At 43.2% G+C, this 576,716-nt stretch overlaps 3 protein-coding genes and 1 long non-coding RNA gene across 13 annotated transcripts; 2 read left to right on the top strand and 2 right to left on the bottom strand.

The window, feature by feature from the left end:
* Window positions 1-101,452: 101,452 nt before the first annotated feature.
* LOC144495022 (uncharacterized) lies at window positions 101,453-166,875 on the bottom strand. 5 transcript variants are annotated; one of them, XR_013498199.1, is made up of 2 exons: window positions 129,658-132,368; window positions 101,453-101,593 (listed from the first exon to the last, which is right to left on the bottom strand). XR_013498199.1 is itself a non-coding variant. In XM_078214817.1 (2 exons), exon 2 carries the CDS (start codon window positions 130,826-130,828, stop codon window positions 129,800-129,802), a length of 1,029 nt encoding a protein of 342 aa, XP_078070943.1. In that variant the 5' UTR covers window positions 130,829-131,966; window positions 166,774-166,875; the 3' UTR covers window positions 129,418-129,799. The 5 variants fall into 5 exon arrangements, 3 of the variants coding, with proteins under 3 accessions (XP_078070943.1, XP_078070942.1, XP_078070941.1); XR_013498200.1 differs by lacking the exon at window positions 101,453-101,593 and adding an exon at window positions 102,994-103,076; XM_078214817.1 differs by lacking the exon at window positions 101,453-101,593 and adding an exon at window positions 166,774-166,875 and having other exon boundaries at window positions 129,418-131,966.
* On the top strand, window positions 132,433-170,553 carry ccnh (cyclin H). Of its 4 annotated transcripts, XM_078214821.1 has the most exons (11): window positions 132,433-132,499; window positions 135,322-135,371; window positions 138,583-138,725; window positions 142,675-142,791; window positions 142,990-143,063; window positions 149,284-149,494; window positions 156,905-157,068; window positions 159,331-159,401; window positions 162,984-163,089; window positions 166,936-166,996; window positions 169,312-169,764. In XM_078214821.1, exons 3-11 carry the CDS (start codon window positions 138,609-138,611, stop codon window positions 169,348-169,350), a joined length of 960 nt encoding a protein of 319 aa, XP_078070947.1. In that variant the 5' UTR covers window positions 132,433-132,499; window positions 135,322-135,371; window positions 138,583-138,608; the 3' UTR covers window positions 169,351-169,764. The 4 variants fall into 4 exon arrangements, with proteins under 4 accessions (XP_078070947.1, XP_078070946.1, XP_078070944.1 ...); XM_078214820.1 differs by lacking the exon at window positions 135,322-135,371 and having other exon boundaries at window positions 169,312-170,553; XM_078214818.1 differs by lacking the exon at window positions 135,322-135,371 and having other exon boundaries at window positions 132,449-132,503; window positions 138,586-138,725.
* Window positions 170,554-173,729: 3,176 nt separating this feature from the next.
* LOC144495025 (ras GTPase-activating protein 1-like) lies at window positions 173,730-369,892 on the bottom strand. The gene is made up of 25 exons (XM_078214823.1): window positions 369,337-369,892; window positions 314,776-314,928; window positions 310,608-310,743; window positions 297,850-297,920; window positions 292,872-292,989; window positions 288,090-288,121; window positions 281,890-281,942; window positions 278,152-278,302; window positions 272,550-272,628; window positions 267,729-267,846; window positions 266,220-266,376; window positions 251,512-251,599; window positions 244,605-244,685; window positions 238,775-238,932; window positions 221,996-222,072; window positions 206,922-207,094; window positions 202,885-203,044; window positions 200,019-200,161; window positions 197,767-197,882; window positions 192,953-193,039; window positions 180,478-180,545; window positions 179,183-179,271; window positions 178,115-178,192; window positions 177,167-177,301; window positions 173,730-174,717 (listed from the first exon to the last, which is right to left on the bottom strand). Exons 1-25 carry the CDS (start codon window positions 369,681-369,683, stop codon window positions 174,640-174,642), a joined length of 2,946 nt encoding a protein of 981 aa, XP_078070949.1. The 5' UTR covers window positions 369,684-369,892; the 3' UTR covers window positions 173,730-174,639.
* Window positions 369,893-370,074: 182 nt separating this feature from the next.
* On the top strand, window positions 370,075-394,818 carry LOC144495026 (uncharacterized). Of its 3 annotated transcripts, XR_013498203.1 has the most exons (5): window positions 370,075-371,297; window positions 371,407-371,619; window positions 381,343-381,421; window positions 383,078-383,283; window positions 394,092-394,818. It is a non-coding gene; the product is annotated as an uncharacterized LOC144495026 (long non-coding RNA). The 3 variants fall into 3 exon arrangements; XR_013498201.1 differs by lacking the exon at window positions 394,092-394,818 and having other exon boundaries at window positions 370,080-371,297; window positions 383,078-391,005; XR_013498202.1 differs by lacking the exons at window positions 381,343-381,421; window positions 394,092-394,818 and having other exon boundaries at window positions 370,091-371,297; window positions 383,078-391,005.
* Window positions 394,819-576,716: the final 181,898 nt, after the last annotated feature.

A 576,716-nucleotide genomic window follows, 5' to 3' on the forward strand; every position in this document is an offset into this window, starting at 1 on the left:
ATTTGTTACTTCATTAAATAATTCAGTTAGTCTAGTCAAATATAATCTTCCTTTTCCAAATTTCTGTTAGCTCTTCTTAATTAACTCAAACCTCTCCATTTATTCCCTGATTATTGATTCTAAAACATGACCACCACGATTGTTAAATTGACTGGCCTATAGTTTTAAAGGAAATGATTCTGCTTTTTCCATTATTGCTCAACTGACCAAAGACAGCATGAGTGCTGTAACTATCAAGACCAGAAAAGTGACAGATATTCTCATCAGTTTTAAAAGAGAGATCAATGTCTATTATTCAACACGTGTATATGTATGCAACCACACCTCACTCACTCACACACACGCACTTAAGAAAAGATTGTGATTACAAAAGGCAGTGTACATTTAGGTCTTAAAGGTTAGAGAGATTTTTGTCACACTTGCTTATCCTCAGAGTGAAGAGGCGAAGCAGGCCTGTGAACTTTTTTTGGTCCACTGAAGAGAAAAGTTTGAAGGTTATGGAAGACAGATTCACTGTTGGTTATTGTTTGCAGTAGCAAGTTACTCTTGTTCCAACCCGTCAAAGTGCAATATTGAAGACCTGAAGTGAACACTCTGGTTGAATCCTCAGGTAGGGAGGTTAAGGTCAACTCAGATATCTATATACAGGTGGTTCTTAGACAGGGCCTTGTTCTTTCACTGGTCTGGATACTTTCTCTCCTCAACTCCAAACATGCCTCATTAAATCTCCTTGGCGGAATTGTCCCATCTGGGACTAAGTCCCATGGCAGGGACAAGGATGAGGGCTGTTTCCCACTGCAGAGGCTGACAGGAAACCACTCCAAATCCTCTGGACCAAACTTTGTAATTATCCACTCAGTGGTTTAACGCATTTTTCCACAGTGAGGTGGGCATGATGATGTCATCCCAGTATCATATCTGTGTGTCATATTTAAAAGGTGCTCAACATCGCTAATGAAGAAAGATGATGGGCCTTCTGGAAAAAGAAAATGGATTTCCTGGACACCTTGAGGCTGGAAGATGGCAATGACATTGAATCTGGAACATCCACCTGTAGATGCTCCCCCATCCCCCCACCCATTGCCATGGAGTTCCGGGCTCCAGGGTTGCTGGCTGTCTCCATCCTGAACTCTGGAGGCAACCCCAGGTAAGTCCCAACCTTTGCATGCAACATTGTTCCAGATGAGTTCTGGACTGATGTGTTTTCCCATTGGCATTGCAGAGATTTGGGTGTGAGTGGAAGATTCCAGTCTTGCGTTCATCCACACTCCTTCAGCAGGGTGCAAATCTGTTTCACACTGGCCTCCAACAGGCTTTCAAATCCATCATAGCAGGCACCAGTGGAAGATCCCATGGGAAATTCATGGACTCCCGTTAATTCTTCCCCCCCACCCCCCCCCCCCCCCCCCCCCCCCGGCCCACCCTCCTGCCATTGAACTCACCAGCGGGGTCATTGGACAATTCTGCTAATTTTGTAATCAAGCGTTCTCCAAGGCGGCCTTCACGACACACGACAGCGCAGAGTCGCTGAGCAGAAACTGATAGCCAAGTTCCGCACACATGAGGACGGCCTTACCCGGGATGTTGGATTTATGTCACATTATCAGTAACCCCCACAGCTTTCCCCCTGATCTTGCAGAATCTTACTAGCTGTTCTGTCTGGAGACAATACACATCTCTTTAACCTGTGTTTAATGTTCCCTCCACCCACATTATCTGTACCTTTAAGACCTGGCTGGCTGTAGAGATTTGCATTCTCATTAGTATTCTGTAACTTGATTTCTGTGTCTCTGTGCACTGTTGGAAAACAGATTTTCACTCCATCTGACGAAGGGGCAGCGCTCCGAAAGCTTATGGTATTTGCCACCAAATAAACCTGTTGGACTTTAACCTGGTGTTGTAAGACTTCTTACTGTAATTTTGTAATGTGACCAGAGCATCTGTTTTCATTGTCCCCACAAATGGTTTCTGATAGCCTGGCCATTGTCAATGAGGCCAGAATATTATCTAATTCACATAGTATTGTGATATAATAAAGACTTTTTCACACCCATTGTCTGGATTTCAACTCAAATAATATAAAAATCTGCAAATTGTATTGTGAATCTGGTTTCTTTACTTATTTGGAGGAGGATAGCCACTAACCACAAGGGGTCTTTTGTATTTTAATTATTCCTCAAAGATATGTCCAGAAGATCATTAACATTTTGACTTTATCAAGTTGACTTTATCAAGACATCCAGAGATGAAGATTAGATCCAGAATTTGTGTAGTTCCATGTGCATAGACAGGAAAGAAATAGATACCTGACCTCTCAACTCCATTTTGTTTTCAAGTTCCTAAGTTGATATTGTATGAGTGTAACATTAATAGGAATGTCCTTATACCCATTTTTGAATAAGGATGTCACATTTGTCACTCTGCGATATTCTGGTATCTTCCCCATATCTGTTTGGAAGATTATGGCAAGCCTTTCTAATTCCATTCCAACTTCCTTGAGCAATATGGTATGTAACCATCTGGCCCAGGCGACCTATCCACTCTAAGCATCATCAGTCTTTCCAGCACATCCTGCCTATCAATTTTCACCATATTCCTTACCTCTGTCATCTCAGCTTCTATTGATATTTTGTCAGCATTCTCTTCCTTAGTAAACATTGGTACAGAGTATACAAAGTATTCTCATTTTGCCCTGTGCCTCTAAGTATATATCATCTTCTTTGTCTTGATCATAGAATCTTACAGTGCAGAAGGAGGCCATTCAGCCCATCGAGTCTACACCGACCACAATCCCACCCAGGCCCTATTCCTATAACCCCACATATTTACCCTGCTAGTCCCCCTGACACTAGGGTCAATTTAGCATGGACAATCAACCTAACCTGCACATCTTTGGACTGTGGGAGGAAACCGGAGCATCAGGAGGAAACATATGCAGACTAGGGGAGAATGTACAAACTCCACACAGACAGTGACCCGAGGCCAGAATTGAATCCGGGTCCCTGGCGCTGTGAGGCAGCAGTGCTAACCGTGTTGCAGGTCTCTAATAGACCTCTTACTATCAGCTTACTATTTACATGCCAGTAGAAGATTTTTGAATTCCCTTTTATGTTAACCTTTCTATTCTCACATTCTTCCTTTGCCAGTCTCAACTTATTAGATTTGGCCTGGTTCTCACTTCAAGAATTCACTTGGCAATGAATGCATCATTGCACCTTCTTTTTCTATATCATCATACTCTCCACCTCCCTTACCAATCAAGAATCATAGGCTTTTGTTCCCCTACCTTTCCTTCTTGTTAGGATGTACCGAACATCTCCTCCTTAAAGATCATACCTTGTTCTGTTACATTTTTTCTTGTCAGTCTTTTACCCTGCATTTTACCCTGGCTAGATCCTTTTCATCGCCTTGAATTTAGCCCTGTTCAATTTAGAAGTTCTCTTTTAGGTTGTTCCTTTCTCTGCTCCATTACTAATTTAAATTTTATGATATGATAATCACTTCTATCCAAGTTTTTCCCAACAGTCCCAGATTCAACAATGCCTTCTTCCTAGTGGTCAAGGAAGTTCTCCTGAACACATTCCATTCCTCCCTCTACTTTCCCTATACTCTAACATTTTCCTGATCAATATTTGGGCAATTAAAGGCTCTCAATATCACCACTTTATAGTTTTTGCACATCTCTGTGATTTTCCCTGCAGATTTTTTCCTTTCTCTTCATATTTGGATGCCTCAAAAATAATCCAAGTAGCATGATTAACCTTTTTTTTTCTCAGCTCTAACCAGATCTAACCAGGGATCCTGCCCTTCTCCCTTCAAGGACATCCCCTCTTTCCAATGCTACACTGTCACCCCACCTCCTTTTTTCCTTCCTATCTTTTATGAACACTTTATATCCTTGAATATTAAACACCCAGTCCTCACAATTTTTAAGCTAAGTTTCTGTATTGCCAACATTCCCACATGGCTGTTTGCAACGTAGCTCATCTACATTATTCACCACACTTTTGGCCTTTACACACATGCATTCTAAAAAGTCTTTGTATTCCTCATAGTCCTCCTTAATCTGCTCCAATTTAACCCCTTGCCCAGTACTGTGTAACACTCTAATTCCTTTATGCACCTCATTCCTCTTTTCTACGTCTTTATTTGCAAGTCTCCATCCACTGTTAATTCAGTTTAAATCCCCCTCAATAATACGAGTGCACCGCCCCATCAAGGACATTGTCCCAAGTCCTGTTAAGGTGCAACCCATTCCTTCTGTATAAGTGCCTCTTCCCTCAGAATTGGTCGTAATGCCCCAAAAACCTGAAGCCCTTTCTTCTGCACCATTTGTCAAGCCACACATTAATTCTTCTTATCTTCTGATTTCAACTCTCTCTCATGGCAATGGGAGTAATCCAGAGGTTACTATCTTTGAGGTCCTTTTTTTTTAACTTCCTTCCTAGTCCCTGAAAACCTGACTGTAGAATCTCAATACCTGCCCTCCTTATTTCATTAGTACTGACATGTACCACAACTTTTGCCTCACTTCCCTCCTCCTGCAGAATATTTTGCACAATCTCCATGTTTTCCTTTACCCTAGCACCATGGGCTGCTCTAGGCTGTCCTCAAACCGACCTTTAAGTTAATTATCCCTTATTTACAAGTTATTTTTTGATCTATTAAAGTAAACAGGCTTTATAACTCTTCAGGGTTCGCTGAATGGGCAGGATTTATCATGAAACCGCCACATGTTTGGGGCGGCACGGTGACACAGTGGTTAGCACTGCTGCCTCACAGTGCCAGGGACCCGGGTTCAATTCCCGACTTGGGTCACTGTCTGTGTGGAGTTTGCGCGTTCTCCCCGTGTCTGCGTGAGTTTCCTCTGGGTGCTCCGGTTTCCTCCCACAGTCTGAAAGACGTGATCGTTAGGTGTATTGACTCAAACAGGTGCTGGAGCGTGGAAACTAGGGGAATTTCACAGTAACTTCATGGCAGTGTTAATGAAAGCCTTACTTGTGACTAATAAATAAACTTTACATGTTTCACAGTGGCAGGAGGTGGCCTGCCATTGTCTGCTGGAAAGATCTATGGCCCTACCATTGTCAATAGGGTTTCTCACTGAATGCATCCCTCACCACCGTGAACCCAGCTGTGGAGTGTGCCATTGGTGAGACCGAAGGATCCCACCAACATGAACGGCCACAAAGTTCCAGGCCAATGTTTTTAAGTTAATTTAGGTCTAACTTCCAAATCAAAAACATCTCTCTGGATTGCACTTCTTTCCAAGCAGTTTGAACATCAATGCTGGAATTTTACTGGCACGCCCACCCCGGAGTCAGGGCGGGGCGGGGCTCGCAGAACAGCATTCTCTGTTGGTCTCGGGCGGGATCTTCCAAGCCTCGGGCGGGCAAGGCAGTAAAATTCCAGCACAAGTCTCCTGTGCTCCAGCAAAGTAAGCCCAACTGTTGTTTTATAGCTCTTTCTCTTCTGTTAACATCTTAAGGCATCTTAGCCATAACCGTTTAAGTGCAATAGGCTTCCAGCTTCCTTTAATTGCATTTATCTAATTTTCTACAATTAAACTTTAATTCTTAAAACCACAAGTTATATTATAACACTAAACATGTATTCAAAAACACATGAACCATGAACTAAGTACTCACAACAATTGGCAATGCGGCCTGCTCTCTGTAAATGATGTTGATTCGGGTCTCTCCTATTGATATCAATGTTTGAAAGACAGTGAGGGCGATTCTCCCAGCCCGCTATGATGCTCTGGCCTCAGCGTGTCTTCAGCTGCCGGATTTCCAGCGTCGTCAGCTCCGCGCCAGAAATTGGCGCAGAGCTGAATAAGTTATCACAATGAGGATTAACATATCATTAGCGGGCCCAGGACTGAAGTCTCCGGGCCCGTTATGCCGGCTGCCTTTCCGAGGCAGCAGGAAGTGTGGACGGAGTCAATGGATGGGAGGCTGGTTTGCTTGATGGACTGGGCTACATTCACAACTCTTTGTAGTTTCTTTCTCTGTCCCTCCATGTGATGAAGCTTCTTCAAGATGGTTCTCTCTGTTGAAGCCAGATTCCTGCCCTTTTCAGTGCTTTTTACAAATAAACCAAGATGACAACCATTATCATGTGACCTGTACAAGAATGCTGAGTCATTTTCCATATTAGTCAAATGGTAATTCCATTACAATTATCTAAAGTCTCCTTACCTGCTGCAGTGATCAAAAGGCCAAGGTTTTCATACCTAACAGTGGCTTATCAGTAACTGTCTTTGGTTAGGATTGTAGATGGAGAAAGAATGACTACAATGATTTAACAACAATAATGGCAATAATGGCTTTGAAATGGCTATTCTAGCTGAGAGTTAAGCATGTTGGGATTTTTCATCATATAATTAAAACCAGATGCAGGTGTAAAGTTACTCAGAGGCAAGGTTCTGGTCTGGGAACTGTGACATGAAGCTTCCTATGTTGACTAAATATGGGAAGTTGTTTACTTTCGAGTAGTCTGAATGGCATCGGGTTTTATTGCCATTATGTGAGGGACATGCCATCTGAACTAAGTATAATGGTGTCGTTTGCAAGTAATTTCATTGGATGTTCGAGCTATGTGATCGGCATCCAGTGACACAATTGAAAACAAAGAACAAAGAAAATTACAGCACAGGAACAGGTCCTTCGGCCCTCCAAGCCTGCACTGACCATGCTGCCCGACTGAACTAAAGCCCCCTACCCTTCCGGGGACCGTATCCCTCTATTCCCATCCTATTCAGGTATTTGTCAAGACGCCCCTTAAAATCCACTATCTGCTTCCACGACCTCCCCCGACAGCGAGTTCCAGGCACCCACCACCCTCTGTGTAAAAAACGTGCCTCGTACATCTCCTTTAAACCTAGCCCCTCGCATCTTAAACCTATGTCCCCTAGTCATTGATTCTTCTACCCTGGGAAAAAGCTTCTGACTATCCACTCTGTCCATGCCCCTCATAATCTTGTAGACTTCTATCAGGTTGCCCCTCAATCTCCGTCGTTCCAGTGAGAACAAACCAAGTTTCTCCAACCTCTCCTCATAACTAATGCCCTCCATGCCAGGCAACATCCTGGTAAATCTTTTCTGTATCCTCTCCAAAGCCTCCGCATCCTACTGATAGTGTGGCGACCAGAATTGAACACTATATTCCAAATGCAGCCTAACTAAGGTTCTATTAATCTGCAACATGACTTGCCAATTTTTAAACTCAATGCCCCGGCCGATGAAGGCAAGCAAGACTCGATTGAGTCTTTTAAGAGACTTTTGGATAGGTTCATGGAGGTTAGTAAGATAGAGGGTTATAGATGAGCCTAGAAGGTAAGGAAATTGTTCAGCGCAACTTGTGGGTCGAAGGGCCTGTTTGTGCTGTAGCTTTTCTATGTTCTATGCCGTATGCCTTCTTGACTACCTTCTCCACCTGCATTGCCACTTTCAGTGATCTGTGTACCTGTACCACACAGATCCCTTTGCCTATCAATACTCTTAAGGGTTCTGCCATTTACTGTATATTTCCTCTCTGTATTCAACCTTCCAAAATGCATTATCTCACATTTGTTCAGATTAAACTCCATCTGCCATCTCTCCGCCCAAGTCTCCAACCGATCTATATCCTGCTGTATCCTCTGATGGTCCTTATCGCTATCCGCAAATTCACCAACCTTTGTGTCATCTGCAAACTTACCAATTAAACCAGTTACATTTTCCTCCAAATCATTTATATATATTACAAACAGCAAAGGTCCCAGCACTGATTCCTGAGGAATGCCACTTGTCACAGCCCTCCATTCAGGGCTGTTGGTTAGATGACAGAGAATCTTCTGGAAGCAAGTGAAGAATTTGTAGATAAAAGACATGTGCAGTCCTTTGTTTGCCAACAACAACTCTACAGAGATCCCCATTGTAAGAAGTGTGCCCTGAAGGATTCTTCTGAGAGAGAGAAGATAGATTTGGCACAGTGGCACAATGGTTAGCACTGCTGCCTCACAGCGCCAGGGACCCGGGTTTCCTCCGGGTGCTGCAGTTTCCTCCCACAGTCCGAAAGATGTGCTGGTTAGATGGATTGACCTTAGTGTAAGGGGATACTAGCTAGGGTAAGTGCATGGAGTTATGGGGATAGGGCCCGGGTGGGATTGTGGTCAGTGCAGACTCAATGAGCTCCTTCTACACTGTAAGGATTCATTCTATTCTTCTATTCTAGATCAGGGGTATTTCTTGGCCAAGATTTTCTTAAACTCGGTAGTATCTATTTTCAGTTAAATAGTTAAAAGTTAATGTTCAGTTAAGAGTTCAAGTTCAGTAAAAAAGTTAGAGAGTTGAGTTGAGAAAGTATGAGTTGGTACCTAAAGTGTTAAATAAAAAGAGACTTGGATTAATTAAGAGTCGACTCCTATTCGTTTTTGTCTCATTAAACTGGAATGTTTAGAGGGTGTTTAAATTAATAATAGGATTGTTCCCTCATCACACTAAGTGCGGGAGCAAGTGTGAAAAAAGACATTCTATCTGCTGGCTGCACTGGCGGGTTTTCGTGCTGTATTGTCTGCTTCCTGAGAACAGAGACCACTCCATCTGACAAAGGAGCATTGCTCCGAAAGCTTATGGTATTTGCTACCAAATAAACCTGTTGGACTTTAACCTGGTGTTGTGAGACTTCTTACTGTGCATTAATTGTGCACAGAGCAGAAACACGTTGGATCATGGGTGTGGAGCCACTGATTCACCCACCCCACTGTGGGTTCACCGTTTCCTCACTGAATACCATATTTAAACAGCACCTGTGCACAGCCTTTTAAGGTCTACAGAATTTCTCCATGGAAGACAAAAACGACTCCGAAATTCTGTGACGCCTCATTGGAGTACCTTTTGGATGCAGTCAAGGCCCACCACGATGCCCTCTGTGATGGTCAGAGAAAGTCCACCAACCTCACTAGTCCAGCTTGGGAGGTGGTGACAATGGTGATCAGTGCCAAAGCACAGAAGGGGTCAGCAACCCAGTGAAGAAAGAGGATGAATGATCTCATCCAAGCCACCAGGGGAAGACAACCATATCATCACTCTCACACATTTGCCAGCCTAATACATATTCACTGGCATCTCAAACAGCCGGCCTATTACAAATTCACTGGCATCTCACACACGCCACTCACTCTCGCATGCATACCTTCACATCTCTATTTGGCCTCATATCCTCTCAAGCTTGTGTCCCATCCTGCCCATGGCTCCACTCATCACCGACGCATGGCAGGGATTTTTATCATCTGCCCAGGCATGTGTCTTTCTCACACTCTCCAATTGTCTTTCAGCAGGACAAGCTTGCACGCAATCGAAGTGAGAGCTCTCAGACTGGGTGTGGAGTGGCTGAAATCAAGGTGCTCTCTCCTTACGAGAATCAAGCCAAGCAGGCAGGACAGAGTATCAGCCATGCCTGCAGCAACAGTGAGGTGGGCAGTGCACACCTACGTGAGGATTCTGCACCAGCTCAACCCTCAGATAGCTATACTGTGAAACCATTGTCCTGTTTTAGAGCCAACTTCCATGCACAAATGATCTCTCCTTTCTATCACAGGTGCCTCTGAAAAGTGCCCAGAGGCATCGACAGGCCACTACCTTAACTCCAGTCCTGACGACACTTTGGGTGAAGAATCCGAGGAGACCAGCATCGGAGACCCTTCACAGTGCTCTCCATTGCCCACAGCATTGCAGAGACACACATTTTGATGGGGATAATTCTAGAGCAACTTTAAGATCACAGTCTGGTGAGCACAGCACACAATCGAGTCCACAACAGGCGAAAGTAGGGACACCCCAGCTTGCTGGCACTCAGAGCCTGTTGGATGCCAGGAACTTGCGAAGCCCAAGTCATGTGATGAGCGTCCAGACTTGGTACTAAACCAGTTGGTTAATTTACTCTGGAAAATTTATTTTCTGGGAAAAGCAAAAAACTAATTATGCGTTAATGTACATATAGCACAGCAACTCTTTTTTTAAAAAGTTGTACATTTAGAATGTATGGGGGGATTTTGTCAAATCTATCGATGTTCCGAGGTCAGCCAGAAATGCACGTCATCAAAATGCAAGAATGGCCAACGGGGCTTCCCATGCAATTTTATAGACATCAGTAAATTAAGTAATTAAGTGCTACTCGGAATAGTGCCCCCTGTTGAGGAAGCAAGGGCCTGTAGCCTACAGCAGGTAGACAGAAGAAAATTTTTAAAAATATATAAAAGTGCTTTGGTTGGAGGGGAAATCTCTAAGGAAATTGATGGGGATGTAGGTGCCACCTTCTGTACTCATCGCATCCTCTTTGGTTTAAAAAATAATCCCCCCCAGCCCCCTGGGCTGCCTCCAATAGACTGCTACCACCCAGAGAGGAGAGTCGGCAAAATACCAATGACTTGTTAACTTGACCCTTGCTTTGCCTTTGCATACTTAAGTTGGCTTCACGTGGGACATGGTCAAGGGACAGATCTGTAACGGCTCCCTGCGATTTTACTGCCCCTTCACCTTGTTCTCGTCTCATGCGGGCCAGTAAAATTCTCCCCTACATAACTCAGGGAGGATCACATAATCAATATTTAACAAAGTCAAATTTCCACTAGAGGAAGGCATCTACACCATTTTCAGTTGGAAAAGGACACTTTTTGCGATGTAGGCATTTGTTTCTTTTATTGTAAACAGCGTTTATTTTGGTCGTTTATGCATTGCATTTTATAATACATAAAAGTGCCACCTTAAATCAACACTTGCACTCAAGGTATTAAAAACTCGGAGCGAAAGCATATGATAATCACAAACAAATCAGACTAATGATGTCAAAATGTAGGCAATAAGCAATTAATTTGCATATTGTGTTTGTTTAGGATAAATATTGCTGAGTATAAATGACTTCTACATTTTTGCTAGGCAGTTTAGTTAAGTAATATTAGAAACACTTTCATGAGTGTGATGAGTTTATGTGTGAAAACCCATCTATTTCAAATAACTATGATATAATTACCAACATAAGTATTTGCTTCTTTCAATTGAGTGCAATTTATTATTACTCAAATATGTATAGCGCACCAACATTTCTATTTGAATGGATGCAAGTACAGAAATATAGTTCATACTTTCAATGTTTTCCATTATTTTATATATGTAATAAATGCTTCCAGTATGAAAACTAAATTTTGCTTGTAAATATGCTGGCTTATTCAGAGAGTTCAGTTGGAAGACTGAAATTCACAATGCCACTATTTGAATAGACTCCGAACAATTAAATGTTAAATAGACTTGTTTAAATGACAGTGAACAGGCAAGTCATTACAAAGGTGAGAATTGGAGCTATTAATCTACTTAAGTGTACATTGCGTGCGTCGACTGCAAAGCTATGGGCTGCAATAAAAATTACCCTTATTATGCAATTAACAGAAAATCCCCCAATAGAAATTAATGAGGGAGCGAATTTTGGTTTTTAATAAAATTGAGATGCTAACATACAAATTCCACATGTACGTCTAGTAAAACCATCTTGTTAAAGTGAACAAAAGAATATTTAACATGAAAGCTTCACATTCGCAGCCTGCAATCACTGGAAAAAAAACAGGTGTTGGCCCAGACCAACTCACTAAACACGAGGGCACTGGAAAATCACTGGTTAACTTCGAACAAGAATCTGGCTCCATCTGTCAGGCTGTGTGCGATGACATCATCAGGTATTCTACACTTGTTTGCAGCTATTCAGGCTGAGCCACCCTCAGTCTGGGCCTAGTGTTCCAGCACTCTATACAGGGTCATTGGGCTGGAAAATTACCACATGCTGTCACAGCTAGCTCAGCCAGGGCTTGTTATCGTTGTTTCCAGGGACCTATTCATTCAGTTACTTTACATACTGGGCAGACGCCCTGTCACTGAGACTTGGTCCAGAGTAACTTAAAGGGCCAAACGTTAATGGCCGGTATTGTTAGGAGAATGGCAGTGCAGTACGTGGGAAAAAATGCCCAGACAGCTCCCTGACACCAGCAAAGAAGAGGAAGACTTAGGGGGTATACTGCAAAGATCTTTTATGTAAACATTCATCGACTGACATTGCTAAACAAAACACATCTTTATTGTCAATATTCATAACCCATAAATTTGAAACGAGCTTCCCTTAGGTGGGAATTAGAAAGAGGGAGAAGGGTCTCCTGTAGTGATTTGAGTAAATGCACTTTGGTGAAATATGATCTTTATCAGTAAATTTAATGCTTCATGTTTTAACTGTTGCAAGGCCATAAAAATCAAACACATAGACAAATCAGAATGTTTAAATATAGTTTCAGCGTGTTCTACGGCAAAGGAAAGACTGATATGACTGAAATATTTAAGAAAATAAATATTTTAGTAACCACAAGTTTTGTAAACGCTAAAAATTTGTTTTATAATTAAAATTTTGATTTGTTTCATCTCCTTTTATGCTCTAACGCTTAATGTTACTGTTTGTTTTTGCATTTCAGATTCCTAATTATTGGCTGTTATCTCCTCTTTATTATTCAGAGTGAATGACTCCTGAGTTTTATTGTAATCCTTTCAAAGCAGTGACATAAGTGGGAATTATTGGAATTTACTGATCCTAAAACTCAGCCAACATTGAGGACTCATTGATTGAGAAAAAGTATGTGTCAATCTAAATCCTAATCTATCCATTTTTACATTTTGGGTAATGCATTTTACTTTGTTTTCTTCACATTAATTAGTCATGGCATTTCATGATTTGTCATATCACCACTCATCCATTTCTCCCATAAGGAGAAACAATCCTACAAAGAGACATAGGCTGGTTAAGAATGGGCAACAAAGTGAAAGATTGTTATAGCATTGGGACGTGTGAGGTTATCTATTTTGGCAGTGGGAACAGAAGGGCAGAATATCTTTTGAAAAGGTTGAAATTTCTAAATGTTGATGTTCAGAGAGACTTGGGTGTACTTGTACAAGACTTGCAGAAAGTCGGCAGGCAGGTACAGCAAGCAATTAAGAAAGTAAATGGCATGTTGGCCTTAATTGCAAGGAGATCGGAATGCAAGACTAAGGAAGTCTTGCTACAATTGTATAGGGCTTTAGTAAGGCCACATCTGGAAAACTGTATGAAGTTTTGGTGTCCATATTTAAGGATGGATATATTTGCATTTGAAGCAATATATAAATTGGTTTCTGGGATGAAGAGGTTGTTCTCTGATGAGAGGCTGAGTAAATTGGGCCCATATTGCCTGGAGTTTAGAAGAATGGGAAGTAATCTTGTTGAAACAACATATTCTAAAAGGATTCAACAGGATATGATATGAAAGTTTGTTTCCCCTGGTTGGGGAATCTAGAGCATGGGGGCACAGTTTCAGGATAAAGGGTCAATCGTTTACAACGAGTCGAAGAGAAATTTCTTCACTTAAATGCTTGTGAATTTTTGAAATTCTCTACCCCAGCGGGTTGTGGATGTTCCACCATTGGATACATTTAAGGCTGAGATACTTGAGGCAGATGTCAGAAAATCAAGGGATATGGGGAGCAGGCAGGAAAATGAAATTAAGACAGTTTACCAGCCATAATTTTATCAAATAACGGAGTCTGTTGATGCTCCTCTTTCTTTTACTTTCCTTATGTTCTTAACATGAGAGTAGAGAGAAGAGAAGGAAGAATCAGAGGGCCTTCTAGGAAGATCGAAAGTATCATGGGGGAAAAACCAAAAAGTCATGGAGGAGACCAAAGTTGGGGAGGAAGATCAGAAGGTTGAAGGGAAGATCCGAAGATTCCTGGGGAAAATCGGAAAGCTCAGTGAGGGGAGGTCAGAAAGGTCAGTGGGGAGAGATTTGAAGGGTCGGGGCAGGAGGTCTGATAGTAAAGCAGGTAAACTAGATCCACTAGTTGAGTGGAATGACACTTATCTCCTGTATCTAGCAGTCCTCGCCTCCCTCTAGCCGCCAAGTTTCTCAAGTGAGGCCATCACATCAGGTGCCCCTTGGTGGCGACCATATGTGATCCTTGCCGGTGAGAACCTCGATCGGCGAGCAGGTAAGTGCAAGTGAGCCTGGATTATAGCATTCGGGACTCACCAATGATTTTTAACTTCAGTTATGAATATTGAAATCGGCTTTGCGCCCTTTATGGGCACGAAGTTGATTTCACCGGCAAACCAGGGCCGGTAACATTGTAAGACGTGAAAAATTGGCCATGAACTCTCCCGATCTTACTGGCTCACCTTGCCGATCAACCAGCAGGATGAGCTGACAGGATTGCACCCGAAATGTTTTCTCCCCCCATCATGGTCAGGAAAGTGGGCACCATATTATCCTCAGCTATTTTGTTTGTCTATGCAAAATAGTCCCCATTTTCATCAAAGGGTCTCATGATGCCGAAAGCTCAGGCCAATTTTCCATTTGAGCAGGTATGCACACTTTGCACTTGTGTATCCAGAAGTGACCTCAATTTTCTGAAGCACAAGGTGCCTAATCGAGCTTTGACCTCTTACTTATCACAGCCAGCTCTATAAGCTGCTTGCATTGCATTATTTACTCACATTCACCTAGCCTGTTAGCCTCTGTAACATGTGTGAAAGTTTTCTTTTTATTCCAACTTTTCCTTGGTTAATTTCTTCTTTCTGGGTGGCTAACAAGTGCACATCATAGTCCTTGTCCCCAATTTTTCTTGTGTATTGCAGACGTGATACACAGGACAGACTTTGGTTAAAAATAGGCGGGAGTTTATGAATGGTGTGTCATCTCTTCCATGGCCACTTCTTTCACTGTTTTCCATGCTAGATGCATACATTGATGCAGCATAGCTCCATTGAGACAATAGGAATAGATACAATTTGATAACAGTCTCCTTGTTTGTTGTTTGACAATGGCAGGAAAAGCAGGCAGTGCAGCCAGCGAGGTACCTGCTGCTTTTCTTGCCTGAGTTGGCGCATAGTCAAAAATTGAGAAAATTCCATCCTGTGTTTTCACGAGAGCTGTCCAATGCTGCAGGAAGTGAGGACGCTGTGCAGGGGTCCCATTTAAATATGGCACCTGGCATCACAGTGGGATGGGCAAATCAGATGCTGCCCACCGGCAAAATGGCACGTTCCCCGTGGATGGATAATTAATGCAGTCTGAAGCTCATGGTACGGTATTAAAACCTACCATTATAGCCAATGGGTGGAACATTCTTTTACGCCCACTAACACAATTACTGCATTTCATGGAAAATCCCACCCTCTGTTACTCTCTCCACAGATGCTGCCAAATCTGGTGAATTTTTCCAGCATCTTCTGTTTTTATTTCAGGTTTTCATCACCTGCAGCATTTTGCTTTTGTTTTATCTGTGATTCTTTTATATGTCATTCACTTTTTAGCCAGTAGCATTTATCTTCAGTCATCCTAATTCACCTTTCATTCAGTAAGACCCGTTAGTTGAAGTTTAATGAGAAAATAAATCCTATGTCACTTGTGCATATGATTGGGGGAATAAAGGGATTAAGGGACATAAAGGGAAAGTGGGATCAGAATATTGAACGTGATGCTCTGCCATGATCATAGTGAATGGTGGAACAGGCTTGAAGGGCCAAATGGTCTATTCCTACTTCTATTTTCTATGTATGTTTCAATGTAAGTGCATGGGGCAAGATGAAATAATCATTATGGCTGGAATTCTTTGGCCGTTCACGCCAGCGGGATTCTTCGGTCCCACCGGCAGCGCACCCCTGCCCGTGGTTTTCCCACCAGTATGGGCTGACATCAATGGGGATTCCCATTGGCAGCGGCGGGACCAGAAAATCCCACCGCTAGCGAACAACACACCGCCTCCTGCCGACGGGAAACACGTGGTTGGGAGGCCAGAGAATCTCATCCTACATTGTTAATTTTAGTGCATGGCCGTTAGTTTGAAAACATGTGGGAACAAAACAAAGAAAATTCCTGTTGGTATAAAAAACTAATTTGCAGCTGAACAATCATAATTTTCAGATATAAAGTTGCTTTAAAAGTAGATATAAAAAGAAAAATATATATATGTAGGAGAGACAGAACTCACTCATCGAAATGGTACCTTTAACTTCAGAGGTTGAAAGCTTGTTTTCAGACTAAATTTAATGGAGTGGGACAAACCAGCCCAAAGATTGAAACCAATATCTCACTTCAACTTTGAACTTCAATTTTTACAATGTCATAAGATATACCTGCCTGTATTTTAATAGGATTGCCTGTAACCTAACAATGGAGAGTACAATTTCATAGCTATAGTCTCAGTTTCACTAATACTAATTTTATCTAAATAGTCAAGGAAAGGAAACACAATTGCAAATATATAGGGGAAGCGATGGCCTGAGTTTGAATCCCACCACGGCAGATGGTGGAAATTGAATTCAGTTTTAAAAATCTGGAATTAAGAATCTACTGACGACCATGAAACCATTGTCGAAAGCCCCTCTGGTTCACTAATGCCCTTTAGGGAAGGAAATCTGCCCTCTTTACCTGGTCTGGCCTACATGTGACTCCAGAGCCACAGCAATGCAGTTGACTCTCAACTGCCCACTGAAAAAAAAAGGCCTAGCAAGCCACTCAGTTCAATGGCAACTAGAATCATAGAAATCATAGAAACCCTACAGTGCAGAAAGAGGCCATTTGGTCCATCGAGTCTGCACCGACCACAATCCCACCCAGGCCCTACCCCCATATCCCTACATATTTACCCGCTAACCCCTCTAACCTACGCATCTCAAGAGACTAAGGGGCAATTTTAGCATGGCCAATCAACCTAACCTGCACATCTTTGGACTGTGGGAGGAAACCGGAGCACCCGGAGGAAACCCATGCAGACACAAGGAGAATGTGCAAACTCCACACAGACAGTGACCCAAACTGGGAATCGAACCCAGGTCCCTGGAGCTGTGAAGCCGCAGTGCTAACCACTGTGCTACCGTGATGGGCAATTAATGCTGGCCAGCCAGCGACACCCATGTCCTACAAATGAATAATAAAAAATGGTCAAGGAGCATAGAATATATGATGGGTTGGATATTACTAGAATTGGGAGTAGTGGGGAGGAGGGGCTTGGTAGTGGGCATACTGCTGCCCCCCATCCCCCCCCCCTCACCCTGTAAGAGAAATTGGTCAGAGACTGATCAACTTTAAAGACGGCCATGCTGCGGCGATAATGTGCTGCAGCTAGCAGGCTGTGTGTTGGGACTATCATCCCTCAGCAGAAGGAACAGTCGCTGCAGAGACACAATTGGCTGGTGTCGCAACAGTGCCAGAACTGAGTAGTGGGCACTGCTGGAGCTGCAAGCAGTCCCACAAAGAACAAGGACCCGTTGCTAAGTCAGCCCAGAGCTTTTTGGGCCGGGGAAGATTGGGCACCCTAGGAAGAGGAGTAAGGGTGCGGGGAAAGATTTGATTGATGAAATCTGCTTTCCAATGTTGTTTATCATGACAAAGCCTAGCAACAAAAAAGAAAAATTGAAACAGTAAGAAACCCTCCAAATGTGCACCATCGCTACTTAGACATATATCACCATTCCTTCGTGTTTGCTGGTTTAAAATCCTGTAACGCCCTACCTATTGGTATTATGTGTGTAAATGCCTTGCTCCACACCACAGGCTATGGGCTATCCTACCTGAGTTAATTATTGTCACACAACTTTTTCTGGCTGTAAACATCACTTAATTTTAAATGATTAATTATTTGTTGAAATATGGTCAAATGGAAGAATACCTTGGCATTATGCTTTCCCAGCAAATTGCAAGTCTCTGAGGTGCTATTAAGGTATGTGTGGAACTAATTACATTGAGGTTTAAATCACCAATTGTGTTGTTCTCCCAATTTTAATACAGGAATAATAATCAACACATAAATATTTCTGGCCGTGCGATTAAATTAATTATAAAATGTTTAATTATATCATTAGCTCCACATAAAGCTGCAGCCAAGCTGTCCTATTAATAAACAATGCCCAAATACAATTTTCTGCATGTTTGTAGGGTTCTCCAGACAAACATTTCAGTTATTTAGTCACTATATCAACTTGACAGGCCTTGCAATTGGCTGCCAAGACTACTAAAGCTAAGACTTTGCATTAGCAGAGTCATAGGTTGGAAAGGGCAACTTGTCATGCCATTTTATTTGTGATAAATTCATGATAATTCATGCTGGAATAGCAACAGAGAGACCTGTCTCTGTAGGTTTCATTTACTATCTCTTTCTTTCTCTCCCCCTCACACACATCTCTCAATAGTGTGCTGTTATTTCACTAATTCGTTACTTTCTCTTCATTGGAGGTCCAATGTTGATTTGCAAATTTGTTTTCCACTTTTCCATTTTTAAATCACTTAGTGACACTCTCCTAAATTGTTAATATTCATGTTCATGCGTTTTAACCATTCGTGTTTTTTAACCTCGCCACTGACTGGAAAATGTGCTTCTGGGCAAATGTTCTTTACATGCAACGTGGTGTTTTATGAAGTTGAACTTCATAAAGCTCCATTTTACAAGAAATTGATTCCTACTGATATGTTTATTTATTTGGAAAAGACGTAATGAAATACAGGATATATTACAGTGTAATATCTGGAAGAAAATGTGACATTCTTAACTGAAGACTTGTAAATTATATTTGCAAAAATGTTAATATTTTTGTTATGTTTCATCTATTAGTGGACACTGTCAAAGGCATGGTGACCTTTTCACTGTGATAGTCGATCGATTCTGAAAAGGTTGTGGCAAGAGATCTGTCACTGGGCTATCAAGTCACGAGCAAAAATTATATGATCAGAAATTCTGACAATTCCAAATCACTATGACAAAGAGAAAGGGCCTTTAAAATGGATCTTGTATGTAATGGAGACCATTGTTTTCCTTCGCAGATTTAAATTAATATGTCCCATATTATCTGACATAGGTAAGGATTTGAAGACCCCGCCGCAATGTGTCTCCCCACCCAGTGGGTGCAGCGAGCCATTTAAATCTCCATTCAGTTCGGCAGGATCACAATACCCCACTGGGCAGGAGGGGCTGTAATGTCCTGACCATAGAACTGAAAAAAAAACATGGAACAGGAATTCTGAAAAAGGTAAATATTAGACAGCATCTGAAAAAGGAAAATAAACTGCTTTGCAATTCAAGTAAAGTTTTGGTGAAGAACCTCACATCAGATTTTCAGATTAGGGGATTTTCACAGTAACTTCATTGCAATGTTAATGTAAGCCTACTTGCGACTAATAAATAAACTTTACAGATATAATATCATTCTGAATTGGTTAACATCTCTGCTCAAATAGCCAATCTCTGCTCAAATGGCATAGCAGGCCATTCAGTTGTCAAGAAGGCAGCTCATCACCACCTTCTCAAGGGCAATTAGGGATGGGCAACAAATGTTGGCCTAGCCAGTGACGCCCATGTCCCACGAATGAATAAAAAAAAGCCAAGAGAGCAATACCCAGAAAATGTGTTCTCATTCATACAACTGTATCCCAAGATGCAATTAGGAAGCTGAATGCATACAGCCCCAAGTCTTTGAACATTACAATTGTATTTTGAAATGAAGGTTTCAGACCTCAAAACCATTGTTGAAACATGGGGATATTTTAATATGGGCGAGCACCTAGATTTGGGCGCAAGCGGGGGATAAAATTTAAGAAAAATGGGAGCACATCAGGAAGCTGGTTCCACCCCATTGGCTTCTGCATTTATATAGTGCCTGTGAGCAACCGCATCGGGTATGTGTTGTTATTTCAATAGGTTGATCACTCAAATACAGTGATGTTAACATTGGCTTTGAAGTTTACTTTTGTCTCCATTGGTTTTCCAGCTTTTTTACAATTCACTAATGAATGCAAGGCAAGAAAACAATAGCTATTGTGGAAAATGAAGTCATAATAGGGAAGTTTGACACTAAACTACTCAGTAGACACACCGATTTTTTAGCTGCTTATGTGAAAAGGTTTGTTCACCGTACTTATGCTGAGAGGTTACTCTACAGGCTGTATAGCTTACAATGCACGCTTTGCAGAGATCATCTACACTCTGGAGGTTGGGAGGTCTGATCTGACATATTAGCTTGGGCACTGTTTACCTGGTGTTACTTTGGAGCTCAGAAGTGCCCCAGCAGCACAGTCACCGGCGCCAGCCTGCTGCTCACAGACCTGCTGCTCCACAAGACAGAGAAGGAACCAGCAACTCAAGGAGGCCATACCTAACACATAGGGTTTACAGGCTGAAACTAAGATTGAAATGTCAGAGTATCGGTGTCTCAGGAGGCTCAAGGTCTTTTGTGAGGTGATGCCAGCCACTTAGAGCCTGCTGGAACAAGACCTGCTGGAACTGATAACCATGCTTTATCAGTGGCTGACAAAGTCCTCAACATGTTTGCCTTTGGATCCTGCCAGGGCTCATCCAGGGACATTAACAGGATCTCGCAGTCGGCAGCCCTCAAATGCACAGGTTTTATTCGTCAGGGTCAGCGATTATGTCAACTTGGCCTGTGATGATGCCAATCAGAATGAGCTGACATTCAGGTGGCTGGCTTCCCGTAGGTGCAGGTGGTCATTGACTGCACACAGGAGGTAAACAAGGCATCCATAGATCTTTCAAGAGAGTTTGCCAACTGGCTCCATTATGTGCATCTGGGATGTAAAAAGCTCTTTATGTAGGTATGCACAGGGTTCTCAGGCAGCTTACATGATGCTTTCATCAAGTGGCAGTCTACATTCCCAATCATCTTTATGCCTGGTAGCAGTGACTGGCTGCTCGGAGACTGGGGATATCCAATTAAAAAGTGTCAGAAGAAGCCCATCAGAAACCCAAGGAAGGAGACACAGGAGCATTGCAATGAAAGCCATATAATCACTAGATGCATCATCAAGCAAGCCATCAGCATAATGAAGATGCACTTCAGGTATCTGGACAAGTGTGGAGGGACACTTCAATGCACACCCACCAGGGTCGGCTGAAAGGCTGTGGTATGCTGTACTCTGCACAACATAATAAAGCAATGCACTTTGGACCTGCAGGAACAATTAAGGTTCAGAAAACATAATTTACTTGGCTGATTTGGAGGAGGTGTTGGATGAGAAGGATGAGCAGGAAGACAAGCTGGAGGAGGGGGTAGAGGTGGTGGGGGGGGGGGGGGGGGGGGTTGCAGGGGGTGGTGGTGTGGAAGATGCTGTGGGCAATGCACCACCAGCACCGAACATTGCTGCCCAGAATGCCCTGATTGTTGCAAGGTCCTACCAATGCACCTATTTAAGATTTGTGTGCCACTTTTGGCCCTCACATGCAAAGTCACTCTCCCCCCGCACCCCCACCTCCCCTGCCATTAGCGCAAAGCAGTGCTGCAAATAAGCAAGCTTCCCTTTCACAGACAAGATCTGAAAGTGTCGCAAAATATTCATATTTATGTGCTCATATCTACAACTAAAACTTAACAATCTAACAATATGTAACTTACCCATTTGGTCATACATTCATGCAGCTCCAAATCTTTACCCTTCCTTTTCCTAGCACTTCATGTGGCTTTTAGCAGAGGTAAAAACAAGCTGCTCAAATCCTTTCACTGCTTTTGGCTGATGTGTTTTAGTTTTTAGAATCCATGAGGACCCTATCAAAGACTGCTCCACCAGTACCTGGACAAGAACAGACTTATCATCAGGCAGCATGTAGGATACTGACTGGGCTGGGGACAAGGGGAATGGGTGAGAAATTAAAATGTTTTGAGCAGAGTCCCCACTTCCATTTCCCATTTCACCATCATCCCTCTCATTGGCCTGCTGGCGATGAGCTGGAGACCACTTTGCCGCAGGTCAGTGAGGTGCTGAATCGCAAATCCTAGAGTATCATTCATCCTGTTTAAGACAGGACGCATCATGTCTAAGCCATCAGTCAAGGTCTGTATGCGCTCATTTGATTGCGACATTCGATGCTGAATGCAAGTGGCCATTCTTTCCATGGAAAAAGACATCATTACGAAGTATTGTGACATCATGTACTCATGTCTGAAGCAGACTCTTCCAATCTCTCTCCAAGGTGCAGAGTATGGCTGGGAAGTTTGCCAGTGCATCGCACATTCTTTGCTGCTACCCACTATTCCAGAAGTAACCTTTCGATCAATGATTCCCAAAGATTTTGTGCATGAATCACAAAAAATTGATTTGCAGGTGCAGCAGGTAATTAAGAAGGCAAATGGAATTTTGTCCTTCATTGCTAGAGGGATGGAGTTTAAAAACGGCGAGGTTATGTTGCAGCTGTATAAGGTGCTGGTGAGGCCACACTTGGAGTACTGTGTACAGTTTTGGTTTCCTTAATGGAGAAAGGATATACTGGCACTGGAGGGGGTGCAGAAGAGATTCACTAGGTTGATTCCGGAGATGGGAGGGTTGGTTACAAGCAAGGACTAAGTAGACTGGGACTATACTCACTGGAATTTAGAAGAATGAGGGGGGGATCTTATAAAACATATAAAATTATGAAGAGAATAGATAAAATAGAAGCAGGGAGGTTGTATCCACTGGTGGATGAAACTAAAACTAGGGGGCATGGCCTCAAAATAAGGGGGAGCAGATTTAGATCTGAGTTGAGGAGGAACTTCTTCACCCAAAGGGTTGTGAATCTGTGGAATTCTCTGCCAAGTGAAGCAGTTGAGGCTGCCTCATTGAATGTTTTTAAGGCAAAGATAGATAGATTTTTGAACAGTAAAGGAATTATAGGTTATGGTGAGTGGACAGATAAGTGGAGCTGAGTCCACAAAAAGATCAGCCACCATCTTATTGAATGGCGGGGCAGGCTTGAGGGGCCTGCTCCTAGTTCTTATGTTCTTATGTTCGAATTTGTTGTGAGGAGAGATGTGATGGAGTAGGTTTGAGAAGGCAGAGTGAATAAATTGTAATGATACACATGTTAGGATGCACCACTGTTTTCAACTTTCCTGCCCTATTTGATTATTAAAGCACTTACTGCATTGTATCCATGAGTGTGACACCACTCTCCTCTGTTAATCTTTTAATTTCTAAACTAAGAAATACAACCCTTCTTAGTATTTCCAGCCAGCTTCTTCCTCCCACCACTAGGAATATTCTCCAGGATCTTCACAATCCCCAGCGAAACAGAGGGCAGCACGGTGGCACAGTGGTTAGCACTGCTGCCTCACAGCGCCAGATACCCGGGTTCGATTCCTGGCTTGGGTCACTGTCTGCATGGAGTCTGCACGTTCTCCCCGTGTCTGTGTGGGTTTCCTCTGGGTGCTCCGGTTTCCTCCCACAGTCCGAAAGATGTGCTGGTTAGGTGCATTGACCATGCTAAATTCTCCCTCAGTATACCCAAACAGGTGCCGGAGTATGGCGACTAGGGGATTTTCACAGTAATTTCATTGCAGTGGTACTGTAAGCCTACTTGTGACACTAATAAATAAATAAACAAATAAATAAACATCCAGGGAGGTATCAATAAACTGGGGCACAACCTTTAAACTTCCGGGCGCCATTGTCCTACTTGACTCCCAGATCCAAACTCTTTCAAATTGTTTTCTTGTATGTCCCTTTAAATACTACGGTTGACATGGTGTCATGTGAGTCATCATCACACTCGTTGATGCAAACCGGTCAAAAACTAGGAAATGAAATTGATTAAAAAGCTACTGACTAATTTTCATACTTCTGGGTTTTCCATGTGCTACCGAACCCCACCTCGCACCCCCTGTTGCAATACTTCGCGATCTTAAAATCGAGTCTAGTATTGATCACAGTAAGTAACTCTAGCAAAACTAATAGTTTAAGTGTTAATGGTAGATCTACAGATAAACAAAATGAAAAAAATAATTGGTACAATCAAAAATCAGTATATATCCTTAAAAGCAAAACTCCCACGTTAGGGAACCATGATGAACCAATGAGACAACACACAGTACCAAGCTACAAGAAAAGCTTTTCCCAAATGCAAGAAAATGCTGCCTGGGTTAGAGGGTATGAGCTATAAGGAGAGGCTGGACAAACTAAGGTTGGTTTCTCTGGAGTGGTGGAGGCTGAGGGGAGACCTGATAGAAGTTTAGAAAAAAATGAGAGGCATAGACCGGGTTGACAGTCAGAATCTTTCTTCCAGAGTTGAAATGCCTAATACTAGTGGGCATACATTTAAGGTGAGAGAGGAAAAGTTCAAAGGAGATGTGAGGAGTAAATTTTTTATGCAGAGAGCGGTAGGTGTCTGGAACGCACTGCCTGGTGTGGTGGTGGAGGCAGATACAATAGGGGCTTTTAGGTAAGCACATGAATATGCAAAGAATAGAGAAATATGGACCAAGGGCAGGCAGAAGGGATTAGTTTAATTTGGCGTCATGTTCGGCACAACATCGTAGGCCGAAGGGCCTGTTCCTGTGCTGTGCTGTTCTATGTTCTAAAATGTGAAGTACAGTGAATTAGAGTGTATAAGAGGAATATAAAGAAAGTAATAAGAGGTGCAAAAAGGAAATATAAAATTTACCTACAAGGGCTATCAAAGTTAAGGGCATTATTTTTATAAATGTATTAAGAGAAAGAAAGAAATAAAGGGGAATGTGGGCCCACTAAAACAGAAGCAGGCAAGACCATAATGGTCAATAAAGAAACGGCAGCTATATTAAATTAATAGCTTGTATCGGTTTTCACTGCAGAGGAAGAGGACAATGTAGCAGTGGTAAAAAGCCAACTAAAAATAAATCAAAGGGACAAATTTATAGGATTTAATATAAGAAAACAAATGGTAAAGGAGAGTGTTAGAATATTTTAAGGTGGCCCAAAGGCTTGAGATATCTCAGCATGGTTTGCATTAACATCTTCGCCAGTGGAGGGAAGCGGAAGTTGAACTCTGTTTCTGTGTTTAAACAAAAGGCAGTTTGGAAACAGGGAAATGCCCAGGTCGGAGGTAGCATTTAGCTAGATAAGCAATTGGTTGTTAAGAGACCCACATATCTAAAGACACAACACTGGAAACTGCTCAGACAGCAGACTTGGTACCATGTGAGACTAGTGGTAAATTCACATTCCAATTAGTGAAGCTTATGTATTCCTAAGAGGCACTTCCTTTTCCTTCAGCCAAGATAAAAGATGAGATCTGGAAACATGTGACAAAATGTGGCATTACCCATCTATGTGTTATGTCTTCAAGTTTAAAGTGAAAACTAGAAGTGGGCAGCAAAGGAGTCTGGGAAGGGTTTTTTAAGCGCGTGAAGTATAAAAGGTAGGCTGCAGTATACAGCGGGCAGCGTCGGGAGCGGGCAGTGCAGTGAGTGGGAAGCAGAGTGAGCTATAAGACTTTGGCTCACAGGGCTTAGGCTGAAAGGGCGAGTAGGGGTGAGTTGAATTCATTTTTGCACTTTCTACCTGGTACTGGCAAGGTATCTAGAGGGGATGGGTGTGCAGGTAGTGCAATGTTCCTCTTGCACTATGTTTGAGGTGAGGGACGACGACAGTGTCCCTACTGATTACACCTGTGGGAAGTGCACCCATCTGCAGCTCCTCCAAAACCGTGTTAGGGAACTGGAGCTGGAGTTGGATGAACTTAGGATCATCAGGGACGCAGAGATGGCCATAGACACAAGCTTTAGGAATACAGTTACTCCGAGGATTGAAAACAGATGGGTGACGGTGAGAGGGGCTGGGAGGAAGCAGTCCGTGCAGGGATCCCCGGTGGTCGTTCCCCTTAGCAACAAGTATTCCGCTTTGGATATGGTTGAGGGGGATGACATACCAGTGGGGAGCCGCAGTGAGAGGATCTCCAGCACTGTGTCCGTCTCTGTGGCTCGGGAGGGAAAGGGGGAGAGCGGGAGGGCGATAGTTATTGGGGACTCGTTAGTTAGAGGGATAGATAGGAGGTTCTGTGGCAGCAAAAGAGACTCACGGATGGTATGTTGCCTACCGGATGCCAAGGTCCGTGATGTCTCAGACCGTGTTTTCCAGATTCTGAAGGGGGAGGGGAAACAGTCACAAGTCGTGGTGCACATTGGTACCAATGACATAGGTAAGAGAAGGGACGGGGATTTAAAGCAGGAATTTCTGGAGCTGGGCTGGAAGCTGAGAGCCAAGACGAAACATGTGGTCATCTCTGGTACGTTGCCGGTACCACGTGATAGCGAGTTGAGGAACAGGGAGAGAGTGCAGTTAAATATGTGGTTGCAGGGATGGTGTAGGAGGGAGGGTTTCAGATACGTGGATAATTGGAACACGTTCTGGGGAAGGTGGGACCTGTACAAACAGGACGGGGTGCACCTGAACCAGAGGGGCACCAATATCCTCGGAGGGAAATTTGTTTCGGCTCTTCAGGGGGGTTTAAACTAATTTGTCAGGGGAGTGGGAAAGGGAGTTGTAGTGCAGAAGTCAGTGAGGGAGGTGAGGTATTGGGGAAGGTATCAGGGTCAAGGGTGGGTACTGGTAGACAGGAAGGTGGGTTGAAGTGTGTCTACTTCAATGCAAGGAGCATCCGGAACAAGGTAGATGAACTTGGGGCGTGGATTGGTACTTGGGACTACGATGTTGTGGCCATTACGGAGACGTGGGTAGAACAAGGACAGGAATGGTTGTTGGACGCTCCGGGGTATAGATGTTTCACTAAGTGTAGGGAAGCTGGTAAAAGAGGTGGAGGAGTGGCATTGTTAATCAAGGATAGTTTAACGGCTGCGGAAAGGCACTTCGTGGGGGATCTGCACACTGAGGTAATATGGGCTGAAGTTAGAAATAGGAAAGGAGCGGTCACGTTGTTAGGAGTTTACTATAGGCCCCCAAATAGTAATAGAGATGTGGAGGAAGAAATTGCTAAGCAGATTATGGATATGTGTGGGGGTCACAGGGTAGTTGTCATGGGGGACTTTAACTTTCCAAATATTGATTGGAACCTTTGTAGGTCAAATAGTTTGGATGGGGCAGTTTTTGTGCAGTGTGTGCGGGAGGGTTTCCTGACACAATATGTGGATGGGCCGACTAGAGGTGAGGCCACATTGGATTTGGTACTGGGAAATGAACCGGGCCAAGTGTTAGATTTGGTTGTGGGAGAGCAATTTGGAGATAGTGACCACAATTCGGTGTCTTTTGTTATTGCAATGGAGAGGGATAGGGCCGTACGGCAGGGCAAGGTTTACAATTGGGGGAGGGGTAATTATGATGCGATTAGGCAAGAATTAGGGGGCATAAGTTGGGAACAGAAACTGTCAGAGAAAGGATCTAATGAAAAGTGGAACTTTTTCAAGGAACAAATACTGGATGTCCTTGATAGGTATGTTCCTGTCAGGCAGGGAGGAAATGGCCGAGTGAGGGAACCATGGTTCACAAAAGAGGTGGAATGTCTTGTGAAAAGGAAGAGGGAAGCTTATGTAGGGATGAGGAAACAAGGTTCAGATGGCTCGATTGAGGGTTACAAGTTAGCAAGGAATGAGCTGAAAAAGGGGCTTAGGAGAGCTAGGAGGGGACATGAGAAGTCCTTGGCGGGTCGGATCAAGGAAAACCCCAAGGCTTTTTACTCTTATGTGAGGAATAAAAGAATGACCAGGGTGAGGTTAGGGCCGGTCAAGGACAGTAGTGGGAACTTGTGTATGGAGTCAGTAGAGATAGGCGAGGTGATGAATGAATACTTTTCTTCAGTGTTCACCAAGGAGAGGGGCCATGTTTTTGAGGAAGAGAAGGTGTTACAGGCTAATAGGCTGGAGGAAATAGATGTTCGGAGGGAGGATGTCTTGGCAGTTTTGAATAAACTGAAGGTCGATAAGTCCCCTGGGCCTGATGAAATGTATCCTAGGATTCTGTGGGAGGCAAGGGATGAGATTGCAGAGCCTTTGGCGTTGATCTTTGGGTCCTCGCTGTCCACGGGGATGGTGCCAGAGGACTGGAGAATGGCGAATGTTGTTCCTCTGTTTAAGAAAGGGAATAGAAATGACCCTGGTAATTATAGACCGGTTAGTCTTACTTCGGTGGTTGGTAAATTGATGGAAAGGGTCCTTAGGGATGGGATTTACGACCATTTAGAAAGATGCGGATTAATCCGAGATAGTCAGCACGGATTCGTGAAGGGCAAGTCGTGCCTCACAAATTTGATAGAATTTTTTGAGGAGGTAACTAAGTGTTTTGATGAAGGTAGGGCAGTTGATGTCATATACATGGATTTTAGTAAGGCGTTTGATAAGGTCCCCCATGGTCGGCTTATGATGAAAGTGAGGAGGTGTGGGATAGAGGGAAAGTTGGCCGATTGGATAGGTAACTGGCTGTCTGACCGAAGACAGAGGGTGGTGGTCGATGGAAAATTTTCGGATTGGAGGCAGGTTGCTAGCGGTGTGCCGCAGGGATCAGTGCTTGGTCCTCTGCTCTTTGTGATTTTTATTAATGACTTAGAGGAGGGGGCTGAAGGGTGGATCAGTAAATTTGCTGATGACACCAAGATTGGTGGAGTAGTGGATGAGGTGGAGGGCTGTTGTAGGCTGCAAAGAGACATAGATAGGATGCAAAGCTGGGCTGAAAAATGGCAAATGGAGTTTAACCCTGATAAATGTGAGGTGATTCATTTTGGTAGGACAAATTTAAATGTGGATTACAGGGTCAAAGGTAGGGTTCTGAAGACTGTGGAGGAACAGAGAGATCTTGGGGTCCATATCCACAGATCTCTAAAGGTTGCCAGCCAAGTGGATAGAGCTGTGAAGAAGGCCTATAGTGTGTTAGCTTTTATTAACAGGGGGTTGGAGTTTAAGAGCCGTGGGGTTATGCTGCAACTGTACAGGACCTTGGTGAGACCACATTTGGAATATTGTGTGCAGTTCTGGTCACCTCACTATAAGAAGGATGTGGAAGCGCTGGAAAGAGTGCAGAGGAGATTTACCAGGATGCTGCCTGGTTTGGAGGGTAGGTCATATGAGGAAAGGTTGAGGGAGCTAGGGCTGTTCTCTCTGGAGCGGAGGAGGCTGAGGGGAGACTTAATAGAGGTGTATAAAATGATGAAGGGGATAGATAGAGTGAACGTTCAAAGACTATTTCCTCGGGTGGATGGAGCTATTACAAGGGGGCATAACTATAGGGTTCGTGGTGGGAGATACAGGACGGATATCAGAGGTAGGTTCTTTACGCAGAGAGTGGTTGGGGTGTGGAATGGACTGCCTGCAGTGATAGTGGAGTCAGACACTTTAGAAACATTTAAGCGGTTATTGGATAGGCACATGGAGCACACCAGGATGATAGGGAGTGGGATAGCTTGATCTTGGTTTCAGATAAAGCTCGGCACAACATCGTGGGCCGAAGGGCCTGTTCTGTGCTGTACTGTTCTATGTTCTATGTTTGTCTTCTGGTTCCCATTAGTTAGAAATAACCACACTTTAGAATCAACATGCTGGAGCTTCATAAAGTGTATTTCTTGCTGCTCTCCATGTGACTGTTAGGCTGACACACTGATACATTGTTACTCAGCACATGACTGCAGTGCGACATGAAATCCAGAGATTTATATTCGCTTAATTGGTTCCTAGTTCTTTGCAAATAACCTAACAATTTAAAATCCTTCTTTCTTTAAAAAAATGTCTCTACATCAATATTAACTATTTTTCTAGACAAATGATTAACAATCAACTGTTATAAATAAACAGAACACTTTAACAGACTTTTATATCTTGTTTTCTTTTCTCAAACAAAGTTAATAGAACCCCAACAGTGCAGAAGGAAGCCATTCAGCCCATCGAGTCTGCACTGATTCTCCGAAAGAACATCTTACCTAGGCCCACCCCACCACCCTATCCCCGTAACCTCACACATTTAACATGGCTAATCTACCTAACCTACACAATTGTGGACTATGGGAAGAAACTGGAGCATCCAGAGGAAACCCTCACAAGCACGGAGAGAACATGCAAACTCCATAATGTTCATCAACTCCCTTAAATTCTCTGGGTTCCATTGTCTCATATTATTCTTTCAGGAATACCTTGCTTAATGAACAGAACTCATAAAGCTGAGATGCATGTTGTAGCCTTCAAATCTTTTACCTTTCAGATATGAAGGAACTTTGAGTAGCAGTCTACATCGAAGAGATACCATTCCTGATTGTATGTGACTAAATGAGCTCCCACAATATACCACATAGTCTAAGTGATATTTCAATAGCGATCATCTTTTTCTGCTGTGTGTTTCTGTACTTCTGACATACATTGCATGCAGACACTATTCTTTCAATGTTTTTGTAGATGCCTATCCATTACACAGCTGATCTGCCCCTGAGCTTACACTTCTCCATTTCCATGTGGCCTTCATGTATCTTCTGAAGAAGTTCTTCCTGCATCGTTTTGAGTATGGTTATCTGAATCCATCAGCAGAACACCATCTTCTCCGGAGATGTTATCTCTGATTGATCAATACTGCTATATTGCTGGCTATGTTTGCTGAATTTTATCAGGCCATTGCTGGATCACTTGCTAAGAAAACATCTGTAACTCTTCATTTTTGCTGGTCTCTTTAATTTGAGTCAATTTCAGTGGCATTACATTCACTAGTTGATGGATCTGTGTCCTGATCTTTTATCTTATGTTTCTTTTGTGGTGACAACAGAAATAGAGGGGTCGATCTTATAAGAATTTGGCAAAGTGTCAGGGTCTGACTGAAAGCTATTCTCACCTTTATGCTCCTGGGGGGATCCCATGACAGGTTCATGTCTGAATGGACTTGTTTTAAACCTTGCTGATGTGTTGTCACATCGACGAGGTACAAAAATACAGCGAGGGACCAATGGATGGCTGGGAGGAGGTGGTGTTTAACTAAATGCAAATATTAAAATGTAGTGAAATTAATTCACTCCCATTATGGGCATGAACCTGATTATGTCACCGGTGAGAGGCGGCAAATTTCGGAAATCACGAACTCACCATGAGATTTATGGTGTGGGGGGTGGTGGGGAGTTTCCTGTGCCACGCGCCACGGAAATCATAGCGGGCGGGGGGCAGACCATGCAAAGGACCTCGGGCAGGAGCCCCACCACCATTCCCGCAGACAGCGAGAGTGGGCTCAAGATCCTACCCAGGCTATCTGACAGTACCATTTCTCTTCTTGGCTTGTATTTCAAAGTGAAATTGTAACTCTGAAGTCTGAAGAGTAACTTCTGCAGTCTTGATGGTGCCTTACACAGATTTTTCTTGCAGATCTGCTTCAGTGGACAATCTGATCTTAGAGCTTTGGGTGCAAATGCTATCAGTTTTCCTTCTTGTACCGGGGTTACATCCGGTCATTTTGCAGAAGCAACTGCCTGCAGAGTGACAAGTGTCTTTCTGTTGTAGTATGACAGACCTGTCTCCTTACATGCTACCTTTTTGAGTTTGGTCAAGCTCTTCTCATGTGATGCTGACCACTTATACTAACCATCATCCCTCGTCTGCTCCTGTAGGTTTGCTGTATGCTCTGACCTGTGAGTTATGAAAGAACTCATGCGCTTGACCAAGTCAAGGAAACTTCTCAATGCTTTCTTTCCTGTTGGAGCTCCTATCTCCGAGATGGCTGTGATCTTTTCAGAACTCAGCTTGACTCTGTCAGGTGTGTACACCTTTCCAAAGAACTAGCTTCTGCCACCTTCACAATGCATTTGGTTCCTGACACCATCACAATGCAGTTGGCTGAATTTAGCTTGATCCCAGCTTTCCTGGTTCTCTCCATAGCTTCAAATGAATAGTGGTTTCATTTACAGCACATATCTAAATATCATGAGCTCTGCTCATTTTTCCTTTATGTTCTGGTCTATCTTGTCTACTCTCTATTGGATCATAAACGGCTCACTATCAGACCAAAAGGTAGATGCAGGAGTTTGTACTAGCAAATGAACGTTGTCACCAGTAAAGATTCTTCACCAAGCTTCACATTGCAGTAACCATTTCTGGCATCAAGTTTGCTGAAAAGAAAATTCCCCTACCAGTGCTGGTGTGATCTCTCCCAGTGCTTGAATAGGGTAGAGATTTCTCTCTACTGCTTGGTTAAGATCTTTAGGATCCAGGCAAATTCTTAGATGTCCATTTGGTTTATCTCTCACCACAACGGAATTTACCCAATCTGTAGGGTTTGTGACTCTGGCATTCTGTCATTCAAATGATAAACTTCATCTGTTTTTTCTAGGATTCCTAGCAATATGCCAATATTACCACTCAATAAGGATGTACTTTGATGGTGAAGAATATGAAAGAAGCAATGATCTGTCATGTCTTGTAGCTAAGAGAGCAATAATTCTGCCTCTAATTTGAAGGTCAGTGCTTCCTGGACCTTGTAACTTGATTTTTTTTATTCATTCAAGGGACATGGTCGTCCCTGGCTAGCATTTATTGCCCATCCCTTTTTGCCCAAGGGCAGTTGAAAGTCAACCACATTGCTGTGGGTCTGGAGTCACATGTAGGCCAGACCAGGTAAAGACAGCAAATTTCCGTCCCTAAAGGACATCAGTGAACCAGATGGGTTTTTCCAACAATCGACAATGGTTTCATGGTCATCAGCAGATTCTTAATTCCAGATTTTTTTAATTGAATTCAAATTCCACCGGCTACCATGGTGCGATTTGAACCCGGGTTCCCAGAACATATCCTGTAAAGTAACCAATCCACCTCAGATTACCCTGGAAGGGCAAAGTATTTCAAAAATTTGAGCAACAGATAAAGCTAGTTGTTTCATGCTGCTACTATGCAGTAGCAACACGATTGGTGTTCGCCACTAACAACCAAAAAGACATTCTACCTATTGCACAAATGTGTAAGTTGGTATATGAATTTCAGTGCCAGTGTGATACTAGGTGGGTAGGCCGTGCATCTCAAAAACTGATGGATCATATCAAACAGCGTGTTCCAGACACTGTTCGTAATGGGCAAGGTACAGAGCATAGCAAACCAGCCTATGCATGCAAAACTCAAAACACACTGTCCAACATTAGATGTAATTCCATGATCGGACAACACTTGCTGAGGAATCCTCATTGCACTATGAATTACATTGACAACCAATTTAAGATTGTCAGTCAAGCTCACAGTGTGGCACATTTTTGTGTACTGGAAGCTGCACATATTAATACACAGGGCGCTGTTCTTTGCAAACAGAAAGGACAGGTACACACCTTGTGCTTGTTTCAGCTAAACAAAATAAGTGACTCATTCCTCAGGGCAGTGCCTTGACTAATCAGGCTCAAACTGCCTGGCTTAAATTTCAAACAATGCTTTGCAGTTATTTGTCAGTCACTTGGTGCATTCTTCACGGCAATGCCTCTACCAGAGTCTACTTGCCAACCAATGAGCACTTTCTTCTCATACAGTATAAATTGTTGTCTCCCCTTATTCTTGCAAAGTGTCCTGGTGACTGCAAAATGAAAAGCTTCAACATGTCTCTTTTTTTAGCAATAACTTGATATCTGATTGGCTGAAGCTAGTCGAGGACATTTGCTAATATGTTAACAGCTGCTTCAATATCAAGTTTAAAAGAATTATTGAAGCCTTGAACTGAAACCGTAACTGACCAATCGTCTGGAGTAAGACTATCTACTTCCTCTCGGAACTCTGTAGGATTTACATTTTCTGGACTTTCCATTTCTTAAAAAGAATGTGTTTCATAAATATTCATTGGTCTATGACTTTGATTAAAATTGCTGGATTTGCAGAAATGCTTGAAATATCCAGTGTTGCCACATGGAAGCATTTCGCATCCCTGCTCGGCAGTCTTGGCATCCATACTGGATTTTCGTGCCACAACATAAGCATCCAAATGTCTGCCCAGTATGGAGTTTGCCATCCTTTCAGTTTGTTTGCAGAGCTTTCACATGGGTGGGGCCATTGCCCATGGGCCTACGCATCTGTGGAGTCTTGTGAAGCCTCAGTGTTCCCATGGATTATAACCCAATTAAATGCTCTAAGCTCGGCCTGTCACTCATTCTGGATCACTTGATCCAATGTAAGATCATCTTTGGTCTGCAGAAAGCCAGAGAGTTTTTCATCCCAGACATCCATGACTATGCAATCATGGATTAGCTTCTCCTTCAGCACCTTATATTCCCAAGAACTAGCTTGGTGATATAGATCAGTTAGGAATAATTCAATCAACTCCCCTAGCTAGTTGCAATCCCTGGTTAAAACGTGCTTATTCACTTAATAAATTGTGCTTTGACTAAAATATGTGTTAAAGGCTTTAATAATGGAACCAAAATCAGTGATGGAGTTCTGCAAACCCTGCTTAAGGAGAATGCAGACTGCATAAAGAAAGGAACTAACTTGGAGCTTTGGCTCGTTTTCGTGAAGACCTGACCCTGTTCAGTAATGGAGAAGAAGCTAGGGGATGAGGGGGGGGTGGAATTTTCCAGCCGCGTGTGCCCCAAGACCGGAAATTCCCATTCGGGGTCAATGGATTTTTACATGTTCTGCTGAATTTTCTGTCCCACCAGCGACGATTCCCGCAACGGGCAAGACAGGAAAATTCCAGCTGCTGTTTCCATAACTCTCACTGCTGGCCTCCCTGTGAGGCCCTTGAGGCAGTCAAATGGGCAGAGCAACTTCTCACTAACTACAGTCACTATTATCCCTCTCCAGTGTGCCTCCTTCTGCTGCTGAAATTTCGGAGCAGCTTTCAAAAGTTTCTTCACTTTATGGTTCCTTCGATAACAGCGATGTGTCTTTTACATCAATGTCTCCATCACTTCCAGCATGTTCTGAGATTGGGTCCTCCTGCTTTGGACACTAGTTTCAGATTCCAGATTCCACAGTAATTTGCTTTCAACTAGGCATGGGACTTGATTCTTAGCCAGACTATTGACATACACTGGTATCTGCTTATTTCTAAACAGATTACATGGTTGACACATAGCTTTTAGGCATTATTCCAACTTCTCTCTTGGGAGTCTAACACATGATTGCTTGATGTCAGTAGTACATCATCCACTTTATACATTAGTGTATCTCATCTGTTAACCCTTTATGCTACATATAGTTCTTTGTAATTGCTCAATCCCTAGATAACAAGATAATCTGTTTCAGTAACATAGAGAACATACAGCTAACAGCTTTTCCTTCATGTGTCCCTCTGATTTGGGTTGTTCCTGGCTGTTTAAGCTCTGTTCTCTCATATGCCATTAGCATGATGTTGCTTGGTTTCAAAGAATCTATCCATTTTCTTTAAAATTTTCAGAAAAATTCATCTGGTATAGTCTGAGTGGATGAGCTTTGGCTTTATGACTGTGGGCTTGTTTCTCATCCTCTACTTGATCTGAATAGTTTTGTGAGTTTCTTTTCTCTGGGGACTGTCGCATCCAGCCATTTCATTAAATTGCCTGGCTCCTATATGTCTGCTGTGTCCTCAAATCCATCATCATATTCCAGGGTACGGGTGTTTTGGTTCTTTTTACTTCTCGATCACCCTGTTGCTCTGTCTCTAATAACTCATTTAGCATCTTCTGTCTATGTTCTGCTCATCTTTTCCCAGTGACTTGGCTTTTCACAAGCTTTGCAATTTAGTCGATATGTGGAGTGTTACCTTTTGTCTGAGAACTCACGTAGTTTTCGCAGCTTTTGCACATCTTTCTATCTGTCTGGTGTACATTCTTTTGTTGCTGTTTCCTTTGCCTACTCATGGCTTCATGTGCTCTGGCAGTCTGTGATATTGTGAGCCTGTCCTTTCCAAATAAATCCTTTTGTACTTCAGGGTGTGCAGAGACCCAAATCATAGAATCATAGAATTCCTACTGTGCAGAAGAGGCCATTTGGCCCATTGCGTCTGCACTGACTCTGAGAGAGTATCTTACCCAGGCCCTCCCCCCTGAACTATCCCTGTAACCCCATACATTTACCATGGCTAATCCATCTAACCTAGACATCTTGGTACATTAAGGGGCATTTTTGCATGGCCAATCCACCTAACCTGCACATCCTTGCACTGTGGGAGGAAACCGGAGCACCCAGAGGAAACCCATGCAGACTCAGGGAGAATGTGCAAACTCCACATGGACAGTCACCCAAGGCCGGAATTGAACCCAGGCCCCTGGCGCTATGAGGCAGCAGTGTTAACCACTGTGCTGCCCCAGATGAGCTGATCGCACTGCCTTTTATTGGTGTCCTTGAATTTACATTACTTGGCTGCAATTTTCACTCTTGTTAGGAAATTATCAGCAGGTTCATCTGATTCCTGCCTCAGGCCTTAAAACTTCATATAGTAGATCTGATGATTTGACTTTTTTTGGAGATGTGTGCTACTAATAGAATTGAACCCTTTCTTTCCTGCCCACAAAAGGATGTTGCTGACTCTTTCCTCTTTGCTAGTGACTTTTTGAAATTTATTGAATGTCATTCCGCACTTTTGTTTAAACATCTCAAATGCTTTTAAGACATCATCAGCCTCCCAATTCATCCTAGACTGGGGCTGTGTGTTTATTACTGCAGCAGCCATTTTGTTTTCACTCAGTTTTCTTTTGCTTTCTTTCTGGGCATTGATTTTTCAAGCTAATTCAGCATTAAATTCATTTAAAATATTTGGGTTTTTATGCACAGCCAACCACTGCCAGGGTGGCACTGTCAGGGTGCCAGAGTACTGCCCAGGCATGTCCCTCTGCCTCCAGAGGCTACACTTAACTTTGAGTCCCAGCCGGCTCCCCTTGGCTGCTTCATGCTTTTAAATATCTGTTGTTTAGGGGGAACAAATAGCGGAGAAGACCTTTAAATGTATTAAAATGTATATAAATGAGGTTTCTCCCTTTTTTGGGTAGGAACTTTGTTACGTCACTGGCATGGAGCAGGGAAAATTGGAAAACGAGATCTTGCCAGCACGAATCTTGTTTTCTGATTCTCACGGGAGTTTGCACCCAAGTTGTCATTTTCACTCACAATGAACGCAGTTGCTAAATCTCTTTTTTCCTGTGCTGTGGTGAAGGCTGGCAGTGGAGAAACCCAGCTGAAGGTGAGTGAAGTACTAGTTGGGTGCAGTGTTTTGCAACAAGTTGGCAAACACCTGTCAAGCAATGAAAGCACTCTCTGAGAGCAGAAGTACTTTGAAGAGCAATGAGCAAGGCTGAAGCTCTTTAGTTTCACTGATCAAAGTCTTTCTCGCTTGTCAATTTCACTGAAGAAGCTCTTCCTGTCTTGGTGACCCTGACATGTTCCTGAGAGGTCAGGAAATAGGTCTCCTGCCTGGCAAATCCAGAAATGAAAGTGAAAACAGATCTTAAATGGCATTTTAATTATGCCAGTTGCTCACTTGACAGATCCAGTGAGGTTCTCCACTCTCTTTCTAGCATGCCCTGCGAACCCAGAAGATTTTAATTTCAGAGAATTTAACTTTCTGCAGGCACGCAATCCATCTCCCCTTGCCGAGGAAAACTCCTCCCATTAACTCTCCATTCTTGCTGCCAGATCTTCTGAGAATTTCCAGCATTTTCTGTTTCTTTTTTAGGTTTTCAACATCCACAGTATTTTGCTTTTGTGAAATCAATAAGCATTTTTCATGCAAAGGGTGGTAGAATTTCGAATCTATCCTCAAAAGACCATGTTTTTGGATCAACTGAAATTTGAAAGACAGAGAGGACAATTGATGCCTTATCATAGGATAGAGAGCAAAGTTGATGAGATGCTAATCAACCATGATCTAATAGATTGGTAGAACATGCTCAAGGGGCTGAATGGCCTACTCCTGTTCCTGTGTACATCTGAAAATTCCTATGTACATGTGTAAATTTATGTTTTTCAAATGTTAAAATGAAAGGGTGGCTCTTTTAAAGTAAGAACTGATTTTGAAACTATACTATGTGTGTCTATTGCCACATGAATGTTTAATGCATTAAATTACATTTTAACTGGGAGTTTAATCTATTTACTCTAAATCTTATTTTAGCTGGTCAGCACTTCCATTAGAATAGCAGAAAGAAATGTCAAACAAGCACATTAAATGTTCATATGTTAATATTCACACAATGCAATTGTGCGATAATTGTTTCTTTTATTTCTCTATACACAGACTAATGAGCAATATTACGTTGAATATCAGAGAACCAGAACAAATATTTGTTTATTCCCTTAAATTACGTAGAGTTGAAATGAATCTGTTATCTCTGCGGAGACTTCTATGTACCTATGGGAAGCACTTCAATCTCAGCAAAGATAAACCGCGTGTTACAGTAAACAATCTTTCAAAATTGTCCTTGGATTTTTAATTGAATATGTTAGTGCCAAATTTGATTCATGATATTAACACTTACATTGCGATTTTTCAATAACAAGTTCAGCATTAAGATTTAATCAAAATGAAAATGCCACATATTAATTGGTCTCTAAAAGCATACCATTATTACACTTTATGTTTTTGTACATAACAATCTTTGATCCTCTTGTATTAGTCTATTAGCATGGATTGATAACTCTATACAAATCACCTCAGTGCACCACGCATTTATTGGGGTGGATATTCATCCTGGGCAATTGCACAAAACAGATGATAGCCAATCAGCGGTTTATTTCAGGTGAAGTGTAAAATGGGTTACTAATTCATTCTTGCTTGTTCGGCCGTACAACATCAAAGTGAGTTTCTCCTCTGCGAGATATAAGGACATTCAATCATATTTTCAATATTATTGTAAATAATTATTCTGCTAAAATTTTAAGTGTTGAATAATATAAAATGCATAGCTGGAATTGTATGAGTCATGCCATGAATGTCACAAATTCACAAGTTTCCTTTGTCTAGGGGCGGCATGTGGTACAGTGGTTAGCACTTCTGCCTCACAGTGCCAGGAACCTGGGTTCAATTTCGGCCTTGGGTGACTGTCTGTATGGAGTTTGCAGATTCTCCCCGGTCTCTGTGTGGGTGTGCTCCGGTTTCCTCCCACAGTCCAAAGATGTGCAAGTTAGGTGGATTAGCTATGCTAAATTACCCTTTAGTGTCCTAGGCTGTGTAGGTTAGGGGGATTAGTGGGGTAAATAGGTGGGGCTACGGGGATAGGACAAGGGGATGGGCCTGAGGGGATATCGCTGCTGTCTTGATGGGCCAAATGGCCTCCTTCTCCACCGTAGGTACTCTATGATTCTATACTGAAGTTCACTATACTTTATTTATAATTTATCATGTAATACCACATACCAGTCCACTAACTAGCCTTCTCCACTTCATTTAAAATAAGTGATTTTTTTACCAATGATGACATTGTAAAAGAATAAGAGAAATTAAGATAGTTAATCAATATTTCTAATATATTACCTATCCCATATCAACATATGCAACAACTGTTTTAACCGTTGCCCTTTAAAATAGATTACCTATAGTTTATCTCATTCTTTAGCCATGTAAGTCCCTGGACATAAATAACCACAAGGTTAAGGTTAAATATCAGAAGATTTGGAATCTTCGTTGAAAAAAAAACAGAATGAAAGAACTTGTTAACTTGCATTAAATTATCATAATTCCACTAGTTGATATTTCTTTATTTATTAGTGGCACAAATAGGTTCACATTAACACTTCAATGAAGGTACTATGAAAATTCCCTAGTCGCCACACTCCGGCACCTGTTTCGGTATAATGAGGGAGAATTTAGCTTGGCCAATGCACTTAACCAGCACTTCTTTCAGACTGTGGGAGGAAACCGGAGCACCCAGAAGAAACCCACGCAGAAACGTGGAGAATGTGCAGACTCCGCACAGACACTAACCCAAGCCAGGAAATTGAACCCAGGTCCCTAGCGCTGTGAGGCGCAGTGCTAACCACTGTGCCAGCGTGCCACTCATCGTGGCTTGCCTTGCATTTTAGGCTTGGCAATAAGTGAACTATTCACTTCCTTGTGGTATTAATACATGTAGTGGTTGAAAATTATTTGCAGTTCATAGTTTTAGAATTGAAAGTTAAAGGAATGTGCAATCTAAAATAAAAGTTTTGTGATTCAGTCGAGTTCATTATAGAATATACATAAACAGCAAAATGAGCTCCGCAGGGAGATGTCACATGTTGAAATATGTGGACCACAAAATCATTTGAGTTTTACAGTGTAGATTGGGAAGCAATATGTAAAATTTGAAAGGCCTCTGATTGTCCTGTTTTCATTTAGCAATTTGCCTATTCGTAAACCAGTAAATTAGCTTCAAGGTTTATAATTGTAATAATATTCACAAATTTATTGGTCTCACATAAACCAAAATTTCCACTCTGTTTTCATGCCAGCCACCAACACATGTGTAGGTGACATCACTACAAGATGGAAGATTTTAAAATCTGAAAAATATGTTACTTGTTTGTCAGATTTTACAATATTATTAAATATACTTTTAAAATGCAACAGCGCACCCTTGTGAATATTATTCTTTTGTAGATACAATTAATACTTTGTCTGGTTCTGCCTTCCATTGTGACGTTACCCATGGTGTGTAGTGAAACCGGCCACGCCATGAATATGGTGAAGTATAAAGATGTGTATAAAGCTCTTACATAATTTAAAGACAATACCAGAATAGGCAACATCTGAGAACTTTAAAACTATGATATAAAGACTTAAACGCACTTTCAGTGAAAGGCTTCTTTAAATGAATTGAATCTTCCCAGAATATGATGATGCACAACAACCCTGTGCCTGTTCAATGCAGAGCAGGCAAATCGTTATTACGATTGCTGAGGACAGCCAGTGCTCACTGCACAGCCCATTGCCTGCACGCTTTCACAGAGAGCCCAAGATTGTTACATGTGACTATTACTAGCCTACGTAGCTCAAAGCTATGCTGCACTTCTTAAAGGGAATGTGCATTTTAGCAGCTGGAAGTGCTGATGCTTTCCAGAAAGAACAATGGCCAACCATGGCAAAGAGCATGCACCAACATTAATGCAGCAAGCTTGTCCAAAGTCCATTGACTTCAGTGGGATCAGAAAATTCTGCCAGCGGGATGGACCCCATAATTCAAATGTGCTCCCAAAAGGACATCTACACATTTGGCACTCAGGTACTGGTTAGCTGTAATTTTCATGACGCATCTCTACACACCCACTTCCACGGAAAGTGTGGAATGCACTGGCTAGCAGCAGACAAACTAGCATTGCAGGATGATTCAGGGACTAAGATTTCAAAGGCAGCATTGGAGGTCGTGATAGAGCACTCTACCCCTGGTCTTTTCCAAAATGTTACATCCTCATCTCTCAGAGGTGCTGAGACTGCACTTATGCAGAATTGCACTGAGGAGTGTGACATTTGATTTATATCATCTGTGGCAGCCTGGAAGATCCCTGTAGCATAAGCAATATGTGACGGTGACCTTGTAGACCATAAGACATAGGAGCAGAATTAGGCCACTTGGCCCATTGTGTCTGCTCTGCCATTCAATCATGGCTGATATTTTTCTCATCCCCATTCTCCTGCCTTTTCCCCATAACCCCTGATCCCCTTATTAATCAAGAACCTATCTATCTCTGCCACAAACAGGGCAGTGCTGGCTATGTTGCTATTTCCCAGTCTTCCATGAGGCCCCATATTTCTATGACAATCTCCATGGCAAAGCACAGGTGCCTCATGCATTGGTCTTGCCACATGGACGTAGGAATAGTTTTCATTGAATATCCTGGGTTGATCAATCCCCCTGCTATGAACTCTCCTTGCTCTCTCTTCCTCCTGTCACTTTCTCCAGCAATTGCTGATCTGCCTCCTCCCATTCCTAATTCAAAGCAATGAGGAATGTGTGGCCAAATTCTACTCCAACTCCATTTTCAAGTTTGCTGATGACATCATCGTAGTGGGTCGGATCTCAAACAATGATGAGACGGAACACAGGAAAGAAATAGAGAATCTGGTGAAATGGTGCAAAGACAATAATCTCTTCCTCAATGTCAGTAAAACTAAGGAGATAGACTTCAGGAAGCGTAGTCAACAGAGATGAAGTGGAAATGGTCAAGAGTTTCAAGTTTCTGGGTGTTCAGATCACCAACAACCTGTCCTGGTCCCTCCATGCTGACGCTATAATTAAGAAAACCCACCAACGCCTCTACTTTCTCAGGAGGCTAAGGAAATTTGGCATGTCTGCTACGACTCTCACCAACTTTTACAGATGCAATTGAAAGCATTCTTTCCGGTTGTATCACAGCTTGGTATGGCTCATGCTCTGTCTAAGACCGCAGAAAACTACAAAGATTTGTGAACGTAGCCCAGTCCATCACACAAACCAGCTTCCCATCCATTGACTCCGTCCACATTTCCCACTGCCTCAGAAAAGTAGCCAGCATACTCAAGTACCCCACGCACCCGGACACACTCTCTTCCATCTTCTTCTGTCAGGAAAAAGATACAAAAGACTGAGATCACATGCCAACCGACTCAAAAACAGTTTCTTCCCTGCTGCCATCAGACTTTTGGATGGACCTACCAATTATAGAGCTGATCTTTCTCTACACCCTAGCTGTGACTGTAACATGACATTCTGCACCCTCCCCTTTCCTTCTCCCCTGTATATTTTGTCTGCAGAGCGTGCAAGAAACAATGCTTTTCACTGTATCCCAATACATGTGACAATAACAAATCAAATCAAATCAAATAAATGTTCAAGATCCTTTTTCCAGGTGATTTCTATAAGGTATCCTGAAAGGTAGAGTAGTACAATGCTCTCTTTATTCAGGTGAAGTTCTAGAAAGAGTGTTGAGAGAGTGTTGATGAAGTATTCCAGAAAGACACATGATGTGTCTCAAAAGTTCTGTTCAAACAATTCAGTTAAATCTCTGGCAGCAAGTGAGCACTGAACGCTTAACATGGGTTTAAGTATCATGCGAAAACCTTACGATGACTTTGTTTACTCCTGTTCAGTTGGTTGCAGTTAGGAGAAATAACTATCTTAGAATCTTAGAAATCCTACAGTACAGAAAGAGGCCATTCGGCCCATCGGGTCTGCACCGACCACAATCCCACCCAGGCCCTACCCCGATATCCCTACATATTTTACCCGCTAATCCCTCTAATCTATGCATCCCAGGACACTAAGGGGCAATTTTAGCATGGCCAATCAACCTAACCCGCACATCTTTGGATTGTGGAAGGAAACCGGAGCACCCGGAGGAAACCCACGCAGACATGAGGAGAATGTGCAAACTCCACACAGACAGTGACCCAAGCCGGGAATCGAACCCAGGTCCCTGGAGCTGTGAAGCAGCAGTGCTAACCACTGTGCTACCGTTCTACTAATAGAAGCATTCACCCCCAAAATGGTGCTCAACTCCTTTAATGAGCACTGGTCGGCAATTTACTTGCCAATGGCTCCTTAATAATCCTCCAGGTAGCCATTCGTGGTATGTACTTTAACTCCTTTACCAAGTGTTGCACTAAAAGCAGACCTAAACTGGCTTGACAGCTTTTGACCCCACCTTAGCCATGGCAGAAGCCTTTATCACCTAAGATATCCAGAGCAAATCATCTCCTTTTTTCAGTGAAAAAGTTCAACCTCTATAAAACACTGTTCAAATAAATGCTTTATTTACACTTTTTGTATTTTACCATGTTCCTCTTCTGGTTTGAACTGTAGAATTCATGTAATGAGCTAGCTTAAATTTGACAATTTTCATTAAAATGGTGAAGTGAGTTTTTTCTACCTACATGCCTTTGTAGGTTTGGATTAGTGTCAAGGTAAATAAGGCTGTAATGGAATTAAATGAGATCTACCATTCTGTTTGAAAGTGGAGATAACTGCTTTACTGCCATCTAGGTCACTTCATATTACAGCTGCACGTACCAGCCATTTTTAATCAATGTCCATACTATCCAAAGGAGACAGCCTTAGGGCGAAGGCAAGCAGCCCGCCCACTGGTAGCAGTCTTTGACACTCCCAAATGGGTGAAATGATTAAAAATGATTAGTCGACAATTATATGCTCTGAGGTAATCAATTCACTCAATACACTGCGAGGAGTATGTTGATCCCTTTTAACAAAGACCTCGACTGGTGGGGAAGTACCTTAGAAACTGTCGGCATAGTGTTGTATTCACGGTTGTGTGGAATTGGCCAGCGCCATATGGTGCTGCTATGAACTGATTAGCTAGTGGATTAAAAGATCCATGTATTTGGGATACTGAGTTTCCCGCTGAGGGAGTGATTGACAGACTAACTCCTGTACTAGACTTTAGCCATGCTTTTCTATTTAATAAAGAGAAGAACGATAGACAATCTACCCCTTGCAAATACTAATCTCACCAGGTTCCCCATTTGCCAATCAATAAAAGTAATATACTTAAGGCTTGGGATTTTCAAACCTACACACAACACATCAAACACACCATAATTATTAACTTCTTTTGAAGCCTTTTTTTTACTGATTAAGGGCCTCATTATGCATACAATGTCAGCCACTCCTGCTTAGAACAATGCAATAAATTAAGAAAAACATCTAATTTAGTCACAACTCATGCTAAAGTGTCCTATATAATTTTTCTTTTTTTCTTTTCATTACCCAACTCTGAGAAAAATGTTTATAAATTTAAAACAACAGCTGTTCCATGTCTTTCTCTTTTCATATATTTTTATGATTGGAGGATTGTGGATTTGGCGATTTTCAAATACAAACCATTTTGGATTAAAACTATGAATGACAAAAGTTAAATGGTGTATATGTTGCTTATTAAGGCAACCTTGTAGCTGTAACAACGGATCATAATTAAGAATTCCTATTGCTTTAGGTTAACAGCTCAAATACATCTAATAGTCGCAGCAGATTATTGTTTATTTTGTCACTAGAAATAATAATGATAGATTTCACTTACTGCCGAAGAGGATATACTTATCTCTGGATCTGTGACCGAAGTGCTGTTAGAGAAAAAAATAATTGACATATCTCCCCTAGAAGCCCTAGGATCTCATAACACCTTTATTTTCTGTTGATGTAGGGTTCTGTGGTGAATTATTTTACTATTATTTAACTACAGCCCAACTCCATAAATTAAGCTGCTTTGATCTGTTCACTTTCTATGTCATAATAACCACACTTTGACAGGCATTCCATTTGTAAAATCTCTCCTTTCTAGCCATCCAGAGCCAAATATGTTTGTATTAACTGACCAAGTACCTGAGAAGCAGCTGTGAGACAAGCTTTACTTCATAAATACACTTCCTCATGGAAAGAAAAACTCTTCAGTTTAAAAGCTCCCATGTGCCCAATAAAACAAATTGGTCTGACAACAGGGCTTCTCACTGCCTGTACTTTATATATGACTAACATGGTCCACTACATAAAAGCAGACAGTAAAAGAGATTCTAATCCTTAACCCAATGTCTTCAATGGTGTTGAAATGCAAATTAAAGGCCAGTTATATGGACTTCTTGTTTTCACTGAGCTTCAGGTTTGTGGCAAGTTAATAATGCAACCAGTGAGAATAAATAGAAAGCTGCTGAACTAAAATTAAAAAGAAATTTGGAATTGTTAATGAAGATTCAGTTTTGTGATGCATCACTTTGGAATAAATCAAGCATTTCTTATTGAACTGAATTATACGCAACCAACTAATTAAAATTTTTATTTATCACAACTTCACCTCACAAAGAACATAAGAAAATTAAAAATAGGAATAGGAGTAGGCTATTTGGGCCCTTGAACCTGCTCTGCCATTTAATAAGATCATGGCTGAACTCATTGTGTCCTTAAGTTCACTTTCCTGCCTGCGCACCCCCCCCCCCCCCCCACCCCCCATGATCCTGGACTCTGTTGTAGACGAAGGGCATAATTTTCCAGCCGCACTCGCCCCAAGGCTGGAAAATCCCACTCAAGGTCAACAGACATTTGCATGGTCCATGTCTCGCCGGCTACAATTCCCATGGCAGGCATGATGGGAAAATTCTGCCCCATAAGCCTGTCCAACACAGCCTTGAATATACTCAATGTCGCAGCCTTCACTGCTCTCTGGGCAGCGAATTCCAGAGATTAATGACACTTTGAACAAAGAAATTCCTCCTTATTTTCGTCCTAAATGGGAGATGCCTTACTTTGAAACTTAAAAATATTCAGATTTATCAAGTATATTGACAGGCATGTATATATTCATGGCCTGGTTATGTAAATGTTTGTGAAATGGCAGGTAGGTTTTAATGTATAGTGATGATTTGGTAAAATTGTGCAAAATGTCAAAGAATCCTATTTTAAGTAGGCCAATGAAAACTGTGGGATTGGGCTAAAACTGAATCCTTTTTTACAGACTTGGCCTCCCAACAAGATTGCAGAAAGTTATGACTAATCTCTATGAAATAAAGGAAAAAACAAAAATAACAACATTGTATTAAAATTGTACAACAGGAAAGGATTTAGATTTATGGCTCTAGTCCCAGATTTTGGAAAGGAAAAGGATTTGATCATAATTATTAAAAGCATGTGGGCTACATGGAGCAGTAAACAATAATGCATATTGGGTACTGGATTGTATCTGGAAGCCACTCGGCTCCAAGCCTGAAAAAGCTTTATTGACATTTGATGGTCCAATGACCAGAGGCGTTCTGAAATATGTCACACACTTTCAGTTAGCCTACCTGGAAAAAAGGTGCATTAGAAAGGATTCAGAAAAAATCAAACATTTTATTCATGTCTTTAGGGGAGCAGCAGGGACAATCACCCGAGACTGGAATTGAACCCAGGCTCCGGGTGCTACGAGGCAGTAGTGCTGACCACTGTGCCACCGTGCTGCCCGGGACTAAAAGGCTTAAATGACTAAACTTATTTCTGCCAGAAAGAAGAGTGAGGAAGCAGGGTAGAATCTTTAAAATAAGGATGGGTACAGATAAGATTGAAATAGGCAACTTGTTTAATTTGCAAAATGTCCATAAGCCCAAAGAACACAAGTTCATAAGCCTCACTGAAAATTCAGGTTGTAAAAGTATTTTCCAGAGAAACAACTGATTCAGAGTTTTATTTAACCATTTTAAAAGGGAATTGGATGAACATCTATTGAAAAAGATTTGAATGCGATAGAGAATAAATAACGGCTTGATTTGTTCACACCACCTTCTCAAACAAAACTAGGGATTGGCAACAAATGCCATCTTCGTTAGAATCACCCACACCCCAAAGAATAATTTCCAAAATTGTTTTTAAGAAAACCTTCAGTCATTGTACAAAAGCTACAAAAGCTCTAATCATTTTCTTTATTTCACAAAAGGTTAAGAAAATATCTTGCTTTAAAATACCAGCGTAAAATAGTATCATTCATAGTGCAAACTTACGATCTGTGCCCACATTACACACTAATGTATACATAATGATGGGAATAATGATGTTTGATGTGCCAAAGGTCAATTTTAGGCTCTTAGAGGGATTAACAATTACTTTATGATCTGCTCCAAACATCCTTCCACAACACACCAGGAGCCACTGCAGCTGCCACCCCTCACACCCCCCCCCCCCCCCCCCCCCAAAACCCAAAACTGGACCCTGAAACCACATGACCCTTCCCCTCCCCCTTACCCCCTATCAGCTGACTCCCCTGCACCCTCTGTCAGCCCCCCCCCACCCCACCGCCGACCACAAAAAAGCAACCAACCGGTTAATGGACCTGGACTGGCACTGGTAGCGAGGCTTTGGTGAAGGCTGGAGGATGATGATGATTTGCTTAAGGCACACTGGGATCCTGCCCTGGTGCCACTCAAGTCTGACTCGTACCTGTTCTCCGAATGCACACTGCCACCTGGGCCCATGTAGCAGTAAGGTTTGGGAAACCAAGCGTGTGGGGCAATGGGTCAGGGGTGCCAGTGGTTGGGGGGAGGGGGGGTAGTATGACAGGGGCTCGTGTTTGACTGGTGGATGGTTAGGAAAGTAGGGCAGGCGATCTATATGTTTTGTGTGAGGGGCTGGTATTGTGCATCACAGCAGTCTGCACCTCAAATCATGGGATTGTGGAACATTCAGCTCTATGGGGGGGGAATCAGAGACAGATTACTCAAAGCTGTGAGGTCAAAATAACATTTTATTGTGCTCTAAACATTTCCCAAAACTTAATCCTGACTACTGGTGACCTCTGGGGAGTTGGTTAGCTCAGTTGGCTAAATGCCTGGTGTGTGATGCAATATGATACTAACAGCATGGGTTCAACTCCCATGCCAGCAGAGGTTATTCATGAAGGCCTGCTTTCTCAACCTTGCCTGAGGTGTGGGGATCCTCAGGTTAAATCAGCACCAGTCAGCTCTCCTCCTCAAAGGAGAGAGCAGCCTATGGCCATCTGGGACTATGGTGACTTTTTTTCCCTGGAGAGGGAGAATACAGTGTCCGAGGGCACTGTTGAGGCTTTCCATGCTTGTTGGGCACCACAGGGGCTGGTGTGTATTATTGACCACTTTAACCACATTTTGGTTTAGTGTTTTAAGTTTCCTTTCTGATTTGTTTTTAGTTTTGGGTGGTCCCCTTCCTTTTGGGGGCTGCAGCTTTTAATTTGTCCCTCAGTTAATTTGATTTAGTTTATTTGGTTAGTCAAAAAGATTGATTACTGGTGACCTTCACCTGTGCCCTCTTCGTGAACCTACAACTTTCTAATCTTGTGTGACCTATTGCTTTGTCTAGGTGCTGCCCCAGGATGCACATTGGAGGTGGGGGGGTCCAGCTGTGATCCATGCCCCGTTGTCTGTGATGTCTTTGGCAGTCGTCCTCTGGAGGGTCCCGGCCAACTTGTGGATGACACTGATGTTTCTGTGCCATCCTGTTCATCCAGCTTGCCTTGAATGCTGCAGCGCGAGGAAGGAGGCAATCGGAAGGTCTTGGGATGTCCGGAGTCTCCTGAATGGAAGGCCCCGGCATGGGCTCAAGTGCTTCCTCTTCCCTCAGTGTACCCAGAGGCCCCGAGAACACTCCATGGGATGCCAAGGTAACTGGACTGAGCTCCAGAAGCTCTGGCATCACCTGGCACTGCCAGTCCTGGAGGCCCTGATGCGTCTGCCCCATGAGATGCGATCCCTCAGCCCTGGCCCTCTGAGACTTGGCCAAGCTCCGGAGCCCCTCTGCTACAGCATTCTGTGAGTGAGCCAGGTTCTGGAGCCCCTCAGCATTAGCCCTCTGAGACTGGGCTAAGTTGTCGAGGCTCACAGACATGCCCTGCTGTGTCTCCTGAATGCCAGTGAGAGTCCCAGCCTTGGCCACCAGTGTCTCCAACGTGCTCCCAACACCCATGGCCATGGACTGATGTGTCTCCTGCGACACCCTCAGCCGTAGCCCGCTGTGTATCTGCCATGGCCCACTGTGTCTCTAGGATGGCCTGGAACCTGTCACCATGAGGCCAGATTCCTGTGCCAGACTTTCCATTGCAGATGCCACCCTTGTAGTGCTGGCTTGGTTCACACACTATGTCGGCTCCACCTCCTGCGACAGCACTCTGTTTGACTCCTGTAAACAGCCTTGCATCTATTTCTAGGGAACCTGCTCTTGATGATGCAGACATAGATGACAAAATTAATCATCCTCTCCCATTTGCAGTCATGATGGGTCAAATGGCCTCCTTCTGCACCGTAACGATTCTGTGATTCTGCCATGTGCCAGCTCAGCCTTCAGCCAACTGAGGAAAATATCATTTGAGATCTCACACTAAGGTGGTGGTTTACTGGGCAGCAGTGATCCCTGCACTCCTATATGCTTCAGAGACTTGGACAACCTACAACCAGTTCCTCAAAGCATTGGTATACCAGCAATGATAACTTCCCAAGATTTTCCATTTCTGTTGGCAAGAAAGGTGGTCGAATAGTAGTGCTCTCTCTCAAACCAATATCTCCAGCATCAAGGTGCTAATCACATGTTCTTCTGTCAGGAAAAAGATACAAAAGTCTGAGAAAACATACCAACTGACTCAAGAACAGCTTCTTCCCTTTTGCTGTCTTTTGGATGGACCTATCATATATTAAGCTGATCTTTCTCTACACCTTATCTGTAATTGCAACAATATATTCTGCACCTTCTCCTTTCCTTCCCTCCCTATGTAATCTATAAACGGTATGTTTTGTCTGTATAGCATGCAAGAAGCAACGCTTTTCACTATTTCCCAATACATGTGACAATAATAAATCAAATCAAATCAAAACTCAAAACCAGCTCCACTGAGTAGAGCATGTCCTTCATGTGCCTGACACCAGAGTCCTGAAGAAACTGTGCTACTTGGAAGTCAGTTGAGGTAAGACACCCCTAGGAGGACAATGGAATTGATTTAGGGATGTCCTCAAAGCATCCCCAAACAGGTCAAACATCCCCGACAACTCAAGGTGATCACTGGCTTGTGACCAACCAAAGCATTGTGTGACTTCTTTGGGAACTCAGAGATAAAGTTTTTTTTATTCATTCATGGAATGTGGGTGTCACTGATTGGGCCAGCATTTATTGTCCATTCCTAATTGCCCTCAAACTTAATTTCAGAGTCAACCACATGATCTGGAGTCACATGTAAGCCAGACCAGGTAAGGATGACAGATTTCCTTCTCTAAGTGGCATTAGTGAACCACATGGTTTTTTACAACAATCGACAATGGTTTCATGTTCATCATTAAACTTTTAGTTCCAGATTTTTACTGAATTTAAACTTCACCACCTGCCTTGGGGGATTCAAATCCGGGACCCCAGAGCATTACACTGGGTCTCTGGATTACTAGTCAAGCCATTGAAGAGAGCATGTAAACAACTACACTCAACTCTGGAACACCTAGATAACAAAGACACCAATGTCAGACTCCTATTTATTGTCTACAGCTCAGCCTTCAACACCATTATTCCTACGAAACACATCTCCAAATGCCATGGCCTTGGAGTTGGCCTTTGTGACTGGATCCTAGACTTCCTAACACACAGACCACAATCAGTAAGGATAGGCAACAACACAATCATCCTCAACACTGGTGTCCCACAAGGCTGTGTGCTCAGCCCCTTACTATACTCCTTATACTCCTATGACTGTGTGGCAAAATCCCTCTCCAATTCGATTTTCAAGTTTGTTGATGACACCACCGTAGTGGGTCAGATCTCAAACAACGACGAGATGGAGTACAGGAAAGAGATAGACGGCCCGATTCTCCCATCACAACGTGCTAGTATTTTGGTGCGCGGGTTGGGGGATGCGGGTGTCGGCCATTTCACGGGATTTGCGCATCTCCCACCACCGGAGAGCAGGCGCAGTCGAGACCACGCTAGAAACCAGCAGGAAGACCAGGTAAGTGATTTTAATCTGTTTTTAATGTAATTTAAAGATCATTATTGGGCCTGGGATTGAATTCTCTGGGCTCGATAGCATCTCTCACCCTGCCAAGAATATTTCACTGCAGCGGGGTTTAGAGTTGCTCCCCACATTCAGGGAACTAACATGAGAACCTGCTGGAGTGAAGGGGGGGCAATTGGGGCCCCCGAGGGGCTGGGCAGCAGGGGGATGGTGCCCCCTGGGCATGGGCACCCTGGCAATGCCAGCCTGTGCCCACAGAACTTCCCAAGGGACAAAGTGCCCATGCCCAGAGGGCATCTTGGCACTGCCCACGGGGCATGGGGCAGTGCCAAGGGGACGGGGCCTATTGTGGGCAGTGCGTCCGGCTGCCACACTGAATTGGGATTTGTTCGGGGCTGGAGGGAGGCCAGCGATCAGGGCAGGCTGGGGGATGGTCCGCCGGGGGGGGGGAGTCTGCCTCCTGTGGGGGGGGCGGTCTGCCAAGGTGGGGGGTTTTGCCGGGATGGGAGGGTGAGTGGGGGAGAGATCGTCACTGCTCGGGGATGGGGGCTGGAGATCAGGGTGCACGGGGATGGGAGGGAGGTCGGGGTTGGTCTGGGAATGGTTATGGGGCCACAATTGGGCCGTGGGAAGGTTGGAGGGGGGCAGCACTGTGGGGGTCCTGGGCTGGCCAGTGATTGAGCTGACCAGCAAATGGGAGGCTACAGATGCGCAGAGGCCCAGAACTGTCAGACTAAAGTGTGAATAGGCCCGGCCCCCGAGCTTTTAATGATATTCACAATTGTGACCTCTGCAGTGCACAGAGTGTGGGAGATTCGAGTCTGAACTCCCACTGAAAAAACAATCGTGATTTACACCATTTTTCCTGCGAATTCAACACTTAGAACTTTTTTTTGGGAGAATTGGGCCCAGAGAACTGGTGAACTGGCGCAACAACAATAATCTCTCCCTTAATGTCAACAAAATGAAGGAGATAGTCATCGACTTCAGGAAGCATAGTGGAGGACATGCCCCTGTCTTCATCAATGGGGACGAAGTAGAAATGGTCGAGAGCTTCAATTTTTAGGTGTCCAGATCAGCAACAATCTGTCCTGATCGCTCCATGCCAACACTACAGTTATGAAAGGCTACCAACACCTCTACTTTCTCAGGAGACTAAGAAAATTTGGCATGTCCGCTACGACACGCACCAAGCTTTATAGATGCATCATAGAAAGCATCCTTTCTGGTTGTATCACAGCTTGGTATGGCTCCTACTCTGTTCAAGACTGCAATAAACTACAAAACATCATGAACGAAGCCCAGTCCATCACTCAAACCAGCCTCCCATCAATTGACACTGTCTCCACTTCCCGCTGCCTCGGAAAAGCAGCCAGCATAATCAAGGACCCCACGCACCTTGGACATACTCTCTTCCACCTTCTTCCGTCGGAAAAAGTTGCAAAAATCTGAGGACATGTACCAACCAACTTAAGAACAGCTCCTTCCCTGCTGCCATCAGACTTCTGAATGGACCTACCTCGTATTAGTTTGATCTTCTCTACACCCTAGCTATAATTGTTACATTACATTTTGCACTCCTTTCTTTCTCTAAGTACAGTATGCTTTGTCTGTATAGAGCACAAGAAGCAATATTTTCACTGTATACTGATACATGTGATAATAATAAATCAAATCAAATCAAATGAAACTGATCTACCCAAATCCTCCAAGCAGCACCTGCCCCTCACACGGCAATGTTTGCTACTCATATAATGGACCTACCTGCCATTTCAGAACCCATTGGACAGGAATGGAAGTAGGTTCATTTCCAAGGGACTGCCTAAGAAGAAGGAGAAAAAGGGAAATATATAGATCAAAACTAAGGCATGAAGGCTGTGGCATTACATGGTCCTACAATTTTGAAACAATTACTACTGAAAAAAGTTTGAATGAGGAAGTTGGAGGATTGAGGTAATTCTCGGTAAAGCAGTATAATGAGCAAAAAATCAGGAAAACTGATCATTGGAACAATACAAAATATCTTTACAGATATAGGAAGTGAAAGAAGAGGAGAATTTATGGGGATCAGGTAGGTTACTTCTTTAACCATATAAAACTGGTCCAGTGGTACACATAGCAAGCAAAGCAGAATGTTTGTCAGAGTGAGATAAAGGAAGCAATGGAGCAATCCAATAGAATTTTATATATGTTTAATACAAATGCCATTTATTCACTTAAAGACTTTAAATAAAGAAATGCAGAAAGAAAAATTAGGTCACCATGGGTTAATTTGATTGACAAGTATATACTAAGATGTCAGCATTGGTTCAGTGGTAGCAGCTATGCCTCTGGGTTAGAGAGTCGTGGGTTCAATCCCCACTCCAGAGACTAGAGCACATAATCCAGGCTGACATTTCAGTTCAGCACTGAAGGCAAGTTGCACTGTTGGAGGTACTAGCTTTCAGAATAGACATTAAACTATGGCCCCATCTGCCCTCTGCTGTAAACATTAAATATCCCATGGCAGTAAGAACAGAAGAATTCCCTGAGTGTCGTAGCCAATATTTATTTCTCAATCAATAGCACAAACATCAAAGGGGTGGATGGATCTCACCCATGTCTGACAATAACAACCGCTGTGCTAAGAGGACCAAGAGGACCATGCGCAAGAGGATCAAGCAAAATCAGTCTGAATCATCAGAATGCAACTGGTGAGTTGTAGGCACCAGTACTGCCAGGTTGAACAGCTTTCCCTCCAGCACGAGGCCTCGGATGTGTTTAATGGGGCAGGATGGAATGGGGGGATCACACAGGGGGGGTGAGTGATGGCCAGCGGTGACCTGAATTGTGGAAGCAGAAAGGGACATTCCTGCTGCATCTGAATCGATATTCTGGTAAGCCATTTAATATATATATATATATATATATATATATATCTATTTGTGACAACCTCTAGAATTTCCTTTAAGGACAATTGGTTTGGCTGTTTTAGACTGGAGACAACTAATCCCACACTGCTTGAAGTTAGATCAAATTGACTGCTGTTGCAAAAACTTTGAGTTAAATTGGAAATAGACCTAACAGTGGTATCAGATATGTGTACCGGATGCCTTCTGAAGTGCCCAAATCAATTCTGTATACAGTGAGCTCCAAGCAGTGAGTGAGCACAAGTAAGCCAAGAGCTATATTGGATCTGAGAAGAGGATCCTGTGTGATGCTGGGTGGAATTTTATGGTGCCCCCACCACACAAGGAGCAGACTGGCAGGCAGGGGGTGACCATAGAATTGGGCACAATGGCAGAACCACTGTGCCTGTTGCCTACCCACTTACACTGATATTTTACCAATGGTGGGGTTGGTGCAGATCAGCTTGGCCACCCTTAGATCATTTGGGGCCCTTAAGTGACCAATTAATGACCACTTAAAAGCCTTTTCCTGCCTCCAACTGGTATCTATCAATGGGAGGCGCCCATGTCACCTAGCAGCCATTTTGTAGGCTGAGGGTGTTCCCTTTTGTCAACAGCCTGTGTCCCATGGAGGTTGTCAAAATTGCGCAATGGTAATGGAATTCATGAGAGGGTTAAATCAAACGGCAGATCCAATATCCCACCAATATCACCAGAAGTTAAGATTACCCCAAAGAATGATCAACATTTTTAGAAGAAATTTGCTGCACTATGGACAAAGAGCATGAAAGTAGGACTCATTGGATAGTTCAAGCAAAGTGCTGGCATGATGAGCTAAATGGCCCATTCTATGCTGCATGATTCTATAAACACATGGAATGGATTCTCAGACTAGTGAAAATAAAATTGGATGAAGCAATGATGGTTCATTTTGGTTATAGGACTAAGCAGGTCTTCATCATCGATAGTTATTTTGTGATCTTGTGAAATGACATCAAACAATTGGAAAAAATATCAGAGCTAATATTCAAATTTCAGCTATTCAAATTGAAAGCTTATACCAAGACTGCAGCTTGCATTGATAAATCTTCAAATGGAGTTCTTCAAATGGTGGAGTTTTCAAAAAGCAAGACATATCCAACCTGCCATCAGTCTACTGTCAATCATTAGCAAAGTGATGGAAAGAGACATCAACAGTGCTATCAAGCGGCACGTACTCAGCAATAACCTGCTCACTGATGCTCAGTTTGAGTTCCACCAGGGTCACTCAGTTCCTGACCACATAACAATTTCAGTCCAAATGTGGACAGAAGGGCTAAACTCCAGAGGTGAGGAGAGAGTGACTGTCCTTTACATCAAGGCAGCATTTGACCGAGTGTGACATAATCTCAGTCCCAGGACACAGTTGCTGGGGTTCCTCAGGATAGTGTCCTAGGCCCAGCCATGTTCAGTTGTTTCATCAATTACTTTCCCTCCATCATAAATCAGAAGGGGGGGGGGAATGTTCGTTGATGATTGCACAATGTTCAGCACTATTTATGACCCCTCAGATACTGAAGCAACCCACGTCCAAATGCAGCAAGACCTGGATAATATCTCGGCTAGGGCTGACTAACAGCAAGTAATCTTCACACTGCATAAGTACCAAGCAATGATTGTCTCCAGCGAGGAAGAATCTAACCATCTCCCCTTGACATTCAATATTGTTTGAATCCCCCATTATCAATATCCTGGGGGTTGCCATTAAACAGAAACTGAACTGGACGAGCCATACTGTGATTGTAAGAGCAGGTCAGATGCTAGGAATTCTGTGGCAAGTAACTCATCTCCTGATTCCCCATAGCCTGTCGATCATATGATGGAAGTCAGGAGTGTGATAAGTGCAGCTCTAATATTACACAAGTAAATCAATATTAGAGGGTGTTGGATACCATTCAGTAGGTCTTAATGAAGTCTTTGCAGAGTTAAATAGATTAACTGTATATGTATCTTAATTACAAGAACTATGAGCATATATATAGTAAAAGGTTGAAGCTAGGAGTTGTTTCCATGGTTGTTGAGCACACAGCTATGTCCAACACGAGACTGATCCTGCCCCCCCGCCCCGCCACTTCAAGTCTCTGAGCTAATAGATTCAGGTGGTCTGGAGGCCTTATAACCCTTCCATATTTCATTTGCGCTACTGTCAGAGGAGTGAAAGGCTCTGTCATTGCAGGTAAACTCTGTTGATTTGGAGGTTTTTCTGGCATATGGGTACTTTTTATCCCCTTTTTTTCCATTCCTTGCTATCGAACCGCTCCTTGTTGATTTTGCAGCTGTGGTGATAGCTGGTTGTTGTTCCATTCCATTTCTTGCAGGGTGGTGTGCTTGTTTCCCTGTCGATTTTGCCTCTACATCTTTTGTCGTGTGGGTCATCGCAATGTCCTCTGTGATAGAAAATGGTCATCCCTGTTATGTGGATGTAGTTTTTCAGTAAGTTCGCCTTTGCATTTGGCTATGTGGTGTGCTGTTGGCAATGAACAGCTGTTACTTGGTTCCAGCATCGTCTGTGGCACTGTCATGCTGGCTGGGAGTTGCAGTGTTAACCTTATCAACAGTCATTGGAGCCAATGTTAAGGTTCTTCTGGTTGTTGGTTGCTCTCTCATCTGTCCTCCATTGGAGACGTCATGGTAACCATCTGAATAGTCGGCTGGTCTGATCAATGAGTGTTTTCTGACACCATAATGAAAACTGACAAACCAGTTCTGCGAAGAGAGAATACAGTTCAGAGCTGAGGGCCCAATCAGGATATTCTTTCTTGTTTAAGCTCTTGGGAACTTGCAGTACTGTATAGTTTACAACAGTGGTTGTCTTGACATCATCTGCCAATTTGAGGAGATTCAGGCCTGCACAGGCAAGAGAGAAAAAGGCTGGTTATGAATGATGTACATCAGCTTGGAGCTTTGTTTGCCACCACACCTTAATGATACCAGAATGATGTATGTGACTGGAAATTTGATTCCTCCGGTCCCATGTTGTTCGAAACCAAAGGTCTCTCAGTCACCATTCTTTGTCTGACAGGACCGTAAAACTGGTTTCTGTGCTCAATTTGAAATTTGTGAGATGGCTGTTAATCAAAATGTAGGCATTCCAATATGGAAATCTAGGATATTTGACCTCACCTGGGAAGCATGGCTTTGGTCTTCTTAGTGTGCAGTTTCAACCTCATGAATCTTGATTTTTTTAAAAATTTGATTTGATTTGATTTATTATTGTCACATGTATTAACATACAGTGAAAAGTATTGTTTCTTGCACGCTATACAGACAAAGCATACCATTCATAGAGAAGGAAACGAGAGAGTACAGAATGTAGTGTTACAGTCATAGCTAGGGTGTAGAGAAAGATCAACTTAATGCAAGGTATGTCCATTCAAAAGTCTGACAGCAGCAGGGAAGAAGCTGTTCTTGGGTCGGTTGGTACGTGACCTCAGACTTTTGTATCTTTTTCCCGAAGGAAGAAGGTGGAAGAGAGAATGTCCGGGGTGCGTGGGGTCCTTAATTATGCTGGCTGCTTTGCCAAGGCAGCAGGAAGTGTAGGTTTTGGGTCTTCCGTGTGTTTAGATGTTTTGGCCTTGCACAGTTTGCCAAAGTGTCCAATCCTGTTACACTGAAAGCATTGGGCTGAAATTGCAGGACATTGATCTTGCCTGTTGAGGGTGCTTTTCTCCACAATGCTGGCACGGTTGCTCTACTGGTTGGTACCATCAGGGTATTGGTTCCCTTGATCTGGATTGTCTCTGTTTCTATGGTGTTTAACTAACTGAACTGTGGGGCCTCCTTTGTACCATGGTTTACCTTCTCGTTTTAAAATGGGCCAGCTCCACACAAATGTTCAGCCTGCCTAACAATCTGGATAGCTTTCCCAAGGGTTAGATCTTCCTTTGCTTGCAGCATGTCTGAGAGCGAGTCATCTCCTACTCCTACAATTATTTGATACTTGATAAGTTCAAAGTTTAGGTCTCCGTGATCGTAGCTTTCAGCCTTCCTGTACACATCATTGATGAATGAGTTGACAGGTTCTCCCGGCCGCTGGACACATTTGTTAAATTTAGTCCTTTGAGAATTTAACTGCTTCTTATGTTACAATAAACATTGAACGATTTTAGTATTTCTTCAAATTTTGCAGACAATTTGTTGATTTCTTGTCCAGCAATAATGTTGTCTGCTATCTGGTCTACCAAGTGAGATAGTGTGTTGAATTGTTGAACTTCTGTCTTTTTATCCAGATTTGAACCAATCATGTATCTAAGGAATCTCTTTCTCCAAAGTCCCAATTATATTAATGATCTGGGCCTTGGATAAGTCCAAATTAATCTGGAAGAGTGGAATTCTGACCCATGCTTAAAAAAATTTAAAGCGTGTTGGAGAAATGTTTAGGAAATCAGAAACACAAAGGGACTTGGGAGTCCTTGTTCAAGATTCTCTTAAGGTTAATGTGCAGGTTCAGTCGGTAGTTAGGAAGACAAATGCAACGTTAGCATTCATGTCGAGAGGACTAGAATACAAGGGCAGGGATGTACGTCTGAGGCTGTATAAGGCTCTGGTCAGACCCCATTTGGGGTATTGTGAGCAGTTTTGGGCTCTGTACCTGAGGAAGGATGTGCTGGCCTTGGAAAGGATCCAGAGGAGGTTCACAAGAATGATCCCTGGAATGAAGAGCTTGTTGTATGAGGAATGGTTGAGGTCTCTGGGTCTGTACTCATTGGAGTTAAGGATGAGGGGGGATCTTATTGAAATTTACAGGATACTGCAAGGCCTGGATTGAGTGGACGTGGAGAGGATGTTTCCACTTATAGGAAAAACTAGGACCAGAGGACACAACCTCAGGCTAAAGGGACGATCCTTTAAAACAGAGATGCGGGGGAATTTCTTCAGCCAGAGAGTGGTGTAAATGTGGAACTCTTTGCCGCCGAAGGCTGTGGAGGCCAGGTCATTGAATGTTTTTAAGACAGAGATAGATAGGTTCTTGATTAACAAGGGGATCAGGAGTTATGGAGAAAAAGCAGGAGAATGGGGATGAGAAAAATATCAGCCATGATTGAATGGCGGAGCAGACTCGATGGGCCGAGTGGTCTTATGTATTTAAAAGGATGAGTCATGTGACCCAGGGCGTGGGGTGATCTGCCCGGGAAACCACCCCTACAGCGAATGGAGGGCTAGAGTGTGAAGAGAATAGTTCATCAATAACCCTTATTATTCCTGCTTTCCGTGTGAGTTCTTAGTCTCAGACTTAACATGTATGTTCAGCTTTAAGAAGTTGCTGAAATTCTAGATGGTGCTGCCATTTTAAGACAATGGCCATTCTCATTAGCTGGATCTTCCGATCCCGTCAACGGCAAACCCCCACCACAGGTGGTCCGGCAGCAGGGGAGGGGTGGGGGGGGTGGGGGGGGCGCATCAGACAGGAAACCCTGTTGGCAGCAGCAGAATCAGAAAATCCTGCCACCACCCAATGTTGGGCTACCTCCACCACCACGAATCACACAGCAGGGGGTGCGCAAAATCTTGCCCAAAGAGTTTACCCATGCTTGCCGGTTTTGGCGGGCTCTTGCTGTAATGGCGCTCTCTCTCAGCCTTGAAAAAAAATTAAACAATAGCTGCTTGGATCGACTAGCTGCAGACTTCTCCATTTCAGCATTATGATTTAGTATAAGTATAACAAATCCTGGCCTTTGTTGGTCTTTAAAGCTGATGCTTTTGTTGCAATTCTTTCAAATTAATTAATTATCTCTTCTTCCCGGAGAGAGCTCAGATGCGATATGTTCAGGTGCCAACTTATAAATCTGGATTTTCCAACCAAGTTTTTGAACAATGATTTCCGACCACTGAACTAATTTAAAGTTTCTCAGGACTTGTTGTATCCTGGAATTTTAAGGTTTTAGCTCATCCCTGTTAGATTTGCTGAATGTGCACTCTGGGAATTAATGCTGCACTTCCTGAGAAGTCTTCTGCTGCCGTGAGGAATTTTAAATTTCTGTCTTCAGCGTCCAAGCTTTAAACAGGGAGGTTTCCCCTGGCGATTTTTCCTCTGTGCATTTGCTTCTTAACCTTTCTTCAGGCCAGGATGCTTCTCCGATTTTTTCTTTAGTCTTGCAGAATTTAGCTTTTCTCCACATTTTTAAAGAGGTTTTGGGTTTTCCCATTCAATGGCATCATATTGTAGTGTGTTGGAGACCGTTCAGTAGATCTTAATGAAGTCTTAATCGTCTTAGGTAAGTTAATTGTAAGTATTTGTTCACTACACAAATAATATACATATATACAGTAAAGGGTTCAAGCTAGGAACTGTCTCCATACTTGTATGTGCACATGGCTCTGTTCTACACTAGACTGACCCCCAAGTGCGGGTCCCTTACATCACTGTGTGGGTGGTACTGATCCTAGTCCCACGTTAATCCTGTATGTGCCAGACCCTTGTACCATACTCGAAACCATCCAACACAAAGCAGCCTGCTTGACTGACACCCCATTTACTATCTTAAACATTCACTCCCTCCACCAATGATGCACAGTGATACTAGTATGCACCATCTACAGGATGCACTGCATCAACTTGCCTCGGCTCCAAACTCACCCTCCAAAACCATTAACTCTGCCACCTGGAATGATAAGATCAGCAGTTGCATGGGAACAGCACCACCTGCAGGTTCACTTCCAAGCCACACACCATCCTGACTTGGAATCATGGCTGGAATTCTCCAGTCTTGTACATCCCGCCAACATTGCCAGCAAGAATGGAGAATTTGGCACTCGGTGAATCCAGGCCATGGGCAGCGTCAGAGAATTCTGGCCCATATCATCGTTCCATTACTGTTGCTGGCTCAAAATTCTGGAACTCCGTCCTTAACAGCACTGTGGGTGTACCTACACCACACATTCTGCAGCGATCCAAAAAGGCAGCACACCACCACTTTCTCAAGAGTAATTAGGGATGGGCAATAAATACTGGCTTAGTCAGCGATGCCCAGACCCCGGGAATGAATAATGTTTAAAAATAATTAGCTTGTAGGCCTCTCGACAGCCATTTTATATTGTGCTCAAAGATTCAACAGCTGCACTGCAAAGATACACTGAGATATCAAAGTAGGGCTAGTTTACATTCATTTGTAATGTGTAAAGAGACCAACACCTAAAGTATGGCCTCCAAATTTTCACAAACATTTATTCGCACAGAATCACTTCCTCTTCAGTCTAAGGACCACTGCTGGTGAGGAGTCACTATGCAAACTATGGATTCAGCCCAAGTATTCTTTTGATGGTTGCGTAACAGATATTAGAGCCTTGATCCTCTTGATGCCTGTCTATGAATCATGCAAACAGAGAGGCACCTCAACAATGGTAGTATTGGAACTTCTGTCACAGTCCTTAGATTGAATGGATCAAAGAAGACCCACCAATAACCAGAGTGGACAGCGGCAACTGAAAAGCCTTGAGGCGGGTAGCCAGAAATTATCCTATCGGCTTCCCAGGGCAAGGCCCTATAAAGGGAGCAGGCCTACCCCATTTTCATACACAGCCCAATGCTGATGGCTGGAAAAAAAGTCAGACAATTGTACATCCAACATCAGCCTGGTGCCTTGTGCAGAGTGAAGAGGAAATCAACCGAAAGATTATTGGATCAATAACGTGATCCATGCAGCAAAGAGAACTGAGTAATTAACAGATTTTATAAGCTAATTAGAAAATACTGTTAATACGAGTATTGTTAACTGCTTTGCATTACTGCTTATATTTTTCCAGCCTTATTAGCATTCATTGATGGCAACACTAAATGGTTTGTTGGATCCCACATTGGAATCTATTACTGATGAAGTACCTTGAAAATCCTGGGCACTGGATAGAAAACATGCATATGGTGAATGATTGACCTTTTATCCAATCTTTTATATCAGCGCTTCTCAGGCTGTGGTCTGCGAAATGATGTGAAATTGCTGACCACGCAGGTTAGAGGATATGGTTGGCAACCCCTGGTGTTGTGGTCAAATGAGCAGCAGCTAGGGCTGAGTTTGGTGTCAGCCTTGAGACACATAGGTAGTAGTGCAGCAAACACCAGAGCAAGGTTCAACAGCCTCTGCAGTGAAAAGCAGGCACACTCATTTCACTGATAACTGGAAGAAAATACTTACTTTCTTACAAACCATTATTAAAACACTCTTTATATGCAGCACTTTCATATTACAAGTATTATATAGCCCTATAATTTAGATGGGGAGCTGTGATTATTAAGCCATTTGAAAAAGGGTCCTTCAACCAGGAATGTTTAAGCAGCACTGCTTTATATAATTCTGTGGATTATTTAATATTAATGAAACGTACATTTTTTCTGAAAGATTTCTTGTGCTTCTTGCCAATTACACTGTATAGAATGGAAGCAATATGCTACCGACACTACATCGTGCAAATAATAATCATGTCGTTCTCTCGACTTTTGCACCTATTTGCTGAAAGATTCTGAACCAAATTAGTAAAGCTTAACATAGGTCAGGTGCATTTGCTGTGTCCATATATTTAAGACCAGGGTCCATGACCTATGCTGTGTTTATTGGTTTTAGCGTGGCTCTCATCCAACCTAGAATCTCCTTGGTATAACATAATTTTTAAATGAGGTGTTACTGGCAGTGACATTTGTCATATGGCTGCATTTAGGTGTCACTGCTGGGAATCCCTGGACTCTTTCAATTTCAATGGTGAGCAAAATGAACAAGTTATATTGGGATAAGAGTTCTACAGTTCAACCCACGAATACCCACTTGGATCACTGTCTGTGTGGAGTTTGCACATTCTTCCCGTGTCTGTGTGGGTTTCCTCCCACAGTCCAAAGATGTGCAGGGTAGGTGGATTGACCATGGTAAATTGACCATTAGTGTCAGAAGGATTAGCAGGGTAAATACATGGGGGTTATGGGATGGGGTCTGGATGGGATTATTGCTGGTACAGGCTTGATGGGCTGAATGGTCTCCTCCTGCACTGTAGGGATTCAATGATTCAACCACATTTCACGTAACAGCTATTCGTCAATCTTCTCTGCTTCTTCCTGGCTTGCAGTCTCTGCAGAAATAAGAATTTAGGCCGGGGGTTTTCCAACCTGCCGTGACAGGATCTGCCGCGGGAGATTTGGCAACACAGCCAAAGGTCCATTGACTTTCAGCAGGACTGGGTGATCCCGGCAGTGGGCGGAGCTAGAAAATCCCGCCCCTAGTGTTAATTTTTGTGAGGTTGAACAGCTCTACATCGAAAGATAACTGGATCTTTTATGGGGAAAGTGGTGAAGTGATTGAAGAATACATGAAAAGGCTTGGAGGGCCGAAGGGCCTGTCCCTGTGCTGTAATTTTCTTTGTTCTTTTAGAACAATCCCGTTCACCCCAACGCTGCTGCCAGCGAAAATGGAGAATTTGGCGCTCAGCCAAAACTCCATTCCGTGCAACGGGTCTGGACAATCCCAGCTGTGGGTGAGGTTGAGGAATTCCAGCCTAAATATCAACAAGGTATAAAAGGATTATCATATCAGATCAGTCATGATTTCATTGAATGACAGGGCAGACTCAATGAGCCGAATGGCCCACATCTGCTCCTACATCACATGTTCTTATGGCCTTATACAATCTCAAAAACCCACTGAAGGCACAGAGATTCCCATCTCTTCATCCTGAACTGCCAGACCAGATTGAAGCCACATTATTTTCCTCCTTATGTGCTGTTTAATGCTAAATGTTGGGGTGTCCTCTTCCAGTGGCCTGGTGTTTCCCGAAATTGTGAGCTTCTTTCTCATCGTCTTTCTCATCAAAGACAATTAATTGGTCTTTGCTGTCTCCATTTCCACCAAGATTCAGAGAATATATTATAGTGATGTACAATGATAGTAAGAGTGCAAGGACCTAGGATGTAAAGCTTCAATGTTCTAGAATTGACCACAGGATGTGAGACACTTGATACAAGTGACTTTGCTTCTGGTAGAAGAAACGTAATGAGTTGCGAAACATTGACCCCTGTTCTAGAAAATTCCCACAAGTTTTTACGTGATTCAGTATTTGCCTAGTTATTCATTTGAAAATATTTGTTTATTTGCTAATCTATTGAAGTCAGCAACATTGCAAGGACACCCTTAAAGCTTATAAGGATCCTGCTTGTAACCATATTCTTCCACATGGCCAATGCTGCTTCATGTGATGACTTCTTCCCTAGTACACTGACTATTACATTTTACTTTCTCTAATTAGGGCCAGTATCACTTCAGCATCAGCCTCAGAAGCGTTAGAGGATGATCAAAAATATAAACTGACATTGAGCCACGTAAAGGGAAATTAGGACAGTTAACAAACAGCTTGGTCGGAGTGATAGGTTTGAAGGAGAGCTCTACAGGCCGACAGAGGTAGAGGAACAGAGGTTGAGGGAGGTGGGTTTGGAGCTTATAGGGCCTCAGTGGTTGAAGACATGGCCACCAATAGCTGAGCAAAGAAAATCAGGGCTACACAAGAGGCAATGGATCACCGATGATCGCAGGGCTGGAGGAAGTTATGGAGTTAAGGAGATATGGGAAAATTTAGCTGTAAAAGTCTGCCTCAAAATAAAAAAAGTTTGTTTTTCTACTTACTTCCGTGCCTTAAGATGTGGAGGCATTTGTTAATATGCTCATTCAAATTTTCAATGACTGTTGATCATTAGAGAAGGAATCCAGCTATCATAATAAAAAATTGCATTTACATGGAACACGTAAGCCACCCCCAAATGCTTCACAATTTATGAAATTTATTTCTGAATGTAGTGACTATTATGTAAGTAAAGGTAAGTGAATTGCACTGTTGGAAAGAGTAAGGGCAGTCATGGCAGCAAGAGATCATCAGGTGAATGATAACCATAATATAAAGACTCTCACTTAGCTCCTTCATGATTGATCCTGTCTCCCTCCTTCCCTGATCATTGCCTTCCCTATCTCCTGATTGACCACTGCCCGCTTCCTGACTGTTCCCCCACACTGATCACCTCCTCTGCCTTCCTAAGACCCACAAAGACTGCTACTGGAGGGACAGCCGATCCAAATTCAGCTTCATGGAACGTTTCTATGATGTGGCACCAAGCCAAACTGTTACCTCAAACTGGCTGCATGCTGTGCAGTCAACCATTCACATGACATAGAAGAAGTGCAACTAAGGTTCACTGAATTAATTCCTGGGAAGGAGTGATTGTCCACAAGGAAAGATTAAACCAACGGGACCTTTTCTCTTTGAAGTTTAGAAGAATGAGAGATGATCTCATTCAAATACACAAAGTTCTTACAGGGCAGGATAAGGTCAATGCAGGAAGGATGTTTCCCTTCACTGAATGGTTCTGGAACCGGGACACAATCTTGGAACAAGGTGCAGGCCATTTAGGGCTGAGGTGAGGAGGAATTTCTTCATTCAGTGGTTGTGAATCTTTGAAATTCTTTGCCCCAGAGGGCTGTGGAGTTCAAGTTTTGAGTATGTTCTGAACTGAGATTGATAGATTTCTACATACTAAAAACATCAAGGGATATAGAGATGGTGTTAAAGTAAAAGGTCAACCATGATCTTATTGAATGATGGAATGGGTTTGAAGGGCTGAATGGACTACGCCTGTCCTATTTTTAACATTCTTATAACATTCGTATGTAAATTGGATTGTAATATGTTTGACAAATAATGAAAGCATGTCTGTTTTTAAAGAGGAATGCTGCATACACCTGGACAAATGGAAACTGGACTGGTAGCAGGTCAATAGCTGAATTGTTAACTGCCAAAAAAAGAACCACCTTAGAACTCACGAGAAATGAGGTGATAGCAGGGTGCTACTCAGGGAGAACCTCGATTAATGGAAGCGAACATACCAAATGCTCTCTTTCACTTCACCTTGCTTTCCCATCAAACTCACTCATACAAACACACACAGGCACATCTAGCCAGCAGCAGCAGTAGGTTACCACACTATGCTTTCATATCTGGAGCCTGAGTTTCATCTACCTTAAACGGCTTGCTGTAAGGGTTCTGTATAAAATATATTTGGATAATCTTAACCCTTAATGGGCAAGCATGGGCTTGATTTGCAATTAAATTACTATCCCACTCAAACGGATAACAGGGTGACTGATATTCAAATTGCAAGTGTTACACTGGGGAGCTTTTCTGATGTTGGGAATAAGACACATTGTTGAAAAGGGAGGGAGAGAATTTTACAATGCAACACTTCCTAAACTGAGAGCATGATGCAGGTGACAATGCATACCTAAAATGGAAAAGTGTTCGTTCCACCTCCCCGGGTAAAATTCCAAACATAAAGTACCACCAACCAATGTAGTTGATCAGAGATCACCCACCAAATTCAACTATGACAAAGCTATAAACATTATCATTTTGCTATAGCCTCACTGACAGGCAGGTGTCAGATGTTTCAGTCGCATAAGGCAAATTGGCACCTGAGAGCATCCATATAGCATGGGTGCCTACTGGCCATATGTAAATTATGTGTCCTTGCTCTAAAACCACAAAGTGCCAGCAGGGTCAGGGCTGGGGACTAGCAATAGGTACAATCATGGCATCACTGCCAAGCTCATGGCCCAGGGAGTTACAAAGCCATTTTATTTAGTCTATCGTAACTTCTGGCAGAACATTAACACTTTAAAAGAATCAGAACACTGCAGTCCATGTGGTAGTTCAGTGTGTATTTTACATGTGAAACAGAACTTTGATTTTCCACACATCAACAATATTGCTGATGGCAGCAAAGTTACGGTTAAAGATTCTACATCATAACATTTATTTTTGTCATATTAGTGGTAATGCCAATTCACTGAAATAGTCAAAAGGGGCCCACGATAATTTTCTTAAAAAGATTTAAATATGCATATTGAAAAGCAGTGAATGTGGACTGGGAACCTTTCTGTAAATCCATGTGTATTTAAATCTGTTTGAATTGTCTTAATATCCTGTGAAATTTTCAATGGTGAACAGGGTGATTCAGTGTTACTTCTTGCAACAAGTCTTTGCAGGGCATCTGTGCTCAGTCAAAGTCTGAATTGATCTGTCCTGGGTTCATTCATGAGAAAAGGAAATCTGAATAGATCCAAACTAACAATTCAGATCAATTGGGATTTATGACTCCACAGCTCACAATTTACCATGGCCTCTCAAAATGTGGGGAAGCAGTCCATATCAGTTAACTTCAATGAGTTAATTTATTTTTATCTACACAGCCGGTAGGCTGGTAGGGTGTCAAATGACACCAGCGGTCTGCAGTTCAATAAGAATAGAGAAATTTTTTAAAGTTGTGAAAGAATCTACACTGTGCAGTGTTTCACTGCCATCTAGTGGCCTGAGTAAGAGTGCAAGTCCCAGAATTGCACCAACAATTCCTGATTCAGCGAGTGAACAAAGAGAGTTCCAGGTAGTAGCATTACATGGGCGAGAGGTCCACAGCAGGAGAAGTTATGTATAAAGGTTTGCACCCTGTGTGCTGTTAGAGCTTTTGGAATTGATACACAAGGCCCCAGTAACTTTGGCACTTTATACAATAGCAACTACTGCCTCAGTCATAATGTTACAGAATACTGATAGCCAGTTCACATGTTGCTGATGCTATAAGGGTGGATTTGCTCATTTATTGGGCTACCTTCCTCAAGAAACATGGCTTTGGATTAATCTGAGCCCAGGAACAGGAGACAGGTTCTCGACTCAACCTGCCAAGTACGTGTATAATATTTTATCACTAAATGTAGATAGAATTTGTAGGACATTGAGGGTGCCTTGACGACTCCAACTCTTAAAGAGGAGGGCAGTGAATTGAATGCACAAATGTATCAATAAGCATGCAAAATGTCAGCAATGAACTACGGGAATTAAAAGCGCTAACTATCAGAACCAGCCGAGGAATTAAATGAAATAACAATGTAATTTTCATAAAATAATTCAGAATACTTTAAAATAATGTAAGAACATTGAGCTGCATCTGAATCAAGTAGTGATAATGAAACCTGTGGGTAGCATATCTTCATTGAAGCTGGGCAGGCGGAGAAGGGGGTTGGATAGAGACATAATCCCAGTAAAAACCCCATGTTGAGTGCAGAATTTAATCCGGGTGATGCCTCCTTTGGGGAAGGCCCACCATATTAATTTTTAAGTTTCCTGGATGAGCACTTGGCATGTCATAATATTCAAGGCTATGGGCCAAGTTGCTGATAAATGGGATTCGGTGGGAATTCAGGTGTTTCACCTGTGTTGGTGCAGACTTGATGGGCCAAAGGGCCTCTTTTGCACTGTATGATTCTATGATTCTAGGTGACCAGCGTCAAGAACTCAGGGGTGGAAATCGCGCCACCTAGAGCTGATCATGGAATCATAGAATCCCCTACAGCACAGAACGAGGCAATTTGGTCCATCAAGTCTGCACCAACCATAATCCCACCCAGGCCCTATTCCCGTAACACCACAGATTTACCCTGCTAATCCCGGGACACTAGGGTCAATTTAGCATGGCCAGTCAATCTAACCTGCACATCTTTGGACTCTGGCAGGAAACCGGAGCACCCGGAGGAAACCCATGCAGACACAGGGACAACGTGCAAACTCTACATAGACAGTTACCCGAGGCCAGAATTGAACCCAGAGGGGAGCAGTGAGACAGCTAACCACTGTGCCACCTGACTGTTGACCAGTCAGAACCCAGCACTGCCATCAGCTCCCAGGAGGGAGCAGTGAAAGATCAGCAAAGCACCCACCCGAGGCCCAGGATCAGCGAGGGATCCAGGTCACAGGTGAGTGAGGATGGGATGGGGTTTGCAGAGAGGGGTTGCTGGCTTGTGGGGTGGGGGGGGGGGGGGGGGAGTTGCACAGCAGAGTGAATCAGAGGATGAGGGGAATGGCTTTCAGCAGGTCCTCCCTTCCCAACGCCAGGTCCCTCTATCAGGCACTGACTGCCTGACAATGAGGGATCCCCCCTGGGAGCCCACAAGCAAATTCAAGAGGGATTGCTTTTTGGTTTTCTCGCATGGCAACTGGCTGAATACCAGTGGTGGCGGGATGAGGCTCTCAAGTGGGCATTCATTTCCCACATAGAAGTCTCATTTGGCATTGGGCAAGGTGGTCATACACAAGCCTTCCTACCCCGTACTTAATCAGGGCAGAGGCGGGAGGATCTTCACACCTGATTAAGTGCGTCCGAGCTTTACTCAGGGGAGGGCATTAAATTCCACCCAGGGGTAAAAAAGGTGCTCAGCGGGTGAGTATAAACACAGCTTTGGAGGCACTTCAAGTGGAAAGAAATTCCTACCCTCTTTCATTCTGTTCCAGAGTTCTTTACTAACAGGCAGATCTGGCTCTAATCACATCATTGTGGCCCAGCTGCAGTTTTTATGAGGCTAGTTAGAGCAAGGAAGTACTGATCGCTTCTCCACCAGGACAAAACCGTCCGGATCAAGCCAAAGCCGAGATCAGCTAAAATGAGTTTCTCTTTAAGATGGAGTGCTCCTGTGGGCCCCACAAGGAAATGTTGTGCCTCCCCTCTGACAGGTTGTCTGCAATGCACTGCCTGAAAAGGTGGTGGAAGCAGATTCAGTGATCATTTTCAAAAGGGAATTCGATAAATACTTGAAGGAGAAGACCTTGCAGGATTATGGAGAAAGCGCCAGGGAAATGGGCTCATTTAAAGTTTTTTTAAAAGGCAATATTTTATGTTTCTCCCTTAACAGATTTGGAGGCGGCAGTTATACTTGATCAGGCACAAGGATGGGGAGCCCAGCATCCTCCTGCCTGCACCCTGATTAATCTCGAGGTGAGGACAGTGGATGGCCTTCCAGCCCCGCCACCAGTTGAGGCTCTTTAATGGGCAATTAATGCTCAGTTAAGGGTCTCCTCCCACCTCTGCTGTTATTAAGCCTGTTGCCATGCAGGGAACAAAATAAGCAAACCTGTGTGGGGTTTGTATGTTTGTATGTTCTCCCACGCAATCTCTCCATGGCTTTCCTCTGAATGCTCCAGTTTCCACCCACATTCTGAAGATGTGCAGGTTAGGTGGATTGGTCTTGCTAAATTGCCCCTTACTGTCCCAAGATATTTAGGTTAGAAGGATTAGCAGAGTAAATAGGTGGGGTTGCGGGGAGAGGGCCTGTGTAAGATGCTCCATCAGAGAGTTGGTGCAGACCAATGGGCCGAATGGCCTCCTTCTGCACTGTAGGGATTTTATTCTATTCAATTCCATTCTATTCTATTCTATTTTAACTGCTTATGGCCTCTTGGATTGGGGGGGTTGGGAGGCGGGGAGAGGGTCCATTGTTTCAAGGCACTCAATGTCTGATTGACGCACCCAGCCTCAGAAAAGGGATGGGGGTTGAGAACCACCCTCCTGCCCTTGCTACTGACCCCACTACACTCCCCTCCCCTCGGTCCCCACCCCATAAAACTCCTCCCACTATCACTTACCTGAGTCCACGGATCAAATATCCAGGCCGCAGGTGGATGTCTTTCCTGCAGCAGCCTCCCCAGTGGTGCTGTTGAGCAAGAGAGCTGACGGCCTCTGATGGGATGACAGCTCTGTGTGGAAAGAGTCCTGAACCTGTGGAAGGCCCATTGATCACCTTTCATCTGCCTGATTGGACATATGCTGTCTCCTCCTGGGTCTTCCCAGGAGGCAGTGTAGGTCTCTCGCCAGCTCTCCAGCCAGCAGCTGAGACCCAAGTCACTTCCAAGGTGGGCAGAGTGACCTCCCTCGGTGCTCTTCACATAGTGTTGAATTCACTGCCACTCCTCTTCCAGGGTTAGCCACCTTGAGGATGCTCTGTTCTCTCCAACAGGATTTCCATTTGTCTCCTTTGTTTGTCCACCTTCATTGCTCCTTACCTCCCCCTATCCTTGCTTAAACACTGCCGCATCGCTTACATTTTCCAGTTCTAATGAAAGGTCATTGACCTGAAATGTTAACTCTGTTTTTCTCTGCACAGATGCAGCCCGACCTGCTGAGTATCTGCAGCACTTTCTGCTTTTATTTCAAATTTCCAGTATTCACGGTACGATGCACTGTTTCGGTCGGGAACTACAAAGTAGAAAGAAAATCGGAAACTCAGCTGCTAACTCCAGAGCGTGAGAATTAATATGACATTCAGGGATATAAAGTGCTGGGAGAAAACAGAATGGACAGAAGGTGATATAGGACTTATGTGAGGTAAATGAAGGAGTTCCTTTGGGAGATAGAAAGTGACACTGAATTACTCAAATTTGACACATCCTGCCACAAAAAAGGCAGCTAACATTTGGGGTGTTCTTTAGCTTTCCTGGTGAGGAGAAGAAGCTGGTCTGCTCCATGAAGTGGCGGTGCCGGCGTTGCACCTGATGAAGGAGCAGCGCTCTGAAAGCTTGTCATACCAAATAAACCTGTTGAACTTTAACCTGGTGTTGTGAGACTTCCTACTGTAAACAAAGGATATGCAAGAACACAAAAGTTATTTTAGTGGGAAACTCCAATCAAACTAATGAAACCTTCTGCGTTCTTCGCAGTTTTGGGTATTGCTGGCTTAGCCAGCATTTATTTTCCACCCCTAATTTCCATTGAGAAGGTGGTAGTGAGCTGCCTTCTTGAACCACTGCAATCCATCTGGTGTAGGTGCACCCACAGTGCTGATAGGAAGGCAATTCCAGAATTTTGATAAAACGACAATGAAGGAACAATGATATCATTCCAATTGAGTGTTGGAAAGCAAGTGGCACAAAGTCAGAGCTGGAAATGTAGTATGTGACTTCTTTATGGCACAGTGCAAGGAGAAAGCAAAAGATTTAGTGCTCTGATATTTGTAAATGTCCCACAAAATGTACAGGAAATGGATGTTGTATGATCTGTGACAAGGAGTGACCGCAAAATGATTAACCTATAAATTAATGGAGTCGCACATCTCGCAAAAAAAGCGCAGTAAATTAAACTATGCTTCTCACCTTTCAAGTCATACTGTCTGTGTGCCACAAATGTTGGAAATGTGAATTGACTAATATTTGGCATTTACAGAAACAATCTTGTATAAATGTTGAAATAGCTGAGCAACTTCAACGATGGAAGTCTTCAGGGCAACCTGAGTGCAAGTACCGAGCAGAAAGTGTTGTGCTTTCAGATCAGACCATGCTACATTGTGCTTTATTGTAGTTAAGGCTGAATGCAGTCCAATACTTGCCCATCTGGGATGGAACTTGCTGTAGGGTGCAATCTGGCAATTACATCTGAAATTACATGTGCCAATTTTGATACACCTAAATAATCTCTTTGTAAAGGCATAAAAGATCAAGGAAATGTATGGTAGAGTAATACATTTACGCCTAAGTTGCCTTGATCTCTGACATTGGGTATTTGCTTTCCCTCCTCCCTCTCCCTACAAAACCCATTTTGAATTGTTACACTCATGCTTTCTCAATCACATTTGACCCCAAGATGAGCTTATGACATCATATTCATGCCACTATTAAGACTGCCTATTTCCACCTTTGTAACATTGTCTGATTTTGCCCATCTCAGCTCATTTGCTTCTGAGACCCTCCTCCTTGCTTTCACTACCTCTAGGTTTGATTATTCCAATGCATTTCTGGCTGGTCACCCAAATTCCACCCTCCCTGAACTTGAGGTCATCCAAAGCTCTTCTGCCGAGGGCTGAACTCATAACAAGTCCCATTCTTCTACCTATTTGCTGGCCTATATTTGCTTCTGGTCAAGCAGTATTTTGACTTTAAAAGGATCACCCTTGGCATGGATTTTCACCACAACAGAAAGCCTCTCCATTGAGGCAAAAATCTTGGAAATGGCTGAAAGGTCTAAGACCTGCCTTCAAACCCAGCATTTCCTTTTTTGTGAGGGTGGGACTGGAATCAAGCTCAGATCTTCAACTGCGCCATTTCGGGAGGCTGCTGGCCATTTAACTCACAAGCCATCTCCACTGAAGTGGGACTTGGGAAGAATAGCAGTGAAATCAGGAGTGTGTGGAATAGAACAGGTAAGAGGAGGTCCGAACTCGGAGATATGTTTGGATAATCAGGGTACCCTTTTGGAGAGTTAACGTGCCCCATTGGGTAGCGCCCCAGAACACCTTTGGGAGACCAAGGCATTTTTTGGGAGAGGTAAGGTACCCTTTGGGATTGTTAAAGGTAAACATGATTATGCATTTTTTATGCACAAAACTATTGGAAATGTCAAGCTGTCAAAGAGCCATCCAGCTGTTAAAGAACTGCTAAAGAGCTGTCTGGTTGTCAAAGAACTGTTAAAGAGTTATCTGGCTGTTAAGGAACTGTTAAAGAGCTGTATAGATGTCAAGAAACTGTCCAGGAGACAAGGAATTAATACAGAGCCTTTTAGCTATCAGAGCTGTCAAGGAAAAGTCAAAGGAATACTAAGTGAGTTGGCATGGTGGGGGTAAGGGCAAAGGAAAGTGGATGGGGGTACATGGGTTGCCATAAGTTGGTACTAAGTTGACATTGAAGGTATGGGGACCATGGGTTGGCTGAAGTTGGCATGGATGAGGCAAGTGTGTGGGAGGTTGATGGGGTGAGGGCTGGAGAAATTATTTTTGCCTTCGTCTTATTTTTTATTTAAGTACAACCCCCCCCCCCCCCCTCCACATCCAGACATCTGTGCATTTGTTCCAGAATTGTCCATCCCGATGCCTGGATGAGCCCGCTCCCCCGACCGAAAATACGACCAGTGGGTGAACATTTTTAAAGGTTGGGTTCACCCAACCGGATGAACCCATCCCAATGACGAAAATTTGGTCCATTGTTTTCAAATCACTCCATGGTCTCACCTCTGCCAATCTCTAAAATCTCCTCTAGCCCCACAACCCTCCAAGATACATGTACTCCTCTTTGCTAGTCTTTTAAGTATCTGCAATATTAATTGTTTTACTTTTGGTAGCCATGCCTTCAGTTGCCTGGGCTGCAAGCTCTGGAGTACCTTCCCTACTCTTCTCTGAATCTCTCCCTTGCTTTTCTCTTTTAATGTGCTCCTTAATACCTACCGTATAATATCGCCTTATATGGCATGCTGTAATATTTTGCTTTATAATGCTCCAGTGAAGCACCTTGGGACATTTTATTACATTAGGTTAATTACATTGGCTGGACTCCGCCAGTCTTGTACGCCCTCCTGCCGCTGCCAGTGAAAATGAAGAATTTGGCGCTCAAACTAATCGCCACTCACTGCAGCGAGACCGGAGAATCCTAGCTGTTGGCAAGGTCGGAGAATTCTGGCCATTGTTGTTGTTGTTTAGTACTGCTTTGAGACACTCATATTTTCAAGGATTTTGTCATGTCATGTATTTCAAATCACTCTTTTTTTCCACTCAGATGCAGTAAATCATTCTCCTTCCTTGAAACTCTGGTCTTTGTTGGCTGTTTCTCTCCTGAATTGCAACATTCTGTGCCACACAAGCGTGTTCATTCGCAGTCAAATGCAGAATAATTGCTAACATTGTCCTGTCTGAAAATAGCTTTCACAACTTATATATGCAAAACGCTCAAGAAAACTGGGATTTTTTTAAACCTTGATAGATTATTTTAATAAAGCTGAGGTGTAAAGAATAACTGAAAACTATGCCATCATTGCCTTGAGGTGACATTATGAATTTCAGCCTTGTCACTCAGATTCAGCAATAACCACCCATGTCATAAAATGCTTTCTCTCACCTCTGATAAGGACAGTTCTAACAATGCGAATGGAACATGCTCAAGTAATACATTACTCAACCAGTTGTATACATACATCTATTTTCTGTAACAGGTCTCACAATTCATATAGGTACAAACATGGCACCATGATAAAAAGGGTCATTTAAAAGACTTCACAGATGCTGTGTACTGTGAAGGATTGAATTTTCAGTTGAATGCTTACACTTTCACATTTTTCTGTCTACAGGAATTTACTTTTCAATGGCACATGGTAATAGGTGTTTCTTCCCTTGCTGATCAGCAACATATTTGTTATCATACCATGCGTCAGACTCATTCCGGCGTAAGAATCATCAACATTTGTCATTATGTTGATTGCTTTAATAGGTATCTACTTCTTAAAAAAGAAAGTGGGACTCCATGCCACAACATGATTGACATTGTTAATAGATTAAAAAATAAAGAAATAGTTGACAGTGCAGCATTTTTTGCCGAAAAGTGTACAGACTTTTTAAAACCAGCCTCCCATCCATTGACTCTGTCTACACTTCCCGCTGCCTCGGCAAAGCAGCCAGCATAATTAAGGACACCACTCACCCCGGACATTCTCTCTTCCACCTTCTTCCATCAGGAAAAAAATACAAAAGTCTGAGGTCACGTACCAACAGACTCAGGAACAGCTTCTTCCCTGCTGCTGTCAGACTTTTGAATGGACTTACCTTGCATCAAGTTGATCTTTCTCTACACCCTAGCTATAACTGTAACACCACATTCTGCACTCTCTCATTTCCTTCTTGATGAACGGTATGCTTTGTCTGTATAGAGCGCAAGAAACAATACTTTTCACTGTGTGCTAATACACGTGACAATAATAAATCAAATCAAATCAAATAAAACTTCTATTACCTTTATCCCCAGTCGCCGTGCCCAGCAATATGGTCAAACAAGTGGCTGTTTACCCATTACCGCTGAACAGCAAACTCCATCTGATTGACATGTCCATTCAATATTAAGCTTCTGGCCAAATGCGGCAGTTCATTATCTGTGATGATACTCAAGTACAAATACGTGAGATATTTCCACCAGAATTCTGTAGCATCAAGCTTCGAACAGCTGTATTTTTTGACTATAGGCATACAAATTAAAGGTAATAATCCATCTAAATGCATATGTCTCTATAATTGATCAGTTAAAATCCTTGGTTAATTATTTTTGATAATTATTTGACAAAACAAAAAAGGTTTGCGAGGAACATTATGAATATGTCATCAGGAGAGGAATTTAATGTTCAACAAAGAGCTCACATACTTCATCCAGAAATCTGGTGGGGACACCATGTCAAAAGTTCACGGGGCCCAGTGCAAATGTTTTGAGAATCAGGCATTTACCTGAACTATATTAGGCTATATATTGAATTAGTCACAGAGCAGGGTGGAATTCTGCCCCCAAAGGTTGCTGACAATCAGGGGGTGACAGTTCTCCAGTACCAGAAGCACTCGAGTTTTCAGGGAACACTGATGAATCCCTGAAGAATAGAATAGAATAGAATAGAATAGAACATTACAGTGCAGTACAGGCCCTTCGGCCCTCGATGTTGCGCCGACCTGTAATACCAATCTAAAGCCCATCCAACCTACACTATTCCAATATCATCCATATGTTTATCGAATGACCATTTAAATGCCCTTAATGTTGGCGAGTCCACTACTGTTGCAGGCAGGGCATTCCACGCCCTTACTACTCTCTGAGTAAAGAACTTACCTCTGACATCTGTCCTATATCTTTCACCCCTCATTTTAAAGCTATGTCCCCTCATGCTAGCCATCACCATCCGAGGAAAAAGGCTCTCACTGTCCACCCTATCTAATCCTCTGATCATCTTGTATGCCTCTATTAAGTCACCTCTTAACCTTCTTCTCTCCAACGAAAACAGCCTCAAGTTCCTCAGCTTTTCCTCATAAGACCTTCCCACCATACCAGGCAACATCCTGGTAAATCTCCTCTGCACCCTTTCCAATGCTTCCACATCCTTCCTATAATGCGGCGACCAGAACTGTACGCAATACTCCAAGTGCGGCCGCACTAGAGTTTTGTACAGCTGCAACATGACCTCATGGCTCCGAAACTCAATCCCTCTACCAATAAAAGCTAACACACCGTACGCCTTCTTAACAACCCTATCAACATGGGTGCCAACTTTCAGGGATCTATGCACATGGACACCGAGATCTCTCTGCTCATCCACACTACCAAGTATCTTACCATTAGCCCAGTACTCTGTAATCCTGTTACTCCTTCCAAAGTGAATCACCTCACACTTTTCCGCATTAAACTCCATTTTCCACCTCTCAGCCCAGCTCTGCAGCTTATCTATGTCCCTCTGTAACCTGCAACATCCTTCCGCACTGTCCACAACTCCACTGACTTTAGTGTCATCCGCAAATTTACTAACCCATCCTTCCACGCCCTCATCCAGGTCATTTATAAAAATGACAAACAGCAGTGGCCCCAAAACAGATCCTTGCGGTACACCACTAGTAACTGAACTCCAGGATGAACATTTCACATCAACCACCATCCTCTGTCTTCTTATAGCTAGCCAATTTCTGATCCAAACCGCTAAATCACCCTCAATCCCATGCCTCCGTATTTTCTGCAATAGCTTACCGTGGGGAACCTTATCAAATGCTTTACTGAAATCCATATACACCACACCAACTGCTTTACCCTTATCCACCTCTTTGGTCACCTTCTCAAAGAACTCAATAAGGTTTGTGAGGCATGACCTACCCTTCACAAAACCGTGTTGACTATCCCTAATCAAATTATTCCTTTCGAGATTATTATAAATCCTATTCCTTTTAATCCTTTCCAAAACTTTGCCCACAACAGAAGTAAGGCTGGTCTATAATTACCAGGGTTGTCTCTACTCCCCTTCTTGAACAAGGGGACAACATTTGCTATCCCCCAGTTTTCTGGCACTATTCCTGTAGACAATGACGACATAAAGATCAAAGCCAAAGGCTCTGAAATCTCCTCCCTGGCCTCCCAGAGAATCCTAGGATAAATCCCATCCGGCCCAGGGGACTTATCTATTTTCACACTTTCCAGAATTGCTAACACCTCCTCCTTATGAACCTCAATCCCGTCTCATCTAATAGCCTGTATCTCAGTATTCTCCTCGACAACATTGTCTTTTTCCTGTGTGAATACTGACGAAAAATATTCATTTAGTGCCTCTCCTATCTCTTCGGACTCCACGCACAACTTCCCACTACTGTCCTTGACTGGCCCTAATCTTACCCTAGTCATTGTTTTATTGCTGACATACCTATAGGAAGCTTTAGGGTTTTCCTTGATCCTACCTGCCAAAGACTTCTCATGTCCCCTCCTGGCTCTTCTCAGCTCTCTCTTTAGATCCTTCCTGGCTAACTTGTAACTTTCAAGCGCCCTAACTGAGCCTTCACGTCTCATCTTTACAAAGGTCTCCTTCCTCTTCACAAGAATTTCAACTTCTTTAGTAAACCACGGTTCCCTCGCTCGACAACTTCCTCCCTGCCTGACAGGTACATACTTATCAAGGACACACAGTAGCTGTTCCTTGAACAAGCTCCACATTTCAATTGTGCCCATCCCCTGCAGTTTCCTTCCACATCCTATGCATCTTAAATCTCGACTAATCGCATCACAATTTCCTTTCACCAGGCTATAATTCTTGCCCATCGCTAAAGTAAACGTATCCGAATTGTGGTCACTATCATCAAAGTGCTCACCTGCCTCCAACACCTGGCCTGGTTCATTACCCAGTATCAAATCCAATGTGGCCTTGCGTCTTGTTGGCCTATCTACATACTGTGTCAGGAAACCCTCCTGCACACATTGGACAAAAACTGACCCATCTAAAGTACTCGAACTATAGCGTTTCCAGTCGATATTTGTAAAGTTAAAAGTCCCCCATAACAACTACCCTGTTACTTTCGCTCCTATCCAGAATCATCTTTGCAATCCTTTCCTCTACATCTCTGGAACTTTTCGGAGGCCTATAGAAAACCCCCAACAGGGTGACCTCTCCTTTCCTGTTTCTAACCTCAGCCCATACTACCTCAGTAGACAAGTCCTCATCAAACGTCCTTTCTGCCACTGTAATACTGTCCTTGACTAACAATGCCACACCTCCCCCTCTTTTACCACCTTCCCTGATCTGACTGAAACATCTAAACCCCGGAACCTGCAACAACCATTCCTGTCCCTGCTCTATCCATGTCTCCGAAAGAGCTCTGAAGAGCGTTAAGTGGGGTGGGATGTGGGTACCAGGGAAGTTGGGGGGGAAGCACCAGCAAGATAGAGAAGAAGGCCAGTGGGATGTCTTCCTGTGGGCCCCACCGCACACTTCCCAATGATGGGTCCATCAATCAGGGTCAGAATGCATGAGAATGAGGAATATCCTCCGGTAGGTTTACGATAAGATCCTTTTACTTAAAATTCCCAAGTTCCAAATTCTTAATTTCTAACATTGGTGTTCTCAGTTTGCCTGACTTAACAAGGTACACCGTGGGGGGCATGGTGGCATAGTGGTTAGCACTGCTGCCTCACGTGCCAGGGACTCGGGTTCAATTCCAGCTTTGGGTTACTGTGTGGAGTTTGCACATTCTCCCCATGTCTGCATGGGTTTCCTCCAGGTGCTCCGGTTTCCTTCCACAGTCCAAAGATGTGCAGGTTATGTTGACTGGCCATGCTAAATTGATCCTAGTGTCAGGGGGATTAGCAGGGTAAATATGTGGGGTTACAGGAATAGGGCCTGGGTGGGATTGTGGTCAGTGCAGACTCGATGGGCCGAAAGGCCTCCTTCTGTACTGTAGGGATTCTATGATAGATGACTAGTATCTATGAATCAAGTAGAATTTATTAAGCAAGATGTTACATTAAGTTAACAAAAAAAGCACTGAAGACAGCATGAAGATACTTATATCTCTAGTCCCTAGGATTCTTTGAGTGCTGCCAGCAATGCTTTTCTTCTTATGTCTTTGAAGTGACATTACATTGAACTGTGTCCCAGAAGAATCATACCACTGAAGACATGGTAGAACTACAACAACCAAGACTTTGATTTTCCAACTTTTATCCCTACTTCTGATTGTTCCTTATCCCTTATTTGGAAATAATCCAAATTGCCGTCTTACATTGCCTTAGGGTGAGAATCATCTGGCATCAGCCCACCTCCGTAATTAGCCTCATGGACAGAAGGCAAATGACCATCCCTCATTCCCTGGGCCCCAGAGGTACATTCCATTGGGAACAGATGACACATTCTTGTGGATATTGATCAGTTCTACAAACAAGCGTTGCATCCTCTTATCAGTGATATAATCTATCATAAACAGGTACATCTAAATATTTTAACCTATTCTTACTGATACTAAAGCCATTAAGAACAAATGTTAATAACACTTCATAATGTCAGAAAAAGAATGTTCCTCTCTAATACAGATTACTAATCAAACCTAATAATATGTGATTTTTTAAAAGGCATCATAGCCTTCAAGCTGCGGAGTCAAATCTTTTGTTTATTTCTTCAAAGCTGACAAAGAAGCCCTGCACGGTGTAATTAAAACAAATACAATTCCTTGCATCAAGACTTTACAGTACCTTGACAGTAATTAAGTCATCAAACCAGTTCCTCACAAACAGCTACCTTAACTGTTAATTGTTCCACTAGCAGAAATTCAAACTGATTTATTTTAAAAGTGGTCAAGATAAAATTCATACATACTACTTCACACTAATATAAAACTCTAAAAGTTAGTCGTATTATCAACACCTTAAACCGCACAGAGGCAAAAGGTAAACCTGAGAGGTTTTCCTGGGTAGTTGTCAGCATGGAGATTTCCCTGCATGCTGTTTGCAGAATTCCAGCAACAGGATAGGGCTGTTAAGTGCTAAATTCCTTAATTAACCTCTAGGCTTCCCAGAGTTTGACTGGGATCAGGTGGGAAGGTAGCAGTGTTTCCAGTCCACACTCTCCCGTCTGAAAGTATCAGAGTTAGGGCCTAAATTCAAAGGCAAGAGCTTGAGGGATTTCTGACCAAGTGAGATGAAAACTGGCAGAGAGCAAAAAGATCAGGAGAATTCCACACATGGTCAAAGGGCTGGTGTGGGAAAGAAAGTTCCTTTTCATGGGACACAAGTACTCGTTCTGGAATAGGAAGGAACTCTACCAATGAGATGGACTTCCTCTCAACCACGATGGAACCTGTGTCCAGACAGAAAGGGTAAAAAGGAGCTAATATTTTTTGGACAATGGGATTTCCTGTCCTGCCATTCGAAGAGTTGACAGGAAACACATCCTTGCCAACACTGCCTTTCCCACAGTCTGATGAGAATTAATTGGCTGCAGGTGGTGCATTTTGGCAGGAAGAACATGGAGAGACAATATAAAATAAGGGGTAAAATTCTAAAAGGTGTTCAGGAGCAGAGGGACCTGGGTGTATATGTGCATAGCTCATTGAAGGTGGCAGGACAGGTGGAGAGAGCAGCTAATAAAGCATATAGTATTCTAGGCTTTATTAAGGATAAAGAATAAAGTACAAAGAAAAGTACAGCACAGGAACAGACCCTTTGGCCTTCCAAGCCTATGTCGATCATGATGCCCGAACTAAAATAAAACTTCTGCCCTTACTCGGTCCATATCCCTCTTTTCCCTCCCTATTCATGTACCCATCTAGATCCCTCTTAAATGTTGCTCATGTGCCTGCTTCCATCACATCCTCTGGCAGAAATTTCCAGACACCCACCACTCTCTGCATGAAAAACTTCCCCTGCACATCTCCCTTAAACTTTCCCCCTCTCATCTTGAACCTGTGCCCCTTTGTAATTGACACTTCCACCTTGGAAAAAGCCTCTGACTATCCACCCTACCTATGCCTCCCATAATTTTGTAGATCTCTACCAGGTCTCCCTCAGCCTCCGTCTTTCCAGTGAAAACATTCCTGGTTTATTCAAACTCTCCTCACAGCCAACTCCCTCGGGACCAGACAACATCCTGGTGAACCTTCTTTGCACTCTCTCCAAAGTTTCTGATAATGTGGTGATCAGAACTGCACGCAATACTCCAAATGCGGCCTAACCAAGGTTTTATACAGCTGCAACATGATTTCCCAAGTCCTGTATTCAGTGCCCCGGCTAATGAAGGCAAGCATGCCATATGCCTTCTTAATCACCATGGCCACCTGTGTTGCCACTTTTAGGGAACTGTGGACCTGCATGGCCAGATCCCTCTGTATGTTAATGTTCCTAAGAGTTCTGCCATTTACAGTATAATTCACACCTAAATTTGATCCTCCAAAATACATCACCTTGCATTTGTCCAAATTAAACTCCATCTGCCATATTTTGTGCCCAAGTCTCCAATCTAACTATGTCCTGTTGTATCCTCTGACAATCCTCGGCACTATCAGCAACTCCACCAATCTTCATGTCATCCGCAAACTTACTACTCAGACCACCCATATTTTCCTCCAGATCATTTATATATACTACAAACAACAGAGGCCCCAGCACTGATCCTGCGGAACACCACTAGCTACAGATCTCCATACTGAAAAACATCCTTCCACCACTACTCTCTTCTATAACTAAGCCAGTTCTGTATCCATCTAACCAGCCCACCCCAAATCCCATGTGATTTTAGTTTTTGTACCAGTCTGCCATGTGGGACCTTATCAAACACCTTACTAAATTCCATATAAACTGCATCCATAGCCCTTCCCTCATCAAATATCTTTGTCACTTCTTCAAAAACTCAATCAAGTTGGTGCGATATGACCTTCCCATACAAAACCATGCTACTCATCACTAACTAGTCCATTTTCCCCCAAATGTGCATATACCCTGTCCCTCAGTATCTTCTCCAAAAGCTCCCCCATCACTGATGTCAGGCTCACCAGCCTATGATTTGCTGGATTATCCCTGCTTCCTTTCTTAAACAATGGAACAATATTGGCTATTCTCCAGTGGGTCTGATGTTTCACTTACTACCCTCTTGCTCCTAATATATGCATACAAAGCCTTGGGATTCTCCTTGACCCTGTTTGCTAAAGACATTTCATGACCCAGCATATCCTCCTTGCCCTTGTATTCTAGGAGCATAAAGTACAAGGGCAAGGAGGTTATGCTGAATTTATGCTAGACACTAGTTAGACTTCAGTTGGAATATTGTACACTGTTCTGGACCCCGCACAATAGGAAGGATGTGAACGCATTGGAGAGTGTGCAGAAGAGGTTCACAAGAATGGTCCCAGGAATGAGAACCTTCAGTTATGAGAATAGATTGGAGAGGTTGGGACTATTTTCTGTGGAGAGAAGAAGGCTGAGAGGAGATTTGATAGAGATGTTCAAAATCATGAGGGGGCTGGACAGATGGGATAGGGAAAAACTGTTCCTGTTCATAAAAGGATCAAGAATGATAGGGCACAGATTTTAAGTGATCTGCAAAAGAAGCAAATGTGATGTGAGAAAAATATTTTTCATATAACTGGTTCGGGTCTGGAATGCTGTGCCTGGAAGTGTGGTGGAAGCAGGTTTAACAGAGGCATTCAAGAGGGCATTAGATGATTAGACATAGACATAGACATAGAGTAGGCCATTCGGCCCTTCGAGCCTGCTCCACCATTCATTTTGATCATGGCTGATCATCAAATTCAATATCCTGATCCCCCCTTACTCCCATATCCCTTGATCCCTTTAGCCCCAAGAGCTATATCTAATTTCTTCCTGAAATCAGACAATGTTTTGGCCTCAACTACATTCTGTGGTAGCGAATTCCGCACATTCACCACCTTCTGGGTGAAGAAATTTCTCCTCACCTTAGTTCTAAAAAGTTTACCCTTTATCCTTGATGCGCGATAAATCACACGGGAGGCAGGATGTACCCGGGAAATTAAGGCTTTTATTGCCAACAATAACGGAGCTACTATATACAATCCCAGACTAAAGGGTCACCAGGCAGAGCAGTGACCTTGATACCTCTCCCAGGAGGCGGAGCCAACTGGGGTGTACCATAGGACTATATTAACAGGTAGAACAGCCCAACCCTAACCCCAACAGTAACATATCTACAGACTCATAGTACTGGCCAAACCATGGCTCAGCACTCCTTGTGGTAACCAACAATGGTTCACCACATTCACCCCTCCTTTTAAAACAAAGGCCGGTGGGGCACAAAAAAAAACAGAACAACTGTTCATCTGTCTATAAGTTCAAACGGTTTGGGGGACCGCACCGTCGCTGCGACCTCCTCAACACCGGCGATGACGCCGGTTCAGGCAATCGCGGTGACCTTCTCTCCAAGGCGGTGTCCAGTGACTCCTCCAGTTCCTCACGGGCCGGTAGACCACGAGGTGGTGACAATCCGCTGGACTCGAGCACGCCTCGAGGTGGCGACAATCTCCTGGACTCAGGCAAGCTGTACACGGGAGTAAGAGGGTTAAGTGGTGGTCCCGATACTGCCCGCGCCGTGTCAGGAGGAGAGATAATGGTCGGGGGGTCCCTAACTGGGGGTGTGGGAGCGACTGGGGTTTCCAAGCCCCCTGCTCGCGCCAGATCTCGAATCGAGACCGTGTCCTCTCGCCCGTCAGGATATGCCACATAGGCATGCTGAGGGTTGGCGTGGAGAAGATGGACCTGTTCAACCAAAGGGTCGGACTGGCGGGTCCTAACATGCCGCCGCAGGAGGACAGGTCCTGAGTACGTCAACCAAGACGGTAATGAGGTCCCAAAGGAAGACATCCTAGGGAATGAAAACATTCTCTCATGAGGAGTAGCGTTGGTTGCCATACACAGGAGTGAGCGTATGGAGTGGAGCGCATCAGGGGGTACCTCTTGCCAACGGGAGACTGGAAGACCTTTAGACCTCAACGCCAGTAAGACAGCCTTCCAGACTGTAGCATTCTCTCGTTCAACCTGTCCGTTACCCCTTGGGTTGTAGCTCGTGGTTCTACTAGAGGCAATCCCATATGAGAGCAGGTATTGCCTCAAGTCATCGCTCATGAACGACGAGACCCTATCGCTGTGGATATAACAGGGGTAACTGAACAGGGTGAAAAGATCCCATAATGCCTTGATAACCGTGGCAGTGGTCATATCAGAACAGGGAATGACAAAAGGGAATCGTGAGTACTCATCAATCACATTGAGGAAGTACACGTTCCGATCTGTCGAGGGAAGGGGGCCCTTGAAGTCCACACTCAGTCTTTCGAAAGGACGAGTGGCCTTAATGAGGTGTGCTCTGTCAGGTCGGTAGAAGCGCGGTTTGCATTCCGCGCATACCTGGCAGCTTCTGGTTATGGACCTGACATCCTCCACCGAGTAGGGTAGATTCCGGGCCTTTATGAAGTGGAAGAGCCGAGTGACCCCCGGATGGCAGAGGTCATTGTGGAGAGCCTGTAATTGATTCTCCTGCACACTAGTGCATGTTCCACGCGACAGGGCGTCCGAGGGCTCGTTGAGCTTCCCAGGACGGTACATGATATCATAATTGTAGGTGGAGAGTTCGATTCTCCACCTCAAGATTTTATCATTCTTGATCTTACCCCGTAACGTGTTGTTGAACATGAACGCCACGGACCGCTGGTCCGTGAGCAGAGTGAACCGTTTTCCCGCCAAGTAATGGCGCCAATGCCGAACGGCCTCCACAATGGCCTGGGCCTCCTTTTCCACCACAGAATGCCGAATTTCAGGGCCTTGGAGGGTGCGAGAGAAAAAGGCGACGTGCCTGCCCGCCTGGTTAAGTGTGGCGGCCGGGGCAAAATCAGATGCATCACTCTCCACCTGGAAGGGGATGGACTCATCAATAGCATGCATCGTGGCTTTCGCGATGTTGGCTTTTATTCCTGCAAAGGCTAAGTGAGCCTCTGTTGTTAGGGGAAAGGAGGTAGACTTGATGAGCGGACGGGGTTTGTCCGCGTAATTGGGAACCCACTGTGCATAGTATGAGAAGAAGCCTAAACATCTTCTCAGTGCTTTGATGCTTGTGGGCAGGGGGAGTTCGAGGAGGGGACGCATACGGTCTGGATCAGGGCCAAGGACCCCGTTTTCCACCACGTATCCGAGGATAGCTAGGCGGCGCGTGCGAAATACACACTTCTCCCTGTTGTAGGTCAGATTCAGGCGAGATGCAGTGCGTAAGAATCTAAGAAGGTTGGCATCGTGGTCCTGCTGGTCATGGCCGCAGATGGTGACGTTATCCAGGTACGGGAAGGTAGCCCGCAGCCCGTTCTGGTCCACCATTCGGTCCATAGCACACTGGAAGACCGAGACCCCATTCGTGACACCAAAGGGAACCCTTAAAAAATGGTACAGGCGACCATCCGCCTCAAAGGCCGTGTATTGTCGGTCCTCTGGGCGAATGGGGAGCTGGTGGTAAGCAGATTTTAAGTCGATGGTGGAGAACACCCGGTACTGCGCAATCTGATTGACCATGTCAGATATGCGCGGGAGGGGATACGCATCCAGCTGCGTGTATCTGTTAATGGTCTGACTATAGTCTATGACCATCCGGGGTTTGTTCCCATTCTTAACCACCACGACTTGCGCTCTCCAAGGACTAGCGCTAGGTTGGATGATCCCTTCCTTGAGGAGCCGCTGAACTTCAGATCGAATGAAGATCCGATCCTCAGCACTGTAACGCCTGCTCTTTGTTGCGATGGGCTTGCAGCCTGGCGCGAGATTCTGGAATAGGGAGGGTGTGGTAATCCTGAGCGTCGAGAGACTACATGTGGAGCACGTTGGGCAATTTAGAGGCTGCAGATCTCCCACTGAAAGCGGAGGGAGTGGCCCACCGTACTGCAGGGTTACACTCTTCAAGTGGACCATAAAATCTAGTCCTAGGAGTATCGGCACGCAAAGGTGCGGTAACACAAGGAGCCTGAAGTTCTCGTAAACCGTGCCCTGCACCGTCAGGTTGACCACGCAGCTCCCTAGCACGGTGACAGACCTGGACCTTGACGCCATCGAAATTGTCTGCTTGACAATCTGAATCTGGAGACCGCACCGCTTCACGGTGTCAGGGTGAATGAAGCTCTCCATGCTCCCGCTGTCAAACAAACAATAAATCTGGCGTCCGTTTACCTGTATGTCCATCATGGACTTGTCGAGTCTGTGAGGCTTGGCCTGGTCCAGGATGATTGACGCCACCGTTGGATCGTGGGTGCAACTGCAGGCAGCTGAGATGGTTGATGATGGCCCCTGCTGGTCGTTTGCGGTCGGTGCTGACCAAAATGGCTGCCCCCATAGGTCGCACGTGGTCGATGGCACCAAAACCGGCGGCCCCTGCACGTCGCACGTGTCTTGCGACTCCGTCGTTAGGAATGGCGACGTCCTGGAATCGCACGTGGTGGAAGACCTCAAAGACGCAGAAGACAAGGAGGCCGGCTCCGGGGAGTCACACGCCGCACTGCTGTGTTTGGAGAGTGGTTTGGTCCGGCATACTTTGGAATAATGTCCCTTCTTGCCACAGGCGGAGCACAATACCGCTTTAGTTGGACATCGCTGCCGAGGGTGTTTCAACCCCCCACAGAAGTAACACCGCGGGCCACCTGGAGCTGCTGCCGTCGTCAGGTCCGAGGCTGGAAACGCAATCGCGCAGTTTTTCGATCCCGCTGAATAAAGTGGAGTCTGCGGCTGCACATGCCACAATGTCCCCACGTGGTCGTCGGTGTACATCTCCAGACTTTTGGAGGCCATTTCTAGAGCGTCAGCTAACTCTATGGTTTTAATGAGGTCGCGGTTACCTTGCTCCAGCAGCCGAAGGCAGATGTACGACGAGCCGATTCCCGCCACGAACGCATCTCGAACTAGGTCGCTCATGTACAGGGCTGCCGACACTGGCTTGCAGTTGCAGGCTCTGGATCGCTGCTGAAGTTCACACACGTACTGTTCCGTCGTTTCGCCGGGCTGCCGCCGTCGAGTGGCTAGAAGGTGTCGAGCATGGATCTCATTCGGCGGTTTGTTGTATCGCTTTTTGGGAAGCTCGAGGGCCCCTTTGTAGTCTTGGGCCTCACGGATCGCTAAGTATACGGCGTCGCTTACCCTCGCGTGGAGGACCCGGAGTCTGTCGGCGTCGTTGTTGACCGCTGTGGAGGCGTCGAGGTAATCTTGGAAACACTTCAACCAGTGGTCGAAAGTGTTCGATGCTCCCGCCGCACGTGGATCCAACGTAAGCCGTTCGGGTTTCAGCATTTGCTCCATGGTTGTCTTTTGTTTTTTTTTCAAAAAAAAAAATTTACTTGTTGGCAATAAAATTGATGCGCGATAAATCACACGGGAGGCAGGATGTACCCGGGAAATAAAGGCTTTTATTGCCAACAATAACGGAGCTACTATATACAATCCCAGACTAAAGGGTCACCAGGCAGAGCAGTGACCTTTATACCTCTCCCAGGAGGCGGAGCCAACTGGGGTGTACCATAGGACTATATTAACAGGTAGAACAGCCCAACCCTAACCCCAACAGTAACATATCTACAGACTCATAGTACTGGCCAAACCATGGCTCAGCACTCCTGGTGGTAACCAACAATGGTTCACCACAATCCTCAAACTATGGCCCCTAGTTCTGGACTCCCCCACCATTGGGAGCATTCTTTCTGAATCTACTCTGTCTAACCCTGTTAGAATTTTATAAGTGTTTATGAGATCCCTTCTCACCCTTCTAAACTCCAGTGAATATAATTCTAACCAACTTAGTCTCTCCTCATATGACAGACCTGCCATCCCAGGAATCAACCTGGAAAACCTTCCCTGTACTCCCTCTATAGCATTTGCCTTTTTTACTGCCTGCTGTACCTGCATGCTTACTTTCAGCGACTGATGCACAAGGACTCCAAGGTCTCGTTGAGTATCTATCTCTCTCAATTTACACCCATTCAAGTAATAATCTGTCTTCCTATTAGTGCTACCAAAATGGATAACCTCACATTTATATACATTATACTGAATCTGCCATGCAGATGCCCACACAATCAGCCTGTCCAAATCATACTGAAGCATTTCTGCATCTTCCTCAAAGCTTACTCTCCCACCCAACTTTGTACCATCTGCAAATTTGGAGATAATACATTCAGTTCTCTCTTCCATCTCATTAATATATAATGTGAATAGATGGGGTGCTAGCACAGATCCCTGCAGAACCCTACTAGTCACTGACTGCCAATCAGAAAAAGATCCATTTATGCCAACTCTTTGCTTCCTATCTGCTAACCAGCTTTCTATCCATCTCAAGACATCTGCAATCCCCTGTGCTTTAACGTTATATAGTAGTCTGTTATGTGACACCTTGTCAAAATCCTTCTGAAAGTCTAAATGCTGCAACTGTACAGGACCTTGGTGAGACCACATTTGGAATATTGTGTGCAGTGCTGGTCACCTCGCTATAAGAAGGATGTGGAAGCGCCGGAAAGAGTGCAAAGGAGATTTACCAGGACGCTGCCTGGTTTGGAGGGTAGGTCTTATGATGAAAGGTTGAGGGAGCTAGGGCTGTTCTCTCTGGAGCGGAGGAGGTTGAGGGGAGACTTAATAGAGGTTTATAAAATGATGAAGGGGATAGATAGAGTGAACGTTCAAAGACTATTTCCTCGGGTGGATGGAGCTATTACAAGGGGGCATAACTATAGGGTTCATGTAGGAAGGATGTCCGAGGTAGGTTCTTTACTCAGAGAGTGGTTGGGGTGTGGAATGGACTGCCTGCAGTGATAGTGGAGTCAGACACTTTAGGAACATTTAAGCGGTTATTGGATAGGCACATGGAGCACACCAGGATGATAGGGAGTGGGATAGCTTGATCTTGGTTTCAGATAAAGCTCGGCACAACATCGTGGGCCGAAAGGCCTGTTCTGTGCTGTACTGTTCTATGTTCTATGTCCTAAACCACATCCACTGGTTCTCCTCGGTCAACTCTACTAATTACACCCTCAAAAAATTCCAATAGACTCGTCAGCATGATTTCCCTTTTTTAGATCCATGCTGACTTTATCTGATTATACCACAGCCTTCCAAATGCCAAGTTATGAAATCCTTGATAATAGACTCCAGCAACTCCTCAGTACCGACGTTAGGCTCACTGGTCTATAGTTCCCTGTTTTCTCTCTACCTCCCTTTTTGAATAGCGGGTTTACATTAGACCCTCCAATCTGTAGGAACTATTCCAGAGTCCAAAGAATTTTGGAAAATCACCACCAATGGATCTACTATTTCCAGGGCCACTTCCTTAAGTACTTTGGGTTGAAGATTATCAGGACCTGGAGATTTATCCACCTTCAATCTCATCAATTTCCCCAAAACCGTTTCTCTACTAAGGCTGATTTCCTTCAGCTGCTCTCAGCACTTCTGGTACATTATTCATATCTTCCTTTTGAAGATTGAGGCAAAGTACAAATTTAATTCCTCAGTTATTTCTTTATTCCCCATTATGAATTCTCCTGTTTCTGACCGTAAGGGGCCTACATTCGTTTTTGTCAATCTTTTTCTCTTTACATATCTATAGAAACTTTTACAGTCAGTTTTTATGTTCCCCACTAGATTATTTTGATACTCTATTTTTCCCTTCTTGAATAGAAACAATATGCAGGGGTACGGGGAAAAGGCAGGGGAATGGCACTAAGTGATAATGCTTGTTTGGAGAGCCAATACATACATGATATGACAAATGGCCTCCTTCTGCACCCTAAAAATTCTGTGATTCTTCCCTTGCCTCAGGAGGAAGTCTTACATTAGAGAGTCCCTGCGGCGGCAGAATCTGCAGTGGACAGAAGTGGAACTTCATGCAGTGCCCAGAGCCAAAATCCCAGGATCAAATATGTTTTGGTGTCTCGGCCTGGGGGGTGGCGGGGGGGTGGAGTGGATTGAGGATGGTCATGAAGTGTCATTGAAGAGGCTGATGGGAAGAGGGAAATGCAGTGGCCACTAGACATTAAGGGAAGAAGGGGTGACCCTGTGTTTAAAAAGGGCTGATGGAGGCTCCCCCCACCCACCCCACCCCTCTGACTTCCTGCCAAAGACCTAAACACAATCATTTTCAGGTTCTCCCATATCTAAGAAATCCTCCTGCTTAAAGATAGAGGCAGGCTGAGAAACAGCCCTTAATTGGTCAATAATTGGCCACTTAATGTCCTCAACTGGGAAAAGGGTGGACTGGGGGCGACACGGTAGCACAGTGGTTAGCACTGCTGCTTCACAGCTCCAGGGATCTGGGTTCAATTCCCGGCTTGGGTCACTGTCTGTGTGGAGTTTGCACATTCTCCTTGTGTCTGCGTGGGTTTCCTCCGGGTGCTCCGGTTTCCTCCCAGTCCAAAGATGTGCGAGTTCGGTTGATTGGCCAAGTTAAAATTCCCCTTAGTGTCCTGAGAAGCATAGGTTAGAGGGGTTAGTGGGTAAATATGTAGGGATATGGAGGTAGGGCCTGGGTGGGATTGTGGTCGGTGCAGACTCGATGGGCCGAATGGCCTCTTTCTGTACTGTAGGGTTTCTATGATTATCTATGGCCTGCTGAGGCCTTGCCCGCCCCACCATCAAATTGTTGAGTGGTTGGGGTGGGCAGGAAACAAGAAGAAAGCCCATTCATGCTATTTCACCCTCACTCAACGCCTACAAACCCGCTGGCCGGGGAATGTAAAATCCAGGACAGGTAAGTGGAAAAGGCTTTAAACATGTAAGGGAGGGGAAAGGATCTGTAAAAATGAAAGCAGCCTAAATGTAAACAGAAGAGAACAGAGGAATGAATACAGGGTTTAGTGAGAGGTAAGAACTGAATGAAATCAATATTAGTCAAGAAATTATGTTGGGGAAATGGATGGGATTGAAGGCTGATAAATCCCCAGGGCCTAATAATCTACATCCCAGAGGACATAAGGAAGTGGCCCTAAAAATAATGGATGCATTTTTGGTCTTCTCCCAAGATTCTATAGACTCTAGAACAATTCCTACAGATTAGAAGACAGTTAATGTAACCCCACTATTTAAAAAGAGAGATGGAGTGGAAACATGGAATTATAGACCAGTCAGGCTGACATTGGTCATGGGGAAGATTCTAGAGTCCATTAACAAAGTTTTTATAGCAGTGCACTTGATAAACTGTGGTAGAATTGGACAGAGTCAACATGGATTTATGAAAGAAAAGTTATGTTTGCCAAATCTACTGGAATTCTTCAAGAATGTTATATGGAAGACGTTGATGGCAAGAGAGTACATGGAGTTATAGAACAGGAGTCTAAAAAGATGATTATACAATTGACCAGCCATATAAATACAATGCTACAACATCAGATCAGAGGCTGGGGATTTTGTGGCAAGTAACTTACCTTACTCCTCAAAGCTTGTCCACCATCCACTGGACACAAGTCAGGAGTGTGATGGAATACTTTCCACTTGTTGCAATGAGTACAGCTCCAGCAAGGTAGAGAGGGGAAAAAGAGGAGTGGAGGATCTATACTTACTCAGGATACATTCATGACAATAGAGAAAATGAATGCAGCAGTCAGTGAGACAAAACTAGAATCCTTATGGATAAAGAGAAAGGATAATAAAGGGTGGCACAGTGGTTAGCAATGCTGCCTCATAGCATCAAGGACCCGAGTTCAATTCCAGCCTTAGGTGACTGTCTGTGTGGAATTTGCATTTTCTCCCCATGTCTCCATGGGTTTCCTCTGAGTGCTTGAGTTTCTTCCCACAGTCTAAAGATATGCAGGTTAGGTGGATTGACCATTGCCCCTTAGTGTCCGAAGACGTGTAGGTTACGGGGATTAGCTGGGTAAATAATGGGTTTACCTGAATAGGGTCTCTGTTGGAGAGTCAGTCCAGGCTCGAAGGGCCAAATGGCCTGCTTCAGCACTTTCGGGATTCTATGCTCATAATAAAAGATTCATCAGGCTAACAGGTATAGTCTACAGAGCAGCTGATTGTGGAAGGGAGGTGGAGGAAGAAACATGCAGACAAATTAGGGAATTGAGTAAAAAACATCGGATAATAGTCCTGGGGGATTTCAATTGCCCTGATATTAATTGGACAGAATAGTTAGGAAAGAGTGGTAAGAGAATAGAGGTCCTACAATATGTACAGGACTCCTTTCTAACACAATATTTTAAAAAATCTAACAAAGGGAGATTCACTATGAGATCGAACAATGGCTACTGAACCAAAACAGCACTCTACTAAAGGAAAGAACAAACTGAACACCATTTTTTCATTTATGGTATATGGGCATCACTGACTGTGCCAGAATTTGTTTCCCATCCCTAATTGATCTGATGACTTGTTAGGCCATTTCAGAGGACAACCACATTCCTGTGATCTGGAATCACATGTAGGTCAGACTGAATAAGATCTCCTATTAGTAAACCAGACGGGTGTTTACAACAATTGACAATTTTCATGGTCATCATTAGACTTTTAATTCCAGATATTTCTTGTGTTCAAGTTTCACCATAGTAAGTAGGATAGCCATAGACTGCAAGAGAATATCAGTGAACTGGCCAGGTGGGTAGAACAGTGGCAAAAGGTTGGTTGGGAGAGCAGAAGAATATTTGAGTCAGGAGGTAATGAAAGCATAAATAAATGTTTTAGTAGCAGGTAGAATCATAGAATCACTACAATGCAGAAAGAGGCCATTCAGCCCATTGTGCCTGCACCGATTCTCCAATAAAGCATCCTACCTAAGCCCTATCCCTGTGACTCCACGTATGTACCCCACTAATCTCCCTAACATATACATCCTAGAATGCTAAGGGGCAATTTAGCATGGCTAAACCTAATCCTCACATCTTTAAAGTGTGGGAGGAAACGGGAGCATCTGGAGGAAACCCACACAGACACGGGGAGAATGTGCGGGGGGGGGGGGGGGGGGGGGGGGGGTGGGGGGGGGGGGGTTGGGGGGGGGGAAACAGGCAACATTATAAAAGTGGATGTAAGTGGCCTTTGAACAACAGAGAGTATGGGGTTGGAAACTCAGTTCAGAGTCAAATAGGCTGTTGAGGTTGCAAACAGTCTGATTCAGCCTAATATTAGTGGCCATGGAGATATGGAACTAATGGTGAAAGGAATAGAAAGATTTGTGGCAGAGACCAAAGACAATTGCTAGGGGAGGGAGGGGGAGTAGGCCAATTGACAGTGATCAGAAACATTCTAGAATTCAAAGATGTGCAGGTTAGGTGGATTGGTCATACTAAATTGCCCCTTAGTGTCAGGGGGACTAGCTAGGGTAAATGCATGGGGTTATAGGGATAGGGCCTGGGTGGGAATGTGGTCGGTGCAGACTCGATGGGCCAAATGGCCTCCTGCACTGTAGGGATTCTATGAAAAAATTCTATGAATTGATAGAAGTCAGAACGGGAGCTCATAAACTGATGGTCTCATCCTTTGGGAACACCACATAGACTCAAGAGGACAAATTAAAAACTATTTTTATTCATTGGTTTATGACCATGTGGAACTGAAATCTCCAAAGATATTCCATCATTTATGCACTTCCCTTTGATGTTTCCCCATGTCCTGCACTACTTCTTATCTTAGGTACCAGGGCTTCATCAACAGCTCTCCCTTGTAACTATGAAGGTAAATAAGACACTAGAGTAGAAAATGATTATTTTAAACAGGGAAGCATTCTATTGCTAGATAGCAATCAATGGTAAAAGTTACTCATGACCTACATTCTGTTTTAAGTAGCCTACGCATTAAAATCTTTTTGGATACAGGTTTGTGTTTGCATAAAATACATATGACAATGATGGGGTTTGAAATCTCACAACAAACAGTTCTTGCACAAGCTGCAAGCCATGCAGCTATTTGTGATGAACAATACTGTCAAAATTGTAAGTCAAATCAGTCAGTTGGCCTTCTGCATGACATTAAATTTATTATCATATTCACTCCACTGCAAAAAACAATTAACTGTAAAGTATAATTTTGTGAAAATGTAATTTTGCAGCTACTCCATATGCGGAAAATCTCAGAGCTAAAACAGTGTTGTCACATGGTAAAATGCTGCATCTCTGTAATGAGCTACTATAACATACAGGGCAATTGGGGATGGGCAATAAATGTTGACCTAGCCAGTGACGCCCATGTCCTATAAATGAATCCTTAAAAATACAGACACCCAGAACTTTGCATATTTAAGTCTCACTTATGATGTTCAGGACAAGCCCGTTTGTGTGTATTATGCTCAATGACTGAGATTGTGGGTGAGATTTTCTGGCCGCAATCGCCCAAAAACCAGAAAATCCCACCCAAGGTTAACGGGCCTTTGCATTGTCTGCCCGCCCACCCGCTAATATTCCTGTGGCGGCGGAACGGGGAAATTCCCTCCTGTGTCACCCGAAACTCAAACTTGGGATAGATCTGCTGTCCAATATTCAGAAAGCCAAACTAGTTTTACAAAAACCTACTTTCATTGCTATGAATAGGGTGGTAGCGGCATAAGAATTAAACAGTGGCAGTGAATGTTCATTACAGTTTTCTCAAACTCTATACATTTAAATTAGTTGGGAGCAGTGGGTATCCAATAACCTGAATGTGAAGCAGATCATGAAAATCATTTTGGAAATTGTAAACTTACTTGTGCAAATCACAGGCAATTTAGAAATCTGAGTATTGGTGGCTTAATGATCGACATTGTCCCAGAGACTGAATTTCAGAGTGGTTCTCTTGTAATTCTGGTGGGAGACCTGCAGGACCCAGGTAGTACTGTGTGAAATTCGAAACCGTTGTGTTTTACTATGTAGGTTTTGGCTTTGCGGAGGAAAAATAATAAAAAATGGTACATTTTTCAGAGCGATTCATGGAAGAAAGGGGCAAAGTATACCCTGAACTGACAGATTCTCAATTGGAAATTTGGCCTTTCCAACAGATATATTACTGTATCTGGACAAATTGAATGTGGAATTGCAAAGAAAAATCTGAATTTATGCATAATGAGTTTGCTTAAGTTGTACAGAACTGAACTATAGAGATAAACTGGTGCACTTCCCATCCATGATTCAGATTTGTGAAAATGAAGATAAGGATGAAAACCAACAGGGTTACAAGCAAGTTGAATTTTAAACTGTTTTGTCCTGCGAGAAGTATCCACATTAAAGATTACAATCCTTCATCTCTTTTATTTTTTCGTGACTTGCTGGCGAGGCCAGCATTTTTATTGCGCACACTTAATTGCCCTTGAGAAGGTGGCGGTGAAACACCTTCTTGAACTGCAGAAATCCATGTGGTGTAGGTACACCCACTGTGCTGTTAGGAAAGGAGTTCCAAGATTTTGATCCAGCGATAATGAAGAAAAAGTGATATAATTCCTAATTAGAGTGATATGTGGATTGGAGGGAAACTTACAGGTGGTGGTGTTACCATGAACCTGCTGCCCTTGTCCTTCTGGGTGATAGAGATCGCGGGTTTGGAAGGTGCTGTCTAAAGACCTTTGGTGAGCTGCTAAAGTGCATCTTGTAAATGGTACAAACTGCTGCCAGTTTGTGTCAGTGGTGGAGGGAATGGATATTGACAATGGTGGATGGGGTGCCAATCAAATGAACTGCTTTGTCCTGAGTGGCGTTGAACTTCTTGTGTTGTTGGAGCTGTAATCAACCAGACACAAGTGGAGAGTATTCCATCAGACTCCTGACTTGTGCCTTTTAGATGGCCGAAATGCTTTCGGAAGTCAGGAGGTGAGTTACTCCCGACAGGATTCCTAGCCTCTGATCTGTTATTGTAGCCAATATATGGCTGGTCTAGTTCAGTTCCTGGTCATAGAATCATAGAATACCTGCAGTACAGAAGGAGGCCATTCAGCCCATCAAATCTGTACCGACCACAATCCCACCCAGGCCCTATTCTCATAACCCCACACATTTACCCTCCTAATCCCCCTGACACTTGGGTCAATTTAGCATGGCCAATCAACCTAACCCGCATATTTTTGGACTGTGGGAGGAAATAGGAGCACCCACACAGATGCAAGGAAAATGTGCAAATTCCACACAGTAACCTGAAACCGGAGTTGAACCTGGGTCCCTGGCACTATGAGGCAGCAGCGCTAACAACTGTGCCACCCTGCTGCCCATCAATAGTAGCCTCCAGGATATTGATAATGGGGGGATTCAGTGATGATAGTGCTAATTAATGTCAAGGGAAGATGGTTTAATACTAATTTGTTGGAGATATTTATTGCCTGGCACTTATGTCCCACAAATGTTACTTGTCACTTATCAGCCCAAGCCTGAATTGTGTCTAAGTCTTGCTGGACAGGGGCATGGACTGCTTCAGTACCTGAGGAGTCATGAATGGTGCTGAACAGTGTGCAATCGTCAGTGAACACCCCTGACTTCTGACCTTATGATGGAGAGAAGGTCATTAATGAAACAGCTGAAGATGGTTGGGCCTAGAATGTGACCCTGAGAAATCCCAACAGTGATTTCCTGGAACTAAGATGCTTGAACTCCAACAACCACAACTATCTTCCTTTGTGCTAGGTATGACTCCAACCAGTAGAGGATTTTCCACATGATTCCCATCGATTCCAGGTTTACTAGGACTTCTTGATGCCACACTTGCTCAAATGTTGGCTTAGTATCAAGGACAGTTAACCTCACCTCATCTCTTTTGTCCATGTTTGGACCAAGGCTGGAATGTCAGAGTTGGAAATGATCAAACAATCCATTAGAAAAGATCCAAAGATGTGCGGGTTAGGTTGATTGGCTATGCTAAAATTGCCCCTTAGTGTCCTGAGATGTGTAGGTTAGAGGGATTAGCGGGTAAATGTGTAGGGATATGGGGGTAGGGCCTGGGTGGGATTGTGGTCGGTGCAGACTCGATGGGCCGAATGGCCTGTTTCTGCACTGTAGGGTTTCTATGATTTCTATGATTTCTATGAATACAGCTCTAAGCTGGAGAAGGAAGAAACTTTGAAGAAATCTCTAAAGATTTCTGGGGGTGATTCTCCCATTGCGCCGCGCTAATTTTTTAGTGTGTCCGCTGATTCGTAGGATTCGCGCATGCGTTCCCACCGTGCGCGCATCTCCCAGCGCTGGATATCTGGCACCATCTGAGCCATTTCAGTCCAAAGATGTGCGGGTTAGGTTGATTGGCCATGCTAAAATTGCCCCTTAGTGTCTGAGATGCGTAGGTTAGAGGGATTGGCAGGTAAATATGTAGGGATAAGAGGGTAGGGCCTGGGTGGGATTGTGGTCAGTGCAGACTCGATGGGCCAAATGGCCTCCTTCTGCACTGTAGGGTTTCTATGATTCTTTCTATGAGCTGTGCTAGAAACCGGCAGGAACACCAGGTAAGTGGTTTAAATCTACTTTTAATGTAATTTAAATCTGATTAGTGGGCCTGGGATTGAATTTTCCAGACCCGCTAGCATCTCCCACCCCATTAGGAGTATTCCACTACAGCAGGGTTCAGACTAGCTCCCCAATTTCGGGGAACTAGTGGGATGACCCAACTGGACTGAAGGGAGAGCAATCGGGGCCCCGCAAGGGATCGGGCGGTGAGTGTGGTGGTGTCCCCTCGGCATGGACACCCTAGCATTGCCAGCCTGTGCCACCTGGCACTGCCCAAGAGAAGGTGCCCATACTCAGGGGGCACCTTGGCCCTGCCCATCAGGCACAGGGCAGTGCCAACTGGGCAGGGCCTAGGGGGCAGGGCCTGCTGGGGGCAGGGCCTAGGGGGCAATCAGTGGGGGTGAGGGGTCCCGCTTTCACTCTGCCATTGCGATTGATGGGGCAGGAGGGAGGCCAGCGATCAGTGCGGGCTGGTCAACCAGGGGTCTGCTGGGGGGTTGGGGTCTGCCTCCTGGTGGGGGTCTGCCAGGAGGGGTTCTGCCAGTGGAGTTGGGGGGGGATCATCATTGCTGGGGGGGGGGGGGGGGGGGGGCTGGAGATCGGGCGGTGCAGGATGGAGGGGTGCGAGGCTGGCCCGCGAATGGATTGGGGACCGCGATCGGGCCACGGAGTGGGTGGGGGTGGGGTGTGAGAGCCAGCACTGCGAGGGTCCTGGGCTGGCCAGCGATTGAGCTGGCCAGCAAACTGCAGGCTGACAGATAGGGGCCATTGCGCATGCGCAGAGGCCCAGACTTGTCAGCCTCTGGCATGAATAGACCCTGCTCCCGAGCTTTTAATTATATTCCTGATTGTGACCTCTGCATTGCACAGAGTGTGGGAGATTCTTGTCTGAAGTCGCACTGAAGAAACCAGCATGATTTACACCAGTTTTCCTGCGAAATCGTCACTTTGAATGTTTTTGGGAGAATCGCGACTTCTATTTCTCCATCAAAAGCTCTGTTGGAAAATATAGAAGCAACTGATCAGGAATTATATTAAAACATATTATAAGCACAAATTGACCAACTATCAACTCACAGTGGAGATTTAATAAGAATATCTTAAACGATTAATTAACAAGTGAATTATAAGGACCAGTCAAGAAGGAGCTTGATCAAGGAGGCAGCACCCATATTGCTAAAAATGGTGTAATCCAATTCAGAAAAGTATAAGCGTATTGGTTTCTCTCTTAGAAATCAGAGGTATTGTAGAAGGGTTTCAATGTATTGTGAATCCTTCGATATTCCTTCAGTTGTCCAGGTGTTGGATAAATTAATATCAACAACTTTTTATGTCCAGCTGCCCAGCAACTGAAATACTCAGGGATTTAAGACAAACATTACTTAAATATTTGATGGATAGTATTGTGTTTTAAAGTCCTTTTTCATTGGTTTCTCCATTCGAACTAAGACTTTAAAAAAAACTTACATAGACAGTAATGTTGCGATGTGCATATCGACTTTAATGTTTATTGCAGGTTAAACATTTCCTCAATAAATTTGTAAATAAATTAGCAAAGTATAAAGTCCCTTGTAGTTTTTTCCGTAAGCAGGATTTTCTGGCTGCATTCGCTCCAAGGCCTGAAACCACCACCGCCACCCCCCCTCCCCCCACATTGTAGCACTCCGAAAGCTTATGGTATTTGCTACCAAATAAACCTGTTGGACTTTAACCTGGTGTTGTGAGACTTCTTACAGTGAAACAGAAACCCAGCTCTTGTGTCAAGAGCTTAGTAGAGGATTTTTCTAAATGCATCCGTCATCGCACTAGCATTTGGTCAGTGCTCTGTTCTCGTAGGAGGCATTAATAATAACTGTTCAGTTTTTTGGCATAGTGTCTCTTATTCATGCTATTTCTCTTGATCCTATATTCTTTTATCCCTACATTTCATTCCACCATATGTTATCACAAATGTCAGTTTTCTGCACAATTACGCCAACTAGTTAGCAGTGTCATAATATTCTTAGGGCATGTCCATAGGGTATTCTTTCTTTTCACTCAATCATAGGTGAACCACATATTTGTAATTGTCTATCTAAAAGTATGGCATTCATGTTGTAGCAATGTAATTTCTTTTATATATCAGAAGACAACAAAACTTTAAATAAGATGTATGGACTAATTGAACACACACATATATCATTATAGTCAGATCTGCTTGAAAATATGGAGTGCTGGTGGTAGCAGCTTGTTGGACATCAAATGCCTCTGAAGATTCAGATCATAGAAACCCTACAGTGCAGAAGGAGGCCATTCGGCCCATTGAGTCTGCACCGACCACAATCCCACCCAGGCCCTACCCCCATATCCCTACATATTTACCCACTAATCCCTCTAACCTACACATCTCAGGACACTAAGGGACAATTTTAGCATGGCCAATCAACCTAACCCGCACATCTTTGGACTGTGGGAGGAAACCGGAGCACCCGGAGGAAACCCACACAGACACGAGGAGAATGTGCAAACTCCACACAGACAGTGACCCAAACCAGGAATCGAACCCAGGTCCCTGGAACTGTGAAGCAGCAGTGCTAACCACTGTGCTACCATGCCGCCCAACTGTGCTACCGTGCCGCCCATGTGATCATTGTGTAATTTTCTTCATACACAATTATTTTATCCACCTTACTTGGGTGCTGTTGAAAGTAGATTTCTATTATGTTTTCTTTATATTAGGAATTTATCATTTCTACATCAACATAAAACACACCTAGGTGAGGATAGCAGAACAGGTACAGATCATTGTTCTCTGTATTCAGTATTACCAATGTGACTTACACCTTCAAAAGGCATCTTCCTGCACCAGTGCAAATTTTATATTTCTCACATTAATGATCCATGAGATTGAGCTGAAAGAAGAATGAATTATAAGTTACCACAACTTTTGTGGCTGTACAATTTGATTGAAATAGTCCAACAGAAACATACATTCAGTCCATTTGCCTGTTCCCTCTATAAAATAGTAATCCATTTTGTCTCATAATCTCATTCTTGCCCCACATGCTTTTTTTAATTTTAAAATATTTATTCTCTTCCCTTTTTAAAGCAATTATAATTTTTTCTTCTACCACTGTTTGAGGAATTTCATGTCCTAACAATCCCCTGTATAAAAGTAACTTCTTAAAATTTTTACCTTTCATTTGGGGATAATCATGAATTTATGTTCCCAGTTACCAAATCACCAACCAGTGAAAATAGATTTTTTCCCTTTTATCAACTACTCTTATGACTTTGAATATCCTCTCTGGTAACCTTCATTCCTCAGATGAAAATAACAATTAGCCTTTTCAAGTGCCTAAAATTTCTAATCTGTTGGATTATTTTAGTGAACCTTCATGGACTACAGGGGCTGGATTTCCATCATCGAAGAGGGCAGCAGGAGTCAAGAAAAATCCTGGTTCCAGGCACTCACCTTGGGAAAAAGTGAATGCATGATTTTCATTCCAAGCGGAGGGCTGGAGTTGGGCCTGCCAACCCTGGAAACTCTTCGGAGGCCCAAATGAGTAGGCAGGCTTTTCACGACACAGGCTCCACAGAAAGGACCGCTCTGGATGCCAATCACTGGGAGAGCAAAGAGGTGAAGGATTCGCGAGGCTGTGTGGAAGGTAATTCAGAACACTGACATGTGATAAAAGTTGTAAATGTTAGCCAACTGGTTAATAAAGCTGCAAGAAATGGCCCATCATGGGTCTTGTAAGGAGAAATGAATAGATTTAGTAAAAGTCGGGGTTTGATCTAACATCCCTGCATTAGAGTAAAGAGCATATGCTAGTCAAATGCTACATTTCTCAGGCAGTCCCTTAACAATCTGTACCTCTTCTGCTATTCACATATTCTGATCACTTAATGGACACTTTCAGTACCTTTCTCAGCTGCCTTCATCATCATTTACATTCCCTTTGTCCAAAAACATCCCCCCCACTCCCATTCCCACCCTCATTGTATAAATCTCTTCTGATCTTCTTTGCTCTTAGCTCTGACGAAGGGTCATCCAGACTCGAAACATTGGCTCTATTCTCTCTCCAAAGATGCTGTCTGACCTGCTGAGATTTTCCAGCATTTTCTGTTTTTGTTTCAGATTCCAGCATCCTCAGTATTTTGTTTTTATCTAATATGAGGGATAACCTTGTTACGTGGCACATAGTTATGATCAGGGGTTCGTTCAGATGGCTTCCCACAAGTGCAGGGAGTCATTGATCACACATAGGTCTCCATGGCCATTGGTGTCAAGGTGTCCCATAAGACCATAAGATATAGGAGCAGAAGTAGGCAATTCAGCTCATCGAGTATACTCTGCCATTCAACGAGATCATGACTGATTGATATGATAATCCTCAACTCCACTTTCCTTCCTCATTCCCATAACCCTTGATTCCCTTACTGATTTAAAATCTCAGTCTTGAACATACTTAACGACTCAGCCTCCACAGCTCTCTGTGTTAAAGAATTCCATAGATTCACCACCCTCAGAGAGAACAAAATTCTTCTTTATCTCCATCTTCAATGGGCAACCGACTTTGCCTTTGTAGATTAAGATGCCGAGTGATGACTGAGTTCCAAGGCATGTCAGCTGATGGGCTCAGCAGAGTCCTGGCCTCCAAGTTTCAGATCCCTAGGACATACCTGCATTCATCTACTGCGGGGTGCTCACCAGTTGGCAACCCAGAAGCCGGTCTACTAATAATCCCGCTCCCCCCCCCCCCCCAAGGTATGCGCTTCTGCACTGATGGAGGGTGCGGGTATAGTGCCTCTACTGTGGGAACATCCAAGAATTTGTTGGAGCTGCTGCCCTTACAGCTGTCCAATGCCATACTGCTGGATGGACTGAGCTGCTCCATTGTTCTTCCTGAAAGGGAAGGGGGATGGCATTAGTGTATGGCAGGGGCATAAGGAAAGGAAAGAGAGAGCTCATGTAAGGTTAGTAAGATGGATGATCTTACTGTTTTCTCTTGGGCCCACCTCTCCCTCCCTGGCAAGTTGGAGGGCTCTCCCCTCGAATGATGATAACATTTGTGGTTAGGGCATGCCTCTGCCCACCCGTGCTTTTTCTTTTTAATTGTGAATGAGCCAGCTTATCCTGCAAAGAGACAGATGGGGACAGTGTAAACAGGCTGCATTCCTGGTCAGATGGTAAAGATGCTTGACATGTGTGGTTGGTGGGTGAGAGCTGGAGAGCGATTGTTATATATTTAAGTGGTTGCCTGATTGCTTTAGGAGTCAGTCACATGATGGATGGTGATATCATTGGGATGTTTCACAGGCTCCTGATTTAAGTTTCATTTTCTACCTTGTACAGGCAACAGCTCCTCCAATAAATCTGTTGTTGTTATTTTGAAGCTATGTGTGCAAACCATGTATTTTTGTTTCAGTTTAAACCCACAACCCCTAATATAATTAGGACATTATGGTGATGAAGAGAGGAGCTGCAGTGGAGATGAGGAAACATGTGGGAGGGTGAATTGGCCGTGAGTGAGTTCCCAGTGGATGTGTGATGGGTGTGTGAGTGGTGACAAATGAGAACAGTAACTTAGCCTTGATGCACAGAGGAGGTCATTCATCTTTTTCCTGCACTGACTGCCCATCCTTTTGTGTAGGGAGCTGGCATCTACCAGCGCTGTCACCACCTCCCATGTGGTTGGGTCACTTTGCTGGAGGGTCTTTGCCCCATTTGAGGGTACAGATCTCCAGCTTCTCCTTCACCCCATTCAGCATTCTAGTGAATGCTCCTTAAAAACCGTGGGGGAGCCTTGGCTGGATGTGGAACAAGTGCTGGGGAGGCATTTAAATGGTGCACCCCCCGACTGAAGTGTTCAAGAGATACCAGGGTGGGCAAATCAGAATTAGCTCACCACAGATGCAGGATAAAACTCGTGCAAAAATTAGTTTTTTCAAAGTGCCTAAAATACGGCGTGAAAACTCACCAAGATTGGGAATACTCACTGCTTTTCTCAACCGAAACAACACAACCAAAAAAGGGAAATTTCCATCCATTATTTTGTCACAACAGCAAAACACATACTGTTCACATTTTCTTGTATTTATATCATGTGCTGCTTTCACCATAACAATAACGAGCTAAATTATATTTGTTTGCAATCTGGTGCAATGTTCATGATGTATTATATTTCCATAGCTAATATATTTTTATTGAGTGCGTCAGACTCTATAAATACATTGTGGATATGCACATATTTTGTGAAGCTTAACATTGACACAGATCCAAGTAAAGCACTATAAGCTGAAATCACAGTATCATTAACATTTTGAAGTGCCACTTTTTTTGCTGGTTCAAATAAGAATAGTCAGCACCTCTGCAACATAAGAATGAAAGATCAGACAGGCCATACTACAGAATGACAGCCATCTCCCAGGAATTATGGGCCTTAGGTTTTAAACTTAATCTAACAAAGACTATTTAAGGAATGTTAATTTCAATGAACAAATGCTTTATGACTGGTTTCAGTTACTTAGGGCAACATTCACCAAACATTGCATACTGCCTGTGCTAGTGAAGGTGCTGACTGCTTTTCATCTTTCAACTGCAACAATTCATTCAGAAATAGCTTATTACTTCAGGACACCACTCTGCCAGTTTTGCAACATCCCACGCAAAAGTAAAATAATTCTTCTCATTGTTTCTTCAGCAATGTTTTAGCCGCCATCAATCATTCTCATATAATCATTCAAAACCTTGTGCGTACATTAGTACGTTATATCTGATCAGCTAAGGATGTTGCCTTTGCTTGGAGGCGAAATTGATGACTAATTTTATTGGCAACTGACCATCAGAAAGAAACTCACAAGGTAACAAAATTCTACTCCCTCCCAACCACCAACGCCCACCCCCAGAAAACTCCCCCCCCCCCCCCCCCCCCACTCCCCCCAGTTCCAAGCTGATATCAACAACACTGCTGGTAATATAATAAAGTATCAATATTTGCTTAGTGGTAGCATTCTCGCCTTTGAGCTAGAAGGTTTATTGATTCAAACCCTACTCCGGGAAGCTGAGCATGCAATCTAGCTTGGCAATACTGAAGGAGTGCTATTTTGTCGTGAGTGCCATCTTTCAAATGAGATGTTAAAGCAAGATTCTGTCTGACCTCTTAAGTGGCTAAAACATCCCACAGCATCATTCAAAGAAGAGCAGGGAAAGTCTTCTGGTGTCTTGGCTAACATTTACCTCTCAACCAACATCTTAAAAAAAGATTATCTGGTAATTTATTTAACTGCTGGTTGTGGGGTCTTGCATGCATATCAGCTGCTGCAATTGTTATACTACAACAGGATTACATTTCAAAAAGTATTGTATTAGCTGTGTGCATGCTTTGAGAGGCCTCAAAGCACTACATCAATGAAAGTTATTTAATTCTTTCTTGAGCTGACCTACCAGGATTGATTTCCAATTACTATCTTCCCTCTCTTTCTCTGCTCAAGTACCTTGCCTTGCTTAATAAACAGTTGAAATTAAGAATATAACATTTTAGGAATCCCTCCGTAATGTAATATAAAGGTCGAAAAACACAATGCTGGATGCCAGTACATGCTATTACAAAGGGAATGGTTGGTTTCATCTGTGCTATGATGGAACAAAGAACAAAGAGCAGTACAGCACAGAAACAAGCCCTTCAGCCCACCAATCTGTGCCGACGCAGATGCCTCTCTAATATTTTCTTGCCTCTAAGTGGTCCATATCCCTCTATTCCCTACCTATTCATGTATCTCTCCAGATGTCTCTTGAACGTTGTTGTAGAATCTGCTTCCACCACTTCCTCTGGCAGCACATTCCAGGCATTTACTACACTCTGTGTGAAAAACTTGCCCTTTACATCTCTCTTAAACTTTCCCACTCTCACTTTCATACACAACTCCTTGAATTACAGAGGTCTTGCTATTGAGAGGCACAGTTGGTAATCTAACAAATAAATACCGAGTAAACATACTACTTAAAAATAAGTTCAATTTGCTGCTGATCATTAAAATATTTCTTCATCAGCTTCAAAGTGTATTGGGAAATTGAAAAAAATAATGGAATCCTTATTTAAGTGTTAAATTATACCATTTTTAAAACAGGTTATGAAAAACAAATGGGCAAATTGAACAGTAATTGTCTGGTAGAAATAACTGAGCAGAGTTCTGGGTACCAGCATATAACTCTGCCAATCTCACACCCGACAGGGAAAACATATCCATGGCAACAGTGTGTGATGCTTTAACCAGCAGAGACAATTCTCCCAGATCTTACTTATCAAATATTCTATGCACAGCATGCTAAAAAGGTTTTATTTAATACACGCTTTGATAATGCTACAGCTCGCAACTGTGGATTTATTCAGATAAAAATTATTTTCACTTCAGTAAGCTTTTCTTAAATTCCTTTGGCACCTCGCAACGATATTCACTTTGACTCCTCTCCTGGTGCAGCGCATAATTTTAAAAAAAATTATCATGAATATAATGTCAAGGAGGGAGTCTCCTGAAATTAGCTGTAGTAAGCCCTCTATTTACCATTTGGATCACATAATAACTTATATCTGGGGAACCATATATTCATGAGACACCAATTAAAACAAAAACTGTAATTGATTCTCTTGAGAATATTTCTGGATTTGCTACAATAAATTGTCAGAAAGAGATCTAAGCTAAGAAAAACCTAAATGAAGATCTATATCCATTGTCAGAGTCAAATTAAGCACACGTCTCAACTTCAATCTTTCAAGCAATTGTATATAATCATATACAGTGAAATCTAGACTGTAAGAATAATGCACATTATATTCATTATGTTTACTGACATTAAGAAAACAAATTTCAGTTGAACAATTTGTAATGGTAACATTTCCAAGCGCCAACTTAAATTTACATATATATCATTATAAAATGCATGTTTAAAAGTCTGCTCAACTATAGAAAAATATAAAGCAAATAGAGTTCATTATGGTGCAGAATCAGATGTACAAATTTATATTTTAATCATGCATGGGCAGGCTGTAGAATTGATTAAGAATTAAATGTCTAAGAGGGCCTCAATCAAAATGGCAATCTGCAAGATCTCCTTCAGAACATTTACATCTGTACATATTCTTCCAGTTAAAGATAAAAAGTGTCCTCATAGAAAATTGACATCTTTTTCTATAGTGATATAATTTAGTTAAGTGGCTCAAGACCATTGGGTAAATAAATAATATGCTATTGTGTGCAGCACTGGGGGTATTTTTTTAAAAGTTGCACTGCTTCGTGTCATTGCATGTATACTGTGATTAATATTTGAATGTATGTATAATGACATGAATAATAAATCATCACGTCCATCACACTATTGCATTGCAACTATCATGGGGAAATATTGTGTTAGTTCATGATGTTATGACACATCTTAAAAAAGCATAACTTTCACCATGTGTCTACTGCCCTTGTCCTTCTAGACAGTAGAGGTTGTGAGCTTGGAAGATGTTGTTGAATAAACCTTAGTGAGTTGCTGCAGTGCATCTTGCATACAAACTGTTGTTATTGTGCACTGGTGGTGCTGGATGGGCTGCCAAACAAGCTGGCTGTTTTGTTCTGGATCTTGTTGAGTGTTGTTGGAACCACACTCATCCCCGCAAATGGAGAGTATTTCATCACACTCCTTATTTGTCACTTGTATAATAGGCTCATTTGGAATACTTGCCACAGAATTCCTAGGGCGGGCTTTTGTGGCCACGCTCGCCCCAAGGCCGAAAAATCTCATCCAAGGTCAACAGACCTTTGCATGGTCCGTGTCCCGCCCGCTACAATTCCTGTGGTGGGCGGGATGAGAAAATTCCGGTCCTAGTTTCTGACCTGCTCTTGAAGCCACAGTATTTATACAGCTGATGATGGTGGGAGATTATGAAGTTGTTGGGCATCAAAAGAAGATGGTTAGATTGTCTCTTGTTTCAGATGGTAATTGCCTGATCAGTGGCACAAATATTATTTTACTCTTTATCAGCGCAAGCCCGAATGTTGTCCAGTATGTGCTGCATGTGGGCACAAACAGCTTCAGGAGTGTGTATGGGACAGTGTGTGGTACTATTCACATATTATTGACATCCACACTTCTAACCTTTTGTTGGTCATTGATTAAAATGCTGAAAACAGACAGTGGGAACTCCTGGAGTGATGCCCTGGGCCTGAAATGGTTGGCCTCCAACAATAAAGGTCATCTTCCTTTCTGCTAAGTTTGACTCTAGATAGTGGAGTTTCCCTTGCCCTTCCCATTGATAATTTTGCTTCGACTTCTTGATGCCACACTTGGTCAAAAGCTGCTTTGATATCAAGGACGACATTCTCACTTGTACTTCGAGAGTCATTGTCAGATTGTTCTCTTCAAATGTACAATGAAGCATTGGATTTTTTAAAAAATTAATTCGTGAGACATGGGCATCGCTGCCTGGCCAGCATTTATTACCCATCCCTAGTTCTTTGGGATTTTGGGATGGGATTACCCATCCCTAGTTCTTTGAGAAGGTGACCAAAGAGGTGGATGGGGGTAAAGCGGTTGATGTGGTGTATATGGATTTCAGCAAAGCGTTTGATAAGGTTCCCCTTGGTAAGCTTTTGCAGAAAATACGGACACATGGGATTGAGGGTGATTTAGTGGTTTGGATCAGAAATTGGCTAGCTGGAAGAAAACAAAGGGTGGTGGTTGATGGGAAATATTCATCCTGGAGTTCAGTTACTAGTGGTGTACCGCAAGGATCTGTTTTGGGGCCACTGCTGTTTGTCATTTTTATTAATGAGCTGGATGAGGGCGTGGAAGGATGGATTAGTAAAATTGCGGATGAGACTAGAGTCGGTGGAGTTGTAGACAGTGCGGAGGGAAGTGGCAGGTTACAGAGGGACATAGACAAGCTGCAGAGCTGGGCTGAGAGGTGGCAAATGGAGTTTAATGCGGAAAAGTGTGAGGTGATTCACTTTGGAAGGAGTAACAGGAATGCAGAGTACTGGGCTAATGGTAAGATACTTGGTAGTGTGGATGAACAGAGGGATCTGGGTGTCCATGTGCATAGATCCCTGAAAGTTGGCACCCAGGTTGATAGGGTTGTTAAGAAGGCGTACGGTGTGTTAGCTTTTATTGGTAGAGGGGTTGAGTTTCGGAGCCAGGAGGTCATGCTGCAACTGTACAAAACTCTGGTGCGGCCGCATTTGGAGTATTGCATACAGTTCTGGTCGCCGTATGATAGGAAAGATGTGGAAGTGTTGGAAAGGGTGCAGAGGAGATTTACCAGGATGTTGCCTGGTATGGTGGGAAAATCGTATGAGGAAAGGCTGAGGGGCTTGAGGTTGTTTTCGTTAGAGAGAAGAAGGTTAAGAGGTGACTTAATAGAGTCATACAAGATGATCAGAGGATTAGATAGGGTGGATAGTGACAGCCTTTTTCCTCGGATGGTGTTGGCTAGCACGAGGGGACATACCTTTAAATTGAGGGGTGAGAGATATAGGACAGATGTTAGAGGTAGGTTCTTTACTCAGAGAGTAGTAAGGGCATGGAATGCCCTGCCTGCAGCAGTAGTGGACTCGTCATCATTAAGAGCATTCAAATGGTTATTGGATAAACATATGGATGATATTGGAATAGTGTAGATTAGAGGAGCTTTAGATTGGTTCCACTGGTCAGCGCAACATCGAGGGCCGAAGGGCCTGTACTGCGCTGTAATGTTCTATGTCCTAGTTGCTCAAGGGCAGTTGAGAGTCAACCACATTGCTGTGGTTCTGGAGTCACATATAGACCAGACCGGGTAAGGAGGGCAGATTTCCTTCGTTGAAGGACATTAGTGAACCAGATATATTTTTTCCAACAATTGACAATGGTTTCATGGTCATTAGTGGCTTCTTAATTCCAGATTTTTAAAATTGAATTCAAATTCCACCATCTGCCATGGTGGGATCCGAACACGGGTCCCCAGAACTTTAGCTGTGTTTCTGGATTAATAGTCTGGCGATAATACCACCAGGCCATCTCCTTAAGCGATTGAAGAAAGGCGAGAGTTAGGGAACATAACTGTTGATTATCACCGAAACCATCTAGCAGAAACTAAACTGGAGGCTAGATTAAATGGCCTTTGGGACCTACCTACAATGATCCCACCACCTTCTTATGGGTTCTGATCCTATCTGCTTTTCTGAACTGGAGAGATTGACATCTGCTGATATATGCAGATTGTGCTCTGAATCATCTGGTTAAATTGCATTTTACAGCAGCACTAATGTAGTAAAACAGCTGAGGGTTGAATGATAGAATCCCTACAGTACAGAAAGAGGCCATTCAGCCCATCGCATTTGCACCGACCACAATCCCACCCAGGCCCTACCCCCATATCCCTACATATTTTACCCACTAATCCCTCTAACCTACGCATCTCAGGACACTAAGGGGCAATTTTAGCACGGCCAATCAACCTAACCCGCACATCTTTGGACTGTGGGAGGAAACCAGAGCACCCGGAGGAAACCCACGCAGACACGAGGAGAATGTGCAAACTCCACACAGACAGTGACCCAAGTCGGGAATCGAACCCAGGTCCCTGGAGCTGTGAAGCAGCAGTGCTAACCACTGTGCTAACCACTGTGCTACCGTGCCACACAGGACCATTATCAAATAAACTTTGACACCAAGCCACATAAGGGGATATTAGGAGAGGTGACCAAATGCTTGGCTAAAGAGGGAGGGCAGATGATTTTGGCCCTGCCTGTAGCGGGGGTTGTTGTGGGTGTTAGCAGAAAATCTGGAGTGAGGCTCAAAGTTGGACTTCTGCTGGTGGGAAAACAAGTCGGAACTTTCATGGCAGCATAATGGCAGGCCAACTTTTCCACTGTTTCATGTCATGGACCCCAGGTGCATACATTAATATGAATGCTGATTAAAAACACAACTTGCTAGAATCACATTTTCCCTCCTAATTACATGCCATGCCAGTGAAAAATTAGACCAATCTGTTTTACGACTGGATATAAGGATGCATATTGATGCACTATCAATCAAGCAAAGACTAGTTTGTATGCAAGAACAAATAGGCTTTTATTCGCAAAAGACTTGGAGCATACCCATGCTGATGAACTGGTCCAGAGACTGAGGCAGGGGGGTGGGGAGCAGTCACCTTTATACCTGGACCAGGGGGGGAGCAGTCTCAGGAAGGGCCGGCAGGGGCATGCCCAGGCATGTCACACACACACACAGGCAATAAGCTTAACAGTGGTTTACCATATTCACCCCCTGCTTTTAAAAAAGGGTCCGGCTGGGGTGAGGTGGGTAGAACGATATTTACAGAATTACAAATTTACAAATTCAGTCTCTCTGGGGGCTTGATCTGCCGCTGCGACTGCCGTAGTGCCGGTTGTGGTGTCGGTTCCGGTGGCCGCGGTGTTGGTTCAGGCGCCAGGCCTTAGTCGCTCGAGTCATCTGTAGTCCCTTCCGATTGTCGGGTGCGTGGTGGCGGCTCCTGGAGCTCAGGCGTGCTGAATACAGGGGTTGGGGGTGTGGGGTTGTGGGTCATCGTGGTCCCTGGGGCACCTGCGGTTGCCAGGTCTCGAATGGAGACTGTGTCCTCCCGCCCCTCGGGGTACGCCACATAGGCGTATTGGGGGTTGGCGTGGAGGAGCTGGACCCTTTCAACCAGGGGGTCCGACTTATAGGTCCTCACGTGCTTCCGGAGCAGGACAGGGCCTTGGGACGTCAGCCATGACGGTAGTGAGGACCCCGAGGAGGACTTCCTGGGGAAAACAAACATTCTTTTGTGAGGGGTAGCATTGGTGGCGGCGAGGGCGAAGTCAGACGCATCGCACTCCACCTGGAACGGGATGGATTCGTCTACAGCGTGCATCGTGGCCTTCGCGATGTCTGCTTTGATGCGGTCGAAGGCCAGGCGGGCCTCTGCCGTCAGGGGAAAAGAGATAGATTTGATGAGCGGACGGGCTTTATCCGCATAATTGGGGACTCACTGGGCGTAATACGAGAAGAAGCCCAGGCATCTCCTCAGTGCTTTGAGGTTGGTGGGGAGGGGAAGTTCCAGGAGCGGACGCATGCGGTCGGGATCGGGACCGATGACCCTGTTTTCCACAACACAACCAAGGATGGCGAGGCGGCGTGTGCGGAATACGCACTTCTCCTTATTATAGGTCAGATTTAGGAGTGTGGCAGTGTGGAGGAATTTGTGGAGGTTGGGGTCGTGGTCCTGCTGTTCATGGCCGCAGATGGTGATATTATCCAGGTACGGGAAGGTGGCCCGCAGCCCGTTCTGGTCTACCATTCGGTCCATCTCACGCTGGAAAACCGAGACCCCGTTGGTGACGCCGAAGGGGACCCTAAGGAAGTGATAGAGGTGGCCATCCGCCTCGAAGGCAGTATATTGGCGGTCTTCCGGGTGGATAGGGAGCTGGTGGTATGCAGATTTTAAGTCAATGGTGGAGAACACCCGATATTGCGCAATCTGATTAACCATGTCAGATATGCGGGGAAGGGGGTACGCGTCCAGCTGCGTGTAGCGGTTAATGTTCTGACTGTAGTCAATGACCATGCAATGTTTCTCCCCAGTCTTAACAACTACTACTTGGGCTCTTCAGGGGCTGGTACTGGTCTCGATGATCCCCTCTCCTAGGAGCCGTTGTACTTCGGACCTGATAAAAGCCCTGTCTCCAGCACTGTACCATCTGCTCTTGGTGGCGATGGGCTTGCAGTCGGGGGTGAGATTTTCAAACAGTGAGGGAGGGGCGACTTTAAGGGTCGAGAGGCTGTAGGTGGTGCACGGTGGGCGATCTAAGAACTGGGGATTGCAAACAGAGAGCGGGGGAAAAGGCCCATTGTACTCCATGGTGACACTCTTAAGGTGACACAGGAAATCTAGCCCCAGGAGTACGGCAGCGCAGAGTTGTGGCAGCACGAGTAGCCTGAAGTTTTTGTACATTGTGCCCCGTACAGTCAGGGTCGCCACGCAGTACCCGAGGACATCCATCGAGTGGGACTTTGAAGCCATGGAGATCGTTTGCTTCACTGGCAGTACTGAAAGGGCATTGCGACTCACTGTGTTAGGATGAATAAAGCTCTCCGTACTCCCACAGTCAAATAAACAGTTTGTAGTGCGACCGTTTACCTCGATGTCCATCATGGACCTGGCGAGTTGGTGAGGCCTGGATTGGTCCAGCGTAACCGAAGCCACCGTTGGATTTTGCGACGCGGCTGACGGCATCCAAGATTGCGGCCCGCATGGCTCACACGTGGCTGAAGGCGTCCAAGATGGCGGCCCGCATGGCTCACACGCGGCTACCGGCGCCCAAGATGGCGGCCCCCGCGGGTCGCACTCAGCGCTACTGGGCTTGGAGGTCGACTTCGCCCTGCATACCTTCGCGTAATGGCCCTTCTTTCCACATCCGGAGCAGATCGCATCCTTCGCCGGGCAGCATTGTCGGGGGTGCTTCCCCAGGCCGCAGAAGTAGCACTTCGGACCTCCAGAGACTGTAGCAGCGGTCGGGTCATTGGTGGGACGTGGCATGGCGTAGGCCTGCGGCCCTCCCGAGTACAGAGGTGGCGGCGACTGCAGCATCCATGATGCGCCCCCGTGGTCGGGGGTGTAGGCCTCGAGATTACGGAAGGCCAACTCTAACGAGTCGGCAAGCGCTACAGTCTTTTGTAGATCCAGCTCACCCTGTTCCAGCAGTCGTTGTCGGATATAGTTTGACCTGATACCTGTGACATAGGCATCTCTGATTAAGTCCTCAGTGTTTTGGGCGGCTGTTACGGCCTTGCAGTTGCAGGCCCTGCCAAGAGGACTATCTTCCTGAGGAGTGTCATCCTTTGGCTTGCCATGAGCATATTGGAATAATCGAGTTTAGAGTTGACAAAACCATGGATGAAGATTTTAGGTTTAGGTGAGCTGAGGCAGCGGTGGAGGACAAGGTTACAGAGGTGTCTATAGGCATTTTTGGGGATGGAGATGTTTGGAGTTGGAAGTTTAGCTTAGGGTCAAATAGAATGTCAAGATTACGAACAGTCTGGTTCAACCTCTGACAGTGACCATGGTGATATATGGAGTAGGTATCAAGGCTACAGTGTTATGAGGTATTTAAATATGATGCAGGAACCTTTGAACCTGTCAGCTGAATAGGGGCGGATGAACCCATCAGCTGAGAGCGGGTGGATGAATCGGGCTGCCAGCCTTACAGGAGAATCGGAGGGGAACTCTCCTGTGCATAATTAATGAAGTCCAAAGTGCAGACTGTGCCGTGGGATCCCACCATTCTGGTCAGCAGGACCCAGGCTTCCAACCACCACACTTTGTCTCAAGATCGGAGAATTCCATCCAATAACGTCACTGGACTAGTAATCCAGTTTAAGTTTATTTATTAGTATCACAAGTAGACTTGCATTAACACTGCAAAGAAGTTACTGTGAAAATCCCCTAGTTGCCACACTCCGGCGCTATTCGGGTACACTGAGGGAGAATTTAACAAGGGCAATGCACCTAACCAGCATGTCTCTCGCACTGTGGGAGGAAACCGGAGCACCTGGAGAAAATCCATGCAGACACGGGATGAACATGCAGACACTGCACAGACAGTGACCCAAGCTGGGAATTGAACTTGGGTCCCTGGCGGTGTGAGGTAGCAGGGTCAATCACTGTGCCATCGTGCCACCCTAGGCCAATGCTCTGGGAACACAGATTCAAATCTCTCCAGGCAACTGGTGCAATTTAATTCAGTTTATTAATTCAATTAATAAATCTGGAATTGAAAGAAAGTCTCAGTAATAGTGATGATAAAACTATCATTGATTGTTGCAAAAACTACCTGGTTCACTAATGCCCTTAAGGGAAGGAAATCTACTGTTTTTACCTGGTCTGGCTTCCATGTGATTCCAGGCCCACAGCAAAATGCTCGACTCTTAGCTGCCTGCTTAAATGGTCCCAACAAACTATCCAGTTCAAGGGCAAGTAGGTATGGGCAACAAATTCTGGCCCAGTGACACCCACTTTCCATGAAAGAATAAAAAAAGAAACACTAAGGCAGGCAAAGACACATGAAGACAGGCATGAAGGGAATACTCAATTTGTACCTAAGGGAATGTTCAATATGTATAATTTCATTTCAAAATTTGCTTTGTTTTATTATTTTTGCATTTTTTGGCTTTTATCTTTGCTTCATGGCCTGGATGATGGTGTGATGGTCAATAACAGAGGAAAAGTAAGGAGTATGGGAATTGCTGAAAACATCATCTGAAAACACGTCAAGTTCCACATGTATGCTCACAACATCTATTTTTACTCTACCTCTCTAAATCCCTCCACTGTCTCTAAGTTGTCAGGACCCAGTACTGGCTGAGCAGAAATTCTTCCAACTAGATATTCAGAAGACAAAAGAACAAAGAACAAAGAAAATTACAGCACAGGAACAAGCCCTTTGGCCCTCCAAAGCTGCACCGACCATGCTGCCCGACTGAACTAAAACTCCCTACCCTTCCATGAATCATAACTCTCTATTCCTATCCTATTCATGTATTTGTCCAGATGCCCCTTAGAAGTCACTATCATATCTGCTTCCACTACCTCCCCCAGCAGTGAGTCCAGGCACCCACCATCCTCTGTGTAAAAAACTTGCCTCAGTCACTGCCTTTTGGTTTCTGCCACAAACTTCATTTCCTAGTTACGAAATCCATTCCTCCCCCTTGAGACTCAGGCTAAGTCATACTGTCTGCAACTTTGATGTTGTACCTAACCCTAAGATGAACGTCTGACCATATATCTGCGCCATTATTAAGACCACTCTCTTCAGATCTATAACATTGAATCATAGAATCCCCACAGTGCAGAAGGAGGCCATTCAGCCCATCAAGCCCACACCGACAACAATCCCACCCAGGCCCTATCCCCCCGAACCCCACATATTTACCCTGCTAATCCCCTGACACTAAGGGACAATTTAGCAAGGCCAATCAATCTGACCTGCACATCTTTGGAGTGTGGGAGGAAACCGGAGCACCCGGAGGAAACCCATGCAGACATGGGGAGAATGTGCAAGCTCCGCACAGACAGTGACCCGAGCACCCATTGCTTGGTGCCATTCTTGTCTTAGCTCACCAGCTGCTGAAAACGTCATCCATGCTTTTGTTACCTCTACACTCCATTACTCTAACACCCCCCCGGCCAGCCTCCATAAACCTAAGCTTGTCCAAATCCTGCTACCCACATCCTAATGCACACCAAATTCAGTTCACTTCGCACTCTTTCCTTGCTAACCTACATTGGCTCCCAGTTGAGTAATACCTTTATTTTAAAATTCTCAACTTTGATTCCAAATCCCTCTGTTGCCTCGGCCCTCCCTACCTCTAACCTTCTCAAGCCCTATAAACTTCTAATATATTTGCATGTCTCCAATTCTATTATGCATCTCATTTTAATCCCTTTACCATCGACAGCTGTGCCTTTAGTTATTGAGGCCCTAAATGCTGGGATTTCCACCTTAAACAACTCTGCATTTCTTTCCTCCTTTAAAATGCTCCCTAAAACTGATCGCTCTGACCAAACCTTTGATCAGCCTGCCACACATCACCTTATGTGGTTCGGCATCAAATCTTATTTGATAAGACCTATGAAGAGGTTTGATATGTTTTATTACATTAAAGGCACTAATGTATTTTCTTTCCACGTAAGAAAGCCATTGACAGATGGTAACTTTGTATTGGTTTTGAAGTGAAGCATTTAATTTCAGAAATTCACTATTAACTAATCGTCTTAACTGTTTTCCATCAAATATAATTTATGCAGTGTATTCTAACGTAGAGAATTCCTTCCAGGCTGAATACTGAATTGCAAAACTGCTAATTACCCTATAATGGAACAGAGCCTGATTTAGAAGTGTTTTCATTGTGCCGACGAGCTATTTCTGTTGTCATAAGGTAGTAAAAATTCAAAACCCATAGAACACTAGCTTTTTATGTTAGTTGGATGTGTATGGCACAGACACAATGTAGAAATGTAATAGAACATGTTCTGACTTGAAGGTAACTTGAGTAAATAAGACAGACCTGATTAGGGAGTCTCTAACAAGATTCTGCTTATCTTTCCCAGCATGTTGGTAGCTGCCTTTGTAACTATACCAACTCCCTCTGCATGATATATACATTCTGTCAGAAGTCTTTGACAAAGGTCCTATTGCTGGAGTCTCTCTCTTTCTACCTGTCTATTTGATTCTTTTATCTATTTGTCTGGGATTGCACCTGCCCATCTGCATTCCAAACAAACAGACAGAATTGGGCACTAGTAAAATGTCACAGTGCATAATCCCAGTTTTATTTTCTGTATACTTAAAATGTAGTCACATTATGCAACAAACACCAGTCACATTGTTTTTCCAATTTACTGTTCATTTGGAGTTTAGGAAATGCAAAATATCAATTCCTCTTTTCCTCAAAAGATTTGTTAAAAATATTTTAATGAATAAATATTAGCTTCTGAGTATTTTGAAATCAATATTTGTAGAACAAGAAGTCTGTTTTTCTCTCTGAGAGTATCTATTTCAGCATTACAAATTCCACGAATTTTCTCAGCGTTTCTTTGATTCCACCAGCCTAACTTGGGCTGATATTTGAAGGAAGTCCAGTTTACGCAATTGATAGGGGTGCAATAGAAGAAGCTCAGAGGAAATTTCCAGTGTAAGTCATTTTCTAAGTGTTTTTTTATGGACACAATATATTGATCCCTTGTATACATTTTGGCAATAAATAAATGAAAGCCTCACTGCATTTCAAAAACACGTATGATTTAAAACAGTAAAATGGAAAACTACAGATAATTTACAGGAGTTTCCAAAATTTGCTGAAGGGCAATTCTAACTTCTGCATGCTTGCAGGCATTTTGAAGATGTACTGAACGAGTTATAGTGCTTTTGCTTCCTTTCCTGAAGGGAAGAGTTTAGTTGCATGTGCATAGTCTTACATGTATCAACCTAATTATGTAGAAAATAGGAGCAGGAGGAGGTCATTTGGCCCTTTGAGCTTGCTCTGCCATTCATTATGATCATTCAACCTGATCTCGCCTTCCCCCCATTACCATACTTGATTAGCAGAGAAAGGACAATGCACAAACATCATACAAATGTACAAGCAGTAAGACCTTGCCACGTAACACAAACTATAAGGATCTTCTCTTCCTATACTACAGAAGCAATAATGTTGCACTGCCATCTTCAGTCCCTTTAACCATGAGAGACATCAACATAAGATTAATTGCTTAAAGGCAATCAGGATGCCAAAATTTCTGGGACCTCACTCTGCCATCAGAAATGCACCAAGTCAGAACTTCTGGCTAACAGTCTGCTTTCTCCTTGACCTTAAATCCTGGGGTCAGGTTCAACTCAAGGCTTGCCTTTATTTTTTATTTTGGTGCAGACTTGCAATTTATACAGCACTTTTCACATAAGGGCATCCTAAAGTACTTTGCAGCCACATTAATTACTTTTGAAATGTAATCGCTGTTGTTGTCTGGGAAATGTACTAGCCAGTGTGTGCACAGCAGCTCCCACAAGCAGCAATGTGATCTGTTTTTAGTGATGCTGATTAAGGGATAAATATTGGCCAGAACATTGGGAATAACTCACCTATTCTTCTTCAAAATAGTGTGATAGAATTGTTGACATGATTTTATGAGGGGTAAATCAGGTTTGACTAATTTGCCTTAGTTCTTTGAAGATGTAACAAGCAAGGTGGACAATAGGGCTCCTGCAGATGTAGTATATCTGGGCTTTCAGAAGGCATTTGATAAGGTGCCACACTAAAGGTTAATGAGGTTAGTTCATGGGATTGGAGGTAATTTATTAGCCTGAATAGAAGATTGGCTAACCAAAAGAAAGCAGAGAGTTGGGATAAATGGGTCATTTTTCTGGTTGGAAAGATGTAACCAGTGGGTGCACAGGGTTCGGTCCTTGGGCCCTAACTATTTACAATCTATACTAATGACTTGGATGCAAGGATAGCAGGTACTATAGCCAAATTTATGACACTAAATAGATGGGGTATTAATTTGTGATAATAAAATGAGAAATTTACAAATGGATATGGATAGGTTAAGTGAATTGGACAAAATTTGGCAGATGGAGTTTCACATAAGTGTGAAATTATCCATTTTGGTAGGAAAAATACAGAGGCAAATGATCTAAATGGAGAGAAACTTCGGATTGCTTTGGTGCAGAGGGATCTTGGTATCCTCGTGCATAAATCACAGAAAACTAGGGTACAGAAGGTGATAAGGAAGGCAAATGGAATCTTGGCAGTTATTGCAAAAGGAATAGAATATAAAAGTAGTGAAGTCTTGCTGTTATTTTACAAAGCACACTTAGAATATTATGTACAGTGTTAGTCCCCTTACTTGAGGAAGGATGTCGATGCGTTGGAGTCGATTGATTCTTGATTTGATTTATCATTATCACATGTATTCTTATACAGTGAAAAGTATTGTTTCTGTGCACTATACACACAAAGCATATCGTACATAGAGGAGAGGGTGCAGAATGTAGTGTTACAGTTATAGCTCGGGTGTAGACAAAGATCAACTTAATATGAGGTAGGTCCATTCAAAAGTCTGATGGCAGCAGGGAAGAAGCTGTTCTTGAGTCAGTTGGTACATGATCTCATACTTTTGTACCTTTTTCCCAATGGAAGCAGGTGGAAGTCAATTTTGATTTGATTTATTATTGTCACGTGTATTAATATACAGTGAAAAGTATTGTTTCTTGCACGCTATACAGACAATGCACACCACACATAGGGAAGGAAAGGAGAGAGTGCAGAATGTATTGAATTAAAGCATTGTTAGAGAGTTTAAAGAGGGTAAAATATAGAATTAGAGGGTATGCTGGGCACAGTTTGCAAGACGTTACCATGCTCTGGTGCCATCTTTGTTTTTCAAGAGAGTATGTCCGGGGTGTGTGGGGTCCTTGATTTTGCTGGCTGCTTTTCTGAGGCAGCAGGAAGTGTAGATAGAGTCGATGAAAGGGGGGCTGGTTTGCATGATGGACTAGGCTTCATTCATGACCCTTTGTTGTTTCTTATGGTGTTGGACAGAGCAGGAGCCATACCAAGCTGTGATACAATCAGAAAGAATGCTTTCTATGGTGCATCTGTAAAAGTTGGTATTAGTTGTAGCAGACATGCCAAATTTCTTTAGCCTCCTGAGAAAGTAGAGGTCTTGGTGGGTTTTCTTAACTATAGCATCAGTATGGAGGGACCAGAATAAGTTGTTGGTGATTTGGACACTGAGAAACTTGAAGCTCTTGACCATTTCCACTACATCCTGTTGATGTAGACAGGGACATGTCCTCCACTATGCTTCCTGAGGTCAATGACTATCTCTTTCATTTTGCTGACATTGAGGGAGAGATTGTCATCACACCAGTTCACCAGATTCTCTATCTTTTTTCTGTACTCCGTTGCATCATTGTTTGAGGTCCGGTCCACTACGATGGTGTCAGTAAACTTGAAAATCGAGTTGGAGTGGAATTTGGCCACACAGTCATAGGTGTATAAGGAGTGTAGTAAGGACACAGCCTTGTGGGGCACCAGTGTTAAGGATGTTCATGGAGGAGGTGTTGTTGCCTATCCTTACGGATTGCGATCTGTGGGTTCGGAAGTCTAGGATCCAGTCACAGAGGGAGAAGTCGAGCCCTAGGCCATATGAGTTTGGAGATGAGTTTTGTAGGAACAATGATGTTGAAAGCTGAGCTGTATTCAATAAATAGGAGTCTAACATAGGTGTCTTTGTTATCTAGGTTTTCCAGGGTTGAGTGTGGGGCCAGGGAGATGTCGTCTGCTGTGGACCTGTTGCAGTGATAGGTGAACTGTAGTGGATCCAAGCAATCTGGGAGGCTGGAATTGATTTGTGCCATTACTAACCTTTCGAACCACTTCATACTGATGGGTGTCAGAGTCACTGGACGACACTCATTAAGGCATGCTGCCTGGCCTTTCTTTGGTACAGGGTTGATCAGTGTCTTCTCGAAGCAGATAGGGATCTTGGATTGGTGTAGAGAGGTTAAATATGTCTGCGGATACCACCAGCTGGTCCGTGCAGGATCTGAGTGCTTGTCCAGGTACCCCATCCAGGCCAAATCGCTTTCCGTGGATTCACTTTCGAGAAGTCTGATGTGACGTCTGTGATGGTGACCTCGGATATGGGTTCACCTGAAGCTTCAGGGGTGGAAGGCATGCTCTCGCTGACCTCTTGCTCAAAACAGGCATAGAATGCATTGAGTTCATGGGGGAGGATGCGTTGGTGCCGACGATTCTACATGCTTTCATCATGAAGCCTGTTATGTCTTGCAGACCTTGACATAGTCAGTGGGAGTCGTGTGGCTAGCCTAGGACTCTAGCTTGGTTCAGTACTGTCTTTTGGATCTTTGATGGTCATATACTATTCATAACTAATATTACAGTAACATCAAAAACCCATTTAAGATGCATCAATGGCTGTACTGAAAATAGTCCTGTCAAATTCTATATTTAATAGGTAGTAAAGTCAACATTAAATGAAAATGTAAAGATCCTCTAAGATCTGCAACATAAGAAGTGGCTGTTGTCACTGATAGAATATTTCACATTTGTTAGAAACAAATTCCTAACCAGCTGATTCAAAGTTAACACCTCCGACAAAGCATTAGTGGCAGAATTGCAATTTTGCGAGAGAATTCTACAAACTTGTTTTTTTATATAGTGTTATGATACCTGGCCAGATCTTTCATCGTGGAAGGGTGAGATGGTTATGGACCAATAATGTTTTGTTTCTGGTAGATAAAGCTTGAGATTCAAGATGCTTATCAAGTGAATAAAGTCACAAGATTCCATGGGTTTTGAATAAAAATATACTTTACTATACAGGTTCAGTAAGATAAAACTATTATAAACATTTATCTTACATAAGGTGTCGGGATTCAGATGTTTCAGGAAGGACAGGGAGGGAGGCAAGAGAAGGGGTGGAGTGACACTGCTGATCAGGAATAGTGTCACAGCTGTAGAGAAGGTGTATGGTGTGGAGGGATTGTCCACAGAGTCTCTGTGGGTGGAAGTTCGGAGTGGGAAGGGGTCGATCACTTTGCTGGGAGTTCTCTATAGGCCGCCCAATAGTGACAGGGAGGTGGAGGAGCAGATAGGGAAACAGATCCTGGAGAGTTGCAATAATAGCAGAGTTGTTGTGATGGGAGACTTTAATTTAGAAACATAGAAAACTACAGCACAAAACAGAGAGCCCCACAAGTTGTGCCGAACATATCCCTACCTTATAGGCCTACCTATAACCCTCCATCCTATTAGGTCCCATGTACTCATCCAGGAGTCCCTATTGAGTTTGCCTCCACCACCACTGACGGCAGCTGATTCCATTTGCCATCACCCTCTGTGTGAAAAACTTCCCTCTAACATTTCCCCTGTACCTACACCTCAGCACCTTAAACCTGTGTCCTCTCATAGCAGCCATTTCCACCCTGGGAAAAAGCCTCTGAGAGTCCACCCGATCTATGCCTCTCAACATCTTATATACCTCTATTAGGTCTCCTCTCATCATACGTCTCTCCAAGAAGAAAAGACCGAGCTCCCTCAGCCTATCCTCATAAGGCATACCACTCAATCCAGGCAACATCCTTGTAAATCGCCTCTGCACCCTTTCAATCTTTTCCACATCCTTCCTGTAATGAGGCGACCAGAACTGAGCACAGTACTCCAAGTGGGGTCTGACGAGGGTCTTATATAGCTGCATCATTATCCCCGGACTCCTAAACTCAATCCCTCGATTGATAAAGGCCAGCACACCATACGCCTTCTTAACCACCTCCTCCACCTGCGGGGCCGATTTTAGAGTCCTATGGACCCGGACCCCAAGGTCCTTCTGATCCTCTACAGTACTAAGAGTCTTTCCCTTTATATTGTACTCCTTCATCCCATTTGACCTGCCAAAATGGACCACTATGCATTTATCTGGGTTGAAGTCCATCTGCCACTTCTCTGCCCAGTCTTGCATCCTATCTATGTCCCTCTGTAACTTCTGACATCCCTCCAGACTATCCACAACCCCACCAACCTTCGTGTCATCAGCAAACTTACCAACCCATCCCTCCACTTCCTCATCCAGGTCATTTATGAAAATGACAAACAGCAAGGGTTCCAGAACAGATCCCTGGGGCACACCACTGGTGACCGACCTCCATTTAGAAAAAGACCCATCTATACACACTCTCTGCCTCCTTTGGGCAAGCCAGTTCTGGATCCACAGGGCAGCAGCCCCTTGGATCCCATGCCCTCTTACTTTTTCTAGAAGCCTTGCATGGGGGACCTTATCGAACACCTTGCTAAAATCCATATGAACCACATCTACTGCTTTCCCTTCGTCAATGTGTTTAGTCACATTTTCGAAGAACTCCACCAGGCTCGTAAGGCACGATCTGCCTTTGACAAAGCCATGCTGAGTATTCTTGAGCATACTAAACCTCTATAAGTGCTCATAAATCTTGTCCCTCAGGATATTCTCCATCAGCTTACCAACCACTGAGGTTAGACTCACCAGTCGGTAATTTCCTGGGCTATCCCTATTCCCCTTCTTGAAAATAGGAACCACATCCGCAATCCTCCAATCCTCCGGCACCTCTCCCGTCTCCATCGACGACGCAAAGATCATCGCCAGAGGCTCTGCAATCTCTTCCCTCAATCTCCCACAGCAACCTGGGCTACATTCCATCCGGACCCGGTGACTTATCTATCTTGATGCCATTCAAAGGTTCCAGCACAACCTCTTTGTTAAAGTCCACATACTCAATCTTTTCAGTCCACCGCAAGCCCACAGAACATCCACCCATGACCTTCTCCTCTGTGAAAACCAAGACAAAATACTCATTAAGCACCTCTGCCATTTCTACTGGTTCCGTACTGATTTTCCCGCCTTCACCTTGTATAGGCCCTATTCCTTCACGTCGCATCCTTTTACTCTTCACATATTTATAGAACGCCTTAGGGTTTTCCCTAATTCTACTTGCCAAGGCCTTCTCGTGACCCCTTCTGGCTTTCCTAATTTCCTTCTTTAGTCCCTTCCGACAAGCCGTATACTCATCTAGATCCCTATCTTCGCCAAGCTCTCTGAACCTTTTGTATGCTTTCCTTTTCTTCCCGACTAGGTCCTGCACAGCTTTCGTGCACCACGGTTCCTTTCACCTACCAACTTGAGGGTGAGAGGATGAGAGGAGGCCTAATAGAGGTATATAAGATGTTGAGAGGCATAGATCGGGTGGACTCTCAGAGGCTTTTTCCCAGGGTGGAAATGGCTGCTACGAGAGGACACAGGTTTAAGGTGCTGGGGTGTAGGGACAGGGGAAATGTCAGGGGGAAGTTTTTCACACAGAGGGTGATGGCGAGTGGAATCGGCTGCTGTCAGTGGTGGTGGAGGCAAACTCAATAGGGACTCCTGGATGAGTACATGGGACTTAATAGGATGGAGGGTTATAGGTAGGCCTAAAAGGTAGGGATATGTTCGGCACAACTTGTGGGGCCAAAGGGCCTGTTTTGTGCCGTAGTTTTCTATGTTTCTATAATCTAACATTCAGGCTAAGTATGAGGTACATATGAATTAACAAACTGACTGTGGTCAAAGACACCACACTATACAATAAATGACAGGTGCAACTAAATTTAATTCCACTGATTTCTCAACAACCCACTCAGACATTTGTCATATTGTGAGCCAACCAATCTCATTGAACTTCATCCTTCTCACAAGGGTCTCCGAACTCCACGTTTGAAGATGCTATCTTGGAATTCTCTCCAAAGGTCGCTCCCACTCAGGTGGCTTTAATAATGGCCCACCTTGCAGGGTTTTAATCTCACCGTCCAAGAGTTCCTGGATTCTTAAGTTCGTTCAAACACTAGTTTACAAGCATACTTTCAGATCAATGGCCTTGCAAACTTGAACACCACTGTTCCAAAGGGGCATCTTTGCCCCCAACAGCCTTGTATATCTAAAATCTGCTTCCCGCAGCTCTTTCTTCAAGTTGGGGTCTGTTTCTGCTCCTTTCTTGTAACTTAACTAGGATCTGTCCATTGTCTTTGTGACATTTGTTGGTTGGCAGACTGCCTCAAGACGCAATGTTCACTGATCATTGAACTGATCTGGTGACCTAAAACACTCCCAGAGGGTTCCACCCTTGACGCTAGGCAGGAACCAATGTAACAAACATGGAAACATCCTGCATCTTAAATGTTAAAATCTCCACAGACTGCTAATTTAGTACCCAGGGACAGAGGATGAATTGGATTGATGATAATAGCACTCAAAAAGACGCTATTGTAAGTTCTATTTCTCCCGTGGATGGAGCGTTGTGTGTGAAAATCAAACCCGAGAGCATGTGACAAAACTGAGAGAAGATCCACATGTGCAAATGGGCTGTTCCTTCAAACCATGAACAAAAAGATTCAAATGTATTTTGAAGCTACTTTTTATGATGCATGGAACACAATGCCCAATAGTGGCAACTGTACTGATGCATTTCAAATTCCATGAATAATCTTGCTGAGATTCACATCAGGTCCTCCCTCAGCCTTCTCTGCTCTAAGGAAAAAAATCCAGCCTAGCCAGCCTTTCTTCATAGCTGAAACATTCCAACCCAGGCTACATCTGCACGGTGACTCAGTGGTAAGCACTACTTTCCTCACAGCACCAGGGACCTGGGTTTGGTTCCCGGTTTGGGTGACTGCGCGGAGTTTGCATGTTTTCCCAGCATCTGAGTGGGTTTCCTCCCACCCGGATAAGTGTGTAGTGATCCATTTTGGCAGATCCAATGGGATGAAGCAGCAGTATAATATGAAGGGTACCATTCTTAGCAGTGTAGAGGATCAGAAGGACCTTGGGGTCCGGGTCCATAGGACTCTTAAATCGGCCTCGCAGGTGGAGGATGCGGTCAAGAAGGCGTACGGCGTACTGGCCTTCATTAATCGAGGGATTGAGTTTAGGAGTCGGGAGATAATGCTGCAGCTTTATAGGACCCTGGTTAGACCCCACTTGGAGTACTGCGTGCAGTTCTGGTCACCTCATTACAGGAAAGATGTTGAAGCCATTGAAAGGGTGCAGAGGAGATTTACAAGGATGTTGCCTGGATTGGGGGGCATGCCTTATGAGGATAGGTTGAGGGAGCTTGGTCTCTTCTCCCTGGAGAGACGAAGGATGAGAGGTGACCTGATAGAGGTTTACAAGATGTTGAGAGGTCTGGATAGGGTAGACTCTCAGAGGCTATTTCCAAGGGCTGAAATGGTTGCTACGAGAGGACACAGGTTTAAGGTGCTGGGGGGTAGGTACAGAGGAGATGTCAGGGGTAAGTTTTTCACTCAGAGGGTGGTGGGTGAGTGGAATCGGCTGACGTCGGTGGTGGTGGAGGCAAACTCGTTGGGGTCTTTTAAGAGACTTCTGGATGAGTACATGGGATTTAATGGGATTGAGGGCTATAGATAGGACTAGAGGTGGGGATGTGATCGGCGCAACTTGTGGGCCGAAGGGCCTGTTTGTGCTGTGGCTTTCTATGTTCTATGCTCTGGTTTCCTCCCACAGTCTGAAAGATGTGGTTAGGTGTACTAGCCCTGTTAAATTCTTCCTCAGTATACCCAAACAGGTGCTGAAGTGTGGCGACTCGGGGATTTTCACAGTAACTTCATTGCAGTGTTAATGTAAGCCTACTTCTGAAACTATAAAATAAAAACATCCTGGTGCAAAGACATTAATCTTCTAGCTCTGACACCTAGTTTCAGTCATGTTCATTGTCCTTTTCTTTTCTAGTAGTCTGTAATTTATTTGTATGTTTTGATATTTAGAAATGTAGAATGATACAGGATCACCAAAAAAAACCTTTGTCCATTTGACCAGGTCCAGTTTTGAGTTGCAAATTATTTTTCTGCTGTATAAAGTTAATATCTTTTCATGTGGTATTTTACTGTTAATTTCTTGATTTTTGCATCTGTAAATTGAAGGTAAGAATTGAGAGGTTTTTGTAACTGCCAGAGAGACTTTGACCTGTGGGAATCGGAATACTTCAGTACAGCAACATGCAATTTGGCCTGCCCACTGTTATAGTTTTTTTAATATAAAATTGGCCCTCCAATATGCAGTTCAAAACAAAATTAAATATAGGTGTTTGTTTGGAAAATAATCCCTCAAGCGATACTAGGAAGTTATTAATAGAAAGCATAAATTGATTCCACGGCTTTGAGCTGCAATTTACTTACACCACAATGAGCTTCCTCTCACCTTATTTCACCTGACACTTTCAACATATCCTTCATTTTTGCATTATGAATTATGATTGTGATCTGGAATGCTTAAAGATAGAATGCATTGCCTGAAAGGGTGGTGGAAGCTGAATCAATAGTAATCTTCAAAAAGGAAATGGATAACACTTGGAAGGAGGAACAATCTGCAGAGAAAGAGCAGGGAAGTGCGACTAATTTGATAGCTTTTCCAAGAATTTGCATTAGATTTGTGCCACATTATTCTACTCATAGAATTCCTACAGTGCAGAAGGAGGCCATTCAGCCCATCGAGTCTGCACTGACCACAATCCCATCCAGGCCCTCTTCCCATAACCCTTCATATTTACCCTGCTAATCCTCCTGACATTAGGGTTAATTTAACATGGCCCATCAACCTAACCCACACATCCTCGGACTGTGGGGGTAAACCGGAGCACCCGGAGGAAACCCACGCAGACACGGGGAGAATGCGCAAACTCCACACAGACAGTGACCCTCAGGCAGGAGTGTGGATTCTTCATTAAAGCATGTGGAGACAACAAGCAGAATTTTTAAAGGTTTTGGTCAAAACATTTTTGGATGCAATGCTATTAAATTTGGTACAGAGCTCTGACCTGAAAAAGGTTTAATAAGCCCTAATAAGATGTATAAACCAACGTTGAATCTATATTAGTTTAGGTTTTTTTTAAAAAAACCAATCCATGATTTTGTAGCATCGGCTGCATCAGACAGGGACCAACTATGGGGGAATTGGGAGCTGTGTGGGGTTCCTTACCAGACCAGAGAGAATGCAGGGGAGGGGTTGGGGGGTTCTTACCAGACCAAAGAGATTGGGGATGATGGAGTTTTTTACCAGGATGTGGAGATGCCGGCGTTGGACTGGGGTAAACACAGTAAGAAGCCTCACAACACCAGGTTAAAGTCCAACAGGTTTATTTGGTAGCAAAAGCCACTAGCTTTTGAAGCACTGCTCCTTCATCAGGTGAGTGGGGTTTCAGTTCACAAACAGGGCATATAAAAGACACAAACTCAATTTACAAAATAATGGTTGAAATGCGAGTCTTTACAGGTAATCAAGTCTTAAAGGTACAGACAATGTGAGTGGAGAGAGGGTTAAGCACAGGTTAAAGAGATGTGTATTGTCTCCAGCCAGGACAGTTAGTGAGATTTCTCACTAACTGTCTGAGACTTGATTACCTGTAAAGACTCGCATTCCACCGATTATTTTGTAAATTGAGTTTGTGTCTTTATATGCCCTATTTGCGAACTGAAATCCCGCTCACCTGATGAAGGAACAGTGCTCCGAAAGCTAGTGGCTTTTGCTACCAAATAAACCTGTTGGACTTTAACCTGGTGCTGTGAGACTTCTTACTGTGTTTCTTACCAGACCAGAGAAACGATCAGCCTGGGCTCTCCCCTTCAGACCTTTTGAATCCAAATCCGCAACCAGGCCAGCCAGACACCCCCTCCATCAAAACTACCAGTCAACCCCCACCCCCAAAACCAGGCATGCTAGGACCACTGCTCAACAAGGAATAAGGAATGCCAAGAATACATCCCACAGTAGCACAGTGGTTAGCACTGCTGCTTTACAGCTCCAGGGACCTGGGTTCGATTCCCGGCTTGGGTCACTGCCTGTGTGGAGTTTGCACATTCTCCTTGTGTCTGCGTGGGTTTCCTCCGGGTGCTCCGGTTTCCTCCCACAGTCCAAAGATGTGCGGGTTAGGTTGATTGGCCATGCTAAAATTGCCCTTAGTGTCCTGAGATGTGTAGGTTAGAGGGATTAGTGGGCGGGTAGGGCCTGGGTGGGATTGTGGTCGGTGCAGACTCGATGGGCCGAATGGCCTCTTTCTGTGCTGTAGGGTTTCTATGATTTCTATGATCAGGTATGTTGGAACTGCCGCCCCCGCTGCCAGAATTCTCTGCCCTCGTCCACCAAAACTGCCAAGCCACCCCCAAGGCATGTTGGATCACAACCCCCACTCCCCCTGAGCATGCCAAACCCCTAGGGTGGCCATTTCCAAATTTCCAAAAAGGAGGACATTGCATACGTGGTCATAGGTTACCATATATATAGTGCATTTCAAAAAAAATTATTTTTTAAATAAAATTTAAACCGTATTGCAAAAACAAATGCAAACATATGATCACTTTAGTTATTTTATTAAATAAAAATTCTAACATGATACTTTTTTTTGCCTATATAAATCCAGCAAAAACCTAGCTATTTCATCATTAATCAGTGATTTTCTGCCAGAGCCCTTTTTCCTTTCAATGATTCATCATTCTGCATATTACATACATGCATTCATACAGTATAAAGAACTGAAAGAAATGAATATTCATTTTTACTCCTGCTGAAGCAGATATGCTAACCAAATTAACTTACTTCACAAACGAAAGGAAGTAGCCTACTTAGGCTACCATGGACTGCCAGGTATGGCTGTCTATTTTTTGTATTTCTGCCCTTTACTTGCCATCTCCAGGAACTTTCTGTTGGCCAGGAAGTTGGGCACTCTTCTGAGACGTTGTTACATATTTTGAGCTCTGCTTTGACTGAGTCCACTTGCAGACAGTTTCTCTTGTTTCTCCAAGCTGAAGTCATCATTGAAAAAGCTCGTTGTGTGAGCATTGCTGCATGGAATAGAGAAGATATAAGCACTCACCTTTTTCACGTTTGTAAAAGAGACCTCAGATTTACTGAACAGCTTGAGATAACGTTCTTCACTATGGCTATCTACCATCTCAGGAGTATTGATAATTGCCTCCACCATCCCATACTCTTCATATAATTCATCCATATCAATATCTTGAAAGTTACAGGCCTTGACTGCATCACAGAATTCTCCAAAAGGTATGGCACTTGTTAGGCTCAATTTTGACACTTTATGAAAGCTGTTTTCAGAGAAGTCATATCTGTCACTTAAGTACTTTATGACTCTTTCATAGAAAACAATGAAGTCTGCTTCACATTTCTTAGACACATCAGGGGTAAGCTGGCTAAGCTTGGTGTTCACTGCAAAGCCAAAAAAACAGTCCTTTATTCTTCTCTCAAGTTTGCTTTTCAGTTCAGCCATTAGCTTAAATACTGAAATTATGCTGAATGACTTGGCTTCTAGTGCTTCAATAGTGTCTGAGAACAATTTAAGAGTGTGACTGAGGAAGAAGAAATAGATCTCTAACAATTCACAGGCATTTCCTTCATCTCCAAAGCACTTCCACAGTACCTGAGGGCACTCCTCCTCAGCTAGACTCTGAAAATAACTTTTTAGGACTTCCCAGCACTTAAGTATTCTGTCAATAGATGGCAAAACAGAGAGCCATCTAGTCACAACATGCCGTAACAGATTACAATTATCAACATCCACAAATTCACAGAATTCCTTTAACTGTGCTGTTCTTTTAGCTGAGATGCTGAAATGGTTGTACACTTTGAGCACAGTATTTTCAACATCAAGTTCCAGTTTTCCTGTAGCAAATCTTGTTGCATTGTACAAAATATGGGCCAGACAATTTGCAGCAATAATGTTCTTTTTGATAAACACTGTTGTGTTTTCCATAGTTTACACTTGCATTGTCAGCAGTGTATGCAGACACTTTATTCAGATCCAGACCTGACGTCTCTAGTTTAACCAGTAGCTGATTTGTTATGTCCTCTGATGATTCATTCTTATCGCTGTAAAAGTCAAGTAACACACTCGGTCTTTTAGTTAAGATCAAGTGTAGTGTCAACATGCTGTGCTTGGTTGAAGTCATTAGGTTACATTTTAGCTTAATTTGAAGCAATTTTTAAAAGCGGCATCTCGGCCTTTTGGCTAAGATGCAAATGAGATCAAGCCTTGGAGGAGGAGCTATTCCTACTCCAATCAGCTTGGATCATGTAGATCAAGCCCAAGACAGGAGCTGAGAACCCACTCTTGTCAGCTTGGATCGGGAATGCCTCAACTTGTTGAGACTCTGAATTGGACTTGATCTGATTGAATTGGAATAAAAACACATGTTGCACTCCCTTCTCAAAATGAAAGTATCTCAGAAGTATTGGGAAACACTTTGTTGCACCTTTGTTTGAAGCATCAGTTGCTACTGAAAAGGGCAAGCTATGTTCTTTGACATACTCCACATGCTTTTGTACAGAATACAGTGCTAGAATATTTTCACAGAGCTTTTGCTTTAGTTTTCCCACATGTTACAGCTTTCACTATCAATGGGTCACTGTATATTTCTTTGTCAACTTTTACTCCACAATCAACACTTCTGTATGACTGATGATGTTTCACAGCATGATACACTTTATACAGTTCTGCAGCCAAGATTTTGTCATCTTGAGTTGATCGAGTTGGGGAGAAAAATGATAACAATGGGGACGTAACAGCAGTACGAGTGTTAACTTTATGTTTATCTGTGGTAGCGTGTCGTTCAACTGCACTTTTTCCCTTACTGGTACTGCCAATCTCCACATCACAACGGCATAGTGTACAAAAAACATGAAAGTCATCTTTTCTGCTTTTAGCAATAAATCCAAATTCTTTGGCCCATTCATGGTTAAACATAGTCTTTCTTTTCGGCATTTCTTCAGGGGCTTGAAACAAGAACAAAAAAGTCAACCACTCTCCACTGCGGCCTTGGGAAGACTGACCCTCTCAGACGTGTTGACGTGACTCGTACACTGCCGCTCATCAGCAATGTTGACAACGGCAACTACATAAAATAAAAATACGTTAACGGTTGTTATAGCTTTCAGTTCCCACTGTTTTAAGTACATTTGAGGTAATTTATATAAGTTTTTTTAGTCAGACCCAAAAAAAAGAACAAATTAACGTCCGGCTCGCAGTGGCGCCGGACGAAGGACAGAGTGCTCAAAAGCCGGACTATCCGACCTCAAGCCGCATGTCCCTCCAGATCCCTCAATTATACACGCAAGGCTGGTCACCCTAATAGGGCTAGTTTAGCTTTGTCCCAATCACACAGGGTAATCTAATGCACTCAGTACATCCCCGTCGCTGTGTTTGCCGAGCCCAGCCGCTCCGCGCGGCAGCTTTCCGACCGTTAGATTCAAAACGTGCCGACATTCCAAAACCGTTAGTAATCCCAGCAACTCCTTCACTCTCGCGAGATCGCTGGCGGTTTCCCCATTGGATAAACGTCTGACGTCACAAGGAGGCGGGGCCAGTCGGTGAGGGGTCTGATTGACGGGGAGGGCGGCGGAGAGCGGAAGCTTCTGGAGGAGCCAGGTGGGTCTTAGGGCCACTGAGCTGCTGCCTTTTAATAACTGAGCGCTTCCCACAGCGGGTAACTAGAGGCTGTGTGCAGCAGCAGCGAGCTCTCTCCCGGCCCCGCGGGTGTGTGTGTGTGTGTGACCGTGCCCCGAGACATCCAACTTCCCCCTCCTCGTGTTTATACACGTTTGCGGGCGGGTGGCTCGAGCTGTCAGCTCCCCTTCACCTTGAATCAAAGTTCTCACAGAGATGTCCTGCAGACAGATTCAGGCTGCCTGATGTTCGAGCTGCTCTCCATGCAATACTGAGCCTGGGGCTCAGTTTATCCCATTCTGGCTGAGAGTTCAAGTCCCACTGCTGGACTACAAGACTGACTCTCTAGTGAGGGACTATTGGCGATGCGGTCTTTTGGATGAGATATTAAACCACATTTAGTTAAATGCAAAAGATCCCATACCGCTATTTTGGTACAGGAGCTCTACATCCAATCTGTAACAGTACATTTCCTTCTCCTCTATGTTTTGCCTGTATTGTGTGCAAGAAACGATACTTTTCACTGTATCCCAATACGTGTGACAATAATAAATCAAATCAAATGGAGTTATCTGCAGTGCCCTAGCCAATCCCTCCGTCAAAGTCACAGAAACAGATTATCTGGTCTCTCAGATTGCTGTTCATGAGAATTTGTGTGTATTAACTGGCTGGTGTGTTTCTTAGATTACAGCAATACTAGGTTCACTAGATTGATTGCAGGGATGAAAGACTTGTCTTATGAAGAGAGATCAAGCAGTTTAGGCCTATACTTGCTGGAGTTTAGAGTGAGAGGAGATTTAGTTGAGGCATATAAGATACGAATGGAGATTGAGAGGGATGTGCTGCTAATTAAATAGGTTATTTTGTCCTGAATTGTTTTGAGTTTTGGGTATTATTAGAGCTGCACCGACCCTTTAGTCACTTTCTGCGGGATTCTCAGCCTCCGACCTGCTCTTGTATCCTCCGCATTTGTATGGCTGGTCCAGTTAAATTTGTGGGCGATGTTAATTCCACCCCCCTCAAGATGTTGCTGTTTTGTATTTAGAAATAGTAATATTGTTGATGTCAAGGGAGAGATGGTAGAATTTTTTCTGTTGGTTATGGTCATTGCCTAACACTTTTACACTCATCTTACTTGCCAATTATCTGCCCAGGCCTGAAAGTTGTCTAAGTCTTGCTGCATATGGACACACAGTGCTTCAATATCTTTGGAGTCACATATACCACTGAACACTACAATCATCAGTGAACATCCCCAATTTTAATTTTACGATGGAGGGAAGATAGTTAATGAAATAGCTGAACAATGTTTCTTCAAATTAAGACTGGACATGGGACACGACCCTGGAGAACTCCTGCAACAATGTCTTTGAGTTGAGATGATTGCCACAATCATCTTCCTTGGTGTTGGGTATGAATCCAACCAATGGGGAGTTTTCCTGTTGATTTCTATTGACTTCAGTTTTGCTAGTGCTCCTTATTGCCATAAGTAAACTGTTGCCTTGATGTCAAGTGTAATCACTCTCGCCTCTCCTCTTGAATTCAGCATTTTTGTCCATGTTTGGGTCAAGGCTGTAATAAGGTCAAGAGCTGAATGGCATGGTGGAACCCAAACTTGGCATTGATGTGCTTTGGTGTTGCTTAATGTGATGCCCTTGGACTCTGGTCAACTAACACTGTGGACAAAGGCACTCAAACTCTTGAATTATTGTGCAACAAATCTCCTTTGTTATACTGTACCAAGTTATCACAAAACTATACCAGGCATCAAACTTCATTATACACAAAGTATCTTACTGTTGACTTATTCCGTTATACACACAAGGATATTCTTTGTACACACAAGGATTTAAAAACTTCACAAAATATCAAAACTCATGAATTGAACTTAGAGATACTACCCATGGCAAGGCGAACTGATCAGATTCTCTGCTAATGGGCTTTGTTCAGATGTCTCCAAGTCCCAGTCCCAGGGTCTTTCTTCTAATGCTGTTGACCCCGGGTAACTGCTGCCAATGTCTCTTTATCTCTGCTTAAAGATATCCAGCTGGTACTGCTCATGCTTCCAGTCACGTACTCCAAGGACCGGCACTAATCAATCTGCATCTTTTTGGTCACGAATACAGAGAGATGTGCCTTGTCAGAGTTCATAATTCTTCTCAAGAACATGGCACACAGGCATCTGTGTTCAGTCACTGTCAGTTCAAGCATAGCAGCAGCCACTATCCAATCAATTGGACTGTTCCATTGCTGCACATCCTGTCTTTCATGTTCCCACAATCTTTAGCCTGATACAGAGTTGGCCCTTTCAACCATCAGGGTTTGCTGACGTCTTCATGAATACCTATCAGGCTACAGTCCCCCCTTTGATCCAATGAGCATTGGCGAATTGGGTTATAACTATATCTACTTCATGTGGATGCATATCCAAGTCCAAGCTGTGTTACAATTTAATTTACGGCCTAACTTTCGCTGCCTTTTCCTTGTAAACAATTCTACCTCTAGCTTACTTTCCATTTCTTTAATCCAATGCTTAAACCTGATTAAAGTATACTTTTGACAAATCAGGATCAAAATCATTACAATGATTATGATATGAGAGATCATTCTTATCCAAGGGTATGTCTGAACATTTGTGCCCCACCAGCTAGTTTCTTTCATGGCCTCAATCTCTTTCCTGGTGTCCTTAGCTCATCGAATAACTTTTACATGTATCTGGTGGGCCTTAGCTAGTTGTTTTTAAAGTTTGTTAGGTCCCTAGGAGAAATCTAATATTGATTTTATATTTCAAAATATTTCTCTAGGTCTTATTCGAGTTCCTCAGTAACGATGATGGTGATTTCTTCCTGTTTGTGTATGTCCACCAGCTCGATCTTACCTATTCTAGCTAGGATTTGGGACTTTAGGCAGAAGGGGGTAATATTAATTGGGATTCCTATGCTCTCCCAGTACTGGCCTCATCTGTTTCTAAACCGTAATTGAATAACTATTCCAATACAATATTTATTATTTTCTTTCAGAAATCAAACATTCCATACAAACCTAGTCTTTAACATATTTTGTTTGTTGATTTAATCCCTTTATTACAGCTATCATTGTAAATCTAAATTCCCAATAGTCACAGTTCAAAATGTTGTCTCCCATTAGCATATACATGCTATGTTCCTTCAAAGCTCAATTAACCCAATGTGGGTAAATAATAGCTCCAATGATTTTTAGGTCTGCTTACCAAATTGCAGATGAAACGTCTCTATTATCTCTTTGTTGTTCTTGACCATTCTTTCCTAGTTCATGAATAGCGTGATCTGCGCAATTGGTGTATTTTATTCCTCTTCTAAGGTTTTAACTTCTATTCCATAACTAATAGAACTAAATTATGGAAAATCCTATCATCTATTGCAACTTCATTGGCACTCCCCAGTTTTAACACAATCTCCCCAACGACAGATCACCTTACTCAAGAACACTCCAGAGCACATATCCTTTCAAAGAAGGTCACTAATTCACAACCCATTAACAGTTAGGTACATGGAATGAAAGCAACAAATGTTACATATGCACGTATGCTTTACTTGAGTTAACATTTACTCAGTATGGATAATGCACACAAAGCAAATAATGCTTTCACAAAAACTATCCCCAAATTGACCTTTATAAGTTGAGAATATATTTTATTTAAACATAAAATGTTTCTTTTAAACTAAAAACCCATATAGACTATCTTTCCATTCGACATTGTTTATCAGTTTAGCTCAGTTGGCTGGACAGCTGGTTAGTGATGCAGGGCAATGCCAACAGTGTGGTTTCAGTTCCTGTACTGGCTGAGGTTGCCACAAAGCCTAATGGGGTAAGAGGCAAATTGAGACAAACCACATTCTTTAGAACAATGAAACTACAGAATGTGTAAGTTCTTCTCTACAGCAGTTACTAGCAGTAAGGTCTTCTCAGCCCCTTCATGAATAGGGTAGTTCATATTGTACAGATAAAGCAAGTCTTCTCAGCCCTGTTATGAATAGTGTAATTCATATTGACCAGATAAGGCAGGTCTTCCTTATGAGTAGAAATGTTCATGTTGTCCAGATAAGGTAGGTCTTTTCAGACATGGGAATGTACACCTAAATGACTTGGCCATTGACGTAAACAAGAGTTGATGGGAACCTTAAATTTGACATTTTTAGTCAAGCATCAGGGGTTGCTGAGCAACAGATGGAGGAAGTATTCGGATTCTACAGACCAATGAAACCTCATGAGGTGAAAGGGTAAAATGCAGTTGGCTAAAGTACATGGCAGGTATTAACTGTGATTGATTTGTATTGAAAATGATTTGTTCATAACTAACAGAAGGAGGGAAATGTAAACTTGAGAAATGTATAATTGATCTGCCCAATGCATTGTAACCTCAGAGTGGTATTGGAATGCTCAAGGCTTTCTCATGTAGAGAGGCATTGGACTGCCCAATGCTCATTCTCCCATCGATTGTTGGTCAATAAAGATACATTTTTAACCAGGGCACTGGCTTCCGTTGAGTCTTTGTATTGGCTGAAAACTTTGGCGATACCTAGCCTCCAGAGAACCCCGCAACACTCCAGTTTATATATTAATTCTTAAGGGAAAATCTGATTGTGGAATCACAGACAGGGTGCCACAAGAATCAATGTTGATGTTTGACGCTGAGGACAGAACTAAAGCTGTCTTAAGTTTATGAATGATGTCAAACTCTGTCAGGGAGGGCAAAGAAGTCATATGCCTCCCTATTTTTTTTAACATGCTGTTTTTATTATCCACATTCTATATGTGTGAATATTTTCAAATTTTCATATGCTTAAGGGACGAGCAAGGTAGCATTTAATGTCCACCCCTTGGTGTTCCGAGGGAGCTAAGAATCTATAGGAACTGACTCACAAAGAGTCCATGCAGGCCAACCCAGTTAGGGATGGCATGTTCATTTTCATGAAGGGTTTTTGTGAATCAGTTGAGTTGAATGACAATTCCATGGTGGGTATTGCCTACAAATTACTAATTTAACTTTAGTTTCATAACTTGTTACACCAGGATTTGAACTCAACTTCTGAGTTGTTAGTCCAAACCATAACCATCCATTTAGTGTGTGTATTTACAAAATAATTACATTGGATGAAATATGTTTCCCAGCTATATAAAAAAAAGGGCATAGAATTGGCAATCCAGCAAAAGAAGTATTAAAATGCAAATTTTTAATATCTTTTTTCAGGAAACCAAGTGAGTCAATTTTATGGTGAGGCTTATTTTGTTTTGTGGCAAAGTGCATTTGTATTCTGCAATAGCAAAATCATAACGTTTCTGAGCTCTGGAGTTATGTCTGAGATGCTACAGCAGTATAGTATAACATTAATGTACAAGGATTTAAAACATTAAACCTCGTAAACATATCACATCGAGTGCTGATTTAGACAAGTTTTGAAAATGCCAGTGGGAATTTGTATGATAGAAACATAGAAGATTTAGACATAAATTATTGCATGAAAGGAGGCCATTTGGCCCATCATGTCTGTGCCAACTGAAAAGAACTAACTAGCTTCTCCCATTTTCCAGCTCTTGGTCCATAGCCCAGTGGGATATGGCATGTTAGGTGCACTTTAAAATATTTTAAAAATACAATGAGGATTTTTGCCCCTCTCACCCCCTTCAGGAAGTGAGTTCCAGATTTCACAAAAATCTGTGGATGAAAATATTTCTCCTCAGCTCCTTTAATCATTCTGCCAATTATCTATAGCCTCAAGTTAACCTATCTGTAAGGGAAATTAGTCCTTGCTATCCACTCCATCTAGGCTCCTTGTAATTGTGTAAATCTTAAATAGATTTTCCCTCCGCATCCGCTGTCCCAAAAAGCAAACCCCAGCTTATTCAATCTTTCCTCGAGACTTAAATTTTCCAGTCTTGGCAACATTCTCAGTCACCTCTGTACCGTCTCTAGTTATGATCACTTTCTTCCTGTAATGGCAAGTTGTTCAGCAGAGATGAAATGATGTGCTTTATATTGTGTGGAACAACCTATAATATTGTCTGTGTTTTATTTTTGATAACAGGAGTGAATACTGAATGATGTTCTAAGATGTTTAACAATAGTACTCAGAAGAGATGCTGGATTTTTCACAGTGAGGAAAAATTGGAAAATATGAGAACTGAAGCCAACAAGAAATTTCAGTCCAAGGTCCTAACATGTGGAAAGGTAAAATATACTTTTGCTGTATCTGTAGAAATAATCAAAATGTAGAATTGAACTTAGTAAGCTAGAAGTTGTGCTGTAATAATAGCAAAACTGCCAGTGCTCACCATCATTTCACTTATGAAACTGGCAACTTCTGGCATCTGAATATGCATAGTTAAACACAGATAACCAGAAGTTGATGTCAGTGCTCTGTCCCAAAGTTGATGTTCACCACTTCTACACAGGGTGCACAATTGAAGACCACACAAGTGGAAATCTTGAAAATCATTTAATGTGAGCTTCCACTTTTTAAACTATTAATTTGGTAGGAAAAACCCCTAAAAACATGCTTAGTTGAATGAGGTGTAAATAAAATGTACTAAGTTGTAATTACTGTTGATCGCTATCTCCCTGACCTGAAAAACCCCTTTTATCTTGTGGAATATCAAATTTCTCCAAATGATAAATTCCATAAATTTTTAATTTTTCAACAATTCTCCCCTGCAACAACCTTCCCTCTCGCTGACCCTCCCAGCCGCTGCCGACTTGCACTCAGACTGACCTTCCTAGTCGCTGCCTACCCTCCCCATGTTGTCTCTCGACATTGGCATTACCATCACTGACTCACTTCACTGTTAACATCCTGGGGGTTACGATTGATCAGAAACTCAACTGGACAAACCACATAAATACTATGGCTATAGAAGCAGGTCAGAGGCTTGGGGCACAATCTTATGAAAAAAATTCTAAGTGCTGGACGAGCGAGAAAATGGCAGAGTTTCAGACTCGTTTTTTGGGAGAGTTTGAAAATGCAATCTTATGGCACTTAGTACAGAAAAGGTGCCAGGTGCAATTCGGCTAGTGTGGTTGGTGGTGGGGGTGGGGGGAGGGTGGGGAATTGGGGATGGGGATGGACACTTTTGACTTGCTTCATTCAAGCATGGTTTAAATCAAGGCAAGAAAGAGTACTTAAGTACAGCCCATATTCAGAAAACCCTGATATCCTTCAAAATCGTACAATTTAGTGATATATTAAAAAAAAGATTTTCGGAACCAAATATTTAAACAATATGATGTTCAAGTTTTATGAAAAACCAGCAGCTAATATCCTAGGAGTTGTTACCTTCCACTATAAACTTGAAAAATAGAAAGATAATTTTTAACAATTAAAAATATAAATTGAACTATAGAAAATTGTGTCAATAAAGCACTTGCAGTTGTCTTGCAAGGTCCTATTCAAGCACATGGTTAAAATTACTTGGAGTTGAAGCTGTCAACATTGCGGGGGGGGGGGGGGGGGGGGGAATTTATTTTTTATTTGTATATTTGTCTTGGGCTATGGGTGCTACTGACAAGGCTGCATTATTGTCTATTCACTTTTTTTGAGGAGGGAGTAGTGAGCCTTCTTGAGTGATAACAATCCTTGTGTTGGGCAGACAATGTTGGAAATGTAGGTCCCTTTTCAGAGTAAACCAGGGCAGGTTACAGAGTGAATTGACAGTTGGTGACACTCATTGTAGTCTGTATTTAAGAGCTTGGTTTTCTCTAAGCATGTGACTTTTGGACAGGGAGAGGACCCAGAAGGGAAAAATGGAAACTGGTTTTTATACTGACTATAGTACAACAACAAAACAGTTGTGAATCACAGAATGTCTTATGCTGTTTGATTTGGTAATGAATATCCATCTGTTAAACAGAGCTACTGGCTTAATAGTGTTGGGTAGCGATTTGTAGAGACTTTCACTGTCGGATAGAACATAGAACAGTACAGCACAGAACAGCCCCTTCGGCCCACGATGTTGTGCCGAGCTTTATCTGAAACCAAGATCAAGCTATCCCACTCCCTATCATCCTGGTGTGCTCCATGTGCCTATCCAATAACCGCTTAAATGTTCCTAAAGTGTCTGACTCCACTATCACTGCAGGCAGTCCATTCCACACCCCGACCACTCTCTGCGTAAAGAACCTACCTCTGATATCCTTCCTATATCTCCCACCACGAACCCTATAGTTATGCCCCCTTGTAATAGCTCCATCCACCCGAGGAAATAGTCTTTGAACGTTCACTCTATCTATCCCCTTCATCATTTTATAAACCTCTATTAAGTCTCCCCTCAGCCTCCTCCACTCCAGAGAGAACAGCTCTAGCTCCCTCAACCTTTCCTCATAAGACCTACCCTCCAAACCAGGCAACATCCTGGTAAATCTCCTCTGCACTCTTTCCAGCGCTTCCACATCCTTCTTATAGTGAGGTGACCAGAACTGCACACAATATTCCAAATGTGGTCTCACCAAGGTCCTGTACAGTTGCAGCATAACCCCACGGCTCTTAAACTCCAACCCCCTGTTAATAAAAGCTAACACACTATAGGCCTTCTTCACAGCTCTATCCACTTGAGTGGCAACCTTCAGAGATCTGTGGATATGGACCCCAAGATCTCTCTGTTCCTCCACAGTCTTCAGAACCCTACCTTTGACCCTGTAATCCACATTTAAATTAGTCCTACCAAAATGAATCACCTCACATTTATCAGGGTTAAACTCCATTTGCCATTTTTCAGCTCAGCTTTGCATCCTATCTATGTCTCTTTGCAGCCTACAACAGCCCTCCACCTCATCCACTACTCCACCAATCTTGGTGTCATCAGCAAATTTACTGATCCACCCTTCAGCCCCCTCCTCTAGGTCATTAATAAAAATCACAAAGAGCAGAGGACCAAGCACCGATCCCTGTGGCACTCCGCTAGCAACCTGCCTCCAATCCAAAAATTTTCCATCCACCACCACCCTCTGTCTTCGATCAGACATGATGTGGAGATGCCGGCGTTGGACTGGGGTAAACACAGTAAGAAGTTTAACAATACCAGGTTAAAGTCCAACAGGTTTATTTGGTAGAAACCTGTTGGACTTTAACCTGGTGTTGTTAAACTTCTTACTTCGATCAGACAGCCAGTTACCTATCCAATCGGCCAACTTTCCCTCTATCCCACACCTCCTCACTTTCATCATAAGCCGACCATGGGGGACCTTATCAAACGCCTTACTAAAATCCATGTATATGTCATCAACTGCCCTACCTTCATCAACACACTTAGTTACCTCCTCAAAAAATTCTATCAAATTTGTGAGGCACGACTTGCCCTTCACGAATCCGTGCTGACTATCCCGGATTAATCCGCCTCTTTCTAAATGGTCGTAAATCCCATCCCTAAGGACCTTTTCCATTAATTTACCAACCACCGAAGTAAGACTAACCGGTCTATAATTACCAGGGTCATTTCTATTCCCTTTCTTAAACAGAGGAACAACATTCGCCATTCTCCAGTCCTCTGGCACCATCCCCGTGGACAGTGAGGACCCAAAGATCAAAGCCAAAGGCTCTGCAATCTCATCCCTTGCCTCCCAAAGAATCCTAGGATATATTTCATCAGGCCCAGGGGACTTATCGACCTTCACTTTATTCAAAACTGCCAGGACATCCTCCCTCCGAACATCTATTTCCTCCAGCCTATTAGCCTGTAACACCTTCTCTTCCTCAAAAACATGGCCCCTCTCCTTGGTGAACACTGAAGAAAAGTATTCATTCATCACCTCGCCTATCTCTACTGACAGGATGGAAGCTTGGTTCATGCTACTTAGTGACAGGAATTGAACACCATGTTTATTTTGTTTGGCCTTTACTATAAGAAAATTCTCCTTTGAAAAATGAGTGCAATAAATAAAAAATAGTGAAATTATAATTTTTAAATGATGCGGTTTTGGAAAGAGCAGAGTAGATTTGCTTCGAGTTCTTTCCCCCTCCACTTCCCTTCCCTCTCCCCTTGCTTGCCCCATGCCCCTTCCTCGGAAATCGTGAAGCTGAACTTAGTTTACAAACTGACATTTTTAGAAGAGGGAAATATAATGCACATAGCTGTTGTACTTTACAACTGTTTGTCCTAATAATAATTACTTTGGTTTTCCTGAACAGCTTTCTCCGGTGGCTTTACTGGAGCCTCATGAAGAGGAGGTACTACGCAAATACTATGAAAAAAGACTCTTAGAATTCTGTTCTGCATTTAAGCCCATCATGCCCAAATCTGTGATGGTGAGAATACCTACCTTACGTTTACATAGACATTGAGAGTTTCGTGATTTACTAACTGACAATACATTTTAATTGATTATGCAACTTTTATGAATATATAGGTAATGTAAGAGATCAAATGTGGCCAATCAAAGCAAAAGCAGTCATATATCTGTTACATGCATGATTGATTCTGAGAACATTGTTTATTTTTTTTAGGGTACTGCAAGCATGTATTTCAAGAGATTTTTTTTGAATAACTCCTTAATGGAATATCATCCAAGGACTATTATGTGAGTTTTTGCTTTATTTGCTTGCTGACCTAATTGCTGTTGCCCCAGTTGAGTTAACTTCTGAGGATAACTGATCATTTTCTAACAACTGATAGGTAATGTTTTATTCCTTTTTCCATTTTATTCCTATATTTCATCTGTGACAAGACAATGTTATCAATCAAAATCTAACATCAAGTTACAGAAATTCTTCCCAGATTACTGGTCATGATCACTGCAGTTGAAGATATAAATATTCATTTTGGGAGAGGAGGAGTGAGTTAATGGAGAGGTTATGAAAATACATTGTAATAAGTATTTGAAAAATAGGAACATAGAAGCACAAGAAATAGGAGTAGGTCATTTGGCCCTTTGAGCCTGCTCCGCTATTCAATAAGATCATGGCTGATCTGGTTATGGTTTCCTGTCTGGCCCCTGTAGTCCTAAACTCCCTTGTTTATCAAAAATCTGTATAACTTAGTCTTGAATAAATTCAGTGACCCAGCCTCCTTTACTTTCTAGGGAAGAGAATTCCACATACTAACAACCCTCTGAGAGAAAAAAAAATCCTTATCTCTGCCTTAAAATGGAGATCTCTTGAATCAGCGACCGCTAGTTCTCACCTGTCCCACAAGAGGAAATACCTCCCAGTATCCACCCTAGCAAGTCCATTGAAGATCTTATATGTTTTAATAAAATTTCCTCTTATTCTTCTAAATTAATAGGTATAGGCCCAAACTCTTCAATCTTTTTGCATAAGATAAGTCTGTCATCCCATTAGTCAAGTGAAACTTTCAGAACTGTTACTAACAATATATTCTTTTAAATATGGAGATCAAAACTGTACACGGTACTCCAGATGTGGTTTTACTAATGTCCTGTACAGCTGTAGTAAAACCTCTCTACTTTTATATTCCACCCCCTTGTAAAAGACATCAATGCTCCATTTGTCATCTTAATTACTTGCTGTCTTGTGCACTAACTTTTGTGATTCATGTACCAGGACATCCAGATCCCTCTGCACCGCCGAGTTCTGCATTCTCTCTCCATTTAAATATTATCTTGCTTTTCTATCCTTCCTGCCAAAGTGAACAAGTTCACATTTTCCCACATTATATTCCACCTGCCAAAATATTTGCCTAATCACTTAACATATCTATATCCTTTTGCAGATTCTCTACTTCTTCTTGAAAACTTATTTTCCTACTTACTTTGGTGTCATCGACAAATTTAGCTACTATACATTCAGTCCCTTCATCCAAGTCATTGATATGGATTGTAAATAGTTGAGGCTGCAGCACTTATCCTTGTGATACTCCACTTGTTACATAGAAACTAGAAACAGGAGTAGGACATTTGGCCCTTTGAGCCTGCTCCGCCATTTATTTTGATTATGGCTGATCATCGAATTCAATATCCTGATCCCCCTTCCCCCCATATTCTGTGATCCCTTTAGCCCCAAGAGCTATATCTAATTTCTTCTTGAAATCACACAATACTTTGGCCTCAACTACATTCTGTGGTAATGAATTCCACACATTCACCACCCTCTGGGTGAAGAAATTTCTCCTCACCTCAGTTCTAAAAGGTTTATCCCTTATCCTTAAACTATGACCCCTAGTTCTGGACTCCCTCACCATTGGGAACATTCTTCCTCAATCTACTCTGTCTAACCCTGTTAGAATTTTATACATTTCTGAGATCCCCTCTCATTCTAAACTCCAGTGAATATAATCCTAACCGACTTAGTCTCTCCTCATATGACAAACCTGCCATCCCAGGAATCAGCCTGGTAAACCTTTGCTGTACTCCCTCTATAGCAAGGACATCCTTCTTCAGATAAGGACAGCAAAACTGCGCACAATACTCCAGGTGTGGCCTCACCAACGTCCTTTACAGTTTCAGCAAAACATCCCTATCCCTATACTCAAATCCTCTTGCTATGAAGGCTAACATACCATTTGCCTTCTTTACTGCCTGCTGCACCTGCGCGCTTACTTTCAGGACTAATGCACAAAGACTCCAAGGATTTGTTGAGTATCCACCTCTCTTCATTTACATCCATTCAAGAAATAATCTGTCTTTCTATTATTGCTACCAAAGTGGACAACCCCACATTTATTCACATTATACTGAATCTGCCATGCACATGCCCACACACTCAGCATGTCCAAATCACACTTGAAGCATCTCTGCATCCTTGTCACAGCTCATCCTCCCACCCATCTTTGTATCATCTGCAAAGTTGGAGATAATACATTCAGTTCCCTCTTCCAAATCATTAATATATAATGTGAACAGTTGGGGTCCTAGCACAGATCCCTGTGGAACCCCACTAGTCACTGACTGCCAATCAGAAAAAGACCCATTTATGGCAACTCTTTGCTTCCTATCTACTAACCAGTTTTCTATCCATCTCAAGACATTACCTGCAATCCCATGTGTTTTAACTTTACGTAGCTACATAGTTATTTGGGGCGGCATAGTAGCACAGTGGTTAGCACTGCTCCTTCACAGCGCGAGGGACCTGCGTTCGATTCCTGGCTTGGGTCACTGTCTGTGTGGAGTTTGCATGTTCTCCCCATGTCTGCGTGGGTCTCCTCCGGCTGCTCTGGTTTCCTCCCACATTCTGAAAGATGCACTGGTTAGGTGCATTGACCCGAACAGGTGCCGGACTGTGGCGACTAGGAGAATTTCACAGTAACTTCATTGCAGTGTTAATGTAAGCCTTACTTGTGACCAATAATTAAAAACTTTAAACTTTAACTTTAAATTTTTTACAGATTGCGAACTCAAAAGACCCAATTATATCTGCTTCCTGTTAATTAACCAATACTTTATCCATGTTAATATGTTACTCCCTATGCCATGTAATATTGTGTAGCCACCTTTGATGTGGCATCTTATCAAATGCCTTTTGGAAATTCAAGTGCACCGCGTCAACAGGTTCATCTTTATCGTCCTTGCTTATTACTTATCCGAAAAACTCCAATAAATTAGCTAAACACTATTTTCCATTCAAAAACCCATGTTGACTTTGCCTGATTTCATTGCGATTTTCTTATTATCCTGCTCTCACCTTTTAATAATGGACTCTAGCAATTTCCCTATGGCAGATGTTAAGTAACTGGCATATAGTTTCCTGCTCTCTATCTCCCTCCTTTCTTGAATATAGATATTACATTTGCCATTTTCTAATCTGCTGGGACCCTGCCAGAATCTAAGGAAGTTTGGAAGTTTATAACCAATGGCTTTGCTATCTCTGCAGCCATTTCTTTTACAACCACAGGTCACTGATCCTGGGGACTTGTCAGCCTGTAGGTCTAATAGTTTTCCCAGCACCATTTTCCTGATGATGATTGTTTTAAGTTCCTCCTTCCCTTTTGCCTCTTGATTTTCAAGTATCTTTGGTAAGTTTTCTTAATCTTCGATAGTGAAGACAGGCACAAAATCAATTGGACACAAATTCAACATCTCCGTCACTTGCTTGTTTTCTGTTATCAATTCCTCAGACTTACTCTCTTGAGGACCAACACCAGCTTTAGTTATTTTCTAATGTAAATATTACAGAAACTCTTAATATCTGACAAAGAGTCATCCTGGCTCGAAACCTTGGCTCTATTCTTTCACCACAGATGCTGTCAAACTTGCTGAGATTTTCCAGCATTTTCTGTTTGTGTGTGCTGTTCCTTCAGCTTCTGTTGATCTTCACTGGAATATTGTAGCATGTCTAGCACACAAATGAACATGAGAAGGCGGCAGTGAATTAACATGGCAGTTAACCAGGTGGCTGGGGTCATGCTTGTAGGCTAAACAGATGTCACACAGTCCACGTTAGGTCCCCTATTTTAGAGGAAACTGCATTGTAAGCCATAATATACTCTCCCATGATGTTGGGGGAGTGTATTAGCATGGCTAGAGGGTTGGCTAACTGATAGAAGACAGAGTTGGGATAAGAGGGGCATTTTCAGGATGGCAACCTGTAAGGAGTGGAGTGCCACAGTAATCAGTCCTGGGGCCACAATCCTTTACAATATATATTAATGACTTGGACAAGGGATGTGAATGTACTATTGCCAAGGTTGCGGATGATACAAACATAGGTGGGAGGGTAAGTGGTGAGGATAAGAGACACAATCTACAGAGAGATATGGACAAGTTAGATAAGTTTCCATGTTGTAAAGCTCTATGACTCTAAATGGGCAAAAGCAAATGGAGTATAATGTAGGAAAATGTTAAATTATACACTTTGGTAGGAAGAATAAAGAAGCTGAATATTATTCAAATGTAAAAAGAATGCAGAAAGCTGCTGCACAGAGGGATTTGGGTGTCCTCATGCATAAATCACAGAAAGCTAGCATGCAAGTTCAGCAAGAATATGGAAGGCAAATGGAATGTTGGCCTTTATTTCAAAGGAAATGAGTATAAAACATATTGCTAAAACTATACAAGGCACTTGTTAGACCACACCTGGAATACTGTGAACAGTATTGATCCCCTTATCTAAGGAAAGATATACTGGTATTGGTAGCAGTCCAGAGAAGGTTCACTTGGTTGATCCTGGGTATGGAGGGATTTTCTTATGAGGCGAGGTTGAGTAGGTTGGGCCTGTACTCATTGGAGTTTAGAAGAATGATTCTCGGGGATGGCCTAACAGGGTAGATGCTGAGAGGTTGATTCCCCTGGTGGGAGAGTCTAATACCAGAAGGCATAAACTCAGAGTAAGGAGTCACCCATTTAAGACAGGTGAGGAGGAACTTCTCAGAGGACAGCGAATCTGCGGAATTCTATACCACAGAGGGCTGTGGAGGCTGGGTCTTTATGTATGTTGAAGGCTGAGATAGATTTTTAATTAGTAAGGGACTCGAGGGTTATGGGGATAAGGCTGGAAAGTGGTTTTGAGGATTATCAGATCAGTCATGATTTCATTGAATGGTGGAAAAGACCTGATGGGCAGACTGGCTTACTTCTGCTCCTATGTCTTATGGTCTTGTAGATATAACTAACACCTACCCTTTTACTTCCTCTCACCTCACCACCCAAAGTCCTAAAGGTGATGTAGTGATTTAAGTACACTTCTTTCAATTTTGTATACTGTATTCCCTGCTCACAATGTGGTACCTTTAGATCAATTAGAAAACCCTCAAAAGGTCGAAATGGATTGTGGACAATAAGATGAAAGTTCTTATTGGGGAGATCAAATGCAGACGGGGTGACTGCTTTAAAGAAGAACTCCACTCAGTCTGGAAGCATGGCTGGACCTTTTGGTTCCTTGCCATTTTAATTCATCATCTTGCTCACATTGCAGTTTTTGGCCTGGTGTGATATTCCAGTGAAGTTCAAGTCTGTATCCTGTTTTCATGCTTTTGCTTTCAGACACAGATGTCAGTTATTCTGCAATTAATACTTGCTCGAGACCAACACTTTGTTTTATTACAACTTTTATTACAGTTATCACTTTTTACCCTTTTGTTCCAAGACATCTTTTATTTAATCTCTTTCACCCTCTAGTCAATCCCAGACCTTTTAGTTTTACCTCAACAAACCAACCCCTTCAACCACGCAAAACATGTCACATTTCTATTTCTTTTGAAACTGAAGGAAGAGTCATATTGGACTCTAACTCTATATCTGTCTCACAGATGCTGCCAGACATGCTGAGTTTTTTTCCAGCACTTTGTTTAATTAAATTAACAAATCACCAAGATCTGATAGAAGCAATAGGAGGCTGCACTGGAGTATTATGTACAGTTTAGACTTTCTTTTGTAAAAGCAAAGGGTAAGTGCATTGGGATATTGCAACCATGAGGGAGTTACAGTTATGATGAAAAAAAATTTGGAAAACTTAGAGATTGTTTTACCGAGCAGGGAAGGTTAAAGGATGAAAGTCTTGAGGTTTATGAAGGTTTATGATGAGGGAAATAATCGATTGGTCAATAAACAATAACAAGAGGGCACATATTGAAGATAATCGTGAAGGTCTATGCACAGAAGGTGATTAGGATGTGGCATTCTGTACCCTAAACTGTTGTTGAAGCAAAATTCATATTGATTTTATTTTCACACAATTGCTTAAAAACGAATATTAGAATATATAAGGAGTGAGCAGGAAGCAAGATTAGACTAAGTGGTTCATGTGCAGAAAACCAAGAACTGATATGTTGAATGGTCTATTGTTGTGCTGTATCTAATTCTAATTTGGAATCTTCTTTTATTAAATCTTATTCTCATTCTGATTTAGGTTGACGAGTGTATACTTAGCATGTAAAGTGGATGAATTTAATGTCTCCAGTTCCCAGTTTGTTGCTAATCTGTGGGAGAGCCCTGCGGGTCAAGAGAAGGCTCTGGAACAGATCCTTGAGTATGAACTGTTGCTTATTCAGCAGCTGAACTTTCATCTTATTGTCCACAATCCATTTCGACCTTTTGAGGGTTTTCTAATTGATCTAAAGGTACCATGCTAACAATGACTGGATTTGTTTTGTAATTCTGAAGTCTTGAGTGTATGGAAAGTTTGAAACACACAGTCTGCTTATCATTGAACATAGAAAAGTCTTAATTAGCACCGTAACAGTATCTGTGCCCAAGCACCCAGTTTATTCCAAAGAACAAAGAAAATTACAGTACAGGAACAGGCCCGTCGGCCCTCCAAGCCTGCACCGACCCTTCCGGGGACCATATCCCTTTATTTCCATCCTATTCATGTATTTGTCCAGATGCCCCTTAAAACTCACTATCGTATCTGCTTCCACTACCTCCCCCGGCAGCGAGTTCCAGGCACCCACCACCCTCTGTGTAAAAAAAAAACTTGCCTCGTACATCTCCTTTAAACCTTGCCCCTCGCACCTTAAACTTATACCCCCTAGTAATTTCTATTTGATATTCAGCTGTGTTCCAGTTTCATCAGTTCTCACTGTGACTGTAGCCTGTAAAGGTTCAAAATACTGCAGTGATAAATAGTACAATTTGGTTTGAGACGTGAGATGATAGATTGTATAAGTGACTTAGATGAAAGGCTGCAGAATGAATAATATTACATTACGATCCCATGGAGATTGATAACTTATAAAGGACGTTTGAATTTCCAGTCACTGACTGGAAGGTTAACATGACAAGATTTCAAGATTTAATACTTTTACTGTAATAAACAAATTAAAAGCAACATTGCCTAAGTGCAATGTAGGCAACTGATACTAAAACTACAGAAAATAATCACCCATGTAACTTTTAAATGACTGAAAATCCCCACCCATTGTTAAAACTTTACCCTGTCCTTTAGGTGGACACTTTGTTCTCCAGGAACCAGTCCAAAGCTATTCTTGGCTCCTGATGACTTGCATCCTATTTCCTTTTCTAGCTAGATAACTTCTAATCCCAAAACTGACTACCTTGCAGATTTCTCACTGTAGCCAAAGCTACGTGAATCATCCAGCTCCATTTAAATCCCCTCACGAATTTGGTCTCTTAAATACATATGTAAGCTTCCACTCAAATTATGCATGGTGAACAACGGACACCGTCTTCCACTCTCTTTTTCTCTCTCCTCCTCTTTCTTCTTTCCTCTTCCATCTCTCTTCATAGAATCATGGAATATTTACAGCCATTCAGCTCTTGAAAGTGTGTTCTACCTAATCCAACTCCCTTGCCTTATCTGTTGTCTTCTCACTCTCAGAATCTTGCAAACTAATTTGTCTGGGACTTTCAGTGATGTTTTGAGAGACCCTTAAGTCACAGAAACAATGGCTTGTTATGGACTGTTCACCCCCTCAAATCTATCCATGGCAACGTGAATCATATGGGCTTTGTATCCAGGTAGAAATGCTAATTATCTATCCTCTGGACCCCCCCCCCCGCCCCCCAAACCATCCATATTATCTTGAAATTAAATAGTTTAAAGTATACATGACATTTAGTTTAAAGTAAAACATGACATTCCTAATACCTGAATCTGTCCTCATCAACACAGGGTAAAATATTTGCTTGGATAGAGGATTGGTTAGCCACCTGAAAACAGAGAGTGGGGATAAATGAATCTTTTCTGGTTGGCAAGCTGTAGCTAGTGGCATGTCACAGGATCCTGGTCCTTGGGCCCCAACTATTTACAATCTATATTAATGACTTGGATGCAGGGATGGACGGTACTCTAGCCAAATTTGCACATGACACTAAGATAGGTGGGAAAGCAAGTTGCAATGAGAAAATAAGAAATTTAAGATATGGATATGGATAGTTTAGGTGAGTGGGCCAAATTCTGGCAGATGGAATTTAACATGGATCAGTGTAAGGTTATGCATGTTGGTTGGCGGAATAAAAAGGTAACTTATCTAAATGGAGAGAAACTTCAAAATGCTTCGATGCAGAGGGATCTGGATGTCCTAATGCACAAATTGCAGAAAGTTAGTATGCAGGTGGAATTTTAGCATTAAATGTTAACTGAATAGAGTATAAAAGTAGGAAGGTGCAGTTGCATCTGTATAGAGCATTGGCAAGACCATATCTGGAGTATTGTACACAGTTTTGGTCCTCTTACTTGAGGAAGGATGTAATTGCATTGGAGCCAATTCAGAGACGGTTCAGTAGATTGATTCCAGGGATGAAGGACTTGTCTTATGAAGAGGGATAGAGCAGTTTAGGCTTATATTTGCTGGAGTTTAGAAGAATGAGAGGAGATCTAATTGAGGTAAACAAGTTGCTAAAGGGGATTGAAAGGATAGACATGGAGTGGATGTTTCCCCCTGTTGGACATTCTAGAACATTTTAGGCTAAGGGGAGGCTAAGATTTAAAACAGAGGAGGAGGAATTACTTCACTTATAGGGTTGTGAATCTGTGGAATTCTTTACCTCACAGTGCAGTGGATGCTAAAACACTAAATACAATGAAGGAGGAGATAGATAGGTTTTTAATTAGTAGAGGAATGAAGGGTTATGGGGAACATGAAGGTGGAGGTGAGGGCGAGATGAGATCAGCCATGATTGTTTTGAATGATGAAGCAGGTTGAGGGCTGAATTGCCTATTCCTGCTCCTCGTTCTTATGATAACTCTACACACATTTTGGCAACTGTAACAAAGTGCATTGCAACAGTTGAGATGATCCACATTATTCTAAAACAATCAACAACATTATAATTAAACCAACTCCTAACATTCATTTTACAAACATTAATTCACCCAATCCCCCAATGTTAGTGGATCATGTTTATAAAATCCAGGATCTGGAAATGCATCTTTCAGTTCTTCCTTGGGCTGTATCTTCCATATGTACAAGTGTCATTGAAATTTGTCCATTAGCTTTTGAAATGTATTGTTTACAGGGGTGAAAACATTACCTCTGTCTAACTTCGGTGGAGAGGTTAAAAAAACATCTACTTTAAGCTGCCAGCATGAAGCTGATTAGCTGAAATTGCTCCACCTGGTGGACACATTGCTGCTCTGCAGAACATTTCACATCAGAGGTTTCACTGATGCATAATGGGTGTGAAACTTGAGTTTTTAAAACTCAAAAAAAACATTGATTAATTTCCAAAATCTATACTTTTTAGGGTTTGCTCACATTTTAATATTGTGAACTGATATTTATTTTCTGTTGTTCTGTTGGCATGTGGTGCCTATTTAAGTTTGGAAGCATGATCACTACCTTTTTCAGTTACTAAGGTGCCACTGAATATTTATTTTTGCTTTATGTGAAGAAACTCTTTCAGTTTCCTTGTGTAAGATGATGATTGGGTGGAATGGAGAGCTTTCTCCTGCCAACCCTAATTCAGCATTAATTAACATTGCCTTAATTATAAACATTGAGGAATTGCAAAGGTCTGACTTCCAAATAAGTCTGAAATATAATTTTAACTAAATAGCTTAGTGACCAGATTTCATTTTTTAAATTTGATTTATTATTGTTACATGTATTAATATACAGTGAAAAGTATTGTTTCTTGCGCTATACAGACAAAGCATTGTGTACACAGAGAAGTAAAGGAGAGAGTGCAGAATGTAATGTTACAGTCATAGCTACGGTGTAGAGAAAGATCAACTTGAAACGAGGTAGGTCCATTCAGACATCTGATGACAGCATCATCAGAAGAAGCAGTTCCTGAATTGGTTGGTACATGACCTCAGATTTTTGTCTTTTCCCGACAGAAAGAGGTGGAAGGGACTACATCCGGGGTGCGTGTTGGCTTCTTGATTATGCTGGCTGCTTTTGTGAGGCAGCGCGAAGTGTAGACAGAGTCAGTGGATGGGAGGCTAGTTAGCGTGATGGACTGGGCTTTGTTCACAATCCTCTGTAGTTTTTTGTGGTCTTGGACAGAGCAGGAGCCATATCATGGCACGATGGCACAGTGGTTAGCACTGCTGCCTCACAGCGCCAGGGACCCGGGGTCAATTCCGGCCTTGGGTCACTCGCTATGTGGAGTTTGCACATTCTCCCCATGTCTGCGTGGGTTTCCTCCAGGTGCTCCGGTTTCCTCCCACAATCCAAAGATGTGCGGGTTAGGTTGATTGGCCATGTTAAATTGACTCAGTGTCAGGGGGTTAGTAGGGTAAATATGTGGGGTTATGGGAATAGGGCTTGAATGGGATTATGGTCAGTGCAGACTCAATGGGCCAAATGGCCTCCTTCTGCACTGTAGGAATTCTATGATTCAAGCTGTGATATAACCAGAAAGAATGCTTTCTATGGTGTGTCTGTAAAAGTTGGTGAGAGTCATAGCAAACATGCCAAATTTCCTTAGCCTCCTGAGAAAGTAGAGGCAATAGTGGGCTTTCTTAACTATAGCATCGGCATGGAGGGACCAGGATAGGTTTTGGTGATCCAGACACCTAGAAACTTGAAGCTCTTGACCATTTCCACTTAGTCCCCATTGATGCAGACAGGGGCATGCCATCCATTACGCTTCCTGAAGTTGATGACTATCTCCTTTGTTTTGTTGACATTGAGGGAGAGATTATTGTTGCCGCACCAGTTCACCAGATTCACTATCTTATTCCTGTACTCTGTCTCATCATTGTTTGAGATCCGACCCACTATGGTGGTGTCATCAACAAAGTTGAAAATCAAGTTGGAGGGGAATTTGGCCGCACAGTCATAGGTGTATAAGGAGTATGGTAAGGGGCTGAGGACACAGGTGGCACTGGTGTTGAGGATGATCATGGAGGAGGTGTTGTTGCCTATCCTTACTGATTGCGGTCTGTGGGCTGGGAAGTCTAGGATCCAGTCACAAAGGGAAGAGCTGAGCCTCAGGCCATGGAGTTCGGAAATGAGTTTTATAGGAATAATGATGTTGAAGGCTGAGCTGTGGTCAATAAATAGGAATTTGACGTAGTTGTCTTTGTTATCTAGGTTTTCCAGGATTGAGTGCAGGGCCAGGGAGATGGCGTCTGCTGTGCACCTGTTGCGGTGATAGGCAAACTGTAGTGGATCCAGACAATCTGGGAGGCTGGAATGGATTTGTGCCATGGCTAACCTTCTGAAGCACTTCATACTGATGGATATCAGAGCCACCAGATGATAGTCATTAAGGCACGCTGCCTGGCTTTCCTTTGGTTCTGGGATGATGGTCATCTTCTTGAAGTAGATAGGGACCTCAGATAGGTGTAAAGAGAGGTTAAAGATGTCTGTGAATACCCCCGCCAACTGATCAGTGCAGGATCTGAATGCTCATCTGGGTACTCCACCTGGGCCAGTTGCTTTTAGTGGGTTCACTTTTGTGAAGGCTGCTCTGACGTCTGCGATGGTGACCTCGGATATGGGTTTGGCCAAGGCTTCTGGGATGGAAGTCATGCTCTCGCTGACCTCTTGCTCAAAATGGCCATAGAATGTGTTGGGCTCTTCGGGGAGGGGTGCATTGGTGCCGGCGATTTTACATGCCTTCATCTTGTAGCCTGTTATGTCTTGTAGACCTTGCCATAGTCAGTGGGAGTCCATGTGGCTTGCCTGGGACTCTAGCTTGGTGCTTAGACGTAGCAACACTGGCACGTTTCTGCTCCCTGGACCTAGAATACCTGACATTAAAATGCCGCCCCTACTACCTTCCGTGGGAGTTCACCTCTGTTATCCTGACAGCAGTTTACATCCCACCTCATGCGGATGTGAAGACCGAGATGGATTCTCCGTAGATTATATATAGATTTCTTGTGTGGGTCAGGGTCGCCTGACCTGAACGCCCAGACCTGGACTTCAGCAAACCCTGGATATTCATGTTCATCCATGGTTTGTGGTTGGGAAACACAAAGATTTGCTTCTTTGGCACACAGTCTTCTACACACTTACTAATGAAGTCAGTTATTGTAGTGCCATACTCATTCAGGTTGGTCGCTGAGTTTTTAAATATTGACCAGTCTACAGACTCGAAGCAGTCCTGTAAGAGATCATCCAATTCCTCAGTGCACGTCTTTTTGCAATGGATTCTCCCATTTCAGATTTTGCTTGTAAGTTGGGAGCAGAAGCACAACCTTGTGGTCTGATTTGCCAAAGTGTGGGTGGGTGATAGGGTCGTAGGCATGTTTAATATTTGTGTAGCAGTGGTCTAGAATGTTTGGGCCTCTAGTGGAACCGGAGATGTGTTGGTGTTATCTTGGTAGGACGCTCTTGAGCTTGGCCTGATTGAAGTCCTCGGCCATGATGAACAAGGCCTCGGGATGTTTCGTCTCAAGGCTACTTGTGGTGGTGTATATTTTGCCCAGCGCGATCTTCACATCCGAATGGGGTGGGATGTAAACTGCTGTCAGGATAACAAGAGGTGAACTCCCACGGAAGGTCGTAGAGGCGGCATTTTAGTGTCAGGTATTCTAGGTGTGGGGAGCAGAAACTCGCCAGTGTTGCTACGTCTCGGCACCAAGAGCTGTTGATTAGAAGGCACACCCCACCTCCCCTAGCCTTGCCTGAGGCCGCTATATGGTCCATTCAGTGGATTGAGAAACTGTCTGGGCCCTCTGAGATTTGCTGCCATTTTTGGTGGATTACTATCTAACGGAATATTGAGGAGTTCTTTTGAGACTCTAAATTCCATAGAACACTGTAATTTCATGGTCATCATATTGCACAGGAAGGAATTCCTGGTCTAAATGTTTCATTTTATATTGTTAGGATCATAGAAATCATAGAAACCCTACAGTGCAGAAAGAGGCCATTTGGCCCATCGAGTCTGCACCGACCACATTCCCACCCAGGCCCTACCCCCTTATCCCTACATATTTACCCGCTAATCCCTCTAACCTACGCATCTCAGGACACTAAGGGGCAATTTTAGCATGGCCAATCAACCTAACCCGCACATCTTTGGACTGTGGGAGGAAACCGGAGCACCCGGAGGAAACCCACGCAGACACGAGGAGAATGTGCAAACTCAACACAGACAGTGACCCAAGCCGGGAATCGAACCCAGGTCCCTGGAGCTGTGAAGCAGCAGTGCTAACCACTGTGCTACCGTGCCACCCCAAACTTGGTAAGAGTGCTATCTTATAGGCAGCTTGATGATTGATTTATTTCAAAGTTATGGCTGACTGCCATAATTTGCTGGAAATATGAAAGTTTACACTGCCTTTTATTAACTTACTGCAGTAAACAATAGTGTGACGACTCACCCTACATAGGACCTGATGTTGTGCATTGGCAACCTATCTTAAAATTTCAGTGATCCACCTATATTTTGTTACGTTAGTAACAGTTTAGAAGTGATAATTGCATTGGAGAAACAGTAATAAATCAAAGAATTTCTCAATGTAGAATGGCTAATTACTACAGGTTCAGATTTGAAAAAGGTTGAAGCTTTTCATTCAAAAAACAATGAATTATTACATTGGCAAGAATTAATAATTGTGGAAGTACATTTTCCGAGACAGTTATTGGTGTTTTCTTCCTGTTTAGGCTCGATACACAGCTGTAGAAAATCCAGAAGTTTTGCGGAAAACAGCAGACGAGTTTCTGAGCCGAGCAACTATGACTGATGCCAGTCTTCTCTTTACACCATCACAGATAGCAATAACAGCTATTCATTTCAGTGCCTCCAGAGCAGGCATTAATATGGATAGGTATGATACCCTTTAATATTTCAACTGTTTTAAGGTTTTATGGAAATAGTTTTTCATCGAGCAACCAAGGCCTTTGACAAGGTACCATATGGTAGTTTGTTGCATAAGGTTAAATCTCGCATGATTCAGGGTGAGGTAGCCAATTGGATACAAAATTGGCTTGACCACAGGAGACAGAGGGTGGTTGTAGAGGGTTTTCTTTCAAACTGGAGGCCTGTGTCCAGCGGTGTGCATCAGGGATCAGTGCTGGGTCCATTGTTATTTGTCATTTATATTAATGATTTGGGATGAGAGGTTAGGAGGCATGGTTAGTAAGTTTGCAGATGACACCAAGATTGGTGGCATAGTGGATAGTGAAAAAAGGTTTTCTAGGATTGCAATGGGATCTTGATCAATTGGGCCAGTGGGCTGACGAATGGCAAATGGAGTTTAATTTAGATAAATGCGAGATGATGCATTTTGGTAGATCAAACCAGGGCAGAATTTACTCAGTTAATGGTAGGGCGTTGGGGAGAGTTATAGAACAAAGAGATCTAGGGGTACATGTTCATAGCTCCTTGAAAGTGGAGTCACAGGTGGACAGAGTGGTGAAGAAGGCATTCGGCATGCTTGGTTTTATTGGTCAGAACATTGAATACAGGAATTGGGACGTCTTGTTGAAGTTGTACAAGACATTGGTAAGACCACACGGGGAATACTGTGTAAAGTTCTGGTCACCCTATTATAGAAAGGATATTAAACTAGAAAGAGTGCAGAAAAGATTTACTAGGATGCTACCGGGACTTGATGGTTTGAGTTATAGGGAGAGGCTGGATCGACTGGGACTTTTCTCCCTGGAGCGTAGGAGGCTTTGGGGTGATCTTATAGAGATCTATAAAATAATTAGGGGTAATGAGGCAAGTCAACATCTTTTCCCAAAAGTAGGAGTCTAAAACTAGAGAGCATAGGTTTAAGATGAGACGGGAGAGATACAAAAGTGTCCAGAGGGGCAATATTTTCACACAGAGGGTGGTGAGTGTCTGGAACGAGCTGCCAGAGGTAGTAGTAGAGGCGGGTACAATTTTGTTTTTTAAGAAGCATTTAGACAGTTACATGGGTAAGATTGGTTTAGAGGGATATGGGCCAAAAGTGGGCACTTAGGATTAGCTTAATGGTGAAAACTGGGCAGCATGGACAAGTTGGGCCAAAGGGCCTGCTGTAAACCTCTGACTCTATGATCATGTTTATGTATTTTTGCAATCTTTTTAATTATCTGTAGAGGGCTCCATATTGCATTATGGGGGTGATTCACTGGGCCACTCATCTCAGCTGGGATTCGTGATATGGCCTGTTCAATTGGGCATGCGCGAAGACCAAAATAGGAATCTCGCTGGGCTTCAAACCTGTTCCGCATCTCCCATCATGGGATACCATCGAGAATACGCCGACTTTGACAGAGCATCTTACCCAGGCCACCTACCCTATCCCTGTAACCTCACACATTTACCTCACTAATCCCCCTAAGCTACACATCTTCGGACACTAAGGGGCAATTTTGTATGTGCAGTCCACCTAACTTGCACATCTTTGGACTCTGAGGAAACCAGAGCACCCTGAGGAAACCTATGCAGACATTGGGAGAACGTGCAAACCACACAAGACTGGAATCAAACCCAGGTCCCTGATGCTGAGAGTCAGAAATGCTAGCTACTGTGCCACCATGCTGCCCTTAATTTTTCCTTGAGAAAGTGGTGCTTAGCTCCCTTTTTGAACTGCTGCAGTTCCTGGAGTGTAGGTACACCCACAGTGCTGTTAGGGAGGGTTTTCCAGGATTTTGACCCTGTGACAGTGAAGGAAAGTCATTATATTTCCTAGTCAGGATGGAGAGTAACTTGGAGAAAAACCTCCAGGTGGTGGTGTTCCCCGGTATCTGCTGCCCTTTTCCTTCTTGATGGTATTGGTGTGGGTTTGGAAGGTGCTGCTTAAGAAGCCTAAAGAAGACAATTGTAATGAAAATTGCCTGAGTGGATTTTATGAGAGGCTGTTGTAACATCTAAGGAGCATGGTAGTTGTAAGATATGATCTATGATCCTTCTTTGGAAGCAATAATTTGAGATTGATCTGCTGAAACTCTTTCAGGTAACTTTTTGTTATCTGTCACTGTTGGAGACATATACCCGCTGAGTTTGATGCCATTGTGTTGACATGCAGGAGTAAAATTATTTCTTTCATAAATTTACTACTGCATTGATCTTGCTTCTAATTTTCTATTTTGTGCTTTAGCTATTTGACAGAATGCCTTATGCTAAAAGACAACAATGAATGCCTGTCAAAGCTGGTTGAAGGAATCCGATGTAAGTAATCTTGTGTAGTTACAATGGAAGATTGAAACTATATTTCCTTTTATTGGTGCAACCAAATCCAGATTAATTATTTGTGGAATGTGACAGCTTTTATTCAATGTTCAAACATTTTCTGACATAATTATAAAAGTTCTCAGTTATAATATTTGGAATGTTGGAATGAAGTCCTTCCTTGGGATGTGGGCGTCACGGGCAAGGCCAGCATTTGTTGCCCATCCCAGAGGCAGTTCAGAGTCAACTACATTGCAGTGGGTCTGGAGGCACATGTAGGCCAAACTGAGAGAGGATGGGAGATTTCCTATTATAAAGGACATGAGTGAACCAGATGGGTTTTTACAACAATTAACGATTGAGGCATAGACAGGGTGGATAATCAGAGGCTTTTTCCAAAGGGGCACAGGTTCAAGATGAGAGGGGGAAAGTTTAAGGGAGATGTGCAGGGGAAATCTTTCACACGGAGAGTTGTGGGTGCCTGAGACGGGCTGCCAGAGGAGTTGCTGGAAGCAGGCATATTAGCAACATTTAAGAGGCATCTAGATGGGTACATGAATAAGGAGGGAATGGAGGGATATGGACAGAGTAAGGGCAGAAGGTTTTTTTTAGTTTAGTAAGGGCATCATGATTTGCACAGGCTTGGAGGGCTGAAGGGCCTGTTCCTGTGCTGTACTTGTCTTTGTTCTTCTTTGACAATGGTTTCATGATCATCATTAGACTAGTAATTCCAGATTTTTATCGAATTCAGATTTCTCCATCTGCCTTGATGGGATTTGAAGCTTAGGGTATTACCCTGGGTCTCTGGAATACTAGTCCATTGACAATATCACTACGTCATTGTCTCTCCCTATTCTATTATCATAGAGTTAGAGTGCTGCGGCACATCGAGTTTGCTTTATCTCGCCTTGCTCTGCATATTTTATTTTCGTGCAAATATCTAATTCTCTTTCTAAAGAATTGTTGGACAATGCTTCAACAGCAGTTTGTGGCAGACAATTGCACGTATTTATCACCTTGTGTGCAAATTTTTTATTCCAACCGCTGTAATTCATTTTTTGCAATTACCTTCAACTTTGTTCCCTAGTTTTATTGTCTTACTGATGATCACTGTTTACTATATCCTAACTTCATAACCTTTAAAACCCTGTACTCCTCTCCCCTCCGGCAAAATTGGCCCTAATTTCTCAAGTTGGAATTCAAAACTACAACTCCTCATCCCTGGTCTGTTTTGTCAATCTACACAGCATCTATTCCAATACATGTTATATATTTCTATAGTGGGCTGCATGCAATAGAATCCTAGGAGGTGGCTATGAAGCCCATGGTGCCTATGTGAACTCTTTGAAAGAGCAGTCCAATTAGGGCCACTCCTCTGCTCTTTCCCCATACCGCAACAAATTTATTTTCCAAACGATGTTTTAAAATGAAGTTCATTGTTATTTGATGAAGTGATAATTTGAGTATAATGTGAATCACGTGTATATGGACTTCTGACATATGTTTAATTAAGGAGCCACAGTAAGTCTGTGAGCAAACTTGAGGTCCATGAGATTAACGAGCACAGGCAGCTTGGATACAAAATGGTCTAAGGAACAGAAATCAGAAGAGTAATGGTGGATGATTGTTTTACGAATAGGATTGAGGTTTACAGTGATGTTCCCCAGTGATTAATATTGAGACTAGTGCTCTTTGTGATGTATATTAATGATCTGGAATGGGTATAAAGGGCATATTTCAAAGATTTCAGATTCTATGAAAGTTGGAAAGTAGTAGACAGTGAAGAGAGTTAAAACAGATTTCAGGAGGGCATTGACTGATGAAATGGGCAAACACATGGCAGATGATGTTTAATGCAGAGATTATGGGATATGGAGTTTTGTAAATAGGGGCATTGTATACAAAACCAAGGATGTCATGCTAAACCTTTGCAAATCTCTGCTTAGGCCTCATCTGGAGTTATTGGTCGAATCTCTACCACCTCGCTCGCCCCAGAATTGGGGTGGGCGAGGTTCCCAGAACGGAAATCTCCATTGGCCTTAGGTGGGATTTTACGACCTCGCCCAAGCGAGGCTGTAAAATCCTGCCCATTGTGTCCAAGTCTAGTCATCATACCTTGGGAAGGAACCTTGGAGAGGGTGTAGATGTTCATCAGAATGATACCAGGGATGTAGGGAGACTATCGATATGCTCCAAATCATGAGGGATTTTCATAAATTAAATAAATATAACTTGTTTCCAGTGGCAAGAGGGTCATTAACCACAGGATACAGATTTAACTTAATTGACAAAAGCACTGTGGCAAGGTGGTACAATGGTTAGCACTGCTGCCTCACAGCGCATGGGACCTGGGTTCGATTCCCGGCTTGGGTCACTGTCTGTGCAGAGTCTGCACGTTCTCCCCGTGTCTACATAGGTTTCCTCCGGGTGCTTCGGTTTCATCCCACAGTCCAAAAGACGTGCTGGTTAGGTGCATTGGTCATGCTAAATTCTCCCTCAGTGTACCTGAACAAGTGCCGGAATGTGGCAACTAGGGGATTTTCACAGTAACTTCATTGCAGTGTTAATGTAAGCCTACTTGTGACTAATAAATAAACTTTAACACCCGAGGGGAGATGAGAACAGTGTGTTACTATGGTCTGAATGTTGTGCATTGGGGGCAGTTTCATTAGCTTCTAGAAGGGCATTGATTGGATTTTTACTTGAAAAGGGAAAAAGAAAAGCAGGGTTATGGAGAAAAGGCAAGATAGTGGGACCAAGAGTTTTTCTCGAGCCGGTAGAGGCATGAAAGGTCAGATAATCTCCTTTTGTAATGTATGTTTCTAGGTGCATATCCAATTCCATTTTGAAAGTTACTATTGAATCTTAATCACCCTTTCAGGCAGTGTATTCCAGATCATCATAACATTAATTGCAGTCATAGTAACAAACAAATTCGATATTAAATCCAAGTGTTTGTATTCTGTGCCTTTCTTTCGAAAGAAAGACCAGTATTCTGTTTGTCATGCCTTGTTAATGTCAGTCTGTTCTACATGGATTTCAAAAATAATAGCAAAACTATGAATTTATATTTTTCTAAACTGCCTTAAAACTGACCAGCTTGCTATATCCTGCAGTTTTTCATAATCCATCTCAATTTGCAATCTCCGTAATTAGGTGGAATCAGAACATCTTGTTTCCCTGTCCCTCCCACTGCCATCAGATTTATATCCAAATTATTTATGCATCCAGTATCTAAGAGGAACTCAGTACAAACTTCCACCTGTGGGAAACAATTCTTTAGTATCTTTTTTACCTTTACAATTTGTTCATGAATTCCAACTAACACTATTCCCTTAATTCCATGTTCCGTTATCCTTGCTGCAATTCTTTACATATAGCACCTATCAATTACTCCCAATAAATCCATGTTAAGAACATGCACTACATTTTGTGATATTTGCTTTGTTATTTTATATGGTAGTTTAACTACATTTTCTAAACCTTCAGTCCTGTAGTTTACTTTGCATTTTAGTGTTTTCTTTAGGAACTTGCAAAATAATTTTAGTCTCAGTGTATGGTATGATGTTCAATGTTGAGCAGGTATAAAGAACCTGGTGAAGAAATATGACGCTCCCAGACCGGAGGAAGTTAATCTTCTGAAACAGAAACTTGAACATTTACACAGCTTGGACCTTGGCATCAATTTGTAAGTATTGACAAAATAAAACAAACAAGTCAAATACATTGTCCATGTTGTCTAGCTTGGAAAATTCCGAGTGAATTTTTCTGTATTGCTTTTCCTATCTCTGCCAGATTACATCACTGTTGGAAGTTGAATGGGAAGTGTTTAGTTATCACACTCCAGCAAGCATGAAATGTGAGCAAGTGTGATGAACTACTGGGTTTTTTCATGCCCATCAATTTTGTATGTTCGCTTTCTGACACTGAAATTACAGTTATAAGCATGTAAAATAATTATTGCATTGCTTCATTCAGACAGTTACAATGAAGTTACATTTTGGCTGGAAATTAGAGAATATTTTTATACTTGTTTTCCACTTAAACCTTACAGTACATAGTGTCAGGGAATGACTCCAGGATAGTAGTCTGCCTCCCTGGTGCCGGGGTACTGGATGTCTCCGAGAGGGTAGGAAGTATATTAAAAAGGGAAGGTAATCAAACATGTAATTGTACACATTGGTGAAAATGACATAGGTAGAAAGAGCAGGGGGGTCATACGAGAGCAATTCAGGGAGATGGCTGCTAGGCTAAAAAATAAGGCCTCTAGGGTAGCAATCTCTGGACTGCTCCCAGTGCCTAGTGCTAGTGAGGCCAGGAACAGGGAGATTCTACAATTGAACACGTGGCTAAAGGACTGGTGCAAGAGGGAGGGTTTCAAATTCATAGCTCATTGGGAAGTCTTCATGAGAGGATGGCACCTGTACGGAAAGGATGGGTTACACCTTAACTGGAAGGGCACAAATATCCGGGCTGGGAGTTTTGCAAGAGTGTTTCGGCAGGGTTTAAACTAGTGTGGCAGGGGGGGTGGTGATCAAAACAGTAGGTCAGTAAGTACTGAGGCTGGGGTCGAGCTGGGGACCAGGGCAAGACTAGCTAAGAAGAAGAGCATTCTGGAGCAGGATGACCTGAGTGGGTCTGGAGTGCATCTGCTTCAATGCGAGGAGCGTAACGGGTAAGACAGACGAACTTAGGGCCTTAATGCTTACGTGGAATTTGGATGTGGTTGCGGCGACGGAGACATGGTTAAAAGGACAGGACTGGCAGCTGAATATTCTGGGGTATAAGTGTTTTAGGCAAGACAGAGGAGAGGCTAAAAAAGGTGGGGGAGTAGCGGTATTAGTTAGGGAGCATATTCCAGCGGTGCAGAGGGTAGACAATTTAGAGGGGTCATGTAGTGAGTCGCTGTGGGTGGAGCTCAGAAACAGGACAGGTGCAATCACTATGCTGGGGGTATACTACAGGCCACCCAACAGCCCACGGGAAGTGGAGGAACGGATATGTCAGGAGATTCTGGATATGTGCAGAAAAAATAGGGTTGTTATAGTGGGAGACTTCAATTTCCCTGGTATAGACTGGAAAGTGCTTGGGGCCGGGGGTCTGGACGAGGAGGAATTTGTAAAATGCATACTGGAAGGTTCTTTGGAACAGTATGTAGATAGCCCAACTAGAGAGGGGGCTATACTGGATCTAGTTCTGGGAAATGAGCCCGGTCAGGTCGTCAAAGTTTCGGATGGGGAACATGCGGCAAGTAGTGACCACAACTCTGTTAACTTTAGGATAGTAATGGACAAGGACGAGTGTTGTCCTAAGGGTAGAGTGCTAAATTGGGGGAAGGCTAACTGTAGCCGGATTAGGCAGGAATTGGTGGCCATTGATTGGGAGAGGCTGTTCGGGGGTAAGTCCACATCTGGCATGTGGGAGTCTTTTCAGGAACAGCTGATAAGGCTGCAGGACAGGCATGTGCCTGTAAAAAGGAAGGCTAGGAAAGGTAGGATTCGAGAGCTGTGGATAACCAGGGAAATTGAGGATCTGATCAAAAAGAAAAGAGAGGCGTACGTTAGGTCCAGGCAACTGAAAACAGATGGAGCTCTGGAGGAATACAGAGAGAGTAGGAAAGAACTCAAACGGGGAGTTAGAAGGGCAAAAAAAGGTCACGAAATGTTCTTGGCAGACAGGATTAAGGAGAATCCTAAGGCATTTTATTCATATGTTCGGAACAAAAGAGTTGTTAGGGAAAAAGTCGGACCTCTCAGGGACAAAGGTGGGGAATTATGCTTAGAACCCAAGGGAATAGGGGAGATCCTAAATGAATACTTTGCATCGGTAGTCACAAAGGAGAGGGACTTGTTGACTGGGAGTGTCTCAGAGGGAGGTGTTGACCCGTTAGAGAGAATCTCCATTACAAGGGAGGAAGTGTTAGGTTTGTTAGGTAACATTAAAACTGACAAATCCCCAGGGCCTGATGGCATCTATCCTAGACTGCTCAGGGAGACAAGAGATGTAATTGCTGGGCCTCTAACGGAAATCTTTGTCTCTTCATTGGACACAGGTGAGGTCCCTGAGGATTGGAGGATAGCGAATGTGGTACCGTTATTTAAGAAGGGTAGCAGGGATAACCCGGATAATTATAGGCCAGTGAGCTTGACGTCCGTGGTAGGGAAGTTGTTGGAGAGGATTCTTAGAGACAGGATGTATGCGCATTTAGAACGGAACAATCTCATTAGTGACAGACAGCATGGTTTTGTAAGAGGGAAGTAATGCCTTACAAATTTGGTGGAGTTTTTTTGAGGAAGTGACAAAAACGGTTGACGAAGGAAGGGCCGTGGATGTCGTCTATATGAATTTCAGTAAGGCATTTGACAAAGTCCCTCATGGCAGGTTGGTTAAGAAGGTTAAGGCTCGTGGGATACAAGGAGAGGTGCCTAGATGGGTAGAAAACTGGCTTGGCCACAGGAGACAGAGGGTAGCAGTCGAAGGGTCTTTTCCGGCTGGAGGTCTGTGACCAGTGGTGTGCCGCAGGGCTCTGTACTGGGACCTCTGCTATTTGTGATATATATAAATGATTTGGAAGAAGGTGTAACTGGTGTTATCAGCAAGTTTGCGGATGAGACGAAGATGGCTGGACTTGTGGATAGCGATGAACATTGTCGGACAATACAGCAGGATATAGATAGGCTGGAAAATTGGATGGAGAAATGGCAGATGGAATTTAATCCAGATAAATGCGAAATGATGCATTTTGGAAGAACTAATGTAAGGGGGAGTTATACAATAAATGGCAGAGTCATCAAGAGTATAGAAACACAGAGGGACCTAGGTGTGCAAGTCCACAAATCCTTGAAGGTGGCAGCACAGGTGGAGAAGGTGGTGAAGAAGGCATATGGTATGCTTGCCTTTATAGGACGGGGTATAGAGTATAAAAGCTGGAGTCTGATGTTGCAGCTGTATAGAACGCTGGTTCGGCCACATTTGGAATACTGCGTCCAGTTCTGGTCGCCGCACTACCAGAAGGACGTGGAGGCTTTAGAGAGAGTGCAGAGAAGGTTTACCAGGGTGTTGCCTGGTATGGAGGGTCTTAGCTATGAGGAGAGATTGGGTAAACTGGGCTTGTTCTCCCTGGAAAGACTGAGAATGAGGGGAGACCTAATCGAGGTGTACAAAATTATGAAGGGTATAGATAGGGTGAACAGTGGGAAGCTTTTTCCCAGGTCGGAGGTGACGATCACGAGGGGTCACGGGCTCAAGGTGAGAGGGGCGAGGTATAACTCAGATATCAGAGGGACGTTTTTTACACAGAGTGGTGGGGGCCTGGAATGCGCTGCCAAGTAGGGTGGTGGAGGCAGACACGCTGTCATCGTTTAAGACTTACCTGGATAGTCACTTGAGCAGTCTGGGAATGGAGGGATACAAACGAATGGTCTAATTGGACCAGTGAGCGGCGCAGGCTTGGGGGGCCGAAGGGCCTGCTTCCTGTGCTGTACTATTCTTTGTTCTTTGTGTTGTCCAACTCTGCTTCTGTGTTCAAAAACAGAAAGAAGAGGAAAGGTTATGAGGAAGATGGAACAATTTCAAAAAAAGCAAAAATTGAAGAGGTCAGTAAGATCCTTTTGTAATATTGGCTTGCACAGCATTTTATGTTAACGAAGGACATTGCGATGTTAAATGATATGCAAGAGTATATGCAATGTCAACAGCTTGATTCCTCAATCTTGAACATTTTGTAATGAATAGTGTTATTTAGGTTAGACAGTCTCAGCTATGTTTCAAGTCAGGCTAGGCTCGTCCTTTGGATTGTCAAAACCACTGTCAGATTGCTTTGTTTGTTTGCCGGATTAAAAGGTGAATGGAAGACAACTATAAGACAGGAGAGGAGGGCAGATCATAAAGAAATGGCACAGTGGTTAGCACAGCTGCCTCACTGTGTCAGAGACCCGGGTTCAATTCAGCCTTGGGAGTCTGCCTGTGTGGAGTTTGCACGTTCTGTGCCTGTGTGGGTTCCCTCTGGGTGCTTTGGTTTCCTCCCACACGCCAAAGATGCGCGGTTAGGTTGATTGGCCATGATAAATTGCCCCTTAGTGTGCCAAGATGTGTTGGGTTAGGGAGATTAGTGGAGTTATGGGGATAGGACCTGGGTGGGATGCTCTGTCGGAGAGTTGGTGCAGACTCGATGGGCCGAGTGGCCTCCTTCTGTACTGTAGTGATTCTATGAAATGTTCTACGGCTTAAGTGATTGGTTTCCACAAGTAAGGAAAGGTCACAACAGCAGTTGTAATGATGCAATTTCTAATTACACTAAGATTGTGCTTTGAAGAATGTTGACTATGGCTGTACATTGGACAAATCTGCTGAGGAGACTTCCCTGAGCTGGACTAGTACAAGTCTACTGAAATCACTCATTATCAATGGTACATCTCTTCAAATTGTCTTGATTTAAGCACTCATTGGACACTGGTCATAGGAAATAAGGGAGGTGATGGCCTCGTGGTATAGACTGTTAATCCAGAAACTCAGCTGATGTTCTGGGGCCTGGGTTCGAATCCCACCACAGTAGATGGTGGCATTTCCATTCCATTAAAAATATCTGGAATTAAAAGTCTAATGATGACCATGAAACCATTGTCGATTGTCAGAAAAACCCATTTGGTTCACTAACGTCCTTTAGGGAAGGAAATCTGCCATCCTTATCTAGTCTGGCCTGCAAGTGACTCAAAGCCACACCAATGAGGTTGACTCTCAACTATCCTCTGAACAAGGGAAACTAGGGATGGGCAATAAATTCTGTAAGAAGTCTCACAATACCAGGTTAAAGTCCAACAGGTTTATTTGGTAGCACAAGCTTTTGGAGCGCCACTCCTTCATCAGGTGAGTGAGGAGCTGTGTTCACAAACAGGGCATATATAGACACAAACTCAATTTACAAGATAATTTACAGCTCCTCACTCACCTGAAAGCTTGTGCTACCAAATAAACTTGTTGGACTTAAACCTGGTGTTGTGAGACTTCATACTGTGCTTATCCCAATCCAATGCCGGCATCTCCACATCAATAAATTCTGGCCAGCCAGTGACGCCCTTGTCCCACGAATGAATAAAAAAAATAATCTGCTCAAAGTGGAGCTCAATAATACCAGGTAAAAGTAGAGGCCAGTGCTTTTGGCGGCTTAGATCAATTAGCGTGCTGAGCCTTTGGGTAACCATCTTCTAACCAAGTAATAGCATGGGAGCAGAGGATGAGTGAGTGCATGCTGATGGGACTTTAAAAAAAACTCACTTGTGCTGGAAATTCACTGATATTCAGTTCCCAATCTAAAAACAAATATTATTTTGGATCTGTTTGGCTGTCAACATTCACTAGATTTGAAGATTCTACTCTCCTACCACCTATGTCAAGTTACTAAAATCCATTTGGAAGCATAAAAATCAACACCTCTCAGGGTAAAACAACACTAATACCTTTAGCTACTAAGAAATTACTGAACGTTTGTGATCAAACAGTGTTCATAGCACTGTTATTGAAATCTTTAAACATGCTGCTTTTTTTCAAACCTTGACATAATTATTTTGTGTTGTCCTTGTTAGCCTCCCATTAACTCCAACAAGTTTGAAACTTGGTTGATTGCATTGCCCATTACCCCTATGCTCATTGACTTTCTGTCCCTCAATGGAGTGAATGTAAAATCCTCATTTGCAAATTCCAATGCCTCAGTGTCTCAGCAATTGTCTTTCCCCTTAGATCCAGCACTTTCAGTCTTGTCTATGCATTATGCTCCCTTAATCCCACTGCCTCTCCACTTCCCTTTGGTCACTATTCTTAAAGAAAAAGATGATCAGAATGAATACTTTTTATCCACATTAAAAAATTGTTTATATTTGGGCATTGTAAAAATTCCTTTTTGTCTTATTTGTAGGAGGAATGGAGTGATGACGATCTAGTTGATGCAATGTAAATTGCTGCTTGACTTACATTTTCAAAGTATTCATGGAGGAGCAGCTGCTGTGGTTTTCTGATTTGGTGTTCATTCTGAGGAGTGACATTCAGACATGAGTTTGAGTAAAACCAGTTGTGCTTCTGGATAGAAATCAGAAGCTTGATTTTAAAAAGCCAACTGAAGCTGCATACCACAGAAACAGGCAGCACTCCTAATGCAAAATATTTTGTTTTGTAAATGACTTTTGATAGTCAATGTTTATTTTTTACTTCAGTCAAAATAAAGGAGGTTCTGAAAATACTGCAACAAATTTTAAATGATTGCATTGCTGAGTTGTTTGATTTGTCAATATCAGTATGTAAATTGTTTTGGATGCATGTTTTAAGTGTCCTATTCTCATGCTCGGTATTTGAAATAAAATTTGTATTGTCTCAACAACTTAAGTTTGGAATATTTTTCAGAACGTCCTTTGTCTTCCATGTTTCAAGAAAAATAAGTTTTGATTTTATTCATTGCTCAGAATAATGTAAAATATATTTTTTCTACTGAATTATTTACTTGGCTACAAATTATTTCCTGCATTTTAAACAATGCTGGAGACAATAATAGAAATAAAACATTGTGAAACAGACCTGTGCTGTTCATTCCATGATATTTATCACAGGACTGAGTAATTGATTACTTAAAATTGTTTGCAATAGATCTTTTATTTACCATTTTATTTTGCTTAGATGTATATTTCTTTATAACATATTAATTCCTATGATTGTAGAGAAAATTTAAGTCCAATACTTTCATATACTTATCATTTACCCATAGCGTAGTTCAAGTGGTGTTGAGATCAAGCCTTAAGGCAGAAGGTTATTAGAGCTATTAGTTGTATCATAAGTTACATGGTAAAAGAAAAGTATATTAGTCAATTTAACAATAACAAATGAATTAGCTTAAGCTTTAACGGTTGAACAATACTTAAAATGAAAGGAAACAATTCTAAGTTCTAACGTATCACTAGATCAGTTTCAGTGAAGCAACATTTCTCTCATAGACTTAAAACACACTTTAACCATAGTTAGAAAAACCCAGGTATACTTGCTTTAACCTTTGTTAATAGTCTTGAAGGTTTGAGAAAACTTCTGGAAAGAGAGACTTTCTTCTTTCTACCAGCTCCAGGCAGTAACTATACTTTATTTTAAAATGAAAATAAAACTTTTTTTTGCCTACAAGCCTAGCTCTTCCCATTTCTAGTATCACACAACTCTGTCCCTGTATGCCTAACTCACCTTATTACTTTAATCAAAAACAAACACCCCATTAAATCTTCTGCTAAATAAATATTTACATAGCTAAAATGAGTAATTATCCTGTTTTTTCAGCATCTTCTGCATTCTTGCCAGACAAACCGACTGCTTCGAACAAAACACTGCCTTTCTAAGCAGTCTCCTGTTAAGCATAAAATATATTAATAGCACAGTATTATCACAAAAGAAATAGAGGGGAGTTATGAAACTTTTCCTCAGGATGGTGGGAGTGTGAATTGTCTTAAAGGGTAGTAGAGGCAAAAATCCTCAGCACATTTAAATGTAGTTGGATATGCACTTGAAGTTCTGTAACCTGCATACTAAGGACGAAAAGTTTTATTAGGCTGGATAGTTATTTCGTGACTGGTACAGACATGTTATGCCGAATGGCTGCCTCCTGTGCCAAAAATTTCTATGATTCTATATTTCACTAGTGCAAGTTAGACATTGGAGATGGGGGAAATAGGACTGTATTTTCAGTAATAGGTCCTGTCACATTTGGTAATAAATTAGGCACATAATTAAAAATAAACCTTAATCAGAAACGGGAACAAAGAAATGGCTGACCAACTGAATACATATTTTGGTTCTGTCTTCACAAAGGAGGACACTAATAACATACATACCCAAAATGTTGGGGAACAAAGGTTTAGTGAGAGGGAGGAACTGAAGGAAATCTGTATTTGTAGAGAAATAGTGTTGGGGAAACTGATGGGATTGAAGGCTGATAAATCTCCAAAGCCTGATAATCTACATCCCAGAGTACTCAAAAAATGGTGGATGTATTGGTGGTCATCTTCCAAGATTTTATAGACTCTGGAACAGTTCCTACAGATTGGAGGATAACTAATGTAACCCCAATTAAATACTTTTGAAGTAGTCACAAATTCATAGAATTTGGGCATCACTGACAAGACCAACATTTTTTCCTGTCTCTAAGTTTCCTCGAGAAGGTGATGAGCTGACTTCTTAAACTGCTGCAGTCCTTCTGGTGTACATATGATACAACAATGCTGGGATTCAGTGACAGTGAAGGAACAATATATTTCCAAGTCACAATGGTCTTTGGCTTGGAAGGGAACTTGCAGATAATGGTGCTCTCATGCACGTTTGTTCTTCTAGGTGGAGGAGGTTGCAGGTTTGGAAGTGCTGTTAAAGAAGTCTTGACAAGTTGCTCTGGTGCATTGATATTATGCACCGGTAGTAGAGCAAATGAATATTTAAGGTGGTGAATGGGGCACCAAACAAATGGGCTGCTTGACCTAATGGTGTTGAGTTTCTTCAGTGTTGCTGTAACTATTCATCAAGGCAAGTGAGGAATAATCCTATAGATGGCATTTAATTTTTTTTTTGCGGGGGGGATGCGGAGAGGGGTCATAGGAATTCTTAGCCTCATGCTCTTGTGCTATTCATGCTGCTGGTCCAGTTAAGTTTCTGCTCAATGGTAACCCCTGGTGAATTCACCAATAGTAATGCATTTAAATGTCCGGGGGAAATGTTCTTTGCACTTATTGGCAAAAATGTCACTTGCATTTATCATTCCAAGCTTGAATGTTGACTAGATTTCACTGTGTTGGCACAGACTGCTACATTATGAGTCAAGAATGGTGCTGAACACTGCAATCACCATCAAATGTTCCCACTTCTGACCTTATATTGGAGGGAATTTCATTGAAGCAACTTAAGATGGCTATGCCTGGGCACTGCCAGAGAATCAATGTCCCAGGCCTCCAACAACCACAACTATCTACCTTTATGCCAGAAAGATTACTCCAGCCAGTGGATTCTTTTCACCAATTCCCACTGACTTAAATTTTACTAGGGTTTCTGGATTTCACTCGGTTCACTTGATGTCAAGAGCAGTCACTCTCACTTCACCTCTGGAATTCAGCTCTTTAGTTGGACCAAGGCTGCAATTGGGTCTGGAGTGAGTGATCCTGTCTGAATCCAAATTGAGCATTGGTGAGTAAGTTCCATTTCATAGTGATGTTCACGACACCTTTCATCATTTTACTGATGATTGAGAGTAGACACATGAGTTTGTTCTGTTTTCAGTGGACAGAGATATCGTGGACATGGTAAATTTTCCACATTGTTGGGGAGATGCTATGTTATAGTTGCACTGGAACAGCTTGACTATGTGGTTCGTTCTGGAACTGTACAGCTGGGAGTTTATCTGGGCCCAGAGAATTTGCTCTATCAAGTAGGTTCAGCTGTTTATTGAATGGATCAGTGTTCCTTGTAAGCTGCACACCATGCAGTAATTGTGGAAGTAGCTCATAAGTACAGGCTGCTCACAAGTTCACCCCTCTAAAGATACTGTGTGCGCACAACTGCAAAAGAACGTAAAGGCATCTTACATTCAAATGAACAGACCAAACACAATGAAAAATTGTTAGGGGTGGGGGAGGATGGCACAGAACATGAATAGCCACTGTTGCAATGTAATTTACATCCAAAGTCCCCAACACAATCTTATTGAAACTTACAGGATACTGCGAGGCCTCGATAGATTGGACGTGGAGAGGGTGTTTCCACTTGCAGGAAAAACTAGAACCAGAGGGCACAACCTCAGACTAAAGGGACGATCCTTTAAAATAGAGATGAGGAGAAATTTCTTCAGCCAGAGTGGTGAATCTGTGGAACTCTTTGCTGCAGAAGGCCGTGGAGGCCAGGACGTTGAGTGTCTTTAAGACAGAGCTAGGTTCTTGATTAATAAGGGGATCGGGGTTATGGGGATGAGAAAAATATCAGCCATGATTGAATGGTGGAGCAGACTCGATGGACCGAGTGGCCTAATTCTATTCCTATGTCTTATGGTCTTACAACAGAGACAAGAGTCTGTAAGTGAGGGATAACTATGGGCAGGATTCCTGTGCTCTTTCAATAGTGCCCTCAAACCTTTAACTAGTTGTAAGTGGCAGATGGGGGAAATCAGTTGAGTGGCTCACAGTGAAATATAGTAGCTAAATAATTATATTTATACAAGTAGTAGAAAAAATATTTACATCACAATTCAACATAATTTACCATGTTCCTTCCTGATAAAATTTTGATTGCTGTAGCTGAAGTCCAAAGTCATTAAAAGATTAGTTGAATGGGTTTGAACTAGTGTTGGTTTCAATACTGCTTTTCATTTATTGAAACAAAAAGTCAAAGTAACAGACTACTTTACAAAATGGTTTAATAAGTGCATGCATTTCCAATACAATGATCAATAAATTTATTCAACTATTGAATCTGTTTACATTTGTAAACATTATACATACAAAGCTTTTGATTAAGTAACTTTAACAGAACTTTTCTCACTATTGTCTTTGATGGAAGACTCAGTCAATCATACAGTGTAATTAAACTGATCAAAATTAGTGGCACAACAAATGCTGTGATCTCTGCACACTCATCATGCAATGAATGCTTGTTGCAGAGTTCTTTTCTAGAATATAAAATAACCAGTCTTTAGTGAGGAACCTTGGTATTTAAAGATATTTTCAACAAACTGTAAATATAACCAGAGATTAAAGATATAAGCAATCTTATCCATAAAAGTAGTCAGTCAGAAATTACAGTATAAACACTTTACAGCCCATACTCCAGTTATAACAAACACAAGTAGTTCAACTTGTTTCTTCATCTTGTCAGTTGACTGGCATTTCAAACTGCAGCTCTGGATAGATCTTGGGAACTTTGGCAACTTGAAACATTAAACACCTTAAAAGTCCACGTTGTGGATTCACCTAGCTTTGTGAAAGATGACTGGTACATCAAGGCTCAGCGGCTAGTGATTTGTTCAGAGAAGGAAGTGCAAAAGGTGGCCTGCACAAATAGCTAAGTTACTGATGCAAACATCAATCAGCTGTTTTTCTGTTGCATAGTTCACACTCTAGAAGGAATGTTGTACATGGGTGTTATTTCAGAAGTAACAAAAGAAAGTGAGATTGCTGTGAGTTGCCCTCTGACAAACTTGGGACATGTTAATCCATGCAGAATTCTCTGAACAGGAAGGCTGCTACCTATTAGATGCAGAATACTGGTTTCGCTTCTGCTGCAACAGTTCTGTAATCGCCAAAAGTTTTTTCAAGACATGCTGAAAAAGACAGACATCAGGAATGGCATCAGATATAGTAACCAACACATGAAAGCTTATCCAGCAATTTGTTATACAATTCTAATTTACTTGTTTAATGTTTAATTTGCTCAAAGTATGCCAGGAGATTAAAGGCTAGATAGGAAGAACCAGAGCTGAGGATCAGAGGCCAGGATATAAAGGGATGTGTGCAGAGCAAAGATTCAAAAAGAAAGGCAAGAGATCAGATTCAAAAAACATGTCAGAATATGGAGGAACAGAAAGGAAGCCAATAATCTAAGTATTTTAAGATCATACAGTTAATCTTCCTATAAAAATGAGAAGCTGCTCATTCATGAGTAGCTAGTGAGTCTTGATTTATTTAAGTAGTAGTTGAATAGTCTCACATACAGAGGAATGGCAGGGCAGCTTGGACCTGTGGAGTTCCCACATAGATTGGGATGTGTGAATTTCAGGATACATCCCATATCCTTGATAACAAAATGTGTAAGAAGTGCCATCAGCTGCAGTAGCTTGAACTCCAGGTTTACATACAAATTAGGAGCAGCAGGAGGTCATTTGGCCCCTCGAGATAGCTCTGTCATTCAATAATATCATAGTTGATCTGATTGTAACCTCAGCTCCACATTTCCTGAAACTCTGTCACCCCCTTTGCTTATCAAGATCGATCTATCTCTGCCTTAAAAAATTCAAAGACCCTGCTTCTGCTGCTGCCTTTTGAGAAAGAGAGTTCCAAAGCTCATGACCCTCAGAGAAAACATTTCTCCTCATCTCTGTCTTAAATGGATGACCCCTTATTTTTACACAGTCACCCCTGGTTCTTGATTTTCCCATTTTCTAGTGCTGTTAAGGAAGGTTTAAACAAGAGTGGCAGCAGCTTGGCAAACTGAGAGAGGAGACTGAAAACAATGGTAGAAATGGAAGCTGGAAAAGTAGAAAACAAAACCGGAAGTCAGAGGAAAAAGGGCTAGCAGCAGATTGGGCCTTAGTGCAAATGACTTTTAATAAATGTTTGAAAGACATGTCTAAAGGCACTGTATCTGAATGCATGGAGCATTTGCTATAAAGTAGGCAAATTAATAGTGCAAATTGATATGATTGCGATTACAGAGACATGGCTGCAAGGTGACCAAGGATGAGAACTGAATATCCAAGGGTACTTGATATTTAGGAAGGACAGACTGAAATGAAAAGGTGGTGGAATGGTGTTGTTAAGGATAAAAATCAGTGCAATTGTGGCAGAGGATATTGGCTCAGAAAATCTAGATATAGAACCAGTCTAGGTGGAACGAAGATGCAACCAGAGGTGAAAAGATTAGTGGGAGTGTGTATAAGCCTCCAAACAGTAGTGGGGAAATCGAGCATGGAATTAAACAGAAAATTAGATATATGTAACAAGGATGCTGCATTTATCATAGGTGACTTTGATTTACATATAGATTAGGCAAACCAAATTAGCAATAATACACACGATATTCATTCGCCAGAGTATTTGGGAAATTGCTGGAATCCATCATTAAAGAAAAAATAGCAGGACACCTGGAAAAAAATGGTTCGATCAAGCAGATGCAGCATGGATTCATGAAGGGAAAGTTGTGTTTGACGAATTTACTGGATTTTTATGAAGGTGTAACGAGTGCAGTTGACAGAGGGAAACCGGTGGATCTGGTGTTTTTAGATTTCCAGAAGGCGTTCGATAAGGTGCCTCACAAAAGGTTGCTGCAGAAGATTAAGGTACACGGAGTTGGGGGGTAAAGTGTTAGCGTGGATTGATGATTGACTATCTAACAGGAAGCAGAGAGCTGGAGTAAATGGGTGCTTTTCTGGTTGGCAGTTGGTGACTAGTGGTGTGCCGCAGGGATTGGTGCTGGGGCCTCAACTGACAGGACCTATTACTGAAAATACAGTCCTATTTCTAGACTCTAAAGACATCAAGGGGTATGGCGAGAGTGAAGAAGTATGGCTTTGAAATAGAAGATCAGCCATGATCATATTAAATGGTGGAGAAGGCTTGAAGCACTGAATGGTCTACTCCTGCTCCTATATGGTCCTCGACAGTAAATGCTAACAGTTTATTTGATCATGAAAGGCACTTGCATCAAAAGTGCCTCATCTAACATTCATAAATGTACACGTTCCAAGATGAGATACTGAGTAACAATGAATAGGAACTTTAAATGAGTGCATACTGACTGATTCCTTCATCCTAGCTTGCAATATTTTTAGGAGCCGCTGTGATTAATTGATTAGATTTAGTTAAATTCCTATACCCGTTAATCTAGAAGATCAGGGTGGGTAAACAATTATGTGTCAATTTGTAGGAATTCAGTTCCTGCACACCAGTGGTCACAACTCTTCCACTTCATGAAACCAAAAATGTTAATCGGAATTCTTTGTGACATTTCAATTTTAATTTTAAAGAAGCAGGTGAATTAAAAATACAGGTTACCTGCTGGACTCCTCGCTCATTGCTTAAGGTGCGAAGTTCATCCGAATGTGCGGCACAAACTTCATGCAAAGCTGCCAGGTCACGAGACAAGTCAGTCCTAAAGTGCTCTGTAGTGTCAGGAAGCTCTGGGACATTCTAAAGATAAAATAAAATCTCATTTAATAAAGAAACATGGGAGTCAAGCTGGAATCAACAGTGAGCTTTTCAAAAGTGCATCTCTTTTTTCTCTTAAGGTAAAGCTAAATATGTTGTGATGTCTGAATTTTGATAGAAACAGACCTGTCGAAAAAGGACAACAATAGTAGCATCATGTAAAACATCCCATGTTCTGAGAATGAAGACAATAGTACTATCAGGATTATGTATTTTAGTTGTAGTGTCTTATTCTCAGAGCATCACAATGCTCTGCTGCGTGGCCTCCCATTGTCCTATCCTGCACTGCCCAGCTCACATAAAGCCTGACTTGCTGCAATACATTTGATCGCACTCCTCACAATAATTCTCACGTTACGACATTCCCAAACTTTTGTTTAACCTCACCTCTCCCTATTCACCAGCTTCTTCTATACCTCCAGCCCCTTAGAACTCCCTTGTGGATTTTGATTGATTTTTGCATCCAAAATAGCTTCACCCCACAGTTGTGCCTTTAAGCTGCCTATGTTTAAGCTCTGGGATGCCAGTCTCCAGTCTCTCCGCCTTTCTATCTCCCATTCTTCCTTAAAATGCATTCTCTTGATGATCCTTTGGTCACAGCTCCTAACATCTCTTCTTTGGCTTGGTGTATATTTTTCTATGTTAAAGGTAATGAAACTTGTGATTATGGACCTTGTTAACTAACTAATTTAGAATAAAACAAGGTTAGAAAAAACATGTTTTCGTCCAGAAATTCCAACTGTTGTCTTCAAGAGGATTGCTTTTTGGGCAAGTAACAGTGCCAAATGTACCTACCCCTAATTCATCTAAGAACATAATCATTCGATGCTTGTTGTTCTTGATAAATGGATTTACACCTTCCATGTAAGGCTCCTATAATAAAATAAATGTATATTATAGGTTGTTTAACTTAAACACTGAATATCACGTAGTTTACAGAACATTACAAACTCACTTTAAATGTTATCTCCTGGACTCGTTTCGATCGCCTCAGGGGGTCGGAGAGGAATTTCCCAGATTTGTTTTCCCCATATTGGCCCTGGGGTTTTCACTCTGGGTTTTCGCCTCTCCCTGGAGATCACATGGTCTGGAATGGGGGGTTGGGGGTGAGCTAATAGGTTGTGATGAACAAAGCATCGTAGCTGTGAGGGACAGCTCGGTGGATAGGATATTAGTATGTAGATAGGCTGGAAAATTGGGCGGGGATCCTGGATTCAGGATTCAATCTTGGACCAGGGAGCGGCGTGGGCTTGGAGGGCCGAAGGGCCTGTTCCTGTGCTGTATTGTTCTTTGTTCTTTGTAAATTATTTAAATAAATTCTGCTAAGTTGTGCTAACTTAATTGTTAATCAGCAAATGAACTAAGAATATTACTCTGGTAGATTGTTCCAAACATTAATTATTTTAGTTGTCTTTAAAAATATGTTTTAAAATTACTTCAGCGATATAAATGTTCTGGTTTTATGTCCCAATCATTTTTTAAAGATACTTTTTCATAGTGATGAGAGATTGAAACAATTACTCAGTGACCACACTTCTGGGTTTCTTTCTACAATTCTCATTGCAAATGTGCGTGTTAATTGCAAAGCATATAAAAACATCAGTAAATATTTTGTTACATCCTCCATCTGTACTTCTTTCCCCATGAAATCCATCCCACTTAACTTTTCGACAGCATTTTGTTTTATTGTGGAATGCTTTTTAATACTGAAATGGCATTGACCCTGTTGTGAAAATAAGTGCTTTGATGTGATGTTACCGGTGATTTGAAACATGATCTAAAAAACTGTGAAAGAATTATCTAGGATGTAAAGGGGTAAACAAAATTAGTTTAATTTAAACTTGTAAGATTCATATTGTGTACCTTGGCTCCAAATTCCACTAAGTTTGCTAAATTTTGAAGAGACTTTGCAACAAGAGTGAGAGTCCTCCCAGCTGTGGAGGAAGGAGGATCTAAAAAAAAGGGAATAAAAATTTATTGTTGCAGTTTGCATTTTGTCATTACATATTTTACTTAAATCTTGTCTGATTTCTGCTAAATTAATCAATGATCATACATTCAGAAATAATTCTGCAAATTACAAGCATGGGTATACAGGGATTGATTTTAAAGTCTGCAGGTGACAAACTCAAATAGCATGGAGGGCAGCAACTGATTTCAGAAGAGAACACAGATTGGTGAAATGAATAGTCAAATGACAGATGAAGTTTAGAATCATAGAATCCCTACAGTGCAAAAGGAGGCCCTTCGGCCCATCGAGTCTGCAGTGACCCTCCAATAGAGCATCTTACCCAGGGCCACCTCCCACCCTATCCCGTAACCCCATGCTTTAACCCTACTAAACCCATAATTTACACATCTTGGGACACCAAGGGGCAATTTACCATGGTCAATTCATCTAAGCTGCACATCTTTGGATTGTGGGAGGAAACCTACACAGACATGAGGAGAACGTGCAAACCCCGTACTTTAACACAGAGAAGAGCATGTCAAACATTTTGGTAGGAAGAATGAGGAGTGAGGGCATGTACTAAATGGATCACCAATATATCTTTAGGAAAACTCTTATACAAATGCAAAATGGTGCAGAGACTGGAAATACTCTGCAGGTTCTGATGCAAGGTTGTTGACCTGAAACGCTCTGCTCACAGATACTGTTTGACCTGCTGAGCAATGTTCTTCTCTAAACAGTAACCCAAGAAGTCAACGTGTGTACACAGCACTTTTTAAAAAAAATTGAAGGGCCAAAGGGCGATGTACTGAATAGGCCACTGACAACAAAAATTTCAAGGGCATGCTGCGGCTGAGTATTTCCGACATTTTCTGTTTATATTTTAGAAAGATTCTATTGACATCAAAAATGTAGCTCTTCTGGTTAGGGCCACAAATGTTTTAAGTGATGCTCTTTAAAGGTCTATTAAGGCAGTTTTTAATTCTCCAAACCAAATCTTCAGACCAAGTAATTTTAATTATCTATTACATATCAACAAAATGGAAGATGTTGAAGTTGGTTTTATCCACATGTACAAGAGGAGGAACCTTGTAAGTTTCATAAGTTGGATCAAAGAAGCTCATGCTGCGGGATGCCCCAAGACGTGAAGGGCAGCTTAGTTCTAAATATTAATTGCAATGCAAATTTTTCACCAGATATAACTCACCTAAAATGATACTGAACATCCGTGGATTGAGAATGGCTGGACAAATCAACCGCAAGAAAACAAATCCACTACAATAGGGAGGGGTTTAAAAAAAAAAGGAAAAGATAGCAAACATTACATACAATTCACCAAATACATTGCTGCAAATAAAATGATCTAGATACACAAGGATCATCTAATGGAAGTACTTTTCTCCAGATCATAGAACATAGAACATTACAGCGCAGTACAGGCCGTTCGGCCCTCGATGTTGCGCTGACCTGTGAAACCAATCTAAAGCCCATCAAACCTACACTAGTCCAATATCATCCATATGTTTATCCAATGACCCTTTAAATGCCCTTAATGTTGGCGAGTCCACTACTGTAGCAGGCAGGGCATTCCACGCCCTTACTACTCTCTGAGTAAAGAACCTACCTCCGTCCTATATCTATCACCCCTCAATTTAAAGCTATGTCCCCTCGTGCTAGCCATCACCATCCGAGGAAAAAGGCTCTCACTGTCCACCCTATCTAATCCTCTGATCATCTTGTATGCCTCTATTAAGTCACCTCTTAACCTTCTCTCTAACGAAAACAGCCTCAAGTCCCTCAGCCTTTCCTCATAAGACCTTCCCACCATACCAGGCAACATCCTGGTAAATCTCCTCTGCACCCTTTCCAATGCTTCCACATCCTTCCTATAATGCGGCGACCAGAACTGTACGCAATACTCCAAGTGCGGCCGCACTCGAGTTTTGTACAGCTGCAACATGACCTTTAAGCAACTTAGCAAAATAAGGAGTCAACATACTCTCATTTTTCTAATTCATCAAATTCTAGTTAAGTGAATGCAGGAATCCTGGAGGTTAAAATTGGTATTTTTAAAAAATGACTGAAAGTTACTTGTTTTCAAAAGTTTACAGCACCAGTTTTCTTTACCATTACTCCAATGTATGGCTTGTCTTCCAGCAAAGCTGAAGATGTTCCCCCTTTAGCCCTCTAAAATAAACTGCTTCTAGCAGAGATATGACAGCTGCCTTCTCTCTGACTACCGACCTCCAACTGCAATCAAATTAGTTAAACTAAAACTCAAAAGCTTCTCTATCCTACAAGGCCCCAACTGCTAAGTGACCACTGCTGGTTTATTTATTCCTCACAACTTAGCCCTCTCCAAGCACAATGGAATCACAGTTGGAACTGAAACCAACCTCCACACATACAAACATCTTTTTCTAGCATAAATCTAGCTATAGGTTTTACCCATCCAGGCACAGAAACAATAAATTAAATACACTTAAAACTATACCTTATTTCTAATGTTTACCAGTAGAAATATAAATCTCTTAAAACTACCTTTGCCTTCCTAATAAATGCTTCCTGTTGCAAGCCTCTGGTGATACTGTGGTCTCTAACACTTCACAATCCTTGTTTCCTCAAACATGTATTCTGTCTTTCCCTGCTTGGAGCCTATCCCAAAAGCAATCCTTTTCTTCTGCCTGGCATAGCAGCACCTGTTGCAAATAGCCTTCCCCTGAGAACTTACAGACTGTCTGATTCTGTTTGTGAGGCTGTACAGCAGAAAAGCCAGCTGCTTCTTCCAATGTATCCAAGTTTAAAGCTTGCATCTGACTTTCAATAAACTTTGACCTGCACCCTTAGCCTCTATCCCCATGGCAACCAGGTCACATTGGTTTACCAGACAGAGTTCACTACAACTTCACACCATCACCCATTCCAAGGCATTCTGTTTCATCTTAAATTCAAAGAGGCAGATTAAAACAAAATGGTCTTATCAGGTCCACCAATCATAACATGATGTTCCAACCTTGGGGTGTTTGGGGGGGGGGGGGGGGGGGGTGGACAGTGAGAACAGGGGTGTACAAATCCTGCCTCAAGTCTCAACCACCAATCATTTCAGCTATTGATCATCTTTGTAGCTTCTCTGTACAGTACAGCGAGGATGTTTTTCCTGAAGATTATCAATTTATAAACTCAGATAATTGAATAAAATTGGAATAAAAATAAGATCTCATGTTACGTGACCATGGAACTACTGGACTTTTATAAAAACTCATCTGGTTGACCTCTGCAATGACCTAGCAAGCCACTCAGTTGTATCAAAATGCTATGGAAAAGCAGAATAAGAATAAAACTGGATGGATCATCCGACATAACAGTGGACAGTGCAAAACCCCCTAATTAACCTCTGAGGACTTGTGTCACACTTGGGAGGGCTGTCCCACAGACTATTCACGCAATAGCCTGGCACAGTCATACCTTTCAGTCAATGTTCTAAGCTCCTCCATCACCATCCCAGAGTATGTCCTATCTCACCAGTAGGACAGACCCACCAGGGGTAGCAGAACAGAAATATACAGATGGAACAGAGCAACAGTCCAGCTAAGCTCTGCAATTGTCCAGCAACTGGAAAAGTATACACAAGAAATAGAAGCAGGAGTACGCCACCAGGCCTTCAAGCCAGCCCTGCCATTCAATACGATCATGGCTGATCTATGCCGGCCTCAACACCTTTTCTGTGCCACTTCCCCAAAACCCTCTCTCTATTTCTTGACCTATCAAATATTTATCCAGCCTCCACCATCCTCTGGGGTAGAGTATAGTGATGGCTTTGTTCTGTGAGAAGTAACTGGTGTGTGAAGCTACACAAAAAAATGTCAAAGGGACATCACACTAAGCAAAGGACTGTGCATAGCAACTACATTTTTAAAAGAAAATTGTCCGAGTCTTCAACACCCACTCCAGACGCCATAAAGTCTCATGGCATGAGATCAAAGATTGGCAAGGAAACTTCCTGCTGATTACTACCTCAGCTCCTTCACGTTGAAGACATGGAAGAAGCATGGAAGGTAACAAGGAAATACTCTGGGTTGGGAACTTCAATCTTCATTACCAGAGATCATAGAATGCTCACAAAACAGAAGGTTTTGGCTCATGTCCATGCTGGCTTTTTGCAAAACCAACTCAGTCAGTCCTACTCCACTGACTGTTCCGGGTGACCATGCAACTATTTTCTCTTCAGGTATTTTTGAAGTTGTTAATGGGATAATCCAACTTGGCTTCAGCCAATTCAATTCATTCAAGAAACTACTGAGTGTGTTGGCCACAGTAGAAGGCTATAGGCCTGACACCATTCAAGCTGTGATACTGAAGACATGCTCTAGAACTAACCACAACCCTAGCCAAATTGTTCCAGTTCAGATATAATATTGGCATCTACCTGACAAAGTGGAAAATTGCCTGGGTAGGGTTCCACATAAGTGGTAAGTGTGGCACATGGGATTGGGGGTAATATATTGGCATGGATTGAGAACTGGTTAGCAGACAGGAAACAGAGTAAAAATAAATGAGTCTTTTTCAATTTTGGACAGGAAAAGCGGCGTTGAACCTACTGACAGCAGTGGTGATTTTCCCACCATATAGTGCGGCACTTAGAAGGAAAAATATTGCAGACACATGTTCCACGTCGTATCGCTAGCAAGATGCCTCCAATTTGCCTGGCCTGCCATCACCTTAGCACTTTAATGTTTGGGGTGCTGCATTTAAAGGCCACTCCTGTGCATAGCTAGTGCAATTGCCACTGGGGGTGGTGGTGGCGCAGTGGTGTTGTCAATGGACTAGTAATCCAGAGATCCAGATAATGCTCTAGGGACCTGGCAGAAGGTGAAATTTAAATTTGATAAAACATCTGAAATTAAAAGTCTATTGATTACCACAACATCATTGCCAATTGTTGTAAAAACCCATTTGGTTTACTAATGTCCTTTAGGGATGGAAATCTGCCATTCTTATCTGGTCTGGCCTACATGTGACACCAAAACCACAGCACTGTGTTTGATTCTTAAATGCCCCCTGAAATGGCCTAGCAAGTCACTCAGTTGTATCCAACCATCACAAAGAAAACAAAAAGGAATTAAGCTGGACAGACTACATGACACCAACTAGACATAGAAACTACAATGGTAAACTCAGAACTGTCGACCCTTCAAAGTCCTCCTTACCAACATTTGGGAACTTATGCCAAAATTAGGAGAGCTGTCTCCCAAACAAGCAAGCAGCATGATATAGTCATACACATGGAATCATGCCTTAGAGATAATATCCCTGACACCACCATCGCCGTCCCTGGTTATCTTCTGTCCCACCGGGAGGACAGGCCCAGTAAGGGTGGCAGCACAGTGGTATATAGTTAGGATTGTGTTGCCTTGGGAGTGCTCAACATCAATTTTGGACTACGTGAAGTCTCATGGCACCAGGTCAGACATGGATAAATAAAAAACCTCAGATTGATCGCCACATACCGTCCCCCTCAGCTGATGAATCAGTACTCTTCACTTGGAGGAAGCACTGAAGGTACCAAGGGCACAGAATGTATTCTGGATGGAGAGATTCAATGTCCATTGCCTGTCAAGACCAGCTCAGTAGTACCACCATTAACCAAGCTGGCTAGGTTCTAAAGGACACAGCTGTCAGATTGACTCTGTGGCAGATGTATGGGTTAGGTTGATTGGCCTGTCCAAAGATGTGCGGGTGAGGTTGATTGGCCAGGTTAAATTGACCCTAGTGTCAGGGGGATTAGCCGGGTAAATAGGCGGGGTTATGGGAATAGGGACTGGGTGGGACCATGGTTGGTGCAGACTCGATGGGCCGAATGGCCTCCTTCTGCACTGTGGGGATTGTATAGGTTGTATAGATAGTGAGGGAACCAAGGAGGAGTAAAAACATACTTGACCTCATCCCTACCAACTTGCCTGCTGCAGATGCATCTGCACATGACAGTATCAGTAGGGGTGGCCACCGCACATTCCTTGCGGAAATGAAGTCCTGTCTTTACACTGAGGATATCTTCCATCGTGTTGTGTGGCATTGGCACTGTGCTAAATGGGATGGGCTTCAAACAGACCTAACACCTCGAGACACGTATTGCATGAGGCACTGAGTCATCAGCAGCTGCAGATTTGTACTCAGCCACAATTGGCAACTTCAAGGCCAGCATATCCCACACTATACCATCACTACCAAGCCAGGGGACCGACTCTGGTTTAATGAACAGTGCAGGAGGGCATGCCAGGAGCAACACCAGGCATACCTAAAAATGAGGTGCCACCTGGTGAAACTACAATACAATGGCTTGTGTGCCAAACAGCATAAGCAGCAAGTAATAGACAGAGCAATTCCACAACCAACGGATCAGATTTAAGCACTGCAATCCTGCCACAGAAGTGGGGATATTTGCTGATGACTGCACAATGTTCAGTATTATTCACGACTCCTCAGATATTGAAAGTAGCCTGTGTCTAAATACACCAGGACTTGGACAACATCCAGGCTTTGAATCATGGAATAGAATCCTTACAGTGCAGAAGGAGGCTATTTGGCCCATTGAGCCTGCACCAACAACAATCCCACATAGGCCCTATCCCCGCAACCCCACACATTTACCCTGCTCATCCCCCGATACTAAGGGTCAATTTAGCATGGCCAATCAACATAACCTGCATACCTTTGGACTGTGGGAGGAAACTGGAGCACTGGAGGAAACTCACGCCGACACGGGAGAACATGTAAACTCCCCACAGACAGTCACCCGAGGCCGGAACCGAACCCGGGTCCCTGGCATTGTGAGGCAACAGTGCTAACCACCGTGTCCCCATGCCAGACAAACGGCAAGTAACATTCATGTCACACAAGTGCCAGGCAATGAACATCACCAACAAGGGAGGATCTAACTACTACCCCTTGACATTCAATGGCATTACCATTGGTAAATTTCCCACTGTCAATATTCTTGTTTGGGGGGGGGCTGGCGGTGGTGTTACCATTGACCAGAAACTGAACTGGTCTAGCCATATAATTACTTTGGATACAACAGCGGGTCAGAGGTTAGGAATCCTGCGGCGAGTAACACATTTCCTGACTCCCCAAAGCCAGTCCACCATCTACAAGGCATGCCAGGAGAGTATTGGAATACTCTTCACTTCACAGAATCGTTATGGTGCAGAAGGAGGCCATTTGGCCCATCGTGTCTGCACCATATGCCTTAGTGAGTGTTGCTCCAACAACAATGAAGCAGCCCAACACCATACAGAACAAAGCAGTCCGCTTGATTGGTACACCTTCCGCAAACATTCAATTCTTCCAACAGTGGCAGCAATACGTACCATCTACAAGAAACTCATCAAGGCTCCTTAGGCAGCACCTTCCAAACCCACAACTGTTACCCTCTAGATGGACAAGGGCAGCTGATACGTGGGAACACTACCACCTGGAAGTTTTGCTCCAAGTCACTCACCATCTTGACTTGGAAATATATCAAAGAACAAACAAACAAAGAACAATACAGCACAGGAACAGGCCCTTTGGCCCTCCAAGCCTGCGCCGTTCATGTACCCACTAGACCATTCGTTTGTATCCCTCTATTCCCAGTCTGTTCATGTGGCTATCTATAAGTCTTAAACGATCCCAGCGTGTCCGCCTCAATCACCTTGCTTGGCAGTGCATTCCAGGCCCCACCACCCTCTGTGTAAAATACGTCCCCCTGACATCTGTGTTGAACCTTGCCCCCCTCATCTTGAACCTGTGACCCCTTGTGTTCGTCGTCTCCGACCTGGGAAAAAGCTTCCCACTGTTCACCCTATCTATACCCTTCATAATTTTATACACCTCTATTAGGTCGTCCCTCATTCTCCGTCTTTCCAGGGAGAACAAGTCCAGTTTACCCAATTTCTCCTCATAGCTAAGACCCTCCATACCAGGCAACATCCTGGTAAACCTTCTCTGTACTCTCTCCAAAGCCTCCACGTCCTTCTGGCAGTGTGGCGACCAGAACTGGACGCAGTATTCCAAATGTGGCCAAACCATCGTTCTATACAGCTGCAACATCATATGCCAACTTTTATATTCTATGCCCCGTCCTATAAAGGCAAGCATACCATATGCCTTCTTCACCACCTTCTCCACCTGTGCTGCCACCTTCAAGGATTTGTGGACTTGCACACCTAGGTCCCTCTGTGTTTCTATACTCTTGATGGCTCTGCCATTTATTGTATAACTCCCCCCTACATTAGTTCTTCCAAAATGCATCATTTCGCATTTATCTGGATTAAATTCCATCTGCCATTTCTCCGCCCAATTTTCCAGCCCATCTATATCCTGCTGTATTGTCTGACAATGTTCATCGCTATCCGCAAGTCCAGCCATCTTCGTGTCATCTGCAAACTTGCTGATAATACCAGTTACACCTTCTTCCAAATCATTTATATGTATCACAAATAGCAGAGGTCCCAGTACAGAGTCCTGCGGAACACCACTGGTCACAGACCTCCAGCCGAAAAAGACCCTTCGACTGCTACCCTCTGTCTCCTGTGGCCAAGCCAGTTTTCTACCCATGTAGGCACCTCTCCATGTATCCCATGAGCCTTAATCTTCTTAGCCAACCTGCCATGAGGGACTTTGTCAAATGCCTTACTGAAATCCATATAGACGACATCCACGGCCCTTCCTTCGTCAACCGTTTTTGTCACTTCCTCAAAAAACTCCACCAAATTTGTAAGGCACGACCTCCCACTTACAAAACCATGCTGTCTGTCAATAATGAGATTGTTCCGTTCTAAATGCGCATACATCCTATCTCTAAGAATCCTCTCCAACAACTTCCCTCATACAGACGTCAAGCTCACTGGCCTATAATTACCCGGGTTATCCCTGCTACCCTTCTTAAATAACGGTACCACATTTGCTATCCTCCAATCCTCAGGGACCTCGCTTGTGTCCAATGAAGAGACGAAGATTTCCGTCAGAGGCCCAGCAATTACATCTCTTGTCTCCCTGAGCAGTCTAGGATAGATGCCATCAGGCCCTGGGGATTTGTCGTTTTAATGTTACCTAAAAAACCTAACACTTCCTCCCTTGTAATGGAGATTCTCTCTAACGGGTCAACACCTCCCTCTGAGACACTCCCAGTCAACAAGTCCCTCTCCTTTGTGAATACCGATGCAAAGTATTCATTTAGGATCTCCCCTATTCCCTTGGGTTCTAAGCATAATTCCCCTCCTTTGTCCCCGAGAGGTCTGACCTTTTCCCTGACAACACTTGTGTTCCTAACATAGGAATAAAATGGCTTAGGATTCTCCTTAATCCTGTCTGCCAAGAACATTTCGTGATCTCTTTTTGCCCTTCTAACTCCCCGTTTGAGTTCTTTCCTACTCTCTCTGTATTCCTCCAGAGCTCCATCTGTTTTCAGTTGCCTGGACCTAACGTACGCCTCTCTTTTCTTTTTGATCAGATCCTCAATTTCCCTGGTTATCCACGGCTCTCGAATCCTACCTTTCCTATCCTTCCTTTTTACAGGCACATGCCTTTCCTGCAGTCTTATCAACTGCTCCTTAAAAGACTCCCACATGCCAGACGTGGACTTACCCCCGAACAGCCTCTCCCAATCAACGGCCACCAATTCCTGCCTAATCCGGCTATAGTTAACCTTCCCCCAATTCAGCACCCTACCCTTAGGACAACACTCATCCTTGTCCATTACTATCCTAAAGTTAACAGAGTTGTGGTTACTATTTGCCACATGTTCCCCTACCGAAACTTTGATGACCTGACCGGGCTCATTTCCTGGAACTAGATCCAGTATAGCCCCCTCTCTAGTTGGGCTATCTACATACTGTTCCAAAGAACCTTCCAGTACGCATTTTACAAATTCTTCCCCGTCCAGACCCCCAGCCCTAAGCACTTTCCAGTCTATACCATGGAAATTGAAGTCTCCCACTACAACAACCCTATTTCTTCTGCACATATCCAGAATCTCCTGACATATCCGTTCCTCCACTTCCCGTGGGCTGTTGGGTGGCCTGTAGTATACCCCCAGCATAGTGATTACACCTTTCCTGTTTCTGAGCTCCACCCACAGCGACTCATTACATGACCCCTCTAAATTGTCCACCCTCCGCACCGCTGTAATATGCTCCCTAACTAATACCGCTACTACCCCACCTTTTTTAGCCCCTCCTCTGTCTCGCCTAAAGCACTTATACCCCGGAATATTCAGCTGCCAGTCCTGTCCTTCTTTTAACCATGTCTCCGTCACCGCAACCACATCCAAATTCCACGTAAGCATTAAGGCCCTAAGTTCGTCTGTCCTACCCGTTACGCTCCTCGCATTGAAGCAGATGCACTCCAGACCCATTCAGGTCATTCTGCTCCAGAATGCTCTTCTTCTTAGCTAGTCTTGCCCTGGCCCCCAGCTCGACCCCAGCCTCAGTACTTACTGACCTACTGTTTTGATCCCCATCCCCCTGCCACACTAGTTTAAACCCTGCCGAAACACTCTAGCAAAACTTCCAGCCAGGATATTTGTGCCCTTCCAGTTAAGGTGTAACCCAGCCTTTCCATACAGGTGCCATCCTCTCTTGAAGACTTCCCAATGATCTATGAATTTGAAACCCTCCCTCTTGCACCAGTCCTTTAGCCACGTGTTCAATTGTAGAATCTCCCTGTTCCTGGCCTCACTAGCACTTGGGACTGGGAGCAGTCCAGAGATTGCTACCCTAGAGGCCTTATTTTTTAGCCTAGCAGCCATCTCCCTGAATTGCTCTCGTATGACCCCCCTGCTCTTACTACCTACATCATTTTCACCAATGTGTACAATTACATCTGTTTGATTACCTTCCCTTTTTAACATGCTTCCTACCCTCTCAGAGACATGCAGTACCCTGGCACCAGGGAGGCAGACTACTATCCTGGAGTCTCGTTCGTGCCCGCAGAACCGCCTGTCCGTGCCTCTAACCATCGCATCCCCCACCACTATTTCTCTCCTAATCCCCTTCTTTCCCTTCTGGGCCTCTGAGCCTGTCTCTGTGCAGGCGATCTGGTCCTCGTGGCTTACCCCTGCCTTGCGGGTCCATCTGACTCACCAAGTTAGTTACAATACTGCGTTCAGCATCTACTGAACCATCTTGGATACAAAGGATAATGAATGGTACTGGTCAATCTTCCTGGTGCTATCAGTACTGTATCAGGAATAGCTGCCGACACCAAGGATATAATTTTTAGCATCAGCAAGGTTTACATGCAGAACTCTAATGCCATTATCCTTTGTATCCAAGATGGTTCAGTAGATGCTGAACGCAGTATTGTAACTGACTTGGTGAGCCACATGGACCTGTCACACCCCCTCTCCTCCTCCCCCCCCCCCAAACCCTCTCCTCCCCCCCGCCCCCCCCACACCCTCCAGATGATCTGGGTCAGAGAGCCGCTCTCTCCGCTTTTTTCTCCCTGCCCGGGCGCGCTGCTTCGGATTTTTTTCGAACTGCGCATGCGCAGTTGAGCTCCGATTGGTCCGGCAGCGCTAAGCCCCGTCCACAGCGCGAATCAGACCGGAGCCGGCAAAAAGCGCATGGGCGCGCTGGAAAGAGGATTCCAGGCTCGGATCTATTTGACGCCCAGATTCGGCACTTAGGGCCTGATATTTCCATTTTGCGCCTAAGTGTCGAATTTGTGTCAAAACTGGAGTAATTCACGCTGGTTTTTTCAGTGGGAGTTCAGAGAAGAATCTGCCACACTCTGTGCACTGCAGGCCACCAGCGCGAATATCATTGAAAACTAGGTGGCTGGTCCTATCCCTGCTGGAGAGGCTGAAATCAGCACGCTGAGTGGCTAATGCACATTCGCCGATCTGTCAGTGTTGAGATCAGTGCTTGTGCAGTGGCCCCGCACTGATGGCCTCCTGATTGCTGGCCAGTTCGATTGCTAGCCAGCCCTGCAACCCCCGCAACGCTGGCTCTCCGTCCTCCCCATGGCCCGATCGCTGGCCCCCCCAACCATTATGTGGAGATGCCGGCGTTGGACTGGGGTAAACACAGTAAGAAGTTTAACAACACCAGGTTAAAGTCCAACAGGTTTATTTGGTAGCAAAAGCCACACAAGCTTTCGGAGCTCCAAGCCCCTTCTTCAGGTGAGTGGTCCCACCATTCCCAGGCCAGCTCCGAACTCTCTCCTCCCGGCCCGCCCCGATCTCCAGCAACCCCTCCCCCCCCCCCCCCCACAGTCCTAACCCACCTCCCCACCCCCGATTGCTGCCCTCCGACCTTCCCCCACTGCTCCCTATGCAGAGTGGCAGTGGGACTCCCCACCCCCACCGATTGCCCCCCTAAGCCCTGCCCCCATCAGGCCCCATCCTGCATATGCCCTGCCCCCTTTGCACTGCCCCATGCCCGATGGACAGTGCCAAGGTGCTCTCTAGGCATTGGCACTTTGACCCTTGGACTGTGCCAGGGGGCACAGGAGTTGTCAACGGCACATTCAAGCAGCACTTATCCACCAATTGACTTGGTGTGGGAGAGGTAATGCTGTTCGGACTTCATCTTCATCTGCCTCCCATTAGCTGGATGCAAAAATCAGTTTCACATCATCCTCTGGCAGGAATTGCGACCAGCCATGGCTGGCAAGTGAAAAAGGCCTTGCCATCATGAAACTAATTTGGGACCTTCCATTACATTCTTTGCTCTATTCAATATGCATACAGTCCTTACTTATACATAAGATAAAGGCAAAATACTGCGGATGCTGGAATCTGGAACAAAAACAGAAAATGCTGGAAAATCTCAGCAGGTCTGACAGCATCTATGGAGAGAGACTAGAGTCATGTTTTGAGTCTACATGACCCTTCATCAGTGCTTGTACGTAGTTGTGTCTTTACCAGGTTAACATCTTTTAGAAGCACCTTCACCACATTCACTTCCAGAAAATGAATTAAATACAGGTTAAAACAGCAAAAAATATTGAGGCTGATTAAAATGATACCCATGAATTAGAATAATAAATTATGAGCTTCAACTACTTTTTCCCAAATGATTTTAAAGAATAAGCTAACTTAGAATCATAGAATCACAGTGCAGAAATAGGCCATTCAGCCCATCGAGTCTGCACTAACAATAATCACACACATGCCCTATCCCCATAACCACAATATTTATTCTGCTAATTTCCCTGACACTAAGGGGCAATTTAGCATGGCTAACCAACGTAACTCGTACATCTTTGGACTGGGGAAGATATCAGAGCACCCGGAGGAAACCCACACTAATACAGGGAGTATGTGCAAGCTCCACGCAGAAAGTCAACTGAGGCCAGAATTGAACCCAGGTCCCTGACGCTGTGAGGCAGCAATGTTAAACACTGTGCCACCCATAACTTAGATGCAACTAGAACCAATGTCCTTCGACCAAATGCAGAAAGATCAGGACCATCCATAGCAATAAGTATGATCGTAGAGTTAATCACAATTTTGTAGCTACTAAAGTCACACGGCAATTCTTTTGCTGTTTCGTGCAGTCAATATTCTATAACTTACTTTGTTTTTCAAAACAGGGTGAAAATTATTACTGCTAACCTACCATTAATCAAAAAAAGTAGCAATTCAAAATAGTCCATCTGAAAGCGTGAATCACAAAAAAATAATTTACAAAATATTTTACCTCACAACTCTCGTTCTCATTGTGGGATTTTTCGGCCATTTCTGCTTGACAGACTTTTGTAAACATCCATAAATATATCTTAAAGCCCTGTGGAAATATAATACATTGGAATAACATATCGAGAAGTTACTGAAAGGACTGCAAGGTGTTCAAAAACTCTTCTTTAAAAATCTAAGTATACAATTTTACATCTCTGAAGATTGGTGACTTATCACATTGTTGCACATGAAGACCATTATCTCTTCTGGATGCTGAAGTTGAAATCATAGCGCAAGTGTTTCGACTGGAATAAACTGCATCAAGTCACTGGATATAAAACCTTTCTCACTCAGGGGAGTTACATAGGTTGCTGTCTGCAATCCTTATTACTCAATCACCACTGTAGAGACTTGATTCTTTTAAAAAAGATATACTGCAGGAGTTGTTCTAGGTCAAAGAAAACCACAAGAGCGAATATGCCTCCTTTTTCTTAGTGTAGCGTAAAAACACTCCTTCAGTTAGAAAAGCAATACTGCAGATGCTGGAAATCTTTGATTTATTATTGTCACATGTATTAGTATACAGTGAAAAGTATTGTTTCTTGCGCACTATACGGACAAAGCATACCGTACAAAGAGGAGAAAAGGAGAGAGTGCAGAATGTTACAGTCATAGCTAGGGTGTAGAGAAAGATCAACTTAGTGCGAGGTAGGTCCATTCAAAAGTCTGATGGCAACAGGGAAGAAGCTGTTTTTAAGTCGATTGGTACATGATCTGACTTTTGTATCTTTTTCCTGACAGAATTTTTATTTAAAAATTTTTTAAATAAAAATTATTTATTAGTGTCACAAGTAGGCTTACATTAACACTGCAATGAAGTTATTGTGAAAATCCCCTAGTCGCCACACAGTGGCGCCTGCTTGGGTATACTGAGGAAGAATTTTGCACCTAACCAGCACGTCTTTCATACTGTGGGAGGAAAGCAGAGCACCAGGAGGAAACCTACGCAGACACGGGGAGAATGTGCAAACTCCACACAGACAGTGACCCAAGCCAGGTCCCTGACGCTGTGAGGCATCAGTACTAACCACTGCGCCATCGTGCTGCCGGAAGAGAGTATGTCCGGGGTGCGTGGGATCTTTGATTATGCTGGCTGCTTTTCCATGGCAGCGGGAAGTGTAGACAGTGTCAATGGACAGGAGGCTGGTTTGAGTGATGGTCTGGGCTTCATTCACGACCCTTTGTAGTTTCTTACGGTCTTGGACAGTTTCAATAAGATCCCCCTCATCCTTCGAAACTCCAATGAGTACAGACCCAGAGTCCTCAACTGTTCCTCAAGCTCTTCATTCCAGGGATCATTCTTGTGAATTTCCTCTGGACCCTTTCCAAGGCTAGCACAACTTTCCTTAGATATGGGCCCAAAACTGTTCACAATACTCCAAATGGGGTCTGACCAGAGTCTTGCACAGCCTTAGAAGTACACCCCTGCTCTTGTATTCTAGCCCTCTCGACATGGATGCAAACATTTCATTTGCCTTCCTAACTGCCGACTGAACCTGCACGTTAACCTTAAGAGAATCTTGAACAAGGGCTTCCATGATCAATCCTGGATAGAACCAGCACATCAGAAAAACATCTGGTTAAGATGGTCCAATGAGACAAAGAAATGGAGCAGAAAATTCAAAAACTGGGAGAGCATGGCTGGTATGAGTTAATCCATAAAGTCAGTCAAATTCCCTGTTTGTGGTTGCTGACTATGTTCTTGGTAATCACTGAGGGATTGGTTTTTGATACTCTCGTAATTTTAGTATGTTATATATGGTATGTAATCAGGAAATTATGGAAATAAGCTTAAAGGTTTGAAATAGTTAGCCAAATATCAGTTGTGAGATGTCAATAAGATATTTTCCTTCACAAGGTGGAGAACTAAGCAATTGCAGTTTTAAAAATTTTATACAGTTAGCAAGCATAGAATGGTGAACTCCTAGCAGAAGGTTGTTTTTCTCTTGCTCATTTTCCCTTCAAAAGCAATTTTTTAGCCAGCAGGGCAGAGATAATAGCCAAGGAGAATGATGCTCTCCAGAGGTTCATGTTGAGGTCTCATGACTCTTCCTGGTACAGGCCTCCATGTAGACATTCCTGATTTAATAAGGGGAGTCTTACACCCACTTTTCTAGATTAGTGTCAGGAAGAAGATAATAAATAGTACCAAGAACAAAGATAAGCTGCCAGATGAGCTCAAAGCAGAGTTATGAATAGGATTTCACCTTGGGTACCTACCATTGATTGAATAAATGAGATTGAATAAGTAAGTGATTGACATGGGATAACGAGAGGGAAGTGTTCAGCCTTCTTTGAATGGAGTAAAAACGAGAGCTACCTAACACTTCAGTTAGCTCAAGAGACTGAGGATAGAACAGCTTGCCACCAACAGCTAGAGGGATCAGCACTCACATCTGTCCATTCATCCTCTGGGTTCAGTAAACTGTTCTCACCTGTCACAGGTCTCAGTTTTTATTGTCCATTTAAACTGTTGCCCTGGGGCAGCACGGTAGCACAGTGGTTAGCACTGCTGCTTCACAGCTCCAGGGACCTGGGTTCGATTCCCGGCTTGGGTCACTGTCTGTGTGGAGTTTGCACATTGTCCTCGTGTCTGCGTGGGTTTCCTCCGTGTGCTCTGGTTTCCTCCCACAGTCCAAAGATGTGCGGGTTAGGTTGAATGGCTATGCTAAAATTGCCCCTTAGTGTCCTGAGATGCGTAGGTTAGAGGGATTAACGGGTAAATATGTAGGGATAAGGGCGTAGGGCCTGGGTGGGATTGTGGTCGGTGCAGACTCGATGGACCAAATGGCCTCTTTCTGCACTGTAGGGTTTCTATGATTCTCTTAATAATCTGCATTAAAATTACTTATGAGCTCGACCACCAGTTTTGTGCAATCTGTGACACCTAGATCAAAATTTTACTGGATGGAAGGCTGACCAAGTGAGCACTGGAGATGATAAAGGTACGGATGATGGCTTAAGCAGCAGGTAGGCTCTTGTAGGAGCATAAATGAGCAATGTTATGAAAGATTAAAATAGGCTGTCTTTGTAACAGAAAGAATATGCAGTTGAAATTTCAGTTTAGGCATGAATAGGAGATTAAACTGAGGATGTTGGGTAAGGAGGTATATGTTTGAAATGTGCAATTCAGTAAATAAATATAAAGTGTAAACAATCTGTCCATCGCTAACTAGATTTCTAGAATTGAATGATGGTATGGTCAATCAATGACGTCTGCACAGAGGTGGAAAACCTGTTGGGGTAGTGGGGGTGGGAGGAGATGTATATGGATAATGCACCCCAGTCCCAGCAAATGTAATTTTCGACTTTGTTTAAAGGCTTTTGGTGTTGTGATGGAGTAGAGAGTTAATAGAAGAATCAGAGTTGTGCAAAAGATGGGGATGGATTTGGGAGATGATAACACATTGAAGAGCTTGAGAGTAAAGATAGACTGAGGTTAGGATGGTAAATCACAGAAAGTTGTAGGTAGGCTTTTTGGCAAGTTGATTAGGAAGAGTAATGAAGGAAAGGAGCGAGGGTATCATTGGCAGAAATTTAGGTTGGAATTGGCAGAAAACAAGAATTTTAAAGATTAGACAAAGGATGAATGAAGGAAAAGTGTTTTGAGGAGGTGAGGACACCAAACAAGTAGGGGAGAAGTCTAAGATATGACTTGGTGATATGGGGCACACCACCACTGTAGCTGTTTGTGCAGGGCAATTGGTACAAAGTATAGCCAATTTTTGATTGGGACAAATATTTTCAATTTTGAGCTCAGTTTCAGTCAAAGTCAAGATATCAATGCAACCATCAACAATAGGGTGTTGAATTGCAGAGGCTTCATACTGGAGAGAAATACCGAGAGGAGTGGTGAGTGCTGATTCACTTACATGGTTCAAGAGACTAGTGAGAGTTGGGGTGAGCAGAAGAGAAAGGAGACCGAGGTTAGTATCCTGTAGACACTGCAAAAAAGCTGCCAATAGAAGGTTGGCCAGTTGTAATGACTAGGAAAAGGTGGATCAAAAGGCTCTTTGAGAATACTAAGAGGGCACAGAGGAGCAGCAGATAGCTTATTCAAGGGGGAAATTGAGGTTGACAATGATGGAAGGAGCACAGGAACATGGATTTGTTTGTACAAGAGTATTCTTAATGATAACTGGTAATGAATGATACAAAGAACAAAGAAAATTACAGCATAGGTTCTCCAAGCCTGCACTGACCATGCTGCCCGAATTAACTAAAACCCCCGACCCTTCTGGGGACCATATCCCTCTATTCCCATCCTATTCATGTATTTGTCAAGATGCCCGTTAGAATTCACTATTGTATCTGCTTCCACTACCTCCCCCGGCAGCGAGTTCCAGGCATCCACCACCCTCTGTGTAAAAAACCTACAATTCAGCAACCATGAAACTTTCTTCTCTCTCTCATTCCACATAAAATTACAGGTTTTGCTTTTCTTACCTTACTTCTCCCCTCCCTTAAAGGCAAAATACTGCGGATGCTGGAATCAGAAACAAAAACCGAAAATGCTGGAAGATCTCAGCTGGTCTGACAGCATCTGTGGAGAGAGAATAGAGCCAAGGTTTCAATTCAAAACGTTGTCTCTATTCTCTCTTCACAGATGCTGTCAGACCAGCTGAGATTTTCCAGCATTTTCGGTTTTTGTTTCTCCCCTGCTTTCTGAATGGTTGGAGAAATCACACATCATGTTCATTTTAACAGTATACAAACACATTTGAGATGTATAGATTTTTTGGTCCACAATGTATAGCTACATAATTTGTTACTTACTGAGGCAGTTCTTCTGCAGCCATGAAAATCTTCTCAACCAATTCTGAGAGAAGACCTAATAGGTGTGTCAGATTAGTGTTCACATCTTCATTTTTTTCAAGCTTGGAAGGATTTAACTGTAAATCAAAGGCTTATTCAATTACATTTTTCAATGAGTGAGACATTTTTGTGAAATAAGACAGTCTCTAAACAATGAATTAATGCTGTATCTATGGAAAGAAATTAGACAAAAAAGTATTGCAAACATTTTCTAGGAATCACAAAAGTGTCAACAAGTATGATCAGATTCAGTGAAAACTGATCCTTCATAAATCTCACTCGATGTCCACAGGAAATCTATGATTTACTAGCATATTTTGGATTAAATATATTAAACAAGTTTGATCAATTCCTTGATTATCATGTTGTAAGTGAGGACTCCTTCTCCAATCCAGCATTTTTGAAAAAACAATTTTAAACAAAATACTTCTGATGCACTGCCACAATCTTGGGAGTTAATACCTCCCTTGATTTCCAGCTATTAAGAATAAAACCAGAAATAGACACTAAAAGTCAAAAATAAAGCCCACAAACTATCTTTGTATTCCTCCAGTTTACATTTGGGATGTGTAACTGAAACTTGGGACGGATTTTGCAGTTCCCGATGGCGGAACAGGAAGTGTGTGCACTTCTGCTCTATGCTGTTTCTCACAGAAATAATTAAAATTTTAAGCGCTGGCAACAGGCATGGAAGCTTTTTCGTGATGAAACCCGCTGTCAGTTGACAATGCTGCAGCTATAGGTGGGTTGTAAAAGAACCTATCAGGGAGGTTCTACATTCTGGTCAAAACCTTTCCAGCCCAACCGAATTTCCATGACACCTATGCACAAAGGTAGCTTGGGTGTTCTTCAAAATTAAATTTTACATATAAATATTTCACATTACATTAGTTTAACATTAGTCATGTGTGCATCATTTGTTATTTGTTCAGACTGGCCGAGTCAGCGAGCTAAATGTCCAACATGCATTAGTTGGCATGCAGTGACCGTTACAGGGGCATTTTCTTTATTGTGGAAAAAAAAATGTTGTGTTTTGTATACACTTTATTAAATGTTCACATTAGTGTCTAGTGTTGTGCTCGCCATTCTTGCAGGCGCAGCTGGCCCTGTCTTCTATGCATTGTAAAGGTAATTGTGATCGCTCTCAGCAGGGATAAATTAAATGTTGTACGTGAATTCAAAGCCCTTTAAGAATTCTACCAGCCAAACTCCGAGATGGACACACATTTGGACAGTATTGACGCTGCCCTTAGGCCCCTCATTTTCTTACCTTGACTGCCTGTTCCCATTAACCATTCTTTTCCCCCGCCCCACCACACACAATGAGACCAGGCCTTTCCCAGTTCAGTCCTGTATGCCCTTTACACCACACTTTCCTCCCCTGGGTTCATGTTCCACTCCTCCATTACCTCAACCACTTCACAGTTTCTCCCCCACCCCACCAATCACCACTGACTCACACTTGCAGGTGTTATACCCCTGCATTGAAGCTGCCATTCTCCTGTTCCTCTCCCTTGTGCCAGAGTTAAACCACACACAACTGCACAAAACAACATCACCTTTCAACAAATGTGAATGGGTGCCACAAGAATCTTGTGCATCACTAACTTTATCTTGAAGGTCGGATGTAATTAGAAAAGGTTTATGCTAATGAGTATTCATGGCATCAAATATATTACAAGTATGAACTCGCCACAGATCTGTGTGAGGTTCGACACTTCACAAACTTTATTGCAGGATCTAAACCAGTGGTTGGGAAATTGAGATTTTGCATGCATTGCCATGTTTCCCACTCTTGTGGCTCCATAAAATTCTCCCCAAGCTTTCAGTCAAGGACTTAACTATTTCACTGCCATGTTGAACGTTAATATTACTCCCAGCTCTTTACTGAACTTAAATAAATTCAAATTGTTTATGGGGTGTGCATAATGACAATTTAAAATTGACATTTAGAGTTATAAAATGTCCAGGAGAAGCAAGGCATTCTCTGGCCATTTTATACTGGTGATTTTTATATCATGCTGCACTTATACTCAATATATTAAACGGAAAGGACTGAGGATTTCCTCCTCTTCGGAGTCTTGGACTCCCAGTATACACTACAACTGAAGAAAAATGGAAAATGCTCCTTATGGATAACAAAACTGTGTTAATGCACCCATAAATGGTTTAGTCCTCGTTACTGCAATCTTCACAGCACTCCCATACCTTACCTCACATGACTGCTTACTCTCCATTATCTTTAGGATAGTTTCTTTCAGAGCATGATGGATAAATGGTGTTGCTGTTGATTTCATATATTGTTCCATAAGTGTGCTTGCTAAGGTTGTAGCACGGAAGAGTGTGGTGGATTCATCTGAAGAAAAAGTCACAAATAAATTTTAAGAATGTAGATGCCACTTTTTGCCAATTCTAATCCTGGAAGCACGGAGAAGGGAGAATTAGCGTGGAAACCTACACTAAATTTGTACATTTGTTATTAAGTGTGCAAAAGCTTTTTAAAGAAATAATTTTTATTTGCTGAAATTGATTTTTAACTCCCAGTTTGACATATAATTTGCCAGTTAAAGCTTCTAATTATAAGCTGTACCCACCGTTATTAAAGCACCGCAACTCCCAACAATATTAATACAAGGCTGGCTGTCTACAAATTTACTAATTTGCCTTGTATAAAGAATCTAAAAGTGACTTGGGCTCAAAACATACTGCTGAAAATTGGAGCCTTGATGGCATAAGACAATGACAGATGAGTGAGACCATTTAGTTCATTTAAATTAATTCCTCCAGAAAGACCCAAAGTCCCTCCATTGTAGCATCTTCCTTACATTCATCACTAATTGAATGTCTTGCTGGGTCTCGGGAACCAGAACTGGCCAAGGTGCTCAGGGGCAGGCAAAAAGATAACGCAGAGGCAGTCAGCAGCACCTAGTAGAACTGGCAAAAAGAGGACCCAGACGCAGAGGCAGTAAACACCACCTAGAATGTGGGTGAAAGAAAAACCCGGAGGCAGTCAGAAGCACCTAGAACAGCGGGCTAAAAGAGGACCAGGAGTTAGACAGAATAACTATCTAATCCAATCTAGTCTTTCTGTGGCTCCAGAACGAATCAGCCATATTCCGAGAGAAATCAAAGTCTGACAGCACAGATTCAAAGCAGCAGCATACAAATTGGCAAGAAAGAGCAATAGACCTGGGAATTGGGAACAGTTCAAAATTCAGCAAAGGAGGACCAAGGGACTGATTAAGGGGAAAATAGAGTATGAAAATAAGCTAGCGGGAACATAAAAATTGACTGTAAAAGTTTCTTTAGGTATGTAAACAGAAAAAGATTAACAAAACGAATGTCGGCTCCTTACAGCCAGAATAAGGAGAATTCATAATGGGAAACAAAGAAATGGCTGAGGAACTAAATTTGTAATTTACTTCACCCAGAGAGTAATGAATCTGGTGAAATTTCTTCACCTAGAGAGTGGTGGAATTCATTACCACAGAAAGTAGCTGAGGCCAAAACATTGTGTGATTTCAAAAAGAAATCTTGGAGCTAAAGGAATGTGAGGGAAGGCGGGATCAAGATATTGCATTCTATGATCAGCTATTATCAAAATGAATGGCGGGGCAGGCTGAAAGGGCCGAATGGCCTACCCCTGCTTCCATTTTCTATGCTTCTAAAACAGAAAAGCAATTGATTGATGAATATTTTGCTCAGTTATCTGCGAGACTCATGTAATTTATTATCAATAGGAAAGTTTTATTAGTTGCAGCAATGTTTACTAGCAGTAGTAAAGGTTATAAGCAAAATCTGTGTTGATTAATTATAATTAAGAAAAATAAATTAACACATAATAAGGATGACAGGGCAGATGATGTGTTGCAACTGCAGAATATGAGAGCTCTTGGATGCCTGTGTGACCAAAGGCACACATGTCTGCGGCTTGAGGAGCTTCAGATCCAATGCAAGAGAATTGGAGGTCAAGTTGCAGACGCTGCGATACATCAGGGAGGGGCAAAGATATGCCAAGGCAATAAATGTTGGTCCAGCCAGCGATGTCCACACTCAGTGGAAGAATTAAATAAAGCAGCCCACCTTAAACTGCCTCCACCACCGGCACGCTATCTACAAGATGCACTGCTGCAACTCGCCAAGGTTGCTTCGACTGCACCTACCAAATCTATGACTTCTACTATCTGGAAGGTCAAGGGCTGCAGATGCATGGGGACACCACCACCTGCAAGTTCTCCTCCAAGTTACAAACCATCCTGATTTGAAACTATATTCCCATTCCTTCACTGTCACTGGGTCAAATTCTTTATGTTCCTACCTATGACAAATGGAGTGGATGGTCTTGCTCAAGGGCAATTAGGGATGGACAATAAATATTATTAGTGACATTCACACCCTAAGAGTAAATAAAAAAGTCCAGTTCAAGCCATTTGGCAAAACATCTCTCCAATTTCCTAGTACAAGTCACAGAATTGTGCGACTGTGACTGCTAATGAGGCAGCTGTTACTATGATGGGGAATTCTCCTCTTCCTTGGCAATCTAAGAATGGTCCACTGTGCCAATTGATGGCACTTGTAATCAACAAGAAGCTCTACAGAAGATTCCTTTGCCATGAACTAGACATCTGTAAAGTTGTAACTGCAATTTCTGAGCAAAGGCCCAAAAATGCAGCCGAACAGATCAGATCAAAATTCCAGAAGCAAAAGAAAGTAAAAGGATTTGCTGTAACACTTACCATTAGTATTTACTTTAATAGTTCAGTACAAATGAAGGTCACAATAGGCATATTGTATTGTACGGAGAATGGCCTTTATTCAGAAAAGAACTATGGAACAGCAACTGTACCAGTGCAATTGTGCACTTTTGGGGTTAATCCATTAAAATTGGTGAACAACCAACAGTGGAAACCAAGCTAAAAGTCGAAATCACAACTTGCATTTTCTTTAAATAGCACACCCCAAATATAAGAAAGTAGCTCTTAGTGCTTAACAGCCCAAATAAATTTACATTACAAATGTATTTAATCCAATAAACAACCTATAATGAAATGCTTAGTGATTTAGATATAATAGGCTTACCTTCCATACTAATTTCTCTGTCATTGAGTATTTGTAGTAACAGTGATTCAAGCTTCTCATGCCGAAAAATTCTCAGTAGAATACTGGCCAGTAATGTGCGATCCTGGCCACACACATGGGATAAGGCATATATCACATGGAACTCTTTCTGAAGAATAAGCTACAAAAAATGAGAAGGTAGTTAACAAACCAAAATGTAATATACATTAATTAATTTTGATAGACTCTTTACAAATATATAATTTCAGTAAAAACACTTTTTAAAATATTTAAATCAAGTTTTAAATTCTGTAGAACCACAATGTAATGTTGGAAGTTTAATTAAGACTGATGCAAAGATCTGGTACTTGGTAGACTCCATAATACACATTTGATTAACCAAGACCACAGGACTAAAGTCCACTAGGCAATATCTGATAAAGCTGGCTTTCCAACATGATAACACTGACACAAAAATACCTATTATTTAAATTTCTTCCTGAATTATCCCAGGTGATACCTCTCCCTTTTGCAATAACTTTATTCCTATTTTTATGAGGTAATATATGTAAGAAACAAACATTGTCCATGTCTTTGTTATTCTAGGTATAACCATTCCAATACACTCCTGGCTGACCTCCCATATTCTGCCCTTCGTTGACTTGGTCATCCAAATCTCTGCTGCCCATATCCTAACAGGCACCAATCCCAATGCCCTTCTCTCCAGTGCTAACTAATAAATGTTGGCCCCTGTTAAGCAATGTCTTAATAAAATTGCATCCTTGCTTTCAAATCTCTCCAGGGCTTGGGCCCTCCCTTTCTTTGTAATCTTTGAAAGTTCCACAATCCTCCAAGACCTGTGCTCACCCAGGTCTCTTCAGCATCCCCAATTTAAATTGCTCTTCCATTGGTGGCTGTGCCTTCAGCTATCAAAGCCCTAAACTTTGGAATGAAACCTACCTCTTTGACCAAGGTTTGGATAATCTCGCTTAATCTCCTTATGTGACTCAATGTCAAATTTTGTTTTACAACATTTGCAAACTGCCTTAGGGCATTTTATTACGTTAAAGGTGCTTCATAAATGCAAGTTGCTGCTGATGCTTGGTGAGGGAATGAAGATGTTTTGTTTTTCTCAGTTATATTGTTTAAATGCAATTAAAACCAGGAGAAAAGCTAAAAAGGGACATTCGGTTGCTCGTAGAATACATCGATACAATTTTGAGTAACTTAAATTCTTATCTGATGTTCACTCCTGCAGTCATGGGGAGTGATGGGAATTCAGATGACTTTTTCCGTTCCCAATTCAGGAATACTGGGTACAATTGTGGTGGTCCTATCATGATCCCACTAAGATCAGCTAATTTAGTTTGCACCTAGAACTTCCGTTTTCTAGTTTTGGGTAAGATGCAATTTCCTCCAATTCAAATACATGGAAGACCAAATCAATTATCTGCCACTTACAATAAAGTCAGTACCCTCTACATCAACATCACCTCTTGGTCCAGTTACTCTCTCAAGTTCAGCCACACTTGCTAATTCACTCAACCTTGAGTTCAATTTCAGACCACATATCCTTGCCATTACAAAGATCATCTATTTTCACTATGACATCATCCATCTTCGCACCTACTGCCAACTCCCACTATCAATTCTTGCAGGTAGTCATCTCTAGAAGCAACAATTCCAAAGGTCTCCAGTCCAACCTTCTATACGTCATCCTTTATAAACTACAGCTCACCCAAAATTGAACTGTTCTATCCTATTCTGCACTTTATCCTATTCATCCATTACTCCAGTCCTTGCTAATCTACATTGAAGCACTGGGGCAATGGATGAACAGGATAAAACGCTCATCCATATCTTTAAATCCCTCCATGGTCATTCTCTTAGTATTCTTGTAACTTCAAAGATTGCACTTAAACTCACTGTCCTTCTGACACTGGGCTCGTGTCCAAACACCATCCTTCATTCTAGCATTGAAGATCAATGCTAGCCACACTGGCACAATTCCATTTTTCAGTTTCTGCACTCCCCTCTTCTTTAGCTAGGCATCCAATTTCTTCCTTCCAAAACTGTGACTATTGCCACTCTAAGTACACTACATAAATTCATTTTTTTTGCTGGCTGCACAGCTTAGCTTTTCAGTGGGCAAACTCACTTTTAAAATAAATTTGGAGGAGGAACTGCTACTGTTTCCTCTGAAATAGAAAGAGCTGATTAATGAGTATACTCACAGTGCCTAAAGTGTGCTTGGATAATGGACAATGGTGCAATGGACAATGGTGGTATGGTGACATAGTGGTTAGCACTGCTGCCTCACAGTGCCAGGGACCCGGGTTCAATTCTTGCCTCAGGTCACTGTCTCTGTGGAGCCTACACATTCTTCCCGTGTCTGTGGGTTTCCTCTGGGTGCTTCAGTTCCCGCCCACAGTCCAAAGATGAGTGTTAGGTTGACTGGCCATACTAAATTGACCCGTGTCAGGGGGATTAGCAGGGTAAATATGTGCATTTACGGGAATAGGGCCTGGGTGGGTTTGTGGTCGATGCAGACTTGATGGGCCAAATTGCCTCCTTCTGCACTGTAGGGATTCTATGGGAGTTAATTTGAGCCTCATTGGATTACAAGTCATTAGTTATGCATCAGTGGGTGGCAGGTGTGTGACATTTTCTTCTATTCACAATTGTATATTTTTTGGTTGACCAGTCAGACATGTCCTGAGAAATATTTCTCACTGTCTGTGTGGAGTTTGCACATCCTCCGTGTCTGTGTGGGTTTCCTCATGGTGCTCTGGTTTCCTCCCACAGTCCATAGATGTGCAGGTTAGGTGAATTGGCCATGCTAAATTCTCCCTTAATGTACCTGAACAGGCGCCGGAGTGGCGCGACTATGGGATTTTCACAGTAACTTCTTGGAGTGTGAATGTAAGCCTACTTGTGACTAAAAAATAAACTTTAAAACTTTGATTCTCTGACTAAAAATCCACCCATTTTAGCCTTAAATATATTCAACAATGCGATATCCACAATACTCTAGAGTAAGAATTCCAAAGGTATATAATCTTTGATCGACTCCTTATCTTGAGAATGTAGCTTCATGTTCTAGATTTCTCAGTGGGGAAACAACTCTCAGTATCTACCACGTCAAATCCCTTCAGAATGTTGTAGGTTTCAGTGAGTTCAATTCTCATTCTTCTAAACACCATAGAACACAGGCCTAATTTACTCAGCCTCTCATTGTAGGATAACCCTCGAATCCCACGAACCAATCTCACACTTTTCCACTATTATACGCCATCTGCCACCCTGTTGCTCAGCGAACCTGTCTGTATCTCTTTGCAGCCTGAGTCTTTCTCACAGCTTACATTCCTACCTAGTTTTGTATCATCAGCAAACTTAGATGAAGAAACAGAGAGAATAATGTATCTAAATCATAATTATAGATTGTAAATAGCTGCAGTCTCAGCATTGGTTCTTGCAGCAACCTGCCAAGTTGAAAATGTTCTATTTACCCCACTCTTTGTTTCCTGCCCATTAAGCAATTTTCTATGCTAACATATCATCCCCAATTGCTTGGGCCCTTATGTTATGTATTAACCATTGTGTAGCACCTTATCGAATGCCTTTCAGAAATCCAAGTACATCTACAGTTTCACATTTATTTACCCTACTAGTTAAATACTCAAAACGATAATAAATTTGTCAAACACAATTGTGAATTGTGAAGCACGAAAGCAAGTTCTTATCATAAACTCCAGTCGTATTGTATGATTTGGTTAAGTACTCAAGTTGGATAGCAAGGTCACTCAAAACAAGGTCGGATTCTGCGGTTGTTCCAACCAATGTCTGTGTTTAAAGTAATGAAAGAAAATAGAACAGAAAAGAAATTCAACACCCAGGTTTTATGCAACAATTGTAAAAGGTGCAAATGATTGCTTAGTAATGTTACCAAATACATGATTTTTAATATTTGATATCTAGTTGATGGCTAGTGCTTTGATTAAAAGTTACAGAACACCACTGAACATGCAGAGCATTGAAAATGAAACAAAATGAAATACCTCTTTGAATTCACTGTATTCTTCTTCTGGCATAATCTTTTCCAATGAATATCGCGCTCTTACCCGTAGAGAACCAGGTTCAATTCCTTTTAGTGGAAAATGTGAACTGAGAGGGAACCACTCATCGATCAGCTGCCCTTTTTGTAGCTTACTCAACAGACAACGCATGAATACTGTAAAACAGAAGTTTTTCTTAGTTCAGTTCAAATCTTTGATTTGCAACCTAATTTAAAACTGGATCAGTATAGAGAAAGTACTAACATTGTTCATCTTAAGATAAGCAAGATTGAATCATCCTGTCTGCTATCCACCAGAAGCTGAGTACTCTATCCTTCAATTCTATCTGCCTCCTAGGTGTTCACAAGTTGAGCTTCGAACTATACATTCCCTCATCAAGATCACTTGGGAATGCAAAACTGCCATAATCTTAGTGCTGCTGAAACTCAGATGTTTCAGTTGGGGGAGAAAAAAGAATGATGATAGCTTTTGGAGTAGGATTTGTGACAATTATTAGAGAGCATGAACCAAAAAGTGCACATGAAACAGAATTCAGTACAAGAACACACAAGACAATCAGAGCAGACACAATAAGTAGCGCAAGTTGCTAATTCAGAGAAAAGGAAAAGAATAAATAGAAGTGATGGATACAGGGAGAACTAATGACAGAGCTTAAAGAAGAGTCTCAAAGCAAGCAAGAAACCAGGAGTGATGTACAAAATTTGGGATCAGGATGGCAGGCAATGGGAGAAATTGGGTGTTGGGTACCCAAGCAGTGGCATCATGCCTGCCCCATCTGTGATATTGTGCAGCCCACTCACCATCACAGGGGCAGCCCCAAGGATCCAGCCTACAAAGTGAAACTTGGCAGACTGGTGATCAGGGAAGCAGGGAGTGCCTCTTTACCAGATAACCTGTGTCAAAGAACAAAGAAAATTACAGCACAGGAACAGGTCCTTCGGCCCTCCAAGCCTGCACCGACCATGCTGCCTGACTTAACTAAAACCCTCTACCCTTCCGGGGACCATATCCCTCTATTCCCATCTCATTCATGTACTTGTCAAGACGCCCCTTAAAAGTCACTACCGTATCCGCTTCCACTACCTCATCCGGCAATGAGTTCCAGGCACCCACTACTCTCTGTGTAAAAAATCTGCCTCGTACATCTCCTTTAAACCTTGCCCCTTGCACCTTAAACCTATGCTCCTAGTAATTGACTCTTCCACCATGGAAAAAGCTTCTGACTATCCACTCTGGCCATGCCCCTCATAATCTTGTAGACTTCTATCAGGTCGCCCCTCAACCTCTGTCGGACCAGTGAGAATAAACCAAGTTTCTCCAACCTCTCCTCATAGCTAATGTCCTCCATGCCAGGCAACATAATGATAAATCTTTTCTGTACCCTCTCCAAAGCCTCCACATTCTTCTGGTAGTGTGGCGACCAGAATTGAACACTATATTCCAAATGCGGCCTAACTAAGGTCCTATAAAGCTGCAACATGACTTGCCAATTTTTAAACCCAATGCCCCGGGTCATGTGACTGTGTGGAGTTTGCACGTTCACCCCTTGTCTGTGTGGATTTCCTTTCCTCCCACATTCCAAAGATGTGTGGGTTAGGTTAATGGCTATGCTCAATTGCCGCTTAGTGGCAGGGGGATTGGCAGAGTAAATGTGTGGGGTTATGTGGATAGGGCCTGGATGGGATTGTTGTTGGTGCAGGCTTGATGGGATAAATAGCCTCTTTCTGCACTGTAGGGACTTTATGATTCTATGACACACTTCCTTCGCACTTGCAAGGCAAGGTGGCACACAACTCGAGGAAGCAGGAGCTAACTGGCAGGAAAGCAGGAGCTAACTGGCAGGGATAAGATGTCCTGCAAACCTTACCCCCAAGGAACAGCCAGTGCTTGCCATCATTGGAGCAGCCATTGCTGGGACCAAGATCAGTTGTGGGACTACAGAAGGTGCTGGTATTGTCGAGCTTGATCTTCCTCGTATTCCACTTCCTCTTCATTCTATAATCCCTTCTGATTTACAGTCTCTAGAAATGTGCAAGCATGCATTTCTGGCTTCACCCTCTTAACACCAAGCACTGGAACAATATCTTCCACCTTCTTCCTTTCAGATTCTAAGTTCTGCCAGCTGAGCAGGCAGTGGTGGAAGATCAACAAAACACTTGATGTGAAGGAACACTATCACTTGATTTAACACCTGCAGCCACCAGCTGATGCTGCATTTAGAGGAGACACAGAACCTGGATCTGCACAGGGTGCAATACTGGGTGTGAGTACCCTGCAGACAGGACAAGGATTCCACAGGTCCCAGTTTGCCAAAGAACAAGGTCACCCATCAATTCAGGATGAGGACTCATGAGCATTTTGATGGGCTGGCCTACAAAAGAAGGTAGAGGAGTATGTGCAATAAACTGCTTGCTGGGCAAAGCTGCCAGAGAGCTTAGGTGCAATGTCAAGGAGTATAGATGAATTTGGCTCTCCTTTGGACAGCATTCTTCTATGGCATGAATTTCCATGTTTCCGTAAGTTTGGCAGCAATTTGGTACAGGGCTTTGTGCAGTGCTTGGATACCAGTCTTTCTAGCATGGAAGTGCCAACCAATTTAGTTGGCAATACACTTTACAAGCCCATTGATTTTCATGACTACCTCACACCCTGCTTTCTTTAAGGACTCCATTCTGCCAGTTTGCCTATCTTCAGTGCATCCATTCCATTGATGGAACCTTCCTCAACATAGGTTAAGATAACTCTTCCTTTTGCCTCACCTTGAGGATTCCTTACCACCACACCCTCCCAACCCTGCTACCACTGACAAGGTCCTCAACCACGTTTGATCTATTTCCTGCACTCCTGCCCCTCCCTCAGCAGAAGCAGAAGCTACTCAATGTTGGAGGGCTGCAGTGGAAGCTAAAATCTGTAATTCAGGTCAGCTGGCTACCATGTAAGCTTAAGACTACTGCCATTGTGAATGAGAGTACCAATTTCAAAGGGACTTTAAGGCCGCTTTGTCTCACAATAGTCCAGCAATTTGTCTTTCAACAGATTACTCCAGAGCAGAGGCCACAGCTCCATGGAAGATCAACCTACTGTCCTCTTTCAGGATGATAGCATTCATCCTCAGACTGCTGCCACATCGTCAGTCGCCCACTGCTGCCCGTCAGTCAGCCAGCCCAAATTATTTTTCCCATGTTAAACAGTGCAACCCCCAAAGCCTAGTGTTTTCGGCCCAAAGTTGCTCAAGGGCATCCTGTAAGGCCATCTGCAATCTCTCTCTGAAAGTCAGCAACCTTCCACTAGACATGATTGAGCCACTGGGGTAGCAACAGGATAGGCAAATTCCAAAAGAACAGCCACTAAGGGAACATACATATCAAAGCAACATATTTTAGATTTATAAATTTGGTTTGGATTGTTTATTTTGTGCTGGTTTATATTTTTGCATAGTATTACAATCGCCACAGAGGCTTCAATAAGCTTCAAAAGGAGATTCCCACTTCCAGTCGTTAGCTGAATGATCCACCAAGAGTTCCCATTTTAATACTTGTACAGTAACAAATCACCAAAGCCACTATTGACTAAGCACTATTTTCTTTTGTATGCAACTTTAGCCACAGAAAGTGACATTCTGCTGGCATACTCATCACCAAACAGTTACTCCAAGATTCCAATGGGATCCTGTATCCCTGTTACAGTGGCAATTTCAAGTCACAGGTCTCCAGGTGTTTTTCTCCATTTTCAGCAAGCTTAAATCCACCCCAGTAGTAAAACCTGTTCCAATGATGCTTCTTTTCCCTGGCCATGCCAGAGGAAATCCACCAGAATCAGTTGGAAGTATTGCTGAAAAGTGCAAAGTTTTGTCAAAACTTTTCATCTTGCACTCATCAAAACAATCGCAAGAATACTAACATAAAGGGGAACAACAACTTTAAACTGTGAGACAATAGAGAGCTGATAGTTGATAAGTAGACTCTGATTGGCAGAGGTTTTGCCATGGAGAATGCACCAGTTGATGGTGACTGACAGTTAACGGCCAAGTATTGCTTAAAATTTAAGCCAGGCAGCTTTGATTGGTTGAGGTTTTGCCCTGTGGGATGAAACAGTGAATGGCTATCACTAATATTGTTTGGCTGAAATATGCACACAGTGTCTGTACATGACTTTCTGTCTGCAAAGAACAAGACCCCATTTAATAATATATGTAGTTTCCAGAACACAAGCCTGACTGAAATCATAAACTAGTTGTCAGCGTAATGTTTAGCATATCAAGGATTTTTTAGCAAATGTTGTCCAACCGCAGAATCACATCTAATGTTGACTCAGTTTTCAGTTTTACAAGCTCGGGTTGGTTAGGTACAGTCTGTACCTTGCCTGTTGCGAACAGTCCTGGAAGGAGCATGCTGTTTGATATGATCAGCTGGTCTTGGGGGATGTATGGCCTACATACCTTGCATCACACTGGCATTGAAATTCACATACCACATTACTCATTTATGTGGTAGGCAGAACATCTTTTTGGCTTGATGGCAGCATCCTGTTAGTGGCAAATACCATTCGTGTTGCTACTGCATTGTAGCAGCATGAAACAGCTAGTTTCACCTGTTGCTGAAATTTTTGAGATACCTTACCTTTCCAGAATGATTTGAGGTAGCCCAGGCACTTTTCAGGCTGGTCCATGCATTTGCATGACATTCAATGTGAAACGTTCTGATTAGATTAGCCATTATCCTGCCAGATGTCTTTGATTCCCCCTATTCCAGCATCAATCTTGCATGGTGAGCAAATGGCTTGGGCCCTATTCACTAGGTTGCTGATAAGGCCGATCTATAGCACGTAAAACTGTAAGAATCAACGTGTATATTGACCAGTGAGAACCCCTTGGCAGATTTCCCAACTAGTACATTAAGGAAAGGGTGTTTTGACTGCTCCATTTCAAAGGTAAATTTGAGTGAAGGATGGAGCCCATTAAGACATGCAAGGAAATTATTACATGCTGCAATGGATTTAAATATAGCAACCGGATCATCCACATATTGGAAGTAAACCCAGAGACTGCTGACAAGGTTATAATCCCACCAAAGGCACTTTTCTCAAGGAACCCAACAAAGATGCTTGCGAGAGCTGGGCCTAGAGGGGATCCCATGGCAACACAATCTATTTGGGCATATATGGTGTCATTAAAGCTGAACACAATGCACGAGTTGTTGAGTTCATAACCTCAATGAATACTGATTCATGTAATGGTGGTGGGTCTAGTGTTTGATATCAGGTGGCATCACAAGTATCTCATGATGCAATCTCCATGGCAACACCTCTACAATCACAATCCATTTACCAACCAATCAGCACTCCCATACAATACAAAATTGTTGTTCCTCTTAGATTGGTATTCTTGCAATTGTTCTGACGAGTGCAAGATGAAAAGCTTCGACAAAATGTCTCAATACTCAAGTTCTGTATGACCAGGCAAACAGTAGAAGGTTGAAGGATGCACCTCTTTAACTAAAGACCATCTCCTTCCTGCATCTGGATGCAGCAGTTTGCAAATCTAAGCATCCTTTTCTCTCTGCTGGCTACATAAAACCTCTGTTGTGTTATTCATTAATTTGTATCGAAGCCTGCAACCCAATGTCAAAAATGACTTCCTGTCCTTTTTGCCCATGGCAATCACGATCATCCTCAACACCAGTGCCCCAAAAGGTTGTGTTCTCAGCCCCCTACTATACTCCTTATACACCTATGACTGTGGGGCCAAATTCCCCTCCAATTCGATTTTCAAGTTTGTTGACGACATCACCATAGTGGGTTGGATCTCAAACAATGATGAGACAGAGTACATGAATGAGATAGAGAAACTGGTGAACTGGTGCGACAACAATAATCTCTCCCTCAATGTCAACAAAATGAAGGAGATTGTCATCGACTTCAGGAAGCGTAAAGTACAACATGCCCCTGTCTACATCAACGGGGATGTGGTAAACCACTGTCGTGCCTTCGGCACGGTTGAGCTGTATATATTGTTGCCACTACTGTTCATATATGAGACACTCCCTGACACCTTTAATTCGGCTGCACCCTTAACTGGAGGCTCCGCCCTCAGGGTATAAAGGCTGCAGCCCTCCCCCCTCCGGCCTTCAGTCGGGAGGTCCACATGCTCAGTATTGTCTGTTTATTGTCTGTTCCACATCGTCCCTTTTTTAGTGAATAAAAGCCTTCTGTTTCTGGCAACATCAGCTTTGTCTATTTACCAGACGCGCATCAGGGGATGAAGTAGAAAGGGTCGAGAGCTTCAAGGTTTTAGGTGTCCAGATCACCAACAACCTGTCCTGGTCCCCCCATGCCAACGCTATAGTTAAGAAAGCCCTCCAATGCCTCTACTTTCTCAGAAAACAAAGGAAATTTGGCATGTCAGCTACGACTCTCACCAACTTTTACAGATGCACCATAGAAAGCATTCTTTCTGGTTGTATCACAGCTTGTTATAGCTCCTGCTCTGCCTAAGACCTCAAGGAACGACAAAAGGTTGTGAATGTAGCCCAATCCATCACGCAAACCAGCCTCCCATCCATTGACTCTGTCTACACTTCCTGCTGCCTCGGCAAAGCAGCCAGCATAATTAAGGTCCCCACACACCCTGGACATTCTCTCTTCCACCTTCTTCCATCGAGAAAAAGATACAAAAGTCTGAGGTCACATACCAACCGGCTCAAGAACAGCTTTACCCGGCTGCTGTCAGACTTTTGAATGGATTTGCCTTGCATTAAGTTGATCTTTCTCTACATCCTAGCTATGACTGTAACTCTCTCGTTTCCTTCTCTATGAACGGTATGCTTTGTCTGTAAAGCGCACAAGAAACAATACTTTTTGCTGTATGTTAATATATGTGACAATAATAAATCAAATCAAAATCAGATCAAACACACTGACCCTCATCCAACCAAAAATGCTAATTAACTATCATAAATCCATACTCCCATTCATTTTAAAAGTAAATAAACATCTCACAGCACAAATCTTTACAACCAGATACCAACATTACTTTTCCGGGACTTTGGGAGACTCAAGGGCCCTATTTTACCATTTTGACTCTAAGTGCTGGGCTTGAAACTGGGAGTGTTTCAGATCCGACTTTTAGACCCATTCTTAGCTGCCCCCATACGCATTCTGCCTGAAAAAATATCAGCGATTCCAAATTGCTGCACAAGCCTGTGGGTGGGCCTGAAACCCTACAGTTCCGATCAGTGCCTCCAACTGCGCATGTGCAGAAAAAAAACGGTAGAATGCTGCTCCCCTGCCACATTCCTCCTGGGTCGGATAATGCCTCCCCCTGGCCCCCATGAACATTGCCCCACCCCCACAACATTACTGACCCCCTTATCCCCCACCCCACAGACCGATCGCGGGCTCCCCCCCCCGCTTCCCCTCCACTGATCTCAGGCAGAATGGTAGCGGACCCCCCTTCCCCTCCACTTATCTCAAGCAGAGTGGCAGTGGACCCTCTTCCCCCCCCTCCCCATCGATCTGAAGCAGAGTGGCAGTGGAACCCCCTTCCCCTCCACCGATCTCAAGCAGAGTGGCAGAGGACCCTCTCCGTCCCTCGATCTGATGCAGTGAGTCGTCGGATGGTAGGCACTTACCTCCTCACTAACTGGAGCGCCCGAATCGGACTTACATGAACATGTCTGTTTCGCGCTGATTTTGGATGGGTGAACACAAATGGTAAAGGGGGAAGTGCCGGTAAAGTTGGGTGTGCAGCCCATTAGGTCAATTTAAATGCATTTAAATGGCTGTCGCGCCCGTTTCAGTCTGGCACGTTCCCAATCGCGGTCATTTTCGGGCCTTGGTAAAAGGGGAACAGGCGCAGAGGCGGCGCGGATCAATCTACTCGCCTCATGTCCGATTTTACCAAGTTTTTGTGCCTGAAAACGGGCGCAATGCGATGGTAAAATCGGCCCCATAGAATCTACTCATTGCAAACTCAGAGACTGCTGACATTGTCCAAGCTTCTTTTCAGTAACCAGTCTCAGCCGCCTTTGGATCTCTAACAAACTACCTCGACTTCGGAAGACTGCAGGAGAGGACACATGATCTGCTTCAATTACCCTAAATATAAAGCTACAGTCCCAAAATATAATAATCTTATAAACCCCATAATTGTAAAAGCTATGCCCAAGTGGAAACTGCGATTGTGACAGAGGGAAGATAGGGACTGTTGGCAAATGGGTAATTAGGGTTAGGTTTACTAGTATAGCAGTCATCGAGGTGTTCATGGAAAGCCTGACCAGAAAGTGATCTCTCAGTTAACTCCTCTCTTTTTTCTCTTCAGCTGCATGCTATATAGCTAGTGGCGGGGTATGACCTCATCATTGAGAAGCTGCATGGCATTCAGCCCATCATGAATCTTGACACCAGTTCTGCTGAGTACTGCAAGGCTTCTGCAAAGCTGCTTGGGCAATGGAAGTTTTATTTCACAATGCCAATGATCTACGCTCACATCTTTTATGATTGCATGACCTTCACTGTGTGCATGCTGGTCACATGTGGGTTGTGCATCAGAGTCACGTACGATGTCATCAGCAGATATCCTGCAATGCCCAGTTTTCTGTGATAACTGAAACGTAAATGGACGAGTCAAATGTCATGGATGCTGCTAGGACATTGACACAAATGATTCTTTGCATATAGTCACGTACCAGCTGAGTCTTGGTTGCAGCACAACTCAGAGTTGACAAGCAGCGTCCATGTGCAATGACACCTTGCAAAGACACCTTGCAAAGCCACAAGCTCACTCAACCTGCTGCTCTTTGACAAGACAGAATGAAATGTAGTTAAACTGTTGAATAAAACGCTTTTATGCAATGGACAGCAAACTGCAAGATATTGCAAATATCTCCAACCTGTACACAGCCCAACATATAAAAGTTTATGGTTACAATCACATTTACATCTATTAGCAATGCAATCCTTCCCCTACTCTGAAGTTGAAGTTATGGCTGCAACAGTTGGCCAATTTCAGTGTGTGTCACAAAATGTTAGGATGCAATTAAAATGAATGTATAGCTTTTTTGCACAAGTAAAATCAAACTGCCATGTATTTTTGTAAACCATATGTGGGCAGCACCTAAGAAAAAGGAAAAGGGAAGAATGTGAACAAGGTGTTCTTTGCAATTGATACAACTGGTAGTCAGAATGCTGTGAGATGGGAAGCTGTTTACACACAAATGGGGTGTTGAAGCAGCAGCCATCTTCAGAAACAGCTCAGCCAGTGATGGAGTGCTAAAGGCAAAAGACAGTTTGTCCAAAAAGTCATTTTCTTCACTGAACCGAAGACTATGCCCGAGTCCTGGTCACTTAAGCTGTAGAGTGTGGTAAATCACTGGCTAAATTTGACCAAGAGGTTTATGGTTGCTGTTTGGGATACAGGGTTCTCAGTAGAGTTTAGGATTGTGGGGGAAACAATTTTGGGTTTTGAGTCTTTGAGGGACTAAGTGCTTACTTACTGTTAATTTGCCAATGTACAAGATTGTCCTTTGTAGTTTATTATCTTTCTTCTACTTAACAAATATTTCTATTTGTTTGTTTCAGAGAGGTCTGAGTTCTCACTGTTTCCCCAAACATTTTTCATTAATATCCAAAAAACAATACACTACACAAAATTCGTGTTTCAGATTAGAACTCTCTCGCACATAACATTAGCAGGGTTTTCTAACAGTGAGGACAGAAATTTCACGCTGCTGTGAGCTGAGGTCATGTACAACAATTGCTCCCTGAGCATCTTGGGTGGATATGGCCTCCTGGTGCCCTCTAATTGTTCTCCAAGTCATGCTGTGTTCCAAGGGAAAGCCAACTATTATATCCATGGCTTGGAACAACTGTATTTTTTTGAAGAGTTTTTCAAGTCAGTACAATGGCTTTCAGCATCTGCTACACCCTCTCCTAGAGACATTGGCAACTTTAAGAACATCAGAAAGTGTAGCAAGAGCCAGTATATATCAATAAATGACTAACCCGTAAATAAATGATAATTCGTTTAAAAAGCACTGGTGGGGGCATCCTTCCTGCTGTTGAATCTGTATGCAGCTATGCTGATTAAGAGAGAGCATTATCTGGAAAATTAGGCATCAAAATAACAAAACACTCATCAAATCAGCATTGTGTGTGAATCGACGCCATGAATTAACTATACTGAAAGTTTTTGGTGTGTTCACTTTGCATTTGCTAGTGCACTGACAAATATCATCCATTGCAATGCATAACTGCCAGCGGTGTCATGGATGTTAACACTGCACTTCAGGAAGTGCTTAAAACTGCATACATCCACGATGGCTTGTGTTGTGGTCTCCGCGGGAAGCTGTCAAGGTGCTGGACAAACGACAGGCTCATTTGTGTGTCCTGGCAGGCAATTGTGATGAGGCACAGTATGTTAAGTTGGTAGAAGACCTCTGTGCTGAGCATCAGATCAACCTGATTAAGGTTGATGACAACAAGAAACTTGGTGAATGGGTAGGCCTGTGCAAAATAGACCGAGAAGGGAAACCTCGCAAGGTTGTAGGCTGCAGCTGTGTTGTTGTCAAGGATTATGGCAAAGACTCACAAGCCAAAGATGTCATTGACAACTATTTCCGAGGAAAGTGATACATTTCATAAATAAAAACTCATACCGGAAGCATGCATGCTTGCCATGGGCATTTTGAACCTCTAAGGACACAGATAGCACATCAAAACAAGTTCTACAGATCCAAGTATTGCACCAGAAAACTAATCCCTAGCTCAAACTTGCATTTGCAAATTTTTCCAAAACATTGTCACTCATATCTTAAGTTTGCCTCTCTATATTTATGTAACTGCTTCATTACAATCCTATTATTTCAACTGCACACTTGTTTCTGCACTTGCTTCACCAACAGTGGTCACATTCTACATTCTAGACTCTTTGGTAACCCAAAATCATTTTCAACACCATCATCAGTTTACTGAGCAGTTGCACTCTGATCTTACCCTGCTCCCAAGTACCTTAATTTATAGGACTGCTGCATCTTGGCACCTAATCTCATTAGAAGATAAGAACATAAGAAATAGGGGCAGGAGTAGGCCATCTAGCCCCTCAAGCTTGCTCCGCCATTCAATATGATCATGGCTGATCTGATAGTGGGTTCAGTTCCACTTATCCACCCGCTCCCCATAACCCTTAATTCCATTAATGGTTAAAAATCCATCTATCTGTGACTTAAACACATTTAACGAGGTAGCCTCTACTGCTTCATTGGGCAGAGAATTCCAAAGATTCACTACCCTCTGGGAGAAGAAGTTCCTCCTCAACTCTGTTCTAAATTGACTCCCCTGTATTTTGAGGCTATGCCCCCTAGTTCTTGTTTCCATTGTAAGTGGAAATAACCTCGCTGCTTCTACCCTGTCTAGCCCCTTCATTATCTTATATGTCTCTATAAGATCTCCCCTCAACCTTCTAAACTCCAATGAGTACAGGCCCAGTCTACTCAATCTCTCCTCATAAGCTAACCCCCCTCATCTCTGGAATCAACCTGGTGAACCCTTCTCTGTACCCCCTCCAAAGCTAATATATCCTTTCTTAAATAAGGGGACCAAAATTGTACACAGTACTCTAGGTGCGGCCTCACCAGTACCCTGTACAGTTGCAGCATGACCTCCCTGCTTTTATACTCCATCCCCTTCGCGATAAAGGCCAACATTCCATTTGCCTTCTTGATTACCTGCTGCACCCGCAAACTGAGTTTTTGTGATTCATGCACAAGGACCCCCAGGTCCCTCTGCACGGTAGCATGTTGTAATTTTTCACCGTTTAAATAATAGTCCATTTTACTATTATTCCTCCCAAAGTGGATAACCTCACACTTACCAACGTTATACTCCATCTGCCAGATCCTTGCCCACTCACTTAGCCTATCCAAATCTCTCTGCAGACTCTCTGTGTCCTCCACGCAATTTGCTTTCCCACTCATCTTTGTGTCATCCGCAAACTTTGTTACCCTACACTCGATCCCCTGTTCCAGATCGTCTATGTATATGGTAAATAGTTGAGGCCCCAGCACCGATCCCTGCGGCACGCCACTAGTCACTGATTGCCAACCGGAAAAGCACCCATTTATTCCGACTCTCTGCTTTCTGTTAGATAGCCAATCCTCAATCCACACCAACACTTTACCCCCAACTCCGTGTACCTTTATCTTATGCAGCAACCTTTGGTGAGGCACCTTATCGAATGCCTTCTGGAAATCTAAATACACCACATCCACCGGTTCCCCTCTGTCAACCGCACTCGTTATATCCTCAAAGAATTCTAGTAAATTAGTCAAACATGACTTTCCCTTCATAAATCCATGCTGCGTCTGCTTGATTGAACTATTCTTTTCCAGGTGTCCTGCTATTTCTTCCTTAATGATAGATTCCAGCATTTTCCCAACTACGGATGTTAAGCTAACCAGCCTGTAGCTACCTGCCTTTTGTCTACCTCATTTTTTTAAAACAGTGGCGTTACATTAGCTGTTTTCCAATCAGCTGGCACCTCCCCAGAGTCCAGTGAATTTTGATAAATTACAACTAATGCATTTGCTATTTCTTTTGCCGTTTCTTTTAGTACCCTGGGATGCATTCCATCCGGACCAGGGGACTTGTCTACCTTTAGTCCCATTAGCCTACCCAGCACTACCTCTTTAGTAATAGTGATTGTTTTAAGGTCCTCACCCCCTACAGTCCCATGATCGTCAATTATTGGTAAGCTATTTGTGTCCTCCACTGTGAAGACCGACACAAAAAACTTGTTTAAGGCCTCGGCCATTTCCTCATTTCCTATTATTAAATCCCCCTTCTCATCTTCTAAGGGACCAACATTTACTTTAGCCACTCTTTTCCGTTTTATATATTTGTAAAAACTTTTACTATCAGTTTTTATATTTTATGTTAGTTTACTTTCATAATCTATCTTTCCTTTCTTTATTACTCACATCTCCACCCACATTGATTCCACATTTTGCTCCTTAGAGCCTATATCGTCTCTCACTACCGCCCTGATGTTATCCTTAATTAACAGAGCTACCCCATCTCCTTTTCCTTCCTGTCTATCCTTCCGAATTGTCTGATACCCCTGGATATTTAGTTCCCAATCCTGGTCATCCTGCAACCACGTTTCTGTAATGGCCACTAGATCATACCCATTTGTACTGATTTGTGCCGTCAACTCATTCACTTTGTTTCGAATGCTACGTGCATTCAGGTAAAGTGTCTTTATGTTAGTCTTTCTTACCTGAACCCGATTTGTTAGTGCATTCCTTTTTTTGCATGCTCTGTCCCTTCCTGTCACAGACTGGTTATTCTTCCCCAGACCATCTCCTTGCACTGTGTTGATCACCTTTTTTACTCTGCCTGAGGTTAGATTCCTGCCACCTTCTATACTCTGTTCTATTACGTGGTCTGGAAACTTTACTAACCTCTCCTGAGCCCTCAGCTCCTTTAACTAGTTGAAAGTCCTCATCATTACCTGCACTCCTATCCTCTCCTTTACCTTTGATCTCCATGACAAAAAGTCATGACAAAAAAATGCACACAGTGAAGATATCTATATTTTAAACTCATTTGTATGTTTCTGAGGCAGACCCTACCTCAAAACAGAAACTGATCTGAAAATTAAATTGAAAGGCAAGCAGAAAAAGTAAACCTAGAAATGAAACTGAACTTTTCAATCTCTAAGGAAATCATAGAATCATAGAATCCTACAGTGCAGAAAGAGGCCATTCGGCCCATCGAGTCTGCACCGACCACAATCCCACCCAGGTCCTACCCCCATAACCCTACATATTTTACCCGCTAATCCCTCTAACCTACGCATCTCAGGACACTAAGGGTCAATTTAGCATGGCCAATCAACCTAACCCGCACATCTTTGGACTGTGGGAGGAAACCGGAGCACCTGGAGGAAACCCACGCAGACACGAGGAGAATGTGCAAACTCCACACAGCCAGTGACCCGAGCCGGGAATCGAACCCAGGTCCCTGGAGCTGTGAAGCAGCAGTGCTAACCACTGTGCTACCGTGCTATCGGCAGCAAGCTGAGACTGGGAAGTTGAAACTGAAATCTGATTGAAAGTAGGGACACAGATCAATCAAAGCTGAGCAGTGGTAGTTGTTAAGTCCAGTGGAGCAGAACAGACAAGCTGAAGAAGACTCAAGAAGAGGCTGGATCCAGAAGTTGTAAATAAGCAAAGATAATAAATTGCTGCAGCTGTGGATCCAAGCCATCCAGACCAAGCTGAGCAGGCTTTGCAAGCCTATGCTATTTATGGTGAAGATCGTGGCAATGGAATTTGGGGTGGTTGTGCACTGCTGTCAGCTGGCGATCAGACAAGCTCCTAGAGTGAGAGGATCTGAAATTCCTCACCGAGGAAGACAATTGCGGGGGGCTTTATGACTCACAGTGATCTGAGTGGACTACTAAACCAATCTGGCTTGCTGGAATCTGCCATTTACTGTGCAATTTATGATTTATATTTGTAGTTCATAGTTTGGCACATATAGGGTTCATGTGGAACTGAGTACAGAACTGCCCATACAGTGGTGTAAGAGAAGACATGACCTATACCTCGGTATAAAGACAGCTACTAGCTTGAACCCTTTGCTGTATATATGCACATTCTTATCGTTAATAAATACATACAATTAACTCATTTAAGATTACAAAGACTCCATTAAGATTACCAAACAATATCTCACACCCTACAACAAGATTCAACTCTAATTTGCCTATTAATTTATGTTTAACTCATGTTAATTATGCAAGTTAGATGATAAGATAAATATTATTTATTGTTTTCTTTGTTGACTCTTGTATAGTAAAATAAAATTATTCAGTTTTAAACCGTGAAATCTGGTGGCTTCATTCCATTGATAAATAACTGGAATTTTATATTTTTTCGATTTAAGAACACAGTAACTGGTCTACAGAGATCATAGCATAGCATTAAAACCTCATCATCCAAGGACTGAACTTTTGAATGACAGTAAAATACTTATAAGCAGCAATCAATTGTACTTACAGATATCAGGATCCTTGCTCTTCTTTGTTCTGTTACTGAGACTTATCTCAAATCTGTTTATATCTGATGAGACATCACTAGAGAAATGAAGGCAAAGAATTTTAGAACTCTGCAAACTATAAGTTGTAAACTACACGCTCTTATATATGCTTTAAATCGTTCAGAATGAAGCAGCAACAGACAGAGCCAAGAACCTGCCTTTGGGAAGAGCGTGCATAACACATTTGGTATAATATACATGTGCTTTTAAATTGTGGATACTAGTTAAAAATAAATCTCTCAGAGGAGACTAACTTCAAGTAAACCAAAGAAATTTGACGAATTATCATTTTCACACACTGCACTACCATATAAAGAATTACTCTCTGAACAAAAGCCTAACATTCTCAAAATGATTCCATTACAAATTGTCAGTTTTGGTACTGGAAACTGCTTCTGAAAAAACAAAAGAACTGGCAGACACCATGGTATGCACTATGTGCTTGCCTGTCTTTGAGCCAGAACGAAAGGAAACAAAATGCAAGGAGGGGGGTATATTGCTTCTGGTGATGACTTCAATATGGTTCTGGTTCCACAGTGAAGGGGATCAAACAAATGTGAACAAACTTTTGCGTTGGGTAAGCAGCAGATGGTTGTAATCAAAGCAAAAATCAAAGATATCACGGAGGAAGTCTTGTAGAGAAAACACAAGCTGATATACAAAAGGCTGAAAGATGTGAAGGTTTGCAATGTTCCCTCTTAGATGTGCAGCTGTACAGCAACCCAAAGCTTCCTGAGAGAAGGTTACATTTAGCTGAATCGGTAGTGCACTACAAAAAGAAAATGTGGTATACTCAAGGCTTGTAAACTCAAGAATACTAGTTGTGTGATACGTCAAGCCACATAGATTTAAAAAAAAGAGCTAAGTGTATGCTTGTAAGAAGTGTAGGAGGAGGAAATTATGGGAGTTTGAACCACTTTTGGAAAAGGAGATGGCTGTACAGAAGGAGTCCAACAGAACCAAACTGGTACCATGTATCACAAAAGGCAATTCATTTTGCATGAACTGTCACCTTTTAAAAAATAAAGAGCTGGATGAATATCTGTTGATAAGGAAAATTCTAACTACTCTGCATAAAGAATGCTCTCCTAAATTCCTTGTCAGCAATATTAGAGACTACTCTATATTTATGGCACTTGTTCAGATCTGGCCCACAAGGTGAAACATATTCTCTAATTCTACCCCATAAAACTTTTATCATGGCCATCCTAGATACATAGGAACAAGGAGTAGTAGTAGGACATTCAGTTCCTCAAGCCTGCTGTGCCATTTAATATGATCATGGCAGATCCTCTATCACAATGCCATACTCCCACTCTCTTCCCATACCCCTCGTCACCTTTAGTGTCTCGAAATATATTTCCTTATTAAATATATTCAATGACTTGGCCTCCACAGTTTTCTTTGATGGAGAATTCCACAGGTTCTCCACCCGCTGAGAGTGAAGAAATTTCTCCTCATCGTAGTCCTAAATGGCCTACTCCATATTTTGAAAGTATGACTCCTTGTTCTAGATTCCGAAAGCCAGCCCCCTCAGTCTTCTCCTTTTCAGAGAAAAGAGCCCCAATCTGTTCAATATTTCCTGATAGGTATTTACCTATCTGTTCTGGTATCATCATAATAAACCTTTTTTGTTTCTTCTCCAATGCCTCTGTATCCTTTAAAGACTGGAACTGTTCACAACACTCCAAATGCGCTCCAAGATTCTTTACAAATTTAACAGAACTTTTCTCTTAAATTCTATCTCCCTAGAAACTTTGCTTTTCCATAAATGGTCTTCTTAACCTATGTCATCTTCATCATTTTATCCTAAGTTTTGGTGATTTGCACTCTTAGATTCTCTTGCACCTCCAACCCAATTGCCAAGGAATATGATGTTTCCTTATGCTTTCTATCAAAATTTCTACCTCATAATTACCCATCTCATGCAATATGTGCCCTGGCTGAGAAGGCAGGTTTTCAGCTTAGTCTGCTGATGCTTCACCTTGATTCATTTTCTTGACAATTTTTGTCAGTGGTGGTTTGCCATTGTCTTCCATTCCCAGGGAAGGTGAGGAAGGAGGTCCCAAATTTACCTCAACTGAAGTTAATTAGCTAACTACACATTCATCCTGTAAGTTAATTAAAGTCTGCCTGTATTTTATCACAGTTCATCTCTGTAATAATAACACCTCCAATTTGGTACTGTCAATTTTGAAATTGGAGTCCAAATAATTTATGTAAATGATAAACAGTGGGGTCAGCCAAAGTTCCCTCTAAGCTGTGAGTACATGTAACCATGCAGCACTCTAGAACATACCATTGATTGAAAGAAGCAGGTCCTCCACAACCTTCATTTTGTTTGGACAAATACCCAGCATAAAGCAAAGCATGTCTGTTAAAATGTAAACTGGCCATGAACAAAAAAGTAGTTCCCCCCCCCCCCCAGTACATAAGGTGCTTTAGGGGGGGGCAATGGTCCCAGCATCCATCTGTTTGTCAACCTGAGTAACTGCCTTAACCTCTGCCCATAAAGAACAAAGAAAATTACAGCACAGGAACAGGCCCTTCGGCCCTCCAAGTCTGCACTGACCATGCTGCCCGACTTAACTAAAACCCCCTACCCTTCCAGAAAGAACAAAGACAATTACACAAATAAACAAAAGTAGTACTCAGATTATTCTTTTTGCTTTCCAAAGTTTTCCAAAACTTCTTTTCAAATCTTCAAATTTTAAAAGGAATACCCTTTTGGCATCCATTCCTTTGTTACCTTTGTACTTAAGTGCATGTCCATTTCTTTATTTACATTTTTATCCTGATTTATTCATTCATCCATGGTGTGTCATCACTACCTACTTTGTTCTTTTTAGTGAGATATGTTTCTGCCATTTTAAATGTTTCGCACTGCTGCTCCATTTCTTTGTTTTTACAGTTTGCTGTCCTTGGACCATTTTCATTCCCTTGAAATCAGCTATTACTTTGGCCTTTGTCTTACTTGTGTCCTTCACAATCTTTATTGTGGTTGTTATTGTCTAAGTGCTCCCTCACACTTAATTTTCTTTTTAGATCCCTCTTTGTTGGGACTTTCTTCACTTAAGAGTAAAAAATTCCAGTTCTTGTACACCTTTTGCTGCTTAATTTAGTAGAAGATAATTAAAATCTACCACATTTGTGATTCTATATCCTTTATTTGGTAAACATTTGCTTACATTTTTCTTCATCCACCATCTTTCCACTAAAACATGTTTATTTGTGTGATCAATCCCTTACCTACTATTTCAATCTATATGGATTTTGTTTCTAACCTTGATAGTTATGCACCAATCTTTTATTGTCATACCTTTGTCTTAAGTGAGCTACTCTACACAATCCTTTCCCGATCCTTTCTGATTATATTATAACCTGCAATATTTAGTTGCTGTTCTGTTCATAGCCATATTTCGGATTCTCAGCAGGTTGCAATTCCAGGGGATCTGTTCTCCCAGCCAACAGCTGGTCGGCATGTCTCCTGCAGACAATGTCACCTCTGGTCTGTACAGCATAAGGGACAGATCCAGAATGTGTAATGATTGCGGCAGGAACCCATTTCTTTCCTGCTGAGTAATTCCAAGCCAAAACTCCTTGTCCTTGGTGGAATACTCTGTAGTTTGATTTGAACAAAGAAAATTACAGCACAAGAACAGGCCCTTCAGCCCTCCAAGCCTGCACCGACCATGCTGCCCGACTTAACTAAAACCTCCTACGCTTCCGGGGACCATATCCCTCTATTCCCATCTCATTCATGTACTTGTCAAGACGCCCCTTAAAAGTCACTACAGTATCCGCTTCCACTACCTCCCCCGGCAACGAGTTCCAGGCACCGACCACTCTCCGTGCACAAAATCTGCCTCGTATATCTCTTTTAAAACTTGCCCCTCGCATCTTAAACCTATGCCCCCTAGTAATTGACTCTTCCACCCTGGGAAAAAGCTTCTGACTATCCACTCTGTCCATGCCTCTCATAATCTTGTAGACCTCTATCAGGTCTCCCCTCAACCTCCGTCGCTCCAGTGAGAACAAACCAAGTTTCTCCAACCTCTCCTCATAGCTAATGCCCTCCATACCAGGCAACATCCTGGTCAATCTTTTCTGCACCCTCTCCAAAGCCTCCACATCCTTCTGCTGGTGTGGCGACCAGAATTGAACACTCTATTCCAAGTGCGGCCTCACTAAAGTTCTATAAAGCGGCAACATGACTTGCCAATTTTTAAACTCAATACCCCGGCCGATGAAGGCAAGCATGCCATATGCCTTCTTGACTACCTTCTCCACCTGCATTGCCACTTTCAGTGACCTGCGTACCTGTATACCCAGATCCCTTTGCCTATCAATACTCCCAAGGGTTCTGCCATTTACTATATATTTCCTATCTGTATTAGACCTTCCAAAATGCATTACCTCACATTTGTCCGGATTAAACTCCATCTGCCATCTCTCCGCCCAAATCTCCAACTGATCTATATCCTGCTGTATTCTCTGATGATCCTCATCGCTATCCGCAAATCCACCAACCTTTGTGTCGTCCGCAAACTTACTAATCAATCCAGTTACATTTTCCTCCAAATCATATATATATATATATATATATATTACAAACAGCAAAGGCCCCAGCACTGATCCCTGAGGAACACCACTTGTCACAGCCCTCCATTCAGAAACGCACCCCTCCACTGCTACCCTCTGTCTTCTTTGACCGAGCCAGTTTTGTATCCACCTTGCCAGCTCACCTCTGATCCCATGCGACTTCACCTTCTGCACCAGTCTGCCATGAGGGACCTTGTCAAAGGCCTTACTGAAGTTCATGTAGACAACATCCACTGCCCTACCCTCATCAATCACCTTCATCACTTCCTCGAAAAACTCGATCAAGTTCGTGAGACACGACCTCCCCTTCACAAAACCATGTTGCCTCTCACTAATATGTCCATTTTTTTCCAAGTGGGAATAAATCCTGTCTCGAAGAATCCTCTCCAATAATTTCCCTGTACTAGCCTGTAATTACCTGGATTATTCTTGCTACCCTTCTTAAACAAAGGAACAACATTGGCTATTCTCCAATCCTCTGGGACCTCCCCTGTAGTCATGATGTGGAGATGCCGGCGTTGGACTGGCGTAAACACAGTAAGAAATTTAACAACACCAGGTTAAAGTCCAACAGGTTTATTTGGTAGCAAAAGCCACACAAGCTTTCGGAGCTCCAAGGCTGAAGAAGGGGCTTCGAGCCCCGAAAGCTTGTGTGGCTTTTGCTACCAAATAAACCTGTTGGACTTTAACCTAGTGTTGTTAAACTTCTTACTGTACCTCCCCTGTAGCCAATGAGGATACAAAGATTTCTCTCAAGGCCTCAGCAATTTCCTCTCTTGCCTTTCTCAGTATTCTGGGGTATATCCCATCAGGCCCTGGAGACTTGTCTACCTTGATGTTTCTCAAGAACCCCAATACCTCCTTTTTGATCTCAACATGACTCAAACTATCTACACATCCTTTCCCAGTCTCATCATCCACCAAGTCCTTCTCTTTGGTGAATACTGATGCAAAGTACTCATTTAATATCTCGCCCATTTCCTCTGGCTCCACACCTAGATTCCCTCCCTCCCGATGCTTACTCATCGTTTCATTTGTCCTCACTGTTGTTGTTGTATTAGTTTACAGTACTATTGACAGTCTATTTATCCTTTCCAGTTGAACACAGGCCCTACAAAAGCTCAGGTGGAGACACCCTAGCAGGCAGTTCCTTCCTATCTCAAGGGGATCTCAGATACACTCACGCACCTGATCTGTTTATTCTTGTGCTAGTTACCAAGTGGCTCAAGTAGTAATCTAGAGATTATCACCCATGAGGACTGTTTTAATATAAAATTTAGTTAGTAACTTTTGTTATTTCTTTAGCAAGACGTCCTTCCTTTTTTTCCCTCTGATACTGGTTTCAATATGGACCACACTGGACCACAAAGGAATGGGCCACCCATTCCTTTTTCAAGTTCCTTTCCAGTTGATCTGCAATATTTTTTACCTTTCAACCTGGCAAGTAACAGACACTTTGGACTTTTTAATAGCATTGTGGCTATCAATCCCGCAGCCTCATTCTCAGTTAGCAAGTACACTGCAGTTACTGGACAGAACCAGTGGCTATATCTCCTCTTGGTTCATCACATTCTCCTCATCATACACAAGTCTTCTTCACAACTGTGACTGCACACTGCAGGACATGATCCACAAATTCATTCCCGCAGTTATGTATCAGAATGTAACCCACACTGTGGCTCAAGCCAGGGATATTCACTACAGATGTGGTAATCTAGGAAAGTCTTAACAGTTCACAAAATCCTAACTATTACAGCCCTGACATATAACCTACACTGTCATAAATTTCTGTTGAATCATTTTAGTTCTGGATAAGGCGGCATGTTGGCACAGTGGTTAGCATTACTACCCCACAGCACCAGGGAGCCGGTTTGATTCCTGGCTTGGGTCAGCGGAGTCTGCATGTTCTCCCAGTGTCTGCGTGCGTTTCCACCAGGTGCTCCAGCTGCCTCCGACAGTCCAAAAGACATGCTGGTTAGATGCATTGGCTATGCTAAATTCTCCATCAGTGTAGCCGAACAGATGGCAGAGTGTGGCGACTAGGGGATTTTCACAGTGACTTCACGGCAGTATTACTAAAGTGACTAAATGCGAGATGATGCATTTTGGCAGATTGAACCAGGGCAGGACTTACTCAGTTAATGGCAGGGTGTTGAGGAGAGTTATAGAACAAAGTGATCTATGGGTACATGTTCATAGCTCCTTGAAAGTGGAGTCACAGGTGGAGAGGGTGGTGAAAAAAGCATTTAACATGTTTGGTTTCATGGGTCAGAACACTGAATACAGGAGTTGGGGTGTCTTGTTGAAGTTGTACAAGACATTGGTATGGCCACACTTGGAATACTGTATACAGTTCTGGTCACCCTATTATAGAAAGGATATTATTAAACTAGAAAGAGTGCAGAAAAGATTTACTAGGATGCTACTGGGACTTGATGGTTTGAGTTAGAAGGAGAGGCTGGATAGACTGGGACTTTTTTCCCCGGAGCGGAGAAGGCTGAGGGATGATCTTATAGAGGTCTATAAAATAATGAGGGGCATAGATCAGCTAAATAGTCCATATATTTTCCCAAAGGTAGGGGAGTCTAAAACTAGAGGGCATAGGTTTAAGGTGAGAGGGGAGAGATACAAAAGTGTCCAGAGGGGCAATTGTTTCACACAGAGGGTGGTGAGTGTCAAGCTGCCAGAGGTAGTAGTAGAGGCGGTACAATTTTGTTTTTAAAAAAGCATTTAGACAGTTACATGGGTAAGATGGGTATAGAGGGATATGGGCCAAGCGCAGGCAATTGGGTATAGCTTCGGGGTTTAAAAAGGGTGGTGTGGAAAAATTGGGCCGAATGGCCTGTTTCCACACTGTAAACTTCTATGACTCTACTGTAAGCCTACTTGTGTCAGTAATAAATAAAAACTTAAAAAACCTTTTTTTTTCATTTGTGGGACATGGGCATTGTTGGCTGGCAGCATTTATTGCCCATTCCTAATTGCCGGAGAACAGTTGAGAGTGAACCACATTGCTGTGGCTCTGGAGTCATATATAGGCCAGACCAGGTAAAGACTGCAGATGTCTGTAGGATGACTGTAGGATGTGGGAGGTCCTGGAGGCATCTGGCCTCCCGGACATCCACATCTGTGAGGGGTGTGTCGAGCTGCGGTTCCTGAGGGACCGTGTTAGGGAGCTGGAACTGCAGCTCGAGGATCTTAGGCTGATGAGGGAGAATGAGGAGGTGATAGACAAGAGCTATCATCAGGTGGTCACACCAGGGCAACGGGAGGAGGCCAAGTGGGTGATGGCCAGGAAGGGTAAGGCTAGGGTGGTTGAGAGCACCCCAGTGGATTTGCCCCTGCACAACAAGTACTCCTGCTTGAGTACTGCTGGGGGGGACAGCCCGCCTGGGGGAAGCAGCAGTGGCCGTGTCTCCGCAGTGGAGTCCAGCCCTGTAACTCAGAGGGCTAAGGAAAAGAGGAGGAAGGCGGTATTAATCGGGGACTCGATGGTGAAGGGGACAGACAGGCGTTTCTGCGGAGGTAGGCGGGATTCTCGCATGGTGGTCTGCCTCCCTGGGGCCGGGATCCAGGATGTCGCTAGTCGCGTCCCGGAAATCCTGAGGTGGGAGGGAGAGGAGCCTGAGGTAGCGGTACATATTGGTACCGCTGATGTGGGTAGGAAGGGCGAAGGGGTCATGAAAAGGGAGTACAGGGAATTAGGGAGACAGCTGAGAAAGAGGAAAGCAAAGGTAGTAATCTCAGGATTACAGCCTGTGCCACGGGAAGGTGAGGGCAGGAATGGAGTGAGGTGGAAGATGAATGTGTGGCTGAGGGACTGGTGCAGGGGGCAGGGATTCAGGTTCCTGGACCATTGGGACCTCTTTAGGGGCAGGGGTGATCTGTATACAAAAAACGGGTGGAACTTGAATCACACGGGGACCAATATCCTGGCCGGTAGGTTGGCTAAGGTTACTGGGGAGAATTTAAACTAGATAGGTTGGGGGGAGGGGAGCTAGAAGAGTTGACTAGGATCAAGGAACTAATTGATGGGGTGGAGGATGCAGGGGTAAGGGGAATTACAAAATTAATGGTAGAGGAGAGGGTGCAAGTGAATGAAGGCGGTAATTTAGATAAGGGAGTAGAGGGAGAGGGTGTTCGCGACTCATCAAAGCGGGTCCAGATAAAAGCTGGAATAAGGACACTTTGCCTGAATGCACGAAGCATTCGGAACAAGGTAAATGAGTTGATGGTGCAAATCAGCACGAGTGGGTACGATCTAGTGGCCATTACAGAAACGTGGCTGAAAGGTGACCAGGACTGGGAGATGAATATCCAGGGGTATCAGGCGTTTAGGAAGAATAGACAGGAAGGAAAAGGTGGTGGGGTCGCGCTATTAATAAGAGATAATATCAGGGTAGTACTGAGGGATGACATAGGCTCTGAGGAACAAAACGTGGAATCATTATGGGTAGAGATGAGGAATAGTAGAGGGAGAAAGACACTAGTAGGTGTGGTATATAGGCCCCCAAATAATAATGTTGAGGTAGGGAGGGCTATAAACAAGCAGATAAGGGATGCGTGTAAAAACGGAACGGCAATAATCATGGGGGACTTCAACATGCACATTGACTGGCAGACTCAAGTCGGTAAGGGTGGAATGGAGGAAGAGTTCTTAGAATGCTGTCGGGATAGTTTCCTTGAACAGCATGTTACGGAACCGACGAGGGAACGAGCTATTTTGGATCTGGTATTGTGTAACGAGGTAGGTAGAATTAAGGATCTTATTGTGAAGGACCCTCTTGGGTCTAGTGACCACAATATGGTCGAATTTCTGATTCAGATGGAAGAGGAGAAAGTTTGGTCCCAAACCAGTGTCCTCTGTTTGAACAGAGGGAAATATGATAGGATGAGGGATGAATTGGCTAAGGTAGACTGGGAGAGCAGGCTGGCAGGTAGGATAGCTGAGGAACAGTGGAGGATTTTTAAGGAGATCCTTTTCAGTTCTCAGCAAAAATATATTCCAGCAAAAAACAAGGATTGTAAGAAAAGGGAGAACCAGCCGTGGATAACGAAGGAAATAAAGGAGAGTATTAAAATAAAAACAGCTGCGTACAGAGTGGCCAAAAATAGTGGAGAAACAAGTGATTGGGAAAAATTTAAGAAACAACAAAGAGAGACTAAGAAAGCGATAAAGAAAGGAAGGATAGACTATGAAGCTAGGCTAGCAATTAATATAAAAAATGATAGTAAAAGTTTTTATAAATATATAAAAAGGAATAGAGTGGCTAGAGTGAATGTTGGACCCTTGGAGGACGAGAGGGGGGAGTTAATAGTGGGAAATGAGGATATGGCTGAGTCTTTAAATAAGTTTTTTGTGTCGGTCTTCACGGTGGAGGACACAAATAGTTTGCCAAATATTAACGATAGAGGGTTGGCAGCAGGAGAAATACTTAATACAATTAATGTTACCAGAGAGGCAGTGCTGGGTAGACTAATGGGACTGAAGGTGGATAAGTCCCCGGGTCCGGATGGAATGCATCCCAGGGTATTGAAAGAAATGTCAGAGGTAATAGTGGATGCGTTAGTGATTATTTATCAAAACTCGTTGCATTCTGGGGTAGTGCCGGTTGATTGGAAAACGGCTAATGTTACGCCGCTGTTTAAAAAAGGAAGGAGACAAAAGGCGGGTAACTATAGGCCGGTCAGCTTAACGTCTGTAGTAGGGAAAATGCTGGAATCCATTATTAAAGAGGAGATAGCAGGGCAACTAGATAGAAATGGTTCGATCAATCAGACGCAGCATGGATTCATGAGGGGAAAGTCGTGCTTGACGAACATGTTGGATTTTTATGAAGATGTGACTAGGGCGGTTGATGGAGGAGAACCGGTGGATGCGGTGTTTTTGGATTTCCAAAAGGCGTTTGATAAGGTGCCCCATAAAAGGCTACTGAAGAAGATTAGGGCACACGGAGTTGGGGGTAGTGTGTTAAAGTGGATTGGGGACTGGCTATCCGACAGGAAGCAAAGAGTCGGAATAAATGGGTGTTTTTCCGGTTGGAGGAAGGTAACTAGTGGCGTGCCGCAGGGATCGGTACTCGGGCCGCAACTATTTACCATTTATATAGATGATCTGGAGGAGGGGACGGAGTGTAGGGTAACGAAGTTTGCAGACGACACAAAGATAAGTGGAAAAGTGAATCGTGTGGAGGACGGAGAAGATCTGCAGAGAGATTTGGACAGGCTGAGTGAGTGGGCGAGGATATGGCAAATGGAGTATAACGTTGAGAAATGCGAGGTTATACACTTTGGAGGAAATAATAACAAATGGGATTACTATCTCAATGGAAACAAATTAAAACATGCTACCGTGCAAAGGGACCTGGGGGTCCTTGTGCATGAGACGCAAAAGCCCAGTCTGCAGGTACAACAGGTGATCAAGAAGGCAAATGGGATGTTGGCCTATATTGCGAGGGGGATAGAATATAAAAGCAGGGATGTCTTGATGCACCTGTACAGGGCATTGGTGAGGCCGCAGCTGGAATACTGTGTGCAGTATTGGTCCCCTTATATGAGGAAGGATATATTGGCATTGGAGGGAGTGCAGAGAAGGTTCACCAGGTTGATACCGGAGATGAGGGGTTTGGATTATGAGGAAAGGCTGAGGAGATTGGGTTTGTACTCGTTGGAGTTTAGAAGGATGAGGGGGGATCTTATGGAGACTTATAAGATAATGCGGGGGCTGGATAGGGTGGAGGCGGAGAGATTCTTTCCACTTAGTAAGGAAGTTAAAACTAGAGGACACAGCCTCAAAATAAAGGGGGGTCGGTTTAAGACAGAGTTGAGGAGGAACTTCTTCTCCCAGAGGGTGGTGAATCTCTGGAATTCTCTGCCCACTGAGGTGGTGGAGGCTACCTCGCTGAATATGTTTAAAGCGCGGATGGATGGATTCCTGATCGGTAAGGGAATTAAGGGTTATGGGGATCAGGCGGGTAAGTGGTACTGATCCACGTCAGATCAGCCATGATCTTATTGAATGGCGGGGCAGGCTCGAGGGGCTAGATGGCCTACTCCTGCTCCTATTTCTTATGTTCTTATGTCCTTCCCTGAAGGGTATTACTAAACCAGATGGGTTTTTCCGACAATCAATAATGGTTTAATGGTCATCACCCGATTATTAATTCCATATTAGTTTTATTGAATTCAAATCTGGGTCCCCAGAACATTCACTGAGTTTCTGGATTAATAGTCTAGCGATAATACCACGAGACCATTGCCTCCCCCTAAAACTTAATTGTTGTACATTGGATATATGCTGTATTTGGGACATGGAGAGTTAAAACAACAGAGCTTTATCTATAGGTGTGTATTCTCTTCCATGGCTGCTGCTTCTCTGTCTGCTTCTCACGCTAGTGACTTATGACACCATCTCCGGTGAATACATGAATATATTAAGACACCAGAGCTTCATCAGTTCATAAGAACAACAAACACATAACATTTCCTTCCTGCTTAAATTGCACACCAACACGTTCAAAACAAGTTCAACATGAACAATTACCTATGAGTCAGACATAGAAACAAAGAAACTAGAAGCAGGAATAAGTCATTCGGCACTTAGAGCCTGCTCTGCCATTCGTTTTGATCATGGCTGATCATCAAATTCAATATCCTTATACCCCACCCTTCCCCCCATATTCCTTGATCCCTTTAGTCCCAAGAGCAATATCTAATTTCTTCGTGAAATCAAATAACATTTTGGCCTCAAATACTTTCTGTGGTAGTGAATTCCACACATTCACCACCCTCTGGATGAAGCAATTTCTCCTCACCTCAGTTCTAAAAGGTTTACCCCTGATCCTCAAACTATGACTCCTCATATGACAGACCTGCCATCCCAAGAATCAGCCTGATAAACCTTTGCTGTACTCCCTCTAAAGCAAGGATATCCTTCCTCAGATAAGAACACCAAAACTGCTTCGACCAACACCCTATACAATTGCAGTAAAACACTGCTATTCCTATACTCAAATCCTCTTGCTATGAAGGCCAACATACCATTTGCCTTCTTTACTGCCTGCTGTACCTGCCGGCTTACTTTCAGCGACTGATGCACGAGGACACCAAGGTCTCAATGAGTATCCACCTCTCTCAATTTACAGCCATTCAAGTAATAAGACAGTCAGACAGTCTGGAGGACATCACTTTGGGAACAGTTGATGGTGAACTGGGCGGTTGACAGGCAGCACGTTGCCACAGTGGTTAGCATTGCTGCTACAAAACACTAGGGACCCAGGTTCAATTCCGGCCTTGGGTGATTATATGTGTGGAGTTCTCACATTCTCACTGTGCCTGCGTGGATTTACCTGGGTGCTCTGGTTTCTTCCCATACTCCAAAGATGTGCAGGTTAGGTGGATGGGCCATGCTAAATTGCCCCTTAGTGTTAGGAGGATTAGTGGGGTAAATACGTGAGGTTATGGGATAAGGCCAGGGTGGGATTGTTGTCGGTGCAGGCTCATTGGGCCAAATGGCCTCCTTCTGCACTCAGGGATTCTATGAACCTCTGACATCTTCTTTACATTGGCGGTAACCTCTGGCATTTTTGTCTTTCCACTAACATCATCGGTGGTTAGTTTGACGTAGGGACTAGAGGTTGTCTTGGTGTCTGATCTGTAGATGAGGTGTTGCTTTTCTCAATAGGGTCTGTCCATTGTTGTCGGGATTGTAGGAAGGTTCAGTTCAGTTCAGGACTTTGTACAGTTGAATCTGGATTCTCAGCTGATTCCAGCGGATCTATTTTCCCAGCCAACAGCTGGTTGGCATGTTTCCTTCAGATGATATCATCTCTGGTCTGGACAGTATAAGGGACCGATCCTGTCTGTGCAAGGATTGTGGCAAGAACCTATTTCTCTCCTTTGGAATAATTCCTAGCCAAAACTCCCTATCCATGGTGGAAAGCTCTGTGCTTTGCTTTCCTGCCATTCCATTTGTCCTTGCTATTGTACAATTTATTTTATTTTCGGAGGTTTCAATAGATCAAATCTCGAGCGCAGTTGTCTCTTCACCATTAGCAATGCAGGAGAGGTCTTGGTTGTTGAATGTGTTGCATTGCTATATACTATTAGGAAATTGTTAAGACGTTTGATCAGCGAATCTTGTTCCCTGGTTGCACTCAAGGTATGTTTCATGGTTTGAATGAAAAGTTCTGCTGCACCATTGGTAGCAGGATGATATGGTGCAGACCTAATATTCTGAATGCCAATTGCTTGCAAGAAACATCTGAATTCTTGAGACAAATTGGGATCCGTTATCGTTTACCTGGTGTTCAGGGAATCCAAACTGACTAAATACTTCTCCTAGCTTCTTGGTAGTTTTCTCCAATGCGGCAGATTTCATCACAGTGACCTCTGGCCATTTCGCGTGAGCATTGGTTATCAGTAAGAACATTTGTCCTTCAAAAGGTCCTCCAAAATCAACATGCACTCATTGCCAAGGATGGCAGGTTTGGCACAGGAAGAACATGTTCTGGCTTTCTCTTCAATTTCCGCATCCAATCCAGGCCATCAGAAATAACTCCTTGCTATTTCCTTCATGCATACAATTCTGCAATGGCCCTCATGTAAATTATCTTACACCTGCTTTATTAATGGTGGCAGAATGATTACTCTAATCACCATAGAAGACATCCTGACTGTACTGACAGCTCCAATATCCTGGAGTAGAATGGATTCAGGTTAGGTGTTATTATAGAGGTTTTTTCTTGTATTACCATATCTATCAGCTCAGAGTATCAAATCATCTAGTGGATGCTTCGTCGCAAACTAGAAGTGACTGGTACATTGCCTACTTGTTCAGAGTAGAAGATATTCTCTCCTGTAATTCTTCCCTTTCAATCTGTGCATAGTTACTTTCAGCCTTGCTCAAGGTTCGAGATGCAAAAGCAATGCTCTTTCTTCACCCTATGGCATAATGTGGGAGACCACCGCTCCTACGCCAAAAGGGGATGCATCACAAGCTAACTGCAAGGTAAATGCCTAAGATCTTCAGATTTGAGGAACACTCCTTTGGCTGGTACAAAAGCGCTTTTGCATTGATCAGACCATTTCCATTTCTTGTTCTGAGACAAGAGGTTATGTAATGCTTTCAGAATGGCTGCCAAGTTTGGAACAAATATTCTATAGGAGTTCAACAATCCTAGAAAGGAATGCAACTGATTAATAGTCTGAGGTGCAGGCGTGTCTGTAATAGCCTTAATCTTTGAAGGAGATTTGTAAAGGCCAGTGGCATCAATCACGTGTCCCAATACTCAGCGGAGGATTGGAGGAACTTGTACTTGCGGACTCCCAAACCATAGTCTTCCAATCCCAAGAGAGTTCAAGTTTTGAAGATGTTCCTCTTCGCCTCTTTCAGTGACTAGGATGTCACCCAGATAACATTGGATTCTGCTCAGTCCACTCAGGATCTGATCCATTGCTCTTTGAAACAATGCAGGACATGAGGTTCCTGTGACTTCTTGTCCACATTCATCCGAAAATAAGCCTGCCTCAGGTCAATTTTGCTAAAATGTTGGCCTCCCTCCAATCTGCAAACAAGTCTTCAATGTGGGGTAATGGGTACTGGTCCACACATAACATTGGATTAATGGTGACTTTGAAGTCTCCACAAATCCTTATGGATCCACCCTTCTTGATGACTGGAACTATTGGCATGGCCCATTCACTAATGTTGAGAGATTCCAAGACTTCTGTCTTCACAAGTCATTCAAAGTCAGCTTCCACCTTTGGCCTAATAGCATATGGTAAAGACTTTGCCTTCAAGCATTTTCCATGGTTTCCTTCTTTTATTTTCAGTTTAACTGTAATATCTGTCATGCTCCCTAGTTCTCCTTCAAAAACATTATGCTTCTTTAAAATTTTCGCTAGGCTTGATTCTCCATAGATTATGTTGACTTTGGCCCAGTTCAGTCGAATTTTCTCCAGCCACATTTGACCCATCAACGCTTGATAATTGCCCTTCACTACGTGTAGAGACAAATCTGCTGTTTGGCCATTAAGTTGCACAGCCACTTCAATGCGGCCCTTCAGAGGAACCACTTCACCTGTGTTTGTCTTCAATCCTATCCTTGACAGCTTCAAGGGCACCAGCAAGACTGTTGCCCCAGTTTCAACTTCCATCCTCACTGGCTTTCTATCCAGCAATGGAGTAACCCCAGTATTGGTGTGTAGCACCAGTGATGGCTAGCATATTTAGTGATAATTCCTCCTCAGATTGAGTCGCTGCATTTTCTTGACTCTTTTGAATAGCAAGAACATTTCTCCTTTCATTCTGTTTAAATGCTGTCTTGTTTTGTTCTTATTTTTAGATAGAGCTTGCTTTTTCTTCCACAAGAGGTCATTTGGCTCCTCCGGACTGCTTCACCATTCAGTAAGATCATGACTGATCTGTTTGTGTTTCAAATTCCACATTCCCATTTACCCCCGATAAAGTTGGATTCTCTTGTCCAGTAAGAATCTATCTATCACTGTCTTAAAAATGAACACTTCCATCGCTCTCTGGGGCAAAGTTCCAAAGTTGCAAAACCCTCATTTTCATCTTTGTCCTAAAAGGGTGACCCCAACTTTGAAACAGTGCCGAGGAAACATTTTTTCCACATCCAGCTTGTCAAGACAGTCGAGGATCTTATATAATTCAATCAAGTCACTCCTCACTTTTCTAAACTCCAGTGAAAACAAGCCCAGTATGTCCATCCTTTGCTCATATGACAAACCACTCATTCCAGGACTGCCGAAGTTGATCTGGAAGGGCAATGGGACACAAGGTCCTCACCAATTATATCACCCAGTTTTCAGGCATGAAACACATAACAGTTGAAATTCTCTCCCTGTAAATTCTAGCTTCATTCTGGACTTGATTATAAAATCTGGACTGACACTGCAGAAGCCAGTGCTACTTTATCTTAGTACTGACCTTTGGCAGCTATTAATAATAAGCCCCATGTACTTCTGGTAAAAGTAAATGGTTCCAGAGCACAATTGCAAGCAGAAAGCTTTATGTATCTTCACCACTAGATTAGGCAGTAAATCCTTGCATCTTGTGTGTAAATTTTCATAAAACATGATTACTAAAGAGGTTTTATGTTGAAAAAAAGACTCACTCAAAAATGAATTCTTCTGTCCATACAGGATTCTGCCCTTCCCTGGCATGAGTTTTTGCTACTTGAACACTATTTAGGGAGATGTTACAGTAAGGTTGTGTGAAATATTTCGCTGGAAGTTTATGGGCTTCTTCCACATACAACACCAGACTACTGACCTGAGGAAGAAAAACAAATCATTTTTATTATAGGAAATTTCACAAGATACCAATGTCAAATTACATCAATAGTTTACTTTTGCTAAATACCTTAGTTACATCCCATGACCAACAATTATTGAAGATTTCACTTATTTCCTTGGTAAAACTAACAAGTCTGATATAACCAATTGTGCTGTCCCGGTAACCTTCAAGAGGTATTTTATCATTTGTCACTTGGTAGTACAGATCCTGGGTATTGCTGAATAAAGAGACATAAAGCTGTTGAAGCTTTTTGTCTTGGAGTCAATCAAAAACTTTGGTATTCTTGTATCTGTCCTGATGAGTGAAAGACAAAATGTTTTAACAGGAGGTCTCCCTCTTCAGCAATATTATATAATTAAAATTTGGAGGCAAAGTTATCTTCTTTTGCTCTGTTAGCTAAAACACGCAGTGCAAGAAGCTAGAGCATTTTGTCGATGGACGAATGTCCAAGATATACAAAATGTATTATTCTAATTGTATATCATTAGTTCAGTTAAGAATGTATTGAATTATTAAATATCAAAATGATGATGAAGGGGTTAAAATCATTGAATGTAGTAGAGTTCTCCTGTGAATCAAGTACAGAACAGTTCCCTGGGAAGCTGCCGTGAAGATGTTTCATTGCAGTTCCCACACTTGCAGATGGGCAGCACAAACATGCTGACCAAGGGACAAGAGGGTGAGAACTCTAATAACCACACCTGTGTTTATTAGAGTAATGCCTAAAGTACAAGGCATTCATCCCATCTGGACTCAGATCCTCTTCCAAAGAATTTCATTTGCCAGAGCAAAGAAACAAATGGGCTGCCTTCTGGATCTGTTCTAATCACAGTGGTCGCACCATGCACATGTATACGGAGGAACATTCAGAAATGACTTCAATTGCACAATGAGATTCACTTGGGCACCTTCCTTAAGGATGAATAACTTTATTGCAATTAAGTCATTTGGCTTGGTCACCAGCTGTCGTGTAGTCCTTAGTGTCACATTGCACATGGATTATTAGGAACTAAATAGCGCATCAGTGTTATTGTGGGAGGGGTGGCAACATAAGTTTACTTGAAGCATGTTAGGATGGGGTGCTGCCACAGAGGTTCAGGTGCCAAGAATGCAGTGCTGTACACTCCACAGTCAAGTGAATCTTGACTGGATGAAGGTGCTACTTGATTCTCTGGTATGCAAATTAATGGACACAGGCATCAGCAGGATCTCTGAATGGGAATGCTCCATTGGCTGTTTGTTATCTTCCTCCTCCTCTTCGAATGATGAGCAGTCCTCAATTTCGTCCAGCTCCAGCTCTTTTCTTCGCTGTAGTGCCAGGTGCCCTGCACCTGAGGGAATCCTACTATAGAGACAAAGTTGACCACATTTTGTTCCAGATTGTTGGAATTCACAAGTAGTTCCATGCCTCAGGTACAAGGCATTCATCCCGTCTGGACTCAAGATACTCCTCCAAAATCACTGACCACCTGATGTAAGAGTTGCAGCTTTAGCAAGTACTGCTGCTTGGAGGGCAGCACAAGTTAATAATATTCAAAATAAAAGTGGAAACTTTAATCACATGCGGCTTGGGGAGGCTCAAAAAATGTCTTTTTTGTCTATGGGCCTGTCTGAGGAGGTAGCATCTTCTTCTATCTCATGGCCTGTGTCCAACCACTCCACTGCGCCCAGCTACATATGGGCGCATGGCATGCTGCAGCTCTTCTAATTGCTGACTCTCCTATTGTAGCTGCTAAGTTGGATTTTACTGCTGCTCCTGAGTAGTCCACTTGAGGTTGAGGGCACAAGGGAATTATGCTGCAGAAACAAGCAGTAATTTCTTCAACCCCAGCACTATTAGTAAGAGCAGCTTCACCCCCAGCACTATTAGTAAGAACAGCTTCAATGAGCTACACCTCTAATGACAGGCCTCTGACTGATCTCAAAGAACAAAGAACAATACAGCACAGGAACAGGCCCTTCAGCCCTCCAAGCCCGCGCCGCTCCCTGGTCCAAACTAGACCATTCTTTTGTATCCCTCCATTTCCACTCCGTTCATGTGGCTATCTAGATAAGTCTTAAATGTTCCCAGTGTGTCCGCCTCCACCACCTTGCCCGGCAGCGCATTCCAGGCCCCCACCACCCTCTGTAAAATACGTCCTTTTGATATCCGTGTTAAACCTCCCCCCCTCACCTTGAACCTATGACCTGTCGTGAACGTCACCACTGACCTGGGAAAAAGTTTTCCACCGTTCACCCTATCTATGCCTTTCATAATTTTATACACCTCTATTAGGTCACCCCTCATCCTCCGTCTTTCCAGTGAGAACAACCCCACTTTACCCAATCTCTCCTCATAACTAAGCCCTTCCATACTAGGCAACATCCTGGTAAACCTCCTCTTCACTCTCTCTAAAGCCACCACGTCCTTCTGGTAGTGTGGCGACCAGAACTGGGCACAGTATTCCAAATGCGGCCAAACCAACGTTCTATACAACTGCAATATCAGACCCCAACTTTTATACTCTATGCCCCGTCCTATAAAGGCAAGAATGCCATATGCCTTATTCACTACCTTCTCCACCTGTGACGTCACCTTCAAGGATCTGTGGACTTGCACACCCAGGTCCCTCTGCGTATCTACACCCTTTATGGTTCTGCCATTTATCCTACAGCTCCCCCCTACGTTAGTTCTACCAAAATGCATCACTTCGCATTTATCTGGATTGAACTCCATCTGCCATTTCTTTGCCCAAATTTCCAGCCTATCTATATCCTTCTGTAGCCTCTGACAATGTTCCTCACTATCTGCAAGTCCAGCCATTTTCGTGTCGTCCGCAAACTTACTGATCATCCCAGTTACACCTTCTTCCAGGTCGTTTATATAAATCACAAACAGCAGAGGTCCCAATACAGAGCCCTGCGGAACACCACTAGTCACAGGCCTCCAGCCGGAAAAAGACCCTTCCACTACCACCCTCTGTCTTCTGTGACCAAGCCAGTTCTCCACCCATCTAGCCACCTCCCCCTTTATCCCATGAAATCCAACCTTTTGCACCAACCTACCATGAGGGACTTTGTCAAATGCTTTACTAAAGTCCATATGGACCACATCCACGGCCCTTCCCTCGTCAACCATTCTAGTCACTTCTTCAAAAACCTCCACCAGGCTAGTGAGGCAGGACCTCCCTCTCACAAAACCATGCTGACTATCGTTAATGAGTTTATTCCTTTCCAAATGCGCATACATCCTATCTCTAAGAATCCTCTCCAACAACTTCCCTACCACGGACGTCAAGCTCACCGGCCTATAATTTCCCGGGTTATCTTTCCTACCCTTCTTAAATAACGGGACCACATTAGCTATCCTCCAATCCTCTGCGACCTCACCTGTGTCCAGTGACGAGACAAAGATTTGCGTCAGAGGCCCAGCGATTTCATCTCTCGTCTACCTGAGCAGCCTTGGATAGATTCCATCAGGCCCTGGGGATTTGTCAGTCTTTATATTCCCTAAAAAACCTAACACTTCCTCCCTTGTAATGGAGATTTTCTCTAACGGGTCAACACTCCCCTCCGAGACACTCCCAGTCAACACATCCCTCTCCTTTGTGAATACCGATGCAAAGTATTCATTTAGGATCTCCCCTACTTCTTTGGGCTCTAAGCATAATTCCCCACTTTTGTCCCCAAGAGGTCCGATTTTTTCTGACAACCCTTTCCTTCCTAATGTATGAATAAAATGCCTTGGGATTCTCCTTAATCCTATCTGCCAAGGACATTTCGTGACCCCTTTTTGCCCTCAAGCTTGCTGCTTCTTTTCTTTATAGTTTGGAGTGCAATTCAGTTTCAGGATTCAACGATATCTACTGTGCATTTGCCTCCTCTAAATTGCTGAGTTTTAGAAGCTGCATATGACCCATACAATGCTGGAAAGGAACCATTAACATGGGAAATTAGTGCCTTAAATACAACCCCCACTGGCCTTTTGCCACGCAAATTGCCAGAGCAGACAAAACACACCCTGGGAAAAACAGGTGAATGAAATAGCCAATGTTGTTCCTTTGGTTAAGAAGGGTAGCAAGAATAATCCAGGTAATTACAGGCCAGTGAGCCTTACATCAGTGGTAGGGAAATTATTGGAGAGGATTCTTCGAGACAGGATTTATTCCCACTTGGAAATAAGTGGACGTATTAGTGAGAGGCAACATGGTTTTGTGAAGGGGAGGTCGTGTCTCACGAACTTGATCGAGTTTTTCGAGGAAGTGACGAAGATGATTGATGAGGGTAGGGCAGTGGATGTTGTCTACATGGACTTCAGTAAGGCCTTTGACAAGGTCCCTCATAGCAGACTGGTGCAGAAGGTGAAGTCGCATGGGATCAGAGGTGAGCTGGCAAGGTGGATACAAAACTGGCTCGGTCAAAGAAGACAGAGGGTAGCAGTGGAAGGGTGCGTTACTGAATGGAAGGCTGTGACAAGTGGTGTTCCTCAGGGATCAGTGCTGGGGCCTTTGCTGTTTGTAATATATATATATATATATACATATATATGATTTGGAGGAAAATGTAACTGGATTGATTAGTAAGTTTGCAGACGACACAAAGGTTGGTGGATTTGCGGATAGCGATGAGGACCATCAGAGGATACAGCAGGATATAGATCAGTTGGAGACTTGGGCAGAGAGATGGCAGATGGAGTTTAATCCGGACAAATGTGAGGTAATGCATTTTGGAAGGTCTGATACAGATAGGAAATATACAGTAAATGGCAGAACCCTTAGGAGTATTGATAGGCAAAGGGATCTGGGTGTACAGGTACACAGGTCACTGAAAGTGGCAATGCAGGTGGAGAAGGTAGTCACGAAGGCATATGGCATGCTTGCCTTCATCAGCCGGGGTATTGAGTTTAAAAATTGGCAAGTCATGTTGACGCTTTATAGAACCTTAGTGAGGCCGCACTTGGAATAGAGTGTTCAATTCTGGTCGCCACACTACCAGAAGGATGTGGAGGCTTTGGAGAGGGTACAGAAAAGACTTACCAGGATGTTGCCTGGTATGGAGAGCATTAGCTGTGAGGAGAGGTTGGAGAAACTTGGTTTGTTCTCACTGGAGTGACGGAGGTTGAGGGGAGACCTGATAGAGGTCTACAAGATTATGAGAGGCATGGATAGAGTGGATAGTCAGAAGCTTTTTCCCAGGGTGGAAGAGTCAATTACTAGGGGGCATAGGTTTAAGGTGGGAGGGGCAAGTTTTAAAAGAGATGTACGAGACAGATTTTTTACACAGAGTGGTGGGTGCCTGGAACTCGTTGCCGGGGGAGGTAGTGGAAGCGGATACTGTAGTGACTTTTAAGGGGAGTCTTGACAAGTACATGAATGAGATGGAAATAGAGGGATATGGTCCCCGGAAGCGTAGAGGGTTTTAGTTAAGTCAGGCAGCATGATCGGTGCAGGCTTGGAGGGCCAAAGGGCCTGTTCCTGTGCTGTAATTTTCTTTGTTCTTTCTTTTCTTTGAAGGAAGATATAGTCCCAAAGCTTTTTTTTCATATTTTCCCAGTTCCCACACCTCCAAAGGCTGGAAACCCTCCCCCCACCACACACCCATTAGAATCCCATGCATAAAAATTGACTTTTAATGCCACGTAAATGGCTGAGTAAAACCTTTCTTTTTACCTGTCGAAGGCGTTTATTGGAGGTTGGTGGCAGAGGTTTCTTCAAGTTACTGCAAAATACCTGCAGGCACTTCATCCAGTCCTTCAAAAGAAAAATATTTGTAATATCTAGATAACTGAACAATTACTTAATTTCTAAATTCATTATCAACCCTTTATAACATTAATAAGTCATAGAGAGTTAATTTAAAAAAATATTCTTAATCTGAAGCTGGTAATCGGTTCAGTGAAGTAAATGTTCATAATTCAAAGCACAAAAGAGCTGCAAGCTCAAACGAGAACTGGGAATCGTAGGAGGGAAAGAAACCAGGAGATCACCATAGGGTGGTGACACAACAGGTACATGATGCAGTCAGCTACTAAACCAAAATGCAGTGTGTTTAAAAAAAAAGGGACTGCTAAGTAAGGGGTGAATGAGATGATTGAAAAATGCCTGCAGAGAGAGAGAGAGAAGCTTCAGCTTGAAACAGAAGCGAAATCAGCAACAAATTTTGTGTTGTGTACAACCAATCTATTAAGACAATTAGAACTAGAACTGGAGAATGGCAGCTGGAATAATATGAGGTTAACTTTGCACACAAGGTTCCTGGGAGGGTCAAGATCCAGATCTTGGCTGAATGCACACTGGCTGTGGAACTCGTTAAAATGCTAATTTTCTTTCCAAATTTAGATCTCAAGATTCTCATTAAGAGGGAACCTTAAACTTAAGAAATCCTGTGATTTGCTCCTTTCTATAATAGGGTGCCCAGAACTGCACACAGTATTCCAAGTGTGGCCTTACCAATGTCTCAGACAACTTCAACAAGACGGGAAAAATCATATACATTTCCCTCTGCAACTGGATCCTAGACTTGCAAAGCTACAGACCGTAATCAGCAAGGATAGGCAACGACACCTCCACGATTATCCTCAACACTGGTGCCCTGCATGCCTGTGTCCTCAGCCCCTTCAACAAGACGTCCCAACTCCTGTATTCAATGTTCTGACCAATGAAACCAAGCATGCCGAATGCCTTTTTCACCACCCTGTCCATCTGTGACTCCATTTTCAAGGAGCTATGAACCTACGTGATGGAATATTCTCTACTTGCCAGGATGAATTCAGTTCCAACAACACAAAAGTTCAACACCATCCAGGACAAAACAGCCTGCTTGAATGGCACCCCATCCACCACCTTCAACAACCACTTTCTCCACCACTGAAGCACAATAGCAGCAGTATGTACCATGTACAAGATGCAGTGCAGGAACTCACCAACTCACTCCTTAGGTAGCACCTTCCAAACTTTTGACCATTACGATCTGACAGGATGACAGTAGCAGGCACCACCATCTGGCAGTTCCAAGTAACTCACCATTCTGACTTGAAAATATATCTCCTTCACTGAAGTTGGGTCAAAATCCTGGAACATCTTCTTGAACAGCACTGTCAGTGTACCTATACCTCAGGGACTGCAGCGGTTCAAGATGGCAGCTCACTTGCACCTCATCAAGGGCATTTAGGGATGGGCAATAAATGTTGACCAGTCAGCAATGCTCACATCCCATAAAAAATGAATTGAAAATAACATCCTTGTAATGTATTCGGATCCCTTTTTTATAACCTTTAATAGAATGGTGCGCCTGGACATTACAAGTCAACATAATTAGTCAAGAAAATTTTCCACAGTCTTACATATATCTGCTTTTCGCCAATAGTGAAACGAGCTGGCATTATTATTCCAGGTTGTCTTGTTCTGAGTTGGAACTATTAGCAAGACTGCTGCTTGTGTAACTGATTCTGACCTTTCTATTCTGGCTCTTTATTCCCAGATAAAGTGACCCTTTGAAAAATAAATGTTTTTTTAAACATACATACGGCACGGGGTGGCATGGTGGCACAGTGGTTAGCACTGCTGCCTCATAGCGCCAGGGATCCGGGTTCAATTCCAGCCTTGGGTCACTGTCTGTGTGGAGTTTGCACATACTCCCCGTGTCTGCGTGGGTTTCCTCCGGGTGCGCCAGTTCCTCCCACACTCCAAAGATGTGCGGGTTAGGTTGATTGGCTATGCTAAATTAACCCTACTGTCAGGTGATTAGCAGGGCAAATACATGGGGTTACCAGGATAGGGCCTGGGTGGGATTGTGGTCGGTGCAGACTCGATGGGCCAAATGGCCTCCTTCTGCACTGTAATGATTCTATGATTCTATGAGATAAATTCCAGCTACAAGATGAAACAGTTAATGTTGCAATTAATCAGGTCAGGAAGACACATCCCAATCTTATCCCTGGTTTTGCAGATTTAACAGGTCACAATAACAACTTCAGTGCCTTTAATGGTATACAATGACACAAAGCATTTCACAGGAGCGTTACCAAAATTGAAAATACTCTTGATCAAGAGTATTAAGGAGAACTATAGGCCGAGATATGGAGAAGTTCGGAGGGGGGGGGGGGAACCCAGACTTCAGGATCTAGATAGGTGATGGAATGACCACCAATGGTGGAATGATGAAAATCAAGGATATACAAGAGATCAAAATTCATGTACTAGAGATTGGAGGGGTATTTTTAAAAATTCTTGCTGGGATGTGGGTGTCGCTGACAAGACCAGCATTTGTTGCCCATCCCTAATTGCCCTTGAACTGAGTTGCTTGCTAGGCCATTTCAGGGGGCAGTTAAGAATCAACCACATTGCTATAGGTCTGGACTTGTACGTCAGCCAGACCAGGTAAGGATGGCAGATTTCCTTTCCTATAGGATATCAGTGAACCAGGTGGGTTTTTATGACAATCAATGATAGTTATCACGGCCACCATTACTGACACTAGCTTTCAATTTCAATAAATTAAATATAACTTAAATACGTTCAATTAAATCAATGGGGAACTTTAGGCTTGTGGATGAATTTCCGTACATGTGATGCCAGGTACGTGGGCTGATTGAATCAAATAGCCTGTTCCTTCAGTTGTTCGTAATACGCAGACTGCAAACCGTACTCAACTAGTCTGTGTTTGCAAAACCCAAAAGATCTATTGTTAGATGTGATTCTGCAATTGGCAGTACTTGCTGAACAATCTTGCGCGTGCTAAGAGCTATACTAACAACCTATTTAAGATAATCAGCTGAGCTTGTAATGTGGCTCATTAACAACATACATTCATATGCAGGGACCAGTTCTCTGCAACTAAAAGGAATATGTTCAATCCTTGCACCTTTTTTGAATTATCCAGGAGTTTAAGGAGTCAATAGTTCCCCATTGCTTTCTCAATAGGGAAGCCTCGACTGGTGTCAACCTGTCAACCAGTCAGAACCCTTTTCTCCTGCAGTATAAATTGCTTTGATCTTTTGAAACTTGGCATGATTGTATTTGATTTGATGATGCACGATGAAAAGTTTCAGCAACATGAATATTGCTGAAAAAGAGAGACAAGTTCTGTACTACGAAGCGATTGTTCTCAAGTATTGTTGGAGTTGCATTCATCCAGGCAGGTGGAGAGTATTCAATCACACTCCTAACTTGTGCCTTATAGATGTTGGACAGGCTTTGAGGAGTCAGATGAGTTACTTGCGCAGAATCCCCAGCCTCTGATCTGCTCTTGTAGCCACAGCTTTTATATGGCTGGTTCAGTTAAGTTTCTGGTCAATGGTAATCATCAGGAGGTTGATGGTGAGGGAGTCAGCAGTGGTAATGTTACACTTAGATTATTTCACTGGTGAGAACCATTGTGACATGACTGTTACTTGTCACTTATCAGCCTAAACTTGAAAGTTGTCCACGTCTTGCTACATGCGGGCATGTACTGCTTCAGCATCCAAGGTGTTATGAATAGGACTGAACACACCATAATCTGCAAATATCCCTACTTCTGACCTTATGATGGAGGGAGAGTCATTGATGAAGCACCTGAAGATAGTTAGATACTAACCTGAGCAATTCCTGTCATTCTTTTTTAATAAATGGTGTGTGTCCCGCCCAGAAGAAAGGAATACATATCTACATTAACCTGGCTACTTTATAAAATTACTTTACTTTATAAATGGATAAAGACTTTACCTTGACATGCCTGACTATCCATGAGTCATACCAGAGGAATTTCTAGCTTCTAGAAAACCAGCAGGACTCGTGTTATCCTTAAAATGTGCTAATGCCCCCTGTGACTGTAGAAGATCAAATTCCAAAGAAATTCACCAATATCATATACATTTCTAAGGCAAGATTCTGATCAGAGGCAGTGCACCTGCAAGGACAAAAGGGTTGCGCAACTCCCACAGTTGCGTGGACCTGCAGAGTTTCACTGGCTGTCTTGTCTGGAGACAATACACATCTTTTTAGCCTGTCTTGATGCTCTCTCCACTCCCATTGTTTTGTTTCTTAAAGACTGGATTAGTTGTAAGTATTCGCATTCCAACCATTATTCATGTAAATTGAGTCTGTGTCTTATAAGTTCTGTTTGTGAACAGAATTCCCACTCACCTGAAGAAGGGGCTCAGAGCCTCGAAAGCTTGTGTGGCTTTTGCTACCAAATAAACCTGTTGGACTTTAACCTGGTGTTGTTAAACTTCTTACTGTGTTTACCCCAGTCCAACGCCGGCATCTCCACATCAGGACAAAAGGGACCCAGACTCTTCTATTAAACACCTAAGATTCCAGACCTAAGAAAATAAATATTTTGCCGAACACCCAGAAGTGGTAAGCGGTATGTCACATGACCTCCCCCACACTGTTAGAACCTGTAACACTGCCATGTGGAACTGAACCCAGGCAGCCTATCATTTTACCTCTCAACAGGTAGCAGCAGAAAGAGCTCTGACCAGGTAATTTGCTTACCATCTCCACAGAGTATTACAGGAATATCAGAACTCCTGTATCTGTATCTATAAGACCCATTCATCTCTTATGTGTCTTCAATCGGGAAGTTATCGCTTCTGGAAAGATGGATCGCCCTTCAACAGTTTCAGCCCACTAACCTCTGAAGGAATACACCATTGGACTTTCGATTCTAGACTCTGGACTCATATAAAACCATGAATCTTATTTTTATTGTGGTCTTGTGCTGTACCCCTTCCTTTCCCTTATCCTTCTTGCATGAGTACAAAAGGCGCATTTTGTGTGTGTGAAATAAACCAACCCTCTTATTTTACCTCATCTCAAGTTTGTTGTGGGGTTATTAATAAAGGATTGGATCACTCCAAACTGAAGGGTTGGGAAAACATGCCACCATGTATAAAGGGGGAAATCGAAAATCAGAATCATCCTTTTGTTTACGGAGCGGTAGTGACTACAGAAATCAGGGCTGTTTAAATTAATCACCCTCTTGTCCTTAACATATATAATGCAATGCAAAGCAGCAGTGATAGTCTTGCACATAGACACAGTTTGAGTACTGAGTACAGTTTTGAACACGCCATTGCAGAAAGTACGTTAAAAACCAGAGTGTACAATAAGTTTTATCAGGATGAGAAATATAGTTACAAAGGAAAATTGAAGATATAGGAGTATTTTCACTAAAGCAGAGAAAGCTAAGTGGTCACCTTGTAAAGGATTTGTTTTCATTATGATGGGTGTTGATTAGGTGATGAAAGAAAGACTATTTTATATGGGTGAAGAGATGGTGAGAAGTGACCATCAATTAAAATGGTCATTAAGCAAATAGAGATAGATTAGCAAAACTTTCTTTATGCAGAGAGCTGCTTTAGCATAAAGTATTTTACTACAAGGAATAGTTGAGCGCCCACTGCATCTTTTGAGCAAAAACTAAATAAGCATTTGCAACAGGGATATAAGGGTGTAGCAAGGAGAGGAGCAGAGAACTGAATTAGTTTTTGATTGCTCCAGAACGAGCACATACAAAATATTATATTAGCTTTAGTATTATTTGTCTTTTTCACTTCAAAAATAACCTAATCTATACATAACTTTTGAACAATGAGACATAGAACATAGAAAAAATACAGCACAAACAGGCCCTTCGGCCCACAAGTTGCGCCGGTCATGTCCCTACCTATTTAGGCTTATATATAGACTTACCTATAACCCTCAATCCTATTAAGTCCCATGTACTCATCCAGAAGTCTCTTAAAAGACCCTATTGAGTTTGCCTCCACCACCACTGATGGCAGCCGATTCCACTCACCCACCACCCTCTGAGTGAAAAACTTACTAAGAAGTTTAACACCACCAGGTTAAAGTCCAACAGGTTTATTTGGTAGCAAAAGCCACACAAGCTTTCGGAGCTCCAAGCCCCTTCTTCAGGTGAGTGGGCCCACTCACCTGAAGAAGGGGCTTGAAGCTCCGAAAGCTTGTGTGGCTTTTGCTACAAATAAACCTGTTGGACTTTAACCTGGTGTTGTTAAACTTCTTGCTGTGTTTACCCCAGTCCAACGCCGGCATCTTCACATCATGAAAAACTTACCCCTGACATCTCCTTTGTACCTACTCCCCAGCACCTTAAACCTGTGTCCTCTCGTAGCAGCCATTTCAGCCCTGGGAAAAAGCCTCCGAGAATCCACCCGATCTATACCTCTCAACATCTTGTACACCTCTATCAGGTCACCTCTCATCCTTCGTCTCTCCAAGGAGAAAAGACCGAGTTCCCTCAACCTATCCTCATAAGGCATGCCAACCAATCCAGACAACAGTTGTAAATCTTCTCTGCACCCTTTCAATCATTTCCACATCCCTCCTGTAATGAGGTGTTATAACTTATTTAAAAGACCAGCTATTATTTTAACACCAACAGCTCATTAATGACCATAAAACTAGAACACCCATTACTTTGTTTGTCAAGAGGAGCTTTGCAAGATAGTCATTACGCAACTCAAACATGGTTGTCAGTTTTCTTTTGCAATGGGAGAAGGCAGCACATTGTACATTTGGCTGACACAATCATCCCAAAGTTACAATCATTTAGCTTTCAGCATTTTACCTGTGCCTGTTCTGGAGTCTCTGCTGCAAAGTAGAAGATGCAATGGTCTTCACTAAAGTGCTGTACTACTATTTGAAAACAGTTTGGCCTAAGAAAAGGAAAAGTACAGGAAACAAATTAATCCATGAAACTGCAGCACAGCTAATCTATGATGGAAAAGAAACCTTGATCAATGTATTTTTGTCAAAACAGCAACTTTAATATTCATGCATATTCAACAACTCTAAAGTTGCAGTCTACCAGTTGGTTGAATTCAATGTTCTTCCTCTCTTTGAGAAGTAGATGGGAGGTATATTGGCACATTATGAAGACAGCTATTTCAAATTCAAAAATGTTTGTGTATCATTTTGCATTTAATACATTTATTCCTCGGAAAAGTCTGGAAATTTTGAGTAGACCAAAGCAACTCTCAACACAATTTTACTACAGTATTTTGGGAGCAAAGACATTGAAAATACAGTATTTTGATAAGCAATTTTTTTTTACTGCTTTATAATGTTTATCACTGTTTTATGCGTCAGGTAAATGCTTAATATCTATGGTATTTTCTGGTTCACATACTAGTGATTAGATATTCTAACATCATTCTATAATCCAAAAAATTACAAAAATCCAGAAATTGCTGTGGTTTCAAACATTCCAATCTGAAGAGGTTACCATATATAAAATAAAAATAAAAAATGCTGGAAATACTCAGTAGGTCAGACAACAATGATGAAGAGAGAAACAGAGTTAACATTTCAGGTTGATGATCTTTCATCATCTACAAAGTTTTGTTTTTGGACTATCTTAAGTTTCCTTGCTGTGAAAATGATGGAAACCTGGCCAGAATAATAATCTTACACAAGAATAACAGTGCAGTAAAACTATTAACAATAGTAAGCACAATGAATGGGTAAGAAAGTTTCTAATTCTTAAATAGGAATAAAGTTCTAATTTTGTTAAGCAGAGAGAAATTTGAACTGTACAATCCTGTAGCCAATATTTTCATTGAACATATACTCAAAACAAAGTCTCCATAAGGGACAAAGGGATAACATTCCCAAATGATTTCCTATAACAATATATCCAACAAGGTTTGATCCAAGAAACGTTAGTGTTCTTCCTAATATAGGTTCAGAGTCATGGAAGAATCAATGAGTCAATGCCAAAGCTGATACAGGAAAATAAGAAGGCTGTATTCATTAACAGACCTTATCGCAACATGACACAAGGGTCTACATCCTAAAATATACCAAAAACAATATTATTTGTCGATATATTAAATCAGTGCATAGACAGACCAAAAGGTTTCTACTTTTAAATTAAAATATGTACACTGTATATTGTTTGCTACCAAACTGACAAACAATAACTCTTTTAAATCTACAAATTAAAACAAAGCCTAAAGGACCTAATACCGAAGCACTGGAAAGATAAAGCACACAAGAAATACATTCAGTTCAACCAGTTCCACTCCTGATCTTTCCAGAGCCTTGCAATATCTTTTTCTTCAAGTATTTGCACATTCTCCCCAGGCCTGCGTGGGTTTCCCCCGGGTGCTCTGCTATTCTCCCACAGTCCAAAGATGTGCAGGTTAAGTTAATTGGCCATGCTAAATTGCCCCTTAGAGTCAGGGTAAATACATGAGGTTACGGGAATAGGGCCTGGGAGGGATTTTTGTTGGTGCAGACACAATGGGCCGAATGGCCTCTTTCTGCATTGTCGAGATTTTATGATTCTATTTAACTAATTCTCTTTTTAAAGTTACTAGTCAACATGCCTTCACTGCCCTTTCAGGCACAGGTTTCCAGATCATAACAACTCACTGTATATATAAAAAAATGGTTTCCTTGTATCACCTCAGATTCTTTACCCAAACACCAACCTATATCATCTGGTTACCAATGTTACATTTCTCATTCCTACTATCAAAACTGTTCATTTTGAGACTTCTATCAAATTCCCTCTTAACCATCTCTGCTCTAAGAAGAACATCCCTACCTTACATTGTAATAATTCTCTTCTGCTGGATGTTTGAGGTTGGCATGGCAATAGATATCTTTTTCTTCAAGTATTTAACTAATTCTCTTTTTAAAGTTACGAGTCAACATGCTTTCACTTCAGGTAGAGCTTGCTGAAGTCTAGGTCCAAGGCATTCAAGTCAGGCGACCCTGATCTATACAAGTCACCATAGACTACTCTCCGGAATCGGTTGCATTCTTGGACACACGCATCTCCATTAAGGATGGTCACCTCAGCACCTCACTGTACCGCAAGCCCATGGATAACCTCACGATGCTCCACTTCTTCAGCTTCCACCCTAAACACGTTAAAGAAGCCATCCCCTACGGACAAGCCCTCCGTATACACAGGATCTGTTCAGATGAGGAGGATCGCAACAGACACCTCCAGACGCTGAAAGATGCCCTCATAAGAACAAGATATAGCGCTCGACTCATTGATCAACAGTTCCAACCCGCCACAGCGAAAAACCACACCGACCTCCTCAGAAGACAAACACGGGACACAGTACCCTTCGTCGTCCAGTACTTCCCCGGAGCGGAGAAGCTACGGCATCTCCTCCGGAGCCTTCAACATGCCATTGATGAAGACGAACATCTCACCAAGGCCATCCCCACACCCCCACTTCTTGCCTTCAAACAACCGCACAACCTCAAACAGACCATTGTCCGCAGCAAACTACCCAGCCTTCAGGAGAACAGTGACCACGACACCACACAACCCTGCCACAGCAACCTCTGCAAGACGTGCCGGATCATCGACACAGATGCCATCATCTCACGTGAGAACACCATCCACCAGGTACACGGTACATACTCTTGCAACTCGGCCAACGTTGTCTACCTGATACGCTGCAGGAAAGGATGTCCCGAGGCATGGTACATTGGGGAAACTATGCAGACGCTGCGACAACGGATGAATGAACACCGCTCGACAATCACCAGGCAAGACTGTTCTCTTCCTGTTGGGGAGCACTTCAGCGGTCACGGGCATTCGGCCTCTGATATTCGGGTAAGCGTTCTCCAAGGCGGCCTTCGCGACACACGACAGCGCAGAGTCGCTGAGCAGAAACTGATAGCCAAGTTCTGCACACACGAGGACACAATATCTCAACTGGGATATTGGGTTCATGTCACACTATTTGTAACCCCCACAGTTGCCTGGACCTGCAGAGTTTCACTGGCTGTCTTGTCTGGAGACAATACACATCTTTTTAGCCTGTCTTGATGCTCTCTCCACTCACGTTGTTTTGTTTCTTAAAGACTTGATTAGTTGTAAGTATTCGCATTCCAACCATTATTCATGTAAATTGAGTTTGTGTCTTTATATGCCCTGTTTGTGAACAGAATTCCCACTCATCTGAAGAAGGGGCTTGGAGCTCCGAAAGCTTGTGTGGCTTTTGCTACCAAATAAACCTGGTGGATTTTAACCTGGTGTTGTTAAACTTCTTACTGTCTATACAAGAAAGCCAGATACGGTCTAAGGAGATCCATCAAATATGCCAAAAGACAGTATCATACCAAGCTAGGATAGCCACATGGAACTCCGCCGATGATGGCAAGGTCTGCAAGACATGACAGGCTATAAGATGAAGGCATGTAAAATCGCTGGCACCAACGCACCCTCCCTGATGAGCTCAGTGCAAGATGTCAGTGAGAGCATGCCCTCCACCCCGGAAGCCTCGGATGAACCTGTATCCGAGATCACCATTGCAGATGTCAGAGCAGCCTTCACGAAGGTCAACCCACGGAAAGCGACTGGCCCGGATAGGGTACTCGGATGAGTACTCAGATCCTGTGTGGACCAGCTGGCGGAGGTATTCGCAGACATCTTCAACCTCTCTTTACATCAATCCAAGATCCCTATCTGCTTCAAGAAGATGACCATCATCCCAGTATAGCAGCATGCTATAATGACTATCATCCAGTGGCTCTGACATACATCAATATGAAGTGCTTCGAAAGGTTAGTTATGGCACAAATCAATTCCGGCCTTCCACATGGTCTGGATCCACTACAGTTCGCCTATTACCACAACAGGTCCACAGCAGATGCCATCTCCCTGGCCCTGGACTCAAACCTGGAACACCTTGATAACAAAGACACCTATGTCAGACTCCTTCTGTGGGGAGAGAATAGAGCCAACATTTTGAGTCTCGATGACCCTTCGTCAGAACTGGCAGGGGTGAGGTGTTGGGTATGATGGAGGAATGGTGTCCCGGAGAGAGCAGTTCCTGCACAAGGCTGACAGGGAGGGGGGTGGGTCGGGGGGTGGAGGGCGGCGGCAGCGGTGGGGAGAGATGGTGGTGAGGGAAAGATGTATTGGGTAGTGGCATCATGTTGGACTTGGCAGAAATGGTGAGGGATGATGCTTTGAATGTGGAGACTGGTAGGGTGAAAAGTGAAGGCAAGGGGGAACCTATCCTGGTTCTGGGAGGGAGGGGAGGGAGTGAGAGCAGTAGTCCGGGGGATGGGTTGGATGCGGTTGACAACCCTGTCAACCACAGTGGGTGGAAAACCCCGATTGAGGAAGGAAGAAAGACATATCGGCAGCGCTATTTTGGACAGTGGCATCAGCTGAACACATGCAATGGAGGCGAAGGAACTGAGAGAATGGGATGGAGTCCTTACAGAATGTGGGGCGTGAAAACAGCTGTAGACAAGGTAGTTGTTGGAGGTGCAGGGTTTGTAATAGATACGAGTGGATAGTTTATCACCAGAAATGGAGACAGAGAGGTCAAGGAAGGGAAGAGAAGTGTCAGCGATGGACCATTGAAGGTGAGAGGCATGGAAATCCGCAGTATTTTGCTTTTATGTCAGACTCCTATTTAATAACTACAGCTCAACCTTCAACACCATTATTATTACGAAACTCATATCCAAACTCGGTGGCTTGGGGCTCGGCTCCTCCCTCTGTAACTGGATCCTAGACTTCCTAATTCACAGTTCGCAATCAGTAAGGATAGAAAACAGCACCTCCTCCATGATCATCCTTAACACCGGTGCCCCACAATGGTGTGTCCTCAAGCCCCTTACTATACTCCTTATACACCTATGACTGTGTGGCCAAATTCCACTCCAACTCAATTTTCAAGTTTGCTGATGACACCACTGTAGTGGGTTGAATCTCAATGATGAGATAGGAAAAAGACAGAGAACCTGGTGAACTGGTGTGACGACAATAATCTCTCTCTTTCAATGTCAACAAAACGAAAGAGATAGTCATCGATTTCAGAAAGCGTAGTGGAGGGCTTGCCCCTGTCTACATCAATGGGGAAGAAATAGAAATGGTCGCGAGCTTCACGTTTCTAGGTGTCCAGATCTGTCCTGTCCTGGTCCCTCCCATGCTAACATTATAAGTTAAGAAAGCCCACCAACGCCTCTATTTTCTCAGAAGACTAAAGAAATCTGAGGAATCGGATGATCTCCTACAGGGCTGCTTGGAGTCAGTGGACTGGTCAGTATTTAAAAACTCTGCGACCAGCCTGAACGAGTACGCCACTACAGTAATTGACTTCATCAGTAAGCGGGTAGAAGACTGTGTGCCAAAGAAGCAAATCCGTGTGTTACCCAACCGGAAACCGTGGATGAACAGGGATATCCACTGCCTGCTGAAGTCCAGGTCTGAGGTGTTCAAGTCAGGGGACACTGACCTATACAAGAAAGCCAGATATGATCTAAGGAGATCCATCAAAGATACCAAAAGACAGTACCAGACCAAGCTAGAGTCCCAGGCTAGCCACACCCACCCCCCGCCGACTATGGCAAGGTTTGCAAGACGTAACAGGCTACAAGATAAAGGCATATAAAATCGCCAGCTCCAACGTACCCCTCCCTGATGAGCTCAATGCAATCTATGCCCGTTTTGATCAAGAGATCAGCGAGAGCATGCCCTCCACCCTGGAAGCCCTGGATGAACCTATATCTGGGGTCACCCATTGCAGATGTCAGAGTAGATTCTTGAAGGTCAACCCACGGAAAGCGATTGGCCCAGATGAGGTACCCGGACGAGCATTCAGACCCTGCGCGGATCAGCTGGCGGGGGTATTCACAGATATCTTCAACCTCTCTTTACAACAATCTGAGGTCCCTAGCTGCTTCAAGAAGACGACCGTCATCCCGGTACCTAAGAAAAACCAAGCAGCGTGCCTTAATGACTATCGTCCGGTGGCTCTGACATCCATCATTATGAAATGCTTCGAAGGGTTAGTCATGGCTCGAATCAATTCCAGTCTCCCGGACTACCTGGATCCACTACAGTTTGCCTACTGCCGCAACAGGTCCACAGCAGACGCCATTTCCCTGGTCCTGTACTCAACCCTGGAACACCTAGATAACAGGGACACCTATGTCAGACTCCTATTTATTGACTACAGCTCAGCCTTCAACATTATTATTCCCACGAAACACATCTCCAAACTCAGTGGCCTGGGCCTCGGCACCTCTCTCTGCGACTGGATCCTGAACTTCCTAACTCACAGATCACAATCAGTAAGGATAGGCAACAACACCTTCTTCACGATCATCCTCAACACCGGTGCCCCACAAGGCTGTGTTCTCACCCCCTACTATACTCCTTATACACCTATGACTGTGTGGCCAAGTTCCCTTCCAATTCAATTTTCAAGTTTGCTGACGATACCATTGTAAGTGGGTCGGATCTCAAACAATGACGAGACAGAGTGCAGGAATGAGATAGAGAATCTGTTGAACTGGTGCAGCAACAATAATCTCTCCCTCAATGTCAACAAAACGAAGGAGATCGTCATCAACTTCAGGAAGCGTAAAGGACAACATGCTCCTGTCTACATCAATGGAGACAAAGTAGAAAGGGTCGAGAGCTTCAGGTTTTTAGGTGTCCAGATCACCAATAACCTGTCCTGGTCCCCCCATGCCGACACTATAGTTAAGAAAGCCCGCCAACATCGCTACTTTCTCAGAAGACGAAGAGAATTTGGCACATCCGCTACGACTCTCACCAACCTTTACCGATGCACCATAGAAAGCATTCTTTCTAGTTGTATCACAGCTTGGTATGGCTCCTGCTCTGCCCAAGACCAAAGGAACTACAAAAGGTTGTGAATGTAGCCAATCCATCACGCAAAACAGTGTCCCATCCATTGACTGTCTACATTTCCCGCTGCCTCGGCAAAGCAACCAGCATAATTAAGGACTCCATGCACCCGGACATTCTCTCTTCCACCTTCTTCTGTCGGGAAAAAGATACAAAAGTCTGAGGTCATGTCCCAACTGACTCAAGAACAGCTTCTTCCCTGCTGCTGTCAGAGACTTCTGAATGGACTTACCTTGCATTAAGTTGATCTTTCTCTACACCCTAGTTATGACTGTAACATTACATTCTGCACTCTCGTTTCCTTCTCTATGAATGGTATGTTTTGTCTGTATAGCGCGCAAGAAACGATACTTTTACTGTATGTTAATACATGTGACAATAATAAATCAAATCAAATTAAAAATTTGGCATGTCCGCTGCAACTCTCACCAACTTTCACAGATGCATCATAGAACGCATTCTTTCTCGTTGTATCATAGCTTGGTATGGCTCCTGCTCTGTCCAAGACTAAAAGAAACTACAAAGGGTTATGAACAAAGCCCAGTCCATTACTCAAACTAGCCTCCCACCTATTGACACTGTCAACACTTCCTGCTGCCTTGGAAAAACAGCCAGCATAGTTAAGGGCCCCACACATCCCAGACATACTCTCTTCCATCTTCTTCCATTGGGAAAAAGATACAAAAGTCTGAGGACTACTAAACGACTCAAAAACAGCTTCTTCCCTGCTGCCTTCAGACTTTTGAATGGACCTACCTCACATTAAGTTGATATTTTTCTACACCCTAGCTATGACTATAACACTACATTCTGCACTCTCTCCTTTCCTTCTTTATGAACGGCATACCTTGTATAGCACGCAACAACACTTTTCACTGTATAGTAATACATGTGACAATAATAAATCAAATCCAAATCAGATGGGCGGTCTGCTCCTGAACATGGATCAGCCTTTCATGGGCTGGAAAATAGCCTTCTGGGAGGGAGGTCTCCCACATCCATAACAGGTAGAGTTACAGTCCTGGGATGGAATTCTCCCAAAAAATTCGAAGTGTCAAATTCATGTGATAACTGGAGTGATCCACGCTGGTTTTTTCAGTGGGAGGTCAGGCAAGAATCTCCCACACTCTGTGAACTGCAGAGGCCATCAGCGTGAACATCAAAAACTAGGGAGCCAGGCCTATTCACACTTGGGAGGCTGAAACTAGCGGGCCTCTGCGCTTGTGCAGTGGCCCCGCAATGTTAGCCTTCCGATTGCTGGCCAGCCGGGGTTCCCCACAATGCTGCCCCCCCATGGCCCAGTTGCAGTCCCCCTGACCATTCCCAGGCCAGTCCCACACCTCCCTGGACCGCCCCCATCTCCAGCACCAACTGGGGGTGGGGGGGGGGGGGGGGGGTGGAGAAGTGGGCAGCTGAATGGGAAAATCTCGGCCCTGTAGTCTGGGGGTTGGTAGGACGCGGGGTTGCCAGATAATTTTAAATGCAGTGGACAACACTTGTCAGGTTGCCTTGCGATTCTGCATCAAGGTGGAGAAGTATGAGATCCATGCTGGTTGGATTCATCTGCTGGTCAGTTGGTAGTAGGCTCTTGTCTCTTGGGATACTATTGTTCTCTGCTGGCAGGTAAGCTCTTGTTGTATCTCCTGGTGGCTTTTTGACTATGTGAGGCATCATCCTCAGTCTTTCTGGCCAAATTGGGAACTTTTCTGATCCCCAATTAAATTTACCACAAGGCTGTCACGTACAACTAGCATTGGCTTCCTTGCTGAGGCCTTTGACTTGGGAGTGGCACTCTTGTTTCATGTCTTTCCGCCCTCAAGTGGAGGCATTGCTTCAGCTATACTCTCTTGTGCCTTTTCAACTGGGTGAAGTATCTCACTCCCTATCTGCTCATCTGTTTGGGACTACCTTTGTCCCTTCTTAAAACTTGGAAAGAAAGTTTCTGCCAGCCATAAATCAGGCAATGTTTTACCCTTTTCCCTCCCTAATTTAATAAAAGTTAAAGTTTATTTATTAGTCACAAGTAAGGCTTACATTAACACTGCAATGAAGTTACAGAGAAATAACTTGCGATCCTTCAGGCTCTTCGACTACCATCTCCCTCATTATCTCTTTCCCTGCTTTGGAACTTCTTTGGTCCCTTTTAATTCTGGAATATTCTAAGAGTCTATTTTAAATTCAATTAGCCTTTCCTGTACCTCTTCACATTACTGGCCTGGCTGCAGCCTTGTTACATTGAGCAGCACTCTCAAAATGCTTATCTTATTTTTGGCCTCTGGACCTTCCTGCAGATTTCTGCTGGTTGAAGTGGACTTCTTTTCTTTCGCTGGCTAACATTTGGCTGCCAGCCAAATCATTTCTAAGAAGGAAATCGATCCCTGCTACTGGTAACGTAGGGACAATTCCTACTGTGACAGGCCTGAAACAAGGTCACACTCCAGGTGGACCTTATGGAGTAGTGCTGACACATAATCGTCCTCCCACTCCACTGATTAGTGCTTTAGCCTTTAACTTTAAGGACTTGAGTACTCAGTGTTCCAGAGGACAAGGATTTGCTTACAATTTGGGAGGGACAGGGAGACACTGCTGACAAAACTCTGAAGGCTCTCAGGGAGTGTGCCAACCTAATCACCCATATCTTCCAAAGGGGGTGTTTCTATAGCAAGAGTCTCTGCTTACTCTGCTGCACTATTAGGGCGTGATTCGGGGTACTACTCATATGGAGACCTATTGAACCAATGGGCTTCTCTCACAATCTCCACCACTCGGGCCTAAAAAGTGGCCTATTTTATTGCAATGGGAACACACCAATTCTCCTTCGGTCTGCAAGAGGGCTTCTTGCACCTTCCTATGGTGTTTTCTTTTCTGGCTAGGGGTGCTGTTCCCATTTAGATCTCTCTGCTTATCTCTCTAATGTTCATGGTAATGGTTTGGAAGGGGTCTGCCTCAGTGTTCAAGCCAATGGGTGAGATCTTAGACGTCCGTTGAGATGGTTGCATCCCCTGCTAGGAGGATATTCTGCTCCTCCAAGTACGTCTGCAGTTTTGGAGGGTAAGCAATTTTTGAATTCCTCAAACAATACCAACTCACGCAGCTCCTCATAGGAGTGCGGGATTCTTAGCAAACATATCCATCAGTCAAATGCAATTTGCTTCAACCGTTCAAACTCAATGTAGGTTTGTGTGGGCTTCTTACAAACACTCTGGAATTGCTAGCATTATGCCTCTGGGACTAACTCACAGGCACTTAAGCTAGCAACCTTGGTCTGTTCATAATTCATGGACTCATCAAGAATCAGCATGGAAGAGGTCTGTTGGGCTCTTCCTCACAGCTGCCCTTAAATTAAATATGTCCAGATGTCCGTTGGCCATTTTAGCTGTCCTGCTACTTTCTCAGAAGTGACAAAAAATGACTCCAATCACTCTCTTCAAACTTTGAAATGAATTTACCATACATGTTAAATTGGGGGAAGATTAACTACAACATTAGGCAGGGTCTGGAGAGGGTAGATTGAGGAATGCTGTTTGAGAGTAAATCAACATCCGACATGTGGGAGTCTTTCAAATTTCAGTTGAATGGAATTCAGGGCCGGCATGTACCCGTGAGAATGAAGGATAAGGATGGCAAGTATCGGGAACTCTAGATAATGATTGTATGAGCCTTGTCAAAAAGAAAAAGGAAGCATTTGTAAGGTCTAAAAGGCTTAGGACAAGCCCTTGAAGAATATAAAGAACATAGGAAGGAACTTAAGGAAGGAGTTAGGAGGGCTAAAAGGGGTCATGAAAAGCCCTTGGCAAACAGGATTAAGGAAAATCCTAAGGCATTTTATACGCATGTAAAGAGCAAAAGGGTAGCCAGGGAAAGGGTTTGTCTGAAAGGGTTTGTCCACTCAAGGATAGTGGAGGGAATCTATGCTTGGAACCAGAGGAAAAGGGTGAGATACTAAATGAATACTTTGCCTCAGTATTCACCAAAGAGGATGTGTAGATATTCTGGGTCATGTCGATATCAAAGAGGAAGTGTTGGGCGTCTTAAAAAGCATTAAAGTAAATAAGTCTCCAGGGCCTGATGGGATCTACCCCAGAACATTGACGGAAGCAGGGCGGAAATTTCTGGGGCCTTGACAGAAATCTTTGTATCCTCATTGACTACAGGTGAAGTTCCAAAGGACTGAAGGATAGCCAATGTTGGTCCATTGTTTAAGAAGGGCAGCAGGGATAATCCAGGAAATTATAGGCCGATGAGCCTTACATCAGTGGTAGGGAAATTATTGGAAAAGATTCTTAGGGACAGGATTTGCTCACATTTGGAAACAAATGGACTTATACAGTTAGACAGCATGGTTTTGTGAAGGGGAGGTCGTGCCTCATTAACTTGATTGAGTTTTTCGAGGAAGTGACGAAGATAATAGATGAGGGAAAGGTAGTGGATGTTGTATACATGGACTTCAGTAAAGCCTTTGACAAGGTACCTCAGTCACACGGGATCAGAGGAGAGCTGACAAGGTGGATACAGAACTGGCTTGGCCATAGAAGACAGAGAGTAGCAGAGATGGGGTGCTTTTCTGAATGGAAGGCTGTGTTGTTCCACAGGGATCAGTTTTGGGACCTTTGTTGTTCAGAATATATATAAATGATTTGGAGGAAAATGTAGCTGGTCTGATTAGTAAGTTCTCAGACAATACAAAAATTGGTGGAGTTGTGGATAGTGAAGAAGATTGTCAGAGGATACAGCAAGATATAGACCAGTTGGAGACTTGGGCAGGGAAATGGCAGATGGAGTTTAATCTGGACAAGTGTGAGGTAATGCAGTTTTGAAGGTCCAATGCATGTAGGAATTATATAGTAAATGGTAGAACCTTAGGAGTATTGACAGGCGGAGTGATCTGGGCATACATGCCCACTGATCATTGAAAGTGGCAACGCAGGTGGGTAAGGCGGCATATGGCATGCATCAGTTGGGGCATTAAGTATAAAAATTCGCAGGTCATGCTGCAGCTTTACAGAACCTTAGTTAGGCCTCATTTAAAATATTGTGTACAATTCTGGTTGCCACACCACCAGAAGGATATGGATGCTTTGGAGAGGATATAGAAGAGGTTTACCAGGATGTTGCCTGGTCTGGAGAGTATTAGCTATGAGGAGAGGTTGGATAAACTCAGTTTGTTCTCACTGGAACGACGAAGGTTGAAGGGTGACCTGATAGAAGTTTACAAGATTATGAGTGGCATGGACAGAGTGGATAGAGAGATGCTCTATCCTAGGGTAGAAAAGTCAAGTACTAGGGGAGATACTTTTAAGGTGCATGGAGAAAAGTTTAGAGGAGATGTGCGAGGCAAGATTTTTTTTTTTAAACAGAGGGTGGTGAATGTCTGGAACGTGCTGCCCCGGGAGGTGGTGGGAGCAGGTATGATAGCGGCATTTGAGGGGCAGAATACATGAATAGGATGGGAATGGAAGGATATGGATTCCATAAGTGCATACGGTTTTAGTTTAGGTAGACATCGTGATTGGGGCAGACTTGAAGGGTCGAAGGGCCTGTTCCTGTGCTGTAGTGTTCTTTGTTCGTTGTGCATGAAGGCCTCAGAGAGTGGTTTAGGGTTAGAAAGATAGGGGGTGCCACCAGATGGAGAGATGTTCCATTACAGCCTCAGCTATCTGGTCGCTCTCTCTCCCCTTTGAGTTGTTGGCTTCATTTCCAATATTCAAAGATGAAATTCTTCTTTCTTCCTTTCTCTCTCGTATCCACTCCTTAAATTCTAGCTGTATTTTGAGCTTCTCCAGCTCAAATTCGGCGAGGGGAGGGATCAGAGCTCAGCTATGACTCTACATCTAACTCCATATCCCAGTCACGTGAAATCCAACTGGATCGGCATTAGGGGTCAATTTAACATGGCCAATCAACCTAACCCACACATCTTTGGCATGTGGGAGGAAACCTGAGCACCAGGAGGAAATCCACGCAGACATGGGGAGAATGTGCAAATTCCACAAGTCACCAGAGGCCAGAATCGAACCCAGGTCCCTGGCGCTGTGAGGCAGCAGTGCTAACCACTGTGCCACCATGCTGCCCCACAGAATATGTCCCCACAGAAGGTTCTTGAGGTGCTAAAGATTACACTGAAAACCAATTTAAAATCATCAGTCGGGCTCGCAATGTGGCGCATTTGCATGTACTGAAAGCTACACATAATAATACATCAATATCTTGGCTGGAACTTTCTGGCTATTCTTGTCGGCGGGATCTTCCGATCGCACTGACGGTGGACTCCCGCCACAGTATATCAGCGGCAAAGGGTGCATTCAATGGGAGACCCCATTAGCAACGGCGGGATCAGAAGATCCTGCTACTGGCCAATGGCTGGCCGCATCCCGCTGCCGTGAAACATGTGATGGGCTGCGCGATAAATCACGCCCTTATTTTTTGCAAACAGAAAGCACATGTGTCATAGAATCCATACAAACACAGAATCCGTACAATGCAGGAAGTCTCTATCTGGCTCATCGGGTCTGTACAGACTCTCCAAAAGAGCATCCCATCCAGGCTCTCCTCTTTGCCCTATCCCCATAACCTTGCGCATTTACCATGGCTAATCCACCTAACCTAAATAAGTGGTGGTTTAGCATGGCCAATCTACCTAACGTGCACATCTTTGAACTGTGGGAGGAAACCCACGCAGGCATACATTTTGTCTGTTTCAGCTAAATACAGCCATTTTCTTTATCCTGATTTTTTTTCACTCTTAAAAGAATACAACTCTTGGAAACAGAAACTTTTCCCTCCAACAGCATCACACCCTCAATGTAAAGCTCTTTCCACAGTTCTTAAATGTCACTTAAACCTGCCTCAGAAGTCACTATTATACAGGCAATTTCAATTCCCATACTAACCAACTTAAGGGTTGAATAAGTTTGCACTGAAGTGAGAGATATTTTGTATTGTCATCCCATAATAAATGGAAACTCGGAGGCTGCCAAGACATGATTCACAATGGATTCCTCGTGCCTACAAAAGGAGACAGAGACTTCAATCTCACTGTTCTCGACTGGATCCAAAGCTAGGTTCCCAGAAATGAAAGGTGGGCGCGCTTGTGGAACATTTTTAGAATTTTATGGATAACTATTGCCTCTACTTTTAAAATCAACAAAATTCTGTAACCTGCTGAAGACATAAACAAGTGTGGCTAGTTTCCAGACCACATGAAGGTACATTGAAGGTAACCATAAATAAAATTCAATTTTCTAGTTTGCACTATTACTGGTGACCAAACTATCACATATCAAATAATTAAACAGTTATCAGCACGTCTGCTCTGGTAATAAACTGTAAGCTGGTGAAAGAAATATATTTAAGTTTTGTTGGTGTATGGACAGTCATAAGGACATGTGCCATAATGTCCATTTTTAACAGACCTTCATGAAAGAAGACGAGCCTTATTTAAAAGCTTAGCATGTTACGAGGAACACAAATTGCATTGCAAGTATTATAGAATGTTTATTCATGATACTTAGATTGGAAAGGGTATAGAGGAGAAAATATCAGAGTTATCTGGCATATAGAACTTCAAAATGCCTTAAAATATTTATTAGAAAAATACATGCACTTAAGTTCAAGTGTGTAAATATCTTCACCTGCCAAACAGACTGTCATGAACTCCATATACAGTACAAACGCTGAGGTCTATTAATCCTTTTGGTTTTGTGGCTCTCTTTTCACTTTCAAAATAGATTAGCTGGGAGTCATTCCCCTCCAAAATGAAGTACAAGTTTTTCCATCGTTTACCTTTACCTGAAACAAACAAATTCAAGATTTGTGGTTAATTTAGGGAAAATATAAAGAAAGGAGCAGCCCAACATTTATCCTGATATCCCAATAGAGTTACAACTCAATTTTATTTTGGTAATGGTGAGATCAATTTCAGTTTTATTTAAAAGAATCGAAGTGCCAAAAAATAAAACAGAAGTGTGATGATGCTGATATCTATTACCACTCTGTGGCATTGAACAAAGTTTCCCATCATGAGTTGCAGAGAGCCGAGTTGTACCAAGAAGTGAGGGTGTCCTCCAACATGTGATGGGAAATGTCAGAGTGAGTCAGGTATACCAGAGGTGTTGTTCTCTTCTAGTAGTTAGCCACAGGGGCAGCAACTGACATGGGAAAGTCATAACCAGATGTCAATTTACAAACGTCATAAACGCTCTTCATTGTGACTCAAATGTCATATAGTCAAAGACTGCCTCTATCATTAAAATGGAAATATGATATGCATTTGTTATAATTATTACAATTTTAGTGCCCTAAAAGGTGGGGGCAGCTACGTCTTTTGCAGAATTGTAAAGATGGATGGCCAAATTAAACCTAGAGTTCCTGGTATAAGAGTAGACTCAAATAATTGGGGTCAGTTCCCCTAGACATGCATGTAAAATGATAAAAGAATTGGATTCTGTCAAGTTGGATAGGTTAAACATGATTGATAGGCAGAATTGATGTTCGCAAACATTTTTGGAGAATATTTCCTAAGTCAATTTCCACCAAAGCCATGTGTAAAATATAAGTTCTTTAAAAATAAAGTTTAGTCAATGGGCTATTTTCAGTTATAGGATATATGTTATAAATCAGCTTGGATCAGAAGGATTTATAACTGGCAATGGCTTTATTAAGCCTTTGTTATATTGTTTTCATAGGATGAACAGAAATGGCCCAATTTTTTTCCAAGATTGTCTTCAATTTTGCCCACCAACTTTTTGGTTAATCACAATCTCTTGGGAGAGACAAAGGTAAAAGCCAGAAATCTGAACTAAAAATAAAAAATGCTAGAAATACTCAACAGGTCTGGCAGCACCTGTGAAAAGAGAAAGTGAGTTAACATTTCAGATCATGACCTTTCATCAGATTGTGATTTGAGTAGGCCATTGCTTGGTTCCTTTCTGGATTGAGCAAGCTTGATAGACCACTCTGCATTCCCTGTCATTTTAATGTGTTCTGCAGTTAATTAGCAGATACTATCTAGGTTCTTTTATTTATGAATTCAGACAGAAAAATATTTTCAGCAGCATCCACACAAAAGGTCAAGGTCTCGAGACAGAATGTTTGTGTAAAAGGAAGTCAAACTCAACAATCTCTAAGCTAGGTTCACTTACTCTTTTTCCAGAGGTAGTCTTTCTTCACTATATTCTTATAAAGTGCATCCTTCGGCTTGCGCCTGATTGTATTGTATATTTCTCTACCATCATGCTCATTGAGTACTTGTTCTTGATGCTAAAAAATTTAAATCTTTAATTAGTTGCATCATCGCATTGTCACAAATTAGTTGCATCATCATAAATTTGAAACTGCAAAAGTCAAGCACAAAATTATGCTACGTTAACTCTAAAATCTTAATACTCAAGTACACTGGTCGTGTTTTTTGGCAATTAAATGACCAATGATTCAACTCTACATATTCTAATGAATTTATTATACCAGATAACAATTGATACATTCATAAACGGTCCATGATTCTTATGCAACATAAACAGAAACCTAAATTCATAGCCAAGATCTTGTGGAGCACTGCTTTGTTCTACAAGTATAAGAAGTGAAACAGGAAACCAGCTAATTGCCCTTTAAATATAATTTTATTGGTGATTAGGTTGATGCAAGGATCAAAAGATATGACTGGCAATTTGTTTCCCTCTGATGGGCAGTCCAAAAGATATGACTTGGCCTTATGATCTAGAGTAGTGATGCGCAACTTAGCCTCGTGAGTGGACTGCATGAGGCCCTCCTTCATCTCAGTAGGCCTCAAGATTGTTCAGTAATGCTTGTTCACTAACCATGACCCATTAATAAGATTAAATACATTTAATACAGGCTGAATATTTCATAATGAGTTATAGAAAATTCTTAATCATTTATATAGTAGAACTATCAACTTTAATGGTTAAAAAAAAACAAATATTTTACACTTTGGATGCAGAGGGAACACACGGCTCTCACGGTCAATGTTGTGCACAATCAGCATGCACCTCATTTAACTTGCCCTTGCTTTATGTGCATATCGCTTCAGTCATACCCCGGTAGGAAAAAAAAGTACGCGGACAGGAATCAGCAGAATATGGCAACCCTGCGCCTGGCCAAAGTTCAACAAAGTGTCTTGGGGTGGGCTGCAATCAGAACCTTAATGGACTGCATATGGCCCGCAGGCCGCTGGTTACCCACTCTTTACTGTTCACTTTACCACTACATAGATTTGAAGCAACAACAGGAATTTCTGGATCATCAGTCTCAAATAGCAATTTCTTGCAGACATCAGGTCAGTTTGAGAACAGCTGTGTACCCAGTAGTCACTTTTGGCACAATACTATTTGGCAATCAGGAACAGTTTTACTATACTCAATACACATAGTTAATTCTCATTTTAATTAATATTATTTAATAAATATGGTCTTGTCAGTATAGTGTGCTATTTTTGTCAAAAGTTTCAGAGAGATCATAAAAATCATTAATGATTAACCATTTTTTTCTCGTTTATAAAAAAGATAGAATTTTGTTTTGGCATAGTGCATGTTCAAATAATTGATGAAGAGATAGTATGGACTAATCAATGGAAGCTAATGTTTGCACTGAGGGTGGCAGTGTAATGTCCCAGTATACTTTGAACTTAAACTGGACACAAACAAGCTATTAAAATGGCTGCTTCAAATCATGTGACCTTTGGCATTTGAGCTACAGACTCGAGCAAATACCGAATTAAATATGGACATGCACAGTCATTCTGGAAATTCACACATCTCTAGGTAAAAGGATAGACCATTACAAAAGAACTATAGACTCTCCAATTTACCTATCCCCAGGTTTCACCTGGGACCAAAGAGGAGATTGAAACTAAACTGGTGGGAGACAGGAGTAAATGGACATATCAATCTTTCTTTGTTTAAGATGATTTTACCCATCTAAGCTAGACTGAGTGAATCTCAAAGGTGTTAAACCACAACACAGGATAATGGAATCAATACTCCTTCATTGGAAAAGACTTTGAACTTGTGAAAGTCATGTTTTCGAACCACTTGTTAATAATCAGCACAGGCCGTTTGCAGACAATTCCACCAAAAAGCCATTGAACCAACAGTTCAGTGGTAAGAAAGTCAGACTGTGAATTAGCTGCAAGTCACCAGCAGCCAAGACAATTAACAGCAAGTTCGAGCCAAGGTCATTGCCAACCGGGTCAAGTCTGATCTGGAGTCGGTGATCCATCCTGATCAAACCTGTGCTAGACCCGGCAGGAAGATCTCTGATAGCCTCGCGCTACTCAGGGATACAATTGCCTATGTGCAGGACAAGCAGGTGGACACCTGCCTCATCAGTTTAGATCAGGAGAAGGCGTTTGATAGAATATCGCACACCTACATGATGGATGTGCTCTCCAAAATGGGTTTGCGGAGGGAATCCGCAATTGGATTCAACAATCACAGATTACATCAGTAGCGCAGTCTCAATCAATGGGGGGAATCAGATAGGTTCCAGATCAGTCTGAAATCAGGCTGGACTGCCCTCTCTCCCCTGTCCTTTTTGTGTGTTGCATTGAACCCCATCAGAAAGGACCCAGGCATTAAAGGGGTTACCATCCCAGGCAGCGGAGGCACGCAGGTCAAAGCCTCCCTGTACATGGATGACGTGGCTGTCTTCTGCTTGGACCTGTCATCTGTTTGCAGGCTCCTCCAAGTCTGTGAGCAGTTTCAGCTGGCCTCGGGAGCGAAAGTCAACCGGGGCAAAAGCACTGCTATGTTCTTCGGGAACTGGGCGGACCGATCCTTTGTCCCCTTCACCGTCGGGGCAGACTACCTTAAGGTGCTGGGGATATGGTTTGGAGCGGTGGGGGCGTGTGCCAAAAACTGGGAAGAGTGCATCGCCAAAGTAAGGCAGAAATTGGGCTTGTGGGAGCAACGCTCCCTCTATCACCGGCAAAAACCTGGTCATCCTGTGTGAGGTACTGTCCATTTTATTGTTCATAGCGCAGGTCTGGCCTATCCTCAAATCCTGCGCAGCAGCAGTCACTCAGGCCATCTTCAAATTTATCTGGAGATCTAAGATGGATCGTGTAGAGAGGGAAGTGATGCATAAATCTCTGGAGGATGGAAGGAAAAATGGTCCCAACGCCGCCTTCATCCTGATGGCCACCTTTGTGAGCGGCTGCATCAAGCTGTGTGTAGACCCTCGGTACGCTAACACCAAGTGCCACTACGTTTTGAGGTTCCACCTGTCCCAAGTGTTACGGAGGATGGGTCTGGCCAAACTGCCGCGGAACGCTCCAAGTAGTTGGACAGTACCGCAGCACCTGTCCTTCGTGGAGAAATTTTTCCAGAAACACACCTTTGACCACACAGTGATCAAGCAGTGGTCAGCGCATAATGTCCTCAAGGCCCTGAGGGAAAAGGAGATGCTGGATCCTGTCGGATGGTTCCCTGAGCAGACTGTCAATGTCATCTGGTGGAATGCCTCATCACCAAAACTTTCAAACAAGCACCAAGACCGGGCTTGGCTGGTGGTGAGAAGGGCACTTCCCGTTAGATCCTTCATGCACGCTCGAGGTCTTAACACCACCGCACGCTGCCTTCGAAGCGGCTGCGGGGGTGATGAGACGGTTGCACACCTCCTTGTGGAATGTGCCTTTGCAAAGAAGGTTTGAAATGAGATGCAGTGGTATTTGCCAAGGTTCATCCCAAGCAGCTCCGTGACGCAAGACTTTGTGCTCTACGGGCTGTTTCCAAGACTGCACACCGAGACAGGTATCAACTGCTGCTAGAGGGTCATCAACTTGGTGAAGGACGACGCTCTTTGGTCCGCCTGAAACTTGCTGATCTTCCTGTGCAAAGATATGTCCTCGACCGAGTGTTGCAGATTGGCACATTCCAAGGTCCAGGACTACGTGCTGAGGGACGCTCTCAAGCTTGGGGCAGCTGCCACAAAGGCACAACGGGGAAAGGCCACCGTTTAAAGCCTTTCAACCAAGGCAGACCGAGGGGCCAGTAACTGTAAAAAAAAACACTCGGACTGCGTAACTGTGTGCTAATCTGTGAAAACAGCACACAGTGAAATGTGACGAATGTAAATTATTTGTTGAAGAACTGAACTGTAATAAATGTAATGTCTTGGAACAGAGCACCGTAAAGTATTTTAAATATGACTGATTTTTTTTGCACTGTTTGTAATTATTGGAAATGTTGTTCTGCAATGGTTTACTTCAGAGTATTTATGAATAAAGTATATTTTTGAAATAAAAAAAAATCTTGAAAGTGAGAGATCCCAGTGAGAAGGACTCTCCCAACCTTGTTCCAACTTCAAATCCACCTGAGAACCAACCTCTTAGAAATGTGCATACAGGAAACCTCATAGCCTACTGTGAGTCCTTTGCTTTACAAGACCTTGACTTCAACTTCAAAGCATCAAAACCATCCAAGAAGCTACAGGTCTGCCAAGTGGGAGACTGGAGTTAATAAGTCAGAGACTGAGATTAGTACAGTTTGTAAAAGTTCGTTACTTAATTTGCATCTAATCTCTATGGGCCCGAATTGTGCCCAAATTCAGCACTTAGACTCAAAATGGTAAACTCGGGCCCTGTGTGCAAGAGAGATTTCACATTTAATTTTGCATAAGCATGTTTATTTTTATAATCAAAAAAATCTGGCTGAATTGTTTAATTGGGACATATATTCCAAAGGTAAGAGGAGACATACCTCCTTCATACAAAACGTACAGATCATGGGCAGTGAAGGAACACAAAAATTTAAAAAAACACTTCAGAACTAACAAAATCTTCCTCACTAAACAAAGTACATATCAGTCCATCCTCAAGTTTAGCCTCTGCACATTTAAACATATCTACTGGCAAAGACAAAACTAAAATCTATAGATTAAATATTTAAAAATCATGTAACTCAGTTAAAACAATGTTCCCTCATTTTGCACAGGTTGCAACTCACCTGCAAGGGGACAGGATCTTTGAGGTAATAACCTTCAACAATTTGCTCCTTCCTATAGTGCTCAATGATTTCCTCTATACTGTAATAAAATGTGTATACATTTTTAAACAGATTGTCATAATCATGAAAATACCAAATATTGTTGATGATCAACAGATTAAATGCAAGTTCAACTAAGTATTATGGCAAACCAATGTAAACAGTTCAAGAATAACTCGTCATGTTTAAACTGTATTTCAGTCGATATTAATTCTCTTTAGGATTCTGAAGATACTATGTCTCTCAAAGAACCCCAGGCAGAATGATGTGTGACTATTACTATATAAAATTACTCTCACGGAATTTGGCTTCAATGCCTATATCTTCAGGGGTACCAGACAAACATATACTGTAATCAATTGCAGAGAAGGAACAAATATGTTAATGGAGTAGCTTGAACCACCAAGATCTAAGCGCCATTATTTAAAAGATATCTTAATGAAAAACCATAGATTTTGCAAGGCTTGTATCTAATCCACACCTAATTTGATAACTATGATAGTGAATGGATGAATTTTATTGCTACCGAAATCCATCCAGAGGATTGGTTTACATACCAAGGGCAGGATCCTTGCATCCTCATCTAAATTTTGAGTACTAGTCTGCATCTGCTTGGCCAACTCTCCCCACATTAAGTTTTGGACAACAACCCTTTAATTAGTTTAAAGAGACTGCCGTCCATTGGCACTGGAAAACAGCAGCTCTGCACACACACATGGGTAGTGCCTCACTCCTATCATTTGTCAGCAATTAGGCAATTCTTTTAAGTAGGAAGCAGATCACAGGCATTGCAACAGATGCAGACTGCAAAAGATTTGTTTTAATACATTTAGAAATGGGTCTTAAAGGGATAGAGGTTTGAGTATAATTGGTTAAATATCAAAAATCAGGTCAATTTAAACCCGAGTTACACCCAAACCACTTACTTTGGAGCTTCCCACAAAACAGTCCATATTGCTAACTTGGCATGATGCTAATTAAGGAAAGCTTGTCAATGTGCACTTTTTTTTTCCTTTTAGGTGCATAGGTGCTAGTAACACATTTTAAGAGCTTTAACAAATCAAAATTGTTTGATATACTAAGAAATTGTGATGTTATTCATAAAGAAATAGGAACTAATTGTTATGCAAGTATACACCCAGGAAGCAACATTTACTGCTACACTGCAGTCAACTGCCAAGCTTCAAAGTATCAGTCCTTCAGCCACATGGAGAGCTGTAAGAAATACATTTGAAGCACCAGTATTTTGGGTCCAAAATGTGATTATTTCAAACTTGTGGGAACTGGTGGCAACAGTTATCTGTGATTAAAATGCAAACATTTTAAATAGATTCAATGTTGAATTAGATTGAGAAAAATCACTTGAATTAATGTCGGAGAAAGAGGAAAAAACAGATGGGCCAAGTGCTTCAGGGTTTTACCCTGAACTGTGACCTTGTAAGATACTCGTCCTGTTTTCTCCATAACTATCCCAGGGACCCATCTGGGACCATCCCCGAAGTTCCTTACATGAACCAGATCACTCGTTCATTCTGTCCTTGCAGAATGATAATTTATTTTTTGGGTTTCTTATTGGACTGCACCCTTCCCGTCAATATGGGAATAGCAGGCTCAATTTGGTATGAAGTCGTCGTCCAATTAACAGTTCCACTGGAGCAACACCTGTTATGTTTAGTGTGGCCCTGTAATCAAACAGCAATCGTGCCAGTTTAGTCTTCATGGATGCCACCAGTTGTTTCTTCATGCTATTTCTGAAGGTTTGAACCACCCATTATGCCAGGCCATTTGACAATAGTGATTAGGTGCAGTTCGGATGTGTTGGGTACTATTGGTGAGCACAAAGTTCTGGAAATCACTACTTGTAAAGGCTGTGCCATGATCAGAAATCAAGACATTCCGTATTCCACATGTACTGATGGAATCTATCCAAGGCTGCTCAGGGAGGCGAGAGATGAAATCGCTGGGCCTCTGACGCAAATCTTTGTCTCGTCACTGGACACAGGTGAGGTCGCAGAGGATTGGAGGATAGCTAATGTGGTCCCGTTATTTAAGAAGGGTAGGAAGGATAACCCGGGAAATTATAGGTCGGTGAGCTTGACGTCCGTGGTAGGGAAGTTGTTGGAGAGGATTCTTAGAGATAGGATGTATGCGCATTTGGAAAGGAATAAACTCATTAACGATAGTCAGCATGGTTTTGTGAGAGGGTGGTCATGCCTCACTAACCTGGTGGAGCTTTTTGAAGAAGTGACTAGAATGGTTGACGAGGGAAGGGCCGTGGATGTGGTCTACATGGACTTCAGTAAAGCGTTTGACAAAGTCCCTCATGGTAGGTTGGTGCAAAAGGTTGGATTTCATGGGATAAAGAGGGAGGTGGCTAGATGGGTGGAGAACTGGCTTGGTCACAGAAGACAGAGGGTGGTAGTGGAAGGGTCTTTTTCCGGCTGGATGCTTGTGACTAGTGGTGTTCCGCAGGGCTCTGTATTGGGACCTCTGCTGTTTGTGATTTATATAAACGATCTGGAAGAAGGTGTAACTGGGGTGATCAGTAAGTTTGCCGTCGACACGAAAATGGCTGGACTTGCAGATAGTGAGGAACATTGTCAGAGGCTACAGAAGGATATAGATAGGCTGGAAATTTGGGCAAAGAAATGGCAGATGGAGCTCAATCCAGATAAATGCGAAGTGATGCATTTTGGTAGAACTAACGTAGGGGGGAGCTATACGATAAATGGCAGAAACATAAAGGGTGTAGATACGCAGAGGGACCTGGGTGTGCAAGTCCACAGATCCTTGAAGGTGACGTCACAGGTGGAGAAGGTAGTGAATAAGGCATATGGCATGCTTGCCTTTATAGGATGGGGCATAGAGTATAAAAGTTGGGGTCTGATGTTGCAGTTGTACAGAACGTTGGTTCGGCCGCATTTGAAATACTGCGCCCAGTTCTGGTCGCCACACTACCAGAAGGACGTGGAGGCTTTAGAGAGAGTGAAGAGGAGGTTTACCAGGATGTTGCCTGGTATGGAAGGGCTTAGTTATGAAGAGAGATTGGGTAAACTGGGGTTGTTCTCACTGAAAAGACAGAGGATAAGGGGTGACCTAATAGAGGTGTATAAAATTATGAAAGGCATAGATAGGGTGAACGGTGGGAAGCTTTTTCCCAGGTCGGTGGTGACGTTCACGAGGGGTCATAGGTTCAAGGTGAGGCGGGGGGAGGTTTAACACGGATATCAGAAGGACGTATTTTACGCAGAGGGTGGTGGGGGCCTGGAATGCGCTGCCGGGCAAGGTGGTGGAGGCGGACACACTGGGAACGTTTAAGACTTATCTAGATAGCCACATGAACGGAGTGGGAATGGAGGGATACAAAAGAATGGTCTAGTTTGGACCAGGGAGCGGCGCGGGCTTGGAGGGCTGAAGGGCCTGTTCCTGTGCTGTATTGTTCTTTGTTCTCTTTGTATTGAATCTTTGTCGTAATTTCTCGTTTGTAGCCTGAGAATCATGGAGCCCATGTGGTGCACCTCCAACCACTTGGGAGTGCGTGTCCACCATGATTAAAAACATGAAACCCATAAAGTGGCAAGCAAAGTCCTCAAGCACAAGCACCCATGGCTTGCCAGGCTACTCCCATGGGTGTAGGGAGCCTGAGGGTTGGAGTTTTTGAGTTTCCCGACACAGGTCATATCGCCTCACCAAGTCTGTGATGTCAGAGTCAAGACTGGACCACCAGGCGTAACTCCTAGTTACTCCCACCTGGGAGTATCAAAAATCTTTATTTTTGGCCATTATGTAGTTCCGTTAATATTGGACATTGTTCTGGGGGCAGAACAATTATTCGAGATCCCCAAAGAGTGATCCCGTCCTCAACACTACTATGTTCAGCTTTCTTAATGAGGTAAGGTTTCATTTCTTCAGAGGGTCATCCTTGGAATCCACCACATGCCTTATTTTGGATAAGGTTGGATCTTTCTGGATCCATGCTTTAATCTGCCTTGCTGACACTGGCAAGGTCTCCAAAAAGTTCAGTCATCACAATCTCTTCCAATTCTCGGAAAGGAACCAGGCATGTAGACAATGGAAGGTTACTCAGTGCATCAGCATTAGCTATCTGGGGCCCAGGGCGGTATTCCAGAAGATATTCGTAGGCCACCAATAACAAAGCCCAAAGTTGTATCCAAGTGGAGGCGACACGGGGAGCTGCCTTGTCCTCTTTAAAGAGGTCCAATAAGGGTTGAAGGTCAGTAACTGAAAAAAACCATCAACCATAGACATATTGATGGAACTTCTTCACATCAAATACGACTGCCAACCTTTTCTTCTCAATTTGAGAATACCTTCGCTCCGCATCCAAAAGGGTCCTGGAGGCATACGCAATGGGCTTTTCTGTCCTGTCTTTCCAGCGATGTGACAGCACTGCACCAAGCCCGCTTGGGAAATCATCACTAATTAATATGTCTTTCTTCTGGTTGAAATGAGCCAGTAAGTTCAATGATAATAACTGGCGTTCAACTCCCCCTAATTGGAAGATATTGCTGCCTGATGTCCCTTGTAGAACCTGAGTCCCTTTTTCTGTGTTCTCAAGTGACAAGGCTATTTCAAAGGCTTTTTTAAAGCCCAAATTGGGTTTTACCAACCACTTCTTTTGGGTGCTTCAATCATTTGTGCCACATACCAATCTGTCTCACAACATCTAATTAAGAAGTTGTCCAAATTCGCACCATTTGGCAAATTTCCACCACCTATCCAAGAATTCAAAGAGATGCCCCAGGAGTTCTCCTAGCCATGTTGAAGCGATATCTCTGGAGAATTACAGGGGGCTTTGGGTCACAGTGGTTTTTCACCAGGTCTACTAGCTCATTAAATGTTTCTGAGTCAGGGACATTCAGATAAGTTCGCTTGCTCAACAAAGACCATGGGGTGATCTGTTGATGATACCATGTGGCCATCGTAATTATAAGCTAATACAACCAACAAACAAACAATGAGAATTTTTCTGGTTTAGGAGACAATGAAATATCGCTACCACCCAAACAGGAAATGAAACAGGAAAGCTCTGACTTACATCACAGCTGTAACACAGCAAAGGACTCATTGTGACTGAACTCAAAAGCCAAAAAAAAGTTGATAAAGTAAACAAAGACAAAAATGACAGAGAATGTAACACATAAGCAAAAAGGAAACTGAGGCAGAGGGAGAACATGCCAAAAAATGTAAAGGACAAACTGTATTCACTGACCCAACCTAGGAATTACAAAATAATTCCATATAATTATAATATGGATTTTTTTTGGTTTTTGAGTAGGAGGTAGTTGCTAGTGTTTATGGGAATAAAGCTGTTGACGGTTGCAGGTTTTTAATCTTGCAGAATGGTACGAGTGAATAAGCATTTTATCTTCCAGAGTGGCTCAAGTGAATAAGCTATTTAAAGAGGGATGCGGAAAAAAAATTGTGCCGGTCATGCAACATAAAACAGAAAAATGTGGGGATTAAATTGCCATGGTCAACTGTAATTTTCAGTTATTTCTGAACTTAATTTGAAAAAAGCTACATAAACGAGATTGGTTACCTGTTGTAATATCGGCCACCCATCATAAATTGATTGTTTGATGTTGGAGATATTTTAAATCGTTGAATATTTTCATTTGTCCGAAAATAAAGCGAGTAATCACCCGGTGTGTTATCCGATGGCCTTACAAGAAAGCCACATATTTGGCCAACTAAATAAAAAATACAAATTAATTATTCTATTTAATACTTTTTCGTACAATCAGTTTAGCAATTAAGTGTTTACTGGAACCATTTTGCATTTCAGGGAAACTGTTGCACACAGTCCATAGTCCATCATTCAGGTTTCCTGCAACCCAGTACATATTCTCTTGTTTTCCAACAACCAGGTCCCATTTCTACCCCTTTAATTCCATCATTAACCCTATTCATTATGTAAGCTGCCTGCTCATCCCTCACATCTTCCTTTCTTATCTTTGCTCTTCTGCAATTCCTCTCAACTTTAACCCTCTATTTACTTGCCCTTCGTTCTCAAGGTTGCTCAAAGATCAGAGGCTCCATCAATCCATTTTCCTTCTTTCAGTTTCCATTAAATAAATTGTTTACTTTCAAACTACAACTTTCTTCTGTATGATGTTTTAAAAAGAATCTGAAATCAAGATAATGTTATGTTTCAATTTTTGGAACTGTCTCAGAAGTCAGAATACTGTGCTACATTTTCTAACTGGCATCAAGATACAGTTTGCATCAAAATTCAACCGGTTTTGAAAATTGTCTCTTATCAGGTTAATAATGTTCTGGAGATTTACGGACAGCACGGTGACACAGTGGTTAGCACTGCTGCCTAACAGCGCCAGGGACTCGAGTTCAATTCCTTGTTTGGGTCACTATCTGTGTGGAGTCTGCACGTTACCCCCTGTGTCTGCGTGGGTTTCCTCCAGGTGCTCTGGTTTCCTCCTACAGTCCAAAAGACATGCTGGTTAGGTGCACTGGCCATGCTAAATTCTCCCTCAGTGTAACTGAACATGTGCCGGAGTGTGGCGACTAGGGCATTTCCACAATAACTTCATTGCAGTGTTAATGTAAGCCTTCTTGTGACTAATAAATAAAGAAACTGTAAAGAAAGATTACCAAACAGAAATTATAACAGGTTTATAATTTTCCAAACATGTATATACATATCTTAGCTATTTTATAAGCAACATTAAACATAAACATTATTTGAATAATGTTTTTAAAATGAATCCTTAAGTTTTTCTTTGAATAGATTGGAGCAGAAACACTTGTGCACGAATCGCAAAAACTCAGTCTGCAGGTGCAGCAGGTGATCAAGAAGGCAAATGGAATGTTGGCCTTTATCGCGAGGGGGATAGAATATAAAAGCAGGGAGGTCTTGCTGCAACTGTACAAGGCACTGGTGAGGCCGCAACTGGAGTACTGTGTGCAGTTTTGGTCCCCTTATTTGCGAAAGGATATATTGGCCTTGGAGGGAGTGCAGAGAAGGTTCACCAGGTTGATACCGGAGATGAGGGGTGTGGCTTATGAGGAGAGATTAAATAGATTGGGTCTGTACTCGTTGGAGTTTAGAAGGATGAGGGGTGATCTTATAGAGACATATAAGATAATGAAGGGGCTGGATAGGGTAGAGGTGGAGAGATTCTTTCCACTTAGAAGGGAAACCAGAACTAGAGGGCACAGCCTCAAAGTAAGGGAGGGCCGGTTCAGAACAGAGTTGAGGGGGAACTTCTTCTCTCAGAGGGTAGTGAATCTCTGGAATTCTCTGCCCATTGAAGTGGTGGAGGCTTCCTCGTTGAATATGTTTAAATCATGGGTAGATAGTTTTCTGATCGATAAGGGAATTAGGGGTTATGGGGAGCAGGCGGGTAAGTGGAACTGATTCGCTTCAGATCAGCCATGATCTTGTTGAATGGCGGGGCAGGCTCGAAGGGCCAGATGGCCTACTCCTGCTCCTATTTCTTATGTTCTTAAAAGCTAACAAAGAATTATTCAGTATTTCATAAAATAATAGGAAATTAGTGCCAGTGTGTGCAATCCAATGAACAAATTTACAGTTCTAACTAAAATACAAGTCCAAGTTTTTGGGAAAGTTTGAGGGCTGCAAGTAAAATATGATAGCATTAAAAAGACAAAAAGATGATTCAATAGGAGAATTTAAATCCTGATATTACAAAATATACAATTTTTGTTTGCAACTTGTTAAAGAAATCACAGATTGGGGAGGATAATGCAGCAATAGACAATGTTAGATTGAGCCAAGATAACATCTGGAATTACTATTAGAGTGCCACCTACTGTCATTGCAAGGAAATAATATTTAAGTCAACAGTTAAGTGCGGACATTTTAAAACTGCAACATTCATTTAAAAGGAATGTTTTCTTGACAGATTTTAAATGGAGCATGTATTACATATTAACATAATGCTCTCATCCTTAAAGGTTTTTGTACCTATATTTAGTACATTTACAGAATGAATAACAAATCAGTCATGATCATATTGAATGATGGAACAGTCTTGAAGGGCCTGGTGGCCAACTCCTGCTTCTGTTTTTTGTGTTCTTGTGAATTATGCAAGAACCATATATGTAAGTCATGAAGAATACTTGATCAAACCTTAACACAATGAGTAATGTAGTTGATGTGATAGATGGACTTTCAAAAAACATTTGCAAAATTGCTACATAATAGGCTTGTCTGCTGAGCTAAAGCCCATGGAATAAGATAGCAGTGGCAGCATGGATGCGAAGTTAACTGAGTGACAGGAAACAGTGACGAATGGTTGTGTTTTGGACTGGAGGACGGTATACTATGGGTGCCCCATGGTTAGAACCACAACTTTTATTGATCTATATTAATGACCTAGACTTGGTTTTGTAGGGCACAATTTAAAAATTTGCAGATGACATAAAGATTGGAACTATTGTGAACAGTGAGGCAGACAATAAAAGATTTCAAGAGGACATTGGCTGATGGAATGGGAGGGAATGTGACAAATAAAATTTAATAACATTTTGGTCAGAAGAATGAGGAAAAGTTATATAAATTAAATGATACAAGTCTTTTGAGGGCATAGGAATGGAGGGGCCATGGTGTATTTGTACATTGAAGGTAGAAAGGCAGGTTAAGAAAGCAGTTAACACAGCATACAGGGTCACTGGTTTTATAAACATAGGCATAGAGTACAATTGCTAGGAAGTTATTGTGAATCTACGTAAAACACTGAAATATTGGTATCCAATTCTGTGCACCACACTTCTGGAAGGATAGGAAGGCATTAGAGTGAGTGAAGAAAAGATTTATAAGAGTTCCATGAATTAAGGACTTCAGTTACATGGATAGATTGCAGCTGGGAATATTCACTCTGAAGAGAAAACGAAGAGGAAATTTGCAAAATCAAGAGGGGTCTAAATAAGAATAGATATTCTTCCCATCGTTGCAAGGTTTAAGAACCAGACAACACTGATTTAAGGTGAATAGCAAAAGAGCCAAAGGTGGAGGTAGATTCAGTTGTGCCTTTCAATAGGGAGTTGAATAATTACCTGAAGAGAAAGAAAATTGAAGGGCTATGGGAAAAGGCAAAAAAATGAGACTTGTTGCACTTGCATAGAGCTGGCCAGGGCACAATAAACTGAACAGGCTCCTTCTGTGCTCTAACCATTCTATCATTTTATAAGTCTTTTGACAAAATGGACAAAGGCACAAATTAGATAAAAAACGTTTTAGAAGCACAGAATGACATTTACACATTATTAACCACCACCACCTATAGTAAATCAATACCTGTCATTAGCAGATTATACGCATCTTGCTTTGATATCTTCCCATGAAACCAGCTGTAGAGTAAAATTGAAATTATGAAATAAGTTCTAAAAAGGTTTTTGCTTTAACATCATTACCTATACAAGCAGGGTGTGTTAACCTTGCAGGGTGAATCATGTGGAAGAGTGTACCACAAAGGTGAACTGTGCGTGATATTCAACTCTGGCATGGCTTGCTGGTATACTAGGAAGTTAAAGCACAGTGTGGCAAGGCTGCAGGTCATGCATCAGTCACAGAGGCAAATAATTCATACAAATTTTCTCCAGTCAAGATCCCAAAAATCAGACAGTCACAAATCTCGTACATGACAGACTATACCCAAATTCTGTCCTCTACATCCACCAGTATTTGACTGCTGAAGCTTCAAGGTCTGCATCCCCCCGCCAACAAACGTTCAGGTATATAAGATAGGGTCTGCTGCATTCTGAAATTGTCATGCTAACTTCATGCACTAATTAGTTGTTTATTCAAAGGCAGCATGGTGGTTGGCACTGCTGCCTCACAGCGCCAGGGACCCGGATTCAATTTCAGCCTCAGGTCACTGTCTGTGTGGAGTTTGCACATTCTCCCCGTGTCTGTGTGGGTTTCCTCCAGGTGCTCTGATTTCCTCCCACTCTCAAGATGTGTGGGTTAGGTGGATTGGCCATGCTAAATTGACCTGAGTGTCAGGGGTTTTAGCAGGGTAAATAAATGGGGTTACAGGAAGAGGACCTGGGTGGGATTGTAGTCAGTGCAGATTCGATGGGCCGAATGATCTCCTTCTACACTGTAGAGATTCTATGATTCTAAATGAAATTACAAGCAATTACAGATATTTTGACATCGCAAAGAAATAACTGAACAGGAAAAGAACCACGAATGCTCTATCTGGAAGACTTGAATTGTTTTCAAACACGAGTAACCTATAATAGGCATTCAATTCAATTTTTTTCACCTTTTATAGTCAGCTGAATGTCTAGTACATATTAACATCTATCATGTTTGAGTTCCAAATTCAAACTACTGTAATGGATCTAATTTTCCAATTGTCAATTCGAAGTGCTAATGGGGAAGACAGTGGCATACTGGTAATGTCACTGGATGAGTAATCCAGTGCTCTGGGCTAATGCTCTGGAGACATGAGTTCAAACTTCGACACATTATGCTTATGTATCCAGGATGACAAAAGTCAACAGGCCTTATACATGTTAACTTCTATGCTTGAGAAAATTCTTCCCTGGTAGCAAAGCATGACTATCTAGTACTTCATGTCGACTATGATGTAATTGCAAAGATGCAAGCAACTGCTACTGAAGCTCCACCTCTGATTGGTGAAATCACTATCCAGAGGGAAATGGTATTTGTTCTTGCTGAAACAGGCTAGCAAACTAGTGGCCTGGAGTTGAGAGTTCAAATCCAAATTACTTAATTAAAAAAAACTAGTAAAGATGATCATGAAACAACAAGATTATTATAAATACACATCTGGTACACTTTTCCTGTGGGGAAAGGAAACTGCTATCCTTGTACAATTTGGCCTATATGTGAATCCAGACCCACAGCAATGCGGTTGGATTTTAAATACCCTCTGAAGTGGCCTAGCAGGGCACTCACTTGTATCAAAACAGCTACAGAAAATTTGAATAATAAAACTAGAAGGGCTACCCAATATTTATGGCACCAGAAATGATAAAGACACACTCCACACAGTCGGCCCTGCAAAATCAACCTCATTAACATTTGAGAACTTGTGCCAAAATTGGAAGTGATATCCCACAGTTTAATCCAATAGACTGACATAGTCATCTTTACAACCAATAGACTGACATAGTCATCTTTACAACCAATAGACTGATATAGTCATCTTTACCAAATCATAGCTTGCAGTCAATGTCCCAGTCTTCTCCATCACTATTCCTGGCTCTGTTAGGCCAAGAGAGTGAAGACAAGGGTTATAAGCTCTCTAAGAAGAAAAACTGCAAGACCAGCGGGACAAAAGTTAACTGAATAATCATTTATGGGACTCAGTAAAATGATCAGTTTAGTGGAAGTGCAATTGTAAGACGTGTTTACTCTGCAGTTGAAGAGTTTAGAATGCATTTTTGGGATATCTTGGGGAGAGAGAGAGTTGGGCAAGAAGCATCAAGTGAATGCTCAGAAATTTGCCAGAAATAAATCGTTTGTAACTGTGCCAGTGCCAAGTGAGAGGCCTTTGTGTCAAGCTAGTGATAATACTTCACAGATTTGTCTGTGATATTGCTGGGGGAAAGAACAGCGTGAATTTGAATTGTCTTCTTGAGTTTGTATTGAGATCCTTCCAGTCCTTTTTGTCTGGTGTAATATAGTTCATTTTCTTTTTTTAATAAAACTTTTCTATTAAAAGTTCATCAACAGATTCCAGTGAAGAGGGGCGGCCTGGTGGCACAATGGTTAGCACTGCTGTCTCATAGCGCCAGGGATCCAGGTTCAATTCCGGCCTTGGGTCACTGTCTGTGTGGAGTTTGCACGTCCTCCCTGTGTCTGCGGGGTTTCCTCCGGGTGCTCCGGTTTCCTCCCACAGTCCAAAGATGTGAGTGTTAAGTTGATTGGCCTAGCTAAACTGCCCGTTAGTGGCAGGGAATTGGCAGGGTAAACACATAGGGTTACAGTGATAGAGTCTGGGTGGGATTGGTGTCGGTGCAGACTCGATAGGCCGAATGGCCTCCTTTTGCACTGTAGGAATTTTTTGATTCTAACTTTCCTCCAGTTTCTAAAAACATGTTTGGATCCATCAAGTTAGGTTTCACTCTGGGATCAGACTTGCCCAATATTAACAAAGCTGGGATCATAACATGGGGGAAAGCCTACTTAATCAAGTCCTCATCAATCTACCTCTCATGGATATTCTATCTACGACAATATTGGTAAGAGTAATCACCACACAGTCTTTATAAAGACCAAGTTCCACCTTCATATTGAGGAGACCCTCCATTATGCTGTCTGGAATAGATTCAGAACAGACACAGCAGCTCAAAATTGGGAAGTTAAGGAGGACTGTGGGCCACCAACAGCAAAGCTGTATTTAATCATAAGCTATAACCTCATGGCCTAGCATATCTCCCACTCTACCATTACCATCAAGCCAGGGGTCCAACCTTGGTTCAATTACGAATGCAGGAGAGCATGCCAGGAACAATACCAGGCATACCTAAACAGTAGAAGCAGCAGGCTATAGACAGAACTAAACAATCCCACAACTAATCAATCAGTGGCAAATAATTAAACAATTAAGCAAAGGAGGCAGCGACTCCACAAACAAGTTCATCCTCAATGATGGGGAGCCCAGCATCTCAGTGCAAAAGACAAAGCTGAGCATTTACAACCATCTTTGGCCGGAAGTGCCATGTGGATAATTCACTTCGGCCTCAGCCTTATGGTCCCCAGGATCACAAGATACCAACCAGTCTTCAGTCAATTCAGTTGACTTCACATGATATCAAGAAACAGCTGAAGGCACTGGTCCTGACAACATTTCCACTGTCGTATTGAAGATATTGAAGACTTGTGCTCCAAAATTAGCTTCATCCCTAGCCCGGTCTGGTCCAGTAACTATAACACTGGCATCTACTCGACAATGTCCTGTTGACAAAATCAGGACAAAACCAATCAATCGACTCTCACTCATCAGCAAAGTGATCGCAGATATTGTCAACAGCTGGCACTTACTAAGCAATAGGTTGCTCACTGATGCTCCATTTGGGTTCCGCCAGCTCCACTTGGCTCAAGGCCTCATTACAACCTTGGCCCAAACATGGACAAAAGCACTGAGTTTCAAAGGTGAGAAGAGAGCGACTGCCTTTGACAACAAGGTAGCACTTGACTGGATGTGGGAACTTCAGAGGTGAAACTCTCCATTGGTTGCAGTCAACCCTAGCATAAAGGAAGATAATTATGGTTGTGGGGGTCAATCTTCTCAACCTCAGGACATTTTTGCAGGGGTTCCTCAGGGTAGTCTTCTAGGTCCAAACATCTTCAACTGCTTCATCAAATGGCTTACTCCTGCTTCATCAAATGGTCTACTCCTGCTCCTAGTTCTTATGTTCATATTTTTACTTTGTAATTCAACATTTACCTTGACTCAGGATGGATACATGGGCAAAAACAGCATAGTCACCACTAGGTGATTCAAATTTGCTTTGCCAGGAAGACATGTTGTGAGGCTAATTTTCACAAGAGCCACACTATCAATTCTTAGTTGTATGTGTCATCATGCCATTTCTATCTCCATTGATACTACAAAATCCTATCTGCATAGGATTCAAAGGTAGTCATGATGTGGAGATGCTGGCGTTGGACTGGGGTAAGCACAGTAAGAAGTCTCACAACACCAGGTTAAAGTCCAACAGGTTTATTTGGTAGCAAATACCATAAGCTTTCGGAGCACTGCTCCTTCGTCAGATGGAGTGGATATCTGCTCTCAAACAGTGCACAGACACAGAAATCAAGTTACAGAATACTAATTAGAATGCGAATCTCTACAGCCAGCCAGGTCTTAAAGGTACAGACAATGTGGGTGGAGGGAGCATTCAACACAGGTTAAAGAGATGTGTATTGTCTCCAGACAGAACAGCTAGTGAGATTCTGCAAGATTAGGGGGAAAGCTGTGGGGGTTACTGATAATGTGACATAAATCCAACATCCCGGTTTAGGCCGTCCTCATGTGTGCACTATTCATGTTCATGTCACACTATTTTTAACTCCCACAGTTGCATGGACCTGCAGAGTTTCACTGGCTGTCTTGTCTGGAGACAATACACATCTTTTTAGCCTGTCTTGATGCTCTCTCCACTCCCATTATTTTGTTTCTTAAAGACTGGATTAGTTGTAAGTATTCGCATTCCAACCATTATTCATGTAAATTGAGTCTGTGTCTTTATAAGTTCTGTTTGTGAACAGAATTCCCACTCACCTGAAGAAGGGGCTTAGAGCCTCGAAAGCTTGTGTGGCTTTTGCTACCAAATAAACCTGTTGGACTTTAACCTGGTGTTGTTAAACTTCTTACTGTGTTTACCCCAGTCCAACGCCGGCATCTCCACATCATTCTACCAGTTACACCTTGCTAACCTGGAAAAGCCACATCTATCCCTACTCTCAGCTTCCTTTTAGCTAACCATTACTTTATCCATGCTAATTTGATACCCACTATGCCATGTGTACTCTTGTGTAGTAACCTTTTGGAAATCCAAGTACTTGCCTTGTTTGTTAATTCCTCAAAAAACTCAATTTCCCAATTTACTCAAAAACCATGTTGATTCTGCCTGATCCTATTATGATTTTTTAAATATCCTGCTACAACTTCCTTAATAATGGATTCTGGCAATTTCCCCATGACAGATGTTAAGGCTAACTGGCTGAAAGGTTTCTACTTTCTGTTTCCCTTCTAGCTTGAATAAAGGTGGTACATCTACATTTTAAATTTGTGATTTTTATATCTGCTGCAACCCTCCAGATCAAAGCCTCTGTAATCTCTGCAGCCACTTCTTTTAAGACCTTCGGATGCAGGCCATCTGATCCTGGGAACTTGTCAATGTTTAGTTCAATAGTTTTCCCAGCACCTTTTACCTAGCGCTAGTGATTGTTTTGGATTATTGCCTCCCTTTCACCTCTCAATTTTCAAATATACTTGGGAGGTTTTCTAGGACTTCTACATTGAAGACAGACACAAAATATCTGTTCAACGCTTCCACCATTATTTTCCAATATCAATTCCCAATGCTAACTTTAGTTGCTCCTTTCCTCTTAAATACTTGTAGAAACACTTACTATTGTTATTTATATTACTAACTGGTTTCTCTCATTCTATTTCCTCTCTCTTTACTTTTTTAGTCATACTTTGCTGGTTCTTAAAATCTGGCCAGGCTACTGATTTACCACTAATCATTGTACATTTTTATAGTGTGGCTTTCAAATTGATATTATCCTTAACTTCCTTGTTTAGCCACGCATGATGCATTCATTTCAAAGAGTCGTTCTTTCTTACTGGGATAAATCTTTTCTGAGAGTTATTAAAGTCTCCTTAAAATAATTTAGGAGCTTTGTTTTGGATGAAGCAATTTGTATTGCTATACTCATTGGAATTTTTTCACTTTCCCCCGCTGTTTCTGAACTGCAACTAAATTAAAGAAAAAAAATCAAAATCTTACATTTTTCCTTCATGTGGATCTTCTTCACGATCCTGTAAACACAATTAATATTAGATATTCAAACAAAATGTATGAATTTGTACCTGTGGAATTGAATAATAAACGTTTTGCACATTCATTAAAAACTGTATATAACATATCTTGAATATTTCTTCATAAATACTATGAATGTCACAAGACAAAATTTTAAAAACATCATTCCAATTTTCCAGCCTGACTCAACTGGTCATACTCTAGCCTAGCCAGAGGTTGCTTTATAATAAAAGATGGAAAGATGATTCCTGAAAGATTTAAGGCCAGCCCTCATTAATAACAAGTAAGCAGATTTCTTTTATAAGACCCATTATTCATTGGCCTCTTAAAATCCTGAAGCTCATCTTCAGAGAAAATAACTGCTGAATACATGCATTGATTGGATGGCATTCGGTAGCACCCAAAAGTAGGATGTCAATGGGGACAAGCTATCTGAGGATTTTGGTGCCAAAGTCTCCAATGGCAGGTCATGAAGGAGAAGTTCTGGCCTCATTGATGGTGTTCATGCTGGTCACAGGCATATATTCAGCAACTGCTCCTTAAGTGAGGACTTGCACTGGAGTCATGCTGGATCAGCAAGTCCAGCACTAACAAAGTCAAAGTGGTTCTTGTAGATGTGTGGGACAAACTTAAACCATCTAGATTTTCCTCTAATGTCATTTTTAATGTCACTGGAACCACTAGGCCAATCCAAGTTAGGGTAGTACATTTCCTTTCCTAAAAGGCATAATTGAATAAACTGGGTTTATGTTAGAAACTAGCAGCTTTCTGGTTACTTATCCTGTGGAGGAGACGATGGCTGACAGGCAATGTCGCTAGCCCAGTTGCCCAGTGACCCATGTTAATGCATTGGGGACATGGGTTTGTATTCCACCACAGCAGCTGTTAGAATTTAAATTCAATTAATAAATCTGGCATTAAAAGCTAGCCTAATGTTAACCACAAAACCATTGTTGATTGTCATAAAAACTCACCTGGTTCACTAATATCCTTGAGGGAAGGAAATCTGCCGTTCTTGTATCAAACTGCTACAAAGTCTAAAAGGAACGAAACCGGATGACAAGCCAACATCGGCCTAGGCACCGGAAATGACAATGCATGGGAACACCACCATCTGCAAGTTCCCCTCCAAGCCACACATTTGTTTTTTATGGACTTGCCTGCTGCTGTGATTATCTGGTCCCACCAAACTTTTAGCTGGGCTGCTGAATCTCCCACAGTGGATCCTGCCACAAAAGGGCCAGAAAATCCCAGCCATTGTCCTGACTTGGAACTACATCACTGTTGCTTCATGGTCACTGGATCAAAATCCTGGAACTCCCTTCCTAACTACACTGTTGATATACCTACACAACACGGAATGCAGCAGTTCAAGGCAGCGATTCACCACCACCTTCTCAAAGCTAGTTAGAGATGGGCAGTAGATGTTGGCCTAGCCAGCAGTGCCCACATCCCGTGAATGAATAATAAAAATACTGTTCACCAAGCTTTTATTTCCAAACTTTATTAAAAACTGAATTCAAATTCTCAAACTGCCTCAGTGAGATTTGAACTCGCTTTCTCTGTATTTAGTCGAGGCCTCTGGATTAATAATCCAATATTATGGGCAGCACAGTGGTTAGCACTGCTGCCTCACAGCACGAGGGACCTGGGTTTGATTCCCGGCATCTGCCCGTTCTCCCCGTGTCTGCATGTATTTCCTCTGGGTGCTCCGGTTTCCTCCCACAGTCTGAAAGACGTGCTGGTTAGGTGCATTGACCATGCTAACCATTATGACCACCATTATCTTACTCTTTTTCCTTTTGAAAAAAAAAAGATTTCTTGAAGATCATTGTCATTTGAAATGGATTTTGCCACTGTATGTTTGAAAACTGGCTTTGCTAAAAGCATAGTAGAAAAGGAAGAGTCCAACTGTTGGGACTACTAGTTGACAAGCCTCTGAGGAAAATGGTGACCCTTATTGCATAAGAAATTGTTTTAATCTCGCAGAGTGGTTTACAGATCAAGATTACAGAGCAGAGTCCAAATAGTATGAAGTTTGGGCATTTCTGATTCTATGATTAATGATTTATGATTTTACAATTTCAACTGGAGTGGTAGAATAGTGATGCTATTGGAGGCCCAGACTAATGCTCTTGGGACACGAGTTCAAATTCCAGCATGAGAGCTGGTAGAATTTAAATTCAATTAGTTAATAAATCTGGAATAAAATGCTAGTCTTAGGAATGGCAACTATGAAACAACTGGATTGTCATAAAAACCCACCTTGATCACTAATGTCATTTAAGAAAATTAAATCTACTATCCTTACCCAACCTGGCCTACACGCGACTCCAGACACGCAGCAATGTAGTTGGTTCTAACTGCCTTCTACCAACCAGTTGTATCAAATACTGCAGCAAAGTCAAAAATGAATGAAACTGTATGGATTACTTACCATCAACCTCGACACTGGAAATGCCAAGGCATACCCTGCCCCGTCAACTACAAAGTCCTACTGACTAACATGTGGGGACTTCGCCCAGCATTTAAAGAGCTGCCCCTTAGTCTAGTCAAGCAACAGCCTGACTCAGTCATACTCACTAAATCCTACCGTGCAGCCAATATTCCAGATTCCCTCATCACCATCCCTGGATATGTTCCAGCAGGACTAACGCAGTAAAGATGGTAATACAATAGTATCATACAGTAAGGAGGTAATGGCTCTGGAAATCCTCAACATTGATTCTGGACAGCATGAAGCCGCACAGCATTAGATCAAACATGGGTCAGACATTGGCAGATGATAGTCACCCTCATGCAGTAAAACCTGGGCAACATTTGGGCTTGGGCTGACAAGTGGCAAAAATCATTCATACTGCAAAAATGCCTGGCAATGACCATTTCCAACAGGAGAGAAGCTAAGCATTTTGCCTCAACATTCAATGACATTACTATCACTGAATCCTCCTCCATCATCAGCATCTTGTGGGTTACCATTGACCAGAAACCAAACTGGACCAGGCATATAAATACCAAGGCTCCAAGAGCAAATCAGAGGCTGGGAATTCCATGGCATGTAACTCACCGCCCGAGTCCCTAAAACCTGTTCATCATCTATAAGGCACAAGTTAAGAGGGTGATCACTTGCTCGGACAAGTGCAACTCCAAGAAGACTCAAGAAGCTTGACACCATCCAGGACAATGCAGCCTGCTTAATTAGCACCCCATCCTCCACCTTAAATATTCACTCCCTCCAATACTGAGACACAGCAGCAACAGTGTATACTATCTACATGATGTACTGCAGTAATTCACCAAGGCTCCTTCAGTAGCACCTTCCAAATCTGAAACCTCTACCACCTTGATGGACAAAGGCAGCAGATGCATGGGAACATCACCAACTTTAAGTTTCCAACCAAGCACCACACCATCTTGATTTGGAACTATATCTGCATTCCTTCATCATGATGTGGCGATCTCCCACTCACCTGACGAAGGAGCAGCGCTCCGAAAGCTAGTGGCGTTTGCTACCAAATAAACCTGTTGGACTTTAACCTGGTGTTGTTAGACTCCTTACTTCCTTCATCATCACAGAGTCAAAAGTCTGGAGCTCCCTTTCAAAAAGCACTGTGGGTATACTTTCACCAGTTGGACTGCAGATGAACACAACGACTCACTATCACCTTCTCAAGGGAAATTAGTGCTAGGCAACAAATGCTGACCTTGCCAGTGACGGTCACAGCCAAGAAACAAATAAAAATCTAACTGATCTGCAATGGACATGGGAGAAAAGATCCAAGACAGGAACACACATGCAATTCTGCACGCAATTTCAACTAACTGGGCTTAAGAGTGCTAATTTACAAAAGAATCTATCTACTACTTGAAAAGTTTGCAAAGAAATATCAGAAAAATTCAACTGGTGGATTAGTCTCATATTTTCATGGACTATTGCAAATTTCTCTATTGTTTCTGCTTTAAAAGATTGGCAAATCAGCCAGTTTGGTAACTCAGACAAATAAAAAGACGTCTGGAACTAGATTAATCACTTCTGAAATGATGCGGGTTTGGAATGAAAGTCCTACACTGTAAGTACAGAGAATACATGTACGAGTCCTAAGTTATAAATGCACTCTATTCACCTGAGAAATGTATCTCAAAAGCTGAGAAACCCTGGATCATATTTCAACTCATACGGAGTGAACTCGGCTGCTTTCCTATTGAGTACAAGACACTAAGCAAGAGTTGAGTGATAGCCACAAATAAATGATGGGCATGATTTCCTAATCTATGAAATGAACTAAAATATAAAGAAAATGTCAAATAATTGTATTAATACAAATTTCAAGTTTAAGTCCCATCATTAATTGTATATGGTAAATGCGATTTGTTAGCCCATGTGAATAACTTACTGCAAACAAGAAATCTTGCTATCATAGTTTTTTATCCATTTTATCTGTAAGGTTAAAGCCTTAAATGAAAAATTTACATCTAATTTCTTGCAAACTTTACTAACATTTCTAAAAGGCAATACATTAAATACTTCTGATTTAGCAAAACATTTGCTTTATGCCAGTTAAGGAAAGGTCACGTAATTATGGAAAATTAACTGTACGTAATTGCTCTCACAGCTTTGCTCAAGATTTCCAATTTTTATATTAGATGAAGAAACTGTCCAACATTAACAGGTAAGCATTCTTGGCATACATTTTGCATGAAAAAATAAGAAACTGAAATTTTTAGAAGAATGATGTTTCAGTTACTCACCACTTCCTTGACTAGATCCTCGACGATAAGGCCTTGCTCATCAGTTCGTAGATTGGTTACCCACATCCATCCATCCTCCAGTTCATTGTGAACAATAAACATATCCCCCTTCAGAAAACTGCATAGACACAATATCCATGTTGAAACTGCAGCAACTAAACAATAAAACCATTTTTAAGTTGAGATTAAATTGTTCATACCCAAGAATCTAAATAAACAGAACCTCTTGTAAAATAGCCAAATTAATTTGACATGGACAAGGCTTGCTTTTATGAGTTAAGTTTCCTGAGCAGCAAAGAACAGTACAGCACAGGAGCAGGCCCTTTGGCCCACAAAGCCTGTGCCGGCACATGACGCCTTTCTAAAGACCGCTTGCCTCTATGCGGTCCATATCTCTCTATTCCCTGCCTATTCATGTTAGCTGTCAAGATGATTCTTAAATGTTGCTATTGTATCTGCCTCTACCACCTTCGCTGGTAGCACATTTCAGGCACTTACCACCCTCTGTGTAAAAAAGCATGCCTCACACATCTCCTTTATATTTTCCCCCTCTTACCTTAAACCCATGTTCCCTAGTAATTGACATTTCTACCCAAGCTTCCCAAGCAATTTGAGGTAGCACAACTAGCTGTGACTTCACGTAAACATTTGTCCAAAAAGTAAAGATTTAGACTAGGGCAACAGCATGATTTATTATACCTATGAAATGAGAGGAAAAACAGGTACTTTCCTGAAAGTTCCTTTGTGATCTACTAAATACACAGGGATTCTTTTTTTTAAATTCCAAAGTAGTGATGTATCTGCTAAAACTTAAGACTGGTATCGAACTGGGAAAAACAAACATTTACCACGCATCATGTCATAGGTGTCACATCAGCCTCAGGAGTTAGTTTGCAGAACCCCCCCAACATTCTGCATATGCAAAGTAAACTTCACCATACTATAAGAGAATATACCATTGGACATAAATATAATGGTTTACAAGTTTACAATGGATAGTGCATAAATGATTTCTATTAAACGTTAGCAGCAGCTGTCTTCAGTTGTGGTCCAAGACATAAGGAAAAAGCTAAAAGGGCAAAATTTTAAAATGACCTTTGGTGAAATTGAAGTAAATTTCCAGCACACCCTCAGTCAAAACTTAACTTAACACGTTTCTAGACTTGTGCTGATAAACATATTATACATTTGGACCCCAAGTACATCTAATTCAGTCGATTGGCAAAACGGGCCTGAGTCACGCACAATACATGGTTGTGACTTTCTAATGCCCCCAGAAGTAACTTGCCATCCATTGGCTCATTCCTGTTGCCAATTCAATTCTTCAAGGTAATTTTCTCATACTAATTCAGCTTCATGCAAGTGATTTAATGTCAGTCCAGTTCTTAATGGACACGGACGTAAAACACAAAATTGCACCTAACTCATTATTTTTAATCGTTAAGATAGACCCAAGTACGTTTGATGTTGGAAACAGAAAAAAATTGAATACTAATGCAGAAAGGGACTGAGACAAATTGAGGAGCTGGAGTAGAACGACATGTTCTGCATTTGTCTGTACTGTAATGACCTGGGAGTGTTTGAAGTTGATGCGGGCTAACTGACATGGAGAATGCATTCCTTCACTGTGACTTTCCTTACTATGATAAACCTGGAAAGAAAGAATCATTGATCAGGCACAAAACAAGTCCTCAAGTTAAACACAGTAAACAATTAAGCTATCGTCTTCAGTTTCTGCCACCAATTCCAATCTCCTCCCCAGCCACTGTCTTAAACTGAACCAGATTGTTTGTAACTTCAGCATTTTAATTGATCCTAAACAGAGCTTCTAACTCTATATCCTCATCACAAAAACATCCAGCTTCCATAATATTGCTCACATCATCCTGCCTCGAAGCTTCTGCAACCAAAACCACATGCTGCCTTTGTTGGCTTCATACTTCATGTCCTGCTAATGAACCATCTCCTCCATTAACTTCAACTCAACCAAACTGATGGGATCATATTTGAGATCAAGTCCTGTTCTCCCAACACCTCTGTGCTCATCAACTTATCGTTGCTCCTACTTCACCAAATTGTTTAAAATTCTCATTCTCCTGTACAAATTCCTTCATAGTCACATGCCTCGCTCAACCGTCTCAAGATTTTTAATCCTCCAGCAACAGTGCATTCACCCATGTATAGTTTTTTAAGCATTCAAATGTCTAATTCTGCACATTGGCAGTTGTCTATTCAGTCGTCTGAAGTTTTGGAACTTCCCAGTTTTTTTTAAAAAGACCTTAAAAACTAACCTACATGTGTTAAAATTATATTAAAAAACTAATACAAACTGATGCAGCACAAAGGTTATGGAATATAAAAGCCAAGGTGATTTACTGCAATTATAGGACACCATCATAGAATCATCATAGAAACCCTACAGTGCAGAAGGAGGCCATTCGGCCCATCGAGTCCACACCGACCACAATCCCACCCAGGCCCTACCCCCACATATTTACCCGCTAATCCCTCTAACCTACGCATCCCAGGACTCTAAGGGGCAATTTTTAACCTGGCCAATCAACCTAACCCGCACATCTTTGGACTGTGGGAGGAAACCGGAGCACCCGGAGGAAACCCACGCAGACACGAGGAGAATGTGCAAACTCCACACAGACAGTGACCCGAGCCAGGAATCGAACCCGGGACCCTGGAGCTGTGAAGCAGCAGTGCTAACCACTGTGCTACCGTGCCGCCCCGTTAGACCTTAATGGAGAAAGTCCAATGATGTTTCAGATGGAGGCTGGATTCCCCAAAACTGAAATGTTGGCTTTATTCCCTTAAAGTGAGGAGGTAATAGAATGATCTGATCAAAGTGTTTATCATAATAAAGGGACAGATCACTGGAATTATTCTTCCCTCTGTCGAAGAATCTAGAAAGAGGGTGCATAACCAATAAACCAAATCAGTGGCCATGTACAAGGATTTCTGTTTGCACCGCTACACGTGGATCTTTGTGTAACATGTTAAAATTATTAGTAAGCACCATGGTGAACTACAGGATGCTTATTATTTTAACTTAATTCATATTAGCCTAATTTCATTCAGTGTTTGTTTGCCCACCTTTGGAGTGATTGAAAAGCACATCTGCAAGAGACACGAATATCTAGTGCAGAACACAAGAGGGTGCTATTGCAACATTCATGGGTTATGCTTTCATACAAGGAGGGTCCAGAGAATGTGAATCAATTCCCATAAAAGACAAACATGCAAACTAATTACAAGAATAAATGACGCCATTGAACCCAAGAAGCATCTATGCCAATCTGAATTTGTAACACTGGTTTTAAATAAATGCTATCATAGATTATGGGTGAGATTCTCTGGCCTCCCCTCAGCGTTTTTCTCAGCAGCGTGCTGTTCGCTGGCGACGGGATCCTCTGGTCCCACCTCCATCAATGGAAATTCACATTAAAGCAACCCCTGCCACTGGGAAACACACAACAGGGGGTGCACCACTAGTGAGATCAGAGAATCCGCCAGTGTGAACAGCCAGAGAATTCCAGCCTATGCCTAGATTATGGCTCAGAAAGCCACTGATCAAAAAAAGATCAATTGAGATGTTTAAAAAAGATAACTTACTTGGGAAGTAAGGTTATTGAATAAGGAAAAGGGAAGAAAATTACAATGAAAAGATAGAATTAGTAAGGCTAATAAAAAGGGAGAATTGGTTGATGAGGCAATAGGCCTCATCTGGTGTTTTGATTTCCTTCCACTAAATTTGGTTTCGATTTTGGTTTTGAAAAAGCATTCTGAGATATTCAGAGAGCTGTAAACAAGCTTTACCAAAGATGACCAAAGGTTTACCAAAGAAGTCAGAAGGGGCTCAAAAAGGAGAGGTGGTGAAGAGGCAGATTGACCTAAAGTCATTGTCAGCTTGGTTTACTGATAGCACGTTTCAGAAGCGTATGGATTCAAGCTCCAGTGCAAGACCTAAACAATTAATACTGCACACCAAAGCAAGGTTAAGAAGATGCTACCGTTGGAATGAAACATTAAACTGAGCGTCTCCTTGTTTAACCAAACAGAAAAGACTTCAGTCTAATTTATAGAATAGCAGGAGAGCTCCTCAAGTGTGGCCAAGATCCATCTTCCAAACACTACCATAGAAAAAAATAATTAAATTGTTACATGTTGCAAAGCTGTTTGAGGGAACTTGCTTGCAAAGTATTTGCATAAAAAGAATGACCATTCAAAAAGTAACTCTGGCTATGAAAACTTCGGTATGTTCAAGTTTGTTCCTCCTTTGGGAAGTGCTTCAAACAATAGCATTATGTTGATTGGAGGGATAGAGATCTTTATCAGAGGAATGGAGATTCCAGGGATGGAGAAAATTGAGATGTGTGTTGAATTAAGTTACCGAAATCAGAAAGGCAAAGGTCATGTAGCAATTTGAACAAAAGGATGATAATTTTAGAGTCACTGGATGAACAGAGAGCCAAGGTTCCTATTTGATGCAGCTGAGCCAGATCCGACATTGAACATCTAAGCCAGGTTTGCACCAGGTATGCTCAAGTGTGCATTCTTTAGACTTGAGGCAACAAAGATGAATAACACTCTACAGGGAGTGGCAGGGTTTGGAGGCAGTGAATAAAAGTTTTTTTGGGGACAAAAGCATTGAAGGTGGTAGTGAAGGAGTGGTTCAGCAAAGCAACAATTTCACAGCAAATATAGACAGTTGGGAGTGACTTGGGGAAAACATTTCTTCCAAGATTTGATGTGAAGCAAGTAGTTGAAATAGGTTGTGGATTACCCTCCTGCTGTAAACCTAGATTGTCTACAACATGCAGAAGATATAGAATGAATGTGTTCTATTTGGTCTGGGAGCATTGGATATAGGACATGGTGCTCAAAATGAACTCACTTGGTCAAATTCACCAAAAGATATTTGAAGTGAAATTTCTTATTCACCTGGGAAAAATAAATTTGAGTAACTTACGTAATTTCATCTGTATCTGGAACTTTGGTGTATGGCAAGATGGCCCGAACTCTCCTTCTATCCTCAACAGGCTATAATTTTGGATAGGAAACACAGTTTTTAATTTTTACAGGTTCTTATATGAAGCATATTATGACCAATTTAACACATCTTACTTTACTTACTGTATCTTCTACAACATAAAACAGCTAGGTGTCAAAATCTTTTTCAAAAGAGGAAACACATCTAATTCAACCAACCCATTTGGATTGGCATTATTTCCCCCACAGTGAACATCTTTCACTTGTGTGTCTCATTACTGAGTAGTGCCTTAGAAATCAAGGAATTCAGCATTTCAGAAGAAAAACATGAATGGACAACAGGTTTAATCATCAACAATTTTAAATTTCATGCAAATATAGCTAAAGTGGACCATCATATACTGAAATCATGTTAAAGGTTTTGCTTGTAAATGGAATATTGAAGGCTTTGGGAAGCATGCAGTGGAGTGGGATTAGACTAGATGACACTGAGAAAAGCAGCAGAGCATACTGATGGGCCAATTTTTTATATTCAATCATGGGACACAAGAGTCGCTGGTTGGCCAGCTTTATTGCCCATCCTTGGTTGTCCTTGAGAAGGTGGTGGTGAGCTGCCTTCTTGAAACACTGCAGTGCACGTGCTGTGGATTGACCCATAATGCTGTTAGGGAGGGAATTCCAGGATTTTGACCCGGCAATTGCGAAGAACGGTGATATTTTTCCAAGCCAGGATGGTGAGTGGCTTGGAGGGGAATTTGCAAGTGGTGGTATTCCCATGTATCTGCTGCCTTGTTCTTCTAGGTGGAAGTGGTCGTGGGTTTGGAGGTTTCTGTCGAAGGATCTTTGGTAAATTGCTGCAGTACATCTTGAAGATAGTACACACTACTGCTACTGAGCACCTGTGGTGGAAAGAGTGAATGTGGTGCCAATCAAGCAGACTGCTTTGACACTACCCTGAGGAGGACTCTTGCAGTGACATACTGGAGCTAAGATGACTGACCAACACCCCCCCCACCCCCCGCCCCCCGCCCCCCCAGCCCCCACTCTCCCCACCCCCTTCCAAAACCACAACCATCTTTCTATGTGCAAGGTATGACCCTACCAGTGGACAGTTTACCCCTGATACTCATTGATTCCAGTTTTGCTAGGGCTCCTTGACGCTAAAATCAGTCAAAAGTGGCCTTGATGTCAAGGGCTGTCACTCTCACCTCATTTCTGGAATTTGTCCATGTTTGAACAAAGGCTGTAATAAGGTCAGGAGCTGAGTGGCCCTGGCGAAATCTAAACTGGGTGTCACAGAGCAGGGGAGGATTTTATGGCCCCTCCCACCCAGCAGGACACTAGGGTCCTGAACTGAATGGAGATTTAAATGGCTTGCTGCTTCCACCAAGGGAGACACATCGTGGTGGGCCATAAAATCATTGATTTTCAAGCAACTGCAAAATATAGACTAATTCTCTTGTTTGGTTAGTTTTATTGATCTATCGTAGGATTCTTCCACCTACCAATGGCTTTACGTGAGCACAGTAAGCAGTCTAACAACGGCCTTGTAGCACAGAAGGGCAAGAAAAGGAGAAGGAAGGCAGTGGTGATAGGGGACTCTACAGTGAGGGGGTCAGACAGGCGTTTTTGTGGAGGAAGTCGAGAAACGCGGATGGTGGTTTGTCTCCCTGGTGCCGGGATCAGGGATGTTTCTGACCGTATCCAAGAAATCCTGAAGTGGGAGGAAGAGGAGCCAGAGGTCGTGGTGCATACTGCTACCACTGACATAGGCAGGAAAGGGGAAGGGGTTTTGAAAAGAGAATATAGGAAGTTAGGTAGGGAGTTAAGAAGAAGGAACGCAAAGGTAGTAATCTCAGGATTGCTGCCTGTGCCACGGGACAGTGAGGGAAGGAACCGAATAAGGTGGAGGATAAATGCGTGGCTGAGGGATTGGAGCAGGGGTCAGGGATTCAGGTTCCTGGATCATTGGGACATCTTTAGGGGCAGGTGCAACCTGTACAAAAAGGACGGGTTTCACTTAAATCCCAGGGGGACCAATATCCTGGCAGGAAGCTTTGCTAAGGCTACTGGGGAGTGTTTAAACTAGAATGGTTGTGGGGTGGGAATCAAAATGAGTTGACTGGGAGAGAGGAGGTTAGCTAAAAATAAAAGGGGCTTGTAGACAGCGTGAGAGGGAGGATAGGCAGGTGACGGAGAAGGGGAGCGCTCAGACCGAAGGGTTGAGATCTGTGTATTTTAATGCAAGGAGTGTAGTGAACAAAATGGATGAGCTTAGAGCATGGATCACTACTTGGAAGTGTGATGTGGTGGCCATTATAGAGACTTGGTTATCTCAGGGACAGGACTGGATACTTCAAGTGCCGGGTTTCAGATGTTTCAGGAGGCTACCTCGCTGAATATGTTTAAAGCGCGGATGGATGGATTCCTGAGCGGTAAGGGAATTAAGGGTTATGGGGATCAGGCGGGTAAGTGGTACTGATCCACGTCAGATCAGCCATGATCTTATTGAATGGCGGGGCAGGCTCGAGGGGCTAGATGGCCTACTCCTGCTCCTATTTCTTATGTTCTTATGACAGGGAAGGAGGCAAAAGAGGTGGGGGAGTGGCACTGTTGATCAGGGATAGTGTCACGGCTGTAGAAAAGATGGATGCCACAGAGGGATTGTCTACGGAATCCCTGTGGGTGGAGGTTCGCAACAGGAAGGGGTCAATAACTTTACTTGGTGTTTTCTATAGGCCGCCCAATAGTAGCAGGGATGTGGAGGAGCAGATTGGGAAGCAGATCCTGGAGAGATGTGATAATAACAGAGTGGTCGTGATGGGAGATTTTAATTTCCCAAATATCGATTGGAAAATCCCTAGGGTAAGGGGTTGGGGGGGGGGGGGGGTTTTTGTTTGATGTGTTCAGGAGGGCTTCCTGACACAGTATGTGGATAAGCCTACAAGAGGAGAGGCTGTACTTGATTTGGTATTAGGGAATGAACCTGGGCAGGTGTCAGATCTCTCAGTGGGAGAGCATTTTGGGGATAGCGATCATAACTCTATCTCCTTTACATTATCATTGGAGAGAGACAGGATCAGTCAAGCTAGGAAAGTGTTTATTTGGAGTAAGGGCAATTATGAGGCTATTAGGCAGGAAATTAGAGGCATAAATTGGAAGGAGGTTTTCTCAGGGAAATGTACAGAAGAAATGTGGCAAATTTTCAAGGAAAATTTGTCTGGAGCTCTACACAGCAACGTTCCAATGAGACAGGGGAGTTATGGTAGGTCACAGGAACCATGGTGCATGAAAGCTGTAACGAATTTAGTCAAGAAAAGAAAAGCCTACAAAAGGTTCAGGGAGCTAGGCAATGTTAGAAATCTAGAAGAGTATACGACTAGTAGGAAGGAACTTAAGAGGGAAATTAGAAGAGCAAGAAGGGGTCATGAGAAGGTCTTGGCAGACAGGATAAAGCAAAACCCCAAGGCATCCTACAAGTATGTTAAGAGCAAGAGGATAAGATGTGAAGGAGTAGGACCAATCAAATGTGACGGTGGGAAAGGCTGTATAGGACCGGTAGAAATGGCAGAGGTACTCAATGAATACTTTGCTTCAGTATTCACAGTGGAAAAGGATCTTGGCAGTTGCAGTGCAGATTTGCAGTGGACTGAGAAGATTGAGCATGTGGACATTAGGAAAGAGGATGTGTTGGAGCTTTTGAAAAGCATCAAGTTAGATAAATCGCCGGGATCGGATGGGAGTACCCCAGGTTACTGTGGAAGGCAAGGGAAGAGATTGCTGAGCCTCTGGTGATGATCTTTGCGTCATCAATGGAGACGGGAGAGGTTCCGGAGGATCGGAGCATTGCGGATGTGGTTCCGTTATTCAAGAAAGGGAGAAGAGATAGCCCGGGAAATTATAAACAAGTGAGTCTAACCTCAGTGGTTGGTAAGTTGATGAGAAGATCCTGAGAGGCAGGATTTATGAACATCTGGAGAGGAATAGTATGATCAGAAATAGCCAGCACGGCTTTGTCCAAGGCAGATCATGCCTTACGAGCCTAACTGAATTTTTTGAAGATGGAACTAGACACAGACGAGGGAAGAGCGGTAGATGTAGTTTATATGGATTTCAGCAAGGCGTTTGATAAGGTGCCCCATGCAAGGCTTATTGAGAAAGTGAAGGGGCATGGGATACAAGGGGACATTGCTTTGTGGATTCAGAACTGGCTTGCCCACAGAAGGCAAAGAGTGGTTGTAGATGGGTCTTTTTCAGCATGGAGGTCGGTCACCAGTGGAGTGCCCCAGGGATCTGTTCTGGGACCCTTGCTCTTTGTGATTTTTATAAATGACCTGAATGAGGAAGTGGAAGGATGGGTTGGCAAGTTTGCTGATGACACAAAAGGTTGGTGGGGTTGTGGATAGTGTAGAGGGATGTCAGCAGTTGCAACGAGACATAGATAAGGTGCAAGACTGGGCGGAGAAGTGGCAGATGGACTTCAACCCAGATAAGTGTGTGGTGTTTCATTTTGGCAGGTTGAATAGGATGAAAGAATATAATATTAAGGGTAAGATGTTTGGCAGTGTGGAAGATCAGAAGAATCTTGGGGTCCGGGTTCATAGGATGCTCAAAGCAGCGTCGCAGGTGGAGGCTGTGGTTAAGAAGGCGTATGGAATACTGGCCTTCATCAATAAAGGAATTGAGTTTAGAAATCAGGAGATAATGCTGCAGCTGTATAGGACCCTGGTCAGACCCCACCTGGAGTACTGTGCCCAGTTCTGGTCGCCTCATTACAGAAAGGATGTGGAAGCCATAGAAAGGGTGCAGAGGAGATTTACAAGGATGTTGCCTGGATTAGGTGGCATGCCTTATGAGGGTAGGTTGAGAGAGCTAGGTCTTTTCTCCTTGGAGAGGCGAAGGATGAGAGGTGACCTGATAGAGGTGTATAAGATGTTGAGGGGTATTGAAAGAGTGGATTCTCAGAGGCTTTTACCCAGGGCTGAAATGGTTGCCACAAGAGGTCACAGGTTTAGGGTGCTGGGGAGAGGTACAGAGGAGATGTTAGGGGTAAGTTTTTCACTCAGAGGGTGGTGGGTGCGTGGAATCGGCTGCCGGTAGTAGTGGTGGAGACGGATTCGATAGGGTCTTTTAAGAGACTTTTGGATAAGTTCATGGAAGTTAGTAAGATAGAGGGTTATAGGTAAGCCTGGTAGGTAGGGACATGTTCGACGGAACTTGTGGGCCAAAAGGCCTGTTTGTGCTGTCGCTTTCCTATATTCTATGTTCTAAGACCAGGTTAAAGTCCCCCAACAGGTTTATTTGGTAGCAAAAGCTTTTGCTTTTGGCTTTTGCTACCAAATAAACCTGATGGACTTTAACCTGGTGTTGTTAGACTTCTTACTGTGTTTACCCCAGTCCAACGCCGGCATCTCCACATCATGACTACCATTTACGTGAGCAGTCATAACTTGTGGGCGGCATGGTGGCACAGTGGTTAGCACTGCTGCCTCACAGCGCCAGCGACCCAGGTTCAAATCTGGCCCTGGGTAACCATCTGCACGTTCTCCCCATGTCTGCGTGGGTTTCAACTGGGAGCTCCAGTTTCCTCCCACACTCCAAAGATATGCGCGTTAGATTGATTGGCCATGACAAATTGCCCCTTCGTGTGTGTCAGAGGGATTGGCAGGGTAAAAAATAATGTGGGGTTACAGGGATAGGGCCTGGGTGGGATGGGCCTCCTTTTACACTGTAGGGATTCTATGATTCAAAAGGTAAACATAAAATATGCCTTTATCGTGGTATCAGGACATGATTCACCATTTGATAGATAACCTCTCCGATTTCTACAGTCATTCACACTGTTTTTGCCTAGTCCACGATAAAGAACAGGAACACATATCAATTCTAATTTATCAAGACAAGGTAAAATGAGACAACCACTGTCCATAGAAACTTACATGGCAGCTTTTATCATCTATTTGATATTTTGCTCAGTGATGAAAACTGTCTAGTTAGGCTGGTGGGTAAGGCAAGGGAGGCAGATCAGAGGAATAGAGTCAGGTTGAAAATCAAAATCATAATTCTGAGATTCAAATGAGTGGTCAAATCAGGAAACATCAGTCTGGTGATGTCAAGCTTGGAGTTTAGAAGTGTGTAGGTGAAACAAAGCATTGAGAAGGTAAGAAGTTCCACAGTCTCCAGGTCTTGGGAATTTCAACACAATTGTATGCAGTCTTTCAGGTTGTTCATGAATAGAACAGTACAGCACAGAACAGGCCCTTCGTCCCACGATGTTGTGCCATGAATGCTAAGGTATTATCAACAATGAGTAAATAGACTTTGGTGAAAAGGAAAAGTAATCACAAATAGTTCAGAAACAGAGTGGGAAAGGAGAACCACATTAATGGAAAGAGCCAACTGGCGATGAAACAAGACAATAAGATCTCAAAAGGAAGACAAATAGGACCAATATTAACCCAAGCAGCAAACCACATGGGTTTAGAGAAATATGTCCTCTGCAGTGCATAACTCCAATATTCTTTCTATAAAACAATTCACTTCCTCTAAAACCAAATTAAAAAAGATCACTCCCCTACTACTACTTAAGGCTGACACTCAAGTGCAGTACTGAGGGAAGCTGCAGTGTCTTTCAATTGAGATGCTAAACTGCTAAACTCTCTGAGGTGGACATAAAAGATTCCATTATACTATTTTGAAGATGAGTAGGGAGTTGTCTCCAGTGTCCTTGTCAATATGCATCATTCAATCAACACCACAAAAACAGATTATGTGGCTATTATAGCATTGCTGTTTGTGGGAGTTTACTATGTCATAGAAATCATAGAAACCCTACAGTGCAGAAGGAGGCCATTCGGCCCATCGAGTCTGCACCGACCACAATCCCACCCAGGCCCTACCCCCACATATTTTACCCGCTAATCCCTCTAACCTACACATCCCAGGACTCTAAGGGGCAATTTTTTTAACCTGGCCAATCAACCTAACCCACACATCTTTGGACTGTGGGAGGAAACTGGAGCACCCGGAGGAAACCCACGCAGACACGAGGATAATGTGCAAACTCCACACAGACAGTGACCCGAGCCGGGAATCGAACCCAGGACCCTGGAGCTGTGAAGCAGCAGTGCTAACCACTGTGCTACCGTGCCACCCTATGTGTAAAATTGACTGCTGCAATTCCTACATTTGCAGCAATGACTACATTTCAAAAACAAATCATTGGCTGTAAAGCACTTTGAATTGTCCAGCAGTCATGAAAAGTGCTATATGAATGCAAGTCTATACCAGCTCTTTGCAAAGAAAGTTTGATCAAGTGCTGTTTTCCAAGGAACAAGCCAGCACAAATTTCTAACTGCCATGGGCAGTTGTTCCAAGTTCAGTTGTGCCAGTTGCCCCTTCAAGCAGTTTTTCTTTTACAGAAATTGACTCTCACTGTTCCATATCTAGTTATACAATAGCATAATCTGGGGATTGCATCCCTTTATGTTTTGGAACAAACAACTGTGCCTTCTGCACATGAATTTCTTCAATCTCAGGGCGGCACGGTAGCGCAGTGGTTAGCACTGCTGCTTCACAGCTCCAGGGTCCCGGGTTCGATCCCCGGCTCGGGTCCACTGTCTGTGTGGAGTTTGCACATTCTCCTCGTGTCTGCGTGGGTTTCCTCCAGGTGCTCCGGTTTCCTCCCACAGTCCAAAGATGTGCGGGTTAGGTTGATTGGCCAGGTTAAAAATTGCCCCTTAGAATCCTAAAATGCATAGGTTAGAGGGATTAGCGGGTAAATATGTGGGGGTAGGGTCTGGGTGGGATTGTGGTCGGTGCAGACTCGATGGGCCGAATGGCCTCCTTCTGCACTGTAGGGTTTCTATGATTTCTATGATTTCTCAGTGTTAATGTAAGCCTACTTCTGACTAATAAATAAATAGAGGTTGAGTTAATACCAGATGAGGTGAACTTTAGTTTGAATGTAAACTACTTCATACAGAGTAATAAGTATGAACAGAATTGCTTTGTTTATGTTAAGTGGTTGGGGTGGGGTGTGGAATGGACTGCCTGCAGTGATAGTGGAGTCAGACACTTTAGGAACATTTAAGCGGTTATTTGATAGGCACATGGAGCACACCAGGATGATAGGGAGTGGGATAGCTTGATCTTGGTTTCAGATAAAGCTCGGCACAACATCGTGGGCCGAAGGGCCTGTTCTGTGCTGTACTGTTCTATGTTCTATGTAAGTAATGTTACAAAATAAAGAACATGCAGCATTTTTGACCGGCATGTCATTTCTGGTGTGGACAGTACAAGAGCCAGGTCCAGTCTGTGCAAGGATTGTGGCAGGCACTCATTTCTCTCCTGTGGAGCAATTCCTAGTTAAAACTCCTTTTGCTTGGTGGGAAACTCTGCTTTGTTCTCTGCCATTCCATTTGTCCTTGTTGCTGTTGTATGATCGTTTTTATTTTTCTCAGTTTCAGCAGATTGAATGTTGTCTCTTCACCATTAGTAATGCTAAAGAGGTCTAAGTCGTGGAATGTGCAGTATTCCTATACACTGGTAAGAATTTGTTAAGACATTTGATAATTTTGCCCTAGTCGATCCCAAAATATGTTTCATGGGTTGGACAAAACACACCGACAGTCCACTGGATGATGTGGTACAGACTTAATATATTGCATACCATTCTCTTGTAAGAAACTTCCAAATTCTTGTGACAAATTGAAGTCCATTGTCATTTACCAATTGTTCAAGGAATCCAAAACGACTAAATACTTCTCCTAGTTTTTCAATAGTCTTCTTTGATTCAGTAGATTTTCTCACAGCGACCTCTGGCCACTTGGTCAATGCTCACACCAAGGACATATATCCTTCAAAAGATCCTGAAAAATCCACAAGTACTCATTGTAAAGCCTCTTCAGGCCATTCCCATTGATGCAGCAGTGCTAAGAGTGTCAGGTTTCTTACCTTTGCACAGGAAGATCATATTTTAACTTTCTTTTCAATTTCTTTCAATTCAATTCAGGCCACCAAAATTAACTTCTTACTACTTCCTTCATGCGCACGATTCTGCAATGACCCTCTTGTAGCTTCTCTACCACCTGCTTTCTCAATGGTGGCAGAATGAGGCCCATAGAAGACGTCCCGACTGAGCTCTGATGGTTAGGTCTTATTTCTGAAATTTCTCCCAGTAAATCCAGATCTATCACTTGTGAGAGCATAGGATCGCTCCAAGTGTTTTCTCACTTGTCCAGAAGTGATAGGTGTGGCTTCTACTTGTTCAAAGTAGAAGATATTTCTACTTGAGTAGTCTGATGACCTACCTGGCAGTGGCAATCTTGAAAGTCCATCTGCATTACCATGTAGACTTGATTGTCGATATTTAATGGTATACGTATGTGCAGACAAAAGCAATGCCCACCTTCGCATTCTACATACTGCTAGTGATGTAAGTCCCATGTGTGGTCCATCAATAATGCAAATTCTCCCCCATATAGGAACTGATGGAATTTCTTTACTCCAAAAATAATCCCTAATGTTTCCCTTTCAATCTGTGCATGGTTACTTCCAGCCTTGCACAAGGTTCGAGATGCAAAAACAAAGGGTCTTTTTTCACCCAACAGAATGATATGGGAGACTACTGCTCCTACACCATAAGGGCTGCATCACCAGTCAACAGCAGAGATAGAACTTCAGGTTTTAAAATGCTTCTTTGGCATGCATGAAGGCATTATTGCATTGATCCATCCACTCCCACATCTTGTTCTGGCACAAGAGGTTATTGTAATGGTTTCAGAATGGTTGTCAAGTATGGAACAAATCTTCCATAATAAATCAACAATCCTAGGAAGGAATGTAACTGGTTAATAATCTGAGGTGCAATCTGTAATGGCCCTAACCATAGAAGGAGGTTTGTGAAAGCCGCTGGTGTCAATCACATATTCTAAATTGGAAGAACTTGCATTTGTCCTTGCAGACTCTCAGACCATAAGTCTTCCAATCGCTAGAGAGTGACATCCAAGTTTTGAAGATGTTCCTCTTCGTCTCTTTCAGTGACCAGGGTGTCATCCAGATAACACTGGATTCTGCTCAGATCACTCAGGATTTGATCCATTGCTCTTTGAAACAATGCAGGAGATGAGGTGAGACCAAACAGCAATCTTTGGTATCAGAACAAGCCTTTATGTGCCACAATTGTCAGAAGTTCCTGTGACTTCTTGTCCACATTCATCTGCAACTAAGTCCGACTCAGGTAAATTTTGCTAAAATGTTGGCCTCCTGCCAATCCCAGAAACAAGTCTTCAATGTGGGATAACAGGTACTGTTCCACACATAACATTGGATTAATGGTGACTTTGTCAGCAAACCCTTATGGATCCATCTTTCTTGATGTCTTTCTTGACTGGAGCTTTTGCGTGTCCCATTCACCAATGCTGACAGGATCCAAGACTCCCGTCTTCACAAGTCGTTCCAAGTCAGCTTCCACCTTCGGCCTAATAGCATGTGGTAAGGACTTTGCCTTCAACTGTCTTATAATAATAGGCAATCATATTTGATAATACATGCTTTAAATTACAATTACATTAGTTGATGCCAATTTTCCAATTCTCTCTAAATTTAACTCTAAATAAGCAGTGCGTGAAATCTGTGGGGATTACCGACGAAATAAATTGCGTTTCCAAGAGGCCAACTGGTTAATACGACCAATGAGATTACACAAATCCCCAGAATTTACACCATGCACACTGCAGCAACAGGTGAAAGGAAAACTTGATTATTTCAGGTACAGTCCTTCATTATGTTATCAGACGCAAATCTCAAGTGTCCCCATCATATTCCAATACTTTAATATTCTTTCCAAATTCCAAACCTAAAATTGAGATAGCTACTGCCTGCAAGACCGCTGGCCATTCCACCTCACAATCTGACTGCATACCCCCCCAGTTCTCCCAGCCTTAATCCAATTTTCATAATTCGGAATTCCATTACAGGCCCTCTCCCCTCACCAATCCCACCCACCACCTTGGACTTGAGAGATCAAGAATAAATAAATGCACATTGTTCCCAAAGGAGGAGGAACCATATCAGTGAACCTCGAAAAAATTAATGCCCTGTCCTTACAAATATCAAAATCTCTGAAATTCAATAAATAATCTCCCTCATTCATAGGACACAAGGACAGAGCGATACTTCACCAGGATTCAAAACTAATTGATCAGATTTTGTTCTCGGTGCCATCCATTCATTACATCTACCCACAGGCTTAGAACCATAGAAGGAGGCCATTTGGCCCATCGAGTCTGCACTGACTCTCTGAAAGAGTATCTTACCCAGGCCTATCACCCTGCCCTATCCTCATAACCCCACACATTTACAATGGCTAATCCACCTAACCTACACATTTGGACGCTAAGGGAGAATTTGTCATGGCCAATCCACCTAACCTGCACATCTTTGGACGGCGGAGGAAACTGGAGCACCCTGAGGAAACCCACACAGACACAGGGAGAATGTGCAAACTCCACAAAGTCACACAAGGCCAGAATCGAACCCAGGTCCCTGGTGCAGTGAGGCACTGTGTCACCCACCTTACTGTGGAATTTTAAACTAGAACATACTGTGACCCCTGTGCAGAGGATGTGGGTCCAGTGTGAACCAGACAATAAATTGCATATTCCCTTAACAATTCTTCAGTATAAGTGGTTAATGAGGAGTGTATAGTTTCAACCAGGAAGTGCAAGTTAGAATATTTAATTCAATGCAAAATTAGATATAAAGAGCAAAAGAGAAGGATAAAAAGATTGGATTGACAGCGAGAAAGAGCTCTACATTTGTAAAAGTTAATTTTTAATTCTAGGGAGATTGTTTTACAATAATTAAGACTTACTTACTGCGTCATTAAAAATATATTTATACCAGAGTGGACAAGCCTGAATATTTTCTGACAAGGTTTGGAGACATCTGTCACAAAAGTACAGCAAATTCAGCCATTCCATATATTGTAACACCATATATGGTCTCTTGGCAAGATACCAAGGCCATATTCCACCACTTCACAAGGCAATTTTGGACAGCTGTTTCCTGATTTCTGCATTTAACCTAACAGATGCATTCACTGGAAGTTGCTGTCCAACTTATATTTTCACCAAAGTGAATGCTGTTGTCTCACTCTTGTATCTATAGCATAAGCCTGCCCAATATTAAAAAATTATGGTTTGAGGAAGAAAGTCCTCATTGACTGCTCAACTCAATACTCTTTAATGTCTCAGCAGCAGAAGGCTAAGTTTCATGCTGCCACCTTTTTGGATCACAGTTACAGAAAAGCCCCTCAAACACATTTCCATTTCTGCATCTGTGTTGAGAAATTAGTCATGATGTGGAGATGCCGGCATTGGACAGGGGTAAACACAGTAAGAAGTTTAACAACACCAGGTTAAAGTCCAACAAGTTTATTTGATAGCAAAAGCCACACAAGCTTTTGGAGCTCCATCGTGGTGTTGTTAAACTTCTTATTGAGAAATTAGGACAGACAATGAGAAACAGAATGGGGCAGAGAAGATAGAGAGGGGAGATTGAAAAAGAATGTATAAAAGAATGGGGAGGAAAGAAAACACAAGTGGGTGATCTGAGAGACCTCGAGAAACATTCGATTGAACAGACTTCTTTAATCATCCTGCTTTTCATATGCGTTATATTATTGTTCACATTGATTCATGTCTAACATTTCTGACTTATAATTCATACACTTGCCTCTGGAGGTGCTACTGGAAACAGAAGCTTCTCGCCTTTTAGTAAACAGGACACATGGCTGTAGTATCCAATCAGATCTGAAAGGGAGGAAAACCGTCGTCCACCGATGTAATAGTCACCACACATTGCAATGATCCTAGAATGAGCACAACAATGCAATGCTGAGTTTATGTTAAGGTAATTTAAACAATTATTTAATTTATGGAATTTGCAACAGAGTAATGTAACTAATTTGTCCAATTTAAAAATTAATTATCTTTCGCCAGTTTGTTTGACATGGGTAAAGACTAATTGCAGTTGTGAAGCAGGGACAGTGGCTTTAATAGTAGCTTTAGATTTCTTCCCCGAGTTGGTTGCAAGGAAATTGAGAGTTTGGACAATACAGTTGATCAAATAAGGTGAACTCTCAGTCCTCATTCTTTAAGCCACAATATGAGCCTTCACACAAAGATTTTGAAATTGCCTCTAAAGTAAGAAGGCTGATATCAAATACAGCAATTCCAACTTGCTACAGCAGCACAAACTGCTGCCATCTGAAATGTACCTGGATGCAAAGTCACCTAATAATATGCAGAGTTGGCTTACACAATGTAGTAAAGCTTATCGAGCAATCACCAGGATTCTAAAATAAGGTGATCCAAGACCAAGGCATCACAATTAATGCTATAAAAATACACATTCCACCCAACAAGCTAAAACTGTCACTGATTCACATCTCAACTTAAATTAGAAAAAAAAACGTACATTAACTAAACAGCAAGAATAACATTAAACTTTTCAATTCTGTGGGTGCGGTGTGAGGAAGGTAATGGCTTAGTGGTATTATCATTAGACTATTAATCCAGAAACTCAGCTAATATTCTGGGGACTCAAGTTCGAATCCCACCACGGCAAATGGTGGAATTTGAATTCAGTAAATATATCTGGAATTAATAATTTACTGATGACCGTGATACCATTATCGATTGTTGGAAAAATCCATCTGGTTCACTAATGTCTTTTAAGGAAGGAAATCTACCTGGTCTGGCCTTCATGTGACTCCAGAGCCACAGCAACTGCCCTCCAAGGGCAACTAGGGATGGGCAATAAATGCTGACCAGCCTGTAATACCCATGTCCCACGAGTGATGTAAAAAAACTAAAAAAAAGACATTGGAGGACACCTACAAACCACATTTGCATCTTCTAACAAGATCTCTCTCATATAAGAATCAAATGTCTCATTCAATAACTTCTTCTACAGGACATTACTTCATTGTTCAAATGCTTTCTTTAGGAGCCAGGTCAATTTGTCCAAAGATGCTTGGGTTAGGTTGATTGGCCATGCTAAATTGACCCTCGTGTCAGTATAGATTTGATGGACCGAATGGCCTCCTTCTGTACTGTAGGGATTCTATGTTTGACCAAATTCTAACGAGTACCAAATCAACTGATTTTACAACTTCCATAAAAATTAAGGGACAATTCATTTCAAATAATTAACCTTCTTGAAACTAGTGAGAATAAGAACTAATCTAACTAGCCCTCGACTCTGCAGGTGCTGATGTATACTGATGTGATCTGACCCCTCCAACATCGAAAAGAGCAGCAGCAGCAGCATCACAATATCATCATTTATACTTTCCACATCAACAAGACTAGGACACAGCTCTTTTCTCCAGACTATAATAATACAAAGACACTGGGGAAGGTGCAACAAAAGGTTTACAAGGATGGTATCAAAATTAAGGGGTTATTCCTATCAGAAAGACCTGAACTTGCTGAGCTTTTCTACTTTGGAAAGGAGAATGCTGAATAATGGTCTTTAGAAACATGAAATAATGTTAGAGGTTATGTATTGAGAAGATGTCTCCACTCATGAAGGATACTATGGGCCTTAAATATAAGATAGTCAATAATAAGTCGAATAAGGAATTCAGGAGAAACCTCTAAACCTAGGAAGAGGTGAGAATGTAGAACTCATTACCATAGGAGCTAGTTGAAATCACTAGCTTAGACGCATTTAAGGGTAGCTGGATATAGTAGAGATTAGAAAAGCATGCTGATAGACTTACATTAAGAAGGATGCAGAGAGGCCTGTGTGAAGCATAACACTGGCATGGATTAGATGGGCCATGTGGCTTGTTTTTCTACGTGAATGCGGCCAAAGCCCTGGACTTCCCTACCTTACACCATTGTCGGAGCATCATCATCACAAAGTCAGCTGTAGTTGAATTAAAAGGTCAATCACCACGGTTATGCCCAGGTAGTTATGATAGTGGGTTTATGTGCAAGGTGGCCACTGAGCTTTTTAAAAATCAGAAGGAATAATGACTATCTACATGGGCACAAAATGGAGTTTAGGGTCTTTTGACCTGCTTTTGTTTTTTCTGCACAGATATAGACACTGACTCTCGTCTGGTTACGTTGCTATTGAGTTACTTAAAATGCAAATAACCTTCCCAGGTGCTGATGACAGCTCTGCTCCATTTCAATTAAAGAGACTCAGACATGGAGACGCAAATACAAATAAAAATATCCGGAGGCTATTCATACCTAGAATGTAAATGGGAATATCAAACATTCTCCATTCTGCAACAATTGCTGAGCCCATCGAACCGTTTGTGGACAATGGGAACACCAGTATGTTGGTCATATGACAGAAACTGTCTTGTAGTGAGAAGCACCTTAGTAAGTCTGGGATACAATGACCAGAGAAGAGAAACATCTCACCCAGGAAAAAGCAAGAACCTTGCATATAAATTCACCTACAGGCTGAAATGTAGGGCTATTATTTACCTGCAGGGTATATTTTCACTACGGGGCTGGACCACAACTTTTACTGGAAAAGCCATAAACCAGGTATCAAATCAAGTGAATCACTAAGTTAATTGCCAGAAACAACCAACCTCCATTGTTTTAGTGAATCAAGAGAGAATCCTCAGATCTTCAACTTTTCCAGCTACCATCGCAAGAAGTGACAGTACTCTTTTTGGACTCTGTTACATCTTTTGTAATTATCCTTTCTTGTGTGTGTGTGTGTGTGTGCGTATATGTCTTGTAAATGACAGAATGAGTGCAGTTGCAATTACATTTCAGGAGTTGAGAAAATAAACATTTACTCCATCTCATAATTTAAACCTATGAAAAAGCCTGCCTGTGTCTGTTCCTAAAAATCACAGCTCTCAAGAGGCTAGAACATTTCTTCAAAACACATCTTGTTGTGGCTAGTCAAGGGGTGGTGAAAACGGGAACCACCCTACCATCTCTCCCCTGTTCATAACACCACCATCTCAGAGGAACTAGGGATAAGTAATCAACACAACTTTGCCAATATTTCACTATTCTGAGAATAATAATAAAAGTGCTTCACTGATTTACTGGAATTCTTTGAAGATATAAGTAAACTTGTGGATGAGAACTATAACCTCAATAAGGCATTTAATCAAGTTCCATATATCGGACTTTTATTTAAGAAAAAACATAAATGTGTTAGAATAAGTAGTTCAGATAAGGTTCACGAAACTGATGCCTGGGATGAGGGGTGGGGAATCGTATGAGGAAAGGTTGGAGAGGCTGGGCCTGTAAGCATTGAAGTTTAGAAGTTTGCTGATTGATCTTATCAAAACATAAAAGATTTTGAGGAGACTTACAAGGGTGAATGGGGAAAAGATGTTTCCTCTCAAGAAGCTGGAATTAGGGGACACAGTTTAAAAATAAGGGGTCTCATATCTGCGGTACAAATGAGAAGTTTTTATTTCTCCGAATGTCACAAATCTTTGAAACTTTATTCCCCATGGAGCAGTGGGGGCAGAATAAATGAATATTTTTAAAGCAGACCTTTGATTTCCTTGTTGGTCAACAATCTATTGGGGTAGGCAGAATATGGAGCAGGCTCGAGTGGCGAATGATCTGCTCCTGTTCCGAATTGGTATGCTCGTTTGATTATGGAAAAAAACTCCAATATCAGTCACAACTGAGCAATGCTAACTTGTGAACTAGTATCTGTTTTAGAAACCTTAAAAATCACATTACTACCTAGTCCATTAAGGATTTGCAGCTAAGTTATATAATTTTCATTTTCAAGGGAGTCAACACAGTATGTTCAAATAGCCCCTACCCAGTGCACCCATCCCCCTTCCACACCCCACATTAATCTATTACTAAATATAAAATGTTAAACATATCACCTGAAATGATTGACCATGCCTGTTTTACTTAGAAACGAAAGCACAAATGATCCCGGTCTTCGATCACTTTCCCTGATGAGATAGCTTCCTGGTCGGCCTGCCTGACAAAGCCGTTCTTCAGCAATTGTACGATCCAGTTTTCCATGATACCACCTGAAAAATTAAAATGAATAATTTACATTGTATCGCAAACTTCAGACAACAAAATGATTAGTACTTTGCCCAAAGTGCATGGAACACTTGAAGATTCCTGTTATTAAGAATCAATTTGAAGCAAATTATGGGTTAAAAAATCATTTAAATATTTAAAAATCATCGCATATTTTGTGACAGGATGCATTTCAGTACAAATTTTAACTGTTATTCATTTTTTTTCTGACTATCAGTAGTTTCTTCTTATGATAGGTTTGTCACCAGGATGTCACCAGAATATCATACTAAACAAGAACCGAGTGTGGTAATTGTTGATGTGCATGTTCATCACTATTAGAAAATCTGGAAATTTTACATAACCCATTTGTCTTTCAGGTTTAAACCAATCAGCATTTTTGAGAGATATCAATCTTCTGCATAAAGCAAAATTACACAGAAAATTACTTTGTGATACATCTTCTAAGAACATAAGAAATAGGAGCAGGAGTAGGCCATCTAGCCCCTCGAGCCTGCCCCGCCATTCAACAACATCATGGCTGATCTGAACTGAATCAGTTCCACTTACCCGCCTGCTCCCCATATCCCTTAATTCCCTTATCGATCAGAAATCTATCTACCCGTGATTTAAACATATTCAACGAGGTAGCCTCCACCACTTCAATGGGCAGAGAATTCCAGAGATTCACTACCCTCTGAGAGAAGAAGTTCCCCCTCAACTCTGTTCTGAACCGGCCCCCACTTATTTTGAGGCTGTGCCCTCTAGTTCTGGTTTCCCTTCTAAGTGGAAAGAATCTCCCTACCTCCACCCTATCCAGCCCCTTCATTATCTTATATGTCTCTATAAGATCACCCCTCAGCCTTCTAAACTCCAATGAGTACAGACCCAATCTGTTCAATCTCTCCTCATAAGCTACACCCCTCATCTCCGGTATCAACCTGGTGAACCTTCTCTGCACTCCCTCCAAGGCCAATATATCCTTTCGCAAATAAGGGGACCAAAACTGCACACAGTACTCCAGTTGCGGCCTCGCCAGTGCCTTGTATAGTTGCAGCAAGACCTCCCTGCTTTTATATTCTATCCCCGTCGCGATAAAGGCCAACATTCCATTCGCCTTCTTGATCACCTGCTGCACCTATAGACTGAGTTTTTGCGATTCGTGCACAAGGACCCCCAGGTCCCTCTGCACAGTAGCATGATGTAATTTTTCTCCATTTAAATAATATTCCAATTTACTATTATTTCTTCCAAAGTGGATAACCTCACATTTGCCAAGGTTATATTCCATCTGCCAGATCCTCGCCCACTCGCTCAGCCTATCCAAATCTCTCTGCAGACTTTCCGCGTCCTCCACGCAAGTCGCTTTGCCACCCATCTTCGTGTCATCAGCAAACTTTGATACCCTACACTCAGTCCCCTCCTCCAGATCATCTATGTAAATGATGAACAGTTGAGGCCCCAGCACCAATCCCTGCGGCACGCCACTGGTCACCAACTGCCAACCAGAAAAGCACCCATTTATTCCAATTCTCTGCTTCCTGTTAGATAGCCAATCCCCAATAAACGCCAACACCTTACCCCCAACTCCGTGTACCCCAATCTTCTGCAGCAACCTTTTGTGAGGCACCTTATCAAATGCCTTCTGGAAATCTAAAAATACCACATCCACCGGTTCCCCTCTGTCAATGTTCCCCTCATTGATCCACTGGAGCAAGCTGAGAGGGGTGATTGAAAGCAGCAGTGCTGGTGAGAGATTAATTGGATTAATTGAATTGTTTATTTATTTAATTAGTCAGCTAGTGTGTGTATTTTTTTGGCCTTTACTTTAACAGCAGTTTTTCAAGTTTAAAGTGAAAACTAGAAGTGGGCAGCAAAGGAGTCTGGGAAGGGTTTTTTAAGCGCGTGAAGTATAAAAGGTAGGCTGCAGTATACAGCGGGCAGCGTCGGGAGCGGGCAGTGGAGTGTGTGGGAAGCAGAGTGTGAGCTATAAGACTTTGGCTCACAGGGCTTGAGTGTGTGGGAAGCAGAGTGTGAGCTATAAGACTTTGGCTCACAGGGCTTGAGTGTGTGGGAAGCAGAGTGTGAGCTATAAGACTTTGGCTCACAGGGCTTGAGTGTGTGGGAAGCAGGGTGTGAGCTATAAGACTTTGGCTCACAGGGCTTAGGCTGAAAGGGCGAGCAGGGGTGAGTTGAATTCATTTTTGCACTTTCTACCTGGTACTGGCAAGGTATCTAGAGGGGATGGGTGTGCAGGCAGTGCAATGTTCCTCTTGCACTATGTTTGAGGTGAGGGACGACGACAGTGTCCCTACTGATTACACCTGTGGGAAGTGCACCCATCTGCAGCTCCTCCAAAACCGTGTTAGGGAACTGGAGCTGGAGTTGGATGAACTTAGGATCATCAGGGACGCAGAGATGGCCATAGACACAAGCTTTAGGAATACATTTACTCCGAGGATTGAAAACAGATGGGTGACGGTGAGAGGGGCTGGGAGGAAGCAGTCCGTGCAGGGATCCCCGGTGGTCGTTCCCCTTAGCAACAAGTATTCCGCTTTGGATACGGTTGAGGGGGATGACATACCAGTGGGGAGCCGCAGTGAGAGGATCTCCAGTACTGTGTCTGTCTCTGTGGCTCGGGAGGGAAAGGGGGAGAGCGGGAGGGCGATAGTTATTGGGGACTCGTTAGTTAGAGGGATAGATAGGAGGTTCTGTGGCAGCAAAAGAGACTCACGGATGGTATGTTGCCTACCGGATGCCAAGGTCCGTGATGTCTCAGACCGTGTTTTCCAGATTCTGAAGGGGGAGGGGAAACAGTCACAAGTCGTGGTGCACATTGGTACCAATGACATAGGTAAGAGAAGGGACGGGGATTTAAAGCAGGAATTTCTGGAGCTGGGCTGGAAGCTGAGAGCCAAGACGAAACATGTGGTCATCTCTGGTACGTTGCCGGTACCACGTGATAGCGAGTTGAGGAACAGGGAGAGAGTGCAGTTAAATATGTGGTTGCAGGGATGGTGTAGGAGGGAGGGTTTCAGATACGTGGATAATTGGAACACGTTCTGGGGAAGGTGGGACCTGTACAAACAGGACGGGGTGCACCTGAACCAGAGGGGCACCAATATCCTCGGAGGGAAATTTGTTTCGGCTCTTCAGGGGGGTTTAAACTAATTTGTCAGGGGAGTGGGAAAGGGAGTTGTAGTCCAGAAGTCAGTGAGGGTGGTGAGGTATTGGGGAAGGTATCAGGGTCAAGGGTGGGTACTGGTAGACAGGAAGGTGGGTTGAAGTGTGTCTACTTCAATGCAAGGAGCATCCGGAACAAGGTAGATGAACTTGGGGCGTGGATTGGTACTTGGGACTACGATGTTGTGGCCATTACGGAGACGTGGGTAGAACAAGGACAGGAATGGTTGTTGGACGTTCCGGGGTATAGATGTTTCACTAAGTGTAGGGAAGCTGGTAAAAGAGGTGGAGGAGTGGCATTGTTAATCAAGGATAGTTTAACGGCTGCGGAAAGGCACTTCGTGGGGGATCTGCACACTGAGGTAATATGGGCTGAAGTTAGAAATAGGAAAGGAGCGGTCACGTTGCTAGGAGTTTACTATAGGCCCCCAAATAGTAATAGAGATGTGGAGGAAGAAATTGCTAAGCAGATTATGGATATGTGTGGGGGTCACAGGGTAGTTGTCATGGGGGACTTTAACTTTCCAAATATTGATTGGAACCTTTGTAGGTCAAATAGTTTGGATGGGGCAGTTTTTGTGCAGTGTGTGCGGGAGGGTTTCCTGACACAATATGTGGATGGGCCGACTAGAGGTGAGGCCACATTGGATTTGGTACTGGGAAATGAACCGGGCCAAGTGTTAGATTTGGTTGTGGGAGAGCAATTTGGAGATAGTGACCACAATTCGGTGTCTTTTGTTATTGCAATGGAGAGGGATAGGGCCGTACGGCAGGGCAAGGTTTACAATTGGGGGAGGGGTAATTATGATGCGATTAGGCAAGAATTAGGGGGCATAAGTTGGGAACAGAAACTGTCAGAGAAAGGAACTAATGAAAAGTGGAACTTTTTCAAGGAACAAATACTGGATGTCCTTGATAGGTATGTTCCTGTCAGGCAGGGAGGAAATGGCCGAGTGAGGGAACCATGGTTCACAAAAGAGGTGGAATGTCTTGTGAAAAGGAAGAGGGAAGCTTATGTAGGGATGAGGAAACAAGGTTCAGATGGCTCGATTGAGGGTTACAAGTTAGCAAGGAATGAGCTGAAAAAGGGGCTTAGGAGAGCTAGGAGGGGACATGAGAAGTCCTTGGCGGGTCGGATCAAGGAAAACCCCAAGGCTTTTTACTCTTATGTGAGGAATAAAAGAATGACCAGGGTGAGGTTAGGGCCAGTCAAGGACAGTAGTGGGAACTTGTGTATGGAGTCAGTAGAGATAGGCGAGGTGATGAATGAATACTTTTCTTCAGTGTTCACCAAGGAGAGGGGCCATGTTTTTGAGGAAGAGAAGGTGTTACAGGCTAATAGGCTGGAGGAAATAGATGTTCGGAGGGAGGATGTCTTGGCAGTTTTGAATAAACCGAAGGTCGATAAGTCCCCTGGGCCTGATGAAATGTATCCTAGGATTTTGTGGGAGGCAAGGGATGAGATTGCAGAGCCTTTGGCGTTGATCTTTGGGTCCTCGCTGTCCACGGGGATGGTGCCAGAGGACTGGAGAATGGCGAATGTTGTTCCTCTGTTTAAGAAAGGGAATAGAAATGACCCTGGTAATTATAGGCCGGTTAGTCTTACTTCGGTGGTTGGTAAATTGAAGGAAAGGGTCCTTCGGGATGGGATTTACGACCATTTGGAAAGATGCGGATTAATCCGAGATAGTCAGCACGGATTCGTGAAGGGCAAGTCGTGCCTCACAAATTTGATAGAATTTTTTGAGGAGGTAACTAAGTGTGTTGATGAAGGTAGGGCAGTTGATGTCATATACATAGATTTTAGTAAGGCGTTTGATAAGGTCCCCCATGGTCGGCTTATGATGAAAGTGAGGAGGTGTGGGATAGAGGGAAAGTTGGCCAATTGGATAGGTAACTGGCTGTCTGACCGAAGACAGAGGGTGGTGGTCGATGGAAAATTTTCGGATTGGAGGCAGGTTGCTAGCGGTGTGCCACAGGGATCAGTGCTTGGTCCTCTGCTCTGTGTGATTTTTATTAATGACTTAGAGGAGGGGGCTGAAGGGTGGATCAGTAAATTTGCTGATGACACCAAGATTGGTGGAGTAGTGGATGAGGTGGAGGGCTGTTGTAGGCTGCAAAGAGACATAGATAGGATGCAAAGCTGGGCTGAAAAATGGCAAATGGAGTTTAACCCTGATAAATGTGAGGTGATTCATTTTGGTAGGACAAATTTAAATGTGGATTACAGGGTCAAAGGTAGGGTTCTGAAGACTGTGGAGGAACAGAGAGATCTTGGGGTCCATATCCACAGATCTCTAAAGGTTGCCAGTCAAGTGGATAGAGCTGTGAAGAAGGCCTATAGTGTGTTAGCTTTTATTAACAGGGGGTTGGAGTTTAAGAGCCGTGGGGTTATGCTGCAACTGTACAGGACCTTGGTGAGACCACATTTGGAATATTGTGTGCAGTTCTGGTCACCTCACTATAAGAAGGATGTGGAAGCGCTGGAAAGAGTGCAGAGGAGATTTACCAGGATGCTGCCTGGTTTGGAGGGTAGGTCATATGAGGAAAGGTTGAGGGAGCTAGGGCTGTTCTCTCTGGAGCGGAGGAGGCTGAGGGGAGACTTAATAGAGGTGTATAAAATGATGAAGGGGATAGATAGAGTGAACGTTCAAAGACTATTTCCTCGGGTGGATGGAGCTATTACAAGGGGGCATAACTATAGGGTTCGTGGTGGGAGATACAGGACGGATATCAGAGGTAGGTTCTTTACGCAGAGAGTGGTTGGGGTGTGGAATGGACTGCCTGCAGTGATAGTGGAGTCAGACACTTTAGAAACATTTAAGCGGTTATTGGATAGGCACATGGAGCACACCAGGATGATAGGGAGTGGGATAGCTTGATCTTGGTTTCAGATAAAGCTCGGCACAACATCGTGGGCCGAAGGGCCTGTTCTGTGCTGTACTGTTCTATGTTCTATGTTCTAACCGCACTAGTCACATCTTCATAAAAATCCAGTAAATTCGTCAAACATGATTTTCCCTTCATGAATCCATGCTGCGTCTGCTTGATCGAACCATTCTTATCCAGGTGCTATGCTACTTCCTCTTTAATGATGGACTCCAGCATCTTCCCAACTACGGACGTTAAGCTAACTGGCCTGTAGTTACCCGCCTTTTGTCTACTTCCTTTTTTTAAACAGCGGCGTAACAGTAGCTGTTTTCCAATCAGCCGGCACTACCCCAGATTCCAGCGAATTTTGATAAATACCTACTAATGCATCTGCTATTACCTCAGCCATTTCTTTCAGTACCCTGGGGTACAGTCCATCCGGGCCCAGGGACTTGTCTACCTTCAGTCCCATTAGTCTACCAAGCACTACCTCTTTAGTAACAGTAATTGTATTAAGGACCTCACCTCCCACCAACTTTCGATCTCTAATATTCGGTAAACTATTTGTGTCTTCCACCGTGAAGACAGACACAAAGAACTTATTTAAAGTCTCCGCCATTTCCTCATTTTCCACTATTAAATCCCCCCTCTCGTCCTCCAAGGGTCCAACATTCACTCTAGCCACTCTATTCCTTTTTATATATTTGTAAAAACTTTTACTATCATTTTTTATATTTTGAGCTAGTTTAGTTTCATAATCTATCTTTCCTTTCTTAATCGCTTTCTTAGTCGTTCTTTGTTGTTTTTTAAAGCTTTCCCAATCCACTAATTCTCCACTATTTTTGGCCACTCTGTATGCATCTGTTTTTATTTTAATACTCTCCTTTATTTCCTTCGTTATCCACGTCTGGTTATTCCTTTTCTTACAATCCTTCTTTATCACCGGAATATATTTTTGCTGAGTACTTAAAAAAATCTCCTTAAAAATCCTCCACTGTTCCTCAGCTGTCCTACCTACCAGTCTGCTCGCCCAGTCTACATTAGCCAATTCCGCCCTCATCCTATCGAACTCCCCTCTGTTCAAGCAGAGGACACTGGTTTGGGACCCTACTTTCTCACCCTCCATCTGTATCAGAAATTCAACCATATTATGATCACTCAACCCAAGAGGATCCCTCACAAGAAGATCCTTAATTCTACCTGTCTCATTACACAGTACCAGATCTAAGATAACTCGCTCTCTCGTAGGTTCTGTAACATGCTGTTCAATGAAACTATCCCAACAGCATTCTAAGAACTCTTCCTCAAGCCCTCCATGTCCAATTTGAATTTAGCTCTAAGCTGCATCAGTTTGGAAAGCGAAATGTAGAACACGAATAGGGAAGCTAAACTTCTAACATTTCTCATTCTTAAAATTCCACATACATAAGTACACAAAAATGCTAAAGCTGTAACTAAATGTTGTGTGGATTGAGCATAAAACTTGAGAATGGATAAGAAATAAGTACTTAATACAATAGTGAGAGTTGTTGGGGGAATACCAATTACATTGTACATTTTAGGGCTCAGCACAGTGCTCATTATTTCTACCTTCTAATTTATATAAATGACCTGGATTAAAAAATTTAGTGCTAAAGATGGTCGAACTTGCTGATCATATTGAATTATAAGCTTAAAATTTATAAAATGACTAACAGGTTATGCAAATGAACAGACGAAATAATGAGATTAAATTTAATTCTGACCAATATAAAAATATTAACATTGGAAGGCAATATAGATGGCATGGTGCTGAAATGTCTTGGCATGAAGCAGAGTTTCTAAGTCTTAACAGACTGTTGTTTAACATTCTATTCATTTTGTTCAAACATACAAGATCCTTGACAGGGGAGATGGTGAGATGCTTTCACTTGTGGGAGTCTCGAACAAGGGGACATAGTTACAAGACAAGGGGCTGGTCATTTAAAACTAAGGTGTGTATAAATGTCTTCTTGCAGAGGGTGGTGAATCTCTGGAATTCTCTGACCCAAAGGGTAGTGGAGGCTGGATCATTGTAAGTATTTAAAGTGGAGGTGGATAATATTGGATAAAATTGAGGAATAGAAGGTTATGGGGAAATGGCATAGAAAATAAGTTGAGGCCAGCATAGGTCAGCCATGATTGTTTTGAACGGTGGGGCAGACTTGAAGGGCCTGCTTCTGCTTCCATTTCTTGTGTTGATTGCTGCTCCATACTAATTGGACTCTTTCAGCATTGAGTCAACTTAGGCAATAGAATTACATCCCGGAAAACAACAGGAACCTGGCGTTTACTGCCTAGCCCCTCCCCATCTCTATAACCCCAATGTTACATCTCCACTCAAACTCAGTTCTTCTGATTCCAGTCTCTTCTCCAATCCCCTCTCTTACCATCCCTTTAGCAGTACTTCTTTCACCACTGAAGGCCCACCATTTTTCTTCCCAAACCCACGACTCTTTCCCCTCAACCTTTAACACACTCCTTAAAACTAAAAATATTATTTTAGTTACCCCTTTTAATATTTCTAGTCATGGCTTAAAATGCATTTTTTCTTATGCATCGGTTATGTGGCTTTAAAGGACTTTCTACACGAAAAGCATGCTATATAAATGCAAATTGCTACTTACAGAATTATACTTCACTTGTTATCAATAACTTTAGTAAATTTTGCCACACTAAGATAATACTTCAATGATATCCCATCCTCAGTATGAAATGTGAACAGCAAGTAGAAAATCTCTCTGTTTCACGTAACTTTTCAAAAAAATGCCTTCAAAGCTGATTTCAAAGCTCTCCTGACCAGTCTCTCCATCCAAAGAACATAAGAAATAGGAGCTGGAGTGTACCACATGGCCTTACGAGTGTATATTCTATCATCAAGTATGATCATGGCTGGCTTTCTGATTCAACTCCACTTTTCTGTTCACTCCCCAGATTCCTTGATTCCCCGAGACCCCAAAAACTTTGTTTACCTCAACCCTAAATATACTCAATATTGGAAAACTCTCAACCCTCTGGGTAGAGAATTCCACACAACTCTGAGCTTTCTCATCTCGGGCCTAAATTATTAACCCTTTATCCTGAGACTGTGTCCCTGTGGTCTGGAGTGCCCAGCCAGGGGGAATGACTTCTCGGCGCCAATCCTATCAAGCTCCTTCAAAATCTTGTATGTGTAAAGTCTTCTAAACTCCAGAGGGTGGGGGTCCAATTTACTCAGCCTCTCAACACAGGACAAATCTCTCATCCAAGAGACTAATCTAATGAATCTTCACTGTACCACTCCAAAGTAAATCTACCCTTCTTCAGATATGGAGACAAAAAGGAGTACAGTTAGAACATAGAACATAGAACATTACAGCGCAGAACAGGCCCTTCGGCCCACGATGTTGCACCGACCAGTTAAAAAAAAAACTGTGACCCTCCAACCTAAACCAATTTCTTTTCGTCCATGAACCTATCTACGGATCTCTTAAACGCCCCCAAACTAGGCGCATTTACTACTGATGCTGGCAGGGCATTCCAATCCCTCACCACCCTCTGGGTAAAGAACCTACCCCTGACATCGGTTCTATAACTACCCCCCCTCAATTTAAAGCCATGCCCCCTCGTGCTGGATTTCTCCATCAGAGGAAAAAGGCTATCACTATCCACCCTATCTAAACCTCTAATCATCTTATATGTTTCAATAAGATCCCCTCTTAGCCGCCGCCTTTCCAGCGAAAACAATCCCAAATCCCTCAGCCTCTCCTCATAGGATCTCCCCTCCATACCAGGCAACATCCTGGTAAACCTCCTCTGCACCCTCTCCAAAGCCTCCACATCCTTCCTGTAATGTGGGGACCAGAACTGCACACAGTACTCCAAGTGCGGCCGCACCAGAGTTGTGTACAGTTGCAACATAACGCTACGACTCCTAAATTCAATCCCCCTACCAATAAACGCCAAGACACCATATGCCTTCTTAACAACCTTATCTACTTGATTCCCAACTTTCAGGGATCTATGCACACATACACCTAGATCCCTCTGCTCCTCCACACTATTCAAAGTCCTCCCGTTAGCCCTATACTCAACACATCTGTTATTCCTACCAAAGTGAATTACCTCACACTTCTCCGCATTAAACTCCATCCGCCACCTCTCGGCCCAACTTTGCAACCTGTCTAAGTCTTCCTGCAAACTACGACACCCTTCCTCACTGTCTACCACACCACCGACTTTGGTGTCATCAGCAAATTTGCTAATCCACCCAACTATACCCTCATCCAGATCATTAATAAATATTACAAACAGCAGTGGCCCCAAAACAGATCCCTGAGGTACACCACTTGTAACCGCACTCCATGATGAATATTTACTATCAACCACCACCCTCTGTTTCCTATCCGCTAGCCAATTCCTGATCCAATTTCCTAGATCACCCCCAATCCCATACATCTGCATTTTCTGCAGAAGCCTACCATGGTGAACCTTATCAAACGCCTTACTAAAATCCATATATACCACGTCCACTGCCTTGCCCCCATCCACCTCCTTGGTCACTTTCTCAAAAAACTCAATAAGGTTAGTAAGGCACGACCTACCTGCCACAAAACCATGCTGACTATCACCTATCAATTCATTACTCTCCAAATAACTATAAATCCTATCCCTTATAATTTTTTCCAACATCTTGCCGACAACAGAAGTGAGACTCACCGGTCTATAATTCCCGGGGAAGTCTCTGTTCCCCTTCTTAAACAATGGGACAACATTCGCTAACCTCCAATCTTCTGGTACTATACCAGAGGCCAACGACGACCTGAAGATCAGAGCCAGAGGCTCTGCAATCACTTCTCTTGCCTCCCAGAGAATCCTTGGATAAATCCCATCCGGACCAGGGGATTTATCTATTTTCAGACCCTCCAGAATATCCTGCACATCCTCCTTATCAACTGTAATACTGTCTATTCTACTCCCTTGCAACCCAGTGTCCTCCTCAGCTATATTCATGTCCCCTTGCGTGAACACCGAAGAGAAATATTGGTTCAATGCTTCACCAATCTCCTCCGGTTCCACACATAACTTCCCTCTGCCATCTATAACTGGCCCTAAACTTGCCCTAACCAACCTTCTGTTCTTGACATACCTATAGAACGCCTTAGGATTCTCTTTAACCCTATCCGCCAAAGTCTTCTCATGTCCCCTTTTAGCCCTTCTAAGCTCGCTCTTCAACTCCCTCTTAGCCAATCTAAAGCTTTCTAGTGCACTACCCGAGTGCTCACGTCTCATCCGAACATAAGCCTCCTTTTTCTTTTTAACCAACAAAGAAACTTTTTTGGTGCACCACGGTTCCCTAGCCCTACCAATTCCTCCTTGCCTGACAGGGACATACCTATCACAGACTCGCAGTAGCTGCTCCTTGAAAAAACTCCACATGTCGGACGTTCCCAGTCCCTGTAATCTCCTAGTCCAACCTATGTTTCCTAATTCTCTCCTAATAGCCTCATAATTACCCTTCCCCCAGCTAAAACCACTGGCCCGAGGTTCATGCCTATCCCTTTCCATCACTAAGGTGAACGTAACCGAATTGTGGTCACTATCACCAAAATGCACACCAACTTCCAAGTCTAGCACCTGGTCTGGCTCATTTCCCAGCACCAGATCCAATATAGCCTCACCTCTAGTTGGCCTGTCTACATACTGAGTCAAAAAACCTTCCTGCACGCTTTGAACAAAAACTGACCCCTCTAACGAGCTAGAGCTATAACAATTCCAGTCAATATTAGTCAAGTTAAAATCCCCCATAACAATTGCCCGATTACTTTCACTCCTAAGCAGGATTGACTCCGCAATCCTTTCCTCAACCTCTCTAGAACTTTTAGGAGGTCTATAAAAGACTCCCAACAGGGTGACCTCTCCTCTCCTATTTCTAATCTCCGCCCATACTACCTCAACAGATAAGTCCTCATCAAACCTCCTCTCTGACACTGTGATACAATCTCTGACCAATAATGCTACCCCTCCCCCTCTTCTACCTCCTTCCCTACTTCGACTAAAACATTTGAACCCCGGGACCTGCAGCATCCATTCCTGCCCCTGCTCTATCCATGTCTCTGAAATAGCCACAACATCGAAGTCCCAGGTACTGATCCACGCTGCAAGTTCACCCACTTTATTGCGAATACTCCTGGCATTGAAGTATACACATTTCAAACCCTGCTCCACCCCACCTCTGCAATGCCGTGCATTGCAGTCCCCATCCATGCATCCCTCACTTTCAGCCCCACTACTCAGGATCCCTCCCCCCCCCCGAATCAGTTTAAACCTCCCTGCATGGCCTTAGCAAATTTACCCCCCAGGATATTGGTCCCCTTCTGATTAAGGTGTAGACCATCCTTCTCATAGAGGTCACACCTTCCCCAGTACGAGCCCCAATTGCTTAAGTACCTGAACCCCTCCCTCCTGCACCATCCCCTCAGCCATGAATTCAAACCTTCCCTCTCCCTATTCCTCTCTAAACTATCCCGTGGTACAGGCAAGAGTCCAGAGATAACCACTCTGTCAGTCTTGGCCTTTAGTTTCCACCCCAACTCCATAAATCCCTGCCTAATATCCCCTTCCCCTATCCTCCCTATGTCGTGTGTCCCCACATGTACAATAACTTGTGGTTTATCTCCCTCCCCCCTAAGAGTCCTGAATACCCTGTCAGACACATCCCGGACCCCAGCCCCTGGTAGGCAACACACCAACCCTGAGTCCCTACCTTTAGTTCCGACCCTCCTATCTGTCCCCTTAATTGTGGAGTCCCCAATCACAAGGCCCAGTCTTTTACAGCCCCTAACCACCTGAGCTTTCTCCAGGTGTGGTCTCAAGTCTTATGCAAAAGCAAAGCTTCCTTATTCTTGTACTCCAATCCCCTTGCAATAAAGACCAACATGCTATTTCCCTTCTTGCTTGCTGTGCCCACATATTAGCTTTGCATTATTTGACAAGTATTCCATTAGGGAGTCACAACAGCGTTTGAATAAGGAATTTTCACAGCACCACTTTGGGTCAATTAAAACAGTTTGGCCGGAACTCTACCACCTTGCCTGCCACGGAATCGGAGTGGGCGAGGGTCCGACAACTGAAATCTCTGCTGACTTCGGGCGGGAATTTCCGGTCTCACCGGAGCGAGGCCGTAAAATCTCGCCCTTTGTGTCACCATGTGCATCTAATTAATGCTAATTCTGTGATTATGTGCAGTGAATTGTCATCGTGCAATATTTCCCATCCTTCTATTGGACCTGCATTTAAATGTTGCCTTAATACCTTGAAATTATAATCTAATGAAATTTGAGCCATTTCAGATGGAATATATTTTTCATGTTCAGGTTGTGGAATCAGCATCTAGAAATTGTGGAGGAAACGAATGATAATAAAGATTCCAACTAATGAAAAACAGTAAGGTTTATTCAATGCACCATGAATATGAGCCACTGTAACTACCATGCTGTTTCAGTGAAGATACAACCTTCCTGTGTGATAGACCAGGAGCCTAATTCAAGACTCAATGTACAGAGGGAAATAGACAACCTTAGCAAAGCCTTGTTGAAGGTGCGCTCTCCTTTCTTTTGTTCCAAATGTTGGCAGAACATAATATCCTGACATGACAGAGGACTCCATCCACCATAGAGATAAGTGACGAGTCACCAAGCAAATTCCCTCATCATCCATCAGCATCTGCAGGCATGTTAATGTGAAAAACAATATCAGGGACCAAACGTGTTACTGTGTCACTTTTTTGCTCTCCCAAGTTAAGAAACCAACCAATTATCCGGTGAAGCACAACTGCTTGCATACATTCAGAAAGCAGCAAATGGGTCAATAAAAGATCATTTACTTTCCTGCAAACTGTCTCCAAGTCACATCAAAACAGTAATCACCTTAGTGTCATAATAAGCTCTTTTACTCAAGTGAATTTCTCAATGTTGGTGCATCAGAATAGACATAAAAGCCCCTCCTCTCACACCCACATGTTTACCACCTCTGCTTCAATCCTTAATCCACTCCTACTCCTTATCAATATGCTATCTTCTTCGTACCATTATTTATGAAAATGGGGCCAATTTTTACTGGTATGCCAAAGATATTTATTTATTTTTTTAAATGTTCTTAATTTTTATTTTTACGAACAACTCAACAAACCCTCAATGGATTGGTACAGTACACCATAATCATTTTCCCCCATATACATACAGAAAAGACCAGCACATATCATTACAATTGGTTTTGGAATATCAATTACAATTCGTTTTAATCAATCATTGTAATTGGTGTCTCACTTTGTACGGATAATGAAAGGATATTACACAGAGAGAAGGATACCAGGAGAACAGTACAGTGATGCACATCCTCACCCACAGGATAACGAGGGCCAAGCTATATAACATAAGAGAACCCATATGGGGCAAATAGAATCAATCAGAACCTAAAACAGTACCCCAAAACCTCTAAGCAGTGAAAGGATACCACCAAAGAGGGGACTATCAGGATTCAACCCCAAACCCAAGACCTGGCAATACACTTTACACACACACACACAGGATAACAGGAGCAGAGCTATACAGTCTCATGGGAAGACTGCAGATGAAACAGAGCCCAGTTATTTAAACTTAACCCCGGATCCCACGATTAACAGGATGCCTTCTATTAGGGAGAGTAAACATATAATATAATCGCCACACCTTCTACATGCAAACTTTCAAAATAGCTGTTACCCTTGCTTACACAGTCAAAGAAAGTAAGGAATATTGACACAGATAAAAGAGCCAATAAGCCAAGAATTCTCGCACCACACTTGAACTCATCACAAAATAAGCTTCACTCATCTCCAGCCACGCCAGAGGTGGCACTCAAACCCCACCATCGGCCAGAACTTTAACTAACTTTCCCACCAAGGGGGCCCTGCCAACCAGAAGAAGAAGAACCGTCAACACACCCACAGATGGGATATCTTGGGGAAAAATACAATCTTCTCCCTCCCGACAAGATGAGGGAAACCCTGAGGGATCAAATACCATAAATCGGAACCTATATCAGCACTCCACTGACCCAAATAACTAAAAGAAACCTGGGAGAAAAAGGAACACCAGGATAAGATCACAAACACAAGATGTGGTTTGACAGTGTACACTCTCACATGCAGGTTATCAGGAAAATAGTCACAACCTCACCAGAGAAACTCATCATCTGAGTTTATTATCAGAGTTTACCAGAGTCCCAGTTTTTGGGTTCACACTCAGACTCCGCAAATAAGAAAATACAACACCCAAAAGGACGAATCCCAGGGGAGGACAGCCTACTCCCTCATTTAGTATATTCTCCTCAGGGCCCAGGAATGGATAATCCAGCCAAGATAAATATAGAAAAACAACATGGTTAAAAGAGTCAATAAGCCAGGATTATTCATGCCGGGCTTCAAACAATAAAATTTCCCTCATCTCCTGTCACGAGATGCTTTTTATGCCCTGCCACCAATTCCACCTATTTCCACCCCTCTGTCTTCCGTTGCTGCTGCCGCTGCCCCCCCCCCACCATCAAGGAAACCCTAACAACGGGAGGAGGAGCCATCCAGCCAACTGCTGTCAGGATATCTCAGGGGACAAGAATCTCCTCCTCCCAACAGGATGATGTGCTCACTGTACATTCCAGGAGCCAAACAACCAAGTAGCCACTGTCACAACCCACACAGCCAAGGAAAATATGGGAAACTAATCTAAAAAAAGGTTACAGAACCAATACCGCCCAGGGGCGGCACGGTAGCACAGTGGTTAGCACTGCTGCTTCACAGCTCCAGGGACCTGGGTTCGATTCCCGGCTTGGGTCACTGTCTGTGTGGAGTTTGCACATTCTCCTCGTGTCTGTGTGGGTTTCCTCCGGGTGCTCCGGTTTCCTCCCACAGTCCAAAGATGTGCGGGTTAGGTCGATTGGCCATGCTAAAAATTGCCCTTAGTGTCCAGTAGGTTAGAGGGATTAGTGGGTAAATATGTAGGGATATGGGGGTAGGGCCTGGGTGGGTTTGTGGTCGGTGCAGACTCGATGGGCCGAATGGCCTCTTTCTGTACTGTAGGGTTTCTATTTCTATGATTTCTATGATTCTCCCGACCATGCTCGGGTGTGCACCAGCATATATTTCCCCCAACTCCAGATTTGATTTTGATTTGATTTATTAATGTTACATGTATTAACAGCAAGAAGTCTCACAACACCAGGTTAAAGTCCAACAGGTTTATTTGGTAGCACAAGCTTTCGGAGTGTCACTCCTTTTTCAGGTGAATGAGGAGTTGTGTTCACAAACAGTGCATATATAGACACAAACTCAATTTACAAAATAATGGTTGGAATGCCAGTCTTTACAGGTAATCAAGTCTTAAAGGTACAGACAATGTGAGTGGAGAAAGCACAAGTTAAAGAAGTGTGTATTGTCTCCAGCCAGGACAGTTAGTGAGATTTTGCAAGCCCAGGCAAGTCGTGGGGGTTACAGATAATGTAACATGAACCCAAGATCCCGGTTGAGGCCGTCCTCACGTGTGCAGAACTTGGCTATCAGTCTTTGCTCAGCGATTCTGCGTTGTCGTGTGTCATGAAGGCCGCCTTGGAGAATGCTTACCTGAAGATCAGAGACTGAATGCCCTCATAAGAACAGGATTTGGCACTCGACTCATCGATCGACAGTTCCAATGCGCCACAGCGAAAAACCGCACCAACCTCCTCAGAAACACGGGACACGGTGGACAGAGTACCCTTCGTTGTCCAGTACTTCCCTGGAGCGAAGAAGCTACGCCATCTTCTCCGGAGCCTTCAACATGTCATCGATGAAGACGAACATCTCGCCAAGCCCATTCCCACATCCCCACTTCTTGCCTTGAAACAACTGCACAACCTCAAACAGACCATTGTCCGCAGCAAACTACTCAGCCTTCAGGAGAACTGTGACCGCGACACCACACAACCCTATCACAGCAGCCTCTGCAAGACATGCCAGATCATCGACACGGATGCCGTCATCTCATGTGAGAACACCATCCACCAGGTACACGGTACATAATCTTGCGACTCGGCCAACGTTGTTTACCTTATACTCTGTAGGAAAGGGTATCCCGAGGCATGGTACATTGGGGAGACCATGCAGACGCTACAACAACGGACAAATGAACACCGCTCGACAATCACTAGGCAGGAGTGTTCTCTTCCTGTCAGGAAACACTTCAGCAGTCATGGGCATTCAACCTCTGATCTTCGGGTAAGCATTCTCCAAGGCGGCCTTCACGACATACGACAACACAGAATCGCCGAACAGAAACTGATAGCCAAGTTTCGCACATGAGGGCGGCCTCAACCATTCATGTCACACTATCTGTAATCCCCATGACTTGCCTGGGCTTGCAAAATCTCACTAACTGTCCTGGCTGGAGACAATATACACCTCTTTAACCTGTGCTTAACCCTCTCTCCACTCACATTGTCTGTACCTCTAAGACTTGATTACCTGTAAAGACTGGCATTCCAACTATTATCTTGTAAATTGAGTTTGTGACCATATTTGTGAACACAACTCCTCACTCATCTGAAGGAGTGACACTCTGAAAGCTTGTGCTACCAAATAAACCTGTTGGACTTTAACCTGGTGTTGTGAGACTTCTTACCGTGCTTACCCCAGTCCAACGCCAGCACCTCCACATGTATTAACATAGTGAAAAGGCCATACCTACCACTTCTATACCAAAACGCTTGGCCACCACCCTGCTGTGGCGCTACTCATATTGTCCATAATTAAAGTAAAGGATGTCCTATAATATAAAAATCCATTATAAGTGCCAGGATTACAATACAAAAAAAAGGATAAATATCACCTAATCCTGATGTCATACAACCAACCCAGTACACTCCCCAATAGAACAAAGGAGACCCACAGGCAAAGAAAATATCTCTGCAATACAAACACTAGACCTCAAAAGTTTGGATTTGACACAGACCAGAAGCAGGATGGGCAGATCCCCTTATCTACCCTGCTCTCCTGGTGCCACACAGAAAGACCAAGATTGAACGTCACACATCTTAAAGTAAGGTCTCCCTCTTTCCACCACCAGAGCATACCAGTGGATGAACTCCATTATGAATAAATGGATAACACTGGCTTTCAAGGAATAACATGACAGCCGGAGACGTATGCCTCAGGTCACAAATATCAAGCATCCTTGTCAGGATACAGACAACATCACAAAATCAGAATTATAATCACAAAGAATAGTTCAGGATTAATGATGAACTGCAGGATAACAAAGCCATCCTTGGGAGGATTGTCGAGCCACATCAAGGATCTGTTCGTAGTTTCACCGAAGCCTCTGCACTTCCTCTGTATCATCCCGGTAGAGAGAGGCCTGGCCCCAGCAGGTGGTGAGGTCAACCGTGTCCAGCCCCCCTCAACAAATACCAAAGTTAAGACAACACAAGACCAGCGATCGAAGCATATAATCAACCCCAGATTTCAAAGACCGGATAGAGTATGCTTCTTCAAAATTGATATGCCCAGCCTTCAAATCAAGATTATGAAAGCATATAAACCAGTCCCATCTCTCTGAATTATTTGCTTTGATATTTTCACTGTATCTTAACACGTGACAAGTATTGTTTTTTGTGCACTGTACAGACAAAATACCATTCATACAGTACGTAGGGGAGAAGGAAATAATAGGGTGCAGAATATAGTGTTGCAGTTACAGACATGGTGAAGAGAAAGATCAGTTTAATAGAGGATAGGACCATTCAAAAGTCTGATGACAGCAGGGAAGAAGTTGTTCTTGTGTCGGTTAGTATTTGTTTTCAGACTTTTGTATCTTTTTTCTGACGGAAGAAGGTGGAAGTGAGGATGTCCAGCGCTGATTATCTACGTGTTGTGGACAGGTTCAAATGGCGTTAATAAACTCCAATGCAGTATTTTTAGCTAAGTGTGGGTGCACTATAGCAGTGCTTTAGTGCTCTGCTTAGCCTGTTTAATTCCTTGATTATGCTGGCTACTTTTCCAAAACTGCGAGAAGTGTACACTGAGCCCATGAATGAATTAGCCAAGATGTCTGACATACCATGAAGTAGAATTTCCAAGGACCTCCAAAGAAACTGCCCACTTGGCTGGCAGGATTCTTTCCTCCGCTTCATTCATTTTCTTTTGGATATCTTGCAGCTCATCAACATGAGTACCAATGATCTGTGCCAGGGAGCTGAGACTGTCATCAATAACTTTACCCACAAAGGCAGTCATTATCTCGATGCCTACAACATCGCCAGAGTGTGAGCCCGCTCACCAGCTAAACCACCACTGTGAACAAAGCCCCAATCTGGCTGGTTCCGACCGCCTTAATCAATCGAGGATTTTCTCGACTTTACTAGGCTCCCAGTCACCCCAACTTAACAAGGATTTTCAAGGAACATAGCACAGAGCATGCACTCCAGGATTAGAACATTAAAGGTTCTGTATAAAAGGATTAAAAGATGAGTAGCGCCAGAGTTTGCAAAAACACATCCATTCTTATGCTTACATCACGTGACCCCAAAGATATTTAATTTTACTTATAAGTTCCTCAATTTACTACTGCAATGTTCAATTACTTATCTAACATCAAGTCATCAATGCGCCAGAAACTTCTACAGCTTAGGCAGCATGGTGACACAGTGCACACTGCTGCCTCACAGTGCTAGTGACCGGTGTTCAATTCCGGCCTCGGGTCACTGTCAGTGTGGAATTTGCACATTCTCCCAGTGTCTGCGTGGGTTTCCTCCAGGTGCCCTGGTTTCCTCCCACAGTCCAAAGATGTGTGGGTTAGATTGATTGGTCATGCTAAATTGACCATGGTGTCAGGGGATAAAAAAAAGAGTTAACATGTGGAGTTACGGGAATAGGGCCTGGGTGGTATTGTGATCAGTGCAGACTCGATGGGCCAAATGGCTTCCTTCTGCACTGTAGGGATTCTATGATTAACACTGGCAAGATCAACAATACTCCATTCTTGATAAAATTATACAGCTTAATAATGTAAGTCTGAGGGAGCACTCAGGTAAGTGGATAAACTTGAGGTTATGTGGAAAATCAACCGAGCTAAACTTAACATTCAAATCTAATCAATCATGAAGTCTGCATGAAATGCACCTTTACCATGAAAACACCATTCTATTAAATAGCATGACAAAGTGGTGAAAGCTCGTCTTAATATATATCAAAGTAACAAATATTTCTTCTAAGTTTCTATATTGACTAGAACAACACTGAAGTGTAACTGTCCTTTGTTAATACTTTTGTCCACTGCAATCAAAAAAAGTAGATGTACTCTCAAAAATTGGTCAATGAATGAATGTTAAGAGTGAAATTTGAAAGACACTCTAAATTCACATATGGTTCAGTAGCACCATTAAGTCATAAGTGGCTATATATAGACAAACATCTGTGCGTATGCTCAATGGGCATAGAGTAATATGCATCACTAAACCAGCAACATCGCTTCCAAAGCACCACTCAAAAATTTTCAGCTTTCTCACTGGCCATAGAATTGTAATTTTCTAAAAAGCTGATAATCAATTTAAAATACACCAGTTGTGTAAAACTATGATTCCATTTTTCTGCAAGTTACTGCAAAGTGCAATTTTGAAGGTTCTCTGTAGCAAGTGTTGATATTTCCATTTGAGTCCTCCCAAACTCGAACAGCAAAAAAAATCAATAATCTTAATGAGTCAATGTTGCAGCTGCAATTTTACACAGAAAGAACTGGAGAGTCCTATTAAGAAACCTCATGAAATCTAAAACAGTGCACATGCTCAATTTAGTAACATAGGAAAATTAGTCAAGCTAAGGTAAAATGTACAGGTTTATTTAAAAAAACACATTTTGAAAGCTATAAGCCACAATGTACTTGATGAAAACCATTAGCCAGGGTTGAAGCCATGCATAATATTCAATTAGCAGCATTCAATTATTACATGATCATATAAATTAGAAATATCTAACAATTATTGAATAGCTATTTTGAGTCATGGTTAATGAAAACATATGAAAATTTATTTTGGCATCCCAATATAGAAACACTAAAAACAGATTAATCTAGCATCCCATCACATTAGATAGGCAATAAACCATAGCAAAGTATTTCTCTCCTACATTACCTGCAATGTGAATTTCAACAAAGTAAAGAATCTAATCAAAAAAGGAATACCCCACTGTACTGTGTAGTTTAACATTTCTTTACATTCTTATAGAATTCTAAAATACTATCCCACCAAAAAACAAATGCAACCTACCTCATCTGGTGCACTGAACTAACTGCACTGCAACTAAGCACTGAATTTGTGATTCTACAAGGTGGATAACTGGAAGTCACGTAGCAGTTCGCATGTTGGTAAAGCAGCTTTGTTAAAGCATCTCAGAAGGCAGAATGTCAGAATTTATTAGCATCAAGATGTAACAGAAATGCACTGAAGTAGTTCACTCCACATCAATTTATTTTTTTAAATCCTTACCGCTAGATATGTAGAAAAATACCAATTTCAACCAGTTTATTGAAAACTTTAAAATCATTTTCTACAATAAGTTGAATTCCATTTTGAAGCACAAGATTAATTTTGAAAGTTTGGCTCAATTTACGCCTTGTCCTCAATTGCTTTTTTGTAAATATTACAGAACAGCAATGCATTTCAGAGTTTATCAAAATCCATTATTAATAATTAATTTAAATAAAAGAAATTGAGACTCAATCATTAAAGAATTAAACTGTGTTCAAACGTTATAGTATATTATAGTCGGAAATTCTAGACTAGTGTTGCATTTTAGGTTTAGGTATATGAATAATCTAGATAAACGTGAATCTAAAATTTAAAAAAAACAGCTAAATTAAAGTTGAAAAGACAAGGAAAATAAAAAAAACTGAAGATATAAGTAATGGTCCCTTATTAACAGACACAAATGCCGATTTGTACCAAATTTTAAGGAAGAGACTAACTTGGAAATGATACACTACCAGTAAATGCTCATATTCAAATACATGGGTGCAACTTTTCTGGTCCTGCCTGCCGTGGGATTCATTGCGGGCAGGACGGACAATTTGACTACCATTTAAAGGTCTATTAATCTCAGGTGGTAATTTCCGGTCTTGGGGCGGCACGAGATTTTGCCAAGCAGAAATGGTTCCGGTTTTATACAATCATTATATAACCAACTTAATGTACATGAAATTCTGAAAACTCAATGTACGTCCCATTAAAATCAAATTACAAGTACAATACTGGTGAGTCCTGTAGGTGGCACTGACAGATATTTCCAATATATCAGAAGTATTAAGCTGCTATTTCACAGTACATATACATGCCAAACAAGCCACTCAGAAAGGACTTCTGAATTTTACTTTCCTATCCTTTTCTTCCTTTCCTATCCTTTCCTATCCTTTTCTTCCATCAACTGAGTTTTTAATGCCCAATACAAGGGCTAAAACAGGATTTAAAACACTACATATCTCCTAATAACATTGTTAAAATTACACACTAAACTGTTTTTGTCATTTAAAACAGGTTAAAATTTTATTGAAAGCGGCAGCCTTTTTCAAAAAAACTGGGGACCATGACTGCAAGATGAATTTGGTTTGTGGAGACTCAGCAAATGATGTGTGCCCACTTTGCCAGGATAGATCTATATCTTGCTTGGCTATATGAATCAAGTATTTTAACTTCGGACTCTTAGCACTCAAACTTTGAGAAAATTAGAAAATATTCATTAACTTTGTGGTAAAACGCAGAAACATTCACTTTTGGGGGAAAAAAAAGTACAAGTAGAGAAAAGGGTTCAGTGTTCAAACTAAAAAAAATTCTCTACAACTTTAAGGCTAAACGCGTTAAGCCGACAATACGCATATACAAGCATCTGGGAACTGATTGAGAAAAAGGGGCAAAAAGAGTAGAGCATGTATGAGAACAAGACACGCACACAAATACACATGAGACAAATAAAGAAAAAGATAGACAAACAATTTCGGTCTTCAATTTAAACTGATTATTCTTGTTGAATTCTAAAGTAGCGGATGAATGGTTAGAGGTGAGGTGGGTTGACCACGGAAGAAAGGAGTTGACTGGGAAGTTCAAAGGAGTGGGATGACATAAAACATAATAGATCGGGGGTGACCAGCAGCAATATAAAACTGACCATCTCCAATAGCACAGGAGGTTGACCAGTAATGTATCACAATCGGTCAGTGGGTCAGCACATTCCATTCAAGTGGCAGTAACATATTAAAATTGGCAACACCCTAGCCAACAACTCAAGGCTAATACAGCAATCAAATATATTTGCATTCAAACTTGTTTTAATAAAAATCAAAAGAAATAATGATGCACCAATTTAAAACCATTGGTACTCCATCTAATTGATTTGATCTTGGAAAAATCTGTTTTCTGGAAAATGTCTGCCCCACTGAGGCAAATTCTTGGGGGGGGGGAAAGAGACTATAATTGACAGGGATGGCATAGTCTACAAGACAAAGGGAATGTACATGGTGATGATAAAGGTGAGGAGTGGTGCTAAGAATGTCCATGAAGAGATCAGAATCTGCAAATGGCAGGACAAAGTGCATAATGTAGGAATGTGGCAGACTGCCCTAGTGAGGTCCGGGGGGGGGGGGGGGGGGGGGGGGGTTGGCGGCGGCGACACAAGGCGGAAAGAAACAAGACGGAAAGCAAAACTGTAGAAGTGGAAAACTAAAAACATAAAGTAATAAAAATGGATTAATAAAATGAAAAGAAGAAATGAAATAAAATAAATGGAAATGGAGTGGAGGTGGCAGAGAGAGTTCATGCTCTGAAGTTGTTGAACTTAATGTTCAGTCCAGAGATCTGTAAAGTGCCTAATCAGAAGATGAGGTGCTGTTTCTCCAGTTTATGTTGGGCTTCACTGAAACATTGCAAAAGGCCAAGGACAAATATGTGGACAGAAGAGCAGGGTGGTATGTTGAAATGGCAAGCCACAGGAAGGTCTGGATCCTGCTTGCGGACGGACCAAAGATATTCTGCAAAGCGGTCACCCAGTCTGCATTTGGTCTCTCCGATGGAGCAGTCGGAGCAGTGAATGCAATAGACCAGATTAAAGGAAGTGTACACGAAGCGCTGCTTCAACTGAAAAGAGCGTTGAGGCCTTGGGATGGTGAGCAGTGAGGAGGTGAAGGGGCAGGTGTTGCATCTTCTACGATTGCATAGGAAGGTTCTGTTGATGGTTGGTGAGGCGTCAGGTGTGATAAAGGAGTAGACCAGGGTGTCAACAACTATTTCGGGAGGGAACAGTTCCTGCGGAATGCTGACAGGGGGAATGAGGGGCAGATGTCGAGTGGTGGCACGATGCTGGAGTTGGCAGAAATTGCAGTGGATGAGCCTTTGAATGTGGAGGCGGGTGGGGTGAAAAGTGAGGACAAGGGGGACCCTATCCTGGTTCTGGGATGGAGCGGAGGGGAAGAGAGAGCAATGGCCCAGCAGATGGGTCAGACACGATTGAGGGCGCTATCAACCACAGTGGGTTGAAAACCACGATTAAGGAAGAGGGAAGACATATCAGCAGTGCCGTTTTGGAAAGTGGCATCATTAGAACAGATTCGACAGAGGTGAAGGATCGGAGAGAATGGAATAAGATGGGAGTCCTTACAGGATGTGGGGTGTGAAGAGCTGTCGTGAAGGTAGCTGTTAGATTCAGTGGGTTTGTAATGGATAGTGATGGACAGTCCATCATCAGAAATGGAGACAGAGGTCAAGAAAGAAAAGAGAACAGTCAGAGATGAACCATGTGAAGGTGATAGGGGGGTGAAAATCAGAAATGAAATTGATAAATTTTTCCAGGTCCAGGCAAGAGCATGAAGTGGCATCGAAATAGTTGTTGACGTACTGATGAGAGTTGTGGGAGGGGGCTGGATTAGGACTGGAATAGGAAATACCCCTGCAAAGAGATGAGCATAACTGGGACCCATGCACATGCCCATAGCCACGCCTTTTATTTGGAGGAAATGAGACGAGTTAAAGGAGAAATTGTTGAGTGAAAGAACAAGTTCAGCCAGAGGAGAGTGCTGGTGGATAGGAATTGTCCAGACTTCTGTTCGAGGAAGAAGCGAAGAGCTCTCAGACCATCCAGGTTGAGTATGGAGGTGCAGAGGGATTGGACATCCATGGTGAGGAGGAGGCAGTTGAGTCAGGGAACTGGAAGTTGTTGATATGGCATAAGGCATCAGAGAAATTTAGGGAAGGGAAGAGAGAGAATGGAATCAAGATAGGAAGAAATTAGTTCAGTGGGACAGCCCCCATCACCTCACCCTCAGTATAAATCTTGTCCTATTTTTCTTGTCTTCAGCTCTGACGCAGGATCATCCTGACTCAAAACGTTTGCTCTATTCTCACTCCACAGATGCTGTCAGACCTGCTGAGATTTTCCAGTATTCTCTATTTTTGTTAAATTCCAGCATCTGCAGTATTTTGCCTTTATTCAAGTGTAGGTAGCATTGTAAAATCTGCAGATAATATACTTTGTAAAATAATCGTGATGAGAATGATATGGACTTCAAGATAATAATGATGTGGAGATAATAGTCTTCAAGATAATAGGCAGGATGGCGAAGTGAACAAAGCAAATGTGGTCTCACATGGAGAAATGTGAAGTGATGCACTACAGGAGGACTAAGATGGAAATACAAAGTACTGTATATAAATATCAATTTTGAAAGTGTTGATGAGCAGAGAGTCCTTAGGTGCTCATAAACACAAATCCTTAAAAAGATAGCAGTGCAAATTGATGAGGTAATAAAAAAGATTTGGCTTTCTTAAGTTTATAAGTAGAGAAATAAGAGATCATGACAACATTTATAACCATTGGATGGGTCTCAGCTGGAGTGTTGGGGACATTTTGGGTAACACATTTCAAGAAACATGTAAAATGCCTTAGAAAATATACAAAGGAGGTTTCCAGGGATGACAGACATTGGTTCTAACAGGAGGCTGGAAACGTTCAGATCATTCTCCTTGGAAACGGGAACTTAAGAGGATGCTTAGTAGAGGATTTCGAGATGATGAGTGGTTTTATCAGATATGTAGAAAATTACTCCTTCTGGTAAGGAGTTCAATAACGACAGGTTATTGGATTCAAAACCATTGGCAAAAAATCTAGATAAGGAATGACGGGAAATCATAGAATCCCTACAGCCATTCGGCCCATCAAGTCTGCACCGACCACAATTCCACCCAGGCCCTATTCCTGTAACCCCAATATTTACACTACTAATCCCCTGACACTAGGGACAATTTAGCATAGCCAGTCAACCTAACCTGCACATCTTTGGACTGTGGGAGGAAACTGGAGCACCTGGAGGAAACCCACGCAGACATGGGGGAGGATGTGCAAACTCCACACAGACGGTGACCCAAGGCCAAAATTGAACCCGGATCCCTGACGCTGTGAGGCAGCAGTGCTAACCACTGTGCCACCATGCCGCCCATGTTTTTACTCAAGTTGTCGGGATGGAAGTGATGGAAGTTAATTCCATAAATTATTTTAAAAAAAGAGAGTTTGACAGGTAGTTGAGAATGAAGGACTAAGAGATTTTAGACAAAAACAGCTATGCAGGGCCACACACTACTGTTTTACCAAAATGCCAGCACAGGCAGGATGGGCCAAGTGACTTTCTTCAATGCTGTATGTTTCTGTGAGGATCAATTTAGCATGGCCAATCCACCTACCCTGCACATCTTTGGACTATGGGAAGAAATCGAAGCACTCGGAAGAAACCCACACAGACACAGGGAGAATGTGCAAACTCCACACACAGTCAGTCACCCAAGGCTGGAATCAAACCGCAGTCCCTGGCGCTGTGCCAGCCATTTATGAGAATAAACTTTTTTAAAAATAGGGTCATGGGGCTGCGCAAAACACTACCATTGCAGACAAATTATTACATCATGTAAGGCAGTGGGTGGAGGCTTCAGATTCCTGGAACATCAGGACCAGTCCTGAGGCTTAAAGAGGGGGTGGGGGCAGGAGTAGGAATCTTTGAGGGTGGCAGGTTGATAAGGTTGTTAAAAATGTATATGGGATCCCTGGTATCATGAACAGAGTAAGACGTTTAACAACACCAGGTTAAAGTCCACCAGGTTTATTTGGTAGCAAAAGCCACACAAGCTTGCGGAGCTCCAAGCCCCTTCTTCAGGTGAGTGGGAATTCTGTTCACAAACAGGGCATATAAAGACACAGACTCAATTTACATGAATAATGGTTGGAATGCGAATACTTACAGCTAATCAAGTCTTTAAGAAACAAACAACGTGAGTGGAGAGAGCATCAAGACAGGCTAAAAAGATGTGTATTGTCTCCAGACAAGACAGCCAGTGAAACTCTGCAGGTCCAGGCAACTGTGGGGGTTACAAATAGTGTGACATGAACCCAATATCCCGGTTGAGGCCGTCCTCCGGCATCTCCTCCGGAGCCTTCAACATGTCATTGATGAAGACGAACATCTCGCCAAGGCCATCCCCACACCCCCACTTCTTGCCTTCAAACAACCGCACAACCTCAAACAGACCATTGTCCGCAGCAAACTACCCAGCCTTCAGGAGAACAGTGACCACGACACCACACAACCCTGCCACAGCAACCTCTGCAAGACGTGCCGGATCATCGACACGGATGCCATCATCTCACGTGAGAACACCATCTACCAGGTACACGGTACCTACTCTTGCAACTCGGCCAACGTTGTCTACCTGATACGCTGCAGGAAAGGGTGTCCCGAGGCATGGTACATTGGGGAAACTATGCAGACGCTGCGACAACGGATGAATGAACACCGCTCGTCAATCACCAGGCAAGACTGTTCTCTTCCTGTTGGGGAGCACTTCAGCGGTCACGGGCATTCGGCCTCTGATATTCGGCCTCTGATATTCGGGTAAGCGTTCTCCAAGGCGGCCTTCGCGACACACGACGGCGCAGAGTCGCTGAGCAGAAACTGATAGCCAAGTTCCGCACACACGAGGACGGCCTCAACTGGGATATTGGGTTCATGTCACACTATTTGTAACCCCCACAGTTGCCTGGACCTGCAGAGTTTCACTGGCTGTCTTGTCTGGAGACAATACACATCTTTTTAGCCTGTCTTGATGCTCTCTCCACTCACGTTGTTTGTTTCTTAAAGACTTGATTAGCTGTAAGTATTCGCATTCCAACCATTATTCATGTAAATTGAGTCTGTGTCTTTATATGCCCTGTTTGTGAACAGAATTCCCACTCACCTGAAGAAGGGGCTTGGAGCTCCGCAAGCTTGTGTGGCTTTTGCTACCAAATAAACCTGCTGGACTTTAACCTGGTGTTGTTAAACTTCTTACTGTGTTTACCCCAGTCCAATGCCGGCATCTCCACATCATCATGAATAGAGACAGAGAGTGCAAAAGCAATAAAGTTATTCTGAACCTTGGCAGGAGATAAGGAAAAGCGTGTTCAGAGTTGTCAAGTTCTGGAACCCCACCTGAAAAAGTGATGGCAGCTGATTCCAAAAATAATTTTACAAGGCAGTTCAACAGCTGCTCGAGATGAAGAACCTCATGGACAAAATTCAGGAACATGGGACTAAGCATGATTGTTCTTTCAAACACATGCCAACACATGCACACTGGGCCGAATGCTCTCACTTCTGTGCTGCAAATTTCTATGATTCTATCCATAGAACTACATTTTCCAAAAATCTGTTTCCTTCACTAGACAAACAAAATACAGAAAGGGAAGATTTAAAAGCTAACAGCCAGTCAGATCTCATCACTATCATAAGCTTTTTTCATTAAATATTCTGAAATACTGTCAGAATTCATGAATCTGTTGATGTCTTTCCTCGCAGTTTCATTGAGAAGGCTCCAAGGAACATTAGATGTTTTACATTCTTAAAGCAGTTCTTCAACTTTCAGGAATATGTCAACTGTTATGATCCGAAAGTAACATTTTGCTTAAAGCAGACAATGTTGAAATCCCAGTTAGCCACTTGGAGAATAAAGCTACAAAATTCCATGGTTTTATACAACAAAATAAACTTTACTATACAAAGTCAGAAAAATCAAACAAACAATCTACAATATCTATCTTATACTTTATACTCAGAATTAACAGGAGGTAAATATGAATTAACAGACAAACTGTGGTTGAATACACCAAACTGCACATTAAATGGCAGATGCGATCACAACTGATCTGATGGATTTCTCAGCAACCTATCCAGACATCAGTGACAAGTGTATCACAAAATCTTGTCAAAACTGTCTCCCTTACAAGGGATTTCAACAACTCACTTTCACCTCTGAATTCCCTCAAACACTACTTTCAACTTGAAATGCCTCAATGACTGCTCACCTCCCGATGGCCTCTCTGTGAGCTGCAAACCAGACAAAGTTCAAATTGTAACTAACCCCCTCAAAGTAAACACACGGAAACGAGAGGACCTTCTTTAGCTCTACCTATCTCCTTAAAGCCAGAGCCTTTCAAGATTCACTGACTATTTTAAAACTAATTTAGTTCTAACTCCCAAAACTCTGGACAGCACTTATTTGCAAACAATGTTGACAATGCATCTTCAACTCTCCAGTTGAGTATGCTCACCTGCTATTATAGGATCTTACTTTTCTAGCTGTTACCCTCTTAAGAGATGGCCACATACATACTGGTAATAACAGCAGGTGGTGGAATTCAATTAATTAAAAGAACCTGGAACTTAAAGTTAGCCTCAGTAATGGTGACCATGAAACCATTATCGACTGTTGTAACAACCATCTGGTTCACTAATATATTTTAGGGAAGGAAATCTGCCAACCTTACTAAGTCTGGCCTACATATGAAACCAGATCCGCAGCCACTCAGTTCAGGGGCAATAAATGCTGGCCTTACCACAACCTATGAATGAATAAAAGTCAACATGGCCCTAACCTTTTAAGTGGAATAGATTTCAAGCTGATTTAGCTGCATTTATCTCATTTTTCTACAATCAAACTTTAATTGCCCCAGAACTAAAATATTAATTAGATATTCGCAACATCTGCCCATCAAAAAATGTAAATCTGACACCAAGTGATGCATTTTAATTTACCATTTAGAATATTACAACTTACAATATGGTGTATATGTTAACACTATCCTAAGCATGCAATACTGGCAATCATCCCCCATTGTTCAATGAAGTTCACAAGTCCAACAGCACTCTGCTAAATTCCATGCGCAGTTTAAGGTAAAAAATTGTACTTTTTAATTATATTTTCTGAAACTTTTCTTCTCACAATAATTATAGTCCAAAGATTGATCTGCAAAAGAAGATTCCTCATTGTTTCGTACGGATGAATTTTCAAGCTCAGTCTTTAAGGAGTGTCTATGCCGATTTCAGCTTTTGAACCTTCCTGTCCTCAAAGTCTGTAGCTTTCTCATCTTTAAACTCCACAGCTAGGTTCATAGTTAACTTGCCAGAATCTTAATTAACTGTAGTTGTAATCCCATTTTAAGTTCATTTTCCAGAGCCAAACATTTTAAAATCTCTTTTTTCATTTAAGTTCAGAGTAGCTTCTGTTTGTCCCAACAACTTGTTCCTTCTTTGATCAAAATCTTCCTTAGCCACTTTAAGAATATCATTGAAATGCTTTTTACGTTTGAGCAAAAAAGTTTGATATTCTTGTTTGATCTCATCTTTAAACAGTTTATTACCTTTCAGTTTTTCCTGATTCCATTCACATCAAATTTTATTTAATTATTTCTGCGGAATATCAACAGTGTCCTCCTTTTCGATCTTAAATTTTCTTTTGAAGACTTCGCGATTTCCACGCAATTCACAAATTACTTTATTCCAGTCATTTTGAAGTCATAACTAGGCTTTTGAACTCAGTCCAGCTGCCTGGATTTTTCCAGCTTTGTCCTGTATCTCAACACTGAAGGCATGGTTAAGTCTTATGCTATCTCAGCACTGACAGTATCATTTAATTCAGTGTTAACTGTCATTAACATTAACCCTTTACAGTCACTCCGAGGTCTCAGTCCTTTCTGTGGTGAACTTTGACTTGGAAATTCTGCAAACACTTTTGCTATCTCGGCACTGTCTATTACTAGAATCGTTCCATCAGTATCTCCTCTAACATCAGTTTTTTCCTTTACTGGAACACAGATAAGAAGATATAGCTCACAGGAACCATTCCCAAATTGTGGCATACTATCCCAGGTTATGGAAAAATAACATTGTCAATATCATTTCCCAATATGAAGTGCATATTTAAATAGGTAATTTTGGAACAATTCTAACCATACAAGACTTTTCAAGCACTATGTAATGCAAAAGGCAGACATTTCGCATCAATGCTCTGCATGAATACATTCTGATTCAATTGACTTTCTAAACTTGCTAACAATAAGGTCTGAGCTGAATAATAATCTTTCTTGACTTTTTCTTGGACAAAAAAATGGAGCAATTTCCCCTTCAAATATAAACCCCTTACTATTCCCATGGCAAAAACATCAGATGCAATGTGTTTCTTACAATCTTCAGCTTTCTATGTGGAAATTCCAGTCACGTGCACCACTGCCACTGATTTAACACCCATTTCCTTTTCTGGTACAACCCTTCCTGAAGACTCCTTAAACATCCCTATTACTGCCACAGGTTTACTGCCCAATTTCCAACAATTTGTTTTTATATGCATCACACTTCTCTGCATTAAATTTCATCTGCCACTTGTTCACCCATTCCTATTTCCTTTGGAAGTTTAACACCATCCTCCACACAGCTCACAATACTTCCCAAGTACCCTGCATATCTAAGTCTAGGTCATTATGTCAACTAAATGAAGGAGCTAGTCATCGACTTTAGGAAGCGTAGTGGAGGACATATCCCTGTCTACATCAACGAAGATGAAGTGGAAGTGGTTGAGAGCTTCAAGTTTCTAGGTGTCCAGATCACCGACAAATTTACATTTGGAATATTGTGTGCAGTTCTGGTCACCTCACTATAAGAAGGATGTGGAAGCGCTGGAAAGAGTGCAGAGGAGATTTACCAGGATGCTGCCTGGTTTGGAGGGTAGGTCTTATGAGGAAAGGTTGAGGGAGCTAGGGCTGTTCTCTCTAGAGCAGAGGAGGCTGAGGGGAGACTTAATAGAGGTGTATAAAATGATGAAGGGGATAGATAGAGTGAACGTTCAAAGACTATTTCCTCGGGTGGATGGAGCTATTACAAGGGGGCATAACTATAGGATTCGTGGTGGGAGATACAGGAAGGATATCAGAGGTAGGTTCTTTACGCAGAGAGTGGTTGGGGTGTGGAATGGACTGCCTGCAGTGATAGTGGAGTCAGACACTTTAGGAACATTTAAGCGGTTATTGGATAGGCACATAGAGCACACCAGGATGATAGGGAGTGGGATAGCTTGATCTTGGTTTCAGATAAAGCTCGGCACAACATCGTGGGCCGAAGGGCCTGTTCTGTGCTGTACTGTTCTATAAATTGTCCTGGTCCCTCTATGCCGACACTGTAGTTAAGAAAGCTCACCAACACCTCCACTTTCTCAGGAAGCTAAGGATATTTGGCATGTCCATTACAAATCTCACCAATTTTTACAGATGCACCATAGAAAGCATTATTTCTGGTTGAATCACAGCTTGGTATGGCTCCTGCTCTGTTCAAGACAGCAAAAAACTACGAAGGGTCCTGAACGAAGCTCTTTCGACCACGCAAACCAGCCTCCCATCCATTGACTCTGTCTACACTTCACGCTGTCTCGGCAAAGCAGCTAGCATAATCAAGGACCCCACGCACCCTGGACATACGCTCTTCCACCTTCTTCTGTTGGGAAAAAGATACAAAAATCTGAGGTCACGTACCAAACGACTCAAGAACAGCTTTTTCCTTGCTGCCATCAGACTTTTGAACGGACCTACCTTGTATTAAGTTGATCTTTCTCTACACCCTAGCTATAACTGTAACACTACATTCTGCACTTTCTCTTTTCCTTCTCTAAGCTTTGTCTGTATAGCGTGCAAGAAACAATACTTTTCACTGTATACTAACACGTGACATAAGAAATCAAATTAATTTATAAAAAGAGAGGCAGTGGTCCTGTCCCAACACTGATCCCTGAGGAACCTATATACATACACCTTCCAACAGTCCAAAAAACAACCGTTCACTGTTACTCTGTGCCCTGTCACTCAGCAAATTTTGTATCCATGCAAAAAAAGATACCATTTCTAATTTTAATTTTCTTAAAAACCGGGACCCTCTTAAGACAATGGAAACTGCCCAAACCGCTACAATACACAACTGCATCACACCAAATGGAATGAGAAAAAAGACACTCCATCCCCGGGAGTGTTAATGACCCTCCAACCGCAGCAGACATGAACTAATAGAATTTCTATGAAATATAAAGCCAGCAAAGTACTTTAAGGGACTGATTACCAAGCAGGAGAAAGAGAAGTCCAAAGACAACGCTGTGCTTAAACAAGCTGGTGTAGGTGTGGGTGTGCCCTCTCTGTCTCTTTCTCAGAAATATTGTGTCTGGATTTGCAAAGTAGCCATCCAGAGAGAAGTCTCACTGCAAACCAAGATCTTTTGGGAATAAATTATGAAAACCTGCTCCAAGCAACTATATAGCCAAGAAGACAACTGAACAAAATAGACATATTGAGAATCATTTGATAAACAATGAGGTAGCAAAAAATGCTACTTAAGTTTATGCGAACTGGTGCCAACGGTGTACCATTAAAAATTCCATACGCTCCAAAAACGGCAGGACCAGATGTACATCAAATTTGAACAGCATATGCAGCTCACGTTTGATGGGTGAATGGGTGAGATTATGCTTGAAAAGCTTCAAAAAGTAATGCTCCTTGAAGAGTTCAAAAATTCACTCCTTGCCCTATAAAAATACACAAAAGGGAGCAGTAAGTGACAAGGGCCAGGCAGGCAGCGACCCTAGCTGATGATTATGAGTTTGTCCACAAGCCCTCATCCCAAAGGAAACCCTTCCCTATTCACCCCCAATAGCCTGAACAGGATACGTGGGAGAGTGATAGAAAGTCGAGCACCCATGGAAGAGACAAGATGGCTGGAAAGACAGAGACCTGACGCCTCAGGCTCGAAAAGATGGAGCTGAGAAGAGGAGGAGAGAGGCCCACCTGTGTGTTTCTATTGCCATAAAGTCAGACAGCTTTGCCCTGATTGCTGGATAATCAGGGCCTTGTTTTAAGACTGATTAAATTGGATATCCTAAATTAAAGAATTGGGCATATTAAAATCAAACACAGTTCAAACCTCAGGCAGGCCAAACTTGATGAAAGTCAAATATACAAAGACACAGGAACATGTCTGGGCCTGGCCCATCAACCACTCATCAAAGATCATTGCACTCTACTGAGACCCAGCAGGAGATCATCGCACTCCATTGAAATGCACTGGCTTATTGTTAGAAGTGATGTGGAGATGCCGGCATTGGACTGGGGTAAGCACAGTAAGAAGTCTCACAACACCAGGTTAAAGTCCAACAGGTTTATTTGGTAGCACAAGCCACAAGCTTTCGGAGCGCTGCCCCTTCATCAGGTGAGTGGGAGTGCTGTTCACAAACAGGGCATATAAGGACACAAACTCAATTTTCAAAATAATTATTTTGTGTCTATATGCCCTGTTTGTGAACAGAAGTCCCACTCACCTGATGAAGGGGCAGCGCTCCGAAAGCTTGTGGCTTCTGGCACCAAATAAACCTGTTGGATTTTAACCTGGTATCATGAGACTTCTTACTATTGTTAGAAGCCCAGATCGGGCCAGACTTTCTGTCACCTCGAGTTCCTGCAGTGACCTTATCTGGCAACAGGTTACATGTAAACAACAGCATGGGGATGGACAGCTGGGAGCGGGCCCCGGTGTCCTGTCAGCAGACATCAAGAAACCCACTGGGGATTGGAACCCCCTCCTGGGACCTCATTGGCCGGAAAACAGAGTTTCTGGAAAGGCAGGGGAATAAAGGTACACATTTCAGACACACCAGCGGCGAAGACTCGACGAGGGACGTGATCTTGACCATCCAGAAGACTGACCAGAGAAGGAAGAAAGGAAGAAGCTGCCATCGAGACTCACCTTCGTGACGACGGACCAGAGGGATTCAGAGAATCGGGCCTGCAGTTTAAGCAAACCATCTTTGTGGGTAATATACTTGAATCCGGGGTATCCTCTTATTTTATGTGGGTAATTTAAAGGTTGATTAGTGTTATTATTAATAAACTTATTGAACCTTTACTTGTGTTTGTCCTTTGTCCATCTTGCAAATATGGGCACTGGGGTAAAACCTTGGAGGACGCAAACTGGTCGAAAGTATCTGAGAATTAACAGGTACAACACAGGGAAAGGATTTATTAGGGCACATAGACCCTGTGCAGTGAAATGGAGTTAAGCACAAAACCGTAGCAGAATAGGCTTTGGCTGCGACAGCAGCAGCAAGCCCCTGTAAACACAGCCCTGTGAGTGTAGGTGAGTTTAGCAAAGTCCGAGAGTTACAAATGTTGTGTGTCAGAACGAAAGTGTCCCCATTTTCCCATTTATTAAACTGAATTCAAATTTCCCCCTTCTGCCATGGTGGGAATCAAACGCGTGCTAGCAAAACATTGCTGGCAAAAGGTATCAAGAGAGAGTACATGGCCTTACCTTTATACAGGGTGCACCCTGAGTGCAACCTTATTAAAGGACCAGTATCCATGGGAGCTGTCTCCATTTTACCTGTGGATGGGGCAATCTGATTCCTTGGCAATGACACAGAGGGACCAAAATTGGTAGCGTCCTCAAGTAGCTTGGAAGAAGCCAAATGAGGTCAGCATGACAGAGCAGCTGCAGGAGAAAATCCCTGGCCTTTTTCCTGACTGCATTGTAACCCAGTCCATAGCCAAACAAACCCCAGCGGATATCAAACCGGCAGAGCAGACGAATGAGCATGCCATGTGATTATACAAAACCTTTTTCAGGAATTTAGAAGGATGTAATGAGTAGGTCTTCCTTGGCTGCAACTCAGCAAGCTGACCCATGCTAAAGTGCTAAGAAAGCTAGGACAGACTACCCAAACTGGGTAGAAAGTCACAGATTGCTATTATTTTTAAAATGAGGTGCAGATAAGGAGGATAGACCTGTAGACGAAGAGTGGACATGATCCACCAGATTGTGGTGCCGCCGAAATTCCAATGGCAGTGCAAATCGGTATACTTAAAACCCAAGCCTGCGTTAGCCAGCATTTCCACTGACCTCACCTCCGCAAAGATGTGGTAAGGTTCTGCAAAAGCTGCCCACACCAAAGAAGTGGGTAAACGGCAGCATGCACCTCTGATTCTTATACCCACCTGCGGGGAACCCATCAAGAAGGTGCTAGTGGCACTCCTGTCGATAGTCTATAATACATTCTTATTATTATGGATGTGGCTACCTGATATTGAGAAACCATTCCTCTAAGAGCTATCTGCCAAGATAGTAGAGGAAGGATTAACACATTTCTTTACCTTGACGTAGGGTGTCCATTGAGATCCAGTTGGGTCAGGGCTCAAATTCTATATTCAGAATATTCCAAGAAGTCTTGGATAACCTAGACATAACCCAGCTAAATCCTCAGCATACTACCCACAGTCATAAAGAGTTTTAGAACAGATCTTAAAACCAATGATCAGAGTATACTGTCACGCCAACTGTTTTTATCCGTTTGTACAGTAAGAAGTTTAACAACACCAGGTTAAAGTCCAACAGGTTTATTTGGTAGCAAAAGCCACACAAGCTTTCGGAGCTCTAAGCCCCTTCTTCAGGTGAGTGGGAATTCTGTTCACAAACAGAGCTTATAAAGACACAGACACATTTATCCGTTTGCCCAGAGACCACTAAATGAGTCCATCAGGTTCACTCCTTTTGAATTAGGAAGACAACTGAACAAAACAGCTGCAATATGGAATTACGGCACTGAGACCAGCCAAGAAACAGCTAATAGTATACACCTTTGGTCTCATAAAATTTAGAGTTCATAGGATAAAGGGACATTTAAAAGGAATGTTATGACCGCGTGAGGAGGGGTGACACTCCCCTACTCTCCCAATCCAGGTTTGACTGTACCAGTGTCTGGTGGGTTTTTTTCATGAGTGTACGAAACCCTTAAGCCTATCCTCTTATTCTGCCATCATGTGGCCTACACGAATGTGAGAGATGTATAAACCGTAATTGTGATTTACCTAGTCTTTTTAAGATTCAGGAAATAGCTTCAATAAATTTATCTTATTCTTTGTGTGATGAAACTGGAATACTTACCTCAGAAGTTGGAAACTCCAGTATGGAGCCAGCCTCAGGCTTTCTGCGCATGTGTTGGTCGGGAAGTGGCCACACATGCACAGTTAGTGTTTGATCCATTCTTCTGGCTGGGAACTGACCCTGCATGCCTGTACTCTAGAGAGGAAGTCAAAAGGCACAAAAAAAGGTCAGATGACCTGGAACTGGAGCATCATTCCAGAGAAGGTGTCTCAGAAGAAAGCCCCAGACAGGGACAAAGACAGGGATTAGAAAGAAGGACCAAGATAGAAGTCAAGTTGAAAGAAAGGCTGAGAGAAATAGGCTCTGAATTAAAGAGGAAGTCTGTTCTCCGCAGCTTTTTCTTTTTATTCGTTGATGCGATTGGGCATCACTGGGCCAGCATTTATTGTCCATCCCCAGCTGCTCATGAACTGCATGGCTTACTAGGCCATTTCAGAGAGCATTTTTAAAAGTCAACCACTTTGCTGTGGATGTGGAATCACATGTAGGCCAGACTGGTTAACAATGGCAAATTTCCCGCCACCAGTGAACTAGATGGGGTGTTATAACAACAATTGACAATGGCTTCATGGTCATCATTTGACTTGTAATTCCAGATTTTTTACTGAATTCAAATTCCACCATCTGCCAATCTCCAGAGCATTACCATTGATTTCTAGCTTACTAGTGCAGTGACAATATCACTACACCACCACATCCCATGAAGAAAAATGTGCTAGGGTGAAGCACAGAAGATCCAGGGAGACAGCCGAATCATAGAAACATAGAAACGCGACAATGCAGAAGCAGGCCAGTTAGCACATTGAGTCTGCACCAACTCGCCAATGGAGCATTCCACCCAGACCCTATCGCCATAACCCCATGTATCCTCCCTAATCTACACATCTTGAGGCACTAAGGGGCAATTTTTTTTAGCATGGCCAATCAACCTAATCTGCACATCTTTGGACTGATGGAGGAAACCGGAGCATCCACACAGACATGGGGAGAACGTGCAAACTCCACAGAGTCACTCAAGGCCGGAATTGAACCTGGGTTCTTGGTGCTGTGAGGCACCAGTGCTAACTACTGTGTCACTGAGCCGCCCAAAGGTTGGTAACTCTGTGCTGCAGACCATAGGGTCAAAGGTAGCCCTTTGGAACAGTGGTGTTCTGCTTGGCACGGCCAAAGATCTGAAAACATGCTTGGAAGGTGATGTTCAAGTATACTCGGAGATCCAGGGGAAAGAAATCACGAAGACAAGATTGCAATCATGGAGATGGATCCTTGTTGAAGTTATCCAAGTGGGAGTGACATTTGGAGAGAATGCCAAGGTGAGTTCTTCAAAAGTGGAGATTGCAAATCCTCATGAGAAAGACAAAGTTTCCATGAGGCTGGTTCGTTCACAATGTGAAAAACATCTAGGTGGGTTGTTGAGCAACCCATGGAATCTGCTTTGGCTGCATCTGTTATTTACTTTGGAGTTCACTAATGATTTGGATGAGAATATAGGAGGCATGGTTAGTAAGTTTGCAGATGACACTAAGATTGGTAATCTCCAATTACAACGGGATCTTGATCAATTGGGCCAGTGGACTGACGAATGGCACATGGAGTTTAATTTAGACAAATGCGAGGTGATGCATTTTGGTAGATCGAACCAGGGCAGGACTTACTCAGTTAATGGTTGGGGAGAGTTCATAACAAAGAGATCTCGGGGTACATGTTCATAGCTCCTTGAAAGTGGAGTCACAGGTAGACAGCGTAGTAAAGGCGGCATTCGGCATGCTTGGTTTCATCGGTCAGAACATTGAATACAGGAGTTGGAATGTCTTGAAGTTGTACAAGACATTGATAAGGCCACACTTGGAATACTGTGCGCAATTCTGGTCACCCTATTATAGAAAGGATATTAAACTAGAAAGAGTGCAGAAAAGATTTACTAGGATGCTACCGGGACTTGATGGATTGAGTTATAAGGAGAGGCTGGATAGACTGGGACTTTTTTCTCTGGAGCGTAGGAGGCTATGAGGTGATCTTATAGAGGTCTATAAAATAATGAGGGGCACAGATCAGTAGATAGTCAATATCTTTTCCCAAAGGTAGGGGAGTCTAAAACTAGCAGGCGTAGGTTTAAGGCGAGAGGGGAGAGATACAAAAGTATCCAGAGGGGTAATATTTTCACACAGAGGGTGGTGAGTGTCTGGAACAAGCTGCCAGAGGTGGTAATAGAGGCGGGTACAATTTTGTCTTTTAAAAAGCATTTAGATAGTTACATGGGTACAATGGGTATAGAGGGATATGGGCCAAATGCGGGCAATTGGTATTAGCTTAGGGGTTTTTTAAAAAAAAGGGCAGCATGGACAAGTTGGGCCGAAGGGCCTGTTTCCATGTTGTGAACCTCTATGACTCTATGTGGTGTGTCTGACCACAGTTTGTCTGTTAATTTACATATAACTTATACTCTAAGTATCAGATAGATATTGTAAATTGTTTTATCATTCTGAATTTGTATATAGCTATGAAGATATTGCTGGAGTAAAGGAACAGTATGACTTTCTTGTGTTGATATTGAGATCTTTCCAACCTTTACGTCTGGCGTAATATATAATTAATGTTTTATTGTGTGTGTTAAAAGTTCATCAGCAGATTCCTATGAATTTGTTCAATGACCTTCCTCCACGGTTTCTAAAAAAAAGTTAGGATCACTCAAGCCATGTTTCACTCTGGGATCTGACTTGTTTAGTATGATCAACTGGGATCATGAATTTGTTTAACATAAGAAAATCTATCTGACTAATTCTTTATAATCTAAAAGTGTAAATAGTGGGACTTCTACAGAATTCTCGAAGCTCAATATCTCTAATTCAGTTTTAAAAATCCTGGTACAGTCAGACCTGGATTGGGAGAATAGTGGAGTGTCATCCCTCCTCACGTGGTCATAACATTCCTTTTAAATGTTCCTTTAACCCATGAACTCCAGATTGTATGATAAGCTTGTCACACTGTATCAAACTGGGTTTAACATTTGCAGTTCTCCAATCCTCTGCATATAGAAAATGATGGTCATTTGCTCCACAAATTCTACCCTTACTTATTTCAATGTCCTTGGAGACTTCTCACATGGTCCTGGTGATTAACAACTTAAATACAGCCAGCCACTTAAATATTTCCTCTTTATGACTCTTTAGCCCATCCTACATTTCAACCATTTCTTCTTCCACTATGAAACATAGAAAATAGAAGCAGGAGTAGGCCATTTGGCTCTTCAAGCCTGCTCCGCCATTCATTTTGATCATGGTTGATCATCAAATTCAATATCCCTATCCTGCCTTGCTCCCATATCCCGTTAGCCCCAGGAGCTATATCTAATTTCTTCTTGAAATCACACAATGTTTTGGCCTCAACTACTTTCTGTGGTAGCGAATTCCACAGATTTACCACTCTCTGAGTGAAGAATTTTTTTCCTCACCGCAGTCCGAAGAGGTTTGCTCCTTATCCTCAAACTATGACCCCTAGTTCTGGATTCCCCCACCATCAGGAACATTCCTTCTGAATCTACCCTGTCTAATCCTGTTAGAATTTTATAGGTTTCTATGAGATCCCCTCTCGCTCTTCTAAACTCCAATGAATACAATCCTAACTGACTTAGTCTCTCCTCATATGATAGACCTGCCATCCCAGGAATCAGCCTGGTCAACCTTCGCTGTACTCCCTCTATAGCAAGAACATCCTTCCTCAGATAAGGACACCAAAACTGCACACAATATTCCAGGTGTGGCCTCACCAACATTTGCAGTAAAACTTTCTGTTCCTATACTCAACTCCTCTTGCTATGAAGGCCAACACACCATTTGCCTTCTTTACTGCCTGTTGTACCTGCATGCTTACTTCCAGCGACTGATGCAGGAGGACAGCAAGGTCTCACTGATATCTACCTCTCTCAATTTATATCCATTCAAATAATAATCTGCCTTCCTATTTAACCTCATATTTATCCACATATGCCCTCTCACTTTCAGTAATGTTTCCCAGACCATCATAGCCAATTCATGTCTCATACCATCATAGTTACCTTTATTGAGATTCAGGGCCCTGATCTCAAAATCAACTACATCACTATGTACCTTGACAAAGAATTCTATGATTGGAGTATCACCTTTTTGGGCAAAGACAGATGTGAAGTGCTAATTTAGAACTCAGCCATGTACAAATCTCCTTTTAAGAAAAAATGGTCCTTCTCTATTGAGCACAGTTTTTGATTGTGTCATCTGCCTGACACCTGCTGATATATACCATTTTTCTATTCCATCTTACTTTTTATCTCTTTCGTCATCTTGGAAACTCTGGATTTCTTGGCACTACCTTTTCCCGTCATGGGAATGTACCTTGACCGTACAGTGACTATCCCCTCTTTAAAGGCAGCCTGTTGTTTCACTAGTTTTGTCTGCCAATCTTTGATTCCAATTTATCTGGGTCAGATTCATTCTAACTCCATTGAAGTTGGCCCTCGCCAATTAATTATATTTCACCCTGGATTGCTTCTCGTCCTTTCAAATACGAAATAGCTTTATATTTATTAGATCTGTATTATACTAACTAATTTAAATGTGTTTTAATTTTTTTTAAAGAATTCCAAACATAGCTACAACATTCTTACATTTGTGCATTAATGGAAAAATACTAATTTACACACTTTCCTGTAGAGTGCATTTCCAGCCTCACCCCAGACCCAACAACCCAGAGCCTCAAAATGCTATCGGGCCTCACATCCTTCCCATGTGACAAGATCACCTTTTCTCATTTTTCAACATCTCATATGCCTTTCTTCTATTTATACTTTGCTTTATTAATCTCAGTGCAAGACCTTATTTTCCTCACACCAAGAATCCTCTTCACTGCGTTGTCCAAGACTAGGACCACTTCCCATATATCACAGGTCAGCTCCCACTTCACCATTGTCTGATCTCACACCTCTGCTTCTGACTTCCCACATCCTACTTCTCCTCTCAACCACTGCATGCTCTAGAACTCCAGGGACAACTGATAGATCGTGAAATAAGAAAAACAAGCTCCACAGAGACTTGGATCAGGTGACACAAACAACAGAGAAGACAATGGATTGAAAGGAAGAGAGAAACAACAATGTCTCTGTTGACAGCGTTCCCACCTCAAGTCAAATGGTTATGTACCCAGATCTTACTTCAGGGACTTCAGCACACAATCCAGGATCACACTCATGTGCAGTACTGAGGGTGTGCTGTATGGTTAGAGGTGTCACCTTTCAGATGAAATATTAAATAGAGTCCCCCATCCACCCATAGCACTACTCAGGGAACCTCTCCCTGAAATCTTGGACAATACTTATCCCTCAACGAACATTAATAAAACAGTTTATATCGTAGCTGGTCAATATTTCACAGTTGCTTGGAAGAGCTTGTTGTTCACATTTGATGCCAAGTTTTCCACATTATAACAGTAACTACACTTCAAAAGTAAAGCACTGTAAAGCAACTTATAGAGTTCTACATAGAACATTACAGCGCAGTACAGGCCCTTCGGCCCTCGATGTTGCGCTGACCAGTGAAACCAAACTTGGGATGTGCTGGGTGAGGAATGGCACCATATAATTGCTAGTCTCTCATTCTTTAAAGACATTCAGGCCAAATCAGTCTTTCTGGTGATTACCCTAATGCAAGCAAAAGGTTCTAATGAAATGCGCCCACACTGTTCCTAAATCCTTTTGATGTCTTTTTTTTCAACTAGTTATCTAATTGAAGGTTGACAATTTATTTTTTAACATCCAACCTGAAAGTTAATTCCACAACTTCACAACACTTCAAAATGTTCTTCCTGCCTTCTGGTTTAAATCTCTGAAATTGCTCTTTTAACTAACTAGAAAAGTCAACACTCTGACTTACCCCATTAACTTTCTGTATTTGTGTTCGTTCCAACTATTGCTCTAGCCCTGGGTGGCAATTTCTCCTTTCCACTTTACTTTAACAGATTTGCTCTTCATCAATCTAAAAAGAACTGTCTTCAAGGGCGGCATGGTGGCACAGTGGTTAACACTGCTGCCTCACAGCGCCAGGGACATAGGTGACTGCCTGTGTGGAGTTTTCACATTCTCCCCATGTCTGCGTGGGTTTCCTCCGGGTGCTCCAATTTCATCCCACAGTCCAAAGATGTGCAGGTTAGGTGGATTGGCCATGCTAAATTGCTCCTGAAGTGTTCAAACGTGTTGGTTATGTAGTAAATGCGCACTGTAGGGATTCTATGGATTCATATTTTACACAGAGGGTGGTGGGGGCCTGGAATGCGCTGCCAGGCAAGGTGGTGGAGGCGGACACACTGGGAACGTTTAAGACTTATCTAGACAGCCATATGAACGGAGTGGGAATGGAGGGATACAAAAGAATGGTCTAGTTTGGACCAGGGAGCGGCGCGGGCTTGGAGGGCCGAAGGGCCTGTTCCTGTGTTGTATTGTTCTTTGTTCAATTTGATGTTCTAGCTTTTTAATTGAAACTTAACACTCATCATATTGCAAGCATTGCTCCCAAAGCACTCAACCACCTTTTAGCTTATCTACCTCTTTTATTTCATTATTAACAAAGAGCAAGGTGTTGGCAGATTATAAATTTACTATTTAGGACAGCAGTGCTATACACAGAATGGGAATTTTATTTCGGCGTAGGAATTCCATTCATTTTATTCAGTTCTCTCTCTCTGTTACAACTGATGGATGAATGGACTGCCTATCATCAAAATCTCCCAGAGCAATAACTGTGTTAATATCTGTCTAACCTGACTGATGTTTCCATTTTATTGTCACATGATCTGTAAAACACCTAATGCAACTAGCCCTTTTTTAAACTAAAAGAACTCTTTGGACCATGTCCTCTTCTTGTCTGTATCAACCCTCTCTGCCACATGAATTATGCAAAGTTTATTTTATCAATTTTACCACTTGGTCTCCTTTCTTGTCTTTTATTTCTCTCCTAAGCATACAAGATCTCAATAGGTTCATTTACCATTCTTGTCCAGTTTGGAGGCTGTGATGATACCAATTGAGACTGGTAACTTAAAAAGATTTGAACTTCCAATTAATAGCTGAAAGAATGATAAACCAAAGATTTCAAGTTTTAAAACTTTTACCGTAACAAATGGCCCAAACAAAATTATTGACAATCCCTGTTTTTGTGAACAGATTATACTTTAAACGTTAGAAAGCAATATTTTCCTTTTATACTTATCGCACACTGCACCCTCCAAGGAATGACAGTCCTTCTAGCAAACAGATCACAAATGCTCCCAGCTTCCAATGGGTTCGCATTTCCCCATTTTGACGAGTATTAACTTCAAGTGGCCACCTCCAGATGTTCCCTTAGTTTCCTGAGAATTTTTCCAAATCTACCACCAGCAGTGGAGCCTGTCCCAATGATACTTCCCCTCTGGCGAGGCCAAGGGTGGATGTCACGGAATCCTCAAAAGACATACAGGTTGCATCTTTGATTAGAGACCATCTCCCACCTGCATCCTGTTGTGGTGATTCACAAAACCAAGGAGTCACTTCTGTCTGCTGTCCACACCAAACTATATGATATTCATTGAATGGTAGGGAAACATGTAACTCTACCTCAAAAATCCTATCTTCCACAACCTTCCATGGCAATATGAATCACTTAGATCTTGTATCTTGGTAGAAATGTTAATTAGCTATTCTTGAGTGCCAAACCTTCTTTCGTCTTGGAACCAAATAGTTTAAACACAACTGTTTATAACCCACCATTCTAACACCTTTCTGGGCCTTTGGAGACTCTCAGTCACCAGGTTGCTGCCATTGCCTCTAAGCATAAATATCTTGCACTTTCTTCTCAGTAAAACAATCTAAGCCTCCCTTTCGTCCTTAATCACCCCGGCTTGTCAAGCACACTTCAAAACTGGTCATATTACCCCATTTTACCTTAAACAAAAGACAAAGTTCCAAAAAGAACCAACACAACAACGTTATTTCCACCTTAAACTAATTTTGTAAAGTACAGTGCAAGTAATATTCCAATATATCGAAGGTCTGAAATCTTCCAGCATAAGTAACTGATATAATATTAATTTTGTTTACTTTGTTATAAGCATTTGTTATTTCAGTATGTTTCCTCTACTGCAGCAATAAACAAACAACTGTATCATTTCAGCTTTCGTGGCACCACAGCAACTGCATTCTAGGGTCATCCATGATCGATACAACACCAGCTACAAAGAAGAAGATACAAGAATGTACAAATAAAAACACTCGTGGTCAGGAATCAAATCCCAGGTGCTTTCATGCATAGCAATTAACCATCATTGGCACAAAAAAATCTAAAACACGAAGACATTAAGTTTAAATGCCAATATAATAAGTCCTGATTTAGCATTCAGTGGCAAAGATCAATTTGGAAAATAGCATCTCTTTAACTCAGGTACAATACATTTTCCAATCTTTAAATGTGACTAAAAATTATAATTTGCAAAACTCTCAGGTACATATCATACCTAATTAGATGAGGAAAGATCTGACTCTTAAAGTGTTAGAAATCGCTGAAAAACACATCAGCAAAAAAAAAAGTACCAGCTCATATTCTTTTTGTTCTCTGGCTGATTTTTCATCGTAAGAAGTCTCACAACACCAGGTTAAAGTCCAACAGGTTTATTTGGTAGCAAACACCATAAGCTTTCGGAGCGCTGCTCCTTCGTCAGATGGAGTGGAAATGTGCTCTCAAACAGTGCACAGAGACACAAAAATCAAGTTACAGAATACTGATTAGAATGCGAATCGCATTCTAATCAGTATTCTGTAACTTGATTTTGTGTCTCTGTGCACTGTTTGAGAGCACATTTCCACTCCATCTGACGAAGGAGCAGCGCTCCGAAAGCTTATGGTGTTTGCTACCAAATAAACCTGTTGGACTTTAACCTGGTGTTGTGAAACTTCTTACTGTGTTCACCCCAGTCCAACGCTGGCATCTCCACATCATGATTTTTCATCAACATTTAATAAAAGACCATACCAAACATTCTTGACCTGAAATAAACCAATAAATTTCAGATGCTACCCAATCTTAATGACAAGTCACGTGGACTTGCATAGTCTTTGCACAAATATTCTAAGCATAAGGACAGCTTTATACCAGACCATTCATCTGTGATCATTATTAGGGAGTTTAGCATAAGGATTTCATTACAAGAAAACATTCAAAAGTGAAAGGCTTTGGATGTTTCTGTGCAGATCCCTGCAAATAACAGAAGAGGTAGATAAAGGTGGTCAACAAGGCAGATTGGATCCCTTTATTGGCTGAGGAATATATAATAGCAGGGAAGTTCTGCTAAAATTGTATAAAACACTAGTCAGAGCACAGCTAAAGTACTATTTACAGTTGTGGTCATCACATTATAGAAAGGATGCGATCACACAATAGCAAGATTGTCCAATCTCCTTGTGTGAAGCCAGTGAGCAAACTTCAGACTAATAGGTTTTGGCACAACATTAAACATGATTTTTTTTTAAACTGAGTCATGAAAAAAAAACAACTTGCTGAAGCAAAAAAACTGACAATTGATCATTTAAAAAAATGAACAATTAATAAAAACGGTCATTAGAGCGCAATAGAGAGGGTATACGAAAGAGGGTGCACAAGAGAGAATAAGTGAGCGAGTGAAACAGTCTGTGTGTGTGTCTCCTGCTCACTCCCAGCCTCCAGCTGCCCACTTACTCACCTCACCCACCCTAAGAGTGGGTGTAGGCATGTTGATGTATGTGTGGGTGAACCAGACATGCACACACAGCTGCCAGGCCTGGGTGGTATGGAGATTAAAATGCTGAGGTGGTTCACAGTAGCTGTGAAAGTATCAAAACTCTTTCCCCAGCCTTGTCAGGTGCCCCATATCCTGCAGTCACTGCAACTTCTCTCTCCCCCACACTTGCCCCACCCCCACCCACCTACTTTCCAACTCCCATCAAACAGTCTCTCTCTCTTTCTCATGCGCACACACACACACACACACACACTCGCTCTCCTTCCCACCTTCCAATCCCCAGCAGGCATTTTCTCTTCCCGCTACCGACTCACCCTCCAATCCCAGGCAGGTAGTCTTGCTCTCTCCCCACGAAACAATGCTTCATTTCCCCCATCCCTCAACATCAACAAGTTGCCTCTCTCCCTCACCAGCTATCTCACCACTGCTAGTGTTCATTCAGGCCTCTGGCTGAACAAAGCCAATCACCTTCCCACTGTTTGTTGCTACTCTAATCACAGACTGTTTTGGCTGCTGCATTTTATGCTCACTTGGGAGAGTTTGGAAGAGCAGCTCTTTGCGGAATCTTTCACTTGCACTTAACTGTAATTTGAACACTAGCTCTGAAGGCTGGATATAGAGACACAACAGACAGGATTGTGATCCACAAACAGTTTATTGGACAACCCTGTCCTCGAAGGTACAGAAGAGATTTACAAGAACATCGCCAGGAATGGAGACTTTCTTTAGATTAGTGGGCATGGAGAGGTTAAATTAGCAAAGAGCATTCCCTCTATTCCCTCCCAATAAGAGAGAATAATAATTGGCAGTTGAGGAGTACTTTTTTATCTTTTTGAATGGATGATGGGGATCTGGAACTCACTGTCTTAAAGGAAGAAAGAGGGAAAAGTCTTCATTGCATTTAAAAAAACAGTTGCACAGTCACGAGATGTCAAAACCTACACGACTTCAGGCCTGGAGCAAAAAAAGGGATAAAATTGGATAGCTCTATTTCAGCCAGCATGGGCAAAATGGGCTGAATGCTCTCCTTCAATGTTGTAATTCTATGTTTTAGGTAATATATAGTCGAGGTTATGAAGACATAGAATCCCTACAGTGCAAAAGGAGACAATTCAGCCATCAAGTCTGCATCGATTCTTCAAAAGAGCATCCCACCCAGGCCCACCTCCCCTGTCCCATCTCCACAAACCTGTGTATTGATCATGGTCAATCCACCTAACCTGCACATCTTTGTGCTGTACTAGCGGAAACCGGAGCATCCAGGAGGAAATTCACTCAAACAGGGAGAATGTGCAAACTCCGCACAGATGTCACCTAAGACTGGAATTGAACCTGGGTCCCTGGCGCTGTAAGGCAGCAGTGCTAAACACTGTGCTACCGTGCCGCCCGATAACATCTGTGGAGTTGTTTCTCTCTTCTGTCGCTCTCAATGCTAAATATTGTTATGACCAAGTTAGGAGGAAGGAGTGAATTGATTTCTTTGAGTCACTCCTGAGTTGGTTATAACAGGGTTTGAATTTAAAAATACATTGTCAATTCAATATATAAACTTAACTCCTTGGTAATTTGGAAAATTCTCTCCTCCTAAGGTTCACAAGACTCAGAAATGGTATCACCAAGATATTGAGCAATCCAAGCAATCACTGTTCCTCTCTTGTTGATTTTGCTGAAGTTTCTACATGATATAACAAGGCCACTCTCACAAATGTTTTGTAGATTCTTTTCAGTTTCAGCAGTAATTTTCTATCCCATAACACTCCACTGCACTTCTTCCTATTTCTCCAAACAGAGCATCTCCGCTGCCTAATTTTATTTCCATATTTCCATCTTCAACCACTACTGACCTGGGGTACTTAAAACTATTCACTTAGAACAATTGGTGGCAAGCTCCTCCCAGTACATTAATATCAATGCTGCCGCACTGCGATAGCTTCAGAGTATTTTAAAAGTATTTTCTTTGTCTTTCCTGGAACACTGGCCATTTGAGAGTTGACAGGGCCTGGTGGGGAAAATGCTTTTCAGCCATCAGACACTGGCCAGAATTTTACCGCCACGCCGGAATCGGGGTGGGCCAGGCTTGCAGAACGGAATTCTCCGTTGACCTTGGGCGGGATTTTACGAGCCTCGCCCAAGCGAGGTCATAAAATCCCAGCCACTGTGTCCAGTTTATCACAGTTGATTTTGCAGGAGTTTTGCCTGGAATGCTTGTGCAGCTGCCTTCAAAGGCACAAGAACTTGTTCGCCAGTCTTCCCATTGAATCTGGAAAATGTGTGAAGGCATTGCTGATGGAATTTCTCTGGTGCTGTTATGTATCACTGCAGTGTAGGAGTGTGCTACAACAACTGCTCTGTTCACTAGGACTTTTGTTGATTTACAGAACATAGCAGAAGGTGAAAGCCATTCAGCTCATTGAGCCTGCTCCACAATTAAATATCATAGCTGATCACCCCCTTCAATGTGTTTTTCTCTCACTATTTTATTCCCATGTCCTTTTATGTCATTAGTATTTTGAAATTTGTTGATCTGTTTTAAACATATTCAATGACTGACCCACAACTCTCTAAGGTAGAGATCCATAACCCTCTGTTCATCTCCATCTTAAGTAGTTTCTCCTTCACTTTGAAATTGTGTCCTAGATTCTACACACCCCAAAAAAGGGTAACATTTTACCTGCATCTACCCTTTCTACCCCTCCTAGTATTTTGTAGATTTCACTGAGACCATCTCTCATTCTTCAAAACACTAGAGATTTTCCTTTATCTCTATCTTTGTGGTGGTAGAGTAGAAGGTGACAGAAGGGTGGTAGAGGCAGGTTGCCTCACATCCTTTTAAAAAGTATCTGGATAAGCACTTGGCACATCATAACATCAATGGGCCAAATTCAATTCCTCATTCCCCCTAGTCCCTTGGATCTCTAATTGTGGGAGATTTCTTGTATCTTCCTCAGTGAAGATAGACACAAAATAATGATTTAGCTGCTCTATAATATTCCCTACTACAAATAATCCTGAATCTCTCTGTAATTGACCCATAATTGTCTTAGCCAAATGTTTCTTTTTTATTTACCTATGAAACCTACATGGGAACCTACTATTCTCCCTTTATCAGTTGATTGGTCCTTCTTTGCTGTATTTTAAAATCCTCAGGTTTACTACTATTCTGGCAACTATATATTATATATATCTTCTTTTAATCTTATACAATCCTTAACTTCCTTTGTTAGCCATAGTCATTGGCCATTGGGGGTTTTGTGCCTTGAACGAAGGCATAGTTGCATAATTTGTTATTTTTCCCAATGTACATCAGCCAATTTGCCCATCATACTGTCATATTTTCCTTTGCTTAAATTTAGCACCCTGGCTTCAGATTGAACTACCTCACTTCCAAATAAAATGTCTTTGGCAAACACTCGACCATAGTCCATAGATGGCCGAGTGGACGTAGCAGATCCAACGTTGGATCTCATCGTCCATAATGACATTTTGAGAGAGGTGGTTACCAAGGTATGAAAAGTGCTCAACATATTCCAGATTCTGTCCTTCAACAGATAAAGAAAGTGGCATATTTGACTGGCCAGGTCTGGGCTGGAATTTTGCTTTTAAGCAAGATTCAAGGATAGCGTTCGTTATGTCAACTATCAAGACTCCAAATTGCTGCTGTCACCCTCCTGGGAGGGGCAGCTGAAGGAACAAGCACAGGAAACACCTTCTACTGGAAGGAAAGAATAACAGCGGTCTTTGTGTCCACTGTGTTGGTCTGGCTTTCCAGAATAGGATCTTGGATACACTAACAGAACTCCAGAGTTGCATAAATGAAAGGTTCATGACATTTCACCCACAGCTAAGCCATACTCAATATGCCACCATCGACAGCCTCTTCTGTCAGAAGAACAAACACAAAACCACACGGAGGCATCACAAATTGAAGCATCGGCATTTCTTGGATTATGTCATAGTTTGAGTCAAAGATCTAAGTGATATCTGTATCACTCAATCCACACAGATCCTGGACTGATGCCTGCTGGACGGATCATCGACTTGATCAATTGCTGGTGACATCCACCGAGCACCAAGAAAACGCAAAAACCAAAAGTCCAAGAGGAAGAAGATCAATGTCACAGCCCTAAAGCAGCCCGACCAAAGAGAGGAATTCCAAACACAGTTCACAACTAATCTTGAAATTCTTCATGTAGCCAACTAAATTTTAGAACAGTGGGATCAAATAAAATCAGCTGTACTAGTGTCCAGACCATTGGGTTTGAGCATAGTTGTCACCAGGACAAGTCAAATGAAAACAATGCTGAAATATGAGACCACCTGGAACAAAAATGTGCAGCCTTCGTTGCCTGACTTAACAACGCAAAGTCGCAAATCAAGAATGTAGCATTCCAAAAGCTCAAGGCTGACACCCAAAGGCAAATCTGGAAGATAAATGACTTGTGGTGGAAAGAGAAAGTCTGAGAGATCTTTTCCCATTATGGCATGCTCAATTTATATCAATTGGAGAAACAACAGATTTTTGATTCTAAATATCAAAAAGGAAAAGTCCCAACTCCTAAACCCTACAATAAGCCTCGTAACATTATTAAACTACATGGCCCCCAATTCTGCACTACTGTTATAATTTATTTATCCACCCTACCTACTCACCAATCTGCAACATCTGCAGTGGCTGCAGTCTGACCTGTCATACTTCACCCATTGTGTACTTCTGAGAGGTTTTGGGTGGGTCTGTCTGAGACAATCATAGTTTCAATATCGAGCACTTTTCATTTTAATGCCTCCTCCTTAGACAGTGAGCTGTTTCAATGAATCTCTGAATAATAGGAAATGTTCCTCTCTTCAAACTTCCCCGAGGGTGTCTTGTTGCTTTCGCACCTTCGCCTTGCAAGGTGGCCTCACATTTTAGTTTGTTCTGTCAGATTTTAAATTGCAAAATTTCCAATCAGTTGACTGTGATTCCTTGTTTGATTCCCTCCAGCCAGAGGAAAGAGCATCCTGCATCCAGTTTGTCCTGCCCTGACAGAATTTTATACTTTTCAAATAAATAGCCTCTCATTCTTTTAAATTCCAGTGAATCCAGATCCAATCTTTCCTCATATAACAATCTTGCTATCCCAGGAATCAGTCCGATTTAACTTTTGCTGCACTCCCTCTGACAAATATGGAGACCAAAACTGCCCACAATACTCCAGGTGTGATCTCACTAAGGCTCTGTACAGCTGCAGTAAGACATCCTTGCTGAAAATTGCTGTCCCCTTGCAATGAAAGCCAACATAACATTAGCCTTCCTAGCTACTTGCTTATCTGCATGCTTTATTTCAGTAACAGGTGTACTAGGACACCCAGATCCCTTTGTATGTCAACATTTTCCAATCTATCGCCTTGTAAATAATACTCTGACATTCGGTTTCTCCAGCCGAAAGGGATAACTTCACATCTACCCACGTTGTGCCTCATCTGCCATGTTTTTGCCCACTCATTCAACTTGTCTAAATCACCATAAAGCCTCTTAACATCCTCCTCATTCTCACCAATTTCTGTGTCATCAGCAAACTTGGAAATATTACATTTGGTCTGAAGAGACTTGAAAAAGTACAAGCCAATTGTCACTGATAGTGACACATAACTAACATTAGCACTTGAATTACTAATAAAAGTATAAATGGAAACTTACAAAGTTTTGCATTCAAATGACAATGTGTCACCAATTTTGCATCCTAAATCCTGTGATTGCCATTTTTGGTCACCAAAAGTGACCTAAAATGGTAATCACAGGATTTAGGATGCAAAATGTTAAGAGGAAAAATATGGAAAGAGCAAGGAATTTGAATTAAAGACCTACAATGTAGATTCTGCACAAACAAGATAGATGAAAGAAATGACTTATGTACTGAAATTTATGAATTAGAAAAGTCAAAAACACAGATACCCACGGATGATTGGTACAGATGGGTGGCACGGTAGCACAGTGGTTAGCACTGCTGCTTCACAGCTCCAGGGACCTGGGTTCGATTCCCAGCTTGGGTCACTGTCTGTGTGGAGTTTGCACATTCTCCTCGTGTCTGCGTGGGTTTCCTCCGGGTGCTCCGGTTTCCTCCCACAGTCCAAAGATGTGCGGGTTAGGTTGATTGGCCATGCTAAAATAAATTGCCCTTAGTGTCCTGGGATGCGTAGGTTAGAGGGATTAGTGGGTAAATATGTAGGGATATGGGGGTAGGGCCTGGGTGGGATTGTAGTCGGTGCAGACTCAATGGGCCGAATGGCCTCTTTCTGTGCTGTAGGGTTTCTAAGATTCTAAGATACTAAAAAAGCTCATACTTATAATTTTGGTGCTGAATAAGTTAGCAGTTTTACAAATAGGGGCTTCATTCGCTACCAGCGTGCACCTGAGGAATTGATAACCAGGAGTCTCAAACTACACACTTCCTTGTACCATCTGCTCTATGATAACTTGTCACGTTTATTGACTCTTAAATAGCCCGTTCTGACAGCAATGCTGGCCTACACTTTCCTGAACAAATCTATTAAATAAAGAAAAGACATTTGGAAATTTTGCAATATGTCGGTCCCTTTCAAATGTGTAAGTAACCGTTCGCTGAAAAGTACAAGTTTAATATTACAACACCCTTGCTCTGCCATATATTAAGCAACTATGCTGCCAGTTGAAGCGACTCACCAGATGTAGAAGTCATAATTCAAGCAATATAGTTGAACAGTAACCAATAAAATATACGGGATACACAAGACCAAAAAAGGCAAGATATTTTCAGGTGGTCCCGGTTTCCTCCAGAAGTTACAATGCACACTTTTGATATCCGCTAACAACTTCCAGCACAATTTTCAGGGTTCAAAACAATCAGCAGGCTAGATTATTTCAGCATCTACCGGAGCAAACAAGTTAAAACGTGTATTGTTCAGCAAGGAGGCAATTTTGAACATTTGAAACCTCAATCTGCATGGGGTAAATAAAAGCAAGAAAATGAGTTTCCGGCTATAAGTGGTCAATGAATTTACACTCCTGTTGCGGGCAACAAAGGCAGCAGTTTTGCATTGTCCTCTTTGCATTAGTTTTGTGTTTACAACTGCTGGGATCCAGGTGTGATGACGAGGCCGCGGCTCTGTTTCTTTGTTCTCGGGGAAGCTTCCCTCCCTCCCCCCCTTGACAAGCCCCTGGGCCGCTGCCTGGGACAGGCCATCTCTCTCTTGGTCACTACTCACTGGTTAGTCGGAGGAGCCGTCAGCGGGATCTCCACTTCTTCCTCTTCAAACTCATGGCCGTCGAAAGAATCCACTTCGTCGGGGGGCAAGGGGAGGGCAGGGGCGCCGGAGAGGGGGGCTGGGGCAGCAACGGCGCCTACAACAGTCTCCGAGAGGAACGGGCCCCCAGGCGGCGATGCCGATGATGGGGAGGGGGATGATTCGGACTCGACGGGCCGCAGTGAGCCCAAGTCCGACACTTTCTGCGTCGGAGTCTGGAAAACGACCGTCTCCCCATCTCCGCCCGGAGCCGCCACAGGCACAGCCGCCGCCAGCAGGCATTCATTCCCCACTTCCGCCGCCATCATGGTCACAGCCCCGCTCACAATATGGGAACGGGGTGTGTGCGGAGGGGGAGAGGCGAGAAAGAGAGGAGAGAAGAAACTTTTATCTATATAAAAACATACGACAGGGTTCGGTGCGGAAGGTGAAAAGGCAACTTTTACTGAAGGAGCGCTCAGCGGAGGGGAGAGTTCATGACTTCATCTGTCTTCCTTCCGTCAGTCAGTCAGTCAGTGGCGGGGGAGGGGGTGGGGGAGATCGCAAAAACCACTGGCTCACTTAACTCCGGGGGGGGGGGGGGGGGAGAGGTCGATCACTAACTCTGGGGGGTGGAGGAGAGCTCGATCGCTAACTGGGGGATGGGGAGAGTTGATCACTAACTCGGGGCGGAGAGAGGTTGATTACTAACTCTGGGGGGAGTGGGGAGAGAGGTCAATCACTAACTCTGGGGGTGGGGAAGAGGTTGATCACTAACTTGGCGGGGGGGGGGGGGAGGTTGATCACTAGCTCTGGAGGGTGGGTGGGAGATTGATCACTAACGGGGTGGGGGAGAGGTTGATCACTAACTCTGGAGAGGGGGGGAGAGGTCGATCGCTAACTCTGGAGAGGGGGGGGAGAGGTCGATCGCTAACTCTGGAGGGGGGGCGGTCACTAACTCTGGAGAGGTGGCGGGGGGGTGGAAGAGGTCAATCACTAACTCTGGGGTGTGGGAGGCCGCTCGGTAACTCTTGGGAGGGAAGAAGCCGTTTGTTGACTCGGGGTGAGGGGGTGGTCCCTCCGCGTGGGGGTGCGCGAGCTACAGCTGGCAGTTTGGCCGTTCAACCGTCACTGCCGCACGCGCGATCCAGTCGGAACGCCACCGAGCCCGGGCCCCCTCTGCCTGTCACTCAGAGCACCAGGCGCACACAAACACACAGTGAGTGTAAAAGCCAAGTCAATCCTTTCTTTCTCGCTTTCTTTGGGCCACTCGCTTCTTGCGCAACTTTACTATTATTGTATCCGATTTAGGCCCGAGAAATCGACTGCAATCCGGGAAAGCGATGCGCTCTGCAATCCCGCAACACCTTAAGGCTACAGAAATCAGGATGCGTGGGCAATGTTTGTGTGTCTGTGAGCGAGCGATCATGAAGGAAGCTGCTTGTTAGTAATGCCCCGTGATGGGAACCATGTTTATTCAAGCTGACTTTAAACGTGCAGACTGTTTTTGCTGCAAATTATTTTCCACTCCAGTCACCTGAGAACTTCGTTCTTAGTTTGGAAGCGAGTGATCCTCGACCCCCAGGGACCATCGAAGAAGAACAGAAGATAACATTTTTGAAGATTAGGCAGTTCCGGGTGTTTCAATCACTCAGAATCTGCTTCACTCCCTGATCTCACCTATGATTCTTCCTCGATGTCGACAGGCCAGTTTCAGATGTCCAAACTTCCGCATCTTTTCTATAAATGAACATGAATGAGGTAGTTGCGCAAAATGCAACAAACCTCAACTTCCTAATTTATTTTTATCACAATCTTTCTTTAAAATAAAAGTTCTGATTTTACGTATTAATCTACTGAACATATGAAAAACTATTTAAAACATATTGGAATCGCGGCAAGCTTTTCGGTGCGACTGGTCCGTGTTGGCGTTTATCCTCGGAGTAAGTTAATCACAAACATACCAAACTAATGGACAGGGCTATTAACCCTGCCCCATTCAGTTATGTTGCAACTAAACAAAGACCTGCAATTATCTTGTTTTCTTCTTAGGTAGTCCCTCAGGTTGGATGGGTTCTGAAATGGCTGTTACGATCAATGTATGATCTATATGTCACACGTGAGACATGAAAGGTTGGATAGATGAGTTGTTTGGAAGTTTATACTCCCTGTCCGACACCACAACTTTGCCATTGCATGTTGACAATGAGGTCTCAAGATGTTCGATGCCTTCCCGAATGTTGGGCACAAACCGGGTTCTACCAGGTATGCTTAATCTCTTCAGTGATGGTTTTACAACATCTCTAGAGCATTTTTGTTTCCGAGACTAAGCTCGTAAACCAGGCAGCAGTGATCCCCCTCGCTCCTCATTCTCTCCCAAGTCAATTTCCCCAATATCGAGATGCTCGTTCAAAACCAGCTCTGCTCCTTAACTGCAGACTCCCAAAGTAATTGCCCTAATCGGAACTCAAGTCACAGCAGGAAACTCTCAGAAGGACCTACATTGATGGAATGGAATCATCCCAAAGCACTTTAGATCCAATGATGTACTTTTAAAGTGTAATCATCATTGTAATGTAGGAAACATGGTAACCAATTTGTGCATGGCAAGCTCCCACAAGCAACAAAGAAATAACTGGAGATAATCTATTTTAGGTGTTGTTTAAGGGATGCATATAGGCTAGAAAGCTAGAGAAAATTCTCCTGCTCCTCTCCAGAAAGTGCTATGGAATTGTTTAGGCCCACCCAAAAGAGCAGGCAGAATCTTGGTTTAACATCTCACCTGAAAGCCAGCACCTCAAGAGTGCAGCATTCCCTCACTACTGCATCTGGAGTATGTTCTTGAGCCTTTGGAGTATGGCTCCAATTGCCGTCCCTCCCTTTCAATCTGGTATCTTCTCTGTTTTCTTTTGATTTGATTTATTATTGTCACATGTATTAACATACAGTGAGAAGTATTGTTTCTTGCGCGTTATACAGACAAAGCATACCATTCATAGAGAAGGAAATGAGAGAGTGCAGAATGTAGTGTTACAGTCATAGCTAGGGTGCAGAGAAAGATTAATTTAATGCGAGGTAGGTCCATTCAACAGTCTGGCAGCAGCAACGAAGAAGCTGTTCTTGAGTCGGTACGCGACCTCCGACTTTTGTATCTTTTTCCCGACCGAAAAAGGTGGAAGAGAGAATGTCCAGGGTGCATGGGGTCCTTAATTATGCTGGCTGCTTTGCTGAGGCAGCGGGAAGTGTAGACAGAGTCAGTGGATGGGAAGCTGGTTTGTGTGATGAATTGGGCTACATTCATGACCTTTTGTAGTTTCTTGCAGTCTTGGGCAGAGCAGGAGCCATACCATGCTGTGATACAACCAGAAAGAATGCTTTCTCTGCTGCATTTGTAAAAGTTGGCGAGAGTCGTAGCTGACATGCCAAATTTCCTTAGTCTTCAGAGAAAGTAGAGGTGTTGGTGGGCTTTCTTAACTATGGTGTCGGCATGGGGGGGACCAGGACAGGTTGTTGGTGATCTGGACACCTAAAAACTTGAAGCTCTTGACCCTTTCTACTTCATCCCGTTGATGTAGACAGGGGCATGTTCTCCTCCACACTTACTGAAGTCGATGATAATCTCCTTCGTTTTGTTGACATTGAAGGAGAGATTATTGTCACCACATCAATTCACCAAATTCTCTATCTCATTCATGAACTCTGTCTCATCATTGTTTGAGATCTGTCCCACTATGGTGGTGTCGTCAGCAAACTTGAAAATCGAATTGGAGGGGAATTTGGCCACACAGTCATAGATGTATAAGGAGTATAGTAGGAGGCTGAGAACACAGTCTTGTGGGGCACCAGTGTTGAGGATAATCATGGAGGAGGTGTTGTTGCCTATCCTTACTGATTGTGGTCTGTGAGTTAGGGAGTTCAGGATCCAGTCGCAGAGGAAGGAGCCGAGGCCCAGGCCACAGAGTTTGGAGGTGGGTTTCGTGGGAATAAAGGTGTTGAGGGTGAGCTGTAGTCAATAAATAGGAGTCTGACATGGATGTCTTTGTTATCTAGGGTGTCCCAGGGTTGAGCGCAGGGCCAGGGAGATGGCGTCTGCTGTGGACCTTTTGCAGTGGTAGGCAAACTGTAGTGGATCTAGGTAGTCCGGGAGGCTGGAATTGATTCGTGCCATGACTAGCCTTTCGAAGCACTTCATAATGATGGATGTCAGAGCCACCGGATGATAGTCATTGAGGCACGCTGCTTGGTTTTTCTGAGGTTACCGGTATGATGGTCATCTTACAGCAGATAGGGACCTCAGATTGTTGTAAAGAGAGGTTGAAAATGTCTGCGAATACCCCCGCCAGCTGATCCGTGCAGGGTCTGAGTGTTCGTCCGGGTACCCCATCTGGGCCAGTCGCTTTCCGTGGGTTGACCTTCGAGAAAGCTGCTCTGACATCTGCAATGGTGACCCCAGATACAGGTTCATCCAGGGCCTCCAAGGTGGAGGGCATGTTCTCGCTGACCTCTTGATCAAAACGGGCATAGAATGCATTGAACTCATCAGGGAGGGGTGCGTTAGAGCCAGCGATTTTATATGCCTTCATCTTGTAGCCTGTTATGTCTTGCAGACCTTTCTATAGTCGGCGGGGGTCTGTGTGGTTAGCCTGGGACTCTAGCTTAGTCCAGTACTGTCTTTTGGCATCTTTGATGGATCTCCTTAGATCATATCTGGCTTTCTTGTATAGGTCAGGGTCACCTGACTTGAATGCCTCAGACCTGGATTTCAGTAAGCAGTGGATATCCCTGTTCATCCATGGTTTCCAGTTGGGGAACACGCCGATTTGCTTCTTTGGCACACAGTCTTCTACACACCTACTAATGAAGTCAGTTACTGTCGTGGAGTTCTGTGCTCTTGTTCTGTACTCTGTGCTTATTTCCTTTCTTAATGATCAACTGCTAAGTCTTGGGATTCTGGAGCAGAGGTTGGTTAAGAATAGAAGCAATATGTGGGAAGTTGAAACAAAGTTCTGTGTCTGGATTTTGGAGCAGGGATTTGGGAGGGTATGAGCATGTGGGAAAACTGGGAAATGAATTGTGGGAATTTGGAATGGATCCTGGTGGACAGAGCCTCAGTTTAATATTTCATCTGATCGACAGCCCTTTTAATACCATAATCGCTCAGAACTACACTGAGTATCAGCCTAAATTATGTGTTCAAGTTTCTGGTTTGGGGTTTGAACCCACAAACTATTGACTCAGACGAGCGATGTCTATCACTGAGCCATCTTGCGAACAAGGTTAGGGAGAATCCTAAAATATTCTATAAATATACTAAGGAGAAGAGGCTAACCAGGGAAAGAGTAGGACCTATTAAACACCAAGAGGGCAAACTGTGTGTAAAGTTGCAGAACATTGGAAAAGGAGAACGCAGGTACAAAATTCAGGAAAGGGGACTCTGAGGACCTTGAGTCATTTGACATAGGAAGTGAGGAGGTATTGGAGGCTTTGACGGGGTTAAAAATGGAGAAATCCCTAGGACCGGATGAATTACATCCCAGGCAGTTGTGGGAGGCGAGGCAGGAAATTGCAGGCACTCTGTCACAATTTTTTAATTCCTCTCTGGCCACGGGGGAAGTGCCAGAGGACTGGAGGACGACTAATGTGGTTCCACTTTTCAAGAAGGGTGGGAGAGATGAACCAGGAAATTACAGACCAGTGAGTCTCACGTCCGTGATAGAGAAACTATTGGAGAAAATTCTGAAGGGGAGAATTCATCTCCACTTGGAAAGGCATGGGTTGATTAGGGATGGTCAGCATAGCTTTGTCAGAGGGAGGTCATGCCTAACAAATTTGATGGAATTTTTTGAAAATGTGATAGTGTGTGTGGATGAGGGAAGTGCAGTTGATGTAGTTAATATGGATTTTGGCAAAGCCGTTGACAAGGTCCCATAAGGGAAACTATTTTAAAAGGTTGAAGCACATGGAATTCAGGGAAACTTGGCGAGGTGGATCTGAAACTGGCTTAGTAATAGGAAACAAAGGGTGGTGGTGGAAGGCTGTTTGAGTGACTGGATGCGGTTATCCAGTGGCATACCACAAGGTTCGGTGCTGGGTCCCTTATTGTTTGTTACCTACATAAATGATAAAGATGATAATGTGGGGGAATGATAAGCAAGTTTGCAGATGACACCAAGATTGGTAGGGTGGTTAATAGTGAAGAAGAGGGTCGTAGGTTACAGGAAGATATAGACATGTTGGTCAGATGGGTAAAGCAGTAGCTGATGATATTTAACCCTGATAAGTGCGAGGTGATGCGCTTTGGAAGAAGTAACAAGACAAAGGGGTGTTTAATGAATGGCAGGACACTAGGAAGCTCAGAGGAATAGATGAATCTCAGGGTTCTTATTCACAGATCCCTGAAGGCAACAGAGCAGGTGAATAGGGTAGTTAAAAAGGCATATGGTACACTTGCTTTTGTCAGTTGTGGCATAGAGTATAAGAGCAAGGGGGTTACGTTGGAGCTGTATAGAACGTTGGTTAGGCCACAGCTGGAGTACTGTGTGCAGTTCTGATCACCTTACTATAGGAAGGATGTGATTGTACTCAAGGGGGTACAGAGGAGATTCACCAAATTTTCCCTGGGATGAAGCATTTGAGCTATAAGGAGAGGTTGGATAGGCTTGCATTGTTTTCTTTAGAGCAGAGAAGGCTGGGGGGAGGGGGGGACATGATTGAGATGTCTAAGAGGGGTATGGACAGGGTGAATAGGAAACAGCTGTTCCCCTTGGTTCAGGAGTCAATCATGAGGACCATAGATTTTGAGTAAGAGGCAGGAGATTCAGAGCGGATTTGAGAAAAATACATTTCACTCAGAGGGTGGTGAGAATTTGGAGTGCACTGTCTGGAATGGTTGTGGAGACTGGAAACCTTACAACCTTTAAAAAGTATTTGGATGAGCACTTGAAATATCATAACATTCAGGGACCTGGGACGAGTGCTGTTGGAAAATGGGATTAGTGCGACTTTAGTGGTAGTTATTGTCGGTGCAGACTCAGTAGGCTGAAGGACATTTCCTGTGCTGCATGACTCTGATTGTCACATACCTCTTTCTCTGACCCTGAAAGTGTTTAAACAAGTTCAGGAGACACAGTGACCAAAAGATATTTCACAAAGTACCCAATTTACCTTTTGTACATAGTGACAGTAATCTTCATAAGTATCTCATCCAGTCACCTTTTGGATTATTGCAGAAAATCCAACCAAAAGCTTGTTCCAAAGCTTTGTGAAAAAATATCTCCTGACGCTTAATATAGTTAGTTGCGTATCCCTTTGTTCTACCTAACCATTAAGTCTACACTTTTCTAAGCCAATAGACCCAGCTCTCTAATCCTATCAAAATAATTGAGGAATTAACAGCTTTTAGCAATGCTTCAATCTAATGCCCCCTCCCACTGAATCCTTTTCAGGGCCTCCATGTTACTTAGCCCTGCAATTGGATGCAATTTTCTGAAAGAGGCCTAAATAAAGCCTTTTACAAGGACACTACCAGTGTTTCTTTTGTTTTATGAGATCATTTTAGCTGATTGCCAAAGACAAGCCTTTTTAGTTGGATCTTGAACCTTACCACATTGTGGTCACCCTTCCCATGGTGCTCACCTAGATTTAGCTTATCTATCAGCATGGACTGGTTAGGCTGAATGGCCTCTAATTGTATAGTATATCTTATGTATGTCCTATATATCTAAACTGTCTCATTACTCATAACCACCTGCACCCTTATAGGCTTCCTGGCATACTGTTTGAAGGAGATCTGTGCAAGTTATAGGAACTCCACTCCATTTCCCCTATCATTTTCTGTCCCAATCAATAAACAAATAATTAAAACGTCTCTGAACAAAGGTTGTGTTATTTCTACGTACCTCTCCAATCTGACTGCAGATTTCCTATTTCATTTCACTGAAACTATTTGGAGACCTGTAATACATCGCTACAAATGTCCTTTATATCTTTAAGCTCCAACCATCTCAGTACTCCTTCCTTGTTTCTATCATCAATGTGCCTTTTTTCTTTCACATCTTTACTGATTATATACAGATTTATCTTCCAGTTTTGTTCAATTTGGAGTTAGATTTTGGTTGGCACTATTAAGTCCAAAGCATCCTGTAAAATAATTGTTCCCAGTTCCCATGTTATTACCCACGTGTATTGCAATACATATATGTTAGCCTATTTTTGTTTTTTATGTAAATATTGCCTTTTTTTTACCTAAGCTAACTTTACTTCAATGTACCCTGTTGATCCACTATATTGTATTCTTCTTTCCATATCCCTCCTGCTAAATTGTTTTACACGTGAAAATTATCTTTATTCTATTAATCCATTTACTTTAGCTGATTCTGGTCAATTTTATTTTTCTGGCTTACTCTCCTTGCTAGTATAAACATTTTGTCACTTGCCTATTTACCTATTAGTATAAGACCATCAGATATAGGAGCAGAATTAAGCCTTTCAGCCCGTTGAGTCTTCTCCGCCACTCAATCATGACTGATATGCTTCTCATCCCCATTCTCCTGCCTTCTCCCCGTAACCCTTGATCCCTTTATTGATCAAGACCCTTTCTATCTCTTAAAGACACTCAATGACCTGGCCTCCATAGTCCTCTGTGGCAATGAGTTCCACAGATTCACCACCCTCTGAAGATGTTCCTTCTCATCTCAGTTTTAAAGGAGCGTCCCTTCACTCTGAGGTTGTGCCCTCGAGTTCTAATCTCTCCCACTAGTGGAAACATCCTCGCCACATCCACTCTATCTAGGCCTCTCAGTATTCTCTAAGTTTCAATTAGGTCCCCCCTCACCCTTCTAAACTCCATTGAGTATAGACCCAGACTCCTCAACCATTCCTCATATGACAAACTCTTCATTCCTGGGATCATTCTTGTGAACCTGCTCTGGGCCCCCTCCAAGGCCAGCACATCCTTTCTTAAGTATGGGACTCAAAACTGCTCACAATATTATCATCTTCCCTTTTGCGGTTTAGCTGACCATTGTGGAATAGTTCCCATTTGTCCCAGAACCAGCAACGTTACCCAAAAAAGGAATCCTCCTTCCATTGGCAAGATTTTGAGATTTGAATCAGGAACCTGAGATGAGGGTCAAATGGGAGTCCCAACTCCACACAGTGTGGGGAACATACATCAGGGAGTGATTTTTCTTGAGTTAGCCAATTAGTGGTAAGATGACATGCCCACTGTTCAATTAAGGACATTCAGCGGACTCTCAGAGCAGGAGGGTCTCTAGGAGGCATTCCAACTGAGTGGAGTTACAGCCTCGCATTTCATAGAACATAGAAAAAATACAGCACAACCAGGCCCTTCGGCCCACAAGTTGCGCCGGTCATGTCCCTACCTACCTAGGCTTATATATAGGCTTACCTATAACCCTCAATCCTATTAAGTCCCATGTACTCATCCAGAAGTCTCTTAAAAGACCCTATCGAATTTGCCTCCACCACCACTGATGGCAGCCGATTCCACTCACCCACCACCCTGACATCTCCTCTGTACCTACTTCCCAACACCTTAAACCTGTGTCCTCTCGTAGCAGCCATTTCAGCCCTGGGCAAAAGCCTCCGAGAATCCACCCGATCTATACCTCTCAACATCTTGTACACCTCTATCAGGTCACCTCTCATCCTTCGTCTCTCCAAGGAGAAAAGACCGAGCTCCCTCAACCTATCCTCATAAGGCATGCCAACCAATCCAGGCAACATCCTTGTAAATCTTCTCTGCACCCTTTCAATAATTTCCACATCCTTCCTGTAATGAGGCGACCAGAACTGAGCACAGTACTCCAAGTGGGGTCTGACGAGGGTCCTATAAATTTCAGTTGATAAGGAGTGCCCCTCCGTCCTAAGGTGCCTTCAACAACTTTTAAAACTTTACAATTACATCCTGGCCACCTTTTTGGAGGGTGACTGGGTAGCCTGTGGCTGCACTAGTAGATAAGTACATGGGGAAGGCCTGAAACCCTGCCTAGAGCACTGGCACCCCTGAAGGCCACCTCCAGGCAATGGAAAGTTCACCCCCTTCCCTCTGGCCCTGATCCCACCCCAAGAAAATGGTCCAGGGATGGGATAGTGCAGGCAAACCAGAATGCCAGCTGACTGCACAAACTTTCACACCAAAATATACCCTCATCTTTATCCATGTACGATCTCTTTCTATTCTTCCTGTCATTCCCTGCGAAAGTAACCCTGAGATTTCCACCTGTAAAATCTTACTCCTAAATTTGTTTCAGTAACCTCAATTTATCTTACAGGACATCTGGTCTTTCGTTACTTGCATTGCTGGCTCTCTCAGATCATATCAACTGTTTGCTCTCCCTCCCTTACACAATCTTTTCCAGTCTATTTAATATATTCCTATATGTGACAGGTGAGAGGTGACAAAGCCATTAATGTGTACTGCAAAAAGATTTGTCAGCCCTTCTAACTATAGAATGCAATATCATTACTGCATTTCTAGCTGTGATGCTAATTGACCCTCACTGCTCCAATCTATGTCCTGTTTGTTGGTGCCTTTGATATTTATTCTTGAGGACAGTCTTCATTTTTCTGCTTGACAGAGTGTACTGCTCTGGGGACTCCTGTTTTAGCAATTCCATGCTCCTTTTTCTTACTCTTCATATAGTCATCCATCTTTACTCCACCACTGCCTGCTCCCTGTCTTAATGCAATCATAGAATAGCACAGCACAGAAAGAGGTCACAGGGCTCATCAAGTCTACTGACTTTTTTGTTCACTGAGTCCTACTTTCCATCTCCCATAGCTTAATATTTTATTCTTCAAATATTTATTAAGATTCCCTTTGAGAGTTTGTGTCCACCACTCAGGCATCAGGCAGAGTACTCCATATCCTAACCACTCATTGCATAAAAACATTTTTCTTCTTGTCACCTCAGGTTCTTTTACCAAATATCTTAAATCAGTGTTGTCTGATCATCAGCCCTTGAACTATTAGAAACAGTTTCTCGTTATTAACTCTGTCAAACCCTTCATGATTTTAGGTACACAGTGACACCATGATTAGAAATAATATCTGATTCATACAGTCAATACAATTAAACACATTGATTCAATCATCTTGTTATTTCTTTTTCTGTTCTAAAGATCTCATGAAAAATATCCAAACATTTTTTGCTAGTGTGATTTGTTATGGAAAATTGAGTGTATTTGGAAGCAAGTAAGAGAAGTGCGAGAAAATTGGAAGTGCTGCTCCAAACATGTCACTTCCAATTTCTGTGGGGCAAAAAAGGGGCATTTTGCGCATGTAGGATTTTCAGAAGCAGTTGACGATTTAAATCATCAACTGTCTCCACTGAAGTCACATTTTGTAGCTCAGGAGTGTGAAGTCTGAAATGTGCAGATTAGAACAGGTAAGTGCAGGTCTAAACTTTGTGGATTAATTTGAATAGCCAGCCCTTTGAAGAGGTACGGAAGGAACCCATTTGGATCTAGTACCTTTAGTGGAAGTAAGATAACCTTTGGTGGAGGTCAGATACCCTTTAGAATTGTTAAAAGTGAACACAAATATATATAAAATATGCATAAACAGATTATTGTTAACAGATCTGTCAAATTCAACTGTCAAAGGAAGCTGTCAAGGAATTTAAAAGTCATGGCCTTTAAATCTTTGGAAAGAATGACTGGAGTGTTAAAAACAAATGATTGCTTGCTTTTTCACTCCCTGTTGACATAAACCTGAGCGTTTCTAATACAGGATTACAACTGTATGACTGATTTCACAGCCATTCATTATCACAGCAGGGTCCCATTTCGCAGTTTGATTGACAGCTGCAAGTAGTCTTTGAAATGAACAATGAATTCCAATGCTTGTTATAAGGGATTGTGCACTTGAATGAAATGTTTCTTGTTATGCGGCTTTATGCAGTTTAAGGAATGTAAATGAAGTAAACGCATTTTTTATGAATGAGAATGTTTTTATCAATATAGTGAAATCTGCAAAGACACTTAGGACTTCATTTTATCTAATCTCTGCGTGGGCTCTTGGTCTGCCTATGATGGATACTGGGTGAGTTAACATTGTTGGTGTAAGAGTGCTGGGTGGAGTGGCATTGCATGGGCTGTCATGACTTGGCATTTAGTTGGCATAAGAGCTTTAAAGGGCCATGGGGAGGTGAGTATGGGGCATAGTTTGGCATGGAGGGTATGAGGAGCCTTGAGGTGCATGATGTGGCATGGGTTTACATAGATGGAGAGTGTGGGAGAGGGGTGAGGATGTTTCATGTGTTACGCCTTTTAAAAATAAATTGGACACATTGTCAGATCTCCAAGGTAAGCATTCTGTCCAGCTTGTCTCTGCACCCAGCAGCCTTCTCAGCATTTCTGTGGTTGTAGACCCCAATTTCTAATATAGCCTTCCCCTGGACTCGACACCCATGCAGCACCCACACCCCCACAACCCCCACCCCGACATCCAGGCAGCCATTTTTCGAAGTCAGGTTTGTGGATCCGAGAATTCTCCTGACTCTGTGCACCAAACTTACAGATGAAAATCCAGGCTGCAATCTTGGCAATACAAAGGAAATTCAAGGGGTCTGGGAGGTCATCAAATTTATGCCTGTCTCAGCCAGCATGCCATAAGCATAGCATCCTCCTAACTTGTTATTCTATATTTTCACTGTATTAGCTTACTCATACACTGTTTCAATACTATTAAACAATTACTGTAATTCTATCATTTTCACTTTGTGTAGTTGACATTATTTATAGAAGTTAGAACATGGGTAACAGTCAGTATTTTTACAGTCCCTGGTACTTTGTCAATATTTTCAGCAATCCTCTTTTCAGAATAGTTTGAAACATGGAGTCCAATCATCTAAGCTATTAAGTAACACTAAGTTTGCAGTAACAATAGCTTTGGGTTAACTAAATATATGCCTTTAGCATTTTCTTTGCAACGCTTTCACAACTCCCTAAGGCATGTGTGGATCTTGAGGCCACTGTCATTCTTCTGTGTTAACTCCAAGGAATTCAGTTATCCTCATCAGTTTCAATCTATTCATGTGTGTTTTTATTTACAGTCAAAAACTTTTGGTTAAATAATGGGAATATCAAAGCCAATGTCTTCATCCCTGCGACAAACTATATTCTTGCCGGTAATTTAGTTTAATTCATTATTTAAGACTAAAGCGTATACTTAGCAATTTAGTTATCCTGTTTGATCCCAAGTTAAGCTATTGATTCTATATCATATTCAACAAAAAGATTGCCTATTTCACCTGAATATCCATCCCCAGTCTCTGTTCCTACCTTAGCCTATCTGTTATTGAAATCTACATTCATGCATTCTGGTGCTCTCCTGCCTGGGCTCCCTTTCTCCGTCATCTATAAATGTAAGCTCATTACAAACTGTCTGTGTCTTTGCTGCCCTAATCCCTGTTCACCTATTATCCCTCTTGATATCCACATTGGCTCATTACATGCCACCCCCCTCCGCCTTCCCCAAACCCTCCCATTTAAAATTCCCATATTTTTGTTTACTTACCTTAATAGGCAAATCCAACTCCCTCCCTGTACAACTTTCTCCAGCCTCCAAACCTTCTCCATTGACTCTGGTCTCTTCTGCATCCTCTAATCCATTTCCCCACCCTCTATTTGACTAACCATTTGGATAATTGCTTGTAATAATTCCTTCTTTGACTCAGCATCTATTTTTTCATTGCAGTTGTCTACAGCACTTTGGCATAGAGGCATCCAGGACTGAAGAGCTCCTTTGGCCGATCAAGTCTGAGCCGACAAAACTACATTAAATCTACACAAATCCCACTTTCCAGCACTTGGCCCATATCCTTGAATGTTATGACATTTTAAGTGTTCATCCACATTCTTTTTAAAGGTTATGGATGAACACTGCCTCTACTAACCTTCCAGGTAGTGTATTCCAGAATCCCACCATCCTTTGGGTGAAAAGACTTTTCCTCAGATCCCCTCTAAACCTACTACCCCTTACCTTAAATTTATGCCCCCTTGTTATTGATCCTTCAACTAAGGGGAACAGCTGCTTCCTATCCACCCTGTCCATACCGGTCACAATCTTATACATATCAATCAAGTCCTCCTCAGTCTTCTCTGTTTTAAAGAAAACAACCGATCCTCTCCAGCCTTTCTTCATAGCACAAATGCTCCATCCCAGGCAACATCATGGTGAATCTCCTCTGCACCCTTTCCAGTGCAATCACATTCTTCCTATGGTGAGGCATAGAAAGCATCATTTCCGGATGCATCACAGCTTGGTATGGCTCCTGCTCTGACCAAGACACTAGAAACTACAACGGCTTGTGAATGTAGCCCAGTCCATAACACAAACCAACTTCCCATGCATTGACTCCGACTACATTTCCCGCTGCCTTGGAAAAGTAGCCAGCATTATCAAGGTCCCCACACACCCCAGACATACTGTCTTCCATCTTCTTCCGTCAGGAAAAAGGTACAAAAGTCTGACATCAAGTAGCAACCAACTTGAGAACAGCTTCTTCCCTGCTGCCATCAGACTTTTGAATGGACCTACCTTATATTAAGTTGATCTTTCTCTACACCCTAGCTATGACTGTAACACTATATTCTGCACCCTCTCCTTTCCTTCGCCCATATCTGCTCTATGAACGGTATGTTTTGTCTGTATAGTGTGCAAAAACAAGACTTTTCACTGTATCCCAATACATGTGACAATCATAAATCAAATCAACCAGAACTACATGCACTATAGCTGTGGCCTAACCAAAGTTTTGTACAACTCCAACATAACCTCCCTGCTCATATAATCTATGCTACGACTGATAAAGACAAGTGTTCTGTATGCCTTCTTAACTAACCTATTAACCTCACCTGCCATCTTCAGGGATCTGTGGACAAGCGCCCCCAGATCCCTCTGTTTCTCTGAAGTTCCTAGTGTCCTGCCATTCATTGAATATTCTCTTGTTTTTTTCACTCCTTCCAAAGTGCATCACCTCGCACTTTTCAGGGTTAAATTCCATCTACCACAGATCTGCCCATCTGACTAACCCGTCTATATCTTCTTGCAACAAAAGACCTTCCTCCTCACTCTTAACTACCCTGCCAATCCTCATGTCATCCACAAATTTAGTTATCATCTCCCACATGCTCATCTATTTCATTTATGTAGATCATGAACAATAAAGGACCCAGCACTGACCCATGTGGTACACCACAGGACACCAGCCTCCAGTCACACTAACAGCCTTCTACCACCATCCTCTTCTGCAACCACTAAGCCATTTTGGATCCATTTTGCCAAGTGGATCCTATGTCCTTTACCTGCTTTATCAATCTCCCATGTGGAAACTTGTCAGAGCCTTTGCTGAAATCCATATAAATGACATCAATATACATAAGAGTCTATCTGAAAGGAAGGAAACTGATTAACATCTGCTTTTTATAAATTATGCATTTTATCCCTCACATCACTGGGTCACTTATCAATCAATGTAATGTAGTGTTTGCTAAAAGCAATTAGTATATTCTTATAGTCCAGAAATAAAGAATGGGATTGAGCCCAGAACATTTAATGAGGCAATTTTCTTAGCAATGCTGCCTTTCATAGAAAAGTATGGTTCCAAAATAAGCCTTAAAAATTCTGCTACAAGAATTAATGGAAGGAAGGGATTGATTTTCAGCCATCATCTTTGTTATTTTCAGTCACATTCTTGCCATTTGCTGCTATGTTTTACATTGTCATTTACTGACACCAGGTATGCATTGTATCCAAATCTGGACACATTTCACCTCCCAGAGTAATCAAAAAGCAAATTCACAATTTAACAGCTACAAAACATCTAACAACTTTTCTGCCCCTTGATTACGTTCTACTAGCGAACACTATTGCTTCACTTCACTCCAGGAGTGAACTCCATGTTGTAGAATGAAGGCAGGAATTCCTAATCTTATTATATGCTAAGAATTCTGCCGACAGCACAAAACCTTTATTCATAACTTGGTCCTTCAATGTTCCCAGAGTATAGGAACAATGTAGGCTAGGAGCCGTAGCTAGGATTGATGGATAGAAAATCATTAATGTGGTAGAATGTCTTTGTAAATTAGGGTGAAGATTAGAAGGCTTGTATATGTCTGTGATTAAGGGATTATAGAGGAAATTAAAGGTGAATATCCTTAGGTGAAAGAGAGGAAAAAGCCTCTGGAGGGCTGCTGCACTGTCCAGAGGGTGTAATTATAGTATTCAGATTTATATAGACAGTTCCATTACATATGTGCACATTGAAATTGATAACAAAAGTATAAAAACAAGGACAGAACAATAATTTCTCAATGGGGACCAAATTACAGATGGATACCCAGGTCTAGTTATTCTGTGACCTCAAATCGTGCTTCAGTTGAACACTACACTTGTACAAAGAACAAAGAAAATTACAGCACAGGAACAGGCCCTTCAGCCCTCCAAGCCTGCACCGACCATGCTGCCCGACTGAACTAAAAACCCCTACCCTTCTGGGGACCATATCCCTCTATTCCCATCTACTCATGTATTTGTCAAGACACCCCTTAAAAGTCACTACTGTATCCGCTTCCACTACCTCCCCCAGCAACGAGTTCCAGGCACCCACTACTCTTTGTGTAAAAAATCTGCTTCGTACATCTCCTTTAAACCTTGCCCCTCGCACTTTAAACCTGTGTCCCCCAGTAATTGACTCTTCCACCCTGGGAAAAAGCTTCTGACTATCCACTCTGTCCATGCCTCTCATAATCTTGTAGACTTCTATCAGGTCGCCCCTCTTGTTCTCCGTCGTTCCGTGAGAACAAATCAAGTTTCTCCAACCTCTCCTCATAGCTAATGCCCTCCATACCAGGCAACATCCTGGTAAATCTTTTCTGTACCCTCTCCAAAGCCTCCACACCCTTCTGGTCGTGTGGCGACCAGAATTGAACACTATATTCCAAGTGCGGCCTAAGTAATGTTCTATAAAGCTGCAACATGACTTGCCAATTTTTAAACTCCAATGCCCGGCCGATGAAGGCAAGCATGCCGTATGCCTTCTTGACTACCTTCTCCACCTGCATTGCCACTTTCAGTGACCTGTGTACCTGTACACCCAGATCTCTTTGCCTATCAATACTCTTAAGGGTTCTGCCATTTACTGTATGTTTCCTATCTGTATTAGACTTTCCAAAATGCATTATCTCACATTTGTCCGGATTAAACTCCATCTGCCATCTCTCCGCCCAAGTCTCCAACTGATCTATATCCTGCTGTATCCTCTGATGGTCCTCATCGCTATCCGCAAATCCACCAACCTTTGTGTCGGCTGCAAACTTACTAATCAAACCAGTTACATTTTCCTCCAAATCATTTGTATATGTTACAAATTATATATGTGTCCAAGTTAAAAGCGCAGAGTCAGGAGAATTCCTGCCTCTGCCAACCAGAATCCTAATGAACTGTCCTGGAAGTTCTGATTTTTATTCTGGGCGGGAGGGGTGTAATGGGAGTTGTGTCCACGGCCCCCAGCAACAGTTTGGGGTCAGTTGCTGGGTGCAGAGGCAGGCAGGGCAAACGGCTGATCTGGCACTTTTTCCCAGTTGCAAAACACTCCACACATTCCCCATGGCCCTTCATGCTCCCTATGCCAACCCAAATCATTCCATCCATCCCATAGCCTGTTATAGCCCCAGTGCTAGTGGGGTATCAACCATGCCCCCACTCTTAACCTTTACACTTCCCATGCCAACTCACACAGTATCCATCACGGATAGAGCTCAGGACCCATGCAGAGAGGAAATAAAATCAAGTACTAAATGTATATAGATAAATTCACCATTTAAAAAAACACTCATTGATAAAAACCCATTTACTACAATTAACTTCCTTCAACTACTTTATCCCTTACAACAACAAGCAGTTGTATTCACAGCCCCACATCAAAAACTTACATGAAGCTATCAATCAAACTATGAACACCACTGAGATAAGATTAGTTGTGAGATCAATCATGCAGCACAAATCCTATAATGACAATCCTTAGACTTATGTCAACAAACAGAGTGACATAGGAAGCAATGATTTTTTTTAAACTAAAGGCCAGGAAATGTAAATCCCTTGACTGCTTAACAGTTCCAATGAACTTTGCCAGTTCTCTTAACAGCTCCCTTGATAGTTCCATTGACAGCTTCCTTGGCATTTCCCATGGCAGTTCCTTTGACTATCAATGAGCTTGATATTTCGTTTGCATTTAACTGCTTTTTACACACATTCATGACTATTTCTAACAATGCTATAGGGCGCCATACCTCTCCAAAATGCACTTTGCCTCTCCCAAAGGTGTCCCTGGACCTATCCAAAAGGGTACCTTATTTCTCTGTTTGTCTCAGTCTTCATTAGAGAGGATACAAGTAACATCCCGGAAGCAGCTAATAACCTAGGAAATGGGATGAACTCAGGAAAATTACAATCACCAGAGATATGGTATTGAGTAAATTTTTGGAGCTGCAGGCTGACAAATACGTGGGTCTTGATGGACTTCATCCCAGGGTCTTAAAGGAAATATCTAGTGAAACATTTGATGCATTGGTTTTAATTTTCCAAAACTCCCTAGGTTCAGGGCAGGGCCCATTAGTTTGAAAGATAGCAAGTGTAACTCAATTATTCAAAAATGGATGGAGACAGAAAACAGGCAACTACAAGCCAGTCAGCTTAACATCTGTTGTAGAAAAAATGTTAGAAAGTATAGTTCAAGATGTTATAACAGGGCACTTGCACTTGAATAAGTTCAAGGCAATTAGGTAGAGTCAGCACGGTTTTATGAAAGGGAAATCATGTTTACCCAACTTATTGGAGTTCTTTGAAGTATGAAGCTGTGCTGTGGTTAAAGGGGAACCCATGGATGTACTGTACTTAGATTTCCAGCATGCATTTGATAAGGTGTCACATCAAAGGTTATTGTGAAAAATAAAACTTCATGTTATATGTGGTAACATATTGGCATTAATAGAAGATTGGTTGGCTAACAGGGAGCAGAGAGTAGGCATAAATGGGTCTTTTTCATATTGGCAAGATGTAATGAATGGTGTGCCATAGGGATCAGTGCTGGGATCCCAACTGTTTACAAGTTACGTAACAGGGCTTTGATGAAAGGATGGTTGCCAAATTTGCTGATGACAAAGGTAGGTAGGAAAGTAAGGTGAAGTGGATGTCAGGAGGCACAAAAATATATATAGATTTAGTGAGTGAGCAAAGATCTGGCAAAAGGAATATAATGTGGGCAAATGTGAAATTGTCCATTTTGACAGGAAGAATAAAAAAGAAGCATATTTTCTAAATGGTGAGGGATTGCAGAGCTCTGAGGTGCAGATGGTTCTGGGTGTCTTAGTACATGAACCACAAAAGGCTAGTATGCAGATAGAACCAATAATTGGGAAAGCTAATAGAATGTTACCATTTATTGTGAAGGGAATTGAATACAAAAGTGGGGAGGTTATGTTCAGTTACACAGGCACTTGTGGGGCCATTTTTGGAGTGCTGTGCACAGTATTGGTCACCTTATTTAAGGAAAAATGTAAATGCATTGGAAGCTATTCAGAGAAAGTTTACCAGACCAATGCCTGGAATGGGTGAGTTGCCTTATGAGGAAAGGCTAGACTTTTATAAAAGGCTTTTACCTGATGGAGTTTAGAAGACCGAGAGATGACTCAATTGAAACATGTAAGATCCTGAGGTGTCTTGACAGGGTGAATGTGGAGAGGATATTTTCCCTTGTGGGAGAATCAAAACCTAGGGGTTACTATTTAAAAATAAGAGGTCACCCATTTGAAACGGAGATGCTGGAAATTCTTTCTCTCAGAGGCTCATGAGTCTTTGGAACTCACGTCCTGGAAAGGTGTTGGAAGCAGAGTCTTTGACTATTTTTAAGGCAGAGGCAGATAGATTCTTCATAATTAAGGGTGTTTTAGGTTATTAGGAGTAGGTGGGATGCAGATTTGAGGTTACTATCAACCATGATGTTATTAAATGACAGAGCACGTTCGAGAGGTTGAATGGCTATTCCTGCTCCTTGTTCATCTGTTCTGAAGCACTCCACTAAATTTATATTTTCTTCTGCTAGATGTAGAGTGCACAAGCTGTTTTTTGGACAACCAATAAGCCAAAATTGAACTTGACTGGAGCAGCTGCACCTCATAATGGTGAGGGCTGGGTTCGGGGGTCAGATTTCAGAATTTGGGCCTCCAGCGCCATTTTCCCTGCAATGTAGAGCATCCCTATCTGCACGAAAATTCAGACTTTGGTCTTGTGGGAGTTTGATTAATATTTTAAAAAATATTTCAAGAATCTGTGCTTCAGATTTCCAAGGAATTTATGTGCCTTCTGGTGCAGAAAGGAATGGGGACAACATTTGGATATGTTTACAATTCGTAGTTTTCCATCTATGCTATCTTCTTTCTTTATGGCCGTGGCACCAAAATGCTTCTATTTATAATCTAACTGTGCTTCTCAGCCTGAGGTTTGCTATCACTGCTACTGCTTATTTCCTGTAGAGCTTTAGAATCTCTTGCTACAATTGAATCTCAGAAATTATAATGACATCTTCTTACAGCAAATGTAGACTGCATTACATGATACGAGAACAAGAGATACAAAAGATAAATATAATTAATGCTTTTTGTTGCTTTAATTCTGTACTTTATTGCTTTATCATTTTTTCCTTCAAATAATGACATTGAGCTCGTTGATCAAAACCAGGAAATCAACTTAATCAAATTCAAGCTAAGCTGTTTTCAGCATACACTAAAATTTACTCCATCATTGTCATCTCCTTTGGGAAATTAGAGGGAAAAATCCTTGTGGTAATCAAAAATCAGATTTACTGTTTTCTTTTCATGCTATAATTAGATTACCATATGTATTTACTTTTCTGATTCTCTTACAGCTTAAGTTATCACATTATAAATGTCCAGCCATTTCTAAGGAGTATCTGTGAGTTGCAGAATTAAGCTGGTGATTCTCATGGTTCCATTAATTAATCTAACTGGTCCAAAATAATGCATTTTATCTGCAAAATAACATGAGATAAGAAAATATTTCAAGAATCTGTGCTTCAGATTTTCACAGTCAACAAATTACTTTTGAAAGATATTCACCATTGTGTCATAAACAGATGTAGTAGCACTTTGTACTCAGTAAGTTCCCATGAAGGAGTGAATATATCATTTCTTGGTGGGATTGGTCATTGACCACAAAACAAGAACTCCTTCAACATATAGTGCTTTGGGATATTTTGGGAGATTAAAAAAGATCTGAATGTTTCTCAGCACCATTGGATCTTAATTACACTGCCGTTTTATTTCACATCTGTGATGGACACTCTAGTGCCACCATAATTGGTTGTCATACCCTCCCAAAATAATAATTTCAAGTCAAGAACATTATCCACCACTCCAAATCTATCAGAAAATTTGACAGGCAGAAGAAGGGACAAGACCAAATATATGGCAGGAAAACCCCTTATATTTTCAATTTTGCATTTGTCATCTTCATTGTACACCAGGGGAAGAAATTCAAAATCTCTGAGAAATTCAATGGTAGAAAGATAGTGTGTGAAATTTAATATGTATATTCTACGGATTACAAGAAACAAAAGTAAATAATATTATTTTAGGACTGGTTTTGAAATAGGTACAAGTCAGGCTGGAAAGAGTTTTGGAAAGCTTGTACACTTTGGTGGGATGGCATGGTGGCACAGTGGTTAGCACTGCTGCCTCAGAGCGCCAGGGACCGGGTTCGATTCCCGGGTTGGGTCACTGGCTGTGTGGAGTTTGCACATTCTTCCCATGTCTGCGTGGGTATCCTCCGGGTGCTCCTGTTTCCTCTCACAGTCCAAAAATGTGTGGATTAGGTGGATTGGCCATGCTAAATTGCCCCTTGGTGTCAGGGGGACTAGCTAGCGTAAATGCATGGGGTTATGGGGATAGGGTCTGGGTGGGATTGTGGTTAGTGCAGACTCGATGGACCAAATGGCCTCGTTCTGCACTGTAGGATTCTATGATTCTAATGTGTAAAATGCCAATTCATTCATTCTGAGTAGACAGTAACTTGTGTTTCAGTGCCCAAAACACAAGGGAAATGTTCAAGTTTTGGAGCTAGTGCAAAGGCTGATCCTATGTTTCAGAGCATAGCATAGCTGAGAGAAGCAGGTGGAGCCATCTTAAAAGAAGCAGATCAAGATAGCTTTACATACTGTATTAAAAAGGTACATCTGGAGTTCTATTTCATGTTAAGTTCTGGAACTTAAAATAATGTCCTAAATATCGTCTTCCAAACTTCTCTCAACTCAGGAATTGTTTCTTCAGATTGGAAAATTAGATTTCACTGTGCCTGGTAAGAAAGGTGACATGGAGAAACCAGCAAATTAAAGATCAGTAGTCAGCATCTGTTGTCAGAAAATTGCTACAGGGCAGAATCTTCTTGCCAGGCCAGCAATGGAAACCTTGGTAAGTGGGGAACTTAATTGACATGAGGCCAAAAATCAGTTTCCCAACTTTGGGATGAACCGGAAGAATTGTGTTCTTGAGACTTTAAAGGTAGGTCAGACTTCTGACAAGCTTATCGGAGTTTTTTTGAATGCATGTTCATTAAAAGAATTAAGTTCCCCCTCCAAATTAAGTTCCCCATCAGTCAGAAATTAGAATGTTCACTTTTATGACTATAAGTGCATGCACCTGGCAAGCTTGACTTACACCAAGCCTTTGAGGTGAGTAGATGCTGCCTTGGCCATCTTGGAGACCACTCACAACTTGACTCAAAATAGGTGCGGGTAGGACAAGTTACATGAAGGCTGGACGTGGGAGGCAGGTGGAGAGGAGAAGGCAATGACCATCACCGAAAAGAGACAATCTAACCACTGCCCCTGACATTCAATAGTGTTACCATCGCTGAATCCGCCACGGTCAACATCCTTGGGGTTACCATTGACCAGAAACTCAACTGGACTCGCCACATAAATACAGTGGTGACAAGAGCAGGTCAAAGGCTAGGAACACTGCAGCGATTAACTCACCTCCCGAGTCTCCAAAGCCTGTCCTTCATCTCCAAGGCACAAGTCAGAAGTGTGATGGAAAACTCCCCATTTGCCTGGATGGGTCCAACAACACTCAAGAAACTTGACACCATCCAGGACAAAACAGTCCACTTAATTGGCATCACATCCACAAACATCCACTCCCTCCACCACCGATGCTCAGTAGCAGCAGTGTGTACTATCTACAAGATGTACTGCAGAAATTTACCAAAGATCCTTCGACAGCACCTTCGAACCCCATGACCACTTCCATCTAGAAGTACATGGGAACATCATCACCTGCAAGTTCCCCTCTAAACTGCTCACCATCCTGACCTAGAAATATATCACTGTTCCTTTGCAGTTGCTGAGTCAAGATCTGAATTCCCTCCCTAACAGCAGTTATAAAGCAGAGGTTGATCCCCTCTCCCCCCCCCCCCCCCCGAGAACTAACACCAAAACACCCAAAGAGGAGTACCTCACATTATAATCTGTAAAAGGTGTGTGAAGTGGTGTGACCTGTGCTTCAGCAACTTCTAATGGTTAAGTACAAAATAAATCCCTGACACTCACTCTAAACTCAACACATAACTATTTATTTATCTAACTGACAGTGAACAAATTAACTAAACTATTAACAAACCGAATAAACCCCTTCTATAACTGTTCCTGAATAAAATGAGATTCTACTGGAATGCTGTTCAAATAAATACAATTCCCACTCATTAACAAACATAGAATGCAGTCACTCTCTAAATTACAACCAGTTTTTATATCTTCTGGAATATTCTGGGCTTTCTCTGTTGATCCTTCTGTCTGGAACTTCTTTCTTCTTTTGTACCTTTGCTATCTAGATGGTGCTTTGAGCTGTATGCTGTGACAGGTGGCAGTTGCTCGCTCCTTTTTGTCCCACTGCCCTCTTTTATACCTGTGATGACATATCAATATTTCCCACAATAGGATTGGTCCTAGGTTGTCAAAACCATCTGATTTAAATTTAATAGATTCTTGGTATCTAAGTGCCTAATTCAAATTGATTGGCTAAATTCAAAACCCTGTAGTCTTGTTAAAAACTACTGCTTGGCCTTTCGATACAAATGTTTCAGTTTGGGCATTCTATGTACTTGCATTTTTTAACCTAAAAAAGGCACCACCTTTTAAAGGGACCATGTAGTGCTTTCTCCCCAGCATTTTACAATTTTACAAACACCAATCTACAATTACCCCACCCAACTTCGCAATATCCTCTAAGCCACTCACCATCCTGACTTAGAAATATGAAGCAGTTGCTGGGTCAAAATCTGAATTCCCTTCCTAACAGCATTGTGGATCAACCCACAGACGTGGACTGCAGTGTTTCAAGAAGACAGCTCACCACCACCTTCTCAAGGGCAACTAGGTGGGTAATACATGCTGACCAGGCAACGATGCCCATGTCCCATGATTGAATAATAAAAAAAGATATGTCTGAATGTTTTCACTCCCATGGAGGAGACAATGCTAGTCATTTTGAAAAGGGCTGGGCCCATTGGAGGTATTGAAATCATTGAAGTAGAGGTCCCTGCTTTCATCCCACTTCCTCCTCTCTCAACTGCGTCTGATTTTTAAACTGCAGAAGGTGTAAGCATGCATTCATACTTTTTCCCCTCTCCTCATCAGAACACGACATGTCTTTTTTTCACTTTGAATACTGAAGAAATGGAACCTGCTGAGGCATTGGAGTAAACAGGCAAAAATGAAGATGAAGGAATACCAGCACTACTTCAGACCCTGAGACGGTGTAATATAGAGGTTAGGATAGGAGTGGGATCTGCACATGGTTAGACATAAGGCATAGTTTGATGGAACCCTGACCAAGACAAAAAAAGCAGAGATACCAGCTCACAGGAGGTTAAGGTTATACACGAGTTCTGCTGCATTGGACTCAGATGAGGACTTCAATGGGCTAGGCTACAGAAGGATGCGTGGTTCACTGGAAGCCTGCTTTCAATGTCAAGGAATACAAGTAAGTCAAACACCAACTTGACATGGAGCTTTGCACCGAACTTAGAACCAATTTTTCCCAACATGGAAAAAAATAACCACCTCCATCAACACGCCAGTGGAGCCATCCATTCGAATGTGTGATCTTTCAGCTTTCATTGTAGCTTTTCCTTTTTGATACTGCTGTTCTTCAGCTGTTCTTCAGCAATGTTGCTTATTAGATCACTCCCTACAACAATTTCAGTGATTTGTGTGCCTTGTTGCAGTTCAAGCTACTTTAATTATTAATTCTAATTATTAATTCTAACTAATTCTAATTGAATGGTTGTTGCATGTGTATAAGCATAATTCCAGTAAAGTGGAAGGTTATTGAATCAGCCTAATAAATCAGATTTCCATCTCTAAACATGTTTTCTATCAATCCACTTTTACTGCATGATTGTAGCTGAGCAACTGAGTGTATTCCTGAGAGTTTGGTGAAAGGGGGAATTTAAAGTGTTATTCTTCTTCTTGTAAAAACTAGAAATGATTCACTACTGTCAGGAGTTAGGGTTAGAGTTAGCCAAAGTTTCAAACTATCTGTACAGGCTGGTTGCCTCCTCTGGGGAATGAGGGTCATCATTCAGGCATTGTTAAGGAAAGGTGTTCTAAACCAACTTCATGAATTTCATTGTGGGTTAGTAAGGACGAAGGAGATAACCAGAAGCTATTTCTGATGGCCAGAGCTCGATAGTGAAATCAAGGAGAAAGCTAGTATGTCATAGAGGTTTACAGCATGGAAACAGGCCCTTCGGCCCAACTTGTCCATGCTGCTCAGTTTTTACCACTAAGCTATTCCCAATTGCCCATGTTTGGCCCATATCCCTCTATACCCATGTAACTGCCTAAATGCTTTTTAAAAGACAAAATTGTACCCGCCTCTACCACTACCTCTGTCAGCTCGTTTCTGACACTGGCCACCCTCTGTGTGAAAAAATTGCTCCTCTGGACCCTTTTGTATCTCTTGCATCTCACCTTAAACCTTAAATTTTACCATTGTGTTTTCAGGTGCAGAAATTTGGTAAAGTCGGGCGTGAGGCGAGTAGCGCAATCTGTGCCCGCTTCTACACCGGTTCCCCCTTTACCAAGGCCCGAAAATGGCCGTGATCGGGACTGCAACCAAAACGGGCGTGACAGCCATTTAAATGCATTTGCCTGCATTTAAATTGACCTAATGGGCTGCACGCCCAACTTTACCCGCACTTCTCCCTTTACCATCACGTTTGCCCATCCAGGATCGGCATGAAACAGACATGCTCCACAAAAGTCTGATTCGGGCGCTCCAGTTAGTGAGGAGGTAAATGCCTAGCGTCTGATGGCTCTCTGCTTGAGATAGAGGCGGGGGGGGGGCGCGAAGTGGAGGTCCGCTGTCACTCTGCCTGAAATCAGTGGAGGGGAAGGGGGTGTCCACTGCCACTCTGACATTGGTGGGGATGAAAGGGGGTCCGCTTCCACTCTGGCAGTGATCAACAGGGGGGAAGGGGGTTCCGCTGCCACTCTGCCTGAGATTGGAGGGGGAGGAGGGGCCCACGATCGGTCTGGGTGATGGGGGGAAAAGAGGGTCAATAATGTTGGGGGGGAGGGGGTTCTGCTGTCACTCTGCAATGCAATCGGATCGAAGGAGGGGTTGCATGACCGGTCTGTACAGTGGGGGGGCAGATGTCCATGAGTTGTGGGGCTCGCAATCAGCTGTGGACCTCTGTGATTGTGTTGGGGGGGGGGGGGAGTTTGTTGAGACTGGCTCCAGCAGCAAGGGCCTGACAGCTCTCTCTGTCTGTCAGACCCCTGCTACTGAAATTGCGCATGTGCAGCATTAGAGGTCTGCACATGCGAGTAGCTCACTCTACAAGCTGGCTGACGAATTAAGTAAGAAGTCTCACAACACCAGGTTAAAGTCCAACAGGTTTATTTGGTAGCAAACACCATAAGCTTTCGGAGCGCTGCTCCTTCGTCAGATGGAGTAGAAATGTGCTCTCAAACAGTGCACAGAGACACAAAATCAAGTTACAGAATACTGATTAGAATGCGAATCGCATTTGCTACCAAATAAACCTGTTGGACTTTAACCTGGTGTTGTGAGACTTCTTACTGTGGTCACCCCAGTCCAACGCTGGCATCTCCACATCATGACGAATTAAGCCCAGCCCACTACCTGCAGCAGCTGGAAACAGTCTACACCATTTTTTCGATGACTTAAGTATGTAAGATTGGGTATGATGGATTATAAAAATGGATCAGGAACTCTCCCATTTTCATGCTAGCTGGACACTTTGAATCATTCTTATCAAATTCCACCCGTAGTGGTAGTCAGGGACAATATAGTGAGGGGACCAGTATTGGGTAAAGTGGGGTCTGTACCATTGGAGCAGGCTACACCTGAACAATGCTGGGACCAGTATTTTTGCAAACCACATAATTAGGGAAATAGAGGGGGTTTAAAACTAAACAGTGGGTGAAAGGAATGAAATGTGGGCAGATGTAGTATATCAAAGATTAGAGACAAGTGTCTGTCAGACCCCTGCTACTGAAATTGCGCATGTGCAGCATTAGAGGTCTGCACATGCGCAGTAGCTCACTCTACAAGCTGGCCATTCTTTACGCCGAGAGTGGTTGGGGTGTGGAATGGACTGCCTGCAGTGATAGTGGAGTCAGACACTTTAGGAACATTTAAGCGGTTATTGGATAGGCACATGGAGCACACCAGGATGATAGGGAGTGGGATAGCTTGATCTTGGTTTCAGATAAAGCTCGGCACAACATCGTGGGCCGAAGGGCCTGTTCTGTGCTGTACTGTTCTATGTTCTAAGAGGAGAGAGGAAGATACTAATATGGGAAATGGTAAACAGACCATGATAGGAAGGGAAAGAGAGTACTGAGAGTACAAGTCTAAAAGTAAATCAATAATGTTTATTTATTGGTGTCACAAGTAGGCTTACATTAATACTGCAATGAAGTTACTGTGAAAATCCCCTAGTCACCACATTCTGGTGCCTGTTTGGGGACACAGGGAGAATTTAGCATAGCCAATGCACCTAACCAGCATGTCTTTCAGACTGTTGGAAGAAACCAGAGCACCTGGAGGAAACCCACACAGACATGGGAAGAACGTGCAGACTCCGCACATGCAGTGACCCAAGCCGGGAATCGAACCCGGGCCCCTGGTATTGTGAGACAGCAGTGCTAACCACTGTGCCATCATGTTGCCTAAGGCTAGAGGTTAAAAACATAATAAAAGAGCAAAACCCAAGACTCTGTAACTGAATACATGTAGCATTGGGAACAAAACAGATGAACTGATTATGCAAATAGAGTTAATAAGTATGATCCAATAGCCATTCTAGAGACATAGATGCAGGATGGTATAGATTGGGATCTGAATAGTGAAGGGTATGTGACTTTGAAGAAAGATGCGAAGTTAGAAAAAGGTAGATGGGGTGGGCATGTTAATTAAAGACAATATTAGCACAAAAGAGACCTAAGTTCAGGAAACCAGGATATAGAAGTAGTTTGGATAGAGAATTGGAATAATGAAGGCAATAAGTCACTTGTGGGAATAGTGTACTGGCCCCTAACAATAATCTCCTGGTAGGGCGGATATCAAAGAAGAAATAATGGGAACTTGTCAGAATGGTACAGCGATTACCATGGATTTTAATCTTCCTATAGACTAGAATAACCAAATGGGCAAAGGTAGCTTTGATGACAAATTCATAGGATGTTTTGGGGATAATTTCTTAGATCAGCACATTCTGGAGCCGACCAGAGAGCAGGCAATACTATATCTGGTATTGAACAATGAGATAAGATTAATTAATGACCTCATAGTGAAGGCACCCCTAGGAAGCTCTGATCATAATGTGATAGAATTTTATTCAGATTGAGGGAGAGAAGAGTGGGACTAAGATTAGTATTTTAAACTTAAATAAGGACCATTATGAGGGCTTAAAAGCAGAGCTAGCAAAGGTGAACTGAAAATTTAGGTTAAAGAACGGTTCAATGAACATACAGTGGCAGACATTTCAGGGAATACTGCAGAATACACAGAATAGATACATTTAACGAGCACAAAAAATTCCAAGGGTAGGTCCCACCATCAGTGGTTAACTAAAAAAGTTTAAGATAGTATCAAACTTAAAGAAAAAGCATGTAGTTGCGCAAAGATGGGTGGCAGGTTAAAAGATTGGCCACTATATAAAACACAACAAAAAATGACGAAACAACTAATAAGGGGAGGACATTAGAGTATGAGAGAAAGATAGCTAGAAATATAAAGATAGTAAGAGTTTCTATAAATTTTTTTAAAAATTGGAGTATTAAAAAATGAATTAACAAAATGAGCTTTGATCCTATAGAACATGGGTCTGGGGAGTTATAATGGAAAATAAGGAGATGGCAGATGAGAATACAAGTAACATCCCAGAAATAGCTGTAAATTAGGAATTGGAAGGGAGGGAGGAACTCAAGAAAATTACCAACACCAGGGAAGTGGTACTTGGCGAATTGTTGGAACTGGGGGTTGACAAGATCCTAGGTCCTGATTGATTTCTTCCTAGGGTCTTAAATGAAGTGGCTTGTAAGATAGTTGATGCATTGGTTTTAATTTTCCAAAATTCACTAGATTCGGGGAAGATTCCATTAGATTAGAAAATAGCGAATGTAACTCCTATATTCAAAAAGTGGGGGGGAGACAGAATCAGAAAACTATAGGCCATTTAGCTTAACATCTGTCATTGGGAAACTGAAGCTATTATTAATGGTTTTATAGCAAGGCACTTTAATAAATTCAAGGTAGTCTGGCAGACTCAACATGATTTTGTGAAAGAGAAATCATGTTTAACAATTTTTTTCTTTGAAGAAATAATAGGCACTGTGGATAAAGGAGATCTGGCGAATGTACTGTGCTAAGATTTTCAGAAGACATTTGATAAGGTGCCTCATCAAAGGTTATGGCGCCAAATAGAAGCTCATGGTGTAGGGATAACATATTGGCATGGATAGAAGATTGGCTAACTAACAGGGAACAGAGTAAGCATTAACAGGTAATTTTCAATTTACTTAAATGACTTGGATCAAGGAACTAATGGTGTGGTTGGTAGATTTGCTGCTGACACAAATATATGTAGAAAATTAAGTTGTGAAGAGGACATTGGGCTACAAAAGGGTAAAGATAGATTGGTGAGTGGGCAAATATCTGGCAAATGGAGTATAATGTGGGAAAATGTGAGGTTGTCCAGGGAGAATTAAAAAAGCATTATCTAAATGGTGAGAGATTACTGAATTCTGCGATGAAAAGGGATCTGGGTGTCCTAGTTCATGAATTGCAAAAGGTTCGTATGCAGGTGCAGCAAGGAATTAGCAAAGCTAATACAATAACATGGTTTATTGTAAGGGATTTGAAAACAAGAGTAGGGAGGTTATGCTTTGGTTGTCCAGGCATGGGGATGATTTTTTGACCTTGCCACACCTGGCGCAGATCGCGCTGATCCTGGAAAATAGCGTGCGGGCCTAAAAATTGGTTCAGCGCAACACCAAATCATTTGCAATTGTCCCGGTCCCTTTCTACTGACGCAAACCGAATCACACCCAGAAATGGCATGAGGCTGATTAGCAAGAAATTGACTGGATTTCAATCTCACTAACGAGCTCAGCATACAATTGTCCCTCCTCCTGGAATGTTCCCACATAGGCACGAATCACTGCTCACCCTTGAAATGTGGTTCAGGCACAACAATTGCGAAGGCAAGCAAGGAGGTGAGTACAGCTGAGCACCAACCTCCAGGTGCAAGAGGGTGGGTCAGTTGCTGCCATGGTGCGGAGTGGTGTGGAGTTGTCGAGGCTTGGGGGAGGCTCGAGCTGGGCCAGGAGTCTTCAGGCTGAAGGTCGCCGCTGGGTTGGGATATGAGATCCTCAGCAACTTAACAGGGTGAATGTGGAAAGGATGTTTCCTCTCATGGGAGAATCTAGAACTAGGGATCACTGTTTAAAAATAAGTGGTCACCCATTTAAGACAGAGATGAGAAATATTTTTTTCCCTCAGAAAGTGTGAGACTCTTCCTCAAAAGGTTATGAGGCCTAATCTCTGAATATTTTTAAGGCAGAAGTAGATAGATAAGCAAGGGATGAAGGATAATCAGTGGTAGGCAGGAATGTGAAGTTGAGGTTAAAATTAGATCAGCTGTGATCTTGAATTGCGGAGCAGGCTTGAGGAGCTGAGTGGCCTACTCCTGCTCCTAATTTACATGTTTGCTTTCAAGTTTAAATAATTTTCAGGTGTTTTACATAAATTCAGAAGTTTTCTCACCAAATCTACCACATTGTTCACTACAATTAACCTATTGTCACCTGTTTTTAAAGTATTTCCATTTATCAGATAATATTATTTTTATCTATGTTAGCCTGATTACTATATGTTGTTGTGTGTGTTCTGATGATATAAATGCACCTATTGCTCATAGGAAATTTATAAGTTATTAATTTGAGGCACATGTCCACAGATATACATGGAAAAAACGCTTGAGGACATCAGAGCGGCAGAACTGTGCATCTAAGTTCTGTTTGAGGTTGGATCATATGACACACTTTCCTTAAAGTGATAGCACACTGCTACCCTTGAAAGGTATATTACGACATGTTATAAATGAAAATCTGCTTTAACATAACCTAATGATTTTGAATCAACATTTTATAGTACAATATATGCTTTGGAACTTTAACAATAGCTGTGCTAGAATTCTGAAATACAACACATATTCCTGTGATTTATTCCAAGAAATGAATACCTCTAATCAGATTGTTGCTTTTGTCCTGTAATTTTTTTCAACTGTGCTCTTGTTGAGCTATACCCTGAGGACACCTAGAATTTCCACTCTTCAAAATAGAAATAACAGGTGTGTTATTCAGGAGGGACAAATTTCATGCAAGAGTTGGCTCACTGGCAAGAGAAAGAATTCTTTATTTTTAGCCCTTGAAATTGGAAAATTATTTACAGCTTTTTCAACACGATGAAAGTTTCCTTTTACATGTTGAGCCGAACAAATTGTACAGTGTTTCCTGTATCACCTAATAGGAACAATTTTCAGTCTGGATAATGTTGATTAGCTAACTGCTATATATCACCTCAGTCTTTATCATTTTTGTTGTTGATATTGAAATCTGGGAACCCAATAATATAGTATGGATCCAACACAGTCTTATTTTTGTATCATGACTGCAATGCTCAGTCCTGAAGCTGCCGGAGAAGGCTGGTGGCAGAAAGGATCCAGAGTCAGAAGTGACTCAGGTAACAACAACAACAATGTATATGTATCATGTTTGAAATAAGAAATGTTCCAAGGTGCTTCACAGGAGCACAATCAGAAACGCATTGATACCACAAGCAAAGGAAATAATAGTAGGATCAGGGACTAAAAGTTTAGTGAAGGAGATAAAGAGCGATTTTTGCTGGAATTTAAATACTTTACAAGCTTCCAAAGTAGCCAAGATGAGGTCTTAAATTGCAATGCTGTTTTACCCCCAATTTGTGCAAGATGCCATTTTGGTAAAGGAATTGCTCTAAAAATGCCCACATGGAGGATCAGTACGTAATTGCTTTCCACTTAAAAGACCCAATAGTGTACATTGAGGATGCTGCATAGCATTTTGGTGGCTAGCTTTTTAACTAATGCCCTCTCCAAGTAGTGACCAGCTGTTTGTTGTTGTGCCAATGTTAAGTGCTACTTAAAGCAATGAACACATTTCATATTCATGGCTGCTGGAGCTGAGAAGAAGACCTTTTGAACATATTGGGAAACTTTCTTGGACATTTTGACAAGACTTTACCAACATTTGAGCAACATTTATACTAGAAATTCTCTGAGGACCACCTAAAAAGAATAAGTGCTGTACTTTTTCCATCTTCCAGGAATCAGCCTGAGAAAGGGAATCCTCAGTCATAGGCATCTTGCTCGGAGCAAGCAATGGGAGGAAGACATGAGACCAAATATAGCACCACCAGAATGGAGGACTTGGAAAGTGATGAATATGTATGAAATCTTTGCCAGTTGCAGAAGGTCATCTATTCTCCTTCGGATGTCTTCCATTAGAATCTCCAGTACCCCATCCAAGAACCTGCATGCCCTCAGTCCCCAAGCTATCCTGCAATGTGCAACTGTGTACCAGATAGAGTACTCCAGACCTTCAGTGGAAGTGGGTACCAAGATATGACGATGTACTCGAGGAGCAGGCTCCACAAATGCCCCCATCCTCAATGATTGGGTAGTCCAACACATCAGCGTAAAAGACAAGACTGAAACATTTGCAACAATCTTCAGTCAGAAATGCCATGTGGATGATCTATCTTGACCTCCTGAAGGTCCCCAGCATCACAGATGCCAGTCTTCAACCAATTCAATTCACTCCACATGATATCAAGAAATTGCTGAAGGCACTGGATACTGCAAAGGCTCTGGGCCCTGACATTATTCTGGCAATAGTACTGAAGATTTTGCTTCAGAACTTGTCGCTCCCCTAGCCAAGCAGTTCCAACATTGGCATCTACCTGGCAATGTGGAAAATTGTCCACATGTGTCCTGTGCACAAAAAGCAGGATGAATCCAATCCAACTAATTACAGCCCATCAGACTACTCTCGATCATCAGTAAAGTGATGGAAGGGGTCATAAACAGTGTTATCAAGTGGCACTTAGCAATAACTTGCTCATAGACACTCAGTGTGTGTTCTGTCAGGGTCACTCAACCCCTGACCTCATTGTTCAAACATGGACCAAAGAGCTGTATTCTCGAGGCGAGGTGAGAATGACTGCCCTAGACATCAAGGCAGCATTTGACTGAGTACGGCATCAAGGAACCCTAGCAAAACTGAAGTCAGTGGGAATTAAGGAGAAATTCTCCACTGGCTGCAGTCATATCTAGCACTAAGGAAGATGGTTGTGGTTGTTGGAGATCAATCATCTCAATTCCAGGAGGTCAGTGAAGGAGTTCCTCAGAGTAGTGTCCGAGGCCCAAATATCTTCAGCTGTTTCATCGAATATCTTCCTTCCATCATGAGGTCAGAGTGAGGATGTTCGCTGATGATTATGCAATGTTCAGAACCATTCATGACTCGTCAAATACTGAAGCAGTTAATGCTAAATGCAGCAAGACCAGGACAATATCTAGGGTTGGTTAACAAGTGGCAAGTAACATTTGCACCACTCAATTGACCATCTCCAACACAAGAGAATCTAACCATCACACCTTGACATTCAATGGCATTATCATCCACTATCAACACTGTCAACCCCCACTGTCAACATCCTGGAGTTATCATTGACCAGAAACATAACTGGACCAGCTATATAAATACTATAACTACACAAGCAGGTCAGAGGCTAGGAATTTTGTGGAGAGAAACTCACCTCCTGACTTCCCAAAACCTGTCCACCATCTACAAGGCACAAGTCAGGAATGTGATGTCATACTCTCCACTTGCTTGGATGAGTGCAGCACCAACAACACTCAAGATGTTCAAACCAGCCAGGACAGTTGCCAAAAACTCAGCTGATGTTAACTGCGAGGATGTCCCAGCTTGGAAACACCGGTTCATGATGGTGTATAGTTTTGTCTGCAGGAACAATAAGGGGTTACGTGTGATATCCAGTGAGAATAGTAACCAACCTAGTCGTAATATAACACTTATTAAAGATAATTTATTACAATAAAGAAAAGACACATATACACAAACAGGACTAATATGATCTACAAGACTACTGTTAGGGTACTGTTAGGGGGGCAGGGTCGCACAGTGGTTAGCACTGCCACACCACAGTGCCAGGGACCTGAGTTCAATTCTGACCTTGAATGACAGTCTTTGTGGAGTTTGCACATTCTCTTTGTATCCTAGTGGGTTTCCTCCAGGGTGCTTCAGTTTCCTCCCATAGTCCAAAGGTGTGCAGATTAGGTGGATTGGCCATGTTAAATTGCCCCTTAGTATCTAAAAATGTGTAGGCTAGGTGGATTAGCCATGGTAAATGAGTGGGGTTATGGGGATAAGGTGGGAGAGAGGGCCTAGGTAAGATACTCTGTCAAAGAGTCAGTACAGACTCGATGGGCTGAATGGCCTCCTCCTGCACTGTAGGGATTCTGTGATCAGAAACCCCAAGGTATATTATGAAGCCAGAATAGACATTAACAATTTTTCTATTTTGGTATCAATGTGAGGATATGATGTTTCACTCTAGGCAGTTTATCTGTAACAAATGAATTAGCTTAACTTTTAACATCTGGACGATACTTAAATATGACAAGATACAAGTCTTAACGGCTAACCCATCACTATGAGTTCCAATCAAGCAAAATTTCCCTTATAGACTTAATTTCTTCTTTAAAATTAGTTAGCAAAACACAGGCATACTTGCTTTGCCTTAGGTTACCAGGCTTGGAGCTTTCTGAAAGCCTTTGGAGAGGGAATGACAACGAGACACCTGTTTCTTCTAGCAGGTCCAAGCAGCAACTGCTTGTATTTTAAAATGAAAATGAAAAATGTTCCTGCAAGTTTAGCTCCTCCCATTAACTACATTACTCTGTCACTGTCAATCAACTTAATCAAAAACTCACATGACTCTGCATCCCTAGTCTAAAATCCCAGTAGAATCTAAATAAACTAAAGGTCCATTAACTCTACAAAGTAAGTTCCTAGCTAGAATCAATTATTAGCCTGCACATTTAGCATCTTCTGCATGTTTGCCAGACAAATCGACTCCTGTAACAAAACATTTCCTCTTAAAGCAACCCCATCTTAAACACAAAATATAGCAAAATAGTATAATATCATCACGCTACTTAACACACCCACACAGTTTAAGTAGGAATTACCCTTCTGATCCAAAGTACTTTTATGAGATCTAAACTCTTTCAGGACTTCCCTCTTCCCAAACAACATCCAATCTAATAGATTTATAGGTAAAGGCCAGCTTATAATTACTACACTGTATACGATTGAGTAGTGATTTTGGGAATATCACTTCTTGGTTCAATAAAGATATAGTTGTTACCTGTCTCCACGAAAGTACTCTGCAAACTTGTTTCTGGTCTGCTAACCAGCACCGCCTTACAGGCTGCTAGTTGGACTCTATGCCTCAGGCTGCTGGATGGATACTGCTTCCTGCTTCCACGAAAAAGTTGCCAATTATATCAATATTTCCCTTTGAAGATACTCTCTATATTTGGCTGTCTGTCCCCTTGGCTTCTGTTCATTCTAACATTAACATGTGTATATCTTCCTTTAATAGTACCATCATCTATCCCAAAGTATTTCCTATTATGTATTTCTTTTTGGTCTGTCTACAGCTGCCAATTGTGTTATTGGGATTTCCATTCTGTGGAATACCTTTTGAAACACTAGTGGTTTCTATCCTCATTATCACAACTCACACTCTGTGAAATACCTTTTGAAATGCTGGTGACTTCTAACCTGCTGGCACATTCATGACACAGAGCAGCCTACTTGATTGGCATGCCAGCCAGAAACATTCACTGCCTCCACTTATGCACAGTAGCAGCTACAAGGTGCATTGTTGCAATACACCGTGGCTCCTTAGCACCATCCAAACACATGATCACAACCATCTAGAAGGACAAGGGCAGCAGACACATGGGAACTTCGCTATCTGAATGTTCCCCTCCCAGCCACAGACCGAGCTGACTTGGAACTATGTCACTGTTCCTTCACTGTTGCTGGGTCAAAGTCCTGCAACTCCCTCCCTAACAGCACTATGGGTGTACCTGCACCACACAGACTGCTGCAGTTCAAGAAGGCAGCTCACTATCCCCTTCTCAAATGCAATTAGGGATGGGCTATACATGCTGGCCTAGCCAGCAACACCCACATTTTATAGAATCACAGAATCCCTACATTGCAAAACGAGGCCATTTGGCCCATCAAGCCTGCACTGACAACAATCCCACCAGGTCCTAACCCCGTAACCCCACATATTTACCCTGCTAATCCCCCTGACACTGAGGGGCAATTTTACATGGCCAATCTACCTAACCTGCACATCTTTGGACTGTGGGAGGAAACCAGAGCACCAGAAGGAAACTCACACAGACATGGGGGAATATGCAAAGTCCACACAGTCCCTGAGACTGGAATTAAACCAAGCCCCTGGAGCTGTGAGGCAGCAGTACTAACCACTGTGCCACTGTATGAATGAATAGAAAAAATACTGCTCTTTAAAAATGGTATCTAATGAGCACTTGAGTGCTCAACTTCGATTTAGTACCTCAGACAAATTGAAATGATACTCAGCAATTAGGACCAAATTTTGTGTCAGTCTAACTTTCATATAAGCATGTCTAATTATTTCTGAACACATTTTGTGCCTAATTGTATCCTTTGGCAAAAATAACCCCCATTGAAATTTCCATATTGTAATCAGCCACGTGTTGGTTTGCAGTGCGAGGCTGATTACCTTGAAAAAAGGCCTGAGAAAGTCGTAATCGGCTGGACGCCGGTACCGACTCCTGCTACCGGCTCCCCGCAGATATTTCCCGGCCCACTGCGCTACACGAGTAGCACAACAGGCTAGGAAAATCACACCCTAGATTGCAGTTTAAAGGACATTTTTAATGCTCTTACAGAATGATCCATTTAAAATTGGCAACACCTTTCAGACTAGTGGATTTATTTCAGATTGCTTTTCCCTCTTTTTATGATATCAACTGAAAAAGTACTGATTGACCCTAGATGGCAGGCGCAATCAGTTCTAATATTGGCCATGTTAATTGTATGTCGAAGAAGGACTATAAACTTATACATTTTCTCAAACTATATACTTGAGCTAGCCTTAGAAATGATACTTTGTTTACAAAACAGTAACAATAGCTGATAGAGGTGCCAGCTGTGTACTTTTGATAGAACCCAAAGGAGAGGAAATTAAATCTTTTGGTAATAGAGTGTTTAAGGATAAAAATAGCATTGTCACAAAAGATTATTTCACTTCATGTTTTAACATAGATTAAATTAATAAGCAAAGAAAATGATATGCAAACTGAATTATTATACCCACAAGCCCAAAGTCATGCTTGCCATTTTCTCGATTCAGATTTCAGTTGTAATATTTTCATTTATTTCTTCATAGAAAGCTGCCATTTTCTTCATCATTCTGAGTGAAAATATTCTAGCCTTATAAATCATTTGTAGGATTATCATCTTAGGGTTTGTCAATAGAGTTGACGAAAATACAATGTTATCTTGTCACTGATCATGTCTGCTTAAAAGTACGTTATTGAAGACTGAATTAAAACAAAATGCCCAGTGGGAAAAAAGAATACTGGGCATTTATAGTACTTAAAAATATATTTTACAGTACACTGGCATCACTAGCTAGGCAACATTTTTGTTACCCTTGCGAAGGTGGTGGTTGTAGTATAAGGGTCTGACATAGAAAGAGTTAATGTGGGACTGGGTACATACTGCCCACACTAGGCAGATATCTGGATCTGCACTAATCTGTGCATGATCAAGAGCATGGACATGGGGCAGGGTGGTGGCCACTGACAGCTACTCCATGCTGCTGACCCCCATGGACCCTCTTTCCACATGATCCCTCCTCCATGAGACCCCCACCCCCCCAAACCATTTACCTTTTCCCTGGGTTTCTCCACAATCCTGGGAATCCAACGAGTGTTATTCCAGCTGGAGCCATGGCCTCCTACATGCCACTGCTGAGTGGAAGAACTACCGGCCTCTGATTGATGTCCTCAGTCTGGAAGGACCACCGTTGTTTACTTAACTGCCTGTTGGTAGAGATATGGTGGCCCTTCCATCTCAGAGTCAGCAGTGACGTCTTGCCGCTTTTTCAGGCAGTAGGTAAGAACCTGCCAAGATCAAGGATTCTGCCCATTGTACCATACATACACCCAGATGATTTGCTTCAAGCAGCAGTGAAACATTTCACCATAAATTTAATTTTCAATCAGCTGTGTTTGTAGATTTTTAAATAAATTTCTGTAGTACAAGTGTGGCACCGTGGCACAGCAGGGTGGCATTGTGGCACAGTGGCTAGCACGGCTTGGGTCACTGTCTGTGGAGTTTGCAAGTTCTCCCCATGTCTTCCTGGGTTTCCTCCGGGTACTCCGGCTTCCTCCCACAGTCTGAAAGACATGTTGGTTAGGTGCATCAGCCATGCTAAAATTCTCCCTCAGTGTAGTGTGGTGACTGGGGGATTTTCACAGTAACGTCATTGCAGTGTTAATGTAAGCCTACCTATGACACTAATAAATAAACTTAAACTTAAACCAAGCTGGAATTCAGTTCACTAAATTTGTAAAATGTGGTTGCATTAAGCTCATCTGGTAACCTGCTGACAATATACTTTGACTCAGGGCAATCTTCTGATCAGAAATGTGGCTTTGGCAAATCTGCTTAGATGATTCAAAAGTTATCGCATGTAGATATGAAATGAAGGTTTCATTTGGACGAGGTTACAAAAAAGAAGATATGTACGATCTCTGAGGATGGCACTTAACTATGAAACAGGAGCAGACTTGTCAGTGTGACTTTCCATCAAGTACTGATAATGCTATTTAATACCAGCAAGGCCATTTCAATGATGACCAGTATAGTTACATTTTTTAAAGAATTTTAAAAATGGCTCTGGGAAGACTTTACAATGAGTTATCAAAGTTACCTCATTTTTTAAAGACTTTGTTTTCAATTTAACCCAATTGTTATCTTCTCCATGAAAATGCAACTCATTATATTGGGTGGGATTCTCCCAAAAAAATTCTAAGTGTTGAATTTGAGTAAAACCTGGAGTAAATCCCACTGGTTTTTTCAGCGGGACTTTGAAAATGAATCTCCCACATTCTCCCATGAAGAGTTCTCGAGCGTGAATATCATTAAAAATCAGAGGGGCGGGACCTATTCTGCGCTCTGCACCGATTTCTAGTGCAGAGTTGATGGCGCCGGAATTCCACAGCAGGGCACTGAGTGGGCCGCTGCGCATGTGCTGCTCTGTCAGAGCGGAGATCGGCACATGCACAGTAGCCCCGCACTACCAGCTTCCTAATCACTGGCCAGCTCGATTGCTGACCAGCCCCACGTCCCCCGCATCGCTGGCTAGGCGACCGCCCCACGCCCGATCACTGGCCTTTCGGAAGGATCTGGGCCAGCCTCGATCCTTACCCCCTACCCCCTCCTACCCCCTGAGCCCTCTAATGATATTGGAATCATCATTTAAATAATTTATGCAGCTCTGCGCCGATTTCTAGTGCAGAGTTGATGGCGCCGGAATTCCACGCACGCAGGCTGTGGCGCCCAGCAGGAAGCCCGCACACGGCCTCTGCTTGAGTCTCCCAGCCAGTTGTGCTGCTAATGCATTTTACACAATTATGTATAAAAGCTGTGATTCCTGATACACAGTAAGAAGTTTAACAACACCAGGTTAAAGTCCAACAGGTTTATTTGGTAGCAAAAGCCACACAAGCTTTCGGAGCTCTTAGCCCCTTCTTCAGGTGAGTGGGAATTCTGTTCACAAACAGAGCTTATAAAGACACAGACTCAATTTACATGAATAATGGTTGGAATGCGAATACTTACAACTAATCAAGTCTTTAAGAAACGAAACAATGTGAGTGGAGAGAGCATCAAGACAGGCTAAAAAGATGTGTATTGTCTCCATACACATCTTTTTAGCCTGTCTTGATGCTCTCTCCACTCACATTGTTTCGTTTCTTAAAGACTTGATTAGTTGTAAGTATTCGCATTCCAACCATTATTCATGTAAATTGAGTCTGTGTCTTTATAAGCTCTGTTTGTGAACAGAATTCCCACTCACCTGAAGAAGGGGCTAAGAGCTCCGAAAGCTTGTGTGGCTTTTGCTACCAAATAAACCTGTTGGACTTTAACCTGGTGTTGTTAAACTTCTTACTGTGTTTACCCCAGTCCAACGCCGGCATCTCCACATCATTCCTGATACATGCAGGTAATGTATACTCTCTGTTATTCAGACTTTAAATCATACTGTGAAATATGCATGCATGTGAAATTCCTCTTGCTGCTATTTTAACTGACACATTAACCCAATTTTAAGCTTAATTCTTTTGGTATAATCTTGAAGAAAGGAATTATATTCAGATAAATTAAGGACTCACAAAATGTTCTTTCAAGGCCATCACATTTAGTACTTGATCATTCTTACCTCAGTAATTTTATTATTTTTTTATTGAACATTTTTCTCTTTAGTAAATAGAGTCTCTCACAGATGCATTCATTTTAACATGTTTGGTTAAGTACAATTTAAACTGAATATTAAATGTTTCTGGCATTCAGTGGCCACAAAGTGGCACTTTACTAAGAAGTGTTCCAAGTTGTTACTTACCACACCCCATAGTTAGCACATGATGCAATTCTAGTGATGTTTTTTGAAGTGAACAGTATTATCCAGAACTACAATAGTGAATTAATAACAAATCTACACAGTCCCTAACTTTCACTAAAAATACAGTTAAATACTAATGTTACAATACACAATTATGTACAAATACTGTCACACAAATGCTATTTAAAACCAGCAAGGCCATTTCAATAACTACCAGTATAGTTACATTTTTTAAAGAATGTTAAAAATGGCTCTGGGAAGACTTTACAATGAGTTATCAAAGTTACCTCATTTTTTAAAGACTTTGTTTTCAATTTAACCCAATTTTTATCTTCTCCATGAAAATGCAACTCATTATATTGGGTGGGATTCTCCCAAAAAAATTCTAAGTGTTGAATTTGTGTAAAAACTGGAGTAAATTTAAACAGTGCCCTGGCTGTGTTGCTGCATAATGAAGCTCAAATGTATTTCATAAATAAATGTGGGATGTGGGTTTTCTCTGTCAATTTCCTCATTGATGAATTCTTAACCTCAGCTGTACAGCTACCATATAGTCGAAGCAAACATCCGCTGATGGCCGCAGGATGCCCAGCCAAACCAGTAAGCTGACACAGAGATGAGCAGCAGATTATGTCGATGCTATAAAAACAGGCCTGAATTTTACACAGTAGTAGCAGACAGTGCTGCCTCACAATGCCAGGGACCCGAGTTCGATTCCTGGCTTGGGTGACTGTGCAAAGTCTGCATGTTCTCCCCGTGTCTGTGTTGGTAGACAGTTGAGTCATGTTGAGATCAAAAAGGAGGAGGTACTGGGGTTCTTGAGAAATATTAAGGTAGAAACATTCAGGTAAGTCCCCAGAGCCTGATGGGATATACCCCAGAATACTGAAAGAGGCAAGGCAGGAAATTGCTGGGGCCTTGAGAGAAATCTTTGTATTCTTACTGGATACAGGGGAGATCCCATAGGATTGGAGAATAGCCAATGTTGTTCCTTTGTTCAAGAAGGGTAGCAAGAATAATCCAGGTAATTACAGGGTGGTGAGCCTTATGTCAATGGTAGGGAAATTATTGGAGAGGATTCTTCGAGACAGGATTTAATCCAACTTGGAAATAAGTGGACGTATTAGCGAGGGGCAACATAGTTTTGTGAAGGGGAGGTCGTGTCCCACTAACTTGATCGAGTTGTTTGAGGAAGTGACGAAGATGATTGATGAGGGTAGGGCAGTGGATGTTGTCTACATGAACTTCAGTAAGGCCTTTGACAAGGTCCCTCATGGAAGACTGGTGCAAAAGGTGAAGTCGCATGGGATCAGAGGTGAGCTGGCAAGGTGGATACAGAACTGGCTCAATCAAAGAAGACAGAGGGTAGCAGTGGAAGGGTGCGTTTCTGAATGGAGGGCTGTGACAAGTGACGTTCCTCAGGGATCAGTGCTGGGACCCTTGCTGTTTGTAATATATACAAATGATTTGGAGGAAAATGTAACTGGTTTGATTAGTAAGTTTGCGGATGACACAAAGGTTGGTGGATTTGCGGTTAGCAATGAGGATCATCAGAGAATACAGCAGAATATCGATCGGTTGGAGACTTGGGCAGAGAGATAGCAGATGGAGTTTAATCCGGACAAATCTGAGGTAATGCATTTTGGAAGGTCTAATACAGATAGGAAATATACAGTAAATGGCAGAACCCTTAAGAGTATTGATAGGCAAAGGGATCTGGGTGTACAGGTACACAGGTCACTGAAAGTGGCAATGCAGGTAGAGAAGGTAGTCAAGAAGGCATATGGTATGGTTGCCTTCATCAGCCGGGGCATTGAGTTTAAAAATTGGCAAGTCATGTTGCAGCTTTATAGAACCTTAGTTAGACCGCACTTGGAACATAGTGTGGCGACCAGAATTGAACACTATCAGAAGGATGTGGAGGCTTTGGAGAAGGTACAGAAAAGATTAACCAAGATGTTGCCTGGTATGGAGGGCATTAGCTACGAGGAGAGGTTGGAGAAACTTGGTTTGTTCTCACTGGAACGACAGAGGTTGAGGGGCAACCTGATAGAAGTCTACAAGATTATGAGGGGCATGGACAGAGTGGATAGTCAGAAACTTTTTCCCAGGGTGGAAGAGTCAACTACTAGGGGGCACAGGTTTAAGGTACGAGAGGCAAGGTTTAAAGGAGATGTACGAGGCAATTTTTTTTACACAGAGGGTTGTGGGTGCCTGGAACTCGCTGCCAAGGGAGATAGTGGAAGCAGATACAATAGTGACTTTTAAGGGGTGTCTTGACAAATACATGAATAGGATGGGAATAGAGGGATATGGTCCCCGGAAGGGTAGGGGGTTTTAGTTCAGTCGGGCAGCATGGTCAGTGCAGGCTTGGAGGGCCGAAGGGCCTGTTCCTGTGCTGTAATTTTCTTTGTTCTTTGTTTCCTCTGGGTGCTCCAGTTTCCTCCCACAGTCCAAAGATGTGCATGTTGGGTGAATAGGCCATAGCAAATTCTCCCTCAGTGCACCTGAACAGGTGCTGGAATTTGGTGACTAGGGGATTTTCACAGTAACTTCATTGCAGTGTTAATGTAAGCCTACTTGTGACACTAATAAATAAACCTTAAAAACATGCACCCGATCCAAAAGAGTGTAAAAGCTTATGAGAAGACATTGGGTGTGCATCCCAGCGTCATTGTGCACTCGCGTGATTATAGTTGATGAGTGCACTCAGGAGTTGCCCACCAATAATTAATCAGCCAGCTAAGGCAATTAAAAGGACAATTCAAGACAATTTTACATTGCCCATATGATTCAGCAGTCATTGTGTGAGCAACACAGCCTGGCAGTCATTCTGTTTTTTCATTAAGGGTGGTGTAGTAACATGGCCCTTTAAGGGGGGGGGGATTTCCCAAGGGCCACATGATTGACGAGGCCCCTGGATCACCCCGGCAGGAAGCTGAGCCAGTCGGCAGGAACAAGTGTACCATGGGTTGAGGAGAGACTTGCAGTTGGAGCCATGGAGTCGAGTAGAGCAGTCACATTGTAATTTAGTATGAATTTCTATATACATTATTCTATACACATTTATTTGGCAATAAAGCCTTTGTTGATTCAAGCCACATTGAGTCGCCCTCGATCTACTATATGAGCGATAAGGTAAAACATCGAAGTCTTCGGGGATCACAGTGTTCATCAAGAGGGTGGGAAGACTTGAGCAATCGAGAGTAAGAAGAAATAAGATATACTCTCTTAGCAATGCTTATAATTGGAAAAATCGAGCCATTGACCCCTAAGTAGATAACTTGATCAATTGGGCCAGTGGGCTGATGAATGGCAGATGGAGTTTAATTTAGACAAATGCGAGGTGATGCATTTTGGTAGATCGAACCAGGGCAGGACTTACTCAGTTAATGGTAGGGCGTTGGGGAGAGTTACAGAACAAAGAGATCTAGGGGTACATGTTCATAGCTCCTTGAAAGTGGAGTCACAGGTGGACAGAGTGGTGAAAAAGGCATTCGGCATGCTTGGTTTCATCGGTCAGAACATTGAATACAGGAGTTGGAATGTTGTGTTGAAGTTGTATAAGATATTGGTAAGGCCACACTTGGAATACTGTGTGCAATTCTGGTCACCCTATTATAGAAAATATATTATTAAATTAAAAAGAGTGCAGAAAAGATTTACTAGGATGCTACCGGGACTCGATGGATTGAGTTATAGGGAGAGGCTGGATAGACTGGGACTTTTTTCTCTGGAGCGTAGGAGGCTGAGGGGTGATCTTATAGAGGTCTATAAAATAATGAGGGGCACAGATCAGCTGGATAGTCAATATCTTTTCTCAAAGGTAGGGGAGTCTAAAACTAGAGGGCGTAGGTTTAAGGTGGGAGGGGCAATTTTTTCACACAGAGGGTGGTGAGTGTCTGGAACAAGCTGCCAGAGGTAGTAGTAGAGGCGGGTACAATTTTGTCTTTTAAAAAACATTTAGATACTTACATGGGTACGATGAGTATAGAGGGATATGGGCCAAATGCTGGCAATTGGGATTAGAACAAACAAAGAACAAAGAACAATACAGCACAGGAACAGGCCCTTCGGCCCTCCAAGCCCGCGCCGCTCCCCGGTCCAGGATTGAATCCTGAATCCAGGATCCCCGCCCAATTTTCCAGCCTATCTACATACCAATATCCTATCCACCGAGCTGTCCCTCACAGCTACGATGCTTTGTTCATTACAACCTATTAACTTACCCCCACCCCCCCATTCCAGACCATGTGATCTCCAGGGAGAGGCGAAAACCCAGAGTGAAAAACCCCAGGGCCAATATGGGGAAAAAAAAAATCTGGGAAATTCCTCTCCGACCCCCTGAGGCGATCGAAACGAGTCCAGGAGATCACAATGGCCCCGATCGGAAAATGCTTCCCAACCCTAGTCATTTCCACTTCCACGAACACCATATGAATCCCCTGCCCCCGAGACAGGTTCCCAACTATCCGCAGTCTCACTCTGTACTGGCACCAGCAAGATGATCGTAGAATGAAGCCTTGAAACGAGAAACCAGGAACAATTAGCCCGCGCCGCTCCCTGGTCCAAACTAGATCACTCTTTTGTATCCCTCCATTCCCACTCCGTTCATATAGCTGTCTAGATAAGTCTTAAACGTTCCCAGTGTGTCCGCCTCCACCACCTTGCCCGGCAACACATTCCAGGCCCCCACGACCCTCTGTGTGAAATATGTCCTTCTGATATCTGTGTTAAACCTCCCCCCCTTCACCTTGAACCTATGACCCCTCGTGAACGTCACCACCGACCCGGGGAAAAGCTTCCCACCGTTCACCCTATCTATGCCTTTCATAATTTTATACACCTCTATTAAGTCTCCCCTCATCCTCCGTCTTTCCAAGGAGAACAACCCCAGTTTCCCCAATCTCTCCTCATAACCAAGCCCCTCCATACCAGGCAACATCCTGGTAAACCTCCTCTGTACTCTCTCCAAAGCCTCCACGTCCTTCTGGTAGTGTGGCGACCAGAACTGGACGCAGTATTCCAAATGCGGCCGAACCAACGTTCTATACATCTGCAACATCAGACCCCAACTTTTATACTCTATGCCCCGTCCTATAAAGGCAAGCATGCCATATGCCTTCTTCACCACCTTCTCCACCTGTGACGTCACCTTCAAAGATCTGTGGACTTGCACACCCAGGTCCCTCTGCGTCTCTACACCCTTTATGGTTCTTCCATTTATCGTGTAGCTCCTCCCTACATTATTCCCACCAAAATGCATCACTTCGCATTTATCAGGATTGAACTCCATCTGCCATTTCCTTGCCCAAATTTCCAGCCTATCTATATCCTTCTGTAGCCTCTGACAATGTTCCTCACTATCTGCAAGTCCTGCCAGTTTTGTGTCGTCCGCAAACTTACTGATCACCCCAGTTACTCCTTCTTCCAGATCATTTATATAAATCACAAACAGCAGAGGTCCCAATACAGAGCCCTGCGGTACACCACTAGTCACAGGCCTCCAGCCGGAAAAAGACCCTTCCACTACCACCCTCTGTCTTCTATGACCAAGCCAGTTCTCCACCCATCTAGCCACCTCCCCCTTTATCCCATGGGATCCAACCTTTTTCACTAGCCTACCATGAGGGACTTTGTCAAACGCTTTACTAAAGTCCATATAGACAACATCCACGGCCCTTCCTTCGTCAACCATTTTGGTCACTTCTTCAAAAAACACCACCAGGTTCGTGAGGCATGACCTCCCTCTCACAAAACCATGTTGACTATCGTTAATGAGTTTATTCCTTTCTAAATGCGCATACATCCTATCTTTAAGAATCTTCTCCAACAACTTCCCCACCACGGACGTCAAGCTCACCGGCCTATAATTACCCGGGTTATCCTTCCTACCCTTCTTAAATAACGGGACCACATTGGCTATCCTCCAATCCTCTGGGACCTCACCTGTGTCCAGTGACGAGACAAAGATTTGCGTCAGAGGCCCAACTATTTCACCTCTCGTCTCCCTGAGCAGCCTTGGATAGATTCCATCAGGCCCTGGGGATTTGTCAGTCTTTATATTCTCTAACAAACCTAACACTTCCTCCTTTGTAATGGAGATTTTCTCCAACGGTTCAACACTCCCCTCCGAGACACTCCCAGTCAACACATCCCTCTCCTTAGTGAATACCGACGCAAAGTATTCATTTAGGATCTCCCCTACCTCTTTGGGCTCCAAGCATAAGTCCCCACTTTTGTCCCTGAGAGGTCCGATTTTTTCCCTTACAACCCTTTTGTTCCTAACGTATGAATAAAATGCCTTGGGATTCTCCTTAATCCTGTCTGCCAAGAACATTTCGTGACCCCTTTTTGCTCTTCTAATTCCCCGTTTGAGTATTTTCCTACTTTCATTATACTCCTCCAGAGCTCCCTCCGTTTTTAGCTGCTTGGACCTAACATACGCCTCTCTTTTCCTTTTGACCAGCCCCTCAATTTCCCTGGTTATCCACGGTTCTCTAATCCTACCCTTCCTATCCTTCTTTTTTACAGGCACATGCTTGTCCTGTAGCCCTAACAACCGTTCCTTAAAAGACTGCCACATACCAGATGTGGATTTACCCTCAAACAGCCTCTCCCAATCAAGAGCTGCCAATTTCTGCCTGATCCCAATAAAGTTAGCCTTGCCCCAATCCAACACCTTACCCTTGGGACACCACTCATCCTTTTCCATCACTATCCTAAAGCTAACAGAATTGTGGTCACTATTTGCCACATGTTCCCCGACCAAAACTTTGAAGACCTGACCGGGTTCATTCCCCAGCACCAGGTCCAGTATAGCCCCCTCTCTAGTTGGGCTGTCCACATATTGTTCCAACGAACCCTCCTGTACACATTTTACAAATGCCTCACCATCCAGAGTCCCTGCCCTCAGCGATTTCCAGTCTATACCAGGGAAATTGAAGTCTCCCACTACAACAACCCTATATTTCCTGCACCTATCCAGTATCTCCTGACATATCCATTCTTCCACTTCCCTTGGGCTGTTGGGGGGCCTGTAGTACACCCCCAACATAGTGACTGCGCCTTTCCTGTTTCTAAGCTCCACCCAGAGTGACTCGCTACACGACTCCTCCGAATTGTCCTCCCTCTGCACCGCTGTAATATGCTCTCCAACCAATACCGCTACTCCCCCACCTCTTTTGGCCCCTCCTCTGTCTCGCCTAAAACACTTGTACCCTGGAATATTCAGCTGCCAGTCCTGTCCCTCTTTCAACCAAGTCTCCGTCACCGCAACCACATCCAAATTCCTCGTGCGCATTAAGGCCCCAAGTTCGTCTGTTTTACCTGCTACGCTCCTTGCATTGAAGTATAAGCACTCCAGACCCCCAGGCTCAGTGAGGTCGTCCTCCCCCAGAGTGCTCTTCTTCTTTGCCAGCCTTGTCCCAGCCCCAAGCTCGTCCCCAGCCACCACACTTATAGACCTAATAGTTTGATCCCCACCCCCCTGCCACACTAGTTTAAACCCCCCCGAACTGCATTAGCAAAGCTCCCAGCCAGGATATTTGTGCCCTTCCAACTTAGTTGTGACCCCTCCCTCTTGTACAGGTGCCATCCTCTCCTGAAAACCTCCCATTGGTCTATGAAAATAAAGCTTAGGGGTTTTAAAAAAAAAGGGCGGCATGGACAAGTTGGGCTGAAGGGCCTGTTTCCATGCTGTAAACCTCTATGATTCTATGACTCTAACTGGGGTCAATACATAGAAAGGCTGTGTTATTTCTTTGTGTTGAATGTAAGAACTGCTGAAGAAAAGTGAAAGATTATTTTGTTTACAGTCTGTGGTCCACAGTTTAGTGAGAACTTTCTTCTTACTCTCGATGCTCAAGTCTTCCCACCCTCTTGATGAACACTGTGATCCTCGAAGACTTCGATGTTTTATCTTATCGCCAATATAGTAGATCGAGGGCAACTTAATGTGGCTTGAATCAACAAGTGAGAACATTAATATCGTCAGATGCTCCAGACACAAATTCTTTTGACCAGATGTAGAGCTGGTCAAAATCATTTTAGCCTTCATCCCTCAATTATTAAGCTGGGGTACAAATTTCATACGGCATCCTGTGAGCCAAAGGAGACAGTCTCAGGCTTTGTGGCAACACTTAGGGGACTGGCAGAACACTGTGAATTTGGCCCAGCATTAGCAGAAATGTTAAGGGACAGATTAGTCTGTGGTATAAATAGTTTAATAATATAAAAAAGTTACTGGCGGAGACCAAAATTACTTGAGAAAAAGTTGTGGAGCTCACCCCGGAGACTGAATGCATGGAGGAGAACGTAACAGAGTTGCAAGGTTTACAAGGCATGCTGAACGAGTTCAAATGTTTGTGGTGGGAAATGGCTGTTGTGCAAAACAGTCCAGGTGCAGGCGCAACATAAAAGAATTGCAACACTGAAGGCTGAAGTATGTTTTCAATGTGGAGGAAAACACTCCCAAGAAGTTTATTAATACCAGAATTATGTGTGACTCAAGTGTAACAAAAAAGTGGTTTAAAAGCATGGTCCAGAGCACAGCAACCAGTACAGTCAGTAATAAGAAAGATTAGTCAACTCCCTTAAACAATTGGATGAGGAGCCTAGCAAGGGATTCGCGTCATTCCAATAAAGATAACTTTGCTGGTAAATAGTTAAGGATGGAGGTTGATAAAGGGGCACTGGCCACAGTAACAGGGGTAAACACAGTAACGGGAACAGACATTTTGTTATCTTGACGAAGGACTTCAACCATTCACATTAAGTGAGTCAGGTACCATTTTGTCCACATTTAGTGGCAAGACACTGCAGACTTTAGACGCAGCATCAGTAACTGTGGCATATCAGAAGCAAAGTGGCTAGTCACAGACCTTGTTTAATGGGTTGTGATTGGTTGAGGAATCGGTGCAGATGGGCTGAATGACCTCTTTCTGTACTGTAGGGATTCTATGATTCAGGCACTATGAGACTGAAAATCAGATTATTAGTTTGTGCAGTGGCGGATTAACTACCACCTGCACCCCTAGGCTGAGCTTTAGTAAGGCCCCCTGACCTTGCCCCCTGCCCCACCCTTCATTGAATAGAATAAAGTGACGTTAAGTGACGTTAGATAACTTATATCGTTGTACTGTGTATAATGTACTACATGTATAATATCATAAAGTTATATGAATCAATTACAACCCTTTTATTCATTTATTTTTCATTTTCTTTACATTTGTACTTTAAAAAGCTTCCGTGTTTTTTGGTTTACAAAAGTGTCGATAACAACATGTAAATCAACAGATCGAAGCATGTCTGATCCAATGTGCATGAGTGCCAGATCACTAAGTTGATGACAGTCATCGTGCTGTGGTGTGGGACTAATACTATGTAAGGATGAATGTTGAAATAAGTACTATATGTAACTAAGTATGCACTAAAATAAGTATGTATACATGTTATAGCATGACAATAAACTCTTTGTTGCATTTATTTTGTATTTATTTGCATGTAGTACAAGTCCGAGGGTGAAGCTCCTCTACTTATAGGTAATTGTTATATTAATTCATCCACGGAGTATAGCTATGAAAATTTATTCACCCTTAAAAGGGCTAAACCAATTTTTTTTTGCACTCGGGCCCCCCTCCCTTCCGGGCCCTTCGGCTTAAGCCTACGCAGCCTAATGGTTAATCCATTTGGGTCCCACACCTATCCAGAAGAATTGTCTTGCGCTTCACCTCCTCCCCTATTTTGTTCACTTGGAAGTACTACCCAAGGCACTCTACATATCATTCCCCCGCAAAAGAGTCAAATGGATCTGTCCATCCAAAGAGGGACACCTTGGTAAATACTCTTTTCTTTTCTCAATTTCACTGAACTTAAAATTTAAATGGATCTTTTTTATCTTCAGATCAGAATGATATGTGGCTTGGAGGGGAACTTGCAGATTGTGGTGTTCCTATACATCTGCTGCACATGTCTAAGATGGTAGAGGTACAGGTTTGGAAGGTGCTGTCAACTGCTGCCACTGCATGTATGATGATACTGCTACTGATGTATTTTATGTTCATTTTTTTTCTACAGGGTTTCGGTATGTCTGGTAGGAATGCAGCTCAGATACTGAGAAAGCAGGATAATTACTCATTTTAGCCATGTAGCATTTATTTAGCAGAAGGCTATTGCATTCTTGTTTATAATTAGAGAGGACCCCAAAGGTTTTTTGATTAAAATAATGGAAGGTGAGTTAAGGTATAATGAGTCAGAAGATTGAATACACGAGTTGGGACGTCTTGTTGAAGTTGTACAAGACATTGGTAAGGCCACACTTGGAATACTGCGTGCAATTCTGGTCACCCTATTATAGAAAGGATATTATTAAACTAGAAAGAATGCAGAAAATATTTACTAGGATGCTACTGGGACTTGATGGATTGAGTTATAAGGAGAGGCTGGATAGAGTGGGACTTTTTCTCTGGAGCGTAGGAGGCTGAGGGGTGATCTTATAGAGGTCAATAAAATAATGAGGGGCACAGATCAGCTAGATAGTCAATATATTTTCCCAAAGGTAGGGGAGTCTAAAACTAGAAGGCATAGGTTTAAGGTGAGAGGGGAGAGAGACAAAAGTGTCCAGAGGGGCAATTTTTTCACACAGAGGGTGGTGAGTGTCTGGAACAAGCTGCCAGAGGTAGTAGTAGAGGCGGGTACAATTTTGTCTTTTAAAAAACATTTAGACAGTTACATGGGTACGATAGGTATAGAGGGATATGGGCCAAATGCGGGCAATGAGATTAGCTTAGGGGTTTAAAAAAAAGGGGCAGCATGGATAAGTTGGGCCAAAGGGCCTGTTTCCATTCTGTAAACCTCTATGACTCTATGAGTCTGAGTCATGTAATACTAGATTAATAGCAGGAGCTAGTTTTGTAGCAGAGGAACAGCTTGCTGCTTAGTTTCTGACTAGAGCTTTCTGAAGACAGAAATCTGCTCTCTCTCCACAAAATCTTTTTGAAAGCTCCAAGGCTGTTAACCCAAGTTAAAGCAAGTATGCCTGTGTTTGCTAATGATATTTAAAGTGGGTTTATGTCTATGGGAAGACTTGCTTGTTTGCTTGGAACTGAAATAGTGATAAATTAGAAATTAGAGTTGGTTTTTTGATGTTTAAAGATTATTCAACTGTTAAAAGTTAAGCTACTTTATTTTGTTTCAGTGATATTTAACCTGTGCTATGAATAAAACTTGTCTTGATTAAAGATCCCTAATTTGTCAGTAGAATCACTCCCGGAGCAAAGCATTCTATTCTCACATTGATGCCAACAATTTAAAAAAATGTTGGGGTCTAACCTGGTGCCAGAATATTTCTTGGAGTTCAAGACCTGCATCCTAACACATGTCAGTGGTGGAGAGAGTGGATATTGAATGTGGTGGATGGGGTTCCAGTCATGCAGGTTGTTTTGTCCTGGATGGTGCCAAGCTTCTTGAGTGTTGTTTCAGCTGCATTCATCCAGGTAATTGGAGTGATTTTCATCTTGTAATGGTGGCAAGGCTCTGGGGAGTCAGGAGATTGAGTTGCTCTCCGCAGAATTCCCAACTTCTGAACTGCTCTTGTAGCCATAGTATTGATATGACTGGTCAAGTTCAGTTTCTGGTCAATGATAACCCCAAGACATTGATTGTGGGGATTTAATGATGGTAATGCCTTTGAATGTCAAGAAGAGATGGTTGGATTTTCTCTTGTTGGAGATGGTCATTGCCTGGCCCTTGTGTGGTGCAAATGTTTCTTGCCACTTATCATGAAATCCAAATGTCATCCAGGTATTGCTGCATATGGACACGGAGTGCTTCAGTATGTGAGGAACTGCAAATGGTGCTGACATTGTGCAATCATCAGCAGCATTCTCACTTCTGATGTTATGATGGAGGTAGGTCATTGATCAAGCAGCTGAAGGTGGTTGGGCCTAGGACACCACCCTGAGGAACAGTTATGGCACTTCATCATTATATTTAAATCAGGCTCACACAATGCAGTTGGAACCTGTTTTAAATTTAACATCTGAAAGCAGATTTTTGCCAGAGAGCACTAGAAATGGCAATAAAATGGAGGCAAAAGCTGTTTGCTAGAATAGGTTAGTGCTTTAGAGAGCATTCCTTGCTGGCCAAGAGTACAGGTGTACTCCCCACGATGCCTCAAGGCAGCTATTGACCTCCCTTCTGCTGATTGCAGCCTCTCCTCACTATTGCAATGGTGACTTTTTCCACAAAGCTCTGATCATAAGCTTCTTGCTGGGCTTTGACGAGCACAATGCCCTACAACATGTGCCTATTACAAGCCCAAATCTGTCCCGCTTGTCAGGGTCCACTCCAAGGATCCCTTACTGTGGCCTTCTGCTGACAATTTTCCTTGTCAATCTGGCCAGTTGCTGGATATCTAGTGGAAGAAGAAAACACTATTAATATCAACAAAACCTCTATAGTCTTCCCGGATTTTAGATGCGCTGCAGGACTTCTTCACGTTAACATCACATCTCTGTAAATATCAGAGCTAAAGGCAGTCTTCATTCACCTCTTAGGAACATAGGAATAGGAGCAGGTCATTCAACCTGCTCCGCCCTTCAATTAGATCATGGATGATCTTTATCTGAATTTCATTTACCCATCTTAGCTAACAAAAATCTATTGATCATCCTCCCTTCCTCTTCATAGTAGCACTTTTCACCTGCTCCCTCATTTGCCAGTTAACACTTCACCCATTCCCAACAATTCATTTTGACATTTTCTCCCCTTATTCTTTAGTTCCTATTGGCATTCTTCCCCCTTCTCCTTAGTCCATGTTGTCAGTTGAGTTGGAACATAACGTACACGCTAGTGCTCTTATCCCTGCTCAAGTTAAGCTGAACACCAATTCAACCTCATCTTAGTTATGCCGGCACCCTCCTTATTTCTCAGTTTAAGCTGATATATTCTTTGCCCTCTCAACATTCATGCTGATATTTTCCTCTCTCCTTTCCCAGTTCACAATCTGCAGCCTCCCCTTTTCTCAGTTCATACTAGCTTCCATCCCTTATCTTTATAGTTCAAAACATTGGTTAACATTGCTGATTATCCTCTTCTGAAGATGTATCTACTTCTCTGAGGAAATATTTTTCCAATACTTAATAATTCTTGCAGTTTGCAAACAGGAATGCATCTTCCTGAAATCACTATAGTCTAGGTTCTTAACTGATGCTGCCAATATTCTGAGTGATGACAAGGTCCCCATGTATCCCGGACATTCTCTCTTCCACCTTCTTTTGTCGAGAAAAAGATACAAAAGTCTGAGAACACGTACCATCCAACTCAAGAATAGCTTCTTCCCTGCTGCCAACAGACTCTTGGATGGACCTACCATATATTAACTGATCTTTTTCTATACCCTATCTGTGACTACAACAGCATATTCTGCACCCTCTCCTTTCCTTCTCCCCTATGTACTCTATGAACGGTATGTTTTGTCTGTATAGCGTGCAAGAAACAATACTTTTCACTGTGTCTCAAAACATATGACAATAATAAACCAAATCAAAAAGCTTTTGTGTGTGGGAGTTTCTGTTCTTACATAATAAATGGAAAAACTAACTCCTACTCATCGCAGGCTTCCATCTCCCAAGATGGTTGCAGTAATAGGTAGGAGCTAAAGGCGGAAACTTGGAATGACGCTGAGGTGTAGTGCTGGGAGCTGTGCTGAAGCCAGAGTCCAGGAGCATTGCTAATTTTAGGCTGCAAGTACAGACTTGCACACACTGATCTAAAAATGTTGACAGTTCATGTGCAACATGGATAGTTGGAACATGTGCGTAAGGATGATTAATCTAGAAATAGTAACATTAAAACTAATGCTCTAAATGAAGTTATGTGCTTTGTTGAGGCAAATTATAGAAAGCATTACATTGCACCAACAGGCACATCTGCCCAGGATTACTTGATGCGTGCAACAGCTGCAAAAGTGGAAACATACATCATGCTCTAGTACATTTTAAAAAATATTTTTTTCCTTTTTATCCTTTTCTTGAAGACAACATTCTCAGTCTTCCAAGTTACTGGTGGCATTCCAGTACATTTCCCAAGTATCCATTTTCAAGTGTGAATCTGGTCAGGTCATTTGGTAGATCTTTTCACTGTGTGATGAATCACAGCTAAACCAAGACTACCTTTATCCAATGGGCACATTTTCTAGCTAGGATTTTATACTCACTAACCCAAAGAATGCTGACATCATTTGTGATGCTCCATTGTGGCAACTGCTAACACATCACATGAAAAACCAAACCCGGATCTTCCTGGTCTGTATATACAGTATATTTAACAAATGAAAAATCAAGAGAAATCAAACTGATTGGTATAGATTTTTGGCAGCGGTGGTGGCCTGCCATTGGCCAGTGGTGGGATCTTCCAGTTCCAGTAATGTCTACATGCCCTAGGGCATTGCCATCAACAGGACTGGAAGATCCCACTAGCAGGAAAATCTCAGCCATTGTAAAGATTGCTTCCAGAATATTCTAGGGTAATATTTCAACATTTTCACAAAGAAATAAATTACTTATGAGGAAATCAAGATACAGCAGCTGCTGGAAATCTGAGATATAAAAACAAATATTGGAGGAAATACTCATACTCCAGGCACCATTGGTGAAAAGTAAAACACAGTAAATAGACTAGATTTTCCCTCCAGAGGCAGAAAGCATCAGCCAGGACTGTTTCCAAGTATCAAACCTATCCCCGGGGGAAATTGTCACTCATTGGGCATTTTGTGGATGTCAGTTTAATTGGCAAGGAGACAAGTTCTCCTCCAATTAAGGACAGCTGATAAGGACTCTGACTCGCAAAATGATTGCAGTACTCAAGGAAGCATTCAGCACACGTGTGTCTGTGCTGGCTCTCCAAAGGAGCAATTTACCTCGTGCCATTCCCCAACCTTTTCCTCATAGGTCTGCATGCTCTTCTTTTCAGATAATGGTGGGATTTTCCGGCCTCACTCGTCCCGACACCATAAAATCCATACCGAGATCAGCTGACCTTCCCATTGTCCATCCCTTGCCTGCTCCAATTCCCGCGGTGGGCAGGGAGGTAAATTTCTGGCCAATAATCCAATTCCCTTTTTAAATGCCTCAATTAAACCTTCCTCTACCACACAAAGAACAAAGAACAGTACAGCACAGGAAACAGGCCCTTCGGCCCTCCAAGCCTGTGCCGCTCCTTGGTCCAACTAGACCAATCGTTTGTATCCCTCCATTCCCAGGCTGCTCATGCACAGAGCAGCAGCGTTTCAGGTGTGATAAGTCCCGCCCACAGGGCGATTCAGACTCACAATTTTTTTTTCAGGCTAAGTGCGTATGGGGCGCCTGAGAACAGGTTTCCAAGTTGGATCTGAATTGCACCCAGATTCAGCACTTAGAATCAAAATCACCCCCATCGTGTGAAATAAAATCTTTCCGTGTCTTCCACGCTTTTTTGCCAATAACCTTAAATTTATGCCATCTTGTTCTCAATCTTTTCATCAATGGGAAAAGTATTTTATTATCTGCTCTGCCAGACCACTCATGGCTTTGAATCATTTTTGTGAATCTTTTCTGCACCCTCTCTAATGCCTTCACATCTTTCTGAATGTGTGGTGCCCAAAACTGGGCACAATATTTCAGTTGAGGCCAAACCAGTGTTCTATATAATGTAACCTGACCCTCTTGCTTTTGCACTATATGCACTATATGATCCTATTAATAAAGCCCAGAATAAAATTTACCACTCTCTCAAACTATCCTGAGATCTTCAATGGCTAATGTACATAAGCACCTAGGTCCCTTTGCCCCTGTGCACTGTTTAAAACTGAATGCTTTATTTTATATTGTCTCTCTGTGTTTTTCCTGCTAAAATGAATCACTTCACACTTCACACTTCTCTGCATTAAATTTCATCTTGTGGAGATGCCAGTGTTGGACTGGGGTAAACACAGTAAGGAGTCAAACAACACCAGGTTAAAGTCCAACAGGTTTATTTGGTAGCAGACGCCACTAGCTTTCGGAGCACTGCTCCTTCGTCGGGTGAGTGGGAGATCTGCTCATAAACAGCAAAAGACACAAACTCAATTTACAGAATAATGAATAATGATTGGAATGTGAGTCTTTACAGCGAATCAAGTCTTAAAGGTACAGACAATGTGAGTGGAGGGAGCATTAAGCACAGGTTAAAGAGATGTGTATTGTTTCCAGACAAGACAGCCAGTGAGATTTTGCAAGTCCAGGCAAGTTGTGGGGGTTACAGATAGTGTGACATGAACCCAAGATCCTGGTTGAGACCGTCCTCATGTGTGCGGAACCTGGCTATCAGTCTTTGCTCAGCGACTCTGCGCTGTCGTGTGTCGTGAAGGCCGCCTTGGAGAACGCTTACCCGAATATCAGAGGCCGAATGCCCGTGACCGCTGAAGTGCTCCCCAACAGTGTTGGGGAGCACTTCAGCGGTCATGGGCATTCGGCCTCTCATATTAGTGGCGTTTGCTACCAAATAAACCTGTTGGACTTTAACCTGGTGTTGTTAGACTCCTTATTAAATTTCATCTCCCATTTGTCCATCAGCTCCACCAACCTATCTGTGTCCTTTTGAAGTTCTACACCATCTTCCCACTGTTCACAATGCTTCCAAATTTTGTATTTTCCGCAACTATTGAAATTGTGCCCTGTTCACCAAAGTCATTCATAAATATCAGAAAGGGCAAGGATTCTAAGACTGACTCATGGCAATCTACTCTGCAAACCTTCCTTCAGTCCAGCAATCATCCATTAATCACTATCCTTTGCTTCTGTCACTCAGCCAATTTTGTATCCATGTCGCTACTGTCTCTTTTATGCCTGAGTGTAAGTTTGCTCCCAAGTCTGCTGCACAGCACTTCATCAAATATCTTTTGGAAATCCATGTACATCACATCAGCAGCATTACCTTTATCAACTTTTTCTGTTACCTCATCAAAAGGCTCTAGAAAGTTAGAGACGTAGGATGAGAGGAGACCTAATAGAGGTATATAAGATGTTGAGAGGCATAGATCGGGTGGACTCTCAGAGGCTTTTTCCCAGGGTGGAAATGGCTGCTACGAGAGGACACAGGTTTAAGGTACTGGGGGATAGGTACAGGGGAAATGTTAGGAGGAAGTTTTTCACACAGAGGGTGGTGGGCGAGTGGAATCGGCTGCCGTCAGTGGTGGTGGAGACAAACTCAATAGGGTCTTTTAAGAGACTCCTGGATGAGTACATGGGACTTAATAGGATGGAGGGTTATAGGTAGGCCTAAAAGGTAGGGATATGTTCAGCACAACTTGTGGGGCCGAAGGGCCTGTTTTGTGCTGTAGTTTTCTATGTTTCTATGATTTACCCTTAACAAATTCAAGCTGGCTTTCTTTAATTAACCTGCATATACCAATGTGACAATTTTGTCTCATGTTATCATTTCTAGAAGCTTCTCAACCACTGAGGTTAAATAGACTGGCCTGTAGTTCCAGGGTCTTTACTCCCATTTTTGAACAAAGGTGCAACATTTGCACTTTTCCAGTGCTCTGGCACCACCCTGGAGTCAGATTGGAAATTTATGGCTAGTGCAATTTGCACTCTCACTTCTCTCCGTATCGTTGGATGCATTTCATCCAGTCTGGATGCCTTATCAATTTTGAGTACAGAGGATCAGTCTCTGTGGGCCATCAGTGTAATATTAGAGTGTTCAGGACTGAAACGGTTAATGTGGAACTGGGGAAAAAGTACCATCCACATGATGCTGTGAAAGGGAGTCACAGATAATTAAAGCCATCAGATTATTACTTGAAATGGTGTAAATTGAGAGAGCTGGATACTCAGTGAGACCTTGATGTCCTCATGCATCAGTCGCTGAAAGTAAGCATGCAGGTACAGCAGGCAGTAAAGAAGGCAAGTGGTATGTTGGCCTTCATAGTGAGAGGATTTGAGTATAGGGTGATGCGCGTTATCATACACGAGGCTTGATGCTCAGGAAATAAAGGCTTTTATTTGCTGTAACGAAGCAGCTAACAATTATATACACGATCCCAGACTGAGGGGTCCCAGCCAGAGCAGGGACCTTTATACCTCTCCCAGGAGGCGGAGCCCGACTGGGATGTACCACAACACTACAATACAAAGGTGTAACAACCCCACCCTAACCCCAACAGCAACAAGTAGCACAACCCATCCCTAACCCAACAGTAACATATGTACATACTTGTAGTACTGGCCAGACCCTGGCTCAGTACTATCCAGTGGGAACCAACGATGGTTCACCACATAGGGATACGGATGTTTTGCTGCAATTGTATAGGGTGTTGGTGAGGCCACACCTGGAGTATTGTGTGCAGTTTTGATGTCCTTATCTATGGAAGGATATCCTTACTATAGAGGGAGTACAGCGAATTTTGACCAGGCTGCTTCCTGGGATGGCAGGTCTGTCATATGAGGAGAGACTAAGTCGGTTAGGATTATATTCACTGGAGTTTAGAAGAGTCAGAGGGGATCTCATTGAAACTTATAAAATTCTAACAGGGTTAGACAGGGTAGATTCAGAAAGAATGTTCCCAATGGTGGGAGAATCCAGAACTAGGGGTCATAGTTTGAGGATAAGGGGGAAATCTTCTAGAACTGAGGTGAGGAGACATTTCTTCACCCAGAGGGTGGTGAATGTGTGGAATTCAATACCACAGAAAGTAGTTAAGGCCAAAACATTGTCTGATTTCAAGAAGAAATTAGATATAGCTCGAAGGGCTAAATGGATATGGGGGGAAGGATGGGATCAGAATATTAAATTTGATGATCAGCCATGATCAAAATGAATGGCAGAGCAGGCTCGAAGGGCCAAATGGCCTACTCCTGCTTCTAGTTTTTATGTTTCTATGTTTCTATAACTAGGAGGAGCCTGGTAGTAGTCTGAGTGGAGATAACTCATGGTTTGGTTTGAAGAAGCCTATTGTATCGTATATCTGTGCAAAATTATGTTCTACAAAGAATAGTTAATGTTCAGACTCTACGGTGGGATTTTCTGGCCATTCCTGCTGGCGGAATTTTCTGGTCCTGCCAAAGTCGACCCTTGGTGGCAGGACAGGCAAGCCATGCAAAATTGTGACTGAATTTGGTAGAACTGGAAGATCCCACCAGTGGCCAATGGTGAGCACCTCCACTGTGGGGAACAGGCCCGCCACGGGGGAGTTGGAAAACTCTGCCCTATGTCTCTGAACCTCTTCCTTAAACAACGATAACAATATACACCAATCAATACCAGCAGAACTGAGTCCACAATCTGAAACCTTTATGGCCTGGCATGTTCTTCACTCCTCCATCACAATCAAGCCAGACGACCAATTGTGGTTCAGTGAGAATATAGAAGAATATTCTAAGAGTAGCATTAGCCATGCCTGAGGATGAGGCACAGGCTGCAGCATTGATGCTTTATGCTCCAAAACTATCTATACCTTTAGCTATCTGTTATATAAAGCTACAACACTGGCATCTATTGTTACAATTATGAGGTTTATAGGATTATTATGTTTTGGGACTGTGAATTTAGAGTAAAATGAATGGTGTCATGTATCTGTTCTGAATGGTTTGATTGCTTGAGATTAAAGGAGGCCCAGATTGTTTTACTGGGAAGAAGGTGCAATGTGTTCACATGCAGATCCTGTGATCAAAGCTTGTGATGTCATGGACAGCTCCTTGCTGCTTCCTCTGCTTTCCTTGCCATTCTCTCTGCTCCCCCACCACTCTCCCCTCAATATTTAGCTTCATTCACAATTCCTCAGCTGAAGAAGCATTCCATGCCGACAGGTAACAACACCTAGACAACATCCAGTCTTGGAATGATAACTGGTAAATTATATTCTTATCCGGCTATGACAATCTCTAATGAGAGAAGCATAACTTCTTCCCCTTGATATTCAAGACATTACCATCATTGAATACTTAACAATCAACATTCTGTGGATCATCATTGACCAGAAACTTAACTGAAGCAATTACATAAATGTGATGGGTACTAGTATAACTACTAATTCAGGTCAGAGGCTGGGTCATCTGCAGCAAATGGCTCAGCTCCTGACTCCTTAAAGTCTTTCCACCTGGCACTGATCGAAATACGGCTCTTTCCCAAATGACATCTTCCCGGAATTAATCAAATAAATCCTGCCCACAGTGTTCAGTGTCATTAATCACAGCATGGGTAGCAGCTGGTAGGAATTCAGTAGTGCTGCCGAGTACAAGGGCCCTCGAATACTGATGTTGCAGAGAAGGCAGATGGTTGGCATCAACAATGCAAGTGCAATCCAAAATACTGCAGGTCTTGTCATTCTATTCACACTAACCCTCATTGGCTTCACAGATAATTTAGTTGTCTTTTCAGGATAAGTCTATATAGATTTTCATATAGAATCATAAAATCATACAGTGTCGAAGAGGCCCTTTGAGCCATCGAGTCTGTACCAACACTTGCTATTAAATTCTTATTTAAAAGATCTGGGATAAAGTTTATTAATGGTTATGGTATCAAGCATCAAATTACAATGGTAGTTTTCCAATAACACTTTTTTCTCTATTAAATACTTATAATCATGTACAACCATTTTAAGATGTGAATGTTGAATGCATTAACTACTTTTCCTGCTCCAGAATAAACATGAATAGGGAAATGTAATAGTGTCATTGAAAAAAGACATTAAGAGGTTAAAAAATTACCACTCTGAAATAGTGGAGCCTTGCAGCTTTGCTTTCAAACTGCTGTGCATATTCATAACATATTAGCATCACTGGAGTGGCAGAAGAAACAGTTCAGAAGTAGCATGTTATAGACATGAAGCATATGTTTTGTTATGAGAAGTATATATGGGCTTGGTGTCTGTTGCAGAATTCAATGATGTGTACCAATTGCTGTGTGTTTATTTAGACTGGATTATTATAGTAATCAACCTTCCTAAATGCAAGTAAAAGCTTTAAATATGAAGAATAGTGATTTTGTTGATCAAACATAAGATGTGTACCGATCTCTCATGGGCAATGTGGAAAATGTATGCTAAGATCCTGTGTTCATGTTTCCAACTCATTTACATAAATGTTGAATATTTATGTGTAATTTTTCTTTGCACAGATGGAGATAAAGGGGCTGATTTTTGCTAGTTATGCCTCATGGGTGAGTTTACTGGGAGGAACAGACTGGAGAAAAGAGCAATGTTCAAGTCTCGTTGTTTGTGTTGAGTATTTTTGCCAGGTTTGTGAAAGGGCTGGATTTTCACTACCAAGGCAAGGAATGCTGATCATAGCGAGAATTCAATATTTTATTTTTGGGGGTGCTACTGACCCAGAACATAGAACATAGAACAGTACAGCACAGAACAGGCCCTTCGGCCCACGATGTTGTGCCGAAGAATGTTAAATTGTGAGAATTGTGAGAAGAATGTTAAATTGAACATGAGTCGGTGGCACTAATCAGCCACTTAAAATACTTAAAGAGGGCAATTGGTGCCAATTTTATGTTGCCCGCGTGATTTCTCGGGTGGCACATGGGCAAGGTGGGCAGGTGGCCATCCCAATTTTTCTCATCCAGAGGCAAGTTAAAAGGGGGCTGAAGCATTTGCTGTATGAGTAATTAGAGGTCCAGGTGAGAGTTTGCTGTTGCTTTAGTCTTGAGATTTCAGACTTTTGCCTCTGGTTGCCTCTGAAGTATTTGCTTTGTTAGCCTTGTTCTGAGGGTTCTTTCTTTTTTTTCAACTCTGCTGGTGCAGTTTTGCCTATTGCAGCCTTCAGTGCAGGGGGCTGTACCAACTGCAACCCAGCAGATGGGGATTGTGAGGTTTGAACATGCGAACAAAGAACAGGAGTATGCCATTTAGCCCCTTGAACCTGCTTCGCCATTCAATAAAATCATGGTTGATCTGATAGTAAGCTCAGATCTGCACTCTGCCCACTCCCGATAACCTATCACCTCCTTCTGCTTACCAAGAATCTATCTACATCTGCCTTAAAAATATTCAAAGACTTTGCTTCCACAGCATTTTCAGGAAAAGATCTAAAGACTCATGACCACCTGAGTGAATAAATTTCACCTCATCTCTGTTTTAGTTGGGCAACCCCTTTAAACATATAATCTTCAGAACTGTCATTTATTTGAAAATGGACACTAACAAGACTGTTTAGATGGCCATGGGTCAGGTGAGTTCTGCAATTTCTGTACATAAGAACAAAGAAAAAAGAAAATTACAGCACAGGAACAGGCCCTTCGGCCCTCCAAGCCTGCACTGATTGAACTAAAACCCCCTAACCTTCGGAGACCATATCCCACTATTCCCATTTTATTCATGTATTTGTCAAGACGCCCCTTAAAAGTCAGTATTGTATCTGCTTCCACTACCTCCCCAGCAGCAAGTTCCAGGCACCCACCACCCTCTGTGTAAGAAACCTTGCCTCGTATATCTCCTTTAAACCTTTCCGCTCACACCTTAAGCCTATGCCCCCTGGTAATTGATTCTTCCACCCTGGGAAAAAGCTTCTGACTATCCACTCTGTTCATGCCCCTCATAATCTTGTAGACCTCTATCAGGTCATCCCTCAACCTTCGCTGTTCCAGTGAGAACACACCAAGTTTCTCCAACCTCACCTCATAGCTAATGCCCTCCATACCAGGCAACATCCTGGTAATTCTTTTCTGTACCTTCTCCAAAGTCTTCACATCCTTCATGCATAGAAGTATCTCATACCTGAGAGGAGCACGCTGGCACAGTGGTTAGCACTGCTGTCTCACAGTGCCAGGGACCCAGGTTCAATTCCAGCCTCAGGTCACTGTCTGTGTGGGTTTCCTCCAGTTTCCTCCCACAGTCCAAAAATGTGCAGGTTAGGTTGATTGACCATGCTAAATTGACCCTAGTGTCAGGGGGATTAGCAGGGTGAATAGGTGGCGTTACGGGGGTAGGGCCTGGGTGGGATTGTGGTTGGTACAGACTCGATGGGCCGAATGGCCTCCTGCACTGTAGGGATTCTATGATTCTATGATCTCTCTGGAAAGTTCTCAAATGCAAATGGGTTTTCCAGGTGCAAAGGGACCATCTTTACCAGCTCAGTGAAAGAGATCTGACAAACTGAGTGCCAGACATGTCAGTGGCGTGAGGATGGAATATCAAATAAGAATTTCTCGTGAGCTAATCATGGCAGATATGCTCATAGGATCAATAATTCCTCTATTGCGTATCAACCACCCTGGCTCCAACCCAAAATGTGGACAATATAAGGCATTGAAACATACCTTCATGTGACTGAAACCAGTTGCATTTATTATCCCAAGGACCAGAGAAAACTCAAGTAGCATACACAACACCAAGCTGCAAGACATCAGCAGCAGAAAAGGCAGTAAGCCCATGCTTTTTCAAACCTGGAGACTGCTACATCTAAAAAGTCTCCCAACCTGATTCTGATTCCAAACCACCCATAAAGAAACTTGATCACCCATCCAAAATCACACTGACTACGGACAATAAGGAAAAGGGTACCAGGGTTTCAGTTCTCTCCTGATACTGTCAGTAAAACCCCAATCATTAGAATTAGCAGCCAGCATGCTTCAAGCAAGCCTGATAATCTCCATGCCCAATTTTGGGGTTATCCAATTTAGCCCTTTCTGTGTCTTTTGTAATTTTAAAGAGTCTATTAGGTCACCCCTCAGCGTCCCTTCTCAAGAGAACAGACCCAAACTGTACATCCTTTCATTATATAAATATTCTGGCAAATGATAACCTTATTGATTTTGTGGAATCATTGGACTACATTCTGTATTGGAAAGGATTGGTAGGGCTCGGGGTTAACCACTCTCTGACAATTTTGCTTCCATCAACACAGTCCCTGACTGCTGCTTGGGTAGTGCTCTTGCGATCCACACTCTCTATTACATTTCTCCTCTCTCAAGCCTAATTTCAGTTAGGTAAATACACTTTGAGAAGTTGGGCTCTCTTCCCATTTTCTTTTACAATCATGATTCAAATCACTGTTTTAAGAATAGTCAATCTTTTAAGTGCAGTTTTTCCACCTTTACAGATGCTTCTCTGTTTTCCATGCACTGCTGGATTTTCCAGACCTCCCTGTGTAATCTTCTGATTGTTGGTGGGGCGTTACACCTTTGACTTGGCCACAGTGGTTATCACTGCTGCTTCACTGCACCAGGGAGCTGGGTTCAATTCCCAGCTCGGGTCACTGTCTGTGTGGAGTTTGCATGTTCTCCCCGTGTCTTCATGGGTTTCCTCTGGGTGCTCCGTTTTCCTCCCACATTCTGAAAGACGTGCCTGTTAGTTGCATTGGCCCGAACAGATTGTGGCGACTAGGGGAATTTCACAGTAACTTCATTGCAGTGTTAATGTAAGCCTTACTTGTGATTAATAAATCTACTTTACTTTACTTATTTAGAGATGCAGAATTTGAAACAGAATTAAGAACAGCCTGAATGATTGGTTTACTAGATTGCAGGCCTCATAATTTGAAGAACTGCTGCTCTAAGTGTTAAGGCTATAAGTTTTTTCTATTATTTATCCATGCCTTTCCTGAACTAAATGTAAGCTGACAGAAACCTGTAAAAGTAACTCATGAATAAAATACAGGTTAAAATAGCTGTCACGCATTATGCTATGGAAGTCACATATTCATCATTCTCAACATGCAAACAGGATGTTTTGTTAATCCACAAGCAGATCACCTCTCCGAAAAGATGACATCATGTACACATTGCTGTTTCTATAGAGTCAGTTTTCCATTCACTTTAATACGATTGCAGCTATTTAAAATCAAACAAAATGCTTCTTAATTTTTTCTGGAATTAGATTTGAGCAAAAGAAAAAGAAAATAATACAAAAAGCTGGAAATCTGAAATAAAAACAAAACATGTTGGAAATCAGTTTGTGAAAGGAGAAAATAGTCTTCAAAACACTCCCAGGAGGCCTCAAGCCCATAAACATCTTTTAGTTCCACCACAGCTTTGTTTCCAGAAGGAAAATCATGAATGCCACAATAATATTTCTGACAGCAATTTTAGAAATGGTCTGATACTTTTGGTTCATCTTGCGGAATCTTAAAACTTTCATCTTTAATCTTTATTGGAGACGGGTGCTAAGAGTTAGGGTGTTGTCACTCACTAGCAATCTTTCCTTCAACATGGTCCTTGGCAGCTGTGTTGATAGTCTCCTTATAATTTACTCCCATTATTGCATTCCCCCTCTGTCATTACTAATTTCAATCAGTTATGTACACTTCCCTCCAATAGAAAGGGACCGGGATGATTGCAAACAGTTTGGCGCTGGGTGCAGAACTGATTTTTAGGCCCACACATTATTTTCCGGGATCAGTGCGATCTGCGTCAGGCATGGCGAGGTTGGAAAGTTGCCCCTGAAATATATATTTTAGCTCAGATTCCATGATTGGGCAGCACTTGTTAAACAATCTTGAGTGCACGAACAGCCAAAGTAAAAAACAATTTAAGATGATCAGTTGAGCTCATGATGTGGCTAATTTACGCTTCTAGAGTTGACATACAATCATAGGCAGAGAGCTCTCCAAACATGGAATATAGTCAAGCTTGTGCCTTTTATTCAATTTCCCATGGTTTGGGGAGCTTGGAGAGCCTATAGTTTCCCATTGCGTTCTCCATGGCAATACCTCAGCCAATCAGAACTGACTTGCCAACAAATCAGCACCTTTTCTCCTGCAGCATAAATTGTTGTGATAATTTGAACTTTGGCATTCTTACATTTGTCTTGATGAGTGCACGATGAATAGCTTCAACAACATGTTTCTTCTCAGCAAAATTATAACCTCAGTCTGCAACTTTGTACAGGACATTGACAGCTGGATGAGTCATTATTTCCAGTACCTGCTCCGATAGACAAGAAGGGAGATTTGAGAGGGAATTAGCAGTGCTTCCAGTCTCAATGGCAGAATTATGAAATTACCACAGAGTTGAATGAAAACCCTTTTTAAAAAATTCACTCAAGGGATGTGGATTTCGCTGGCTCGGCCAACATTTATTGCTCATCCCTAATTGCCCTAGAGAAGGTGGTGGTGAGCTGCCTTCTTGAACTACTGCAATCCATGTAGTGTAGGTTCACCCACAGTGCTGTCAATGAGGATGTTCCAAGATTTTGACCCAATGACAGTGAAGGAATGACAATATATTCCCAAGTCAGGATGGTGAGTGGCTTGGAGGGGAACTTCCATTTGGAGGTGTTCCCATGTAGCTGCAGTCCTTGTTCTTCTAAATGGTAATGGGACTGGAAGAAGCTGCCTAAGGAGCCTTGGTGAGTTCTTACAGTGCATGTAAACAAATAAGTGTTGAAACTCTGTCTTCAGTGATAGGGAAGGAGTGCTATAAGCTGAATTGCATCCTAGACCTCACTGAGAAGTAGAAAAGCAAGGCATATCAAATTTTGGAGGCCTTGAAGATCCACTCTTCCCTCTGTGGCTCAAAATCCCTTACCATCACTCCCCCTTTGAGGCCCCAGCCCCAAACCCTCCTCCCCACCCCGAGGCCCAATCACTCCACCAGCACTTCACCCCCGAGGCCCGAACCATCCTACCCCCCACTACCCCAGCAAAGACTGAGCCTCCACCCCCCATTTTCCTTGTGATGTGACCCAGACTACTTTTCCAACTGCTAAAAAATTATTTAAGCCAGAAATAAAAACAGGAGTATTGGCAAGATCAAAGTGGAACAACAGAAAGCCAAATCTCATCTTGATGAAGCTGCCAAATTATTGCCAGAGCTGAGAGCCGGTCAGAGCAAACATTCAACGCAGTCAAGAAAGGTCAACCCACTTGGCAACTTGGGACCTCCTGTGAAGTTAGTGTATCTTTAAGAGATTTGTTTTGTTAAATCATGTTCTCTGCAGCTCTTCCAGCCTCAGCTCTCATTGGTGCCGGACTGAGTGTGGAAATCCTTTTATTGCTACTTCAGTGGTTTAAATGGGGTTTTGTTTATTTTTACTCTGCGATTTTTTATGACCCTGCATTGTTAGGAGGAAGATGGGTTGGCAGGTCATTTGTTTTTGGACAATTTTTTCCTTCCTGGTGAATTTAAGGTTTCATTTTCAGTTTGACTGGCTGCCGTTTGAGTTTTATAAGGGACATCAAGCTGAAATGAAGTGTTTCTCTATCTCCCTGGTTTTAGAAATTCTGCTGGTTCGCTGAAAGCAAGGCTTCTTGTCTTCCTGGAGTAGAAAATCTGCTGTTGGGTGGCTTGACCAGAGTCTCTCCCAGGTGTTTTGGGAAGCTGTTCTGATTTCAAACTGTTCTGGATATATCCAGAGAGCTGCTACAAGTTACAAGGCTGAGAAGTGAGAATTTCAATTCTCCAACCAAAGGACTCAGTTCCAGTATAACATGAGCATTAATCTTTGCTGTGTTAAACCTGTGGGAAGTTTTATTTGATTGGAACATTTTAGATATATTTGTTAAGGGTTATACATTATCGTGGTTGCTTTATTGTTTTTGTTTGTAATTGAAAAAAGTTACTGCTAATTTTCTTTCCATACATGTTAACTATATTTTTAAATAAACTTTCTTTGATAAAAGGTTCCGAGTGAGTCTGTTGAATCATATCCGAAGTGAAACATATCATGCTTACCCCAGCCAAATTCAAAGTGCAAAACTTGTGATCCAGATAGGCTTCATAAAACACTGGTGTTTTTGACCTGAATTATAACACTGTGTAGAGAACTTATCACCTTGATTGTACTTTGCTCGCCAATTGAGCAAAGAACCAAATGATCATCAGTCCCAGAGGCCAACCGTTTTCCAACAAATGCAATGGATTAGCAGCATCAATGATCACAGCAGCAATACTTGCCAACAACAACATTCCCCAGAGAAGCAACGTCATTTTAGGAAACAACAGACATCAGATTAATAGACAATAATAAATCACTGGCATGCTATAAAACGACTTGAAAACTTGAAAGGCGATGGCCTGAATCTTATGCACAGCAGAACTGCTGCAAGCAAAGATTATCCCATCCAATTTGAGCAATGTTTGAGCAATGTAGTCTTTTCTCGACAATTCTTTTCAAATTACTTTTCACTATGCTGATATATCTTTTATTTTCTACCGCAAAAACTGATCTAAATACTCAGGTACCAAGTTCATCCAAATATGCCTAGGAACCTAAAGCATGCAGGTGAGAAAAAGTTGAATGAAAATGACATGCTTGACGAGGCAGCTTCAGTTAAGACAGTGACCAGCTCCCTCACACCTTTGACGACTGAAAACCCAAGCAAAATTCTTATTGTGGACCCCAATTGATCCTGATGAAGTTTGGTCCTGGAGCTGAAAAATTCATCGGTGAAGTTGTTGGGTTCAATTCGATCTCTCTTGATATTATTTGTCTAGCTGTTGATTCTCCCGCCAACAGCCTTAACGACATTGAGAGGGCCCTGTCAGACCACAGGGACATGATCTGTATGCTGGAGTCCAAGCCAACTGTAATGATTTTGCAGAGCATGTTGCTGAGGGTTAAAGCCAATGACCTGGAAAACCGATCTAGATAACAAAACTGATGCAATTTTGGTCTACCAGAGGGAACCGAAAGCTGAACACCATCACAATTTATGTCAGATTTATTCATAAACGTGGTGGGCAAGGAAACCTTCCCCAAATCCCCGGAGCTAGACAGAGGCCACCATACCTTTGACGAAAACCTTACCAAGACGACCCTCCACAAGCCATTGTAGTACGTTTCCATTGTTATGAAGTGAAGTCATATTCTTTGCTGGGCAAGGAACATTGCAATGTCACATACCAACGCCACATCATCCAAAATAGCACTGGAGCATGGCAACTTCTTGCAAGCTGTGCCCAGCATACCCACTAATTCTATCTTTTACTCTCATTCTATGCTGCTGAAACTCCACTCTAACTCTTTTAAACTCTCTAACAATATTGATCTTTCTCTGCACCCTAGCTATGATTGTAACATTACATTTTGCAGTCTCTCCTTTCCTTTTCTATGTACGGTATGCTTTGTCTGCATTGCATGCAAGAAACAATACCTTTCACTCTATACTAATACATGTAACAATAATAAATCAAATCAAATCAACAATTAGAATGTACGATTTATGAATGCATTGCAGATGTGTCTGCAATGCATTCATAAATACTTGTGTATGGAGTCAGTAGAGATAGGCGAGGTGATGAATGAATACTTTTCTTCAGTGTTCACCAAGGAGAGGGGCCATGTTTTTGAGGAAGAGAAGGTGTTACAGGCTAATAGGCTGGAGGAAATAGATGTTCGGAGGGAGGATGTACTGGCAGTTTTGAATAAACTGAAGGTCGATAAGTCCCCTGGGCCTGATGAAATATATGCTAGGATTCTTTGGGAGGCAAGGGATGAGATTGCAGAGCCTTTGGCTTTGATCTTTGGGTCCTCACTGTCCACAGTGATGGTGCCAGAGGACTGGAGAGTGGAGAATGTTGTTCCTCTGTTTAAGAAAGGGAATAGAAATGACCCTGGTAATTATAGACCGGTTAGTCTTACTTCGGTGGTTGGTAAATTGATGGAAAAGGTCCTTAGGGATGGGATTTACGACCATTTAGAAAGATGCGGATTAATCCGGGATAGTCAGCACGGATTCGTGAAGGGCAAGTCGTACCTCACAAATTTGATAGAATTTTTTGAGGAGGTAACTAAGTGTGTTGATGTAGGTAGGGCAGTTGATGTCATATACATGGATTTTAGTAAGGCGTTTGATAAGGTCCCCCATGGTCGGCTTATGATGAAAGTAAGGAGGTGTGGGATAGAGGGAAAGTTGGCCGATTGGATAGGTAACTGGCTATCTGATTGAAGACAGAGGGTGGTGGTGGATGGAAAATTTTCGGACTGGAGGCAGGTTGCTAGCGGAGTGCCACAGGGATCAGTGCTTGGTCCTCTGCTCTTTGTGATTTTTATTAATGACTTAGAGGAGGGGGCTGAAGGATGGATCAGTAAATTTGCTGATGACACCAAGATTGGTGGAGTAGTGGATGAGGTGGAGGGCTGTTGTAGGCTGCAAAGAGACATAGATAGGACGCAAAGCTGGGCTGAAAAATGGCAAATGGAGTTTAACCCTGATAAATGTGAGGTGATTCATTTTGGAAGGACTAATTTAAAGGTGGATTACAGGGTCAAAGGTAGGGTTCTGAAGACTGTGGAGGAACAGAGAGATCTTGGGGTCCATATCCACAGATCTCTGAAGGTTGCCACTCAAGTGGATAGAGCTGTGAAGAAGGCCTATAGTGTGTTAGCTTTTATTAACAGGGGGTTGGAGTTTAAGAGCCGTGGGGTTATGCTGCAACTGTACAGGACCTTGGTGAGACCACATTTGGAATATTGTGTGCAGTTCTGGTCACCTCACTATAAGAAGGATGTGGAAGTGCTGGAAAGAGTGCAGAGGAGATTTACCAGGATGCTGCCTGGTTTAGAGGGTAGGTCTTATGAGGAAAGGTTGAGGGAGCTAGGGCTGTTCTCTCTGGAGTGGAGGAGGCTGAGGGGAGACTTAATAGAGGTTTATAAAATGATGAAGGGGATAGATAGAGTGAACGTTCAAAGACTATTTGCTCGGGTGGATGGAGCTATTACAAGGGGGCATAACTATAGGGTTCATGGTGGGAGATATAGGAAGGATATCAGAGGTAGGTTCTTTACGCAGAGAGTGGTTGGGGTGTGGAATGGACTGCCTGCAGTGATAGTGGAGTCAGACAGTTTAGGAACATTTAAGCGGTTATTGGATAGGCACATGAAGCACACCAGGATGATAGGGAGTGGCATAGCTTGATCTTGGTTTCAGATAAAGCTCGGCACAACATCGTGGGCCGAATGGCCTGTTCTGTGCTGTACTGTTCTATGTTCTAGATCTAGCAAGGAAATGAGCAGTATTTAACAACATCAAATCCACACTGTACAATAAAGGAACAATCTTTGGGCTGATTCACCTTGCCTGCCTTTGCATCACACTTAGTGGAGAAGATCATTTCTTTGACATGCCAGTTGAGGTGGATTCTTTCCTACAGTGGTGCATGCTTAATCCCCGACTGGGTAACTTTTGAAAACCTCTGTAGATTTTATGGGAGTAATGACTGGAAATTATACCTTTCATACCTGGCCACTGTTGTTTATACTCAGGGTCACTAAAGATGGTCCTTTTGAATGGTCCCCTTATTCCTGTTTGTCACTGGAGAGGTTCTTCCGCTTCTCACTTTTCAGTAGGTGTGACTGTGCTGACTTCTCCCAGAATGCACCTCAGTGAAGTCTCTCTGCCGCTCTTAAAACAAGCAACTTTTCAAATGCGTATGACATAACGTAATTCATATGTCGGGCACATGTTCCACGAGCAAGGTTGATTAGTTGTTGCCATGGTTGCCATTGAAGGGGGAGTACCTTTTGCTCTTGTTTATAATGGCAAGCTGAAGATTTGAGTTACAGTTTTATGATTCACACTTTTATTCAGTTAAAAGTTTATTACCACATTGGTTTTTATTCTTGTGGTTAGGGAGTGTGGTGATTGGTTTGGGGATTGAGGTGGAGACAGTAACCAAGAATCTTCTTGTATTTGGCCATTCTCATGGTGTAATGGGTCCTCTTGGCTTTGTTTTCTTCTCCATATATTTTAATATTCCAGAGCTTTTGTCCCACAGTTAAATTGGCTGTGTATTCTGCTGTTGTTATATCAGACCATGCATCCCACTCCCTCAACCTGGCTCTTACACCCAAAGCTACAGGTCAGCCTCCATGGAGACTTAACACAACCTTACTATCTGACAAAGATTTTTGTAAATCTATATCCACCAATATAGATGTTTTCTATAAACGAATAAATCTGTTTCCACCACCCCAAGAATACAATGGGAGACCTCAAAGCAGTCTTCCCAGGGAACATTTCTTACAATGCATATATTATCAAACAAAAAAAATTAAAACAACAAGATGGAATATTGCCGGACTTGACTTATAAATAAACCGTCAATATTCCATCACTCCCACTCCTGAGTTATGTGCAAACAGACTAAAACCTCAGACTCAGTCTAACATTTTTCCACAAATAAAGCTGAGCATATGTTACAATGATCCAGGGGAACATTTTGTGAATGCAAGGATAAAGCTGGCCACCTTCTGACCCAGTAAGAAGTCTCACAACACCAGGTTAAAGTCCAACAGGTTTATTTGGTAGCAAAAGCCACTAGCTTTTGGAGCGCTGCTCCTTCGTCAGGTAAGTGGGAGTTCTGTTCACAAACAGGGCATATAAAGACACAAACTTTGATATTAATTCAACCTTCACTACTTTTTACTGTAACCTTTATAAATCAGAACCCCTGTTGGATAGCATGGCAATGGTTGACATTCTAAAATAATTTGGAGATACCATCCATGAATAGAGAACTGGACAATCCTTTGTGTCTGGATGAGGTAACAAACTACATTAAGTCAATGCAAAGTGGCAAGACCCCAGGCCCCAACGGCTTTCCTTTTGAATTCTGGAAAAAATTCTCCAGTCAACTTGGTCCCTTAATGCTAGATGTGTTTAGTGATTCATTGTCCCAAGGTTCCCTGCCCCCAACACTGAGTCAAGCTTTGATCTCAGTTATACTCAAAAAAGACAGAGACCATGCGGAATGTGACTCATATTGACATATCTCTCTTTTAAACACAGATGTAAGGCTGTCTGCTAAGCTATTGGTGTGCTGTTTAGAGCCTTGTCTTCCTGGTATAATATCTGACAATCTGGCTTTAGGAAAGTACATCAATTATTCTTTTTTTTATTCATTCGTGGGACATGGGTGTCATTGCCTGGCCAGCATTTATTGCCCACCCTATTCTCAAACATATGTTGTCCTCTTGACATTATACTTTCCCCAAATGCCTTGATTGACCCTGAAATGGTTGTCTCTTTGGATGTGGAGAGGGCTTTTGGCTGAGTGGAGTGGGATTATTTATTTACAATTTTGGGTAAATTTAGGTTAGGTTCAAAATTTATTTCATGGATTTGCCTTCTCTATACCTGCATTCTAATTAACTCTTTCTACTCAAAGTACTTCCCTCTATCCAGAGGAACCTGACAAGGATGCCTTTGTCTCCACTCTTCTTTTCCTTGGTGATAGATCCCCTGTCCATAGCCTTAAAGTTGTCAACACTACTAAATGGTATCCACCAAGCTGGTGTGAAGCACTGTATGTCCTTATACACTGATGACCTCCTATTATATATTACTAACCCTATTGCTTGTATTTTTCTTTCTTTATTCATTTGTGGGACATGGATGTCGCTGGCTGGCCAGTATTTATTGCCCATCTACATTGTGAGAGTCAACCACATTGCTGTGGGTCTGGAATCACATATAGGCCAGACCAGGTAAGGACGGCAGATTTCCTCCCCTAAAGGACATTAGTGAACCAGATGGGTTTATCCAATAATCAATAATGGTTTCATGGTCATCAGTAGATTCTTAATTCCATACACTTGGAATATAGTGTTCAATTCTTCAATTCACGTCACCACACTACCAGAAGGATGTGAAGGCTTTGGATAGGGTACAGAAAAGATTTACCAGGATGTTGCCTGGTATAGAGGACATTAGCTATGAGGAGAGGTTGGAGAAACTTGGTTTGTTCTCACTGGAACGACCTGATAGAAGTCTACAAGATTATGAGAGGCATGGACAGAGTGGATAGTCAGAAGATTTTTCCCAGGGTGGAAGAGTCAATTACTAGGGGGCACAGGTTTAAGGTGCGAGGGGCAAGATTCAAAGGAGATGTACGAGACAGATTTTTTACACAGAGGGTGTTGGATGCCTGGAACTTGCTGCTGGGGGAGGTAGTGGAAGCGGACACGGTAGTGACTTTTAAGGGGCGCCTTGACAAATACATGAATAGGATGGGAATAGAGGGATATGGTCCCCGGAAGGGTAGGGGGTTTTAGTTCAGTCGGGCAGCATGATCGGTGCAGGCTTGGAGGGCCGAAGGGCCTGTTCCTGTGCTGTAATTTTCTTTGTTCTTTGTTCATGCTATTCTCTGGACCCTCTTCTCTCCAAAAAATAAGGAACAACTGGGAGGCTGAATTTGGGCTAATGACTGGTGGGAGGAGGTCCTCCTTTGAGTCAACTCCACATCCTCCTGTGCTCATTTAAGCTTAATTCAATTTAAAGTTCTGCACAGAATTATCATAAGACCATAAGACGTCGGAACAGAAGTAGGCCAATTGGCCCATTATGTTTGCTTCGCCATTCAATGAGATCATGGCTAATCTGATATAATCCTCAACTTCACTTCCCCGCCTTATCCCCATAACCCTTGATTCCCTTACTGATTAAAAATCTGTCGATCTCAGCTTTGAACATATTTAATGACTTAGCCTCTACAGCATTCTGCGGTAAAGAATTCTACAAATTCATTATCCTCTGAGAGAAGAGATTCCGCCTTGACTTTGTTTTAAATGAGCAACCCACTATTCTGAGATTATGGCCTCTGGTCCTAGACTCTCCCACAAGAGAAAACATCCTCTCAGCATTTACCCTGTCATGTCTCCTGAGAGTCCTATATGTCTCAATAAGGTCACTTCACTCTTCTAAATACCCAATGTACTTAATCTCTCCTCATAAGAAAATCCCTCCATAACCTAGTGAACTTTCTCTGGGCTGCCTCTAATGCCAGTATATCTTTACTTAGAATAGAGGACCAAAACTGTTCACAGTATTCCAAGTGTGGTCTAACTAGTGCCATGTATAGTTTTAGCAAGACTTTCCTATTTTTATACTCAATTGCAAACCCATGACCACTACCATTTAGAACAGTGGTTCCCAAATTTTTTTCACTGGGCCGTATTTTCGGAATAAAAATTTGCTCGCGCCACACCGAATTTTTTATTGATAAGAAATACATTCAAAAACAAAAAAAAAACAATTCCTAGCAGTGCTTGATTCATAACATAGAACACAACTACTTTATAATATGATCATGGGACATCCAGAAAGTATAAAACAATGCTTGCTTAAACCATGTTTAAATGTTTCTTTGACTGTCCTTGAATCTTCCCGCCACACTTGCCATCCTCTCCCACCGCACCAGTGTGGCGTACCGCACCCTTTGGGAACCACTGATTTAGAAGGGCAGAGCAGCAGATACTGGGAACACCACGACCTGAAAGTTCCTCTCCAACCTACTCACAATCCTGACTTGGAAATATATAATTGTTCCTTCACTGCTGCTGGGTCACAATCCTGGAACTCCTCCCCTAGTAGCACTGTAGATGTACCTGATGTACCTCAGCAGAGTCGCTGAGCAGAAACTGATAGCCAAGTTCCGCACACATGAGGACGGCCTAAACCGGGATGTTGGATTTATGTCACATTATCAGTAACCCCCACAGCTTGCCTCCTGGACTTGCAGAATTCCACAAGCTGTTCTGTCTGGAGACAATACACGTCTCTTTAACCTGTGTTGAATGCTCCCTCCACCCACATTGTCTGTACATTTAAGACCTGGCTGGCTGTAGAGATTTGCATTCTAATCAGTATTCTGTAATTTGATTTCTGTGTCTGTGCCCTGTTTGAGAACAGATATCCACTCCATCTGACGAAGGAGCTCTGCTCCGAAAGCTTATGGTATTTGCTACCAAATAAACCTGTTGGACTTTAACCTGGTGTTGTGAGACTTCTTACTGTGATGTACCTATACCTCAGGGACTGCGGCGGTTCAAGAAGGCAGCTCACCACGACCGTCTCAAGGACAATTAGGGATGGGCAATAAATGTTGGTCTAGCCAGTGACATCACATCCTATGTATGAATAAATAAAGTGCTGCAAATCTATCCCAGGTGTCAATTTCACCAAGGGTCCTGCAGCAGGGGAATGGCCCATTGGAAATTTAAAATTCCTTGGCAATTCCCACATAAATTCACATGCCAGGAATTCCACAGTGTCCTGATGGCATCTTCAGTTGTATGTCCAGCCTCCAACAAATCTGGAGACCAGAAGCATTGGGCTGATATGTGCAAAGCTTGTGTAGAGACAAACAAAATGCGAACAGATTCGGAAGAATAACATATTTTTTGTTCACTTGTGATAATTTTCTTTATGGAATATGCATGCGGAATAATTTGAAAATGATGGCGAATGTAAAGGGGGATGTTTGGATAATTCAGGGCTTGAGGGAGGTAACCGTTTTACATATCGTATGGAACAGGTCTCACTTCTCAAGAGTGTCTGGAATAGGATTTGATTGTCCTGGCTCACAGGTGAGAAAGGGACCACTAACCCAAAGGCTCATTCATTGGTGAGTGACCTTCAGTACATTTCTAGCAATTTCTGTTTTTATTGTGGCCCACGTTTGCATGGGTTGCACTCCCACCAGTTACACAAGGACTATGCACATAGTGACCTCCAATACTGACCCCATTAAAGTGCATAGGACCAGAGGAGGACAGATCAGACTCATGACCCCAACATAGTCCTATGCCACCCGGGGTGCTACTTGGACACTTGCCAATGCACAAAAGATGGAAACCTCTGAGCCAAATGCTGTCATGGTGGGACCGAGATCCCTTCCTCACCTGGGAAATTATTTTTCTCTCCTGTCAGCTCCATTACGATGAAATTGTTTATTTTCCATAGGGTTCCAGTTCATATCTGCCTCCGACAAGGCCCATCAGAAATTTCCAGCATAAGAACAGAATCTGCCATATCAGTGTTTTGGTCCATTTCTGGATCCTTCCACTGCATTACTAAAGGAATTAAAGCCGGCATGCGCTGGAAGATCCATGCAAATTCAGAGCCTATTTAAATGCTCTCTGTTCTACAGGGTGCTATCAAGCACTTAGAATGAAATTATTTATAGTTCAAAATAATGATTTAAATGAAAAAGCTTTCTTTGTTCTTTCTATAAGCATTTAAATTGAATGCACAACTTTGCTGTCTGTTTATGGAAGTTCAAGAGCTTTACAACTGCAAAGTGGTAGACCATGGTTGGGGGAAGCATGATAATAGGTGAGGGCAGTGAGGTCTGACCGCCAGATTTTCCTGACCTCCAGAAACCCGGAAGGTAAAAGAAGTTAAGAAGGGCTTTACAGTGCTGCATGCATGTAGCCCAGGAGGAGCAGGAGGGTATTAGATGGTAAGGCTATATAAGGGGGAATGCGGAATGGATGGGTGGGGGGGGGGGGGGGGGGGGTGGGTATCAGGGGAATGGGGTTGGGTGGAAAGGTGAGGGCCAGAGGGCCCAACACTCTTTTATAAAAGTAAAAGCAAATTACTGCGGATGCTGGAATTTGAAACCAAAAGAGGAAATGCTGGAAAATCTCAGCAGGTCTGGCAGAAGGTATAAGGAGAGGAAAGAGCTGATGTTTCAAGTCCAGATGACCCTTTGTCAAAGCATTTGACAAAGGCATGTCTCGATCAATCCCGTCCCCCGGTCCCGTCCCTGACAGTTGTCCCCCAGCTCTACCCTACCGGAGTGAAAATTATGCTTGGGGTGTTTCCTCCATGGAGTCTAGAAAAGCTGCATGTTATACCAGTCAAGTTCAATGTGCTGGAAACAATTTATCCTTAAATCAAGGAAATGAAGAAAATGGTTCAGTGCCTTGATCAGTAATCAGTTACACTGTAATTAAGAAGCCTTGTGATTTGTGGGAAATGACTTTTCTTTTTCTTTCTTCTTGAACCAAATCCTTTACTTTGAAGTCTTAAAATATCAGTTGAATCTTTGGTCAACCACATTACTGCTGCCATCTGTATTTTATAGCAAGACTTGATTCACAGTCCAAGCATCATTCATATGACATATGTGGAAGAATCATCTTCCCTCACCCCTGCTAAGAGAGGATTTTTATCTGGTGAGCAGAAAGCGGGTAAGAGATCTGCATTGCCTGCCCATCCGGTTGGCTAACTGTCACCTGAATAGAGTGTACAGATGCCCCCTCTCCCATACGAACATTTAGTGGGCCATTTCACTGCTGCAGAAGATCGTTGAACCTTTTGCGTTCAGATGAGCAGCATAGTCGGTGCAGGCTTGGAGGGCTGAAGGGCCTGTACAAGTGCTGTAATTTTCTTTGATTTTTGTTCTAACCAGGTGCGGTGCACAACATGGTGCCCACTGACCTTGGCAAGCACCTCATTCCAGATCTTCTTAATCAGCTGGGGCGGTGTTGTGTATGTGGTGTCTGTCCCTTTAAGACAGCATGGCAGAAGAGAGTCACCTTACGTAAGGAATCAATGGGATCTCAGAGTGAGGGATTACCCAACAGGTGAAGTTCTCACTCAGGGAGAATCATCCAGCAACCATATAGTTAATACCACAAAGACTGGAGCTTGACTCAAGGGCAACCTAGAGCTGCAACTTCTGTGCCTAGTTTCTCTTCTCAATAAATACCTTTTGACTTAACAAAGTCTGAAATCTCTTGACGTCGCCCGAGTGCCACAACATAATAGGTGGCCTTGTCTTCCCATCCCTGGACATCGGGATGTTGCACCTGGCACTGACCAGTTTAGACAAGCATCCATTTGAGAAATGGGGGACACTTAACCCACCTGACTTACCTTCCCATTTTCTATAGATTCCTGGCACTGATGACATTCCTGGAAACCAGTAAAGTTCTTGGGCTTCAGCCACACAGCACCCGAGTCAGCCTCTACCAAAATTTCTGGCAGCCTTCAGGGAGCTGCCTCCTCTCATTTTAACCCCCGCCTGGTCTGTATTGAACTTGGCACCCAATGTGTTCCCACCCCCGCCTACTCAAAGACCCAAAAGGCAGATGCATTACATGCTCAGGCAGCCTTCATTGACCACCCTGTGTAACATTGCGTGAACAACATGATCATGGGCAGGAGTTGGTTTCACATCCTCTCCCGCCATGCGTGTTGACGTGCATCAACTTCATGCATGTCCCAAATGTGAATTTCAGATCATGGAGTCAGTTCAGATGGGTACAAGGGAAGGCTGGAACTTCTTGAGGCTCCTTGGAGCACTCCACGTTTTGAGTGCACAAATATAAGTTTCACACTCGGCTTACATTACTGAGTGTTCACCAGGTTTTATTTAACAGTGTGCCTGCAGCAAATGCTACACTGAATAGGCAGCTAGCTATTTCATAAGGGATGCAATGGTAGCACAGGACCCCAATATATATATCTTCATGAGGTTCCAGTTTTGAGTCAGGCAGGTGCCTCAATCAAGCCAAAATAAAGCACATTAAAATGAAAAATGCTGATAAAGCCAGCAAGTCTGGTAGCATCTGTGGAGAGAGAAACACTTTTAATATTTTTAGTCCATATGACCCTTCTAGAGACCCATTCTGTAGAAGGATCATATGGACTTGAAACGTTAACTGTGTTTCTTGCTCCACAGATGCTGCCAGACCTGCTGGGTTTATCTGGCATTTTCTGTTTTTATTTCAGATTTCCAGCATCTGCAGTATTTTGCCTTTGCATTAAAATGGACATGGGGCAAAAAGTTAGCATACCTCTTGTGTGATGCCACCACCTAACACATCTTCCCCTCCCCTCCACTTTCAGCATTCTAAAGGGACTGTTCCTTCCATGATACCATGGTCCATTCCTCAGTCACCCCCACATCTTTCCCCATCCCACTGCACCACATCATAAACGTGCAGGAAATGCAATACCATTTACCTCCTCCCTTTCCACCTTCTGAGGCCCAAACACTCCTTCCGACTCAGTCCACAACTGTGATCCTGACCTTCCAGTTACCTATCATTTTCATTCTCCATCTTTCTCCCACTCTGATATTTCTGTCCTTAGTGTCCTGCAATGATCCAACGAAACACAACACAAACTTGACGAAAAGTGTCCTTTGATTGAATTTTCGTTCACATTTGGGGAAAGAGTCCAGAGGCAGTTTGGCACATTATTTGCACCACTGGCCAGTGTGCTGGTTTTCAGGCACCATTTTGCTCCCAGGTCATCTTCCTGGAGGTGGAATGGAGATTGGGAGGATTGTAAGCGGTGGATAACCAATTGTCAGGAGTTAAGTGGCCTTAATTGCCCACTTAAAAAAAGCTGACTGAAACTTTTTAATTGACCTGTGGGCCCCAAAAGCATCAGAAACTAGGCTAGATGCCAAGCGATAGTCTCTTGACACAGACTGGGGCTGCTGCCATACACCTTCCCTGCCTATTTATCAACAACTGCAGCCACAGGCCACTCTACAGAGGTATTTGAACTGGATTTTAACCTATATTCCTCCCAGTTTGAGGAGGTTAAAGTTGCTCCTCTGGCCTGTGCTGGGAAAGTATATAATTCTGGTCCTTAAATTCTGTGGGGGGTTTTCACAATCTCCTTTTCTGTAATTTCTGTGGGAGACTGATAAGACTTGCCAAAGAAACAATGTTAATAGATAGAGCTGCTCTGAAATATCAAACCCTAGTAGAATTGGCTGTTGGGAGATTATGCCGCTAATACCTCAAAGTGGTGCATCGATAGTGCATTGTAGGGTAATGAGGACCAAACACATCTGGTATCATTTTGGCATGGTGCAACAGTATAAAGTGCGTGATTGTGAATCAGAAGCCTATTTTACAGTTCTCTGAACTTGTATTTTCATTAATTTGAATAGAAATAAAAGTTAGGCATGATTTAAAACTGGCTGTTGATTCGCTATCAACTGTTTGATACTATTACTCAAAATCTACCCTACTGCCTCGTAAATTTGGTGTTTACAGCACAAATGTATCTAACTATCTTAAGTCTGTAAAATAGTCAGCTGAGGTACTTGCATGATGCGTCAAACCAGGACATTTTTGAATTCCGGCTTTGTCTGAAATATTACTTTTAACAGGTGTATTTAGAATTTGTTTTCAGCTGTACTGCTTAGAAAGCATTCTATAAGTTGCATTTCAATAGTTTCAGCAAAAGGTCTCTTTCCCTTCCCACCATTCTATTATGGGGCCCTTATCCTGGAGCTCGCAGTGTATATTTCCATATATGTCCTTATAATGTAGACAGAACAGGAACAGGAGGAAGAGGAAATGATGGAGGAAACGCAGCGCAATCTACATCAAAAGAGAAGGAAAAGAACAAATACTCTTCCACCAGTCCACACATGACACTGCTTCCTGAGGAATATCTCAGAAAAGGTCTGCTTAAGGAGACAAGAGTTCAGTAAGGAGGCATGGAAGTAATTGTGTTTCATTGAAATTACTGAAAAAAAAAGGCATAGCTTAGACTTTATGGGAGAGAATTTGGGCTGTGTAGCCCACCCCCATATTTTGAGGCTGCTTAAATTATGTAAATTGTCCCCATGCACACACTTCCGATATACGCAAATACAAATTTGACACACATATGATTGCGTTTGTGCAAATCCTTTACAAATGTGTGTCCATAAGCTGTTTGTATGCATAGCCCTAACGATTTCAGCAGCATATAGAGCAGGTATAACATGGTGTCAATCAGTATAGAAACACAGAAACATAGAAACATAGAAAAACTACAGCACAAACAGGCCCTTCGGCCCACAAGTTGTGCCGAACACATCCCTACCTTCTAGACCTACCTGTAACCCTCCATCCTATTAAGCTCCATGTACTCATCCAGGAGTCTCTTAAAAGACCCTATTGAGTTCGCCTCCGCCACCACTGGCGGCAGCCGATTCCACTCGCCCACCACCCTCTGTGTGAAAAACTTACCCCTAACATCTCCCCTGTACCTACCCCCAGCACCTTAAACCTGTGTCCTCTCGTAGCAGACATTTCCACCCTGGGAAAAAGCCTCTGAGAGTCCACCCGACCTATGCCTCTCAACATCTTATACACCTCTATTAGATCTCCTCTCATCCTTCGTCTCTCCAAGGAGAAAAGACCGAGCTCCCTCAGCCTATCCTCATAAGGCATGCCACTCAATCCAGGCAACATTCTTGTAAATCTCCTCTGCACCCTTTCAATCTTTTCCACATCCTTCCTATAGTGAGGCGACCAGAACTGAGCACAGTACTCCAAGTGGGGTCTGACGAGGGTCCTATATAGCTGCATCATTATCCCCGGACTCCTAAACTCAATCCCTCGATTGATAAAGGCCAGCACACCATACGCCTTCTTAACCACCTCCTCCACCTGCGGGGCCGATTTCAGAGTCCTATGGACCCGGACCCCAAGGTCCTTCTGATCCTCTACAGTACTAAGAGTCTTTCCCTTTATATTGTACTCCTTCATCCCATTTGACCTACCAAAATGGACCACAACGCATTTATCTGGGTTGAAGTCCATCTGCCACTTGTCCACCCAGTCTTGCATCCTATCTATGTCCCATATATAGCAATATATATGCATAGTATATAGCAAGTTTCACACCTCTCTTCACCTTGCACAGCTGGACTTGATGTTAAACAGTATGAAGGATCCACAAACGATGCTATTTAAAGGAGTCAGGAACTAGATACAAGTTAGTTGCTAGATTATTTCCTCTGGCTGCTGCTGCAATTCTATGTGTTTTGAGTACTTTCCACACTGTACTTGCTAAAAGTTTCAATAGTACAGGGTGTGTTCTGGCTGAACCACTTTTTAGGTGACTTAAGGCTTGCAAACACACAGTTACTTCCAGACATAGGTGGCCTAGTAGGGCTTTTTGTTAATATTGAGCATGACTGGGAAAGTGAGTAGAGGGCAAGCAGAGCAGGACCAGCTGCTCGAAGAAGGAAGGTGAAGGGGAAAAGGGTTCTTAGCAAAAGATAGTATCTACCGATAGCATTAAGGGATCAATTATTGTTCCTGAACTTTAATCATTACCAATGTTCCAAACGTCTGTACTTCACTCATGAAGTCCTGACTGAAATCTGCTAACTACTGAATCCACAACTGAAACCTCAAAATATGGCAAAAATTGTCTTTCCTGTGGCTGGGAATGTGTTTGTGGCTCTCAACCTTTATATCTCTGGCTCTTTCCAGGCTGCTGATCAAGATGTAAGTAACACTCAGTTTGCAATGTATTCCTGAATAAAGGAAGTAGTTACTGATGCTCTCCATGCAAAGAGGGAGAAGATCATGTCAACTCCTCTTGCCAGAGACAAGAAGAAGGAGTAAGCATGAGGATTTTCAGGGAATGCAGGCTTCTTCATCTTGTAGAATGCCATTGATTGTATGCATGTAGTTTTGCATATGCCTCTTGTGAACTCAGACATGTACCTGAAAAAAGGATTCCATTCCCGTGACAGTCCACTTATCCAGTCATATCTCAGTCAACACAGGAAACCAAGAGTGGGTGACGAGGGATATCCACTCTTGACATAGTTTATGACTTAAGTCTGAAATCCATTCGCACATGCACATACTATATGATAATCATACTGTCACAAAGGTTATTATAGTGGTCTATTGGCATTCTCATGCAACCTTTCTGCTACTCAAGCTGTTCTGGAGCAGCCCTTCCATGTTTAGCTGAACGAATCTCAATATTTGCTGTGGTGTGCTACATGTTGCAAAATCTGTCCATCACGAGGAACAACTATCAGGCAAGAAGTTTAGGAATAGGACCATGAATTCAAGAGGAGGCTGCAACCTGAACAGATCCTTTTTGTTTGCCTCTAGGTAAACAAATAATTCATGAACAGTACCAATAGCAACAACTTCAATTCCCCTATCATCAACATTTCCACACTCCCTAGTGTTCCTCTGTCACTTGACTATCATGTTGTCCTCTTTTCCACAATGCTAAAATAAAAACCAACACAAGATACACATTCCAATCCAAATTTAGAAATGAAATCATATCATAGTTCACACAAAATATGCTAATTACTCTTGTACATTCCCTAAGCGCCTCTTCTGCATGTCTTTGTCTGCCCTGGTTCTCTTATGAGATGCTTCCCCAAAGGCTACAGCATGACTGGTGAAAGGTTGCTGATGGTCTTAGTGAAGATTGCAAATGGTCTTAGTGGGCAGAGTGCAGGATGGTTATAATGTTAATCTGCTAAGGGCCTATTGGCCCATCTGCAGAATACACCATTTTAATCTAGGCTGCAGAGGTTTGGTCATGTGGAGTAGCAAGAATGAGAGCAGAATGCTGTTATTCTGAGAGAGGATAGCAGGTCCATACCCCACTGAGCAATTACCACTCTACTAGGCAGCGCTTTACTATTCCTAAATTGTTGGAGAACAGATTGCTGGAATGCTATAATGCCATGGCAACCCAATTATAAACTGGTATCCAGATCCATGATGTCAGCGGTGTGAGCTATGGCATTTGAAGATGCATTCACTGACCTTGAGAGCTCATGTGAGGTCATTAAACTGCATTGCATCCAGGCTCTTTGGGAAACAATCCTGACATTGACCTCTATTGCTACCTCCTTCCATTGCCTTCTGAACATGTGTAAGAGGGCCTCCAATCCTCTTGTGAATACGAGACACCACTCCTTTTTTTCACCTTATCCAACAGAATTACAGTGCAAAGTTTGAAAACCTTGGTGTGCGTTCTCTTCAATAATCAGCCATTGTTTAGTCTTCCAGATCGCAATATTCAGAATGTGCTCAGCACCACTTACAGCCACACTACACATCCCCTTTAAGAAGCGCAGGTTAGCATTAAGTAGTGTTAGGCACTCAAATACGGGCCACTTGCTGACATGCAGCCAATGAGTTGCGTGGGGACTGCATGCCAATATTATAGAATCCCTACAGTGCAGAAGGAGACCACTCGGCCCATTGAGTCTGCACCAACACTTATATAGGCTTATCCTGGAACCCCACTTATTTACCCCACTAATTCCCCTAACCTATATATCTTGGGACACTAAAGGACAATTTAGCGTAGCTAGTCAACCTAACCTGCACATCTATGGACTGTGGGAGGAAACTAGAGCACCTGGAGGAAACACACGCAGACACGGGGAGAATGTACAAACTTCACACAGATTATGACACAAGGCCGGAAGTGATCCCGGGTCCCTGGCGCTGTGAGGCAGCAGTGCTAACCACTGTGCCACCATGCTGCCCAAAAGATGCCAATTAATCATCGAAGGGGGCACTCCAAAACTACCAGCATCTTTAGTGTCCCAAGATATATAGGTTAGGGGAATTAGCAAGGTAAATAAATGGGGTTCCAGGATAAGCCTATATAGGTGTTGGTGCAGACTCGATGGGCCGAGTGGTCTCCTTCTGCACTGTAGGGATTCTATAATATGGGCATGCAGTCTCCGCGCAGTTCATTGGCTGCATGTCAGCAGGTGGCCCGTATTTGAGTGCCTAACACTACTTAATGCTAACCTGCACTTCTTAAAGGGGACGTCCCACCCAAAGTTGGCATCCCACCCATATTTCAATCGAAGGTCTCGGGCTATTCAAACATTGTGATCTTTGAGTTTGGTTTGGGGAATTATTCAATTTAACCCAGAATACCCCAAGGGTTAATATATATTTACAAGAGGTGCTGCCATGTCTGTCTCAGGCGCATCTCTGTGCTTTGCCCAGGTGCTACCTGATGGCTAAGATATTAACGCAGGTGCAATGGTTTCATTTCAGTGCACCTGAGTCCCTTTGAGGACTCTTCTTGGTCCTTTTTCTTATCATGGAATGGTACAGCATAGAAGGAATTCAGCCTATTGTACCTGTATTGACTCTGTGAAAGATATATCCAATTAATTCCATTCCCTCCCCTTTCTCCATAGCCTTGCAAATTTTCGCCCAGAAAGTGATGAGAAGATATCTGCGAAGATTTACTTAAACTTAGTTTGTCCAATCCCATGCAGAACAATGAGCAGCCAGCCTCCACTACCAACCCTTCTCCATCACAATCTCTTATGCTCCAGCCCACGTCGTGTCCCACTCTTGAAGATCCTCCTTAAATACGCTTTGCTAGGTTTTCTTTGGTCAGCTCCATGTTCTTATTCCATCTACTGTCGACTATTGAACAGAGTATAAATTCTCCAGGTGCTTCTCAAGGAGATGTAAGCCACAAAATTTCACACTGAGCGAGCTATGCATGTTCCCAATATTCCTTTGTTCCTATGTTCCTATTCAGTCCCTTGAATTTGTCCTGCAGTTCAATTAGATCATGATTAATTGACAAGTAAATGGTTAATCTCAATGTGACTGGCAGAGAGATTTAGGAGCTCCTTGAATTTGTTATTGGGGATGAACAATAACAACTTGTACTTTTATAGCACCTTTAACATAATAATACGCCTCAAGGTGCTTCATAGGAACATAATGAAATCCATTCTTCCTGTGTCATTGTGTGCTATGTAAGCTTGCATTTTTTACAGATTTTAATACTTAAAGTACAAGATGTTATAATGGTTGTTACATTTGTTCCTGCCGCGTTACAAAGGCAACAGTGATTTGATAAGTCACCAGATCAGTTCAAGGGCCAGTCAGCGAGTCCTAATAATACAAAGGGAAATGTTCCAGTGAATCATAGAATCCTTAGAATCATAGAATTCCAACAGTGCAGAAGGAGGCCATTCAGCCCATCAAGTCTGCACCGACCACAATCCCACCCAGGTCCTATTCCCGTAACCCCACATATTTACCCTGCTAATCCCCTGACATTAGGGTCAATTTAGCATGGCCAATCAACTTAACCCGCACAGCTTTGGACCGTGGGAAGAAATCGGAACACCGGGAGGAAAACCCACACATACACGGGGAGAATGTGCAAACTCCACACAGACAGTGACCCAAGACCGGAATTGAACCCGGGTCCCTGGCACTGTGAAACAGCAGTGCCACCATGACGCTCCGAAAGAGGGACAAAGGAGGGGGGCAAGGAGAAGCCCCAATACAAGGTAATGGCCAAAGACAGGGGACAGAAGTAAGTCCTAGTTAAGTTAAGAAGAAAATAAAGGAGCAGAGAAACAGGCTTCAAGTTATAGAAAGTGCAGTGGGGAGCAGACTCTCAGTAAAGAGGGCCATTGGGACAAAGATGCCCCTTTGGAGCAGTGGTATTCTCCTTGGCATGGCCAACAATCTAAAATTATGCTTGTAAATTGATGCTTGGGTGTCGGCAGGAATCCAAGGAAATGGAATCTGGGAAGGCAGGACTTAAGCCCTATAAGGTTAGCCATCATTGAAGCCATCCGAGTTGGAGTAACTTTTGGAGAGAATTCCAAAGCAAGGTCTTCAAAGTGAAGATTAGAAATGCTCATAAGAAAGATGGAATTTCAGTGAGATTGGTTGACTAACTTCTAAGTTTTTGAGAAATCCATAGAATCCATTTTGGCCCCATCTCCCACTTATTATGTAGTGTGGTATGTCGGTTTGTTAATACACATGTACCCCATACTTAATGTGAATGTTAGAGTATAAAGTACATATTGTAAATGGTTTTATTTTTCTGAACTTGTATAGTAAAGTTTATTTTTGTTTGTTCAAAACCCATGGAATCTTGTGACCTTATTCACTTAATCTTGAATCTCAAACTTAATCTCTTTAATCCCAAACTTTATCTACTTTAAACAAACCAGTTTTGGTCCCTAACCAGATCTCACCCACAACCTGGCACCTGTCCAAGGATTATTACAAATATTCTAAAGCAAAACTGGAAACTGGGCAGCATAAATCAATATTAGGGCAGATGACCAAAAGCTTGGTCTGGTCAAAAGGTTTTAAGGAGCATCTTAAGAAGGAAGGAGAAGTACAAAGGTGAGGATTTTTTTTGCAGTGAATGACTCATTTCCTGGCTCCCCAGAGCCTTTCCGCCACATAAGACAGGAGTATAATGGAATACTCTTCTTTTGCCTGTATGAGTGCAATTCCAACAGCACTCAAGAAGCTCAATACCATTCCAGCCAAAGCAGTCTGCTTGATTGGTACTCCATCTTCCACCTTAATCTTTATCTGCAGAGTGCAGCGTCTTCATGGTGCACTGCACAACTTGTCAGGACAATTCTTCAGCAGCCCAACTGTAACCTATCCCACTTAGATGAACAAGGGCAGAAAGTGCATGGAAACCACATTAACTTCAAGGACTCCTCCAATCACACAAACCCTGACTTGAAAATATATCACTATTCTTTATATATCGCTAAATGAATATTTTTCGTCAGTATTCACACAGGAAAAAGACAATGTTGTCGAGGAGAATACTGAGATACAGCTATTGGACTAGACGGGATTGAAGTTCATAAGGAGGAGGTGTTAGCAATTCCGGAAAGTGTGAAAATAGATAAGTCCCGGGGGCCGGATGGGATTTATCCTAGGATTCTCTGGGAGGCGAGGGGGGAGATTGCAGAGCCTTTGGCTTTGATCTTTATGTCGTTATTGTCTACAGGAATAGTGCCAGAAGACTGGAGGATAGCAAATGTTGTCCCCTTGTTTAAGAAGGGGAATAGAGACAACCCTGGTAATTATAGACCAGTGAGCCTTACTTCTGTTGTGGGCAAAGTTTTGGAAAGGATTATAAGAGATAGGATTTATAAGCATCTAGAAAGGAATAATTTGATTAGGGATAGTCAACACGGTTTTGTGAAGGGTAGGTCGTGCCTCACAAACCTTATTGAATTCATGAGAAGGTGACCAAAGAGGTGGATAAGGGTAAAGCAGTTGATGTGGTGTATATGGATTTCAGTAAAGCATTTGATAAAGTTCCCCACAGTAAGCTATTGCAGAAGATACGGAGGCATGGGATTGAGGGTGATTTAGCGGTTTGAATCAGAAATTGGCTAACTGTAAGAAGACAGAGGGTGGTGGTTGATGGGAAATGTTCAAACTGGAGTTCAGTTACTAGTGGTGTACCACAAGGATCTGTTTTGGGGCCACTGCTGTTTGTCATTTTTATAAATTACCTGAATGAGGGCGTAGAAGGATGGGTTAGTAAATTTGCGGATGACACTAAAGTCAGTGGAGTTGTGGACAGTGCGGAAGGATGTTGCAGGTTACAGAGGGACATAGATAAGCTGCAGAGCTGGGCTGAGAGGTGGCAAATGGAGTTTAATGCGGAGAAGTGTGAGATGATTCACTTTGGAAGGAGTAACAGGAATATAGAGTACTGGGCTAATGGTAAGATACTTGGTAGTGTGGATGAGCAGAGAGATCTCGGTGTCCATGTGCATAGATCCCTGAAAGTTGGCACCCAGGTTGATAGGGTTGTTAAGAAGGAGTACGGTGTGTTAGCGTTTATTGGTAGAGGGATTGAGTTTCGGGGCCATGAGGTCATGTTGCAGCTGTACAAAACTCTGGTGCGGCTGCACTTGGAGTATTGCATACAGTTCTGGTCGCCACATTATAGGAAGGATGTGGATGCATTGGAAAGGGTGCAGAGGAGATTTACCATGATGTTGCCTGGTATGGTGGGAAGGTCTTATGAGGAAAGGCTGAAGGGTTTTCGTTAGAGTGAAGAAAGTTAAGAGGTGACTTAATAGAGGCATATAAGACGATCAGAGGATTAGATTGGGTGGACAGTGAGAGCCTTTTTCCTCGGATGGTGATGGCTAACACGAGGGGACATAGCTTTAAATTGAGGGGTGATAGATAAAGGACAGATATCAGAGGTAGGTTCTTTACTCAGAGGGTAGTAAGGGCGTGGAATGCCCTGCCTGCAGCAGTAGTGGACTCGCCAACATTAAGGGCATTGAAATGGTCATTGGATAAACCTATGGATGATATTGGAATAGTGTCGGTTGGATGGGCTTTAGATTGGTTTCACAGGTTGCGCAACATCGAGGGCCGAAGGGCCTGTACTGCGCTGTAATGTTCTATGTTCTATGTTCTATTCCTTCATCATTGCTTGAGTCAAAACCCTGGAACACTCCATCTAACGCATTGTAGAAGTACCTTCCCTACATGGACTGCCACAGTTCAAGAAGGCACCTCCCATCACTTCCTCAAGGGCAATTAGTGATTAGCAACAAATAGTGGCCTTGTCAGTGATGCCCCCATTTTGTGAATTAATTAAAAATAAGTACTTGGTGAATGGAGGACCAAGATATGCAATTGTAAATGACTGGGTGGAGATACAAGTAATCTTACTGTAAAGATATTTTGCAATTGTTTTAAGGTTGGCTGTTAAAAATGTTTTAAATGGTTCCTTCAATAATTTCATCAACATTTTGGTGGGCAGTTTCAAGGTGCCCAGTTGGCAGTGCTATGGTGCCAGGCTAATCACATGTAAAGCAGCATTAAAATATATTTAAATAATTTATTCGGCTTCTTGCCAATTTCCAGCAAGAGGCTAACCTCGCCAGAAATCCGCCAGAAATCTGGCTCCTGTAAGATCGCGGGAGCTGAAAAATTGGGCTTGATCCTGATTTCTCGGCTCTTGTGCGATTTTACTCGTCCGCCCCGCCCATTGATAGGTTTCACTGAGATCATCTCTCATCCTTCAATCTGGAGATTGCCTTTATCAGTCGAGGCATAAATTACAAAAGCAGGGAAGTCAAATTGGAGTTGAATAGAGCTTTGGTGAGGTCACAGCTGGAGAACTGTGTGCAGTTCTGGTCACCACATTATCGGAAGGATGTGATTGCACTGGAGGGGGTGCAGAGGAGATTCACCAGGATGCTGCCTAGAATGGAACATTTATGTTATGAAGAGAGGTTGGGCAGGCTTGCATTGTTTTCATGACTGAGGGGCGATCTGATAGAGGTGTACAAGATTATGAGGGACATGGACAGAGTGGATAAGGAGCAGCTGTTCCCCTTAGTTGAAGAGTCAGTCACGAGGAAAAATAGGCTCTAGGTGAGGGACAGGAAGCTTAGAGGGGAATGTGAGGAAAAACGTTTTTGCCCAGAGGGTGGTGAGAGTCTGGAATGCGCTGCCTAGGAGTTATTCGATTACTGTACCACCACTTCATCCACAATTGAACATGTTCAAAATAAAACCTGTTATTGACAATTCATTCTTCTTGTTACTCATTTGCCTTACAGTTACAATTGACTGAAATTCATTAATAGTTTCATAACAGATCTAGATAACTTTCCATCTGCCATCATTCAACAACTGGGTACAATGTTTAAGGTTTTATTTATTGATCCGAGGAATATCTGAAACATGTGGCTTCAATTCTGTAACTTGGGGCAATTAGGGATGAGCAATAAATGCTGGCCCAACCAGCGACACCCACAGCCCGCTAATGAATAAAACAAAGTAAGTCACTGTGGTTGTTAAGTTAAACCTTAATTTCTGCACTATTTTTACTTTTGTCAATATGACGTACAAACCAAAGGGAGAGAATAAAATACTTCAGTACTAACATTCGTTGAGACACAATCCAAGTAATCACAAGAATCTTGGACTCAGAGGGACCCATTGCTACCCTGCCAATTGTTCAAGGATTCTGTCAATCTCCCACTGGAGTTACTGCAGGCACCCCCTCAGTTTCAGCAGATATTCAGGACCACCACTTCTACAAAGATATCTTCTACTTCTAAGTTCCTGTCCAACACTTTTATATAAATTGAACACTCACGCTCAACGATAAACAATTACAATTTTTTTGTTTTCCTTACTGTGTCTCCAGAAACTAGTTTTTTCTTGACATTCTGTTGCGGTGGGGAAGTTTGTAGTAGAATGCTCACTTTCGTCACTGTTTTTTAAAGATGTGGCAGTGTGACAATTTCTGAGACGCTGAATGTGAAAATATCTAGATACTGTCATAGCCAGATTGCACTCTCAATGTGATCAAAAATGTACCTTTCCTTGCAAAGCACCTGATCTATCTTAGCATAACCCAGAAGTCATAGCCATATTCCATATGCCAGTTACTAGATGTTTTGTGTGATACACCAGAAACATCTCCGAGAATTTTAAACACGACGATCTGTGGGAAGGACCTGAAGCGACCGCGTTTCTCGGTTCCGCCCAATTTCCTGGAATGTGTGCAATATTACGCTGACTAACTGATTAAATGACAGCCAGTGTGAAATATCCAGATAGGCCGGTGGAGGTGGAAATGTGGCAGGCGCCGGATCCAATGGTGACCTGGCAGGATGCCTGGCGTACAGGTCCACAGTTCCCTGCAAGTGGCAACACAAGTGGATAAGGTGATCAAGAAGTCATATGGCATGCTTGCCTTCATTGGTTGCAGATTATTGGGGCAGAGAGTATCAAAATTGGCAAGTCATGTTGCAGCTGTATAGAACTTTGCTTAGGTCGCATTTGGAATATTGTGTACAGTTCTGGTTGCCACATTAAAGAAGGATATGGAGGCTTTGGAGAGGGCACAGAAAAGGTTTACCAGGATGTTGCCTGGTTTGGAGGATATTAACTATGAGGATAGATTGGACAAACTTGGTTTGTTTTCACTTGAACTTCGGAGGCTGATGGAGGTGGCCTAATAAAAGTTTACAAAATTATGAGAGGCATGCATAGAATGGATAGTCGGAGTCTTTTTCCAGGGTAGAAATGTCAATTACTAGGGGACATAGGTTTAAGGTAAAAGGGGGAAAGTTTAAAGGAGATGTGTGAGGTAAGTTTTTTTTACAAAGAGGATGGTAATTGTCTGAAATGTGCTGCCAGAAGAGATGGTAGAAGCAGATACAATAGCAATGTTTAAGAGACATCTTGACAGATACATGAATAGGCAGGGAATAGACAGATACGGACTGTGTAGAGGCAAAAATTTTTAGTTCAGGAAGGCATCATGTGTCGGTGCAGGGCACCCCTAGAGTGGTCCAGGCATCAGACCTCACTTTTAATAGACCTATTGTCCCCTCCACCACCGCCTTCATGATGATATGACAGCAATTGCATCTTTCCTCTACCCCTGTCCTCGGATGCCTGAGTGGTGCCATCCATCAACTGGCAGGCTGGCACCTTGATGGCCACATGGATGCAATCAATTGCACCTAGATGCGGGGGAACCACAAATCCATTGGACTGCTGACCCTGGCTGTCTTGGTTCATCCCCAAATGGATCAATATGCTCACCCACCTGAGCAAAGTGTCATTCACCAGCTTGACACAGCTATGCACATCTGACTGGGAGACTGCAAAGATCGCTCACAGACTCCTGGAAAGATCCCACAAAAGTTAAGGGCCACAGTGATTTTGAGAGCCATGGGCTTTGGGTGTCCACCCACACAATTGGAGGCTATCCCTGGCCCAATCACCTGGCAATTGGACATTATGTTTTCCCTTGAAAGTCAGAGCCTCGTGTGGCACTGGACCTCTGTTGTGTAAGGGTAGTTGGATTAATGGCTGAACACCCTGGCAGCTGGTCAGTGGTGTTTTCTGAGGGGCCGTACTACTTGCCCTTTCTGTTGGCCCAGAACACCCTGTTCCTGCATATCTCCTCTTAGATGACGGCTGCGACCACCTAGCCTCTTTTCTCTTTGGCCCCTGTCTTCCTCCTCAAGGAAGGTGCTCTCTCATGAATACACAATAATCCACCTGCTGATATGCAGAAGAGGCTGATCGGTGTACTGTTTGTGCCAAAGGGTTGGAAATATCAGAGAGATGTTACAAGACTGAAATGTCCTGAAAAGTCCAAACAAGATGCACAAACCTCAAAGAAAACCAGTGAAAACATTCACAAAACTCTAGCCTAAGTCCACACCAAACTCTGGAGAGCTCCTATGAACTCTGCCTGCCTTTGCTCCTACCTCATTTTATCCCACGCTTAGGTGACAAATTGCCAAAAACGGTTTGCTGCTTTCCCGTGTTGCCCATGTGCTAACCTAAAAATTGCACGGGCAACATTAAATCCAGGCTAACTCACGTTTAAGAAATTTACATTGCCTTCTGAAATGTCAGTGGGCGCTAGTCTAACTTGTACATGCACCCACCGGCCAAAATATCACGTGAATACGTGATGATGCCGGGATGTCCTCCCCACATTTTCTTGTGCTATTTTGTCCAGTTACAGGTTGGGCACTTTGGATGTTAAATACTGCCTCTTATTTACAGAAGATGAATTGAAATAGCAGTTTGCGATCAGATACAGCTTCAAATCATCAACTGGTTTATGTCACAAAAAATACATGAATAAGTACAATTAGATCATTTCACAACACTTTTCAGGTATGGAAAATAAAAAATTATTAATAATAAATAATCACATCCCTGAGTTAATGTGTTGAGTAAACAGGCTACTCTCAATTGTCCACTTAACTTATTACTACCATTTATAATGACACTTATGTGATAATGCCAGGAGGAAGGGTTTTGCACCTTCTGTTCAAATTATAGGTAGCTATGAATTTATGATTTATCAAATTTAAATTTTACATTGGGATAAAGTCTTTTTAAAAAGCAGATGAAGCAACTAAACTTTCAGCTGGAAACCATTGAACACTTTAAGATCTGTCTGCTCATTCCTCAGTTTTGAATTTTCTGCAATTCTGCACAAAATAATGTTTTCCTGGAAGAAAAAGGATGCCATCTGTCTATTCATTATGTTTGCTGCTAATGCCCACTCCCACTGCTACAGTATCAGCTCCATTAAAATCTAAATGTCCCCAAAGTCGTGCTCAGTTCCAACATCATTTTGCAATGCTAGATTGGGTGAAGTAATCCAAGATGAGACTATGGCCGGAATTTTACCGCCCCACCCACCACGAGAATCGGAGCGGGTGAGGGACGGACAATGGGAAGGTCTGTTGACCTTGGAATGGGATTTTATGGTTTCAGGATGAGCGAGGCTGTAAAATGCCGCCCACAATTTTATTATTACCAGAGTGAAGTTAATTTCATCTATGTTCTTAAATGGTGATTAGACCATTTAAGAACATAGATAAAATTATTATTACTTTAAGCTTTCGGAGCGCTGCTCTTTCATCAGGTGATGATGAAGGAGCAGCGCTCCGAAAGTTTGTGGCTTGTGCTACCAAATAAACCTGTTGGATTTTAACCTGGTGTTGTGAGACTTCTTACTCCAATTAAGAATGACAGTGGACCAGGTAACTGGCAGGCTCCGTAAGTGCGTCCTCAGAGATATCTGGCAAAGAACCCTCATGGTGGAGGTGCCCTCTGAATAGTTGAAAAAATGTCAAAATAGGTGTTACCGTGCTTACCTGGTAATTGGTATGTAGGGGGAATCCCATCCATAGCCTGTGACTGATGCGACATGGTGGCACAGTGGGTAGCACTGCTGCCTCACAGTGCCAGAGACCCGGGTTCAATTCCTGGCTTGGGTCACTGTCTGTGTGGAGTTTGCACACTCTTGCTGCGTCTGCGTGCGTCTCCTCCGGGTGCTCCGGTTTCCTTACACAGTCCAAAAGATGTGCAGGTTAGCTGAATTGACCATGCTAAATTCTCCCGCAGTGTGCCCAAACAGGCGCCGGAGCGTGACGACTGGGGGATTATCACAGTAACTTCATTGCAGTGTGAATGTAAGCCTTCTTGTGACTAATAAATAAACTTTAAACTTTTGGTGTGGCCCTCTGGCATCCATTGCTCTGGGCTAAGGAGGGGGTGGGGGGGGGGTGCCTGGGGTTGTCGTTGCTGGATTTAAAGAAAGGAGAGGTTGGTGGTCCACTGGCCTAACACTGGGAGACCACTTCCAGAAAATGGTTACACTTCAGCTTCAGTAGGAGGTCAATCCACCATCAAGAAGATTCCAGAGGTGTTAGCAATTTGAGGAATTTAATTGAACCTAGTTACCTAACTGCTGCTGACGGGGAACTGACCCGGTGTGAGACTCTCTCATTTTCTTCCTAACTTTGCCTACAAACCAGCTTTAGTGGGACTGAGAAAATTCGGCCCCTACTATTTTAGAAATTCTGTTATTTCTATCAAACTGAAATAGATTTGAATTAATGGTACGAATGATATAACAAATAAAGTCAAGCCAGGAAGTAGTTAGGCTCACAAACTCTAACGATAAGCACACTTATTTGGAAACATAGAGTGGAATGTTGCAGAGCTAACCAGCTAGCAGCAGGGAGGCCAGTAACAGGTTGGGAATCCATTAGTTATTTTAGTGGGCTTTGCCATGGCTCTTTAACTCAACCATGGCATTAACAATCTCCTTCCAGTTTTTCCGACCAATCAGAGTGAGAATGAAGATGACATGCCAAATCTGTTAAAGAAAGGACTTTTGGTTAAAGGATCCCAGCAGGGGACAGAACGACTGAAATGTCCGTTGGTTCCTTTGGCTTCAACAATGACAGGAATGGAAAGAAGACCTGCAGAGGCTGTGTTACAAACTCAAAGGGTATGGTTTTTATTCAACTGAATGTAACATTGTTGCCTCCAGAGATTCCCACATGGGATGGGAAGTTAGTTAGGACATTTAGTAATGATTGCCTTTCAAAACTCAAATACTTCCCTTTCCATAACAAACAACAGACAACTTTACATGCACTATCATGTGTAACTGAGTTATCCAAGTTACCCACTACATGACAACTGCTCTCATGCATTAACAAACTTTGTTATTCTTGTCAGTATCCACAGATGCATTGCATTACAGAGTTGTTAAATCATGCAGTTCACCTGGCTAGAGAGCAGTCTCTGGGACCAGTGCTCTCAAAGGCACTACAGGAAATGACTGCAAACATCATCAAAGTTACAGATGACAAACTCAGTGTTTTGACATAGAACATCAATGCTCGCTTGGATGAACTTCAGAATACCAGCAAAAGGTTCAGTGATGTGGAAGTTAGAATCCTTAATGTTAAAAGTGCTGCTTCTTCAGTTGAGGCTCAGCTGCAATCCTCAGAGAATGAGTTGTATGGTATGTCAGATATCCTTGGATCTGGAAAATTGTGGCTGGAGGAAGAATGCCCATGTGATCGGTTTCCAGCGGGAACTAAAGGCAGGCTCCTGTTAAATTTGATGAAGGCAGGCTGCTACATTTTTTTAACCTCGATATGAAGGTGGGGCAGATCAAGCTTGGAGGGGTGCATCATATCCTATCCTCGAGGCCCAGGGACAACCATTGTTCTTGGCCTATTAACATACATTTCCATAGCTCAGGGACTGCCAGAGAGTTTTGGAGGCTGCCAGGCATGGTGGGACTTGACTGTATGATGTGGAGAAAGGCTTGTTCTTACAGGAGTTCTCGGCAGCAGTGCAGAAAAAAGGCAAAGTCTTTGCTGTGGTCAGAAAGTGTTTGAAGTCATTTGGAATTCAGTATGCCCTGCACAACCCTGCTGAGATTTAATGCATCTTTATCTATCATTGCAACCCCACTCATTGTTCCAGGGCTAATCCATCTAATGGGCATTAAGGGGTAATTTAATATGGCCAATCCACCTAACTTCCATATCTTTGGATTGTGGGATGAACCGGAGCACCCGAAGGAAACCCACGCAGACATGGGGAGAACATGCAAACTCCACACAGACAGTCACCCAAGAGTGGAATTGAGCCTGGGTGCCTGTGTAGCAGCAGTGCTAACAACTGTGCCACCATGCCACCCATTAGCTTTTTTGTTATTGGAATACTGATTTAGATATGGCATGAAATTAGTCTTTGGACTTCAGTTGGTGTGCCTTGCATACATCTGTGTTACATTTGCTTGATTTCTTGATGATTCCTTTGGAAATTTCCACTCCTGGTCAGCCAGTCAACTGGGGATAGTGCAGGGATGGGAGATAGTGTTGAATTTCCCAATCCTTTGTGAATCGGCTAAATTCTTCACTCATGAACTGAAAACCATTGTCACTCATCACAATGTCTGGAATGCTGTAATGGCTGAAGTGTGCTTTCAAGTATTTTACTAACTCTCCTGTTTAGTAACAGCTGGTCTATTGCCCAGTAGTCAGAATAGTAATCTAGAGTAACAAGATAATCAGTTCCTGCTATAGTGAAGAGGTCTACTCCCAGCTTTATCCATGGTCTGTCTGGGATGTTTTGCATCATCAATAGCTCTCGAGGTTGTTTATCTTGGTGCTCATTACAAGCAAAATGCCACCCAATATGATCTTTCATCTCATTGCCCATGTTTGGCCAGTAGAGCACATAACTCACCTTCCTGAGACTTGATTTAATTCCTTGATGGCTTGTATGGATGCACTTCAGTACCTGTCCTGCCATACCCTGAGGGATGATGATTATTGCCTTCATTCAAGTTGTCACCTTGGCCTGTCAATTCATCTTGCTCTGTCCAATATGCTCTTGTGACCACAGGTGTGCCCTTGGTGCTCTCAGGATATCCTTTCATCACTACTCCTTGTAGCACTTGGAGGGTTGCATCTTGCTGGGTTGTTCACTTAATTTGAGCAAGACACTTGTCTGTCAGAATCAATGTTCCTGCTGGGTTGATGATTTCCAGAGCATGTCGAGCTGCTGTAGTACTTCTCACCATAGTAGTGCAGCACTGGCACTGTGGTCACTTGTTGTTTGATTTTAGTGAGCACTCTGGATATATCTGGACTTCTGGAAGGCATTTGATAAGGTAAGGTCACATGGGATTAGAGGTAATTTATTAGCTTGGATAGGTGACTGGCTGATGGACAGAAAACAGGGGAGGCAATTTTATCAATGCGTTGCACCCATTTTCGGATGTGGTTGTAAAGTGGGGCGTAAAACGATTAGTGCGATTGGTGCCGGTTTTCGTGACCAGCGCCATTTTACAAGTGCCGGATTTCCGGCGTGGTTAGCCTCTCACCAGCGAGAAACACGTTAATGTATTTAAATTTATTTAAATGCTGCTTAACATTTGCTTAGCGAACCCAGCGCTCAATTGTTTGGGCTCGGCCCCCTTTATGACTTCACTGGGAAAGGTTCTTGCCAGCGAGGAATAATCCTGCTCCCCATGAATGGGGAGCAGTCGACTTCGCCTCGCCGGTGGAACCGGAGGCCATTGAGGCCCTCAGGGGAGGCTGAGGGCAAGGGGGTGGTTGCCCCTTTGACAGTGCCAGACTGGCAGTGCAACCTTGGCTCCTGGGCAATGCCAGTCTGGAAACCTGGGCAGTGCCAGGGGATGGGGATAATGGGGGAGGGGCCAATGGGGGGTGGGTTAATGGGGGAGGGGACCTGCTGCCATTGTGCAGCGATTGGTTGGGGGAAGGGAGGGAGATGGGGCCCGCTGCCGCTCTGCAGCGTCAGTGGGGGGGGGAGGGAGGGGGAGGGGCCTGCTGCCACTCCGCAGTGGTTGGTGGGGGGAAGGGAGGGAGGTGGGGCCCGCTGCCACTCTGCAGCAATCGGCGGCAGGAGGGAGGGAGAGGGGGCCCGCTGCCACTCTGCAGTGGTCGATGGGGCGAGGGCAGCAGGTCTGCGATTGGTGGGGGAGGGAGGGGGCCTGCGATCAATCTGTGTGGCGGAGGGGTCAGCAGGACCCCGTGATTGCAGGAAGAGGGGCTGCTTCAGGCTGCATGCTCTAGCAGGGGCCTGACAGCTCTCTCTTTTCTGTCAGACCCCTGCTACTGCTAATGCACATGTGCAGCATCAGAGGCCTGCACATGTGCACTACCTTCCTCTGCAGGCTTTCGGGTACGTTAAGTCCCACCCACAGGCTTCTGCAGCAAGTAACAGGCTCGCTCAGAATTTTGCAGGCAGAGTGCGTATTGGGGGGGGGGTGGCCTGAAAACACGCCCAAAAGATGGATCTGAAACTCTCCCAGTTTCAAGTCCACCCAGCACTACGACAAAAAATGGTAAAATCGCCCCCAGAGAGTCAAGATAAATGGATTTTTTTCTGGATAGCAAAAATTGATTTTTTTCTGGATAGTAGTAACTAGTGAGGTGCCACAGGGTTCGGTCTCTGGGCCCCAACTATTTACAATCTATATTAACGACTTGGATACAGGGATAGAAGCTCTATAACCAAATTTGCAGATTTTGGCAGGACAGTAAGTTGCAATGAGGAAATAAGAACCTTACAAATGGATGTAGAAAGGTTAGAGGAATGAGCCAAAATGTGGCAGACGGGGTTTAGCGTGAATAAGTGTGAGTTCATTCATTTTGGTCGGACAAAAGGGAAGGCAACTTATTATCTAAATGGGGAGAGACTTTGGGGTGCTCCAGTGCAGAGGGATCTGGGTGTCATTGTTCATGAGTCACAGACAACTAGCATGCAGGTATAGCAGATAATAAAGCAAGAGAATGGAATGTTGGCATTTATAATTAAAGGAATAGAATATAAAGGTAAGGAACTATTATTGCAATGATACAAGGTATTGATGAGACTGCACCTGGAGTATTGTACAGTTTTGGTCCCCTTATCTGAGGAAAGATGTAATGGCATTGGAGGCAGTTCAGAGGGGGTTCACTGGATTGATTCCAGAGATGAGGGGTTTGTCGTATGAAGAGAGATTGAACAGTTTAGGCCTATACTCTCTGGAATTTAGAAGAATGAGGGGAGATCAAATTGAGGTATACAAGATGATAAAAGGCATGGATAAAGTAGACATGGAGCGGATGCTTCCTCTTTTGGGGCATTCTAGGATGAGTGATCATAGTCTTAGGATAAGGGGTAGCAAATTTAAAACAGAGTTGAGGAGAAACTACTTCTCCCAAAGGGTTGTGATTCTGTGGAATTCACTCCCCCAAAGTGCGGTGCTTGCTGGGAGTACAGTACTCTTTTAGTTCCCCTTTATCCACAGCACAAGTTATTTCCTCAAGTAACTCTAATAATTTGGTTAAACATGAGTTGCCTTTCACAAAATCATGTTGACTGTGTCTGATTACCTTGAACTCAGCCAAGTGCCCTCCTTTAGTTTCTTTAATATTAACTGCTCACATTTTGCCTACGACAGATGTGAAGTTAACTGGCCTGTTGATTCGTACTTTCCATCTCCTCCCTTTTAGAATAATGGAGTTACATTTGCTACCTTCCAATCTAATGGGACTTACCTGGTGTTCTGGAAAACTAAAACCAATACATCAACTATCTCACTAGCCACTTCTTTCAAGCCCCTAGCAGAAGTCCATCAGGACTCAAGCACTTGGCAACCTGCTGCTCCAACAATTTATTCAGCACCACTTCTCTGGTGATTGCAATTCTCCTGATTTTCTTCCTCCCTTACAAAGAACAAAGAACAATACAGCACAGGAACAGGCCCTTCGGCCCTCCAAGCCCGTGCCGCTCCCTTACATTTCCTTATTTATAGCTGCTTCTATCTTGGTTCTTAGGTTTGACCTGAGGGAAGGTGGAACTCTTTTTGGTTGATGCTGAATTGGTTTTACACCCTCATCTACTTCAAGATGATATTCTCCAAGTAGACATCCAAAATCTGTAAGCACATCTGTGTAATCCTCGAGGATGTGTTCAGCAGTTAAAGATTTTGTGTGCTGCAGCATGTTGTAAATCTATGTTGGCCCATTTACGATTTAGGGTTTAGGGTTTCCAGTCCAAGTTTTAGATTTGCTCCATCTTAGATGAGTGGCTGTTGTGTACTTTCTATGATCTGAAAGTCCACATCTCCATTCTTGCCAGTAGATTGGACCTTAAGACCAATGTGGTATCTTGGTACGAGTATTGTGCCATTACATTGCTTACACCTTACTTTCAAGGGCTTCATTTTTGCCACGGTGAGCCACTTTGAACAGGTCTGCAAAGGTCATGACATTACATGATGCGCGAATATCTATCTGATTCTTCCGGTTCACTTGATGCTCTTCCTCTGTGGTCATCATTATAATAATCACAAACCATTTATCACCTAAAGACTTGATGGAACCAACCTGTTGTATGGTTTATGGTCCTTCTTTCGACATTTCTGTATCTGATATCTCTCCCGTGACCATCTGTATTGGCTTGTTTTGTTTATTCTAGCCAAATGCTTCTGTGCGAAATGATCTGACATCTTGCAGTGAAAACATTTATTTTCCTATGTTGCGAATTCTTTCTTTATTGTCACACTGGGTAATATCTACTCTCTGTTAAACCTTCCCTTGCCCTGTCCCCTTTTCTATCAGTCTGAACCTTCCCAAGCCTTCCTCCAATCAGGTCTCTGCCTATACGCTTAGATGAGTCAGTGTCCATTAGCACCAGCATGTCACCTTCAAAAGAAGTCAAGACTTCCAGGTTCAGAATGCCCCTCCTATACAGGCTCTCTCACAGACATTGTGGGGCTACTGCTGAAAAGATTTGTCAGAGAACAGTCAACAACAACATCAAGCAAGGTATGTCTCCAACCCATTAAAAGCCCAGTGCGTACCAGTCTGGAGGTGCACAGTGTCATATGCTCATCCTGCAAACCACCCATCCCATAAATAGACCATTGCAACAAATACACATTGAATGGCAGATCAGGCTTGATGGCTGCATGATCTTCTCCAGCTCCTATTATACTCTTATGTTCTTATTTTCAGTCCATTAATTTTAATGATGGAAAATTGTGGGCAGCGTACATCCAGATTTCCGATGTGTTCCCAACAGGACAAACCTCTTGCCAGTAGTACAAACATCTAAAATTTATCAGGCTGTTAAGCTCCTTAAAATTCTGTTTTAGACCAGGGAAAAAGCCTTTGTATTGAACATTTAGCTAAATTAGAAAACAAGATACCCAATAATGAGACCATCACAACTGCATCACAGTTTTCAATCAGCATAATTTTCTTTTTCATGTTAATGTGATACTGGTTGATTCAGCTTTGTGGAGCTGTAGGGCCCATATATAATTATAGATGGCTGTGAGTGTACAACTGTAATCAAATCCCAAAGATCAGATGATATTCACAAATCATTTATCCTCTGAATCCTTCAAATAAACTGACAGCGTATCACTCATTTTCTAGTATTCTACTCTAACTCAAGATATTGCAATCCTGTTTAAAAATATCAAACTGGTTCCTATTAATTTTAATGTTGTATTTTAATCTTAAACATTAATTAGTCATGAACTCCCTGGGTGGAGTTGGAGTGCCTATCCGTAGTGCCTTCCAAAGTAAGTATATTTACGAGCTAGCTTACCCAAATAATAAAATAACACTTGTTTAATCTCTGTTCCGATCATTGTCTGTCTTTTTTTGTCATAGCTTTTGAAACACCCAATATATGTAGAGGAAGTATGCCCATGACTCAAGACCAGCAGAAAGAGGAAAGCAGTGCAAGCAAGAATCACTTCACTTCATTGCAATTTAAACCCTATATTACAACATTAAAAGTGATTACAGTTCAAATGTACTCCATTAGCTGCAAAATACTATGGGGCTTCCTGAGATCATGGAAGGTGCTATATAAATGAAAGCTTTTTTTGCCTTTCACTCTTTTCTGTAATGCCCATTTTAGACACAATAAAGCAGCCCTTTCCCAATCCACACGTGAAGTGCATGTGGAGTGCAGATGGGTGTAGACCCTGGATACAGGTGTGGTACAATGCAAAGGAAAATCTGCCCAATATATTTTAGAGTATTAAATCACCTGTTACTACCTCTCTTCAAGCTCACCAAGGTGAGGGTAAACTCTCCTAATGGAGAAACGACAAGCTATGGTCATTTACAAAAATTTTCTTATAAATATTTGGCACGAAGTAAAACATTTTTTAAAAAGAGCTAAATTAAAATTTGATTCAACCAATGATATTTCTCTATTCTCTCGAAAAAGGAAAAGGTGGGGTTACCTAATAGAGGTATTTAAAATTATGAAAAAATTTGATAGAGTGGATACGGATGGATTGTTTCCATTATGGGAAGAGCATAACTGGAGGCCATCAATATAAGATAGTCACCAAGAAATCACACTACTCAAGAGGACATGTTGTAATATGTGGCAGACAACTTTTACAAACACGTCATCCTCAAATGGTTCACAGCCATCGAAAGGCGAGGATGAATTCAGGCCAGCATCCCTGACTGAGAGCACCAGATGTCAATGCAATTGAGAACAAGGAGAGACACTGGAGGATGCCGACATGTCTAAATGGTTCTCTGGAAACCTGCATTCCGTCGTTGGCAGCGTTGGCCCGAGTAGTACCTGTCAGTAGGATCCTCAATGTGACACAGAGAGTGTTGCATAGTTGCTGCTGTTGGGAGGAGCTTGGTGACATGGAGGCATGGAGTGACGAGTCCAATGAGGGTTAGTAGAGCAGCTGCTGCTTCTGGTAGGCTGCCATTGTGACTGGGATGCATGAGAGATGCTGGAAAAGATGATGTCTATCTCTAGTTTCCGGGACAACCTATTCCAGTTGGCACTCCATTTCAGGAAGGTCTTCTCTTGATCAGGACAATGTGAACCTTATGTGTAAGCACCCACAATCAGAGTTAAGTGGATGGTTGAAAAGTGAGGATGATGAGGACTGAATCTGTGGTTTCCAAGTTTGAAACAAGCTTTCTTCTTTTGTTATTGCAGATTGCTCAGGGTAAGTTTTGTGGAGCTTGTTAGATCCAGGTTAATTCTGCCTTACTGGTTAATGAGGGATCACAGATTAAGGGACCCTAGCCTTATAAAATTTGCCCTTTAAATAATACAATCCTTCCAACTTTCAAATTAAAAAATTCAAAATGAGCAAAATATATCAATTTCCTATTTCTCTAGCATCAGAAATATTTTAATTTTAAAGTAATAATAATCTTGGACCATTGTAAAATGCAAAAATGCATATTTGATAAGCTTGGGAATAAAACTTACTTTAAATTGGTCACATTCCTATTTCTAGACCAGTGTGGCAAGCCACCTGAATAATTCAGTGCAGCTACTTGTCACATGAGAATGCTTTGCGAGCTAGGTCATCTTGTGCTGTATCATTGGATTTCTTCTTGCTTCACTTGCAACAGAAATTATTCCAACATATTGTTAGTTAAAGGTTTTTATTTCTGGGGACTTACAAGTCAGTGACTGATAATCATTAGTCATTAGTCATTAATGTTGCTTTCTTGACAGAGAGGCCAATGGACTTCCAGTGTGTGTGTGTGTGTGTTTCCATCATTTTGTTACTAGGCAGATTCTTTCATTGGGAGATGGTTTCTGGTTGATCAAGCAAGGTGTACAGAGAAAGTTTCCTCATTATTGTACATGGGATTGAAACCTGATTACAATTTGGTGTGAATTGCAAGTAGAATATTTAATTTGAATAGCAGATGATACACAAAAGCCATAGGGTGGGATTTTACGACCTCGCTCATCCCAAAACCGTAAAATCCCACCTGAGGTCAATGGACCTTTCCATTGTCCACCCCTTGCCCGCTCCGATTCCTGTGGCGAGCAGAGTGATAAAATTCCAGCTATAGTATTGCACTTGTGTGCTGATTGTGGATACAAACTGTGATTTATTTAATTAACAGCTACTTCAGTGTATTTTATCTGATCTTTGTGTTGCCACTTTAAACTGATGCAAAGGTTAAAACTGCGTAGATGGGGGTGATGTCAATGTTACATACTATCATGTTCAGCAGCATTACTCAGACCTTTACAATAAATAAAGGATGGCACGTTGGCACAGTAGTTAGCACTGCTGCCTCACAGCACCAGGGACCCAGGTTTGATTCCTGGCTTGGGTCACTCTCTGTGAGGAGTCTGCATGTTCTCCCCGTGTCTGCATGGGTTTCCTCCGGGTACTCCGATTTCCTCCCACAGTCCAAAGATCTGCAGGTTAGATGAATTGGCCATGCTAAATTCTCCCTCCATGTACCTGAACAGGCACCGGAGTGTGGCGACTAGGGGATTTTCACAGTAACTTCATTGCAGTGTGAATGTAAGCCTATTGTGATTAATAAATAAACTTTAAATTTAATAACACATTTCATTATATCACATTCAAGGAGATAAACTAATCCCATAGTATTTGCTGCTTGGTCACAGACCTTAGTTTGGCAATCCCAAGAGCTGTTCATACCCGCATCAACTAACGCCTGCCCTTTAACTTTATAGGTTAATGCAAAGTTAATTTACATAACACCCCTTTCTGCAAAAACTGTTGTTAACCACTGTAGCATCTTCAGCAGTTATGTTTGATCAAAAGATCAGCAAAGGCATATTTTGTAACTTTCCAACCCTTATGAAATTGGAATCAGAATTACAGAATGGATCATGGAACATTCTAAGATTCACAATTCTTTTATCAGAAAAAATGCAACTTGTGAATAAAATTGACAATTGTTAGGGAGTATTCCTGACATGGGTTTCCTGTTTATTGATAGACAACAGATACAATTGTAATTTTTCATTCTTTTAGGGATCTGGCCAATGCTGGCAGAGTTGCATTTATTGTCATGTTGGCTCCATCACCATTGAATGCAGGCCCAATCTGACAGCTATACCTTCACAACTTGCCTAGCTCACTCAATGTGGTGCCTTTGAGTCATTCTTGACTTGGCACATTGAAGTCCTCGCCGAGAGCATATTTTGTTCCCTTGCTTCCTCAGCGCTTCCTCAAAGGGATGTTCAATATCATAGAAACTGTACAAAACAGAGGGTGGCCATTCAGCCCACCGAGTCTGCACCAACAACAATCCCACCCAGGTCTTATCCTCATAACCCTAAGCATATATCTCATTAATCGCCCTGACACTAAAGGGCAATTTAGCATTGCCAATCCACCTAACTATAAACCATTGGAGGAGTATGCAGGAGTAGCAATTTGTAGGTTAGAGGGCTTTGTCAAACTTCATCATTCATTTTTATTTTGCACCTTTTCATGTCAAATTTACAGTGTTATGGGGAAAGAGTAGGGGAGGAATGCTAATTTGTTTGCTGTTTCAAAGAGCTGACACCAACAGAATAGGCTAAATGGTTCCCTTTTATTTTTATTTGTTCATAGGATGTGGCCATCGCTGGCATTTACCACCCATCCCCAATCGCCCTTGGTGGTGAGACCCCTTCTTGAACAACTGCAATCCACGTGGTATAGGAACAGCCACAGTGCTATTAGGAAGGGAGTTCCAGCATTTTGACCCAGCGACAGGGAGGTTATAATGGAGCTGTATAAAACACTCATTAGGCCACAGCTAGAGGTGAAGGAACAGCGATATAGTTCCAAGGTGTCTGGTTTAAAGGGGAACTCAAGTGATGGCATTCCTATGTGTGTGCTGCCCTTGACCTTCTAAATGGTAGAGGTCACGGGTTTGGATGGTGCTGTTGCAAGTGTTTCTGTATTGTTCATCATGGAAGATGTTTATCTCACCAAGTGCATGCCATTTATATATAGTCGCAAAAGTGAGTGTTTTAATTTTCTTGGTGATGGGAACATAATTTGAATGAGAACCTTCATTCCAGTGGGATTGCCTTTTAATAAATATGCATGGCTGGCCAATGCGTGCAAAAAGGATTCCTGACATCATTCATCAGGAATTCTGACCTGTCTTTAACCGCCCTGAAAGCCCCGAGAACTTGATTCCTAAAACTTATCTTTCCATTGGGAAACTGATATTTGGTATCATGTCAAATTAAGCGCCCCCATCCGCCAAGCTGCCTGGTGTTGGTAGGACCGGAATTTCCATTCAGAGATGTCAAATCCATTTTCTTTTTCCAGCATCATTTCGCACTGTTAAAACTAATTTTACTTCTTCCAGTTTCATTGTGTGTCAAAATATGGAATTGGAGGTTGCAGTCTTGATTTGCGAAAAAAAAAACAAATTCAGGAATGGAAGGAGAAAATAATTTGATAAATACACCTTCCTTAAGCTCCAAGATTTTACTTTCAAAAATTTGTCCATGCGACAATAATCTAGCATGTGTTAAAAAGCATCCGTGCATGTTTCCTATCAGCTTTTTCCACTAAAAAATCTAGGTTTACATGTATAATGAACTGACTACATAAACTTTCCATGATATAATGCATGCTCTCACCAACTGTAATGATACTGTAGTGCCTCATTATTGTGTTTCTCAGCCATTCAGCCTATAATGTGTGGTAAACCACTGTTAGCTTATTGCCTGTGTGTGTGACATGCCTGGACACGTCCCTGTCGGCCCTGCCCGGGGCTCCTCCCCCCTGGTCCAGGTATAAAGGTGACTGCTCCCCACCCCCTGCCTCAGTCTCTGGACCAGTTCATCGGCATGAGTGTGCTCCAAGTCTTTTGACAATAAAAGCCTATTAGCCTATTTGTTCTTGCATACAAACTAGTCTTTGCTTGATTGATGGTGCATCATACTGCAAAGAAACTCCAGTGCTGATTTTTTAAGCACTCTACAGCTCTGCTTCCTAAATGTTCCTGGGTTTTACTATTCAACTTTCAAAGTTTGACTTTCATATGACCTCTTCATGAGAAACTCATGTCAATGGATGTCTTCTAGGTGACAAAACTACGATATTCCTTGTACACTTATGACTGTGTGGCCAAATTCCGCTCCAATTCGATTATCAAGTTAGCTGATGACACCACTGAAGTGGGTCGGATCTCAAACAATGACAAGACAGGGTACAGGAAAGAGATAGAGAATCTGGTGAAGTTTGTGCGACGATAATAATCTCTCCCGCAATGTCAGTGAAACAAAGGAGATAAACATTGACTTCAGGAAATATAGTGGAGGACATGCCGCTGTTTACATCAATGGGGATGAAGTAGAAATGGTCGACAGCTTCAGGTTTCTAGGTGTCCCGATCACCAACAACCAGTCCTGGTTCTAAGTGTCGAATTCACGTGAAAACTGGAGTAAATCACGCTGTTTTTTTTCAGCGGGAGTTTCAAAATGAATCTCCCACACTCTGTGCACTGCAGAGTGCACTAGTGTGATTCACTCCAGAGTGCAAGGGGTGGGGCCTATTCCTGCTGGAGAGGCCAGCAGCATAGTGCTGAGCGGGCCACTGTGCATGCACTGATTTGTCAGTGCTGAGATCAGCACATGCGATTGATGGCCAGCTCGATCACTGGCCGGTCTCGCTTCCCCTGCAACGTCAGCTCTTCACCCACCCATGGCCTGATCGCTGGCTCCCCATACATGTCCGGCCCAGCCTCGACCTCCCCATGCCCTGCAGCACCCAATCTCCTGCCCGCCCGATCCCCCTCCTCCCAATCACAAACCCCCCCCCATGCAGTCCAGACCGCCCCCACCCTGATAGCCAACTCTGATCACTGGCCTCCCTCCCTCACCCACCAATCCCTTTGCAGAGTGGCAGCGTGACTCCCCCACCCCCACTGATTGCCCCACCAGACCCCACCCCCATCAGGCCTTGCCCCCTAGGCCATGCCAAGGGGCAAAGTGCCAAGGTGCCCCCGACATTGGCACTTTGCCCATTGGGCAGTGTCGGGGGCACAGGCTGGCACTGCCAAGTGCCAATGCCCAGGGGACAACATCCCCTGTACCCGACCCTCTGGGGGGGGCCCCAATTGCCCTCCCTTCACTCCAGCGGGTTCAGGCCGCTAGCTCCCCAAAAGTGGGGAGATTTACAAGAATGTTGCTGGCTCTTGAAAATTGCAGCTGTGAGGAGAGATTGGATAGGTTAGGGTTGTTTTTATTAAAACAGAGGAGGCTAAAGGGCGCCCTAATTGAGGTGTACGAAATAATGAGCGGCCTAGACAGGGTAGACAGGAAAGATGTGTTTTTCTTAGTTAAGGGGTCAATTACCAGGAGGTATAGATTTAAAGTGATTGCTAAAAGGCATGAAGAAAATTTGTTTCACCCAGAGAGTGGTCTGGAATTCACTGCCTACATTGCTGTCTGAGGCTGAAATGCTCAACTTATTTAAGTTGCCTTGATCTGTAACTGAAATGCTGTAATGTGCAAGGTTATGGACCAAGTGCTGGAAAGTGACATTAAAATGAGCAGCTAGTTTTTTTTTCTGTTTTTTGGCTGTTGCAGACATGATGGGCTGAATGGTCTCTTTTTGCACCATAAATTTTTGATGGTTCTGCTTGATTCAGCCAGGGAACTGCTGCTGGCTGCATCTTTGGAATTTGGCACCAACTTGTCTACTGTCGGTTCCGCACAATTTAAAAAGTACAGTGAATTGCTATACAAGGCTCTGGTGAAAGTGCAGGAAGTGGAATTAATTGAATACCTTTACCAAAAGAGCTAGCATGGAGACGATGGACAGAATGGCCTCCTTCTCTGTTGTATTATTCTGTGACTACTATTATGTGACAAGTCTCGAATTTTGCTTTAAAATATATTTTACTGAAAAAAAAATCTAAATTTTTTGCCCACGGCTTTGGTTATAGCACATTGGTTATCTTGTATTTAATACTTGATGTTAGATCTGAGTAGCATATGGACGTCTGTCACATGTCATCATGTCATCCTACTAAAATCAAATAAAAGTTGTCAACAACTGACTGAAACCATATTCCATTAAAGTGAGTTCACTTTATTAGAAATGATTTAGCCAATATAAGTGATCTCCTGTAACATCAACAAAAAAATAATTGTTTGAGCACCTGGTGCAACTTTAGAATGAATCAGGTGGCTTTTTTTAAGGTTTGCTTTGTGTTTTGGGACGGCAATTGATTCATTGACTGAATGTGAAAAGCAAAGGCAGCATTCATATTGCAGTGAAACTTATTTGAGCCGGTTATGTAAAAGCACCCCATACGGCATCATAACGAAGGAAAAAACAACAAATTATGCCTGCAAATGCTGGACTTTCAGTACAACCTGAGGTTTTTTAAAAAATGGACACAAAGCCACCGGCTGAATTGCTGCAGGGTGATTCAGTAAGAGACAATGGAACCACAGCCTTTTACCAAAGAAGGTACTTTTAAAAAGCATCTGGAAGTTATTTCCCATCTCAGGAGGAGACAAAGGGATATAATGGCCATCTCATCAAGAGATTCCCTGTGTAATGCCCAGAGAAATGTTGTGGATTTGCCTTCCCACTAGGAACATGCAAAAATTGGCTTGCTGCCCCAGGTTATCTATCATTGTGTGAATGAATCTGTGAGAACAAGACACAGAAGTAAAAGCCAGCAAGCCCACTCACAGTCCATATTTTGCAGGTATATTTCAATCTCACTCTCTGACTATGGAAGTCAGGCAAGTCGGCAAAAACCACGGCTGAAGAGAGACCCTGGGCAGATTCTCAGCTAAACTACAGAACATTAGAACTGCAAAACTGGCTATACGCTTGTTGAAGTCAACTCTACTGGAACCTCAAAACGGATTATTTGCTTACTTGTGGTGAACCATCGTTGGTTCACCACTGGGGGTTGTTACTATGTTACTGTTGGGCTAGGGTGTTGTTACTGTGGGGGTTGTACTATGTTGTTGGGTTAGGGTGTTTACCTGTTATAAGAGTTATCATGGCACATTCCAGTGGGGTCCCGCCTCCGGTGGCGAGGTATAAGACCCCCTGCTCCGGCAGGACCCCTTCAGTCTGAACTGGTGTATTCGTGTTAGTAGTTCCATTGTTACTCTATTAAAGCCTTCAATACCGAAGCCTTGGTTCCATGTGCTTATTGACGCGCATCAATTTAATAGAGTAAACAGAAAACTCACAGCTGTACAACAAGAAGGAAAAAACAGAGAGTATGGAACAGATTCTAAAACCGGATCGTCTGACACTGGACCCACGTGCGGTCGGTGCAGCTAACACATTCGACCATTGGTGGAAGTGCTTTGAGGACTACCTGGCTGCCTCGGTAGCTATCACTACAGACAGTGATAGACTCCAGGTCCTCCACGCAAGGGTAAGCGACACGATTTACCTAGCCATTCGTGCAGCTCCCACTTACCAGGGTGCCGTCGAGCTCCTAAAAAAAAGATACACTATGCCACCCAACGAGATACATGCTCGTTACCTCCTCGCTACACGACGTCGGCAGTCGGGCGAAACCATGGAGGACTATGCCAATGAGCTCCTGCAGCTTGCCAGGGGTTGCGACTGTAAGGACGTATCCGCCGAACAGTATATGTACGACCTCGCCCGAGACGCGTTCGTAGCAGGGGTAGGGTCCTCGTACATCAGGCTTAAATTGCTGGAAAAGGGGAAACTCAACTTGACCCAGGCAATGGAGATGGCCGTGAGGTTGGAGGCGGCGTCGAAGAGCTTGGCGCTGTACCCCGAGGACCACGTGCAGTCAACGTGGTTGGAGCAAGCTCAGCTCCCTCCTCGCCCCGCTAACCCGCGCTCCCAGATCGATTCGACGATGGCGGCAGCTCCAGGTGGCCAGCGATGCTATTTTTGTGGTGGGGCCAAGCATCCACGGCAACAGTGTCCGGCAAGAACGGCAATCTGCAGCCAGTGCGGTAAAAAAGGCCACTACGGCAAAGTCTGCAGGTCCAAACCTAAAAACGGCAGTGCAGCTTGTAACCCTCCAGAACGGAGACAATCTCTTTCGGCGTCGCAGTACCCACGAGGTCCGACCACGTGCGATCCCAGGACGGCGCCATCGTGGCTGACAGAGGAGGAGGAAGACCACCAGGAGTCGCTGCGCTTGGCACCCTCGCCCACGTGCGATTCATGGGGGCGGCCATCATGGTCCACGACGACTAGGAGCAACCAGCAGGGGTCCTCAGCATCCACATCGGCAGCATGCAGTGACGCCCAGGGGCCAACGGTGGCGTCGATCTCCCTGGATCAGACCAGGCATTACAGACTGGAACATTCTATGATGGAGGTAAAGGTTAGTGGCAGAACTGTGAATTGTCTGTTTGACAGTGGAAGCACCGAAAGTTTCATACACCCTGAAACTGCTAAAAGGTGTGGACTCCGGATTCTCCCTGCCAAACAGACAATTTCCATGGCATCACGGTCCCGGTCTGTACCGATCCAAGGACGATGTATGGTAACTCTTGAGGTACAGGGCACAATTTACGAGCAATACAGGCTCCTTGTGTTACCTCACCTTTGCGCGCCAATTCTCCTCGGACTAAACTTTATGGTCCACATGAAGAGTGTGATCCTACAGTACGGTGGGCCACTCCCTTCACTGGCAGTAGGGAATCAGCCGCAGCCTCCAAATTGCCCAAAGCGCCCCGCGTGCAATCTATCCACCCTGAAAATTACTACACCATCCCTTTTTAAAAATCTGGTACCTGGCTGCAAGCCCATCGCTACTAAAAGTAGGCGTTACAGCGCTGAGGACCGGATCTTTATTAGATCTGAGGTTCAGCGGCTCCTCAAGGAAGGGATCATACAGGCCAGTGCTAGTCCGTGGAGAGCGCAGGTCGTGGTAGTCAAAAGCGGGAACAAACCTCGGATGGTCATCGACTATAGTCAGACCATTAATCGTTATACGCAGCTGGATGCGTATCCTCTCCCGCGCATTTCTGATATGGTCAATCAGATTGCGCAGTACCGAGTGTTTTCTACCATAGACCTTAAGTCCGCCTACCATCAACTCCCCATCCGCCCAGAGGACCGACAATATACGGCTTTTGAGGCGGATGGTCGTCTATACCAATTCCTCAGGGTTCCATTTGGTGTCACCAATGGGGTCTCGGTCTTCCAGCGTGCTATGGACCGAATGGTGGACCAGAACGGGTTGCGGGCTACCTTCCCGTACCTGGATAACGTCACCATCTGCGGCCATGACCAGCAGGACCACGACACGAATCTCCAACACTTTCTGCGCACTGCATCTCGCCTGAATCTGACCTATAACAGGGAGAAGTGCGTATTCCGTACGCTTAGGTTAGCCATCCTCGGATACGTGGTGGAAAACGGGGTCATTGGCCCTGATCCAGACCGTATGCGCCCACTCACTGAACTTCCCTTGCCCGCTAGCACGAAAGCAATGAGGAGATGCCTCGGGTTTTTTTCGTATTATACACAGTGGGTCCCCAACTACGCGGACAAAGCTCGTCCGCTCATTAAGTCCACGACCTTTCCACTTACGCCGGAGGCCCAATTGGCCTTCAAGGTTTTGAAGAGCGACATCTCGAAAGCCACGATGCACGCGGTGGATGAATCCATTCCTTTCCAGGTGGAGAGTGATGCATCTGACTTCGCCCTAGCCGCCACACTAAACCAGGCAGGCAGGCCCGTTGCGTTCTTTTCCCGCACCCTTCAAGGCCCAGAAATTCGGCACTCAGCGGTGGAGAAGGAGGCTCAGGCCATTGTGGAGGCAGTCAGACACTGGCGCCATTACCTGGCAGGGAAGCGGTTCACCCTGATCACGGATCAACGATCCGTGGCGTTTATGTTCAGTAACACGCAGAGGGGCAAGATCAAGAACGATAAGATCTTGCGGTGGAGAATTGAGCTCTCCACCTATAATTACGATATTATGTATCGTCCAGGGAAGCTCAATGAGCCCTCGGATGCCCTCTCGCGCGGAACATGCGCCATCATGCAGGAGGACCGCTTGAAGGCTCTCCACAATGATCTGTGTCATCCTGGAGTCACCAGACTCTACCACTTCGTCAAAGCCCGCAACCTGCCTTACTCGGTGGAGGATGTCAGGTCAGTGACTAGAAGCTGTCGGATTTGCGCAGAATGCAAACCACACTTTTATCGACCAGACCGGGCACAATTGGTCAAGGCCACTCGCCCTTTTGAGAGGCTGAGTGTGGATTTTAAGGGCCCCCTTCCCTCAACGGACCGGAATGTCTATTTCCTCAACATAATAGACGAGTATTCTCGGTTTCCGTTTGTTTTCCCCTGTGCGGACATGTCGACTGCCACCGTCATCAAGTTTTTCAGTGAACTTTTTACCCTGTTCGGGTACCCCTGCTACATTCATAGCGACAGGGGCTCGTCGTTCATGAGCAACGACTTGAGGCAATTCCTGCTCTCATTCGGGATTGCCTCTAGTAGAACCACGAGCTACAACCCTAGGGGTAACGGACAGGTGGAAAGGGAGAATGCTACAGTCTGGAAGGCAGTCCTACTGGCACTGAAATCCAGGGGCCTTCCAGTCTCCCGTTGGCAGGAGGTCCTTCCAAATGCGCTCCATTCTATCCGCTCCTTCCTGTGTACGGCAACCAATGCTACTCCCCACGAGAGGATGTTCTCATTCCCTCGGAAGTCGTCCTCGGGGACCTCATTGCCAGCCTGGTTGACGTACCCAGGACCCGTCCTTCTGCGGCGACATGTGAGGGCTCGCAAGTCCGACCCCTTGGTCGAACCGGTCCAACTCCTCCACGCCAACCCTCAGTATGCCTATGTGGCATATCCTGACGGGCGAGAGGACACTGTCTCCATTAGAGACCTGGCGCCCGCAGGGGACGTAGCAACTCCTGTCGCTCCTATTCCCCCAGTCACGAATCCACTACTCCTCATTACTTCCCCAGACGTGGCGCGGTCAGCACCGGGACCAGTGCATAACACTTTTACTCCCATGTACAGCTTGCCTGAGACTCGGAGATCGGCGCCACCATCATCATCACCACCACTACCACCAAACGTTCCAGGATCCCCTGCACCATCGCCTCACCAGGGCCGGCCGGCCCGGGAGTCCTTGAGGGGACAGCCAGACGTTGCTTTGGAAAGAGCGCCACCACAAGCACCTGCTCCGGTTTCGCAACCGGTGTTGAGGAGATCGCAGCGTCGGTGCGGTCCTCCAGACCGTCTGGACTTGTGAATCCTGTGATTTGTCTGTTTATATGGCCTGTTTTTCGTCCACCCCGCCACCTTTTGTTCTTAAAGGAGGGGTGAATGTGGTGAACCATCGTTGGTTCACCACTGGGGGTTGTTACTATGTTACTGTTGGGCTAGGGTGTTGTTACTGTGGGGGTTGTACTATGTTGTTGGGTTAGGGTGTTTACCTGTTATAAGAGTTATCATGGCACATTCCAGTGGGGTCCCGCCTCCGGCAGGACCCCTTCAGTCTGAACTGGTGTATTCGTGTTAGTAGTTCCATTGTTACTCTATTAAAGCCTTCAATACCGAAGCCTTGGTTCCATGTGCTTATTGACGCGCATCATTACTGAAATCGGCAATACTGGAATTTGGAATCACAATGGCTGCAGCACTCAATCATTTACTCCTCACGAGTTAAGGACTGTTCTGTATACCTTTTTAAATATTTACTTGCTTTGAGCTCAATGCTCTCTTCCCATCTGTATGAATGTATATGCATGTGTTTTACCATTTTCTTGCAGTTAGTAAGTAATGAACTAACTACATCTTTAACTCATGGAAGCCTGATTGAATTGGTTCATTTTAAATTATAACTATTGTCTCTGGGGAAAAGGTATCATCGAGAGGGATCCTTTTTCAATTACATTTTGCTGCAATCAGCAGAAGGTTTTGAATAAAGACAGGGAGCCAGTTCACGCCTGCTCATCTGGAATTGCAACTATTTGGGGTTATCCCGGCTGGACGGTGACAAATTGAAGGCTCTCACTTAGACCAACAACTTATGGGAACCTCACCTGGGGTGAGTTGTCACAGCGGGTCAACTCAACTTTTTCCCCGCAGTTTTCATGCTGAGTTCCTTATTTAAAAAGTAAGATGCGCAACTGATGATATGACAAAATTATTCCTCAGAAGCAGCAATCACAATCAGATTGCCATTCTGCTCCTTTTTACTTACCTTAGTCAGAATCTGCACATTTCTTGCCTGACCTTCCATTTTGCGCCAGGTGAGAAAAGTACAGCACAGAGGATTCCCAAGGCCGGCTGCCTTGATGACTTTTCCTGCCTTTTAAAAAATGGACGGGGTGTTTCCCACGATGTCCTGCTGGTGGGGTGGGCTCTGAATGAGCCCGCTCCACCAGCAACTTAGGGAACCCCTCCCCCACTCTCCCATGGACAGAGGACACTCATGGTAAGTCCTTCTGACAATGGACATGAGACTCTCCCTCACCCATGGACATGAGACCCCTCTGGGAAACCCCACAACTAACCTTCCCAATGAAAGTCCCTCCCCACTGGCACTGCCCCCTGGCATTGTCCCCAGCAGTCCCCCCTGATGCTGCCCTGGCAGAGCTTTATGCCTGGGCACTGCCAGGCCATTGCCTGGGCATGACCCTCTCCCCCTTGGGGGCTGTAGTTACCCATACACCCCAGCATGCTCTGCTCACCTGTGCAGAAAGAGGCCATTTGACCCATCGAGTCTACACTGAGTCTCTGAAAGAACATCTTAACCAGGCCCACAGCCCTGCATTATCACCATAACCCTATTCATTGACCATTATTAATCCACCTAACCTACATCTTTGGACACTAAAGGTCAATTTAGCATGGCTAATGCACCTAACCTGCATATCTTTGGACCCACGCAGACATGGGGGGAACGTGTAAACGCCACACAGTCGCTCAAGGATGGAATCGAACCCGGGTCCCTGACGCTGTGCTGCAGCAGTACTAACCACTGTCCCACCCAATTCCCTGTTTCCAAAACGTGTTTTGAACTCTGCCGCATTGATGTCACGCCAGCTGAAAAGGTAAATTTCCTACAGGGGATGGGTGCGGGGATGATACAACGGGAAGATCTGCTTAGTATATGGTAATAGTGTTCCTGTCATTGTGTGGCAGAAACCCCATTATGCCACTGGCAGGGGACGGGGCAATTGAAAGTGGGATTTCATCTCTGATGTGAAAGCCATTTTGGGACTCCCCCTAAATTCTGCCATTTTTGCCCACTGAAAACGGTGGAGGGAGCAGAAAATTTTCCCCCACCCCATTGTTATCCAGGAGTTAGAAACTAGTTTTAATCCTTCTAACTTTTCCGCTCAGTAAGTCGGAACCATTTAAAGTCTCCGATTTATATTGGAGTACCTTTTGGGGTACCTCCTGGATTCGATCCTCTGGAGGTCGGAATCTGCAGCAGTGTAAATTGTAAATAGATTGGTCAGCAAAATTGTTTAACAAGGCAAAAATACTTTCAAAAGATAGAGTCGATTTCCTAATCTGGTAAAACATTTGATTTTTAGCTTTCCACATCTCTTGTAGTCAATAGTAAAGGTTAGAAAACAAAGTATTTCTTTATTATTTTCAAATGTGACATTTTAAATGTTAATTATTTCCACTGATACAGAGAAATGGATATTTCACACTTGACAAGCGCTCAGAAAACCACTGCCATATGTTGAATGCACAATGCAAATTCTCTAAAGAACACTTACGATGCCTCATTCAGAAAGCCAAACATAAATCTTTACCTAATATAATTAGTCCCTTCTTTCCTATTAGGTCTACAAAGATGCGATGCAGATGGAGATATGTGAACATGTCACAGCAAATTCACATCACTCTAAAGATAGGTCAATAACATTGCATGTCCTGTAAATTTAAATGTAATGTACCTGCCATTGTAAGTTACGATGTGTTTTTGAAACATCATTCAACATCACTGAGATGGAAGTTTACTTGTCCGTGGCATCATATGGACATTTTGTCTCCAGAGGCTTGTTCTTCATTGCCTGTCTCTTTCAAAAGCACACATGCTTTGTGGGACAAAACATCCCTGATATTGTTTTCTTTCTTCTCTTGGTTTCTTCAAATGCATTCATCTTTTAAAGGAGCAAACAAGAAAGAGATGATCTTTGCAAATTCTATTAATGCAAAACACTATAGAAGTAAGCAAAAATCAGATTACATAATTGAGCATTCCTTATTGATATAGCTATTTGAAAACCTAATTACATGAACTGTAATGCCTTATGTTTTTGTAAGTGATAGTAAATTAAAATTAAAATTGGTCCTAATGTTCCATTATAGAATCATAGAATTGTTACAGCACAGAAGGAGGCCGTTCGGACTGCCATTTTTGTGCTGGCTCTCCAAAAGGAGTAATTCATCAAGAGCCACTCCCTTGCCTTTTCCCTATAGCCTGCATTTTTTTCTGTATTAGGTAATGATCCAATTTTCTTCTGAAAGACTCAACTGGACCTGCCACCACCACAGTCCCAGAGTGGTGCATTCCAGATCCAAACTACTCGCTGCCTGAGAATGTTTTTCCTCTATAGCTTTAAAGGCATGTTAAACATGATTGTTTTCTTGTTCATTAAAAAAATTAAAGAACCTGTATTAATATATTTATTTTGTTGGAGACCAAATCAGAAACCCCAAGGTGAATTATGGAGTTAGCCTAGACCCCAATTGTTTTTGAATTTGGCATTAGTGCGAGCATAAGGTGTTTCACTCCAGGTGTGATTCTATTGACCCATTAGGAAGATTTTATTAAAACAAACTCTATTTAACAATATAGTTTAACTATAAAAAAAAGAATTAACATAACTTTTACCAATTGAAATACTTAAACATGACAAGGTACAATTCTTAACTGCTAGCCACATCTATTAGTTCCAATTTAAGCAATATTTCCCATAGATGTAAATTCCTCTTCAGAATCAGTTAGCAACAACTCAGAGCCTTACGTGAGTTGCTAGTCCTCCAGCCTTTTAACACATCTGGACAGAGGTACAGAGTGACACCTGTCTTCTGACTCTCAGACAGCAGCCTTCAGAGAAAGACCTGTCCTCAAACAACATAACTGCAGAGAGAAAGAGAGAGAGGGAGAAAACACCTCTTGCCTTTTGCTGACAACAATTCCACCCAGGCCCTTTCCCCGTAACCCCACGTATTTACTCTTCTAATCCCCCGACACTAAGGAGCAATTTAGCATGGCCAATCAACCCAACCCGCACATCGGCATGGTGGCACAGTGGTTAGCACTGCTGCCTCACAGCACCTGGGACCCGGGTTTAATCCCGGCCTCGGGTGACTGTCTGTGTGGAATCTTGCAAAAGGCAAGAGGTGTTTTCTCCCTCTCTCTGGAGAGAGATACCTATTTTCTAGCAGGTCCCAGACTTCAATTTCCAGAAATGGGGAGAGAAAGAGCCGCCACTCCTTTTCAAATTCAAACAGTAACTGCCTGCTTGTCTCTCTGTAAGCCTAGCTCTACCCATTCATTCTGGTCAAGCAGCCTAATTAAACTTTACTCTGAAAACCCAGGGGACAATCCTAAAAATAACAAAACTCCATTAACTCAGATTAAAACAAGCACCCCAATAATGAGGAGCAATTAATCTTCTGCATTTTCAGTAAGTGGTTGTAGACAAATTGTTGCAGTTTAAACAGAGTTGAATTTAACAGCTCCTTCACACGAAACATGGCACAAAAGGCACAGTATCGTCTCACCTTTCATGACCTCAGGATGTCCCAAATCACTTAAGACCCAATTAAATACTTTCTTGAAGTGTCGCCATGGTTGTAATGTTGGGAAATGTGGAATCTAATTTGCATGTAACAAAGTCCAGACAATTTTTGAACACTGTGCAATCTTTTATTTTCATTTGAAAGGGTAGTTGGGGCCTTGGTTTAACTTCTCATCTGAAGGATTGTACCTAAGACAGTACAGCACACCTTTGGTTCTGTACTGAAATGCTGGACTGGATTATGTAAAGCTTTTGAAATGGGACTTGAGTGCACAACATTCTGATGCAGAGGTGAGAGTGTCAATGGAGAACCAAGGCTGATGTTTATTACAGCAGGATAAAATATGCAGAATATATCCACATGAAATATACTTGAACATATAAACAATGGAAGACAATTTCTCATATGTTATACCTTTGCAAATGCAATTCCTGCTAAAATGTTCCCTTTGAAGAGTTTTTGTAATCAGAATCATTCATCCCTTTAATTCCATAATGTGTGATCTCATTTGATTCCCATTGAAAGCTAATCTTTCCTCTAATGTTCAATAGCCTTGTTTCACTTTTGTTATGTTTTAAACAAAGAATCCCTCAATGATTCCATTTCACCTTTTTGTATGTGTGGTGGACCTCAGTTGTGCCTTTGTCCTATATGGACCACCGTTGTGTGTGTTTGTCATACCTGGACACATCCCCTTCCAGTTTGGTTCCTCCCCTCAGCACCTAGTATAAAGGTGGCTGTCTCCTCCCCCTTGTTCAGTCCAGGTCGGTTAATTGTTGGGATCTGCTCCTGATTCTGTTGTGAATAAAAGCCTACACTTATATTGGCATATCGGTAGTCTTTCGCCTTATTGATAGCGCATCAGTATGGGGACGGGGGAGGCGGGGAGGGGGTGCTACTTACCAATCATGGGCAGGAGGGAAATGCAGTTCGGCTGCTTCCAGGCCCTCCATGAGCCAATTACCAGAAGGTGTAGTTCTATGGTGTGGAAAACAATTTTCATTTTGCTTTCCTCCTTCTCAGTGGCGACAAACAGAAAAGTTGTAATTGGAACTGAGTGAGCTGGTCGTTGGTGATTTAATATATGACCTCATTGCACAACCTCATTCAGCTAATCTGATAGATCTTCACGCATGGCCATTCTTTGCAACACTGTATCTAAGGTATCTGATTTTTATAAAAATCTGAAAAAGTGTGTCATTGGGAAAGCCTGCATTTATTACCAATCCTAGTTTTCGTTGAGAAGGTGGTGGTGGATGCATATTTTATCTGAACTGTTTCTGCCTGTGTAGTGAAAATGTACCCACGTTGCTGTTATGAATGGAGCTCCAGGATTTTCACCAAGTGACAATGATGCAAGTGTTGTATATTCAAGTCAGCAGAGTGTGTATCTTGGCAGGGAATTTGGAGTTAATATTGTTTCCTTGCACGTGGTACTCATGTCCCTCTAGGTAATGGAGGTCAAGAGTTTGCGTTAGCATATTTGCTGTCTCATTATTTATTTACACAAATTTTTTTCTTTAAATCATATAAAACATCAAGATAGATTATTCTTCTTTGAAAGAAAAAACAGTTTGATTTAAATAGACCTTTACCATGTCTGTCATATTCATCACAGTGCTTTACATGCAGTGAATTATTTTGAACTACCTAAAACAGCAAAGTGGAGGTGAATGGGCATTAAATCTATTGGTGGTTTTGAGAGGGCTGTTCACTAGGATACCAGGAGAATTCTCTGAGTTTAACGCATCAACGTGACCCCTGCAACATGTTGGTATTAAGGTAAATGCGAGGTGATGCATTGGTAGATCGAACCAGGGCACGACTTACATAGTTAATGGTAGGGCATTGGGGAGAGTTATAGAACAAAGAGATCTAGGGGTGCAGGTTTATATCTCCTTGAAAATGGAGTCACACATGAACAGAGTGGTGAAGAAGGCATTCGGCATGCTTGATTTCATTGGTCAGAACATTGAATACAGGAATTGGGACGTCTTGAAGTTGTATAAGATATTGGTAAGGCCACACTTGGAGTACTGTGTACAATTCTGGTCACCCCATTATAGAAACTAGAAAGAGTGTAGAAAAGTTTTATTAGAATGCTACCGGGACTTGATGGTTTGAGTTATAAGGCGAGGCTGGATAAACTAGGACCTTTTTCTCTGGAGCGTAGGAGGCTTATAGAGGCCTATAAAATAATGAGGGGCATAGATCAGCTAGATAGTCAATGTCTTTTCCCAAAGGTAGGGGAGTCTAAACCTAGAGGGCATAGGTTTAAGGTGAGAGGGGAGTGATACAAAAGGGTCCAGAGGGGCAATTATTTCACACAGAGGGTGGTGAGTGTCTGGAACAGGCTATCAGAGGTAGTAGTAGAGGCGGGTACAATTTTGTCTTTTAAAAAGCATTTAGACAGTTACATGGGTAAGATGTCTATAGAGGGATATGGGCCAAATGCGGGCGATTGGGACTAGCTCAGTGGTTAAAAAAAAGGGGCGGCATGGACAAGTTGGACCGAAGGGCCTGTTTCCATGCTGTAAACCTCTATGACTCTATGATTCTAGTGTGATTCAATATTTCATCTGTAGGAAGAGTTACAGTTAAAACTTTGCACAATACCATAACTAAATTAGATTTAGTTATATGCAGCAAACGTATTACAATAATACAAATACTGTAAAATCTTTATCACCTGGCATGTGCGGACTATGGGTGGTCCCGGTTAATCAAAAATGCCAGATAACAAAAAGTTTTTACTGATGGAATACAGAGAAATACTTATAGCATGAGCTGTCAAAGAGTAAAGTAGAAAATAATATGCAAGTAAGCATTGACTAAAGAACAGTGTTCTTTTTACTTCTAATCTTTAATAGTGTATGAAAAGGAAAAATAAAGTACAAAATTACACAGTATATATGTACTCAAGAGAACGAATTCTCAGCAGCTCTTACAACTGTCCTTGAAGATGTAGAAAGTGTCGGAAATTGTACAAGCCTGGATGTTTTGTCAACTAAGTCCTTGGTGTCACTTGCCTATTTGCCTTCTGCGTTTTCTACCTGAAAGTGGAGTGCAGAAAGTGCAATTGCATAACTTTTGTGCAGAGTAACAAGCCTACCATTCAGTAAATTTAATCAATGTATCAAAAGCTCAAGTAGCATCAGCCCAAGTTATTTTCTCCTCTTCATTGAAATCTACTCCTTCAGTCTTTTTCAGTCTCCTTCAGCTTTTGAGGATTCAAAACACTTTCCATAATCTCGGAATCACTAATGATATCTGTCTCTTCAGCCTTCTTGTCAGTTCCAACCCACTCTTCTATCTCATTTCCGTGAAGTTTGCTGATTAGTTGTGTGGAAGGAGAATCATTCATCATTTCTGTGATTTTGAATAATGTTCTAGGCCTTTTGTTAAATCCTTCAATATCTTCTTCATCAGAGGAGTATTCTGCAAACATAAAGCTGGGCAACAACAATCCTTCCTGCACTTTTCACTGATTTCCAGGCACAAGCCACATTAAGAATTGCATTTTTTATGCTATAGACAGATTTCAAATTCAGTACAGTGTCTTCAAGATTGGTTAACTTTCTCATGAAATATCTTCTGCAATAACATTTCATATTCTGGATGACATCCAAGTCCGTTAGTTGAATTAATGTGATTACATTGGGAGGCAGGAAATTCGTAAAAATGTTACTGTTCACTAATTCACATTCATGAGGGTGAACTTGACAACTGTCTAGCAATAGATTAGCTTTACTATCTTCAGGCTTACCTATTTTTCTAAAATGTTCTTTCACTGCAGGTGCAGAAACATAATGAAACCTTTTAAAAAATATATTTGTCCATGCATTACACTGCTCATTATAAATTACAGCTATGAGCACAACACCTTGAGGGCCTACAGCATTTGCACACATAAGTAATGTAATTCTACATTTATCCTGCTTAAAACCAGTAGAACCAGATTCACTTGCACCTGTCAGGGTAGAATTTAGCAAACATCACCAGCATGAATTTGATCAAGGGAAAGATTATGTTCAGCAATTAAGTTGTTAAAAAAATTCACAGTATTTTTCAGAAGCTTCAGGGCAGCTGATTTTTGTTCACTGGATATACCTAATCTTCTAATGCTGTGAAGCCACTTCATCAGAAAATGCACTTGTTCAATTTCATTTCCTCATGAATTATTTTTGCCTGTGCAATGAGCATTGGACTGGAGATAGGGACACTCTCCAAAGTTTCAAAGAAAACCATTTGCATAAAACATTATCTAGTTCTTCTAACTTAGGTACATTGTCCTTCAACAGTTTTATTTGATTTGGAACTAGCAGACAACTTCAGCAATTGTTCTTTTTGACCCCGATATCGTATGTCATGGATGAGCCAACATTATATTCTTTCCTCAAAACCTTCCAATACTTATCCTTTTCAATATGTCTACAGATGTCAATTTTCTATTTCAGTGTCAAAGAACAAAGAACAAAGAAAACTACAGCACAGGAACAGGCCCTTCAGCCCTCCAAGCCTGCACCGACCATGCTGCTCGATTTAACTAAAACCCCCTACCCTTCCGGGGACCATATCCCTCTATTCCCATCCTATTCATGTATTTGTCAAGACGCCACTTAAAAGCCATTACCATATCCGCTTCCACTACCTCCCCCGGCAGCGAGTTCCAGGAACCCAACACCCTCTGTGTAAAAAATCTGCCTTGTACATCTCCTTTAAACCTTGCCCCTCGCACCTTAAACCCGTGCCCATTAGTAATTGATTCTTTCACCCTGGGAAAAAGCTTCTGACTATCCACTCTGTCCATGCCTCTCATAATCTTGTAGACTTCTATTAGGTCACCCTCAACCTCCGTCGTTCCAGTAAGAACAAACCAAGTTTCTCCAACCTCTCCTCATAGCTAATGCCCTCCATACCAGGCAACATCCTGGTAAATCTTTTCTGTACCCTCTCCAAAGCCTCCATATCTTTCTGGTAGTGTGGCGACCAGAATTGAACACTACATTCCAAGTGCGGCCTAACTAAGGTTCTATAAAGCTGCAACATGACTTGCCAATTTTTAAACTCAATGCCCCAGCCAAGCATGCCATATGCCTTCTTGACTACCTTCTCCACCTGCGTTGCCACTTTCAGTGACCTGTGTACCTGTACACCCAGAGCCCTCTGCCTATCAATACTCTTATGGGTTCTGCCATTTACTGCATACTGTATTAGATCTTTCAAAATGCATTACCTCACATTTGTCCGGGTTAAACTCCATCTGCCATCTCTCCACCCAAGTCTCCAGCCGATCTATATCCTGCTGTATCCTCTGATGGCCCTCATTGCTATCCTCAAATCCACCAACCTTTGTGTCGTCCGCATTGCTGTTTTGCGTTTCTCATCTTGGCTTTTTCCTGCCCATGTCGCGTGATTGAATAAGAACGATAAAAATAAAGCTAAAGCAAAATATATAACAACATTTCTGATGTAAGAATTCAAATCTTATTAATAGATTCATGTTAAAGTGATTTTAAAAAAAACGCAGCTTTTACAATCACGATACAAAAGTTTGCAAGTGCAATGCTACTGTGGAAGAAATCACTTGTGTTTTGACTGCCCGCAGCACTGCCGCATAAATAATTTAAAATCAGAGCAACCAGAGGATGAAAGACAGCGGATTCCAGAAATTGTCAAGTCACTTTAAGAAGAGATGGCAGAACTTGTTCTTTCTCCTCTTCCATTCTAATGTCAAAAAATGAATGCCCACTGGAAGTCTTGTTAATTGGGTAAGGGCAGAAATAGACCATTGATCTGACAATCCCGTAACCAGCCACAGGCAAGTTCAGTATAGGTTGCGTTAAAACTCTAAAAGAAAATATTCCAAAAGCTCCTTCCTGGCTCCAGTAATTAGCAGGCAAAGTTTATGCACTGTTCACGGACAAAAGTTTCTCATTTCTTCCAGTTTCAGCTCTTAGGTCCAGCAGTTATACCTCATACCCATGTTTTGTTTGCACTTCAGTCCCACGCTCCTGATCTACGGGCACCTGGTGCGGAGAGGGGTGGGTCGGGATGCCGACCTCCTCGTGAACCTGCTCCTGGGCCTGGCGAGACGCGCCATCAATAGGTCCAGGCAGCGGGCGATCGACGGGGCCGTCCATCCCGACTGTCTGCCCCTCTACCGCGGCTACATTCGCGGCCAGGTGTCTCTGGAGAGGGAGCATGCGGTGTCCACGGGCGCGGTTGACGCCTTCCGCGACCGCTGGGCGCCGCAGGGGCTGGGGTGTATTATCGACCCTGATAATCACCTTTTGGTTTGACGTTTTAAGTTTCCTTTCGACTTTGATTTTGGTTCGGGCTGTTCCCCCCTTCCTTTTGGGGAGCTGCCCCTTTTACTTTGTCCCTAAGTTAATTTGAGTTCGTTTACTTGATTGGTATCAAAAGAAATACCTCATACCCTGCTACAAGTTACCCTGATGCAGTGAAAGCGTAACCGCTGGGATTTCACCACTGGCCATCATTTTCACTTATTTAAACTAACTCAGTGGGGGATTTTCAGGGAGGCCCAAAGTATGATTGGTAACTTGAATACATCAATTTGAAAGTAGAACACGAGTGGAAATGGCTTCCACTTTAACTTGCAGTATGTTATGTTGTGCCAGAAATCAGGCCATATTTAATTCAAGCACAGAAAATTATTATGGACACAGGTAAAATGCACAATGCTTTACTAATGCCATTGATAGTGTAGTATTTGCAAGTCAACAGTGGAAGATTTAATGAATATTATTTTATTACTTATTGATGAATAACTTCAAACAGCAACATAACTTACCAGAATGAGTTTTAATATCAGATGCTATCTCTTCATCAAATTTGGCTGTATTTTTCTTCTTGAGATTTATGTAACTGAAACTGAAGACTGATAGTGACAATCTTTGTGTTTGTGAATATTTTAACTTCCTGTGATATATAGAAATTCTTCACAATGATAAAGCAAAGTTCTTGTGGTCTCCTCATAACCACAAACGATTTGCTTCCCAAAAACAAAGAACCTCCTGACTTTTTCTTATGTATTAATGGAGAAATAAAATAACTCCTTCACTGCTCATTGTTCAGCCAGAGTGAGACAGAGAGGAGAGATTTATTGCAGGAGTGCTGGGGTAAGAGATCTACTTTTAAAATACTTTTAATTTAAAAATAATACTTTTAATTTTGTTTAAATTACTTTTTTGCGGGTGTTTCTTTAAAAAAAACTTTGAACTCTAACCCGGAAGTAGGCCGCTGGGTGTTCTGGGAAGGGTCAAATTTTTCTTCAGCGCGCAGGAGGTTTAAAAGCAGGCCGCACTATTCAGCGGGCAGCATCATTAGCGGGCAGCGGGAGTGAGAAGGGCGTAGAGTGAGAGCTGAAGGGCTTTGGCTCTAAGGGCTTGGGCGAGGCGGGTAAGTTTAATCCTTAAGTACATTTCTCTGTGTTCCTTGAAATAAGAAGGGAAATTATGAGTGTGAGGCCAGTCTGTTGTTCCCAATGTAGGATGTGGGAGGTCCTGGAGGCTCCTGGCCTCCCGGACGTCCATATCTGTGATGGGTGTTTCGAGCTGCGGTTCCTAAGGGACCGTGTTAGAGAACTGGAACTGCAGCTTGAGGATCTTTGTCTGGTTAGGGAAAATGAGGAGGTGATAGATAGGAGCTATCAGCAGGTGGTCATACCAGGGCCACCGGAGGCAGACAAGTGGGTAATGTCCAGGAAGGGGAAAGCTCGGGTGATAGAGAGCACCCCGGTGGATGTGCCCCTTCACAATAAGTACTCCTGTCTGAGTACTGCTGGGGGGGACAGCCCACCTGGGCAAAGCAATAGTGGCCGTGTCTCTGGAGCAGAGTCCGGCCCGGTAACTCAGAGGGCTAAGGAAATGAGGAGGAAGGCAGTATTAATCGGGGACTCAACGGTAAGGGGGTTGGACAGGCGTTTTTGTGGAGGCAGACGGGAGTCTCGGATGGTGGTCTGCCTCCCTGGTGCCGGGATCCGAGATGTCTCTGATCGCGTCCCAGATATCCTGAGGTGGGAGGGAGAGAAGCCAGAGGTCGTGGTACATATTGGTACTGCTGACATAGGTAGGAAGACGGAAGGGGTCATGAAAAGAGAATATAGGGAGTTAGGTAGACAGTTGAGAAGAAGGAACGCAAAGGTAGTAATCTCAGGATTGCTGCCTGTGCCACGGGAAAGTGAGAGCAGGAATGGAGTGAGGTGGAGGACGAAGGCATGGGTGAGGGACTGGAGCGGGGGGCAGGGATTCAGGTTCCTGGATCATTGGGCCCTCTTTAGGGGAAGGTGTGGCCTGTACAAAAAAGACGGGTGGCACCTGAATCCCAGGGGGACCAATATCCTGGCAGGAAGGTTGGCTGAGGCTACTGGGGACACTTTAAACTAGAAAGGTTGGGGGAAGGAATCATGATGAGGTGACTGAGAGCGAGGAGGTTAGCCCGCAAATCGAGAAGGATTGTAGACAGTGTCAGAGGGAGAGTAGACGGGCGAGGGGAAGGGGAGAGCTCAGACCAAAGGTTTGAGATGTGTCTATTTTAACGCCAGGAGTGTAGTGAATAAAGTGGATGGGCTTAGAGTGTGGATCGATGCTTGGAAGTGTGATGTGGTGCCCATTATGGAGACTTGGGGACCGGGACAGGACTGGATACTTCAGGTGCCGGGTTTCAGATGTTTCAGAAAGGACAGAGAGGGAGGCAAAAGAGGGGGGGGGGGGGGAGGGGGGAGTGGCACTGCTGATCAGGGATAGTGTCACAGCTGTAGAGAAGGTGGAAGCCATGGAGGGATTGTCTACCGAGTCTCTGTGGGTGGAAGTTCGGAGCGGGAAGGGGTCGATAACTTTGCTCGGTGTTTTCTACAGGCCGCCCAATAGTAACAGGGATGTTGAGGAGCAGATAGGGAAACAGATCCTGGAGAGATGTAGGAATAACAGGGTTGTCGTGATGGGAGACTTTAATTTCCCAAACATCGATTGGAATATCCCTAGGGTAAGGCGTTTGGATGGGGAGGAGTTTGTTAGGTGTGTTCAGGAGGGTTTCCTGACACAGCATGTGGATAAGCCTACAAGAGGAGAGGCTATACTCGATCTGGTACTGGCTAATGAGCCTGGACAGGTGTCGGATCTCTCAGTGGGGGAGCATCTTGGGGATAGTGATCATAACTCTATCTCCTTTACGCTAACATTGGAAAGAGATAGGATCAGGCAAGCTAGGAAAGTGTTTATCTGGAGTAAGGGGAAATATGAAGCCACCAGGCAGGAGATTAGAGGCGTAAATTGGAAGGAGGCATTCTCGAGGAAAAGTACTGAAGTAAGGTGGCAGATTTTCAAGGAATGTTTGTCTGGAGTTCTGCATGACAACATTCCGATGAGACAGGGAGGTGTTGGTAGGTTACGAGAACCGTGGTGCATGAAAGCTGCGCTGAACCTAGTGAGAAAGAAAAGGAAGGCGTACAAAAGGTTCAGAGAGCTAGGCGATGATAGGGATCTAGATGAGTATACAGCTTGTAGGAAGGGACTTAACAAAGAAATTAGGAGAGCCAGAAGGGGTCCTGAGAAGGCCTTGGCAGGTAAGATTAAGGAGAACCCTAAGGCGTTCTATAAATATATAAAGAGTAAAAGGATGCGATGTGAAGGAATAGGACCTATAAAAGGTGAAGGTGAGAAAGTCTGTACAGAACCGGAAGAAATAGCAGAGGTGCTTAATGAATATTTTACCTCGGTATTCACGGTGGAAAAAGACCTGGGTGGTTGTACTACAGGATTGAGGCGGACTGAAAAGATTGAGTATGTGGACATTAAGAAAGAGGATGTGTTGGAAATTTTGAATAGCATCAAGATAGATAAGTCACCGGGACCGGATGGGACGTACCCCAGGTTACTGTGGGAGGCGAGGGAAGAGATTGCAGAGCCTCTGGCGATGATCTTTGCGTCGTCGATGGAGACGGGAGAGGTTCCGGAGGATTGGAAGATTGCGGATGTGGTTCCTATATTCAAGAAAGGGAATAGGGATAGCCCAGGAAATTACCGACTGGTGAGTCTAACCTCAGTGGTTGGTAAGTTGATGGAGAAGATCCTGAGGAACAGGATTTATGAACATTTAGAGAAGTTTAGTATGCTCAAAAGTAGTCAGCACGGCTTTGTCAAAGGCAAATCGTGCCTTACGAGCCTGGTGGAGTTCTTTGAAAATGTGACTAAACACATTGACGAAGGAAAAGCGGTAGATGTGGTTTACATGGACTTCAGCAAGGCGCTCGATAAGGTCCCCCATGCAAGACTTCTCGAGAAGGTGAGAGGGCATGGGATCCAAGGGGCTGTTGCCTTGTGGATTCAGAACTGGCTTGCCTGCAGAAGGCAGATAATGGTTGTAGACGGGTCTTTTTCTGAATGGAGGTCGGTCACCAGTGGAGTGCCCCAGGGATCTGTTCTGGGACCCTTGCTGTTTGTCATTTTCATAAATGACCTGGATGAGGAAGTGGAGGGATGGGTTGGTAAGTTTGCCGATGACACGAAGGTTGGTGGTGTTGTGGATAGGTTGGAGGGATGTCAGAAGCTGCAGCATGACATAGATAGGATGCAAGACTGGGCAGAGAAGTGGCAGATGAACTTCAACCCGGATAAATGTGTAGTGGTCCATTTTGGCAGGTCAAATGGGATGAAGGAGTATAATATCAAGGGTAAGACTCTTAGCAGTGTAGAGGATCAGAAGGACCTTGGGGTCCGGGTCCATAGGACTCTTGAATCGGCCTCGCAGGTAGAGGAGGTGGTTAAGAAGGCGTATGGTGTGCTGGCCTTCATCAATCGAGGGATTGAGTTTAGGAATTGGGAGATAATGATGCAGCTTTATAAGACTCTCGTCAGACCCCACTTGGAGTACTGTGCTCCGTTCTGGTTGCCTCATTACAGGAGGGATGTGGAAATGATTGAAAGGATGCAGAGAAGATTTACAAGGATGTTGCCTGGATTGGTTGGCATGCCTTATGAGGATAAGCTGAGGGAGCTCAGTCTTTTCTCCTTGGAGAGACAAAGGATGAGAGGTGACCTGATAGAGGTGTACAAGATGTTGAGAGGTATAGATCGGGTGGATTCTCGGAGGCTTTTTCTCAGGGCTGAAATGGCTGCTACGAGAGGACACAGGTTTAAGGTGCTGGGGAGTAGGTACAGAGGAGATGTCAGGGGTAAGTTTTTCACTCAGAGGGTGGTGGGTGAGTGGAATCGGCTGCCGTCAGTGGTGGTGGAGGCAAACTCGATAGGGTCTTTTAAGAGACTTCTGGATGAGTACATGGGACTTAATAAGATTGAGGGCTATCGGTAAGCCTATATATAAGCCTAGGTAGGTAGGGACATGACCGGCGCAACTTGTGGGCCAAAGGGCCTGTTTGTGCTGTATTTTTTCTATGTTCTATGTTCTATGTAATGTGGCTTCTCTGTGTTTCCTGTTGGGATCCACTTTTTAACTATCTCTACAGCGATAGGCCATACTTGGTTGAATAAGCAGATATGTTGACAAGATTTCTTTCCCAATGTTTTCAGCTAGGAAACCTTTTCATTACTTAAGACAAATGATTCCACAAATTAACCCTGACAACCCTCAAATGCATTCTGTAAAAGCTTCTATAAGCATATAAAAAGAAAAAGATTAGTGAAGACTAATGTAGGTCCCTGACAATCTTAAAATGGGTATTACAGACTGGTACAACAGGTGAGCCAGTAGGTGTGGTATATTTGGATTTTCAGAAAGCTTTTGATAAAATCCTGTATAAGGGGTTAGTGTTCAAAATTAAAGCGCATGGAATCGGGGGTAATATATTGGCATGGATTGAGAATTGGTGAGCAGACAGGAAACAGAGAGAAGGAGTAGAAATAAATGGGCCTTTTTCAGTAATAGGCAGTGACTCATGGGGTCCTGCTGGGATTTGTGCTTGGGTTGGGACCCAGCTATTGACAATATACATAAATGAGTTGGATGAGGGAACCAAAAGTAATATTTCCAAGTTTGCTGATGACACAAAACCTGGTTGGTAGGTGAGTGGTGAGGAGGATGTTCAGAAGCTTCAGGGTAATTTAGACAAGTTGAGTGAGTGGGAAAATATGTGGTAATTGCAAATAACCTGCATAAATGTGAAGTTATCCACTTTGGATGGAGAAACAGAATGACAGATCATTATTTAAATGGTGATGGATTGGGGAATGTTAATGTGCAAAGGGACCTGAGTGTCCTAGAACACCAGTTACTGAAAGCAAGCGTGCCAGTCCAGCAAGCAGTTAGGAATTCAAATGGTACATTGGCCCTCATTGCAAGAGGACGTGTCTACAGAATCAAAGATGTATCATGCAGTTTTGGTCTCCTTATCTAAGAAAGGATATACTTACCATTGAGCGAGTGCAGCGCAGGTCTACCAGACTGATACTTGGGGATGGCAAGATTGCTGTATGAGGAGAGATTGTGTTGACTGGGCCTGCATTCACTGGAATTTAGAAGAATGAGAGGGGACCTAATTAAAATGTATAAGCTTCTGACAGGGTTGAATAGACTGGATACAGGAATGTTGTTTCCTCTGGCTGGAGGTTCTAGAAAATGGGGTCACAGTCTCAGGATACAAATAGGCCTTTTAGGCCTGAGATTAGGAGAAATTTCTTCACTCAGAAGGTGGTGAGCTTGTGGAATTATCTAACACAGAAGGCTATGGAGTCCAAATCACTGAATCCATTTAAGGAAATAGACAATGGACTTCCTATGCATCTGCTGCTCTTGTCCTTCTGGATGGTGTAGGTCAAAAGTTTAAGAGTTGCTGCTGAAAAAGCCTTGGTGAATTGCTGCAGGGTATCCAGTGATAGTACTTACTGCAGCCATGGTTTGGCAGTGATGAAGGGGGTGAATGCTCAAATCAGTGGATAGGGTAGCAATCAAATCATCTTCTTTGTCCTGGATGGTGTTGAGCTTCTTGACTGTTGCTGTGATCACATCCACTCAGGCCTATAGCGAATATTCCATTACATTCCTAACCTTTGCCTTATAGTAATGTAAAGGCTTTAATCAGAAAGTGAGCCAGTCAATATAGAAAGCCCAACCTTTGACTTGTAGCTACAGTATTTATGCGGTTGGTACAGTTGAGTTTCTGGTGAAAGATATTGATAGCATGGGACTCAGTGATGGCAGTGCCATTGACTTTCAAGGGAGGTGCTTAGATTCTGTCTTGTTGGGGATGGTCTTTGCCAGACATTTGTGTGACATGAATGTGAGTTGATATTTATAAGCCTAAGCTTGGATTTTTCTCAGGTCTTGGTGCATGGAGGTATGGACTGCTTCACAATCTAAGGAGTTGCACGTGGAGCTAAGCACCACTTCTGACCTTATGATGGAGCAAAGTTCATTGATAAAACAGCTGAAGATGGTTGGGCCTAGAACACTGCCCTGAAGAATTCCTGCAGCAATATCCTAGGGTTAAGAAGATTGATCTTTAATCATCACAACCATCTTCCTTTGCACTAAATATAACTCGGGCCAGTGGAGATTTCCACTGATTCAAAGAACAAAGAAAATTACAGCACAGGAACAGGCCCTTCGGCCCTTCAAGCCTGCACCAACCATGCTGTCCAACGATTCCTACTGACTTAAGTTTATATAAGGCTCCTGAGTGCCGCACACAGTCAAACTCTGCCCTGATGTCAAGTCCTCTCTCACCTCATCTCTGAAATCTTTGTTCTGAAACTAGCAGTGGGATTTTCCGGCCCTTCCTAACGGTGGGATCTTCTGGTCCTGTTGGAGGTGACCCCCTGCGACGAGTTACCCGGTGGCAAAACGGGCGAGCCACACAAAATGTTGTAGACATCGACAAGCCCAGAAGGTCCCACCAGTGGCCAATGGCGAGCCGCCTCTGCCACCAGAAGACATGCCGTGAGGCTGCTGGAAAATCCTGTCCTAGGTGTTTCTGGTAGCACTCAAACGGAGTCTTGCTGAACAGGTGAGTACAGGAATTTGATAGCATTATTAACGGCTCCTTTCACTTGCTGGTGATTGGAAGTAGATTGATTGGCTCGGTTGGATTTTTTCTACTTTCGGTGGATAGGATATACAAGGGTAAATGTCAGGTAGACAGACACCAGTGTTGCAATTGCACTGGTACAACTTAGCTAGGGGTGCAGCTATAACACTGGAGCACATGGTTTTAGCATTATAGCTGAGATATTGTTACAGCCTACATTCTTTGCTATATCCACTGCAATTTTATTTACTCTTAACCATAACTTACTTATCCACACAACCTATGGATAATTTATATATTCTTAACTGTAGCTGTCTCTGACTCCATTAGTTAACATCATGCCTGTATCTAACTAACTGTAACAGCTAACCACAATTTGCTCAGCACAGAATTATTCAATGTTGAACTTTGAAGTTTAAAATATATGTTCGCTCAGTGTTCCATTTGAATATTGTACCACAAGAACTTCCTCTTTAAGAGCCAATTGTTTTTCAGATGAGTTTGTATTTCTGTTCGCATGTGGTTTGAAAATGTAGTTCATCAGTGACTCATCGGAGCACTCGATCACAACAGCCTGTGTCCTGTTAACTGCTTGTCTGCCAAGTTACTAAGGTTTTCTTAAAATGCATAATTCACCAGGCTAACCAGATTATTATGTTATGCATTTACTTTTATCCCAATCCTTATAGTTGTCTCTTAGCCTATGGCTAAGCGAGTGCCACTATGTTACAATGGGAATTTCTAGTGTTAAATTTTATCTTGTGCCTCAATGGTTTTACTGAAATATCTGTTGAATAAATATATGTGATTCACAGCTATGTTGTCTTTTGGTTAGGAAGTCAAAAAGTAACTGTGCCTGAAATTCAGGTGGAGATTTGTAAGTATGCCCCAAACATTATGGCTGTCCCAGTCAATGTTGAGAAAGTTAAAGCTTCTATTATTACCACCCTATTTTTCTTGGAGCTATCTGTAATCTCCTTACATATTTGTCCTCAATTTCCCACTGACTATTTGGGGGCCTATAGTACAATCCTATCAAAGTGATCTCCCCCTTCCTATTTCTCAGTTCTACCCATATAGACTCAGTGGGTGAACCCACTGGTGTTCTGGGAGATGTGGGACCTTTACAAGTCGGATGGTTTGCACCTCAATGGGGCTGGGACTAATATACTTGCTGGGAGGTCTGCGAGTATTACTGGAAAGTGTTAGGGGAAAGGATACCGAAGGGTAGACTCAGATAGGGCAAAATAAGAATTTGGAAATGGGAGGCAGAAAATCAGTGAATGAGTCAGGAAGGCTGAGAAAACAACAGGTCGTAAATAAGAAGAGTGTTTGGTAGTGCTCAAGGGCACAGATAGAAACATGCCCTCCTGGATGTCAAGGTGTCTACAGAGTAAGATAAGGCAGAAAACGAAAGCTTATGTCAGACACCAAGAACACAATAAACAGAAAGCCGAGAGGAATACAGAAAGTGCAGGGGTGAAATCAAAAAGGAAATTAGGAAAATAAAGAGAGGGCATGAAAGAATATTGACAAGGAGAACCCACAGACATTTTATCAGGTTGTGTCTGACTAAAAGGGCTAAAAGGGGACATGAGAAGACTTTGGCGGATAGGGTTAAAGAGAATCCTAAGGCGTTCTATAGGTATGTCAAGAACAGAAGGTTGGTTAGGGCAAGTTTAGGGCCAGTTATAGATGGCAGAGGGAAGTTATGTGTGGAACCGGAGGAGATTGGTGAAGCATTAAACCAATATTTCTCTTCGGTGTTCACGCAAGGGGACATGAATATAGCTGAGGAGGACACTGGGTTGCAAGGGAGTAGAATAGACAGTATTACAGTTGATAAGGAGGATGTGCAGGATATTCTGGAGGGTCTGAAAATAGATAAATCCCCTGGTCCGGATGGGATTTATCCAAGGATTCTCTGGGAGGCAAGAGAAGTGATTGCAGAGCCTCTGGCTCTGATCTTCAGGTCGTCGTTGGCCTCTGGTCTAGTACCAGAAGATTGGAGGTTAGCGAATGTTGTCCCATTGTTTAAGAAGGGGAACAGAGACTTCCCCGGGAATTATAGACCGGTGAGTCTCACTTCTGTTGTCGGCAAGATGTTGGAAAAAATTATAAGGGATAGGATTTATAGTTATTTGGAGAGTAATGAATTGATAGGTGATAGTCAGCATGGTTTTGTGGCAGGTAGGTCGTGCCTTACTAACCTTATTGAGTTTTTTGAGAAAGTGACCAAGGAGGTGGATGGGGGCAAGGCAGTGGACGTGGTATATATGGATTTTAGTAAGGCGTTTGATAAGGTTCACCATGGTAGGCTTCTGCAGAAAATGCAGATGTATGGGATTGGGGGTGATCTAGGAAATTGGATCAGGAATTGGCTAGCGGATAGGAAACAGAGGGTGGTGGTTGATAGTAAATATTCATCATGGAGTGCGGTTACAAGTGGTGTACCTCAGGGATCTGTTTTGGGGCCACTGCTGTTTGTAATATTTATTAATGATCTGGATGAGGGTATAGTTGGGTGGATTAGCAAATTTGCTGATGACACCAAAGTCGGTGGTGTGGTAGACAGTGAGGAAGGGTGTCGTAGTTTGCAGGAAGACTTAGACAGGTTGCAAAGTTGGGCCGAGAGGTGGCGGATGGAGTTTAATGCGGAGAAGTGTGAGGTAATTCACTTTGGTAGGAATAACAGATGTGTTGAGTATAGGGCTAACGGGAGGACTTTGAATAGTGTGGAGGAGCAGAGGGATCTAGGTGTATGTGTGCATAGATCCCTGAAAGTTGGGAATCAAGTAGATAAGGTTGTTAAGAAGGCATATGGTGTCTTGGCGTTTATTGGTAGGGGGATTGAATTTAGGAGTCGTAGCGTTATGTTGCAACTGTACACAACTCTGGTGCGGCCGCACTTGGAGTACTGTGTGCAGTTCTGGTCCCCACATTACAGGAAGGAGGTGGAGGCTTTGGAGAGGGTGCAGAGGAGGTTTACCAGGATGTTGCCTGGTATGGAGGGGAGATCCTATGAGGAGAGGCTGAGGGATTTGGGATTGTTTTCGCTGGAAAGGCGGCGGCTAAGAGGGGATCTTATTGAAACATATAAGATGATTAGAGGTTTAGATAGGGTGGATAGTGATAGCCTTTTTCCTCTGATGGAGAAATCCAGCACGAGGGGGCATGGCTTTAAATTGAGGGGGGGTAGTTATAGAACCGATGTCAGGGGTAGGTTCTTTACCCAGAGGGTGGTGAGGGATTGGAATGCCCTGCCAGCATCAGTAGTAAATGCGCCTAGTTTGGGGGCGTTTAAGAGATCCGTAGATAGGTTCATGGACGAAAAGAAATTGGTTTAGGTTGGAGGGTCACAGTTTTTTTTTTTAACTGGTCGGTGCAACATCGTGGGCCGAAGGGCCTGTTCTGCGCTGTAATGTTCTATGTTCTATGTTCTATGTTCTAATTTGAGTGAATATTTTGAAGAAGCAACAAGGAGGATTGATGCAGTTGATGCAGTCTACATGGATTAAAGTGAGGCTTTTAACAAGGTTTCACATGGCAGACTAGTTAAAAAAAAAAGCCCATGGGAGCCTGGGAAATGCAGCAAGCTGAACACAAAATTGGCTCAGTGACAGAAAACAAAGGGTAATTGTTGATGGATGACTTTGTTACTGGAAGGATGTTTCCAGTATGGTTCCGCAGGACTAAGTACGAGATCCTCTGCTTTTATTAGTATATATTTGGGATATAGATTTAAAAGTAGGGGAAATGATCAAGAGGTTTGCAGACAACACAAAAATTGGCTATGTGGTTGATAGCGAGGAGGTTTACCACCAACTGCTGATGATATCACTGGACTGGTCATGTGGGCAGAACAGTGGTAACCCAGAGTGGTAACCCAGTGAGGTTATGCATTTAGGGACGTCCAACAAGGCATAGAATTACACAATAAATGGCAGGATACTGAGAGGTATAGAGGAACTGTGGGGCCTTGCAGATCCCTGAAAGTTACAGGACAGCTTGATAAGGTGGTTAAAAAAGCATATTGAATCCTTTGCCGAGGTATGGAATCGAAGAGCAGGGAGGTTATGCTGGAAGTGTATAAGTCATTAATTAGGCCCCAACATGAGTACTGTGTGCAGTCCTGGTCACCTCACTACAGAAAAGATTAGAGAGTGTATAGAGAAGATTTATGAGAATGTCACCAGGACTGGAAAATTGTAGCCATGAAGAAAGATAGGATAGGCTGGGGTTGTTCTCCTTAGATGTTTGACAAAGTCCCTCATGGTAGGCTAGTGAAAAAGGTTGGATCCCATGGGATAAAGGGGGAGGTGGCTAGATGGGTGGAGAACTGGCTTGGTCATAGAAGACAGAGGGTGGTAGTGGAAGGGTCTTTTTCCGGCTGGAGGCCTGTGACTAGTGGTGTACCGCAGGGCTCTGTATTGGGACCTCTGCTGTTTGTGATTTATATAAATGATCTGGAAGAAGGAGTAACTGGGGTGATCAGTAAGTTTGCGGACGACACAAAACTGGCAGGACTTGCAGATAGTGAGGAACATTGTCAGAGGCTACAGAAGGATATAGATAGGCTGGAAATTTGGGCAAGGAAATGGCAGATGGAGTTCAATCCTGATAAATGCGAAGTGATGCATTTTGGTGGGAATAATGTAGGGAGGAGCTACACGATAAATGGAAGAACCATAAAGGGTGTAGAGACGCAGAGGGACCTGGGTGTGCAAGTCCACAGATCTTTGAAGGTGACGTCACAGGTGGAGAAGGTGGTGAAGAAGGCATATGGCATGCTTGCCTTTATAGGACGGGGCATAGAGTATAAAAGTTGGGGTCTGATGTTGCAGATGTATAGAACGTTGGTTCGGCCGCATTTGGAATACTGCGTCCAGTTCTGGTCGCCACACTACCAGAAGGACGTGGAGGCTTTGGAGAGAGTACAGAGGAGGTTTACCAGGATGTTGCCTGGTATGGAGGGGCTTGGTTATGAGGAGAGAATGGGGAAACTGGGGTTGTTCTCCTTGGAAAGACGGAGGATGAGGGGAGACTTAATAGAGGTGTATAAAATTATGAAAGGCATAGATAGGGTGAACGGTGGGAAGCTTTTCCCCGGGTCGGTGGTGACGTTCACGAGGGGTCATAGGTTCAAGGTGAAGGGGGGGAGGTTTAACACAGATATCAGAAGGACATATTTCACACAGAGGGTCGTGGGGGCCTGGAATGTGTTGCCGGGCAAGGTGGTGGAGGCGGACACACTGGGAACGTTTAAGACTTATCTAGACAGCTATATGAACGGAGTGGGAATGGAGGGATACAAAAGAGTGATCTAGTTTGGACCAGGGAGCGGCGCGGGCTAATTGTTCCTGGTTTCTCGTTTCAAGGCTTCATTCTACGATCATCTTGCTGGTGCCAGTACAGAGTGAGACTGCGGATAGTTGGGAACCTGTCTCGGGGGCAGGGGATTCATATGGTGTTCGTGGAAGTGGAAATGACTAGGGTTGGGAAGCATTTTCCGATCGGGGCCATTGTGATCTCCTGGACTCGTTTCGATCGCCTCAGGGGGTCGGAGAGGAATTTCCCAGATTTTCTTTTCCCCATATTGGCCCTGGGGTTTTTCACTCTGGGTTTTCGCCTCTCCCTGGAGATCACATGGTCTGGAATGGGGGGGTGGGGGTAAGTTAATAGGTTGTAATGAACAAAGCATCGTAGCTGTGAGGGACAGCTCGGTGGATAGGATATTGGTATGTAGATAGGCTGGAAAATTGGGCGGGGATCCTGGATTCAGGATTCAATCCTGGACCGGGGAGCGGCGCGGGCTTGGAGGGCCGAAGGGCCTGTTCCTGTGCTGTATTGTTCTTTGTTCTTTGTTCTTTGTTCTTTGTTCTTTGTTAGAAGAGGCTGCGTGGATATTTGATGGAGATGTACAAAATTGTGAAGGATCCAGATAGAGTGGATGGGATGGGCCTATTTCCCTTAGCAGAGAGTGACTAGGGGGCATAGATTTAAAGTGATTGGTAGAAAGATTAGAGGGGAGATAAGGAAAAGGTTTTCTACCAGAGGGTAGTGGGGTCAAGAACTCATTGCCTAAAAGGGTAGTAGTGACAGAAACCTTCAAATCATTTAACTTGGATATGCACCTCAGATGCCGTAACCCGCTGGCTACATACCAAATGCCAGAAAGTGAAGTTAATCTGGGTGGTTCATTTTTCAGCCAGTGCAGACATGATGGACCAAGTGGCCTCTTTGTGTGCTGTGAACTTTCTATGATTCTATGTGTTCTCACTCTTGGATCTTTAAAGGAACTGAGTGTAGTAGTGATTGTTGCTATACCAAGTGAATGGATCCTCAAACAAATGATCATTTTTGTGAATAAGAAATTAGTTTAGGTCAACTATCTTGCTTAGGAGATTGACAAATTGGAATATGGATCTGGGCAATATCACCCATGAACAGGAGGGTGTGATGTTTTCCAGCAGACATGAAGAAATGGACACTGGAGAGGCGTCCAATGTGACACTCATACCCACCTGTCACACACTAATGACTGACCCAGCAAATTCTGATATGTTCATTACTCTAGTCATGCTCAATCTTGGAGGATCTGCTGGGATTTCAAACTGAGGTAATAAGAGTTAGCCTTATTGATTAAACATCGTCTGAAAATTCTGCTGGGATTCCAACATTCCCCCACCATAGTTCTGGTTGGAGACAAGCACAATCCCCTATGTTGTCCAGGTTCCTGGCCTCCATGCCATTATATCCCCATGCCTTCTCATAATCTCCCATGCCTCCTCACATCCCTCATGTGCCCTCATATCCCACATGCCCCTTTATGCTTCCCATGCCCTTCCATATCTCCTCATATTTCTCATGCCTCTGTCATATTCACTTACCCAGTACACACTGTATGCAAAACCAATGAGCCATGTACATGTCCTCCTCGGTAGATAATGGTTACATGGAGCCTATGGGCTGGATTTTCATGGTGGTGGTAGTAAGGTTGACTCAGGAAACATTGGGATGGTTAGAAGGTCCACTTGAGTTCTCCGGGGCCTCGACTCAGCTGTAAGCAACATGGTTAGGTCCTCTAGCACTCACCCCTTACACTCTGTCAGCATCGCCCCACTCATTCCCTTTCCCCTGCTCCTTATCCCTATTGTTCTCCATGCTTCCAAGCCCCTTCCATGCCATTATATCCCCATGCCTTCTCATAAGCTCCCATGCCTACTACATGCCTCCCCACATCCCTCATGTGCCCTCTTATCCCACATGCCCCCTTTCTGCCTCCCATGCCCTTCCATGCCTCTTCATATTCCCCATGTCCCTGTCATACTCACCCAGTATGCACTATATGCGGAACCAATGAGCCATAGAAAAACAGTGAAAAGTCTTGAAATACACATTTAAAAAATCCATGCTTGGCTGAGCTCCAAGACTCACTAGCCGGAAATGAGAATGGTCACAGGAATCCTGGAATCGGGTTCTAGTTGTCATTTTTAAAGGACACCTGAGTGGGCCCGAGTTGACAAAAATCCAGGCCTGACTGGTCTTCCTGCAGACTCAATTCCAATTCAATGAGTCTGCAAGTGCATTGCAGAACCAAGGTAAATGTACAGTTAGTGGGAGCAGAGGGAAATTGTGAGCAGTTCGCCTGCAGATTGCCCTTTCAGCACCACCTACGTGCCTACAGGATGGCATTTAGAGCAGCCATGGAGGTGTCACTGTTGTTAAGCAGCTCTCTCAATCAAAGCCAAAGTTATGAAGGCTTTGATGAATATAATGAAACAAGATGCATCGATATGTATCAAAACTTCTAAGAGTTCTGCCATTTATATCTTAAAAATACTGAAGCAGAAAGTATGAACTATTTCTGTGTTGTTGGATCTTTACCTGATGATACCATATGACTAATGGAATTCCTGTGTCACTTAACAGATGAATACATGGCCGGGTGGCTTCTTGGCTGATATTTCACAGGATTCTTAAGATTACCTGAACTACCAGATGATTGCAGTGATGACCTTCGCAGCAACAAACAGGCCATCTGCGCAGATGATCATGCCTGTATGTCTTCATTTTATAAATACATTGACAGGTTATAACAAGTAGAGTGCTGCAAGGATCTGGAGTCTGAGTTATTTACAAGATATATTAATGACTCGGGTGTATGTTCCAAAAGTATTGTATCCAAATTGTTGATGACTCAAAGCTAAGTGGGACAGTCAGCCTTGAGGAGGACATTATGCTGGCGATTTTACCATCGCTTTGTGCCTGTTTTTGGGCACGAGGCGGTCGTAAAGTGGGGTGTAAAGTAATTAGTGTGATTGGTACCGGTTTTCGCGACTGGTGCCATTTTACGAGCCTCACACCGGAAATGGGCATGAAGCAGGTTAATGTATTGAAATTTATTTAAAGAAGCATTTACATGTCATTAGTGGCCCGGTGCTCAATTGTCCAGGCTCGCCTGCCTTTATGACTTCGCCGAGAAAGGTTCGCACCGCGAGGAATAGACATGCTCCTCGTGAATGGGGAGCACTTGACTTGGCCTCACCGGTGGAACTGGAGGCCATTGAGGCCCCCCAGGGAGGTTGAGGGCAAAGCGGGGTGCCCCTTGGGCAGTGCCAGCCTGGCAGTGCCGCCCTGGCACCTGGGCAATGCCCACCAGGCAGTGCCAGGGAGCGGGGCTAATGGGGGAGGGGCCAGTGGGGTGGGACTAATGGGGAGTGGCCAGTGGGAAAGGGGCTAATGGGGGAGGGATCCCACTGCCACTCTGCAGTGACTGGTAGGAGGAGGGCAGTGGGGCCGAGATTGGTGAGGGAGGGATGGGGTCTGCGATTGGTCTGGGCAGCAGGGGATGTTGGCGTGGGCTGTATCGCGAGCCGCGGGCACCCGCGATTGCAGGGATGGGAGCTGCTTTAGGCTGTCTGCACTAGCAGGGGCCTAACGGCTCTCTCTTTGTCTATCAAACCCCTGCTACTGCTAATGCGCATCTGCAGCCTCAGAGGTCTGCACATGCGTGCTACCTCCCTCTGCAGGCTTTTGGGCATGATAAGCCCCGCGCACAGGCTTCTGCAGCGAGCAACAGGCTTATTGATATTTTTGCAGGCAGAGTGTGTGTGGGGGGGGGGGGCCTGAAAACATGCCCAAGAGACAGATCTAAAACTCTCCCAGTTTCAAGTCTGCCCAACACTTAGACAAAAAATAGTAAAATATTGCGCAAAGAGGTTGCAAATTGATATAGCCAAGTTCAGTGAGTGGGCAATAGATGGAAGATGGATTCAATATCGGGAAATGTGAGGTTATTTACTTTGGTAGGAAGAATAAAATTTTGACCCTGTGGTAGTGGAGGAACAGTAATGAGTTACAATTCATGATAGTATATGGGGGCGGGACATGGGGAATTTGGTGGTGTTCCAATGCTTCTAATGTCCTTGTCCTTCTAGATCACTCATAGTTTTCTGATTCTCAACATTTGAAAGCTTCTCACCATGAAAAAAAAGACAGAATCTTACCATTTCCCTTGACATTTAAAGGCATTGTTACCATCATAGAAACCCAACTAGCAACATCCTGGGTGCTCCCATTGACCAGAAACTAAACTGAATTATCCATACGCATAGTGTGGCTACAAAAACAAGCCAGAGGCTGGGAATTCTTCAGTGAGTAACTAATCTCCTGACTCCCCAAAGCCAATCCATCAACTTAAATATTCACTTCCTCCACTACCGGCGCACAGTTGCAGCAGTATGATACTGTGTACAAGATGTCAGCAACCCACCGAGGCTTCTTTGACAACACCTTCTAAACCTGTGGTCTCTACAACCTTGAAGGACAACCAGCAGATGCCTGAAAACACCATCAAGTTACACATGTTCCCCTCCAAACCACACTATATTTTGGCTTGGGCTATATTGCTTTTACTTCACTGTCGCGGAATCAAACTTCTACTCCAGTAAAAATAACATTTCAATTTCTACAAACTCTCATCAAAAATGAAATCCATACATTTGGGTCCACGATGAATGCAGTTTTTATATGCTCTGCTCAGCATGATGTTGCTGTATACATTTCCGTTGCTCACATTTTCTGAAACATAAAAGGTTAGCATTCAAGTAGGAAGGTAAGGCCTGTTGGCCTTTATTGCAAGGGGACTGGAGTACAAGAGTATTGAAGTCTTACCACAATAGTGTTGCACATCAGTGAGACCACACCTGGAGTCTTCTGCAGTTTTGTTCTCCTGTCTAAGGTAAGATATATTTGCCTTTAAAGCGGTACATTAAAGGTTTATTAAATCGATTCCTGGGATGTGAAGGTTGTCACATGATGAGGGGTTGAGTAAATTGGACCAATACTCTCTGGAGTTTAGAAGAATGAAAGATGGGGATTGTTAGTTGTATATTAATTGCATTTGGGTGGTGGACATTAACTGGAGTTTAATTTGAGCAAAAGAGACATTGTGGGTGCAGCAAGCCCATGTAATCGAAGATTAAGTTGATTCACAGACTCCCAGGTGCCTCATGTTCTGCGGCCTTGAGAAATCATAGAAATCATAGAAACCCTACAGTGTAGAAAGAGGCCATCCGGCCCATCGAGTCTACACTGACCACAATCACACCCAGGCCCTACCCCCATATCCCTACATATTTACCCGCTAATCCCTCTAACCTACCCATTTCAAGACACTAAGGGGCAATTTTAGCACGGCCAATCAACCTAACCCGCACATCTTTGGACTGTGGGAGGAAACCGGAGCACCTGGAGGAAACCCACGCAGACACGAGGAGAATGTGCAAACTCCACACAGACAGTGACCCAAGCCGGGAATCGAACCCAGGTCCCTGGAGCTGTGAAGCAGCAGTGCTAACCACTGTGCTACCGTGCCGCCCCGTGAAGTCTGTGTTGCCGGTATATGTAGGTTACCCAAAGTGGCAGCCCCTTTTTGATTATTTGAGGGGGTTGTTCTCCAAGATTTGTTTGCATTTCAGCCCCATGCTCCTGATCGTTGAGCACTTGGTGTGGGATTGGTGGTAGCAGGGACCTCCCAGCTAGCCTGCTCCTGGAGCTTTAACAGGTTCAGGCAGTGGGGAAGGCCTTTCTGTCCAACTGCCTGCCTCTTTTCTGTGATTATCTTCACATTTTAAGAAATTTCACAACACCAGGTTAAAGCCCAACAGGTTTATCTGGTATCACGAGCTGTTGGAGCCCTCACCTGATGAAGGAGCAGCGCTCCGAAACCTTGTGATACCAAATAATCCTGTTGGACTTTAACCTGGTGCTGTGAGACTTCTTACTGTGCCCACCCCAGTCCAACACCGGCATCTCCACATCATATCTTCACACTTGGATGTCTCTGGTGAGAGAGCATATGGTATCTGCTGGTACACTTGAAGCCTTCCATGGCCACTGAGTGTTGCAGGGGCTGGAATGCGTTAAGTTTCTCCACAATGATAATTTAGTTTGACTTGAGCTTCTTTTGAAGTTTTGCATTTGTTTCAGTGCCCATTTTCAGGGATGGTTCTTTCGATTTCTTGAATTAGTTATCTAATTTTATTTTATTATGCTCAAGAGATTGTCTCGGTAATGACATCTTAATTTAATTTGCTAAGTTTCTATTGAAGTTTTTGTTTTTAGCTACAGGGGTTGTTAATTTGTTAGTTTGATTGATTTGCTCTAAAGAACATAAAGAGACACATTGCACGCAGCAGCCCTGTGTAATAGAAGATGGTTTTCAGAGTCCCTGGCTGTAATTTTTGCAGCCTTGAAGAGTTTCATGTCTCTATAGATTTATCGGATCTCCTCATCAGGCTGCTAGTAGGCTTGGTCAAGGTGGCCATTAATAGTTCCAGGCAGTGGGGCTTGAGGGGGGGTCATTGGACCTAACTGACAGCCTTTCTTCCATGGATACGTTTGTGCCCAAGTGTTCTTCGAGAGGGAACACCTAGAGTCTGCCAGTACGCCTGAGGCCTTCTGGGATCAGTGGGCAGGGTACATGACCCCCACCCAAAAATATTACTTCAATCTACATAAGATTCCTTTAAAGTTTTGATTTATATTACAGTGTCCTTTTAAGGGGCTATTAATTAGTTAATTTGATTATTAATTCATTTGTTTATTTCATTGGCATACTCAAAAGGATATAAAGAGAAACCTTGAATGCAGTAATCCTGTATAACAGAAGATTAAGATGTTTCACAAACTTCCAGGACATCTGCCATTCTTGTGGCCTTGAGGAGTCAATGTTCCATGTTTATAAAGGGTGCCTGATGTTGCAGCCCCTGTTCCACTTCCTGATGAGGCTTCTCCTCAAGTTTTATTTGCACTTCAGTTCCATGCTCCTGATCTTTAGACCTGAATGTCTGCCCCTCTTCGCTGGCTACGTCTGGTCTTAGGTGTCCTTGCAGAGGAAGCACATCGTGTGTTTGAGGCTTCCCATGTCTGGTGAGTGTTACATGAGCTGGAGTGCATTATCTCCCCGCAAAATGTTATATTAATGAAGTAAGTTTGCTTGAAGTTATGTTTTTATTACAGTCTCCCCTAAAGGGGCTATTCATTAGTTAATTTGTTTATCTGGTTTTAGTTTATGCAAAAGAGAATAACGAGATACCTTGGGAAGTTTCCATGCTGTCTTGAAGGATTTGTCTGTCTTTTACAGGAGCTGAGCAAAGTCTGGAACATGGCTTCATACCAAATCTCTCTCCCGTCAGGCATAGCGGGTATTATCAGAGACCCGCTGCTCAGGAACCCATACCTCCACCAATACAGGTTCATGTGGCTGGCAGGAGAGAGAGCTTGAGCTGCTGGGGTGACCGGAATCAGGGACATGTTGGATGATGGATGTCACCAATTGAATTTGCATGTCATGTGTCAGTAGATGTCCAGCTTGCAGCCAAAACCATTCAAAGCACTCTGGTTGCACTTGAGGTGTCAAGGTGTCTCAAGCATGTGGTGGACTACTGTCCAGACTGACCCCTGTTTGTAATTTCTCATTTGGCCCAGTCCTGAAAACTCCCTTGAGAACCCCCGCCCCACAAATTGAGCCGTCATGTGGAAAGTCCCACTGTTCCATTCCATTCTCCATGGAGGGCTTTCCTTTACAAGTTGCTGCTGCATACCCTCCACTTCCTTGCTTTTGTTTCCTGTCTAGACTTGACACGGCATTCCGTCCTGCTGTCCGGAAATGGCATGGGCCTCTGGTGGAAGGCTCTGTAGGTGGGAATCCTTCCCTTTTACATCAGGGATTTGACATGAAAAGGGCTGCCTGCAGCAGTCCAGTGCAATAGAAGGTTAAGTATCGGTTCACAGACTCCCAGACCGACTTTAAGCTCTGTGATTTTAGGAGTCTGTGTTCCACCTACATGCAGGGTGTGTGAGGTTGCAGCTCATTTTCCACTACTTGAAGGGGACTGCCCCTAAAGTTTTGCTCACACTTTGTCACCACATTCCTGACCTTTGGCCACACAGTGAAGAGGGCAGATGGGCAGATCAGAGGGTCTCCTTGTCAGCCTGCTCCTGGTGTACCTTCGGTGGCTATAAACAGCTGCAGGCAGCAAGCTTTTGAGGGGATAGTTAGACTGCCTGTCCCTCTTCATGGTTACATTCATGCCTGGATATCCTTGGAAAGGGAGCACGGGGTGTCCATCAGTATGCTTGTACCTTTCATGGCCAGTGGGCCCCACAGGGGCTGGAGTACATCATCGGTCCAGGGAACACTATTTTAATTTATAAGTTTCTTTTGTTGTTTTGTTTTAGTTACAGTGGCCCCTCAAGGAGTAGTTACTTATTTAATTTATATATTGGTTTGCTGAAAAGAATATAAAGAGATATTTATTAAAGTGTGGTGTTATGCTCGGTGTAAGTGTGAGGATATTGGACACTACGGATTGTAAGTTCATACCTTATGAATGTGGCCACAAACTCTGTTAAGATAGCTGCAACTTAACATGTCACTATAGATATTTAAACTGTGGACAACATTCGATTTGCATTGTTTAATGATGAACCAGCATATGAGAAATATGAAATCTCTAGATTGTTAACCTTAGAGTGCCATATTAAACAAAGGAGAATGATTGAGTTCAAGTTGGGGCAGAGATAAGAGTGAATGACCTTCAGACTATTATTGTATGATTGTAGTCTGGACCCCAGAAGTGTTAAGCTTGCAATCACGTGATGGAAACTAACTTTCAGGAATTGCACTTCCATGCCCATTGATCCCACTGTACATTTTCTAGAAGCAATGAACATCACAGTGTAATGCGGGGTATGTAAAAACACTGAAAAAATATACTCCATTGATAAATTTCTCCTATGGAAAAAAAGGTCTAGATGGCAAAGTGATAAAAATATCAATCATCCAGGCCTTTTGAAGTTTCAAAAACCACAAGCACTCAAAACTAATTGAGCTATGTAAATAAACATAGTGAAATTAGCTGCATGATCAGAGAGCCTGAGCTGTCAATCAAACAATTCTTCCACTGGGTAGCAGCGATCTGTTATTCTAATTGAGGTTTGGGCTTTCAGCCATGCCTTATTATGTATGCCACTAGCCGGAATCTTCCTGTCCCACCATCATGGGAATCGGAGCAAGTGAGGGGTGGACCATGGAAAGGTCCGTTGACCTCGGGTGCGGTTTTATGGTTTTGGGATCAGTGAGGTCATAAAATCCCACCCATTATGTTAGTCAGGACAGCAGTATATCCCTTGAACAAGAACTGATGTTTCTCCTCCGAGTTTTAGACAAATGCTAATTGCACAGAGAAAAATTAAATTGTCTTAAAGTTAAATAGGCAATTTGCTAATCTTACTTGTCAAAGTTTAAACCCTACTGAAGGATGCAGTTGTGACTGAAGAGTATATAAAGCTAACTGAAGAAATTCGTAAGAAGTGTGAAATCTATAAAAAGTATTGTAGGATATTGTCATCTCTCATTGTAAGTGTTTCGTGGCACATGACTTTAAAGAGGTAGTTAGCATGGATATTTAGGTATGGGATAAAGACATAAATATTTTCATTCCACATTTTGTAGGCCTGTAACTAGATTTAGGCTGGAATTCTCCGATCTCATACACTCTACAACCGCTACCAGTGAGAATAGAGAATTTGGCATTCCGGCACGTTACACGGTGAGATGGACAAAGGGGACAAGAGTCAGGTGAAGGTCCCACACAACTTTGTTGAAAACTTTATCAAGCAAAAATGATATTTATCAGATTGGACTATTGGACTTTAATTAAACTCTATCAAACTCTATCACTTTCTTCACAGGATTCTTTAGGAAACAGTCTTAAATTTCCAGGTAAACAGTCTCAAACATGCACTAGCTATCTACTTCTGACATGTTCTTCGGAGGATTTGCTACACCCTAACTATGGGTCCCTATCACTGTATTTGCACTACTTGTTTGAAAAGACTAGCAATAACCATTCACTAAGGCTGGGACAGGCTATTCCTCAGTCTTTGAGGATTGGCTGGTGTTTCAGGATCTGCAGTCATTGATTTGAGCTTCCCCTCTCAGCTAGGGTTGGTTCTGGTCTTCAGGTTGTCTCACCGGGGTGGTTTTCTGAGTTTGGTCAGTCTGATGATGCTCGCCATGAGGTACAAGGTGCAGGTGATGCTCTCTGGAGATGTATTGAAGAAGGTGCCAAAGCAGATAGAGCTGGGTCTCCAGGTTGCCATCTTTATCCCCCTCTTCGCATCCTTCTCAAAGATTCTGTGGCCTATGTCTAATACTAGCATCAGGCAGAGACAGGAAGATCCAATGAGGTGACTACTTTTCATATTTGGAGGTTGCAGACCCATGGTTTTGAACCTTCAACTGTCAAATGCTATCCTTGTCGCGTTATGCCTCTGGCCTCCTATTGAGTTGGGTGCCACCAAGTCTGCGTAGCATTCTTCTAACAAAGCAGGTTCACTGGAGGGGTAAACAACGGTTTATTCTGAAACAATGTGGCTGTTTGCACCTTACCATGCAGTTCCAGCCTGTCCGGTTTCGATGGGAAGTTGATTGTTCAAGGCCTGGCTTCATGAACACTGTCTGTTCCAGCTCTGCAGTTTACAAATTGCAGAGTCCGACTTCGTTTAAACTTGGCTTCCACATTTTGAGTTTCTATCATTACTCATGAAAAATAGAAGTATTTCTGTAACAATCCTGGAGGTCATGGGTCACCGGACCACATTCCCCCCTGTTGATCTGGCGAGGTTCAAGCAAGTTGGATCACAGCACTGCCTAAACCATTGATTGCACAGGTAACTAACTACCAGGTTTCCAGGCAAAGTGTCCAAATACCTAACTCCAACCTGCAATATCTTATGATAACACTGTTAATAAAACTGCAATAGAAAAAAAAAGAAAAATGAAGAAAAACATTCATTAGTAAATTCTTAAATATTGTACAAATAACTATATATATATGAAAAAGTAGAGTCTGTTACAACAGTGGTTTACAAGTTGCCCAAGAGCTTAGGAGCTGAGTCCACAAAAAGTTCAGCCATGATCTTATTGAATGGCGGAGCAGGCTCGAGGGGCCAGATGGCCTACACCTGCTCCTAGTTCTTATGTTCTTATACAGGATAAATTACAGTACCCAATGTTGGCTGAGCAAGACTCTCGGCTCGTGTCTGCTTAGCACCATTTCTACATTCAGGGAAATAGAATGAACAATACAGCGAGGTGTACAGGGGGTGAACATTTTGAATTTTTATCCATGCTCATGAAAAGAATAAATGTTTCTGTAACATTCTTGGAAGTTATGGGTCATCTGACCACACTAGTATTTCTACAGTGAGAGATTGTAAGATCAAAAAGGTGATTACAGACAACATTATGGAGAAATGGATTGAAACCGGACTTGCGCCACCAGCTAAATTCCCAAATGGCAAATTTTCCTCCATTATCAGTGGTGAGTTCAGAAGTGTGTGAAAACATGAACATTATAGTTATGAATGCCACGGCTAAAAGCCCTCTGAAAGCGGCCAATGAATTTTAATGCAGAGGAGTTTAAGCAAGAAGAAAAATTAAATAACTGACTCTGGAATGTCTAACTTGAAGTTAAGACAGGATAATATGATAGGATGAGGGATGAATTGGCTAAGGTAGACTGGGAGAGCAGGCTGGCAGGTAGGATAGCTGAGGAACAGTGGAGGATTTTTAAGGAGATCCTTTTCAGTTCTCAGCAAAAATATATTCCAGCAAAAAACAAGGATTGTAAGAAAAGGGAGAATCAGCCGTGGATAACGAAGGAAATAAAGGAGAGTATTAAAATAAAAACAGCTGCGTACAGAGTGGCCAAAAATAGTGGAGAAACAAGTGATTGGGAAAAATTTAAGAAACAACAAAGAGAGACTAAGAAAGCGATAAAGAAAGGAAGGATAGACTATGAAGCTAGGCTAGCAATTAATATAAAAAATGATAGTAAAAGTTTTTATAAATATATAAAAAGGAATAGAGTGGCTAGAGTGAATGTTGGACCCTTGGAGGACGAGAGGGGGGAGTTAATAGTGGGAAATGAGGATATGGCTGAGTCTTTAAATAAGTTTTTTGTGTCGGTCTTCACGGTGGAGGACACAAATAGTTTGCCAAATATTAACGATAGAGGGTTGGCAGCAGGAGAAATACTTAATACAATTAATGTTACCAGAGAGGCAGTGCTGGGTAGACTAATGGGACTGAAGGTGGATAAGTCCCCGGGTCCGGATGGAATGCATCCCAGGGTATTGAAAGAAATGTCAGAGGTAATAGTGGATGCGTTAGTGATTATGTATCAAAACTCGTTGCATTCTGGGGTAGTGCCGGTTGATTGGAAAACGGCTAATGTTACGCCGCTGTTTAAAAAAGGAAGGAGACAAAAGGCGGGTAACTATAGGCCGGTCAGCTTAACGTCTGTAGTAGGGAAAATGCTGGAATCCATTATTAAAGAGGAGATAGCAGGGCATCTGGATAGAAATGGTTCGATCAATCAGACGCAGCATGGATCCATGAGGGGAAAGTCGTGCTTGACGAACATGTTGGATTTTTATGAAGATGTGACTAGGGCGGTTGATGGAGGAGAACCGGTGGATGCGGTGTTTTTGGATTTCCAAAAGGCGTTTGATAAGGTGCCCCATAAAAGGCTACTGAAGAAGATTAGGGCACACGGAGTTGGGGGTAGTGTGTTAAAGTGGATTGGGGACTGGCTATCCGACAGGAAGCAAAGAGTCGGAATAAATGGGTGTTTTTCCGGTTGGAGGAAGGTAACTAGTGGCGTGCCGCAGGGATCGGTACTCGGGCCGCAACTATTTACCATTTATATAGATGATCTGGAGGAGGGGACGGAGTGTAGGGTAACGAAGTTTGCAGACGACACAAAGATAAGTGGAAAAGTGAATCGTGTGGAGGACGGAGAAGATCTGCAGAGAGATTTGGACAGGCTGAGTGAGTAGGCGAGGATATGGCAAATGGAGTATAACGTTGAGAAATGCGAGGTTATACACTTTGGAGGAAATAATAACAAATGGGATTACTATCTCAATGGAAACAAATTAAAACATGCTACCGTGCAAAGGGACCTGGGGGTCCTTGTGCATGAGACGCAAAAGCCCAGTCTGCAGGTACAACAGGTGATCAAGAAGGCAAATGGGATGTTGGCCTATATTGCGAAGGGGATAGAATATAAAAGCAGGGATGTCTTGATGCACCTGTACAGGGCATTGGTGAGGCCGCAGCTGGAATACTGTGTGCAGTATTGGTCCCCTTATATGAGGAAGGATATATTGGCATTGGAGGGAGTGCAGAGAAGGTTCACCAGGTTGATACCGGAGATGAGGGGTTTGGATTATGAGGAGAGGCTGAGGAGATTGGGTTTGTACTCATTGGAGTTTAGAAGGATGAGGGGGGATCTTATGGAGACTTATAAGATAATGCGGGGGCTGGATAGGGTGGAGGCGGAGAGATTCTTTCCACTTAGTAAGGAAGTTAAAACTAGAGGACACAGCCTCAAAATAAAGGGGGGTCGGTTTAAGACAGAGTTGAGGAGGAACTTCTTCTCCCAGAGGGTGGTGAATCTCTGGAATTCTCTGCCCACTGAGGTGGTGGAGGCTACCTCGCTGAATATGTTTAAAGCGCGGATGGATGGATTCCTGATCGGTAAGGGAATTAAGGGTTATGGGGATCAGGCGGGTAAGTGGTACTGATCCACGTCAGATCAGCCATGATCTTATTGAATGGCGGGGCAGGCTCGAGGGGCTAGATGGCCTACTCCTGCTCCTATTTCTTATGTTCTTATAAGGATTTCAGTGGGGCAATCTACTGAAGAATGCTGATGAGCATGCATACAGCAATGTTTGATGCACTGATAGACCTTCCTGTACTTGTCATGGAACAAGGAGTAAACAGTAGGAACAAAGATCTCTGGACTGTAAGAGCCAGCATGTCCTTCTGAGCACTGAGAATCTCACCCATAATGGCAGCAGGCATGGAGTTCTTGGTTTCAGTCTAAGCTCCCACTGCAGCAGTCAAAGGCTGCACAGACAGGAGGAACCCCATAACTGCTGCTTACTATCCGGACAGGAGAGGAGGGGGATCTGAAATACAGCAGACTGGCTGGCGAAGAAAAAGTCCGCTCCTAACAGCCAGAATAACCCGCAAAATAAAGCTTTTTGCTTTGTTCAGTTGTACTTTTGAAACTTGCAATTTATTTCTCTGCCTAAGTCGCTGATTTGTGGGCAGAACATGGAGTTAACCCGGGAAAATTCACATAGTACTCAACAGCGCTATCATTGCAGTCAAGTTTTAAACTATGGCCAGTTAAGACAGTGGCCACGGAAGGTGCTACACATAAGACCTGGATTAACTTTAGGAGAACTGTCAAAACAGCCTCAACAGCTGGCAACAGTTCCAGGAAGCATTACAAATTCTGCAAAACACTCAAAAATGACCACAAAACGTCCAACACTCAATTGCAAGCTAACAGATCTCCTATCTGAGTTAACTTTCTTCTTGCAATGCATAGAGCTGTGTTTTCTGGACCTCAATATTTCTGACCTAGATAGACAAGCCATTGAAGTTAAAATTGCTACAGGCAATGAAGGCCTGCTTCATTTAAGGGCATATCTGGTCTGTCTGATGATCATCTTAAAAATCCAGATTTGAAAAAAGGTCACATTTGAAGTGAAGTGAAGCTCAACTTCAGAATACGCTGTCTAGATTTATGTTTCTTAAGCAAAAACCACACACCATTATCCAATTCATAACTAAGTTCAGAGACAAGGATCGGAGTTCTCTGGCCATTCACGCCGAGGGATTTTCTGGTCTCGCCAGCAGCGTACCCCCACCTGCGGGTTCCCTGCCGGCATGGGGGTGACATCAATTCCCACTGACAGTGGCAGGGTCCGAGAATCCCGTTACTAACAAACAACACATCACCTCTTGCTGATGGGAAACACCTGGCTGGAACGCCGGAGAATCTCACCCCAGGAGCATCATTGTGACTTCATGGGAGCAAAGATGGCTGACAGAATAATCAAGCTCCTGATAGCATTCTAACCTTATGGAAGTGCTCCAAAAAGGCTTCTTGGACTAACCCCAAGGTTGCACTTTGGAAGCACAACGACAAAGTGGATGCAAGTATGAAGACATACGACGTGGGAGATACAGTCTTCTGGTTATGGATTAGTCATCCACCATTGACACAGGGCACGATTCTCCAGACCCACATGTTCATCAATGTGTGCAGTGCCATCAGAGTTTTACTGCCAACAGGCTCTTCACCAAGAAGCCTCTGCAGCAAAATCCTACCTGCGATCTTGCCCTCTGTGGAATTCACAGAAAGATTTTCCTATTCCTGACCTTGCAGCACTTCACTCATGTCCAGTGACGACCATGTGCTGATCTCCCAAAAACCAGCTGTAAAGTTTATGCAGTGTCAGTAATCTCTCGTGGCTGTGAGTGTAAGATCCTGTGACAGTGCTTCCTCTTCTCTGTTGTGGGTTGCTCTTTTTGACAGCTCTTTGGCGGCTGATCATGCATCAATGCTTGACCATCTGAAAGCACAATAGCACAAGGGGGAGCATTGGGGGAGGTGAGGTGGGAAGGAAAGCAGGAGATCAACAGTAACATAATCTGCAATTAACATTTCACGTCACCTATCAGAATACAGGTAAAGCATAAGAAGAAATTGTTATTTAGGTGGAGTGCTATTGAAACTAATAATAAACTACAAGATCAGTGGTAGTAACTAACTGGAACAGTTTATTAACACATTTTAACATGAGCTCAGTCAGCACAAGATTGACGAGGCAAGTTCCAGCCTGGGTGGAGCTTAAGTCCCAGGTCACCTGACCCATTCCCTTAAAGGGGCATGCCCCCAACATATATAACAGAAATGGTGAATAAGACAGCAACTTATTATCATTCACCTCAGCAGTACTGGGTTCCCCTGGCTCTGTGGCATCTATCCCAATTATACTTTGAACCACATCCTCAAGGACTCTGAGGCGATGTAGGTGTACTAATCCTCTATCAGTCGTCCGATTTTCCCTCCTATTCTAGGCTATCTTCTCCTGCAAGGGAAGGCAGAGTATCAGTGACTCTATGACACTCTACCTGGGTAATGTGCCTGCTCAAGGGCTGTGTTAAGGGCTTGTCTGATGGTAAATGCAGAGTTGTTCAAATCCTAGAAGGGAAACTTGAAGTTTTTTTAATGCACATTAAATTGATTTGATTTGATTTGATTTATTGTCACATGCATTAGTATACAGTGAAAGGTATTGTTTCTTGCGTGCTATACAGACAAAACATATTGTTCATAGAGAAGGAAACAAGAGAGTGCAGCATGTAGGGTTGCAGTCATAATTAGGATGGAGAGAAAGATCAACTTAATACGAGGTAAATCCATTCAAAAGTCTGACGGCAGTAAGGAAGAAGCTGTTATTGAGTCGGTTGGTATGTGTCCTCAGACTTTGTATCTTTTCCTGACAGAAGAAAGTGGAAGAGAGAATGTCTGGGGGTGCATGGGATCCTTAATTATGCTAGCTGCTTTGCCGAGGCAGCAGGAAGTGTAGACAGAATCAATGGATGGGAAGCTGGTTTGCGTGATGAATTGGGCTACATTCACAACCTTTTGTAGTTTCTTGCGGTCTTGGGCAGAGCAGGAGCCATACCAAGCTGTGATACAACCAGAAAGAATGCTTTCTATGGTGCATCTGTAAAGGTTGGTGAGAGTCGTAGGTGACATGCCAAATTTCCTTCGTCTCCTAAGAAAGTAGAGGCGTTGGTGGGCTTTATTAACTATAGTGTTGGGATGAGGGGACCAGGGCAGGTTGTTGGTGATCTGGACACCTAAAATCTTGAAGCTCTCGACCATTTCTACTTCATCCCCATTGATGTAGACAGGGGCATGTTCTCCACTACGCTTCCTGAAGTCGATGACTATCTCCTTCATTTTGTTGATATTGAGGGAGAGATTATTGTCACCGCACCAGTTCATCAGATTCTCTATCTCATTCTTGTACTCTGTCTCATCATTGTTTGAGATCCGACCCACTATGGTGGTGTCGTCAGCAAACTTGAAAATCAAGTTGGAAGGGAATTTGGCCTCACAGTCATAGATGTATAAGGAGTACAGTAGGGGGCTGAGAACACAGCCTTGTGGGGCACCGGTGTTGAGGATGATCATGGAAGAAGTGTTGTTGCCTATCCTTACTGACTGTGGTCTGTGAGTTGGGAAGTTCAGGATCCAGTCCCAGAGGGAAGAGCCGAGGCCCGGGCCACGGAGTTTGGAGATGAGTTTCGTCGGAATAATGGTGTTGAAGGCTGAGCTGTTGTCAATAAATAGGAGCCTGATGTAGGGTCTTTGTTATATAGGTGTTCCAGAGTTAGCCAGGGAGATGGCATCTGCTGTGGACCTATTGCGGCGGTAGGCAAACTGTAATGGATCCAGGCAGTCCGGGAGGCTGGAATTGATTTATGCCATGACTAATCTTTCAAAGCACTTCATAATGATGGATGTCAGAGCCACCAGACAATAGTCGTTAAGGCACACTGCTTGACTTTTCTTTGGTACTGGGATGATGGTCGTCTTCTTGAAGCAGATAGGGACCTCGGATTGGTGTAAAGAGAGTTTACATTAGCTGTTCGGTTTGAGATAGTGAATTACTTTAATGGGGAAAGGGCAGGGGAATGGGGCTACGTGGGTAGCCCTTTCAGAAAGCTACCACAGAATGACTAGTGAAATGCCCTGTAAAATTCTGTGCTCATATATTACAAGATGCTCAAAATGTTAGTATTGTGAGGACCTTTGACAACACATTGTGCAATTTAAGAAACATTTTGTTGCATTTTCACCCATTATTAAATAACACAGCAAGGAGTTTTATATGAATGAATTATTCAATTTAGGACCAAAGGAAATTATGTTTCTGGAGTGCTGAAATATACAATGCAATGCTAATAATAAAAGAAGTAATCCATTGATATACAATATAATTGTTCAACCTTAGAATTAAGTTTATAATCCATTCATTTCAGGAAGGATTGGGCCTTTATTAAAAATAGAATACAGAAGGACTTCACTCAATCATTGATATGATTTTGAGGGTTCATAAGAATGAATAGAATCATTGTTATGCATCTGCAGCAAAATATATGAAGCCAGTACAATTCCATCCTTTAAATGTTTTTAACTGAATGGATGGTTTCCCTGCTCTTGGATCCTTGGGTTGTTAGTGGTTCTACTATCTTTATCTCCTGGCAAGGCAAACTTACCCAGTAAAACTTATTGTTAGCTTAAAATCTCAATGAAGAGAAATTTCAGATCATTGAAGGAACTTAGCCAGCTTTACCAGCTGTGGACTGGATTCTGAAACAAAATGTTCCCTCTCCGAGGTGTTTTCAAACCAGCAAAATGATCTCAGAGAAAAATATATCTACAGGTTTATCATAGCAGAAAAATATTTCTAAGTTTCCCAATATCTGCGCTGAGAATTCTAATTTAAGAATTCACGGATATTATTATTATATGTGGGTTCATGAGGATATAAGTATGAGACCACAACTCTTTTATATTTGCATATAAATATTTATTATAAAAATACATTATAGATTGCATTACAATGATTAATATTATATCATAGAATAGATGTTAATTAAAGAAAATTATAACATGACAATTCTACATGCAATTTTTAAATCCACCTTAAGAAATAATTTAGATATTCAAACAAATATTGATTTGAAGAGGATTGTAATTAGAATCCCATATAATTTCTGAATAGTATAGTGTTTTTTTCCCTACTCTAAGAGGAATTCTCTCAGAACTCAACCCTTTTGTGTCCTAAAAATGGCTGACATATGTCTCTGTGGTTGTGCCTGTGTATTGGCCTTTTTAAAAAAATGCACTTCACTGTACAAGCTGGCATTGTTCATTGTATTCTACAGATTCTTGAGGATAATGTTGTTAGCTGCCTCACTTCTTAGAGGAGTTTGGCTTTCTTCCAACAGTAAGGCATTTAAGGTTTTTATGAGTTTGTGCAGTTTATGTGACATGTTGATCACTAGTTTATCGGCATCAGTTCAAATGTTGAATAATGTAGTTTAATTTTCACTTCACTAATTTATTTAAACACCTCAATTTTTTCAATAAGTGGGTCACTTCCTTTACAGAGTGACATCCCTCCACCCCAATCAGCAGCACATGCTCCCAGTGGTTCTGATGCAACCATCCTTCAAGAAAATGGGAGTAAGTTGTCGTTAAAAGCTTTCCAGGGGATGCCCTGTCTAATATATGGCTGCCTGGGTCCTGCACTCTTGGGTATATCTACCTTTCTCTGCCATTTTCCCAGGCTCCCGAAGTGTTCTCCTCTTTGATAAATATTCCATGTTTTCTTCTCCTTCTGCTATTCCGCTGTAACCAGTTGCCCCTCTTCCGGGGCCATCCCTTTGTTGCCCTATTATCACCCACTTTGGCCTTGCACAACCAATCCTTTTATCATTTCATCACTTTGACTTTCCAGCAAATCAAGTACCTTTTACACTTTCACCCTCTTTTTCACAGTTTCATGCCTGCTTTAAAAAGTTAATCTCCAACGCCTTCTGAATATTGGTATTTGAGACTTTAGTTTAATTCTGGGCCCTATTTTGATTCTAAGTGCTGGGCAGACTTGAAACAGGGGATCCGATTAAACGGGCGCGAAAATGCGGTAAAGTTGGGTGTGAGGCCATTAGAACATAGAACATAGAACAGTACAGCACAGAACAGGCCCTTCGGCCCACGATGTTGTGCCGAGCTTTATCTGAAACCAAGATCAAGCTATCCCACTCCCTATCATCCTGGTGTGCTCCATGTGCCTATCCAATAACCGCTTAAATGTTCCTAAACTGTCTGACTCCACTATCACTGCAGGCAGTCCATTCCACACCCCAACCACTCTCTGCGTAAAGAACCTACCTCTGATATCCGTCCTGTATCTCCCACCACGAACTCTTTAGTTATGCCCCCTTGTAATAGCTCCATCCACCCGAGGAAATAGTCTTTGAACGTTCACTCTATCTATCCCCTTCATCATTTTATAAACCTCTATTAAGTCTCCCCTCAGCCTCCTCCGCTCCAGAGAGAACAGCCCTAGCTCTCTCAACCTTTCCTCATAAGACCTACCCTCCAAACCAGGCAGCATCCTGGTAAATCTCCTCTGCACTCTTTCCAGCGCTTCCACATCCTTCTTATAGTGAGGTGACCAGAACTGCACACAATATTCCAAATGTGGTCTCACCAAGGTCCTGTACAGTTGCAGCATAACCCCACGGCTCTTAAACTCCAACCCCTTGTTAATAAAAGCTAACACACTATAGGCCTTCTTCACAGCTCTATCCACTTGAGTGGCAACCTTCAGAGATCTGTGGATATGGACCCCAAGATCTCTCTGTTCCTCCACAGTCTTCAGAACCCTACCTTTGACCCTGTAATCCACATTTAAATTAGTCCTACCAAAATGAATCACCTCACATTTATCAGGGTTAAACTCCATCTGCCATTTTTCAGCCCAGCTTTGCATCCTATCTATGTCTCTTTGCAGCCTACAACAGCCCTCCACCTCATCCACTACTCCACCAATCTTGGTGTCATCAGCAAATTTACTGATCCACCCTTCAGCCCCCTCCTCTAAGTCATTAATAAAAATCACAAAGAGCAGAGGACCAAGCACTGATCCCTGCGGCACTCCGCTAGCAACCTGCCTCCAATCCGAAAATTTTCCATCCACCACCACCCTCTGTCTTCGATCAGACAGCCAGTTACCTATCCAATCGGCCAACTTTCCATCTATCCCACACCTCCTCACTTTCATCATTTGGGGGTGGGGGGGTGCGGGGGTGCGGGGGTTGGGGGTGGGGTGGGGGGGTGTAGGGGTGGGGTGGGGGGGTGTAGGGGGGGGTTGGGGGTGGGGGTTGCGGGGGTTGGGGGTGGGGTGGGGTGGGGGGGTGTAGGGGTGGGGTGGGGGGGTGTAGGGGGGGGTTGGGGGTGGGGGTTGCGGGGGTTGGGGGTGGGGTGGGGTGGGGGGGTGTAGGGGTGGGGTGGGGGGGTGTAGGGGGGGGTTGGGGGTGGGGGTTGCGGGGGTTGGGGGTGGGGTGGGGTGGGGGGGTGTAGGGGGTGGGGGGGGGGGAGGGAGGCAGGCCAAATCATTCTCTGGTGAGGGGGGAGGGGGGAGGAGGGAGACCCGATTGTTGTCTGGTTGGTGGGTGTGGGGGGGGGAGGGCAGATCGTTGTCTGGTTGGGGGTGGGACTGAGGCCAGATCATTCTCTGGGGGTGGAGGCGGAGTGAGGCCAGATCATTCTCTGGGGAGGGGGGGCAGATGGATCTCTAGGGAGGGGGGGGAGGAGGCGGGTGAGGTGTATCTCTGATGGGGGGGGGGTGGGGCAGGAGGGTCCGCTGCCGCTCTGTGGGCGATCGGTGGGGGGGAAGGGGGTAGGGGGTTGCGATTGGTCTGGGTAGCGGGTAGGTGAGTGGATAAGGGGGACAGTGATGTCTGTGGGGGCCATCGCTCCCTCTTTTCGCTCCTGGACCGCTTTCCCCACTTTCTGCGGCCCGGGGGCAATCTCACATGGGCACGCTTTTTCAAATTTTTTTCTAACTGCGCAAGCGCAGTTCAGAGCGCCGATCATTTCAGGCACGATAAGCCCCATCTACAGCGCAATTCGGTCCCGTGATTTTTTTTCCAGGCCGAGTGCTAATGGGGGCGCCTGAAAGCAGATTTCCAAGTCTGATCTGAATTGCACTCAGATTCAGCACTTAGAATGAAAATGGTGAAATCAGGAGCAGGAAATGTTTCAGATCTGACTTTCAGAGCCGTTCTCAGGCGCCCACATACGCAGTCTGCCTGCAAAAATCTCAGCAATTCTGAATCGCGCTGCACAAGCCTGTGGGTGGGGCTTAACGCGTCCAAAATCCTGCTGCTCTGATCAGCGCCTCCAACTGTGCATGCGCAGACAAAAAATGAAAGACTAATGCTCCCCTGCCACATCCGTCCCGGGCCGGATAATGCTTCACCCCAGGCCCCCACAGACATTGCCCCACCCCCACAGCATTAATCACCCCCTTATCCCACAATCCCCCTGCGACCCAGACCGATCGCGAGCCCATCCCCCTTCCCCCCACCGATCTCAGGCGAAGTGGCAGCAGACCCTCATTCCCCACCACTGATCTCAGGCAGAGTGACAGCGGACCCCCCCCCTTCCTCCCCACTGATCGCAGGCAGAGAGATCCACCCTCCCCCCTCCACTGTACCGATATCAGGCAGAGTGACCCCCCTCACCCCCACCCCGGACCCTCCCGCACAAGGCCCCCATCTCCTCCGGACTCCGATGGCTGTGTGACACCTCCCTCTCTCTCTCCCCTGTCCCCAATCATTGAGGCACTGATCCACCAACCACCGCCCCGCCCCCCTCCCCCCTCTCCACCCCCCCACAGGTGTGCACAGCTGATTGGGAGATGCTGCAGACATCTCCGCTCGGGGTCTGGAAGGAGCCAGTCGCATAAAAGTTCAGAGCGGCCGTCAATTTGACAGCCACTGAGGGTGGGTGCCCGCCACCCCCCCCCCCCCCCCCCCGCCCCCTTCCCCCCCACCTCCAAGTGCCAGGTCCTGCAACAAGTAGCACAGGTGTTGCACAGTCTCCTTTTGGAGGTGGAGACGTCGGCGGCACACGGTGTCCGACGTCTGTTCAAATGACACTCGTGCACAGAACTGCTGGGCTCTCTGCTCCTTCCTTCTTCTGACCGACTTTTATGGAGCATGTCTGATTTGTGCCGATTCGGGATGGGCGAACGCGGTGGTAAAGGGGGAAGCGCTGGTAAAGTTGGGCATGCAGCCCATTAACTCAATTTAAATGCATTCAAATGCATTTAAATGGCCGTTGCGCTCGTTTCAAGCACGGTTCCGATCGCGTCCATTTTCGGGCCTTGGTAAAGGAGGAACCGGCACAGAGACGGACATGGATCGCGCTACTCGCCTCACGCCTGACTCTCCAATTTTTCACACCCGAAAACAGGCGCAACTAGATGGTAAATTTGAGCCTTCTGTCTTTCTCTTTCCTTATGCTGCCTGACCTGTTGAGTGTTTCCAGCATTTTTGGTTTTCATTCTGATTCCAGCTTCCCCAGCTTCAGGATGAGCCGTATGTCTGTCGCTTTTAGTCATATTGCATGGTATTTCGGAATAGCTCCTGATTTCAGCTAAACAAGGATTCAGATAGTTGGGATGGGAAATATTTTCTGAATCAAACTGCTTCCTTTTCCCAAAATATGGAACTGTGCAAATTTGCAATCATCCTTCATTCAATTCTAAGCCTTTGTTTAATTATTTCTACTTTTCACTCACGTGTCTATGTCAAGTGCCTGCACTCAAGCAATGTCCTTTCCAGATGTACCACAGCTTGGTATGCCTCCTGCTCTGACCAAGACCGCAAGAAACTACAAAAGGTGGTGAACGTAGCCCAGTCCATCACGCAAACCAGCCTCCCATCCATTGACTCCGTCTACACTTCCCACTGCCTCGGAAAAGCAGCCGGCATAATCAAGGACCCCATGCACCCTGGACATACTCTCTTCCATCTTTTTCTGTCAGGAAAAAGATCCAAAAATCTAAGTACACATACCAACCGACTCAAGAACAGCATCTTCCCTGCTGCCATCAGACGTTTGAATGGACCTACTATATATTAAGCTGATCTTTCTCTACACCCTAACTGTGACTTTGACAGTATATTTTGCACTGGGTATAGAGGGATATTGGCCAAATGCGGGCAATTGGGACTAGTTTAGTGTGCTCTCTCAGCACTGACCCTCCCACACTCCAGCACTCCCTCAGCACTGACCCTGCCACAGTGCAGCACTCACTCAGCACTGACATTGCCGCAGTGTGGTGCTCCCTCAGCACTGACCCTGCCACAGTGCGGCGCTCCCTCAGCACTGACCCTACTTGGACAAGTTGGGCCAAAGGGCCTGTTTCCATGCTGTAAACCTCTATGACTCTATGGGCCTGATTTTACCAAAACTTCGCGCCCGAAAACGGGCGCGAGATCGTGGTAAAGTTGGGCGTCGGGCCTATACCGCGATCTGCACCCGATTCCGAGCAGATTGCGGCTTTACCAACACCCGATTCGGGCACGGGTCCGGCGTGCGCCCGAATCGGGCGGCCTGACGATTTAAATGCATTTGCATGCATTTAAATCGACTTACCGTCTTCTGACCCATTCCGTGTCCGCGCTGTTACCGACCTGCAAAATGAAAGTCTGAAGTCGCTGCTGCAGCTTCCGAAGAGCGGGGTCAGAGACTGCAGCAGGTCTCTGACCCAGGTCATCCTCTGGTTGCGGCGGGAGGGGGGTGGGAGGAGGAGAGGGGGTGTGACGTCTCATCCCCTGGGGTGGGGGGGGGGGGGGGGAGGGCGGTGGGGGGTGGGAGGGGAGGGGGTGTGACTGATCATCCCCTGGGTGGGGGGGGTTCCGCTGCCTGCCTGCAGCCGATCCCTCCTGGCACCATCACTGGTACACTACCAGCCACAGATTACTCTTCCCTGCAGGTGCGAGAGAGCGGGAGAGATGGCTGTGGCTGGTAGTGTACCAGTGATGGTGCCAGGAGGGATCGGCCGCAGACAGGCAGCGGAACCCCCCCCCCGACCAGAGGATGAGACGTCACACCCCCTCTCCTTCGCCCCCCCAGGGGATGATCGGTCACACCCTCTCTCCTCTCCACCTCCCCCCCCCCCCCCCCCCCCCAACCAGAGGATGAACATCAGAGAGCCGCTCTCTCCGCTTTCTGCTTTTATTTTCGCACCCGGGCGCGCTCTGTCAGATTTTTTTCGAACTGCGCATGCGCAGTTCAGAGCTCCGATCGGTCCGCCAGCGCTAAGCCCCACCCACAGCACGGATCGTGCCGGAGTCGGCAAAACACGTATGGACGCGCTGGAAAGAGGATTCCAGGCACGGATCTATTTGACGCCCAGATCCGGCACTTAGACTCAAAATGGTAAAATTCCCCCCTATGACTCTATGCACCCTTCCCTTCTTCCCTATGTACGTTATGTTTTATCTGTATAACGTGCAGGAAACAATTTTCTTCACTGTATCCCAATACATGTGACAATAATAAATCATATAAATCAAATCAAAGTCAGCTCAGAATTATCAAGCTAGAGTTGGAACTGTAGGAATTATGGGGCGCTGAAGGGGAGAGTTAAATTTTCACTATTCCTGAAGTAGGCACAGTGGTTAAATTAAGCAAGGCTCTCAAATTGGTCAATGGTCAGGTTTGGGTGTCTGTGGCTGTGTGTCAGGCAGGGATAAGGATCCAGAATGCAGTGCTGGAGAAGCCGCAGCCCTTGACTTTGCCTATGTGCATGAGAACAAGGTCTGCAGGGTGGGTAAGAAAATGAACATGGTGCAGGATGCCCTTCCAGTGGGGAAAGTGGAAAGGAATATGGCAATGATAAAGGACAGGTGGATAGCTACTGGCCTTGATTTTCATTCTTGAGGTAAACGGGGGAGCGGGGAAAATTCTCAGCTCAGCCTGTCCACCTCAAAAGAAAGTGCCGGTCAAGGTGGGATCTTCTTTGCTGGGATTGAGTGCAGGTTGGAGCGTATGCAATCAGGCTTGGTTGAGAGACCAGAAATCTATCTGAATAATCAAACATCTACTCCCCTCGAGGAACACCAGCTCAGACTCTCTGAAATCTGTGGTCAATTTCACAATATTTATATATTTTCATTCTTTTATGGGTTGTGGACGTCACGGTCTAGACCAACATTTATTGTCCATTGAAGTTGAAAAGGTGGCGGTGAACTGCCTTCTTGAACCACTACAATCCACAGGTGGAGGTAGTTCAGGATTTTGACCCAGTGACAGTGGAGGAACAATTCTAAGTTAGGGTCATGTGTGGCCTGGAGGGGACCTTGCAGGTGGTGCTCTTGTCCTTCCAGGTGGTTTAAGATTCAGGCTTGGAAGATAATACCAATGGAGCTTTGAAATTCAAGGTGAGTTAGATAGTACAAGGAAGTGTTATTTGGAGTCATTGGACGGCATGGTGACACTGGTTAGCACTGCTGTCTCACAGCGCCAGGGTCCCAGGTTCAAATCCCAGCTTGGTCACTATGTGGAGTCTACACATTCTCCCTGTGTCTGCATGGGTTTCCTCCGGGTGCTCCGGTTTCCTCCCACAGTCCAAAGATGTGTTGGTTAGGTGGATTGGCTATGCTAAATTGCCCCTTAGTATCAGGGGGGCTAGCTAGGGTATATGCATGGGGTTATGGGGATAGGGCCTGGGTGGGATTGTGGTCAGTGCAGACTCGATGAGCTGCATAGCCTCCTTCTGCACTGTAGGATTCTATGATTCTATGAATACAAGGAAGTAATGTAACAAAAGCTGATGTTCCTTTGGAAACATTCATCCCTAGATTGAAAACATGTGGAGGCAATTGCAAAGATTTAGTCCAGAATATGAAGTACAAACGCAGGTGGTTCAGCCCAACTTGTCCATGCCAGGGTTTATGCTCCACATGAGCATCTCCTCATCTAACTCAATTGGCATAACCCTCTATTGCCTTCTCCCTCATATACTTCCCCGGCTTCCCTGAAATGCATCTATACTATTCACCTCAACTATTTCACTGTAACCATGAGTTCCACATTCTAAACACTTTCTAGATAAGGATGTTTCTTCCAAGTTCCCTATTTGATCTCGTAGTGATAATCTTATCACGATGCTTCTAGTTTTGTTCTTGTCTACAGGTGGAACAGCGTTCTCTGTATAATGCTATCAAAGCTTTCATAATTTTAGGTCTAATTGCTAATAGGTCACCCCTTAAACTTAACATTTTAAAAGGAAAGAAAGCCAAAATGTTTATCCTTTCCTGATGGGTACAGTCTTATAGTTTTGGTACCATCCTTTCAAATTTTTTTTACATCCTTTGTGGTGCCTTTATAACCTTCTTTAATGACCTATTCCTCTATTCCTGTTCAAAATTTCTATGTTTTTATGTTTATAACATGGTGATCAGAACTACATTCAATACTCCAAAGGCTGCGTTTATAGGGGGTGAAGGTGGTAGGCACAAGAGTGCTTGCCACTGTCCCGTCCCCCCTCCTGGAAGGAAAGTTAGCCAGAAGCTGACAGGTTCTGAGGAGGCCCACCCTACTGCAATAACACACCAATAAGGATGATCTCAGGTGGTTAATAGTGGGTCTTCTGGCTCTCAGTGAGAAGAGGTTCTGCAGTCGAAAGCTGTTGGCCAATCTGATTGGCTGGCAGTTCCGGCAGTGTCAAAGCTCAGCAGTGGGTACAGTGGTTAGCACTGCTGCCTCACAGCGCCAGGAACCTGGGTTGGATTCCCAGCTTGGGTCACTGTCTGTGCGGAGTTTGCACATTCTCCCCGTGTCTGCTTGGGTTTCCCCTGGGTGCTCCGGTTTCCTCCCACAGTCCGAAAGACGTGCTGGTTAAGTGCATTGGCCATATTAAATTCTCCCTCAGTGTACCTGAACAGGCGCCGGAGTGTGGCAACCAGGGGATTTTCACAGTAACTTCATTGCAGTTGCCTACTTGTGACACTAATAAATAAACTTTAAACTGGGTGCTGCCAGGACTGTAGGAAGAAGGATGAAGAAGATCATTGCTGCCTCAAATAGGTCGGTTCTGGCATTTGTGGTGTTTGTGGACAAGAAACTTGAGAAAGGATATACTGGCACTGGAGGGGGTGCAGAGGAGATTCACTGGGTTGATTTCGGAGTTGAGAGGGTTGGCTTATGAGGAGAGACTGAGTAGACTGGGGCTATACTCATTGGAATTCAGAAGAATGAGGGGAGATCTTATAGAAACATATAAGATTATGAAGGGAATAGATAAGATAGAAGCAGGGACGTTGTTTTCACTGGCGGGTGAAACTAGAACGAGGGGGCATAGCCTCAAAATAAAGGGAAGCAGATTTAGGACTGTGTTGAGGAGGAACTTCTTCACACAAAGGGTTGTGAATCTGTGGAATTCCCTGCCCAGTGAAGCAGTTGAGGCTACCTCATTGAATGTTTTTAAGGCAAGGAAAGATAAATTTTTGAACAGTAAAGGAATTAAGGGTTATGGTGAGCGGGCGGGTAAGTGGAGCTGAGTCTACGAAAAGATCAGCCATGTTCTTATTGAATGGCAGAGCAGGCTTGAGGGGCCAGATGGCCTATTCCTGCTCCTAGTTTTTATGTTGTTATGTTCTTATGAAAGGAACCTAGAACCTAGTGAGGAGGGAGAGAGGAGTTGGTGGTGGTTGGGGGAGGGGGGGGGGGGGGTGGCGGGTTTTGCAAAGAAGGCATTGTGTATTTGTACCCCTTGCTCCTTTGTCCCTCTACCCCAATTAGATTCTTATTTTTCAATATGGGACCTCAATCCGTCTCTGACTAAAATGTAATAAGTCACATTAATCTTTGTTGAAATTTATTTGCTGATTAAATGCCATCTGTAAGTTTATTAATATCTTCTTCTTATTTAGTTTCTCTCAGAGGTTGATTATTCCTCCCAATTTAGTGCAACCTGCAAATTGAAAAGCTTGTTTTTTAAATTCAAACTATAAATTGTTAGCATGAACTGTGAACTGTGGACCAAGCACCTTGCATGATATGCAGCAGATGGACGGGTTGGTGGCAGAAGCCAGTTATACCCTCAGTAACACCATCATAGAAGGCAGTGCCTCCTGGAATGAGTGGCAACTGCAAGCACAATCTCATCCATTGTCCATAGGGACACTGACATCCTCCAAATTGAAAGCATTTACTAATGATTGCAGACTTTGAAAACTGAATGGAGGCACCATTGATAACTTAGTTCAGAAAGAATGGAAGAATTTGTACTTATAAATCACCTTTAACCATCTCAGAATATGCCAATTAAGAACCAATTAAGTACTTTTTTTTGAAGTGCAGTCAATGTTGTAAGGAGTAGCCAATTTACATACAGCAAATAATATGGGATAAATGACCAAGTATACTGTTTTCATGGTGTGGTTGAGGGATACATGTTGGTCAGGGTACCTGGAGAACTCCATTATTTTTTCATATAGCGCCATGGATCTGTACACCTGCCTGAGCAGGTACACACACCTTTGTTTTAACATTTCATCCAAAAGACAGTAGCTCCAACTGATGTTAATGAATTCTGGCCCATTCATTCCATTAGTAGTGTTAGATTATGTGTTCCAATCATGAGATGGATCTTGAACCCTCCATCTTCTGGCTCAGGTGTGTTAACTGAGCCAAGCTGACATGGCATCAGATCTCAGTATTCTGATTCAGAATTTCATAGAATCATAGAATACCTACAGTGCAGAAAGAGACCATTTGGCCCATCGAGCCTGCACAAACAACAATCGCACCAGGCCCTATGCCCGTAACCCCATGTATTTATCCTGCTTATCTCGCTAACACTAATGGGCAATTTAACGTGGCCAATCCACCTAACCTGCACATCTTTAGACTGTGGGAGGAAACTGGAGCATCTGGTTGAGTAAAAGCACTGTAAACAGGTCTTTTCAAGCCTTGCTAAGTCACATAACCCTTTGGTAACACATTGGGCACTTTTAGTGCTGAAGTAACAGCTTCAAAGAGCTAAACGGCCTTCTTGCATTGCATTAGGCTTTAATTTGATAATTATAATAATTTTCCAGTCTGAAACAAGAGAATGCCACCAAGTGTTCGAATACACAATTATCTCAAATTAAAAGTACCGAAGGAAAGTGGAGGATTTTCAAGGAATGTTTGTCTGGAGCTCTGCATGACAACGTTCCGATGAGACAGGGGGGTGTTGGTAGGGTACGGGAACCGTGGTGCACGAAGGTTGTGATGAACCTGGTGAATAAGAAAAGAGAGGCGTACAGAAGGTTCAGAGAGCTAGGAGGTGTTAAGGATTTAGAGGAGTATACGGGATGTAGGAAGGAGCTTAAGAAGGAAATTAGGAGAGCGAGAAGGGGTCATGAGAAGACCTTGGCGGGTAAGATTAAGGAGAATCCCAAGGCTTTCTACAAATATGTCAAGAGTAAAAGGATGAGATGTGAAGGCATAGGACCCTTAAAAGGTGAAGGGGGAAAAGTTTGTGCGGAACCGTTAGAAATGGCGGAGGTGCTTAATGAATACTTTACCTCGGTATTCACGGTGGAAAGGGATCTGGGTGGTTGTACTGCTGGTTTGCGGTGGACAGAAAGGATCGAGCATGTGGACATAAAGAAAGAGGATGTGTTGGAACTATTGAATGGCATCAAGGTTGGTAAGTCGCCGGGACCGGATGGGATGTACCCCAGGTTACTGTGGGAGGCGAGGGAGGAGATTGCGGAGCCTTTGGCGATGATCTTTGCATCGTCGATGGAGACGGGAGAGGTTCCGGAGGATTGGAGGATTGCAGATGTGGTCCCTATATTCAAGAAAGGGAACAGGGACAGCCCGGGAAATTACCGACCGGTGAGTCTAACCTCAGTGGTTGGTAAGTTGATGGAGAGGATCCTGAGAGACAGGATTTATGATCATCTAGAGAAGTTTAGTATGATCAAAAGTAGTCAGCACGGCTTTGTCAAGGGCAGGTCGTGCCTTACGAGCCTGGTTGAGTTCTTTGAAAATGTGACCAAACACATTGACGAAGGACGAGCGGTGGATGTGGTCTATATGGACTTCAGCAAGGCGTTTGATAAGGTCCCCCATGCAAGACTTCTTGAGAAAGTGAGAGGGCATGGGATCCAAGGGGCTGTTGCCTTGTGGATCCAGAACTGGCTTGCCTGCAGAAGGCAGAGAGTGGCTGTGGAGGGGTCTTTCTCTGCATGGAGGTCAGTGACCAGTGGAGTGCCCCAGGGATCTGTTCTGGGACCCTTGCTGTTTGTCATTTTCATAAATGACCTGGATGAGGAAGTGGAGGGATGGGTTGGTAAGTTTGCTGACGACACCAAGGTAGGTGGTGTTGTGGATAGTTTGGAGGGATGTCAGAAGTTGCAGCGAGACATAGATAGAATGCAAGACTGGGCGGAGAAGTGGCAGATGGACTTCAACCCGGATAAGTGTGTAGTGATCCATTTTGGCAGATCCAATGGGATGAAGCAGCAGTATAATATGAAGGGTACCATTCTTAGCAGTGTAGAGGATCAGAAGGACCTTGGGGTCCGGGTCCATAGGTCTCTTAAATCGGCCTCGCAGGTGGAGGATGCGGTCAAGAAGGCGTACGGCGTACTAGCCTTCATTAATCGAGGGATTGAGTTTAGGAGTCGGGAGATAATGCTGCAGCTTTATAGGACCCTGGTTAGACCCCACTTGGAGTACTGCGCGCAGTTCTGGTCACCTCATTACAGGAAAGATGTTGAAGCCATTGAAAGGGTGCAGAGGAGATTTACAAGGATGTTGCCTGGATTGGGGGGCATGCCTTATGAGGATAGGTTGAGGGAGCTTGGTCTCTTCTCCCTGGAGAGACGAAGGATGAGAGGTGACCTGATAGAGGTTTACAAGATGTTGAGAGGTCTGGATAGGGTAGACTCTCAGAGGCTATTTCCAAGGGCTGAAATGGTTGCTACGAGAGGACACAGGTTTAAGGTGCTGGGGGGTAGGTACAGAGGAGATGTCAGGGGTAAGTTTTTCACTCAGAGGGTGGTGGGTGAGTGGAATCGGCTGACGTCGGTGGTGGTGGAGGCAAACTCGTTGGGGTCTTTTAAGAGACTTCTGGATGAGTACATGGGATTTAATGGGATTGAGGGCTATAGATAGGCCTAGAGGTAGGGATATGATCAGCGCAACTTGTGGGCCGAAGGGCCTGTTTGTGCTGTGGCTTTCTATGTTCTATGTTCTATGTTCTAATATCCAGTGCATTACGGTTTTATATGTGAAACATTTCAGATCAAGCCTTGGTGTAAGAAACAGTACAAAACACAAAACGTCCTCCCAGCATAGTGACTGCACTTCTCTCACAAGGGGGCACTCTTACACAAGGATACAGTACCTGCTCTTTTATATGCAAGTATGAAAATCTTTCACAACACTACAGTATTTTTTTTTAATTGTTGAAGCCAGCTTGATTGTTTTTCTTTCAACGGTTGTCAAGGTAACACAGTTCTTCTTTCCTCACAAACCAACTAGGGAGTTAGTGCTTGTTTGTGTATTGATTTGTTTTGACCCGTTTCATGCAGGTCAGCCACAAGGAACCAGGTCAGTCACAGTCTGGTGGCTGCTCTCGCTTTGAATTGCCCTCTTTCCACAGCAGCAAGGCAGAAGTCAGGAATTTAAAAACACTGGAGGATTGACCCTGAATCCTCTACTTTGGTGTTCTAGTGTGCTTTTTCACCACAAGGCTGCACTCTTGTCCTTTGTCATACTTGTAACTGAAATGAGAAAAAACCTTTCCAATAAATAATTCACAACATAATTGTGCAATGAGGTAATACGAAATGCCATTGGTTGATTATTTTATAACAACTATGATTATATTCTTGTGCATCATGTATCACTCCAGCCATTGATATAATTGACACTAACCCACATACACAGTGAATTAATAACAACAAACCAAAGTTTTGCAGCAGAGAAATGTACTGTGTACAACAAGCCTGCAAATAAGCAAATAACATTATAAATAATAATTTTGGTGAATTCCATGGATCCTAAGTTAACTGTAAGCATTGCAGTTCATAGTATTCATTCAATTTTTCCCCTGGAAAGTAATTTATTTTGTTGTAATTTAATTTTTGGACATCAGAAATTTGTAAACATATTAGTGTTGCACTTAAAATCAAAGATATATCTTCTGTGAAGCCTTTTATTTTCCTTAGCATTATAGGATAATAGAATAAGCTTGAATCATGATCTTAACATCCAAATGTTCACAAAATCACAAATCCTTACAGTGCAGATGGAGGTCATTCAGCCCATCAGGTCTGCACTGGCTCTATGAATGAGCATTCCACCCAGTCCCACCATCCCCCCTTATTCCCATAACCTTGCACATAGTTTCTTTTCAGATAGCAATTCAATTTCCTTTTAAATACCTTGATTGAGCCTGCCTCCTCCACCATCTTAGGGAGTTTGTTCCAGACTCCAACCCTCTGGGTCAAAAAAAATCCTCACATCACTTTTACTCCTTACACTAATTATTTTGAATCCGTGCCCTCTTGGTCTTGATCCTCTCTTGAATGGGAACAGTTTCTCACTGTTTACCCAGCCCATTCCCTTCAGGATCTTGAATACCTCTATCAAGGCTTCTCTCCAAGGAGAATAGTCCTAACCTCTTCAACCTATCCTAATCACTCCAGTTCTTTAACCCTGGAATCATTCTTGTCACTCTCCTCTGTACTCTTTCCAATGCCTTCACATCCTTCCTCAAGTATGGTGCCCTGAACTGAATGCAGTACTCTAGATGAGGCCTAACTAGTGTCTTATACAAGTTCAACATGACCTTCTTACTCTTGATCTCAATGCCCCTATCAATAAAGTCTAAGATATGAAACACTTTATTAACTGCTCTCTCAACATACCAGCCACCTTCAATAACTTATGTACAAATACCCAAGGTCCTTCTGTTCCTGCACCTCCATTAGAGATTCTCCCTTTATTTTACCCTGTCTCTTCAGATTCTTTCTTTTCTTTATTCATTCATGGGATGTGGGCATCCCTGGCTGGGCAAGAGCAAGGTTTCCATCATTGACCTCTGAGAACTCTACTACAAATCTTCCCTCAATCAGAAAAGCAACCATCTCCTGCCACTCAGCCAATTTCAGTGTCTACTTTCCCTTTTATTCAAAGAGCTAGAATTTTGCTCACAAGTCTATTGTGTGGCACTGTATCAAATTCCTTTTGAAAATTATTAACACCATGTCACTAATGTTGCCCTTATCAACCTTCTCTGTTACCTCCTCAAAAACCTCCTGCATGATTTTTCCTTAATGAATCTATCTGCCTTTCCTTAATTAACTTGCATTGTCTAATTTTATCCTGAACTATAGTTTCTAGAAGTTTCCCTACCACTGAAGTACTAGTCTGTGGCTGTCAACTTTATTTTTGCACCCCTTTTTGAACAAAGGAGCAACATTTGCAATTCTCCAGTCCTCTGGCACCACTCCTGTGTTTAAGGAAGACTGAAATATTATCACTGGTGCCTCTGCAATTTTCACTCTCACCTCCCTCATACTCTTGGATGTATTTCATCTGGTTCTGGTACGTTACCTATTTTAAGTAAAGACTAACACCTCCTCTTCTCAATTGTAAAGTATTCTTGTGTACCAGTTACCTCCTCTCTCACCTTGGCCTGGGTAGCATGTTACATTCCCATTGGCTTCTAGAGAGAGCTTCAGAATCAATTCCCATTTATACTCATTTGCAAATCTGTTGATTCAAAAAAGAATATAGTACCTTTCCTGACATTGCAAAGTGCTTTACAGCCATTGAAATACTTTTGAAATGTAGTCACTCTTATAATGTAGAAAGTGAGGCAGCTGATGCACAAGCCAATATGATAATGTCCAGATAATCTGTTTTTGTGATCTTTATTGATAAATATTGGCCTGGACATTGTTATTTCTTCAAGATAGTGCCTTGAGATCTTTTACATCCAACTTACGAGAGCAGACAGGACTACAGTTCATTTGAAAGATGGCACCTTGGACAGTGCTGTACTCCCTCAATGCTGCAGTGGAGTATCAACCTTGATTTTTGTACTGTACTGCAAGTATAAGCCTTGATTTTTGTGTTTAAGTCTCTGGCCTGTGACAGAACACTGGGAACATGAAAGCGATCGGATGAGTTTCCTTGCTCTTTACCAAAGCCTTCTTTAGATTCAACAATCTGGCAATCAGTTCTGAATATCCCCTCCTTTGTGGTTTCATTTGGAACAACCATCTGGTTTTCATGTAAATAATTCCATTTATAATTAACATAGGGATTTTCACGAGGACACAAGTAAATACTCTACTGGGGAGTGGGGTTCCATAAACAACATGTTAAAACTCAAGAGCCTACTTCAGTATTTCACAATACACTTTGGGAGGGAAGAATAGATGTCCCTTTACTGAATTATTAGTATTGGATCAGGTTAAGTGTCTGTTCAAATGTCCAGGAGAGTTTTTACCAGGATTATCTGGATGGCTTTCTCTGGACATTCCACTGCAACAGGCTCACTCGCAGTTATCAAATGGGTTGGTGTTCAATGGGATGCTACATCTCTGCAATGCAAACTTGTGCAGTATTGTTTGTATCATCTAACGGTATCATATTGTTTTGCAAATTTAACAATAATGATTGTGTGGCATCAGACACAATTAGAATCAGGATTATTGCATCCCCTATCACGTCATTGCCTTATCTTCTCTGCACCACAATATTAATGGATCTTGCTGAATCTACTTTTTCCAAACATTTCTGTGAAACAAAACCAGGTAAAAGCCAAAGTGGGTTCATGAAATTTCCTTCTTTCTGACATAATTTATTAGATTACTATCAATAATTGCTCTCCTCTCATTAAGAAACACATTTTACGGATTTTTTTTGCCAGAAATGTCCTTCGTTGTCAGTGCACCTCATTTCATTTCAAAGGCTCGAAGCAAATATGGATGAGATTGCATGCATATATCATTTGATTGTATCTCCATGACATACAAAGCTGCTTTTGTATTGTTTGGCTCACGAATGATCTGAGTAAAAGAAGCCAGCAGTGCTGCTATTCCTATGAGCTATTTGTTGACAAAGCCTCACACATTATTACCAAATGTCTTGGGACTACAGTAATAAAGTAATCCATTTATTTGCATTCTAGTGATGAAGATTAATGTTTCTTAAGTTGCGAAAATTTGCCCCCAGCAGTCTAACAAGAGAAAAGTGTTTGGCTGGAATCATTCCTTAGCAAGCCATCATTTTAATAACGAATCTGTAAAAGGGGTATGAGGACAAATCCTTTGTTAAGTTTAATGCAGTGTGTAAGCTTGGGAGCTGAAATGACAGTAAGTGAAGAAACTAAGTGCTGAGGTCAATAATTCAGTCACACGGTGGAAATTCAAGGCCTTTGAGAACGCACCATATAATAGATGTATGATTAAAATTAGAGCATGTGAAGTCAGGGGACAATGAGCAGAATGGATAGCAAATTGACTTCAAAGCTAAGCAGTGGTTAAAGGCAGTTATGACTAGCAGAAGGTGGGAGGTGATGTTCCACAGTAATTGATGCTGGGACTACCATTATTCACCACTCACATCAGTGGGTTGGCCTCAGAGATTGGAAGTACAGTATGAAAATTTGCAGATGACGCCAAATTAAGGGGGATAGTTAATATCGAGGAGATCTGTGACAAAAAACAAGAAGATATGAACAAACTTGTGAAGTGGGTGTGTAAAAAGCAAAAAAACCCAGCAAAAAGCGTTTCAATATGATTAAGTGTGAGGTGGTGCATTTTGATAGAAGAAACATTTCCTTGGGAAATAAGAATCTGAATAAGGCAGAGAGCTAGGAATACTGATATACGAAATCATTAAAAGTAGTCACACAAGTTCATAAAGCTATTGAAAAGGACAAACAATAAACTTCTTTATTACGCAGGGAATAAAATTGAAAACCAGAGAAATTGGCCAGAATTTTAACACTTTATTTCTAAGTACCAGGCAGGTGTGGAACTGGGAGAGTTTCAGATCTGTTTTTTGGGCGCGTTTTCAAGGCCTGCCCCATATGCACTCTGGCTGCAAAATTTTGAGCAAGTCTGTTGCTCGCTGCAGAAGCCTGAGGGCGGGGCTTAATGCACCTGAAAGCCTGCAGAGGGAGGTAGTGCGCATGCACAGACTTCTGAGGCTACACATACACATTAGCGGTAGCAGGGGTCTGACAGACAAAGAGAGAGCTATTAGGCCACTGCTAGTGTAGGTGGCCTGAAGCAGCTCCCCCCTGCAATAGCGGGGGCCTGTGGCTTGAGATGTAGTCCCCGCCGACCCCCTCGCTGCCCACACCAATTGCGGACCCCCTCCCTCCCCCACCGATCGCGGCCCCGCTGTCCTCCCCCCACTGATCGCTGTTGAGTGGCAGTGAGCTGGTCATCGGGGGGGGAGATGGTTGGCGCTGGCCAATGGGGGGGGGGGGTGGGGTAGGTCAGGGCTGGCCCGAGGATAGGAGATCAGGGCTGGTCTGGGGAATCCTCTAGGCCAGGATCGGTGTGGGGGGGAACGTGGTGGTCGGGAAAGCCAGATTTCAGGGGGGGTTCTGTGGAAGGCCAGTGAACAAAGGCCAGCAATCGGGAGGCCTGGGTAGGACGCAGGTTGTCCTCCAGGACTGGCAGGACCAGGTGACGCCGGAGTTTCTGGAGCTCACTGCAGAAGCACTGCTGTCCCATGGAGTGACCCAAAGGTTCACAGGAACCCCAAGGGAGGAGGAAGGGCTCGAGCCCATGCTGGGGTCTTCCAGCAGGAGACTGTGGCTGTGTCTACACCTCTTGACTCCTTCCTGGTGCCGGGGCATCTCAGGTGCAGTGGGATGAAGAGGGTGTCATGGAAACATCCCAATCACCTGGAAGCAGGCCAGGGCCCTCAAGGTCCAGGGCCTCCAGAGGACGCCTGCCATGTGATCACAGGCCACGGGGTATGGTAGGCAGCTGGCCCCGTCCACCTCCGATATACATTCTGGGGAGTCACTGAGACACAGTGGTAGGCCACGTAAGATTAGGGAGTTGTAGTTGCACTGAGATGGCACGGGTGAAGGGCTGCATTAGTTCGAAAGGTATTTAAGCACTTTAACATTTTCTATTCACACGTTTTTATGTTAGAACGTCTGATTTAAACCCCTTTATTGCAATTAAATGTTTTTTTGCCACTCACCTGTGGCTAATTTGTCTCAAATACGAATCCTCTTCCATTGATGATCGCCGGAGGGATGCTCATGTTGATGTCAGTTGGGGAGGCCCCTCAATGCTTTGTCACTGAGGAAAGGAAGCCATTGATTCCTCAGACCCCACGCGCGATTCCCTCCCGTCCGCCACCCCACCTGCGCAGGGGCCTGTGTGGGGGTTTCAGATCCCTGACCCACTACACAGACGTGGGCCCAGGTGCCAGCGTGCATGCGGAGCTCAGGTAGGAGTCGGACTAGTTTGCACCAGGGCATCAGCATAATGGTGCTTAGCAAGTCATCATCATCCTCCTGCCTGCCAAAAAACCCACTAACACAGAGTACCCAGGCCCACCACTCAGGCGTGACAATGTTGCAGGATATACAAAGAACAAAGAACAAAGAAAATTACAGCACAGGAACAGGCCCTTCAGCCCTCCAAGCCTGCACCGACCATGCTGCCCGACTGAACTAAAACCCCCTACCCTTCTGGGGACCATATCCCTCTATTCCCATCCTATTCATGTACTTGTCAAGATGCCCCTTAAAAGTCACTACCGTATCCGATTCCACCACCTCCCCCGGCAATGAGTTCCAGGCATCCACAACTCTATGTGTAAAAACCTGCCTCATACATCTTTAAACCTTGCCCCTCGCACCTTAAACTATGTCCCCTAGTAATTGACTCTTCCACCCTAGGAAAAAGCTTCTGATTATCCACTCTGTCAATGCCTCTCATAATCTTGTTGACTTCTATCAGGTCTCCCCTCAACCTCCGTCGCTCCAGTGAGAACAAACCAAGTTTCTCCAATCTTTCCTCAGAGCTAATGCCCTCCATACCAGGTAACATCCTGGTAAATCTTTTCTGCACCCTCTCCAAAGCCTCCACATCCTTCTGGTAGTGTGGTGACCAGAATTGAACACTATATTCCAAGTGTGGCCTAACTAAGGTTCTATAAAGCTGCAACATTACTTGCAAATTTTTAAACTCAATGCCCCAGCTGATGAAGGCAAGCATGCCATATGCCTTCTTGACTACCTTCTCCACCTGCATTGCCACTTTCAGTGACCTGTGTACCTGTACACCCAGATCCCTCTGCCTATCAATACTCTTAAGGGTTCTGCCATTTACTGTATATTTCCTATCTGTATTTGACCTTCCAAAATGCATTACCTCACATTTGTCCGGATTAAACTCCATCTGCCATCTCTCTGCCCAAGTCTCCAACTGATCTATATCCTGCTGTATCCTCTGATGGTCTTCATCGCTATCCGCAAGTCCATCAACCTTTGTGTCGTCCGCAAACTTACTAATCAATCCAGTTACATTTTCCTCCAAATCATTTATATATATTACAAACAGCAAAGGTCCCAGCACTGATCCCTGAGGAACACCACTTGTCGCAGCCCTTCATTCAGAAACACACTCTCCATTCAGAAACACACCCTTCCACTGCTACCCTCTGTCTTCTTTGACCGAGCCAGTTTTGTATCCACCTTGCCAGCTCATCTCATCTCAGATGGATTTTTTTTCGGGGGGTGGGGGGAATGGAACACACAGACCCTAGTGACTGAACTGCCTGGTGATCAGGGTCTCCCTTGCTGCCTTCACGTGCCTGATTTGGGCTGCCAGCCCTCCAGCACCTGGTTGTTGTTGCTCCGCGTCCTCTTCTTCCTCCTCCTCCTTTTCCTTCTCCTCCTGCTGGTCATCCTCCCCAGCGACGCCCGGCTGCTCAGCCTCCACGTCCTCCTCCTCCTCCAATAGATCACCTCTCTGTTGTGCCAGGTTGTGCAAGGCACAGCACACCAACAAAATGCGGGAGGAGATCAGGGGGCTGTAGTGGAGGGCCCCGCCAGATCGATCCAGGCACTGGAAACACATTTTGAGGAGCCCAATGCACCTCTCTACTATCGCATGGGTGGCTACATGGGCCTCATTATAGCAGGTCTCCACCTCAGACACAGGCCTCCGCAGAGGTGCATCAGCCATGTCCGAAGTGGGTAACCCATATCACCCACGAGTCAACCTCGCAGCCTGGGCTCCTCCTCGAATGCCTCCGGGATGTCCAAGTTCCTTACAATGAAGCTATCATGCACACTGCCTGGCTGGGGCATTGAACAGGTATTTTGTGTCGGTCTTCACAGTGGAAGACACAAATAACATGACAAAAATTGATGACAGGAAGGCTATGGCAGGTGAGAACATCAAAACCATCATTATCACGAAAGAGGTAGTGTTGGGCAAATTAATGGGGCTAAAGGTAGACAAATCTCCTGGTCCTGATGGAATGCATCCCAGGGTACTAAAAGAGATGGCGGGAGAAATAGCAAACGCACTAGTGGTAATTTACCAAAATTCGCTGGACTCTGGGGTGGTTCCCGCAGATTGGAAAACAGCAAATGTGACGCCACTGTTTAAAAAAGGAGGTAGACAAAAGGCAAGTAACTATAGGCTGGTTACCTTAACTTCTATAGTAGGGAAAATGCTTGAATCTATCATCAAGGAAGAAATAACGAGACATCTGGATATAAATTGTCCCATTGGTAAGACGCAGCATGGGTTCATGAAGGGAAGGTCATGTTTGACTAATTTGGTGGAATTCTTTGAGAACATTACATGTGCAGTGGACAATGGAAAACCTGTGGATGTGGTGTATCTGCATTTCCAGAAGGCGTTTGACAAGGTGCCGCACCAAAGACTACAACATAAGATAAAGGTGCAAGGTGTTACGGGTAATGTATTAGCCTGGATAGAGGATTGGTTAACTAACAGAAAGCAAAGAGTGGGGGTAAATGGGTGTTTTTCTGGTTGGCGACTAGTGATGTGTGTCAGGGATCAGTGTTGGGACCGCAATCGTTTACGATTTGCATCGATGATTTGGAATTGGGTACCAAGTGTAGTGTGTCAAAATTTGCAGATGACGGTGGCAGAGCAAAGTGTGCAGAGGACGCTGAAAGTCTGCAAAGGGATATAGATAGTGTAAGTGAGTGGGCGAGGGTCTGGCAGATGGAGTACAATGTTGCTAAATGTGAGGTCATCCATTTTGGTAGGAATAACAGCAAAATTAACTATTATTTAAATGGTAAAAAATTGCAGCATGCTGCTGTGCAGAGGGACCTGGGTGTCCTTGTGCAGGAATCTCAAGGAGTTGGTTTGCAGGTGCAGCAGGTAATTAAGAAGGCAAATGGAATTTTGTCCTTTATTGCTAGAGGGCTGGAGTTCAAAAACAGCAAGGTTATGTTGCAGCTGTATAAGGTGCTGGTGAGGCCACACCTGGAGTACTGTGTACAGTTTTGGTCTCTTTACTTGAGAAAGGATATACTGGCACTGGAGGGGGTGCAGAGGAGATTCACTAGAACAAAGAACAAAGAAAATTACAGCACAGGAACAGGCCCTTCAGCCCTCCAAGCCTGCACCGACCATGCTGCCCGACTGAACTAAAACCCCCTACCCTTCCGGCGACCATATCCCTCCATTCCCATCCTATTCATTTATTTGTCAAGACACCCCTTAAAAGTCACGACCGTATCCGTTTCCACTACCTTCCCAGGCAACGTGTTCCAGGCACCCACTATTTGTGTAAAAAATCTGTCTCGTACATCTCCTTTAAACCTTGCCCCTCATACCTTAAACCTGTGCCCCCTAGTAATTGACTCTTCCACCCTGGGAAAAAGCTTCTACTATCCACTCTGTCCATGCCTCTCATAATCTTGTAGACCTCTATCAGTTCGCCCCTCAACCTCCGTCGTTCCAGTGAGAACAAACCAAGTTTCTCCAATCTTTCCTCAGAGCTAATGCCCTCCGTACCAGGCAACATCCTGGTAAATCTTTTCTGTACCCTCTCCAAAGCCTCCACATCCTTCTGGTAGTGTGGCGACCAGAATTGAACACTATATTCCAAATGCAGCCTAACTAAGGTTCTATAAAGCTGCAACATGACTTGCCAATTTTTAAACTCAATGCCCCGGCCGATGGAGGCAAGCATGCCGTATGCCTTCTTGATTATCTTCTCCACCTGCATTGCCACTTTCAGTGACCTGTGTACCTGTACACCCAGATCCCTTTGCCTATCAATATTCCTAAGGGTTCTGCCATTTACTGTATATTTCCTATCTGTATTAGACCTTCCAAAATGCATTACCTCACATTTGTCCGGATTAAACTCCATCTGCCATCTCTCCGCCCAAGTCTCCAACTGATTTATATCCTGCTGTATCCTCTGATGGTCCTCATCGCTATCCGCAAATCCACCAACTTTTGTGTCGTCCGCAAACTTACTAATCAAATCAGTTAGATTTTCCTCAAAATCATTTATATATATTACAAACAGCAAAGGTCCTAGCACTGATCCCTGAGGAACGCCACTTGTCACAGCTCTCCATTCAGAATTGCACCCTTCCACTGCTACCCTCTGTCTTCTTTGACCGAGCCTGTTTTGTATCTACCTTGCCAGCTCACCTCTGATCCCATGCAATTTCACCTTCTGCACCAGTCTGCCATGAGGGACCTTGTCAAAGGCCTTACTGAAGTCCATGTAGACAACATCCACTGCCCTTCCTTCATCAATCATCTTCGTCACTTCCTTGAAAAACTCGATCAAGTTCGTGAGACACGACCTCCCCTTCACAAAACCATGTTGCCTCTCACTAATATGTCCACTCATTTCCAAGTGGGAATAAATCCTGTCTCGAAAGGAAGGTTGATTCCTACTAGGAATGTACTAGAACTAGGAATCTGCTAGAACTAGGTTGATTCAGGAGTTGCGAGGGTTGGCTTATGAGAAGAGACTGAGTAGATTGGGGCTATACACATTAGAATTCAGAAGAATGAGGGGAGATCTTATAGAAACATATAAGATTATGAAGGGAATAGATAAGATAGAAGCAGGGAAGTTGTTTCCACTGGTGGGAGAAACTAGAACTAGGGGGCATAGCCTCAAAATAAAGGGAAGCAGATTTAGGACTGAGTTGAAGAGGAACTTCTTCACACAAAGGGTTGTGAATCTGTGGAATTCCCTGCCCAGTGAAGCAGTTGAGGCTAACTCATTGAATGTTTTTAAGGCAAGGATAGATAAATTTTTGAACAGTTAAGGAATCAAGGGTTATGGTGAGCGAGCGGGTAAGTGGAGCTGAGCCCACGAAAACATCAGCCATGATCTTATTGAGTGGCGGAGCAGGCTCGAGGGGCCAGATGGCCTACTCCTGCTCCTAGTTCTTGTGTTCTTATGTCTTGCGCAGACGTGCATGATGTTCATGTTGTGGTCGCATACGATTTGTACATTCAGGGAGTGGAACCTCTTTCTTTTGACAAATCTGTATGGATTCTGTACAGGGGCCTTGAGGGCAACGTGGGTGCAGTCATTGGCCACCTGCACGTTAGGCGTCCCCTCAATGGCTGCGAACCCTGCAACCCGGGTTTCCTGCTGTGCCTGGTCCAGGTTAAAGTTGATGAACTGCCCAGCCTGGGCATACAGGGCTTATGTGACCTGCCTCACACAGGTGTGCACGGCAGGTTGGGAGATGCCACAGACATCTCCGCTCGGGGCCTGGAAAGAGCCAGTAGCATAGAAGTTTAGAACAGCCGTCAATTTGACAGCCATCGCCCCTTCACCCCCCACCCCCGCCCCCCTGCCTCTAGATGCCAGGTCCTGCAACAAATTGGACAGATATTGTATGATCTCCTTTTGGAGTCGGAGACTTCGGCGGCACATGGTATCCGACATCTGCTCGAAGGACACTCGTGCACCGAACTGCCGGGTCTCTGCTCCCTCCTTCTCCTACACTCCCCCTCTGGGTGAATGGCGGCCACCCCCTGCCTCTGGTGGTCGTCTCCCTCTGGTCCTCTAAATGGTAAGGCTTGGGTCTCCTGTGCCCACAATTCTTCCTCCTGCTCCTCCTCCTCAGCTCCAGCAGCAACCAAAAGAACAGCTAGGCCGATTCGTTGAATTGAAAAAGCCACGTCGTCATCCTGAAGGGGGGGGGGGGGGCGGAGGGGACATGGAAGGGAACACTTATAGAGGTTATGGATAGCTGCTTGCCCCTAGCACATCCACAGTTACAGCCCCCTCCCCAATTCCCCCAGCCACATGCTCCCCACAATCACAGCACCCCCCATTCCCCCAGACACATGCTCCCCACAATCACAGCACCCCCCATTCCCCCAGACACATTCTCCCCACAATCACAGCTCCCCAATTCCCCCAGCCACATGCTCCCCACAATCACAGCTCCCCAATTCCCCCAGCCACATGCTCCCCACAATCACAGCTCCCCAATTCCCCCAGCCACATGCTCCCCACAATCACAGCCTCCCCAATTCCCGTAGCCACATGCTCCCCAAAATCACAGTTCTTTGCAAAGTTGAGAGGCTACAGCAGTGCAATTTGCAAGGGCTGTGTGCACATCCTTCAGCTGGAAGTGAGCTGGGTGCACTAGAATCCAGCAGCACCGCAAGACCCGAGGTCAATGCTGAGACCGGGTCCATGCTGCAAGTCGGACATCGGAGAGCAACAGCCCACCCCCCGCTCCCACACACTCGCAGTGCCACCATCAACCCGAGAAAGAAAATGGCCGCAACGAGAGGACACCTGTGAACAGCAGACAGCCGTCGGTCGCTATACACTTACCTCCTCACTAACCCTCACTGATGGAGCGCCTGAATCGGACTTATATGGAGGATGTCTGTTTTGCGCCGATTTTGGATTGGTGAACGCAGTGGTAAATGGGTAAATGCATTCAAATCCATTTAAATTGCTGTTGCGCCTGTTTTGGGCGCAGTCCCGATTGCGGCCATTTTCGGGCCTTGGTAAAGGGGGAACTGGCGCAGAGGCGGGAGCGGATTGCGCTACTCGTCTCACGCCCGACTTTACCAAGATTTCGTGCCCGAAAACGGGCACAACTTGGTGGTAGAATCGAGCCCATTCTTTCCTCCTCACAGCTTGCTTTCCTATTTTCCTATTTTTGTATCATCACTAAATTTGGCCACAGTACAGCTCATTCCCTCATCCAAATCATTAATGTAGATTGCAACTTGTTGAGGCTCCAGTACTGGTCCCCGTGGTACTCCATTAGTTACAGTTTTCTGAAAATGACCCATTTCAAAAATATTTTCATGGGATGCATTGTTGATCATTTAGCTCAGCATTTATTGCTTATCCTTAATTGTCCTTGAGAAGGTGATGATGAACTGCCTTTTTGAACTGCTGCAGTCCATGTGGTGTAGTTACACCCACAGTGCAGTTCAAGAGGGAGTTCCAGGAATTTGCCCCAGGGGGAGAGAAGGCGATACAATTCCAAGTTAAGATGGTTTGTGGTTAGGAGATGGTGATGTTCTCATGAATCTGCTACTCTTGTCCTTCGAGGTGGTAGAGGTCACAGATTTGAAAGTGCTACCTGAAGATCCTTGGTGAGTTGCTGTAGTACATCTTGTAGATGGTACATACTACTGCCACTGTGCATCAATGGTGGAGGGAATGAATGCTGATGGTGCTGAATGGTGTGCAAATCAAGCAGGTTGTTTTGTGTTGGATGCTGCCGAATTCCTTCAGTGTTGTTGGAGTTGCATTCATCCAGGCAAGTGGAGAATATTCCATCACATTCCTGAGCATGTCTTGTAGGCAGTGGACGGGTTTTGGAGAGTCAAGAGGTGAGTTACTGTCTGCAGGATTCCCAGCCTCTGACTTGCTCTTGTAGTCACAGTTTTTATATGGCTAATCACATTCAGTTTCTGGTCAATGACAACATCAGGATGTTGGTAGTAGGGATTTGGCAATGATAATACCATTGAATGTCAAGGGGAGATCTCTTGTTGAAGATGGTCATTGCCTGGTACTTGTGTGGCACAAATGTTACATGCTATTTATCAGCCCAGGCATGAATGTTGTCCAGGTATTGCTGCATATGGACACAGACTTCTTCAGTATCTGAGGAGTTGCAATTGGTGCTGAACATTATGCAATAATCAGTAAACATCTCCAATTCTGACCAAATGATGGTCATTGATGAAGCATTTGGATTTCTCCTGATTTTTGTGGACAGGACATACCCGGGCAATTTTCCACGTTGCTGGGTAGATGCCAGTGTTATAGTTTTACAGGAGCAACTTGGCTAGGGGCAAGGCTAGCTTTGGAGCACAAGCCTTCTGAACTATTGCCAGAATATCGTCAAGGCCCACAACCTTTGCAATATCCAGTACCTTCAGCTGCTTCCTGATTCACATGGAGTGAATCAAATTGGCTGCAAACTGGCCTCTGTGATGCCGAGGAGGCTGAGATGGATCATCCAGTCAGCACTTCTGACTGATGATGGTTGTAAGTGCTTCAGCCTTATCTTTTGCGCTGATGTGCTGGGCTTCCCCATCACTGAGGATGAAGATATTTTTAGAATCTCCTCCTGCAGTGAGTTGTTTAATTGCCCACTCCCACTCATGACTTAACGTAATAGATCTGCAGATCTTAGATACTTTGGTTGTGGAATCGCTTAGCTCTGTCTATCACATTCTGCTTCTGCTGTTAGGCATGCAAGTATTCCTGCGTTATAGCTTCACCAGGTTGACACCTCATTTTTAGTAATGGTGTTGCTGCTGGCATGCCCTCCTGCACTCTTGATTGAACAAAGCTTAATCCCTGGGCTTGACGGTAATGGTAGAGTGTGGGATGTACCAGAGCAGCAAGTTACAGGTTGTGGTTGTATACAATTCTGTTGCTGCTGATGACCCACAGCACCTCATGGCCAGCTTTGAGTTGCTAGATCTGTTCAAACTCTATCCCATTTAATGCATTGGTAATGCCATGCAACACGATGGAGTGTATTCTTATTGTGAAGATGGGACTTTGTCTCCACAAGGACAGTGTGCTGGTCACTCCTACAATGCTGTCATGGACAAATGCAACTGCAACACATCGATTGGTGATGACAAGGTCAAATAGGGTTTTCATTCTTGTTGGTCCTTTCTGCTACAGACGCAGCCTAGCACCTATGTCCTTTAGGTCTCAGCCAGCTAGGTCAGTAGTGTTTCTACCAAGCCACTCTTAGTGATGCAAATTAAATTCCCCCAGAGTGCATTTGGTACTCCTGCTACTCTTAATGGTGATCAACATGGAAGCAGACTGATTCATCAGCTGATGGAGTGATGTAGGTGGTAATCAGCAGGATGTTTCCTTGTCCATATTTGACCCGATGTCATAAGATTTCACGAGGTCCAGGTTGATGTTGAGGACTCGCTGGGCAATTCCTCCTGACTATTGCTGGCCCAGTGATTTTACCACTGCACTACCACCTTCCTCCTATGGTTATTCTGACGCTTTACTCCCTGTTAGTTGTCCAATTGTCTACCCATGCTAATATATCACCCCCAACACCATATGCTCTTGTCTGGTGCTGTAACATTTTATCTGGCACCTGATCGAGAGCCTTTTGGAAATCCCAATACACTCCATCTACTAGTTCCCCTTTATCCACCTTGCTTGCAACATCATCAAAAAACTCGAATAAATTGGTCAAACACAATCTTCCTTGCACAAAACCATGTTAACTCTGCTTGACGTTGTTTTCTAAATATGCAGCTACTAACTCCTTAATAATGGATTCTAGAATTTTCCCAATGACAAATGTTAGACTAACTGGCATTATATTGGTTTCAATCAACTTGGCAATGTTTGTTTGCAGACTAAATTGATCAACAACATAAAGAAAGAGAGAGGGGTGAACTGGACATGCAGAAAGTCCTGATGGTTTTGAAGGATAGAAGGCATCATGTGACATAAATCTGTAGAAAGGGCCATCTCTTGTAATGTGACAGAAATTAATGGTATATTTAAAAGTAATATAATTAAAAGTAACACTTCATTGCATGAGTAGTCTTTGTTATAGCTGTTACTCTCTTCAATAGTTTCTGTCCTATCTTCGGAGGGAAATTAAAGTAATAGTCTTAAAAAAAGGTCAAAAGGCCAACATCATTGCTCTCATTCCGCTATATATCAGTAACAGCAGTGAGGATGATGAGGAAGCACAAGGTTTTGATGAAGGAGCTGAAGGATAGTGGCTCCATGGAAAACAATATCTTTTGGAAATTAAGTGCAATGTTTTGTGATCTGCATTGTTAATGTCTCCTGCTTTCTAAGTAAAGGTCATGGGCATGTTGAAAGATCATTTGACTATGTGATGAATGTTCAGCAGCAGCCCCACTACATGGGATGAGAATTGAAGGATGTGATAGATGGATGGGAATTACATAGAGTGTTAAGTAGAGATTGGGGTAAAAGAAATGTGAACTTTTGCTGAGAGACATGGAGAAATACAGAGATGAAGAGGTATACTCAACCTTAATGCTCTTATGAAGTATTTATTTCTCTTACAATGGGACTGAAGTATCTGGAAAAATCTTCTCCCATATCATCAAATGAAGTAACAGAGTGGTAACTACAAGCAGAAATTCCACCTTGCATTACAAGTACAAACCCACGTTAAATGTTGTTCAAAAGTAAGCCCGCACGAGATCTCCAGTAGGCTGCTTAATTGCACAGGGCTAGGGAGGATAGCCTGTGATTTACCATTACCTTGGGCCTCATGATGTCCAGTGTGCACTTACCTTGTGGGCCTCACTTTTGCCATTTGGCCTAATTAAAATTAAGGCTCAGTATTTCATTTAGTTTGTCTTTGATATGCGGCACAGAACCAAAAGAAATAACAATGTACATTTTTGACAATTATTTTGTGTTTCCTATAAATTAATGCATTTTTTTTCAGTAAAGCCTTTATGATGTGGGGTGACATTTTAATTTATTATGAGAATGAATTTCTGATTTGGAAAATAACACCTGATGGCAAATGGATGCAAATCCTTTGTTATTGATTCATCCCCCTAGTGAACTTAGTTCCGCTCCCTTAACATTTTCTTGCTGATCACAGTTATATTGCCAAAGAAATCAGTTTGTGAAGATGGGGGTCTAGAATTATGTGACAGAAAATGTCCTTTTGAAGTTAGTCTAAATTACTCCATCTTCTGTGATTTTTTAGATCATTTAAAACATGGCGATCCATATACAATCCCACACTTAAGTGGGACTAACCCATCAGTCCCATTTTCATTGCTTACGGCCTCAGCCTTTCATATGTTCATATCTCCAACTTTAAGAGCCACCTTTAAAAAGCATTGTTTAACCAGGCTTTTGGACATGCTTTCTAATTCTTCTTTGATTCAGCCTGTTTCTTTGACTATGCTCCTGTTAAGCACTTGGAATGTAAATGCAATAACAGTGAGGACCAACATCTGGCCAATTGACACGCACCCTTGTGAGTTGGCAAATTGGAACTAGTAGGAGGTCCACAGACAATCCCAGTTCCTGCTGCTCAGTTGTATATGGTGTCTATTGAAAACCTTCTGTTTCCAAAGCCAGGAATTTTGCCTTTCAGAAGATGTTTATTCTTTTGAAACTGATTTTGATGTGTCAGAGAGGTAATGTCACAGCTGGAGTACAGCTGCAGTTAGTTTTGGGGTAGTCACCAGTGACCTTGGGCTGGCACAGTTTCACCACCCTGGAGCACCAGAGAAAACTCTGATTATTTTGACAGCCATGAGCCTGTTTCAAGAGAAAACACATAAAGGGAATGATGCAGCAAAAAGAAAACAACTCATTGTTTCACTCATATTTTATCTGAACTTAAATCTCGAGAGTTCCAGATTGTTTTTGAGACAGTCAAAGTTGTTTACAGATACAAAGGCAGTCAATTGTCTTCTGTGCTTTTCTTTAATGAAATGCGCACAGTTCATTTTGAAATAGATCATGGGCTGAATTTTATAGGCCACCCACGAGTGGGAAAATAGGTGGGTGGTCTGCAAGTTAGGATGCCATGCCATTAGTGGTGTGCCTGTCGCTGGCCCACCTGCCCCTTCCATTGCTCTGACTTAATGGGAAATGCCCAATGAGGTTTCTGCCCCTTTCACCAGTCTATCTTTTTCCTTCTGAAGTCTGTAATCATTCCTTTCTGTTTACCCATTTCCAAGTTTCATGACATCTGCAAACTTTGAAATTATGTCCCACATACTCTGCAACATTAATATATATCCAAAAGAGCAGGCGCTCAACACCAACCCCTGGTAATCAATGTTACACACTTGCTCATGGTGTAGAAATCAAGTATTTGTATTTAACTAGTAGCATTAATATAGGAGAACATCCTTAAGGCACTTCACATGGTGTTATCAAACAAAATATGATGCTGAGTCACAAAGAAATATTAAGGCAGATGACCAAAAACTTAATCAAAGAGGTAAGTTTGAAGGAGCATCTCAAAAGAGAAAAAAGAAGGAGAAAGGTTGAGAGATTTTGGTTCAGGAATTTCAGAACATAGGCCATGGACTGCAAATGCACAGCTGCAAATGGTGGAATGATTCACATCAGAGTCACCGATGAGCATTATTCTCTGGTTTCTGTCCCTTACAGGGCAGCATAGTGGCATAGTGGTTAGCACTGCTGACTCACAGTGCCAGCGACCTGGGTTTGATTCCCAGCTCGGGTAATTTTCTGAGTTACGTTTGTACGTTCTCCCTGTGTCTGCATGGATTTGCTCCGGTTTCCTCTTACAATCCAAAGGTGTGCAAGTTAGGTGAATTGGCCATGCTAAATTCTCCCTCATTGTACCCAAACAGACGCCGGAGTGTGGCGACTCGGGGATTTTCACAGTAACTTCATTGCAGTGTGAATGTAAGCCTACTTGTGACTAATAAATAAACTTTTTTTTAGCCAATTTTATATCCCTGCAGTCATTGCTTCTTTAATCACATGCAGCTAGACCTGGACAATATCCAGGCTTGGGCTGATAAGTGGCAAGTAACATTCGGGCCACACAAATGCCAGACAATGACCATAACAGGAAGCAATCTAACCATATGCCCATCAGCCCTTGACATTCAATGGCATCACCATCACGGAGCCCCCACCAACAGCATCCTGGGGGTCACAATTGACCAGGAGCTGAACTGGGCTGGCTTTATCAATACTGTGGCTACAAGAAAACGTCAGAGACTAGGGCTCCTGTAGTGAGTAACTCAACTCCTGACTCCTCAAAGCCAGTCTACCATCTACAAGGCACAAGTCAGATGTATGATGGCATACTCTCCAATTGCCTGGATGAGTGCAGCTCCAACAACATTCAAGATGCTGGACACGGTCCAGAACAATTAAGCACCCTGCTTGATCGGCATCAATTCCACAAACATTTACTCCCTCCACTACTGATGAAGAGTGGCAGCACTGTGCACCATCTCCAAAATGCACTGCAGGAACTCACTAAGGCTTCTTGGACAGCACTTTCCAAACCCATGACTGCTATCGTCTAGAAGGTCAACAGCAGCAGCCACATGGGAACACTACCACCTAGAAGTTCTCCTCCATGCCACTCACCAACCTGACTGGGAAATATATCACCATTTCTTCGCTGTCGCTAAGTGAATATCCTGGAATTACCTCCCTAACAGCACTGTGGGTATACCTACACTGGATAAATTGCAGCAGTTCAAGAAGGCAATTCATCACTATCTTCTCAATGGCAATTAGGGGTGGACAATGAAGACTAACCCTGGCAGCGATGCCTACATTCCTTGAATAAATAAAAAAAACTTCTAACGAACTGTTTGACTGTCTATATATGCAAAATCAACCACACTGCTTTTATCAACCCTTGGGTAAGTAGTGAGATAAATCAGAGGCTGGGAGGTGGCAACAGAATGTTCACAGGCAGAAACAGTATTTTGGCTAACCTCCTTTTGAATGTGTAAGAATTCTGAGAATGATATTAATTGAAGAGGAATAGTCTATTTGTGTTTCTACTCACATTTTTCTCATATGGGTCAGAATTTTCTGGCCATTCATGTCGGCGGGATTCTCTGGTTCTGCTGCTGTGAACAGAGATTTAGCTAAGTGCCAAAATTACTGCCATGGTCTTTTTGCTAAAATTAGCAAATAACTTAATGCCCAGTCTCACAATTTGAAAGGTTGTTTTGCCTGTCAGACACTCACCGAGAAAAGCAGATGAATTTGCCAACTTATATTTGAATTCAGGAATGAAGCAAAAAAAATGCAATATGGAAAGTATGAAATACTTTTACCTAATGTGGGCACATTATTTAGGGACTGCTGTACTTGTCACAATTCATCTCTTAGTGAATAAATCACAGTATTTTTCATTCAGCTTAATGACTGAGATATAATTACAGCTCTTTTTATAGCAGCTAGTTCAGCCATGAAACTTTGTTGAAAAATGTATTTTAAAAAGTACAGAGGCAAATTTTCATCTTTCTCATCCAACTTTAAGTGTCAACAGAGCAGAGCAGAGCAAGGAAAATTGGACTGAGTGGATTGCATCCCTGTTGTATAACTCACCCCAACTTTCTTCAGTTAATTTCCATAGAGGACATAGTTAGTGAGTTCCATGAGACAAATGCAAACCCCATACTGAATATATCTTTTGGACAAGACTCAACTCCCAGGCACCATTGTCTATTCCTTAATGTCTACTTTAGGAACCATTGTTAGCTAACTAAGTTGGATTGACAATTGGGGCTGGATTCAATGCCCCCCCAAAGATGTCATAGACTAAAAGACAAAGGGAATGTAAATGGTCATGATCATTGCAAAGAAGAGTGTCAAAGGACCTGAGACATGTAATAGATGGCCCTGGTCAAGTCAGGGAAGGGGAGACGGTAGTGCGAAGGAAAAAGATGGAAAGAGAGATTTAAAAAAGCTCAGCTAATGAATCAATGTCCCCAAATGTGGAACAGCAGTTGGAAGAAGCGCTGAGGGTAGCAAGGGAACAGAATGTACTGTGCATGGGGGACCTCAATTTCCATCACCAAGCGTGACCAGACAGTGCCATGAATGACTGAGCTGACTGAGTCCTGAAGGACCTATCTGTCAGACTGGGCCTGTGGCAGGTAGTGAGAGAACCAACGAAAGGGAGAAATTGTTTTGACCTCATCCTCATAACTTTACTTGTGGCAGATGCATCTCTCCAAAATAGGAGTGACCATTCCTTCAGGAGATGAAGTCTCATCGACACAGTGAGGACACCTGCCATCCTGCTGTGTGGCACAACCACTGTGCTCATTGGATTAGATTCAAAGCAAATCAAAACTTAGCATCCATGAGCCTAAGTCCCAGGAGTTCAGGACGAGGTAAGAGTGGGGGTCTTGGGTTGGGGTGAGGTGGTGAGGTCCAGAGGGGTGGGTAGGGGGATGTGGGGATGTTGGTGAGCAGGCTGGTAGGGAGGGAGCACCTGCAGAGGCCAGACCTTTTGAGAGGAGGTTAAAAAGATGCAGCTGATGGAGGCCCCCCTTCCCGCCTAAGGACTGAACATGATTACTCTTCGGAATTCCCCTCTCTTCCCAAACTCCTCCCGCCAACCTGAAAATTGAGGCTGGGCAGGAGATGACCTAAAGTGGGCAATAATTGGTCACTTAAGGTTCTCAAATAAGGCAAGGAATGGCAAGCTGGTCTAGGCCTCACCCTTACTAGTGTAACATTTTGGAGAGGTTGGGGCTGGCAGGAGCCCAATGGAAAGACTCTCCGAAAAATTTTATGGCCACCGTCCCTCTATGTATCCATTGGCAGGGAAGCATAAAATTCTTTCCATGATCTTCATTGCGTGGCAAATTCATGAAAAATGCAAGAAACAGCTTTGACTGTTGTCTGTGGTCTTTTTCAACCCGATGAAAACCTTTGACTCTTGTCATACATGAAGACTTGTAGAATATTCTCCACAAATTTCTACCCTCTAAAATGTGTCACCATCTTCCATCCACTAAACGATGATGTGGAAACTATGATTCTCATTAATAGAACCGCCACAGACCCCCATCTCAGTGAAGACTGGGTTTAAACAGGATAGTGTCATTGCACCAACCCTCTTCTCCATTTATCTTGCTGAATTAGTGCACCTCACTTCCAACATATCACCCACAGGTGTAGAGATAATGTACAGAACATGGCAAGAATCTGTTCGACCCATGCTGCCTTCAATCCAAAACCAAAACCACTTGAATCACTGTTGTTTCAGTATGCAGATGATGCTTGTGTGCATGCTCAATCAGAAACTGAGTTCCAGCTCATTGCTGACTCCTTCTCTGAAGCATTTGAGAAAATAAGCCTTTCACTAAATATCTAGCAAACTAAAGTCCTCTTCCAACCTAGTCTCCCAGCATAATACCTTCCCCTTTCATAAAGAGGGGAAATCCTGGAAAATGCGGGCCATTTCCTATATCTTGGGAGCCTCTTGGTGATGGCAACGGAGGAAAAGAATATTTGAAGAAAAGGATCTCAAACCCTGGTCTGAGGTGATGGTTTACTGGACAGCAGTGATCCCCACACTGCTATATGCTTCAGAGACTTGGACAAACTACAGTAAGCTCCTTAAACCTTGGGAGAAATATCACAACCACTGCCTTTGCAAGATCCTCCAAATTCATGGCAAAAAAGACATGCCAACAGCAGCATCCTTTCCATAGCCAAATTGCTCAGCATTGAGGTGCAAATCATTCAAAACCAGCTCCACTGTGACGGATATGTCGCCTGTATGGCTGATAATAGATCGTAGTGCAACTGTTCTATTCAGAACTCAGTCAAGTAAGGGAGACTCCCAGGAGGACAATGGAAACACTGTAAGGATGTCCTCAAGGAATCTCTGAAGAAACCAAATATCCACATGGACTCATGTGTGCCCTTGGCTTGTGACTCACCAAAATGGAGAAAATTCATTTGGGAAGACGTCAAATACGTTGGCAGACTTTGCAGGGAGCATGCAAAGGCAAAGCTGAGGCAGTGGGGAGAGAACACAATCCTCGAAGCAACTCATCTTTGCGACCCTTCAAACACCACCTGCCTACATGTGGTAGAGTCTGCAGAACATGCATTGGATTTATCAACCATGTCAGAACGGGATTAGAAGCAAATCATCTTTGATCCCAAGCTATTGCTTAAGGTGAAGGAGAACAGTAGGCAAGGCGAAGGATAGTGGATTTCCTCCCCTAAAGAGCATAATAAACCAAATTAATTTTTGCAACAATTAAGCAGTTTCATGATCATTATTAATGAGATAAGCATTTTATTCCAGATTAATTGATCGTATTTAAATTCCACCAGCTGCTGTGCTAGAATTTGAATACATGTCCCTGGTGCATTAGTCCAAGCTTCTACATTACTAGTTTAGTACCACTACCATACATTACGGTATTACCACTATCTACTGTCCCCCAAGTAGCACAAATTTGAACTAAAAGTGATTTATAGCTTTTTGCCTTAACCTTGGAGAAACTGAGCCCTTTTAATTGTTAAGTTGCAAAGAATCTCTTACTGCCACATCAATCACATCAAAGGTTACTTCACAAGATAAGAGTTCATGGTGTAAGGTGAAACATATTGTCATGGATAGAAAATTGGTTAGCTAACAGGAAGCAGACAGTAGGAATAAATGGGTTATTTCCAGATTGTCAAGCTGTTACTTGTAGCGTGTCACAATTATCAGTGCAGAGGCCTCAACTATTTGCTGTTTATGTCAGTTAGCTGGACACTGGTTTGTGATACAGAGCAATGCCCACAGTGCAGGTTCAGTTCCTGTACTGGTTGGGATTATTCATGAAGACCTGCCTTCCTAACCTTGCCCCTCGATTCAGGTATGGTGATCCTCAGGTTATAATCACAACAGTCAGCTCTCCCCCTCAAAGTGCAGAGCAACCTATGGTCATCTGGGACTATGGTGACTTTACCTTTACCTATATCAATAGCTTGGATGAAAGGACCAAATGTACGGTCACTAAATTTGCTGATGACACAAAGTTAGGTAGGAAAATAGATTGTCATGAGGTCATGACGATCCCTGTGAAAGGATTTAGGAAGATTAAGTGAGTGGGAAAAAAATTGGCAGATGGAGTATAATGTGGCAAAATGTGAATGTGTACATTTTGGCAGGAAGAATAGAAAAGCAATATACTGTTTAAATAGAGAGAGACTTCAGAACTCTACAGTGTAGAGATCTGGGTATCCTGGTATATGAATCATAAAAATGTTGGTATGCAGGTATACAAATGATTAGGAAGGCAAGTGGAATGTTGGTATTTATTGGAAGGTAAATCAAGTATAAAAGTAGTGAAGTGGTGAATCGGGCATTAGTTGCCAGCAAAAGTGCTCAAAATACATCAGAAGTGATCATCAAAGCATTATATGTGTTTAATAGGCATCAAAAGGAATCATTAGGTCTCTCCTCCCCACACACACACACACTCATGTCCTCCCTCACATCCTCATTCAGCCCAAGCTCACTCATGCCCTGTCTCCCATTCCCACTTAGCCTCAACTCAATCATGTCCTGTCCCATCCCCACTCACTCATCATGCCCTCACATTCCCACTTACTCATACATGTCCTCTCATCCTCATTCATTCACTCACTCATTCATGCCCACCATCCCATTCGCACTTAGCCCCCACTCATTCACTCATGCTCTCCCTCCCCACTCAGTTCCACTCACTCAACTCTTCCCTCCCTCCCCACCTACGCACATTCATCCATCCTCCTTCTTCACCTTCTGTACTACATCCATTTTGTCAACTTGTCTGGATGTGGCAGAGCTTCCACCCCTTCCCTTCATTCCCTTGCCTCAACTTGGGCCTAACACCTGCCACCAGACCCAGGACCCTGACTGGACCTTTCACTTGCCGCCACTGCTGACTCAGATCTACTGCCAGCCGCCTACCGGCCCCAGGATCATGGTTGGACCTCCCCCTTCATCGTTTCGAACCCAGGCCTATCGTCAGCCATCTGCTGCCAGACCTGAGATCCTGCTTGGACTTTAGCCTTCCCCCCAACCCCACCAGCCCTGACTCAGGCCTGCAGTGTAGACCATCCCCAATTCAACCCAATGCCACCCTACTTTCTGCTTTGTTCTCCTATTCTGGCTGCTTCTCGTGCTGACCGCCTGCTTTGGTCTTTGCACAGACACCAAAAATGAATAGGCAACATTGAGTAGACCCTGAATGGTCCTTCCCAGTCATAGCCTGGACATATATGGGACAAATGGAATACTGGGAAGATCAGGCATGGGTTGTGGGACAGCAGAGCAAAGGTGGGGAAACTTGGGTTTGTTGGTCATCTTTGCCGGTCAGCTTAACGTCTGTAGTAGGGAAAATGCTGGAATCCATTATTAAAGAGGAGATAGCAGGGCATCTGGATAGAAATGGTTCGATCAATCAGACGCAGCATGGATTCATGAGGGGAAAGTCGTGCTTGACGAACATGTTGGATTTTTATGAAGATGTGACTAGGGCGGTTGATGGAGGAGAACCGGTGGATGCGGTGTTTTTGGATTTCCAAAAGGCGTTTGATAAGGTGCCCCATAAAAGGCTACTGAAGAAGATTAGGGCACACGGAGTTGGGGGTAGTGTGTTAAAGTGGATTGGGGACTGGCTATCCGACAGGAAGCAAAGAGTCGGAATAAATGGGTGTTTTTCCGGTTGGAGGAAGGTAACTAGTGGCGTGCCGCAGGGATCGGTACTCGGGCCGCAACTATTTACCATTTATATAGATGATCTGGAGGAGGGGACGGAGTGTAGGGTAACGAAGTTTGCAGACGACACAAAGATAAGTGGAAAAGTGAATCGTGTGGAGGACGGAGAAGATCTGCAGAGAGATTTGGACAGGCTGAGTGAGTGGGCGAGGATATGGCAAATGGAGTATAACGTTGAGAAATGCGAGGTTATACACTTTGGAGGAAATAATAACAAATGGGATTACTATCTCAATGGAAACAAATTAAAACATGCTACCGTGCAAAGGGACCTGGGGGTCCTTGTGCATGAGACGCAAAAGCCCAGTCTGCAGGTACAACAGGTGATCAAGAAGGCAAATGGGATGTTGGCCTATATTGCGAAGGGGATAGAATATAAAAGCAGGGATGTCTTGATGCACCTGTACAGGGCATTGGTGAGGCCGCAGCTGGAATACTGTGTGCAGTATTGGTCCCCTTATATGAGGAAGGATATATTGGCATTGGAGGGAGTGCAGAGAAGGTTCACCAGGTTGATACCTGAGATGAGGGGTTTGGATTATGAGGAGAGGCTGAGGAGATTGGGTTTGTACTCGTTGGAGTTTAGAAGGATGAGGGGGGATCTTATGGAGACTTATAAGATAATGCGGGGGCTGGATAGGGTGGAGGCGGAGAGATTCTTTCCACTTAGTAAGGAAGTTAAAACTAGAGGACACAGCCTCAAAATAAAGGGGGGTCGGTTTAAGACAGAGTTGAGGAGGAACTTCTTCTCCCAGAGGGTGGTGAATCTCTGGAATTCTCTGCCCACTGAGGTGGTGGAGGCTACCTCGCTGAATATGTTTAAAGCGCGGATGGATGGATTCCTGAGCGGTAAGGGAATTAAGGGTTATGGGGATCAGGCGGGTAAGTGGTACTGATCCACGTCAGATCAGCCATGATCTTATTGAATGGCGGGGCAGGCTCGAGGGGCTAGATGGCCTACTCCTGCTCCTATTTCTTATGTTCTTATGTTCTTATGTTCAGACCTTCCTTGCTGCTGCCACTCCAGTCCTCAAGCCTCACTTTCTGGCACTCAGGTCATGAGGACTTGCTTGCTGCTGTCGCTCATGTCCTCAGGCCTTTTTCACCGATGTTGCTTCAGTCCTTGGGCCTCACTCACCCATGTTACCCACCTTCCCTCTGCTCACTGCTCCTCCAAAGATGGAGTGAGCCTATCAGCAGCAAGTGCAGGAGATAAATAGATTGTGATTGGACGAGCAGTTCCAGAAATTTTTGGGGTCTTTTATTTGAATGTTGAACCAAATTGATTGTACAATAAACAAAACATGGAACATATTTCCAGTGCATTTTTCTCTGTGTGAAATGGAATGAGGTATAATAAGCTGCATGTACATTCATGGGCACTCTTAAACAGGAATTGGAAAAATAAATACTTTTTTACAATTGTGATGGCCTATGACCTCACAATACTTTTTTTTAAGAAACAAGATATATAATTATATACTCATTGTTATTTCTAAATTCTAAATCTTGAACTTGGCTTAACACAATCCTTAAAATGACTGAATCAATGCCTCTGTGAACTAAAAACAAAAGAAGCCACTTTGCAGTATTGGGAAAACTCACCTCTGGTTATCTCTGAGGAGCTGCTAATGATCACCTGAGACCTTACAGGCCAACTTGAAAGGGAACTATACAAAGGCCATTTGTGTTTGATAATTCAGGTTTGCTAGCAGGAGACAGAGAGGGTCTGCTAAGACCCAAAGGCCCCCTCAAGAATTCCATTGAACTCATAATGGCTAGAATGTTTAGCAGCCTTTGAGACTCAACCAAATTCCCGACGATGAATACATAAGCTTTGTTGAAGACCTGGTGGAGAGGTAGGGGTCATGTGGCATAGGTCTCTGGCTTCTTGAACAAGCAATGTTGCCTTGTTGAGCTGAATAGCTCAGTCTGCTCTTTAACATATAACTAACAGCCACACAGAAAGGCAATCTGCCCAGACTGAATACTTGGCTGCATCTACACTGCTTCTGTTAGAAGTTCTGTGCTATTGCCTATAAGACTGATTCACTTCTGCATGTCTATCTCATCTTGTGAAGTCAGCACCACCAGAAAAGTGAATTCTACAACATTGGTTTTCAGCCTGCCCATCTCCATGAAGGAATACCTCATTAGTCTTTGCATCTGGCTCTGGAACTCTGGAAACCTACTTGGTGGTTTCTACCCTCTCTTTACTGCCTGAGTGTGGAGGTGACGTTGCGAACCAACCTTTCTATCTTTTGCGTGTGTGCAAATAAACTAACCCTTTGAGTTCACCCTATCTCGAGGTTGCTGTGGGGTTATTAATATAAACTTGAATCGCACAAAAGCTGAGGAATTGGGGAAATACACCAAGACTTATAAAGAGGAAAACAAATTAAAACATCTTTCTGTTTATGAACAGGTGCTGAGAGGAGAAATTAGTTCTGTTTAAATTAACCCAAACTGTAACACAATATACCATTTTTAAACTTCTTAACAGTGGAGGTATTAATCAGCTCAATATCCACTCCATCACAATTTTGGAAAAAAAAATGCTAATATTGTACATGTGTTCTCCCCATACTCATCAGTTATGCCTATAAAGCTTATATTTACAGGTATGGAACTGATAGGATTGTGAAAAGGAGAGCTGTCAGGTGACTTTGCCAAGAGTCCAGTGGGCTACTGACTTGGAGACATGATTGGTCAAGGCATGGACAAGATGAGACAAAACTTCTGTCATTGGAAAGGAAAAGACTTACTTAAAATTACAGGTGCAGGAGAAAAGGGAAATTATTTTCACCCCCACTGGTATTTTGTACACCGACTCTATGTTAAGCAGTCTACACTACATACGCATAAAAAATTGCATCAGCTGGGACTTAGCAAAAGGCATGACACAATATTGTTGTCAACTGATCTCTGAAACTTAGTCAAATTTTGCTGTGATTATCAGAATTTTATTTCAAATAGCTCTAGGATCATATTTGTTGCTAATCAAATGCTTCTGAGTACTTTGAAGGCAATTAAACGATACTAAATGATCACAAGTGATGTTGTTTGAGCACTGCATGAATTCATTTGATGCCAGTTGATGACTAATGATGACAGTTGATCATTATTTGATTACTTGGGATGGCAAATTATGGCTAAATTATCACAAAGGTTGCATATGATGCCAATTGATGTTGCTGAATGCAAAACGATGTAAACATTTTCTGGTTGGGCTCGTTAGAATGCCTCTGGAGGATTGTGTACAGTTCTGGTCTCCTTACTTAAGAAAGGGTATAATTGCAGTGGATACAGTTTAGAGAAGGTTCACCCGATTGATTCCTGGAATGAAGGGGCTGTCTTGTGAGGAAAGGTTGAACATGTTGGGCTCATTGGAGTTTAGGCAAATCCGAGATCATCTTATTGAAACACATATAACCTGAGAACTAGGGGATGCAGTTTAAAGATTAGGGGGGGGTGATTCTCCCATCCTAATTTTTTAGTGCAGCGGGCTGGAAGAATCGCGCATGTGTTCCTGCCATGTGCACGTCTCCCAGTGCTGGATATCCGACGCCGTCTGAGCTGCGCTGGAAACCAGCGGGAACACCAGGTAAATGATTTAAATCTACTTTTAATGTAATTTAAATCTGATTAGTGGGCCTGGGACTGAATTCTCTGGGTCCGTTAGCATCTCCCACCCTGTCAGGAGCATTTCACTCCAGTGGAGTTCAGCCTAGCTCCCCATTTTCAGGGAACTAGTGGGACGACCCCGCTGGAGTGAAGGGAGAGAAATTGGGGCCCCACAGGGGACGTGGTGCCCCCCGGACAAGGGCACCCTGGCATTGCCAGCCTGCACCCCCTGGCACAGCCTAAGGGCAAAGTGTCCATGCCTAGGGGGCACCTTAGCACTGCCCATCAGGCGTGGGGCAGTGCCAAGGGGGTGGGGCCTAGGGGGAAGTCCTGTTGGGGGCGAGGCCTAGGGGGCAATTGGTGGGCATGGGGGTTCCCGCTGCCACTCTGCCATTGCAATCGACGGGGGCTGAAGGGAAGCCAGTGATTGGGGTGGGCTGGGGGTGTGGTCAGCAGGGGAGTCTGCCGGGGAGGGGGGTAGGTCCTGCCTCCAGGGGGTGCTGGCGATTCGGTGGTCCGGGACCAGGGGGGTAGTTCGGGGCTGTCCATTCGCGGTAGCCCGCGAATGGACAGGGGGCTGTGATCGGACTGTGGGGGCGGGTGGAGGGGCAGCACTACGAGGTAGGATTTTCTATGATTTCTATGATTTCTATGAGGCTCCTGGGTTGGCCAGCAATCGAGCTGGCCAGCAAATTGCAGGCTGACAGATAAGGGCCACTGCGCATGTACAGAGTTTGGAAATGTCAGTCTCTGGTGTGAATAGGCTCCGCCCCACAATCTTTTAACGTGATTCACGATTGTGACCTCTGCATTGCACAGAGTGTGGGAGATTCGAGTCTGAAATCACACTGAAAAAAACCAGTGTGATTTATACCAGTTTTCCCACAAATTCGACACTGAGAATTTTTCTGGGTGAATCGCAGACTGGGAGACTATTTAAGACTGAATTAAATTTTTTTAAATCTCTCTGTGGAATTCTCTTCCTCAGAAAGCATGGTGGCTGTGTCATTAAGTATAGTAAGAGTTTTAACAACACCAGGTTAAAGTCCAACAGGTTTATTTGGTAGCTCCCCATTTTCCATTTGGTACCAAATAAACCTGTTGGACTTTAAGCTGGTGTTGTTAAAACTCTTACTGTGTTCACCCCAGTCCAACGTCGGCATCTCCACATCATTAAATATATTCAAGGCTGAGTTGGATACATTTTTGATCAACAAGCAGTCAAGGGGCGTGTGTCTCTGTGGGTGGTGGGGGGAGGGGTAGTGGTGGGGTGGGGGTGTTGTAGACAGGAAGTTAAGGCCACAGTAAGAATAGCGGAGCAAACTTGATGGGTTGAATAGCTTACTCCTCTTAATCCTTGTGCTGAAGAAATTATCTATTAATTTTAAAATGTTAAATAGTGGTTTGAATAAATGCTATGAGGTTATTAATACAGCATTATTCAAGTGGTGTATAAATCATGTTAACCTTACAATGCATTGTTGTTGAAAGATGAACAGTTTACTGTAATTGTTTTAAAAATTACTGTTTTGTGATTTTGTCCTCAGCATTAAATGCCTGTTGTTTGGAAGTGTACAGAGAGCTTCATCAGGTTTATTTTATTAGTGGAACATGTGGCAAAGTAATATTACAGTGTCAGACTGACGGAGCCAATACAGGGTGGGATCCCACTGACTGTTTAGTCTGTGCACGCACAGCAGTGGTCTACAAAGGGCAAGATTGCCTGAATAACAAGTCCAAACCTGCTTCCAATTACCTATAAATGTCACTGTTAATTCAACGGTTTACATTTGCTACGGTTTTATTCCCAAGTGCCATTGTCATCAAATGCAAATTTAAATTTCTAGTAAAATACAGTTGATATTTTAAAATCATTTTGAAGGAAAAAAACACAATCTCTACTTTCTCTTCATGATGGTTATGAGCAAACTACTGAGGGTAGATTTTCAACTTACTCTCCGGGTGCAAAACTGATATTGCTGTCTGGCTGTACAGTTACAGAAAATATCCCACAGCTGTTAAGTAACACATGCCAGGGACACCCTGGTTTGGAATGCTAGGGACTTAATGAGGATGGGAATGAGGTAATAAGCTCGCAATACTCGATCCCTTTTTGGTTTGAGGTATGCTGGTGTGATGTCTTCTCACCCAGTCACCTTGCAGCTGGCTTGAATGTGAGAGCTTTAACTGGATGAGTTAGTTGCCAGAGGATCTGGAGCTATATATATCAAAATTAAACCAACTATTTTGTGTCCAACCTCCTTGTTGTACATCCCAGTGATTTTGTCAGGAAAGATGTGAGAGTTTGGGTGATGAGATAGGATTGCGGGATTCCCTGGCTAAAAACCATTGGGTTGGAGGGGTCCCCAGCTAACCAACTGAGGAAATTGTGAGAGTTTTTTTGTTTGAAAAAAATGCTTGGAACCAAGTATAAAAAAGGGGGTTGTACAACTGGAAGGACTGACCTTCTAATGTGGTTGTGCCTATGGGAATTAAATGCCGACTGTGGGAATTAGACTCCGACTGCGGGGAGTCTCCAGTCCAAGAGTCTTTCTTATATGGAGAGTCTAGAGGTGTTTTTCACCACTAACAGTATTGTTGAAGATCCTGGTGGGAAAGGAAAAGGGCAATATTTTTGATTGAAGCAGGCCCAGAGATACACGAGACACTCAGAAATTTGCTTGCCCCAGCAAAATCAAAGGACATGTTGCTGAAGAACATTTTGATTCAGCGCTACAATCCTAACCATTTGGAGATTGCAGAAAGCTGTTGCTTTTGAATAAGGAAGAGCTGCTACATGATTGCCAGAATTTTACCGCCTCACCCGTCCGAGGCTCTAAGATCCTACCTGAGGCCAATGGAAAATGCCATCTGTGAGCCTCGCCCGCCCGCAGATTCTGGGGCGGACGTGCCGGTAAAATTCCTGCTGATGACACTATGGCTTTGAAAAAGCCTTCAATTCATTGTAGTTTTGGAGAATTTCAAGATTCCAGTTTAAAAATTGAGCGCATTCACAATAAGTTGATGAGATTGCCAAAGTGGGCTTTTGACATAGAACATAGAACATAGAACATTACAGCTCAGTACAGGCCCTTCGGCTCTCGATGTTGCGCCGACCAGTGAAACCAATCTAAAGCCCCTCTAATCTACACTATTCCAATATCATCCATATGTTTATCCAATAACTATTTGAATGCTCTTAATGTTGATGACTCCACTACTGCTGCAGGCAGGGCATTCCATGCCCTTACTACTCTCTGATGATTTGCTGAACAGTATTGTCCATGGACGTGGCGGAACATGACTCAAATACCTGCCAATCGTCTGCTGAAGTAAATAAGCTGCAGATGATTAAGAAGAAGGTCTCTTTGACAACACGTTGTGGAGGGTAGAGGCGGGGCTACAGTGAATCTTCTTACCGGTACTTAGGCACAGAATTATCCAGTTGTAAAGGCACAGTGCTAAGCTGTAAGAAGAAGGGTCATCTTGCCAAAGCATGTTGCAAGAACGTCCACGGAGGAAACATTGGCAGGAGGGAATGTCAGTTGCTGCATACAGTGTCAAATAACAACTTTGATGAAGGATCAGCTGAGTTCCATATAATCACAAATATAAGGGCGTCCAGAGGAAAATCACGGCATCATGGTCCAGGTAGAGTTGGATAGAGTTCTGGTAAACACAAGTCAACATTGGTGCATCAGTTAGCATGATTTCTGAACCATTGTCTCACGAAATGTTGAATCAACAACAGCTGGAAAAATCACAAGTAGAGTTATGCAGATATGGAGGTGAGAAAATTCTCATCAGTGGAAAGGTGTTGTTTCTGGTCACAGACAATGTGCAAAATCGCCCCTCATTGTTGTGAAAGATGAAAAAACAGCCTTGGTAAAAAGAAGCTGGCAAAATCGCAAGATTATGCCTTAGCCTCAGGTGCTCAGTGAATCTGATAAACGGATTCAAGGATAAAAGGCCAACATATGAGTTCAGAGTTAATTGCAGGTCATGTCTAGTACTCTACACTCTAAGAGAAAAGAAAGAACTGACCATCTTGTACTGATCAGCTTGTTATATAGAAACATAGAAAAACTACAGCACAATATAGGCCCTTCAGCCCACAAAGTTGTGCTGAACATATCCCTACCTTAGCGATTACTAGGCTTACCTATAACCCTCTATCTTACTAAGTTCCATGTACTTTGTGGTGAACCATCGTTGGTTCCCACTGGATAGTACTGAGCCAGGGTCTGGCCAGTACTACAAGGATGTACATATGTTACTGTTGGGTTAGGGATGGGTTGTGCTACTTGTTGCTGTTGGGGTTAGGGTGGGGTTGTTACACCTTTGTATTGTATGTTGTGGTACATCCCAGTCGGGCTCCGCCTCCTGGGGGAGGTATAAAGGTCCCTGCTCTGGCTGGGACCCCTCAGTCTGGGATCGTGTATATAATTGTTGGCTGCTTCGTTACAGCAAATAAAAGCCTTTATTTCCTGAGCATCTAGCCTCGTGTATGATAACGCTCATCATACTTATCTAAAAGTCTCTTAAAAGACCCTATCGAATCCGCCTCCACCACCATTGCTGGCAGCCCATTCCACGCACCCATCTCACACATTCCATGCTTTGGCTAAAGGACTGGTGCAGGAGGGAGGGTTACGAATTCATAGATCACTGGGAAGTCTTCAAGAGAGGATGGCACCTGTACAAGAAGGACGGGTTGCACCTAAACTGGAGGGGTACGAATATCCTAGCTGGGAGTTTTGCTAGTGTGGTTCAGGTGGGTTTAAACTAATGTGGCAGGGGGGTGGGGATCAGAACAATAGGTCAATAAGCATAGAGGCTGGGGACGAGGTTGGGGCCAAGACAAGGCTATCTAAGAGGAAGAGCATTCTGGGGGAGGGTGACCTCAGTGGGCTTGGAGGTCTGGAGTGCATCTGCTTCAATGCAAGGAGCGTCACGGGCAAGACAGACGAGCTTAGAGCCTTAATGCTTGCGCGGAACTTGGATGTGGTTGCAGTAACGGAGACTTGGTTAAAAGAAGGACATGACTGGCAGCTGAATATTCCGGGGTACAAGTGTTTTAGGCGAGACAGAGGAGGGGCGAGGAGAGGTGGGGGAGTAGCAATGCTGGTTAGGGAGCATATTACAGCGGTACAGAGGGTGGACAATATGGAAGGGTCAGGTAACGAGTCACTGTGGGTGGAGCTCAGAAACAGGAAGGGCACAATCACTATGCTGGGGGTATAATACAGGCCTCCCAATAGCCCACGGGAAGTTGAGGAACGGATATGTAAGGAGATTCTGGACAGGTGCAGAAAAAATAGGGTTGTTGTAGTGGGAGACTTTAATTTCCCTCACATAGAGTGGAAATCGCTTAGGGCTGGGAGCCTGGACGGGGAAGAATTTATAAAATGCGTACAGGAAGGCTCTTTGGAACGATATGTTGATATTCCAACTAGAGAGGGGGCTATACTGGACCTAGTACTGGGGAATGAGCCCGGTCAGGTCATCAAAGTTGCAGTCGGGGAACATGTGGCAAATAGTGACCACAATTCTGTAAACTTTAGGATAGTAATGGAAAAAGATGAGTGTTGTCCTATGGGTAAGGTGCTGAATTGGGGGAAGGCTAACTACAGCCGGATTAGGCAGGATTTGATGGCTGTTGATTGGGAGAGGCTGTTCGAGGGTAAATCCACATCTGGCATGTGGGAGTCTTTTAAGGAGCAGTTGATAGGACTGCAGGACAGGCATGT

The sequence above is a fragment of the Mustelus asterias genome, chromosome 6 (assembly GCF_964213995.1).
Source record: "Mustelus asterias chromosome 6, sMusAst1.hap1.1, whole genome shotgun sequence".
Taxonomy (NCBI): domain Eukaryota; kingdom Metazoa; phylum Chordata; class Chondrichthyes; order Carcharhiniformes; family Triakidae; genus Mustelus; species Mustelus asterias.

Bases quoted from the DNA above. Each gene is read 5' to 3' on its own strand.
- LOC144495022 (XM_078214817.1), bottom strand. From the start codon at position 130,828: ATGGAAAACACAACAGTGTTTATCAAAAAGAACATTATTGCTGCAAAT.
- ccnh (XM_078214820.1), top strand. From the start codon at position 138,609: ATGTTTAACAATAGTACTCAGAAGAGATGCTGGATTTTTCACAGTGAG. The intron at 142,792-142,989 runs GTGAGAATACCT...TATTTTTTTTAG, and splicing joins TCATGCCCAAATCTGTGATG to GGTACTGCAAGCATGTATTT. The intron at 163,090-166,935 runs GTAAGTATTGAC...GTTCAAAAACAG, and splicing joins TTGGACCTTGGCATCAATTT to AAAGAAGAGGAAAGGTTATG.
- LOC144495025 (XM_078214823.1), bottom strand. From the start codon at position 369,683: ATGATGGCGGCGGAAGTGGGGAATGAATGCCTGCTGGCGGCGGCTGTG. The intron at 281,943-288,089 runs GTAAGATTTTGA...TTTACTCTACAG, and splicing joins GATCCACATGAAGGAAAAAT to CTGGTTTCATGGGAAGATAT. The intron at 203,045-206,921 runs GTATTTCATTTT...CATTTTTTGTAG, and splicing joins AATACAGTGAATTCAAAGAG to CTTATTCTTCAGAAAGAGTT.